General features: G+C 55.2%; 2 protein-coding genes across 7 annotated transcripts; both read left to right on the top strand.

Moving 5' to 3' along the window:
• The first annotated feature begins 70,963 nt into the window (after nucleotides 1-70,963).
• DNMT3A (DNA methyltransferase 3 alpha) lies at nucleotides 70,964-324,416 on the top strand. 5 transcript variants are annotated; one of them, XM_084624716.1, is made up of 24 exons: nucleotides 70,964-71,094; nucleotides 82,895-83,116; nucleotides 111,276-111,380; nucleotides 176,347-176,686; nucleotides 212,082-212,128; nucleotides 213,416-213,562; nucleotides 217,983-218,015; nucleotides 271,892-272,104; nucleotides 273,065-273,223; nucleotides 273,336-273,443; nucleotides 276,451-276,607; nucleotides 277,391-277,540; nucleotides 278,851-278,895; nucleotides 280,811-280,890; nucleotides 288,926-289,038; nucleotides 289,584-289,767; nucleotides 290,443-290,527; nucleotides 296,540-296,685; nucleotides 298,235-298,325; nucleotides 298,429-298,577; nucleotides 317,273-317,358; nucleotides 321,602-321,671; nucleotides 322,580-322,698; nucleotides 323,306-324,416. In XM_084624716.1, exons 2-24 carry the CDS (start codon nucleotides 83,045-83,047, stop codon nucleotides 323,445-323,447), a joined length of 2,841 nt encoding a protein of 946 aa, XP_084480842.1. In that variant the 5' UTR covers nucleotides 70,964-71,094; nucleotides 82,895-83,044; the 3' UTR covers nucleotides 323,448-324,416. The 5 variants fall into 5 exon arrangements, with proteins under 5 accessions (XP_084480842.1, XP_084480841.1, XP_084480844.1 ...); XM_084624715.1 differs by having other exon boundaries at nucleotides 317,273-317,373; XM_084624718.1 differs by having other exon boundaries at nucleotides 176,347-176,617; nucleotides 317,273-317,373; nucleotides 323,306-324,415.
• A 23,834-nt stretch (nucleotides 324,417-348,250) lies between these two features.
• DPYSL5 (dihydropyrimidinase like 5) lies at nucleotides 348,251-447,559 on the top strand. Of its 2 annotated transcripts, XM_084622428.1 has the most exons (13): nucleotides 348,251-348,351; nucleotides 379,773-380,037; nucleotides 404,533-404,691; nucleotides 406,821-407,000; nucleotides 407,446-407,514; nucleotides 408,623-408,667; nucleotides 409,749-409,824; nucleotides 410,907-411,063; nucleotides 411,301-411,442; nucleotides 412,162-412,304; nucleotides 412,836-413,043; nucleotides 432,616-432,784; nucleotides 446,447-447,559. In XM_084622428.1, exons 2-13 carry the CDS (start codon nucleotides 379,777-379,779, stop codon nucleotides 446,530-446,532), a joined length of 1,695 nt encoding a protein of 564 aa, XP_084478554.1. In that variant the 5' UTR covers nucleotides 348,251-348,351; nucleotides 379,773-379,776; the 3' UTR covers nucleotides 446,533-447,559. The 2 variants fall into 2 exon arrangements, with proteins under 2 accessions (XP_084478554.1, XP_084478555.1); XM_084622429.1 differs by lacking the exon at nucleotides 432,616-432,784.
• The last annotated feature ends 34,537 nt before the right edge of the window (nucleotides 447,560-482,096 follow it).

Raw genomic sequence — 482,096 nt, 5'->3', positions numbered from 1 at the left:
AGTTGCATGCAAGCTGGATTTGGTAATTAGGGGCTGAGCACGGCTCATGCACACAGGAAGCTCTGGGGCTAGAGTTGTCCCCACATCTCCCAGTGAAACCACCCACAAGCAGCTTCATTGCAGCCAAGGCAACGTGTTCAAAATGAGTAAGAGGGACGCAGTATCGGACTAAGCTGTGGAACTCACTGCCACATTATTTTACAAGAAGTGGAAGATTGGACAAATGACCAGGGAAGAGAATAAAAATATTGCTCAGGGATGCAGGAGTGAAATCAGGAAGGCCAAATCACACCTGGAGTTGCAGCTAGCAAGAGATGTTAAGAGTAACAAGAAAGGTTTCTTCAGGTATATTAGCAACAAGAAGAAAATCAAAGAAACTGTGGGCCCCTTTCTGAATGAGGGAGGCAACCTAGTGACAGAGGACGTGGAAAAAGCTAAAGTACTCAATACTTTTTTTGCCTCTGTCTTCATGAACAAAGGCAGCTCCCAGACTACTGCACTGGGCAGCACAGCATGGGGAGGAGGTGACCAGCCCTCTGTGGAGAAAGAAGTGGTTCGGGACTATTTAGAAAAGCTGGACGAGCACAAGTCCATGGGGCTGGATGCGCTGCATCCGAGAGTGCTAAAGGAGTTGGCGGATGTGATTGCAGAGCCATTGGTCATTATCTTTGAAAACTCATGGCGATCGGGGGAAGTCCCGGACGACTGGAAAAAGGCTAATGTAGTGCCCATCTTTAAAAAAGAGAAGAAGGAGGATCCTGGGAACTACAGGCCAGTCAGCCTCACCTCAGTCCCTGGAAAAATCATGGAGCAGGTCCTCAAGGAATCAATTCTGAAGCACTTAGAGGAAAGGAAAGTGATCAGGAACAGTCAGCATGGATTCATCAAGGGCAAGTCATGCCTGACTAATCTAATTGCCTTCTATGATGAGGTAACTGGCTCTGTGGATGAGGGGAAAGCAGTGGGCGTGTTGTTCCTTGACTCAAAGCTTTTGACACGGTTTCCCACAGTATTCTTGTCAGCAACTTAAAGAAGTATGGGCTGGATGAATGGACTATAAGGTGGATAGAAAGCTGGCTAGATTGTCAGGCTCAACGGATAGTGATCAATGGCTCCATGTCTAGTTGGCAGCCGGTATCAAGTGGAGTGCCCCAAGGGTTGGTCCTCGGGCTGGTTTTGTTCAATATCTTCATAAATGATCTGGAGGGTGGTGTGGATTGCACCCTCAGCAAGTTTGCAGATGACACTAAACTGGGAGGAGAGGTAGATACGCTGGAGGGTAGGGATAGGATACAGAGGGCCCTACACAAATTAGAGGATTGGGCCAAAAGAAATCTGATGAGGTTCAACAAGGACAAGTGCAGAGTCCTGCACTTTGGACGAAAGAACCCCATGCACTGCTACAGACTAGGGACCGAATGGCTCGGCAGCAGTTCTGCGGAAAAGGACCTAGGGGTGACAGTGGACGAGAAGCTGGATATGAGTCAGCAGTGTGCCCTTGTTGCCAAGAAGGCCAATGGCATTTTGGGATGTATACATAGGGGCATTGGCAGCAGATCGAGGGACGTGATCGTTCCCCTCTATTCAACATTGGTGAGGCCTCATCTGGAGTACTGTGTCCAGTTTTGGGCCCCACACTACAAGAAGGATGTGGAAAAATTGGAAAGAGTCCAGCAGAGGGCAACAAAAATGATTAGGGGACTGGAACACATGACTTATGAGGAGAGGCTGAGGGAACTGGGATTGTTTAGTCTGCGGAAGAGAAGAATGAGGGGGGATTTGATAGCTGCTTCCAACTACCTGAAAGGGGGTTCCAAAGAGGATGGCTCTAGACTGTTCTCAATGGTAGCAGATGACAGAACGAGGAGTAATGGTCTCAAGTTGCAGTGGGGGAGGTTTAAGTTGGATGTTAGGAAAATCTTTTTCACTAAGAGGGTGGTGAAACACTGGAATGGGTTCCCTAGGGAGGTGGTGGAATCTCCTTCCTTAGAGGTTTTTAAGGTCAGACTTGACAAAGTCCTGGCTGGGATGATTTAGCTGGGGTTGGTCCTGCTTTGAGCAGGGGGTGGGACTAATGACCTCCTGGGGTCCCTTCCAACCCTGATATTCTATGGGTCTATGATTTCTGAGGCAAATAGCCTGGTCAGGTTAAAACAGTGACTAGATGCTAACATGAATAAGGACAATATCTAGTTTCGCTAGCAAGGCAACAAATCATAGAATATCAGAACTATCACTGTTCATGCTTCAGGGTACAAGCGGGTCACCAGCTGGGGGCCAGAAATTTCTCCCAGGGTATTGTTTTGCCCTTTTGGGAAGCATCCTGCAAAGCAGGCGGATTAGTGGCTATTGTCTCGGGTTTTATTACCTGGCACTGCTCTGCTGTCCACAGAGGCTGGTGTAATGGAGTCAGTGATTCTTGCAATGATCTTATTGTTCACCCTTGCTCCTTGGGAGGAGAGCAGCCCCTGTGTGGTGATTAGCCCCCTCCTGGTTCTGACAGACACCGTGCGAAGCCCTGTTGGCTGCTGTAACAGCGTAATTTGCTTTTCTACTGCAAACTCCAGGGAGGGTTCCCTGAGCCTCATCACCTGCACAGCCCAGTAATGACTTACTCTTCCTGTGAGTCTCCAGGTGAGTGGTGAGGCATGTGAGAGCTGGAAAACTGGGCTGAATTGGGAGGGGCTGGGCTGAGAACTAGAGACAGCGGGGATCACCCAGCTCCTGTCTTCATTAAGTGCCATGTTCATTAAGTGCCATCATTATTCCAGCAGCATTTACAGGCCCTGAGTGACACCAAGACCGCCCCTCTCCCCATTGGGCCTTGGGTTGCCAGGTGTCCGGTTTTTGACCGGAAAGTCTGGCTGAAAGGGGACCTGTACGATGTGCAGTCACATGTACGGACTGGACACCAAAAGTCCAGTTATCACGGGTGGGGGGGGCCCAGGGAAGAGGCACTGGGTCATCACCCCACGCCAGCCCCTGCTCAGCTGGGGCCACCTCCTACCTGCATCCTGTGGGCAAGCAGGCTCCTGTCCTAGCCCCAAAGCAGAGGGAGACCAGCTGTGGCGGGAAGGAGGTGGACATGACTGAGTGAGGAGAAGTGGGGGAGAGCAGCGAGTGATGGAGTGGGGCCCCGGGAGAAGAGCGAGAACGGGTAGGGCTTAGGTGGGGAGGCGGGAGGTTCCAGCTCTCCTGCTCAGTGTCCAGTTTTCAGAAATTAGGAAGTTGGCAACCCTAGTTGGGCCGGGCACCACACAGGCGCCGACCGAGACCGGGGCCCCCCCTCGCCCCATTGGGCCAGGCACTGCGCAGGCCGAGACAGGGCCCCCCACGCAGGCCCTGACCAAGACTGGGCCCCCCTTTGCCCCGTTGGGCTGGGCGCCACGCAGACACACGGTCCCTGCCTAAGCATAAGGGGACTGTTGGCCTCTCACTAAAACGTAGTAGAGGGGTTTGCTCGGCCTCTCCCAGTACCAAAAGAGAGGGGACTGGGCCAATGGGAAACCAGGCCCCTGAGACTAACAGTCTGCAGGGCCAATGGGGAGAGGCCAATGCTCCAGGTCAGCCTGATTGACAGAGAGGGCAGGCCAATGAGGGAGTCAGGAGGCCAAGGGTCCCGTCCTCCACGTGAGCTGGAGCTACCTGAGCAGGGCAGAGCTAAGGGGAGTAGGGGCCTGAGCTGGGCTGGGAGCAGAGCAGCAGCCGCGCGGAGGCAGAATGGGGCTGGAGCCATTCAGAGCCGGGTGCAGGGAGCAGCTGGGGGGAGCGAGGGGGACCCAGGGCAGCAGGCCCAGTGCAGGGAGACGCCCCCAGCCCAGAGGCCCGACTTGGGCGGGGGATTGTAACCCCCCGGGGGGCTGATGCTGGGAAGAAGGGTCCTGCCACCTAAAGGCTGAGGGCGTGTGGCCACCACCAGAGCAAGTGTCGACCTGCAGCACAGCCAGGGCCTGGGCAGGGAGCTGGGCCGTGTGAGGAACAGACTGTGAACTGCCCTGACATGCCAGCGACGCTGTTTGGGGTTCCCCCGGGCCACAGAGCGGGGTGACTGGTTTTCCTTTCCCATTTTCTCCTTATGTTTTAAATTGGTTGCTGTTTAATGAACTGTATTTGCTTGAACTACATGCGGTGATCAGTGGGTCAGGGAAGCGTCTGGAGTGGAGAGAGCACCCCGGAGCGGGGCCACCCTGGCCCCTGGGCTAAGTGACCATGACAAGGTTGGGGGTCAAGCCCCAGGAATCAGGGGCCCAGCCCTCTCAGACAGGACACACAGCAGAGCAGAAGGGAGTCCTCAAGGTCAGGCAGGCCTCTGGGTAAAGGGAATGGGAGTGAGGACTCGGATGCTTTTGCTAGCCCATTGCACCGGCCTAGTCGATAAGCCAGGAAAGTTCCCCACAATAGGGGGACCATTTCCCCGCTTATATAAAGTTGGCAGTTTTGGTTGAACGTGTTCCTGGAGGCTTCTTCACACGACACAATCTAATTAAAGATTAATCTGTAATTCCTGGAGACTCCAGGACTATCCCGGAGGGCTGGCAGCACTCGCCTTGCCTCGGTGTTTGTAATCTCAAAAGGCCAGGCAGATAACTGGAGGACCATTAGCTCTATTTTACAGCAGTGCATCTGAAACCCCAAGACATGACTGGACACCACCCAGCATCCCCTGCTGCCCCACCACCCACAAAGGCTGTGAAAAAGATTTCAATGGAGCTAAGCACGTCTCAAAAATCTGGTCCTGAGTGACTTGCCACAGGTCCCACTGAGCCAGGGATGGAAGCCAGATTTCCAGAGTGCCAGTCCAGTGCCCTTGCCTTGAGCTGAGCGGCCCTCTGCAGCCGGCACTGCCTGGAGTCGGCACATGCAGTCGCTAAGCAGGGACCTGCAGGTGCCAGTTTGAGGGACAGGCAGCTACGCACAAAATCCAGCCCTGAATGAGCCGTGCTGGCTGAACTTCTGTCTCACCCCAAAAGGGGGTCCCTGCAGGGCGAGGGGGATGCACATTGGTGAGGTGGGGAAGGGGCAGGCCTGTGCTGCCTTGAGCAGTGAGACCACCAGTCCCCAGGTTCTCTGTCCAGCGCCGTGCTCCAGCCCTGAGTTTGCTGCACTGCCAAGAGCCTCGGATCCGGCCCCCCTCGCTCTGAGCTTCCTGAGCAGTCGCTTGGTTTGTCTCCCATCCGGCTGCAGCCAGTGCCGGGAGGCCCTGCTGCGGCTCGGGGTTTCAGGGGAGAAGTGTTGTCTCAAAGACCATCTCCTGGAGCCAGGGGCGATGCATCTTTCAGGATGACTAGCCCTGGTACTTCCCACAGGCTGATCTAGAGACTCCAGGACTCCGCACCAAGGAACCGTTTCTCTGCCTGCTCCCAGTCACCAAGGAAGAGCGAGAAGTATCTGCTTGTGCCCTGGCCCCCCGGGGCAGAGGGTGTTTTCTGGTATCCCTCCACCCACTGCCTTACAGCACAGGGTCACCCTTGGGCAGGGCATAGATGGGAGGCTTCTGCAGACAGCCAGGCTGCAGCAGGCAATGAGGCTGGTATAAATTCAAAGCCAGCTCTAGCATCAGCGTTACCCAGCCCCACTGGCTTGTGTATGGAAATACAGACTGGCTGACAAATGGCAGGATCGCTTTTCTTTGGTGTCTGGAAGACTGTTCACACACTTGTTTCCTCCGGGCGTTGGGCCCGCCCTGTTCTCCCAGGCCCTGCCAAAGGGGATTCTCAGTGGCCCAGTAAATCTGTCTGGCCGTCCCCTGCGATGCATATCATCCTGACTGGTGGATTTTACAAGGGCCAGGTCCCTTAGGGATAATCTATGGGCCCTATTCTGGTTCCAGTTCTAGTCTCATGTCCATTGACTACAGTGAAATGACTCCTGATTCGCTCCAGGCCCTTGCTAGCTTATCTTCCAAGGGCATTTTCTGCAGCATCCGTCCCCGTGGCCTCACAAACACTGGCGGCCGAGGAGCTTCGCCGGAGCGAGGGCCCCCGGGGTTTGACCGTGCGTGTTTCCGTTTTCCCGCTTTCTCTCACCTGCTCGGCTTCTGTGTCGGCGCAGTGGAACAGGGAGTGCAGCGAGCTTCTGGGATCTTCGCCGTCCCCCGCCCCTTTAATGACAAACTGAGACCACCTCTCCCAGGGCTGTGCCCGAGAAAGTGCATTTGTTCCCGTAATGCCTGTGGCCACATGAACTCACCCAGCCCTTTCCCCTGCAGGATTCGCTCTGGCCTGTCTGCTTCGTACCCGGCTGAAGCCCTCATGGTCACTCGTGTGCGCCCTGCTTCCCGTTCCGGGAGGCACCCGTCCCCCTCTGTCCTCCAGACCTACTGCCACCTGACTCTGTTCTGTGCACTCCTGGGGCTCCAGCAAGCACGGGGGGAGGAGATGGGGGCTACAGCGAGGGTCCCACTTCATGGGCGGTGGCAGCTCTGTCCTGTCTCGTCTGCCATGTGTCTATCTTTGGCACTGGAGGGGAGGGCTTTGCCCGGCGGTGATCCGAGGGGTCCTGCAGGGCCAAGGGAGATGTCAGTAAAGGCAGCAGACCCCGGGAGAGAATGGGGCCATTTCCCGTGTGGTTCATTTGGTGGCTGCAGCTGTATTTTTCAGACTCTGCGATTCACCCCACCCCCTCACTGGTGCATCACGTCCCTCCCCCCAGCCCCATGGCAGCTGATGGCAGGAAACATGCGTCAGTAGAAGCCTTCCCCGTGCTAATCAGCCTGCTCATGCCTGGTGCAGTCCCTGCTGCCTCAGTCACATGTACCCCCTTTCTGGATTGCTCCAGCTCCAGATCCTGGCGAAGGGACGTGAGGGCCGGAGGCAGCCAGACATCCACTGGGCCACTAGATGGCAATGAATATTGTGTCCTTTGTTGAAGTGCAGCAGCAGCAGCCGGGGACAAGCTCTCTGCCTTGCCCAGACCTCTGTGGAGCTGGCTCCTGAAAATTAACCACTTCCTCTCGGCTGATTGGAACTGCCCACGGAGGGAGAGCCCCAGAGCCACCGCTTCCAGGCCAGCGTGGGCAGGGAGCCCAGGGCTGGGGGCTCCCGACAGTCTGGAGAGGTGGCTATTGGGTCCTGAAACCTGTGACTTGGGGCAGCGGGACCAATGCAGCCAGCCAGCCTGGGCTTGTGTGCTCATCAGAGCACTGGGGCGTGAGAGGGGGCCTTGGCAGGCAGCAGAGGCTAGTGGTTAGAACACAGGACTGGGCGCTAGATGCTTGGGAGCCTTGGGAGCTAGACAGGCCTCGCTCCCCCTCACACCTCTCCAGGGGTCTAACCACCTCCCCCGAATGAGAGGAGACCCACCACCACTGTCCTGTCTGGGGGCTGTCTGCACTGCAGGCCATGGTGTGTGGGGAGTGGGTTGGGTGCAATCACATGCTGGCCTTGCCTGGGCGGGTGGGAGCTAGCTGCAGGAGACCCACCTGACAGCCTAGCCCCTTACGGACTGCAAAATGGTTTCCCCCCCCCCTTGTGCCAGGCCAGGCCCAGCTGTGTGAGAACACGATCCCCAGCACTGTGCTGGGAGGGCGCACAGGTTCTGGGGCGTTGGGCATGGAGGGAGGGACCCCCAGGGTGAAACGCAGTCTCCAAAGTGAATGGGTTCCCAAGGGACCATCCAGGAGCAGGCATGCAGGCTGAGCGGAGCACACAAGGAATTGTATGGCTCCTCGCCACCATGCTACCAGGTTTTACTCCAGGTGCCTTCATGGAGCTGCCAGGACAGGGCACTTTCAGGGTAGAATGGAGCTTTCCCCCTCAGCTGGACTCTCGAGGGCTGGAGCTTGGGGGGGGTGTCTCGGAGGCTGGGTGCTCCCTGCAGCCCAGATCCCTCTCTCAGCTCTGCCGCTCCTTGCAAAGCCTGCAGGACCAAGGAAAACCTCAGACCAGCAGGACCCGAAGAGATGGCTGAACTCAGCCGCCTGCCCCACTAATAACCGGCTGAGACGTGCCGTGGTGGGAAGGGAAGCCAGAGGTGGGACCTCTGGAGCGATGCATCCCCAGATGTGGTGGCTGGCAGCAGGAAGTGTGGAAGTGTTACATGTTTATACTGCATCGCTCCCCCTACCCGAGCACGAGGTGTTTACAAACCGGGGGCCGGGGGGGGATGGCACGTCTGAGGCCACCACACATCCGGCATTTATAAAGCGCGTCCGAAGGCTGTGCCGAGAGCTCACAGTCCCAGCAATGCGTTCAGGCTGCAGCCGGAATCCCCCCCCCATGCACACACCCCCCCCATACGCCAGGGCTTCGGGGACACACCACGGCTTGTTCATGTTCTACACTGTGGCTTGAGCAGGGGCCATGTCCGTACCGCAGGCTTTGAAGGCAGCTGTGTTTGCCCTGCCAGCAGCATGGCATTGTGGCTTGTACAGATGGGGCTTGTGCACAGTGTGAGCAGTGCAAGCACCTAGCTTGGCTTGCCAGCCTTCAGCCATGCTGCCCCTCACTGGCTGGGCGCTCGCCAGCTAAGCCGGGTCAGGAGCAGGGCAAAGAGCCTGGGGTGCTGCCTTCGTGGGCAAGGGAGATGCCCTCCCTCAGAGCCAGAGCCCGGGGCTAGGGGATGCTGTGGTGCAGGGGTGCCAATGTTCAGGTGACATATCGAGCTGATACCCTGACTGGTTATGAGCCCTCTGCACACCTTGTTAAGCCTGGGGTTTTGGTCACGTGCCACCTCTGCCTGCCTAAAATCCACCTCACGGGCTTCCTAAAAGCAGCGTTGCTGGGTGCTGTTAAAGAGCAGCCACATTCTGCCCCAGAGAGGGTTGCCTTAGTGTGCTGGGTGAGATGAGCTCTGTGGATATCACTGCTTGCTGGGGTGCTTTGGGACAAAAGGTGCTGTACAGGAAAGCTGGGTGCTGGAAACTTTTCTGTGTGACCAGAAAATGGCTGGAACCATGACAGAGTGGAGGGGAGTTGAGGGCTGATGCACAGGGGAAGCGTCTCCCAAAGGGGTTGAAAGCTCACTCCTACACAAGACCCCCCTCCCTGCAGTAAAGCCCGCAGGCCCCGGCGCTGGCATCATGCTCCAGGGCTGGTGGGGCCATCCCAGCCTGCTGCAGCCCAGAGCACACGAGCGGAGCCGGAGCTGGGTCGGGGGAGGTACTCACCCCACTCAGTCATGCTGCGGTGATGCTCGGCAAGGACAGGGCCTCTAAGGAGCTCAGCCATAGGGGCTGACTCTGTGGGTGCTCTGGGGCTCAAGCATCCGCGGGAAGAAATAGTGGGTGCTCTGTGCCCACCAGTCACAGCTGTTGGGCAGCGCCACAGCTCGGCTGTTCAGCGCGGCCACAGAGCATCTGTTTGGTGGCTGGGGGAGGCACTTGGGAGAGGGCGGAGGGCAGCAAGCGGCAGGTGGGCGGGGGCCCGGGAGGGGGGGGCAGAGCAAGGGCTGGCCCTTGGGGAAAGGGGTGGAGTGGGGGCAGGGCCTCAGGGGGGAGGGGGAGGGGAGCACCCCTGCGGAAAAATAAAAGTCAGTGCCTATGGCCTCAGCTTCAGCTCAGGGGAGCCCCTGCAATGGCTCTGGCGCTCGTGTGAGCAGGCTGGCCCCAGCTCGGCCCGGCAGTGTTGGAACCCCAGACAGTGGTGGGGTTCAGTCTTCGCTCACCCCTTGCCCCCAGGGTCCCAGCCGTCAGTAGCTTCCGCTCCCCTCCCCAGCAGTCCCTGGAGCACTGACTTCCCCTGCGAGTCACCCCCCGACTCCCTGCTACTGCTCAGGGAAGTGTGCAGGCATCTCGACTTCCCCGCCAGGTCCTGGAATATTTTGCACCTTCTTTTCTGATGGGCCAGGGTCCATGGTGCAGAGGGTTGTGGGGCATATCGGAGACCTGGAGGCACTTGCCCTGCAGGAGTGACTAGTGCCAAGGGACTCGGAGATATAGACGCTCCCCAGGAGGAGGCGAATGGCGTGTGAGCCTGGCAGGGCCAACACGCCCCAGCAATAGCCTCTTCACGGTGGCCACCTGGGCCCACTGCCGTCCCAGCTTTCCTGCTACTCCCAGCTCTGCAGCGGATCGCCTCGCTACTGTACTGCTCAGAGGTGGGGGAGGCATTCTTGGGGCAAGGACGTGTCTCCAGGAAGGTGTGGGGAACTGGGCTAAATACTGGCCCAAGGGCTGGGTGTCTGGGCTGCCTTGTCTATCCCTAACGCATGAGGGAACCTGTTCAGATTTCCCAGCATCCCCAGTGCAGGAGCTCTCCCTTGCTAAATTCTCCTTTTCCCATATGCTCATGGCTGGAGATATCCTTCTTCCTGGCCATGCCCCTGCTGCAGCCCTGTCCCACAGTGGGCCTGCCCCACCTGCCTGCCCATTGGTGCCATGGGGCTGCCCCTCTATTGCACTGTAATTACCCAATGCTGGGCTCTGACAACCATAGCTACTACAGAGCCTTCTCGCCACAGAGTTAGCACCAGGCCTGACTGACTTGTACTTCCCCAGGGTGCTGGTGGTGGACAGACTCCTTGGACCTGGCCCACGCTGTGCCGCTGGACCTGCTGCGGGGCGTTGGAGTGCAGGGTGACGCCACTGGGCAGGCAGTGCAGGTGAGGGGCTTGGGCTGGCCACATCCATAGGTCGGGTGTGAAACAAAAGGGGCGAGGAGAAGTAATGTCTTCATGCAGCTTTAATTTTCTGGCTGCATAAATCCGTGGGAATAAGTGCCCAGAAGCACTGCCCCTAGGGCAACTGCACAGTAACTATGGGGTGTTAGAAAGTGTCACCTGGTTTGTTATCGTAGGGGCACTCAGGAGCACTGCACCCCATGAGGGGATTTCTTGTTAGGTGCTGGGTTGTGTGGGTGATGGTTTGATACTGCAAGGCTGTTCCTGAGCACTGGCTGGTTTGTTATTGTAGGTCTCATTTAAAAAAAAAGGAAACCTTCAGAGCCAGCACAAAAACCCCTTGGAGCGCTTGGGTGCCCCCAGCTGGCTCTGCAGCAAGGAAGGGACACACGCCCTTCCCAGAGGTAGGCTGGGACGGGTGGGGCAAAGGACCATGCCAGGGCCACACTCTGCCAGGGGGACAGGCCGTGATCCGGGGGTGGGACGAGCGCTGGGGGCTGTAGAGCTCTCCCACAGACCATCAGCCCACAGAGAAGAGCCCCCCTTTGATTCTCCATTGCTGCTGGCTCAGGAGGCTGGCGTTCTTCCAGGCACAAATCTCCCCTTGCCCAGCCCAGGAAGGGCTGCCGTGGCCTCTCCTGCTGGCTGAGTGCATGGGGTGTGGGGTGAGTGCAGGGGCAGAGGTTTCTCACCACAGGCAGGCTCTGATTCGAGGGCTTGTTAAACATTGATGACACAACAGGGTCTGGCGAGAAGCTGCCTCTCAAGCCCCGGGAGGGGCCCAGATGGTCCCCTCCCCCATGCACCCAGAGCCTGGGAACTCCATCTCCGACAGATAGTACAGCTCCCAGCAGCCCTCTCAGCTGTGTCGCCCTCTGCCCTCTGGAGCAAATGGCCCAGCGCAGCCTCTGGGAGCCAAAGGGATTTAAGGGAAGGGGACGTAAGGAAGCTCATGCAGTTACACCTCCAGGGAGCGCCTAGGCTGGTACATGGAAGCTCCACCCCCAGCACCCCATTCCTGAGCTCCATGGCCCCGCCTCTCTTAGGAGTGGGCCCTCATTCTCGCTCCTCCTCCATCATTCCCCATGTAGGACACACTAGCCCTAGGGAAGCCCCAGTCCCAGGTGGGCGGATTGTATTCCACGGGCAGTCCAGCCAACCACAGTCTGGGCATGACCCAGGGGACACTGCTTCCAGCAGCTGGAGGTGATGTGAGCAGCTCATAGAGACCATGTCACCATCTTCTCCACTGCACAGCACAGGGTGCCAGGGCCCCAGAATCTGCCATCCAAGGGCCATGGTGGGAATGTGTTACAGCCCTGAGAGCCTGTTTATCTGGAGCAGATCGTGGCTGCCCTTCTCACTGCCATCCAGACCAGTGTAGCTGGAAACAGTGTGTGCTGGGAGCTGCTGGCTTCTCAGGTCGTCCTCTGTATTAGAGCCAGGAATGCGTTGGGCTGTTCTTCAGCTGTGCTACCTGTAGTTAGGGCTGTCAAGCGATTAAAAAAATTAATTGCAATTAATCACACGATTAATTGCACTGTTAATAATAGAATACCATTTATTTAAATAGTTTTTGATATTTTCTACATTTGCAAATACATTGATTTGAATTACAACACAGAATACAAAGAAACAGTATTTTTCAATTCACCTCATACAAGTACTGTAGTGCAATCTTTTATCATGAAAGTTGAACTTACAGATGTAGAATTATGTACAAAAAAAACCTGCATTCAAAAATAAAACAATGTAAAACTTTAGAGCCTACAAGTCCACTCAGTCCTACTTCTTGTTCAGCTAATCGCTTAGACAAACAAGTTTGTTTACATTTTCAGGAGATAATGCTGCCTGCTTCTTGTTTATAATGTTACCTGAAAGTGAGAACAGGTATTCGGATGGCACTGTTGTAGCCGGCATTGGGAGATATTTATGTGCCAGATGCACTAAAGATTCATATGTCCCTTCATGCTTCAACCACCATTTGAGAGGACATGCGTCCATGCTGATAACGAGTTCTGCTCGATAACCATCCAAAGCAGAGCAGACCCCGATGCGTGTTCATTTTCATCATCTGAGTCAGATGCCACCAGCAGAAGGTTGATTTTCTTTTTTGGTGGTTCAGTTCTGTCATTTCCACATTGGAATGTTGCTCTTTTAAGACTTCTGAAGGCATGCTCCACACCTCATCCCTCTCAGATTTTGGAAGGCACTTCAGCTTCTTAAACCTTGGGTCGAGTGCTGTAGCTATCGTTAGAAATCTCACATTGGTACCTTCTTTGTGTTTTGTGAAATCTGCAGTGAAAGGATTCTTAAAATGAACGTGTGCTGGGTCATCATCTGAGACTGCTATAACGTGAAATATATGGCAGAATGCGAGTAAAACAGAGCAGGAGACATACAATTCTCCCCCAAGGAGTTCAGTCACAAATTTAATTCATGCATTATTTTTTAATGAGCATCATCAGCATGGAAGGATGTCCTTGGGAATGATGGCCGGAGCATGAAGGGGGCATATGAATGGTTAGCATATCTGGCACATAAATATCTTGCAACACCAGCTACAAAAGTTCCATGTAAACTCCTGTTCTCACTTTCAGGTGACATAAATAAGAAGAGGGCAGCATTATCTCCCGTAAATTTAAACAAACTTGTTTGTCTTAGCAATCGGCTGAACAAGAAGTAGGACTGAGTGTACTTGTAGGTGCTAAAGTTCTTCATTGTTTCGTTTGAGTGCAGTTATGTAACAAAAAAATCTAAATTTGTAAGTTTCACTTTCGTGATAAAGAGATTGCACTACAGTACTTGCATGAGGTGAATTGAAAAATACTGTATCTTGACTGTAGCAAAGCTTTTGACATGGTCGCCCACAGTATTCTTGCCAGCAAGTTAAAGAAGTATGGGCTGGATGAATGGACTGTAAGGTGGATAGAAAGTTGGCTAGATTGTAGGGCTCAACAGGTAGTGATGAATGGCTCCATGTCTAGTTGGCAGCTGGTATCAAGTGGAGTGCCCAAAGGGTCGGTCCTCGGGCCGGTTTTGTTCAATATCTTCATTAATGATCTGGAGGATGGGGTGGATTGCACCCTCAGCAAGTTTGCAGATGACGCTAAGCTGGGGGGAGAGGTAGATACGCTGGAGGGTAGGATAGGATACAGAGGGACCTAGACAAATTGGAGGATTGGGCCAAAAGAAATCTGATGAGGTTCAACAAGGACAAGTGCAGAGTCCTGCACTGAGGACGGAAGAATCCCATGCACCGCTACAGACTAGGGACCGAATGGCTCGGCAGCAGTTCTGCAGAAAAGGACCTGGGGGTGACAGTGGACGAGAAGCTGGATATGAGTCAACAGTGTGCCATTGTTGCCAAGAAGGCTAATGACATATTCGGCTGTATTAGTAGGAGCACTGCCAGCAGATTGAGGGAAGTGATTATTCCCCTCTATTCGGCATGGGTGAGGCCACATCTGGAGTACTGTGTCCAGTTTTGGACCCCCCCACTACAAAAGGGATGTGGACCAATTGGAGAGAGTCCAGCGGAGGGCAGTGCAAATGATTAGTGGGCTGGGGCACACGACTTACGAGGAGAGGCTGAGGGAACTGGGATTGTTTAGTCTGCGGAAGAGAAGAATGAGGGGGGATTTGATAGCAGCCTTCAGCTACCTGAAAGGGGGTTCCAAAGAGGATGGAGCTCGGCTGTTCTCAGTGGTGGCAGATGACACAACAAGGAGTAATGGTCTAAAGTTGCAGTTGGCGGGGGGGGGGGTCTAAGTTGGATATTAGGAAACACTATTTCACTAGGAGGGTGGTGAAGCACTGGAATGGGTTCCCTAGGGAGGTGGTGGAATCTCCATCCTTAGAGGTTTTTAAGTCCCGGCTTGACAACGCCCTGGCTGGGATGATTTAGTTGGCGTTGGTCCTGCTTTGAGCAGGGGGTTGGACTAGATGATCTCCTGGGGGTCTCTTCCAACCCTGATATTCCATGATTCTATGATTTTGTTTGCCATTGTTACAGTGCAAATATTTGTAATGAAAAACAACAATATAAAGTGAGCACTGTCTACATTGTGTTGTGATTGAAATCCATACATCTGAAAATGTAGAAAAACATCCAAAAACACTGAATACATTTCAATTGGTATTCTATTGTTTAACAGTGCGATTAAAACGGTGATTAATCGCGTTTAATTTTTTTATTCGTGATTTTTTTTGAGTTAATTGTGTGAGTTAACTGATTAACTGAGAGCCCTCCTTGCAGTGCAGTCAGTGGAGCATCACAGGGCCTACCCTGCCCACGGCGTCCCGGGGTCTGGAACTGGAGCAGGTTCAGCCAGTGAGCAGAGACTCCTTTGGTATGTGGCAACAGCTGAGTCAAGCTGGGACCACTGTGTTTGGCAGGCACTAGCTCTACAGCTGCGTAGCCGCCTCCCCGGTAGGAGCCGTGGGAGCTGGGCTTTGCCATTCCCTGGGTCCTTGCTGGGTAACAGAGGACTGAGGGGTCCCGGGTATTGGCCCTGTAGGACGGGTGGCTGATTGGACACTGGGGTCAGTGTCTGGGGGTTAAAGCCAAAAGGGGAGAGCTGGAAGTATGGGATGAAATTTGGGACACACTACACATCAGACGAAGATCAGGGAAGGTTTCCTGATAGCAAAACTGCTTGGGCTGGGGGCAACTAAAATTCGACTGCGCTCCCCTAGGTCATCAGGAGTGATCATGCCACCTGGTCTCTTCCTGGGGCTGGACTAGGCCTCTGGCATTTCTAGTTTGTCTCCCTCTGGCCCTGCAGCTCCAGGCCTGAGCCTGTTGCTTGCGTCTGGGGCTTTTCTCCTTGTGCTCGGGGCGCAGGGACTGCCTGTCTAACACACCAGGGAGCCAAGGAGGAAATTACAGGTTTAGAGTAGCAGCCATGTTAGTCTGTATCTGCAAAAAGAACAGGAGGACTTGTGGCACCTTAGAGACTAACCAATTTATTTGAGCATAAGCTTGCCTGGGCTACAGCTCACTTCATCGGATGCATAGAATGGAACATAAGAGTAAGAAGATATAAAAATACATACAGAGAAGGTGGAAGTTGCCGTACCAACTGTAAGGGGCTGATTAATTAAGATGAGCTATTATCAGCAGGAGGAAAAAACTTTTGTGGTGATAATCAAGCTGGCCCATTTAGACTGTTGACCAGAAGGTGTGAGGATACTTAACATGGGGACATAGATTCAATTTGTATAATGACCCAGCCACTCCCAGTCCCAGGAAATTAGTTTCAGACCAATGAGCATCTCATGGGCTAGGGAGGCGGGTCTGGGGCCTGGGCCCGCAGGGCTGCTGTAGGAGAGACCTGCAGTTCTTGCCAGACGTTGCCAGCCTCCACGGAGCTGCTGGGCAGCCCAGCTGGCACCGAGAAAGGAGTGGGGTTTGTAGCTGTCAGTCCCTTGTACAGATGGGGTGGCATGGGAGGCAGCGAGGGGAGCTCGCCCCAGCCAGAGCAGGCCTCAGCAGAGAAAAGGTGCCGACCTCAGGGAAGGGGAGTCTGACTGCAGCCCCTTTCCCGGCTGGCTGGGCTGTGCCCCGGGGCCTGCAGGCAGCCTCCTCCGGCTGCCCCTGCCCCAGCCCGGCTCCCCTTCCCTCTGCACATGCCTCTGTTTGTTCTATCCGTGCTAACGTTTTCACGCCTCATTAGCTCAGCATTTAAACCCAATTACCCCCAACCCAGAGGAGCAAGGATTAGCTTATGTTGAACACAGCCCGGCAGATGGCCTAAACCCCAAAGAGAGCGTGCTGACCCCTGAACGCCCCATGGGGTTCTCTGACTGGAGCCTAGCAGGGGGCAGGAGGAAGGGAGCTGGGCTACTCACTGGCCCTTCGAGGGCTCCTGGATGGACAGAAAGTCCCAGGGGGACGATGCTCCGTCCCCAGAGGCTGCTCTGGGCACAGCTGTCCACTTATTAGGGCACATTCGAGGGGACGTCTGTCCTCCCACCCCCGCAGGCGCTGCTCGCTCTGGGGCCGGGGGAGCAGCTCCAAGGCAGAGCTGCGGGGTGCACTGCCATTGTGACCCCCCAGCCCCGGCTGGCCTGGGAGCTGCCAACCTGAGAGATGCCCCCTCTCTCCCAGGGACACTGCTGCTCCCTGCTACGGGGAGAGGGGGCTGCTGGCAGGGCCTTCTCTGGGTGGGCCCCTCAGCTCTGGAATTCACAACCCCTGCCCCCACCCCCTGTGAAAGAAACCCAGGCTGTTGTCCTTCTGGGCACGCTGCAGGGGCCCGTCGCTTTTCCCAGCAACTGGAGGTGGGGCGGGATTCTTCTTGTCGCATCCTCCTACTGCTTCCTGCCACCTCCGTGCCCACTCCGTGGCCCAAGTATTACACGCTGCCCGGCCACTGGAAGAGCCAGCGTGCTCAAGCAGCTGGCAGCGTAACTGCAAATTCCAAGGCCTCTGCCACAGTCACAGAGTTGGGGGCCAGCCACGTCACCCCCCTTGATCGTCGTCTCTCGGCCGGCCAGCTCCGGTGTGGAGTCACTTAGGGCAGTGCCCGGTTGTTCAGGGCTGCTGGGCATGGCGCGGTAGGTGGTCGACTGGCAGGAGCCAGAGCACACGGGCTACAGGGTTGGTCTCTGCTCTTGTCTGCCACAGCTGAACCCTTGTCTCTTTGGGTGGCAAGAAACCTTGGTCATGACGCCAGTCGACTCAGAGTCCGTGTTCTGTCATCGAGCAGATGTCTTGGGTCTGTGCATGGCCTTGCGCCTCTGATTACTAGCAGCTTCCTGGGTGTGACAGCGGAGAGCCCCAGCCCTGCCCTCTATGACCTGGCCTGACCACAACCGGACCTGGGTGCGACAGCAGAGAGCCCCAGGCTTGCCCTTTCCGTCCTGGCCCCGAATGTGACCAGATCCGGGTGTGACAGCGGAGAACCCCAGCCGTCCCCTCTCCGACCTGGCGCCGACTGCGACCAGACCTCCCGGGTGTGACAGCAGAGAGCCCCAGCCGCGCCCCTCTCCGACCTGGCCCCGACTGCGACCGGGCCCAAGCATGGATCACATGTGTTTGCGGCCCAGAGGGGGACCCTGGGGACTACCAGCTGCAGAAAGCTGCTGTCTTCAGATTCACCAGGGTTCAAATTGAGGAGCCCAACCATGGCACGGCCACAGGGCCTGGGGGTGCTGTGCAGCTCCTCACACGTAGGGGTGACGGGAGGACCCTAGTGATCTAGTGACTGCCTAAGACGCTGCGGCCTGTGCGCCAGCGTGTCCTTGCCATCGACGACATCCCAGCCCGGCAATGGAGCTCTCAAGTGCCCAGTCCTGCTGGCCTTGCCCCGCCCTAGACTGAGAGAGGCAAATGCTACTGGCCCCCTGAGCGCTGTGGTGCTCTCGGCCCCGCTGAGGCTGCGCCAGGGCAGGGCAGGGCTGGTCTGTGCAGCATCTCCAGCCCTGGTGCTCCAAACAATGAGGCTGCCCGTTTCTGTGATGGGATGCTGAGCTGACGAACACCCTGTGATGTGGGGGTCAGAGGGCACAGCCCAGAGCTTTCTGCAGCCCAGGGGGACGTGACCTCTGCCAGGCCCTGGCATGACCCCCGGTGCCATCTGGCCCAGCAGGAGCCACGCTGGCCAGGCCCAAGTGGGAGTAAGGAGCTTTCTGCAGGCCTTGCAAACTGGGCCAACATGACAGATAGTGACCCTGCAAAATAGCTGCTGTGGGGGGTTGGTGTTGGGGACAGCAATCTCAGCCGCTCCATCTCCAGGACTGCACTGCTGGGGCATTCTGTTCCTTCCAAGCCATTTCACCAGGAAGCCTGTCCCTCTAGGGGTGGGGGAGCCCCCCTTCCCACACCGTTCCTAAAATAGCTCCCCCGTCTCTACTCACTTCCCACATCAGGGCAGCATCTGCAGGGCAGGCTGGGAATGAGGTGCTGTGTTGTGGAAGCAAAGGCTAAAGAAACTGGACCAAAGTCTGCCCAGTGTGAGCGGCAGGTGCTCCCCTGGGAGCCCCTTGCAGCTGGGCCAGCTCTCCCGGGCAGAGACTGGTCAAAGCAGCAGATGCCAGGGAGCAAAACAGGGCTGGAAAGATGTTTGAAAGTGAGATTGAGAACCCCTGTCCCCCAGCCCTATAGGATCCCCCCAGTTATGCTGTGAGCCTCCCCATGCACACCAAGCCTTATGGGACCCCCAGAATCTCCCACATACCCCAGCCCCCCTCTGGAAGCTGATGACAGCTGTTCCATCTCTCGTACTGCGATTTAAGGTGGTGCTGCTCGCAGGGTGGGGCAGCACACAGAGCCAGGTGCACAGGGATGGTGGGGGGGTGCGTCTCTGGAGCAGGGCTCTGGCGCTGACATGGCCAGTCAATGGCCATGATTCCTGCTAACTGGCCTGCATCCTCTCCCCCTCCTTCCCTCCAACCCTGCCTCAGATCAAGTGACCTCCTGTTAGCAGGGTGACCTGGGGTAGAGTGATGGGCTTTCTTCTCCTTTACACCCTTTAATGGTGACCCTGAGCTGCATTAGCTCCTCCGACTCCCATCCATCACTGTAAAATTAATTCCTCTGTCACCAGCTGTTAATTTGATCCATGCCCCCTCCCCTCCCCAGCCTCTCCCCAGCCTCCAAACCATGAATGATTTATGATGGAGGAATGCAGCGCTCTAAGCCCTCAGGGTTAGTGGTGGTAAATTCCGGTGTAAACATGGCCTGTGGTGAGCCCTACTTACTGGGGTGGGGTGGGCGGCTGCGGGGTCTGCACGGGGTGGGTCTTATGCCAGCACAGAGCAGCTCAGCTCCTGTAGGCTCAGCTGGGACGGCAGCACCCACTCAGCACCCTGCACAGCATCACTTGGTAGTGAACACTGGGTTTTTGCTCCTTTCTCCTGCCAAATCCCCAGCCCGGGGTGCCTGTTTCGCTCCCCTGTTGTGGTCTGACTGAGCCGTGTCTGGATTGTGAGCTGGCTGCAACGTGCTACCAACTGAGCTCACAAAACTGGGCGACGGGGCAACAAAATGGCAGATGAAATTCAGTGTTGATCAATGCAAAGTAACGCTCATCGGCAGGCCTCCGATGCAGTGAGCTGCAGCTCACGAAAGCTTACGTTCCAATAAATTGGTTAGTCTCTAAGGTGCCACAAGTACTCCTTTTCTTTTTGCAGATACAGACGAACACGGCTGCTGCTCTGAAACCTGTCATAATCCCAACTCTATATATTAAATGATGGGGTCTAAATTAGCTGTTTCCACTCAAGAAAGATGTTGGAGTCACTGGGGATAGTTCTCTGAAAACATCCACGCAGTGTGCAGCAGCAGTCAAAAAAGCGAACACAATGTTGGGAACCATCAGGAAAGGGATAGATAATAGGACAGAAAATATCATATTGCCTTGATATAAACCTCTGACTGCCAGAAGCTGGGGCTGAACAACGGGCTGGATCACTCAATAATTGCCCTGTTCTGGTCATCCCCTCTGAAGCACCAGCCACTGTGAGAAGACAGGACACTGGACTAGATGGCCCAGTCGGGCTGGGCCAGTACAGCTGTTCTTATGTTCTTGCTGGGGCAGGGACTGTCTCCTGGGTAATGTGTCTGCACAGCACAGCACGCCTCCTGCTGTGTGACTGGGTGCGGCTGTGAGAGAAATAAGAGCTGTGCAGCGAAAGGCAATGCCCGGCCTAGCACGGCTCCCACTGCCCAGTCACCTCCTATGGGCCAAGCCAAGGGCATAGCACACCCAGTGCAACGCTTACTGGCCTGAGTAAGAGCAAGTGACACCCAGCCCAGCTCCCACTAGCCCAGCAAGGGGCAGGGGACATCCAACCCAGTCCAGCTCTGCATGTCTCCTTCTTCCTCAGCTGGGGAGAGGCTCCCATTTGGTTGCCTACAGCCCATGGTAGGATCCCAGAGATTGGTCGAGGGTGCCATCTCTCCACTGCCATGGCGGGGGCAGGAGGCAGCCATGCAGGATTCCCTGTCCTGTGCTGGCGACGGGCCTCCCCTCAGCTCTCTCAAGAGGTGACCTTGGCATGCTGGAATCTCACCCCAAACAAGCCGTCCCTCTCTGACGTTGGCACACGTCTCACACTCTGAGCTGAACAAGCCATGGGCTGGGTGGGGCAGGATGAGCAAGGGACCAGCTTCAAATCGATTGGTGCAGACAGATTGGTGCAGCCAGAGGCCTGGCTAAGGCCAGTTTTCCAGGTAGAGCCCAGCTCCCATAGCCCAGACTCTGGCTCTCCCAAGGTCGGCCTGATCCCTGAGATGGGGCGGAACGGCAGTTCCACTCCCACAGAGCTGCTGCTAAATTCTGCCACTCCCAGGGGTCAGGGAGCTCTTCTGCCAGCTGCTCCAGCCAGCCCTGGTTATCCAACCCCCTGAGTGTCCAAACACGTGGGGTTCTCCACGGAGGTCTCGGTAATCAGGGCTGGGTGGAACTGCACCTGCTGCTCACCCATAGCGATGGTAACGATTAGGGTGACCAGATAAACAAGTGTAAAAAATCGGGACGGGGGTGGGGGGGTAATAGGTGCCTATGTAAGAAAAGGACCCCAGAATCGGGACTGTCCCTATAAAATCGGGACATCTGGTCACCCTAGTATCGATGCACCTTACGTCACTTCTCCTAACCCCGTATGAGAACGTGGGTCAGCAGCTCAGCCGGTGTGAAATCGTGTTGATTGCAGCTCCCTTGTTTGTGACCGGCCCTGTACTCCTCCTGCTGGTTGTAAAATCCCCCCGTGATCCCGTCACCCCTTTGGCAGCGCTGACTCGGTCTGCGGCCCGTATCTCTTTCCTGCAACCTCCACTGGCTGTGTCCGTGCCACTCGGATTCCTTGCTCCATTCCCAGCAGCAGGGTTGGAGGGTTTTTAGCCTGAGATATTTGAAATCGTACTGGCCACTTCTTAGTTCCACCCTTCCACCGCCCCTTACCAAATGGTGGCTCTCTGGCATCTCCAGTCCTCCAGCAGGCTCCCATAACAGAATGCACCGCTCCAGACTGGTAAGCCACGGCTCGCTCTCAAAGCACTGTGCGCACATGTTAGCTCCATGGACAGACGAGGGAATTAAGGCCCAGCGAGGTGAACTTGTACATTTGTGAGTCAGTGGCAGGGGTCAGGCACAGAGCCTATCTAACAGACCCCTTCCATGCTCACTGGGGGTACAATTCAGGGGACTTAAGCAGTGCCTAAGCCTTGTGCTGGCATCTGTCTAGGGGTGAATCCCACCCTCTGAGACCCAGGGAGGGTGGCCAGGGAAATTCGGAGCCCTCTGCTGAGAGTTTGCTACGTCCCCATAACTCTGGTGCCTGGTGGGCACTTTAAAGAGATACTCAATGTGGGAGGAAGAGAACTTGGGGCAGGGGGCTGAAGGCTGATGACACCCCATCCATGGGAGACCTGGGCAAAACCAGCTGGTCACTGGGCCCATTCAGACTCAGCACTGGCTTGGGTCATCTAGAAGCAGCCAGTGAGGAAGGGAAGTGTGAATTTTGGTTTTCTGCTGGCAATGTGAAAGGTGGCAAAGAAAACATCTTAGCCAGGGCTCCTACCCTCGGGCAAGTGTGCAGACCCAGGGCAGGCTTGGCTGTCGGAGAGTGGGGGGTGGCAGCCCTCCCACAGTTGTTTGCAATCATTCCCCAACCTCCTCTGACAGGCAGTGGAAGTGGGCTGCTCTCCCCCACACTCCGCTTCTGAGGCAGCTCGTCTTGCTCACGCTGACGATCACGATTCCACAAGACGTCATGGAAAACACCTAAGTGAATTATGGAAAGAGGAAAGGAGAAGGAACGTGAGTCTGCTTTGATGTTTCATTTGATAGAATCCAGAAGCCCTTGTGAGTCAGTCCCGCAGCCAAGTGCACAAATGTTCTCACACAGAGCTGCACAGAGCCATGTACTTGTGTGTGTCTCTCTGTCTCTCACACACACGCACACCGTGAGAGACAGCCATCGGCACATGCATGTATAAACACACCCAGAGACCACTCTTTACATTCACACATAGTCTTTCACACCCAGTTGCACTAATACACACACACACAGTTACACATGGCACTCACTCACACGCACACTTCCTGACAGGATCCCATTTCCTTCTCTCTTGTAGATTGAAGCACTTTCCTGTAGCTGGCACAGAGGGAGCCCAGCAGCGAGCAGATCTGGCTGGGGGTGGAGGGAAGAGAGAAAACTCTCTCCCTGAATAAGAAGACGGGGTCTCTAATGATGCCTTGATGGGTCTCCCAATCTCACATTAGCATGCCAACCTTTGGGGGAGGGATAGCTCAGTGGTTTGAGCATTGGCCTGCTAAACCCAGGGTTGTGAGTTCAATCCTTGAGGGGGCCATTTAGGGATCTGGGGCAAAAATTGGGGACTGGCCCTGCTTTGAGCAGGGGGTTGGACTAGATGACCTCCTGAGGTCTCTTCCAATCCTGATATTCTATGATTCTATGAAAACGAACCCTTCCCATGCATGAGGGCAGCCTGGTCTGTGGAGGTTACTAAGGGCAGCGCTGATGGAGGGAGGCCACAATGGTGGCCAGACAAGTGTGGGACATGCGCCGGCTCTCTAAGGGTGATGCACCATCCGTAGGTGAAACCAGTTTAAAGCAGCCATGCCACGAGGCTATCTAACCTTGGGTTTCTGTGCTCCCGATTAGTATTTGTTAAGCTAAGGAATAAAAATCCAACTGAATTCTTTAAGGTTCAAGGCGCCAGGGCAGTTACAGATAATGTAATTTAGCGGGGGGCTGTGTATGACACAATGAGTGATAGTTTTAAAGGCTTTATTTAAAAGCAAACAGGCACCACAATAGAACCACACACTGCAGTCATACTCATAGAGATGAAATGGTGCATGCGGGGGGAACAGTCCCTGAATAAGAAGACGGGGTCTCTAATGATGCCTTGATGGGTCTCCCAATCTCACATTAGCATGCCAACCTTTTTATAATCACGTACAATAACACTCTGTAATTAATTAGATTAATCCTGCCTTTTACCATAGCTATATTTCCGCTACCAGACTTTGAATATCTTCTGTTCCCCCATTGACTATTGAAAATTAAACATTGCCTTTGATTAATCTCTGTGCAAATGCCGTACCAATAACTATCAATGTGGACAGCATGTTCCAAAACATTAACATTTGATCTCAAACCCTTGTAAAAGCCAGTTAGGACCAATGCATGTGTACAGCCTGACCTGGGGTTATGGCCTAACATAGCTCTGACTTGCTCTGAACTGCCTCATTTGTGTCACTCATATTTTATCAGCCCTCGTGTGACTAGTGCCAAGGCTATTTTTAGGAAACACATTTTCAGGCCAACTTACATCCCAAGGCATTTCTACAGAACGTAAGCGAGCGTCGTCTCACGCGGTAGCCATGTTCGAAGGGGCCTGCCACACAATCTCAAAGAGGGGTCCTCTTTCTACTACTTTAAAGTTCCCTCTCCTGTCCCAATGGCTCCCTCCCACACAGTCCATCCTGTCCATGCCTCCCTCTGTGTCCCATCAGCAGCCATGCACTGATGCTCACGTGATGCTGAAATGGTATTCTCAGCCAGTTGGGTGCCCAGGGAGGCTGAACACTCGCTGGCCCACACGGTTCTTTTTATTATTATTAGTTTAGTTTATGATCACCATAGCACCCAGGAGCCCTAGCCATGGCCCGGGCCTTCAGTGTGCTAGGTGCTGTGCAAACACAGACCAAAGCCTGCCCCTGCCCCTGCCCCAAGGAGCTGCAATCTGAGACCTCAGATGGGTACAGAAAGAGGCATCCAAGCAACTTGCGGCACAGTACTGGTCAGCAGGAGGGGTGAGCTCTGAACACTATTGTCAAGTTTCCTACACTGTAATTGGCTGATGGGCATTAGCCAATCAGAAGGCACAGATTTGTATAATAGCTGTCTGTTCCCTTACTCATCAAACACAGCACTTGTGCAGAGCTCTCTACTCAGGCAACCGTAACCTCCTCCCCGCTGACTGGCTGCTGCGCCCTCAGCTCCCCATCCCTAAGCTCACCGCACACTTAGAAGTCCCAACTATTTATCCTGTCTCACGCAAGCTAGTAAATATCATTTAACTGGCTGCCCAACGGTGGAGCGCAAGGGGCTGGCTCTGATGGATTTCTAGGCAGACGGGGAGTGGTTTATCTAAGCGATGTCATGCCATAATGCCGTGCTTACAATCAGCAGAGGCCCCCTACGAAAGGGAGGCTACTGTTGCAGGGCCTTCTTGGTCAGGGGCGCTCTCCTCTGGAATGCTCTCCCCCTTGCAAGGGCCCGAATAATTTGGCTTTGCTGAGCTTGTGGGCATCCTGCAAAGCCCAGCTGTTAGAGCAGGCCATGGCAGAGCACTGAGGCAGGGAGGGTGGGGCTTCTGTCTAGTGGGAAAGGTAGTGTATTGCAAACTGCATTCAAAATAAAGCTATCACTTTAAGTGTGAGGGATTTCCTGGTCCTGCTTGCCAGCTAGGGGGCTCTGTGGGAAGCCATGTGGCCTCGAACACCTGAGTCTGTTTCCAGGCAGCCAGTCTAGAGTAAAGTTGTCTCTGTTTTTACAGAGCAGCCTGCTTTGTCCCTCACTGGTTTTGGGTTCTTGTGTGTGTTATCATTGTGAACGCTAAGAAATAAAGGAGAGTTGAGCTGCAGCCTTCCAGCAAGAGCGTTTATGTTGTTATCCAACCTCTCTCTGTATACACTGGGAATGCATCAGGAAAGTGCCATGCAGAGGTGTAAACCATATTGGGCACATGACTGGTGATCCAAAGGTGGATGGCTGGGGATGGAGGTTAAGCAGAAGACATTTTGCTGCTTTGGTCCATTTTTCACTTCATATCGCCTTCGTTCTTGTGTTTGTCCAGGGCATCCAGAGCTCTGTCTGGTGTTTGTTCTCTTGTGTGGACATTGCCCAAAATCAAACTATATACATAAGGAGTTACTCTTATTAGGAGACAGAGGAGGGGTATTCCAATCTCCTGGGGATAGGCAAGAAGATTGGGGTGACAGGGTGTGGGGGGGATTCAGGGGTTGAAATGGCCACATTTGGGCACATTGACTTCGAAAGGCAGTAGCCAGTCAAACCAGAGGGATTTTGAGGTGCTCCTCAGAACACAAGATGAGAGAACAGAGATGACATTTCAGAATGTTCGTAGACTTCTGTAGGGCATGTGACTTGCTACCATGTGACATTTTAATTAAAAAATTAGAAAGATATAAAATGAACCTGGCACACATTAACTGGGTGAAAAGCCGACTAGCTTCTGGGTCTCCAAAAGTAATTATAGATGGGGAGGCAGGTGTGCTGCCAGTGGGGTCCTGCAGGGATCAGTTCTTGGCCCTACACTGTGTAACATTTTTATCAATGAGCTGGAAGAAGACTTAAACTCATCACTGACAAAGTTTGCTGAAGACACAAAAATTGGGGAGTGTAAATAATGAAGAGGATAGGTCGATGTGGATCGCTTGATAAGGTGGGGTGCAAACAGTGAATGTTTTAATACAGCTAAATGTACATCAGTAACAAGGAATGCAGGCCATACTTACAGGCTGGGGGATTCTATCCTGGGCAGCAGGGACTCTGACAAAGATTTGGGGATTGTGATGGATAATCAGCTGAACATGAGCTCCTAGTGTGACGCTGTGACCAACAGCGCTAATGCCATCTTGAGCTTCATAAACAGGAATCTTGAGCAGTAGCAGAGAGGTTATTTGACCTCTGTCTTGGGCACTGATGCGACTGCTGCTGGAATACTGAGTCCTTTTCTGGTGTTCATAGTTCAAAAATGATGTTAATAAATTGGAGAGGGGTCAGAGAAGAGCCATGAATATGATTAAAGGATTAGCAAACATGCCTTAGTGATAGACTCAAAGTGCTCAGGCTATTTAGTTTAACAAAAAGAAGGTCAAGGAGTGACTTGTTCACAGTCTGTAAGCACCTACCAGGGGAACAAATATTTGATAATGGGCTCTTCAGCCTAGCAGAGAATGTTCTAACAGGGTCCAAAGGCTGGAGGTTGAAGCTAGACAAAGTCAGACTGGAAAAAAGGCCCTGAGTGTTTAACAGGAGAGTAATTAGCCATTGGAACAATTGCCAAAGGCCCTGGTGGATTCTCCATCACTGACAGGGTTTCAGTCAGGACTGGCTGGTTTTCTAACAGATCTGCTGCTCTGTGAGTTATTGCGGGACAGGTCTCTGGCCTGTGCTAGGCAGGCGGTCAGACCAGATGATCACAATGGCCCCTGCTGGCCTGGCGATCTATGAATCTCTGACGAAGAATAACAGCAACACACTGAGGCTGCTGCCTGTTAACTGGATGAGAACTGTAGCCCCAACTGCTAGTCCCTTAGCTCATGTTGTCTACTATGGGGCCATGTGTCATAGCAGAAAACCTGAGCTTTCAATCACTGCTTTACACTCAACAGAGCTTCTCATATGGACAGGGACACATCAGGTGTCAATCATGCTCACTGGGGGACGTTGTCACAGGGCGGGCCTGTCCCTTTTTGGGCTGGTCAGGCCTGTACAGTTAGCCCCAAGCCTACTGCACCTGTACAGGGCTGGATTTAAAAGAAAGAAAGCCCAGCAGCAGAGGGTTGGCTGGAGAGAAGAGAGGGGAGGTTGGGAGGAGCCAGAGGAGAGCACAGGCAGGAAGGCCTGCAGAGAACTGCTTAGAAGGAGCAGGGGCAGCCCAAAGGAGCCCAGGAAAGGCTGAGGGGAGAGATGGAAAGGAGCCCAATAAGGGCGAAAGCTGAGCCCAGAGGGGTGGCAGAAAAGTGCTTGAACCAGAGGCGGGAAGATGGGTGCCTCGAGAAGGAAGGGCTGGGCTCAGTGTGAGGCTGGGAAACAAGACTCTGGGTTTTATTTTTGGACTTGTATAAGCAGAAGGGGGAATGGTTTAACCAGAGAGCCAAGTCACCGTGGGGAAACTGAGGCAGGGATGTCTACAGCCAAGCTCTGCGATACAACCGCATTTGCTCCAACCCCTCAGACAGAGACAAACACCTACAAGATCTCTATCAAGCATTCTTACAACTACAATACCCACCTGCGGAAGTGAAGAAACAGATTGATAGAGCCAGAAGAGTTCCCAGAAGTCACCTACTATAGGACAGGCCTAACAAAGAAAATAACAGAACGCCACTAGCCGTCACCTTCAGCCCCAACTAAAACCCCTCCAATGCATTATTAAGGATCTACAACCTATCCTGAAGGATGACCCAACACTCTCACAAATCTTGGGAGACAGGCCAGTCCTTGCCTACAGACAGCTCCCCAACCTGAAGCAAATACTCACCAGCAACCACATACCACACAACAGAACCACTAACCCAGGAACCTATCCTTGCAACAAAGCCCGTTGCCAACTGTGCCCACAGATCTATTCAGGGGACACCATCCCAGGGCCTAGTAACATCAGCCACACTATCAGAGGCTCGTTCACCTGCACATCCACCAATGTGATATATGCCATCATGGGCCAGCAATGCCCCTCTACCATGTACATTGGTCAGACTGGACAGTCTCTACGTAAAAGAATAAATCGACACAAATCAGATGTCAAGAATTATAACATTCATAAACCAGTCGGAGAACATTTCAATCTCTCTGGCCACGCGATTACAGACATGAAAGTTGCGATATTACAACCGAAAAACTTCAAATCCAGACTCCAGCGAGAGACTGTTGAATTGGAATTCATTTGCAAATTGGATACAATTAACTTAGGCTTGAATAGAGACTGGGAGTGGCTGGGATTTGTGCTGGAAATGGCCCACCTTGATTATCATACACATTGTAAGGAGAGTGATCACTTTAGATAAGCTATTACCAGCAGGAGAGTGGGGTGGGGAGAGAGAAAACCTTTTGTAGTGGTAAACACCCATTTTTTCATGGTTTGTGTGTATAAAAAGATCTTCTGTACTTTCCACAGTATGCATCCGATGAAGTGAGCTGTAGCTCATGAAAGCTTATGCTCAAATAAATTGGTTAGTCTCTAAGGTGCCACAAGTACTCCTTTTCTTTTTGCGAATACAGACTAACACGGCTGTTACTCTGAAACCTGCCATTTACTATATAGTGAATTTTGAAGGTATATTACATAGTAAATAGGTAGGTAGTAAATAGGACTGTGTGGGCAGCAAGGTGCTACTCAGTATGAGTGAGATGTGGTACCAGACTTGGTTGAAGAGCCCTGCTCTGTTAGCCAGTGTAGATCTTACTGATAAAGGATTAACTGGGCTGGGCTGGGCTGATTATCCTGCCATGGGCTAGGGGAGGTGAGAGGGAATCTAGGATGTGGACTGAGCAATCTTGAGGGAGGATCCCTGGAAGCTGCTAAACATGGGGTGAAGGTCTGAGCTGAACTTTATTATGGTTGTTGATGTTTTATGTGTTAATAAAGACAAGGATTTTAAAGGTTTCAGAGTAACAGCCGTGTTAGTCTGTATTCGCAAAAAGAAAAGGAGGACTTGTGGCACCTTAGAGACTAGCCAATTTATTTGAGCATGAGCTTTCGTGAGCTACAGCTCACTTCATCAGATGTATGCCGTGGAAACTGCAGCAGACTTTATATATACACAGAGAATATGAAAAAATACCTCCTCCCACCCCATTGTCCAGCTGGTAATGGCTTATCTAAAGTGATCATCAGGTGGGCCATTTCCAGCACAAATCCAGGTTTTCTCACCCTCCACCCCCCCACACAAATTCACTCTCCTGCTGGAAGAATCCTTATTGAGGTTACAGGAACAAACCATCACAATGTGTAGAAAGAATAGTAAATATGGCAGGCAACCAGCTTGGCTTAAAAGTGAAATTCTTGCTGATCGTAAACACAAAAAAGAAGCTTATAAAAAGTGGAAGATTGGACAAATGACCAGGCAGGAGTATTAAAATATTGCTCAGGTGTGCAGGAGTGAAATCAGGAAGGCCAAATCACACCTGGAGGTGCAGCTAGCAAGGGATGTTAAGAGTAACAAGAAGGGTTTCTTCAGGTATGTTAGCAACAAGAAGAAAATCAAAGAAAGCGTGGGCCCCTTTCTGAATGAGGGAGGCAACCTAGTGACAGAGGATGTGGAAAAAGCTAATGTACTCAGTGCTTTTTTTGCCTCTGCCTTCACAAACAAGGTCAGGTCCCAGACTACTCTACTGGGTGACACAGCATGGGGAGGAGGTGACCAGCCCTCTGTGGAGAAAGAAGTGGTTCGGGACTATTTAGAAAAGCTGGACAAGCACAAGTCCATGGGGCCAGATGTGCTGCATCTGAGGGTGCTAAAGGAGTTGGCGGCTGTGATTGCAGAGCCATTGGCCATTATCTTTGAAAACTCATGGCGATCGGGGGAGGTCCTGGACGACTGGAAGAAGGCTAATGTAGTGCCCATCTTTAAAAAAGGGAAGAAGGAGGATCCTGGGAACTACAGGCCAGTCAGCCTCACGTCAGTCCCTGGAAAAATCATGGAGCAGGTCCTCAAGGAATCAATTCTGAAGCACTTAGAGGAGAGGAAAGTGATCAGGAGTAATCAGCACGGATTCACCAAGGGCAAGTCATGCCTGACTAATCTAATTGCCTTCTATGATGAGATAACTGGCTCTGTGGATAAGGGGAAAGCAGTGGATGTGTTATTCCTTAACTTTAGCAAAGCTTTTGACACAGTCTCCCACAGTATTCTTGCCAGCAAGTTAAAGAAGTATGAGCTGGATGAATGGACTATAAGGTGGATAGAAAGCTGGCTAGATTGTTGGGCTCAACAGGTAGTGATCAATGGCTCCATGTCTAGTTGGCAGCCGGTATCAAGTGGAGTGCCCCAAGGGTCGGTCCTGGGGCCAGTTTTGTTCAATATCTTCATTAATTAACTGGAGGATGGGGTGAATTGCACCCTCAGCAAGTTTGCAGATGACACTAAACTGGGAGGAGTGGTAGATATGCTGGAGGGTAGGGATAGGACACAGAGGGCCCTAGACAAATTAGAGGATTGGGCCAAAAGAAATCTGATGAGGTTCAACAAGGACAAGTGCAGAGTTCTGCACTTAGGACGCAAGAATCCCATGCACCGCTACAGACTAGGGATCGAATGGCTCGGCAGCAGTTCTGTGGAAAAGGACCTAGGGGTTACAGTGGACCAGAAGCTGGATATGAGTCAACAGTGTGCCCTCGTTGCCAAGAAGGCTAACGGCATTTTGGGCTGTATAAGTAGGGGCATTGCCAGCAGATCGAGGGAGGTGATCGTTCCCCTCTATTCGACATTGGTGAGGCCTCATCTGGAGCACTGTGTCCAGTTTTGGGCCCCATACTTACAAGAAGGATGTGAAAAAATTGGAAAGTGTCCAGCAGAGGGCAACAAAAATGATTAAGGGACTGGAACACATGACTTATGAGGAGAGGCTGAGGGAACTGGGATTGTTTGGTCTGCGGAAGAGAAGGATGAGGGGGGATTTGATAGCTGCTTTCAACTACCTGAAAGGGGGTTCCAAAGATGATGGAGCTAGGCTGTTCTCAGTGGTGGCAGATAACAGAACAAGGAGTAATGGTCTCACGTTGTAGTGGGGGAGGTTTAGGTTGGATATTAGGAAAAACTTTTTCACTAGGAGGGTGGTAAAGCACTGAAATGCGTTACCTAGGGAGGTGGTGGAATCTCCTTCCTTTGAGGTTTTTAAGGTCAGGCTTGACAAAGCCCTGGCTGGGATGATTTAGTTGGGGATTGGTCCTGCTTTGAGCAGGGGGTTGGACTAGATGACCTCCTGAGGTCCCTTCCAATCCTGATATTCTATGATTAAGGTCTTGTGGTTGTTTGGCCCTGTGGAAGGAGTGATGCTGAAAAAGACCTAGAGATGAGAGTGGATGGCAATTTAAACATGAATTTTCTGAAAACAAGTGCTGTATACATTTGGGGTTGGATTTGAAGGGGCTTCCCATACCAGGGCATGGAGTGGATAGTCCCTGAGGCCTGATTTTCATTTATGAGGCCCCTTGGGGGTAAACAAGCCTCCTGGTAGTGCTCTGAGGTGCAGCTGGTTCTGGAAGATTGTGGGCAGTTCTAGGCATCCCCTTCCCATGAGCTCGAAGGAGTTCACAAAAGAGTTATCGAAATAATCAGGAGGCTGCTGGTAGATGTCAGGGCTGGGAGGGAGCGGGGGGCTGATTAGAAATGTAACTATGTGTAGTTTGGCTGAGCAATGATCCGGGAGGGGCGCATGTGTCAGCAAATATTCTTTTGATTGTTTATTTAGAAAGTTAGCAGAGATTTGATAACATGGAATCATTGATCACCAAAACAAGGGCAAAACCAAGAGCCTGTTGATATGAGTATTAAAGAGTGTCACAGAATTACCTTGTACCAGAGCCCTCTACAAGCTGCAGGTGTGTGTGACTCTAAAACCGAACAGGAATAGTTAACACTTCTCTCCCAAGGCAGAACTGAGTCTACAAATACTTGAAGTGTTTAAACAACAAAGAGGGTGTATAATTTCATGTGTTTCTAATGCAGACACTGAAGATAGAGGAAATCCTTCGTGGAGGTTCTCTGAAATCACTTCCTCTTTCATGCATTGTTTCAGTCAACAGACTCCCATGTGGGGCCATGCACTGGAGCAGCGTAAGGCCTGGGTGCCACCTAGGTCTTGCTTCACCCTTCAAAATGAAGCTTAAGTCAGACCAATGTGGTGCATAGGCCTGGTAGTGGTCAGACGCAAGGGGTGAATTTTACCCATGTGGGTAGATAAAAGCTATTGAGAGTCATATAAGCTGAGGAGCAGATGCCGAGGCCAGAGAAGGAGAGATTGCGGTAGCAAGATGTGAGATGGGCGGGAAGTCTGGTGGTGTGGCTGGAGAGAAGAGAGGAAAATATGTCTATTGTCCAAAGGCTTTGTGTCAACTAAAGGAGTTCCGGTGAAAAATGTAAATAAATGATTGTGTAAATCTGCATGTCAACCTGTACTATGTCCCTGTGAAAGTCGCTATGAATGTGGTATGCTTGACATTTCTAAGTTTTAACAATATGAAATTAGAGAGTCCTAAAGAAACGTGTATCTATCCAGTGCAAATAGGTGAAAAGAGTTCACTCTAAATGCTTCTAACTTTTAACCTATTGAACAGAATCACTGAAAACATTCACACAAATGAAACCCGCTACCACATCTTTGGCAGATGATGTGAGTTTGAGCAGGAAATACTTTGTTTTTCTTATAAAACTCAGTGAAATAAATCATCACTGTAACTGCATTTTTCAACACAACCTGAACTCTATAGCATGTAACTAGGACTAGTGGAATGAAATTGAGAAAGGCCATTTTTAGATTGAATCTCAGTAAAAAAATTCCTGATGCTGAGATGAATCTAACTGGGTAATCATCTCCTGGGGAAAGGCTGGGAGCCCCATTGCCTGGAACCCTTAAATCTAGACAAAGTAAATGGTAAGGAGTGGTCCTTCAAGGGTAGAGAAGTGAGTGTAGGACCCAGCAGGTCTCTTCCATCTCTAACTTCTGTGAACTCCACGAGCCCTCTGGGTGAAAGTCACCCCAGTGCTGAGGGGCACCAGGAGGCCTATGCATTATGTGAGGTTTAAGTTGGACTTCAGAGGTACATAGCCCTTGTGGTGGGCCAGTGCATATTTCAAAGCTACAGGGCGCAATCAGTAGAATGATGATTATTCCTATCCAATTGCAGTATGCAAAGCCTGGCTGCCAGAGGCACTGATTAGTGGCATTGGACCCTGGTTCTCAAGTGAGGCAATGGAGCAGTTCACAAAGACCTGTCACTTGGAGCATATCACCTCCTTTCCACAGAGTAACTGGATGGGCAAGAAAACTATTGAGGCAGTGAAAATCTCTGCAGGAAAGCTAAACGGGATGATAAACATCCATGTCTTGTCCTCGTGTGACTTAGAACTACACCCACAGAAGGACTGGCACAGATTCTAAATGAATTAATTCACCAGGTTCTCAATCAGCTGTAACCACTAAGTAAAAAAGACAGCAACAAAAATGAGTCAAACTTAATTGGTGCCTAGGGCTTATGCTGACATCTGCCCTGCAATGAATGTCACCCTCTGTGACTTGGTTGCATTAGTCAATGAATAGTAAATAAATGAGGAAGCTGGGAATAAAGTTATTGGTTGGGATCTGTCCTGCACCAGGAGTGGCTCTATCGATTCTGCATGGTTTTTTCTCCTAACTGCCGATGTTCTTGCTGTCCACCAAAACTTCTGAGCCTCTTTTGAGTGACAGCTTTCTAACAAGCTCTCCTTCCTCACTTGGCAGTGTCTTTTAACCTTAATTTAATTTCCCCCCTTTGGCCCTGATTCAGCAAAGCATTTAAGCGTTCACTTAATTTTAAGGACCTGCTTAAGTTGCCTTGACTTACAGTGGGACTTAACCACATGCTTAAAGGTAAGCACTGAGGCCTTTTAAAAGTCCTAATCATGTTTTTTTAAATGAATAGATCTCATTTACAGCGTTCATTGAGCTTCAGAGTTTTGTGTCTGGGAATAGAACTAGGCCTGTTAGTTACAGGCACCCTGAGAGTGCCAGGAATGGGGTTATATAAATATCTAAGAGGTGGGTATACGCCTCTGGTGATAGGGTGCAATGCGTCAATGGTGCTGCCTAGGCCTTTGCATGACTGAAGCTAGATACATTCAGTCTGAAAATAAGGTGTCCTTTTTTAACGGTGAGAGTTACCATTAGACCAGTTGCCAAGGGCTATGGTGGATTCTCCATCACTGGCAATTTTAAGATCAAGATTGGATATTTTTCTAAAAGATCCATTCTAGGAATTATTTGGTGGTCGGTTCCTGGCCGGTGCTATGCAGGTGGTCAGACTAGATGATCACAGTAGATCCCTTGGGATCTACAAATCTGTGACTTAAAGTGTTCAGGGCTAGGTTTGTACTTTTTCAAAGGTATAATTTGTGTCACAAGGAAGGTAGGAGAAACACTGGGGAGCGATTCCAGAGAGACATGATGACATGGCCAAGAGAGGGGGCAGGGACTGGAGCCAGGAACTCCTGAGTTTTAATTCCAGCTCGGACAATGACGCCCTCTTTGGCCATGGACTAGTCCAGGCATGGGCTGAGAGGCCATATGTAGACCTGCAGCCGCATGAGGTGTAGCCCAGAGAACTAAATAATAGCCCTTGACGTAGTGTGGGAGCCCCTAGTGGCACTCAGTGGGTTCTGGGTTTAAGCTAGAAGCCCTCAGAACCTAACAAGAGCAGCAGCGTGGCTAACCCTAGCGTGTTGTGTATGTGCAGGCCACGCAGTTGTGTGGGCCTCATTGTGCTCCTGAATGAGCAGCAGACACATTGTGAGGCTTGGGCCGGTGGCTGGGTCAGGCAACCAAGCATCACAGGACAACAGATCGGAGGTGGTGCTTCCTATAAGAGGGAGCCAGCTCAGCCAGAGGAGGGCAGACCTGCAGGAGACATAGGGTGAAGAGAGGACCAGGAAGGGGCTGGCCACACCAGCCAGATGGAAAGGCCTGGCGGCAGCTACGTCCTAAGAGACGCCTGGGTGGGGGCCTTAACAGGAAGTGGCTTTAGGAACTTCCAGATAGCAGGACTTGGGTTTTGGGGAGGAGATACTGAGCCCTGGAAAGTGCTGGTTGAACTGTAGAGTCTAGGAAAGATGAGGCTTGATTTGAGGTGCCGCTGAACTGTTATTTGAATAAACCAGAACGCCAAGCCAGGTTATGGACTTGAATGCCACCAGTCTGTGGGCTGTTACTGGGGCGCCCAAAGGGGAAGACGAGGTACTGGATCCATGGGATGGAGAAGCTGACCCTTCTACACTGAGTTTGTGGACAGGGCCTAATGCTGGACTGTCCCTGTTCTTAGCGTCAGTAACTCGCTACTCCTGCTTCTGCTGCCTGAAAGGCCTGGAGGCAAAGTCAGAAAGTTTCCAGAGCAGAGGAGCTTTTCCAAGACATCAGCAGGGCCTGGAACTGAGGGAAGCAGGTGTGAAATTGTTCTACTGAGGCATTGCCTCTCTGACATGTCCTCCTGCGAGCCTGTGGGACAGAGTGGGGACAGTGGAAGGCCCTTCCCCTCCAAAGAGGTCAGACCTCAGCACCTCGCCCCCAAACTTACCTGGGACTTTCCTACATGCAGTTGCCAAGTGAGGAGCCAAGTGACTGGTCCTGCTGGCCAGTGCGGAATGACTGGGAGATCATTCTGCGTGGGGGGAGGGGTGCCTTAGAGCCACGCCAGGAGCAGATGCACTGTGGTTTTGCATGTGCAATGAGCGATCTCTCTGTAGTGCTAAGGCAAAATCACTTTCTAACTCAGTTCTGACTAAATGACTGACCATGTGTCACAGTCTTAATTTGGAACCCACCTTCTTGGTGAAATTTCCAATTCAAATCACTGCTCTGGAGCCCCCAGAAAGTGCAGCTTTTGAAATTGGCACCTGTCACAGGAATGTCGTGCTACCCTTCATCTTGGTGATGAGTCTTATCTGGGAGGCTACTGGGGGTGGATTGATTGGGCAGAGGCGGAGGGTATCAGCTGTGCTGCTGCATGAAGCATTGGCCAGATCCTGCAGCAGTCCTCAAAGCCAATGGGAACCTTGCCTGTGACTTGGGGTTGCCTTGGCCTCACGCTGCACCCTGCGCAGGGATGAACTGGATTCAAACCGTTGTCACCTTGAGCTCTAAGCACTCTTGGGGCGTAAGATGGTGGAGGGGCAGGTCACCTTCGCCTGAAGCATTAGGGGTCCACAGCTGCTGAAGGAAGAATTGTGTGATCTGATTGGCAGATGTGCCAGGCTGAGTGGCCTGGTGGCCTGAACCTCTTGGGCATCAGATGGGGTGCTGGTTGGCATGGGCCAGAGGTGGGATATCAGGCTAGATGGCCCAGTGGCTTGCCCTGGTATAGCACTTCCTGTGTGACCGTATTGTTGCTGTTCTCCTCCCATAACGAAGCTCCGAGCTAATGGGAAGAAGGAAGAGCCCCCGAGGCCTTTGCAGCTCTTCAGCCATAGTTCTGGGCCTTGTTGGTGAAATCAGCGCTAATTAGCCACACTCTGCCTCTCTTGATGTAAGTGTCGAATACAACCTAACACCCTCCTGTGCCTTTTACTGGCCTGCCGGAGCGCCGCACCTTCTGACACCAGCCGCATGATCGCGAGTGCTAAGTACCTTTGGAAACAGTAAATTGCTCAGTAAGAGCCTGACTGACTGAAACAAGGACAGATTGTAGGACTCAGAGACAGACCTGGCACATTTCCTTATCCTTCCTGCTAACTAAGTGTCTGCAACTCAGACTGGTACAAGTGTCACTCCACTTCCCTTTTGGAGCAAAGGGTTACTGCACTTATTCAATTTCTAGCCATGAAACCACAGCCCTCCCCCAGCCCCTCTGACCTCACCTCATGTGCAGAGATTCAACCAGGGGATAACTGCATCTATTCACCTAGATGAAGGATCTAATGAGACTCTAGCCTTTCATGGAGGATAGGTCCATCAGTGGCTATTAGCCAAGATGGTCAGCACATAACTCCATACTCTGGGTGTCCCTAAACCTGACTGCCCGAAACTGAGACTGGATGACAGGGCTGGATCACTTGATAATTGCCCCATTCTGTTCATTCCCTGTGAAGCATCTGGCACTGGTCCCTGTCAGAACACAGGTTTCCTGGGTAGATGGACCATTGGTCTGACCCAATATGGCCGTTCTTATGTTCTTAACTAGTGGCTAAGTAATTATGGCTGCAGAAGGCCAGTTGGACGTTATGATGAATAATGCACTGCATACAAGCGCATAATGCCATGACATCTGAGGTGCATCAGTGTGACCAGGCGGCGGCCCTGAATTCTGGAAGAGAGCAGAGGAAGGGCCGAGAGCAGCCAGAGTGCTAACTAACAGGATTTTGAAAAGGGGAGACCTAAGAGAGGAGACCCAAAAAGGCAATGTGGACCCATCTCATGGTCTCACCATCCGCGAGGCGAAAAGTGAGGGTTGGGTGCGATACCAGAATGGCATCAGGAGGGACAGACCACGATGAACTGGCCCTCCACAATGGTAACTGGGTCTAGGGACATGGAATGTTACTTCACGGGTGGGAAAGGAGCCAGAGTTGGTGGAAAAGGTAGAAAGGTACTGTCACGGAGTCCCCGGGCGATGCTCTGGAACTGCTCCCCATGAAGCCAGGCAGGACTCTGGGGAAGTCTCCTCTCTGGGAGCAGACTGTCTTCAGGACACTAAGCTCACACAGCTTCCACCTTCCTGGGTCTGACCTCGAAGCATTCAGCATCCTCTGCCCCTCCGTGCGCTTCCCACAGCGAGTCCGCTCAGGCGGGGTTCTGGGGAAGCCAGAGGGTCCTGCCCCCCAACTTCGCAGTCAGATGTGACTCTCAGCCAGCCAGTAAAACAGAGGTTTATTAGACGACAGGAACATAGTCTAACACAGAGCTTGTAGGTGCAGAGAACAGGACCCCTCAGCTGGGTCCATTTTGGGGGGCAGGGAGCCAGACAACCCCGTCTGCCCTTCACTCCATGTGCCAGCCAACCCCAAACTGAAACTCCCTCCAGCCCCTCCTCCTCTGGGCTTTGTCCCTTTCCCGGGCCAGGAGGTCACCTGATCCCTTTGTTCTCCAACCCCTTAGCTCTCACCTTCCAGGGGGGAAGGGACAGGCCATCAGTGGCCAGGAAACAGGGTGTCGGCCATTCTCTGTCTCCAGACCCCTGCACACACCTGCCCTCTAGGGCTCTGCAATGATCATACACCCTTACCCCACCCCCTAGAGACTTAAGAACTGCCTAGGGGAAACTCAGGCACCCCCACAATGTTCAGAGGAAACATTAAGAACAGTCCCACTTCATCACATCTCTCCCCCCTTCGAGATCGAACTGAGCGGGGTCACTTTAGCCGGTGACCTGGGGAAGTTCGAAGCCACCAGCGTTCCCATGGATGCCCCAGCATCTCTCCCATTCCTTGGTAGGAGTTACACCAGGCCCTTCCAGTTTCACGCCCTCCCTTAGGTCGGGGGTGGTCAATAGCACTCGCAGGCCGCATGTGGGAAGGTTTATGCAGCCTGTGCCCTTTGGCCACCCCAAAACCCCAGAGGGTCAAACTGGGATTGGGTCTTCTCCCCAACAAGCTGTCCAAACACAGACACTTGGTTATAGGACTGTTTAACTTTCTTAACAGCTTTCACTTCATCTGAGATCTTCTCAAAGCTATCCACACTGGATCTTTCAACAGGAAAGTCAGTGGATCCATTCACAGCAGAGAATTTCTGGCTGCTAGGAACTGAAACTTTCTTGATTAAATCACTTTCACACCCTTCAGTTGCAGTAAACTGCTTGCAAAGACTCCATGAGGATTCCTTTCCCTAGGGGCTTTTCTATGCAACAATTCACCCCTCACAGAAATTCTGCTCTTACCCTCTTTACCTAGGGCTTGTTCTAGAGGAACACTTTCCGGAGCAACAACAGACTCTTTCTGGGTCTCCCGTACATCCAGAATCACCTCTGGCCCATCAGGCGGATTCCTACACAATCCCCTTTCAGGCAAACTTACAGACTTCCTAGATAAAAGGTCAGAAGCATTCTCCTTCCCTTTGCCACACACAAGTTCAGGAATCTTTTCCTTCTTGCTACAGGTTTCCACACACAGCGTCGAATCGTGGAAGTCAACGAATGGCTACGCAGGTGGTGTCGGAGAGAAGGCTTTGGTTTCTTTGACCATGGGATGGTGTTCCATGAAGGAGGAGTGCTGGGCAGAGACGGGCTCCATCTTACGAAGAGAGGAAAGAGCATCTTTGCCAGCAAGCTGGCTAACCTAGTGAGGAGGGCTTTAAACTAGGTTCACCGGGGGAAGGAGACCAAAGCCCTGAGGTAAGTGGGACAACGGGATACCAGGAGGAAGCACAGGCAGGAATGTCTGTGAGGGGAGGGCTCCTGCCTCATACTGGGAATGAGGGGCGATCAACAGGTTATCTCAAGTGCTTATCTACAAATGCACAAAGCCTTGGAAACAAGCAGGGAGAACTGGAGGTCCTGGTGATGTCCAAGAACTATGACGTGATCGGAATAACAGAGACTTGGTGGGATAACTCACATGACTGGAGTACTGTCATGGATGGTTATAAACTGTTCAGGAAGGACAGGCAGGGCAGAAAAGGTGGGGGAGTAGCCCTGTATGTAAGGGAGCAGTATGACTGCTCAGAGCTCCGGTACGAAACTGCAGAAAAACCTGAGTGTCTCTGGATTAAGTTTAGAAGTGTGTGCAACAAGAGTGATGTAGTGGTGGGAGTCTGCTATAGACCACCGGACCAGGGGGATGAGGTAGATGAGGCTTTCTTCCGGCAGCTCACGGAAGCTACTAGATCGCATGCCCTGATTCTCATGGGTGACTTTAATTTTCCTGTTATCTGCTGGGAGAGCAATACAGCGGCGCATAGACAATCCAGGAAGTTTTTGGAAAGCGTAGGGGACAATTTCCTGGCGCAAGTGCTAGAGGAGCCAACTAGGGGGGGTGCTTTTCTTGACCTGCTGCTCACAAACCAGGTAGAATTAGTGGGGGAAGCAAAAGTGGATGGGAATCTGGGAGGCAGTGACCATGAGTTGGTTGAGTTCAGGATCCTGACGCAGGGAAGAAAGGTAAGCAGCAGGATACGGACCCTGGACTTCAGGAAAGCAGACTTCGACTCCCTCAGGGAACGGATGGCCAGGATCCCCTGGGGGACTAACTTGAAGGGGAAAGGAGTCCAGGAGAGCTGGCTGTATTTCAAGGAATCCCTGTTGAGGTTACAGGGACAAACCATCCCGATGAGTCGAAAGAATAGTAAATATGGCAGGCGACCAGCTTGGCTTAATGGTGAAATCCTAGTGGATCTTAAACATAAAAAAGAAGCTTACAAGAAGTGGAAGGTTGGACATATGACCAGGGAAGAGTATAAAAATATTGCTCGGGCATGTAGGAATGATATCAGGAGGGCCAAATCGCACCTGGAGCTGCAGCTAGCCAGAGATGTCAAGAGTAACAAGAAGGGTTTCTTCAGGTATGTTGGCAACAAGAAGAAAGCCAAGGAATGTGTGGGCCCCTTACTGAATGAGGGAGGCAACCTAGTGACAGAGGATGTGGAAAAAGCTAATGTACTCAATGCTTTTTTTGCCTCTGTCTTCACTAACAAGGTCAGCTCCCAGACTGCTGTGCTGGGCATCACAAAATGGGGAAGAGATGGCCAGCCCTCTGTGGAGATAGAGGTGGTTAGGGACTATTTAGAAAAGCTGGGCATGCACAAGTCCATGGGGCCGGACGAGTTGCATCCGAGAGTGCTGAAGGAATTGGCGGCTGTGATTGCAGAGCCATTGGCCATTATCTTTGAAAACTCGTGGCGAACTGGGGAAGTCCCGGATGACTGGAAAAAGGCTAATGTAGTGCCAATCTTTAAAAAAGGGAAGAAGGAGGATCCTGGGAACTACAGGCCAGTCAGCCTCACTTCAGTCCCTGGAAAAATCATGGAGCAGGTCCTCAAAGAATCAATCCTGAAGCACTTGCATGAGAGGAAAGTGATCAGGAACAGCCAGCATGGATTCACCAAGGGAAGGTCATGCCTGACTAATCTAATTGCCTTTTATGATGAGATTACTGGTTCTGTGGATGAAGGGAAAGCAGTGGATGTATTGTTTCTTGACTTTAGCAAAGCTTTTGACACAGTCTCCCACAGTATTCTTGTCAGCAAGTTAAGGAAGTATGGGCTGGATGAATGCACTATAAGGTGGGTAGAAAGCTGGCTAGATTGTCAGGCTCAACGGGTAGTGATCAATGGCTCCATATCTAGTTGGCAGCCAGTATCAAGTGGAGTACCCCAAGGGTCGGTCCTGCGGCCGGTTTTGTTCAATATCTTCATAAATGATCTGGAGGATGGTGTGGATTGCACTCTCAGCAAATTTGCGGATGATACGAAACTGGGAGGAGTGGTAGATACGCTGGAGGGGAGGGATAGGATACAGAAAGACCTGGACAAATTGGAGGATTGGGCCAAAAGAAATCTGATGAGGTTCAGTAAGGATAAGTGCAGGGTCCTGCACTTAGGACGGAAGAACCCAATGCACCGCTACAGACTAGACACCGAATGGCTAGGCAGCAGTTCTGTGGAAAAGGACCTAGGGGTGACAGTGGACGAGAAGCTGGATATGAGTCAGCAGTGTGCCCTTGTTGCCAAGAAGGCCAATGGCATTTTGGGATGTATAAGTAGGGGCATAGCGAGCAGATCGAGGGACGTGATCGTTCCCCTCTATTCGACATTGGTGAGGCCTCATCTGGAGTACTGTGTCCAGTTTTGGGCCCCACACTTCAGGAAGGATGTGGATAGATTGGAGAGAGTCCAGCGAAGGGCAACAAAAATGATTAGGGGACTGGAACACATGACTTATGAGGAGAGGCTGAGGGAGCTGGGATTGTTTAGCCTGCAGAAGAGAAGAATGAGGGGGGATTTGATAGCTGCTTTCAACTACCTGAAAGGGGGTTCCAAAGAGGATGGCTCTAGACTGTTCTCAATGGTAGCAGATGACAGAACGAGGAGTAATGGTCTCAAGTTGCAGTGGGGAAGGTTTAGATCGGATATCAGGAAAAACTTTTTCACTAAGAGGGTGGTGAAACACTGGAATGCGTTACCTAGGGAGGTGGTAGAATCTCCTTCCTTAGAGGTTTTTAAGGTCAGGCTTGACAAAGCCCTGGCTGGGATGATTTAACTGGGAATTGGTCCTGCTTTGAGCAGGGGGTTGGACTAGATGACCTTCTGGGGTCCCTTCCAACCCTGATATTCTATGATTCTATGATTCACACCCTCAGTAGGTAACACAATCACATCACCTTCATGCTCTTCTTGTGCCCTGGGTAGGATCTCACCCTGATTAGACAAAGTTGCTACACCCTTTCCCTACAACACACTAGCAACAGGCAAAATACAAGCACCAGAATTGTCTGGGCTCTGGGATTTTACATAGACACTAACTGGATGCGACCTAGTTACCGGGCCATTCTCCCGAGCAGACACAAACTTAGGGCCCTTCCCTTCCTGGGCTTTAGCTGAATTGAGAACAAACTCTGAGACAACTGCATGACCCTCGGCCATCACAGGCTGAAATGCCCCTTCTGTCTGCTCCACAGACAAAGAAGAGACGGACACACTTTCTCCTTTCCCAGACACACAACTTGGGATCTCATTCCCCTTCTCCCAGCACACAGGGCTGGTCACAGATAACTACTTGGAGATCAGGGTAGCTCCCTCCACAGGCAAGTCAATACCCCTGACAGACACAGGTACATTTCCTTCACTCTCACAATTTCTCCACCCAGCTAACAGGTAAGGTCCAGGGACACTCCTCTTCCACTCTCCTTGCCTTCCCACCTGCTGACTAGACACAGCCATCAGCTCATAAGGCTGCCTAGGCTCATCCAGACTTTCCTTACCCAGCACCTTGCCACTCCCCACAGATCCCCTGCCCTGCCTGTGTCTCCCCCCACTCAGCTGGGGTCTCAGCTCCCACTGTGCTCAGCGCTGCCCTTGCTGTCCCAGTGGGGGTAGTCAGCGAGCTCCCTGCTTTCCTCACTGCATCAGAGCCAGCGTGAGCCCCCTCTCCGGTGTGCAAGAGGGCGGGGAGCATCTCTCTGTCCCACCTAGCCCAAGGGGTCTAGTTATAGGCAGGCAGGTAGCCTGAGCCTAGCCGCTCCTCCCCCCTGCCAGCCAGGTCATCTGCATTTTCACTGACCATTTCCCTCTCCACCGATTGGTTCCCTGGATTCAAATTCAAACCCTTGGCAGTTACAGGAACAGGGCCTGGATCCTGTCCCAAAGAGACACAGTCCCCCCACAACAGGGTCTCGCAGCTGGTGTCCTGGAGAACCCCAACGACCAGCCAGCCCCACCCCTCCTGGGTCTGCACAGGGATCTGGGCCATAGGCAGGGCGAGGGGCTTCGTCCCTGGGACCCTCACCCAGCTCACACAGCCCCTCAGCCTCTGAGGCTGCACCACCCAGGGCCTGACAACAGTTCTCTCTGTCCCAGGATCTCACCACCACAGGAATGTCTCCCCATTGACCATCACCTTCCGCTCCCACTGGGGGTCCGAAGGGCCTGGCCCCAGGACACTCCACACAGACATATAGGTTGGGGTCAGGAGTGGGAGCCTGTCCACCTCCCCACCCATCTGGCTGACGGAGTCTGTGGCCTTGGGACCCAGCAAGGGAGCTAGACACGGGGCTTTTCCGCAGGGTCCCCCTGGTTCAAATCGCCAGCCTGCTCAAAGGCAGTGAGGTGGCATCCACATCCTCCTGCTCCTTAACCAGGGGCAGCAATTTAATCTCGAGGTTCCCTGCGGAACTGGCCCCCCGGGGTCTATCCCCACTCACCCCGGGGAGGTCCCCTAGGCCTCTCCACTCCCCCACCGCCAGTTCATGCTGCTGCTGCTTCTGCAGCTCTTTCTCGGGCTCTCGCTGTCTCTCACAGTCCTCTTGCTCCCTCGGACTCAGCTCCAATCCTGTCCATCTCCGATCCCCTGATGGGGCACCCGATCGTGAAGACCCCCGTCTGGTCGGGGACAGGAGTCTTGGGGATGCATGGCTGCCACTCCAGCTGCTCCCAGATCCTGCTATAGCCCCATTTGGGGTCAGGAGTCTATTCCTTAGAGCGGTCATCCTCCTCCAGCTGCACGGTTAACTGTGCTTTGGTGAACTTTCCAATGCTCAACCCTCTCTTTCTGCACAGGGTTACAATGTCCTTCTTAAGGAGACGGTGACAGGCCATCACTCCGCTCTTCCCAAGTTGTTGTGGACCCACAGGCCTGTGTGCTCTCAGCTCCCCACGGTTTCCAGGGAGAACCCCTAGTGTGCCAGCCCTTCTCGAGGTCACCACCTCTTTGCCAGGGTCGAGCCACAGACTCCTCCACCTCTGGGACTGCTCGCTGCAATCCTCAGGGGGACCCTGTTACTGCAAAAGTCCTTCTCTCTGGTCACACACTCCCAGGGTTTAACTGCCCCCTGAAACCGTCTCTCTCTGAATCTTCAGCACGCCTGGTCTCTGTCAATCCCTCTTCGTTTTACTGCTCGCCAGTCACTTACTGCAGGAAGTGCCATCCATGGGGTGCAGTAGATCCCACCGCTACCACCAGTTGTCACGGAGTCCCCGGGCTCCCCCATGAAGTCCCCATGAACTGCTCCCCATGAAGCCAGTCAGGACTCTGGGGAAGTTTCCTCTCTGGGAGCAGCCTGTCTGCAGGACACACAGCTCACACAGCTTCCACCTTCCTGGGTCTGACCTCGGAGCATTCAGCATCCTCTGCCCCACCGTGCGCTTCCCACAGCGAGTCTGCTCAGGCGGGGTCCTGGGGAAGCCAGAGGGTCCTGCCCCCCAACTTCGCAGTCAGACGGGACTCTCAGCCAGCCAGTAAAACAGAGGTTTATTAGACGACAGGAACATGGTCTAACACAGAGCTTGTAGGTGCAGAGAACAGGACCCCTCAGCTGGGTCCATTTTGGGGGGCAGGGAGCCAGACAACCCCGTCTGCCCTTCACTCCATGTGCCAGCCAGCCCCAAACTGAAACTCTCTCCAGCCCCCCCTCCCCTGGGCTTTGTCCCTTTCCCGGGCCAGGAGGTCACCTGATTCCTTTGTTCTCCAACCCTTCAGCTCTCACCTTGCAGGGGGGAAGGGCCCAGGCCATCAGTGGCCAGGGAACAGGGTGTCGGCCATTCTCTGTGTCCAGACCCCTGCACACCCCTGCCCTCTAGGGCTCTGCAATGATCATACCCCCTTACCCCACCCCCTAGAGACTTAAGAAGTGCCTAGGGGAAACTGAGGCACCCCCAGAGTGTTCAGAGGAAACATTAAGAACAGTCCCGCTCCGTCACAGGTGCTGACTATATATAGTCGGCCTCATCTCCACACATAGCATTGACTCTGGAAACAAAATTCTCGACCCAGCGCGCTCTCTTCCCTACTCAGGAGCGGCCCCATGTGAGAGGCCCCGGGCACGTGTGGAGATACTCACAAGTCCCCAGCTGGGTGCTACACAGCTGGAGTTTGTCCCAGTTGACGAGATGAGACTTCGGGTATCAGAGAGGAAAACCCTGACTGTTGGTTGTGTCTGTAGCCTAACAGCAGTTCAGAGCACTCGGCCTTTCTGGAGACGGTGGAATCAGTTCTCAATAGAGTGTCACCGACCGACACTGTAGTTCTACTGGGAGACTTCAGCGCTCATGTGGGGGACGATGGAGATACCTGGAGGGGAGCGATTGGAAGGAATGGCCTCCCTGGTCTGGACCCAAGAGGTGAGTTGTTACTGGAGTTCTGTGCTAGTCATGGATTGTCCATAATGAATACCATGTTTGAACACAAGGTTGTTCATAAATGTACTTGGTACCAGAACGCTTTGGGCCGAAGATCAATGATCGACTTCATAGTCGTCTCGTTGGACCTAAGGCTGGACCTAAGGCTGGACACTCAGATGAAGAGAGGGACAGAGCTGGCAACCAATCACCACTTGGTGGTGAGTCGGATACGACGCACTGGACACTGCCCGGATAGGCACGGGAGGCCCAAACAATCCGTGTGAGTCACCTGGGAAGGTCTGGTGGAGGACCCTGTGTGGAAAGACTTCAGTTCCTACCTCCGGAAGAACTTCTGCATTCTGGGTGAGGTCTTGGACATTGAGTCCAAGTGGACCTTGTTCAGGGCCTCAATCTTTGCCGCACCCAGGAAAAGTGGCCTGAAGGCGGTTGGCTCCTGTCATGGTGGCAACCCTAGGACCCGCTGCTGGACTCCAGGGGTGAGGGAAGCTGTCAAGGCAAAGAAGGAGGCCTTCCAAGCAATGCTTGTGAACCGGACTCCTGATACGGCTGAGAGGTACCGGGTGGCTAAAAGGTCATGACTAGAGTGGTCATTGAAGCGAAAGACCAGCCTGGGGAGGAGTTTGGATAGACCATGGAGAATATCTACCAGATGGCCTCAAAAGTGTTCTGGCAAGATTAAGTTTAGAAGTGTGTGCAACAAGAGTGATGTAGTGGTGGGAGTCTGCTATAGACCACCGGACCAGGGGGATGAGGTGGATGAGGCTTTCTTCCGGCAGCTCACGGAAGCTACTAGATCGCATGCCCTGATTCTCATGGGTGACTTTAATTTTCCTGATATCTGCTGGGAGAGCAATACAGCGGTGCATAGACAATCCAGGAAGTTTTTGGAAAGCGTAGGGGACAATTTCCTGGCGCAAGTGCTAGAGGAGCCAACTAGGGGGGGTGCTTTTCTTGACCTGCTGCTTACAAACCGAGTAGAATTAGTGGGGGAAGCAAAAGTGGATGGGAATCTGGGAGGCAGTGACCATGAGTTGGTTGAGTTCAGGATCCTGACGCAGGGAAGAAAGGTAAGCAGCAGGATACGGACCCTGGACTTCAGGAAAGCAGACTTCGACTCCCTCAGGGAACGGATGGCCAGGATCCCCTGGGGGACTAACTTGAAGGGGAAAGGAGTCCAGGAGAGCTGGCTGTATTTCAAGGAATCCCTGTTGAGGTTACAGGGACAAACCATCCCGATGAGTCGAAAGAATAGTAAATATGGCAGGCGACCAACTTGGCTTAATGGTGAAATCCTAGCGGATCTTAAACATAAAAAAGAAGCTTACAAGAAGTGGAAGGTTGGACATATGACCAGGGAAGAGTATAAAAATATTGCTCGGGCATGTAGGAATGTTATCAGGAGGGCCAAATCGCACCTGGAGCTGCAGCTAGCCAGAGATGTCAAGAGTAACAAGAAGGGTTTCTTCAGGTATGTTGGCAACAAGAAGAAAGCCAAGGAATGTGTGGGCCCCTTACTGAATGAGGGAGGCAACCTAGTGACAGAGGATGTGGAAAAAGCTAATGTACTCAATGCTTTTTTTGCCTCTGTTTTCACTAACAAGGTCAGCTCCCAGACTGCTGCGCTGGGCATCACAAAATGCGGAAGAGATGGCCAGCCCTCTGTGGAGATAGAGGCGGTTAGGGACTATTTAGAAAAGCTGGACGTGCACAAGTCCATGGGGCCGGACGAGTTGCATCCGAGAGTGCTGAAGGAATTGGCGGCTGTGATTGCAGAGCCACTGGCCATTATCTTTGAAAACTCGTGGCGAACCGGGGAAGTCCCGGATGACTGGAAAAAGGCTAATGTAGTGCCAATCTTTAAAAAAGGGAAGAAGGAAGATCCTGGGAACTACAGGCCAGTCAGCCTCACCTCAGTCCCTGGAAAAATCATGGAGCAGGTCCTCAAAGAATCAATCCTGAAGCACTTGCATGAGAGGAAAGTGATCAGGAACAGCCAGCATGGATTCACCAAGGGAAGGTCATGCCTGACTAATCTAATCGCCTTTTATGATGAGATTACTGGTTCTGTGGATGAAGGGAAAGCAGTGGATGTATTGTTTCTTGACTTTAGCAAAGCTTTTGACACGGTCTCCCATAGTATTCTTGTCAGCAAGTTAAGGAAGTATGGGCTGGATGAATGCACTATAAGGTGGGTAGAAAGCTGGCTAAATTGTCGGGCTCAACGGGTAGTGATCAATGGCTCCATGTCTAGTTGGCAGCCGGTATCAAGTGGAGTGCCCCAAGGGTCGGTCCTGGGGCCGGTTTTATTCAATATCTTCATAAATGATCTGGAGGATGGTGTGGATTGCACTCTCAGCAAATTTGCGGATGATACTAAACTGGGAGGAGTGGTAGATACGCTGGAGGGGAGGGATAGGATACAGAAGGACCTAGACCAATTGGAAGATTGGGCCAAAAGGAATCTGATGAGGTTCAATAAGGATAAGTGCAGGGTCCTGCACTTAGGACGGAAGAACCCAATGCACAGCTACAGACTAGGGACCGAATGGCTAGGCAGCAGTTCTGCAGAAAAGGACCTAGGGGTGACAGTGGACGAGAAGCTGGATATGAGTCAGCAGTGTGCCCTTGTTGCCAAGAAGGCCAATGGCATTTTGGGATGTATAAGTAGGGGCATAGCGAGCAGATCGAGGGACGTGATCGTTCCCCTCTATTCGACATTGGTGAGGCCTCATCTGGAGTACTGTGTCCAGTTTTGGGCCCCACACTTCAAGAAGGATGTGGATAAATTGGAGAGAGTCCAGCGAAGGGCAACAAAAATGATTAGGGGACTGGAACACATGAGTTATGAGGAGAGGCTGAGGGAGCTGGGATTGTTTAGCCTGCAGAAGAGAAGAATGAGGGGGGATTTGATAGCTGCTTTCAACTACCTGAAAGGGGGTTCCAAAGAGGATGGCTCTAGACTGTTCTCAATGGTAGCAGATGACAGAACGAGGAGTAATGGTCTAAAGTTGCAGTGGGGGAGGTTTAGATTGGATATTAGGAAAAACTTTTTCACTAAGAGGGTGGTGAAACACTGGAATGCGTTACCTAGGGAGGTGGTAGAATCTCCTTCCTTAGAGGTTTTTAAGGTCAGGCTTGACAAAGCCCTGGCTGGGATGATTTAACTGGGAATTGGTCCTGCTTTGAGCAGGGGGTTGGACTAGATGACCTTCTGGGGTCCCTTCCAACCCTGATATTCTATGATTCTATGATTCTATAAGCCATTCATCGCCTTAGGAGGGGTCGGCGAGATGTTGCCCAGGCTGTACTCAGTAAGGGTAGTGAAATGCTGACCTTGAGTGAGAAGATTGTCAAAAGGTGGATGCTCTCCCCTTCCAGGAGGCAGTGCCAGAAACCTCCAATGAGATCAGGTCTGTTTCTGATGCTGAGGTTGATACAGTGGTAAAGCACCTTTGTAGTGATAAGGCAGCAGGGGTGGATGAGATTTGTCCAGAGATGTTGAAAGCACTGGACAATGTTGAGGCATTGTAGTTAACGCGCATCTCCAATGCTGCGTGGAAGGCAGGTGCAGTACCTCTGGACTGGCAAACTGGGGTGGTGGTCCCAATCTTTAAGAAAGGAGATCAGAGGGTGTGTTCCAACTATAGGGGGATCACTGCTCAGACAGATAGGTTAGCGGAACTGGACTTGGGAAAGGACTCCAGGGAGGAAGCCCTGAGGGTGGTTGGCTTGGGTAGGAGCCAGACTGCCAGGGAGAAAGTCTGAAGGCTCAGCACTCTGTGAGACATTGGGGTGCAAGGGGAGGCCAGGAGGGGCGGAAGTCCCTTTTGTTTTATGTTTTCTTTGGACTAGAGACTTGTGGCTTGACAAAGCCTCTGTAAAAGAAGGTCAGCCTGTCACAGCTGTATTGTTGGGACTATGATCCTTGGAAAAACTGAGGCAGGCCAAGTGGTGCCATGATGGGACACAAGGGCGTGCTGGGAGCTGGACCAGCCACAACTATTCTCAGACTTTTGTTAAGGTTTTTGAATTGGTGCCGCACAATAGTCTGATTAAAAAACTAGAACTGCACAATATCAATAGTGCACACAGTACATGGATTAAGAACTCTCTCGCTGACAGCTCTCCAGAAGCCCTCAGTGGTGAAAGAATAGGCTAAGGGCTATTTAGAAAAGCTGGACATGCACAAGTCCATGAGGCAGTGCATCCAAGGGTGCTGGGAGAGTTGGCTGATGTGATTACAGAGCCATTGGCCATTATCTTTGAAAACTCGTGGCAATTGGAGTAGGTCCCGGATGATTGGAAAAAGGCAAATATAGTACCCATCCTTACAAAAGGGAAGAAGGAGAATCTGGGGAACTACAGACCAGTCAGCCTCACCTCAGTCCCTGGAAAAATTATGGAGCAGGTCCTCAAGGAATCAATTCTGAAGCACTTAGAGGAGAGGAAAGTGATCGGGAACAGTCAGCATGGATTCACCCAGGGCAAGTCATGCCTGACCAACCTGATTGCCTTCTATGATGAGATAACTGGCTCTGTGGATATGGGGAAAGCAGCGGATGTGATATATCTTGACTATGGCAAAGCTTTTGATACGGTCTCCCATGGTATTCTCACCAGCAAGTTAAAGAAGTATGGATTGGATGAATGGACTATAAGGTGGATAGAAAACTGGCTAGATTGTCGGGCTCAACGGGTAGCGATCAATGGCTCCATGTCTAGTTGGCAGCTGGTATCAAGCAGAGTGCCACAGGGGTCGGTCCTGAGGCTGGTTTTGTTCGACATCTTTATTACTGATCTGGATGATGGGATGGATTGCACCTTCAGCAAGTTTGCGGATGACACTAAGGGAGAGGTAGATACGCTGGAGGGTAGGGATAGGGTCCAGAGGGACCTAGACAAATTGGAGGATTGGGCCAAAAGAAATCTGATGAGTTTAACAAGGACAAGTGCAGAGTCCTGCACTTAGGATGGAAGAATCCCATGCACCGCTACAGGCTGGGGACCGACTGGCTAGGCAGCAGTTCTGCAGAAAAGGACCTAGGGATTACAGTGAATGAGAACATAGATATGAGTCAACAGTGTGCCCTTGTTGCCAAGAAAGCTAATGGCACATTGGGCTGCATTAGTTGGAGCATTGCCAGCCGATTGAGGGAAGCGATTTTTCCCCTATATTCAGCACTGGTGAGGCCACATCTGGAGTATTGCGTCCGCTTTTGGGCCCCCCACTACAGAAAGGATGTGGACAAATTGAGGAGAGTCCAGTGGAGGGCAATGAAAATGATTAGTGGGCTGGGGCACATGACTTATGAGGAGAGGCTGAGGAAATGATTTAACTGGGAATTGGTCCTGCTTCGAGCAGGGGGTTGGACTAGATGACCTTCTGGGGTCCCTTCCAACCCTGATATTCTATGATTCTATGAAATTGGGTTTATTTAGTGAGTCTGCAGAAGAAAAGAGTGAGGGGGGATTTGATAGCAGCCTTCAACTACCTGAAAGGGGGTTCCAAAGAGGATGGAGCTCGGCTGTTCTCAGTGGTGGCAGATGACAGTACAAGGAGTAATGGTCTCAAGTTGCAGTGGGGGAGGTCTAGGTTGAATATTAGGAAACACTATTTCACTAGGAGGGTGGTGAAACACTGGAATGGGTTCCAGGAGAGGGCTCTGGGCTGGGGCAGTGGGTTGGGGTCTGGGACGGGGTACAGGCTCTGGGCTGGGAGGGCGGGCTCCAGAGCGGGGCCAGAAATGAGGGGTTCAGGTGCAGGAGGGGGATCCGGGCTCGGGCAGAGGGTTGGTGTGTGGTGGGGTGAGGGCTCCGGCTGGGGATGCAGGCTGTGGGGTGGGGCCAGGGTTTGGGGTGCAGGAGAGGGCTCAGGGCTGGGGCAGTGGGTTGGGGCACTGGAGGGAGTTCAGGGTGCGGGCTCCGGATGGCGCTTACCTCAGGTGGCTCCTGGGAAGCAGCCACATCTCCCTCTGGCTCCTAAGCGGAGGCACGACCATGTGACTCTGCACACTGCCCGCGCCTACAGGCACCGCTCCCTCAGCTCCCATTGGCCACGGCTCCTGGCCAATGGGAGCTGCTGAGCTGGCACCGGGGATGGAGGCAGCGTGTAGCGCCCCTGTGGCCACCCTTACACCTAGGAGCCAGACGGAGATGCCAGCAGCTTCCCAGGAGTCGCATGGTGCCGGGTAGGAAGCCTGCCTGCACTGCCAACTGGACTTTTAACGGTCTGGTCAGTGCTGCTGACCGGAGCCGCCAGGGTCCCTTTTTGACCAGGTGTTCTGGACACCGGACACCTGGCAACCCTGGGGGCGATACTGTGGCAAAAGTGGCAGATGTGACCCTTGGATGTATACATAAGGAAGTAGTGAGTAGGAACAGGGAGGTAATTTTCTTTGGGCTATTATTACCCATCTCAAACTGGCAGTAAAACAAACAAAGTTAAGTTCACTCAAGTGCCCCGGGCTAGCTGTAGGGCTGTAGAGTGACGCTTTGTCCTCCTCTTGGGAGAAGAGCAATAGGGAATGTGTGACAAGGCCGTAAGCGGACTCTAGCATCCCTGGGAAGCTTATTTTGTGCAATTAGGGTGAAATTTACCCCTAGGCAGAGGGCCAGCATGCGGCCTGGTCCAAAGCTCAGGCAGCACCCTGAGATCTGAAGCAGGATTTAAGCGGTGCTCAGGCTTTGGAGCCTGCTTTGCTATGGCCCTCAGCCCAGGGGGAAATTGAACCATGAGTGTTTTTCTTTGGCTAATTATTACTCATGTAAATGTGGGGGCAGATGTGGTATGGCAAATGCAAATTTGGCTTGCTTTGCGGGGAGGTTGCTTTTGCCTCTCTTTTTATGAATATTAAAAGTACATCTCCAGCAAAAAATTTCCTGGAACTTAGGGGAAAGGTCTTTGCCGAACAATTTAACCCTATCAGGCGTTTCTAACTCAGGAACAGAAATTCACTCATTTCACAGGTTTATGTTGGCCTGAATCTATGGAATTTTACTGAGCTTGTGTTTTCTTTGAGTGGGAGGGGTTTCCCCCCCGTCATGTTTCTGGCTAAAATCAGAGGGAACGCACAGTGTGCCCATCGGTGAGCTGAAGCGGGTGTCTTCGTATCCCCTCTGAAACCTGTGACTGGAGCGGTAGGGGAGGGATGGCTGCAGATCAACGGCCAGGGAGCTATCCACAGCATTGGCAGTGGCAATGCAAGTATCTCTTGCACTGCTCCACAAATGGATTTCATCCCTGTCCTGGTGAGACTCTCCTCCAAGAGTGAGAGGCCCATTCAGCCCTTGGGCTCCCAAGAAGAGGACCAACTACTGCTGACTGCAATGGTATTTTTTATAAAGTGAACACTTCTGTATTGGAAAGTCCAGGTCTAAATCCAGCAAACTAGCTTTATAGAAGACACTGAACATCGACCCCGTGGAAACAGCTTTTAGTTCGTAGAACTTAAGTTTAGAAGGGACAATTAGATCATCTAGTCTGACCTCCGGCATATCACAGTCCCTCGATTTCACCCTCTTACCCTTGTAATAAGCCCAATAACTTGTGGTTGGATAAAGTACATCTTCATAGAATCATAGAATATCAGGGTTGGAAGGGACCCCAGAAGGTCATCTAGTCCAACCCCCTGCTCAAAGCAGGACCAATTCCCAGTTAAATCATCCCAGCCAGGGCTTTGTCAAGCCTGACCTTAAAAACCTCTAAGGAAGGAGATTCTACCACCTCCCTAGGTAACTCATTCCAGTGTTTCACCACCCTCTTAGTGAAAAAGTTTTTCCTAATATCCAATCTAAACCTCCCCCACTGCAACTTGAGACCATTACTCCTCGTTCTGTCATCTGCTACCATTGAGAACAGTCTAGAGCCATCCTCTTTGGAACCCCCTTTCAGGTAGTTGAAAGCAGCTATCAAATCCCCCCTCATTCTTCTCTTCTGCAGGCTAAACAATCCCAGCTCCCTCAGCCTCTCCTCATAACTCATGTGTTCCAGTCCCCTAATCATTTTTGTTGCCCTTCGCTGGACTCTCTCCAATTTATCCACATCCTTCTTGAAGTGAGGGGCCCAAAACTGGACACAGTACTCCAGATGAGGCCTCACCAATGTCGAATAGAGGGGAACGATCACGTCCCTCGATCTGCTCGCTATGCCCCTACTTATACATCCCAAAATGCCATTGGCCTTCTTGGCAACAAGGGCACACTGCTGACTCATATCCAGCTTCTCGTCCACTGTCACCCCTAGGTCCTTTTCCGCAGAACTGCTGCCTAGCCATTCGGTCCCTAGTCTGTAGCTGTGCATTGGGTTCTTCCGTCCTAAGTGCAGGACCCTGCACTTATCCTTATTGAACCTCATCAGATTCCTTTTGACCCAATCTTCCAATTGGTCTAGGTCCTTCTGTATCCTATCCCTCCCCTCCAGCGTATCTACCACTCCTCCCAGTTTAGTATCATCCGCAAATTTGCTGAGAGTGCAATCCACACCATCCTCCAGATCATTTATGAAGATATTGAATAAAACTGGCCCCAGGACCGACCGTTGGGGCACTCCACTTGATACCGGCTGCCAACTAGACATGGAGCCATTGATCACTACCCGTTGAGTCCGACAATCTAGCCAGCTTTCTACCCACCTTATAGTGCATTCATCCAGCCCATACTTCCTTAACTTGGTGACAAGAATACTATGGGAGACCGTGTCAAAAGCTTTGCTAAAGTCAAGAAACAATACATCCACTGCTTTCCCTTCATCCACAGAACCAGTAATCTCATCATAAAAGGCGATTAGATTAGTCAGGCATGACCTTCCCTTGGTGAATCCATGCTGGCTGTTCCTGATCACTTTCCTCTCATGCAAGTGCTTCAGGATTGATTCTTTGAGGACCTGCTCCATGATTTTTCCAGGGACTGAGGTGAGGCTGACTGGCCTGTAGTTCCCAGGATCTTCCTTCTTCCCTTTTTTAAAGATTGGCACTACATTAGCCTTTTTCCAGTCATCCGGGACTTCCCCGGTTCGCCACGAGTTTTCAAAGATAATGGCCAGTGGCTCTGCAATCACAGCCGCCAATTCCTTCAGCACTCTCGGATGCAACTCGTCCGGCCCCATGGACTTGTGCACGTCCAGCTTTTCTAAATAGTCCCTAACCACCTCTATCTCCACAGAGGGCTGGCCATCTCTTCTGCATTTTGTGATGCCCAGCGCAGCAGTCTGGGAGCTGACCTTGTTAGTGAAAACAGAGGCAAAAAAAGCATTGAGTACATTAGCTTTTTCCACATCCTCTGTCACTAGGTTGCCTCCCTCATTCAGTAAGGGGCCCACACATTCCTTGGCTTTCTTCTTGTTGCCAACATACCTAAAGAAACCCTTCTTGTTACTCTTGACATCTCTGGCTAGCTGCAGCTCCAGGTGCGATTTGGCCCTCCTGATAACATTCCTACATGCCCGAGCAATATTTTTATACTCTTCCCTGGTCATATGTCCAACCTTCCACTTCTTGTAAGCTTCTTTTTTATGTTTAAGATCCGCTAGGATTTCACCATTAAGCCAAGCTGGTCGCCTGCCATATTTACTATTCTTTCGACTCATCGGGATGGTTTGTCCCTGTAACCTCAACAGGGATTCCTTGAAATACAGCCAGCTCTCCTGGACTCCTTTCCCCTTCAAGTTAGTCCCCCAGGGGATCCTGGCCATCCGTTCCCTGAGGGAGTCGAAGTCTGCTTTCCTGAAGTCCAGGGTCCGTATCCTGCTGCTTACCTTTCTTCCCTGCGTCAGGATCCTGAACTCAACCAACTCATGGTCACTGCCTCCCAGATTCCCATCCACTTTTGCTTCCCCCACTAATTCTACCCGATTTGTGAGCAGCAGGTCAAGAAAAGCGCCCCCCCTAGTTGGCTCCTCTAGCACTTGCGCCAGGAAATTGTCCCCTACGCTTTCCAAAAACTTCCTGGATTGTCTATGCACCGCTGTATTGCTCTCCCAGCAGATATCAGGAAAATTAAAGTCACCCATGAGAATCAGGGCATGCGATCTAGTAGCTTCCGTGAGCTGCCGGAAGAAAGCCTCATCCACCTCATCCCCCTGGTCCGGTGGTCTATAGCAGACTCCCACCACTACATCACTCTTGTTGCACACACTTCTAAACTTAATCCAGAGACACTCAGGTTTTTCTGCAGTTTCGTACCGGAGCTCTGAGCAGTCATACTGCTCCCTTACATACAGGGCTACTCCCCCACCTTTTCTGCCCTGCCTGTCCTTCCTGAACAGTTTATAACCATCCATGACAGTACTCCAGTCATGTGAGTACTTCCATCTTCCAGGAAGGCATCCAGTCTTGATATGAAGACTTCAAAAGATGGAGAATCTACCACATCCCTTGGTAATTTGCTCCAGTGGTTAATCACCCTCACTGGTAAAAACTTGTGTCTTATTTCCAAATTGAATTTGTCTGGCTTTATCTCCCAGACCTTGGCTCTTGTTTGTGCCTTTCCCCACTCTATTTAAGAGCCTTTTAGTGCCCAGTATTTTCTTCCCATGGGTAGGCTTACAACCGTGTAATCAAGTTGCCTCTCAATCTTCTTTCTGAGAGGCTAAACCTTGAATATTTCTGTGGCTCTCTTCTGCACCCTCGCCAATTTTTCAACATCCCTTTTTAAAATGGGGACATCAGATCTGGACCCAGTATTCCAGCATCTGTCTCACTAAATCTGTATTGTGATAGACCCAGGCCAGTTGGGTACAGCAGAGTAGTCCTTATTGGGATCCAGGAAGTGGGTGGGCGAAGCCCGCCCACTACTAAAGGTTCCCCCCCAGCCTAAGGGGGGGATCCACAGGACCTGGGAAACCAAATAATTATGGGGGATAACTAATGAACAACAGGAACAGGACTGCGGTCAAAGGGTCAAACGAAGGGAATTGGAGGGGGACACCGAGCAGAGAACCCTGGACAGCACCCACCGCTCCTCAAAGGCGTCAAGGGAGTCGGTGGACGCCGCCCAGAGGAACTCCGCTCGGAGGCGTGAACGGACAGAGGAGCGGAAATAGGCCCCGCAGTCGCAGGAGGCTCCATCGGCCAACCTCCTCACCCTGGTTTTATAGATGGCCGCTTTAGCCAGGGCCAGGAGGAGGTTGACCAGGAGGTCCCGCGACTTAGTGGGGCCACGGACAGGGAGTGCGTAGATGAGAAGGTGAGGAGAAAAGTGCAACCAAAACCGTAACAAAAGATTGGTGAGGAGCCGGAATAGGGGCTGCAACCTGGCGCACTCCAGATAAACGTGCGCCAGGGTTTCCCTCACGCCGCAAAAGGGGCAAGTGTCCGGAATGGAGGTGAACCGCGCCAAATACACGCCCGTGCTCACGGCCCCGTGAAGGAGCCGCCAACTGATATCCCCGGCGGGCCTCGGCACTAAGGTGGAATAGAGGCTGGCCCACTGGGGTACAGCAGAGTAGTCCTATTGGGAATCCAGGACGTGGGCGGGCAGAGCTCGTCCACTACAAAAGGATCCCCCCCCAGCCTAAGGGGGAGATCCACAGGGCCTGGAGAACCAACTAATTACGGGGGACAACTAATGAAAAACAGGGACGGGAGTGCGGTCAAAGGGTCAAACGAAGGGAACCGGACGGGGACACCGAGCAGAGAACCCCGGACAGCGCCCACCGCTCCGCAAAGGCGTCAAGGGAGTCGGTGGACGCCGCCCAGAGGAACTCCGCTCGGAGGCGTGAACGGACAGAGGAGCGGAAATAGGCCCCGCAGTCGCAGGAGGCTCCATCGGCCAACCTCCTCACCCTGGTTTTATAGATGGCCGCTTTAGCCAGGGCCAGGAGGAGGTTGACCAGGAGGTCCCGCGACTTAGTGGGGCCACGGACAGGGAGTGCATAGATGAGAAGGTGAGGAGAAAAGTGCAACCAAAACCGTAACAAAAGATTGGTGAGGAGCCGGAATAGGGGCTGCAACCTGGCGCACTCCAGATAAACGTGCGCCAGGGTTTCCCTCACGCCGCAAAAGGGGCAAGTGTCCGGAATGGAGGTGAACCGCGCCAAATACACGCCCGTGCTCACGGCCCCGTGAAGGAGCCGCCAACTGATATCCCCGGCGGGCCTCGGCACTAAGGTGGAATAGAGGCTGGCCCACTGGGGTACAGCAGAGTAGTCCTATTGGGAATCCAGGACGTGGGCGGGCAGAGCTCGTCCACTACAAAAGGATCCCCCCCCAGCCTAAGGGGGAGATCCACAGGGCCTGGAGAACCAACTAATTACGGGGGACAACTAATGAAAAACAGGGACGGGAGTGCGGTCAAAGGGTCAAACGAAGGGAACCGGACGGGGACACCGAGCAGAGAACCCCGGACAGCGCCCACCGCTCCTCAAAGGCGTCAAGGGAGTCGGTGGACGCCGCCCAGAGGAACTCCGCTCGGAGACGTGAATGGACAGAGGATCGGAAATAGGCCCCGCAGTCGCAGGAGACTCCATCGGCCAACCTCCTCACCCTGGTTTTATAGATGGCCGCTTTAGCCAGGGCCAGGAGGAGGTTGACCAGGAGGTCCCGCGACTTAGTGGGGCCACGGACAGGGAGTGCATAGATGAGAAGGTGAGGAGAAAAGTGCAACCAAAACCGTAACAAAAGATTGGTGAGGAGCCGGAATAGGGGCTGCAACCTGGCGCACTCCAGATAAACGTGCGCCAGGGTTTCCCTCACGCCGCAAAAGGGGCAAGTGTCCGGAATGGAGGTGAACCGCGCCAAATACACGCCCGTGCTCACGGCCCCGTGAAGGAGCCGCCAACTGATATCCCCGGCGGGCCTCGGCACTAAGGTGGAATAGAGGCTGGCCCACTGGGGTACAGCAGAGTAGTCCTATTGGGAATCCAGGACGTGGGCGGGCAGAGCTCGTCCACTACAAAAGGATCCCCCCCCAGCCTAAGGGGGAGATCCACAGGGCCTGGAGAACCAACTAATTACGGGGGACAACTAATGAAAAACAGGGACGGGAGTGCGGTCAAAGGGTCAAACGAAGGGAACCGGACGGGGACACCGAGCAGAGAACCCCGGACAGCGCCCACCGCTCCGCAAAGGCGTCAAGGGAGTCGGTGGACGCCGCCCAGAGGAACTCCGCTCGGAGGCGTGAACGGACAGAGGAGCGGAAATAGGCCCCGCAGTCGCAGGAGGCTCCATCGGCCAACCTCCTCACCCTGGTTTTATAGATGGCCGCTTTAGCCAGGGCCAGGAGGAGGTTGACCAGGAGGTCCCGCGACTTAGTGGGGCCACGGACAGGGAGTGCATAGATGAGAAGGTGAGGAGAAAAGTGCAACCAAAACCGTAACAAAAGATTGGTGAGGAGCCGGAATAGGGGCTGCAACCTGGCGCACTCCAGATAAACGTGCGCCAGGGTTTCCCTCACGCCGCAAAAGGGGCAAGTGTCCGGAATGGAGGTGAACCGCGCCAAATACACGCCCGTGCTCACGGCCCCGTGAAGGAGCCGCCAACTGATATCCCCGGCGGGCCTCGGCACTAAGGTGGAATAGAGGCTGGCCCACTGGGGTACAGCAGAGTAGTCCTATTGGGAATCCAGGACGTGGGCGGGCAGAGCTCGTCCACTACAAAAGGATCCCCCCCCAGCCTAAGGGGGAGATCCACAGGGCCTGGAGAACCAACTAATTACGGGGGACAACTAATGAAAAACAGGGACGGGAGTGCGGTCAAAGGGTCAAACGAAGGGAACCGGACGGGGACACCGAGCAGAGAACCCCGGACAGCGCCCACCGCTCCTCAAAGGCGTCAAGGGAGTCGGTGGACGCCGCCCAGAGGAACTCCGCTCGGAGACGTGAATGGACAGAGGATCGGAAATAGGCCCCGCAGTCGCAGGAGACTCCATCGGCCAACCTCCTCACCCTGGTTTTATAGATGGCCGCTTTAGCCAGGGCCAGGAGGAGGTTGACCAGGAGGTCCCGCGACTTAGTGGGGCCACGGACAGGGAGTGCGTAGATGAGAAGGTGAGGAGAAAAGTGCAACCAAAACCGTAACAAAAGATTGGTGAGGAGCCGGAATAGGGGCTGCAACCTGGCGCACTCCAGATAAACGTGCGCCAGGGTTTCCCTCACGCCGCAAAAGGGGCAAGTGTCCGGAATGGAGGTGAACCGCGCCAAATACACGCCCGTGCTCACGGCCCCGTGAAGGAGCCGCCAACTGATATCCCCGGCGGGCCTCGGCACTAAGGTGGAATAGAGGCTGGCCCACTGGGGTACAGCAGAGTAGTCCTATTGGGAATCCAGGACGTGGGCGGGCAGAGCTCGTCCACTACAAAAGGATCCCCCCACAGCCTAAGGGGGAGATCCACAGGGCCTGGAGAACCAACTAATTACGGGGGACAACTAATGAAAAAACAGGGACGGGAGTGCGGTCAAAGGGTCAAACGAAGGGAACCGGACGGGGACACCGAGCAGAGAACCCCGGACAGCGCCCACCGCTCCGCAAAGGCGTCAAGGGAGTCGGTGGACGCCGCCCAGAGGAACTCCGCTCGGAGGCGTGAACGGACAGAGGAGCGGAAATAGGCCCCGCAGTCGCAGGAGGCTCCATCGGCCAACCTCCTCACCCTGGTTTTATAGATGGCCGCTTTAGCCAGGGCCAGGAGGAGGTTGACCAGGAGGTCCCGCGACTTAGTGGGGCCACGGACAGGGAGTGCATAGATGAGAAGGTGAGGAGAAAAGTGCAACCAAAACCGTAACAAAAGATTGGTGAGGAGCCGGAATAGGGGCTGCAACCTGGCGCACTCCAGATAAACGTGCGCCAGGGTTTCCCTCACGCCGCAAAAGGGGCAAGTGTCCGGAATGGAGGTGAACCGCGCCAAATACACGCCCGTGCTCACGGCCCCGTGAAGGAGCCGCCAACTGATATCCCCGGCGGGCCTCGGCACTAAGGTGGAATAGAGGCTGGCCCACTGGGGTACAGCAGAGTAGTAGAAGGCAGATATACTGGCCACTGGAAAAGCAGTTTTCTGTTCCCTGACTGACCAGAGCAGGGGCTGCTCCAAGCTGGGGTGGACACCTGATTCCAATTAACCTGCAAAGAGTCAGGTGAAGCCGTTAGGCTAATAAGAACACCTGACTCTAATTAAGGCCCCTCTGATAGTATAAAAGGGCTCGCTCCAGTCAGGTCGAGAGAACCAGGGAGCCAGAGGAGAGGAAGTGTGGCTGAAGGGCTGGGTAATGAAAACACTCTCAAGCCACTGGAAAGGGAGCTTTAAGGTAAGGGTGAAGAAGGCGTTAAGAGAGAGAAGCAGGGGGGGAAGTGGCCCAGGGACACGTAGCAACTCTGGCAGTGAAAGGTTGGCTGCCAACAACTGCTGCCATTAGGGTCCCTGGGATGGAATCCGGAGTAGGGGGCAGGCCCGGGTTCCCCCCAACCCACCACTACAGAAACATCTCCTGGGAGGGGAAGACAGGATAAATTGGAGAGAGTCCAGCGAAGGGCAACAAAAATGATTAGGGGACTGGAACACATGAGTTATGAGGAGAGGCTGAGGGAGCTGGGATTGTTTAGCCTGCAGAAGAGAAGAATGAGGGGGGATTTGATAGCTGCTTTCAACTACCTGAAAGGGGGTTCCAAAGAGGATGGCTCTAGACTGTTCTCAATGGTAGCAGATGACAGAACGAGGAGTAATGGTCTCAAGTTGCCGTGGGGGAGGTTTAGATTGGATATTAGGAAAAACTTTTTCACTAAGAGGGTGGTGAAACACTGGAATGCGTTACCTAGGGAGGTGGTAGAATCTCCTTCCTTAGAGGTTTTTAAGGTCAGGCTTGACAAAGCCCTGGCTGGGATGATTTAACTGGGAATTGGTCCTGCTTTGAGCAGGGGGTTGGACTAGATGACCTTCTGGGGTCCCTTCCAACCCTGATATTCTATGATTCTATGATTGTTCACAGCGTGGCAGAACAAAGGTTTGGTTTTTTTTTAAAAGTGCACTGGGGTTTTTGGTTTGGGGTTTTTGTTTGTACCACAATGGAGGAGGTGGTGAGAGCGCTGGTGCAAGTCACAGCGGCCCAGCAGGAGGCAACCCGGGCTTAGGTGATGGCGCAACAGGAGTCCATGAGGCTACAGCAGGAAACAAACCAATTATTAATGAGCCAGGTGACCCAAGGTCGAGCCCTCCTGTGCAAGGTCGTGGACGAGCTGAATATGCTCACCACCCAGGCCCGGAGGTCTAATGGGACCCAAACCCTGAGGGCCACCGGTTGTCTGCCAAAGATGACAGCAGCGGATGACGTAGAGGTGTATCTCCTCTCATTCGAAAGGACTGCTCAGCATGAGGCGTGGCCCCAGGAGCAGTGGGCCAGCATTCTCGCCCCTTTTTTGCGTGGAGAGGTACGCAGTACTGCAGCTAAGGCCTCCCCATTGCCGAGGAGAGCAGGACAATTATTTCTCGTGTCTTAGATCTGACACTTCTGTTCATACACCCCAGAATTATATTTGTCTTTTTTGCAACTGCATCATGTTGTGGCTCATATTTAGCTTGTGATCCACAATAACCCCCAGTCCTTTTTAGTAGTACTATTCCCTACCCAGTTATTCCCCAATTTATAGTTGTGCATTTGATTTTGCGCTTGTCTTTATTGAATTTCATCTTGTTCATTTCAGATCAGGTCACTCCATAACCTTCTCTCTGTTGAGGTAAACAGACAGGGCTCCTTGAGTCTGTCACTATAAGGAACGTCTTGTATCATTGTCGTGGCTCTTCTCTGACCCCTCTCCAATTTATCAACCTCTTTCTTGAATTGTGGGCACCAGAATCGCACACAATATTCCACTGGTCGCACCAGTGCCAAATACAGAGTACTATAACCTTCCTGTTCCTACTCAAGATTTCCTGGACAGCTGCATGGATGGCGACGCCTCTGAGGGCTCACAATAGCAATGTTGAAATAACACCAGCTATGAGAAATCCGCCATGAGCTCCCTGGTGTCTCTGACAGCGGACTCATAAGCTGTATTGCCTCAGGAGGCAGGAAATGACCAGAAGTTTGAATAAACTCACCTCTAAGGTTGGCCGCATCATGTGCTGCAAGCAGAATGGAATATCACAACGGTTCCCTCACTCCCCCCTGGTTCTGTGTGAGCTGGGTGGGTCACCGAGCATGCAGGTGCCACCAGCAGCGCAGGAACCAGGCCTGCAGCAGCCTCTAATCTGGGTGGTCAGGGAGACTCTAGATCTGGGTGTCAATCCAGCCAGAATGGAGAAGCGTGTCAGGCTTATTCACAACAGAGAGAGCTAGCATTTCTAATGACGAGAGGGAAATCAAAGGAACGTGACTTGAAAGAGCCTGGTAATGCTGCGAACACTGTGGTAGTTGTTAAACAAACGGAGCTGGGAAAGCTCGATCCCAGGCTTGAAGATTCATGCCAGGGTTGAAAAGACCCAGTAAGCTAAATGGTGCTCATCCTGAAATAGAGATCAGTTGGCACTTGAACTTGGGGAGCCTCATTCCACAGGCAAAGGAAGTGCTGCAGCGGGAGATCAAAGCCTGCCCTGGCTCCATCGCTGCATGCTGACCTAATACGATGATCAGTTGAGACTCATAACAGACCAGGAAAATTAGCATTAATCACAGTTACACAGCATTAAATAGGAAGCAAGGCCTTATGTAGTTAACTCCAGCACCCCAGTATCAGCAGTCAAGCTGGACCCAGGGGAAGGCAGTGAGAGAAAGCCAGGTAGCAGCCTGCTGAGATGTGGAAGCAACTAATCCCGAGCCCTCGTTCATGTCAACTGTAGCAGGAGGTGAAGTGGCCACAGGGCTTTGGACGCACTTACTGGATGTTGAGCTTCAGAGTTCCCTTCTGGAGATGGTGCAGGACAAGAGGTGGCTTTCAGGGCACCGCAGCATGTCACACTCAGGTCAGGTCTCAAAAAGGGAGATGGAGACCAAAGAGGAACTGCAGCAAGCAGAGGAGATAGCACTATGCACAAGGCCTAGAGGGGCCAGGGCTGGACTGCATCCACTGTGAGCAAAGGAGGCAGGCTGTGGGGGGGATGTACTGCAAGGCTCACTCATTTCCTTCTTGGCCGAAAACACTGTGTTTAAAGGCACCTAGAAAGAGGAGTCGTCTCCGTGTGAGAGAGGGAGCAGCTTTGCCCCTTTCTTACGCAGCCTAATGTAGTGATTGGTTTTTTTGGCCAGCCCTGCATGTTGAGCAGTGTCGGCACTAAGCTGCCCACAGGAACATCCATGTCCCTACCCTGAGTGGAAATCAATCAGGTGTCTGAGTTGTTCACATTATTCCCTCTCCTGTGCATTATGTTGCATTTATCAGCCCTGAATTCCCTTTCCCATCATGTTGCCCATTCCCCTGGCTTGGGTCAGTCCCTCTGAAGTTCCTCAGCTTCCAATAGCCTTAACAAATCTACAGAATTTGGTGTCATCTGCAAATATCGGCTTCCCCACCCCATTCCAGCACATTAATTATTACATTCACCATCCTCCCCCTGGTACCGTGTTGCCAACCTTACACATTCAGGAAAGATGAGTCCATTCAAAAAATATGGATCAAAATCATAATTGTTTAGAAGATAACAAAGGTTCAGTCCTTTGCTTTCTGATTTCTGAGCTCGTAGGGTGCACTCGGGTCCAGTTTGCAGCCTTTTCTCAACCACCAAGAAACTAGACTCACTCTTTTTTTTTTTTTTTTTTAAAGAATCCATCTGGTTCTTACCTGGTCATATGCCTCCTGGAGCCTTGGATTACCTGCTGGGAGCCTTTGGCCAAGAACAAAATGGACCCTTTATTCCTGCTGTTCACTGTCTCAGCCAGCACGGCCGAACTGGCTCGGACAGGGTGCCCTGTGTGCAGGGAGAGGGGTGGAGGGCACTTGCGGGGAGGAGCAGCCAGTCGCTGGTGGGGTGGAGAGGCTTGGCAGAGGATGCACCCTGAGAACAGGTGTGGCAGGCTCTGGAGGCTGGGGCAGAGTTGGGCTGCATCTGGAAGCGGACCCCAAAAATTCAGAGGGGCGGAGAGGGGGGATCTGGCTAGTCCGAGGAGGAGCGGGATGCTCCGGGTGCTGCCCCCAAGGCAGGGGGAGGGGCGGAATGCTGGGGCTGGAAGGTTCCTTGTCAGTTGGGCCTGAACCTTCTTCCCCCCCATCCCCCGCCTCCCTGGGAGGCCATTGAGACGAGACCCCCGCCCGGGGGAGGGGGGCAGGACCCCACGGAGGAGGCGATGGGGGCTGGTGCCCCCGGGGGAGGGGGGGCAGGACCCCACGGAGGAGGCGATGGGGGCTGGTGCCCCCGGGGGAGGGGGGCAGGACCCCACGGAGCAGGCGATGGGGGCTGGTGCCCCCGGGGGAGGGGGGGCAGGTCCCCACGGAGCAGGCGATGGGGGCTGGTGCCCCCGGGGGAGGGGAGGCAGGTCCCCACGGAGGAGGCGATGGGGGCTGGTGCCCCCGGGGGAGGCGGGGCAGGTCCCCACGGAGCAGGCGATGGGGGCTGGTGCCCCCGGGGGAGGCGGGGCAGGTCCCCACGGAGCAGGCGATGGGGGCTGGTGCCCCCGGGGGAGGGGGGGCAGGTCCCCACGGAGGAGGCGATGGGGGCTGGTGCCCCCGGGGGAGGGGGGGCAGGTCCCCACGGAGGAGGCGATGGGGGCTGGTGCCCCCGGGTGAGGGGGGGCAGGTCCCCACGGAGGAGGCGATGGGGGCTAGTGCCCCCGGGGGAGGCGGGGCAGGTCCCCACGGAGGAGGCGATGGGGGCTAGTGCCCCCGGGGGAGGCGGGGCAGGTCCCCACGGAGGAGGCGATGGGGGCTGGTGCCCCCGAGGGAGGGGGGCAGGTCCCCACGGAGGAGGCGATGGGGGCTGGTGCCCCCGGGGGAGGCGGGGCAGGTCCCCACGGAGGAGGCGATGGGGGCTGGTGCCCCCGGGGGAGGGGGGGCAGGTCCCCACAGAGGAGGCGATGGGGGCTGGTGCCCCCGGGGGAGGCGGGGCAGGTCCCCACGGAGGAGGCGATGGGGGCTGGTGCCCCCGGGGGAAGGGGGGCAGGTCCCCACGGAGGAGGCGATGGGGGCTAGTGCCCCCGGGGGAGGTGGGGCAGGTCCCCACGGAGGAGGCGATGGGGGCTGGTGCCCCCGAGGGAGGGGGACAGGTCCCCACAGAGGAGGCGATGGGGGCTAATGCCCCCGGGGGAGGCAGTGGTACAAGGCTTTCCCCGTCAATGGCAGATGACCAGAGGGGGTCCCTGTGAGGGGGCCGCGCCAGGCTCAGTGAGCACGTCCCCCGGGGGGTCCCTGTCTAGGGGTCCCTGTCTGGGGGTCAGGCTGGGATTGGTGAGCACGTCCCTGGGGTTCCCTGTGTGGGGGTCGGGCAGGGCTCAGTGAGTGCATCCCCGGGGGTCTCTGTGGGGGCTGGGCCGGGCTGGGTGAGCGCGTCCCTGGGGGTCCCTGTGTGGGGGTCCCTGTGTGGGGCCAGGCCGGGCTCAGTGAGTGCGTCCCTGGGGCTCCCTGTGTGGGGCTCCCTGTGTGGGGCTCCCTGTGTGGGGGCTGCAGCGGGCTCAGTGAGCGTATCCCCTGGGGTCCCTGTGTGCGGGTCCCTGTGTGGGGACTGGGGCAGGCCCCGTGACCGTGGCGGGGGCCCTCTGGGGGAGGGAAATGGGGAACAGGCAAAGAGGGAGGTTGGCAGAGGGGTCCGGGAATGAGTGAGAACAATAGCAAGGGGCTGCAGCCGGAGATGAAACCAGAGGAACCTGGGAGGCCGTGAGAGGAGAGGACAGAGCAATGCCTGTGAGTGGGGGCCCCTGACACAGGGGTGGGGAGTTTCCAGGATGGGGGGGGGGGAAGGGAGGGCTCGAATGGACGCCTGGCCTTGCCTTGCCTTGCCCTCTGCCTCGGGCTGAATTGCACCCTGTGAGCTGGCTTTTCTAGCTGCAGATCCACGTGGCAGGGAGGACTAGCGGGGTGCTGCAGCGGGGCAGGGTGAGTTGCAGATTGGGAGCCCAGGGCCAGCTGCACAGTAATGGGGGGTGTTGGTGCAGGACTGAGGGTCAGCCAGATGGGTGGGAGAGGCTGAGCGCTCTGGGCCAGGCGTATCCCAAGTGGAGTGTTGTGTGGGATGCGGGATGCTGAGGGATTGCTATGTGCATACCAGGGGGTGGAACGGGGGTCCCTATCAGGTGCTGCACCACGTTCGGTGAGCGCGTCCCCGGGATCCCTGTGTGGGGGCCGTGCCGGGCTCAGTGAGTGCGTCTCTTGGGGGTCCCTGTGTGGGGGCCGCGAAGGGCTCGGTGAGCGTGTCCCGGAGTTCCTTGTGTGGGGGCCACGCAGGGCGCGCTGAGTGTGTCCCCAGAGGTCCCTGTGTGGGGGCTGGGCCGGGCTGGGTGAGCGCTTCCCCGGGGGTCCCTGTGTGGGGGGCCGGGCCTGGCTCAGTGAGTGCGTCCCCGGAGGTCCCTGTGTGGGGGTCCCTGTGTGGGGCCAGGCCGGGCTCAGTGAGCGCATCCCCGGGGGTCCCTGTTTGGGGGTCCCTGTGTGGGGGCCAGGCTGGGTGAACGCGCCCCCGGGGGTCCCTGTGTGGGGGCCGAGCCGGGCTCTTGACCATGCCCCCAGGGGTCCCTGTGTGTGGGTCCCTGTGTGGGGGCTGGGCTGGGTGAGCGCATCCCTGGGGGTCCCTGTGTGGGGGCCGGGCTGGGCTGAGTGAGCGTGTCCCCGGGGGTCCCTGTGTGGGGGCTGGTCGCAGTGAATGCGTCCCCGGGGGTCCCTGTGTGGGGGGTGGGCCGGGCTGGGTGAGCACGTCCCCGGGGGTCCCTGTGTGGGGGATGGGACGGGCTCGTGAGCGTGTCCCAGGGAGTCCCTGTGTGGGGGCCAGGCTGGGTGAGTGCGCCCCCGGGGGTCCCTGTCTGGGGGTCTCTGTGTGGGGGCCACAGCGGGCTCGGTGTTCACGTCCCCTGGGGGTCCCTGTGTGGGGGCCGGGCCGGGTGAGTGCGCCCCCAGGGGTCCCTGTGTGGGGGTCCCTGTGTGGGGGATGGGACGGGCTCATGAGCGTGTCCCCGGGGATCACTGTGGGAGGGTCCCTCTGTGGGGGATGGGACGGGCTTGTGAGCGTGTCCCTGGGGGTCCCTGTGTGGGGGTCCCTGTGTGGGGGCCGGGCTGGGCTGGGTGAGCGCGCCCCCGGGGGCCCCTGTGTGGGGGCCGGGCTGGGCTGGGTCAGCGCGCCCCCGGGGGTCCCTGTGTGGGGGATGGGAGGGGCTCGTGAGCGTGTCCCCGGGGGTCCCTGTGTGGGGGTCCCTGTGTGGGGGCCGGGCTGGGTGAGCTTGTCCCCGGGGGTCCCTGTGTGGGGACTGGGCCGGGCTGGGTGAGCACGTTCCCGGGGGTCCCTGTCTGGGGGTCTCTGTGTGGGGGCCACAGCGGGCTCAGTGTGCGTGTCCCCTGGGGGTCCCTGTCTGGGGGTCCCTGTGTGGGGGCTGGGTGAGTGCGCCCCCAGGGGTCCCTGTGTGGGGGTCCCTGTGTGGGGGATGGGACAGGCTCATGAGCATGTCCCCAGGGATTGCTGTGGGAGGGTCCCTGTGTGGGGGCCGGGCTGGGCTCAGTGACCTCATCCCCAGGGTCCCTGTGTGGGGGTCCCTGTGTGGGGGCCGGGCTGGGCTGGGTGAGCATGTCCCCAGGGGTCCCTGTATGGGGCCCCCTGTGTGGGGGCCGGGCCGAGCTGGGTGAGCGCGTCCCCGGGGGTCCTTGTGGGGGGGCCAGGCCGAGCTGGGTGAGCGGGTCCCCGGGGGTCCCTGTCTGGGGGCCGGGCTCGGTGAGCGGGTCCCCGGGGGTCCCTGTGTGGGGGATGGGACGAGCTGGGTTAGCGCGCCCCCGGGGGTCCCTGTCTGGGGGCCCCTGTCTGGGGGCCGGGCTCAGTGAGCGGGTCCCTGGGGGCCCCTGTCTGGGGGCCGGGCTGGCTGAGCGTGTCCCCGGGGGTCCCTGTCTGGGGGCCGGGCTCGGTGAGCCTGTATGGGGGTCCCTGTATGGGGGTCCCTGTGTGGGGGCTGGGCCGAGCTGGGTGAGCGTGTCCCCGGGGGTCCCTGTGGGGGGGCCCCTGTCTGGGGGCCGGGCTCGGTGAGCGGGTCCCCGGGGGTCCCTGTGGGGGGTCCCTGTGTGGGGGCCGGGCTCGGTGAGCGGGTCCCCGGGGGTCCCTGTGGGGGGGCCCCTGTCTGGGGGCCGGGCTCGGTGAGCGGGTCCCTGGGGGTCCCTGTGGGGGGCCCCTGTGTGGGGGCCGGGCTCGGTGAGCGGGTCCCCGGGGGTCCCTGTGGGGGGGCCCCTGTCTGGGGGCCGGGCTCGGTGAGCGGGTCCCCGGGGGTCCCTGTGGGGGGTCCCTGTGTGGGGGCCGGGCTCGGTGAGCGGGTCCCCGGGGGTCCCTGTGGGGGGGCCCCTGTGTGGGGGCCGGGCTCGGTGAGCGGGTCCCCGGGGGGCCCTGTGGGGGGGCCGGGCCGGGCTCGGTGAGCGGGTCCCCGGGGGTCCCTGTGGGGGGGCCCCTGTGTGGGGGCCGGGCTCGGTGAGCGGGTCCCCGGGGGTCCCTGTGGGGGGGCCCCTGTCTGGGGGCCGGGCTCGGTGAGCGGGTCCCCGGGGGGCCCTGTGGGGGGGCCCCTGTCTGGGGGCCGGGCTCGGTGAGCGGGTCCCCGGGGGGCCCTGTGGGGGGGCCGGGCCGGGCTCGGTGAGCGGGTCCCCGGGGGTCCCTGTGGGGGGGCCCCTGTGTGGGGGCCGGGCTCGGTGAGCGGGTCCCCGGGGGTCCCTGTGGGGGGGCCCCTGTCTGGGGGCCGGGCTCGGTGAGCGGGTCCCCGGGGGGCCCTGTGGGGGGGCCCCTGTCTGGGGGCCGGGCTCGGAGAGCGGGTCCCCGGGGGGCCCTGTGGGGGGGCCGGGCCGGGCTCGGAGAGCGGGTCCCCGGGGGGCCCTGTGGGGGGGCCCCTGTCTGGGGGCCGGGCTCGGAGAGCGGGTCCCCGGGGGGCCCTGTGGGGGGGCCCTGTCTGGGGGCCGGGCTCGGTGAGCGGGTCCCCGGGGGGCCCTGTGGGGGGGCCCCTGTCTGGGGGCCGGGCTCGGAGAGCGGGTCCCCGGGGGGCCCTGTGGGGGGGCCCCTGTCTGGGGGCCGGGCTCGGAGAGCGGGTCCCCGGGGGGCCCTGTGGGGGGGCCCCTGTCTGGGGGCCGGGCTCGGTGAGCGGGTCCCCGGGGGGCCCTGTGGGGGGTCCCTGTCTGGGGGCCGGGCTCGGTGAGCGGGTCCCCGGGGGTCCCTGTGGGGGGGCCCCTGTGTGGGGGCCGGGCTCGGTGAGCGGGTCCCCAGGGGGCCCTGTGGGGGGGCCCCTGTGTGGGGGCCGGGCTCGGTGAGCGGGTCCCCGGGGGGCCCTGTGGGGGGGCCCCTGTGTGGGGGCCGGGCTCGGTGAGCGGGTCCCCGGGGGGCCCTGTGGGGGGGCCCCTGTGTGGGGGCCGGGCTCGGTGAGCGGGTCCCCGGGGGGCCCTGTGGGGGGGCCCCTGTGTGGGGGCCGGGCTCGGTGAGCGGGTCCCCGGGGGGCCCTGTGGGGGGGCCCTGTCTGGGGGCCGGGCTCGGTGAGCGGGTCCCCGGGGGTCCCTGTGGGGGGGCCCTGTCTGGGGGCCGGGCTCGGTGAGCGGGTCCCCGGGGGTCCCTGTGGGGGGGCCCCTGTGTGGGGGCCGGGCTCGGTGAGCGGGTCCCCGGGGGGCCCTGTGGGGGGGCCCCTGTGTGGGGGCCGGGCTCGGTGAGCGGGTCCCCGGGGGGCCCTGTGGGGGGGCCCCTGTGTGGGGGCCGGGCTCGGTGAGCGGGTCCCCGGGGGGCCCTGTGGGGGGGCCCCTGTGTGGGGGCCGGGCTCGGTGAGCGGGTCCCCGGGGGGCCCTGTGGGGGGGCCCCTGTCTGGGGGCCGGGCTCGGTGAGCGGGTCCCCGGGGGGCCCTGTGGGGGGGCCCCTGTCTGGGGGCCGGGCTCGGTGAGCGGGTCCCCGGGGGGCCCTGTGGGGGGGCCCTGTGGGGGGGCCGGGCTCGGTGAGCGGGTCCCCGGGGGGGCCGGGCGTGGGCCGCAGCTGGGGCGGGGTCCCCGGCGCGGCGGGCGCGGGAGGGCCGCCGGGCGCTAGGGCCGCGCGGGAGGCGCGCGGTGGCTCGGGCTCCGCGGGCGGGGGCTGTGCGGCTCAGTGCTGCAGTGGAGGCGGCGGAGCTGCGGGCGGAGGCCGCGCCGGGCAGGGCAGGAGGCGGCGGCGGAGAGGGGGAGCGCGGCGGCGGGAGCGGCGGCGGCGGCGGCGGCTCCCGGGGGAGGTCCAGGCCCGGGACTGGCCGAGGTAGGAGCGGGCCCCAGGCGGTGGCGGCGGGGGGGGGCCGCTTCCCCAGGGCCGATCCTCCCCTTCTCCGCCCCCGGGTGGGGGCGGTGCCATGGGGGCAAGCGGGCACGGAGCTGGGGGCTTGGCACCCGGGCACGGGGAGCGGGCAGAGCCCGCACCAGCGGCAGCCGCCCCCTCCCTGGGCTGCATGGGCCATGCGCCGCAGCCCCCCCTTCCCCCCCCGCCGCTTGTTGCATTTTATGTGCCTGCAAAGAAATCTGCCCTAGATGTTGCATTGGCCCCCCCTTGCTTTCTCGGCAGTCGGTGCCCCTTCCTCCTCCCAAGTTCGGGTGCCCCCGACCCCACTGCCCACAAATCGATGGGGGGAAAAGCGGTTGGTACTCAGGGGCTACCCCCTTGCCTTGCACCCAGACTCCCCGATTTGCGTACACGGGGGGCACACGAACTTGTGATCCCCGGGGGGCTGTGGGGGGAGATAGCTCCCTGATCAATTAATGAGCCGTCAACTCTATCCCCTGAGGTGGAGATACAGCTTTTGCATTGAATATTGGGGGGGCACCCAGATCCCCTCTTCTGTGTGGGGGTTTCCTTTATTTCACGTACGTTTGCAGACGTGTCTCGGCTGCAGTGCATTGCTCCCGGGTATTATTTTTTTTCAGCCCTGCATTGGGTTTTGTACAAAAATAAGATGGGGGAGGAGAAGGGTGGGCACGGTTCCAGGGCAAGGAAATAATCCCCCTCCCCCTCCTTCAAACCCTTCTGTGAAGTGGAATGTAGAGCCGGGTTTGCAGGAGGGTGGTATGGAGGGCAAAGCAGAGAAGCAGGAAAAATGGCAGCCTGGCATGACCCTTCTTCTCTCGCTGTTCCCCCCTCCCCCTTGCTGTCCTGTGCCCTCCAGAGAAGGGGGCTTTAGGACACAGGCTGCAGCCTGGGGGGGTCCTGTCAGGGAGTCAGGATGGGAGGAGATAAGGCGGTTCTGCAGACAAGCTGCAGGGGTGTAAGGCACTGGTTGAGGGTAGGGATGGGGGGAATTGCTCTGATCTGCTGGGAGAGGAATCCATCCCTGGGGAGCGGGTCCCTGTGCACCCCTACCTGTGGCTTGATCTATGTGTGTGGAAGGTAGGAAACCCCTTGAGTTTGGGCGGGAGTTTGCTGCTCTGCTGTTGGATTGTGCCTGCCGAGGGCCAGGACCGGGGTGCAGGGAGGGGTCATTCCCCAGGCTCTGCTAGCAGCATCCTCTTGCTCTGGAGCTTTGCTGAGGGGATGGGAGGAAACCTGCCCCCTCTCCCCCACCAGATACTGAGGGCAGGCCAGGGAGGGTATGGTGCACTGTAAGGGTGGTGGTTGTTTTTTTGGGGGGGGAGGAGGGGGGGAAGAGAAGGGAGGATTCTTTCCCTCCATCCCATCATCAAGCCCAACCCCAGGGAAGTGTTAGTGGGACAGAGACCCTGCAAGGGGCAGAGGAAGGTGCTGCGTCCCTGGCTGGATTTGGAGGAGCCAGGGTGGTTCACAGCCCCCAATGAAGCTGGGCTCTCCTCCCTGTGAAGAGCTGGGTGCAGACGTGTCCTTGAACGCTTTGCATCTGCACTGATGAAGGGCAAGGCATCACAGCTGGGATTTGGGGGAAGGAGGGAGGCTGCATCGTGGTTCTGGCCCCCTCCCCAGCACATACACACTCACTGCAGGGGAATTGCCTCCGTGGGGCCATTTAATCAGCCCCACAAATTAGCCCTTCTAAAACTCGCTCCCTTCCCTCCTGCCTGTGCCTCTTTCTTCCCTGCATTGCCTGCTTGGCTGGTTTATCATCCTGGGCCTGGCAGAGGGCCAGGCCCCATCCCCTCCCCCCGGGGCTCTCTTTTCTCCAGCCTTTGGGCCGGGATCTGGCTGGCGGTGTGTGGGGGGAGAAGACACTGTGAAAATCTCTATTTCCCCCCCCCCCCACCCCAAGTTCTCTTGTCTTTTTATTTGGAAATGGCCTCCCTCCCTCTTTTCCATCCTCATCGGCAAGGCTGGGCTGCCTGTATTGTGACAAGGGTTTTGCAGCTCCCTCCAAACACAAGAAGGCTAGAGAGGTTTTGCAAGGCAGGCTGGCAGCTGAGATGTGCATGTTACTCATTCCCTGCACACAAGTGTCATTGACTTAGCCTGCCCATCTGTGTGTGTGTGCGCCCGTGCGTGTGTCTGTTTCTCTTGCGCTCTCATCTGTCACTTGGGAGGGACAAACTCCTATGGGATCTGCATGGAGATTCTTTTTCTTATACACAGTCATTTCAGAATGATCATTATCAAACGCTTGCCCTGCTGGGGGAGGGAGCACTGCTACCTTTAGCCTCTGAAAGCTCTCAGTCCAGGATTGGGGCAAAGGGGGGGAAGTTGGCATGCTGTTTAATCTCCAGGAAACTTGTTTAAGGGGGGTGCCGTTATGCAGAAATATTGGGAAATGCACTAAAGATCCACTTTGAAGCCCCATCTATAAATTCACGGTTTTGAGTGTTTGTAGGACTGTCTGGTTTATTTTCTGCCTGATGATTTTGCTGGCGAAGAATAGTCAGATTTCCAGCTAGAATGGGAAAATCAAACTGTAAGTCATTAGAGGCTGGGTAGTTTGGTCTCATACATACAGGAGCGAAGTTCATCTTTTGTATTGATTGTGCTAGTTTTCATCCATTGACCTGTTTCCTTCTGTAAGTACAATGCAAAAATCTATATGGAGAAAGAAAGGGTTCTTCATGGCTTGGAATTGAGGCCTAAAAGATCTGTATCTGCTTATGATGTGTACAGTTACCACAGACTTCCCTAGCTGTCTCTTTTTATGTTTATTAATGAGATAAGTTCAAGTTAGTGATGCCTTTTTTTCAGTGTCTGAGTGTGTGTGTGTGTCTTTGAGCAAGTGAAATTTTCCTCTTAGCCTAGTTCCTCTTTTTTTCTTCCCTTTGTGCTGTGTAGATGGCATCACAATGGTTGGTTTTACTATATTTGCATTGCTTTGCTAAGTGGATGATTGCAGAAATAAACCAAGAGGTCAGTGGCTATGTTTTGGTGAACGGCTTGCAGCCCAGTAACCTTTGGAGAGCCTAGGCTTTGAAAACACACAGTGCTGTACATATGTGTATATTTTTAACTTCGCTGCTTATACGGGCCTGGAGTACCATTTAGAGAGGCGAGGTTTCTGTCTAAAATCCTATGGAAGGAGAAGGCCTGGAAATTTGTAAGCAAATTCTTCAAATCCAGTGGCTGTGAAGTTCTTGACAATAATGGAAGAGGAATTGACCTTTTTGTGTTTAGTAACTGCTCTCAATAACTCTTCACACATGCAATAGCCTTTCATGCTGAGTCAGCTCGAAACTTCCTAGCAGGAGTCTTTTTTCTTAAAATGAAATGTCCACAAACATATCTAGGAAATAATGGATACCCATATATAACAGTTGACTAAGGGCTTGCAAGCAGGTCTATAGTAGAGTGGCAGTGGGATTAGAGTCCAAACAATGTTTCCTTAGCTGCTTAAATAATCTCTAAATTTATAAGTGTCTTAAAAACATCTCTCTGGGTTGGTTGGAATGAAAGCAGAGCCAAAATGATTTAGTTCCTAACTTCATTCTCAGGAAAACGGGCTGGGTAAAACCCTGGAGGGATGTTTGCTTTTAAAAAGTTGGCAGAATCCACTAATTTGATCCTGCTTTGCAAATTATTTTTGAGGGTGGGCACCACCCCTTTCACCATAGCACCTCCCATTGCTTACTGTATTTTGTTTGTTTTTGATATTTTACACAACGGATACGTGAAGCTCTGCTTCTGGGCAGCAACTCCGGGAGCCTCAGGTGATTTAACATTCATTCTGCATAGTCCTAAAAATATCACTTCACAATTATGCATCACTGCTTGATTGCTTCCGTGCTAGCATCTCCCCACACTTATACCAAACCATGGGCTGGCTTTTTCCTTGTCCTTTGTTACAATTGGGGTTCTTCTAACCTACAGCATCCCTGCTTTGCTCAGTCTACGGTTCTCCTAATCTTCTTAGTGCATGCTTGAGAACAGTTTGAGAGGTTTCACTTATAAATCCCTTGAGTGTCTCCGAACAGCTAAGGTCAATGGTAGAAAGTAGATCTGGCTGCAATTCTCGTGTATTGGTGATGATGTAACAGAAAGGGGTGCCCTGCTTTCTGCTCTGGGCTTCTTTGAGCCTGTGGCAGAACTGAAAAGGAAAGTGAACTGGCACAGTGATGCTCTTTATTACCCTGATGAGTGTGTTTAATTTTTCATGTGGAGTCGGCTGTTTTGATGTATGGCATGTGTTTCATGTGGGGGTTGAACAGAATTAGCTACATGTAAACAGTGAAATGTTTCATACTTCTGAGTGCAGTTTTCTAGAGAACAAATAGTAGAGTTTGGGACCAAGTTGTTCCTGAATTTTCTTGTAGATTTTAGGCTGTTTAGTTTTTTAAATGAAGGTCTTCTTGACCTACTAACCAGAAACTTCTCTAGCAGCCATTCCGTTAGTGTTGGGGTGGGTGGGGGAGGGCTGGGAGACTTCCAGGGACATGTGAAGCAAATGTTTCGTAGATTCATAGAGTTTAAGGTCTGATCAACTAGTCTGGCCATTGAATTTCACTCAGATACCTCCCTGTGTGCTGAGCCCAGTGACTTGTGTTTGGGTAAAAAGCAGATACCTTCCATAAAGACGTCAGATTGGAAGCCATCAAGAGAGACAGAATCCACCACTTCCCTAATCCCCCTCACTCTTAAAAATAGTGCCTTATTTCTCATTTGAATTTACTTGGCTTCAGTTTCCCGCCTCCAGTTCTTGTTTTGCTTTTCTCAGGTAGTGTGAAGAGCCCTTTAGTACCCAATATTGTCTCCCTGTGAAAGCACTTATACCCTGTAATCAACTGACCTCTTTTGCTAACCAGATTGAGCTCTCTAAGTCTCTCACTGCAGGGTGTTCTCGTTCACCCTCTAATAATTTTTGTGGCTCTTTCCTACATTCTTTCAAATTGTTCAGCATCCTTTTTAAAACGTAGATACCAGAACTGTGTGCAGTATTCCAGCATTGGTCTCAATGGTGTTGTACACATGTGAAATCACCTCCCTGCCCTACCCTCCAGATGACATTAGCTCTGTTTGCCTCAGCATCACACTGGGAGTTCACACTGTTCACCATCACAGTGCTCAGTTGCTTGTGCACTGTGGTCCCTAAATGCTTTTCAGTCCCTGTTTTCCAGAATATATTCTCCCATTCTGTAGCGATGGCCTGCATTCCTTCTTCCTAGATGCATAACTTTACATTATTATGTTTACAGTGTAGGAGAGGATCTTGACTACTTAGGTTACAGTACAGGAGAAAAGAAAGTCTTGTTGTGTAGAATAACTTTCTGTCGGGCTAGTTTTGGGACCTTTGCCGTATCCTTCTCCTTTCCGTCTAGTCTGTTGCTGAGAACTATCCATTCCCTCCAACATACCTGTTTTTCTGTGTATTTTCACCTGAAGTGTGTGCTGTCACTGACCCCAGCACTTGGCAGAGTTAATGATCTGTTTTTGTTGGGTATAGTATCAAGTTTCATATAGCACTCTGTGAAGGTAATAGCCAAATACAAATAGAGATTTTGACTCCTTTGCCTAACACAGACTTGTAATTTTGAATAATAAGCAAAATATCTGACCATAGAAGTTTCTAATGAGCTAAGTGTGTTTAACTGGATCAAGCCAATACTTTTCTTATCCATGACAATGAATTTATTACTGCCATCTGTTGGGAGTAATAGCATAGGTGACGCTATCACTTCTAAACCATTAGCCCTGAACATTTTTGACAAATATGGCTATGATTTTTTCTGTAGAGCTTTCTCTTATCAGCCTTGTTGTAGTGGAAAGAGAGACTCTCTCTCCCAATTGCCTTCTTTTCTGAATGTCAAGAGTTGTGGTTTGCAGCATCATTTAGTTGTTGAGGCCATTTTGTTTGCTGACTTCTGGTTTTAAGGAGGGATGGATTTGTTTGCTGCTTGCCTGGGAGACCTCCAAGGAAAGCTCAGGTGCAGTAGGTGCCGACTCCGGGTAGAGTCACAGAAGATCAGGGCTGGAAGGGACCTCGGGAGGTCACCTAGTCCCACCCCCTGCTCAAAGCAGGACCAAGCCCCGACTAATCATCCCAGCCAGGACTTTGTCAAGCCAGACCTTAAAAATGAGGGCACCACTAGGTACCACTCTTGCCTCTGAGTCAAGACTCAGTGAACGCTGCAGTGGAGGGGGTGGTAGTGACTCAAAGTAGTTAGCATTCGTCTCGCTGAGTCAGTGCTCAGCTAATGCCCAGGTGTGATTTAGGGACTGCGGGATGGTTGTTGGTGGCTCAGTAGGTGTCTCTTGTTCCTGAGTCAATTCTGAACTAATGCTCCAGGTTGGGGGTGGGGAAGGAGGGACTGTGCTGTCACAGGGGGTGTTGGTGACTCAAAGTAACAATAATCACACTTTGCAACACTTGTCATGTTTCAAGTGCTTTGGACAGTTTCCCTAATGATTCCTCACAGCCCCCTGGAAAGCCCCCTATTTTTACAGGTGCAAAATGCACCCGTCTAAGCGCTAGGTGGCCCTTATCCCCCATGTCTGTGCTGCACCACGGTGCCAGGTAGGTGTGACGTGCACTGTGTTAGCAGAGGTGCTGTCTTTCACGTGAGGAGTGAAGCTCCGGTCTTTGTGGTCATTAAAAGTCGCTGGGCTGGGTGTCACCTCTGTGTCATGGCCAAGTGCTGGCTTGGGTAAGGTAACTGCACGCTGGCATACCTCAAATTCTGCATGTAGTGTCAGAGCGAAGAAGCAGCTACCAAGGGAGGACTGTGTGTGTATTTGTATCAGGGGGTAGCCGTGTTAGTCTGTATCCACAAAAACAACAAGGAGGCACCTTAAAGACCCATGAAAGCTTAGGCTCAAATAAATCTATTAGTCTTTAAGGTGCCATCAGACTCCTTGTTGTTTTTGTGTATTTGTAAACATAGTCTGGAGGTGGCTGCATTTCAGCGATCTGTGCACGCTGCATGTGTGTCTCTGAAAGGGCCTTGGGGCCCTGGTCTTCGGGATGAGGCTTGCCCTCATTATTAATAGCTGGAGCAGGAGGCTCCTGAGCGCTCCTCTTTGAAATGACTTGAAATAAAATGCCTGTTAGGTCTCTGCGAGTTCCCAGCATGCGATCAGGCTGAAGCACCCTGACAGCAGGACTTGAGGAGTCCTTAATAAACCCTGGTTTGTCAGCACCGTGTGCATCATAGAAGGTAACCCACTTTAAACGACTCTGCCGTCAGTGGGAGTGACTGGCAGGTCCCATACAAGCTCTGCCTTGTGGGAGAAGTGCGGTAAATTTTCTTCCCCACTTGCCTTCAGTTGTAAGGTCAGACTGAGCTGTTAAATACAGGAGCAGAGGAACGTGCAGACAGAGTCCTTCCCTACACTTCAAAGGCAGGCGCTGGTGCGTGAGTGGGAGAGCCAAGCAGGTGGCAAGGAGAGGATTAATTTGAGATCAAGCTTTGAGACCTGCTGTATTAACTGGGTGAAACTCTTCCAGTTTGCAAGCTTCTGCTCAGCCTTTGCTAGTGATGCTCCAGTAATAATCTGGGTGCTAGCGCACAGGAGGAGAAGTGCGTGCTGCCATCAGGAGAGCGAGCTCTCGTTGTGGGAGCAGTGGAGGAGCTCACTGACTTGGGTAAGGTTATTCAGAGAGCTTGGGACCGAGGCAAGGCTGCTGTGAATGGGCCACAGGTTCCACACTGAATGTGTGTAGCCTGCTTCAGTCGTGTTTCTTTGCACGTTTAGAGGTAAGGAACATTGTGTGGACCTTGTCAAACCTCCTTTAGACAGAGATGCAGGATCCCTCGCTGTTTGGACAGGGAGTCCACTCCCTCACGGGGCTCACAGCTGCAGCTTGTGGTTACTAGGGGAAAGAGGGGTGTTTGCACTCCGCTGTAATGGAGGGACAGTGGCTCACTTTGAAAAAGAGTGTTTGTCTTTATTTAAAGCTCAGCAGAGAGCAAAGGGAGAGGTTAGTTGGTGAGGCTGTTGAGGGATGGGGGCGGGGAGGAGGCTTTCATTGCTGGTTGTTCCCGGTGCTCCCCCTTGCATATTCCCCATCTGCCTGGTGTTTCTTACGCAGCCCGACTATTTTTAGTGCATTTGGAGACCATGTTTGCTGGAAGCGAATCAAAGCCTGAGAACTGGCTATTTTTCAGAGTGGAGCTGCGTGCTGCTCTGAGCGAGCCATTTCTCTGGGACATTGGGGATGACCTGGGGTGGGGGCTGGCTGGCAGTGCTGAGCTATTTGCTGGCCTGATGTGTGTGTTGGAACGCCTTTCTAATGGCAGAGCTCCCTGCATCTGGGGGGAGAAGTGGCTGACAGAGCCGTTTCATATGGGTTTGGGGAGGCTTACTTGGAAATCCATGCGAACGTTGCCAGCAGCTCAGCTGGGGCCCACAGAGTGGGAGACCCACCAGAGGAGAATGTGTTCTGTGGTGAGGGGCCCCAAGGGGCACAAGACCCCTACAGTGGAGCTGGACTGTGTGGAAATGGAGGTCCAGAGAGGGTTGAGACCCTGGCAAGGGAGTCAGATAGCATGGGGGGCAGGGCCCTGGGGATCATGAGACTCTGGCCAAGGACCTGGATTGCCTGGGGGTGCTAGGCCAGAGGGATGAGACACCCTGACTGAGAAGCTGGATTGCCTGCGGGGTGTCTGCATCCAACTGGCGCTGCTCAAACCAAGCAGCAGGGGTGCTCTCCACCTCAAGGAGCCCACAGTGTAGAGATGCAGCAAGTAGGGGGCAGGGCACAACACACACGCAGCATTGGGAGGTTTGAACAGTCCCCCGGGCACTCCTCTAGCACAGCGTGTCGCCCAGAGGCAGCACAGCAGAGATGGAGCTTCAGGCTGAGCTCGGGGAGCACACTCTAGGTGTAAGGGGCAGAGGTGTGGGGGATGCTGAGAATGGGCATTGGAGGCTGATGCTATTCGAGGGGGCAGGGAAGCACCTGGAATTTGGCAAGGGTGAGTCAATAAGGAGTCATGCAGGGTTTGGAAGGGGATGACAAATAGCTGGTGAGAAGGGCTCTTTTTGGTCTTGTCTGCTTGGGAAGCTTACACCGGTTTTCCTGCCTCCCGGTTGCTTGAAAAACACCGGGTTGCACACATGAGTGCGTCACCTGCTTGTCAGGAAGGCAAGAGGCATTGCAATGTCACCCCAAAATGTACAGGGGGTCACATCTCAGTTTACTGAGGGCAGTTGTTGCACTGACCTCTTTGACAGCTCCCTTGCCTGGCCAACCTTTCTAGCTCACCAGCTGAGAGTCTCCTCTGAGCTCCCAAAAGATCTCTGCTTCTCCTCTGGGCCATGACCCCATATCCACATCTTGGTTCCACTGAGTCCCAGCCAGCAATCCAGGTGTGGGTCATGGGCTCATTCTGTACTCATAGCCTAGCTCCCTTCTGGTTTCCTCCCCTGCTGCCATACTTCTTTCCAGCAACCCCCAGGTACGCTGTCTGCTGAGGCAGGAGGCAGTAGGAGGAGCGAAGCTGGGAGCTAGTCCCTTGGCTACCAGATTCCTGTTCCCTCTGCTCCCTCCAAACCCCACAGGACTTGCTGTGACAGAGTGAGGGGTGGGTGTGAGCAGAGCTGGGGAAGAAGGATATTGTGGGGGAGGGGCATGGCAGGGAACAGAGTGCAGACCCAGCTGCTGAGCCACATGGATCACCAGTGGGGGCCCTGCAGCCCCAGTAGGGGAGGCTATGGAAAGGGATCCATTTCTGGAGAGAAGGGGATCCTCTTGGGGGCATAGCGCAGGGGCAGAGAGGGGAGTCTCAGCCAATGGATGGCTAGGGAAGCTGTCTTTATTGTCTCAGTCACCCTACGTGAATCAGCGTCAGCATGGGCACAAAGGCAGCCGTGGAGTTGGTTAGGGTGGGCGCCCTTGGCCTTTTGGCGACAGTGTCCATGCTGACAGACGGTGGGAGGAAGGAACAGGAGCTCAGTTTGGCCATGGTACATTTGAGCTGACATCAGGCTGGGACAAAGGGACACAGGTCTGGAGTAGAGAGGTGGCTCTTTGGGGTGAAGATGGTAGTTGAAACTATGTGAGTGGATGAGCTCGCCCAGAAGGAGGGGTGAAAGGAGAAGAGGCAGCACCTAAGAGACTTGAGGGAGAGTGGAGACAGAGAGAGCCCTGAAGCAATGGTCAGAGATGAACCAGGGGAGAGGGAGTCTGGGAAGCCCCAGGTGTCAAGAAGGAGTGTGCTCAGCAGTGTGAAAAGCAGCAGCGAGGGCAAGGTGGGTGAGGAAGGGGTGGAGCTCTGGGAATGGACCAGAAGAGGAGGTTGAAGGAGACCCTGGTGAGATCTTTCGGTGGAGTGGAGAAGCTGGAAGCCCAGGGGAAATAGAGGAACTTGAGGTGGTGATTGATTGTAGCTTGCATGTCCCATGAGTCTGGAAGTGAGGGGGAGATGGGGCTGGGACAGTTGTTGGAGACACAGGGGAGACGTATGGCTGAAGGTGGGGCAGCCCAGGAGAGGTGGGTCTGTTCCAGACGGTGCCCTGCTTGTTCAGGCTGCAGAGAATGTTCCGTGGTGCTCAAACCTCCCAGTAGTGGGGAAACAGCTCCCAAGTGTTGGTCCCAGATTCCTACTAAGGATGAAGAGGCAGGGAGGGGGAGGCTGATTGCAAGGGGCGCCCAGCCCCATGGCCTCTGCACAGAGCAGAGGTGTGTATGTGCAAGGGTGTGGGTGTGGACAATGGACAGACAGGGAGGGGGAAGCTGATTGCAGGGGATGCCTGGCCCCCTGGCCTCTGCACAGAGCAGAGGTGTGTGTGTGTGTGTGTGTATGTGTGGGGGTGGGGGGCGGACAGGAAGGGAGAGGCTGGTTCCTGCCTCTAACCCAGCTCCCTGGCCTCTGCACAGAGCAGAGGTGCTGGTGCGGGAACGGAGACAGACAGGGAGGGAGAGGCTGAGTGCAGCGGACACCCAGGCTCTGGCCTCTGCACAGAGGTGGGGAGCACAGAGAGGGAGAGGCTGGTTCCTGCCTACACCCAGCCCCCTGGCCTCTGCACAGAGCAGAGGTGTGGGGTGGGGGGCAGAGAGGAAGAGGCTGATTGTGGGGGACACCCAGCCCCCTGGCCTCTGCACAGAGCAGAGGTGTGGGGAGGGGAGAGGTGGAGGGAGAGGCCGCTCCCTGCAGCCCCCCAGGCCACAGCCTGCCTGTAGTGGGGGAGAGGCACAAGAATTGTCTGGGTTTTAAGTTTCTGTTCTAGAAGCAGCAGCCCTGCCTGCCCAGCAGCCCCCCACCCTCCTGGCTGGAAACGAGCTGCGGCTGGAAAGCTCTAGAAACAATTTGCAGCTCTGGTGCCAAAGGCAACAGCAGCCCCGGCCATGGCTAATGCAGGCAGCATTTTCCATAGCAACAGGTGCTTGGCTGCAGTGGGCAGCCCCTGCTGGGGGAGGGGGACCAGCATCTGTCTGGGACGGGGAGGGGGGACGGACGACGATGACTCTGTGCCCCTGGACAGGAGTTTGGGATTGACGGGGGGCCAGGGAGGGGCGAGGGGGCTCTCCTTTGGAGTCTGGAGGAGCCGGCTAGTATGGTGTCAGGGTGGCGGGGACCCTGGTGGGGCGGCGGAGCTGGGGGAAAGGGGCCCCTGCCCAGCTGAGTCAAGGCTGCGGCGTGTTAATAATTGTCCCTGGCTGGGGGCGAGGCCGCTTGAAGCTGGTGCCTGCGGGTGCCGTGTGCGATGGTGTTCCAGGCCTCACCCTGCGCCCTTCTCTGTGTTTCCCCCACAGGTGGCAGGAGGGGACGGACGGACGGAAGGAAGGCTCGGGGCATTGCTGCTGGGGCAGTTTTTAAACTTTTTTTCTTGTTTTTAAAGTTTGAACTTTTAAAGTTTATTTTATTTTAAAAAAAGCAAAACTTCTCAGCCTCCCCCTCTCCCCATGATGCCGTCCAACGGGTCTATCGACACCAGCAGCACTGCTCCAGACAGGGAGACGCCCGACACTCACAAGGTAAGGAACACTCTGAAACCAGGCACACCAACTGCGGAAGGGGGGCATGGTCCTGCCCACTCTCTGATGGCCTACATGTGTGATGAATTGGGTGGGTCTCAGTCCAGTTTCCTGTGCACGTCCAGTGCTGGCTCTAACTGGCAGAAGGGCCACTGGAGGGAGGGCAGGGCTGGTGTGAGGGGGAACGGCTTGCCCGGCTGCTGCCTTGCTCCTGCTGTGGGGACGCATGGAGGGTTCAGGCTCTGGGACTGTCCATCTGGCCCCAATGTTTTCAAAGGCCCATGTCACGTCTAACTGGCTGTCTGATTGCCAGGGGGAGGAGTGTGGCAGGAGCTGGGGGGAACGTTCTGGTGGCTAGCAGGCAGGGAGAAGAGTGGGGCCTGGCCAGAGGCCTGTGCTGTTGATCTGAACTGGGGGTGGGGGCAGGCACTGAGGAGGCCTGAGCTGCAGAGTGGGATTAGAGCGGATTGAGCTATTTCTGGGCACTGCTGAATGGGGGCGAGTGTGACTGTGCTGATGAGACCTGCTGTTACCCTCGCTGCTGTTGCCTGCTGAGAGAGGGAAGCCTCTGGTAAGGCGGGGGAATGAGGGCAGCTGTACCCTTGGTTGGGGTGGCCTTGGGAGGCCTGGGGGATGGTTGCTTTGCAGGCAGTGGCTGGTTTACCTGCCCCTCTGCTTCCTGTGACAGCAGGAACTGGGTCAGTTCCCTCCATGAGGCCCTAGTCTGACTCCACATACCTGGGCGGGGGGGGGGGTGCACACCCATGAACCAGGGACACATGGGTGGGGGAGGGGGGAGTGCACACCCCTGAACCAGGGACACGTGACACGGGGAGAGAGAGACACTGGGTGGGGAGGTGGGGAGAAGGCTGGCATGGGAGAGAGACCCACCCTGGGGAGTGGGTGGGGGAAGGAAAGCCTCAGCATGTACACTGGGCAGGGGTGCGGAGAAAAGACACAGCTTGGGGTGGGGGAGCATACGTTGTTGGGAGAGGCATGGAGAAAGGACAAAGAGAGACCGATAGAACCACCTGGCTTGGCTGTGAAGAAAGGACAGAGGCACTGGGGGAGTGGAGAGGGAGACACACATGGGGGGGGTGGGGGGGGACAAAGATGCACACACTGCGGGGCAGGACGCAGAGGCGTGCATGCACCGAGGGGTGCGACAAGAGGCGTGGACACGGGTGGAGGGGGTGGGATGAAGGGAGAGAGACATGCTGGGAGGCGGGAAGAGGGAAGACACAGGCCGCCTGGGGTGGGAAGAGGGCGTGGAGGAAGAGAGGAGGAAGCACAAGTGCCCATGTCAGAGCTCTGCTCGTTTGCCAGCCCAAGCCGGGAGGCTCCAGCACCATCCCTAATGCCTGGCTGGAGCAGGAGAGCTCAGGTAAGCCCCAGCTGGGGGCGGGGCCTCGTGTAGGTACACACCTGCATGGCTGGGAGAGAGGAGCCAGGCCCCTGTGTGTGCCGGGGAGAATACAGCGCAGCGGGCCCCTCTGAATGGAGTGAGCGTACATGTGAGTGGGTTGGAGGGGGAAGGTTCCCACACAGAGCAGAGGATCCAGGCACTGTGCTGGAGCTGGGCAGCCGTGGGGCCAATGGGAAAGCAACCATTTGCTGTTGCGGGGGTGGCTTCCTCCCAGGCGCCCACCCCCCTTGTGCTCAAGGCCTCTTCTTGGGTCCTCATAACTCACAAAAAGGGGTGTGTGCAAGTCCAATAACAGCAGCCTCTTTATGGAAGTTTATTAACTTCAGGTTCAGAAAGGAACAAAAGTCTGCTCTCCGGCCATAAGCCAGGCCCAGCCCCAGACTCCCTTGGCATCTCAGCTCCTCCCAGCCCTTCTCAGCTGGTGGAACTCCCCGACCTCCGAACCTTCTCTGCAGGAACCTCTCTCGCTCCCTGCTGCCCTTTATCAGGGTGACAGCTCCCATTCCCAGCCGGTTCTAATGAAACCCCACATCTCCTCCCAGGTATGGCAGGCAGGGCTCATTGAACACAGCCAGCCAGCTCCAGACCTCCAGTCCTTAAAGGGACAGGCCACTCCCTTACAGAACCTCACCCTTCCCCAACCACAGGGCAAGTTTCTACCTTCTTTGTTTTTTCTGTCCCTCCTTGCTGGCCTGTTTTGCCGACAGCAATACCGCCAACTGGCCAAAGCCATGGAGCAACTGGATTTTTGCTCCTTGATGTCCTCCATCTCCCCTATTTGGAGATGAAGCCCACCCACTTGTCCACCAGCATTTTGATTTGCCATGCTAAGCCGTGCTTATCTGTGGCTAGCTCATCACTTTCTTGTAGGGCCAGCTGCACGTCCTCCTTCAAAGCAGCACGTTCCCTCTGGTGTGTCTCCTTCAAAGAGAGCAAACCACTAATCTCCTCTCCTGCCAGTTCTGTGTTTACACCCCTTTACTGACCAGCTGTCCTGTCCTGCCACTCCTGAGGCGCTTCCCTGCTCTGGTCCTGCCTCTCTCTGGCTTAGCGTCCTTCTCCCACAGCCCCAAATCCGTCTGCTCTCGAGCAGGAGGCGGAGCTACTGCGTCCATCACCACCCCACTCTCTCCTCTCGCCTCGGGCACAGAGGGCTGGCCCAATTCCGAGAACATACTAGCGGCCTGCCAAATCTTTCCTGCTTACGACCCCCTCATTTTCTTTGCCAAGGTCCTGGATCTCATTAGGCCACATCTTTAGCGCAGGTCCGTCCTTCCTTCCCACGCCTGAAACACCTCTTGGGGGGGTGTTGGTCTGGCCTCATCCTCATCGGCCACATCCAGCGTGCCACTTAGGGGACATACTCAACGTGGCCTGTTGCTCTTCTTCTTTCCCGCTTCTTTTTTTAACTTCTTAAAGGAGCAGACCCTCCTGGTATCCCCCACCACTTGACACTTGAAACATATGGCCAGGCCCTTCCACCTCCACACCACCCTTGGCGTGTCTCTTCCCCTAGCCCCTGACAAGTGATCCCACTGCCAGCTGGGGCCCTCCACTCTTGTGTCCAGGTTTCCCATATTAAAGCATAGCAGGATCTTCCCCACCTGCTGGTAGGGATTTCCCTGCCCTCCCTTCTGTGCCTGCGGCTGCACTACCTGGATTGCCAGATGATCCTGCGGAAGCTGCAGAAGGAACACTTGGATCGTGCCGCCTGTGCCACTGGCAACGCCCCGGACACCCCTCATGGCCGCAGGCTGGCCCCTCATCTCAGTTTCCCTTCTTGATTTCTCAGTAATTCACAAAAAGAGGCTTTTACAAGTCCAGTAACCACAGCTCTCTTTAGGGACTGGTTATTAGTTTAAAGTTCAGAAATGAATCCAAAAGTCTGCCCTGCAGCCATAAACTGGGCCCAGCCCCAAACTCCCCTGGTGTCTCAGGGTCTTCCCTGCTTCAGCCGGCTCCTCCCAGCCCTCCCTATCTGGGCAACTCCCCTGGTCTCTGAGTCTTTTCGGCAGGAGCCTCTCTCGTCTCTTCTGAGTTTCCTGAACTCTTCTCCCCAGCGTCCTGCTGCCCTTTATATGGGAGGCAGCGCCTTTATCCCCATCCCTGCCCCCTCCTTGCTGTATCTCTAGACTGCAGGCTCCTTGGGGGGGGGGGGGTGCTGCTGCTCGGTTTGGAAGGAGCCCAGTGTATTATGGGCAGTGATGAATAAATAATAATAATGAAAGACTTTCTGTGCCAGCAGTAACTAGGAAGGGTGTTAAACTGCAGCAATTAGAGTTAAACATTTTTAAATCTGCAGGAGCAGATAACTTGTACCCAAGAGTAGTAAAAGAACTGGCTGAGAAATTCTGTGAACCGTTAATGTTGATTTTAACAAGTTTTGGATCACTGGGGAAGTGCCAAAGGACTGTAAAAAAGCTGCTAATGTTGTACTAATATTTAAAAAGGGTAAATGGGATGACCATGGAAACTATAGGTTGATTAGCCTGGCAGAATCCTGGAAAAGCGGATATGGGATGTGGTCAGTAAAGAATCAAAGGAAAGGTAGAGTAATAAATGCCACTAAACGTGGTTTTATGGGCGTTAAGACTTGCTAAACAAGCTTGGTATTGTTTTTTTGATGAGATCACAAGTTTAGTTGATGAAGGTAACTGCTGACACAATATACTTAGGTTTCTGACTCTGTCCTTTTGATATTCTGTTAAAAAATTACCATTATCTGAGTGGATGTCGTCATTGTCGTGATGGCAAATCCCTGCTTTTGGTGACTATGTGATTGCTGACTGTGAATGTCATTCCTTGGTAAATCAGCTTCCTAATCTGTTGGTCTTCCATTCTAATGATGTGTCTGCACCACGAAAGCTGCTGAAATCAAACGAGAGAGCTGATTTCCGGTCGCTGAGTCCAGTGACACATGTCCTCATTGTTCTGCCACTTGATATAGAGCAGTCAACAAAGACAACAAAAACTTCAGTCTGCTGCTGTTCAATCATCTTCAGCTCATGCTTTTCATCACCGTACAATAGAATTGATAGAATCCTGGTGCTACAGATCCACAGCTTCATTGCAAGCGTAATGTCACAACATCCCCATGGAGGCTTCTTAAGGGCTCAAAACACACAGCAGCTACTGCTGTGCAAGAGTTCACAGCTCTTAGGCATCCTCTGGCTCTGTCCCAAGTCTCTGACAGCGGCCACCTGCCTGCCATTCCATCTGGACAGGGTAATACTGAACTCATTGTACTCTGGAGCTGGAGGCTGCTCAATGGGAATGGCCAGGGTTTATCTGGATCAATGTGCACAAGCTTCTTGCCCGACCAGATTGGCATCAGGTTTCTGATAGTCGACTCTGTAAGCTGGCAGAAAAAGACAAGTTCCGACGTCTGGGAGCTGAAGTTAGACAAATTCAGACCAGAACTAAGGTGCAAGTTTTTAATAGGGTAATTAGTTACTGGAGGAACTAACCAAGGGCTGTGGTGGATTCTCCATCACTGGATAATTTGAAATCAAGACTAGATGTTAGTCTCAAAGACACACCATAGTTCATTCAGAAGTTATGGGCTTTGGCACGAATCGTTGGGTGGAATTCTCAGACTAGAAGATTTCAATGGTCCCAGCTGGGTGAGATCAGGCTGTGCAGGATCATCGGATAATGGGGCAGAGGCCAGGTGAGAGCAGGCTGGCGGAGGGGAAACGGGACAGAGGGTGGGGGAGCGTGGGCTGGGCAAAGCAGGTTGGCTGGGAGATGGTGTGGTGGGGCAGATTGGTAATGGTGTTTAGGCTCACATCAGCACAGATCCAGCCACAGCTTGACTTAGAGGTTTAGCATCAACTAATGTACAGAGAAAGGATTTACTCTCCCGCTTTCTTAAACAGTGAAGCAATCAGTGGTGAGTGCGCTCTGCCAGCCAGGGGTGCTGGAAGCGTGGAGGGCTGCAACAAGGGACAACTTGCTGGCCCTCCTACAGTGGGAGGCCTCCAGCCTATCTCTCGAGCTCTGGGCCAGTTCATTTCTGGGACTCTCCTTACCAGACAGATACTGACAAAGTGGAGGAAGTGTTGAGAAGAGCCACAGAAACACTCCGGGGCCTGAAGGATCTGACAGATGAGGAGTCATTACAGAGCTACATGTGGCCACGCTAAACCACAGGAGGAAGAGGGATTGGTGAGAGTGGCCCAAGAGACCATGGGATGGAGACTAGGAGACATGGGATGGAATTAAGAAAGGGAAAATGAGAGATTCCCTGGCAGGAAATGGATCAGGCTGGGGAATTGCCTTTCAGGGAAGGGCTGGAGTCCCTGTTGATCATGTTAACACACACATGACAAAATGCTAGAAAACATACAGTTGGGAGCAACCTTTCCTGGCAACTGGACCCTGATGGGGCTTTTGTGGTTCGGGGTGAGGCCAGCTCACAAACAGGTTAGCATGTGAAGAATAGAATATCAGGGTTGGAAGGGACCTCAGGAGGTCATCTAGTCCAACCCCCTGCTCAAAGCAGGACCAATCCCCAATTTTTGCCCCAGATCCCTAAATGGCCCCCTCAAGGATTGAACTCACAACCCTGGGTTTAGCAGGCCAGTGCTCAAACCACTGAGCTATCCCTTCCCCTTAAATCTCTGCAGAACTTTAAGGGGGAGTGGGTGACTCTTCCTCCAAGGCAGTGCTGTGTGGCAGTTGCAGCAGTAGGGGATGCTGTGCTCTGGGATGTGCGTCTGGCAGATGAGATGTAAACCTGAGGTCCTGCCCATCTGTGAGCCTTTTCCCAAGAGTTAACCTGTTAGTCCCAGTGTCCTACCTACATCCCTGCTCAAGTGATTCTGTTGTGCCTTCCTGTGTTCCCAGTGCAGTTTCCGCCAGGTACAGTGTTCTCCCTATCTTCATGGGGCAAAATTCAGCCCTGGTGTAAGTACGCAAGACTCCCAGTGTTTTCCCCTGGGTAGCTGTTAAATAGTTGCCATGCCCCACCACAGAGGCTGCTGCAGTCTGTGAAAGGAGCAGCAGAGATGTGCGCTGAGGCCAGTGACCTGAGCAAGCTTTCCATCTGCAGAGCCAGTGCCTGCTTCATGCAGCAGTTCTCCTTGGAGGTAGTTTCCCTGTGGGTTGTTGCTTGGCAGCGGAAGGAGAGAGCTGAGCTCCGGGGACACTCCAGGCAGTCAGGCAGTTCATTAAACCTGAGGGGGAGGAGAAGCTGCGTGATTTATGGGGGGATGAGTCAGCTCAGAGCCAGCTGGAGGAAGCAGGGAGGCTATGGCACAGATGCTTTGGAGATGCATCCTCTTTGCAGAGAGGCAAGGCAGTTTGTCTCCTTCTGCCAGATTTTGCCACCTCTGCTGCCCTTCATCCATTCCCTGCATCCCCTTTGCCTGACTGCATCTCTGACCTCGTGGCTGCAGCCTGTGAGGATTCTCCCATGATGGTGGGATGCTGTGATGCAGGTACTGTTCTGGAGAATGCCCTGAAGCCAGAGCGCCATGGCTCTGGGTTCCGTGTTTTGCCAGCTAAACATGTTTGGGGCTGGTCAGACTGGAATGGGCTCTTTCCAGGGAATCTGTAGGTGCTGCAGGCCTGGTGCTGGTGATTCTGTAGGTGGTGTTCTTCCTCAGCCAGGCACTAAGGGGCGCCATCAAACTCAGGTTGCTGTGTTTCCGCAGGGAGGAAAGGCCTCCCCTGGGCATAGTCAGGGGACTGTTCTAGGGATCTGTTTGGCACTCTTAGTGCTTACTTTGCTGAGCCTATCTTGAGTCTTGGGCCTGCCACTACTGCTGCCTTCTGCTCACAGCAGCCGCCAGGAAATTGTTTAGCCCTGTGGTTTGCTAGCCTTACACCTGGCTTTTGCAGATGTTATGCTGTGCTTCCTCACCAGCAGAAATAGTAACCTTGAGGTGACCCAGGCTTAACAGGTTGTGTGGAGGCTGTGGCCTCGGCATTGCATTGTCCCATTGGCTCCCAGATAGGCTTGGGGTATGCTGAATTCCATCCCTGAGTCACAGATCATACCCCCTGCCCATGAGAGGAGGTATCCCATGTCCAAGCTGCCCTTTCCCACCACCTGGTGCAGAACCAGAAACACCAGGCCCTGCTTTCCAAGAATCTGGCCCATTCATGGAAGCACTGACTGCAAAGGGAGCCGCTGCCTGTTACTGCCCCATCCCTCCTGAGAGTAAGGGGGAGCAGAGAACACCTGGGACCACTCCTAGCAGAGGCTGTCAGCACCTCCTAGGCTGTGGGGAATCTACCAGCTGTCTGAAAATATGATCAGTGCTAAAGAAACCATCATCCTTCACCAAAGACCTCACAAACCACCAGATGACCTCCTCTGGGCCGTAGGTAAGGGAATTCCATGGCTCAGGCCCTGCCTCCGGCCAAACCCAGACGACCATGATGGTTAGCCAGTCCTCCATTGCCATAGCCTGCCAAGATTCAGTCCTCTCTCCTGGACTATTCAAGTGCCGTATGCAGCTGTCGGAAGAGATGGTGACACAATAAAGGCTGAAATGCCAGCGGCAGACAGTTGACATCCAGTTCTACATCTGCTTTACATGCAGTGTAAACAGCACCACCATTCAGCTTTCTGAGCCTGCCAAAACCAGCACCTGGCTTCTGGGCAGCTGACTTGAGCTGAACCCAGGCAAGGCTGAGATGATGTTGGTAGGGAAATGGAAACTGCTTTGTGGTGGTTGATTTCTCTGCAACATCACCTCCATCTTAGAGCATCAGCCCTTGGACTGGTAAATTGATCCACAGCATATGGCCCCTTCAGACACCTTGGAGTACTGGGTGCTCAAATAGATATGGTGGCAAAAAACACTCACTTCCATTTGAGACAGGCGAAATGATAGACCTGGCCGTGGAGATCCACGCATTCATGGCCTCCAGGATAGAGTAGTGCAGCTCGTTTTATCTTCCTCAAAAAGCTCCAATGGGTTCAAAATACAGCAGCTGTTCTGCTTAGCCACACAGGTTGGATGGACACATCATTCCATGCCCTGCTCTCTCCATCAGCTCCCCAAGGTCTCTGTCCTGATACTCAAAGCCTCAGAGATCATCCCTTGCTTACTGAGAGACACCTCTTCCTCTGTGGCCAGGGCCTTCCACAACAGCTGCATTACGCTGGAGCAGCGAAATTATCCCCCACCAAGGGAAGAGAGAACTTTCCCATGTTCACTGGCCATGTTGCTTCATCAACATCTCTAGGGCAGAAAAGAGTTACTGTACTTCCAACTTCTGCAGCCAGAGATCGCTGGATGGGAAGCCACCTCATTGTCCTCCTCCCAACTCTTTACATCTCATGACACAAAATGTCTTTTGGGAACCTCAGAATGTGCAAAAGAGCCTAGTGAAACAGTGTTAACAACACTGATAGGATGACAGGACCTGAAACTGCTTCGGCTAAAGCCTGCACTGCGGAACTCACTCCCAAAAGAGAGTGGAGGACATGGGATCCACCAAGCCTAAGGCTGAATCAGAACTCAGCTCTTTGACTTAGCTTCCTCTCTGTTGTTTCACAGACCCAGCACACTGTTTATTTCTAGCTCTGCCCTCCCCGAATCTACAAACCAGTGGTTTTCAACCTTTCCAAATTATTGTACCCATCAGAAGGCTGATTTGTTTTGCATACCCCAAGTGTCACTTCACTTAAAAACTACTTGCTTATAAAATGAGACATAAAAATACACACGTGCCACAGCAAACTAGTACTGAAGAATTGCTTACGTTCTCATTTTTATCCTATACTTATAAAATAAGTCACGACCACCAGGCTGAGAAACACTGATATAGTATCTAGAGCAGTGTAAACGAGTCATTGTCTGTATGAAATTCTTGTTTGTATTGACTTCGCTAGTGCTTTTCATGTGGCCTGTTGTAAAACTAGATGAGTTAATGTACCTCTGGAAGACCTGCATGTACCCCTGGCATAGGTGTACCCGTGGTTGAGAACTACTCAAGCACTGTCTCCTGTAGGCTGGCAAAGGGGCGGGGAGAGACTGTTGGTGTTTCCATGTTAGCCAGGAGGTGCTCAGACACCGTGGTGACTGGGAGTTGTCCAAAGAGAACTTCTGTGCTGCCGGGAGATAGAAGCAGCATAGAGAGAGATGGGTGGGAACATAAGAGATGACTCCGGGGATGCTCCAGCCCTGGAGCACTCAGAAAAAAATTAGTGGGTGTTCAGCGCCCACTGGCAGCCAGCTCCCCCACTCCTCCATCAGTGCCTCCTGTCTGCCCGCCAATCACCTCTTCCCCCTCCCTCGCAGCGCCTCCCGCCCGCTGAGATCAGCTGTTCTGCAGCATGCAGGAGGTGGTGGGAGAGAGGGGGAGGAGTGGGGATGGGGCATGCTCGGGAGAAGGGGTGCGGGCAGGGCTGGGCAGAGCAGAGGCGGGGTTTGGGGAAGGGGTCAGGTTTGGGGAAGGGCTGGGGCGGAGCAGGGGGTTGACCACCCCTGGGGCCCGGAGGATACTGGTGCATGTGGGTGGGAAGAAGGCAGCTCTCTCCCTGCTTGAAATGGCCTTGCATTTGATTAGAGACCCAGGCAGCCTGAGTGACACCTGGCTTTGTAAATGAGGCCCAGACAACCCAAACAACTTGCTAACAGGGAGCAGGGATGTAAACCTAGGTTTCCCAGTCCCAGGCTAGCCCCTTCAACGCTGGGCCATAATTCTTGTCTGTGGCACAGCGGCCATCCTCTCCACTCTGATAGCCCCCAGAGCCGTCACCCATGACCTGGGGTCACACAAGAGCTCATAGGATTATATTTTAGTTGCTCTAGGTTCTGTGATGGCAGCAGCCCCGGAGCCTGTTGTGCTGGTGTTGTGTGCACGCACGCACACACACACAGTCCCTGTCCCTGTCCCTCAGTGGGCAGAGACACATAGATGTTGGCTGGAAGGGGCCCAGGGCTCTCGACGGAAGGGTTTATACCCCGCTGCCAGCCCTGAGCCCACTCTCTGTGCTGAGGCTGGAACACAACCACCTGGGCTGTGAGTACCCTTGTAATCAGCGACTGGTTCTGTGACCTCCTGGCATGGGAGTGACTAGGTTCCTGAGATGGCTTCCAGGGGGAGACAACAATGGGGTTCTACCACCCTGGGCCTGGCCTGGCCTTGCCAGACTGCCCCCCAGAACAGGACCGCAGCAGAAGCAGAGGGATTGGGGAGGGGGAGCTGTGTGGGGAGCCGTGCGGGCAGGGGGAGCCACAGGGATTGGGGAGGGGGAGCTGTGCGGGGAGCCGTGCGGGCAGGGGGAGCCACAGGGATTAGGCAGGGGGAGCTGTGCGGGGAGCCGTGAGGGCAGGGGGAGCCACAGGGATTAGGCAGGGGGAGCTGTGCGGGGAGCCGTGCGGGCAGGGGGAGCCACAGGGATTGGGGAGGGGGAGCTGTGCGGGGAGCCGTGCGGGCAGGGGGAGCCACAGGGATTGGGGAGGGGGAGCTGTGCGGGGAGCCGTGCGGGCAGGGGGAGCCACAGGGATTAGGCAGGGGGAGCTGTGCGGGGAGCCGTGAGGGCAGGGGGAGCCACAGGGATTAGGCAGGGGGAGCTGTGCGGGGAGCCGTGCGGGCAGGGGGAGCCACAGGGATTGGGGAGGGGGAGCTGTGCGGGGAGCCGTGCGGGCAGGGGGAGCCACAGGGATTGGGGAGGGGGAGCTGTGTGGGGAGCCACAGGGATTGGGGAGGGGGAGCTATGCGGGGAGCCGTGAGGGCAGGGGGAGCCACAGGGATTGGGGAGGGGGAGCTGTGCGGGGAGCCGTGCGGGCAGGGGGAGCCACAGGGATTAGGCAGGGGGAGCTGTGCGGGGAGCCGTGCGGGCAGGGGGAGCCACAGGGATTAGGCAGGGGGAGCTGTGCGGGGAGCCGTGAGGGCAGGGGGAGCCACAGGGATTGGGGAGGGGGAGCTGTGCGGGGAGCCGTGCGGGCAGGGGGAGCCACAGGGATTAGGCAGGGGGAGCTGTGCGGGGAGCCGTGCGGGCAGGGGGAGCCACAGGGATTAGGCAGGGGGAGCTGTGCGGGGAGCCGTGAGGGCAGGGGGAGCCACAGGGATTGGGAAGGGGGAGCTGTGCGGGGAGCCGTGAGGGCAGGGGGAGCCACAGGGATTAGGCAGGGGGAGCTGTGTGGGGAGCCGTGCGGGCAGGGGGAGCCACAGGGATTAGGCAGGGGGAGCTGTGCGGGGAGCCGTGCGGGCAGGGGGAGCCACAGGGATTAGGCAGGGGGAGCTGTGCGGGGAGCCGTGCGGGCAGGGGGAGCCACAGGGATTAGGCAGGGGGAGCTGTGCGGGGAGGCGTGCGGGCAGGGGGAGCCACAGGGATTAGGCAGGGGGAGCTGTGTGGGGAGCCGTGCGGGCAGGGGGAGCCACAGGGATTAGGCAGGGGGAGCTGTGCGGGGAGGCGTGCGGGCAGGGGGAGCCACAGGGATTAGGCAGGGGGAGCTGTGCGGGGAGCCGTGCGGGCAGGGGGAGCCACAGGGATTAGGCAGGGGGAGCTGTGCGGGGAGCCGTGCGGGCAGGGGGAGCCACAGGGATTAGGCAGGGGGAGCTGTGCGGGGAGCCGTGCGGGCAGGGGGAGCCACAGGGATTAGGCAGGGGGAGCTGTGTGGGGAGCCGTGCGGGCAGGGGGAGCCACAGGGATTAGGCAGGGGGAGCTGTGCGGGGAGGCGTGCGGGCAGGGGGAGCCACAGGGATTAGGCAGGGGGAGCTGTGCGGGGAGCCGTGCGGGGAGGGGGAGCTGTACAGGCGGGGGGAGCTGTGTGGGGAGCTGCAGGTAGGGGGAGCTGTGTGGGGAGCCGTGCGGGCAGGGGGAGCCGCAGGGATTGGGGAGGGGGAGTTGCTGGGACAATTCTGCCTGCAGCCTTCTCACAGAGTCCAGGGAGGGTCATTCCCAGCAGGGTCAGTTGTTGTGGTTTCTTTTTCTTTTATTGCAAATCTTCTCAACAAAACAATGATCAAAACTTCCCCAAGTCTGTGCCTCACCCGCCATCAGTTCCTCGGCCCAAAAGTGCCTGGCTCTTACCTCAGAGCCTTTTGGATAACAGTACTTCCCAGTCTCCCCTCTGTCCTTTTGGTTCTGGGGAGCAGTTCCTCCTACCAGTACCCCCAGCCTCCGGCTGGTATTACCACTGCCTCTATCCATTTCCTGCTCCTCCTCTTGAGGATCAGCCAGTTAAGCTGCAGGTCTTTTCCCAGGTGCGGTGGCTGGGGTAATCAGCCAGCTGCTGGCTTCAGACCTCAGTGGAGCGGTAACCCTTATACCTTCACAATCAGGCTGGCCGGCCAACCTGTCAACACAAGTGCTTTTGCAGCTGGAGCTGCATTGTGGGGAGAAGATCCGGTTACTTCCTGGAATGGTGGTTCTTCGAGATGTGATGCAAAGGTGTATTCCATGCGGGCTTGTGTGCACCTTGGAGCTGGAGCCTTTTGCCTAGCAATACCCATAGAGGGGCAGTGCTTGGGCCTCATGCCCATAGCCCCTCACCTGGCTATATAAGGCGGGGCCACCTGTCACGGAGTCCCCGGGCGATGCTCTGGAACTGCTCCCCATGAAGCCAGGCAGGACTCTGGGGAAGTCTCCTTTCTGTGAGCAGCCTGTTTGCAGGACACACAGCTCACACAGCTTCCACCTTCCTGGGTCTGACCTCGGAGCATTCAGCCTCCTCTGCCCCTCCGTGCGCTTCCCACAGCGAGTCCGCCCAGGCAGGGCTCCTGGGGAAGCCAGAGGGTCCTGCCCCCCAACTCTGCAGTCAGATGTGACTCTCAGCCAGCCAATAAAACAGGGGTTTGTTAGACGACAGGAACATGGTCTAAAACAGAGCTTGCAGGTGCAGAGAACAGGACCCCTCAGCTGGGTTCATTTTGGGAGGGCCAGTGAGCCAGACAACCACGTCTGCACTTCACTCCATGTCCCAGCCAGCCCCAAACTGAAACTCTCTCCAGCCCCTCTTCCCCTGGGCTTTGTCCCTTTCCAGGGCCAGGAGGTCACCGGATTCCTTTGTTCTCCAACCCTTTAGTTCTCACCTTGCAGGGGGGAAGGGCCCAGGCCATCAGTTGCCGGGAAACAGGGTGTCAGCCATTCTCTGTGTCCAGACCCCTGCACACAGGTGCCTTCTAGGGCTCTGCAATGATCACACACCCTTACCCCACCCCCTGGAGACTTAAGAACTGCCTAGGGGAAACTGAGGCACCCCCACACTATTCAGAGGAAACATTAAGAACAGTCCCACTTCGTTACACCGCCCACCCCCTCCCCCCACCAGTTCCTTCACTCCAAATGTGCAGGGGGAGACTCTGATGCAGAGGCTGGGTTGTGGAATAGAATCATAGAATCATAGAATATCAGGGTTGGAAGGGACCCCAGAAGGTCATCTAGTCCAACCCCCTGCTCAAAGCAGGACCAATTCCCAGTTAAATCATCCCAGCCAGGGCTTTGTCAAGCCTGACCTTAAAAACCTCTAAGGAAGGAGATTCTACCACCTCCCTAGGTAACGCATTCCAGTGTTTCACCACCCTCTTAGTGAAAAAGTTTTTCCTAATATCCAATCTAAACCTCCCCCACTGCAACTTGAGACCATTACTCCTCGTTCTGTCATCTGCTACCATTGAGAACAGTCTAGAGCCATCCTCTTTGGAACCCCCTTTCAGGTAGTTGAAAGCAGCTATCAAATCCCCCCTCATTCTTCTCTTCTGCAGGCTAAACAATCCCAGCTCCCTCAGCCTCTCCTCATAAGTCATGTGTTCCAGTCCCCTAATCATTTTTGTTGCCCTTCGCTGGACTCTCTCCAATTTATCCACATCCTTCTTGAAGTGTGGGGCCCAAAACTGGACACAGTACTCCAGATGAGGCCTCACCAATGTCGAATAGAGGGGAACGATCACGTCCCTCGATCTGCTCGCTATGCCCCTACTTATACATCCCAAAATGCCATTGGCCTTCTTGGCAACAAGGGCACACTGCTGACTCATATCCAGCTTCTCGTCCACTGTCACCCCTGGGTCCTTTTCCGCAGAACTGCTGCCTAGCCATTCGGTCCCTAGTCTGTAGCTGTGCATTGGGTTCTTCCGTCCTAAGTGCAGGACCCTGCACTTATCCTTATTGAACCTCATCAGATTCCTTTTGGCCCAATCTTCCAATTGGTCTAGGTCCTTCTGTATCCTATCCCTCCCCTCCAGCGTATCTACCACTCCTCCCAGTTTAGTATCATCCGCAAATTTGCTGAGAGTGCAATCCACACCATCCTCCAGATCATTTATGAAGATATTGAATAAAACCGGCCCCAGGACCGACCCTTGGGGCACTCCACTTGATACCGGCTGCCAACTAGACATGGAGCCATTGATCACTACCCGTTGAGCCCGACAATCTAGCCAGCTTTCTACCCACCTTATAGTGCATTCATCCAGCCCATACTTCCTTAACTTGGTGACAAGAATACTATGGGAGACCGTGTCAAAAGCTTTGCTAAAGTCAAGAAACAATACATCCACTGCTTTCCCTTCATCCACAGAACCAGTCGTGTCTGCATCACATCTTGAGGAACCAGTTACAGAAAGTAACCATTCCTTTTTTGAGTAGATGCGGACATATATTCCAAGTAGGTGACTTGTGATCCTCATCTGTAGTGACAATGAGGTGTATATCTTCCTGCCCAGAAGGCCCAGGTGCTTAGAGTCTCTGTCTTTGCGGGCGGACTTGAACCTGCCCTGCCAGGCCTTGTCATTCACTGCCATGACCACCAGTGAGTTTGGTGCTGGATGGGTATAAAACCCTCTTATCTCTGTACCAGCACAAAATAGCACTTCTCCAAGTGCTTGGCCACTGGGGTACGCTGGCCTTGGTACCATCAAAGAACACTCGCTGGCTCAAGGAGCACCTCATTAATCAGGAAGGCCACTCTTCCAGGGACAGAAGGTTTGAGAATGCCCATGACTTCATGGATGTTCTTCTGGAAGGTGATGTGTGACGAAGTGGGACTGTTCTTAATGTTTCCTCTGAATATTGTAGGGGTGCCTCAGTTTCCCCTATGCATTTCTTAAGTCTCTAGGTGTTGGGATAAGGGGGTGTAATTGTTGCAGAGCAAAGGGCCGGTATACATAAATGGCCGACACTCTGTCTCCTGGCAATGGATGGCCTGGGCCCTTCCCCACTGCAAGGTGATAGCTAAAGGGTTGGAGAACAAAGGAATCAGGTGACCTCCTGGCCCGGGAAAAGGACAAAGCCCAGAGGAGGAGGGTGAGTCAGTTTGGGGCTGGCTGGGGCTGAGGAGTGAAGTGCAGCCGTGGTTGTCTGGCTTACTGCCCCCCAAAATGGATCCAGCTGAGGGGTCCTGTTCTCTGTACCTACAAGCTCTGTTTTAAACCGTGTTCCTGCCATCTAATAAACCTCTGTTTTACTGGCTGGCTGAGAATCACTTCTGACTGTGAAGTTGGGGGGCAGGACCCTCTGGCTTCCCCAGGACCCCGCTTGGGCGGACTCGCTGTGGGAAGCGCACGGAGGGGCAGAGGATGCTGAATCCTCCGAGGTCAGACCTAGGAAGGTGGAAGCCATGTGAGCTTCTTGCCCTGGAGACAGTCCGCTCCCCGAGAGGAGACTTCCCCAGAGTCCTGCCTGGCTTCGTAGGGAGCAGTTCCAGAGCATCACCCGGGGACCCTGTGACATGATGGCACCAGTGCCATCCTGGGTACTGGAGCCTGCACCGTGGAAGAGTTGCCCTGGGACCTCGAGTGCTCCTGATTTGTCTTACGTGGCCTCCTCTTTAGCGCCGACGACAGAGAACAACTCCTGCGCCTCTTCAGAGAGCCCTGCCCCAGAATGGGACGCAGCAGCACTCTGCGAGCCGGAGGGTGATTTGTGTCCCGAGGCAGGCCTAGGTACTGCGTTAGGCCTCATGACTTGTTCAAGCAGGGGCTGCTTAAGGCAAAGGTCCCATGCCATCTGGGTCCTCTGCTTGAAGGATCTGCAGATCGCACAGCACTCCTTAAGGTGGGCTTCGCCGAGGCAGAGCAAATGCCATGCGTGGGGGTCGCTGGTAGGAACTGCCACTCCATGTAAAGGGCAGTGCTTGGCCCCCAGTGAGGGTGTCGCCGGGGAGCATCACCACTGCCTATACACGGTAACTGCTAAGTAGCTGGTAACTGTGTACAATAAAAACTAGGCTAAGAAGTAAAGCAACAACCGCGTAGAGCTCTGACTCCAGCTGCCGGGAGATGAGAAGGAACGAGGGGGGTTGGGGTGGGGCTACAGGCATGAGCGCCGCCCTCTGTGGGTACTGCTAGGCAACAGGCTCCAGCGATCCACGCACCTAGTCGGAATACACGTCTGCATCTGCTTGAAGACGAACACCCTCAAAGTCTCAGTATAGATGAGGCAAAACAGCCAGCTCCTCTCTGGGGACCAGCCGGTTCTGCAGCCAGTTTTGTGGTGGGATGCTGAGTGGGAAGAGAGGGCCAGATGGGCAGCTGAGAAGGAAGGGAAACCTCAGTGAAACTTGCAGCACCTGTACCAGAGCCCCCAGGTTCAGGGAGCTGGGTCGTGAACACTGATGCAAGAGCAGGCATGGTGTGGTGCATCCCATATATACCAGAGAACAGTGATGCTGAAGAGTACTTTGGGAGTCATGGGCGATAACCAACTGAACATGAACTCCCAGTGCATTGCTGATGCTAAGACGATGAATGCAAACCTTGGATGCATACACAGTGGACTAGCCAATAGGAATAGTATCCCCTCTGGACATTGCATTAGTGCGACCATTTGGGGAATACTGTGTCAATGCAAAAAGGGTGTTGAAAAATTGGAAAGGGTTCAGAAAAGAGCGAAGAGAATGATTCAAAATCTGAAAAACCTGCCTTACAGCAAGAGATTTAAGAAGCTTGATGTATTTAGGTTATCAAAGGGAAGTTAAGAGATGATTTGATCCCAGTCTACAGGTACCTACACGAGGAAGATTTCTGACAGCAGATGGCTTTTTAATCTAATAGCAAAAGGCATAATAAAGTCCAGTGGCGGGAAGCTGAAGCTAGACACATTCTGACAAGCAGGAAGGCACACATTTTAACATAATTAACCATTGGAACAACTTCCTACAGGTGTGGTGGATCCTCATCTCTTGAAGTCTGTAAATAAGATGGTGGTGCTTTGGCCCAGGATAGTGTGATGTGTCTAGTGCCGTGTGCAGTGTAGGGTGATTGTCTTCTGCTTCTTGCTCCATACCCAGCCTCCAGCTAGCTTTAGCACAAGGAATGCAGAGGACAGTTCTTAAGTCCTTCTAACTGGTATGCAGCCTCTCCATGGTCAAGACTCTTGCAGTGCCTCCTCATGGCACCAGCTGGAAACTGACTGCACCGTGTGGTTTCAGGCTAAATGTGAGGGATCTTGGAGCAGCATGGGTCCCAGAGGTGCAGAGTGCAAACCCACTGGCATGTGGCTATGCCTTGGTGCTCACCTACCATGGCTAGCTATTGGCAAATAGTCCCAACCATGGATTAAATGGGGAAGGTGATAGGAAGAGAGTCTGAGCATAAGCCCTTGTATTAGAGGCCTGATATGAGGCAGGACCTGCTCACAGAATCTGGCAAGAACTGGGCTGATATTGCAGAAATACACATTAACATTCCCCAAGGATAACAGGAACACATTGACCCATTCTAAAGGATAAGGTCACGATGACAGTACGTAATAGATATGTTTTGATTGAACCAACATATACAAGGTGATGGGCGATATCTAGCTACGTCGGGGGCAGTAACTAACTATGTTAGAGGCAGTACGTAACTCGTTTGTATTAGGGTATAAAGATGTATCTCAGAAGGAGTGTCTTTGTCCAGCCGAGGGGGGAAAGGAAAGTCCCGCCATTCACTGAGCTCTGTCCATTGTCACGGGCATACATGTCTTAGTCTCCTTGTAGAGCCTGCCAGGTGCTATTACCGTGCTTCAGCGACAATAAACCTGGCCTGGCGCCTTCATAACTTAACGGATCTTGTGGTCATTGAACAGTTTGCTTGAGGTCTGCTGTGCCAGCTATCTGCGCAGAGCTGGGACAGCACACAGGAAAAACACCCCCACACAGCCAAACATCTGACACTGGTGACCCGTAACAGCTAATCTGGTAAGTAAGCAAGCTGTCCTCTGTAGGAATTGCGATCTAACGTGACAGAAAACCATGAGCTAGGGAACCCCGTTATCTCCTCCCTGCAAATCCCCACAAAATTCCATCATCAAACAGTCCAGTTCTTCATGCTGAGCAGAACCAGCGTCGCGATATACCCCTCAGTTCTGCCAGTGATGCGCTAGGCGTTAGCACCAGGAAACATCCAGATTGGCTTACTGGCTCAGAGGCCATGCACGTACTTGACTGGCTACATGCAGTACATAAAACATGGTTATCTGACGTGACTTTGACCACTAAGAGAGGTGCCTATCACAGCTTTCAGCAATCTAGCCTGTCTGAGCTGCGTACAGTGGAAGATGACTGGTGGAAGCACACATCAGAAAATGGCCAGCAGGCTGCAGACTAGAAAGACCTTAAATGCCTTTATGATTGCAAATGGGTTTTGGTTCCATGTCTTGTGGTAGCATTCCCATCCATAGCCCAGAGGTCAGGATGCTCCACACAGACAGGAAAGCTATCAGCGATTGCTGGGCTGAACACTTTAATGGTCTACTCAATCCTCCATCTGCAATTTCAGAAGCTGCTATTCATGGTATAGCACAGTTCCCCGTACATGAAGGACTCGCCAGACTGCCAAGTATTATCGAGACAGCAGCTGCTATCAAACAGTTATCACAAGGAAACGCACCTGGCTTAGATGCAATACCCCCCCAGAAGTCTGTACACATGGTGGTTGTTGTCAAACTGTCCCGAAGTGGCTCAAGAGTATCAACCTCAGGACAGATTGTTAAGAACCAGGGCTCAAAGCCCACATTGGTTGTGAGTTCTGTACTTAGATTTCACCAACCAATTTATCAAGTGTGAACTCCTCAGGTGCTACAACAACCTTACCATGGAGTCCCAGATAGTCCCTTTGGGTACTCCAGTCTGTCCTGCCACCTCGGTGAGCCTGTCTTTGTGATAGCTTGTCCCTTACACTAAGGATCGCAGCAAATAACCAGGTTACTCCCAGTCCCAAAGGACCAGTCACTCACCCCAGGTTAGTTGCACTATAGATCTCACAGCACAGGCAACTGGTAGCCAATCCTATAATAAACTATGCAGAGATTTATTATGTAGGAAAAGGAAGCGAGAGTTATTTACATGGTGAAAGTGGGTAAACATGCATACACATAAATGAGTTCCAAGCTTAAGTTTCAAACAGTAACAGAAGCTTCTATAATAAGCAAGCCCTATATATGTCCTTTAGGGTAACCCAGGCTAAGCACAGGGGATCTTTTGCTCATGCCTAGTAATTCTTGCCCCCCACAGTCCAAGCAACAAGAAGGAACTGTATCTCATTGCTAAGGGGTTTTGTTCCCTTCCCCACTTGTACTTGGAGCTGAAAACTCAGCTGATGGGAGGACTTCACGGACATGGCTCATCTTTGTGGCGGGTGGGGGGAGCAAACAACAAAGTGTTTTGTCCTCTTTAATGTTCCACAGTAGTTTGTTTGGATGGGCCTCCCTTGTTGGCCAGGACGTGCAACAACTTCTGTTGGAGATCAGCACTTTACGCTAGTTAAGGTCTCCTTCCTGTCTGGTGATGTACGCAGTTGCAAAGGCTCACCATGCAAACCCTTAAATGGTGCCTTATAATATGGGATACAGATGACAGAAGTGAGACTAACGCAGGTAGCAATTTACAAGCATTCCATGAAATGTAAACAAAAAACAAACAATGCTAACACACAGCTGAGCCAGACTGGTCCCAGCTAGGGATCTGTCAGTGTTCAGTGGAGGCATGGGAACCTGGGCGTGACCTGCCACCTGGTATGCCAGCGTCACAGTTATATGTCTTGAATGCTCACTTGGCTCTTCAGTGTCATCTGGGAGCAGGAGACCGTCCCTCAAGATTTCGAGGATGCCGCTATATGTATAGTTCTAGTTTAGTTACATAGTTATATATCATAGAAGGTCAGGGTTGGGAGGGACCCCAGGAGGTCATTAGTCCCACCCCCTGCTCACAGCAGGAGCAACCCCAACGAAATCATCGCAAACAGGGCGTTGTCAAGGTGGGCCTTAAAAACCTCTAAGGAGGGAGATTCCACCACCTCCCTAGGTGACCCATTCCAGCGCTTCACCACCCTCCTAGTGAAATAGTGTTTCCTAATATCCCACCTAGACCTCCCCCACTGCAACTTGAGACCATTACTCCTCGTTCTGTCATCTGCCACCATTGAGAACAGCCGAGCTCCATCCTCTTTGGAACCCCCCTTCAGGTAGTTGAAGGCTGCTATCAAATCCCCCCTCACTCTTCTCCAGACTCACTAAATAACCCCAGTTTCCTCAGCCTCTCCTCATAAGTCATGTACCCCAGTCCCCTAATCATTTTTATTGCCCTCCACTGGACTCTCTCCAATTGTCCACATCCTTTCTTTATTGGGGGGCCCAAAACTGGACGCAGTACTCCAGATGTGGCCTCACTAGTGCTGAATAGAGGGGAATAATCACTTCCCTTGATCTGCTGGCAGTGCTCCTACTAATGCAGCCCAGTATGCTGTTAGCTTTTTTGGCAAGAAGGGCACACTGTTGACTCATATCCAGCTTCTCGTCCACTGTAATCCCCAGGTCCTTTTCTGCAGAACTGCTGCTTAGCCAGTTGGTCCCCAGCCTGTAGCAGTGCATTGGATTCTTCCTTCCTAAGGGCAGGACTCTGGACTTGTCCTTGTTGAACCTCATCAGATTTATTTTGGCTCAATCCTCCAATTTGTCTAGGTCCCTCTGGACCCTATTCCTTCCCTCCAGCGTATCTACCTCTCTCTGTAGCTTAGTGTCATCCGCAAACTTGCTGAGGGTGCAATTCATCACATCATCCAGATCATTAATGAAAATGTTCAACAAAATCAGCCCCAGGACCGACTCCTGGGGCACTCCGCTTGATACCAGCTGCTAACTGGACATGGAGCCATTGATCACTACCCTTTGAGCCTGATGATCTAGCCAGCTTTCTATCCATCTTATAGTGCATCCAGTCCATACTTCTTTAACTTGCTGGCAAAAATACTGTGGGAGACTGTATGAAAAGCTTTGGTAAAGTCAAAGTATATCACATCCACCGCTTTCCCCATATCCACAGAGCCAGTTATCTCATCATAGAAGGCAATCAGGTTGATCGTATGCAAAGATGACTGAGCAGTCTGCCACAGCCATTGGTATCTTGCTTCTTTCCATTGCTGGGAAGATTTTGGCATGTCTTGCTCAATAGACTCTCCATCATCACTGATAACATCAGTTGTGGCTTTTGTGTGGGATGTGGAACAGTGGATATGATTTTTGCTGCTCACCAAGTACAGGAAAAGTGCTGGGCATAAAACAGTGATCTCTGTATGGTGTTTCTAGACCTGATGAAGGCCTTCAGCACTGTTAATTCATGGGTCTTCACTGGATCTTGTATAAAGTTGTCTGCCTGCACAGATTCATCACCATGGTGCACTCGTGCTGTGCTGGCATGCTGGCTAGAGTGCTGGAAAATTGTACCTTATCAGAGCCTTTCTTTGTCATGAGTGGCATTAAGCAGCTCTGTGTGCGTGACCGGGGTATTTACATGCAATTGTGCACAGTTGGCAGCATCTCCAATCTCCTGTGTCTCCGGGCTCACACTAAAGTGATGGACCTGCCCATCAGGCAATTCCTCTTCACTGATGACTGTACGTACATAGTACGTACTGTCGAAGACATGCAGCATCCTATCTAGTGCTTTTCTAGATCAGCAAAGCGATTCGGACTCTCCGTGAGCCTCAAGAGAACCGAATCGCTTTACTAGCCTGCACCAGGAAAAATGGAGTCTGCCCCGAAATCACAGCTGAGGGCACACTGCTTAATGCGGTAGAGAAATGTTGCTATCTTGGCAGCGCTTTACCTAGTAATGTGATCAACGGTGAAATCCCGCAGTACATTTCGAAAGCCAGGGCTGCTTAGGGTTGGAGTGTGAGAGGCCTTCGCCTTCACTCCGTGTAGCTTAGCCAAGGACTCCTCCCTATGGCTGTGAGACATGGACGCTCGATAGCAGAAACTTGAAGCAACTAGAGCATTTTCACATGTGCGGTCTGCGTCTCGTCTCTGACATCAGGTGGTCGCACAGGACACCCGCCATCTGAGTCCTGGACTGGTGCTGCATGGCTAGCTTTGAGTCTCTAATCTTACAGGAGCAACTTTGGGTGACAAGCAATTCCCCAAAGCCGCATTTTCTGGACAGATGGAAGTGGGAGCACGTACTCTGGGAGACCCATGGAAATGATATAAGGACACTCTCAAAGCTCAGCTAACAGCTGGCACAGCTTGGGAAGTGGCTGCTGTGAACACGTCAGGGTGGCGACAGGCCCCAAGCTGCAGTTAAAGCCACTGAGAACAGCCGAACAGAAAAAGCCAAAGAGGCATGTGAGCGAAGCAAGCAGCTGTGGCAAAACCAGGTGCCTGTATCTGCCCAGCATGTGGACGCATCTGCAGATCCCTTGTTGGCTTCCGTTGCACTGAAGCAAACCAACTCCTACGTCGACCCCGATGGGAGACTCCAGCAACGGGAGGTTCTCTGGCCTGCAGGCATCAGATTAGATGATCCGAATGGTCCCTTCTGGCCATACCATGTGAATCGGTGTGTGCCTGGCCACTCTTGCCCAGGGTACAGCTGGTGTGGGCATGGGAATGGCAGTTGGGCTATGTGCTCCTTGTTTCAGAACTTCATCAGGACAGCTAGTGGGGCCAGGAGAACCACCTTGGCACAGGGGTGAGGCCTCTGCTCTGAGAGCAGGCCGCAGAGGTGGGAGACACACAGAGGGTGCCCCCAGAGGAAGCAAGGGCAAGGAGCAGCCGCAGGAGGAGCAGTTCCACGAGCATGTGCTTCCCGGACTGTGGCAATAGTGATCAAGCCCTTCACCCTGCAGCCACCCCTAGGGCTCGGGGTTATCGCCTGTCATGGAGACCCTGGGCGATGCTCTGGAACTGCTCCCCATAAAGCCAGGCAGGACTTTGGGGAAGTCTCCTTTCTCTGAGCATCCTGTCTGCAGGACACACAGCTCACACAGCTTCCACCTTCCTGGGTCTGACCTCGGAGCATTCAGCATCCTCTGCCCCTCCGTGCGCTTCCCACAGCGAGTCTGCTCAGGCAGGGCTCCTGGGAAAGCCAGAGGGTCCTGCACCCCAACTTCGCAGTCAGATGTGACTCTTAGCCAGCCAGTAAAACAGAAGGTTTATTAGTCGACAGGAACATGGTCTAACACAGAGCTTGTAGGTGCAGAGAACAGGACCCCTCAGCTGGATCCATTCTGGGGGGCAGTGAGCCAGACAACCATGTCTGCCCTTCACTCCATGTCTCCAGCCAGCCCCAAACTGAAACTCCCTCCAGCCCCTCCTCCCCTGGGCTTTGTTCCTTTCCCCGCCAATCCTTTGGCTCTCACCTTGCAGGGGGGAAGGGCCCAGGCCATCAGTTGCCAGGAAATAGGGTGTCGGCCATTCTCTGTGTCCAGACCCCTGCACACACCTGCCCTCTAGGGCTCTGCAACGATCATACACCCTCACCCCACTACCTAGATACTCAAGAACTGCCTAGGGGAAACTGAGCCACCCCCACACCATTCAGAGGAAACATTAAGAAGAGTCCCACTTCGTCACACCGCCTCCAGAAGGAAAGGCCCCCAGCCAATCCCCCAAATTACATCCACTCCAGAGCCTGGGGGAGTGCAGCAGGGCACATGTGCAGTGTCCCTGTTCCCCCCAGGGGGAACCCTCCCAGCTGGAACACACAGGGCCTGTAGGCTGGGGTATGGAGGAACCGCTCTTGGCTTGCTTGTAGAGCGTGTGTGGGGCATCGGTTGCACTGTGAGGGGCAAAGCCCGTTGCCAACTGTGCCCACAGATCTATTCAGGGGACACCATCACAGGGCCTAATAACATCAGCCACACTATCAGAGGCTCGTTCACCTGCACATCCACCAATGTGATATATGCCATCATGGGCCAGCAATGCCCCTCTGCCATGTACATTGGTCAAACTGGACAGTCTCTACGTAAAAGAATAAATGGACACAAATCAGATGTCAAGAATTATAACATTCATAAACCAGTCGGAGAACACTTCAATCTCTCTGGTCACGCAATCACAGACATGAAGGTCGCTATCTTAAAACAAAAAAACTTCAAATCCAGACTCCAGCGAGAAACTGCTGAATTGGAATTCATTTGCAAATTGGATACTATTAATTTAGACTTAAATAGAGACTGGGAGTGGCTAAGTCATTATGCAAGGTAGCCTATTTCCCCTTGTTTTTTCCTACCCCCCCCCCCCCCAGACGTTCTGGTTAAACTTGGAGAGTGGTCAGTTTGGATGAGCTATTGCCAGCAGGAGAGTGAGTTTGTGTGTGTGTGTGTGTCCGGGAAAAAGGGGGGCGGGTGAGAAAGCCTGGATTTGTGCTGGACATGGCCCACCTTGATTATCATGCACATTGTGAAGAGAGTTGTCACTTTGGATGAGCTATTACCAGCAGGAGAGTGAGTTTGTGTGTGGGGGGGTGGAGGGTGAGAAAACCTGGATTTGTGCTGGAAATGGCCCAACTTGATGATCACTTTAGATAAGCTATTACCAGCAGGACAGTGGGGTGGGAGGAGGTATTGTTTCATGATCTCTGTGTGTATATAAAGTCTGCTGCAGTTTCCACGGTATGCATCCGATGAAGTGAGCTGTAGCTCGCGAAAGCTCATGCTCAAATAAATTGGTTAGTCTCTAAGGTGCCACAAGTACTCCTTTTCTTTTTGCGAATACAGACTAACACGGCTGTTACTCTGAAAACTGTGAGGGGGAGGACTCCAGGGCCGGAGAGTGGGGGGCTCCAGGTCGGGGTTACAGATGAGCACAGCCCTGGCTGGTTGGTACCCCTGCTCTTGGAGCTCCGCAGTGGTTCTCTCCTTATCGGGCTCAGTGGTTCTCTCCTTATCGGGCTCTGAGCTACCCAGACAGCTGGTGGCAGCCCTGTAGTATTCAGGTGGGACAGGAATGTGGCTCGGACTTGTGCCTGAGCCTTCAGGAGACTGGGAGCTGTTGAGGCACAGCTGGATCTCAGGAGCTGTCTGTCTGCCAGCTCGCATCCCCTCCCCAACCCTGGCCTCTCCCTATTCAAGTGCCCCCCCCACCTTTTCCTTCCACTTCTCCCCCTCTGCTGGCCTCTTCCTGCCTTGGCTGGGGCTGCGATCTTAGAGGCTCAAGTGAAATGCATCCCTGCCACCGGGAGCTGGTTTGTTTTCCTCTCCTCGGGTGACCCTCAGGCACATGGCTGGCTGCAGTCTGAGTGGCCTGTCACTGCCCATGGCACACAGCCACTAAGGAGGTGGTAGAGAACGACTTGTGGGCTGCCCCCTCATCCCACCCTGTGCTGTCCCTTGCTCGGGGCTACCTGATGGGGCTGATCCTGGCCTTGGCTGGGCTGTGGGAAATGGAGCCAGCCATGCCTGCTGGGAGGGACCAGAAGGTCTGTATAGCAGCACACCCCAGCCCAGCACCTTGCCCCTGGCTGGCAGGCTCTGCAGAGAGGCTGACGGCTGAAGAGCCAGCCCAGTTCCGGGAAGCTGGCCCTGCCGCAGCCTGTACTGAATCCATTCCCGACAGCCCGTAGGCAGGGCGGCTTGTGCCCTGTGTGACTGGATTGGCAGCGGGGCCGGGGCCTCCCCCAGGGAACATGAGCCGCTGCTCTGGGAGCGTGTCGCAGGTTCCTCTCCTCGGGACATGTTCACATTCCTCCACCCATGCCGAGTGCGAGCGTCTCATCAGCTCGCTGGGACTGGGACACGAGGCTGCCTGTGCCAGCGTCCAGGTCCTGGAGGGGAGGAGACGAAGCTGCACCCTTCAGCCATTGCAGGGGGCTGCGGAGGAGTCGGAGCTTTGAGAGTGGGAGGATCCCCAGGGAAGGGGTCATTCCTGGCCCTCTCTCAGACCTGTTTCTCTGAGCAGCCCCCTGGGCTCTGTGCTGGGCTCCCACTGCTCAGCACCAGGAATCCCTACAGCTCTGCAGAGCTGGGCTGAAGGGCCCATTCGAGAGCATGAATCGGGCCAGTGCTTGGTGCAGAGAGGTGGGGTCAGGACTCCTTGGGCTGTCTGTCCTCTCCTCTCCCTCACTGCAGTGTCGTTAGCTGTGCTGGCCGGAGGAGGGTCTCCAAGTGTGCGGCGTTAGCCCCTCTCTCCCTGTGTGTAGACCCCCGGGCCTCCTCGCCGTGCTGGATGGGGGGTGTTAAACAGGCTGTGTAAGTGCGTTGTGCGCCCATATGCATGAGCACAGACACGCCTCCCCATGGCTGGCCTCGATCCGTTCGTATTGTTTTCTAAATGGCGCCCAGGCCCCGGAGCAGGCTGTCCCCTGCTGGCACCAGGACAGCCTCCCGCTGTCTCCTCCCTAGCAGGGCCTGGGGCTCAGCAAGCCAAACCCCAGAGAGAGCTGACCCCTCCCTTTGAACCCATCCACCTCAAACCCTTGGGCTGGGAACCAGTCAGATTCCACAAGCAAGTCAGGGCTGGTTCCAGTCCCACTGGCCCGTCAGCTCGGGTACTGCAGGCAGGGCCGTCTCTAGCCTTTTGGGTGCCCTACAAAGCCCCCCAGGCCTCCCCGCCCCTGGGGTCTGGGAGGCAGGAGCTGTGGGGGGCACTTTTGGGGGCCCCACAGGCCCAGAGTGGCCGGGGGATTAGCGGGGGACTGGGAGCAGCCCGCTCCGCTTCCCTCACCCTGGCCCCAGCTGTATCGCTTGGGAGAGGGGGCTTGGGAGGAGGGATCCCCCACTCACCGGCAGCAGCGGGAAGTGGAGCAGCCCAACTCCAACCCACTCTACTCCGCCAGCTCCCAGCCATGACGCCACGCTTCCCGCCACCGGAGAGTGTGGGGGGCATCTTTTCCCCAACCTCCTCTCACTCACCGGCAGTGGGAAGTGGAGCGTCGCGGCTGGGAGCTGGCGGAGTGGAGTGGGATGGGGCCAGGTTGCTCCACTTTCCACCGCTGCCGGTGAGTGCAGGGTTGCTGGGGGAAGAGGTGGAATGGGGGCAGGGGAGGAGCAGGGGGGAAAGGTAAGAGGTGGGGCGGAGGGAGTTGTCCAGGACCCCACACCCTCTAGGGACGGCCCTGCCACTTGCAGTGGGTGCAGCCCACGGAGGGGCTGGTCGAGGGATAGGGCTGGTCGCCGGAGCTGGTGCTGCTGCTTATGCAGCACGCAGCTGCCTAGGGTGCCATGAAATTTGGACAGTTTGGTGCCCCAGATTTCATGGTGCCCTACGCAGCTGCATATGCCTGAGGACGGCCCTGACTGCAGGAAGTGGGGCTGGGGGCTCAGAAGGAGGCACGGTGCCCGCAATGCAGGGCAAGGAGACATGGGGCTGGGCTGTCAACCTGGGCACTCTGAGCCGATATCTAAAGGGTGGAAATCTCGTCCTCCTGTGCCAGGACCCTTCCTGACCTAACATGCCAGGTCTGCTGTATGCTGCTTTCCACCCCAGGGGTGCCCTGTCCGTAGCGCAGGCCGCGCTTTGGGATGACAGGCCGTGTTGAAGTGTAAAATATGCTGGAGTTGAGGGAGCAGCTGTCTGGCCCCTGCTGTGACCTACTGCACTGACTGTACTCTCTCTTTGCCTGGCAGAGGGAAGAGGAGCTGGAGGAGAATCGGAGCAAGGACGAGAAGCAGGAACCAGGGACAGCCACGAGGAAAGCAGGGCGGCCTGGCAGGAAGCGCAAACACGTCCTGGTGAGTCTGAGAATGCGAGGCGGCTCGGAGTCCTGCCAGCGGGGCGCTGTCTGGGCTGACGGTGCTGGAGAGAGGGGCGGTGGACTGAGGGCTCTGAACCGGAGGAGAGAGCCTGGCTCGTTGGCACGGCTTGTGGGAGTATGGCTCGTGTATGTCTTGGGCTTGTGGCATGTCACGTGGAGCTTTGCACTCCAGCAGCTCAAGGGCAGGGCTTCCTTGGATGCTGTGAAGAGTGAGAAAGGGAACCTTGGAGCCCATGCCCTACAGGAAGGAACGTGCCACTTGTATAGGATTCCGTCACCATCTGGTTTGGAGGAAGGGAGTCAGGAGAGCCGTGCAGGAGCAGAGATGCTGCGGGAAGGAGCTGGCGGGGAGGCTAAGGTAGGAGTGCCCGACCTGGTTCGGCATTGCAGCTCACAGTTTCCGTGGAGAGGTGGCATCTCTGCAGACTACATTTCCCAGCATTCAGTGGGGCTAGGCTGCTTGCGTGGGACTTAAGCCGCACCTCCACTGAGGGGATGAAAGTACCCGTGCCCTGCTCTGTTCTGTGATGGTCAGGTGTGTCCTTTGGGCTCCTAGTGATCTGCCAAGGGGGTTCTCGCTCAGGGAAAGTCGGGGGGGCCGAGTAGATGGGTTGCTGTGTAAATGCACCAGAGCAGTGCCCCAGACAGCCTTCCCACGGGGCCCTGCCGTACCTGGGGCTGGGCTAGCGCCAGGAGGCTTGCAGAGCCCCCTGGGAAGGCTCAGTGACGGGGGACGAGCCAGACGGAGACGCCAATAGCCAGCAGGCAAGAAGCTGCTGAAGTGCAGGTTTGGGTTTCACCCCATCTCTCTGGCCTGCTGTGCAGAGATGCTGGAGACCTCTCCCAGCTGCTGCTGACACACCCAGCAATACCTGGCCATAGCTCCTTACCCCTCTGTAGCATGGGGGCGAGTGAGTCCCTCTACCGCTCTGTTACACAGGTGGAAACTGAGGCACGGAGCTGTTGTGACTTGCCCAAGGCCAAGAGGAGAGCCAGTGGCAGGCCAGAGACTAGCACCCGGACACCTCGGTTCCTGGTCGTCTAGCCTGGCCAGTGCAGGGTGCTCTCTTGCTCCCTCTGTAGGTGCTTCGCCTTTCCCTGCCTCCCCTAACGAAGAGAGGTGACCCCTCTGCCTCTGCTTTGGAGCGCACAGGCTGCCAGCCCACTGTGGGGTCCAAGCGGTACCTAGGACACTCCGGTGGTGTCCAGGGTTGGCTATAGCAGCTGCAGTAACAAGGCATATTGGACTTCTCAGTTTACATAGCGGCTGTGGGTTCCCTCCCCGAGAAACCTTCCTGTTATGCTGCTGGTGCCTGTGTCCCACGCTCTTCATTCCTGGTGCCTGCCCCAGAGCTCCCCGTTCCTGCCCCTCCCCCACTTCCATTTAAAAAGCCTCCCCAAGCCAGAGCCTCCATTTAGAAGGTTGCTGGAAGCAGAAACTTCTTCCCAGCAGCCACTTATTGGGGCCAGTGTGCGGCAGGGGTCCCAGCAGTGCCCTCTGTTGGGGAGCTCATGCATGCTCATGCAGCGTGATGTACAGCTCGGCTTTTCGGGAGCCCGCCGGGCCAGTCGCCAACCCCACCCACCCAAATACCACGATCACCCTGGCTGGGGGCATGTTTTTAAGACGCTGTTCGAACCTTGTGCAAAGATTACAGAGGCAAACACAAGGCACAAGACACTGTCCCCTCAGGGGCAAGTGCCCCCCTCTCCTCCCACTGTCCTGGAATGGGCCTGGGAGCCCATCTCCCTTGCAAAGCTGGGCCTGCTGCAGCCTGTGCCACTCTCCAGCAGCTTTGTGCTGTGCCCTGCAGGTCCCAGATTTGGGCTGTGTCACACCAGGGCAGGCAGGCGAGAACTCGCAGGTCGCTGCCTGCCACCGCTCCCCCCTTCCCAGAAACCAGGAAGCTGCTAGCTTGAGCAGCCCTGGTATCGCCTGGGCAGAGGAGCAGCTGGAGTAGGTCTAAGAGCTGCAATCCTCCACAGGGCCTGGGAGGCCAGGTGGCTCCAAAGTGCTGACCTGGGGAGGAGCTGGGCTGCAGCAGGGACACTTGCCTTGGCTGGCTTCTGTAGCTTTCACACCAGCCCATCTGCCCAGCATCTCATGCTAGCCAGCTCCTGGCCCTTTGGGAGCAGCTGTGACAGCTCTCGATCTGCTGACACTTGGGTGATAATTACCCTGTGGGAGGCCATGCTACTGAGAGGAGATGCCCCCTAAAAACCATCTGGTATGTGCCTGGAACCAAATGCTGCTGCATGCTTCACCTCTCCAGCTGGGGAGGGGTTGGCATGTGCAGGTTGTGGGGGTGTTGTGAACTTCCTGCTCCTCCTGCCCATAGCCCAGCTTGTGCAGCTGTCCCTCTGCCCCTTTCTGAGATCAAGTGCTCTGCCCTGGCCTTGGGGAACCCTGTGCAGGAGCTCAGACCTTCCCTTAGTCTGACAGGGGCTGGCCCCATCTCTGCTGGGGCAGGGCTTCAGACTCGGCCCTGGTAACCCAGTGTCTCTCTGCTTGGCACGTTGAGTATGTGAGCCGCTGCCCAAGGAGCAGGGAGCAGAAAGACGCCAGCATCCTGCTCAGAGAGAGCATTCTCGGGGGGAATCTCAGGTGCAGCTTGGAATGGTGCTAGTTACTGTGTCCTGGGGATCTCTGGCCAGGTGCGAGAGCCGGTTGTGTATCTGGGGTGCCTGGGGGAGTCAGGTGTGGGGGTTTTCAGTGCCCTCAGGCCCCATAGAGGTCTCTGCCCCAAGGAACTCTGGGCACAGAGGCTGGGGCAGAGCAGAGTGAGGGTGAGATCGATTTTATACATGTGCACTTGCAATCTCTGTAGCTGCTGCCCTGATTAAAGCACAGCTTTCCCAAAGTGATCGGTAGCTGAGTTCCTTAGATCCCAAAGCTGGCAGCAGGGGAGAGGGGGTGGGCGGCATTGGAATGGTCTAGTCTGCCCTGCAGCATAGCACAGGTCAGAGACCTGCCCCCCAGTAATTCCTAGAGCCGATCTTTTCTTGATTGGGTCACTGTCAGTGATGGAGAATCCACCACCACCCTGGGGAAATGGCTCCAGTGGTTAATTACTCTCCCGGTTAAACATTCCTGCCTTATTTGTTTAGATTCAACTCCTTGCTGTTGGATCACGTTAGATCTTTCTCTGCTAGATTGAAGAGCCTAGTATTAAACTTCCTCAGGCGGGTCCTTAGACTGATCAGGTCACCGCTTAACCTGCTCTTGGCGAAACTAAACACATTGAGCTCTTGGAGTCTGTCTCTACAAGGCAGGTTTTCTAACTCTTTAATCATTCCCGTGGCTCTTCGCTGACCCCTCTCCAGTTTATCGACATCCTTCTTGACTTGTGGCACCAGACGTGGACAAAAGATACCAGCAGTGGTCATCCCAGTGCCAAATCCAGAGGTCAAATAACCTCTCGACTCCTACTCAAGATCCCTATTTATACCTCCCACAATTGCATTAGCTCTTTTGGCCAACAGGCTGTTGGCATGAGAGGATGTAGCACAAGGTGGCATGAGCTGGGTGACACATCAGCGGCTGGGTCCAGATAGCATGAGCAGACATAAGGGCTATGGGCTAGGTGGCCTGAGGCTCTGGAGTTGAACTGGAAGAAGAAGGGTGGTGGTTCTCTTCCAAGCTCCATCCACATGGGGCGCCGCTCGCAACAGATTGTGCAGATGTTCCGCATCTGGTCATGCATGCTCTCTCGGTGGTGCAGGGGCCAGGAGCTTGATTCCTTTTTGACTGAAGAAAAAAATAAGTGAGGGTATCTTCCAAGCCCACCCACTCATGGTGCTAAAATGAACCATCATTAAAGCGGATGGGCAAATCTGTTTTGGTACGCTCCTTTCTCTCCTTATGTTTATCATCTGACGAGCAGTGGCCTAGTTAGCATTTAACTCAGCTGATGCTACTGTAACACCAAGGGACGTGAATGGGATGTTCACTCCTCTGCCGCCTACAGACTTGGCAGGTGTCACTGCCTCAATTATGCTCACATCACGTTTTCAAGATTTCATTGCAGCCGTAACAGCTAGAGACTTCCCTTTTGTTAATGAAAGCCAAGACTTTGGAGGACAAATAGCAACTTGGGAATGGTGCTCGCACACCATCCCACCACATACCATGCCCATCCAAGCTGGGAAGGGACAGGCATGAATGGCACAGGCTGTGTAGTGCTGAGGGCTTGCTACTTCTGCACTGGGGACTGGAGGGTGCAAAGCAGTCCCTTGAGCACAGAGAGGTCAGGTGCCTGGCGGAGGGGAGAGGGCAAGCGGAACAGTAGCACTCTCCTGCTGGTGATAGCCCATCCAAAGTGACATACTCTTTACACAATGTGCATGGCAATCAAGTTGGGCTATATCCTGCACAAATCCAGGTTTTCTCACATCCCCCCCACCCCCATACACACACAAACTCACTTCACCAGCAGGAGAGTGAATTTGTGTGGGGGGGTGGAGGGTGAGAAAACCTGGATTTGTGCTGGAAATGGCCCACCTGATGATCACTTTAGATAAGCTATTACCAGCAGGACAGTGGGGTGGGAGGAGGTATTGTTTCATATTCTCTGTGTATATATAAAGTCTGCTGCAGTTTCCACGATATGCATCTGATGAAGTGAGCTGTAGCTCACGAAAGCTTATGCTCTAATAAATTGGTTAGTCTCTAAGGTGCCACAAGTACTCCTTTTCTTATTGAGTAGGCTGTGTCAGTAGCAGGGCACAATGGAGATTGGCAGCAGTTGGTGGGAGGTGAGCGTGTTTGTGGGTTTAATGAAGGGTGAGTGGAAGCAGAGTGCTGATGGCATCATGCACCTGGGGGTGAACTGGCTCAAGGGGGCTGCAGTGGGGCTGGTCTTTCTGTGGAGTAGGCTAGGCCGGTTGAGCATCGAGAGCTCCTGGTCAATGCACTGCAAAGTCAGAGTGCTATGTGAGTATGTTTGACAGTTGTAGTTAACTCTGGGTTAACAACAGTGTTTGCCATTTAATTTCCTGGGTTTTTTTTAACAGACTGGTAGGAATCTGGTCATTTAGGCAGTTGTAGTCATGTAGGTGTGCAGTTCAGACACTGCTCCTGCCAGATAATGATGATAATGTCTAGCTCTTATGTAGACTATCTTTCCATCTGTAGATCTCAAGGAGGGAAACATTATCTCCATTGTACAGATGGGGAAACTGAGGCACAGAGTGATAAAAAGAAAAGGAGTACTTGTGGCACCTTAGAGACTAACCAATTTATTTGAGCATAAGCTTTCGTGAGCTACAGCTCACTTCATCGGATGAAGTGAGCTGTAGCTCACGAAAGCTTATGCTCAAATAAATTGGTTAGTCTCTAAGGTGCCACAAGTACTCCTTTTCTTTTTGCGAATACAGACTAACATGGCTGTTACTCTGAAAAGAGTGATAAAAGTGACTTGGCCAAAGTCATTCCACTGGCAGAGCTGGGAATAGAGCCCAGTTTCCTGAGTCCCAGTCCACTGGGACTATGTGGTTGTTATGTGATTCCGAAGTACCACCCAAAATATACTTTGTTACAGTGGATTGGGAATAATGGTTGTGCTTTGAAATGTTTGGCATGTGTAATGGCTAATAGGGCTGGTGAAAGAAAGACGTTGTATTGTGTCCCAAACACTTGACAATTTTATTACAAGGTGGTTACAGGAACATAAAGCCTGCGAGAGAAGATTGGGGTGTCTCTCTTCCCCTTAGAATCTGTGAATTTTATTAAATGCTGTTTTTTCCCAGGGGGCTGAATCTCGGGAACCCCTTGGTCAGAAGACCCCATGTTAGGGTCACTAACCATACGCTGTGCCCCCATGAGAAACACCAGATTTCAAGGTAACCCAAATAACGGTACGGATTTTAGAGTGCTTTGAAGAGTTGAGCTTTAACAGAAAATTGGTTTCTGCCTTAACTATTGTAGGCTGGCAGTCCACTCTCCTGCTGAAAGGGGGACTATTTAGGGAGGATGGAGGGAAGGGGCTCTACACATCCCTCTGCAGCATAGAGGAGTCAGAGAGGTGTGACATGTCCCATTCATGTCAATGAGATGTTCTCATTTAGCTGGGAATACCCCAGGGAGATGAATACAGCCTGAAACAATAGCTCTGGGACGTGTGAGCCACTCCATTCGGTCTGGGGGTCTTTCCACCTCCACTCGCTGGTGCTGGAAAACCTGTAGTATGCATCAGGCACGCCTGTTCCCAGTGTCAGCAGTGTTGCCTTGGTGCATGCTCCCAAGAGGCCTGTTCCCAGCTCCTCACTTAGGGGGGCAGGGCTTCCACAGATCCTAGCACGCATAGGATCATAGCATTGTGGGGCTGGAAGGGACCTCGAGAGGTCGTCTAGTCCTGCCCCCTCCACTGAGCGGTACCAAGTGAACTTAGACCAGCTGTGAGCGGGGTTTGTCCAACCTGTTCTTATAAACCTCCAGTGATGCGATTCCACAACCTCCCTTGGAAGTGGCTCCCCAAAGCTTAACTGCCCTTAGAGTTAGACAGTTTTTCCTAATCGCTAACCTCAGTCTCCCTGCTGCAGATTTAGCCCATTGCTTTTTGTCCTGTCTGCAGGGGACATGGCGAACAATGGATCACCATCCTCCTTAGAGCATCCCTGTACAGATTTAAAGGCTATCAGGTCCCCACTCAGGCTGCCACATGGGGGACAGGGAGAGAGGCTCAGATTTTCCCCAGAGAGACAAGGCCTTTCAGATATCAGCTCACATGAGGGGAGGTTGGAGGAGGGGCTCAGGCACCGCCAGAAAGGCATGCCCTCCCTCAAACCTGGCTGATTTGAGGGGGGGGTCAGGCTTACACAGATGGGCAGAGTCCTCCCTGCTCCTGGCACACCCAGGGGAGGGGCAGGCAGAGGGGCTCAGGCACCTCCAGAGGAGCTAGGTCCCTTGGATCCCAGCACATGTGTGAAGGTAGGGAGAAGGATGTAGTCCACACAAGAGAGCCCGTCCGATCCTGGCTCACACCTGGGAGGGAAGAATGTGACACTGACAGGTGCCCCTGCCCCTATCTGCTACTCACCTCCATATCCCCCTTCCCAGTATCAGTCCCCACCCATTCCCCCAATCCCCATTGCCTCACCTGGGTCCCCGAACCCCCTCCCCTGCCAGCAAAGATTCTTATGTCTATTTTTTCCCCAAGAAATCCTTTCATTAAGTTCTCCCAATACAGACGCTCTCCGGAGAGAGGCGGATTTTACCCTTCAGATTTCTGCCTGCAGTAGGACTCCAATTGACACTGGCTAGGAGGACCAGGTTCAGGGGCTTGCTGCTTATCTCTGTGAGCTATCCAGCCACGGTTAATGCTTCTGGCCTACAAACCCTGTAGACTCCTCTGTCTTCCTCCTGTTTTCACTTTTCCTCCTCCAAAGGGCTAGTGGGTTCTGTGCGCTCTGTGAGGGTGACGGTTCAGCGAGCGAGATCCCTGTGCCAGGATCAGAGGCAGGGTTTCATTCCCAAGGCTGGGTTAAAAAAAAAAAGGTGCAAAAATGTCACCCATTAGTGAAGCTGTTTTTTTGGTGGGCAGCATCTGGAGAACGCTGTGGTCAAATGACCCCAAATTTGGCTCACTCCGTGTACCCACGTTCCCAGGGGGCACCCCACAGTTCAGATTTTAGAGCACTGAGAAGAGTTGAGCTATATGTAAAAAGCTGTAGCGGAGTCCCTGGTGGCTAGAGGTGGGATTTTATAGCAACACAGGCTGGGCCTGGACTACACAGTTCTGCTGGTGAAACTTGCCTTGTATCAACACATCTCATGCCTACGCTGCTGTTGGGCAGGGTGATTGCGGCACATGTGGCAACCTACACTGGCGTCCCTACAAATCGCGGTGCAACCCCAGTGTCTTGGGTGGTGGCACAGGCTAATCGCCCGAGGACAGGCCTGCCCAAGCCCCTGGGTACATACTTGGGTGGCTAGCCGGCGCTGCCGCGGCTTCACTGGTCCATTTAGTGGGCCATCCCAGGCAAAGCTAGCTCAGGTATCCTCCTCCACTGCAGTGCAGACATACCCTTTGTTTGCATCCACACTCGGCTTGGAGTCCTGCTGGTAAAACCCCAGCTCTCCGTCAGTGGCTGAAAATCACCGCCCTGACTGGCATCAATCCTTCCCTGGCAAGGTGCCACCAGTTCCTGCGGTAGTATCTGTGCTGGTCAAAGCAGTCCTCCATCGACCGGTCCACAGTGACAGCAACTGCGCTGGGCGATGGTTGAACTCTGCTGCCCGGGCATTGCAGTGATTGGAAGCCTCCCCCCTAAGAACTCCGAGTGTGATTTTGGAGTGCCTCCCTCCCTGCTCGCTCACCTCTGTGACCAGCCCCACGGGGGCAGCTCCAGGTAAAGCTACAAGCTGCATGCTGCTGCTGCCTGGTCCAGGAATGAAGTCCCAACTTCCTTGGGCTGGGGGGAGCAGGAGCTGTGCAAGCTCGGCGGCAGAGGAGCTGCAGAACTGACGGTGTCTCTTCGGACGGTGACGGTGTGCGGAACTGACGGTGTGCAGCAGCTGGGCTCTGACAGGGACGAGCAGCAATGTGCAGCCCAGGGGAAGGAACTACGGCAGTTGCACCATAAGACAAGGGAGGCCAACAGAAACGTATGCCAGGAAGAGTCCTAGCATGGCCCTGCTTGAACCGGTACCGGGCACTCAGGACTGGTATGGCATATGAACCAGAATAAGCCGTGCTGGTGTATACTGATATCATAGAATCATAGAATATCAGGGTTGGAAGGGACCCCAGAAGGTCATCTAGTCCAACCCCCTGCTCAAAGCAGGACCAATTCCCAGTTAAATCATCCCAGCCAGGGCTTTGTCAAGCCTGACCTTAAAAACCTCTAAGGAAGGAGATTCTACCACCTCCCTAGGTAACGCATTCCAGTGTTTCACCACCCTCCTAGTGAAAAAGTTTTTCCTAATATCCAATCTAAACCTCCCCCACTGCAACTTGATATAACTGCATCTACACTAGGGGGCTTTGCCACTTTCACTATACTGGTAGTTAAAGCAGCAAACCCATTAGGTTAAGGTCTTACTGGCTAGCTTTCCAGGTTCCCATGTGTTCCCCGTGTACATGGTGCTCTCGGATCCCCTTCCTCACTGTGCTGAAGCCATGTAGCTGATGGCCACTAGGTCCAAGCTTCCATATTCTTCTCAATCATTCCCTCCCTTCAGTAAGACACAGCGCTGGGGTGGGGCGCCATCCTTTCTGGATTTTGATGCCTACAGGCGGTAACCTAGTTTGAGCATCTCTGTTTGCCATCAGCTAGGCGGATGATTAAATCCTCCAGAAGTGCAGGATCCTGCTCTTGGGCGCAGGTCTTGCTCTCCTCTTGTCTGACAGCCTGTAGGAGATGCCCTTTGTTTTCAATTCCATGGACCTTCTCGTTGTCAGATTGCGGCCCCTAGCACTGCAGGTGTTTCTGGTGTACGTCATCCCACCTGTCCACCTTTGCTCTCTGTCCATCTCAGAGAGCTTGTCCCCCTTCAGTGCTGAAGAACCAGCCCACTGATTAATTGTGTTACCATGCTGGACTGGGTGCAGGGCCGTGGTCCTAGCAGCTGTGCAGTGTACGCACAGTGATGGACAGTCTCTGCCTCAGGGAGCTTACAGTCTGACACAAACCAGGTGAGTGAGGCAGACAGGTGGGTGGGGAGCAGAGAGGACAGGGTGTTTTAGCACAGGCCAGCTGCGTGCACAAGTTGTAGATGTGCCAAACCAGGTGGTAGCAGCGATCAGTGAGTCACAGCAGCATTCTCTTGGCCTCATGGCAAGGTGGGCATAGGGAGGGACTGGAAGGAGTGTCAGGTGTTGGTCTTGGGAGTTTTGACCAGGGTGTTTTCCCACGTAGAGGGATGGCAAGGTGAACGTGGGAGAAGCAGGTGACTACCGTCCCTGGCAGAGTGGGGGTGGAGCGTGAAGGGCTCTGAAGGCGAGGATGTGTAGTGTGTATTTGAGGTGGTGGAGACTGGGAGGCCAGTGGACGGACACAAAGGATGCCTGGTGTGGTCCCAGGGCCAGAAAGATCGCCTTGCTGACAGCATTTGGAAGGAGGCTGAGTGAGGCAGGGTGGCAGTAGACAAGGAGCGAAGTCAAGACACAAGGTGATCAGGGCTTGGACGAGAGCTGTTAAGTCGTCAGTGGTTCCTGCTCCTGGCTTTGGAACTGCAGGTGCGCGAGTCTGTTAAGTGCCATCCTAGCCATCTCTGCTTTCTGTGAGCCTCCGCCCTCTTGTGCCCGCTCTAAAGAAAGGCTGGTGTCTGCTTCTGTTTGCCCCTGCTGTAAATGCCACCTCACAAGCTCTGCCAAGTCAGAACTGCCCACCTGGGGACCTGTATGACCGGCGACGGCAGCAGAGTCTTGGAGGGCTTGGCCTGTGCACAGACCTGGCACTGGGCCACAGCTCCTGTACCTGGTGCTCCTGCAGCCTGCTCCTGCTAAGCGGAAGCTGACAGTGGAGCTGAGAGGCTGCCCGGCTGACAGTGCAGTGCATTGTCTTCCTGTGTACACAGTATCCAGGCTGCCAGACGTGACCGAGCTGGCAAGCCTTGCAGCCCCGTCAGCCGCTCGGGCACTGCCAGGAGAATGTCTCCATGCTTGTTTTGAAGGGGAAAGCCCCAGCCTAGTGTGGGTTACTATAAATAGCCCACACAGCTGGAGAGCCCTGCCGCGCTGGCTCCTCCAGGGGAGGCCAGAGGCTGTGGCCAAACCCGGCTTTCTGGGGAATGGAGCTGGCTGCTGGAACCCCAAGTGGAGAGAAGCCAGAGGGCCTGTGGTGGAGACACTCCATGTGCATCTTGGTGGCTGCTGTTAACTGTTCAAGGGCTGTTGGGGATGGCCAGCCTCTCCCTGAGTCCTGGCTGCTGGGGCCGATTTGCTGTCAGTCCATCTGCTCTGGGAGCTCACCTGAGGCAGGTTCACAGTGCACTTGGCCGTGGGAGTGGGAGTCCTTCCTGGCCTCCTCATAGTCGGAGAGTCAAAGGCCAGAAGGGACCACCTGACCATCCAGTCTGACCTGCTGTCTAGCACAGGCCACCAACCCATCCGGTTACCCCTGTGTGAAGACCAATGACTGTGACTAGACTAAAGAGTTCCAGCCCTCAGGAGACTGAGCTGGTGTATCACTGGCCAAGAACAGGGGGATTGACGTTCAGCACTGCCTGAGACTCCTGCAGCAGCCAGGAATTGATGGGGTGGGGGGCTGCCCAGACGATCCCTGCAGGTAACCCACATCCTATGCTGCAAAGGAAGGCGAACCTTCTCCCCCCCACCTCCAGGTCCCTGCCAATCTGACCTGAGGGAAATTCCTTCCCCATGCTCAATATGGTGATCAGTATAAGAACGGCCAGACTGGGTCAGACCAAAGGTCCATCTAGCCCAGTGTCCTGTCTTCTGACAGTGGCCAATGCCAGGTGCCCCAGAGGGAATGAACAGAACAGGGAATCACCAAGTGATCCGTCCCCTGTCGCCCATTCCCAGCTCCTGGCAAACAGAGGCTAGGGACACCATCCCTGCCCATCCTGGCTAATAGCCATTGATGGACCTATCCTCCATGAACTTATCCAGTTCTTTTTTGAACCCTGTTATAGTCTCGGCCTTCACAACGTCCTCTGGAAAGAAGTTCCACAGGTTGACTGTGCATTGTGTGAAAGACTAGTTCCTTGTGTTTGTTTTAACCCTGTTGCCTATTCATTTCATTGGGTGGCCCCTAGTTCTTGTGTTATGAGAAGGAGTAAATAACACTTCCTTATTTACTTTCTCCACACCAGTCCTATTAATCTCACCTCATATGGAAGCTGTTGACCCTGAGCATGTGAGCAAGACCCACCAGCCAAGCACTGGAGAAGGAGAATTCTCTGTACCCACCCACTCCAGTGTCCCGTCTTCAGCCATGGCCATCTCTGATACTTCAGAGGAAGGAGGGGAAAAAACCCCGCAGAATACACTGGCAGGGAAAGATTCCTTTCTCACCCCTGCGAGTGACTAGCTGAAGCCCTGAACCATGCTGGCCAGGCAGTGGGGTTAAACCACACTGTGGGCAGAACTCTGTAGGCTTGTTGGTATTGGGGCACAGGGGAGTGCTGGGATTTCTCGGGCACTGTGCCCCATTCTAGTGGTGTCAGACTCTCTCCAGACAGGAAGCTGTGCAGGGAGGGGTGGTAAGGTCTCGGTTCTTCCATTGAGGAGGTAGGTGTGTTAGGGAGTGTGAGTGAGGGAAGTGGCACGTGAAGGGAGAAACCAAAGGAGGAAGTGGGAGAAGGGAAGGAGTCTGGCTCAGCTTGTGTGCGCTGTGAGAGGACTGCGCTGTCCTACAGGTGCTGCCTGCTAACACCAGGGGGATGTGTGACCCTCTCATCCCCCTCTCTCCTCGTGGAAATGCAAGCTAAGGGGAAGAGTGTGGAGATGTGGGTGGCACACCTCTCCTAGGGGTCGGGAGGAATTGCTGCTCACTCTCCTTTTGTGGCTGTAATAGGACCTCTTATTTTATCAGGCTTTTCTGGGGCAGGTGAGTGATCTCTGGGACGGTGCAATCCTGCCCCAGCATGCAGCATGTCACTCAGACCAGCTCTGAGGGAGTCTGCAGCTCCCATGCCCTGGGCTGCCACTTCTCTTCCCCCTTCGAAGGGGGAGTCACGGGCTTCGAATTGCTAGAGCCGGAAGAGCCCTGGTAAGGGCCCCCACTCCATGTGTCCCCTGGGACCCAGGTAGGAGCATGGTGGATCTGCTTGTGACAGGGGTCTGGGGCACATGCTTGAGGGTGGGTGTGTAGAGGTGGGCTGCGGGGGTTGCAGTGCTGTGCATTTTCCCATGGCTTTTTCAGTTTCTCAGGGAGCTGTTTATGATAGTGACATAAAGCGAGCGCCTCTCCTGAGTTCTCAGGTGGTGCAGTACCGCACTGAGAGCCACTCTTGCAGTATTTCATCCCCTGGAGACCAGAGCGATCTGAACATGGCTCTGAGCCCTGTCTGCCTCTCTCTAGCTGCAATCAGTGCAGCAGCTGAGTGCCCCAACTCTCCAACCCTCCCTGGGCTCTAGGGTTGGGCTGTTATTCCCTTTCTCAGATATGGGAACCGAGGCCCAGAGAGTCTAAGGGACTGGCCCAAGATCAACAGGGAGCACATGAATTGAACCCAGGTTTCCCATGTCAGTGCCGTACCCAGCGGGCCACCTGCCATGTGGCCAGGAGAGGAACTGCCTGGCCTTGGCCTTTCCTAATACTACTCGACCCCTGTGACAAAGTGGGACTGTTCTTAATGTTTCCTCTGAATAGTGTGGGGGTGCCTCAGTTTCCCCTATGCAGTTCTTAAGTATCTAGGTGGTGGGATAAGGGTGTATGATCACTGCAGAGCCCTAGAGGACAGGTGTGTGCAGGAGTCTGGACACAGAGAATGGCCGGTTTCAGAGTAACAGCCGTGTTAGTCTGTATTCGCAAAAAGAAAAGGAGGACTTGTGGCACCTTAGAGACTAACCAATTTATTTGAGCATGAGCTTTCGTGAGCTACAGCTGACACCCTGTTTCCTGGCAACTGATGGCCTGGGCCCTTATAGAATATCAGGGTTGGAAGGGACCCCAGAAGGTCATCCAGTCCAACCCCCTGCTCAAAGCAGGACCAATTCCCAGTTAAATCATCCCAGCCAGGGCTTTGTCAAGCCTGACCTTAAAAACCTCTAAGGAAGGAGATTCTACCACCTCCCTAGGTAACGTATTCCAGTGTTTCACCACCCTCTTAGTGAAAAAGTTTTTCCTAATATCCAATCTAAACCTCCCCCACTGCAACTTGAGACCATTACTCCTCGTTCTGTCATCTGCTACCATTGAGAACAGTCTAGAGCCATCCTCTTTGGAACCCCCTTTCAGGTAGTTGAAAGCAGCTATCAAATCCCCCCTCATTCTTCTCTTCTGCAGGCTAAACAATCCCAGCTCCCTCAGCCTCTCCTCATAACTCATGTGTTCCAGACCCCTAATCATTTTTGTTGCCCTTCGCTGGACTCTCTCCAATTTATCCACATCCTTCTTGTAGTGTGGGGCCCAAAACTGGACACAGTACTCCAGATGAGGCCTCACCAATGTCGAATAGAGGGGAACGATCACGTCCCTCGATCTGCTCGCTATGCCCCTACTTATACATCCCAAAATGCCATTGGCCTTCTTGGCAACAAGGGCACACTGCTGACTCATATCCAGCTTCTCGTCAACTGTCACCCCTAGGTCCTTTTCCGTAGAACTGCTGCCTAGCCATTTGGTCCCTAGTCTGTAGTGGTGCATTGGGTTCTTCCGTCCTAAGTGCAGGACCCTGCACTTATCCTTATTGAACCTCATCAGATTTCTTTTGGCCCAATCCTCCAATTTGTCTAGGTCCTTCTGTATCCTATCCCTCCCCTCCAGCGTATCTACCACTCCTCCCAGTTTAGTATCATCCGCAAATTTGCTGAGAGTGCAATCCACACCATCCTCCAGATCATTTATGAAGATATTGAACAAAACCGGCCCTAGGACCGACCCTTGGGGCACTCCACTTGATACCGGCTGCCAACTAGACATGGAGCCATTGATCACTACCCGTTGAGCCCGACAATCTAGCCAGCTTTCTACCCACCTTATAGTGCATTCATCCAGCCCATACTTCCTTAACTTGCTGACAAGAATACTTTGGGAGACCGTGTCAAAAGCTTTGCTAAAGTCAAGAAACAATACATCCTCTGCTTTCCCTTCATCCACAGAACCAGTAATCTCATCATAAAAGGCAATTAGATTAGTCAGGCATGACCTTCCCTTGGTGAATCCATGCTGGCTGTTCCTGATCACTTTCCTCTCATGCAAGTGCTTCAGGATTGATTCTTTGAGGACCTGCTCCATGATTTTTCCAGGGACTGAGGTGAGGCCTCCCCTGCAAGGTGAGAGCCAAAGGGTTGGAGAACAAAGGAATCAGGTGCCCTCCTGGCCCGGGAAAGGGACAAAGCCCAGAGGAGGAGGGGCTGGAGGGAGTTTCAGTTTGGGGCTGGCTGGAGACGTGGAGTGAAGTGCAGACCTGGTTGTCTGGCTCACTACCCCCAAAATGGACCCAGCTGAGGGATCCTGTTCTCTGCACTTACAAGCTCTGGTTTAGACCATGTTCCTGTCATCTAATAAACCTCCTGTTTTACTGGCTGGCTGAGAGTCCCGTCTGACTGTGGAGTTCGGGGGCAGGACCCTCTGGCTTCCCCAGGAGCCCGTCTGGGCGGACTCGCTCTGGGAAGCACACGGAGGGGCAGAGGATGCTGAATGCTCCGAGGTCAGACCCAGGAAGGTGGAAGCCGGGTGAGCTGTGTGTCCTGCAGACAGGCTGCTCCCAGAAAGGAGACTTCCCCAGAGTCCTGCCTGGCTTCGTAGGGAGCAGTTCCAGAGCATCGCCCAGGGACTCCGTGACAACTGGTGGCAGAGGTGGGATGTTCTGCACGCCGTGGATGGCACTTCCTGCAGTAAGTGACTGGAGAGCAGTAAAACGAAGGGGGACTGATGAGGACCAGACGTGCTGAAGGCTAAGAGAGGAGCAGTTTTGGGGGGCGGTTAACCCCTGGGAGTGTGTGACCAGCAAGAAGGACTGTGCAGTAATGGGGTCCCCCTGGGGACTGCGATGAGCAGTCTCAGGGGCGGAGGAGCCTGCTGCTTGGCCCTGGGAGAGAGAAGGACTTTTGCAGTAACAGGGTTCCCCTAGGGATTGCAGCGAGCATTCCCAGGAGCGGAGGAGTCTGCCGCTCAACCCTGGCAAAGAGGTGGTGACCTCGAGAAGGGCTGGCACATGAGGGGTTCTCCTTGGAAACCGTGGGGAGCTGAGAGCACAAAGGCCTGTGAGTCCACAGCAACTTGGGAAGAGCGGAGTGATGTCCTGTCACCATCTCCTTAAGAAGGACATTGTAACCCTGTGCAAAAAGAGAGTGTTGAGCATTGGAAAGTTCACCAAAGCACAGTTAACCGTGCAGCTGGAGGAGGATGACCGCTCTAAGGAATAGACTCCTGACCCCAAATGGGGCTATAGCAGGATCTGGGAGCAGCTGGAGCGGGAGCCAGGCATCACCAAGACTCCTGTCCCCGACCAGACGAGGGTCTTCACGATCGGGTTCCCCATCCGGGGATCGGAGACAGATGGGAGTGGAGCCGAGTCCGAGAGAGCAAGAGGACTGTGAGAGACAGCGAGAGCCCGAGAAAGAGCTGCAGAAGCAGCAGCAGCATGAACTGGCGGTGGGGGAGCGGAGAGGCCTCCCCGGGGTGAGTGGGGATAGACCCCGGGGGGCCAGTTCCGCAGGGAACCTCGAGACTAAATTGCTGCCCCTGGTTAAGGAGTGGGGGGATGTGGATGCCCACCTCACTGCGTTTGAGGAGGCTGGCGATTTGAAGCAGGAGGACCCTGCGGAAAAGCCCCGGTGTCTAGCTCCCTTGCTGGGTCCCAAGGTGTCACGGAGTGTGGGGGAGTCCGGGCCCTGCACCCCTCTTCCTGGCATTCACTGAGACTCTCAGCCAGCCAGTAAAACGGAAGGTTTATTGGACAACAGGAACACAGTCTAAAACAGAGCTTGTGGGTACAACCAGGACCCCTCAGTCAAGTCCTTCTGGGGGAGCAGGGAGCTTAGACCCCAGCCCTGGGGTTCCCTGCATTCCTCCACCCAGCCCCAAACTGAAACTAAACCCCCCCCACCCCCAGCAGGCTCCCTCCTGCAGCCTCTGTCCACATTCCTGGGCAGAGGTGTTACCTCCCCCCCCCTCCTGGCTCAGGTGACAGGCTCTCAGGTCTCCCATCCCCAGGGCACATTCCCAGGTCAACACTCCCCCCTCCCTGCTGAGTCCCATCCTCACATCTCTCCCCCCTTCGAGACTGAACTGAGCGGGGTCACTGTGACCAGTGACCTGGGGAAGTTCGGGGCCCCCTCTCCGGGACAGCGCATCCGCTATCAGGTTGGCACTTCCCTTCACGTGGACCACGTCCATGTCATAATCCTGCAGGAGCAGGCTCCATCTCAGGAGCTTGGCGTTGGCTCCTTTCATCTGGTGCAGCCAGGTCAGGGGAGAGTGGTTGGTGTAGACGGTGAAGTGTTGCCCGAAGAGATAGGGCTCTAGTTTCTTGAGGGCCCACACCATGGCCAGGCACTCCTTCTCAGTGGCTGCGTAGTGTTCCTCCCGGGGTAGCAACTTCTTGCTCAGGTACACGATGGGGTGTCTCTCCCCCTTTTCATCCTCCTGCATTAACACCGCCCCCAGTCCCGTGTCGGAGGCGTCGGTGAACACCACAAAGGGCTTGTCAAAGTCTGGGTTTGCCAGAACTGGGCCACTGACCAGAGCCTCCTTCAGCGCCCGGAAAGCCTCCTGGCACTGCTCGGTCCAGACCACCTTGTCTGGCTTCCCCTTCTTGCATAGCTCAGTGATGGGGGTGGCTATGGCGCTAAAGTGGGGCACAAATCTTCGGTAGTATTCTGCCATCCCAATAAAGGCTTGGACCTGCTTTTTGATGTGGGGAGCGGGCCAGTCTCTGATCACCTCCACCTTGGCTGGTTCTGGCTTTAGGCGGCCGCTCCCCACCCGATGGACCAGGTAAGATACTTCAGCCATCCCCACTTTGCACTTCTCCACTTTTACAGTCAGCCCAGCCCCCTGGAGTCGGTCCAGCACTTGTCTAACCTGGGACATGTGGTCCTCCCAGGTCTGGCTAAAGACACAGCTGTCATCAATATACGCCATGGCAAAACTCTCCATCCCCCTCAGGAGCTGGTCCACCAGGCGCTGGAAGGTGGCCGGCGCTCCCTTGAGGCCGAAAGCAGGGTCAGGAACTCATAGAGCCCCAGAGGCGTGATAAAGGCCGATTTCAACCGGGCATCTGCATCCAGCGGCACTTGCTAGTAGCCCTTTGTAAGGTCCATAGTGGTAAGGTACCGAGCTCCTCCCAGCTTGTCTAGGAGCTCGTCCTGCCTGGGCATGGGGTAGGCATCAGACACAGTGATGGCATTGAGCTTCCGATAGTCCACACAGAACCGGACCGACCCATCCTTTTTGGGGACCAGCACCACCGGCGAGGCCCAAGGGCTGGCAGATGGCTGGATCACCCCCAAAGCCAGCATGTCCCAGACCTCTCTTTCCAGGTCCTGAGCAGTTTTCCCTGTGACTCGGAAGGGGGAGCATCTTATCAACGGGTGCGACCCTGTCTGCACCCGGTGGACAGTCAGATTAGTGCATCCAGGCTGGTTGGAAAACAGCTGTCGGTACGGATGCAGCACCCCCCTGACCTCAGCTTGCTGGTCAAGGGTTAGCTGATCCGAGAGGGGAATTGTTTCCAGGGGGGAACCAGCCCTGGTCCCAGGGAATAGATCTACTAAAGGGTCATCTCCCTGCTCCTCCCACTGTCCACACACGGCCAACACCATATTCCCCCTGGCATAATATGGCTTCATCATATTCACATGGTACACCCGGCGGTGATGTGCCCGGTTCAACAGCTCCACCACGTAGTTTACCTCATTGAGCTGCTTGACAACCTTGAAAGGGCCCTCCCAGGTGGCCTGTAGTTTGTTCTTTCTCACGGGGATGAGAACCATCACCTGATCCCCAGTGGCATAGGCCCGGGCCCGCGCCGTGCGGTCATACCAGACCGCCGTGCGGTCATACCAGATTCTCCCTGGCCAGGCCCATGAGTTCAGCCAGTCTCTCTCGGAAGATCAGGACATACTCCACCACTGACTCTCCATCGGGAGTGGCCTTCCCCTCCCACTCGTCTCTCATCAGGTCCAGGGGGCCCCTCACCCTCCTGCCATATAACAGTTCGAAAGACGAAAATCCGGTAGACTCCTGGGGCACCTCCCTATACGCGAACAGCAGGTGAGGTAAGTACTTGTCCCAATCCTGCAGGTGCTGGTTCATAAAGGTTTTCAGCATCATCTTTAGCATCCCGTTAAACCTCTCCACCAGCCCATTAGACTGGGGGTGATCAGCTGAGGCCCAGTTGTGCCAGACCCCACATTTCTCCCACAAGCACCGGAGCAGGGCCGACATGAAGTTGGAGCCTTGGTCTGTCAAGACTTGGTTGGGGAACCCCACTCGGCTGAAAATGGTCAGGAGCGTGTCGGCCACGGTGTTTGCTTCAATGGAAGCTAATGGCACCTGCCTCGGGGTAGCGGATGGCAAAATCTACCACCCCCAGAATGTATTTCTTCCCCGACCGGGTCGTCTTGCTGAGAGGCCCCATGATGTCAATGGCCACCTTCTGGAAAGGCTCCTCTATGACGGGCAAAGGTCTCAAAGCCGCTTTCCCCTTGTCCCGGGCCTTCCCCACCCTCTGACAGGGGTCACAGGATCGGCAATACTGCCGGACCGTGGTAAAGACCCCAGGCCGGTAAAAGTTCTGTAGCAACCTCTGCCGGGTGCGCCGGATTCCCTGGTGCCCTGCGAGGGGGATGTCATGGGCCAGGTACAGGAGCCTGCGGCGATACTTCTGGGGGACCACCAGCTGCCTCCTGACCGCACAGGACTCTACTTCCCTTGTGGGAGCCCATTCTCGGTACAGGAACCCCTTCTCCCACAGGAACCTCTCCTGGCAGCCTCTCCTCATGGTCCGTCCCACACTGAGGTCGGCCAGGTCCCTGAGCTCCCGCAAGGAGGGATCTTTCCTCAACTCGGCCTGGAACTCAGCGGCTGGGGAAGGGATGGGGACCGGTTCCCTCTCACTGGCCGGGTCTGAGGCGACAGCCTCTCCTAGCCGTGCCCCTCGGCGCTCCCTCCCCACCAGGGTAGGGTCCTGCGCCTCTGGTGTGGTACCCTCCCCAAGGTCAGGGCGCAGTGCCCCTCGCTGGCTCTGGCTACGGGTCACAACCAGGGCGGTCTGGGGGTTGCTTGGCCAGTCCTCTAGGTACCCCCCCCATCAAAACCTCAGTGGGCAAATGGTGGTGTACCCCCACATCCTTGGGGCCCTCCTTGGCCCGCTATTTCAGGTGTACCCTTGCCACGGGCACCTTAAATGGGGTCCCGCCCACCCCCGTCAGGGTCAGGTAGGTGTTGGGCACCACCCAATCTGGGGCCACCACCTCGGACCGGGCCAGCGTCACCTCCGCGCCCATATCCCAGTATCCATTGACCTTCCTCCCATCCACCTCCAGGGGTACAAGGAACTCTCTCCGGAAGGACAACCCCGCGCCCACCCTGTAAACTGAGCCCAGAGCCTCCAGTCCTCTAGCGGGGCTGGCCGGGGGTACTCTTCCCTCCTGAGCAGGTGGTAAACTGGCAGCCCCCCTTGCCTGGGTCGTCTGCCCCTCGTCCAGCTGAGTCCCTACCCAGTTAACCGTGGGTAGGTTGGGTCTGCTCAGTCTGTCCCTGAGCCCGTGGCACTGGGTCCGTACGTGGCGTCTCTGGCCACAGTGATAGCAGCTCAGGTCACGTTGGTCCCCTCGAGCGGGTCGGAGGGGCCCGACGCCAGGCGTTCCCCTTTGGAGGGGGTTCTCCCTATTTCCCCGCTGGGAGGCCCCCTGGTGACTCTCTCTCTGCATCGGGGGGGGCCTGTTCTTTTGGGACTCCTCCCGGCTACCCCCTGACCGACTGTTCACAAACTCGTCGGCCAGCTGCCCTGCGTGCTGGGGGTTCTCGAGCTTTTTGTCCACCAGCCACAGCCTCAGGTCGGAAGGGCACTGTTCATACAGTTGCTCCAGTACGATTAGGTCCAGCAGGTCCTCTTTAGCTTGGGCCCCAGCTGTCCACTTGCAGGCATACCCCTGCATCCGGTTGACCCGTTGTAGGTAGGTGACCTCAGGCGTTTTACGCTGACTCCGGAACCTTCTCCGGTACATCTCGGGGGTCAGCCCAAACTCACGGAGCAGGGCCTGTTTGAACAGTTCATAGTCCCCTGCCTCCGCCCCGTCATTCGGCTGTACACCTCCACGGCTTTGGGGTCCAGTAAGGGGGCGAGGAACTGGAGCCTGTCTGCAGGGTCAACCCTGTGCATCTCGCAGACATTCTCAAAGGCCGTCAGGAAGCTATCTATGTCCTCCCCCTCCTTCGCTGGGCCAGGAAGCACTTATCAAAGCTCTTTGCAGTCTTGGGTCCCCCCTCACTCACCGCAGCCAGGTCCCACTGCTCCTCAGCCTGGCCAGCTCCAGTTCATGCTGTCTTTGTTTCTCCTTCTCCTGACGTTCCCTCTCCTTCTCCGCCTGCTCATGCCTACGTTGCCTCTTCTCCTGACGGTCTCGCTCCTTCTCCTCCTGCTCATGTTGACGTTGTTTCTCCTCATGTTGACGTTGTTTTTCATGATCCTCCAGCTCCCTCATTTTCATCTCCCTCTCCCATTCCAGCCGCATCCACTCCAGGGATGGGGAGCTCTGCCGGGAGGATCCCCTGCTGGCTGCCGGGGTCAGGGTGCCCTCGGTATTCGCTAGGCTTCCCCCAACCCCTCCCCCAGGCATAGGTAGGAAGGGTCTTGGTAGGTCCTCGGCAGCAGTCTGACCCCTCCCAGCCCGGTCAGGCTTCAGTGCCCACGTTGCGTCCACCAGGTCGCTCTTAAGGCGTTTAGCGTACATCTCCCTGCTGGCCACTCGCAGGCCGGGCAGCTTTCCACAGTTTCCAGGAAAAACCCCTAGTGTGCCAGTCCTTCTTGAGGTCACCACCTCTTTGCCAGGGTCGAGCTGCAGACTCCCCCGCCCCTGGGACCGCTCACTGCAATCCCCCGGGGGACCTTGTTACTGGAAAAGTCCTTCTCTCTGGTCACACATTCCCAGGGGTTAACCGCCCCCTGAAACTCTCTCTCTCTATCTTCAGCACGCCTGGTCCCCGTCAATCCCCCTTCGTTTGACTGCTCCCCAGTCACTCACTGCAGGAAGCGCCGTTCACGGGGTGCAGTACATCCCACCGCTACCAGCAGTTGTCACGGAGTGTGGGGGAGTCCGGGCCCTGCACCCCTCTTCCTGGCATTCACTGAGACTCTCAGCCAGCCAGTAAAACAGAAGGTTTATTAGCCAACAGGAACACAGCCCAAAACAGAGCTTGTGGGTACCCCCAGGACCCCTCAATCACGTCCTTCTGGGGGAGCAGGGAGCTTAGACCCCAGCCCTGGGGTTCCCTGCGTTCCTCCACCCAGCCCTAAACTGAAACTAACCCCCCCCCCCCCCAGTAGGTTCCTTGCTGCAGCCTCTGTCCACATTCCCGGGTAGAGGTGTCACCTCCCCCTCCCCCTCCTGGCTCAGGTGACAGGCTCTCAGGTCTCCCATCCCCAGGGCACATTCCCAGGTCAACACTCCCCCCTCCCTGCTGCATCACATCCTCACAGTCCGGGACCTCCCCTGATCTCCAGGAGTTTTCAAAGATAATGTCCAATGGCTCTGCAATCACATCAGCCAACTCCCTCAGCACCCTCGAATGCATTAGATCTGGGCCCATGGACTTGTGCATGTCCAGCTTTTCTAAATAGTCCTTAACCTGTTCTTTCACCACTGAGGGCTGATCACCTCCTCCCCATGCTGTGTTGCCCAGTGCAGCAGTCTGGGAGCTGCCCTTGTCTGTGAAAACCAAGGCAAAAAAAGCATTGAGTACTTCAGCTTTTTCCACGTCCGCTGTCACTAGGTTGCCTCTCCCATTCAGTAAGGCCCCCCACACTTCACTTGACCTTCTTTTTGTTGCTAACATACCTGTAGAAACTCTTCTTGTTACCCTTCACATCCCTTGCTAGCTGGAACTCCAATTGTGCCTTAGCCTTCCTGATTACACCCCTGCATGCTCGAGAAATATTTTTATACTCCTCCCTAGTCATCTGTCCAAGTTTCCACTTCTTGTAAGCTTCCTTTTTGAGTTTAAGATCACCGAAGATTTTACTGGTTTCAGAGTAACAGCTGTGTTAGTCTGTATTCGCAAAAAGAAAAGGAGGACTTGTGGCACCTTAGAGACTAACCAATTTATTTGAGCATGAGCTTTCGTGAGCTACAGCTCACTTCATCGGATGCATACCGTGGAAACTGCAGCAGACTTTAATATACACACAGAGAATATGAAACAATACCTCCTCCCACCCCACTGTCCTGCTGGTAATAGCTTATCTAAAGTGATCATCAGGTTGGGCCATTTCCAGCACAAATCCAGGTTTTCTCACCCTCCACCCCCCCACACAAATTCACTCTCCTGCTGGTGATAGCCCATCCAAAGTGACAACTCTTTACACAATGTGCATGATAATCAAGTTGGGCCATTTCCTGCACAAATCCAGGTTCTCTCACCCTCTCACCCCCCTCCCAAAAACCACACACACAAACTCACTCTCCTGCTGGTAATAGCTCATCCAAAGTGACCACTCTCCCTACAATGTGCATGATAATCAAGGTGGGCCATTTCCAGCACAAATCCAGGTTTTCTCACCCCCCCCCCACCCCCATACACACACAAACTCACTCTCCTATTGGTAATAGCTCATCCAAACTGACCACTCTCCAAGTTTAAATCCAAGTTAAACCAGAACATCTGGGGAGGGGTAGGAAAAAACAAGGGGAAATAGGCTACCTTGCATAATGACTTAGCCACTCCCAGTCTCTATTTAAGCCTAAATTAATAGTATCCAATTTGGAAATGAACTCCAATTCAGCAGTTTCTCGCTGGAGTCTGGATTTGAAGTTTTTTTGTTTTAAGATAGCGACCTTCATGTCTGTGATTGCGTGACCAGAGAGATTGAAGTGTTCTCCGACTGGTTTATGAATGTTATAATTCTTGACATCTGATTTGTGTCCATTTATTCTTTTACGTAGAGACTGTCCAGTTTGACCAATGTAAATGGCAGAGGGGCATTGCTGGCACATGATGGCATATATCACATTGGTGGATGTGCAGGTGAACGAACCTCTGATAGTGTGGCTGATGTTATTGGGCCCTGTGATGGTGTCCCCTGAATAGATATGTGGGCACAGTTGGCAATGGGCTTTGTTGCAAGGATAAGTTCCTGGGTTAGTGGTTCTGTTGTGTGGTATGTGGTTGTTGGTGAGTATTTGCTTCAGGTTGCGGGGCTGTCTGTAGGCAAGGACTGGCCTGTCTCCCAAGATTTGTGAGAGTGTTGGGTTATCCTTTAGGATAGGTTGTAGATCCTTAATAATGCGTTGGAGGGGTTTTAGTTGGGGGCTGAAGGTGACGGCTAGTGGCGTTCTGTTATTTTCTTTGTTAGGCCTGTCCTGTAGTAGGTAACTTCTGGGAAGATTTTACTGTTAAGCCAAGTGGTCGCCTGCCATATTTGCTATTATTTCTGCACATTGGGATTGTTTGTTCCTGCACCCTCAATAAGGTTTCTTGAAAATACAGCCAGCTCTCCTGGACTCCTTTCCCCCTCTGTCACGGAGTTCCCGGGCGATGCTCTGGAACTGCTCCCTGTGAAGCCAGTCAGGACGCTGGTGAGGTCTCCTTTCTGTGAGCAGCCTGTCTCCAGGGCAAAAAGCTCACATGGCTTCCACCTTCCTGGGTCTGACCTCGGAGCATTCAGCATCCTCTGCCCCTCTGTGCTCTTCCCCCAGCGAGTCCGCCCAGGCGGGGTCCTGCGGAAGCCAGAGGGTCCTGCATCCCAAGTTTGTAGTCAGATGGGACTCTCAGCCAGCCAGTAAAACAGAAGGTTTATTTGACGACAGGAACATGGTCTAAAACAGAGCTTGTAGGTACAAAGAACAGGACCCCTCAGCCGGGTCCATTTTGGGGGCCAGTGAGCCAGACAACCATGTCTGCGCTTCAGTCCATGTCCCCAGCCAGCCCCAAACTGAAACTCTCTCCAGCCCCTCCTCCTCTGGGCTTTGTCCCTTTCCCCGGGCCAGGAGGTCAACTGATTCCTTTGTTCTCTAACACCTTTAGCTATCACCTTGCAGTGGGGAAGGGCCCAGGCCATCCATTGCCAGGAGACAGAGTGTCGGCCATTTATGTACACTGGCCCTTTGCTCTGCAACAATTACACCCCCTTATCCCACCACCTAGAGACTTAAGGAATGCATAGGGAAAACTGAGGCACCCCTACAGTATTCAGAGGAAACATTAAGAACAGTCCCACTTTGTCAGACCCTCATATTAGTCTCCCCGGGGATCCTGCCCATCACTTCCCTAAGGGAGTCAGAGTCTGCTTTTCTGAAGTCCAGGGTCTGTATTTTGCTACTCTCCTTTCTTCCTTTTGTGAGGATCCTGAACTCAACCATCTCATGGTCACTGCTGCCTAGGTTGACAGGTCACTCCCAGGCATCGGCTGTGACTGCAGGAACTTCATGGCAAGAGGCCATCCTCTATTGAATCGAGGGCTTGAAAGGGTCTGGACTCTTGGTGGGCTCAGGAGCACCTCTGGGGGCTGAGACCTGATGAACTATTGCTTTTCTGTGACCCATTCCCACCCACCTGAGCAGGCTCTGCTGGGACTTGTTTCCCTCTGTTTCCAGGGAGAAATACTGATTTAGATCTCTTCCCATTGACCCCAGTCATTGCACGGCTTGTGTCCTTTCGCCCTCGCTCAGGAGAATGGCTCAGGGAGGGTGTCCCTTGTGTAGGGGCCAGCACAGAGATGGGCGGCTGAGGCTGGGGGCCAGTGTCGTAAGAGATGAGCGTAGGCAGGGAGTGCAGAGCTGGGGAGGGCCAGGTGTGTGGCTACTGGCAGCCTGGAGGTGGTGGTGCTGATGAAACACTGGCTGGTTGTGGCTCACCTGGCACTCGGGAGTGGGGGATGTTTGCTGAACTACCGTTGCTAGGCAAGTGTGTTGAGATCTGGGTTCCCAGCTGGGGAAGCCTCGTTCCAAGGCTGGCAAAGCTGTTCTGCAAGGTGTGATTGTGCTCCAGGGACCCTCCTCTCTAATCCCAGGGCCATTCACGTGCACACAGGAGTCAATGAGCAGGGGAGAGCCTGTGCATGACAAGTCAGGTCTCTCTGGACAGGTGCTTGATCTGCAGCTCACATCATGCTGCTCTCGGCGCATCTTCACCCCTTACGCTCCATCCTGTATCCATGCACATGCGCCCCCTGTGCCGCTGCCCATCTGCCCCTGCCTCTAGTGCCTGGTGGGGCAAAGCACCGGTGCAGGGGCAGGGCGGGAAAGTTCCTCCTCGCCCAAAGAGAAGGCACAAGCTGTGCTCTAAGCCCGCGGCTCTGCAGCATGAAACCCAAGCCTGGAACAAAGGCAGGCCTTGCAGGCCTGTGCACAGGGCTCTGGGTTTCTGTTTATTTTTGACTCCCAGGGAGCGTTCCGAGGTCACTGATTTCTAAGAATAACTGAGGGCAGCTGAGTCCAAATGGAGAAGCCGCCAAATGCCTTTCACTGGAGGAGAAGCAAATAAACAGGCAGGGATCTGCTGGGCCAGGAAGTGACACACACACACACACGTGCACACATGCTTCACTAATGATTCAATGGAATCTTGTTGGCAAACCGAGTTGAAGTGTCAAAGCGACCAAGCCCTCAGGTCCCTCTCAGCTGGCTGGGGTTATGGTCTGCCCTGGACGGGCATCACACCATGGCTGTGGTTTGACCATGTTACTCTGTGGTTCTTGGCCCGTTGGGGTGTGGAGAGCCCCTGAATGTGTAGCAGAGCACAAGGTGATGAGCGCTTTAAGTGTCTCAGTCCATAGGTGAGCTCAGCCCGGCTCTGGCTTGCCTCTGGGGTTCCTGCGGCAGGGTGTAGGGCACTTTTCCCAGCCAGCATTATGTGACATCATCATGTCATGTGAGAGAATCTGACTCTGAATCAAGTTAGAGATGTGGGGCTTGTTTCAAAATATCGGCGGGATAAGCCTTAGATGAGTAAGAGAGCCCAGCATCCCCCGTGGCTGGAGGGCTGGAGTGAGCATTCAGGAGTTTGCTGCTTATTAAATGTAACTTCTGTTTTATGTCTGTCATATCATTCTCTGTCTGCCTGCCTAGGCTGGGGGCGTGTCGTTTTGCTAGCATGGCCCTGTCTGTCTGCCCTGAATGCTACTCCGCTCAGATACCCCTCCTGGCTCTGCCCGTGACGTGCTGAACACAAGGGGATGCAGTCTGCCCCGAATAGGGCTTCACACGGTAGCGTCCATTCATGAGTCAGTGGCAGGCTACTCTGATGGTGTCTGTAGCATCTCTCTCCTTGCCCTGTGGCCCAGGCCAGGTTTTCTCTTCCTTTATGATCCCTGATAACGGGAGGTTTCAAAGTAGCAGCCGTGTTAGTCTGTATCCGCAAAAAGAAAAGGAGTACTTGTGGCACCTTAGAGACTAACCAATTTATTTGAGCATAAGCAACGATGCTGGTTCTGGTGGGACCCAACTGAGAGTGCCAATTCAGGACAAATTGCTTCAAGCAGGGCAGTTACAGCCCAAGGCTGGGGTTTCTGTGCACCCCAAGGCAAACCAAACCAGCCAGACAGAGAGGACTTCGGTCTCACCCCACTGGCTAACCACAAGTCACACAAGCAATTCCCTCAGACACTCCAGTTTCCCAGTATCCCCACCAGTGCCCCTCGTTGTGGGGACAGATGGTTATGAAAACCAATACCCCAGTAAAAGAACAAAGGTTCCCTCGATCCCAAAGGACCAAGCCCCAGACCCAGGTCAATATACAAGTCAGATCTTACCCACAAATCACACTGTTGCCAATCCATTAGAATCTAAAATCTAAAGGTTTATTCATAAAAGGAAAAAGATAGAGACGAGAGCTAGAGTTGGTGAAATGGAATCACTGACACACAGCAATGGCAAAGTTCTTGGCTCAGGCTTGCAGCAGTGATGGAATAAACGGCAGGTTCAAATCAAGTCTCTGGAGAACATCCCCAGCTGGGATGGGTCTGTCAGTCCTTTGTGTGGAGCTTCCGTTTGTAGCAAAGTCCCTCCAGAGATATGAAGCAGGACTGAAGACAAGATGGAGGAGCTGCAGCAGCTTTTTATAGTCTCTTGCCGTGTGGTCTCTGCTTTCTTTGTCCCAGAGACCAGCTGCCCATCCCATGGCCTGGAAACACCTCAGAGTTCTGTCCATAGGCAGGTCCCTGCAGACCTTGCTGAGTCCCCAGGTGCGTCTGCCTTCTCTCAATGGGTCAGTTGTGTTGCTGATGGTCCTTAATGGGCCGTCCAGCAGGCTAGGCAGAGCCGACACCAACTTGTCTGGGGTGTCCCCCAGAAGCAGAGCATAAATTTTGAATACAGAGAGTATAGAGCCAATACGTATATCTTTAAATACAAAAATGATACATGCAAACAGATAGCATAATCCTAACCAGCCAACCATAACCTCATCTTAGACACCTTATTTGACCCCCTTTATACAAGATTTGGTGCCACTACATCCGATGATGTGAGCTGTAGCTCACGAAAGCTCATGCGCCAATAAATTGGTTAGTCTCTAAGGTGCCACCAGTCCTCCTTTTCTTTTTGCTCATAACTGGAGGTAATTTCTCCGCTGGAGGAGACAAGGCCTCTATCTCTGTCTCCCCTTTAACATGTGGCTGCAGGCTGTCCTCCCTCAGGGCTGGACAGGGCTTTCCGTCAGTGGTCCCCCTTGGTTATGGCAGGTTTTGGTGGGAGTTGGTCTGAGCTTTGCACATGGCCTGGGGGAACGTATGTGTGAGCGTGACAGCCCGTGCAGGGATCTAGCTGGTTCTCGTGTGTGAGGTGGATATTGTATTGGGACAGGTGGAACAGCGCGGCCAGTTTGGGGTTAACCGGGCAGTATGCTTGGGAGGTGAGAGCTGTTGAGACGGTCCCCTGGGGCAGCTGTTGGGTAGAGGAGGAAGCCCTTGCCCTGCTAATGAGCTGAGCTCAGTTCAGGCTCCTGCCCTGCAGTCTCAGAAGTGAGCAGCGGAGGGCAGCTCTGTCTCAGCCGCACTTCCTGCCAGGCTGTAAAAGGAGTTACTCTGGGTCTGGGTGTCTTCTGGGCTAGGGACGCCCCCAGGACAGGGAGGTCCTGCCGGGTGCCCCTTGCTCGCCTTGAGGCCTCTCTGGCTTCTACCCTGTGGGCCAGGCAGGCTCCAGACTAGCTTGGTCCTAACAAACTCCCCTTGGAGTGACTGTTCTTGTCAGACCCGCAGCAGCTGTGCCAGGGGAAGGGAAACACCAATGGACTGGGTGGCCCTTGGAGGAGAGAGGGGTGGGCTGGATTCCTGGTCTGGCCCAGGACTGAGATGTGTGCGTGACCGGGCTGGGAAATGCCTGTTTCCACAGTGACCCCCGACACAGTGGGGACGGATGCTCCTGGGCTAAGAGGACCTCATTCTGTCTATAGGGGCTGGGCCAGCCAGACAAAGGGTATGGGGAGGTTCTGGCTGCACATGGGTATCCAGCAACCAGGCATCTCCAGCACTCTGGCTCCTCCAGCAATGGCTTCAACTTTTTTTTCATTTGTGGACCCATAAAACATTTCAAATGGAGGTGTGGACCTCTTTGGAAATCGTAGACTGCAGACCCCCAGGTTGAGAATCATTGCCCTACAGGAGGGAGGGAGGGTTGGTGCCCAGCCACAAGGAAGACATGTGCCTGGCATAATTCCACCCGATTCCTTACAGGACTGACCACTCTGCTTGCGTCTGAAAAGTACAGGCTGGGGAGAGGGAGGTTAGATTGGGAATGAGGGACATCGCCTAGCTCTGTGCGTGCCCAGCTCAGGCCTGGAAAAGCTGGGGTACTGCATGTTGGGATTGAGGGGCTTTGGCAGAGTTTGGGGAGCAGATCCCTTGGCTGGGGTAGCGGGAGGGCTGTGGTTTGGATTGAAGGACACAGAGTTTGAGGAGGAGGGCTGTGGGGCAGGATTGAAGGATTGGATTATAGGGGTGGAAAGGCTGGGGGTTGGGATTGAGGGACAATTGCAGTGGTTTTGGGGAGTCCAGGGCTGGAATAGCTGGGGTTTGGGATCGAGGGACACTGGCAGAGGGTTTGGGGAGCTGGGGGTTGGGATTGAGGGACACTGGCAGAGAGTTTGGGGAGCCCAGGGCTGGAATAGCCATCTCTGGTGGTCAGAATTGAGGGGCATTAATAGAGCTGTTTGGAGGGGTGTGGGTGGCATTGCAGGGCGTGCTCCAGGGCAGGAGCGAGGCTCATGGGCACTGCTGGGGGGCAGGGAGATGTTGGCCTAGCCGTTCCGTGCTGGCACTATGCCCACATCTTTCAGCACCATTGATTTCCCATTAGTGAAGGCCAGAGTGTTGCATGGGTTTGGCAATGGGAACAAGCATGTGCCTGCACCCCAGCAGGTTCAAACCCTGCCCCTCAGGAACATCTGGGAGGCGGCAGGGATCGGGGATCAGCGTGGGGCTTGCGGAGCAGGTAGCTGGGACCATGGGTGACGGGTATCAAAGGCAGGGGAAGGCTAAGCCTCCCCAAACTGCCTGCGTGGCCCTGCCCACACTCCACCCCCGGCCCCTCCTGCTTCCCACCATGCTCTGCTGCGGCTCTTCCTTCCCAGGTGGGCTCCTGGGACACGGGCAGGGGGCTGCTTTTGCTTCCACCTCAGGTGGGGCCCCCGGCACCCCTCACTATTGGGAGGGTTCCAGTGCCCCTGCTGGGGCCAGGCTGCAGCCAGGGACTCTGGGTGGTTGGAGCCAGTGCTCACGCTGCCTGCCCACCTGGTGCTCTGGGGCTGGGGGATTCTGCCTGCCTGCCCACTGCGCTGGGGGCCACGCTCAGCTTCCTGCCCGTCCGCCGGCTGCTTCAGGGCTGGGGGGGCATTCTGCCTGCCCGCCCACTGCGCTGGGGGCCACACTCAGCTTCCTGCCCCTCCGCCGGCTGCTCCAGGGCTGGGGGGGCATTCTGCCTGCCCGCCCACTGCGCTGGGGGCCACGCTCAGCTTCCTGCCCGTCCGTCGGCTGCTCCGGGGCTGGGGGGCATTCTGCCTGCTCGCCCACTGCGCTGGGGGCCACGCTCAGCTTCCTGCCCGTCCGCCGGCTGCTCCGGGGCTAGGGGGCATTCTGCCTGCCCGCCCACTGCACTGGGGGCCACGCTCAGCTTCCTGCCCCTCCGCCGGCTGCTCCGGGGCTGGGGGGGCATTCTGCCTGCCCGCCCACTGCGCTGGGGGCCACGCTCAGCTTCCTGCCCGCCCGCCGGCTGCTCCAGGGCTGGGGGGGCATTCTGCCTGCCCGCCCACTGCGCTGGGGGCCACGCTCAGCTTCCTGCCCGCCCGCCCACCGGCTGCTCCGGGGTTGTGGGGGCATTCTGCCTGCCCGCCCACTGCGCTGGGGGCCACGCTCAGCTTCCTGCCCGCCCGCCCACCGGCTGCTCCGGGGTTGTGGGGCATTCTGCCTGCCCGCCCACTGCGCTGGGGGCCACGCTCAGCTTCCTGCCCGCCCGCCCACCGGCTGCTCCGGGGCTGTGGGGCATTCTGCCTGCTCGCCCACTGCGCTGGGGGCCACGCTCAGCTTCCTGCCCGTCCGCCGGCTGCTCCGGGGCTGGGGGGCATTCTGCCTGCCCGCCCACTGCGCTGGGGGCCACGCTCGGCTTCCTGCCCGTCCGCCGGCTGCTCCAGGGCTGGGGGGGCATTCTGCCTGCCCGCCCACTGCGCTGGGGGCCACGCTCAGCTTCCTGCCCGCCCGCCCACCGGCTGCTCCGGGGTTGTGGGGCATTCTGCCTGCCCGCCCACTGCGCTGGGGGCCACGCTCAGCTTCCTGCCCGCCCGCCCACCGGCTGCTCCGGGGTTGTGGGGCATTCTGCCTGCTCGCCCACTGCGCTGGGGGCCACGCTCAGCTTCCTGCCCGTCCGCCGACTGCTCCGGGGCTGGGGGGCATTCTGCCTGCCCGCCCACTGCGCTGGGGGCCACGCTCAGCTTCCTGCCCGTCCGTCGGCTGCTCCGGGGCTGGGGGGCATTCTGCCTGCTCGCCCACTGCGCTGGGGGCCACGCTCAGCTTCCTGCCCGTCCGCCGGCTGCTCCGGGGCTGGGGGGCATTCTGCCTGCCCGCCCACTGCGCTGGGGGCCACGCTCAGCTTCCTGCCCGTCGGTCGGCTGCTCCGGGGCTGGGGGGCATTCTGCCTGCTCGCCCACTGCACTGGGGGCCACGCTCAGCTTCCTGCCCGTCCGCCGGCTGCTCCGGGGCTGGGGGGCATTCTGCCTGCTCGCCCACTGCGCTGGGGGCCACGCTCAGCTTCCTGCCCGCCCGCCGGCTGCTCCGGGGCTGGGGGGGCATTCTGCCTGCCCGCCCACTGCGCTGGGGGCCACGCTCAGCTTCCTGCCCGTCCGCCGGCTGCTCCGGGGCTGGGGGGCATTCTGCCTGCCCGCCCACTGCGCTGGGGGCCACGCTCAGCTTCCTGCCCGCCCGCCGGCTACTCCGGGGCTGCAGGGGAGACTGGGCGCTCAGGCAGGCCCGGGGCTGGTGGGGGGAGCCCGGGCAGAACGGGCGGGCTGGCCGAGGGCTAACCTCCCCAAGCCTGCAGTTCACCTGCCGCCCATGGCTGGGTCTCCCACATCTCTGCTGGCAGCAGAACTGGCATCACCCTGGCTGGAGAGGGCTGTGCTGGCGGCTGAGCCGAGTGCCTCCCAGCCGCACGCGGCACCTGGAGCTTGTCCGTGTGGCCCACGGGGACTACAGCTCCCATCATGCAGTGCAGCCCAGCCTGTGTAAGCCAGGTGATGGCAGGGTGCATGCTGGGGAGCTGTGCTGGGCCCTGCTGCAGGCTCTGGGCCTGGTGTGGCAGCTCGTAGGGTGGGAGGGGCTCCTGTCTAGGAGGACTTCTCCGGTGGGCCCCCCCCCCCCCGTGTTTGTACCTTGGGAAGGGGGTGTCAGCTCCCCCTCCGAGACTTTGATTCCTTTACTGAGTCCTGGCTGCTTTTCCTCCACCTGGGGCGGGCTACCCATGGCTCCTCCAGGACCACTGATCCGGGCAGTGCATCTTCCCAAGGGGTCAGAGCAGAGAGCCCCACAGGGTGCTCCTCAGCTCCATGGGCTCCGTGTGCGCTGCCTGACCCACCCCTCCATGCTCTGGGCACTGCTTGTCTGTGGTGGGAGCAGGGGGCTGGGAGCCAGGATTCCTGGGCTCTAGTCCTGGCTCATGGCGAGGGGAGGGGTCTAGCACTGGGGGTGGGGGCCAGGTGTTCTGAGTTGCATTCTCAGCTCTCTCCCTGATTGGGTCGTAAGTGGGGTGATGCTGTCTACCCCCCATCCCAGGAGTGGGTAGGAGGCTAAATTAATGTCTGTGTTGGGTTCCTTAGGTGAGAACAATGCAAAGGCCTGCCAGGCTGGATCAGACCATTGTCATTGTGGTGTTCCCCCCACCCCCGGTTCAGTGGCCAGCACCAGGTACTTCAGAGGGAGCTGCAAGACACCCCATGGTGGAGGCCCCGTATGCTCTGTGCCACGCTGGATCTGAATCATGTTGCAAGGTCTCTGATCCTGCGATGCTGCAGCGGCATGGGATACATGGCAGCTATTGAGTTCAGTCTCATGACTGACTTGTGCAGTCCACGTGGCAGCCCCTGGGGACTAGTTCTGAGATTAAATTCATTTATCTGATGTGGCCCCCATGCTTTCTGTGCTCAGCGTGCCACAGATGCTGTGCTTGGAGAGCTGGGACTTCTGGCACCTGGAGGGCAGTTTGGGATTGTAGGATCTTCACAGTAGCTGGATGGTTGTGCTGAAGCAACCAACAGCAAAGTCATTACAGCGCTGACATTTATGCAGCCATCTTTAGGTTCCAGAGTTAACGGCCCATTATGATGAATGATGTCGTTCATGCCTCCCAGAGCTATTGTTTCAAGCTGTCAGCAGTGTAGGAATGCCTGCCATACTGACTCTAGTGCCGTTCTGTCCCTACAGTGCAGGCCCTGGGCAGCAGCATCCCTGCAGGATAGCCCTGCTGTGGGCGTAATACCAGGGAATTAGCGTTCCAGCTGGAAGCTCGTCTGTCTTGCTGGAGGGTTAATGTTCTAGCAGGTTGCTTTGTGTCCTGCCTTCACAGTGGTCTGACAGCAAGGCCTCTCTGCTCCCTGCGATGCCGACGCGCAGCTCCTCCGCACCAGCGCTCGTTTGTGACGGGGTCGGGAATGGTGTGTGCCACATCCTGGCACTGTCTGCGGGCTCCATGCGGCCTGCTGGAGACCCCAGAGGTACCGTCCCTCCATGCTCTGTCCAGCTGTAACCTGATCCCTGCCTCTGGTGCCAGGGGACAGAGGCAGAATTGACGCCCAGCCAGTGCATGCTGGAGGCTGGTGTTACAGGCTGGAGCAGCACTGCTTACGTGGAATGACGGCTGTTTCCTGAAACTGGATGGGGCCTGGGAAGAGCTGGCTGTGCCCATCAGAAGGTCTGCAGCACAGCTGGGAAGGGGCTGCCAAAGGGAAGAGCTGGAGTGAGGCCAGGGTTCTGTCTCTGTACTGTAAAGGCACAAAGCAGAACAACTACATCTGCTTGGCTGGATCTCCATGTCGTGGTGGTGGTGGGGCACTTAAAGGCACAGCCTGCTGAATTCTGAACACAAGAGCGGGAGCGTGGGATTGGCATGCCAGTAGGGTGGGTACTGCACCCGGGCTTTCTGGGGCACAGCTCCCTACGAAGCCAGTCAGGACTCTGGGGAAGTCTCCTTTCTGTGAGCAGCCTGTCTGCAGGACAAGAAGCTCACACAACTTCCACCTTCCTGGGTCTGACCTCGGAGCATTCAGCATCCTCTGCCCCTCCGTGCGCTTCCCACAGCGAGTCCGTCCAAGCAGGCTCCTGGGGAAGCCAGAGGGTCCTGCCCCCCAACTCCGCGGTCAGATGTGACTCTCAGCCAGCCAGTAAAACAGAGGTTTATTAGACGACAGGAACATGGTCTAACACAGAGCTTGTAGGTGCAGAGAACAGGACCCCTGAGCTGGGTCCATTTTGGGGGCCAATGAGCCAGATAACCAGGTCTGCACTTCACTCCATGTCCCCAGCGAGCCCCAACCTCAACTCTCCCCCTCCCCTCTCCTCTGGGCTTTGTCCTTTTCCCCAGGCCAGGAGGTCACCTCATTCCTTTGTTCTCCAACACTTTAGCTTGCAGGGGGGAGGGGCCCAGGCCATCAGCTGCCAGGAAACAGGGTGTCGGCCATTCTCTGTCTCCAGACCCCTGCACGAAACCTGCCCTCTAGGGCTCTGCAACGATCATACACCCTTATCCCACCCCCTAGAGACTTAAGAACTGCCTAGGGGAAACTGAGGCACCCCCACACTATTCAGAGGAAACATTAAGAACACTCCTGCTTTGTCACATCTCTCCCCCCTTCGAGACCGAACTGAGCGGGGTCACTTTAGCCGGTGACCTGGGGAAGTTTGAAGCCACCAACGTCCCATGAATGCCCCAGCATCTCTCCTTTTCCGCGGTGGGAGTTACACCAGGCCCTTCCAGTTTTACGCCCTTTCAGTTTCACGCTCTCCCTTAGGTCGGGGGTGGTCGATAGCACTCGCATGCTGCATGTGGGAAGGTTTATGCGGCCCATGCCCTTTTGCCACCCCAAAACCCCCGGGGGTCAAACTGGGATCGGGTCTTCTCCCAGCGCTCCAGTCTGGAGGGCTGCAATTCGGGCTGTCTTGGTTAAGAGCCCCCATCTTGACCTGGGCCACATACTGTTCACTTACAGAACCAGCATGGAGACATCCCTTTCTGAACAACCTTGTCTCCCCAACAGGCTGGCCAAACACAGCCACTTGGTTATAGGACTGTTTAACTTTCTTAACAGCTTTCACTCCATCTGAGACCTTCTCAAAGCTCTCCACACTGGATCTTTCAATAGGAAAGTCAGTGGATCCATTCACACCAGAAAATTTGTGGCTGTTAGGAACTGAAACTTTCTTGATTAAAAAGAAAAGGAGTACTAGTGGCACCTTAGAGACTAACCAATTTAGCTGTAGCTCACGAAAGCTTATGCTCAAATAAATTGATTAGTCTCTAAGGTGCCACTAGTCCTCCTTTTCTTTTTGCGAATACAGACTAGCACTGCTGCTACTCTGAAACCTTTCTTGATTAAATCACTTTCACACCCTTCAGTTGCAGTAAGCTGCCTGCAAAGACTCCATGACGATTCCTTTCCCTACTAAACTGGGAGGAGTGGTAGATACGCTGGAGGGCAGGGATAGGATACAGAAGGACCTAGACCAATTGGAGGATTGGGCCAAAAGAAATCTGATGAGGTTCAATAAGGATAAGTGCAGGGTCCTGCACTTAGGACGGAAGAACCCAATGCACAGCTACAGACTAGGGACCGAATGGCTAGGCAGCAGTTCTGCGGAAAAGGACCTAGTGGTGACAGTGGATGAGAAGCTGGATATGAGTCAGCAGTGTGCCCTTGTTGCCAAGAAGGCCAATGGCATTTTGGGATGTATACGTAGGGGCATAGCGAGCAGATCGAGGGACGTGATCGTTCCCCTCTATTCGACATTGGTGAGGCCTCATCTGGAGTACTGTGTCCAGTTTTGGGCCCTACACTTCAAGAAAGATGTGGATAAATTGGAGAGAGTCCAGCGAAGGGCAACAAAAATGATTAGGGGACTGGAACACATGAGTTATGAGGAGAGGCTGAGGGAGCTGGGATTGTTTAGCCTGCAGAAGAGAAGAATGAGGGGGGATTTGATAGCTGCTTTCAACTACCTGAAAGGGGGTTCCAAAGAGGATGGCTCTAGACTGTTCTCAATGGTAGCAGATGACAGAACGAGGAGTAATGGTCTCAAGTTGCAGTGGGGGAGGTTTAGATTGGATATTAGGAAAAACTTTTTCACTAGGAGGGTGGTGAAACACTGGAATGCGTTACCTAGGGAGGTGGTAGAATCTCCTTCCTTAGAGGTTTTTAAGGTCAGGCTTGACAAAGCCCTGGCTGGGATGATTTAACTGGGAATTGGTCCTGCTTTGAGCAGGGGGTTGGACTAGATGACCTTCTGTGGTCCCTTCCAACCCTGATATTCTATGATTCTATGATTCCCTAGGGGCTTTTCTATGTAACAATTCACCCTTCACAGAAATTCTGCCCTTACCCACTTCACCCAGGGCTTGCTCTAGGGGACATTTTCCTGAGCAACAACAGACTCTTTCTGGGTCTTCCTTACATCCAGAATCACCTCTGGCCCATCAGGCGGATTCCTACACAATCCCCTTTCAGGCAAACTCACAGACTCCCTAGATAAAAGGCTAGAAGCATTCTCCTTCCCTTCGCCACACACAAGCTCAGGAATCTTTTCCTTCTTGCTACAGGTTTCCACACCCTCAGTAGGTAACACAATCAAATCATCTTTCTGCTCTTCTTGTGCCCTGGCTAGGATCTCACCCTGATTAGACAGAGTTGCTGCACCCTTTCCCAACCACACACTAGCAACAGGCAAAATACAAGCACCAGAATTGTCTGGGCTCTGGGATTTTACATAGACACGAACGGGATGCGACCTAGTTGCAGGGCTATTCTCCCGAGCAGACACATTAGGACCCTTCCCTTCCTGGGGTTTAGCTGAATCCAGAACCAGCTCTGAGACAACTGCACGACCCTCAACCATCACAGGCTGAAAGGCCTCTTCTGTCTGCTCCACAGACAAAGAAGAGCAGGACACACTTTCTCGTTTCCCAGACACACAGCTTGGGAGCTCATTCCCCTTCTCCCAGCACACAGGGCTGGTCACAGATAACTACTTGGAGATCAGGGTAGCTCCCTCCATAGGCAAGTCAATACCCCTGACAGACACAGGCACGTTTCCTTCACTGTCCCAATTCTCCACCCAGCTAACAGGTAAGGTCCAGGGACACTCCTCTTCCACTCTCCTCGCCTTCCCACCCTGCTGACTAGACACAGCCATCAGCTCACAAGGCTGCCTAGGCTCATCCAGACTTTTCTTACCGAGCACCTTGCCACTCCCCACAGATCCCCTGCCCTGCCTGTGTCTCCCCCCACTCAGCTGGGGTCTCAGCTCCCACTGTGCTCTGCGCTGCCCTTGCTGTCCCAGTGGGGTAGGCAGCAAGCTCGCTGCTTTCCTCACTGCATCAGAGACAGGGTGAGCCCCCTTTCTGGTGTGCAAGGGGGCGGGGAGCATCTCTCAGTCCCACCCAGCCCCAGAGGTCTGGTTACAGGGAGGCAGGTAGCCTAAGCCTAGCCGCTCCTCCCCCCTGCCAGCCAGGTCATCTGCATTTTCACTGACCATTTCGTTCTCTGCCGATTGGTTCCCTGGATTCAAATTCAAACCCTTGGCAGTTACAGGAGCAGGGCCTGGATCCTGTCCCAAAGAGAGACAGTCACTCCCCAACAGGGTCTCGCAGCTGATATCCTGGAGAACCCCAACGACCAGCCAGTCCCACTCCTCCTGAGTCTGCACAGGGATCTGGGCCATAGGCAGGGTGAGGGGCTTCATCCCTGGGACCCTCACCCAGCTCACACAGCCCCTCAGCATCTGGGGAGGCTGCACCACCCAGGGCCTGACAACCGTTCTCTCTGTCCCAGGATCTCGCCACCCCAGGAATGTCTCCCCATTGACCATCACCTTCCACTCCCACTGGGGGTCCAAGGGGCCTGGCCCCAGGGAGCTCCACACAGACATATAGGTTGGGGTCCGGAGTGGGAGCCTGCCCAACTCCCCACCCATCTGGTTGACGGAGTCTATGGCCTTGGGGCCCAGCAAGGGAGCTAGACACCGGGGCTTTTTCGCCGGGTCCCCCTCGTTCAAATCTCCAGCCTGCTCAAAGCAGTGAGGTAGGCATCCACATTCCCCCCCCCACCGCCCTTAACCAGGGGCAGCAATTTAGTCTCAAGGTTCCCTGCGGAACTGGCCCCCCGGGGTCTATCCCTACTCAACCCTGGGGGTCCCCTAGGCCTCTCCGCTCCCCCACTGCCAGTTCATGCTGCTGGTGCTTCTGCCGCTCTTTCTTGGACTCTCGCTGTCTCTCACAGTCCTCTTGCTCTGTCGGACTCAGCTCCAATCCCGTCTGTCTCCGATCCCCTGATGGGGAACCCGATCGTGAAGACCCCCGTCTGGTCGGGGACAGGAGTCTTGGCGATGCCTGGCTACCACTCCAGCTGCTCCCAGATCCTGCTATAGCCCCATTTGGGTCAGGAATCTGTTCCTTAGAGCGGTCATCCTCCTCCAGCTGCACGATTAACTGTGCTTTGGTGAACTTTCCAATGCGCAACCTCCTCTTTCTGCACAGGATTACAATGTTCTTCTTAAGGAGATGGTGACAGGACATCACTCCACTGTTCCCAAGTTGTTGTGGACTCACAGGCCTGTGTGCTGTCAGCTCCCCACGGTTTCCAGGGAGAACCCCTCATGTGCCAGCCCTTCTCGAGGTCACCTCCTCTTTGCCAGGGTCGAGCCACAGACTCCTCCGCCCCTGGGACCGCCCACTGCAATCCCCAGGGGAACCCTGTTACTGCCAAAGTCCTTCTCTCTCCCAGGGCCAAGCCGCAGGCTCCTCCACCCGTGAGACTGCTCACCACAGTCCCCAGGGGGACCCCATTACTGCACAGTCCTTCTCGCTGGTCACACACTCCCAGGGGTTAACCGCCCCCCGAAACCACTCCTCTCTGAGCGTTCAGCACGCCTGGTCCTTGTCAATCCCCCTTCGTTTTACTGCTCCCCCGTCACTTACTGCAGGAAGCGCCATCCACGGGGTGCAGTACATCCCAGGGCTGCCACCAGTTGTCACGGAGTCCCTGGGCGATGCTCTGGAACTGCTCCCTACGAAGCCAGGCAGGACTCTGGGGCAGTCTCCTTTCTGTGAGCAGCCTGTGTGCAGGACACAGAGCTCACACAGCTTCCACCTTCCTGGGTCTGACCTCTGAGCATTCAGCCTCCTCTGCCCCTCCGTGCGCTTCCCACAGCGAGTCCGCCCAAGCGGGCTCCTGGGGAAGCCAGAGGGTCCTGCCCCCCAACTCCGCAGTCAGACGTGACTCTCAGCCAGCCAGTAAAACAGAGGTTTATTAGACGACAGGAACATGGTCTAACACAGAGCTTGTAGGTACAGCAAACAGGACCCCTCAGCCGGGTCCATTTTGGGGGCCAGTGAGCCAGATAACCAGGTCTGTACTTCATTCCATGTCCCCAGCCAGCCCCAAACTGAAACTCTCTCCAGCCCCTCCTCCTCTGGGCTTTGTCCCTTTCCCGGGCTAGGAGGGCACCTGATTCATTTGTTCTCCAATACCTTTAGCTCTCACCTTGCAGTGGGGTAGGCCCAGGCTATCAGTTGTCAGGAAACAGGGTGTTGGCCATTCTCTGTGTCCTGATCCCTGCACACACCTGCCCTCTAGGGCTCAGCTTCGATCATACAGCCTTATCGCACCCCATAGAGACTTAAGAACTGCATAGGGGAAACTGAGGCACCCCCACACTATTCAGAGGAAACATTAAGAACAGTCCCGCTTAGTCACAACCCGGGCTTTCTGGGGCACAGCATAAATCACTCTGGGGGTGGCTGCCCGCTGGGACAGGGTGAACAGAGAGGTCAGTGAAGGACGGAGGGTGGGGAATGTCAGGTCCTAGGAGCGATCAGCCGAGGAGAAGGGGAATTGAATGCATCCGTGGGATCCCCTGCAGCATGTTGCTTGGGAGCTCGTGGCTCCCTGTGTGATCCTGAGAGAGTGGCCACATTCCTGCATCCACCAAGTCCCAGAGGCTGAACGGTGCCTTGTCTGGCGAGGAGGTGGCCAGCCCCGCTTGGCTCTGCAGCATTGTTCCTCCAGCAGTGCTGTCCGTCAGCCAGAATGGGCTGAGCCCTGGGCAGCCACATTTCCCAGGAGCCCTTGCAGCAGCCTGCGGACTAATTCAAACCACATGGGTTGGTTTCCCGTTTCCTCCGTGGGAAGTGCAGGGAATCTTTGTTATTGTTTATAATGGAGACTTCAGGATGCAGCTTGGAACGTGGTGTGAGCAGAGCTGCACGAGGAAGCTGGGGGAGGAGACTGCACTGGGACCAGTTGCTGAGATCCCATTTCTGGGAGTGCTGCCTTTAGGCTCGAGAAGGCTGTCAGCGAGCTGGGGCTGTGCGGAGAAGCTCTGTCCTGTGCAGAGTGCTTGCAAGAGGATTAGCTGCCCCTGTGCATAACGCTGAAGGGACAGGTGGCGAGCTGCAGCGTGACAAGTGGAAAGGTGACTGGGTGGGATCTAATTGCCCAGTCCATGAGCCAAAGGAGAGCAGGAACTGGATCTTGTCCAGCTGTCACGGGAGAGAGACATAGGCCAGTGTGTTAGCACGCAGGACACTGAGCGGATGGGAGCAGCCCAGCCCAAAGGCAGCTTGGCCTTATTCTCTCGCACCCGAAGCAGCTGTCCTGGCAAGGGTCTGGGCTGGACCTCCTAGGCAACAGAACTGCTCCGTCTCCTTCAGCTCATAAACTTTGTATGTTGCCTATTGTAGTGATGGAAACATTAGGCCCGTTTCCCTTGGACCAGTGCAGGATTGTCCCCTACAGTCTGTTCCCTCTGGCTTTATATGGTGTTAAATGTTCCCAGCAATGGGGTCTCACTCCTGCCTGGGACATGCCCCCCAGCTGGACCATCTCCCCTGCCGTAAAGTTCTTAATCGTAATCAGTGTCCATGGTGCCAGGCACCGGCCAAACACAGAACAAAAAGATGGTCCTGGCCCCACGGAGCTCACAGTCTATCTAAGCCAAAAGCCAGCAGATGGATACAGTCAGACAGAGCGTGATCTTTAGAGTCTCTTCCAGATCCTAAAGGCAGCTGTTAAATAAGAGCAGACCTCACCACTCCCTGCTTAGCTTCCAAGCCCCCTCATTGCTGTTTAGATTAGCCTATTATTCCATTTCATCTGTGGTCCCTTGGCCAGCGTCTGCTCTGTTTGACAAGGTTCTTATCGAGACCAGTCCGAATTAGTATGGACAGGGAGGTTGCAGGATATTTCTTAACATCTCAATATGTTCTGCTTCTCCTCCTGTGCTTCCGAATTCTGTCAGATAAAGCCACGATATCTTGTCCAGGTTTGTTCTTTAAAATACTCTGCAGCTAGTTATCGCTCGTAATTCTGTTAGCGCTGGGATGCTGTGTATCTTTACATACAGTTCTTTGTGTACCTGAGGCTGTTAGTACCATGCGGTGGTCATTTCCCGCATATCCCTCCTTTCTCTTTGGGAGGCCTGGTACCAGATTTGCTTTTATTCAGTCCGTCCGGATCTCCACAGCTCTTCAGAAACAGTTCTTTGTGCTTGTGGCGATTAGTGGTACCAGTGGCTCTTCCTTGACTGATTCGTAGGTATTCCTATTTTCCAGGCATTGCCTTAGCTGCTCCCCACAGCTAGTTGTCTTAAGGTCTGTGTTACTTCCTGATCGGCCAAAGGTTTCCTTTGGGTTTGTTGGAGATGGGTTTGGAAAAGCCGTTTGCTGTCTCCCCTCCTGGCTTACAAAGGACTTTCTCTAGTGGTTCTTCATGCCTTGATGAATTCCTCACAGCCCCTCTTAGCTGTGTCTGCACTACTGGGACCCAGCTACAGCATTGCAGCTGTCATGCAGCCACTTCCTGCGGGGATGGAAGGAGTCATTCTGCTGAGGCAGTTAATCCACCTTCCCAAGAGGCAGTAACTAGGGCGAAGGAAGAATTCTTCCATAGACCTGGCTGCATCTACACCAGCTCAGCCTTGCTCAAGGTATGACATTTTTCACAGCCTTGAGCAGCGTAGCTAGGTTGAGCTACATTTTAAGTGTAGACCTGACCTAATTCCACGGATCCCTTTGGGCTAGCATGAGCTAGCTCTTTTGCTGTGCTTTCCTTGACCCGGAAGCCCTCTCTGTGGTGTCTTGTCTGGTAACCTCCTCACCAGTTCCAGTCCAGGTTAACTTTTGAAACCTCAGATCTTGTTCTTTGGATTCTTCTGGTTTGGAGGAACTCTAGTCTGTTGCACCTTAATATAGAGTGTCCATAGTCCCCGCCCTCCTGCTGCCCATTCAGTTCTGCTCAATGCATTTCTTAATTCCTCTCACTTTGCTGTCCTGAAGTCAGATCCCCTCATGCTGCTGAGTTCTGGGAACCTGCTTCTGCCTGTGGGGAATTCAAGGAGCTTGTGGCATGTACCAGGCTTTTCCTAGTATTCTCATTCTCCATCATGCTCTCTATTGCCATGGGCTTCACTTAGGTGCCTCTTCACATCATGGCCTGGGTCTGTTTCCCTACAGAGGTGCGGGTGGCACAGGCCCCTGGTGATAGTTTGACGTCCTTGAACATGACGGTGCTTCAAGAGAAGAATTCTCTAGATCGGGGTCGGCTGCCTTTCAGAAGCGGGGTGCCGAGTCGTCAGTTATTCACTCTAATGGAAGGGTTCGCGTGCCGGTCATACATTTTAACGTTTTTTAGAGGGTCTCTCTCTATAAGTCTGTATATTATATAACTAAACTATTCTATAAGTATTATGTAAAGTAAACAAGGTTTTCAAAATGTGTAAGAAGCTTCATTTAAAATTAAATTAAAATGCTGATCTTATGCCACTGGCCCGCTCAGCCCGCTGCCAGCGTGGGGTTCCGTTCACCTAGGCCGGCAGCAGGCTGAGTGGGGCCTGCGGCCGGGACCCCGGCTGGCAACGGGCTGAGTGGGGCCGGCAGCTGGGACCCCAGACCGGCAGCGGGCTGAGCGGCTCAGCCCGCTGCCGGTCTGGGGTTCCATCCGCCGGCCCCTGCCAGCCAGGGTCATGGCTGCCGGCCCCACTCAGCCCGCTGCCAGTCTGAGATCCCGTCCTTGCCTACATAGAGGGGGTACCTACCTTCTCCCTGGTTCTGGCCATTCTCTTCCTCTCTCTCTGCACTGAGCTGAGGGTGGGAATGCACTGAGCACAGGGCTGGGGGTGAAGGAGCAGGCTGGGGGATGGGGTGTAGGGTCTGGCCAGGAGCTAGAATGAGGGAGGGGGCTCAGGGTTGGGGCAGGAGGTGTGGGTGTGGAGTGCTTACCTGGGCAGCTCCCATTTGGTGTGAGGGGTGCAGGTGGGAATGTGGGGGGTGGGGTGCAGGAGCTCCCATTTGGTGCTCAGGGTGGGGGTGGGAATGTGGGGGTGCAAGAGTCAGGGCATGGGGTGTGGGGGGGCTGGGTATGTGTGGAGGGTTCAGGAGTCAGGGCAGAGGGCTGGGGGTATGTGAGGAGGGTGCAGGAGTCAGGGCAGGGGGTGTGGGAGGGCTGCGTATGTGGGGGTGTGCCGGAATCAGGCTGGGGTCGTGGAGGGGTGCAGGAGTCAGGGAAGGAGGCTGGGGTTTGTGGGGGGTGGAGGGGTCAGGACAGAGGGCTGGGGGTGTGGGCTAGGGTCGTGGGGGTGCTCCCAGCCCCCTGCCCAGAGCGGCTCACAGCAGGGGGCTGGAGGGGATATACCCTGATTCCACCCGCCTTCCCCAAGGCCCTGTCCCCACTTCTTCTCCCCCTCCTCCCCTCCGCTTCTCCCCCTCCTCAGAGGGGCCATCAGCTGATGGGCAGCAGGGAGGGAGAGGAGGAGGGGCAGAAACGCAGCACGCTGGGGGAAGAGGTGGGGGAGCTTGCCTGCCCTGCAGCAGTAGCCGGCAGGATCAAGCTTTTTCACCCTGCCCCCATGGGGGAGGGCGGTGGGGAAGAGCAGGCTGGGGCGGGAAGGATTTTTAATGGCATGCTGCTGCCTGCTGGGGGGGCCGGCGGCTGGGACCCGGCAGGCAGCAGCGTGCCATTAAAAATCAGCTCACATGCCGTCTTTGGCGCGCGTGCCATAGGTTGCCGACCCCTATTCTAGATAGTCCTGATTTTGGAGATTCCTAGATCTTTCGGACAGAGGCGACCATTGTGATCACCTGGTCTGATCTCCTGCATAGCACAGGCCAGGGACCGGCCCCAGAACAATTCCCAGAGCACATCAGCAAGCGCCCATTTAAACAATGTTATTGCTGTGTATGTCACAGCTCTCCAGAGTGCTAGGTGCTGTCAGGGCCAGTAGGAAGCATGGTCCCTGCCCCACAATCCTAGGAGCAGGAGTAGCAAACAGTGTGGGTGTGAGGGCAGGAGAGGGTTGCAGCAGTGTCTTGGTTTCGGCCTGGTGGGGAGAAGGCTGATAATGAATGACTCTCTGTGTTGTAGGAGTGGGGTTTGGCTGTGGGGAGGATGGTGGTTTGATGGGCTGAAAGTCAGCAGGACATCCGTGGGAAGGAGAAGCCGATGAACAGGGTATCAAGGCTGGTGTCACTGGGAGAGGGGCCCCAGGGCCATGCTTTGAGAGACCAGGCTGGGGTAGGGGCAGGTGGCTATGGAGCATCTTGCAGGGGGGCCAGGAAGGTTAAGCATGACCTGCAGGGGAGCTGAAGGTGGCTGCCCTATTGGGAAAGGCCTGCTCCGGCCTGCCCAGCACCCTTCCTGGGCTCCTCCCAGGGAAGATCTGCTAACCTCTCCACACAGATAACGGGGGGCTTTCCCCTAGTTCCGCACAGCAGCAATTCCTGCAGCCCAACCTCTGTGGCCTGCCCGTGGGTGGGAGGTGGTTGCGCCTCATCACACCTGTTTCCTGAGTTTTGGAAACGTACAGTCTAATTTATCCGCTTGAGGGGGGGATCTCTCCTAGGGACCGACGGCACCGTTCCTGTGAGCAGGGACCATGCCCAGTGGCCCCATCTTGGGTGGAGCCCCAAGCTTCCCATCTCTGGGGGTGGTTTTATTAACAATCAAATCAGCAGTAAGAGCACTCAGGGCCCAGCATAACCCTGCTCCCCAGGCAGGGCTGATCACAGGGCATGTCCTCAGGACTGCTCACCTGCCCCCTGCCTCTCCTTTCCTCCCCCGAGCCAACAGGTATGCCAGATTAACTACTGGGCCTGGCCTACGCTTACAGACGAGGTCACCCTAGAGACGGCGCTCAGTGCTCAGCACCCTGAAGGCCGTGCTTCGGTCGACCTAGCCCCCAGGAGAGATGCAGCTGACTCGGCGGAAGAGCTGCCCCCTCTCCCGGAGCTGGCTTAGCGATGGTGATGGACAGACCCCTTCCTGCAGAGCCCCGCCTGTGCCTCAGAAGAGTAGACATGGCCAGGGACAGAGAGGGCACATGCTTGTCCTGGCTGGCCCACTCACCGGTGACAGGAAGGAGTCGCCCTTGTCTCCTTCAGGGACTCTCCCAGGCTCCAAACGCCCGGCACCGGCAGCATAGCAGTGGGCGGAGCTCCATGTGGGAGGATCAGCTGCAGGATCCCCAGTGGGTTGTGCAGCACCTGCGTAAGCCCTGGCACTTGGGCGTCGCAGCCCTGAGTGCACCTGCTGAGCCGTGTATCATCGGCTTGTCCAGGGAAAGTGCAGAGATGACCTGAAGTCAGCGGCTGCCTGCACCTGGTGCTAAGGGATGGCAGACGCCCTGTGCCCCAGGCGAGTGCTGGGTAACTGTGCCGTGTTAGAGAGAGGTCACGACTTGGCATCCAGTTACTTGAGGGCATTGGGATTCCCAGAGCAAAGCTGAGTCCAGGGGCCTGCACAGTGTCAGCAAACTGGGCAGTACAGGCCTGGCAGGTTCCAGGCTTGGTCCCTTCTGTCAGGTCTGGGGGTGCAGTTCAGACCACGAAGGGATGGTGTCACTGCTCCCCTGGGCACCTCACAACACTTGGCTGCTGTAGCTCCCTGCGTGGGGATGCCAGCCTACCAGCCTGCAGGTCATGCACTGAGTGTGTGCGTGCTACACAGCCCTGAGCCAACCACTCGGAGCCTGGCTGCCACCCCATGCTGACTTCCACCAGCCTTGGGTACCACCGGCCAGCTGGCCCCTACAGACTCCCAGTCCTGAATGTCCCTAAAGCCCTGTGCCCTGCAGCGCCCAGCCCTCCCCTGCACACTCAGAGCATAATACAGCTCCTTGCTCCTTTAAAGAGACCAAAGCAGAATACATCTTGTAACCCTAACCGGGGCGAATCCACCCTGCTCTTCACAAACCACCCGGAGCTGGTTTATTGTACAAATAAACAAATGATTCACAACGTAGCCAGCAGGGTAAGGGATTTTGGGCGTAAGGAATGGAGGCAGACAGTGACCAGTAAAACACAACCATCTACACTTTCCAGTGACCTGGGCTTTGTTCAAGGTGGATTTCTTACCGACCTTTCTCCTTCCCAACCATGGCTGGCTCTCCACAGACGTGCAAGGGGCTGGTTTCTTTTGGTGAAAGCTCTTGACCTACGCAGGTGTCTCACCTGCATTCAGTTTGCAGAAACTTCATAGAATCATAGAATATCAGGGTTGGAAGGGACCTCAGGAGGTCATGTAGTCCATTCAAAGCAGGACCAATCCCCAACTAAATCATCTCAGCCAGGGCTTTGTCAAGCCTGACTTTAAAAACTTCAAAGGAAGGAGATTCCACCACCTCCCTAGATAACCCATTCCAGTGCTTCACCACCCTCCTAGTGAAATAGTGTTTCCTAATATCCAACCTAGACCTCCCCCACTGCAACTTGTGACCGTTGCTCCTTGTTCTTTCATCTGCCACAACTGAGACCAGCCGAGCTCCATCCTCTTTGGAACCCCCCTTCTGGTAGTTGAGGGCTGCTATCAAATCTCCCCTCATTCTTCTCTTCTACAGAATAAATAACTCCAGTTCCCTCAGCCTCTCCTCATAAGTCATGTGTTCCAGCCCCCTAATCATTTTTGTTGCCCTCTGCTAGACGTTTTCCAATTTTTCCACATCCTTCTTGTAGTGTGGGGCCCAAAACTGGACACAGTACTCCAGATGAGGCCTCACCAATGTCAAATAGAGAGGAATGATCATATCCATCGATCTGCTGGCAATGCCCCTACTTATACAGCCCAAAATGCCATTTGCCTTCTTGGCAACAATGGCACACTGTTGACTCATATCCAGCTTCTCGTCCACTGTAACCCCTAGGTCCTTTTCTGCAGAACTGCTGCCTAGCCATTCGGTCCATAGTCTGTAGCAGTGCATGGGATTCTTCCGTCCTAAGTGTAGGACTCTGCACTTATCCTTGTTGAACCTCATCAGATTTCTTTTGGCCCAATCCTCTAATTTGTGTAGGGCCCTCTGTATCCTATCCCTACCCTCCAGCGTATCTACCACTCCTCCCAGTTTAGTGTCATCTGCAAACTTGCTGAGGGTGCAATCCACGCCATCCTCCAGATCATTAATGAAGATACTGAACAAAACCGGCCACAGGACTGACCCTTGGGACACTCTGCTTGATACTGGCTGCCAACTGGACGTGGAGCCATTTATCACTACCCATTGAGCCCGATGATCTAGCCAGCTTTCTATCCACTTTACAGTCCATTCATCCAGCCCATACTTCTTTAACTTGCTGGCAAAACTACTGTGGGAGACCATATCAAATGCTTTGCTAAAGTCAAGGAATAACACGTCCACTACTTTCCCCTCATCCACAGAGCCAGTTATCTCATCATAGAAAGCAATTAGGTTGGTCAGGCATGACTTGCCCTTGGTGAATCCATGCTGACTGTTCGTGATCACTTTCCTCTCCTCTAAGTGCTTCAAAATTTATTCCTTGAGGACCTGCTCCATGATTTTTCCAGGGCCTGAGGTGAGGCTGACTGGCCTGTAGTTCCCCGGATCCTCCTGCTTCCCTTTTTTAAAGATGGGCACTTCTTCACCCCTGCTCCTCTGGCTTGAAGGACCCACCTTTCTCAGCTTGCCAGAGCCCTATTCCCTTGTGCCTGCCTAGTGCCAGGTGTCACAGATGGCAGCTGGTTTTGCCGATGTCTCCCAAAGGCCAATGACCTTGTTTCAAGAGGCCGGTTGTCTGAATGTTTTTCCCATCCCCTGCCTGAAAATGGGGCTTCCAGATTGTGACTCCACCACACTTAATGGACATAGGAGACAGGTGGACAGTGGTGACGTTCCCTGCTGGCGGGGAAAGACCCGTTTCTCCTTTGCTAGGACACTCTGTGAAGCCCAGTGTCCATGAGTGCCCACAGTTCCTGATGGAGTGTCACGGCCGTGCAGACATTTGGTGATGCTGTTAATCACTAGTGTGCCAGGCCTTCACTAAACAACCTCACTCCATACACGGTTATAACCCAGAAATATTGGACACAATCAGGTGATCCAATTGCTTAGCACTTGATGTTCAGACCCCCTGTCTTTATAGCCCAGATAAAGTTTCTCTTCCCTTCTGGAAGCTTTCTCCTGCCCCACTTGGTAGCTTGGGGCTTCGTTTGCCTGACACGTCAGTAGACCTGTATTGTCTCTGCTTGACCCTGGGCTGGGCGTAGAAGCAAAGACGCCTTCCTTTGTCTAGGGCAGACCTGTTTACCAACCCCCCTGACGTGCCTGGTTTAAACCCCCGTTAGTGTAATTCCCGTGTGTATCCATAACTCTTACTACACACCGCACGTACATCACGCAAGAACATGAACCACCAGCGAGGCGTTTGTTTCCCAGTGACATACGACATGACACCTGGTAGATACAGGTTAGAGCCACAGTGAGCTGGGGTACACGGAGCTAGTCTCCTCAGCTGATCCGGGGGAGCCTCTTGCCCTCTGGCACTGGGATCTCTTAGGGGCACCCCTTCCCACAAGGTGTCATCTGAGTGGAATACTACCTCTGGTCTCTGACCCTGGCCTGACTCTGACCCCGACTCCTGCCTCTCGGTTCTAACCTGGTACTACCTCTGATCTCCCGTCTCTGACCCCGGCCTGACTCTGACCCCGATACTTGCTTCTTGGTTCTAACCCGGTACCGCCTCTGATCTCCACTCTGACCCCGGCCTGACTCTGATCCTGATTCCTGCCTCTCGATTCTAACCCGGTACTACCTCTGATCTCCGGTCTCTGACCCTGGCCTGCCATTGACCCTGACTCTTGTTTATGGGACCTCGCCTTGTGGTTCCTCCCACTCTTGCCCAGTGGCTCCTGTCCCTGCTGGACAGACTTCAGCCAAGCTGTGACTGCTAGGCCAGACCACCTATACCATGGTCTCTTACAGCATGTACATTTGTGCCAACTCAGAGCATTTGTGTAAGGGTAGGTTTGTGCAGTGTGACGAGGAGTTTGTATGACTTCCAAACAGTCTACACAATTTGTAGCAGCTCAAAACTTTCCCCTTTCTGAGAGTTTGGATTTATTCAATTAAGGAATTTGCAGTGAAGCTAGCCAAGCCCTAGCTCTGGCTTCTCTCCAGGCTGGGCTGCTCCCAGGGTTCCTCTCTGAGCTCAACTCTGCCCACACCCTATGTTCTCTCCTAAAAATCCAACCCCACCTCCCCTGTATTCGAATGGGTTCAATGAGTTACAAGAATCAGCATCTGCCACGAGGCTTGGGGGTTTCAGGCAAACATTGGCATCCTGATAGAGTGCAGAGATGGAGAGCGAGAGAGTGCATGCCCGGGTGCACGTTCCCGGGTCCACGTGCCGATGAACACCCTGCAAAGTGGCTGGTTACTCCATTCCCTACACTTCATATCTGTGCAATAAAGGAAGGCCCTGGAACCAAGGGTCGGGTCAGGTCAGGCACTAAAGCAAACACAGCCGTGGCCAGTCCAGCAGTGCAGTGGCTGGGACAGTAACAAAGCATTGGTGCAGGCGGATGCTCTCCCTAGGGGATTTCAGGGCAGCCAGGGGTTTCTCTGGGGTCTGTGTGTATGCAGGTGTCCCGGGGAGTGGCAAGGCTGAGAGAGAGACAGACCGGGAACAGGCAGCGTCACCCGTGTCCTGCAGTTCCTAAGGCAGTCTTGCTGTGTGGTGGCGTGGGCTGGGGGCTGGGCACCCAGGGTCCCCTCCCGGTCGCAGAGGGTGGGACTTGTTCCGTCTCTCAAGGGCTGCCCCAATCGGCTTTGTGCTGCTTTGTGACAGACCCCCAGCCTCCTCAGGCAGTCAGGGCTCTGGGCTAGACTGCCCGCCATCATCCTCCAGTTCCAAATATCGCTTGCTGCTCCCCCTCTCCGTCCCTATGGGTATCCCGGGGTCCGTGCCTGGCGCCCCCTCCCACTCTCATGGCTTCGCTTGCCCTCCTGACCCCAGTAAGCCCCAAATGCGCCTCAGCCACCAGCTTCAGCTGCACACAGGCTGGGCTCCTTAGCTTCCCCTCCCCAGCTCCAGGCTGTTGCTGTCTCTTCACCATCCCCTCTGCAAAACCCTGGTTCTTCCCCTCCGCTGCTTAACCCCCTGCTAGTGTGTGTGTCTCTCGGCTGTGCCCAGCTCTGCCCTTCCCTGCACCTCCTCCCCCAGTGCACGGCCAGCTGCTTGGGCTTCCTCCCCACCAGGTCTTCAGTTCCTGCCTTTTTCTCCCCTGCATCCTGGCACATCCTGCCCAGCTCCCTGCAGCTTCACATTCCTCCTGTGGGGCCAGGCCTTGGGTCCCCGGGGCACTCGGAGCAGGCGAGTCGCTGGGGGTGAGGGGGGGCTGGCCTGTGACGGGAGGAAGTGACTCTGAGCGAGGCAGCGTCAGGACCAGCGCTCAGCAGGAAGCGTCTGCTGCAGGCTCTGAGATAGAGAAACAAGTGTGGGGAGGAGGCTCCTGGGACGCAGGCAGGCGGCAGCTGTCCTTGGGGGCTCCGTTCGGGCTCCGGAGGGGATGCGTTGGGGCCTGCACCATGGTAAGAGGCAGCTGCCCCTTGTGGCCTTGGATGTGCTGTTGGCGGGCGGGGTGTCCGTCAGCACATGGCCGAGTGGGTGGGGGGTTCCACAGTGACACCTTCCTGCCCGCTGCTGGGGACCCAGTGCAGTGGGGTCCCTCCCTGGCATACAGCGAGGGACCCCAGGGATCTCTCCAGCCTTGGTGCCAGGCGATTTGTGAGTTAGTTGTGGCGGAATTTCAGTGTCTGTGAAAGGGAAGGATACGGAGAGCTCTTGAGAGCGACCCTTGAGCCTCACCTGTAGCCCTCCGCCCCATTTTAATCCTGGGTTCAGCCCCCCTAAGCCCAAGCCCCTCGATCCTCACTGCAGCCCCCCGGTCCCTCTTAGCTATTCCAGCCGATGGAGCAGAGGCAAAGCCAAGCCGTGTGCTGGCAGGCTCACTGTGCCCTCTGGCCCCTTGCCAGTGTGCATTGCATCCTGGGACGTGTAGTTTCCACAGGGCATGATGCTGGTGTCGGCACCGTTCTGCATCAGCCGGGCACAGCGCCTGGCCCCACTGATCGCTGCCAGAGCCCCGGCCCTACTTCCCTTCTCACGTGATTACCTGTGACCAAGGGAGTAGTGAGACCAAGGGAGCAGCGAGTGGCCAGCTGGTGCCAGGAGCTGCGGTGTTGGGGGTCTGCGTGGCACTGGCATGGCACCGGGACAAGGCTGCCTGGTAAGAGAGAGATGAGGGGCTGAGTGAGCTTTGGCAAGGGGGAGGCTCCCCTGGGCCCGTTTCAGCTGGACTGAAGGGGTTCCTGATGCCCACCTGTGCCCTGCAGCACAGAAGGGGCTGGACTGAGAGCAAGTCACGTTGGGGGCATGGGGACTGGTACTCCAGGCTTGTCTCCCTGCCTTAGGGACAAGCCTCTTGCTTCAAACCCAGGCTTGCCTGCAGGGCCTGGGCCGAGGACAGGTTGGCACAGCAGGCACTGAGTGGGACGGCCACCGTCTCGCTTGGGCAGGGTGGTGCAGTGCCCGAGAAGGCTGGCACCACGTGAGGTTCCCGCCGCTGAGTGAATTCTCCCCAAGCCACCTCCTCTCTGCTGCTCCCTCCATGTTTGGCTGGGCTCCAAGCAGGCCTGCCTCAGCCCATGGGGAGAGTCCCAGGCCCTCGGCTTCTGCAGTGCTCCTGGTTTCTTGTTCCTCCTCAGAGGCAGGCTGAGCTGGGCCCCAGGGCTCAGGCCTGTTCCTGCTGCCTCGCTTGCGGGAGGGCGGTGCAGAGGCAGAGGGAGCTGAACGCTGGGTTTGGAGCACAGGAAACTGAGCTAAGTGTTCAATACCTCATGCTTTCTAATGGAGCATGTAATGTGCCTGGTGAGCTCATGGCCATAGCCCTGGCACCCTGCCGGCATGGGGCCTCCGGGGTGGGAGGCTGAGCTAGTGCAGCAGTTGAGCAAATGGCTGCTTCAGAAATGGGGCCATGTTTGCCCGTCGTGCTGCCAGGTGCAGGGTGGCCATGTGAGACAGGACTCTGCTGAGGCACTAATCAGGGGCTTGGTGTAGGGGCAGTTGGGGGACCTCCAGGGGGGCCCAGGTGCAGCAGGGAGCAGTGTGACTCGGGGGAGCGCTCTCCCACCTTGAGTGCAGATCTCCGTGCTCCGGCGTTGGGCTAGGGGGCTCTGCTGCAGGGAGCAGTGTGGGTGACTGAGCAGGGGTGGGCTGGCTAGTCGGCTGGCTGGGTGGCTCCCATCAGCAGAGGAGCTGAGCGCGTCCCAGTTTAGTAATAACCCAGACTCTGCCCTCCCCACCTGCAGCAGCAGCATGGAAAGTAGCAGCAGCTAGAAGACCTGAGTTCTGATTCAGCCTGGAGCTCGGAGTCTCTCCCCTCTTGTGGGAGTGAGTTCCATAGGCCAGGCCCAGCTCCCGGGAAAGTTCTGTCTCCCCCAGTGGGGGACAGTTTCTTTTCTCTGGAGGAAGGTAGGCCCTGGACACAGGGAGCCAGGGCCATTCTCTGGGGCTTTGAGTATCAGGACAGAGACCTTGACCTGGCTCAAGTGGGGAGCTGAAGGAGAGAGCAGGGCATGGGGTGATGTGTCCATGTGTTGCTAAGCGAAATGGCGCTGCATTTTGCCCCAGCTGGAGGTTTTTGGGGGTCTGACTTTGTTGCTAGAGCGAATGAATTGCAGTAATCAGTCCTGGAGGCGGATCTCTGTGGCCAGGTTTGTCAAAGGACCCCAGGGTGGCCCTGGGGGAAGAGAGCGGGGTCCCAAGGCAGCCCCAGTGGTGGGGAGTGGGGACCCAAAGGCAGCCTGGAAAGAAGAGCCCCCAGCGCTGCCCCATCGGATTTGTTGCTGGTTTGTGTGTGTGCCCGGTATCTCGGAGGGCTGTGGCCTGGCCCCAATCCTGCATCTGGGTGAGACTCTGCTGTTATGGAAAGAACCAAAGCACCCCCCAGCACAGCCCCCTGCAGCCAGCGCTGCCTCAGCACACGTCCCTGCTGGGGTTTGCAGAGCACGCTTACACTTTCACTCTCCCTTGCCACGGAAACCACTGAGCCAGGTTGGGCCCTTTCACTCTTACTCCTCACCCTTCCCCCTCCGTCCACCACTCCCCTTGCAGCCTCTCCGCTGTGCGGGGTCTTCCTGGACCCTCTGGCAAACGGCACCCGAGCGCTGTTGCTGAGCAGGGTGGGAGTCCTGGCCCCCAGGCCTGGGAGGATGGCAGGATGGGACACGAGCCTGCTGCACTGCTCCTCCCTGCCTGTGGAGGGCTGCTCACCCTTGAGCCCCAGGAGCAGGAGGCAGAGGGGGGATCAAGGTTGGGGTGGGAGCTCACCTGGTTGGCTTTCACACCATCAGCCTGGCTGCCAGCCCTGCCCTTCTCTGTCCTGGGCTGCGTGGCTGTGGGGAAGGGTTGGCCTTGATTGTGTACCCAACGCAATCTCCCTTGCCGTTCACCCAGCCCAGGGCTGGACCACAGCTCGTGCTCTCTGCAGGGCTCCCGCCTGGAACCGCTTGCCCACCTGGGTTCCCCAGCGCAGAGGGGTTTAAGCAATCATTGCGAACTGTTGTCAGATAGTTCCCTGGGTGGCACAGCACTGCTGAGTGAGAGCCACCTGACCATGCTGCCAGGGCAGGCCAGTCCCAGGGCGCCTCAGAGGAAATAGGCTGGCTGCTAGCGCATGCAGGGCCAAACTGCAGAGCGGGCCAGGCCCCGCAGCTTGGTAGCCAATAGTGAGGATGCTCCAGAAGGCAGACACCAGTCAGTGCAGCTGGGAGGGGCTGGGGAGAGTGATTGAGCAGCTGGCCAGGGTCTGTCTCTCACCTCCCTGTTCCTGTCGCCCATGTGCCCTATGCCAGCTCTGGCTCTGCCTGACTCACACACACACTTTTTACACTTTCCCCAGTGGAGGCAGCTGGGTAGGGTTGCCAGCGCAGGCCGGCTCCTCTCCAGTATGAATGGGCTATGAATAATGCAGGTACCCAGCTGCTGATAGGAATCCGTGTCCTTCCTTCGCTTTGGGTTTACATGACTAATGAAAAGTGCTACAAGAAGCCACAGGCCCTCCCTCCTCCGCCCTGCTGCATGCTGTTCAGCAGAGACCCGCCCCAGCCACGCAGCACCATGTGGGGAAGCCTGATGCTCCCAGGACTTGCCATGTTCTGGCTACTCACCGGCTGGCTTTGGCAGGAGGGTCTATCCTGTTGCTACAGAGCTCTCCTGGGGCCCTGGGAGGTGGCCATGGGGTCACCGGGGGCCATGTGTCTCTGCCCCACACTCAGCACCGAGAGGTTTACCCTGCCCTCCTCGTGGCTCTGTGCCTCAGGCCAGGAGCTCTGGGTGCAGAATGGGCCAGCCTGGCCCTGGGTGGGGGTGAGATGGAAAATGGGATCCCGAAGACAAAAGGGGTGCACTAGGTGCAGCTAGACAGTTCTAGTATCAGGCCTCAGCCAGCCTGGGCCCACCTTTGGGGCTTTGCCCCCCCCCCCCCGCCCCATAGGCACCATGGCGAGCAGTGCAGTAGAGATACCCAGCGGGCGGCAGCTCTCAGGGAGGGCCAAGCGTCAGTGTCCGGAAGGAACAGCTCTGGGATCCCATTGAATGGCCTGGCCTGTCACTCTCAGGAGGAGAAGGGGGCCTCCCTTGGTGCCACCCACTTGGGGCAGTGCCTGGTGTCACGGAGTGTGGGGGAGTCCAGGCCCTGCACCCCTCTTCCTGGGATTCACTGAGACTCTCAGCCAGCCAGTAAAACAGAAGGTTTATTGGACAACAGGTTTCAGAGTAACAACCGTGTTAGTCTGTATTCGCAAAAAGAAAAGGAGGACTTGTGGCACCTTAGAGACTAACCAATTTATTTGGACAACAGGAACACAGTCCAAAACAGAGCTTGTGGGTACAACCAGGACCCCTCAATCACGTCCTTCTGGGGGAGCAGGGAGCTTAGACCCCAGCCCTGGGGTTCCCTGTGTTCCTCCACCCAGCCCCAAACTGAAACTAAACCTACCCAGCAGGTTCCCTGCTGCAGCCTCCATCCACATTCCTGGGCAGAGGTGTTACCTCCCCCTCCTGGCTCAGGTTACAGCCTCTCAAGTCTCCCATCCCCAGGGCACATTCCCAGGTCAACACTCCCCACTCCCTGCTGAGTCACATTGTCACATCTCTCCCCCCTTCGAGACTGAACTGAGCGGGGTCACGCTGACCAGTGACCTGGGGAAGTTCGGGGCCCCCTCTCCGGGACAGCGCATCCGCTATCAGGTTGGCACTTCCCTTCACGTGGACCACGTCCATGTCGTAATCCTGCAGGAGCAGGCTCCATCTCAGGAGCTTGGCGTTGGCTCCTTTCATCTGGTGCAGCCAGGTCAGGGGAGAGTGGTCGGTGTAGATGGTGAAGTGTCGCCCGAAGAGATAGGGCTCTAGTTTCTTGAGGGCCCACACCATGGCCAGGCACTCCTTCTCGATGGCCGCGTAGTGTTGCTCCCGGGGCAGCAACTTCTTGCTCAGGTACACGATGGGGTGTCTCTCCCCCTTTTCATCCTCCTGCATTAACACTGCCCCCAGTCCTGTGTCTGAGGCGTCGGTGAACACCACAAAGGGCTTGTTAAAGTCTGGGTTTGCCAGGGCCCCCTTACCCTCCTTCCATATAACAGTTCAAAAGGCGAAAATCCGGTCGACTCCTGGGGCACCTCCCTGTACACGAACAGCAGGTGAGGTAAGTACTTGTCCCAATCCTGCGGGTGCTGGTTCATAAAGGTTTTCAGCATCATCTTTAGTGTCCCATTGAACCTCTCCACCAGCCCATTAGACTGGGGGTGATAAGCTGAGGCCCAGTCGTGCCGGACCCCACATTTCTCCCACAAGCACCGGAGCAGGGCCGACATGAAGTTGGAGCCTTGGTCTGTCAGGACTTCCTTGGGGAACCCCACTCGGCTGAAAATGGTCAGGAGCGCATCTGCCACGGTGTCGGCTTCAATGGAAGCTAATGGCACCTGCCTCGGGGTAGCGGGTGGCAAAATCTACCACCATCAGAATGTATTTCTTCCCCGACCGTGTCGTCTTGCTGAGAGGCCCCACGATGTCAATGGCCACCTTCTGGAAAGGCTCCTCTATGATGGGCAAAGGTCTCAAAGCCGCTTTCCCCTTGTCCTGGGCCTTCCCCACCCTTTGACAGGGGTCACAGGATCAGCAATACTGACGGACCGTGGTAAAGACCCCAGGCCGGTAAAAGTTCTGTAGCAACCTCTGCCGGGTGCGCCGGATTCCCTGGTGCCCTGCGAGGGGGAAGTCATGGGCCAGGTACAGTAGCTTGCGGCGATACTTCTGGGGGACCACCAGCTGCCTCCTGATCCCACAGGACTCTACTTCCCTTGTGGGAGCCCATTCTCGGTACAGGAACCCCTTCTCCCACAGGAACCTCTCCTGGCAGCCTCTCCTCATGGTCCGTCCCACCCTGAGGTCGGCCAGGTCCCTGAGCTTCCGCAAGGAGGGATCTTTCCTCAACTCGGCCTGGAACTCAGCGGCTGAGGCAGGGATGGGGCCCGGTTCCCCCTCAGTGGCCGGGTCTGAGGCCTCAGCCTCTCTGAGCCGTGCCCCTCGGCCCTCCCTCCCCACCAGGGTAGGGTCCTGCGCCTCCGGTGTGGTACCCTCCCCAAGGTAAGGGTGCAGTGCCCCTCGCCGGCTCTGGCTACGGGTCACAACCAGGGCGGTCTGGGGCTTGCTTGGCTAGTCCTCTAGGTCTCCCCCCATCAAAACCTCAGTGGGCAAATGGTGGTGTACCCCCACATCCTTGGGGCCCTCCTTGGCCCCCCATTTCTGGTGTACCCTTGCCACGGGCACCTTAAATGGGGTCCCGCCCACCCCTGTCAGGGTCAGGTAGGTGTTGGGCACCACCCGATCTGGGGCCACCACCTCGGACCGGGCCAGCGTCACCTCCGCGCCCATATCCCAGTATCCATTGACCTTCCTCCCATCCACCTCCAGGGGTACAAGGCACTCTCTCCGGAGGGACAGCCCCGCACCCACCCTGTAAACCGAGCACCCTGAGTCCAGAGCCTCCAGCCCAATGGCGCAGCTGGCATGGGGTACTCTTCTCTCCTTCGCAGGTGGTAAACTGGTAGCCCCCCTTTCCTGGGTCGTCTGCCCCTCGTCCAGCTGAGTCCCTACCCAGTTAACCCTGGATAGGTTGGGTTGGCTCAGTTTGTCCCTGAGCCCGTGGCACTGGGTCCGTACGTGGCCTCTCTGGCCACAGTGATAGCAGCTCAGGTCACGTTGGTCCCCTCGAGCGGGTCGGAGGGGCCCAACGCCAGGCGTTCCCCTTTGGAGGGGGTTCTCCCTATTTCCCCGCTGGGAGGCCCCCTGGTGACTCTCTCTCTGCATCGGGGGGGGAAGGGGGGGCTGTTCTTTTGGGACTCCTCCCGGCTACCCCCTGACCGACTGTTCACAAACTCGTCGGCCAGCTGCCCTGCGTGCTGGGGGTTCTCTAGCTTTTTGTCCACCAGCCACAGCCTCAGGTCAGACGGGCACTGTTCATACAGTTGCTCCAGTACGATTAGGTCAAGCAGGTCCTCTTTAGCTTGGGCCCCAGCTGTCCACTTGCGGGCATACTCCTGCATCCGGTTGACCAGTTGTAGGTAGGTGACCTCAGGCGTTTTACGCTGACTCTGGAACCTTCTCCGGTACATCTCGGGGGTCAGCCCAAACTCACGGAGCAGGGCCTGTTTGAACAGTTCATAGTCCCCTGCCTCCGGCCCTGTCATCCAGCTGTACATCTCCACGGCTTTGGGGTCCAGTAAGGGGGTGAGGAACTGGAGCCTGTCTGCAGGGTCAACCCTGTGCATCTCGCAGGCATTCTCAAAGGCCGTCAGGAAGCTATCTATGTCCTCCCCCTCCTTCGCTGGGCCAGGAAGCACTTATCAAAGCTCCTTGCAGTCTTGGGTCGCCCTGCACTCACCACAGCCGGGGCCCCACTGCTCCTCAGCCTGGCCAGCTCCAGTTCATGCTGTCTTTGTTTCTCCTTCTCCTGACGTTCCCTCTCCTTCTCCTCCTGCTCATGCCTACATTGCCTCTCCTTCTCCTGATGTTCCTGCTCCTTCTCCTCCTGTTCATGCTGACGTTGTTTCTCCTTCTCCTCCTGCTCATGTTGTTTTTCATGATCCTCCAGCTCCCTCATTTTCATCTCCCTCTCCCATTCCAGCTGCATCCGCTCTAGGGATGGGGAGCTCCGCCGGGAGGATCCCCTGCTGGCTGCCGGGGTCAGGGTGCCCTCGGTATTCACTGGGCTTCCCCCAACCCCTCCCCCAGGCCTAGGTAGGAAGGGTCTTGGTAGGTCCTCGGCAGCAGTCTGACCCCTCCCAGCCCGGTCAGGCCCCAGGGCCCACGCTGCGTCTGCCAGGCGGCTTCCCTCAGGGACAGGGATCGGGTCATCCAAGCGATCCCTCTCCTCCGACTGGGCAATCAGCTGTTCCTTGGTGGACCTCCCAATGCGCAGCCCCCTCTGCCTGCACAGCTCCACCAGGTCGCTCTTAAGGCGCTTAGCGTACATCTCCCTGCTGGCCACTCGCAGGCCGGGCAGCTTCCCACGGTTTCCAGGAAAAGCCCCTAGTGTGCCAGTCCTTCTTGAGGTCACCACCTCTTTGCCAGGGTCGAGCTGCAGACTCCTCCACCCCTGGGACCGCTCGCTGTGATCCCCCGGGGGACCCTGTTACTGCAAAAGTCCTTCTCTCTGGTCACACACTCCCAGGGGTTAACCACCCCCCGAAACCGTCTCTCTCTGAATCTTCAGCACGCCTGGTCCCCGTCACTCCCCCTTCGTTTTACTGCTCCCCAGTCACTTACTGCAGGAAGCGCCGTTCACGGGGTGCAGTACATCCCAGCGCTGCCACCAGTTGTCACGGAGTGTGGGGGAGTCCGGGCCCTGCACCCCTCTTCCTGGGATCCACTGAGACTCTCAGCCAGCCAGTAAAACAGAAGGTTTATTGGCCAACAGGAACACAGCCCAAAACAGAGCTTGTGTGTACAACCAGGACCCCTCAGTCAAGTCCTTCTGGGGGAGCAGGGAGCTTAGACCCCAACCCTGGGGTTCCCTGTGTTCCACCCCCCAGCACCAAACTGAAACTAACCCCCCCCCCCCCCAGCAGGCTCTCTCCTGCAGCCTGTCTTCACATTCCCGGGCAGAGGTGTCACCTCCCCCTCCCCCTCCTGGCTCAGGTGACAGGCTCTCAGGTCTCCCATCCCCAGGGCACATTCCCAGGGCAACACTCCCCGCTTCCTGCTGCGTCACATCCTCACACCTGATCCCAGCCCTGGTTCCTGGGGGAGGTTCCTGTCACCCAGGCTGCTGGATCGGGGGATGGGAGGAACCGGCCTGGGTGTCGCCCTGGGGCCCAGCTGGCTCAGCATTAGGTGTCACATTGACGCAGTGCTGTGGATTAATGGCTCACTCGGCAGGCCAGGCCAGGAGCAGAGGGCGCTTTGTGAGGAGCTGGGTGGCTGGATCTGCTCCTGGGCCCGGTGTCAGGAGTGGGGCAGGGGTGGCTGGGCTCAGTGCAAAGCTGTGACTGACTGGGGCTGCGGCAGGGTGTAACTATCCATGCGTGTTGGGACAACAGCGCCCAATCCTACCCTCTAGGCTCCGGAGGGGCAGCAGGGCTGGCTGCACGCTTGGCAGGCTCCCAGCAGGAGAGGGGGAATTGGGAATAGTTTGGTTTCCCTGTTGCTGAGGGGAGAGGGGTGCAGCTCATCCCTGCAGGCCTGGGGTCCCCTGTGCAGGGGCTGTTTGCCCGCAGCCCACCCTGCTCTGATGGGACAGGTAAGGCAGCTGGCTGTGGGAGCAGAGTGGCAGATTTGCCAGGGCTGCACGGAGATCCCCTCTGGCCTGCGCTGCTGGAGGGAGCTCAGAGTTCATGGGTGCTGGGAGCCTTTCATCAGCCCAGCTGGGCGTACCCTGTGAGCTCAGGTCACTGGCCTGCCTGTCCCATGCTGCACGCGCATACCTGGCTCTGGAGCTCTGTGGTTCAGGGCCAGGCTGAGACCACGGAGTGCCTGACTGACCAAACTGCCCTTGTCATGATGCTCGTTCTGAGGAAGGGCGGGGAGATGCAAACACAGCCGAGGTGTGTGGGTCAGAGAGGAAGCCAAGATTCAGGCTTGAGCGGCAGCAAGGCTGGTTGTTGCATTCGCCATGCCAGAGAAGGCAGGGGAGGGTGTCGGGTGAGATCAAGAGCTTTGTTGTGGCTATGTTAAGTTTCAGTGGCAGCTGGACACCCGCGGGAGGACGTTCAAGAGACAGGCTGAGATCTTAGGACAGAGAGAGGGAGACAGGGCTGGAGCAGGCCGTGAATTTGTGAGTCATCAGCTTAAAGATAGGTGTTAAAGCCAAAGCCATGTTTGTGGCTGAGATCACCCAGGGTTTGTCTGCGCAGCCCACGGAAGTGAGCTTGTCAGCCTGGGTCAGGCTTGGGTTAGCCGGACATGGGCTAGTGCTCTCAAAAGAGCTGTGTAGACAGAGCTCTGATGCTACGGCTCAGGCTGGAGCTCAGGCTCCGAAGCCCTGTTTTTAGAGCACCCGCGTGAGCCCCACAGGGCCAAGTCTCCTGAGCCGGGCTGGGAGGCTTCCTTCTGCATGCTGCGTAGACACACCCCCAGAGACAGTGTAGAGGGAGACGAGGAGGGGGCAAGAATGGAGCCCTGAGGGGACCCACCCCATAAGAGGAGAGTGAAGCAAGACCACCCGCAGCTGAGACACCAAGGGAGGAGGCCGGGCTCCCGGAAGCCCAGGCATTGCAGGGTACAGAGAAGTGAGCGTGGTCAATCGTGTTAAAGGCAGCCAGCCATGGCCTGGAGGGGCTGAGGTTGGAGCACTGGCTGTGAAGTTGGTCTCAGAAGAGGTCATTAGAGGTCTTTGGGGGGGGGTGTCAGTGGAGGCCGTGGGGCAGAAGCTAGATTGGAGTGGGGCTGGGATGGAGTTTGAGCAGAGGACTTGAAGCCAGCAGCAGTAGCTGTCTCACACTCAGTGAGCCTGGAGGTGAGGGGCTGGGCCAAGGATGGTTTTTACGATGCGAGAAAACAAGTCATGAGCCTTTTGTGAAGGGAGGAAAAGAACGAGGCAGACTCCAGGGAGTTGGAGGCGTGTGCATGAGGCAGCTGGGGGTGAGGAAGGGCTGGGCGTGTGTCTCCAGACAGTGCCTGGAGCCCAAGGGTTTGCTGGTGTCTGATAAAATCTCATCTCCCAAGTGAGATCAATAGCCTGGAATGTGGGGCTTTTCAAGAGGGGTGCAGGGGGCATAACGGGGTGGGAGTGGGGATTTGATCTTAGCCTGGGCTCAGGAGAGATGCCGGGCAGGGAAATGGGCCCAGCTGGGGGCTGTTTCCTGGGGAAGGGCTGGGAGCTCTGGTGACAGGATGGAGTCCTAGAGAACAGACTGGGCGATCCTGGCCCAGTCGCATGAGGCCTGAAGGGCCTTTTCCAGCTCTGGCTTCTCTGATCCCATTAGCCATTTGAGCAGCTCTCCTTCCAGGTGGGGCTGGGGCCACGGGTAAGGACCAGCAGGGCAGGAAGGAGTGCAGGTTATCAGAAGGGTTCCAGTGAGCTCTGGGTGTGTGGGTGGGTGTGCGCACCCTCCCACCCCTGCTGGGGTGTCACACAGCCATGTTGCAGTGTGGAGGGTGCTGGTTTATTTATGGACCTGACAGCCTTCACCTGCCCTTCCCCCTGCATCCCAGCAGGTGAATAATTGCTGGGTGCAGTGTCCCAGGCATGGACTGGGCTGGGCTATACAGTATTTATGAGTCTGGTCTCCCCAAGCCTGACCTTTTCCTGCACATGGGAGTGGACATGGGGAGGGGAACAGGGCCTGCAACTCACTCTGCAGGTGTCCGGTGGTCCCAGGACCCAGATGCTTCAGAATGGGGCAGAGGGCATGTATCTCCACGCTGTCCGCTTCCCTTGCCAGGGCCCCCCGCTGTTTATCACTGGAGGCCTCTTGCCTGCGCTCCCATGTGACCAGCTTCAGGCTGGGTTGAGACCTGGATCCCATGGCCAGAAGGGACCATGGTGATCATCTATGTAACAGGCCAGAGACCTGCCCCAGAACCATTCCCAGAGCAGATCTTTTAGAAAAACATCCAGTCTTGGTTGAAACGTGGTCAGTGATGGAGAATCCACCATGGCCCTTGGTAAATTGTTCCAGTGGATAATTGTTACTCTCACCATCAAAAATTTACTCCTTATTTCCAGTCTGAATTTGTCTAGCTTCAGCTACCAGCCTTTGGCTCCTGATAGACATTTCTCTGCTAGATTGAAGAGCCTGTTATCGAATGTTTGTTCCCTGTGTAGGTACTTATAGACTGGGATGAAGACATCCCTTAACCTTCTTTTTGTTAGGCTAAATAGACTGAGATCCTTGAGTCAATCAGTCTAAAGCTCTTTTCTAACCCTTTAATCATTCTCGTGGCTCTTCTCTGACCCCTCACCAATTTATCAACATCCTTCTTGAATTGTGGGCACCAGAACTGGACACAGGATTCCAGCAGTGGTCTCATGGCTCCAAAGGCAGAGGTAAAATAATCCTTCATCCCTATTTGAGATTCCCCTCTTTATGCATCCAAGGATCACATTAGCCCTTTTGGTCACAGCCCACGATTGATGTCCGGATAACAGGTCTATAATTTCCTGGGTCGTCCCATTTATCTTTGTAGTAAGAAAAGAGCCTGAAACATATGGTGACGATAACACTCTTTCCATTCCATTTGTATCTCTGGGGGATGTTAGACAGAAGCTACTAAAGTAAGGCATTTTTAAACCAGCAGGACCAGATTACTTTCATTCAAGAGTTTTAAAAGAGCTGCCTGGGGAGCTCACTGAACTGTTAATGTTGATTTTCAATAAGTCTTGGAGCACTGGGGAAGTTACAGCCAATGGGGAAGGATTTCATGCAGGCCCCAGGAGATGTCTCTGGGGTACAGTGTGTGTATATTTGGGGGGTCAATAGTCTATTGACCTGCTGCCTGTAGCTGGGAGCAGTCTGGTCCCCCAAGCTCGGTACAGTGCAGGGGGTTCACTGCTGGGAGAGGGCTGGGCATCTGCCCCATGCAGTGCCTTTAACCCCTGCAGCACTGGGTTCTCTGGCACTCTCAGAGCTGTACAGCACTAGAGGGGACCGATGGGCCCTTTCTGGACCCTCATCCCCCCCAGGGCCAGTGCAAGGAGGTTTCACGCCCTAGGCGAAACTTCCACCTTGCGCTGCCCCCCCCCACGGTAGCTCCCCCCCACACACCCTGAGGCGCCCCCCCGCGGCAGCTCCCCGCTGCCCCCTCCCTCCCCTCAGCCTGGGGAGCCGCGGGCAGCAGCTGCCCGCCCCAGCTCACCTCTGCTCCGCCTCCTCCCCGAGCACGCCGCCGCTTCTCCCGCCTCCCAGGCTTGCGGCACCAATCAGCTGTTTGGCGCGCAAGCCTGGGAGGGAGAGAAGCAGAGCGGGGCGGGGCTCAGGGGAGGAGGCGGAGCAGAGGTGAGCTGGGGCGGGGACCAGTTCTCCTGTGCGCCCCCACCCCCGTTACTTGCTGCAGGCGGCCCTACCCGCGCCCCCCTGCCCCAGCTTACCTCCGCTCCACCGCCGCCCCCAACCACTTGGCGCCCTAGGCTACCGCCTAGTTCGCCTAGTGGTTGCACTGGCCCTGATCCCCCCAGGTGTGGGTCCGGTGCAGTACGTGGGGTTGCGGGGCAGGACTGTGATACATGGCGCCGTGGCCGCCAGGGCTCAGCCCTCCCAGAGGGTAGGTGACTCATGCAGAGTGCCAGTGAATGGGGAACCCCCCTGGAAGGAGGAGCCAGGGGACAGGTGGACATGCGGTGGAGAGGACTGAGATGTCCCAGTGGGGGCACATGCCAGCTCTAGCACAAGGGTGTAGCTGGGAGCTGGCCCGAGGGGGCTCTTTGGGGATCATTCGGGGGCTGTATCAGGTGAGGGCACATGGGACATGGATCAAGGGGCACGTTGGGGGCCAGATTGGGGAGCACCGAGGGCAGATGAGGCTGGGTGACGGTGCTGGCGAAGGTGGCCCGAGGGCCTATGCAGCCCAGAGCTGGGCAGGAGCTGGCCTCTCAGCCTCTCCCGTTCTCTGTCTCTGCAGGTGGAAAGTAGTGAAACATCCAAAGACACTGCCTCAGTCCCAAAGTGCCACGCCCCCTGTCAGGATGCTGGCTCCACGGAGCAGGTGCCCAATGGAGACCTGGAGACAGATGGTGCCCAGTGGAAAGGCCTGGAGGACAGCGATGGGACCCCGAAGGGCGGGCAGCATGGCGAGGACGAGACGGACAGCCTCCCAGACAGTGAGACGGGCCAGGCCCTGGAGAACGGGCGCTGCACCCCGAAGGACAGCCCGGACCCACCGGCCGATGAGGGTGAGCTGGCCCCTTCCGCCCCCCAGAAGAAGAGAGGCAAGAGGAAACTCTTGGAGACAGCTGGGAAAAGTAAGACCTTAGCGTTTAGGGCTCCCGTCTACAGGGCTGGCAGGATCCAGGAGCGTGGGTAACTAACGTGACCTCTGACCTGCCAGGGGTCCTGCTGTCTCCTGCCTGTGCCCCTGTGGTGCCACCATCCAACTGAGGTGCCCTGTGGGAGGGTCTGCTACAGAGACCAGGGCCGGGAGCAGGCTTGAGAGGTACCGCTGGAGTCCTGGGCACCAGAGGGCTGGCTGGGAGCCCAGGGACACAGTGCGGGGGTAGGCGGGTGTCGTGGAGAGAGGGCGATAGAGTAAATACCGAACTTCCTTGGGAATGAGCCAAGCCGCCTCATTCCTGCCAAACGACAGCCCCGGGAAGCTGAGTGGGCTAATGGTTGAGACTAGGAGGGGAGCCCCAGCAACTGGGGAGCAGCAGCCAGTGCCCCCTGACCTGCCCCCCCAAAGAGCTGTGTGTGTTCCCAGCTTCCCACTGACTGCCCCCACCCCATAGGTTCTGTGCTCCCAGCTGCCTCGCTGCTCCTAGAGACACTGACCCAGGAATGGGGGAGACCGAACCATTGGCGGGGTCCCCTCTCCAGCACGGGGAGAGAGTAGGGATGCCCCGGCACACCCACCCTGGAGAGCGGCTGGGGAGGCACCAGTGCCAGACTGCCAGCTGTGGGTTCCGCCCTCATTGCCCCCTGCCTGGGGAATGGGCTCTGTATTGCTGGGCTGCGGGAGGGGAAGAACCTGCAGCGGGTCCCTGCGGGGCTGCCGGGGGTAAACACTGGGGGCAGCTAAGGGACATAGCTCTTGTGCGCCCCCTAGGTTTTGTGCTGTACTCAGTCATGTCAGTCACTGCTAATCCGGTTACTGCCCTTGGCCACAGCTCTGAGATCCCAATCACTGTCTGGTGGCCCGCAGGGAATGGGGGAGAGGCAGGCAGCCGTCTTCTCTTGTCCCCTGTTCCCGAAGGCAGGCAAGCACACTCCTGGGTTTTGAGAAGGGCTCCCAGGGCGCTGCACAGAGAGAGAGACCGGCTCCGATGCTTTGCTGGGCCCAGTATCTGGGGGCACAGAAAAGCCAGCTGCAGCATCCTGAGTGTGGGGTCAGTTCTACACCAGCCCCGACCCAGCGTCCTTTGTGTCGCCTAAGAGATTCTAGGAAGTACGCTCTGTGGCCCCACGGGGCCATATGCCAGCAGAAAATCGCCACAGTCCAGTAGCATCTCCCTTCCTGCTCCTGGCCTGCCTTCTACAATGGAGGAGCTGTCTCTGCCAGCTGGGAACTCCACTACGCAGAGGAAATGCCCACTTGGAAAGATCTCACTGCTTTCTTCCCCCTATGCCCAGCCACAATAGTGCCAAGCGCTGGATAGAGAGCCTGGCCCTCACCAGGAGACAGACAGTCCCACGCACACGTCAGACACACGCACACGCAGTGCCGTTCAGTGAGGCTCATTGGCATGAGCAACTCTACGGGTGCTGCCAGAGTGTAACGGGGACAGAACCCTGGAGCAGAGGCTGCCCTGGGGCTGGACGTTAACCCCTGCAGCCATTCCCTTATTGCTGTCTGGTCCTGACCCCTCCATGCCATCTCCGCCCCCTCTCCCCTCCGGGAACCGGTTTTCCTGCTTGCTTTTCATAGCAGAGCCTTTGCTCATTTCTGGCCACGGGAGGGAGTCTCTTTCTCCCCCTGCCCTGGGTTTGGAGCTCGCCCTGGGCCTGAGCCGTCTGTCACTTATGTTGGTGTAAGTCAGATGTAAGTCCTGGAGGAGGAATTTGGTGCAGACAAGAGAAGACTCAGGCCTTCTGCTGTGCTGGCTGCAGTTCCCTCCTCTTGGGTTGGACACTGCTTTGCGTCAGTTTCCACCTCCAGATCATGGTCCGTGACTGTGTTTAATGAGCACTGGCCTTAGCTTTGCAGGTTCCACGCGGTGAGGTCTGGGGGCACTTGCAGGGCTGGGGCACTGCAGCTGAGTGCGGGTGTTGGTACGTTCTCTCAGAGCCCGGGCTGGCGTGCTGGGCACCTTTTGGTGGATGGAGTGGATGGTGCAAGCTTTCCTCAGGCGGAACGGGCCCAGTTCTGCTTTGCTGCCCCTGAGGCTTGCTGTGATTGGCTGGTGAAGTGAGGCCCATATGTGGGTGCCAGGCAGTCGAATGGGTGGGGCTGGACTGTTGGGGGTTGTGTCTAGCCCGTGGTTTCTCTGTGGGAGAGAGGCCCGTAGAGCTTTTTCTTGCAGTGCTCTCAGAGCCCGTCTGCAGTTCCCTGCCGCTCAGGTGTCGGAGTCGGGCTGTGTTCAATCACCGGTCTGCAATAAGGCCCATGTAGCACTGCAGGGTTCTAGGAGGGGCCAGTTCCTATAGAGACCAGCTTGTCACACACACAGGCTTCCTGCCCCATGAGCCAAGAAAGCTCCTGCACTCATTAGGCAAGTTTGTCTGCAGAGGCATCAGTAGTGAGAGGAAGGTCAAGATGTGCCCCCAGTAGCCCGCTGCCTACACTCTCCCCGAGCACTAGCCACCGCTCTGCCTCCTGTGGCTTGTGTTCCCCAGGCAGCTCCTAAACCCCTTAGGAGACAGCCAGCTCCCAGTGGTAAGGCCCTTTCCCTCTCTGCCCATGGGGATGTCTTAGCTGCGGGATGGGTCATACTGGGCTTCCCGCTGGGAGAGCGCCCGGCTCCTCTCCTCGTGGGCCCTGCTGGTTGGGCTGGGATGTCTGAGATTGCCCTGGCCTAGCCTGGTGCAGTATGACATGGCTTTATGGCCAAAGGGGTAGGGAGCCAGCAGTGTCGGCAGAGCTGCACTGAGCTGGGCTCCCCGCAGCTGCCCTGTGAGATTGCTGCATTCGTGCTAGTTCTCACTAATCGTTATCCCGGTTATTTATGCTCCCTGGCAGAGCTGGAGCAGGAACTGCCATGGTAACTCACAGTGCGTTAATTACCAGCCCCGGCCCAGCTAGCCTGGATCCTGCCTCTGGCTGTTCCCAGATCCCCAAGCTAGAAGGGACCACAGCGATCAACTGGCCTGACCTCCGGCGTAGCACCAGCCAGACACCTGCCCCACAGTAGTTACCCAGAGAAGATCCATTAGAAAAACAGCCAGTCGGGATGTAGAATGTCCAGGGATGGAGCATCCCCCATGGCCCTGGGGAAATTGTTTCAGTGGTTAAGGGATGTCAGAGGAGGGTGTTCCCCTTGCTGGGCAGTACTTGCTTTGCAGGGCATGGTGTGGTAGAGGTGCCAGGCCTGTAGTTAGGGCTCCCTTCGCCCAGCTCTGGGTGGGAGTTGTGGCTTTTATGACGTGCCTGCGCAGAGCTCCGTGTGGGGCTGATGGGAGACTAGAAACCTCTTGTCAGACTGCTGCCTGAGCCCTAGCGAATCGTTGCCTTCCCTGGCCTAGTAGGGGGTGCTGTTAACCCAGCCAGGGGCTCCCTGCTCCTGGCACTCATGGCCAGGGATCCTAGAAATCTGTTTGCTGCGGAAAAATGCAGAATTTGCATTTTTACAGCGAATCTTTGGTTTTTACATTTTGTGAAAAAATAAAACCCTAAACAGTGGAACCCTGATTATCCAATCTCATGGGGACCGGGGCCAGATTACATCACCAGAAATTCAGGTAATCAGGAGAGCTTTCTATCCCTTATTTTCAGATGTGGTGGGGCTCAGGCAGACAGCCCTACATGGCTGGGACTGACCACCCCAGCCCCTGCTGCTGTCAGGCTCGGGCAGCTGGGGGTTCAGTTAATATGGAGAACCAGATAGCGGAATACAGACATTGAAGTATTTGGTGTGTGTAAGAAATACAAATAGCAATGCTATCAATTGTATTTTATTATAATGAGTGATGGCAGTGCTGGTAGGCTTTGAACATTGTGCTCAGCTGGCACCTGTGTATATTGCGGCTAGGGAAGCTGACATTCAGCATTTCATTTTCATTGTGGAAAAACGCCAATTTTTGTTGTTTTTATCAGAGAATTTTGGGTTTTATCATGGAAAACGGGGATCCCTGCTCATGGTTCTCCCTGACCTGGAATGCAGTCGCAGGTGTGGCTCATGGAGAGTCTCACGCAGACCTCAGCCAGAGGGGGCTTCATGGCTTGGGGGGCAGAGTGGAGGACCCCCAGCGGGGGTGTAGAAACCAGGATCCCTCAGGAGTCGGCCCTAGTGCTCTGCAGGGGCAGGAATAGCCAGAATTGCCGTTTCCTCGCCAGCAGCCAGGCCTTGGAATTGGACCAAGGGACGTTTGGGATCTGTAAATAAGCTCAGTCCTGGGAGGACAGAGAGACAGGCTGCTGCACCCATGGCACAATGCCCCCACACGGCGGGGGATGGGGGGGCAACTGCACCTGAATAATCCTGGTGGGGGCAGCGTGAGGCAGGCTGGGGGCCCGTTGTGTTGGGCACTGCACGGACACATGGGGGCACAGAAGCTTGGGGCTGGGGCAGGGAGCTGGCTACGACATGCAGGCGAAGGAGGTCAGACAGCAGTCGGTGCTCCAGTGACCATGGGGATGGAGGCGGGGAGAGCAGGCCCTGGGCCTAGAGCACAGCTCCTGTCCCCCTGAGGTGCTAGAGATTTCCATAGCCTCTCCCTCACCAGTGCTTCCCCTGCAGAGGTGGGGAGGGGGCAGCCAAGGCTTTCATGGAGCCACATGTCAGGTTGTAGCCTCGGGAGCCCTCAAACCCTGGTGGTGTGAGCTACTGTGCTGGGGGGGGGGTGAAAGTGGGGCAATAGGCAAGGCCCAGCCCCCAGCCTGCCCTCCTTGTGCTGCTGGCTGGTCAGGGGATGCCTTGTGCCTGTTCCTAGCCCATGTCACTGGGCAGACTCCTCCCTGCTCCCCTTCCCTTCCATGGCTTGTTAACCACTCTAGCAGGATCTGCGCCTTAATTAGGCTGGGAGCTGCCTGTGCCGGCCCTGTGGGGCCCTGTTCCGGTTTGGGCCTCGGGCACAGCTGCAGTAAGGGTTACAGTCACAGCAGCGCTGCCCAGCTGCTTAGGGAAGGAAGGAAAATCCTGTCTCCTGTGGCAGCTGCAGGGAAAGTCTTTAATGAGGCAGATGGCATTAGCCCGGTTGGACTTGGGCCTTTTCTCTTGGGGAAGAAGTTTACCAGCCCCAAGCGGGCCAGCCCTCAGTTCTGGTCTCAGTTGAAGGCCAGGACCTCTAGCCACGCAGTGCCCCTTACTGCCACCCTGGGGTCAATATTGACTTGCAGGGAAGAGTGGCTTTTCCTGACCTCCCATCCATGTCTGACTGAGCTCCCCTGCCATCCCCCTGTTCGCAGGGCCTCAGCTATGACGGAAAACAGACGTTCCCCCATTGACTCGTTAGCCAGAGAGAGCAGCCCTAGGAAAGCTGTTTCTTCCCCAGGATTTCTGAGCAGAGTGTTCTAGTTACTGCAGAGAGAGGCAGCTGGGTGGGGCGAGTTCTCTTGGCAAGCTGGCCTCAGCCAGGCGCTCCCAGACCAGGCAGCGCAACACCCGGAAACATCTCTAACGTGGGACTCTCTCCAGCAGTGCCTGTTCCCCAGCCACCTCCTGTGCACCTCAGGGCTTAGGTGTAACTCCAGGCTCCAGCTGATGCTCACAGGGACATTTCCCTCCCACCGCTGGTCCTCAGCCTGCCAGTGAAGCTTCTCCGAGCTTTGATCCGCAGGTTCTGCGGGGTGACACACAGCCTCCAGGCTGTAGCTGGCCTGGGCAGAAGGGGGTAGCACAGACCCTCACCCACACCGGGACATTAGCAGCTATGATTGAGCCTGCAGCTTGAACTGCCTTGAGCTGTGACCACTCAGTGGGTTTGGTGTCACCCACACTCTAGCCTAGACCCAGCAGCATCTTCTCGGTCACTCTCCAAGGTTGGCGCCAGTAGATCACTCTCTTCTCCTGAGATGCTCACCATGGCCTGTGGGCACCAGGGAGGGTTTGCAGGGGCTGACCCATGCTGCTTGGCTCTGCTCGTTTTGCATGTCTGTGTAAACGTCCTTTGCTTAACTTTGCAAGGACAGTTTCTAGGAAAAGGCAGGGGACCCTGTGATCCTGGCCAGACCAGAAACCAACAATGACGGGGATATTCAAACCAGACACCCCAAAGGTCTGCCCAGCCAAGGGCCACACTGGCAGCTTCCAGGAGTCTGAGGGCTGCACCTGACTGGTATGAACCAGAGTGGACCGCAGATGTCTTCACTTCATTATGGAAGTGCAGCCTCCCTGAGACCGCAGGTCCCAGCATGCAGTTCTGCATCTTGAGTGGACAGGCTTGGCTGAGATACAGCATTCCCTGCTGGGAGCTGTAGTCTGTGTGGGCCTTTGCCCTGCACTGGACATGGGAGTGGTTGTGGGCCACGTCGGGCTGCCTCTTGTTCCCTCGGGACCCCCTTTTGGGTGCTGGGGAAGTCCTGCTCGTTGTGGGTTTGTGGCCCAGGTATACTGCCTCCCTGCTGTGGCCGGGGTGTTCCTTGGTTCATTGGCATCCTGGGGCCCCCCCTCCCTGCAGTGCAGGGATTTTGCCCGGACAGGGAGGACTTCTGGAGCACGGCCTCGTCACACAGTCCCGTGCTTGGTCTCTCGGCCGGCGTGTGGCAGTAGAGCGGAGACGCTTGTCCCTAGTTTCTTCCCACTCCCTTTCAGTGGCTTTGGGGCGCTGTTAGGCCCAGGCCTTGTCCTGCTGCTGTGGGAATGCCCAGCGGTAGCTCTCCCTAAGAGCCTGAAGTGGCTTGCTGTGACGGGTCTCTCCTGGGGCAGCCAGCAGGTGGAAGGGGGCCTGGGAGCTGGGGAAGGGAGACTGAGACGGGTGCTGGAGGACCCTAGGCTAAGGGAAGCGGGCACTCTGGGATGGCTCCCTAGCCATGGGGGGCTCTGGGAAAGGCTGGGAAGGGAGGTACACCCATCCTCCTGGGGAACTCATTATTTGCTCTCCTGCGTGGGGCAGTGTTTGCCATCATGAGATGTGGGAGCCCCGGGCATAGCTTGTTTGCCTTCCCAATGGCATGTTCCTGGGAGTCTCATCAAACCTAGAGGGGGTCCTGGGGATCTGTGATAGGCTCTGGGGTTGTTAGTCTGCAGCTGGCAGCGAACAGCCTTGTTAAGCTGCTGAACACAAAGGGGTATCAGTATAGCAGGGAGAAGGGACCCTGTTCAGGTGGGTCGGAGTCAGGCCTGGTTGTTGGTTCATCCCCTGAGCATCTGAACGGCCTCTGGGCCCATTTCCCTTCTCCATGTGATTTCTGGGCCACTTGGGTTATAGGTAGGTGCCAGCCCCTGGGTTCTAGCCCAGCCTCTGCCCCAGCTGCCTGCCTGCCTGCCTGGAGCTTCCTCAGCTCAGCCTCCCCATCAGAAAAGGCAGGATAATGCTATGGATGGGAGTGAATTGTGGGAGGTTTCCCAGAGGGTTCCCAGTCCCTTTTTGAATCTTGCTAAGTTCTTAGCCTCAGTGTCTTCCTGAGGCAGTGAGCTCCACAAGCTAAGTATATGCTGTGTAACAAAGTACTTCTTCTGGTGGATTTTGAGTTCACCCTCTTTTTATTTCATGTATTGTACCATCACTCTTGTGTTATAAGGCAGGGAAAAAGGAGGCTCCCGATCTCCCTTCTCTGCATGCATACATTCTCTCATAGTGCAGAACCCCGCAGCATCACATCACAATGAGCAGTAAACACAACACACAAGAGTTGCAATGCTCCTCCATGGTTTGCCTTGAGAAGTGCACCATACTTGCTGGTCATTTCTTGCTTCACAGTTTGGTCTTTATGTTGGCTATTACTAAGTTCTGATTGGATCCTGTGTTGGCCTTCTTGAAGGATCTGCTCCCCCATCACACCAGAATGCCTCCTCTTCGAGATCATGATGAAGTCAATATGGTTCTGAGTCCACAAATCTGACGATGTCCAAGTGCACTGCCTTGGTGGTTTTTGCTTGAACAAGGTATTTGTTAATACTAAATAATTTCCAGTCGCAAATTGCATGAGTCACAGTCCTCTGCTGTTTTTCTTGCCATACCCAAACTTCCCATTCCAGCTGAACCATTCTGGGTAACTGTCGGGGCCAATGCATACCATCCAGTCCCCTTGTGTGAACTCCTAACTCCTTCTTGATGTCACCCTAGAATTTCTCAGCTTGTTCATCATCACAGTCAGTCGTTGGGGCGCAGCACTGGAAACAGTTACATTATAAGGCTGCCAATCAGAGTCCTCAGCCTGCTGCTGACCCGTTTGTAGGCCATGTAGGGGCTGATCTACTTCCTGAACAGCGCAACCCCACGCTGCCTGAGCCTGTCATCACCACTCCAGACCAGCATGTCTCCTTCCACATGAATCATCCCAGCCCATCTGGACTCACACAGACGGCTCATGTCCCACTTATACAAAGAGACCTCATTGTGTGTTATCTGGAAGTAACTTGCTTTCGTGGTATGAGTGTTCCATATGCCAATGGAAAACACTTGCTTGGCTAATTTAATTCTGTACCAATCATTATTCTGTAGACTTTGGTCATGTCCCCTCTTAATTCGTTTCCTGTCTAAGGTCATCATCCCAGGCTTTTCAGTCTCTCTTTGGGTTTTCCCATGTCCCTGATCATTCTTGTTGGCCTTCTTTGAACCCCCTCTTGTTCTGTGTGATCTGGAGTGAGATGGGCTGACCAGTCCTGCACATGCTATCCAGATGAGACGACACCAAAGCGTTAATAGATTCTTTGTATTGTTCTCTAGCCCATTCCTGATGCATCCTAACATCTGATTTGCTTCCTTGACCACAGCTGCACCTTGAGACACGGTCTCACAGAGCTGTCCGCACTGGTGTGCCGTCCCTTTCCTGAGTTCATGCAGAGCCCTGGAAGTTGGGCAAGGAGTTTGTGTCCCCTCTAACGAGCATTACTCTGTATTTATCAACACCGAAGTTCATCTGCTGGTGTGTTGCCCATTCACTCCCCTTGTTTCTGTCTCTCTGAAGCTCCTCACAGCCCTCTCTGGTCCGGACTAACCTAAATAATTGGTGTCAAGTATCAGGGGGTAGCCGTGTTAGTCTGTATCCACAAAAAGAACAAGGAGTCCAGTGGCACCTTAAAAACTAACAGATTTATTTGGGCATAAGCTTTCGTGAGCTAGAACCTACTTCATCAGATGCATGGAGTGAAAAAATTATTTAGAGTGAAAATTTTCACTCTAAATAATTGGTGTCATCTGCAGATTTTGTTACCTTTCTGTATCATCCCCTTTCCAGATCACTGATAAATACAGTCAGCAACATGGGCCCTTGAGGCCCCCACTCTTACCTTTTTGCCATGATGCAAATTGACCATTTCATCCTGCCCTTTACTTTCTGCCCCCTACCCAGGTTTTGACAAATGACAATACTGTTAGGAGCTGGGAGAAGCGTTGTTATGGGTTGAGTTAAAACCCCATTGAGGTTGATAGATGCGAACACACCCTTCAGTGAACATCACTGAAGCATAAGCCCCACCTGGGACAACAGGAGAATGTATGTGAACCTGCCCAGGGGCTTTTCCTGAGTATTGTTTTGGATAGGTGTGTGGGTGGGAAGGTAGAATAGAACCGAGGGAAAAAACCAAACAGTAACAACTGGGAAAGACTGAGCTGAGGGGCAGCCTGGTGAAAACACCGGGGCTGATCCTTCAAGACACCTCGGGGTCAACAAGAATGTGGACAAAGGTGATCCAATGGATATAGCATATTTAGATTTTCAGAAAGCCCTTAACAAGGTCCCTCACCAAAGGATCGACTCTGGAGCTTTTAAAAAAAATTGGTGTTAAATTAGCTCTCCTCCAGTCAATTGGTACTAAGTCTGATTTAAGTGATAGCTTACGTACCACAGTTAGTAGTCCTGCAATTTCACATTTGAGTTCCTTCAGAACTCTTGGGGGTGCCACTTGGTCCTGGTGACTTATTGCTGTTTAATTTATCCGTTTGTTCCAAAACCTCCCCTAATGACACCTCAATCTGGGACAGTTCCTCAGATTTGTCACCTAAAAAGAATGTGTAGAGTGTGGGGACCTCCCCCAGGTCCTCTGCAGTGAAGACCGATGGTGTTGTGAGGGGACACCACATTCCAGGATGGCAGCGTTTATGATTTTCCAGTCATATGCTCTCCTGATACTGGTATCCTCTCTCTGGGACGTCATTGCAGTTTCCACGGCATGCATCCGATGAAGTGAGCTGTAGCTCACGAAAGCTCATGCTCAAATAAATTGGTTAGTCTCTAAGGTGCCACAAGTACTCCTTTTCTTTTTATTAATTGCTCTGGGTCCATTCCTGCAAACCCGCCCCTCTCCCCCCCACAGTTTCCAGTGGATGAACCAGGGACATGGGCACTTCTGCAAATTAGAGGAAGGGAGGCACACCCATTCTCCTGGGGAACTCATTTGCTTAGTCTGTAAGGTGCCACAGGACTCTTTGCCACTATTGTAGGGAGGCAGGCTCTGTCCTGGCAATAAACGTCAATACTTTGCCTCTCACCCCATAACAACTTAGCTTCATGTGCTGGCCCTTGTCAAAGGCCTTTTGACCATCCAGTCACAGAGTTTAAGGCCAGAAGGGACCACCCGGCCATGCAGTCTGACCCCCTGTATAGCACAGGCCATGAACACCATCCAGCCTCCGCACACTAACCCAGCAACCCAAGTTCGACCAGGACTGCAGCCCACAGGAGACGAGGCTGTTACATGCCACTGGGAGAGACTAGGAGGGAGTGAGGGGCACCAGTGCCTGCAGCCCCCACCATGGCAAGGGAATAGGGTGAGAGACACCCAGACAATCCTGGCAAGTGACCTGCACCCACACACTGGAGAGGAAGGCAAAAAAAACCCAGGGTCTCTGCCAATCTGACCTGGGGAAGAATTCCTTCCTGACCCTGCAGAGGGATAGCTCAGGGGTTTGAGCATTGGCCTGCTAAACCCAGGGTTGTGAGTTCAATCCTTGAGGGGGCCGTTTAGGGATCTGGGGCAAAAATTGGGGCTTGGTCTTGCTTTGAGCAGGGGGTTGGACTCGATGACCTCCTGAGGTCCCTTCCAACCCTGATATTCTATGATTCTATGAACACTGCTCTGAAGAGAAACCAGAGTATAATTAAGGATTGTAGCTGTGATGTGTCATTCCTGTATACGGCGATCAGCTAGACCCTGAGCATGTGAACAAGAACCAGCCAGCCCAGCACCTGAGAGAGAGAACTCTGAGTCCTGACTCACCCTGCCCAGTGCCCCATCTCCAGCCACAGCCATCCCTGATGCTTCAGAGGATGGAGATAAAAAAACAAAACAAACCCCGAATACAGCGGGGAGCAAAAAATCCATTCCTGACCCCTGCAGGGTTGAAGCCGGTTAAAACCTTGAAGCATGAGCTTTAGGAATATAACACAAACTGGCCTGCTCAGCCCTGCCCCCTACCATCACAAACAACGCCATCAGTAATCACACTCCGAAACGTGTCCAGCTCGCTCTTCAAACTAGTTATGCTGTTTGCCCTGAGGACTCCTGCTCACCCCTCTGATGGTTAGAAACCTTCTAATTTCCGGCTGGAATTTGTTCCTGGCCAGTTTAGCCCCATTTGTTCTTGTGCCAGCATTGTCCTTTAGCGTCAATAGCTCTTCCCCTCCCTGGGGTGTGCCCCCGGCTGATTTATGGTGTGCAGTGAGATCCCCCCCAGCCTTCTTTCTGCTGGCCTGAACAAGCCAGGTTCTGCCTTCTCCTCTCATAAGATAGGCCCTCCTGGGTGGCGGGTATAATAGGCCTGGGGAGCTAAGCCTCCCAAAACCCAGGCCTAACCTCTGCCCCAAGGCCCCTCCCTCGGTCTGGCTCTCCCCTGAAGCTGGCAGGGGCTCGACTTGGGTGCAGGGCTCAGGATAGGTGGTGGTCCACGGCAGCTCGAGCCAGCAGGCGACTTGACCCATCTGGCAGCCAGTGGCAGCTCAGGCCAGCCAGCGTCCAGGGGCGGCTCGGGCTGCCCAGTGGCTTGGGCTGGCTGGCGGCTCAGGGTCCAGTGGGGCTTGGGCCACAGTGGGGATCTCAGGCTACTCTGGCTTCAGCAGGTGGAGTGTGTGTGTGTGGGGGGGGAGCTTGGGCGGGTAGGGGAATTGTAGTCCCTGCATTCCCCTGATCATCCTAGCAGCTCTTCTGTGCACCTGTTTCAGTGTAAGTTCATCTTTCTTGAACATGGGTGTCCAGAACTGTACCCAGGATTCCAAACGAGGACTTCCCAGTGCCTTGTACAATGGGGTTAATACTTCCCTAGCTCTTCTGGAAATGCCTCTGCTGATACAGCCTAGGATCGCATTTGCCTCTTTCACAGACAGATCACACTGGTGACTCGTAGTCATCCTATGATGGACCCACACACCCAGGTCTCTCTCCTTCCTGTCGCTTCTTCTTTAGCCGCTACTTTATTGTCATGTGTAAATAATTTGAAGAGATCAGAGAGACACCTTTCCTTCGCAGAATCCATGGCGGTTAGACCCTTTCAGACCTGGACCTTACAGGCACTTTGTGATTCTGTTTTCAATTATTGTTTCAACCCAATATACCTGTTAGAAATTCCCTGGGTTACACCTAAAGCCTCTTTTAGCATCATAGTGATGGTCTCTCAGCCACTGGTTAGCTGGCTATCGCCTAGTCAGTGGCCATTGGTGCCTTTCCTGTGCCAGTCAAAGGGGCAGCAGGAGACATGTCTCTCCCTCGGCATTAGGCCCAGAGCTCTGTGCACTGCCTCCAGCCATGCTCTGTGCTGGGGATGTGACAAAGCGGGACTGTTCTTAATGTTTCCTCTGAATATTGTGGGGGTACCTCAGTTTCCCCTATGCATTTCTTAAGTCTCTAAGGTGGTGGGATAAGGAGGTGTGATTGTTGCAGAGTAAAGGGCCAGTGTACAGGCCGACACCCTGTTTCCTGGCAACTGATGGCCTGGGCCCTTCCCCACTGCAAGGTGATAGCTAAAGGTGTTGGAGAACAAAGAAATCAGGTACCCTCCTAGCCCAGGAAAGGGACAAAGCCCAGAGGAGGAGGGGCTGGAGAGAGTTTCAGTTTGGGGCTGGCTGGGGACATGGACTGAAGTGCAGACGTGGTTGTCTGGCTCACTGCCTCCCAAAATGGACCCGGATGAGGGGTCCTGTTCTTTGTACCTACAAGCTCTGTTTTAGACCATGTTCCTGTCGTCAAATAAACCTTCTGTTTTACTGGCTGGCTGAGAGTCACGTCTGACTGCGGAGTTGGGATGCAGGACCTTCTGGCTTCCCCAGGAGCCCCGCCTGGGTGGAGTCACTGTGGGAAGCACACGGAGGGGCAGAGGAGGCTGAATGCTCTGAGGTCAGAGCCAGGAAGGTGGAAGCTGTGTGAGCTGTGTGTCCTGAAGACAGTCTGCTCACAGAGAGAAGACTTCCCCAGAGTCCTGCCTGGCTTCGTAGGGAGCAGTTCCAGAGCATCGCCCGGGGACTCCGTGATAACTGGTGGGAGAAGTGGGATGTACTGCACCCCGCGGATGGCGCTTCCTGCAGTAAGTGACTGGGGATCTGTCAAATGAAGGGGGATTGACGAGGACCAGGCATGCTGAAGGCTCAGAGAGGAGCAGTTTGGGGGGGCAGTTAACCCCTGGGAGTGTGTGACCAGCGAGAAGGACTGCGATGACCAGTCTCAGGGGTGGAGGAGTCTGCGGCTTGGCCCTGGGAGAGAGAAGGACTTTGGCAGTAACAGGGTTCCCCTGGGGATTGCAGTGGGCGGTCCCAGGGGCGGAGGAGTCTGTGGCTCGACCCTGGCAAAGAGGAGGTGACCTCGAGAAGGGCTGGCACATGAGGGGTTCTCCCTGGAAACCGTGGGGAGCTGAGAGCACACAGGCCTGTGAGTCCACAACAACTTGGGAACAGTGGAGTGATGGCCTGTCACCATCTTCTGAAGAAGGACATTGTAACCCTGTGCAAAAAGAGAGGGTTGAGCATTGGAAAGTTCACCAAAGCACAGTTAATCGTGCAGCTGGAGGAGGATGACCGCTCTAAGGAACAGATTCCTGACCCAAATGGGGCTATAGCAGGATCTGGGAGCAGCTGGAATGGTAGCCAGGCATCCCCAGGACTCCTGTCACCAACCAGACAAGGGTCTTCACGATTGGGTGCCCCATCAGGGGATCGGAGATGGAGGGGATTGGAGCTGAGTCCGAGAGAGCAAGAGGTCTGTGAGAGACAGCATAGAATCATAGAATATCAGGGTTGGAAGGGACCTCAGGAGGTCATCTAGTGCAACACCCTGCTCAAAGCAGGACCGATCCCCAATTAAATCATCCCAGCCAGGGCTTTGTCAAGCCTGACCTTAAAAACTTCTAAGGAAGGAGATTCCACCACCTCCCTAGGTAACGCATTCCAGTGTTTCACCACCCTCCTAGTGAAAAAGTTTTTCTTAATATCCAACCTAAACCTCCCCCACTGCAACTTGAGACCATTACTCCTTGTTCTGTCATCTGCTACCACTGAGAACAGTCTAGATCCATCCTCTTTGGAACCCCCTTTCAGGTAGTTGAAAGCAGCTATCAAATCCCCCCTCATTCTTCTCTTCCGTAGACTAAACATCCCCAGTTCCCTCAGCCTCTCCTCATAAATCATATGTTCCAGTCCCCTAATCATTTTTGTTGCCCTCTGCTGGACTCTTTCCAATTTTTCCACATCCTTCTTGTAGTGTGGGGCCCAAAACTGGACACAGTACTCCAGATGAGGCCTCACCAGTGTCGAATAGAGGGGAACGATCATGTCCCTAGATCTGCTGGCAATGCCCTACTTATACAACCCAAAATGCCTTTGGCCTTCTTGGCAACAAGGGCACCCTGCTGACTCATATCCAGCTTCTCGTCCACTGTAACCCCTAGGTCCTTTTCTGCAGAACTGCTGCTGAGCCATTCGGTCCCTAGTCTGTAGCGGTGCATGGGATTCTTCCGTCCTAAGTGCAGGACTCTGCACTTGTCCTTGTTGAACCTCATCGGATTTCTTTTGGCCCAATCCTCCAATTTGTCTAGGTCCTTCTGTATCCTATCCCTGCCCTCCAGCGTATCTACCTCTCCTCCCAGTTTAGTGTCATCTGCAAACTTGCTGAGGGTGCAATCCACACCATCCTCCAGATCATTTATGAAGATATTGAACAAAACCAGCCCGAGGACCGACCCTTGGGGCACTTCACTTGATACTGCTGCCAGCTAGACATGGAGCCATTGATCACTACCCGTTGAGCCTGACAATCTAGCCAACTTTCTATCCACCTTATAGTGCATTCATCCAGCCCATACTTCTTTAACTTGCTGGCAAGAATACTATGGGAGACAGTGTCAAAAGCTTTGCTAAAATCAAGGAACAACATGTCCACTGCTTTCCCTTCATCCACAGAGCCAGTTATCTCATCATAGAAGGCAATTAGATTAGTCAGGCATGACTTGCCCTTGGTGAATCCATGCTGACTGTTCGTGATCACTTTCCTTTCCTCTAAGTGCTTCAGAATTGATTCCTTGAGGACCTGCTGCATGATTTTTCCGGGGCCTGAGGTGAGGCTGACTGGCCTGTAGTTCCCAGGATCCTCCTTCTTCCCTTTTTTAAAGAAGGGCACTACATTAGCCTTTTTCCAGTCATCTGGGACTTCCCCCGATTGCCATGAGTTTTCAAAGATAATGGCCAATGGCTCTGCAATCACATTGCAAGAGTCCAAGAAAGAGCTGCAGAAGCAGCGGCAGCATGAACTGGCGGTGGGGGAGCGGAGAGGCCTAGGGGACCTCCCCGGGGTGAGTGGGGATAGACCCCGGGGGGCCAGTTCCGCAGGGAACCTCGAGACTAAATTGCTGCCCCTGGTTAAGGAGCAGGGGGATGTGGATGCCACCTCACTGCCTTGGAAGAGGCTGGTGATTTGAACCAGGGGGACTCTGCGGAAAAGCCCCGTGTCTAGCTCCCTTACTGGGTCCCAAGGCCATAGACTCCATCAGCCAGATGGGTGAGGAGGTGGACAGGCTCCCATTCCTGACCCCAACCTATATGTCTGTGTGGAGTTTCCTGGGCTCAGGCGCCTCGGACCTCCAGTGGGAGCGGAAGGTGATGGTCAATGGGGAGACATTCCTGTGGTGGCGAGATCCTGGGACAGAGAGAATGGTTGTCAGGCCCTGGGTGGTGCAGCCTCCCCAGATGCTGAGGGGCTGTGTGAGCTGGGTGAGGGTCCCAGGGATGAAGCTCCTCACCCTGCCTATGGCCCATATCCCTGTCCATACCCAGGAGGGTGGGGCTGGCTGGTTGTTGGGATTCTCCAGGATATCAGCTGCGAGATCCTGTTGTGGGGTGAATGTGTCTCTTTGGGACAGGTTTGAATTTGAATCCAGGGAACCAATCGGCAGAGAGCGAAATGGTCAGTGAAAATGCAGATGACCTGGCTGGCAGCAGGCAGGAGCTGCTAGGCTTAGGCTACCTGCCTCCCTGTAACCAGACCTCTGGGGCTGGGTGGGACTGAGAGATGCTCCCCGCCCCCTTACACACTGGAAAGGGGGGCTTAGGGGGCTCACGCTGTCTCTGATGCAGTGAGGAAAGCAGCGAGCTCGCTGCCTACCTCACTGGGACAGCAAGGGCAGCGCTGAGCACAGTGGGAGCTGAGACCCCAGCTGAGTGGGGGGAGACACAGGCAGGGCAGGGGATCTGTGGGGAGTGGCAAGGTGCTCAGTAAGAAAAGTCTGGATGAGCCTAGGCAGCCTTGTGAGCTGATGGCTGTGTCTAGTCAGCAGGGTGGGAAGGCGAGGAGAATGGAAGAGGAGTGTCCCTGGACCTTACCTGTTAGCTGGGTGGAGAAATTGTGAGAGTGAAGGAAATGTACCTGTGTCTGTCAGGGGTATTGACTTGCCTATGGAGGGAGCTACCCTGATCTCCAAGCAGTTGTCTGTGACCAGCCCTGTGTGCTGGGAGAAGGGGAATGAGATCCCAAGCTGTGTGTCTGGGAAAGGAGAAAGTGTGTCCGGCTCTTCTTTGTCTGTGGAGCAGACAGAAGGGGCCTTTCAGCCTGTGATGGTTGAGGGTCGTGCAGTTGTCTCAGAGCTGGTTCTGGATTCAGCTAAACCCCAGGAAGGGAAGGTCCTAAGTTTGTGTCTGCTCGGGAGAATGGCCCTGTAACTAGGTCGCATCCCGTTCGTGTCTATGTAAAATCCCAGAGCCCAGACAATTCTGGTGCTTGTATTTTGCCTGTTGCTAGTGTGTGGTTGGGAAAGGGTGCAGCAACTCTGCCTAATCAGGGTGAGATCCTAGCCAGGGCACAAGGAGAGCAGAAAGGTGATTTGATTGTGTTACCTACTGAGGATGTGGAAACCTGTAGCAAGAAGGAAAAGATTCCTGAGCTTGTGTGTGGCGAAGGGAAGGAGAATGCTTCCAACCTTTTATCTAGGGAGTCTGTAAGTTTGCCTGAAAGGGGATTGTGTAGGAATCCGCCTGATGGGCCAGAGGTGATTCTGGATGTACGTGAGACCCAGAAAGAGTCTGTTGTTGCTCCGGAAAGTGTTCCCCTAGAGCAAGCCCTAGGTGAAGCAGGTAAGGGCAGAATTTCTGTGAAGGGTGAATTATTGCATAGAAAAGCCCTCGGGAAAGGAATCCTCATGGAGTCTTTGAAAGCAGTTTACTGCAACTGAAGGGTGTGAAAGTGATTTAATCAAGACAGTTTCAGTTCCTAACAGCCAGAAATTTTCTGTTGTGAGTGGATCCACTGACTTTCCTGTTGAAAGATCCAGTGTGGAGCGCTTTGAGAAGGTCTCAGATGGAGTGAAAGCTGTTAAGAAAGTTAAACAGTCCTATAACCAAGTGGCTGTGTTTGGCCAGCCTGTTGTGGAAACGAAGTTGTTGAGAAAGAGATATCTCCATGCTAGTTCTATAAGTGAACAGCATGTGGCCCAGGTCAAGATGGGGGCTCTTGGCCAAGAGAGCCCGAATTGCAGCCCTCCAGACTGGAGCGCTGGGAGAAGACCCGATCCCATTTTGACCCCCGGGGGTTTTGGGGTGGCAAAAGGGCACGGGCTCCATAAACCTTTCCACATGCGGCATATCGACCACCCACGACCTAAGAGAGGGCGTGAAACTGGAAGGGCGTAAAACTGGAAGGGTTTGGTGTAACTCCCACCACGGAACGGGAGAGATGCTGGGGCATCCATGAGAACATTGGTGGGTTCGAACTTCCCCAGGTCACCGGCTAAAGTGACCCCACTCAGTTTGGTCTCGAAGGGGGGAGAGATGTGATGAAGCGGGACTGTTCTTAACGTTTCCTCTGAATAGTGTGGGGGTGCCTCAGTTTCTCCCATGCAGTTCTTAAGTGTCTAGGTGGTGGGAGAAGGGTGTATGATCATTGCAGAGCCCTAGAGGGCAGGTGTGTTCAGGTGTCTGGACACAGAGAATGGCCAACACCCCATTTCCTGGCAACTGATGGCCTGGCCCTTCCCCCCTGCAAGGTGGGAGCTAAAGGGTTGGAGAACAAAGGAATCAGGTGAGAAGTTTTCAGTTTGGGGCTGGCTGGGACATGGAGAGAAGGGCAGACGTGGTTGTCTGGCTCACTGCTCCCCAAAATGGACCCAGCTGAAGGGTCCTGTTCTCTATACTACAAGCTCTGTGTTAGACCATGTTCCTGTTGTCTAATAAACCTCTGTTTTACTGGCTGGCTGAGAGTCCCGTCTGACTGCGAAGTTGGGGGGCAGGACCCTCTGGCTTCCCCAGGACCCCGCCTGGGCGGACTCGCTGTGGGAAGCACACAGAGGGGCAGAGGATGCTGAATGCTCCAAGGTCAGAGCCAGGAAGGTGGAAGCTGTGTGAGCTGTGTGTCCTGCAGACAGGCTGCTCCCACAGAGGAGACTTCCCCAGTGTCCTGCCTGGCTTCGTAGGGAGCAATTCCAGAGCATCTCCCAGGGACTCCGTGACAGGGCTCTTCACCCATGTTCCTGGTGTGTCTCCCACTGGACGGGGAAAAGGCGGTGATTCTTCCATCACAGCGCCGTGGGCTGGGGTGGAGCCTGGAGGGCTCAGTGCCAGCTGCTCAGAGCTAACCACAGGGCTGGCCAGGGCTTGTTTTATTAACCAAACCCCATCAGAGCATTCTCTGTGTTCTGGCTGTGATAGCATCTTCCAGCAAGCTCTTCCCGCCGACTGCAGCAACCGCTCAGGAGCTAGCAGTGAGCTGCCCTGGGGGGTGTACACTGGACGGCTGGGATTAATTCTGCTGCGGTTTGGATTGCCTGCCAACTTCTCTCCCTTCTGGGACGTTGCCAGTGTGTGTAACTGCTGCCCTGCGTCCCACACCCTCTATATCACACCTAGGGGGGCTTGCTCTTCCTGTGGCTCCCCAGGAGTGGCTCCTCTCTTCCTGGCAGGCACCCTGCACTGTTGGGAGCCAGTCCCCCTGGGCCCTAGATGCCTGTGTCTCTCCTGCAGCGAGTGCAGGGGCAGAGATGCCCAGCAAGGCTGCAAGCGACCCAAGGGATCAGGACTATGGAGAGGGGGTTAACTCATTCCCAGTGCTTTTGATTTCCTATTGGCCAGGAGCCAGGAGGGGGAGTGTGCATGATGGGGGAGCTACTCTGATCCCAGCCTCTGCGCCCCAGCACCCAGTGGGGCTTAGCAGTTTTCATCTCCAGTCAGAAGGCTGGAGAAAAATGTGTTCAGGAATGTGAAGGGGTGGGGGTGAGGGGGGGCGCCAGCCATAGAGCCCAAATCCACACAGGGGGCAGCAGGGCAAGTCCCTTCCACCACACACTGCACCTGCATAGCGTGCCCACCTGTGCCCTGGAGGGACCCTTCCGAGAGGGGAGTGAGGCACTCAGTCTCCACGGCCCACTCCGTCCAACGCTGCTGAGACTGCTGCCAGGGTCCCCTCTCCCAACTGGGCTGTGGCCACCCACTCATTTTACCCAGACTGTGCAGCCTCAGGATTGGCAGCTTAGACTGGGCTGAGCACAGGGCTGGGAGCCAGGACCTTCCATTGTTATCCTGCCCTCACCACCGACCTGTCTGAGCTCCTTCCCCCTTCCCGTGAGCCCCGGGACTCACATCTGTCATGTGTCCTCTCCTCTTCCCACTCCTCTGTTGCTTTGGCCAAGAGCCTTCCCCTTAATGTGCCTCACTTTCCCCCACCTGTAAAATGGGACTAACCTGCCCCAGCTCCCAGTGGTATAAGGGCTGTGGAGCTCGAAGGCCAGAACACTGGAATGCGTTACCTAGGGAGGTGGTAGAATCTCCTTCCTTAGAGGTTTTTAAGGTCAGGCTTGACAAAGCCCTGGCTGGGATGATTTAACTGGGAATTGGTCCTGCTTTGAGCAGGGGGTTGGACTAGATGACCTTCTGGGGTCCCTTCCAACCCTGATATTCTATGATTCTATGATTCCACAGCATGCCATTACCAAACAGCCAGCCGGTGGGAACTGCACCAGAGCAATGGATTCAGGAACCATTACAGGGCAGCTTGGCTGGGCAGCATCCTGGGTGTGCACCCTCTAACCTCAACCCCCAGCCTGGCCCCTAGACCCCACTGCTCCAGCCCGTCTCCCGCCACCCGTACCCTCAATCCCCAATGTGTGCCCAGCGTGTACCTCCTAGTGTGTCTGCAGCCATCCTTGGCTCTCCAGCCTGCCTTGCCGGGAGCAGGGCCATGACAGGTGGCTGCGCTGGGGATTGCAGTGTTCCCAGTCCCTTAGCAAAGGCTTTTCTCCAGCTGCTGGATTCCAGCCCCTGGGATCGGCCCTTCCCTTACCCAGGACTCATTGCCGTGCCAGGCCCAGCCCAAGAGCTGGCTGCTGAGTGGATCAGGGACCAGGGTTCAGGCTCAGGTCGGGACCCCTGCCTAGAGCAGATGCACAGGACAGTACCGCTCTCCTGGCATTACCACCTGTCATGGAGTCCCCAGACGATGCTCTGGAACTACTCCCTATGAAGCCAGGCAGGACTCTGAGGAAGTCTCCTTTCTGTGAGCAGCCTGTCTTCAGGACCCACAGCTCACACAGCTTCCACCTTCCTGGCTCTGACCTCGGAGCATTCAGCCTCCTCTGCCCCTCCGTGCGCTTCCCGTGGCGAGTCCGCTCCGGCGGGGTCCTGGGGAAGCCAGAGGGTCCTACCCCCAACTCCGCAGTCAGACGTGACTCTTAGCCAGCCAGGAAAACAGAGGTTTATTAGACGACAGGAACATGGTCTAACACAGAGCTTGTAGGTGCAGAGAACAGGACCCCTCAGCCAGGTCCATTTTGGGGCCAGTGAGCCAGACAACCATGTCTGCACTTCAGTCCATGTCCCCAGCCAGCCCCAAACTTAAACCCTCTCCAGCCCCTCCTCCACTAGGCTTTGTGCCTTTCCCGGGCCAGGAGGTCACCTGATTCCTTTGTTCTCCAACTCCTTTAGCTCTCACCTTGTAGAGGGGAAGGGCCCAGGCCATCAGCTGCCAGGAAACAGGGTGTTGGCCATTCTCTGTGTCCAGACTCCTGCACACACATGCCCTCTAGGGCTCTGCAATGATCATACACCCTTCTCCCACCACCTAGATACTTAAGAACTGCATGGGGGAAACTGAGGCACCCCCACACTATTCAGAGGAAACGTTAAGAACAGTCCCGCTTCGTCACATCTCTCCCCCCTTCGAGACCGAACTGAGTGGGGTCACTTTAGCCGGTGACCTGGAGAAGTTCGAACCCACCAACGTTCCCATGGATGCCCCAGCATCTCTCCCATTCCTCGGTGGGAGTTATACCAGGCCCTTCCAGTTTCACACCCTCTCTTAGGTTGTGGGTGGTTGATAGCACTCGTATGCCGCATGTGAAAAGGTTTATGTGGCCCGTACCCTATTGCCACCCCAAAACCCCCGGGGGTCAAACTGGGGTCGGGTCTTCTCCCAGTGCTCCAGTCTGGAGGGCTGCAATTCGGGCTGTCTTGGTTAAGAGCCCCCATCTTGACCTGGGCCACATACTGTTCACTTACAGAACCAGCATGGAGACATCCCTTTCTCAGCAACCTTGTCTCCCCAACAGGCTGGCCAAACACAGCCACTTGGTTATAGGACTGTTTAACTTTCTTAACAGCTTTCACTCCATCTGAGACCTTCTCAAAGCTCTCCACACTGGGTCTTTCAACAGGAAAGTCAGTGGATCCATTCACAACAAAAAATTTCCAGCTGTTAGGAACTGAAACTTTCTTGATTAAATCACTTTCACACCCTTCAGTTGCAGTAAACAGCTTGTAAAAGACTCCATGAGGATTTCTTTCCCGAGGGGCTTTTCTATGCAACAATTCACCCCTCACAGAAATTCTGCTCTTACCCTCTTCACCTAGGGCTTGCTCTAGGGGAACACTTTCCTGAGCAACAACAGACTCTTTCTGGTTCTCACGTACATCCAGAATCACCTCTGGCCCATCCGGCGGATTCCTACACAATCCCCTTTCAGACAAACTTACAGACTCCCTAGATAAAAGGTTGGAAGCATTCTCCTTCCCTTAGAAGACTGCAAGCAGACACATAGGTTGGGGTCAGGAGTGGGAGCCTGTCCACCTCCCCACCCATCTGGCTGACAGAGTCTATGGCCTTGGGACCCAGCAAGGGAGCTAGACACCGGGGCTTTTCCGCAGAGTCCCCCTGGTTCAAATCGCCAGCCTCCTCAAAGGCAGTGAGGTGGGCATCCACACCCCCCCTCTCCTTAACCAGGGCAGCAATTTAGTCTCAAGGTTCCCTGCGGACCTGGCCCCCGGGGTCTATCCCCACTCACCCCTGGGAGGTCCCCTAGGCCTCTCGGCTCCCCCATCGCCAGTTCATGCTGCTGCTGTTTCTGCAGCTCTTTCTCGGGCTCTCGCTGTCTCCCACAGTCCTCTGGCTCTCTCAGACTCAGCTCCAATCCCGTCCATCTCCGAGATGGTGAAGACCCCCATCTGGTCGGGGAGAGGAGTCTTGGGGATGCCTTGCTACCACTCCAGCTTGTCACGGAGTGTGGGGGAGTCCAGGCCCTGCACCCCTCTTCCTGGGATTCACTGAGACTCTCAGCCAGCCAGTAAAACGGAAGGTTTATTGGACAATAGGAACACAGCCCACAACAGAGCTTGTGGGTGCACCCAGGACCCCTCAGTCAAGTCCTTCTGGGGGGCAGGGAGCTTAGACCCCAGCCCTGGGGTTCCCTGCGTTCCTCCACCCAGCCCCAAACTGAAAACTAAACCTCCGCAGCAGGCTCCCTGCTGCAGCCTCCGTCCACATTCCCTGGTAGAGGTGTCACCTCCCCCTCCCCCTCCTGGCTCAGGTGACAGGCTCTCAGGTCTCCCATCCCCAGGGCACATTCCCAGGTCAACACTCCCCGTCCATGTCCATGTCTCTTGACTTTAGCAAAGCTTTTGACACGGTCTCCCATAGTATTCTTGTCAGCAAGTTAAGGAAGTATGGGCTGGATGAATGCACTATAAGGTGGGTAGAAAGCTGGCTAAATTGTCGGGCTCAACGGGTAGTGATCAATGGCTCCATGTCTAGTTGGCAGCCGGTATCAAGTGGAGTGCCCCAGGGGTCGGTCCTGGGGCCGGTTTTATTCAATATCTTCATAAATGATCTGGAGGATGGTGTGGATTGCACTCTCAGCAAATTTGCGGATGATACTAAACTGGGAGGAGTGGTAGATACGCTGGAGGGGAGGGATAGGATACAGAAGGACCTAGACAAATTGGAGGATTGGGCCAAAAGGAATCTGATGAGGTTCAATAAGGATAAGTGCAGGGTCCTGCACTTAGGACGGAAGAACCCAATGCACAGCTACAGACTAGGGACCGAATGGCTAGGCAGCAGTTCTGCAGAAAAGGACCTAGGGGTGACAGTGGACGAGAAGCTGGATATGAGTCAGCAGTGTGCCCTTGTTGCCAAGAAGGCCAATGGCATTTTGGGATGTATAAGTAGGGGCATAGCGAGCAGATCGAGGGACGTGATCGTTCCCCTCTATTCGACATTGGTGAGGCCTCATCTGGAGTACTGTGTCCAGTTTTGGGCCCCACACTTCAAGAAGGATGTGGATAAATTGGAGAGAGTCCAGCGAAGGGCAACAAAAATGATTAGGGGACTGGAACACATGAGTTATGAGGAGAGGCTGAGGGAGCTGGGATTGTTTAGCCTGCAGAAGAGAAGAATGAGGGGGGATTTGATAGCTGCTTTCAACTACCTGAAAGGGGGTTCCAAAGAGGATGGCTCTAGACTGTTCTCAATGGTAGCAGATGACAGAACGAGGAGTAATGGTCTCAAGTTGCAGTGGGGGAGGTTTAGATTGGATATTAGGAAAAACTTTTTCACTAGGAGGGTGGTGAAACACTGGAATGCGTTACCTAGGGAGGTGGTAGAATCTCCTTCCTTAGAGGTTTTTAAGGTCAGGCTTGACAAAGCCCTGGCTGGGATGATTTAACTGGGAATTGGTCCTGCTTTGAGCAGGGGGTTGGACTAGATGACCTTCTGGGGTCCCTTCCAACCCTGATATTCTATGATTCTATGATTCTATGTCGTAATCCTGCAGGAGCAGGCTCCATCTCAGGAGCTTGACCTTGGCTCCTTTCATCTGGTGCAGCCAGGTCAGGGGAGAGTGGTCGGTGTAGACGGTGAAGTGTCGCCCGAAGAGATAGGGCTCTAGTTTCTTGAGGGCCCACACCATGGCCAGGCACTCCTTCTCGATGGCCGCGTAGTGTTGCTCCCGGGGTAGCAACTTCTTGCTCAGGTACACGATGGGGTGTCTCTCCCCCTTTTCATCCTCCTGCATTAACACCGCCCCCAGTCCCGTGTCGGAGGCGTCGGTGAACACCACAAAGGGCTTGTCAAAGTCTGGGTTTGCCAGAACTGGGCCACTGACCAGAGCCTCCTTCAGCACCCAGAAAGCCTCCTGGCACTGCTCGGTCCAGACCATCTTGTCTGGCTTCCCCTTCTTGCATAGCTGAGTGATGGGGGTGGCTATGGCGCTAAAGTGGGGCACAAATCTTTGGTAGTATCCTACCATCCCAATACAGGCTTGGACCTGCTTTTTGATGTGGGGAGCGGGCCAGTCTCTGATCACCTCCACCTTGGCTGGTTCCAGCTTTAGGCGGCCACTCCCCACCTGATGGCCCAGGTAAGATACTTCAGCCATCCCCACCTTGCACTTCTCTGCTTTTACAGTCAGCCCAGCACTTGTCTAACCTGGGACACGTGGTCCTCCCAGGTCTGGCTAAAGACACAGATGTCATCAATATACACCACGGCAAAACTCTCCATTCCCCACAGTAGCTGATCCACCAGGCGCTGGAAGGTGGCCAGCGCTCCCTTGAGGCCGAAAGGCAGGGTCAGGAACTCATAGAGTCCCAGAGGGGTGATAAAGGCCGATTTCAGCCGGGCATCTGCATCCAGCGGCACTTGCCAGTAGCCCTTTGTAAGGTCCATGGTGGTAAGGTACCGAGCTCCTCCCAGCTTGTCTAGGAGCTCGTCTGGTCTGGGCATGGGGTAGGCATCAGATACAGTGATGGCATTGAGCTTCCGATAGTCCACACAGAACCGGACCGACCCATCCTTTTTGGGGACCAACACCACCGGCGAGGCCCAAGGCCTGGCAGATAGCTGGATCACCCCCAAAGCCAGCATGTCCCGGACCTCTCTTTCCAGGTCCTGAGCAGTTTTCCCTGTGACTCAGAAGGGGGAGCATCTTATCGGTGGGTGCAACCCGGTCTGCACCCAGTGGACAGTCAGATTAGTGCGTCCAGGCTGGTTGGAAAACAGCTGTCGGTACGGATGCAGCACCCCCCTGATCTTAGCTTGCTGGGCAGGGGTTAGCTGATCCGAGAAGGGAATTGTTTCCAGGGAAAAGATCTACTATCTGTTTCCAGCTCTGGTCCCAGGGAATAGATCTACTAAAGGGTCATCTCCCTGCTCCTCCAAATGTCCACACACGGCCAACACCACATTCCCCCTGGCATAATATGGCTTCATCATATTCACATGGTACACCCGGCGGTGGTGCGCCCGGTTAAACAGCTCTACCACGTAGTTTACCTCCTTGAGCTGCTTGACAACCTTGAAAGGGCCCTCCCAGGCGGCCTGTAGTTTGTTCTTTCTCACGGGTATGAGAACTATCACCGGATCCCCGGTGGCGTAGGCCCAGGCCCGCACCGTGTGGTCATACCAGACCTTCTGATTCTTCTGGGCTCTGGCCAGATTCTCCCTGGCCAGGCCCATGAGTTCAGCTAGTCTTTCTCGGAAGATCAGGACATACTCCACCACTGACTCTCCATCGGGAGTGGCCTTCCCCTCCCACTCGTCTCTCATCAGGTCCAGGGGGCCCCTTACCCTCCTTCCATATAACAGCTCAAAAGGCGAAAATCCGGTAGACTCCTGGGGTACCTCCCTGTATGCGAACAGCAGGTGAGGTAAGTACTTGTCCCAATCCTGCGGGTGCTGGTCCATAAAGGTTTTCAGCATCATCTTTAGCGTCCCGTTAAACCTCTCCACCAGCCCATTGGACTGGGGGTGATAAGCTGAGGCCCAGTTGTGCCGGACCCCACATTTCTCGCACAAGCACCAGAGCAGGGCCAACATGAAGTTGGAGCCTTGGTCTGTCAAGACTTCCTTGGGGAACCCCACTCGGCTGAAAATGGTCAGGAGCGCATCTGCCACGGTGTCTGCTTCAACGGAAGCTAAGGGCACTGCCTCGAGATAGCGGGTGGCAAAATCTACCACCACCAGAATGTATTTCTTCCCCGACCGGGTCGTCTTAGAATCATAGAATATCAAGGTTGGAAGGGACCCCAGGAGGTCATCTCTTCCAACCACCTGATAAAAGCAGGACCAATCCCCAACTAAATCATCCCAGCCAGGGCTTTGTCAAGCCTGACCTTAAAAACGTCTAAGGAAGGAGATTCCACCACCTCCCTAGGTAACGCATTCCAGTGTTTCACCACCCTCCTAGTGAAAAAGTTTTTCCAATATCCAACCTAAACCTCCCCCACTGCAACTTGAGACCATTACTCCTTGTCCTGTCCTCTTCCACCACTGAGAATAGTCTAGAACCATCCTCTCTGGAACCACCTCTCAGGTAGTTGAAAGCAGCTATCAAATCCCCCCTCATTCTTCTCTTCTGCATACTAAACAATCCCAGTTCCCTCAGCCTCTCCTCATAAGTCATGTGTTCCAGACCCCTAATCATTTTTGTTGCCCTTCGCTGGACTCTCTCCAATTTATCCACATCCTTCTTGTAGTGTGGGGCCCAAAACTGGACACAGTACTCCAGATGAGGCCTCAACAATGTCAAATAGAGGGGGACGATCACGTCCCTCGATCTGCTCGCTATGCCCCTACTTATACATCCCAAAATGCCATTGGCCTTCTTGGCAACAAGGGCACACTGCTGACTCATATCCAGCTTCTCGTCCACTGTCACCCCTAGGTCCTTTTCCGCAGAACTGCTGCCTAGCCATTCGGTCCCTAGTCTGTAGCGGTGCATTGGGTTCTTCCGTCCTAAGTGCAGGACCCTGCACTTATCCTTATTGAACCTCATCAGATTTCTTTTGGCCCAATCCCCCAATTTGTCTAGGTCCCTCTGTATCCTATCCCTGCCCTCCAGCGTATCTACCACTCCTCCCAGTTTAGTATCATCCTCAAATTTGCTGAGAGTGCAATCCACACCATCCTCCAGATCATTTATGAAGATATTGAACAAAACTGGCCCCAGGACCGACCCCTGGGGTACTCCACTTGACACCGGCTGCCAACTAGACATGGAGCCATTGATCACTACCCGTTGAGCCCGACAATCTAGCCAACTTTCTACCCACCTTATAGTGCATTCATCCAGCCCATACTTCTTTAACTTGCTGACAAGAATACTTGTGGGAGACCTTGTCAAAAGCTTTGCTAAAGTCAAGAAACAATACATCCACTGCTTTCCCATCATCCACAGAACCAGTAATCTCATCATAGAAGGCGATTAGATTAGTCAGGCATGACCTTCCCTTGGTGAATCCATGCTGACTGTTCCTGATCACTTTCCTCTCATGTAAGTGCTTCAGGATTGATTCTTTGAGGACCTGCTCCATGATTTTTCCAGGGACTGAAGTGAGGCTGACTGGCCTGTAGTTCCCAGGATCCTCCTTCTTCCCTTTTTTAAGGATTGGCACTACATTAGCCTTTTTCCAGGCATCCGGGACTTCCCCCGTTCGCCACGAGTTTTCAAAGATAATGGCCAATGGCTCTGCAATCACAGCCGCCAATTCCTTTAGCACTCTCGGATGCAACTCGTCCGGCCCCATGGACTTGTGCACGTCCAGCTTTTCTAAATAGTGCCTAACCACCTCTTTCTCTACAGAGGGCTGGCCATCTATTCCCCATGTTGTGATGCCCAGAGCAGCAGTCTGGGAGCTGACCTTGTTTGTGAAGACAGAGGCAAAAAAAGCATCGAGTATATTAGCTTTTTCCACATCCTCTGTCACTAGGTTGCCTCCCTCATTCATTAAGGGGCCCACACTTTCCTTGACTTTCTTCTTGTTGCCAACATACCTGAAGAAACCCTTCTTGTTCCTCTTGACATCTCTCGCTAGCTGCAGCTCCAGGTGCAATTTGGCCCTCCTGATTTCATTCCTACATGCCTGAGCAATATTTTTATACTCTTCCCTGGTCATATGTCCAACCTTCCACTTCTTGTAAGCTTCTTTTTTATGTTTAAGATCCACTAGGATTTCACCGTTAAGCCAAGCTGGTCGCCTGCCATATTTACTATTCTTTCGACACATCGGGATGGTTTGTCCCTGTAACCTCAACAGGGATTCCTTGAAATACAGCCAGCTCTCCTGGACTCCTTTCCCCTTCATAGAATCATAGAATCATAGAATATCAGGGTTGGAAGGGACCCCAGAAGGTCATCTAGTCCAACCCCCTGCTCAAAGCAGGACCAATTCCCAGTTAAATCATCCCAGCCAGGGCTTTGTCAAGCCTGACCTTAAAAACCTCTAAGGAAGGAGATTCTACCACCTCCCTAGGTAACGCATTCCTGTGTTTCACCACCCTCTTAGTGAAAAAGTTTTTCCTAATATCCAATCTAAACCTCCCCCACTGCAACTTGAGACCATTACTCCTCGTTCTGTCATCTGCTACCATTGAGAACAGTCTAGAGCCTTCATGTTAGTCCCCCAGGGGATTCTACCCATCCGTTCCCTGAGGGAGTCGAAGTCTGCTTTCCTGAAGTCCAGGGTCCGTATCCTGCTGCTCTCCTTTCTTCCCTGTGTCAGGATCCTGAACTCAACCAACTCATGGTCACTGCCTCCCAGATTCCCATCCACTTTTGTTTCCCCTACTAATTATTCCTGGTTTGTGAGCAGCAGGTCAAGAAAAGCTCTCCCCCTAGTTGGCTCCCCTAGCACTTGCACCAGGAAATTGTCCCCTACGCTTTCCAAAAACTTCCTGGATTGTGTATGCACCGCTGTATTGCTCTCCCAGCAGATATCAGGAAAATTGAAGTCACCCATGAGAACCAGGGTGTGTGATCTAGTAGCTTCTGTGAGTTGCCAGAAGAAAGCCTCATCCACCTCATCCCCCTGGTCCGGTGGTCTATAGCAGACTCCCACCACTACATCACTCTTGCTGCACACACTTCTAAACTTAATCTAGAGACACTCAGGTTTTTCTGCAGTTTCGTACCGGAGCTCTGAGCAGTCATACTGCTCCCTTACATACAGTGCTACTCCCCCACCTTTTCTGCCCTGCCTGTCCTTCCTGAACAGTTTATATCCATCCATGACAGTACTCTAGTCATGGGAGTTATCCCACCAAGTCTCTGTTATTCCAATCACGTCATAATTCCTTGACATCACCAGGACCTCCAGTTCTCCTTGCTTGTTTCCAAGGCTTTGTGCATTCGTATATAAGCACTTGAGATAACCTGCTGATCACCCCTCATTCTCAGTATGAGGCAGGAGGTCTTGCTGAGAGGTCCCACTATGTCAATGGCCACCTTCTGGAAAGGTTCCTCTATGATGGGCAAAGGTCTCAAAGCCGTTTTCCCCTTGTCCCGGGCCTTCCCCACCCTCTGACAGGGGTCACAGGATCGGCAATACTGCCGGACCGTGGTAAAGACCCCGGGCCAGTAAAAGTTCTGTAGCAACCTCTGCCGGGTGCGCCGGATTCCCTGGTGCCCTGCGAGGGGGATGTCATGGGCCAGGTACAGTAGCTTGCGGCGATACTTCTGGGGGACCACCAGCTGCCTCCTGATCCCACAGGACTCTACTTCCCTTGTGGGAGCCCATTCTCGGTACAGGAACCCCTTCTCCCACAGGAACCTCTCCTGGCAGCCTCTCCTCATGGTCCGTCCCACCCTGAGGTCGGCCAGGTCCCTGAGCTTCCGCAAGGAGGGATCTTTCCTCAACTCGGCCTGGAATTCAGCGGCTGGGGAAGGGATGGGGCCCGGTTCCCCGTCAGTGGCCAGGTCTGAGGCGACAGCCTCTCCGAGCCGTGCCCCTCGGCGCTCCCTCCCCACCAGGATAGGGTCCTGCGCCTCTGGTGTGGTACCCTCCCCAAGGTCAGGGCGCAGTGCCCCTCGCCGGCTCTGGCTACGGGTCACAACCAGGGCGGTCTGGGGGTTGCTTGGCCAGTCCTCTAGGTCCCCCCCCCATCAAAACCTCAGTGGGCAAATGGTGGTGTACCCCCACATCCTTGGGGCCCTCCTTGGCCCCCCATTTCAGGTGTACCCTTGCCACGGGCACCTTAAATGGGGTCCCGCCCACCCCAGTCAAGGTCAGGTAGGTGTTGGGCACCACCCGATCTGGGGCCACCACCTCGGGCCGGGCCAGTGTCACCTCCGCGCCCATATCCCAGTATCCATTGACCTTCCTCCCATCCACCTCCAGGGGAACAAGGCACTCTCTCCGGAGGGACAGCCCTGCGCCCACCCTGTAAACTGAGCTCCCTGAGCCCAAAGCCTCCAGCCCTCTGGCGGGGCTGGCCGGGGGTACTCTTCCCTCCTGAGCAGGTGGTAAACTGGCAGCCCCCCTTGCCTGGGTCGTCTGCCCCTCGTCCACCTGGGTCCCTACCCAGTTAACCCTGGGTAGGTTGGGTCTGCTCAGTCTGTCCCTGAGCCCGTGGCACTGTGTCCGTACGTGGCCTCTCTGGCCACAATGATAGCAGCTCAGGTCACGTTGGTCCCCTCGAGCGGGTCGGAGGGGCCCGACGCCAGGCGTTCCCCTTTGGAGGGGGTTCTCCCTATTTCCCCGCTGGGAGGCCCCCTGGTGACTCTCTCTCTGCATCAGGGGGCGGGGGGGGGGCTGTTCTTTTGGGACTCCTCCCGGCTACCCCTGGACCGACTGTTCACAAACTCGTCGGCCAGCTGCCCTGCGTGCTGGGGGTTCTCGAGCTTTTTGTCCACCAGCCACAGCCTCAGGTCGGACGGGCACTGTTCATACAGTTGCTCCAGTACGATTAGGTCAAGCAGGTCCTCTTTGGCTCGGGCCCCAGCTGTCCACTTGCGGGCATACCCCTGCATCCGGTTGACCAGTTGTAGGTAGGTGACCTCAGGCGTTTTACGCTGACTCCGGAACCTTCTCCGGTACATCTCGGGGATCAGCCCAAACTCACGGAGCAGGGCCTGCTTGAACAGTTCATAGTCCCCTGCCTCCGCCCCGTCATTCGGCTGTACACCTCCACGGCTTTGGGGTCCAGTAAGGGGGTGAGGAACTGGAGCCTGTCTGCAGGGTCAACCCTGTGCAGCTCGCAGGCATTCTCAAAGGCCGTCAGGAAGCTATCTATGTCCTCCCCCTCCTTCGCTGGGCCAGGAAGCACTTATCAAAGCTCCTTGCAGTCTTGGGTCGCCCTGCACTCACCACAGCCGGGGCCCCACTGCTCCTCAGCCTGGCCAGCTCCAGTTCATGCTGTCTTTGTTTCTCCTTCTCCTGACGTTCCCTCTCCTTCTCCTCCTGCTCATGCCTACATTGCCTCTCCTTCTCCTGATGTTCCCGCTCCTTCTCCTCCCGCTCATGTTGACGTTGTTTCTCCTTCTCCTCCTGCTCATGTTTACGTTGTTTTTCATGATCCTCCAGCTCCCTCATTTTCATCTCCCTCTCCCATTCCAGCCGCATCCGCTCCAGGGATGGGGAGCTCTGCCGGGAGGATCCCCTGCTGGCTGCTGGGGTCAGGATGTCCTCGGTATTCGCTGGGCTTCCCCCAATCCCTCCCCCAGGCCTAGGTAGGAAGGGTCTTGGGATATCCTCGGCAGCAGTCTGACCCCTCTCAGCCCAGTCAGGGTTGAGGGTGAGAAAACCTGGAATTGTGCTGGACATGGCCCAACTTGATGATCACTTTAGATAAGCTATTACCAGCAGGACAGTGGGGTGGGAGGAGGTATTGTTTCATGATCTCTGTGTGTATATAAAGTCTGCTGCAGTTTCCACGGTATGCATCCGATGAAGTGAGCTGTGGCTCACAAAAGCTCATGCTCAAATAAATTGGTTAGTCTCTTAGGTGCCACAAGTACTCCTTTTCTTATTCCCGGGTAGAGGTGTCACCTCCCCCTTCCCCTCCTGGCTCAGGTGACAGGCTCTCAGGTCTCCCATCCCCAGGACACATTCCCAGGTCAACACTCCCCCCTCCCTGCTGCATCACATCGTCACACAGCTGCTCCCAGATCCTGCTATAGCCCCATTTGGGTCAGGAATCTGTTCCTTAGAGCGGTCATCCTCCTTCAGCTGCACGATTAACTGTGCTTTGGTGAACTTTCCAATGCTCAACCCTTCCTTTCTGCACCGGGTTACAATGTCCTTCTTCAGAAGATGGTGACAGGCCATCACTCCACTGTTCCCAAGTTATTGTGGACTCACAGGCCTGTGTGCTCTCAGCTCCCCACGGTTTCCAGGGAGAACCCCTCATGTGCCAGCCCTTCTCAAGGTCACCCCCTCTTTGCCAGGGTCGAGCTGCAGACTCCTCCACCTCTGGGACTGCTTGCTGCAATCCCCAGGGGAACCCTGTTACTGCCAAAGTCCTTCTCTCTCCCAGGGCCAAGCCACAGACTCCTCCGCCCCTGAGACTGCTCATCGCAGTCTCCAGGGGGACCCCATTACTGCACAGTCCTTCTCGCTGGTCACACACTCCCAGGGGTTAACCGCCCCCCAAAACTGCTCCTCTCTGAGCCTTCAGCAGCTCTGGTCCTTGTCAATCCCGCTTCGTTTTACTGCTCCCCAGTCACTTACTGCAGGAAGCGCCATCCACAGGGTGCAGTAGATCCCACCACTGCCACCAGTTATCGCAGAGTCCCCGGGCGATGCTCTGGAACTGCTCCCCATGAAGGCAGTCAGGACTCTGGGGAAGTCTCTTCTCTGTGAGCAGCCTGTCTGCAGGACACACAGCTCACACAGCTTCCACCTTCCTGGGTCTGACCTCGGAGCATTCAGCCTCCTCTGTACCTCCCTGCGCTTCCCACAGCGAGTCCGCTCAGGCGGGGTCCTGGGGAAGCCAGAGGGTCCTGCCCCCCAACTCCGCAGTCAGACGTGCCTCTCAGCCAGCCAGGAAAACAGAGGTTTATTAGATGACAGGAACGTGGTCTAACACAGAGCTTGTAGGTGCAGAAGAACAGGACCCCTCAGTCGGGTCCATTTTGGGGGGCAGTGAGCCAGACAACCACGTCTGCACTTCACTTCATGTCCCCAGCCAGCCCCAAACTGAAACTCCCTCCAGCCCCCCCTCCTCTCGGCTTTGTCCCTTTCCCCGGGCCAGGAGGTCACCTGATTCCTTTGTTCTCCAACCCTTTAGCTCTCACCTTGCAGGGGGGAAGGGCCCAGGCCATCAGTTGCCAGGAAACAGGGTGTCGGCCATTCTCTGTGTCCAGACCCCTGCACACCCCTGCCCTCTAGGGCTCTGCAACAATCATACACCCCCATCCCACCCCCTAGATACTTAAGAACTGCATAGGGGAAACTGAGGCACACCAACATTATTCAGAGGAAACATTAAGAACAGTCCCACTTCGTCACACCACCTCAGGGCAGGTGCCTCTGCCCTGCTCGGTACAGAGCTCTTCCTTTCCCTCTCCCTAGGAACCGGGCCGTGTGGCTCCAGGCCTGCCTAGAGCAGTGCCCAGCTTGTGGGGAGTAGCCGTGGAACACCCTCCCTCACCTGGGCCCTGAGCCTGAGGAATCTGCCAGGGTGCTCCAAGCCCTGGGAATATGTTAGCGAGGCCCAGCCCCCGTCAGCGTTTGTGGCAGTGTGTAGGGAGCCAGCAAATGTGTGTGCACTGTGCGAGAGGACTGCAAATCTGTCAGCGTGCTGCACTCGGACTGGTAGCTCTTCGGCACCCCAGGATCCCGGGGCAAACGGAGGAGGCCATGAGTGACCTGGAGCTTGGCACTGTCTCTCCCAGCCCTATGGGAGTTTGTCTGCCAAGCCCAGCTCCCAGTCTGGGGCAGCTCAGCGTGCACGGCTTGCCTTTCTCAAGAGACGCCCCAGGCTGCAGTGATGTCGCTCAGGCCTAGGGAGTAGCAGCAAAGCCGGGTTAGGCCAGGGCTGGACTATAGGGATACTCTGTGTGGCTTGAGGTGAATCAGCAGAGCTGGATGGGGATCACTGGACTGGAATGACAGGGTGGGCTGCCAGACTAGGCTGAGGGGCAGCGTCAGAGCTGTGTTCGGGGACACCAGGGCTGGAATTTCAGGGGGGCTGTAGCCTTGCATTCATGACCAGTGAAAATCCACTAACTACACCTTTACCAAAAGGCAGAGTCGTCCCCCGTCCCCCCCAAAGATGTATATGTGCCTCGCCCCTCATGGTAACTCACACTCAGCCCCCCCTTGTGTTTGGCCTCATAACACAGTCGCTTTGAATGTGTCAAGGGTTTGCAGCCCCAGAAACGGTTGGTTTTATTTTTAGCTGCTTTCCTGGCAGCAGCTCTGCTCATACCTGCAAGGCAGCGAGATGTACCGATAACACAGGAAACCAGAAACCTTTGCATAGTGCTGCGAACACTTCCCTTCCCGCCCTGCCCCCTAGCCAGTGCGTGCCCATTTCCAGGGGTCACCACCAGTCTGTTGGCATCCTGAGGCCTCCAGGCGGCACTAGTCCTAGGTGCCGCGTGACATGGCCGCTGGAGTTGGAGACTATGACGTGAGAGCAGTTGTCCCCCATGAGCCCAGCCCAGGGAAGGCACGCTGGAGACCTCATTCCCTGGCGCACAGGAGGACCTGGAGGCCTTGCTCTGCTCCGGTGGGGAAGGGCGATGTCCTGGCAGAGAGACAGCCAGAATTCTCAGGCAGGCGTGGGAGGCCCAAGGCATTGGAGACAGTGGGGTAGCCGAGGGCTGGCACAGTGAACTGTGACTCCAGGGTAGACGCTCCCAGAGGCAGAGGGTTCCAGGAGGCCAGTGCAGTGGTATTGCCCAGCTGGCTTTTCTGCTCTGAACTGGCCTGTGTCCCTTGGGATCTGGCTCAGCTCCTTGTGTGCTGACCTGCGCTCTCTGTGTTCTGTACAGGCAAAGAAGAGAAGGAAGAAGCTAACTACGACTCGCTGAAAATGGAGGCAAGTATGTGCCACGGTCGCTGCCCTGGGGACTCCACTGCCTTGCCAGCTGTTGGTGATGCGTTAGTCCCTGGAACCCAGCTAAACCGCAGAGCTAAGTGCAGGCTGGGAGCCTTGACTCCTGCCCTCTCGAAGCCAGAGCACAGGCAGAATCAAGTGGCCACTGGGCCACATGGCTGAGTTCCTGTCAGGCTGTAGCCTGGCGTCTGGGGCGGGCATGTCCAACCCCCTGGGCAATCGGAGAGGGGTTCAAGGAGCTGCTGCACTGAGCGTGAGAGGCTGGCTAGGTACAATGCAGCAGATGGACGGTCTCACCAGGGCCTGGTTCAGCACATGGGGACCTGGGCTAAGTTGTAGCCTGGACACTAGAGCCCTTTATCTACACAGAAGCCACCAGGCACTAGAGCACGCTAGAGACCCCGGGGTCTCGTTCCAGAGCCCATCAGCTCCAGAGTGAGACCCCGATCCCAGAGCCTCTGCTGCATATCGGGACACGATTGCGGGAGCTGTCCCAGGCCCGTACTGCAGATGTGTGTGCACAGATCAGACACACACAGTGGTGTCTGTGGTGGGATCTGGCTAACGTAGGGTTAGCTCTGGCTCTGGGTGTCCAGTAGGTCTCACTGCTAACCATCTCTGTCTCCGTAATGCACTCCTGTAGGAGTCTGGCAGAGAAATTCTGATTGAACAGGCCTGACTGCCATTTCTGCTCTGGGCTCTGGGGTGAGCGCTGCAGTCCAACGTCGGTGGCTGGTGCTTCCCAGGTTAATTCCTGCAGCTCGGCCCTGCTCGGCCTCCCAGGCACTGCGTTGCTAGAACCCATCCTGGGAGAGGCCAACACTCTAGGCTAATTTTTCTCTGGAGGGAAAAGTGGGAGCTGCAGAAACCTCCCCCATCCCAGTGGGGGGACTGAGGGGATGCAGGGGTCCTGGCACCCTGCTTTGACCCCAGAGCTAGCATGCCTTTGACATGGTGTAGCCACAGGTAAAACCTGGCCTGGATTTGTGAGCCTCACGCTCTGGCAGTGACATGGCCCTGCCCTGAGCAGTGGCACTGGGAGTCAGGAGCCAGGGATCTGTTCCCTGCTCTGCTGCTGACATGGCCTGCGGTGGGTGAGTCCCTTCCCTGCTGTGTCCCTTGGTCGTCCACCCCCTGGTCCATGGGTCTCTCTCCGCCCTCACTGCCTTGTTTCCCCAGCGAGCCCCAGGCCCCCTGTGTTCAGAACTGTGAGCTGAGAAGCCAGCCCCTTTCAGCCTGTCTCTCTCCTCTCTCACTGCCTGCGAGCAGGGATCCCGAGGCCGCCTGCGTGGTGGGCTGGGCTGGGAGTCAAGCCTGCGTCAGAGGCCCATGCAGCGGCTCACCTTCCAGGCCGGGGACCCGTATTACATCAGCAAGAGGAAGCGAGATGAGTGGCTGGCCAGATGGAAAAGGGAGGTAAGGACACAGATTCTGCCTTGCCTGGACGCAGGCCGGTTCACCCTGCGAGGGGTACGTTCTGCCAGCCGTAGATAGCTGACACAGTACGCTTCGTCTCCGTGGGGATTCAGCCCAGCCTCAGATTTCTCCCCCCACTCACCTGCCCCCACGCTGTTTGATCCCCCACTCTTACGGCGGCTTTCTCATGTTGGTGGCAACTCTGCTGAAGCTGACACCTCTCCCCTCCCCTTGGCTCCCCATCACAGACGCAGGTTTCAGAGGAGCATGCGGCCCTCCAGAGCAGGGAGAGCCTTCCAGTCGAGCTGTGCTGCTGGCCTGTTCGACGGGGTAGGCGAGGAAATGGTTGGATGAGGCCTTTGTGTTTGAACCAGTCTCTTTAGATGGAGGGGCAACAAATGGTTCTAGTAACAAATCGGTGACCATCCGTTGATCACTGTACCTCCTGGGGACAGCAGAACGCAGACTCTGTGCTTCAAAAGCACAGGGCCCTCCCGCTTGAACCAAAGGAGACTCTGTTAGCGGCGAGCAGTGCAGGGCCTTTAGCACACAGTTGGGCTGTTTGTAGCCAGGCTAGCCCGCTCCTGACAGCATCGTTAATTGTGAACACGCACGTGCTTTGCAGCCCTATCTGGGGGAGTCTGTAGCTGAGAGCAGAGCCCGCGTGACCAGTGGGGAGCTCAGGGAGGTGTGGTGAGCACTCAGGAGGTCAGGCCAGGATGTGGGTTACAGCAGGAAGGATCTGCCTCCTTTCTAGTCTCATTCTCTCTCTCTCCAAAGCCCCCCACCCCCTCTCTCGCCTCACCATTGTGACCAGCAGGGGCTTCTGGGAACTCTGGGGGGTAGCAGAGCCGAACACCCGGCAGCATTCTTTGAAATGGTCCCCGTTCTGGGAACCGTATCTCCATGGAAATGTTTCTGTTAGGCCTTCAAGTAAGTCTGCCCGGGGCAAGGGTAGGAGCAAAGGTAGAGAACATGGCTGGGTTCTCCAGGGTGAGCCAGCATGGGCAGTCGTGCAGGAAGGTAACTGACTGGTTACCATTCGTTTTTCATTTTTTTGTTCTGTTTTATTCAACATTGGGCCAGGTTCCCTGCTGTCCTTGTCGAGGCGCAGGGCTGGCTCGAGGGAGCTCGCTCCCGATTTACAGCAGTTAAATGAGAGCAGAGCCTGGGCCGTTGTCTCTATGCCAGTGACCACACCAATTATGGAAACCAAGATTTCAGCTAAATGACTGTAACCTTGCCCCACTGAGGCCGTTTTCACTCACTGTGGTCAGTGAGACTAGAGCGGTCAGTGTAATTTCCTGTTTCTAGTCAGTTTCAGGTACATGTTGTCCTGCCCCCCAGCCCAGCCCTGTTGTATTTGGGTTGGGGAGGCTGCCTGGGAATGCTCAAAACCGACCAAAAGCTGTTTTCTGGGAACGAATGGTGTTCCTCAGCCATGGCTGGGCTGGGGAGAAGCGGAGGAAGCAGTGGCTCAGGGCCCCAGGCAGCTCACGGGGCCCGATTAGTGTGCCTGTACTTACTGAACAAGTGTGTGTTGGGTTGTTATTGGTTTGGTTTGTGGAGTAATGTAAGCAGGGTGGGGAGGGGTAAGAGGGAGCCCCAAAATATCCTTGCTTAGGGTCCCATGGGCCAGCACCACCTGTGTTCATGAGACTGGTTCTTATTTTCCAAAACCGGAACGTGGGGCCTCAAATGCTGCTGTCCCGTTAAGTAGCATTTGTCTCCTCCCCTCTCGTGGCGCTCCCCGGGCTGTGCTGGACTGTTGGAAATGCCCGGCTGCTGGGCTCTGCTAACCATCTCTGCTTTCAAGCGCAGGTCACAGTGCTGCAAGGGGATGGCTTCCTTGCGACCCTCCTTTGTGTGCTGCTCTTCTTCCCTTGCCCTCTGGCAAGGATCGGTGCTGGCAGCTGCCATTGCCAACAGCCGACGGCCGAGGAGATCTGAGTTTGGACAGGGGGTACCAGGGGGCAGGTGGAGTCGTCTTTTCTTTCCGTGTGCTGGTGGCCTGGGGCCTCTTGTGGTTTTGGGTGGCTTTCCTTTCTGCATCAGGTTCTTTTCCTGTGTGTCTGTGTCTCTCCCTCGGGCTGTTTTCTTGTCCCTAGCCAGACTCCAGAGGGCAGGTCCTCCAGGTTCACCATATGATGATGTCACACAATGAATCCGTGCATCTCTGGCTCCTGGCGTTTGCCACTGAACCCTGCCCCGTTGGGTCCCTCCCTTCCTCCCGTACCCCACTCCCCACGCACTGGGAATCGGGCTGCTGATGAACAGTGGGGAGGAGCTAGTGAGAAGCCTGAGGAGGAAAGCCTTCCATTGAGTCACTGTCCCGCTCTCTCAGACCTGGGCAAGCAGGAGCGCACCTGAGCCGGCCAGAATGCAGCCAGACCTCCGCTTTTTGCCTTTTGTTCGCAGGCAGAGGCCCTGTCGTCGGGCTAGGCGCTGTGTGGACATAGAGTGAGACAGTCCATGCCCCAGGAGCTGATAGTCAGTGTAGGCGAGGGTGAGAGGGGAAAGACGTACAAGGAGGGGAACAGACTAACTTAGGGTCCCACAGCAGCTATGGGGCAGAGCTGCCAATATAAGCCAGGTTTCCTGCCTGCCAAGACCAAACTGTCTCTCAGGGCTAGTCAAAGTCTGGAGGGTTCCCGGAAGGTCCTTTGGCCTCTCTCTCTGGCTGTGTCCTGGGGACTCCTACACACAGAGGGGAGTGTGCAGGAAGCTGCATGGAGGGTGTCTGGACTGCAGGGCTAGTCCTAGATTCCCCAAGCCAGAAGGGACCACTGTGATCATCCTGTCACTCCAGTTTGAACTAAAGCAGATCTCTTAGAACCATCCAGTCTTGCTTTAACATTGCCAGGGCTGGAGAAGCCGCCACAACCTGGGTAAGTTGTTCCCCTCACTCTTAAACACTGGCACCTTCTTTCCAGCCTGAATGTGTCTAACTTCCACCTCCTCACCCTGCATCTTGTTAGGCAGGGCTCTGCTAGATTGAAGCGCTCGTTACGACACATTTGGTCCCCAAGCCCTTGCCCTGTCTCTGCTTCCCAATGGGATCTTTCCTTTTCTCTTGGTTGCCAGGAGAACCAAGACAAACACAATGTGATTAAACTAAAAACAAACCAGAGTAAATAAATTCAGGCCGCAGGGGACTTTGGCACAAGCCCAGGGCCTGCCTCTGTCCTGCATGGAGGAAGCAGCTGCATCTTTGCTGTCTAGGAGCAAAGACTGCTCGTCCCAGCATACACCGCTCTCTTCTGAGCCAACCGGCTTGGTCCCCTTTCGTGCTGGGATGGGAATTCATTCTTAAGGCTGTTTGGAGCACTGGATGCTGTGGCCTGTAGTCCATGGTCTGAGAGCTGGTGTGTAGTGAGCTGTGGATTTTCTTGGACTGCCCTTTGGTCCCCCTGTGACCTACAGCATTCAGTTCTATCCCAAGGCCTCTAAGGAAGACCGTAGGTAGTGGGTCCCCCCGGAGGGAAGGACCCTGCATGCGTCAGCTGGTTGTAATATGGAGTGTCCACCTCTGTGTGTTCTTGGTCTCGGCCTCATCCTGTAGCTGCCAGTGCTAAGGGACTGGCGCACTGCAAGGCAGGAGAGCTGCACAGTAGTTGCGTAGATGGCGTATAACTGGGGTGAGCCATAGAACAAGGAGAAGGTCAGGAGGGACTGCAGAGAATTCTCCAGGAGAGCCAGGCCCCTGCCCTGAACAGACACACCCGGTGAATGCAAAGCAGCTTCTTGTCCGAGTTCTTTGCAAGATGGTTGTCAGGGCTGGTATGAACTGGGGCAGGGATGGCACAGTCTGAGCACTGCACGTGTGGGGAGGCATCCGCAGGAAATGCTTCTGTGGCAGGGTTGCAGGCACCTGTCTCCATACTGGGTTGGTGGGTACAGATGCCATGGAGACAGCTCTCAGCCAAAGTGAGGGAGCCTGCCCAAAGCCCACCTCTGCCACGTCCTTGTCCCCTTTCCAGCTACGGTGAAGGAGTGACAAACCTCAGGGCCACAATCTGTGAGGTTACGGCTATTGGGCAAGCAGTGGAGAACAGCCTAGAAGCCAGGGAGTGAGGGACACCGGCTCCCCACAAAAAACAAGTCGATAATTCCCCCCCCCAAATAACCCCCCTCCTCTTCCGTGTCTGCTCTGGTTCTGGTGGTGCAGCTTCCCTTGACTGATGGGCACAAGCGTCCATCATCTTCCGTCTCACTGAGCAGAGGGGGGCTTCAAGGTGCGGGGCCCTTTCCTGAGGCCTCAGTGTGTTGCAAAGGGGAAGGGGATTTCCCTGTGCTGTTGCCCCCCCTGCTGCTGCTGCAACGTCTGCTTCCCACACGGGGCGGCTGGCAGCTTCTGATGTACTGAATGATGTGGTTGTGTTTGCTAACACCCTCCTCTCCTTTACCTTTCTCCCCACAGACTGATAATCCATCGGCATCCCAGCTTGACAAGGTTCGTGGCATGGGTGTAACTTCCTTCTGGGGGGCGGAGCGAGGGGCACGGACATGCTTTGCTTCTGGGCAGTGTTTACTGTGACATTGAAATGCTGTGGGGGGGGCGTGGAGCCCCTGGGCTTTGTGCTGCTGGACATGTTACAGGGTGTGCCCAGACCTCAGACTCCCAGTCACCTGTGTTCACTCCCATGTTCACAGGCCTGCTCGTTCACACCCACACTTCCATTCACCCCGTCTCACATCCACGCACTGGTGTACACACACTGGCATATAGACATGTAGGCCTATGGATGCACACTTCAACACTTCTGTATGTGTACGTGCACTAACAACTCCGCAGAGAGTCACACGGCTAAAGCACCATATCCACGCACCATCACATTCACTCAGACAGCCCATGCCACGTACAGTCTGTCCCTTTCCTTGCAGTGTTTGTCACGCAAATGACACCCGGACGAGCCTTATAGGGTTAATGAAATGCTACGCCCTGGCTGAGAGAGCGAGGCGCTGAGAGGTCGAATGCGTTGTGTAGGTGCTGTGGACATGGCAGTGCAGACAGCACAGAGGAAAGAGAAGAAGAGATGGTCTCAGAGGAGAGCTGAAAATAGACAGGCCATTAGACTCTGTCAGAGAGATGCAGAAATCTCCTCCTGTCAGAGAGATGCAGAAATCTCAGAAGCTGCAGAGGAGGAAGCCATTGCGCCAGCACTGGGAGGGCATGTTGAATAGGCCGAGGGGAGGCTGGTGCAGGATGCGTGGGGAGTAAGAGAGAGAGGTCTGTGAAACAGGCTGGGGAAAGCCCGTGGCGGGGCGTGCCTGGGCAGCCAGCCGAGGTGTCCGAGTTTGGGGGCATGTGTGTGTGGCCCGGGGAGAGCTAGGACTTACGAGCTGGCTAGCGCCCTGGGTGTGCATTGCACTTTGCAGGTAAAGGAAGTGGCTCAGTTCCTGCCCTGAGGAGCTTACAGTGGAGATGAAATCCAAGTGATGGCAGTACCACGTGGTGGAAAGAGGCTAGCCCAGGGGGCTGCCGTAGGCCAGGGGAGAGGGAATGGAGATGGCGCCACAGGAGGAGGTGAAGCCAGGGCTGATTCTGGCAGAGAACAGGAGGCGGCAATAGGCAGGTTTCCAGGCATAGGAAATGTGGGAGGAAAAAGAGGATTCGGGGGGCAGAGGAGGGCCCCGATGTAAAGGCAAACAGAAGTTTGATAGGGGATCAGTCCCTGAGCAGTGTGTGTAGCCCGCTCCTGGCGGACTGTACCCTGCTGACAGACACAGATCAAATGTAGAGCTGGTTCCTGCCTCAAAGAGCTCGCAGGCCAAGGCCAGACAGGACGAGGACAAAGGATGCAGCACCATTTTAAAACCCTCTTTGCCTAGGTGTATTCTCCTTCTTCGGAGCGGCAGGCTCTTGCCCCGTGCCTGTTTGGGTTCGTTGGCTGTAGTATAGCAGTGACAGCTCTGCAATACCTACGTATTATAGTAATATTTACGGTCCAGACCAGCTTTCGTGTTTGAAATCCAACTGCGCTGAGTGCTCTAAAATCTACACGACTACTCGGATTGCCCCGTTGTGTCTCCTTCAGTGCGGGGTTCGGTAACTGATCCAGATTTGGGGCCATTTGACCAATGATCCCCTCGGTAGAACCCCCTGGGGAAAAAACAGTTTGTCTTAAAGTTGACAGATTCTGGTGACCTATTTTTGCTCGCAGGTAGAACTCAGATCCTCACTCCAGCATGTCCAGCGCTCAAGGGTTACCCCAAGACAGGGCTTGGCACCCACCAGCCCTGGGGAGGATCAAATGAAAACATGATTTGAAAAAGCATTGCTTCTCCAGTTAGACACGTCACAAGTATCATGTGCTTATCGACCCCTTTAATTAATTCCACTGCATATGTCCGGAGAGAGGCTAGCTATCTGGAAAAGTCACTGTGTGCCACAGGGTCTGAGTGGTTCTGAGGACGTGTTCTGCTCAGGGACTCTGAGCACCAAGCCAGATACTGTGAGTTCAGATCCAACCCGGGGTAGGAACAGGCAGTTAAAAAAGCAGGCATGTTGCTCCAGTCTGCTTCTGTCCCTGGCAGTCTTTAGATTGAGGAAACATAATCTGAGGACAACTGAGTATTCAGAAGGCGCTGAAACTGGGAAGAAAGTAAACTACACACGCTGATGCTCCCTGGGAGGGGTGAGTTCTTAGAGGTGGAAGAATAGGTGGGAATAGGGGAGCAGGGTTGGAGGATCAGGGGATGGGGAGTGGGAGAGGAGAGGAGAGGAGAGGAGAGGAGGAAGGGGTGGGACACTGGGAAGCGGGATATGGGGGGTGACTAATGGGGAGAGTAGGGACAGAGGCACCTGGCAGCCCCACATTCCTCTCTTATGTGTGCGCCACATGACCCCCCCATGTGAGTTGGGATCTGGGGGTCCCTGCTTCCTCCAGTGGTGTCTGAGCTCCACTCCCTCCACCCCGTGTGTGTCAGGATCTTGGGGGGGTCTGCTCATCTATGTGGGTGTGACCCCCTATTTCCTTGCCCCCCTCATGTGACCCAGGTTTTGGAGGGGTCTTGCCTTTCTGGGAGTGTCTGCACCCCCCTTCTAAATCCAATCATGTGATCTGGGGGTCACTACTCCTGTGTAGGTATCTGAACCCTGCTTCTGGCCCCCCTCATGTGAGCTAGGAGGATCTGGGGAAGCCCTGCCATTCTGGCATGGGGAGCTTGGAACAGGCATGAGGCTCAGAGCATGCACCAAGAAAGCACCCACTGACACACTGTTGAGGCTGGCTGGAGTGAGGAGCTGAGAACCGGTGTGCTAGGCTCTGCTCAAAGTCTCTAGTACTAGGGTGCAGAGACGGGAACACCCACTGCCAGGAGTGGAGCAGTTCATGGGGGAGGGATAGCTCAGTGGTTTGAGCATTGGCCTGCTAAACCCAGGGTTGTGAGTTCAATCCTTGAGGGGGCCATTTGGGATCTGGGGCAAAAATTGGGGATTGGTCCTGCTTTGAGCGGGGGGTTGGACTAGACGACCTCCTGAGGTCCCTTCCAACACTGGTATTCTATGATTCTATGTGTCTCAGGGCTGCTCTTTCAGGTTGTATTCATTTCCATGGGGTGTTCCCTTTCATCTGAGAACATCACATTGAGATAAATGGGCCACTTACCACCACTCTGAGCCTCTAATTGTGACGTCTGGAACCCACCCTGGGCAGAAATCTGAAAGAATCATAAACGTTTGGGGGAAATCTGCCTGTCACGGTGGTGGGGGTCTGGTTTGGGGTTTTTTAATAAATGGAATCGGAGTACAGCAGAATACTCAGATGTGCTGAATGTATTTTTGAGAAGAAAATGAATTACACATGCGAATGCTCGCTAGGAGGGAGAATGGTGATTAGAGGTGCAAGAGTAGGCGGTAATAAGGGTCTGCAGTGAGGGACCATTGACAGTTGTCCATTTTGAAATCTGTTTTGCTGGGCTTGAAGAAGCCCCCATGGCAAAGGGAAGCACTTCTCTTTTGGCCTGAAGGAAGCAAAGCGGTTTATTTGATCAAGTCAGGCACGGAGGGTTCATTAAAGGTGTTAAAAGTTCCGTACAGTCATGTATCATTTGAACAAAAGTAGCAGCTAGTGATTAGAGGGAGAAGATGGTAAAGAGCCCAGGGCCAAGAATGGACTTCCTGGGGCAGAGCAGGAGCCCCCTCCATGGATGGAGAACTAGCTGTTAGCTCAGGAGTAGACCCATTTCAGGAGGGGCACGGAGATGCCAGCATAGCTGTGAAGTGGACCAGAGAACAGTGGCTGCTCTGGGGTCAGCAAGAAGGAGCCTTTGTCAGCTCAGGAGAGGAGGCGGTTAACTCCATGGAGGAGAGAGATTCCATGCTGTGAGGGGGAAACCCTGGCTGACCTGGATCCAGGACACAGTGTGAGAGGGGCTGGGGAGATGAGAGGAAGTGACTCGCTCAGGCACTTTGCTGAGGAAGGGAAGGTCAGAGATGGGAGGAACTGAGAGAGGGCCCTGGGATGGAAAGTGGCAGGTAAAGAGATGGCGAAAGAACCAGAGGTCAGGTTGTCAGTGGTAGTACCATAGGGAGCCAGGTGGCCAATCAGAGATGTAGGGAGTGAAGGAAGGAAAGAGCTTTAAGAGCCTGTATGCCATTAGAAAGACCCAGGAGGGACAGTGGAGGGGTGGGGGGGAATAGAGTATGGTGAACAGGCAGGGCTATTTCATAGGGACGGTGATCCGGACCCAGGTGACGCCAAAGCCATGTCAGCCGGAGAGGGAAACGGCCACCAGGCTTTGGCCAGATTGGGGGAGATGCGGAGAGTCGATGGGGCAGAGAGATACAGGGAGATCAGGACCTGCAGGGAGAAGGCCCTTGCCCAATGGTGAGGTGGGAATGGACAGAGGGGAGTGAGGGTGGAGGGGAGCAGACAGGTTTTGTGAGCGAGGAGTGTAATTTGGAAGTGGACGGGGAGCCAGCGGAGGTGCTTTGAGATGCCGGGGCGGTCACCTGCTTTGTGAGCGTGAAGAGGTGGGGAAGCAGCAAAGGCTCACTCTGAGCAGATGGGGATCATCATGCTTGGCTGGCAGGGGGTGGGCTTGGGGCCTGGAGAAGAGGCGAATGATGCAGAGATGGAAATGAAGACGACAAGTGCCCAGGGGACTGAGGGAAGGGGAAATGAGACTTGTCCTGAGGGCAGCCCAGAGAGTGTTGGAGAGAGATCTCAGCTCCGGCTGCATGTCTGTGGCCCCCTTTGTTTGCCTGAGGAGATGGGGGGGGCACCTGGGCCCCCGTCGCCTGCCTGAGGGGATGGGGGGCACCTGGGCCCCCGTCGCCTGCCTGAGGGGATGGGGGGCACCTGGGCCCCCGTCGCCTGCCTGAGGGGATGGGGTATGTCTCAGCCATTGTAGTGTGTGTGTGAGCAGTCGGTGGGGAGAAGGGGGTGACTAGGCCTTGGAGCATGTGTGAGGAGATGGGAAGGCACTGGCCTACTGTCGCCTATCTGAGGAGATGGGGGGGGCATCTGTCGCCCCCTCCCACACCTGTTTGAGGAGGTGGGGGTGCAGCTCAACCATTGGAGTGCGTGTCTGAGGGGCAGGCAGAGAGCAGTGGGGGTCTGAAGGGTGAGCAGGGGGCATCTGAGGGGCGGGTGGGGAGCAGTGGGGATCTGAGGGGTGAGCAGAGAGCAGTGGGTCTGAGGGGCGAGCAAGGGGCGTCTTAGGGGTGGGTGGGAAGCAGGGGTGTCTGAGGGTGAGCAGGGAGCAGTGGGTCTGAGGGGCGAGCGGGGGGCATCTGAGGCGCGAGCAGGGGACGCCTTAGGGGTGGGTGGGAAGCAGGGGTGTCTGAGGGTGAGCAGGGAGCAGTGGGTCTGAGGGGCGAGCGGGGGGCATCTGAGGCGCGAGCAGGGGACGCCTTAGGGGTGGGTGGGAAGCAGGGGTGTCTGAGGGTGAGCAGGGAGCAGTGGGTCTGAGGGGCGAGCGGGGGGCATCTGAGGCGCGAGCAGGGGACGCCTTAGGGGTGGGTGGGAAGCAGGGGTGTCTGAGGGTGAGCAGGGAGCAGTGGGGGTCTGAGCGCGGGGAGGAGGAGGGGGTAGTTCTGGTTTGAAAGGTTGGGTCTCAGTCCTTGCTGTGTGTCTGGGAGAGGGCAAGGGGCGTGCTGGCCCCCACAACCTGGCAGAGATGGCGGAGGAAGGGGCCGTCTCTTCCCCATGACTTGTCTTTGGGAACCGAGGCCTCAGGCTCCGTCGTGCGATTCAGGGTGTCTTGGCCTGTTCCACGTTTGGAGAATCCCCCAGCTCCCTGCACAGCCGTGGAGCAGGCCCCCGACTCGGGCCCTTGGGGTGCCGACTCATGCCCGGGCGAGTCCGTGGGCCCAGCCAGAGCTTGTGAAGGGTGAGAACGTGGCGGTGAAGGCCGAGGCAAGGGGTGCTGCAGGGGGCCAGACCAGGCCAGGCTGGAGGTTAGTCCAGAGGGAAGGAGGTGCCTGGTAGTGCCAAGGCAGGCCGAAGGGGCGTCATGCTGACCTAGGAGGATGGGGACAGGTGAGAGCAGGCTCAGAGCTCAGAGGGGGTTGTGTGTGTGGGGTGACAGGCCGGCGGGATCAGGCCGTAGTGGGATGTACACACCAACCAGAACAGACCACCCGTTCTGTGATGCGTGCAGACCCTTCCCTGCCACCCCACCCGGCCTTCTCCTGCACTCAGCCAGCAGGCCTCTGCTCGGAAACCAGCTGTCCCCATCTTGCCCCTCCCCTGTATTTGGCCCAGATGCTGTGACCCCACCTCCCCACTGGCCTGGGGCAGGAGCTGCTGAGGGAAGGGGATGGGGTCTGTTTGCTCTTTAGAAGGGTTAGCCAGCTGTGCACCATAGCCAGATGCTGCTTCTGGGCTAGGGAAACAAGCCGCAGAGTGTATCCAGCCCACCCCAAACACCCTTCCTACCTCTGCCCATCTCTGCGCTGGGCTGATTGCAAGAGCTCTTCCTCTAGCACGCTCTTCCTGCCGCTCTTCCTGCCTCACTCGATAATCCCTTCCTTCTTCCGCTCGTCTCCCTCGTTCTGTCACTTGCTGAGTGTCAGCTGTGTCTCCCTAGCAACAGGTCTTCTCCCAGCTGCAGACTGTGTGGCTATTTATAGACCCTGGCCTGCCAAGCGGCTGCTTTGGGCAGTTGCTTTCCATCAGTATAGGGCTGGGGAATGGGGACTGGATTGCCAGGGTGGCTCTTCTCTCCCTCCTGCTGCTGACCCCCCAGAATGGTGCAGAGGAGACCTGCAAGCCACAGCAGGGGGCTGAATGCAAGAGAAGGAACTGCATCGGGTAGTGACAGGGGGGAAAGGTTAGGGGGGAAATTTGAGTGCAGCTACAGCCTAAGAGGGGAGGCCCTGAGTTTCAGACCCTCATTGCACCTGTCCTGTGCACCTCGCATGCAGGCGGGGTGCTGCGAGCTCTGGCAAAGGCTTTGAAGTCAGGCAGACTACCTACAGAGAGACACCTGGATTCTGCAGTTTGAAGCCTGCAGGACTTTTGCTTGTACATAGTTTGGTCCTTTCACTTGGTCATTGGTCTGAGGTCTGACCCTGTGCAAAACAGATGGATTAAAAGGACAAGTCTGACCAGGAATAGCCCTGCTGTCTGCAAGTTAGGCCTGTGACTCTTCCATCCTGCCACTGCTCTTCCCTCCCACTTATACCTGGGTTAGCCAACTTCCTGCGCTCTCAGAGAGCTCAGCCCTGTGCCTGGAGCAAGCCTGCCAGAGACCGGTGGAGCTGCAAGAGCCCATGGGGACAGGGAGCCCCTGGCGACAAAGGCTCTGATTGATGTCACCTGTTCTGTCTGTGTCTGTGTGATTTCCTGAACTGGATCTCTCCATCCCAGATCCATGCCCCTTACCCATGGCACATGTTGGTGTTCTGCCATCCAGGCCAGACAGAGAGAGGCACACACATGAGAAGCGACAGAGGAAGGACTACTAGATAGATGAGGAGAAAGGGCGCCAAATTAAGCCCTAGGAGTAGGGGCAGCTCCCATTGTGTCCACCTACACCAGTGGGGAATGAGTCCATCAGGGTAGATGGAGCACTAGTGAGAAAGAGATGGAGAAATGCCACGTTGGGGGAGCCGGGGAAAGACTGAGGATGAGAGCTGTGGCCTTCACCTCAGGTCACCGGTTCCAGTGCAGCTCCAGTGGGAATCATTCCCACCTACGGGCGTTCAGTGGGGCTGGAGTGTAGCAAGCTGGGAGACTCAGGGCAGTTCTGTGTGGACAAGTATCCACATCACAAAGCCACCAGCGCAGTTTCCTGCATTGTTGGCAGCAAGGTCCTGGAGTCTGATCTGCCGCCTCACCTCAGAGGGGCTCACACTAGTTCAGGCTCAGGTATGCTGCTTTGGCATTGTATGGGGAGCGCTTGCCCTCCCGTTGCCCAGGCTGTGCCTTTCCTGTGGATGCACAGAGGCTTCAGTCTCCAGGGCTGTCAGGCTGGTGCCTGCTGATTTAGAGCCATGTGTGCCCTGGCACCACTTCCACAAAGCCCAGTGGGTGCGGTGTGCAGGCGGAAGGGTGGGAGTTGCCTTATGTAGGAGATTCTGGCAGAACAGTGATCCAGAAGGGACTGTAGCTTTCTTGCAGATTGGAAGCTGCAGCAGATGGATCTTGGGTTTGATGGTAAGGATTGTGCCCGAGTCTCCTACATTAGTAAGAGTGGAAATGGCCCCAAGCCAAAACTCCAGCTTGGGAATCAGATCCAAGCTCTCAGCTGAAACCTCTCTCTGGAATGGGCCGAACTTTGGGAAAGTCTGGATCCCAACCTGGGCTTTGGGTTGGTCCCATTGTAGAAAGATGAGGTTTGCATCTGCAGAGTGACTCCAGGATTTTGTTCTGGGATAAGTCTTGCTTAGGACAAGGTTCATTGGGTTCTACCCTGCAGCCCCTTGGCACCTGGGGCTCAGCCAGGTTGAAAACCTGGCCTGGCCTTGATTACCCTTTAAAGAGTGGAGCAGGCTACACCGGGAAACCCATGCTGAAGGGACCTTCCTGTGTCACGACAAAGTGTCCCTACATTTACCAGCAGCTCAGGGAATAATGAAAATGAGAGGCAAAGTGTTATTGTGCAGCTGCCCCTTCAAAATAATAACAAAATGCCAGATGCTGCCTGGATTCTGACTCCACAGAGCCCCTCGTGGCAATCGTGGTCAAAGTGATACTCAAAGGCCAAGCGTTGGGGACAGTGAGGCCACACAGGTGTGACCAAGGGCAACTAGCGATCTCCTCTCTTAGTGACGTGCTTATGTTGCCCCATCACTTTAGCAGCTGCACACCTCTCTTGGAGGATGTGTCTGTGGATCCACACATGTGCCTCAGACACACAACTTTGGAGTCTTTGTGTCAGTGTCCCTCGGGCTGCACATGCACTCCATGCCTCCTTGTGCTCCCATGTGAGGGTATAAAAGGTGGAACGGTCACAGCCCTCCCTCAGTTCCCATGTGCCCTTGTGGCTGCAGGACGGAACCTGGGCAGTGTCCAAACCATTTCTGTGGTTTCGAACTCATGAAGTTCCAAAGAGGATGGAGCTGGGCTGTTCTCAGTGGTAGCAGGTGACAGAACAAGGAGTAATGGTCTCAAGTTGCAGTGGGGGAGGTTTAGGTTGGATATTAGGAAAACCTTTTTCACTAGGAGGGTGGTGAAGCACTGGAATGAGTTCCCTTGGGAGGTGGTGGAATCTCCTTCCTTAGAGGTTTTGAAGGTCAGGCTTGACAAAGCCCTGGCTGGGATGATTTAGTTGGGGATTGGTCCTGTTTTGAGCAGGGGGTTGGACTAGATGACCTCCTGAGGTCCCTTCCAACCCTGATATTCTATGATTCCATGATTCTAAGTCTGAGGTTGTGGGGCTTGTCTGTTTCGGATTCATGTGAAGTAGTTATTCACACTAGATGGGATGTAGCTCTAGTGATCTCTGCGGGTTCCAGCTTGCAGTCCCACTCAGATCAGGATAGAGCATGGCATGCCAATACCCAGAGGCTCTTTGGGTTCCACCTCCATATTAAATATAAGGGTGGCGTCAGCATGCTCCATTTCTGCAGATTAAACACATCCCTTCGGCTCCCAGCAAGTTGATTTGTGTAGGGGTTGGAAGGATTTGCCCTTCTGCGCTGGTCTCTGGGATCCCCATCCCCATTGATATTTTGTTCAGATCCTTGCGGGCCTATGTCGGCTGTGCAGTGGCGCTGGGCCCTGCCTCACTGGAGCATGCTCAGTGGTGTTGGGTGTGAGCTGCCTCATGCTGACTTCTGGCGTTAATAACTTGTGCTACAGGGAGACAAAGCTGCCTGCTCCATGATCATGGCCCTAACAGGGTGAGATACAGTTCCCCCTGGTCCTGTTCAGTAGGAAACCTCCTCCCACTAACACCCCAAATGGACACATGCCCTGTTTCCCTCCTCTGTAGGGCTGCAGCCTCAGAGCAGCCTGGGCTAGAAGGTCTGATGCTGTGCACGTGTTGGACCCAAACAGGGAGGCCCTGCAGGGGCAGAAGTGGGAGGTGGTTGAACTGGCCCCCCTGGCTGTGGGGAGAGGCAGCCAGGACTGAGAACATCAGCGCTCCCAGGCTGGAAGCAGCTGTGTCCATGGCAGTGTTTGTGGTATTAGGGAGAGTGAGCTGGAAAGGTGTGTGCCCAGCACAGAGGCCCGGGAGCACCTTGAACCTGGCACAGAGAGAGACAGAGGCCCCAGATTCCAGGGGGGTTGCTCTGCCCTCACAGCAGGGGAGGAGCTTTTATTGCCAGTGCAGTTCTTGCCCCACCGCCACCTCCCCCCCAGGATGTGTGCAGGGATCAGGCCCTCATGCTGGGGGAGAAGGAGAGAGAGGCAGGATTTTAAGGTGGAATTCTCTGGGTTTGTGTTAAGGCGGCTAGGTGGTAGAGTCGCACGGATTCTTCTTGCTCCCCGAGGGAGCTTGCCGTTCTCTGAGCCTGGTCTGCAATAGCCTTGGGAGGCCGTCACGCACTGGTGCCGCTCCTCTGATGTGAGCGGTCATGGCAGTGCTGGGGTAGGGCTCAGGCATTCTCATCACCTTGTCATCTGCTATTACTGATAGGGAGGCAGCTTGTGGTTACTGCCTATGCCCATGGGGGCACATGTACACTCACTGGCCGGGCCACCTCCAGGGGCTAGGTTCATGGAAGGACAGTGAGGAGAGTGAATCCTGTCTCTAACTGTTATTTCTGCCATTCTCATCCGAACGGAACGCCATTGAGCTCCTTTGAACGAGCAGACAGTCGCCCATGGCAAAGTCGGGCTGCAGAGCCCTGATGTGAGCACTCAGCAGCCTTCAAGAGAACCTAGAAGTGCTAGGTCATGACACACAGTCTTTCTGCTTTGAGTCCTGTTCATCCCTTGCCCAGCCAGCCGGCCTGACTCTCTCTTGCCTTTGGGTGATGGACAGGCTGGATTTTTGGATGCTGGTGGAATGAGCACAGCCCTCTGAAGAGAGGAATCAGATAGCACCATGCCCGTCCCTGCTCACTGCGTGCCAAGGGCGAAGGTGTTTGATTCAGAGGCGCTGTGAAAGGCAAGACCCACGTGACTGACACAGAGCTGAGCTGAAATGTCTGCATGGGCTGATGAGCATGTGCACTCAGAGAAAGGGACCCGATTTGCACCCCCAGACATGTACCTTCCCCACCTCGCAGGCCTTGCATTGAGGGGCTTCTGGTTTGAACCAGGGTGAGAGCCTATAAACAGGCCACTGGTTTCCATCTTGATTGAAATGATTAGTGTTAGAGGCTGGGGACAATCTACCCAGGTGGAGCTGGCCTTTGGGTGAAGAGCCTTGAAAATGGAACCACAGTCAACTGGTCACTCGGGTTCAACGGAACAAGTAGCTGGTCACCTGTTCCGATGCAAGTGCCTGGGGGATCTGAAGCTGCTCCCCCCCCCCCCGCCACACACAGACATTCATGGGGCAAGTGAGTCAGTGATGTTTGGAGTGTGTCCCAAAGAACTAGCGTACTGCCCTGCCCCAGCTTCTGGGGCTGGCCTTGTCCGTAGGGATGTAGATTGGCTGTGTTTGAGATGGGTGGTAAAACACTGTTCTGTTGGCCCGGCATAAAACACTGCGACTGGCTGTGCCGGGGGCCGGGTTTCACTGCACATTGGGGTTCTGTCCTATGTCCGTCTGTCATTACCATCTCTTCCTCATTCACTGGCAGGTTGCTGTGTAGCATGACACCATCTCTGCCAAACCTCTCCTGTCCTCCTGGGGGCACTTCTCTCAGGGCATGGGTCTGGCCTTTCCTGTTGGGCTGCACTGCAAAAACTCTGTCAGGCCTTTTGCATCTCCTATCTCAGCTGCTACTACAGCCTGACACCCCATTTGTGTCCTTTGGGCCATTCAAAATGCTGTTGAGAAGGTCAGCTGCCTGACCCATTGCTAAGACCATGTTACCCCCTCTGAGCCCCTTCCCTCCTGGGTCTACCACATCAAATACAGGCTCCTTGTTCTCACCTTTGGCACCTTCACTCTGTCCTCTGGCATCTCCCATCCGCTCGGCTCTGTCATTGACACCAGCCTTCAAAACCTGTGTGTCAACTTCTCCCACTAGCAGCTTCACTCTTCCCTCCACCTGAAATGCCACCACCAACCCTACCCATCAATCTGCTCCTTCAGATCCTTCCTCCAGCCCCTCTTCTACTGCGCCAGCCACTGGAAACTGCCAGCTGGTAACTGCTAATATAAACATTGACTCGAAACTAGGTAGGAATGCCCAGAGCTGGGCTGTGTAAGCACAAGCTCCTCTCACTGTCACCCCATGGTTGTTAAACATGCTCAGCATGTCTTGTCTAAAGTGAGATTATAACCTCTTCAGGGCAGAGGAGACACATTTGTGTAGACCCCAGTACCCTGGGGCTCCGATCCTGATATTGCTGTGTCTGCAATCACTGTAGTAACAATAAAGAAGGATAGGCACAAATTTTCCTCATCCCTTTTTGATGATACTTCCTTTGTACTGCCCGATAAGTGGAGGAAAACTTTCTTGCATTCCCTCATGTTCAGACGTTGCCACAGAAAGTGTCTTTGCCTCAGTCTCTTTGGTGCACAATCATTTCTCGCTGGGGTGGGACTGTGCTTTGTGTCTCCTAGTTTCCACCTCCACTTTGTGGTCACGGACTGTGTATCGGTTGTAGCTTTACGCGTTGTCCTGTACTGAGGTAACTGCGAGTGACGGGACTGTGCGGGGATCTGTTGAGTGGATCCCGTTCTCATTTAGACTCCTTTTCGGATCCTCTCGCTCTGCAGCAGAGGGAGTGTTTGCTGCTTTGGTTGAGGTGGCACCAGGGTCTGAGTGCTCCTTCCTGATTGGCAGGGGGAACGGGCCTGGTTCTTCTCCACAGCCAGACTTGCCGGGGTTCCCGTGCACCCGGCGTATTTGTTTGAGACTGAACAGTTGGGTTTTGTCCCATTGGTGTAATTGGCTGTTAAAGTGGATCCCGAGGCTTAGATCCCAGACAGCTGCATGGGTTGGGTTGTGCTGTCGGAGGCTGTGTCTAGCTAGTGGTTTCACTGTGGCACAGTTCACTTTAACCCTCTGCTCAGTGTGCTGGTACACGGATCATAGAATCAAAGAATATCAGGGTTGGAAGGGACCTCGGGAGATCATCTAGTCCAACCCCCTGCTCAAAGCAGGACCAATCCCCAATTAAATCATCCCAGCCAGGGCTTTGTCAAGCCTGACCTTAAAAACTTCTAAGGAAGGAGATTCCACCACCTCCCTAAGTAACGCATTCCAGTGTTTCACCACCCTCCTAGTGAAAAAGTTTTTCCTAATATCCAACCTAAACCTCCCCCACTGCAACTTGAGACCATTACTCCTTGTTCGGTCATCAGCTACCACTGAGAACAGTCTAGATCCATCCTCTTTGGAACCCCCTTCAGGTAGTTGAAGGCTGCTATCAAATCCCCCCTCATTCTTCTCTTCCGCAGACTAAACAATCCCAGTTCCCTCAGCCTCTCCTCATAAGTCATGTGTTCCAGTCCCCTAATCATTTTTGTTGCCCTCCGCTGGACATTTTCCAATTTTTCCACATCCTTCTTGTAGTGTGGGGCCCAAAACTGGACACAGTACTCCAGATGAGGCCTCACCAATGTCGAATAGAGGGGAACGATCACGTCCCTCGATCTGCTGGCAATGCCCCTACTTATACTTACACTAATGCCATTGGCCTTCTTGGCAACAACGGCACACTGTTGACTCATATCCAGCTTCTCACACAAATGAAGGTCATTGAAGTCACACAAATGAGGGTCATTCTTGTCATTTGCCAGCTTGTGCAGATCAAGGAGTGACTGGTTCACATTCTTTTCCAGGTGCAAGGCACACTCCATTGCTGTCAACCCATTCTCCTATGTAACCCCTAGGTCCTTCTCTGCAGAACTGCTGCCTAGCCATTCGGTCCCTAGTCTGTAGTGGTGCATGGGATTCTTCCGTCCTAAGTGCAGGACTCTGCACTTGTCCTTGTTGAACCTCATCGGATTTCTTTTGGCCCAATCCTCCAATTTGTCTAGGGCCCTCTGTATCCTATCCCTACCCTCCAGCGTATCTACCTCTTCTCCCAGTTTAGTGTCATCTGCAAACTTGCTGAGGGTGCAATCCACACTATCCTCCAGATCATTTATGAAGATATTGAACAAAACCGGCCCCAGGACTGACCCTTGGGGCACTCCACTTGATACCGGCTGCCAACTAGACATGGAGCCATTGATCACTAGCCGTTGAGTCCGACAATCTAGCCAACTTTCTATCCACCTTATAGTCCATTGATCCAGTCCATACTTTTTTAGTTTGCTGGAAAGAATACTGTGGGAGACCATGTCAAAAGCTTTGCTAAAGTCAAGGAACAACACGTCCACTGCTTTCCCCTCATCCACAGAGCCAGTTATCTCGTCATAGAAGGCAATTAGATTAGTCAGGCATGACTTACCCTTGGTGAATCCATGCTGACTGTTCCTGATCACTTTAACAATCTAACGATTGCTCCCCTGGGTCCATTTTGTGGTTCTTTAAAGTTCAATCCCGGGTGCTAGACTGAGTCTCTGGCATTATTCAAGTCTTTAAAGCCAATAAAGATCTTCTCTAGTTCTTCACGTTAGCTAATGAGCCTCCTCGGGGTAATGATGTGGCTCGTTCCTCAAGGAGGTCTCCAGTCTGACCTGCCTGGATAAACCTGATGGGGGTGGTCAGTTCTGCCGACTATGGGGAGGCAGAAATGTATCCTTGGAAGGGGAGTTGGAGACAGAGAGACTCCGAGTAGTTCCTGCTCCAGTTTGATTCACAGTCTCTGCCCAAGTCCTGTTCACCTGGAACAGTGATGGCAACAGCTCCCACCAGGCTGCCCAAGGCAACGCCGTGTTCACACCAGTAGCTGGCTTCCTTCTCTGAGCTGTGTGCTCTGTCCTGCTCCTAGCACACTGCGCTGGTGCCCTGCCTGCACCCTGGGCAGCCCCTCAGACCTGAGGGAGACCATTGTTCTCAACAGGAAACACAGGCTCATTCCAATGGGCCCAAGGCGTTTACTCCCTTTTGGCCAGCTGCTCTGCAACACAAAGGAGCATCTCAGACAGGTTCAGTGCCCCACAGGAGCCAGCCTCTCTGCCAGTCCATGTCGAGACAGAGTGCTTACTGTCCCACTTAACCACTCTCCAGGTGCCCCAGCCTTGGGGGGCCTTTGTGCAGGGCCCTTCCCACGTAACACTTTCTATGGAGCGTTCCACCACTCCAGAGCTTGCTTTGCCATGCACATGCCATGCACTGCTGCTGGCAATGGTGTCTCTCTAGTTGTTTGGGCATCTTGGCTTTTGGGTCTGGAGCAAAGAGTCAAACTGACCACATCTCAGGGCAGTGTCTGAGCGGGAGCCTTAGGGGCAGTAAAGCTTTGTATGTCTTAACAAGGTGCATTGGTTTTTAAATTCAAGTACAGACCCCTGTGTGAACACTCCTCTATCAGGTTACAGTTGGTTTATATCATAGAATCATAGACTATCAGGGTTGGAAAGGACCTCAGGAGGTCATCTAGTCCAACCCCCTACTCAAAGCAGAACCAATCCCCAATTTTTGCCCCAGATCCCAAATGGCCCCCTGAAAAATTGAACTTGCAACCCTGGGTTTAGCAGGCCAGTGCTCAAACCACTGAGCTATCCCTCGCCCCCATCAATTTACCTTTATTTGGTAAGGATTGAACTAAGGCTCACTTGATATAGAAGACGTTGAAATTGGTTTAATTGTGTTCACCAAGGGGTTCGAACCAGTTTAATTAAATCAGTTTTAAAACACACTGTTAGTTAAACCAGCATAATTTGTAATACAGACACAGCCTGAGAACGGAAGGGACAAGTAACTCCAGGCACAAGCTGACATGTGGGTACAGATAACCACCTGATACTGTCACATGGGTACCAGAAACAGGCATGGGTAGCCACATGGGCACACGCTGACACAAAGGTTACAGGGAACTGTGCACTGTCTCAGGCTGACACACAAGCACTAATAACATGCACACAAGCTAATGTTTAAACTCTCCCTCCATCAATAGAGTCTCACTTCCGGGGCACCAGTTTTGGGCAGTCAGGAGACCGTGCACACACGTGACTTGATACAATAATTCTTTAGTGACATAACAAACTATACAGGTGCTGTGAAAGTGTACAGCCACAGGTACTGTACCTGTCAGAGCCAGCCAGGGAGTCCCATGAACCCGTGTCCTCAGGCTCCCAACTTAAAGGAATTAGAACGCCTCAGTTAGCATTAGAGAAGGCTTTTCACTTGGGAAGAGCCTTTCAAATGAAACCACCAGCAGTCCTTAGGCATGGAAGAAACAAGCAGCTAGTCTCCCAGTGTCTCATGTGACTGAATAGGCCAATCCGAGATTTGCATGATCTTTGGCAGTTATTGCAAATGTCTGTATCTTGCCTGGGAGCTGCTTGCTTCCTACGAAGCAGAAGGAGGGGCAGGTGTTATTACCATTATAGACAGTATTGGCAAGGTCATTACTGGAATAGTGCCCAGTTCTGGTGTCCACATTTTAAAAAGGTTGTTGAAAACATGGAAAGGGTTCAGAAAAGAGCTGCAGAAGTTATTTGAGGTCTATTTGGCTTATCACAGGGAAGCTGAAGAGGTGACTTGACTACAGTCCATAAATATCTACACATGAAGATTTCTGATAGTGAGAACTCTCTAATTTAGCTGACAAAGGCAGAGTGAAATCCAATGGCTGAAAGAAAAGGAGTAATTGTGGCACCTTAGAGACGAACAAATTTATTTGAGCATAAGCTTTCGTCTGTATGGTAACACCCATTGTTTCATGTTCTCTGTGTATATAAAATCTCCCCACTGTATTTTCCACTGAATGCATCCGATGAAGTGAGCTGTAGCTCACAAAAGCTTATGCTCAAATAAATTTGTTAGTCTCTAAGGTGCCACAAGTCCTCCTTTTCTTTTTACGGATACAGACTAACACGGCTGCTGCTCTGAATCCAATGGCTGGAAACTTAAACTAGACAAAATTCAGACTGAATAAGGTGCAAATGTTTACCATTGAGGGTAATTAACCATTGGCACAATTTACTAGGGGTGTGAATGATTCTCCGTGCAGTCTTTAAATCAAGATTGTGTGTCTTTCTAAAAGATGCCCTAGGCTTGAGACAGGAATCACGTGGTGAAATTCTCTGGCCTGCATTATACAGGAGGGCAGACTAGACAATCATAACAGTCCTTTCTGGTATTAAAATGTGTGACTCTGTGACCATTCCCCAAATCCTCAGGTTGGCTTTGTGCATGGTGGGATGATTACTGGGGCTGGCTGTGCTTGAGTTTGCTTCCATGACACTTTGTACTTGCTGTTCTTGATCTGCTGGCATGTTGCTCTGTAGCCTGCCACCATCTCTGTCAAATCTCTCCCTGTTCCCCTGGGGCAGGGCAGGGGAGGGACAGAACAGCCATATAAATTCAGGACTTTATACTCCCCTGAATCCTCAGTGGATCCCCCATTGGCATGAGAGTCACAGAGATCAAGGGGAGGATACAGCTTTGTGCTAGAACTCACCTTTGTTTTTTTCTTCAGTGTCTGCACCATGCTCAAAACGAAAAGGAGGACTTGTGGCACCTTAGAGACTAACAAATTTATTGGAGCATAAGCTTTCGTGAGCTACAGCTCACTTCATCGGATGCCTTCAGTGGAAAATACAGTGGGGAGATTTTATGTACACAGAGAACATGAAACAATGGGTGTTACCATACAGACTGTAATGAGAGTGATCAGGAAAGGTGAGCTATTACCAGCAGGAGAGTGGGGGTGGGGTGGGAGGGGGAACCTTTTGTAGTGATAATCAAGGTGGGCCATTTCCAGCAGTTGACAAGAAAATGTGAGGAACAGTAGGGAGGGAAATAGTTTTACTTTGTGTAATGACACATCCAGTCCCAGTCTTTATTCAAGCCTAAGCTAATGGTGTCCAGTTTGCAAATTAATTCCAATTCAGCAGTCTCTCGTTGGAGTCTGTTTTTGAAGTTTTTTTGTTGAAGTATTGCCACGTTTAGGTCTGTAATCGGGTGACCAGAGAGACTGAATCTTCTCCAAGTGGTTTTTGAATGTGTTAATTCTGGACGTCTGATTTGTGTCCATTTATTCTTGTATGTAGAGACTGTCCAGTTTGGCCAGTGTACATGGCAGAGGGGCATTGCTGGCCCGTGATGGCATAGATCACATTGATAGATGTGCAGGTGAACGAGCCTCTGATAGTGTGGCTGATGTGATTATAGTGATGTGGACACTATGATGGTGTCCACTGAATAGGTATGTGGATACAGTTGGCAACAGGCTTTGTTGCAAGGATAGGTTCCTGGGTTAGTGTGTTTGTTGTGTGGTGTGTGGTTGCTGGTAAGTATTTGCTTCAGGTTGGGGGGCTGTCTGTAAGCGAGGATTGGCCTGTCCCCCAAGATCTGTGAGAGTGATGGGTCATCCTTCAGGATAGGTTGTAGATCCTTGATGATGCGTTGGAGAGGTTTTAGTTGGGGGCTGAAGGTGACGGCTAGTGGTGTTCTGTTATTTTCTTTGTTGGGCCTGTCCTGTAGTAGGTAACTTCTGGGTACTCTCCTGTACCATGCTCAGCATCTGCTCCCATTTGGGCCACTGCTACCTCTGCCCTTTGTCTCTGTTCCTTCCCATTCCCTTCTCTTTTCCGCTGCTATCTAGCGAGTACTGATATGGCCCCGTCACTGGGGTATCTGAGAACCTCACAGCCTGTAAGGACTTTGACCTTGCAGCCCCACCAGGAGTCAGGGCAACTGGAGAACTGAGACACAGAGTTACTGAGTGACTTGCCAAGGTCACATAGAAAGTCTTTGGAGGAGCAAGGGATTGTACATGGTTCTCCTAAGTGCCAGGACAGTGCTCTAACCACTAGACCACCCTTCCTCTCGTCTCTCTGTCTCTGCAGGTCTCCTCTGTTCTTCCCTCTACATTTCCTTCTCTGCAGCACCTCACAGTTCCCATTCCCCGAGGGCTGCACTCCTATCCACTTCCCTGTTACATCCGCTAAAATGATCAACGGTGGAGCAGTTAATGTTGACACTCAAGTGTCTTCCTTTGGAGCCGATGTCCTCATGAGAGCAAGAGCAGATAGGGGAGTTCCACCTGTTTCAGGCTGCCTGCAGACTCAGGCAGATACCGTGCTAGTTCACATTTGGAAGGTTATCTCTGCAGCCACAAGGGATAGAAACTGGTTTTTAAATGAAAGCTGAGATTCTCTTCAAGCTGGGAGTGTGATGCAGGCCACATAAATACACCATGCAGGCTGGATTCGACCCACAGGCCATATGTTTGAAACCCCTGCCTAGGTGAACATCTCTGAGATCTGGCTTTTTCTGTCCATCTACACCACTAAAACTCTCATCCAGGCCCTTTTTATCTCCTACCTCACAACTGTAGCCAACTTCCCTGTAGTTTTCCTGATACCCACTTCACCCCACTCCTCATAATCATTCAGAATGCTGCCACAGAGATTATGAGAACGGCCACACTGGGTCAGACCAATGGTCCATCTAGCCCGGAGTCCTGTCTTCCGAGAATGGCCAGTGCCAGGTACCCCAGAGGGAATGAACAGAACAGGGAATCATCAAGTGATCCATCCCCTGTCGACTACTCCCAGCTTTCAGCAAACAGAGGCTAGGGATACTTCAGAGCATGGTTTTGCATCTCTGCCCATCCTGGCTAATAGCCATTGATGGACCTATCCACAATGAAGTTATCTAGCTCTTTTTTGAATGCTGTTATAGTCTTGGCCTTCATATCATCCTCTGGCAAAGAGTTCCACAGGTTACTTGTATGCTGTGTGAAGAAATACTTCATTGTGTTTGTTTTAAACCTGCTGCCTAGTAATTTCATTTGGTGACCCCTAGTTCTTGTGTTATGAGAACTTCCTTATTTACTTTCTCCACACTAGTTATGATTTTATAGACCTCTATCATATCCCCCCTTAGTCATCTCTTTTCCAAGCTGAAAAGTCCCAGTCTTATTAATCTCTCCTCATATGGAAGCTGTTCCATACGCCTAATCATTTTTGTTGCCTTTTTCTGTACATTTTCCAATTCCAGTATATCTTTTTTGAGATGGGGCGACCACATCTGCACACAGTATTCAAGCTGTGGGCGTACCATGGATTTATACTGAGGCAATATGATATTTCCTGTCGTCTTATCTATCCCTTTCCTAATGTTTCCCAACATTCTGTTCACTTTTTTGACTGCCGCTGCACATTGAGTGGATGTTTTCAGAGAACTATCCACAATCACTTGCCCCATAACCTCAGCTGTGCAGAACACAATGCCATCCACAGCCTCAGAAACAACTCTGACATCATAATCAAAAAGGCTGACAAAGGAGGTGCTGTTGTCATCATGAATAGGTCGGAATATGAACAAGAGGCTGCTAGGCAGCTCTCCAACACCACTTTCTACAAGCCATTACCCTCTGATCCCACTGAGAGTTACCAAAAGAAACTAGGTTTCAGAGTAGCAGCTGTGTTAGTCTGTATTTGCAAAAAGAAAAGGAGTACTTGTGGCACCTTAGAGACTAACCAATTTATTGGAGCATAAGCTTTCGTGAGCTACAGCTCACTTCATTGGATGCATCCGATGAAGCGAGCTGTAGCTCACGAAAGCTTATGCTCCAATAAATTTGTTAGTCTCTAAGGTGCCACAAGTACTCCTTTTCTTTTTGCAAAAGAAACTATACCATCTGCTCAAGAAACTCCCTGAAAAAGCACAAGACACATATCCGCACAGACACACCCCTAGAACCCCGACAAGGGGTATTCTGTCTGCTACCCAAGATCCATAAACCTGGAAATCCTGGATGCCCCATCATCTCAGACATTGGCACCCTGACAGCAGGATTGTCTGGCTATGTGGACTCCCTCATCAGGCCCTATGCTACCATCACTCCCAGCTATCTTCGAGACACCACTGACTTCCTGAGGAAACTACAATCCATAGGTGATCTTCCTGAAAACACCATCCTAGCCACTATGAATGTAGAAGCCCTTCACACCAACATTCCACACAAAGATGGACTACAAGCCATCAGGAACAGTATCCCTGATAATGTCACGGCAAATCTGGTGGCTGAACTTTGTGACTTTGTCCTCACCCATAACTATTTCACATTTGGGGACAATGTATACCTTCAGATCAGCGGCACTGCTATGGGTACCCGCATGGCCCCACAGTATGCCAACATTTTTATGGCTGACTTAGAACAATGCTTCCTCAGCTCTCATCCCCTAATGCCCCTACTCTACTTGCGCTACATTGATGACATCTTCATCATCTGGACCCATGGAAAAGAAGCACTTGAGGAATTCCACCATGATTTCAACAACTTCCATCCCACCATCAACCTCAGCCTGGACCAGTCCACACAAGAGATCCACTTCCTGGACACTACGGTGCTAATAAGCGATTGTCACATAAACACCACCCTATACTGGAAACCTACTGACCACTATTCCTACCTACATGCCTCCAGCTTTCATCCAGACCACACCACACGATCCATTGTCTACAGCCAAGCTCTACGATACAACCGCATTTGCTCCAAACCTTCAGACAGAGACAAACACCTACAAGAGCTCTATCAAGCATTCTTACAACTACAATACCCACCTGCTGAAGTGAAGAAACAGATTGACAGAGCCAGAAGAGTACCCAGAAGTTACCTACTACAGGACAGGCCCAACAAAGAAAATAACAGAACGCCACTAGCCCTCACTTTCAGCCCCCAACTAAAACCTCTCCAGCACATCATCAAGGATCTACAACCTATCCTGAAGGACGACCCATCACTCTCACAAATCTTGGGAGACAGGCCAGTCCTTGCTTACAGGCAACCCCCCAACCTGAAGCAAATACTCACCAGCAATCACACACCACACAACAAAAACACTAACCCAGGAACCTATCCTTGCAACAAAGCCCGTTGCCAACTGTGTCTACAGATCTATTCAGGGGACACCATCATAGGGCCTAATCACATCAGCCACACCATCAGAGGCTCGTTCACCTGCACATCTACCAATGTGATCTATGCCATCATGGGCCAGCAATGCCCCTCTGCCATGTACATTGGCCAAACCAGACAGTCTCTACATAAAAGAATAAATGGACACAAATCATACATCAAGAATTATAACATTCAAAAACCACTTGGAGAACACTTCAATCTCTTTGGTCACTCTATTACAGACCTAAAAGTGGCAATTCTTCAACAAAAAAACTTCAAAAACAGACTCCAACGAGAGACTGCTGAATTGGAATTAATTTGCAAACTGGACACCATTAACTTAGGCTTGAATAAAGACTGGGAGTGGATGGGTCATTACACAAAGTAAAACTATTTCCCCATGTTTATTCCCCCCCGCACTGTTCCTCACATTTTCTTGTCAACTGCTGGAAATGGCCCACCTTGATTATCACTACAAAAGGTTCCCCCTCCCACCCCACCTCCACTCTCCTGCTGGTAATAGCTCACCTTTCCTGATCACTCTTGTTACAGTCTGTATGGTAACACCCATTGTTTCATGTTCTCTGTGTATATAAAATCTCCCCACTGTATTTTCCACTGAAGGCATCCGATGAAGTGAGCTGTAGCTCACGAAAGCTTATGCTCCAATAAATTTGCTAGTCTCTAAGGTGCTACAAGCACTCCTGTTCGTTTTACGGATACAAACTAACACAGCTGCTACTCTGAAACCTTTCTTGAGTGGTAACAGTTAATTTAGACCCCATCATTTCATATGTAGAGTTGGGATGATGTTTTCCAATGTGCATTACTCTGCATTTATCAACACTGAATTTCATCTGCCATTTTGTTGCCCAGTCACCCAGTTTTGTGAGATTCTTTTGTTGCTCTTCGCCGTCTGCCTGGGACTTAACTACAGTAACGCCTCACTTCATGTCCTCCTGGTTAACGTTTCACTATTAGGTTGCTGACCAGTTAGAGAACATACTCCTTTAAAGTCCTGCAGTGTTCCCTTATAACGTTGTTTGGCTCCCTCCACTCTGCCTGCGCGGTGCTCCTGCCGGGGACCGGGTCAGGATACGGGGGCTTGCCCTACTTCGCCCACCAGGCGTTCCAGCCGGGAAGTGGGCAACCCCCGCACCCTGACCCTGCTCCTCGGTTGGAATGCTGGGCAGAGTAGGGCAAGCCCCTGCGCCCGCGTCCCCAGCAGGAGCACCCGATGGGCTGAATGGGGCAAGCCGCCACACCCCCACACCCTGCTCCCCAGCAGGAGCCCCGGGTGGGTGGAATGGGGCAAGCCCCCGCGGCCTCACCAGGCTCCCCAGCAGGAGCCCTGGGCGGCCGGAATGAGGCAAGCCCCTGGGCCCCTGCCCGCTCCCCAGCAGGAGCCCTGGGTGGGCAGAACAGGGCAAGCCCCCATGCCCTGACCCCGCGACACCCCTGCCTCAGCCAAGAATCACAATCATCATTGGTGAGTACAGTATTAAACTGTTCGTTTAAAATTCTTTAAAATGTATGCTGTATATGTATATAATGTCTTCGGCGAAAAAAAATTCCCTGGAACCTAACCCCCGCCCTCCTCCCCATTTACATTAATTCTTATGGGGAAATTGGATTTGATTAACATCCTTTCGCCTAAACTTGAATTTTTCAAGAACATAACTAGGACGTTAAGTGAGGAGTTACTGTATCTTGGGTAGTTTTGTATCATCTGCAAATTTTGCCATCTCACTGGTTACCCCTTTTTCCAGATCATTTCTGAATATGTTGAATAGGACCAGTTCCAGTATGGACCCCTGGGGGACACCACTATTTACCGCTCTCCATTCTGAAAATGGACCATTTATTTCTAACTTTTGTTTCCCATTTTTTAACCAATTACTGATCCATGAGAAGACCTTCCCTCTTATCCCATGACTCCTTACTTTGCTTAAGAGCCTTTGGTGAAGGACCTTGTCAAAGGCTTTCTGAAAATCTAAGTACACTATATCCACTGGTCTGTCCACATACTTGTTGACCCCCCTCAAAGAATTCTAGTAGATTGCTGAGACATGATTTCCCTTTACAAAAACCATGTTGACTCTTCCCCAACATAACATGTTCATCTCTGTGTCTGATAATTCTGTTCTTTACTGTAGTTTCAACCAATGTGCCCAGCACTGAAGTGAGGCTTACTGGCCTGTAATTGCTGGGGTCACCTCTGGAGCCTCTTTTAAAAATTGGTGTCACATTAGCTATCCTCTGGTCATTGGGTACAGAAGCTGATTTAAATGAGAGGTTACAGACTAGTTAGTAGTCCTGCAATTTCACATTTGAGTTCCTTCAGAACTCTTGGGTGATGCCACCTGGTCCTGGTGACTTATTACTATTTAGTTTATCAGTTTGTTCCAAAACCTCCTCTAATGACACCTCATCTTCCTAAGCTCTTACTTTCACCACGTCACTTTCCATTTTGGGTCCCCGCACTGGCTTCCCCTCCTCCATGGCATCAAATGCAACCCTCCACAATTATGCTTCAACCTGCATAGTTCTTGTCACCCATTCCCTCTCCCCCAACCTGCTCCACCAACGATGCCCACCTCCATTATCTGTTTGTCAGCCTCACCCATGGGTGCTTCTGACTGGGGCCTCTGGGTGCTAATGAGATGTAACAAGGAAAATAACATGGGTTGCCCAGAGTTTCCCTCCTCCCTTTTTCAGGTGGGGAAATCACTTCCTGGCACTCCCTCGTGTTTCAGACATTGCAGCGCAGTATCTGGCTCTGATATATTTACTCTGGGGCTGGAGGTGTCATTTCTAGCTCTTGGAGGCATACCTGCGCTAGCTCTGATTGAGGTAGAGCGCGAACAGTGGAGGGTAGCCACGATGCCTTGAGAGGCCAGACGGGCTGGGGTCTGGGACAGGATTGTACGTGGACTGGCTAGCCGGTGCGGCCACTCGCACCGTCACAGCATCTGTTGTTAGCGTTAGCATGCTAACTCCATCCGGGTATGTCTGCCCAAGCTGGAAATTACCCCTCCAGCTCCACGGCAACCATCCCCTCTAGTTGCACAATCGCTCCGGTCTGGGGTGGGACTGTGCTTTGTGTCTCCTAGTTTCCGCCTCCACTTTGTGGTCACGGTCCAGCTGCTCTGCAACACATGCATCTGTCGTAGCTTTACGCGTGGTCCTGTACTGAGGTAACTGTGAGTGACGGGGATCAGTCGAGTGGATCCCGTTCTCATTTAGACTCCTTTTTGGATCCTCTCGCTCTGCAGCAGAGGGAGTGCTTGCTGCTTTGGTTGAGGTGGCACCAGGGTCTGAGTGCTCCTTCCTGATTGGCAGGGGGAACGGGCCTGGTTCTTCTCCACAGCCAGACTTGCCGGGGTTCCCGTGCACCCGGCGTATTTGTTTGAGACTGAACAGTTGGGTTTGTCCCATTGGTGTAATTGGCTGTTAAAGTGGATCCCGAGGCTTAGATCCCAGACAGCTGCATGGGTTGGGTTGTGCTGTCAGAGGCTGTGTCTAGCTAGTGGTTTCACTGTGGCACAGTTCACTTTAACCCTCTGGCTTTGCGGGGGGCAGAAATGTATCCTTGGAAGGAGTTGGAGACAGAGACTCCGGGTAGTTCCTGCTCCAGTTTGATTCACAGTCTCTGCCCAAGTCCTGTTCACCTGGAACAGTGATGGCAACAGCTCCCACCAGGCTGCCCAAGGCAACGCCGTGTTCACACCAGTAGCTGGCTTCCTTCTCTGAGCTGTGTGCTCTGTCCTGCTCCTAGCACACTGCGCTGGTGCCCTGCCTGCACCCTGGGCAGCCGCTCAGCCCAAAATGATCCATCAGCTTCCTTCATAGAATCATAGAATACCAGGGTTGGAAGGGACCCCAGGAGGTCATCTCTTCCAACCACCTGATAAAAGCAGGACCAATCCCCAACTAAATCATCCCAGCCAGGGCTTTGTCAAGCCTGACCTTAAAAACTTCTAAGGAAGGAGATTCCACCACCTCCCTAGGCAACGCATTCCAGTGTTTCACCACCCTCCTAGTGAAAAAGTTTTTCCTAATATCCAACCTAAACCTCCCCCACTGCAACTTGAGACCATTACTCCTTGTCCTGTCATCAGCTACCTCTGAGAACAGTCTAGATCCATCCTCTTTGGAACCCCCTTTCAGGTGGCTGAAAGCAGCTATCAAATCCCCCCTCATTCTTCTCTTCTGCAGACTAAACAATCCCAGTTCCCTCAGCCTCTCCTCATAACTCATGTGTTCCAGTCCCCTAATCATTTTTGTTGCCCTCCACTGGACGTTTTCCAATTTTTCCACGTCCTTCTTGTAGTGTGGGGCCCAAAACTGGACACAGTACTCCAGTTGAGGCCTCACCAATGTCGAATAGAGGGGAACGATCACGTCCCTCGATCTGCTGGCAATGCCCCTACTTCTACATCCCAAAATGCCATTGGCCTTCTTGGCAACAGTGGCACACTGTTGACTCATATCCAGCTTCTCACACAAATGAGGGTCATTCTTGTCATTTCCCAGCTTGTGCAGATCAAGGAGTGACTGGTTCACATTCTTTTCCCGGTGCAAGGCACACTCCATTGCTGTCAACCCATTCTCCTATGCAACCCCTAGGTCCTTCTCTGCAGAACTGCTGCCTAGCCATTCAGTCCCTAGTCTGTAGCAGTGCATGGGATTCTTCCATCCTAAGTGCAGGACTCTGCACTTGTCCTTGTTGAACCTCATCAGATTTCTTTTGGCCCAATCCTCTAATTTGTCTAGGGCCCTCTGTATCCTATCCCTACCCTCCAACGTATCTAACTCTTCTCCCAGTTTAGTGTCATCTGCAAACTTGCTGAGGGTGCAATCCACACCATCCTCCAGTTAATTAATGAAGATATTGAACGAAACCGGCCCCAGGACTGACCCTTGGGGCACTCCACTTGATACCGGCTGCCAACTAGACATGGAGCCATTCATCACTACCTGTTGAGCCCGACAATCTAGCCAACTTTCTATCCACCTTATAGTCCATTCATCCAGCCCATACTTCTTTAACTTGCTGGCAAGTATACTGTGGGAGACCGTGTCAAAAGCTTTGCTAAAGTCAAGGAACAACACGTCCACTGCTTTTCCCCCATCCACAGAGCCAGTTATCTCGTCATAGAAGGCAATTAGATTAGTCAGGCATGACTTGCCCTTGGTGAATCCATGTTGACTGTTCCTGATCACTTTCCTCTCCTCTAAGTGCTTCAGAATTGATTCCTTGAGGACCTGCTCCATGATTTTTCCAGGGACTGAGGTGAGGCTGACTGGCCTGTAGTTCCCAGGATCCTCCTTCTTCCCTTTTTTAAAGATGGGCACTACATTAGCCTTTTTCCAGTCATCCGAGACTTCCCCCGATCACCATGAGTTTTCAAAGATAATGGCCAAGGGCTCTGCAATCACAGCCGCCAACTCCTTTAGCACTCTCAGATGCAGTGCATCCAGCCCCATGGACTTGTGCTCATCCAGCTTTTCTAAATAGTCCCGAACCACTTCTTTCTCCACAGAGGGCTGGCCACCTCCTTCCCATGCTGTGCTGCCCAGTGGAGCAGTCTGGGAGCTGACATTGTTCGTGAAGACAGAGGCAAAAAAAGCATTGAGTACATTAGCTTTTTCCACATCCTCTGTCACTAGCTTGCCTTCCTCATTCAGTAAGGGGCCCACACTTTCCTTAACTTTCTTCTTGTTGCCAACATACCTGAAGAAACCCTTCTTGTTACTCTTAACATCTCTTGCTAGGTGCACCTCCAGGTGTGATTTGGTCTTCCTGATTTCACTCCTGCATGCCCGAGCAATATTTTTATACTCTTCCCTGGTCATTTGTCCAATCTTCCACTTCTTGTAAGCTTCTTTTTTGTGTTTAAGATCAGCAAGGATTTCACTGTTAAGCCAAGCTGGTCGCCTGCCATATTTACTATTCTTTCTACACATCGGGATGGTTTGTCCCTGTAACCTCAATAAGGATTCTTTAAAATACAGCCAGCTCTGCTGGACTCCTTTCCCCCTCATGTTATTCTCCCAAGGGATCCTGCCGATCAGTTCCCTGAGGGAGTCAGTCTGCTTTTCTGAAGTCCAGGGTCCGTATTCTGCTGCTCTCCTTTCTTCCGTGTGTCAGGATCCTGAACTCGACCATCTCATGGTCACTGCTTCCCAGGTTCCCATCCACTTTTGCTTCCCCTACTAATTCTTCGCGATGTATGAGCAGCAGGTCAAGAAGAGCTCTGCCCCTAGTTGGTTCCTTCAGCACTTGCACCAGGAAATTGTCCCCTACACTTTCCAAAAACTTCCTGGATTGTCTGTGCACCGCTGTATTGCTCTCCCAGCAGATATCAGGGTGATTGAAGTCTCCCATAAGAAACAGAGCCTGCGATCTAGTAGCTTCCGTTAGTTGCCAAAAGAAAGCCTCGTCCACCTCATCCCCCTGGTCTGGGGGTCTATAGCAGACTCCCACCACTACATCACCCTTGTTGCTCACGCTTCTAAACTTAATCCAGAGACACTCAGGTTTTTCTGCAGTTTCATACCGGAGCTCTGAGCAGTCATACTGCTCCCTTACATACAGTGCAACTCCCCCACCTTTTCTGCCCTGCCTGTCCTTCCTGAACAGTTTATATCCATCCATGACAGTACTCCAGTCATGGGAGTTATCCCACCAAGTCTCTGTTATTCCAGTCACATCATAATTCCTTGACTGTGCCAGGACTTCCAGTTCTTCCTGCTTGTTTCCCAGGCTTCTTGCATTTCACTGACCTTTGAGCTCTGACTCCTGCTCCCTGTACTCTTTGACTGTGTATGCAAGAGAGAAATGGACAGTTGTACAAAGAGATCTGTCCCCTTGTGGAAAGCTCAGCTCTGCACACTAACGTCCTGGAACGAGTGTACAAAGGACTTTAACTGGTCAAAGCAGACTAGGCTTAGCAGCACTAAGAATTGGCTCAGAACAGTCACAGTCTGAACCAGAGCAGTGCCGGTGTGTAAGTACACAAGCTGCACTGGTTCAACTAGTCTTCCTCTTCCTATCCCAGAGTATAGCGGTGCCCTTTGAAAATCTCCCAGAATCCTTCTGGGGGCTGTGCTGGGACTGTACCCATTGGTCATTGCAACTGAAACGGTTGAGAACTCTGTCTCTGGAGTGGATGCTGGGCACAAGCGTGTGGGTTCTTACAGTGGTTTTCTGTGACTAGTGGCTCAGTCTTCTACTATAGGCACTGTTGGGTGCATTGTGGTGTCCCGACTCTCACCTGTTGACCTCTCAGCTCACAGGCACACAGCTGCACCACTGCGCCAGGATTGTTCTCAACACTAACACAGGTGCATTGCCAGCGGCTCTGTGCATTTGCCCCCTTTTGTCCAGCTGCTCTGCAACACAAAGATTCAGTGTCCTGCAGGAGCCAGCTTCTCTGCCAGTCCGCATCCAAACAAAAGAGAGGGCTTACCCCACACTGTCCCCTTAACCACTGCCCCCGTGCAGCAGGTGTAACCAGCCTTGGGGGCCTTTGGGCAAGGCCCTCTCCATTTAACCTTTTCCATGGAGTTTCACCAATCCATAGTCTGCATTTCATGGCTAGCTTTGCAGTGGCCGGAGTGCTCTCCTGTTGAGGATGCTGCAGACAAGCTTGCAGCTGCTGACACAGGTGCCTCTCGGATATGTGGCTGCAGAGCGTCTTGGTTTGAGTTTGGAGCAGAGTGTCCATTTGCCCACATCTCAGGGAAGCGTCTGAGCTGGAGCTTTAGGGTAAAATAACAGTTGAAAGGCTTCCTGGAGGTGGTAAAGTTCCGGGCTGTTTCAGCATCACATTTACTGTAGTATCAGAGCCACATGATTACCTGACTGAACTGCATACACATGCAACCGCACAGCAACCGCTAACGCACCATGCAACGCACAGCAACCGCTAACGCACCATGCAACGCACAGCAACCGCTAACGCACCATGCAACGCACAGCAACCGCTAACGCACCATGCAACCGCACAGCAACCGCTAACGCACCATGCAACCGCACAGCAACCGGTAACGCAGCATGCAACCGCACAGCAACCGCTAACGCAGCATGCAACGCACAGCAACCGCTAACGCACCATGCACCGCACAGCAACCGCTAACGCACCATGCACCGCACAGCAACCGCTAACGCACCATGCACCGCACAGCAACCGCTAACGCACCATGCACCGCACAGCAACCGCTAACGCACCATGCACCGCACAGCAACCGCTAACGCACCATGCAACCGCACAGCAACCGCTAACGCACCATGCAACCGCACAGCAACCGCTAACGCACCATGCAACGCACAGCAACCGCTAACGCACCATGCAACCGCACAGCAACCGCTAACGCACCATGCAACCGCACAGCAACCGCTAACGCACCATGCAACGCACAGCAACCGCTAACGCACCATGCAACCGCACAGCAACCGCTAACGCACCATGCAACGCACAGCAACCGCTAACGCACCATGCAACCGCACAGCAACCGCTAACGCAGCATGCAACGCACAGCAACCGCTAACGCACCATGCAACCGCACAGCAACCGCTAACGCACCATGCAACGCACAGCAACCGCTAACGCAGCATGCAACCGCACAGCAACCGCTAACGCAGCATGCAACCGCACAGCAACCGCTAACGCACCATGCAACGCACAGCAACCGCTAACGCACCATGCAACGCACAGCAACCGCTAACGCAGCATGCAACGCACAGCAACCGCTAACGCACCATGCAACCGCACAGCAACCGCTAACGCAGCATGCAACACACACAGCAACCGCTAACGCACCATGCAACCGCACAGCAACCGCTAACGCACCATGCAACCGCACAGCAACCGCTAACGCACCATGCAACCGCACAGCAACCGCTAACGCACCATGCAACGCACAGCAACCGCTAACGCACCATGCAACGCACAGCAACCGCTAACGCACCATGCAACCGCACAGCAACCGCTAACGCACCATGCAACGCACAGCAACCGCTAACGCACCATGCAACCGCACAGCAACCGCTAACGCACCATGCAACCGCACTGCAACCGGTAACGCAGCATGCAACCGCACTGCAACCGGTAACGCACCATGCAACCGCACAGCAACCGCTAACGCACCATGCAACCGCACAGCAACCGCTAACGCAGCATGCAACCGCACTGCAACCGCTAACGCACCATGCAACCGCACTGCAACCGGTAACGCACCATGCAACCGCACTGCAACCGGTAACGCACCATGCAACCGCACTGCAACCGGTAACGCACCATGCAACCGCACTGCAACCGGTAACGCACCATGCAACCGCACAGCAACCGCTAACGCACCATGCAACCGCACAGCAACCGCTAACGCACCATGCAACCGCACAGCAACCGCTAACGCACCATGCAACGCACAGCAACCGCTAACGCACCATGCAACCGCACAGCAACCGCTAACGCACCATGCAACCGCACAGCAACCGCTAACGCAGCATGCAACACACACAGCAACCGCTAACGCAGCATGCAACACACACAGCAACCGCTAACGCACCATGCAACCACACAGCAACCGCTAACGCAGCATGCAACACACACAGCAACCGCTAACGCACCATGCAACCGCACAGCAACCGCTAACGCACCATGCAACGCACAGCAACCGCTAACGCACCATGCAACCGCACAGCAACCGGTAACGCACCATGCAACCGCACAGCAACCGGTAACGCACCATGCAACACGCACAGCAACCGGTAACGCAGCATGCAACCGCACAGCAACCGGTAACGCACCATGCAACCGCACAGCAACCGCTAACGCACCATGCAACGCACAGCAACCGCTAACGCACCATGCAACCGCACAGCAACCGCTAACGCACCATGCAACCGCACAGCAACCTGTAACGCACCATGCAACCGCACAGCAACCGGTAACGCAGCATGCAACACGCACAGCAACCGGTAACGCAGCATGCAACACGCACAGCAACCGGTAACGCACCATGCAACCGCACAGCAACCGCTAACGCAGCATGCAACACGCACAGCAACCGCTAACGCAGCATGCAACCGCACAGCAACCGCTAACGCAGCATGCAACGCACAGCAACCGCTAACGCACCATGCAACACACACAGCAACCGCTAACGCACCATGCAACCACACAGCAACCGCTAACGCAGCATGCAACACACACAGCAACCGCTAACGCAGCATGCAACCGCACAGCAACCGGTAACATATACATAGGTATCGTAGGAACAGTACGGCTGTGGAACAGACACCTAGGGAGGTTGTAGAAGTTCCTTCCCTGGAGGTTTTCAAAAGGAGGCTGGAGCCGTCTGCCTGGGATGGTTTAGACACATCAAATCCTGTGTCTTGGCTTGGGGCTTAGGCTTGATGACCCTTGCGGTCCCTTCTAACCCTCTGGTTCTCTGACACCAGCACGGGTAGCACATGTTGACACAGAAGTGACGGGGTGCAAGCATAGGCGTATGTTCTCATGCCAGCACGTTCACCCCCTTTCCCTCTCCCACTGGTCTCTTTTGGGCTGGGAGGGGTGAGAGCAAACGTGCACATGGGTACACACACACACACACACACAGAGGAGGTAGCCTGCTTTACATTTGATTGCATCTGAGACACTGGTGAAGAAACAGGCTACCTGGTGCTGCTGGCCAGACAGGAGAGACCAGGGCGAGCCATGCTCAGCTGTGTCCTCTGTTCTGACTGTACCGTGGCAATTGAACACAGTCCCGTTACGTAGCGTAGACCAGCTTTCACGCCCCAGTAAAGCTGTAACATTTCTCTAGCATCTTCCCTAGGAGGATCTGGACCCCTTAACAGCCCCTCCTGTGAGGTGTGCTTGGTGAGTACCGTCCGCATTTGAGATGGGAAACCCGAGCCATAGTGTGGTTCAGAGACTTGCCCCCGTGGTCACGCCGGGAGTCAGGGGAAGAGCTGAGAACAGAACCCAGCAGGTCTGACCTCCAGTCCCATCCTGTAGCACTTGCAGGCCCTTGTCTCCCACCAGCCAGTGCTTTTGGTAGTCTCCAGCGATGCAGCAAGCTGCAGCTCACGAAAGCTTATGCTCAAATGAATTTGTTAGTTGCTAAGGTGCCAGAAGTCCTCCTTTTCTTTTTGCGGATACAGACTAAGGCGGCTGCTACTCTGAATCCTGCAGCCCTGCTGTGTCGCTACTCGCGTGTGTGTCCTTTGTGAGCGGTTGTCTTATCGTTGTTTGCAGGAGGGGTAGTTACTGGCTGAGAAGCGGTTCCCCTTAGCTGCCCGTGTCCCCTGTAATATTTCATGGGAGAGGTCCGTCTATCTGACGGCAGAAGAACTGGCCCAACTCCATGGGCTGGCCTGCCCTGGGGGAACTTCCTCCCTACTTCTCCGGGGCTGTAACGTCCAGACTAGCTGGAGCCGCAGCGTGGAGCAAGCGCCAGGCAGCCCGGCTGGAAGCGACCCTGCGCCTCTCTGCCTCGCCCTGGTCTCACTTTCTCCTCCTCGCTGCTCCCGAGGTGGATTCTCGGCCGCTCTCTGGCTCTGCTCCGGCCTTAGCTCTCCCTCGCCGGCCAACACGTCCCGAGCCCAGCCTCCCCGCAGTGCAGACGGGCCCGGCCACGCCGGCTCGCCGCCCCTCGCCCCGCGGCTGCGGCCGGGCTCGGCGGCCGGGGCGCGGGGCCGGGGCGCGGGGGCCGGCTCTCCGGGGCGGCCGGAGGGGCCTGGCTCCCCGCCAGCGTGTGCAAGACCCCCCCTCCCCCCGCCCCTCGCAGCCAACCAGTCAATCCAGCGGGGATCATGTGACCCGGAGTTCCCAGACAAAGACCCGGTGCAGCGTGGCCCCCCGGTAGCCCCCAGCCCCAGGCAGCCGCACGGGCCCGGCGGCCCCGCACGCACCTGCCCGGCCGCGCACCTGGCCGCACGGGTAGGTCCCCCCGCAGCGCGGCGTGCAGCGGGCGGGGGCCGGGCGCTCTGCCCGCCGCGCTGGCTGGGGCAGCGGCTGCGTCCCGCGGGGCTCCGGGCAGGGCAGGGCGGCTGCGCTGGCCCCCGGCCAGGCCCGCCGGAAAGTTGGCCCTGCGCAGGGCGGAGCGGGCAGAGCGAGCGCGGCCGGCGATGGGCAGGCGGCGGGGGGCGCACGGGGGCCGCGTCCCGGGGCGGGGAGGCCCGAGCGCCGGGCGGGGACCCCGGGGCGGGTCAGCCGGAGGGGGAGCTGTGGGAGGCAAATCCCCGGGGGGCCGTGCTGCAGGGGGGGGGGGGAACGGGCGGCAGATCCCCGGCGGGGAGGGTAAATTCCGGGGGGCTGCGCCTCGGGGAAGGGAGAGAACCCCGTGGGGGCGCGGTGCCTCCGGGGAGCGTGGAGAGAGAATCCCCGGGCAGTGGGGGAGTGGGCTGTCGTGAGGGGCATCCCCTTGGTGGGGTGAGGAGCTGCGTGTTCCCGGGGGCGGGGGAATATCCCCTGAGGAGGAGGGAGTGTGTGTGTGTGTGTGTGCTTTCTGGGGGGTGCAGATCCCCTTGGGGGGGTGCACGTGTTCCTCGGGGGAAGGGGGAGGAGTGCATGTCCTCAGAGAAATGAAGAGTCAGATTCCAAGGCCAGAAGGGACCATTGTGATCCTCTGATCTGCATAGCGCAGGCCAGAGACCGGCCCCACAATAATTCCTCCAGCCGCTTCTAGAAAAACATTGTCATGATTTAAAAATGTGTCCGTGATGGAGAATCCACCACCTAGCCCTTGGGAAACGGTTAATGACTCGTCCTGTTAATAATTTACACCTTATTTCCAGTCTGAATTTGTTTAGCTTCAACTTCTAGCAGTTGGATGGTGTTAGACTTTTCTCTGCTAGATTGCAGAGCTCATGGTCAAATATTCGTTCCCGTATAGGTACTTATAGATTGTGGTAAAGTCACCTCTTAACCTTTTCTTTGTTAAACTCAATAGATTGAGCTCCTTGAGTTGATCACTAGGAGGCAGGTTTTCTAACCCTTTAAGCCAGTGGTTCTCAAACTTTAGCACCCTGAGGATGCTCACTTTTATTTAAATGTTTTGTGGACTCCCAGACCAGAATCTAATTTTCCCCAGGAGTGCTCAACCCACACTCAGCCCCAGGCCCTGCTGCCACTGCACCCCTTCCTCCCCCTCCCTCCCAGCGCCTCCTGCAAGCCACTGAACAGCTCTTCCACAGTGCACAGGAGGCGCTGGGAGGGAGATCAGCAGCCCCAGACATGACTTGCAGACCCTCTGGAGCCAGACATGACTTATGGACTCTCTAGAGTACCCTCCAGGACTCCAGTTTGAGAACCGCTGCTTTAAGCAATCTCATGGCTCGCCAATTTATCAGCATCTTTCTTGAATTGTGGGCACCAGAACTGGACACAGGCTTCCAGCAGTGGTCGCACCAGTGCCAAATGCAGAGGTCAAATAACCTCTCTACTTCTACTTGAGATTCCTCTTTTTATGACTCCAAAGATCACATTTGCTCTTTGGCAACAGCATCATGGCAAGAGCTCCCCTCGGAATCTTTTTTTACTCTCACTGATTCCTAAGATAAGAGTCCCCATCCTGCAAGCTCGGCCATCCATTTTTATATGGGGATGTAGACGTTTCCATGTAGCCATATTAAAAGACATTGTTTGCTTGCAACCAGCTTACCATGTGGTCCAGAATGTTCTGCATCAGTGACCTAGCTTCTTCATAATTTCCTACTCCCCCAGTTTTTGTGTCCTCTGTAAGCTTTATTATGTTTACTTCCAGGCCATCGATAAAAATGTTAAATAATATAAGGCCAGAAATCCCTTCCTCTGGGACCCCCATAGAAACACACCCAACTGATGATGGTTCCCCATTTACAGTTACATTTTGAGGCGTATCAGTTAGCCAGCTTTGCTCCATTGAATGTGTGCCATGTTAATTTTATATCATTTTAGTTTTTTAATCAAAATGTCCTACAGTACCAAGTTAAGAAATCTGTCTATTACATCAACATTAACTTTATCCACCAAACTTGTAATCTCATCAAAAAGATATCAAGTTAGTTTAATGTAAATCCATGTTGATTGGCATTAATCATGTTATCCTCCTTTAATTCTTTATTAGTCAAGTCCCCGCATCAGATACTCCATTTTCTTACCCAGAACCAATGTTAGGCTGACAAGCCTATAGTTATCCAGATGCCCCATTTACCCTTTTAAAATATTGGCACATCACTAGACTGGAACATCCCTAGTTCTCTAAGACTTATTAAAAATCAACAATGGTTCAGCAATTTCCTTAGTCAGTTCCTTCAAAACTCTTGGATGCAAGTTATCTTGACTTGCTGGCTTAAAAATGTCTAAGTTTTTAGTAGCTGCTGTTTAACATCCTCCGGGGTAGCAGTGGAACACGTGTTGTCATCATGGTATGATGAGACTGCTTCATCTGGTTTTCCAGATGCAGAACAGGAATATTTCTGGAACGCTTGTGCCTTTTTTGTATTATTATTGATAATTAAGGCTGCGAGTTTGTCATGGATTCTGTGACTTCTGCAGCAGTTGGTGCGCCTGGCTCGGGGCAGCTCAGGCAGCCCCTGCGCCAGGTGTACCGGACGCTACTGAGGCAGTCTCGGGCCACCGCGCCCCCAGCAGCAGAGTTTGGGTGTGGGGTTGGGGCTTGGGATGGGGTGAGGCGGGCTTTGGGTGACACATACCTGGGGGGCACCCTGGAAGCGGTGACATCCCCCTCGTTCAGCTGCTACGCAGAGGTGTGGCTTTACAGCTCCCATTGGCTGGGAACCACGACCAATGGGATCTGCGGGGGCGGAGCCTTCAGGCGAGCAAGGAGTTGTGGGGAGCCCCCAGTAAGCGCCACCCAGAGCACAACTCATCCTGTCCTGTGGCCCACCCCCCTCCCACACCCAAACTCTTCTGCTGCTGCGAGGGGGAGGTGCCAAGGCAGGTAGGGAGCCTGCCGGCCCCACCAACCCTCTCTTCCCCCGTGCCAGTGGGGGTCCTGGGCCACCCATCGCCGCCCGCGCCCCCCTACAGCACCAGCGGGGGTTCCAGGCCAAGCACCGCTGCCTGCCCCCCCAACAGCATCAGCGGCAGTCCCAGCCCGTGTGCCACCGCCCTCCCCCGGCACCCATGGGGCCCCAGGAAATCCCTCCCCTCCCCCCAAGTTTTAGTCACAGGTATCTTTAGTAAAAGTCAGGGACCGGTCACGGGCCGTGAATTTTTGTGTACTGCCCATGACCTGTCCCTGACTTTAAATGAAAATACCCATGAGTAAACCGTGGCCTTATTGAGACTTCTACCACTTCAGCCTGGTGATGGACCAATGCCGTTGTCAGCATCCCGTTTTTATAGCGGCCTTCACTTCCCCTGTAAACACGTACTTCCCCCCATAGCCCCCAGGGACCCCCCCACACCTACCTCATGCTGGCCCCCCGGGATCGTATTTCCTTTAGTTCAGTGACACTCAGACTGAGGCTTCGAGTCGCCAGCGGCTCTGTAATGTGTCTCCGGCGGCTCTTCGCAGTACACGAACCATGTGTGTCTGAATTATTAACCAGTCAGGAGGCTTTTACTATGTTACTAATCAATTGTAGCTGATACAATAATACTTGGTCAGTCATTTTGCTGGGAGATTAATATGCACACGCGTGTGCACACGCAGATATTTCCCGTCTTACTATTTAAATATGAATATATAGATATATAGTAAACGAAGCAATGAATTCACACTCCTGTGGCTCTTTTGGGTACTGTTCATCGCTAATTTGGCTCCTGAACCACTGAGTGTCACTGCTTTCATTCTTGGCCACCCCTGTCTGCAGTCCTGCCTTGTGCTTGCTGAGGGATTCATTTAAACAATTAGTTCAGATTCCTAGGAAGTGCATTGGCTGCCTACACTGGGGAGGGAGCTGATGGAGAGCAGCCAGATCTGTGGGGAGGGAGACTGATGGGTACGTAAGGAGGTGGGGAGGAAGGATGGAGAATGGTTGGGTCTGACTGACAGGTGGAGGGGCTGATGGATAAAAGTCAGGTCTTACTGACAGGCATGTGCAGAGGGGCAGGGCTTGTTGGAGAATGACTGGGTCTGACTGACAAGTATATCAGGGAGCCTGATAGAGAACAGCTGGGTCTGACCGATGGATGGCTGGGCCTAATAGAGGATGGCTGGGTCTGACTGACTGACGGGTACGAGCGGGGGAGCCTGATGGAGAATTGCCGGGTGTGGGCAGGAGGGGCAGCAGGAGAGTCTGAAGGAGAACGGCTGGGTGTGGGCAGGAAGGGCAGCTGGAGAACCTAAAGGAGAATAGTGGTGTGTTGGCGGAAGGGGCAGCGGGAGCATCTGAAGGAGAATGGGAGGGAAGGAGAGCGGGAGAGCCTGAAGGAGAATGGGCAGGAAGAGCAGCTGGAGAGCCTGAAGGAAAATGGCAGTGTGTTGGCAGGAAGGGTAGCTGGAGAGCCTGAAGGAGAACGGCCAGGTGTGGGCGGGAAGGAGAGTGGGAGAGCCTGAAGGAGAATGGGCAGGAAGAGCATCTGGATAGCCTGAAGGAGAACGGCCGGGTGTGGGCGGGAAGGAGAGCGGGAGAGCCTGAAGGAGAATGGCGGCGTATTGACGGGAAGGACAGCTGAAGAGCCTGAAGGAGAATGGCCGGGTGTGGGTTGGAAGGGCAGCTGAAGAGTCTGAAGGAGAATGGCGGCTTGTTGGCGGGAGGGGTAGCTGGAGTGCTAACTACCCAACCCCCTTGGTAGCAAACCCAGAGGGACCAGGGGGAGTGGGGCTTGGAGGAACTCCAGGAGGGACGGCTGGTAGTGCCAAGGTGTTGGGCACTCAGTGTTCATAAGTCATTGGTGCTGCCCTGCTCCTCGGGGGCACTGGCCATGGGTCTGCAGCTCTGTCCCCTTCTGGCCAATGTTGTTTTCCTGTCCGGTGCCGGAGGCTGCTGGGGGCGGGCGAGGAAAGGAATGCCCTGCTCCCTCTGTGTGGAGGGAGGCGCTCTGTGACCTGGGAGGCAGGGAGGGGTTGGAGGGTTGTCGGGGGGAGGGTTGTCACCAGCCGTGTAGCCAGGTGGAGGGAACGGGTAGCGAGCCAAAAAAAGGCGCCACCCACTCGCTCTGGGTCTTCGGCGTCACTGAAGGTCCGACCGCCGCCGCGGTGCCGCCGAAGACCCGGCGCGAGTGACGGTCCGGCCGCCGCTGCGGTGCTGCCTTTCTTTGGGATCGCTCCCCCGTTCCCGCAGACATTCACGAGGCGCCGCTTGTGCTCAGTGGGGGAGTGGCCGCTGCCCCGCTCCCCCCAGCTCCACCACTGGTTGTCACGTGACTGTGTACCTGCGTGCCTGATCCCTGCGAGGCATCTCTAGGCACTAGCGCTGTCCCTGCCGCGGGGCATGGCAGGCAGTGTGTCCTGGAAGAGGGGAGCTGTGTGGAGTGAGGGGAGGGCAGGGGCTGGCGGGGCAGAGCAGCAAGGGCCTGTCCTGCATGGCAGTGGGGAGAGGATGAAGAGGACACTGCATTGCTGGCAGGCACAGGGTGGGATGCAGAAGAGACGAGACCCTGTTGAATAAGCAGCGGGACCTGACGTGGGGCAGAAGCCAGCAGAGCGGGTGAAGGGGCAAGAGCAGCAGACGAGCACTGTGGCTGATCCAGGTGGGAGTGCCATGAAGGTGCCCCAGTGGAGAGGGAGAGGAGGGGCTGGAGCCTAGGTCGGGGCTGGAGAAAGAAACAGCAGGTCTGGTGCCAGCCTGGCTGAGGGAAGGAATTGGGGCTGAGCCCCCCACCCTGGGTGTTGGGGAGGGGCCAGGACCCAGCCACAGGCCTGGTGTGGGGAAGGCTGAGGGGTCAGCAGCAGTGAGGGAGACAGCAGGGGACGGGAGGAGGAGCTCAGCGTGAGCCATGGGGGCTGGAGCTGTTTCCCATTGCCCCCCCAGCTGCGAGGGAATTTTGCCAGGGAAGGCGGGGGCTGGACACAGCCCTGCAGGCCTGCGGAGAGAGGGGAGGAGCCGCCGCCCAAGCAGGGACCAGAGAGGCAGGAGCTGACTCCAGAGAGGACCAAGCACAAGGGGCAGGGAGGGGAGAGAGCTGGGAGGAGGGTCAGCGGGCCGGGGCAAGGAGGCTGTGAGGCCGGTGACGGAGGGCAGCTGGGGGGCAGCAGACTGATGTGAGGGCAGTGGTGAGATCGGAAGGGGGCGGAGGGGGATCCCTGTGCGGGCTTGCATTGGGGAAGGACCCGGAGAAACGCGAGCCATGTGTGCAGGGGTGGTTGAGGCAAGGTGCAGAGCCACAGAGGGACCCCATGTCTCTGAAAACCGCGCCTGGCACCACAAGGAGCTGGTGGGCAGCTGAGCCCTGGACAGCCAGTTGAGTGCACGCACCTCCATGACCCTCCCCAGAAGTGGCCTCCAAACTTGGTCCCTTTTCTCCTCCCCTCCCATTTCCCTCCACGCCATCCTGTGCCTGGCCCTGCCGACCCCACTTCCCCCCCAAACCCCTAGTGCCTGCCCCCCCAATCCCCCACCAAACCCACCCGTGCCTGCCTCCCCAATTTCCCACCAAACCCCTTGTGCCTCTCCCCCTGATTTTCCCCTGGAGTAGCAGGGGACTGTGGGTTGGGATTGGGGGCACCAGCAGAGCTGTGTGTGGGGAGCTGGGGTAGCCGGGGGCTGTGGGAAGGGATTGGGGGCACTGGCAGAGCTGTGTGTGGGGAGCCCAGGGCTGGGGCAGCAGGGGGCTGCAGACCAGGAAATACATTAGCAGAGCTAGAGTGGGACTGTGGTGACTAGCCGATGCGGCTGGTTCTCGGTTGCGCTGCTCTTTGTCAGGAGGTGCTGGGAGAGGTTAGGACACACTGGCCCTGCAGGCTTCTCACCTCCCGGTTTGTCTCTGTTAGGGACGCACCAAGTCAGTTTGCTGCCAGCAGAAGGGGCTCAGCCAGTGCACCTGTGGGTTTTGACAGTTGTTCGGAGCCCATCTCCCATGCCTGGCAAGGAGCTTGGGGCTGTGGGGAGCCGCGCCTCTTGTCCCAAAGCCCCACGAGTGACTGTCTGCACCCCAGATACAGCCATGCAGGGGCACTGGGTCCAGCGAAATTCCACCCAGTTGCTTTCCGGTCTGGGTGTTGCTCGGAATGCAGGTATGTGGCGTGACCAGGCCGCTGGCTTGGACAGGGCTTCACGCTGCGGGCAGTTCTGGGAATTGGGTTGAGAGGGCTCAGGCTGCCCTCGTTTGCAGGTCAGCGGGCGCACGAAAATCAGAGAGCCCCAGTCAGCTCAGCCCAGGTAGGGCTCAGATCCCAGCCTGCTCCAAATCTGTTTGTGCTGGCTGGAATTGAAGGTTAGCGCGAGGCTCTGTCAGCCCTTTCTGCAACAAAGGGCTGGGCATGCATCATGGGCACAGACTGACTAGATCCCCTGTTGCAGTCAGGAACCCAGGGGCAGGCCTGGCGCTCCGTAGAGAGAGCCAATAGCCATATTTAAAAAAGGGAACCCGGGGAACTACAGACCAGTCAGCCTCACTTTGGACCCCAGCAAAATCATGGAGCAGGTCTTCAAGGAATCCATTGTGAAGCACTTGGAGTAGAGGAAGTTGATCAGGAACAGTCAACATGGATTCACCAAGGCCAAGTCATGCCTGACCAACCTGATTTCCTTCTATGATGAGATAACTGGCTCTGTGGATATGGGAAAAGCGGTGGACGTGATACGCTTTGACTTTAGCAAAGCTTTTGACACGGTCTCCCACAGTATTCTTGCCAGCAAGTTAGAGAAGTATGGATTGGATGAATGGACTATAAGGTTGATAGAAAGTTGGCTAGATTGTCGGGCTCAACGGGTAGTGATCAATGGCTCCATGTCTAGTTGGCAGCCGGTATCAAGCGAAGTGCCCCAGGGGTCGGTCCTGGGGCCGGTTTTGTTCATCATCTTTATTAATGATCTGGATGATGGGATGGATTGCACCCTCAGCAAGTTAGCAAGTGACAGTAAGCTGCGGGAGCAGTAGATACGCTGGAGGGTAGGGATAGGGTCCAGAGGGCCCTAGACAAATTAGAGGATTGGGCCAAAAGAAATCTGATGCGGTTAAACAAGGACAAGTGCAGAGTCCTGCACTTAGGACGGAAGAATCCCATGCACCTCTACAGACTAGGGACCGAATGGCTAGGCAGCAGTTCTGCAGAGAAGGACCTAGGGGTGACAGTGGACGAGAAGCTGGATATGAGTCAGCAGTGTGCCCTTGTTGCCAAGAAGGCCAATGGCATTGTGGGCTGTATAAGTAGGGGCATTGCCAGCAGATCAAGGGACGTGATCATTCCCCTCTGTTCAACATTGGTGAGGCCTCATCGGGAGTACTGTGTCCAGTTTTGGGCCCCACACTACAAGAAGGATGTGGAGAAATTGGAGAGAGTCCAGCGAAGGGCAACAAAAATGATTAGGGGACTGGAACACATGAGTTATGAGGAGTGGCTGAGGGAACTGGGATTGTTTAGCCTGCGGAAGAGAAGAATGAGGGGGGATTTGATAGCTGCTTTTAACTACCTGAAAGGTGGATCCAAAGAGGATGGAGCTAGGCTGTTCTCAGTGGTGGCAGATGACACAACAAGGAGCAATGGTCTCAAGTTGCAGTGGGGGAGGTTTAGGTTGGATATTAGGAAAAACTTTTTCACTAGGAGGGTGGTGAAGAACTGGATGGGTTAATCATCATAGATTATCATAGAATATCAGGGTTGGAAGAGACCTCAGGAGGTCCTCTAGTCCAACCCTCTGCTCAAAGCAGGGCCAATCCCCAATTTTTTGCCCCAAATGGCCCCCTCAAGGATTGAACTCACAACCCTGGGTTTAGCAGGCCAATGCTCAAACCACTGAGCTATGCCTCCCCTCAACTTTTTTGGGGGCTCTTCTGGGTTAGCTAGGGAGGTGGTGGAATCTCCATCCTTAGAAGTTTTTAAGGCCCAGCTTGACAAAGCCCTGGCTGGATGATTTTGTTGGGGTTGGTCCTGCTTTCAGCAGGGGGTTGGACTAGATGACCTCCTGAGGTCTCTTCCAACCCTCTCTTGTATTATTCTAAGGGTTCTTGGGACAGGACCCGCATAGGAAGAGAAGGCAAAGGCTAAGGATCAGCATGTAGGAGAAGGGGGGGAATGCGGTTGCAAGGGGACAGCCCTGCTGCAGGTTTCTGGTTGTCTGAAGCAGCAGGGTGCTGTCTGAAGGACATGGCCTGGTGATGAACGGAGATAGAGGCCCTGTCTGCCCTCAGAGAGCCACTGAAGACCTGGGAGTAACCATGTGCTGAGTTGGAGAAGGGGGCCAGTAGCTGAGGCCCTCAATCCAGCCCTCTGATTGAACTTCCTCTGTAATGGTCTAGGAGAGGAAACAGCGTATGAATAAAACAGGCCGACGTGATTAAACTGAGAGGAACAGCAAAGCCCGCTGAGGCCAGAGCAAGAGAATCCAGCGAGATGTGGGGAGGTTCGAATCATAGCTACGCAGGGCTGGAAGGGCCTCCTGAGGTTGGCTAGTCCAGCCCCCTGGGCTGAGGCAGGACCAAGTAAACGTAGACCAGCCCTGGCAGGTTTGCCCAACTTGTTCTTAAAAACCACCAGTGGCGAGGTTTCTACAGCCTTCCACGGCTTAACTACCCTGGCAGACAGCGTTTCCTAATATCTAACCTAAATCTCCCTTGCTGCAGATTAAGCCCATTTTTTCGTGTAACTACCGTCAGGGGACATGGAGAATAACAGATCACCATTCTCTGTAGAACAGCCCTGAACAGATTTGAACTGTTACCAGGTCCCCCCATAGTCGTCTTCTCTTAAGACTAAACATGCCCAGGCTTTGTAACCTTTCCTCATAGGCCAGGTTTAATCATTTGTGTTACTGTCCCCTGGACTCTTTCCAATTTGTCCACTTCTTTCCCAGTGTGCAACATCCAGAATTGGACCCAGTACTCAGTGCCGAGTAGAGCGGGACAATTACCTCCCGTGTCTCACGTACGACACTCCTGTTAATGCACTCCAGGATGATGTTAGGCCTTTTCGCAGCTGCATCATGTTGTTGAGTCATATTCAATTTGTGATCCATTATAACCCCCAGATTATTCTCAGCAGTTCTACCGCTAGCCAGTAATTTCCCATTTTGTAATTGTGCATTTGATTTTGCCTTCCTAAGTATAGTACTTTACCCTTGTCTGTATTGAATATAATCTTGTTGATTTCAGACCAATTCATCAAGGTCATTTTCAATTTTGATCAGAGTACTTGCAGCCCCTCCCAGGTTGGTGTTATCTGCAAATTTTATAAGCATCCTCTCCACTATATTATCCAAATTATGAATGAAAATATTAAATAGTATCAGACCCAGGACTGAGCTCTGCAGGACTTCACTAGATATGCCCTCCCAGTTTGGGCGTAAACCTTTGATAACTACTGTTTTGAGTAAGATTTTTTCAACCGGTTGTGCAACCACTTTTTAGTAATTTCATCGAGACCACATTTCCCTATTTGCTTATGAGACAGTCATGTGGGAATGTGTCAAAAGCGTTACTAAAATCAAGATAGCATGTCTACCGCATCCCCCTATCCTTGCTCGGTATCACTCATTTTGTGCCTTAGCCTTTCTGATTTTGTCCCTTCATGCTGGTGCTGTTCTTTTATACTCCTCCTTAGTAATTCATCCACGTTTCTATTTTTATAGGATTCCTTTTTGATTTTCAGGTTGTTAAAGAGCTCCTGTTGGAGCGATATTGTCCCCTTACTCTTTTTTCTATAATTCCTTCGCATCGGGAAATAGTTTGCAGTTGTGCTTTTAATATTGTCTCCTTGAGAAACTGCCAGCTCTCTTGAACTCCTTTCAGCCTTAGTTAAGATCCCATGGGAAGAAAAATCTATCAGTTCTCGGGGTGTGTTAAAACCTGCTTTTTTAGAAGCCCATTCTTCTTATTCCGTTGCTTTCACTTTTCTTTCCTTAGAATCATGAAATCTGTCTTTTCATGATCCCTTTCATCCAAAAGACCTTCCACCTTCAGATTCGCAACCAATTCCTCCCTGTTGGTCAGAATCAAGTCTAAAATGGCTGCCCCCCATCTCCACTTTCTGAAACAAAATGTTGTCTCTAATCCATTCCAAGAACTTACTGGAAACGTTGTGTTTTGCCGTATCACTTTTCCAGCAGATGTCTGGGTAGTGACAGTCCCCCGTTGCTACCAGGTCTTGGCTTTGGATATTTCTCTTATTTGTTCTAGAAATGCCTTCTCCACCTCGTGTTCCTGACTTGGTGTCTGTAGTAGACCCTTCTCTGATGTTGTCCCTGTTCGATTCCCCCTTTTGTCTGTAGCCAGAGACTTTTAGCTGGTCTGCCTCTGACAGCCATCTGGACCTCAGAACGAGGAGATATATTCTTGATGTATAATGCAACATCACCTCCCTTTTCCCTGCCTGTCCCTCCCCAACAGGCTGTACTGCTCTGTACTAATATTCCAGACATCAGAGTTATCCTACCAAGTCTCAGCGATGCCAGCGAAGTCATTATTTAGTTCCTACACTAAGACTTCCAGTCCTTCCTGTCTAGGCATTGTACTCCTTGAATTTGTGTACAGACATCTAAGCTGTTGAGCAGATTCCCTCGCTGTTTTCCCTCTTGTTGCGCCTACGACCCTAGTGTAATTTTCCATCCCATTCCCACAACATCTGTTCAAGTTACCTTTTGTACACCTACCCGTGGGCTTTTGTCACCTTCCCCGTTTGAACCCAGTTTAAAGCCTGGCTCACTAGGGTGGCGAGTCAGGACATGGAGATGCTCTTTCCAGAAGCATGGCAGGGCAGGGGGACACGCGGGGCTTCCCAAAACCCAGCTGCTCGCTGGAGCTGAGAAAGGCCAAGGGGGGAGGGGGCAGCAAAGGGAGCTTGAGCTTGCCATGGGCTAGAGACCCAGAGAAGCCTGGAAGAGACTGAGCAGTGGAGGGACTGCCAGGGAGCCGCTGGGAGTGAGCCCCCAACCGGTGCAGGACATGGCCAGCTGCAGCCTGGAGGCAAGGACGGTGGTTGGTTGTTTAGATCGCGGAAGTGCTGGGCTCTCTCTCGGAGCCTAGGAAACCTAGGACGGCAGGTGAAGCGTGGGGGAGAAAGAAGGGGCATTCGCTACTGTGCAGAAGGGCTAGGCAGAACTAATCTCTAAGGCACGGGTTGGCAAACTTTTTGGCTCGAGGGCCACATCGGGGTTGCAAAACTGTATGGAGGGCAGGGTAGGAAAGGCTGTGCCTCCCCAAACAGCCTGGCCCCTGCCCCCTCCCATGTCCCGCCCCCTGACTGCCCCCCTCAGAACTCCCGACCCATCCAACGCCCCTGCTCCTTGTCCCCTGAACGCCCCCTCCCGAGACCCCCTAACCGCCCCCCCAGAATCCCACCTGCTATCCAACTCCCCCTGCTCCCTGACTGCCCCAACCCCTATCCACACCCTGCCCCCTGACGGGGCCCCCCCGGGACTCCCAAGCCTATCCAACCCCCCCGCCCCCCCATGCCGGAGCCAGCCATGCCACCTTGCTGCGCTGCAGGCCAGAGGGCTGGGGGCACAGTGCGCTCAGGCTGTGGGGGAGGGGGGACAGCAGGGGAGGGGCCGGGGACCAGCCTCCCCGGCCGGGAGCTCAGGGGCCAGGCAGGATGGTCCCGTGGGCCGTAGTTTGCCCACCTCTGCCCTAAGGGATGGGGGGACGTTCCCCACAGCAATGGGGGTGGCTGGCCAGCTTTCGTACTGTAATTCTAGCTCGCCCTGTCCCCTCACCTCGGCAGGACCCAGCTCAGTCCTGACCCCTCCCTCCCTGAACCACACCTCCACCTCCCTCTGCAGGGAGAGGAACGAACTGCCCCAGGAGGTGCTCAGGCAGCCAGCCTGTAGGGGTCCTGGCAGAGGGTGGGTTTTCGGGCAGGATTCAAGAGGAGAGGGTGGAGTTGGCCCTGTTGACCGGCCAAGGCAGGGTTGAGCCTGGCCCGCTGGCGCCGAAGGGATGGGGCAATGCAGTAAGAGAGTCAGTCAGATAAGGAATGAGGGGCAGAGTTATTCCCACTGTAGCAGCTTCTCTGCATGGGGTGGAGCGATTGAGGTGGGCGTTAAGGAGGCTGGAGGCCGATCGGTGAGTGGGGATTTGAGATCCCGCTGTGAGACAGAGAAGCCTTGGGGTTGGGGGGAAGCACCATCCTGGCTGGCAGGAGCGAGGGAGGAGCACCGCTCCTGGGGGAAGGGAGAGGAGAGCTCAGGGGATCCTGTGCGTCATACAGAGTTTGCGTGGATGGGGGCAGGTGCCAGAGACACTGGCTGAGCTGGAGGGAGATGGGCTGACGGCGCAGAGGTGGATTTGGCCCTTGTCAGTGGAGCTGGGGGCTGAAGCTGCGTCAGCAGATGACATCCCTAGAGAGCATGCGAAGGGGGGGTGACTATTGGGAGTGTTCTGGGATCCAGAGAGGGGAAGCCACAGAGCAAAGGATGATTTTGGCTGGATCAGGAGAGCTGTGGGACGGTGGTCTCTCTCCAGAGGGGAAGGGCTGGGAGCCTGAAATCCCTGGAGAATAGACTCCAGTAGCCAGTGTTCACGGGCCGGGAAGATTCAGACAGGCACCACCAGGCCTGGCGAGTTGGCTTTCTCAGGGGCGGTTGGCAGGAGCAGGGCGGGATGCCATGCCGAAGGGAAGGAGAACCGTGCAGGTCAGGGAGGGGGCAGTATCCCAGGGGGCGAGGGGGGACTGGTGGCTGAGGAGACCCCCTCTGGTTGACTAGGTCCAAGGCTGAAAGGCGTTCGTGCATTTGTGGCACACAGTGGGCAGCAGCAGAGCTGGCTGCCTGTTACAGGGGCTGTGGCGAGGGGGAGGAAAGGCTGGGAGTGCTGGGAACAGCTGTTGCTTTCCCCTCCCAAGTCAGGAGGAGCCGTAGACGTCCGTTCGTCTGTCCGTGCCGCACAGTGGTTTGAGCCAGGCAGTTGGCACACGGAGCCTGCAGGGAGGGGCCTGAGGCAGAACTGAGACCTAGGCGGGGAGCCGTGGAATTCTCGGGCTGGAGAGACCCATCTCCTCCCCGTGCCATCTGTTCTGCAGGGCAGGTGCAGTCTGCTTTTCAGCCTCCCTTGTAATGGGGGTCCCAGCAGACAACTCCCCACCCTGTGGCTGGACCCATCCTCTCAGCCCTTCTGCCGGAGACACCCCCGGCGAGAGTGCATGGCCGCGTCTGTTCCACCACCGGTGTGCGCTCACCTCATGCCCAGTTGTCGGAGAACTTTTCCCCTCTGCGGTACCCGTCAGGGTGTCTCGAGCCTCCTCTGCTGCCTGACGCTGCTGCGTGCGGGTGTAAGGGGGAAGAGCCAGCCCCTCTCGGTGCCTTTATAGACAGTTGTTGGCGCAATCTTAGAATACTCGTTTGAGGGAGCCTCCCTCGACTCCTACTGTTCGGAGTTAGCAAGTTTGATACGTTAGTTTAGCTCGTGCTGCTGGTAGTTCAGTCTTAGGGGTTTGGACTTCCCTTTTTGGTAGCGGGCTTGGTACCAGAACGCTGCCACGCTCGCTGGGGTGCGAGTGCTGAACGGCCGCTAGCCCGGGCCAGGCAGCGCTACGGCCCCAGCCTGCGTGACGCGCTGGGGAGAGTCCCACGTCAGCGTCACACGAAAAAGGCGAGTGGCGAGGCTCGAGTGTTTACTCCTAGAGGCAGCCCATCAGACTGCATCAGACCCAACGCCTGGAGACAGCGTCCCGAAAACACTGCCTCGGCACAGAGACCTCCAGAGACGTCCCCAGGACTGAGAATCAGCCTCGCCTTCCGCAGGCTTGGTCCTGGGCTTGTTCATGTCTGTGCCTGAGGCTCATAATGGCAGAGACCCCAAGGAACGGACTGGAGGGTGTGTCTCTGGGGAGCCATCTTCAGCTGGATAAGAACATAAGAACGGCCACACTGGGTCAGCCCAATTGGTCCATCTAGCCCAGTGTCCTGTCTGCCAACAATGGCCAAGGCCAGGTGCTTCAGAGGGAATGAACAGAACAGGGCAACTTATCGAGTGATCCATCGCCTGTCATCTAGTCCCAGCTTCTGGCAGTCAGAGGTTCAGGGACACCCAGAGGATGGGGCTGTGTCCCTGACCATGTTTCCCCATCCTCCTGGGTCCTTAACAAGGGCAATCAATTAGTGTGGCCCTGTCCTGCCTGCCAGAGCAGGGCCAGCACCCCCTCCAGCCTCATCCCCTCGCAGCTCCCACGCCCCTCTCTGGGGGGCAGCTCTGCCTGTGTCCACACAGCCTCGGTCAGGGATTCTCTCTCATCCAAGGCTCGGATTTCAGCCGCTGCCCTGGCTTTCCTTAGCCCAGGCTGCAGCAGTTCTGTCCTGCCAGCGCCTGGCCAGGGGACTGCGCAGCCCGAGGGGGGTCTTTTCATTCTCACACTTCAAAGCCTCTCTTTGCTTTGGGCCATTTTCCCAGGGTTCTTGAAATGCTTTCCTGGCACATCCTCTCCCACCCACCCCACCCCTCAGCTGGGGAGCTGCCTCTCCCTCTGGGGCTCCTTCCCCTGAGCAGCGGGGCCCCAGCCATCCAGACGAGGGGTGGCTGCTGGTGAACACTCTGCCTGCGGCTAGCCTCGGGGTGGGGGGTGGGGGCAATCCCCGGGAGTGCTGGTCATGGGGGGGGAAATGCTGGCAGAGGGCTGTGGGGCCAGCAGCCTCGGTCACCTCCCAGCAGTTGGTGGCTGGTGCCTTTTCACTGCTCTGCTCTTCCCCTGCTGGCCCGGGGTAGCCGGCCACCTCCTTCCGGTGGGTTTTGGCAGCTGCTTACTTGCTGCAGGGCGCACTGTAAACGTCTAATTAGGTGAACCTGGCAACGCTTTAAGGGCTGGGGGGGAGGGATGGGCCTTGCCAGATCTGATCCTGGGCCACAAAGTTGAATTGTGGGGTGGGATTGGTGCTTTTCTGCGCTTTCCCCCCCACTCCACTGGCTCCCCGGCAGCGGGACTGGGCTCTTCACTTTGGCTCAGTGCCTGGGCTGTGCCAGCCTGGTCTGGCCCCACACCTCCTCTGGCGTTACTAGGGGGCTGCCGCAGAGTTTGGCTGGCTGGCTGCGCAGTAAGAAGGGCCTGGCGGTGTGGTAAGGCCGTTCCCCCAGCCACCCCCATCCCTCCTCTCCAGCACCCTGGAGAAACGTTCCCTCTACGTTTTTCCACCCGTGTGCAGAATAAATGTTATGTGCCCTGAGGTATGTGCCGACATGCCCCACCAGTAGAAACAAAAAACATAGATATAATACAGATTTTTTTAAGTTACCATAGAGATAATTACTCCAGCCAGGACAGGTTCGGCATTTTACAACTCACTACTCAGAGTTAAATTTAAGTGTAAGAGAAATAAAAATTATGAAACGCATAGTCCAGTCAAAACACTAAAATGGCACACTTTGAAAGAATAAAATTAGAATATACGTGCATTGCAGGAGGTACTGAGACGTTAACAACAACGTACGTGTGTGTGTGTGTGTGTGTGAGTGAGTAAGACAGACAGACAGTATGTGTTGGCTGCTGGGGAAGTCTCTGAGAGACCGTGCGCTGTCTCTTTAAGGCAGTGACTCACCCGAAGGCTTGTTCAGAGCTGCTGCCAGTCCTGAGCCCTGTCTCCTCTACCCTGCTCTGCGGAGATGGGGTACAGGGGCTGGGGGAGCAGGAGGGGGACATCCTGACATCAGCACCCTCCTTTCTCCCCTCTGCACAGCCAGCAGGAGGGTCCCAGGAGCAACGTGGCTTCAAAGTAGAGGGGGAGGCTACCGGTTAGATGTGCGCAGCACTGGAATCTCTCCTGAGTGGCCCCCAACTGTGCAGCTTACAGGGAACACAGCCACGGAGCCAGCTCCTTCACAGCGCCCTCGCTGCCGGCCAGGGGCAAAATTCACCCGAGGGGGGCATCCCTTCTCAGCTCTGTTGGGGCACCCCTGCTGATAGGAGTGGGGCAGTACCAGCAGGGATCCCAGCCACGTGCCTGCCATTGCTGGGCAGGTCACCCTCCTGCCGTATCCACACCAGACAACCCAGTGGAACAGGGTCCACACGGGCCATAGGCCTGTGAGCCTGCAGAACCCAGGGACTGCCCAGCTCTGACGTAGGCTGAGCCAGCTTTGCCTGGCAGAATAGGCCAGCCGCTCCCTCAGGAACACGTGGGTCCCGGCAGCATCTACTACCTGAAGCTTTAGGTTTGGGGGAAGGCCCATAATGCAGCTGATCAGGATTCCTTCCTGACCCCTCTTCTCCCAGGCCATAAGCTTGAGGTTTGCTTAGCCAGTTCCCCGGCCCCGATAAGAACACAAGGGTGGCCATCCTGGGTCAGACCAAAGGTCCATCTAGCCCAGTATCCTGTCTACCGACAGTGGCCAATGCCAGGTGCTGCAGAGGGAATGAACAGAACAGGGAATCATCGAGTGATCCATCTCCTGTCGCCCATTCGCAGCTCCTGGCAAACAGATTGCATGATGGAGTATTACTGGCCATGAGCCATCCCAGCAGTAAAGGATCCCACGTCTGAGCTGCTGCACCAGCGAGTCCGCACGTGAGCCATGCTGCCCGGAGCCTTTGCCTCCAGCCCCGGTCCCGGGGCTGGGCAAGGTACGAAGCAGCTACTCATTGTGCTTCAGCTCTTTGAAGCCTCTAATTCCTCTTGTCCCAAGTTTGATGACTACAGCTGGCATCCTCTGGGCGACAGCTGGGCAGCGATTTGCAGTGTGCCTTGCCCCACCCTGCTCTCGAGGGCTCCAGGGCCTGTGATCTAGTTACAAATCCCCCGATCAGTTTGGACATTTGAGCCCCACATGTTCATAGTTCTGCCTTTTCTAACGTGCCAGCCATGGAGAGCCCGCCTTGCAGTCAGATTGGTGCCACCTGGGCCTGGAGCTTGCCTCCCATCCCTGGGTGAAGGGACTCGCTGGCTTGGGGCAAGCTAGCTCTCAGAGCGCAGGAGTCACTGTTCCTAGGAGCTTCAGGCTGCTCGCGGCCTGCAGGTGCCTCCTTCGTTCCATCCGAGCAGCGTCCGGTTAGCGAGGCAGGGAGTGCCGTCATGAAGGCGGTGTCGAGGGTTGGACATAGCTGGAACATGAGTAGCCAGGGCTCGGTGGGCTGCAGGGGTTGTGGAGAATGCCGCCCCGCTGTGCTCAGGTGTGCGGCTGGGGTGAGAGGGGTGGGGGGTAGAAAGCAGAGGTGGCTGGGAGAGTTTGGGGCAGGCTTGTCCCAGGGGTGCGGGGTAGGCCCTTGGTAAATGCTGGTGCTGTCACCGCTCCGGCTGATAGTGGTCTTGCCCTCTCCAATCCCTGCATCCAGCGGCTGAGAGCTCTCCCGGATGTTTCCGGCACACCTGATGGCAGGGTTGGTTGATGCGGGGTGCGGCCCCCAGAGCTCCTTTCCATCCTCCCAGTCAGGCTCTGGGGGAGTCCCAGCTGTGCCCTCTCCCAGGCTGCACCATGCTGCTTCCCACACCACATGGGAGGGGAAGGGGGGACTGGGGGCAGTCACTGCTCAGGGCACCATCAGTTGCGGGGGGCTGGGCACAGGCTTGTGCCCTAGTTGTTTTGCATAGTGGCTGATGAGAGCAGACCTAGCTCCTGGCAGGCCCAGGGTGCCCCTCAGTACCATTGACACAGCATCCCTGGGCCCAGTCTTCCCAGGGGGCATCAGTCAGCACAGCCAGTGCAGTGACACCCTTCGCATGGTGTTTGGGGAAGGAGGCCGGTGATTTGATTCCCAGGGAGCCGCTGGGACACCTACTCTGTGACTCCAGGGACCTGGCACTTCCTTTGGGGTGGGGAAAGCCATCCCCGGGCTCCTCGGCCTGGCATTGTCCCCCACTGTCACAAACAGCTCCGGCTTGGGCCACCCGCACCAGGGACCAGCATGGAGCAGTCTGGGGCAGAGTGTTCCTGACCCTGGCAGGCGATGGTGACTGCTCCCCCTGACTGAAGCCATGGCTTGTGCTCACACAGTGCTGCTCTGAGGGGGGCCCTGGCCCTTTGGCTGGGCATCACCCGAGGAGCTCTGGCATCCCTCATCTCCCACTGCCCCTGGGGACTGTCTCCCCTCCCAGGAGAAGGACTTTCTGTGCCCTCCCCTCACTCACACTCCTGAGCCCTCTGTTTCCCTCCACTCCTGAGCCCTCTGTTTCCCTCCACTCCTGAGCCCACTGTTTCCCTAGCAGGCTGGGGAGATTCCCTGCTGGGCAGCGTGTGGCGCTGGGCAGCACAGGGCATGGTGCTCTCTCCCACCCACCTGGGCAGCACTGCGGCGCTGGGACTGGAGGGCTGGGTCTAGACCCTGCATCTCTTGGCCAGGGGCCCGGCCCCTCTGACAGGGCAGAAAGGGGACAGGGCAGACCATGTATGAGGTCCTGCAGTCATACATTCCCCTCCTGGGGCCACCACAAGCTGCCTGAATGACCTGGCTGTCTCCTCCGAGAGGGGAGCCTCCCCATTCCCTAGAGGGCCCCCCACACAGCGTTGCAGCCTGCCATGCCAGGCTGGGTCCCCGACACCACATGGTCCCATGGGTGCGAAGCTGGTGTCTGGTGAGTCAAGGCCCAGGGTCATGCTGGGCCCCTGAGGGGCCTTTCCCAAACTGAGCCCCATGGTGGGAGAGTCCAGGATGGTGCCTCATTGCTGCTGGCCTGGGGGCCCTGCGCCCTGCCAGCCCCAACAGGGCCCACTTGAGAGCTGGCTCGGCTGAGCCGAGCAGTCCCTGCAGGGGATCTGGCACTTGGTGGCCCCTTCCCTGCCCACTTCCGGCTTTTGGGGGGTCCCTCCTCCCCCAGGCGCAGCAGGCAGCCCTGACTCCCCATTTGCTCTCTCTGCAGGCTGAGAAGAAGGCCAAAGTCATTGCTGTCATGAACGTGGTAGAGGAGAGCCAACGGGCAGAGCCCCAGAAGGAGGAGGAGGCCAGCCCGCCTGCCTCACAGCAGCCCACAGACCCCGCTTCGCCCAACGTGGCCACCACGCCTGAGCCAGTGGTGGCCGACGCCGTGGACAAGAGCACGTCCAAGTCAGCTGACGACGAGCCGGAGTACGAGGTGAGTTCAGCCACAAGCAGTGGGGGCCAGGGGGCCTTCAGGCCAGCACTGCTGGGGGCAGATGTGGGGGGCACCATCTGGTGGGAACCCAGCCACAGCAGAGCACCCATGCCACGTTCCGGGACCTTAGCCACCCCTGATCCTTGCCGCCACCCATGCTTCTCCTTCTGCACGCCTTCCCTCCCCCACCTTGCACCACCCCTCCCCGTCCTTCTCTGTACCCCTCCCTCACCCAGCATCACACCTCCCCCGTCCTTCCTGCACGCCTCCCCTCCCCCACCTTGCACCTTCCCTCCCTCATCCTGAACATTTCCCTTCCCCCATCCTTCCCTCCACACCTCCCCTCCTCCACACTGCACACCTCCCCACCTGCATCCTTCTCTGCACCCCTCCGCTCCTCCACTCCCCCGTCCTTCCCTGCACACCTGTCCTCCACCCTGTGGCTCTTCCCTTTCCATCCCTCCATACCTCTTCCCCTCCCCCACCCCATGCCTCCCCCATCCTTTCCTGCACCCCTCCCCTCCCCCACCCTGCACCTCCACTCCCCCATCCTTCCCTGCACACCTTCCCTCCCCCGTCCTTCCCAGCACATCCTCTCCACCCCCTACATGCCTCCCCTCCCCCAACTTTCTCTGCACACCTCCCCCATCTTTCCCTCCATACCTCTTGTGCCCCACCTCCCCTCCCCCACCCCGTGCCTCTGCCCCGTCCTCCCTTATACACCTTCCTTCTACCCGCTCTGCATCCCCGCCCCCCTCTCCTGACCTCGCCTGCCCCCCGCCAACTCCACTGGCCCGCATGCATGTATCTCATCCCTGCCCATTCCTGTTCCCCCACACCCCGGCTGTTCCCCTTTCCCCGTGTCCAGCCCCCTGCCTTGCCCCTCCCCGGGCAGGCCCAGCTCTGGTTCTGACCGGGGGGCCCGCTCTCTGACGCTCCGTCTGCTCCCTGGGCCGGCAGGATGGCCGAGGCTTCGGGATCGGTGAGCTGGTGTGGGGGAAGCTGCGTGGATTCTCCTGGTGGCCGGGCCGGATTGTGTCCTGGTGGATGACTGGGCGGAGCCGAGCAGCCGAGGGCACCCGCTGGGTCATGTGGTTCGGAGATGGCAAGTTTTCCGTGGTAAGTGGCAGCGCCAGGCGCCATCTGGGCTGCGGGCTGGCAGTTCTTGGGCATGCCCTGGTGGACGGGTACTCTCCTTTCCTCTCACAGCCCCCATCTCTGCTCCTCACAGGTCTGCGTGGAGAAGCTCCTGCCACTGAGCTCCTTCTCCAACGCCTTCCACCAGGCCACGTATAACAAGCAGCCGATGTACCGCAAAGCCATCTACGAGGTCCTGCAGGTAAGAGCGGCCGGAGAGGGTGCCAGGCACAAGGGCGCCCCTTGCAGTCCCCAGGCCCATCCACCCATGAGCCTTGGATTTGGCCCAGACTGCGGGAGTGTGACCATGGGCAGGTCCCTCAGGGTCTCTGGGCGCCCAGCAGGGATCTGCCTTGCCGCCCGAGGGCGGTGAACGCATTACGCAGGGCGAGGCGCTCAGCCACTCAGCGATGCGGGCCAGAGAGAGACTCCCTAGCAGGGAAGGGGTGGAAGGGAAGGGCCCACTTGCCTCGGTCCCATCCATTCAGCTAGGCAGTGCTATGGGTCCTGGAGTTAGACCAACATAGAATCATAGAATATCAGGGTTGGAAGGGACCTCAGGAGGTCATCTAGTCCAACCCCCTGCTCAAAAGCAGGACCAATCCCCAATTAAATCATCCCAGCCAGGGCTTTGTCAAGCCTGACCTTAAAAACTTCTAAGGAAGGAGATTCCACCACCTCCCTAGGCAACGCATTCCAGTGTTTCACCTAGTGAAAAAGTTTTTCCTAATATCCAACCTAAACCTCCCCCACTGCAACTTGAGACCATTACTCCTTGTCCTGTCCTCTTCCACCACTGAGAATAGTCTAGAACCATCCTCTCTGGAACCACCTCTCAGGTAGTTGAAAGCAGCTATCAAATCCCCCCTCATTCTTCTCTTCCGCAGACTAAACAATCCCAGTTCCCTCAGCCTCTCCTCATAAGTCATGTGTTCCAGTCCCCTAATCATTTTTGTTGCCCTTCACTGGACTCTCTCCAATTTATCCACATCCTTCTTGTAGTGTGGGGCCCAAAACTGGACACAGTACTCCAGATGAGGCCTCACCAATGTCGAATAGAGGGGAACGATCACGTCCCTCGATCTGCTCGCTATGCCCCTACTTATACATCCCAAAATGCCATTGGCCTTCTTGGCAACAAGGGCACACTGCTGACTCATATCCAGCTTCTCGTCCACTGTCACCCCTAGGTCCTTTTCTGCAGAACTGCTGCCTAGCCATTCGGTCCCTAGTCTGTAGCTGTGTATTGGGTTCTTCCGTCCTAAGTGCAGGACCCTGCACTTATTGAACCTCATCAGATTTCTTTTGGCCCAATCCTCCAATTTGTCTAGGTCCCTCTGTATCCTATCCCTGCCCTCCAGCGTATCTACCACTCCTCCCAGTTTAGTATCATCTGCAAATTTGCTGAGAGTGCAATCCACACCATCCTCCAGATCATTTATGAAGATATTGAACAAAATCGGCCCCAGGACCAACCCCTGGGGCACTCCACTTGATACCAGCTGCCAACTAGACATGGAGCCATTGATCACTACCCGCTGAGCCTGACAATCTAGCCAACTTTCTACCCACCTTATAGTGCATTCATCCAGCCCATACTTCTGTAACTTGCTGACAAGAAGAATACTGTGGGAGACCGTGTCAAAAGCTTTGCTAAAGTCAAGATACAATACATCCACTGCTTTCCCTTCATCCACAGAACCAGTAATCTCATCATAGAAGGCGATTAGATTAGTCAGGCATGACCTTCCCTTGGTGAATCCATGCTGACTGTTCCTGATCACTTTCCTCTCGTGCAAGTGCTTCAGGATTGATTCTTTGAGGACCTGCTCCATGATTTTTCCAGGGACTGAGGTGAGGCTGACTGGCCTGTAGTTCCCAGGATCCTCCTTCTTCCCTTTTTTAAAGATTGGCACTACATTAGCCTTTTTCCAGGCATCCGGGACTTTCCCCGGTTCGCCACGAGTTTTCAAAGATAATGGCCAATGGCTCTGCAATCACAGCCGCCAATTCCTTCAGCACTCTCGGATGCAACTCGTCCGGCCCCATGGACTTGTGCACGTCCAGCTTTTCTAAATAGTCCCTAACCACCTCTTTCTCCACAGAGGGCTGGCCATCTATTCCCCATGTTGTGATGCCCAGCGCAGCAGTCTGGGAGCTGGCCTTCTTAGTGAAGACAGAGGCAAAAAAAGCATTGAGTACATTAGCTTTTTCCACATCCTCTTGTCACTAGCTTGCCTTTCTCATTCATTAAGGGGCCCACACTTTCCTTGGCTTTCTTCTTGTTGCCAACATACCTGAAGAAACCCTTCTTGTTACTCTTGACATCTCTCGCTAGCTGCAGCTCCAGGTGCGATTTGGTCCTCCTAATTTCATTCCTACATGCCCGAGCAATATTTTTATACTCTTCCCTGGTCATATGTCCAACCTTCCACTTCTTGTAAGCTTCTTTTTTATGTTTAAGATCCGCTAGGATTTCACCGTTAAGCCAAGCTGGTCGCCTGCCATATTTACTATTCTTTCGACACATCGGGATGGTTTGTCCCTGTAACCTCAACAGGGATTCCTTGAAATACAGCCAGCTCTCCTGGACTCCTTTCCCCTTCATGTTAGTCCCCCAGGGGATCCTACCCATCCGTTCCCTGAGGGAGTCGAAGTCTGCTTTCCTGAAGTCCAGGGTCCGTATCCTGCTGCTCTCCTTTCTTCCCTGTGTCAGGATCCTGAACTCAACCAACTCATGGTCACTGCCTCCCAGATTCCCATCCACTTTTGCTTCCCCTACTAATTATTCCCGGTTTGTGAGCAGCAGGTCAAGAAAAGCTCCCCCCCAGTTGGCTCCCCTAGCACTTGCGCCAGGAAATTGTCCCCTACGCTTTCCAAAAACTTCCTGGATGATCTGTGCACCGCTATATTGCTCTCCCAGCAGATATCAGGGTGATTGAAGTCTCCCATCTAACCTGCTTCTGCAGTTACCTGCTTGGGCAGCTGCTTCCTCTGTGCCGTGCTGCCTGCTGCTCACCAGGCACCTGCAGCCCGCTCAGGGCAGTGACAGTGGCTGGGCTAAGGGGCACTGCCGCGCTCAGCCCCGGCCTGAATGGCAGCAGCACTGTCCTGGCTGCACACAGAGCAGGGAAGAGCCCTGTCGTGGGGAAGGGGAGGCCCCTCTTAGGCTGTGGGCAACTGGCCTGACCCCGGGGCTCGCTGCGCAGGTGGCCAGCAGCAGAGCGGGGAAGATCTTCCCAGCATGCCCTGAGAATGACGAGACAGACACTTCCAAAGCGGTGGAGATCCAGAACAAGCAGATGATCGAGTGGGCCTTGGGGGGCTTCCAGCCGTCTGGTCCCAAAGGCTTGGAGCCACCAGAAGGTAACGGGTTTGTGGGATGGGGCGGATGTAGCTCCAGGCAGGGGGAGCCAAGCTGCGAAATGGGCACTGGGCCATGGGGACTCGCCTGCGTGTCCATGGCACCGGACACATCTACTCCCGAGCGTGCCAACGAGACGCTGTATTTTCCCGCACCGGGGGCACAGTGCCCTTCCCCAAACTTAGGCTGACTTACCTCGGCCATCCTGTCCCTAGCTCAGTTATCGCCAGAAGCTCTGTCCTACCGGGACTGGCCACTGCTGTCCACCTCTTCAGCCTCAAAGGCCAGATTTGGGGCAGCAGAGAGGCTGTCCAGCCCTGCCAGCCTGCCCATCTCCTGGAGCTCAACTCATCAGCACTGCCTTGCTCCGCTAGGAGCGGTCCTGGCCGCTGGGAGCGATTGTCCAGTCCCAGCTGCAATCAGAGTCAGGGGAGGCCCCCCCCTTGGCACCTCCCTGTGATCTGCTAGCCTCCCCTCCCGCCCGCAGCTTGTGGGGTCGCTCCTGGCGTGATAGCCGAGAAGCCCCAGGTAGGGATTAGGGCCCCGCTGTGCAGTGAAATCAGCCAGCTCCCGCCCCAAGGAGCACCCGGCCTTCGCAGGTGGCCACAGAGAGGGGTCAGGGAGCAGTGAAAGGGTGGGGGCCAGCGGCCTACGCTGCCACGGGTGTCCCTGGGAAATGCCTGGCAGCCAACTGCTTTGCCCAGCTCCCCCGTGCCCGCTGCAAGGAGCTGGCCCGTACTGCTCTCCTGCGCCCGCTCTAACCGCGTCCTGTTCCCTTTGCGCAGAGGAGCGGAATCCCTACAAAGAAGTTTACACGGAGATGTGGGTGGAGCCAGAAGCAGCCGCTTACCCCCCGCCTCCGCCAGCCAAAAAACCAAGGAAAAGCACAACGGAGAAGCCCAAGGTCAAGGAGATCATAGACGAGCGTACCCGAGGTAGCCACCCGCCCGCTGAGGGAGGGCCTCTGGAGAGGGGTGGCTGGCTGGCCGAGGGCCCAGCTTCCCACTAGCCACCACTGCAGCTACAGAGCAGCATTTCCCATGGTGCAGCTGGCATCGCGCCCCTCCCCTGTCATGAGAGCAGACCCCACCCCTTTGCGGAGGCACCCCACTGGCCCAGGGGGGCTGCAGGGCTCTGTCTGCTGGCCCTGGGGAGCACTAGTGCCTCCCAAGGCCAGCCTGAGAACTAGAGCTGCCCAAGCCTACCTCCCAAATCCCCTTCTTGATCTGCGGCTAGCCCCCCGAGCCAGGCCGCGGTGGGCCCAGTTTCTCCAGTGATTGAACCACCCCTGCCCCTTCGGGGAGTTGGAATCTGGTTTTGAACCCCGAGCCCAGGGTGGCTCCAGATTTTCCTGGACGGGGGTTGCCTCTGGACTTGGGTTAAGCCCCACCAGAGCTGCTCTGCGAGGCCTCATTCTCACTAGCCGGGCAAGGGAGGGGGTGAGGAGAGAAGTGGGGGCTGCCACCCCAGTGCAGAGTAATGGACCCCCAAAGTAGCTCCTCTCTCCCCTCAGTCACCCAGGGGAGAGAAGACAGAGGGAGCCTGGCTGCCGTCTCCCTAAGAGAACTGGCCCCTGTGTCTCCATGCTCACACATTGCCCTGCCACTGGAGGGCAGCACTGGCTCTGTGTGTAGCCCTGGTGACTAGTGCCCAGCGGCCCTGGACACTAAACCTCCTACCCAGACAGCAGGTGCAGCCTGGGCCTGGCCAGTGCCTGGCCAGCGTCTCAGCCCCTCCCCTTGGCCGAGTGCAGTCTTCACACCCATTCTGCCCCTTGTGTCTCTGCAGAGACCACCAGCAAGGAGCCTGGCTCCTCTCCCACTGGGGACTGCTCTGAGACCCCCACTCGTCTCCCATGGCCCTGGAGCAGCCTGGGCCGGGCTGGACCCGAACGAGGGCCTGGATCCCACTTCTGCTCCTCCTGGCTCCTCCCTGGGCAGCAGGATCTGTGTCCCCCTCGCACTGCCCCATCTCTGGGGACACTGTCATTTGCATTGCATCTGGGACCCCACACCCCCAGGGGGCAGGAGGAGAAGGGGCTGGAATTCCCACCCTGCCCCATGTCAGGGCTGAGTGGCCGAGGCCTGGCTAGGGAAAGACCCTTCTCTTGGGCCCTGGAGAAACTCCCGCTCTTTCCTTACGAGCTGCCCACGGGCCGGCGCAGAGCATCCTGTCCCGTTGTGCGTAACCCAGCCGCCCTCCAGGCCCCCTGTGATCTGCCTGACTTCTTCTTTCGCTCCCCCAGAGCGGCTTGTTTATGAGGTTCGCCAGAAATGCAGGAACATCGAAGGTGAGTGTGTGTGAGCAGGGAGGTGCCTAGCACCCACTGCTGTCCCCAGACATCCCTAGAGACGAGACGTCAGTAAGCCTCAGCCTCCCCCTTGGCCGCACGCTGTCCTGCGCTTAGAGAGAGACTGTGGTGGCGGTGAGGCAGGAAGGGAGCCAGTTGGCAGAGACACCTCCTGGTTTGCATCCGACTGGCATGCAGCGGTGCGGACCGTGGCCATCCTGTCGGATGGAAGGGCTGTCCTGGGGACACAGCACGTGGCACTAGCGGGAGTTGCTGCGTGTGTTGCATTCCCACACCGATGGGATCATCAGAGGAGCACCCTTGGGGCAGATGGCAGAGATGTGGTTAGAGACAGGAGACTGGACTAGAAGGCAGTTGGCTCCATGCTACTCAGTGTCTTCAGCACTGGTCTGAAAGAAAATCTCAGGTCCTTGCTGGTGAAGTTAGGAGATGATGCAGCCATTGGCAGGGGGGTAACAAGTGCCGGGGCAGTCAGTGCAGAGCGAGCAGGATTGCTGGGTAAGCTGGGCCCATTCAAACACTGTGTGCAATCCAGGCACTGCCAAGGTCTCCGCGTAAGAGCCGGGGACACAGGCCATGTGCACAGAACGGGGGCTGTCTGCTGGAAAGCAGTGCCTGGAAATGATGTAAGAGTCACAGCATGCAAGCAACCGTATAAGAGTGCCCAGGGTGATGCCTTAGCAAGCCTTGGGTGTGTAACCAGGGGGGTAGCAAGGACAAGCCCAGAGATCTTCTCTCTGTACACGGCATTGGGGAAGACGCTGCTGGAATTCGGTGTCCCGTTCTGGGGGTCACATTTTTAAAAGGATGTTGAAAAATTGCAGTGGGCGCAGAAAAGAGCGGCCCAAAGCAGGAGGACAGGGCTGGAGAAAACACCCTCCAGCGAGAGACTTGGAGTGTTGTCTGTTTAGCTGACCAGGAAGAAGATTGAGAGGTGACTTGGTTACAGTGTGTAAGTGCTTTCCCAGGGAGAACTCACCAGGTCCTAGAGGGCTCTTTCCTCTAGCGGAGACAGGTAGTGGAGAGCCAGTGGCTGGGAGCTGGAGCCAGACCAAACGAGAAATAAGGTGCAAATCTGTAACAGTGCGTGGAATTAATCAGGGAAGGGGGGGACTCCCAAGGGCAGTGGGGAATTCTCCGCGGCTTGGCGTCTCTAAATGCAGACTGGCTGCCTTGCTGGCAGGTGCATTAGCCAAACACCCGTTACTGGGGTAACTGGCTGGAGTATAGTAGCCTTGGATATGCACATGTCAGGTGGGGTGATCTAATGGTCCTTTCCGGCCTTGCACTCTGCAACTCTTGTTTAGTTGACCTGAAAGAAGGATACGAGACTGGCTCCTGGCTCTGCGTGGGGCCGATGGCTTGTGCACCTCGCAAAGGCAGAACAAGACCCAGTGGCTAGAAACTGAAGTGAGACAAATCCAGGCTAGGAATAAGGAGCAGAGTTTTAACAGGGAGAGAAGGGTAACGAACCACTGGAGCAAGCCACCAGTGGCTGTGGGGGATTTGCTGTCACTTGAACACTTTAGCTTAGGCCTGGGGGTCTGTCAAAGGGATGCACTCTACCTCCACTGCAGCTTGTGGGCTGGAGGCAGGAATCGCTGGCTGGAGTCTCTGCCCGGTGTGATGCAGGACATCGGATGACCCTTCCTACCGTAAAGTGTGTGGCCTTCCGGGCTCCTCTTGTGGCTAGTGGGCGTGGAGTCTGCCGGGGCTCACACTGACTCGTTCGGGAAGCCATGCTGGCAATGCAGCGTGGCGTCGGTTCCTAGGAGCTTGGGGTGCTCTGGACCAGGTAGCTGGGACACAGAGTGCGGGATAGGGGATGGAGGTGAGGCTGAGAAGCCCCCATTGTATGTAACACTCTTGCCTTTTCTACTCTCCCCCTCCCCAGATATCTGCATTTCTTGTGGAAGCCTCAACGTTACCCTGGAACACCCTCTATTTATCGGAGGAATGTGCCAAAACTGCAAGGTATGGAGTGGGGGGAGCCTTCTTGCCTCTGTAGGCTGGCCTGGCCCCCAGCCTCCCTGGACGTTCCAGGCCAGACACGAGCAAAGCCGCATGTGCACTTTGATCATCCAGTTCTGCTCTGCAGAGGGGCAAGACCCGAGCTTCAGGCCTCAGCTGCAGTGAGGCCTCTCTGCCCTGTGTGGGCACCACCTTCTTCGAGTGATGGTCCCTGTTGCATTCCGCTGAGGGGTCGCGCATGTGCCATGTGCAAGTAGGAGTGTCCGGTGGTCAGCGCACGCGCCCTGCCTTCACCTCAGGGTTTCATCCAAGGCAATAAAGTGCGGGGCGCATGAACCGGGTCTCCAGTTCCTTCTCATCGCTGCGTGGTCCAGGCCAGAGCTGCTAGTGTCCTCTCATCTCTGACATACCGGCAAATAACAATTCAGAATTGTAGATAGTTTTCTTCCCCTTTTTGCTGGTTTTAACATAGTGTCGTTTTTAGGAATAATTTTAGTAGAACCAAGGCCTTTGTGGAATGTGTTTACCAGTCCCCCCTGCCCAGCACCCACGTGCAGAAAGTGGATTGTACCAAAGAGGCCAGGATTCAGTTTTGCACCTCCTACCTGTGTTCCTTCTCGGTCAGCGACTGGCATGCAGTGTGCCCACTGCTGCTTGGGAGAGGCCCGCACTGCATCCAGGTGCTGTGTCTGCCCATCCGTCCCACGCTGTACCCAAGGAGGCCGGGCTCTCCGCCTCAAGAAGTGCCTCATGGAGGTCGCCATGAGCCCTTAGTTGGAACCAGGCTGGGGAACTGCCCCATACGTTGGCCTGAGAAACCCGGGAGTGCACCTCCAGCTGTGGAGATAGAGTCCTGCTTCACTGGTACCGCTGCCTCGGACCATGTGCCAGGGCCTGGCTGGGAGGCAGGGAAGCATGGTCCTGCTTTGAGCAGGGGGTTGGACTCAATGACCTCCTGAGATCTGTTCCAGCCCTAATCTTCTATGATACACCTGACAGTAAGTCTTCCTCCAGGCCTAAGAAGGACGATGCGCCTTCCGCAAGTACCGGCCACGGAGAAGCGGGGCGTTCCAAGGTGCACAAGCATGCCAAAACGTCACGCAGACCAGCGGATCCGCTGGCACCGAGCACCCAGTCGTGCGTGCCCTCAATGTCGGCCTCCCTTAAGACAAGGGCTCCGTCAACTCCGGGACAGTCCTCCGCTCCAGGGCCAGTTCTGGTCGCGGAACGAGTACCGTAACACCGGGGGGATTGGAGGAAACAGCGGAACCACATGAACTGTTTGCTTTAGGAGAACTGAGATCTCACACCTTCCTCCACCCTCCGCACCTAGGGAGGTCCGATCTCCTATCCAGGACTTACTCAGTCGAGTCACGCTGGGACTCATCCTTCTGCGTTTTTCACACTTCCACCGGCTCCATGGGTACCACCTTTGGAACCGGGATCTGAGTCCTCACCATGGGAGGATTCCGACTGAGGACAAGGGCTGCCCAGTCCCTACCACTGGTACGGGTACCCGAAAGGACAACCAGTGTCGTGGCTGTATCTTTCTCTCCCAACAGCTGGGAGGTCATTGGTTTCCCTCACCACGGAGCCCTCTGCAGCATCCGCTGGATCAGTCCTGCTGGCCCTACTGGGGATCCTGGCCTCTGTACCCACCCTCAGAAGCCACCCGTTTGGCAAGGGAGGCTTCACCCCCATCCCCGCTCAGGGTGCCCTCGGGCAGGTGCTCCGAAGCAGTTGTGGGGGACGAATTGCTCAGTCCGGTTCTGCCAGTACTTCTGAAGCAAGAGCATTTCCCATCGTCCTCTCCAGATGCTACAGGAACCTCACTCCCTCTCGCCTCCAGATGACTTTTGGCAGTTCCCAGAACTCCTGGGAAGAGTGGCAGACGGCCTTCATATTCTGCTGGAGGGAATACGAGACAAGCAGCACCAGGTCCTGGACACCCTTCATTCCTCGGTGCCGAGCAGGGTTGCTCTGCCAATCAACAATGCCATTCTGCAACCAGCTCGAACTGTTTAGCCTACCCTGGCCACTTGCATGCCTACCTCCAGGGGGCAGGGAAGAGAGGCTACGTACCGGCCAAGGGATTGGAGTTTCTTTTTTCACACCCCCACCCAGTTCTCTCATGGTGCAAGCAGCAACAGAACAGTCCAGACAGCAACACCCATGCTCCACCCCGTCGGATAAGGAGGGCAAATGCTTAGACCTTCTGGGACGCCAGGTCTTCTCTTGAGCTAGCCTCCAATTTCAAACTACCAGGCCTTGCTGGCCAAGTCTAACTTCCTCAACTACAGAAAGTTGGAGGACTTTACTGAAAGGCTCCTCAGCAAGGTTGAGCATGTTTCCAGTCTATCCTGGAGGAGGGCAAACGGCACTACAGTCGGCTCTAGACGCTGCAGATCCTCTTCACGCTCCATGGCCATGGGCATTGTCATGCGGAGGGAATCGTGGCTGCTCACATCCAGTTTACCCAGGGAGGTGCAAATACCATTGAGGAGCTCCAGTTCCACGAGTCACACTGGTTGAAGCTGAAGACTGACAATTCCCTCCACTCCCTCGAGGATTCCAGAGTCACACTTCAATCGCTGGGTATCTGTGCACCTGCACCCAAGCAGAACTTCTACCACCCACCACCTCCTCAAGACTCCCCAGGTCTTCCACCAGAGACCATACGAACCTCCTCGGAAGTGCCAGAAGACCTGACGATCCCACCCTCCAGGCCCCCTTCCCGGACTTCAGCATCTCACATTCAAACCTCTCAGAAACAATATTTCTGAGTGTCAACCACCATGCCAACTGCCATGCAACCAACCCACCCCCTTCGGGTGAATCTAGCACTCTTCTTACCAGCTTGGAGTGCAATAACAACAGACAAGTGGGTACTGTATGCCATCCGCTATGGCTATACAATCGAGTTCAGCATGCTACCACATCCACATCCCCCACCCCGATCCCTCCTCAGGGACCACTCTCACGACAGCATCCTTGCCTTAGAAGTGACCCCTAACTGCAAAGGGGAGTGAGGGAGTGCATTTCTCCAAGCTATCAGGGCACGGGATTCTATTCCACTTACTTCCTGGTACCCAAGAAGAATGGCAGATGGAGACCAATCCTGGATCTCCGTCGCTTCAACTGCTTCATCCGGCAGCCCAAGTTCCGTGTGGTCGCTTTAGCGGCCGACATGCTATCGCTAGAGAAAGGCACATGCTTTTCGGCTCTCGATATGCAGGACCCCTAGTGTCACATAGGCATGTAACCCACTGAAAATTCCCAAGGTTCATGGTAGGCCCTCAGCATTTTCAGTACAGGGTCCTGCCATTTGGACTCACCACCGCTCCCCGGAGCGGCCCACCGGTCCTTATATTCCCCATCTCGACTAGCAGCGCAATCCAGAGATGAGACTCGGATCTCGACCTCCATGGTGCTCAGTCTCTTTTCCTCCCTGGGAGTCAACGTCAACGTCGAAAAATCAATTTTGATTCCCACACAGCCCCAAGACTTCATAGGGGCCTCCATCAACTCGGTCACAGCCAGAGCTTACCTAGCCTCTGCGGGAACATGTTGACTGGGTAGTCAACAGTCCACCTGTCCCGGTCAGGACCTGCTTATCCCTCCTTGGCCTCATGGCATCCTGCACATATGTCACCGCCTTCGCTCACCTCCACCTTCACTGTCTGCAGATGTCGCTCCAGGGGGGTTTACTCACTGTGATGGGGTGTACCTACCACATCCTGGCCCAGAAAGGGTTAACTGTGCATTGCAGGATGAGACGGCCATGTCCCCTCCATCCCTGCTGGGCATGCTTAGCCTGGAGGCAAGATATAAAAGCAGCAGCTCTGCTCAGTCTAGGCAGACTGCTGAAGGGGAAGGGTGCAGATTGCAGGCTCTCTCCCAGGAGCTGCTACAGGCCCAAACCACAGAGCCAAGGCGCGCCGAGCCCCAGATGGATTCCAGGCTGCTTGTGGAATCCAGAGAAGGGAGCCATCAGCAGCTGCACTGGCCGAGGACCCCAGAGACCCAGGGGAACCATGGGCCACCGCTGTAGAAGACAGGGTAGGAAGCAGCCCGGGGGATTTAGTCATGGCTCCGGTTGGAGAACGGAAGAACAGGTTAGCGTGTTTCGGGTGGATCCCCGCTGACTCAGAGGGCCCAGGTCCTCCTACACCAGGTGCCACACACCCTTAGGTGGTGCTCCACGTCCCCAGTGGGCCAAAAGGCCACACAGCCCCTCAGAGGTAGGCAGCTTTATTGACTCCAGCCACTAGGCCACGCAGCCCTATAAGGAAGGGTCACTCTATTGATGCCGGCCACTGAGTCATGTAGACCCATGAGGAAGAGCGACTCCGGCCACTAGGCCGTACTACCACATGTTATGGTCAGGGTCACCAGCGTAAGAGCTAACTGGCTGTGGCACAGCTTCTCCTTGTCTTCTGACAAGCTGTGACCTGACACCCCGTGACGGGTGTTACCTACCCCACGACACGCATGCACACTACGTGCCACAGGCCTTATGCTGTCAGTCCCCCCCGAGGTGCTCTCTTTCCTCCGGTGGTGAATGGACCCGTGGCAGGTGTCTACAGGGATCCCCATCCTCCCTGACAGGACAATCAGCACGGATGCGTCCCTCACAGGATGGGGAGCGCACATGGCCTAGCCCATGACGCAAGGGACACGGACCCCTCGGGAATCCAGAATGCACATCAATCTTCTGGAACTCTGGGCAGTACGGCGAGCGCGGCGAACATTTCTCCCATCGCTCGCATGATGTTCTCATCATCTCAGACACCACCACCACCATCTGTTACATCACAGACCGGGGCAGGAGGTCTGTGTGCGGACGCGGTGAGTCTGTGGGATTGGTGCGTTGCCCACAAGAGCCTGTTGTCAGCAACCTGTCTTCCAGGGACTCAGAACATGACTCTTCGGCTGGGAGTCTGCAATCATCTCCATCACAAGTGAGAACTGCACGACTCCATAGTAAACGACATCTTCAGCCAGTGCGGGACTCCTACCAGAGGCCTCTTTGCCTCCCACAGCAACAACAGCACGTACTGCTCAAGGCAATGCCTCATCCTCCACTGGTTAGACCAGATCAGCTCCTCCTCCCCCTCTTCCACTCCTTCCACCAGTCCTCCACAAGATCAGACAGGAAAGGGCTCCGTTCTGGCCACCCCAGTTTTGGTTTCCCAACCTTCTCCTTATGTCGGCCTGTCCCTCATTACCCCTACCCGCAAGGATCAGACACCCCGATCCACAGACACGTTACCTCAGAGCTTGGTATTTGGATAGGCATCTTCTCTAGAGCGGACGTGCATGTTGGCGGGGCATGATGGCCTTTCGAGCAGCAGGAAGGAGTCCACAAGGCATTCCTGTTGGGCCAAGGGAAATCACTTGGCCTTTTGGTCCCAGCAAAAGGGCTTTCTTCTGAGGAAGTGGGCATTTCTCTTCTTTTGGACAGCCTCCTGTCCTTGGAGATGTCGGGGCTCGCCCTCAGTTCTCTCAAGGTTCACGTAGTGGCGATCAGCGCCTTCCACCGCCTCATGGAAGGACACTCCGTATTTACACATCCGTTGACTACCAGGTTTTGGAAAGCTCTCCCCAGGACTGTCCCACCCATACAGCTCGTCACCCCCCAGTGCGACCTCAACCTCGTTCTAGCAGCATTAATGAAACCGCCCTTTGAGCCTCTGGTTTCATGCTGTATGTTCTTCCTCTCCATGAAAGTCACCTTCCTAGTGGCTGTCACTTTGGCGAGAAGGGTAGGCAAACTGGGGGCCACAATGGAGGACCCCCCTTTCACCACGTTCCATAAGGACAAAGTCTTCCTGCGCCTGCACCCCAAGTTTCTACCAAAGGTCATAGCTCAATTTCATCTCAATTATCCCATACGCTCACCTGCTTTCTTCCCAAAGCCTCACGCCTCGGCAGAGGAGTGGCACCTTCACTCCCTCGATGTCCGCAGGGCTCTGACCTTCTACTTGCCGAGGACCAGACCTATCAGGAGGTCCCCTAGACCAGCGTTTCTCAAACTTGGGTCCACCGTGTCCCCAGGCCACACTGATCAACTCTTCCCCCTCCCTCCCAGCGCATCAGGGGCCCAGGGCTAAGGCAGGCTCCCTACCTGCCATGGTTCCACGCAGCTCCCGGAAGCAGCCGCCAGCTCCTTGCGGCCCCTAGGCTCATGGGCGGCCAAGGAGGCTCCGCACACTGCCCCTGCCCGAGTGTCGGCTCCGCAGCTCCCGTTGGCTGGGAACCGTGACCACTGGGAGCTGTGGGGGCGGCGGGTGTGCCACAAGGGCAGCGCGCAGAGCCTCCCTGACTGCCAATGAGCCCAGGGCCTGCGGGGACCCGTCAACCGCTTCCTGGGAGCCACAGTGAGCGCTGCCAGGACTCCGCACCCCAAACCCTCTCCTGTACCCCAACCCACTGCCCCAGCCCGGAGTCGCTTCCCACACCCAAAGTACTTTCCAGAGCCTACACTCTGAAACCCCCCCCCCAGCCCGGAGTCCCCACCCGCATGCAAATTTCTTCCCAGAGCCCACACGCCACACCCCCCGTGCCCCAACCCTCTGCCCCAGCCCTGAGCCCCCTCCTGCACCTCAGCCCCCAGCCTAGAGTCCCCTCCCACACCCAAACTCCTTCCCAGAGCCCACACACTGAACCCCCCCTACATGCCCCAATCCCCTTCTGCAGCCCTGAGCCCCCTCCTGCATCCTTGCCCCAGCCCAGAGTCCCCTCCCACACCCAAACTCCTTCCCAGAGCCCACACTCCGCACCCCTCCACAGCCCAACCCCAAACCCCTACCCCAGCCTGGTGAAAGTGAGTGAGGGTGGGAGAGAGCGAGCGACAGAGGGAGGGCAGATGGAGCGAGCAGGGGTGGGGCCTCAGTGAAGGGGCAGGGCAGGGGCGCCATTGAAATTTTTTTTATCAAAATGGGGGTCCTGAGGTTGCTAATGTTTGAGAACCGCTGCCCTAGACCGTTTATCGCAATAGCTGAGAGGCTTAAGGGGCAGGTAATATCCACACAGAGGATTTCCAAGGGGATTTCGAGGTGTACGACATTCTGCCGTCCACTGACGGGACTTGGAGTGAGAGCCCAGACTCCGCGATGTGTCACTTCCAGACACACATGGAGTTTGCTGCCCGCAGCGCCTTGGTATGGGACTCTGCGATGGATGCCTCGTGCTGCATGGCTGCCCTCCCTTCCACCCTGCAAATAATCACCCTCGATGGAATGCAGTAGGGGCCAGCACTCGAAGAGGAGGAGGTTGCTTACCTGTAACTGGAAGTTCTTTGCGTTGTGTGGTCCCTCGCTGGATTCCACTTCCTGCCTCTGCTGCGGATCTGTTGGATCTGCGGTGGAGAAGGAACTGGGCTTGGTCCCCGCCCGTCCTCGCCTCGGTCAAAACCATGAGGTGAAGCCAGGGTGCATACGCAGACCAACCGACACTCTGGCTTTCAAGTGCTCCAGCTTCGGCGCTCAATGTATGTATAACCCCTCAGTGGAATGCAGGTAGGGACCACACATCTCAAAGAGCCTCCAGTTGCAGGTGAGTAACCTCCTCTTCTCATAGACTCATAGAAGATCAGGGTTGGAAGGGACCTCAGGAGGTCATCCAGTCCAACCCCCTGCTCAAAGCAGGACCGATCCCCAATTTTTGCCCCAGATCCCTAAATGGCCCCCTCAAGGATTGAACTCGCAACCCTGGGTTTAGCAGGCCAATGCTCCAACCACTGAGCTATCCCTCCCTCTTTCTGGGTTTCCATCCCTTTGTTGCCTTCAAGCATTTCTTGGTCCTTTTAGCCCTCTGCTCAAAGAATTTCCCCTCGAGGCAGGCTCCCCGCAGCAGGCCAGCCTGGCAGCAAGGGTTCAGCTGCAGGGGTTCTGCTCCCTAGCCCAGCAGGGCAGCCCGAGGGTGGATTACTCCCCGTGGCCAGATGCAGAGCTCTGTGTCTGTGATGTGGGCCGTCCCCCTGGGTGGAGGGGTGCGGAGGGGACACAGCGTTCACTCCCCTCTCACTGTCCCCCAGAACTGCTTCCTGGAGTGCGCGTACCAGTACGACGATGACGGCTACCAGTCGTACTGTACAATCTGCTGTGGTGGCCGTGAGGTGCTCATGTGCGGAAACAACAACTGCTGCAGGTGGGTGGCGCGCTTAGCCGGGCTGGGACCCCGGGGCGTTCAGCCAGCTGCACCGGCCCTGCGCTGCGGGACGGGAGGGGCTCAGCCCCACGCTTCTGTCTGGCCTTGGGCAGGAACATGCGGCCAGCCACTGCCCCAGGAAGGAAGGGTTGAGACCTACAGCCGGTTTTCCCTTCCTCTCCAGGGCCCCCGCAGCCAGGCCAGTCAGTGGTGAAGGGACCAGAGAGACCTTGGGGACATGTGAGATGGTGATGCCGGACCCTGGGGCAAAGACCAGCACTCTGGCTGTGTGCCAGCTGGCCTGGGCCCTGAGCCCCAGCGGGCTCAGACTGGCACCTGTGGGTTGCCTTCCCAGCTCAGCACGGTCCTGCCCCCTGCAGTTAGGGGACGGCAAGGGAGGGAGCGGGGAGGGGTCGCACGCGGCCCCCGCTGCGGAGCTGTGCTCCTGCAGGCCGTGGAGGCGAGGAGTACCCCCCACGCACCCCCCTGGAACAGAGGCGGGGCAGTAAATGGGCTGAAGCGTCTCCCCTCCCCCCGGATCTCAGGTGCTTCTGTGTGGAGTGTGTGGACCTGCTGGTGGGACCAGGTGCAGCCCAGGCAGCCATCAAGGAGGACCCCTGGAACTGCTACATGTGTGGCCACAAGGGCACCTACGGGCTGCTGAGGCGAAGAGACGACTGGCCCTCGCGCCTCCAGATGTTCTTCGCCAATAACCATGACCAAGAATTTGTGAGTATGTGGCATCGCTGCCCGGTCCCCCCGGGGGCTCGGCCCGGCGGCTCCCCAGAGTCACGGCAGAGCAGAGTCTCCCCGCAGCCCTGCACCTGCTGCCGCTTGCTTCTGAGGGGCCTGGGCTGAGCACGCCCAGCGGGGCTGCCGGGGCAGCCGCTGTGCTGGGTCCCAGATCATCCCGGACATGCGGGACTGCTGGGGATCTCCGGGGTCCTCGAGTCCAGGCCCTGGTGTCGCAGGCAGCACCATCATGGCGTCCGCTTCGTGAGCTCTCAGGAGTCCCTCGGCGAGCGTCTTCGCCCCCCACGCCTCCTGCTGGGAGGCTGCTCGGGAGCCTCCCTCCTTCCCTGGTTCCAAACCTCCTCTCCAGCCAGAGCGGCCCAGCTTGGGCTGGCATTGTCCTTTAGCTACCGAGCGCTGCCCCGCCGACGTGTGTGTCTAGACAGTGGTCAGTACCCCACTCAGCAAGCCTGGCGTCTCCACTCCTAGGAGAGCGCAGCAGAGAGGTCCCCGCATTGCATGGAGCTCCAGCCATGATTAGCTCCCCCCGTAAGAGCTGGGATGGGACCCATCCGGGAGTTGGGAGCCCCGTTCATGTCCGAGGAGACTGTCTAGGGGAACGTTTCTTGTGCCCCCCATCTCTCATGCTGCGCTGTGTGTGTGTGTTTTAAGGACCCACCAAAGGTTTATCCGCCGGTCCCGGCTGAGAAGAGGAAGCCCATCCGAGTGCTCTCTCTCTTCGACGGAATTGCCACAGGTGGGTTAACAAGAGGGAGCTGAGTGGCACTAGGGTTCTGCTGTCCGCCTCCATGCTTACAGCACCCCACTACAGCCCCACAGCCTGGCAACCATGGGGCGGCCGTGACCCACCAGCACAGCCCAGCCCACTTCACAGCATGCAGAGGGCAAGGGGGAGCAGAAACGCTCCGGCTTAGCACCAGGGCAGTGCATGACCCAGCTGGTAGGTTCTCAGTAGCAGAACGCGATCCTGGGTTCTAAACCTAGCATGCAGGATGGGTGTTTGGCCCAGCCAGCGAGTACCAAGTGTGGGCTATTGCTCCACCTGTCTGTCGCAGCTCTGCTAAAGGGCCCCACAACCCCCAAGATCATAGAACATTTTGCATCGACTGTGGCCACCAGTTTCAAACTAAGTCCCTGATTTTGTGTGCTCCCAACTCAAGTCACTTTTGGCCTGGTTACTCAGAGGGGCTGAGGATCCAAAGCCACGGGGCCAGGCCGTCTGAAATCAGCTCCAAGGTGGCCTCATTGTCCTGCCGGCCGTATTTCAAAGAGGGGTGAGCCCAGGTTTCCACCAGGGGGCTGTGTAATTAAATTTGGCCTCTCCACACCCTTGGGAGTGTCAAAGTCAGATTCAGGACTCATAATTTGTCAGACCACTCTGTTTATTAGCAAAGCGCTTTGCCAATGTACCCAGATATATGTGAGCCAACTGCAAAAAGCTCAAGCCAACCCATTTATACAGACAAGCCAAAGCCAATCCAACATAGGAGACAAAAGGAAGCAGAAACTGACAAATATACATACATATCTTATTTGCATACTAACGTTTACCAATCTCCGAGCTCCTACTGAGCTAGAAGTTAATTGGTTTGAGGACCCATTGTCTCACCCTCCTTAATGTTTCTCTTCCTGACAACTATATTTCAACAAACCCTTCAAACAGCATTTCTTTAATGAATTATAATTTCAATATAATTCATTCTACTTTTTTTCACAATCCCTCCTTTTGGTCAAGCTACGCAGTGACCAACAATGACTGGGTTCCACATATCAATCGTTCTTTATCTCTTTGTTCATCAGTGATATTTAAAATCGTCAAATTAGCCCTCTGGTTTGGGGCAGCTATCTGTGTAGCATGCCTGACACAATTTTGGATACAACAGGAAAGTAACCGAAAACATACAAAAATTATTAGGATTCCAAACAGGAGAGTTAGGGCTCCCTGAAACAACCAGTTTCCTATGCCAGAGAAATTGAAAAGGTTACTTAGCCACTTCAATGAAGAACTTGGCTCTTCGTGGGGAAGATATGCGATTTGTTCTAAGCGGCCAGCACGGTCTATTACCTCATTGGTGTTGTCTGGTATATACACACAGCAGTCTTTTCCAATGAGAGCACAAGTCCCTCCTTTTGCCACGAGCACTATGTCCAATGCCTGACGGTTTTGGAGGGCCATCTGTCGGATTGCCCCTGTTTCTTTGGCCAGGGCTCTTAAACTTTCTCCGGTTTCATTTGCCATTATTTCAACTACTGCTTGTAACCTTAGGAGCCTTTTTGCATGGTGTATTACTCCCCCTAATGGTATGAAGGAACTGCCAATGGCCTCTTCCCAGGGTAAGGGGCTTATGTTATTTACATACCATTGGGCATCTGTTAAGTCCCTTCTTTTCTCCTGAAATTGCGGAGGCGTTCTCGAGGGAAGGTTCCTAGCACTCGGAATTGTGGGAAGAGTCGGGCGGGATAACAGATTCCTGACCAATTAGCTGGTAGTGCAGTATAAGCTCTGGTCCCACACACCCAGTGATGGCCTACTAAGGCCGGGAAGGGTCGGTTGCACCCATTTGTCATATAGGTGTTTGCAAAGGAGTAGTATCCCCCAAAGGGTACAGGGTAATTCTCCTTACGAGGAGTGGTGTTATTTGCATGACTGTAGGGGGAACATGAGATTGATTTTCTGTTTGAATTCATATCTCCATACCCGGCCCGCCACTTTTTAGTTTTGTTTGAATAATCGCATACACCTTTGGCCACAATATGCTGAAGGCAACGGCTTTTCCCCAAATCCAGCCCTGTCCCATTACACACCCAACACCAGTGACCTTTTCCCTCCACCACACTTATCCATTGAGATGCATTTATTCCCACCGCTTCCCAAGTGTCATTGCTGTTCCATATTTTGTTTAACGGACGAGGCCCTCCAGTGAGGTCTGGGGACTTGAGTGGGATAGCCAGGACAGGAACACCAGTTTGAGAGTGGGCTGGGATGTGGCTGCAGACCCAGCAATTAGAAATATTAAGGGTCTGAGCTGTCCACACCTTCTGCTGGATAAAAGAATTGTCACCGTGGTCTCCCCAGACCGTAAGATACCAGCAGCCAAGGAACAGCGTCTGCTTCTGGCAACCCTTACGAGAGCGTAGATTGTAAGGTATTGCAGACTGTTCCTCTACGTCTTCTTCAGGAGTCAAAATTGACTCTGTCGTCCTGAGATGATGCTTGGTTCTCTGGGGATGGTGCCTTCTTACACTGTGAAGCATGTATCCACGCTGTGATGCCAGATAGTTTAAGAGCCGTCTGTGTAGTAAGCAGTACCTGATGAGGACCCTTCCACCGGGGCTCCAAGGCGTGCTTTCGATGATGGTGCTGTACGTAGACCCAATCACCTGGCTCGAGGTTGTGGTAAGCGTCAGAGGTGGGTTCCGTGGGCCAGGCGGCTCGAACCTGTGAATGGAAGTGACTTACAGCTTGCATTAGTCCCTTGCAATACTGAAGGAGCGCACTGTGAGTCAAGTTCAAATCTGGAACGGGAGTAATGGTAGTCATAGCTCGCACAGGGTGTCCCGTAACAATTTCAAAGGGACTTAATTTATGCCTTTGGGATGGAGTGGATCTCATGTCCATAAGGGCTAATGGTAAGGCTACTGGCCAGCTTAATCCTGTAGAGTCACAAATTTTAGCAAGCTTATTCTTAAGTACATCATTTCGTCTTTCAACTGCCCCTGCACTCTGTGGGTGGGAGGGACAGTGCAGCAGGTGTTTGATGTGCGATATACGGTCCAGGTATTGAACAAGTTGTCCAGTAAAATGTGCACCCCGATCACTGGACAGAGTAGCAGGAATTCCCTTGGCAGGCATAATATGATTTAACAAACATTTGGCAACAGACAGTGAGTCAGCCTTGCGACAAGGAAAGGCTTCAATCCAACCAGAGAATAAACATACCATAACAATATAAATTCATATTGTTGACACTTAGGCATTTGTACAAAGTCAAGTTGCCAATGCAAGAACGGTGCTTGAGGCAGACCCCAGAACCCCTGGGCCACTTTTACAGGTTTGCCAATACTATGGCTTTGGCAAATGGTACAGGCTGCACAGTGGCGGGCTGCAAAAGAGCTAAAATGGGGGGCCCACCATCCTGTCTTAGTTACAGCAGAGACCATCCCCTCCTTTCCGACATGCGAAACACCGTGTAGCAGGGCGGCCAGAGACGGGTAGAGTGAAAAGGGGGCTACAAAGGCGCCAGTAGGCGAGCGCCAAAAAGAATAGGGATGTAGAGAGCAACCTTGGGCAACCCAGGATTCTTTCTTGGTTTCTGGGGCAGAGTCTTGGAGCAGGGCGAGGTCAGTGAGGGACCAGGAGGGTAAGAGGAGAGCGGAGAACAAGGGAATCAGACATTCCGACTAGGGGCGCTGCAGCAGCCACAGCACGCAGGCAGGGGGGTAAGCCTTGGGCAACAGGGTCTCAAGTGGCAGAGAAATAAGCTACTGGGTGGTTCTTTTTTCTGTGCATCTGAGTGAGAACTCCAAGTGCACAGCTAGATTGTTCGTGGCAGAAAAGGTTAAAAGGCTTAGAACAGTCAGGCAGCCCTAAGGCAGGGGCAGAAGCCAAACCCTGTTTGAGGGAAACAAAGGCAGAATTGGCCTCAGGGGGCCATGGCATGGGGTCAGGCACAGAGAATCGAGTGAGTTCCTGGAGAGGTTTTGCAAGGGAGGCATATTGGGGAATCCACTGTCTGCAAAATCCAGCCATGCCTAAAAACTTCCGGACCTGGCATGGGGAGCGGGGTCAGGGAAAGCTAAGGATAGCTTGGACACAGGTGGGAGAAAGTGCACGGGAACCCTAGGAGAGGAGAAAGCCAAGGTATGTGACAGAAGCTTGACAGAGTTGTAGTTTAGAGCGAGAAGCTTTGTGACCCTTATTTGCTAGGACAGTAAGGAGCACTAAAGAGTCAGTTTCAGAGGCAGACAATGAAGGGGAACAGAGGAGTAGATCATCTACATATTGGACTAGTGTGGACCTGGACGGGAAAACAAGGTCAGCAAGGTCTCGGGCTAATGCTTGGGAAAAATATGACAGGCTTTTAGTATACCCCTGGGGCAGTGTGGTCCATGTGTACTGTTGCCCCTTGTAAGTAAAGGCAAACAGGAACTGGGAGTCAGGGTGAACCGGGACAGAAAAGAAAGCAGAGCACAAATCAACAACAGTAAAATGAGTTGCATCTGGTGGGATAGAAGCCAGAATCTTTGAGAGGGGCAAGTTTTGATTCTGTCCACCTATAATTTGCCTCTACCCACCACTGCATGAAACAATCAACCTCTCCTTTTGCCAATTTAGTTTTAGGTTGGCCAAGTTTGTCTTTTAAGATGTCTACTCAGTCTTTGTCCCAAGATCCTAACAGTGGCCACTGAATTTTGGGATTCTCCTGAGTTAGCCTAGACCATTTTTCCAGAAATTTACTGGAGTCCGGACCGTTCCTAAAATACATAAACTGAGCCAGCGTTCCTTTAGGACTGTCCCGACTTGGACGTCTGGTTACCCATACAGGAGGACTTTACGCACCAATCACACAAGAAGGAAAGTTGGGTTCGTCAGAGCAATGCCCGGTGCAACACATAAAAGGAGCCTACAGGCTACTGCCTCAATTGCCCTTGCTTTCACACCAAGGGTTTTAGCCAAGGCATGGTGCGGCTGCGATTGTGCAGATTTCCCTCACTCAGACCATGGGGACAGGAACCCTTTGGTCAGCCAATCCCCAGACGGAGATGGCGCCCAGACTCAAACACACCACAGGGAGGACGGATAGACACAGAGACAAGACAGTCCTCAGTCCGGACAAAACACAGAAATAATTACCTGACCAGATTCCTGATGTCAGATCCCGGGATCCCTACCAGAACAGAGTGGGAACCAACAGGTTCGATGGCGTAGACTTCACTGTGGTCATGCACCCTTCCGTTCTGGCGGAGGTCCGCTCGGGCCAAATGCCCAGGTGCCGGCTTGCCACGGCCATCCTAAGAACAGTCAGGAGTCACACAGCCCCAGTGAAGACAGTTGCCATCTCGGTGGAACCTCCAAATTGTCAAAGTCAGATTCAGGACTCGCATAATTTGTCAGACCACTCTGTTTATTAGCAAAGCGCTTTGCTAATGCACCCAGATACATATGAGCCAACTGCAAAAAGCTCAAGCCAACCCATTTATACAGACAAGCCAAAGCCAATCCAACATAGGAGACAAAAGGAAGCAGAAACTGACAAATATACATACATATCTTATTTGCATACTAACGTTTACCAATCTCTGAGCTCAGAAGGAGCTCTAAGTTAATTGGTTTGAGGACCCATTGTCTCACCCTCCTTAATGTTTCTCTTCCTGACCACTATATTTCAACAAATCTTTCAAGCAGCATTTCTTTAATGAATTATAATTTCAATATAATTCATTCTACTTTCACTGGAGTAAGGAGCAAACTCGGGGGGGAGGGGTCCTCTGAATCAGTGGCCTCTGTAGTTCCCCATAGGGATACTACGAGTGTCCTGACTGCACCAGGTAGCTACAAGAAGCAGCTGCTTGAGTTCCATCGTTTTGTGTCGGAGGAGCCAGTGGTCCTGAGTCACTGCTCAGTGCTGAGAGGTCTCCTGGTGCATCTGGTTTGGGATGATGATCCCGATGGCAAGTGCTCCTTGGGGTGCTGTCCCCAGTGCCATCCCGCTGTTCCTTGCCTGACCCCTGCTCTGTCTCCTGGCAGGTCTGCTGGTGCTGAAGGACCTGGGCATCCAGGTGGACCGCTACATTGCTTCCGAGGTTTGCGAAGACTCTATCACTGTGGGGATGGTGAGACACCAGGGCAAGATCATGTACGTCGGCGACGTCCGGAATGTCACCCAGAAACATGTACGTGCGGCTGCCATCTGCCTGCCCCGCTCACCTCCCTAGCCCCCCGGCAGGCATCCCCACTCAGCGGCTGTGTCTCACAGGGGAGCAGCGGTCCTCCGGGGGGGCGGTCTGAACCCTTTTCTAGAGTCACAGAGTTTAAGGTCAGAAGGGATGTGTGGCCGAGTATGCATGCTCCACCCCCTTTGGGCATGGTGACACCGCAGGTACAGTCTGTCAGACTGTACTGGGACTCAAGACAGTGCGGCTCAATGGCCAGAGTCAAAGTATCTGCCCTCGAGCACAGGGCTGCATGGCTCAATGGCCAGAGTCAATACAGCGGCCCTCGAGCATAGGGCTGCGTGGCCTAGTGGCCGGAGTCAATATAGCGGCTCTCGAGTTCTGGGTATCACGGCCTAATCACCAAATCCGGGGGCTGCCACCAAAGTGGGGGTGGTAGCTGGGGGAGGGGGAGCCGGGCCTACTCGACCCAACTAGGTCCCAGCCCAGGGCCCTGTCAGCGGGGAATCCAGCCGCCACACTCTGACCGTACACGGGTGGGAGATAACACTCACTCCACCTCCCTGGGCCGCTTCCTGAAGCTGCAGTCCGGGTTCCTCGGTGCAGGGGGCTCCCTGGGACTCCAGTACAAAGGGCGGCCAGCACGTCTCTCAGCCTGTGCCGCTTCCCGCAGCCCCCATTGGCCTGGAGCAACGAACCGCGGCCACTGGGAGCGCTGAACCTGGGGACACAGCAGGTAAACAACCGGCCCCAGGCCGCCAGGGGCTTTCCCTGCACAAGTGGCGGACCGGCTTTGAGAACCACTGGCCTAGACTGCGAGCTGGGCTGCTCTCCTTTATACTAGCACAGAAATTGGAGCATGCCTAACTGGTTCTAAGGGGCAGGACTTCCTCCAGCCGAAGTGTGGGATTAACCCTTTCTCGCCTGGTGTGGGGTTTGCACACTGCATCACAGCACCATTCAGTGATGTAATCTGGCCTCCTGTGTGTCACCAGCTGGTCAGTTTCACCCAGTTACCCCTGTACTGAGCCGGGTAACTTGGCTCTGCTAACGCATCTCCCAGAAAAGCAGCCAGGCTGTGTGTGAATTCATCCAATGGGGAAGAATCCATCTCTTCCCTTGGGAGTTTCCTCCAGGACTTAGTCACCTGCATGGTTAACAAAAGGTGGGTGGTTTCTCATTGGATTTGTCTGGCAACAGTGTCCAGCCATGGGTTCTTGTTCTGCCTGTCTCCGCTAGAGGAAAGAGCCCTCTGGTACCTGGTATTTTCTCCCTGGGACAGTCCTTAGACTCTGGAATCAGGTTACCCCTCAGGCTCTCTTGGGATCAGCTAAACAGCAGGGGCTCAAAGTCGCACACCATGGCGCATTTTCTCCAGCCCTGGAATAATTTTTGTGGCTCTTTCCTGCAGTTTCTCAACATCTTTGTAAAATGTGGCCCCTGGAACTGGCGTCCATATTCCAGCTTCGGTTTCCCCACCGCCACATACCAAGGGGGACTCGCCTCCTTTGCCTCCCTAGCCCCTCACTGGTGTGTCTCTGTGTTGCAGATACAGGAATGGGGCCCTTTTGACCTGGTGATTGGAGGGAGCCCATGTAATGACCTCTCCATTGTCAACCCTGCCAGGAAGGGTCTTTACGGTAGGTGTCCAAGCCGGCCATGCCTCCTCCCCCCCACTCCCGTCTAGGCTGAGGCAGGCTGTCAGCAGCTCACCCATGTCTCTTTTCTCTTCCTGCTGCCCAGAGGGCACCGGACGGCTCTTCTTCGAGTTCTACCGCCTTCTCCACGAAGCCCGGCCCAAGGAGGGCGATGACCGGCCCTTCTTCTGGCTCTTCGAGAACGTGGTGGCCATGGGGGTGAGCGACAAGCGGGACATTTCGCGCTTCCTAGAGGTGAGCACTACCATGGAAACCTGCTCGCCCTCCCCTAATGCACATGAGGCTCGCCAGAGAGTCCTGAGCTCCCAGCAGCGTCTGGCTTTGGGTCTGGGGGGCTTCCGTAGACTGGTACCTGTCCAACGATTCCTCAGTGCCCGTGTGTATGACTGAACCCCGGCATGAGGGGCAATGAGCATGGCCCAGCCGTGTGCACACATGCCCGGGGGTGGTTAGCTGGGCGGGGCCCGCTGTGACATGACACCCACCACTGAGAGGGGTGGCAAAGAGCCACAATGGGCAGGGGAAGGTAGATGAGGAGTCAGGAGGGTATTTCCCCTCTGTTTGTTTGGCTCTCGTGAGACCTCTGCTCCAATCCCTTGTCCAGTTCTGGTGCCCACAGATCCAGGAGGAGGTGGCTACATTGGCGAGGGGTCCAAGAAGAGCCACGAGAATGATGAAAGCGTTAGAAATGCTACCTCGTGGAGATAGACTGAATTCCTCCTTGCCTCAGCTTCACTCCATCCATACCTGTGCCCCCTGCTGCCTTTCCCTCCACCCTGTCCCCTTCCCTTTGCATCCCAGCTAACGGCTCCCCGTGGCACCTCCAGGCCATCCCTCCGCTCTCCCCGCTGGGCTCTGTCTGCTCTCATGAGCACGTGGCTCTTCAGGGCAGGGACTGGCTGCGACTGGCTTTGTGCAGTGCCCAGCACAGTGGGGCCTGGTCTGGAGTGACAAGGTGGGACCCCGCCTGGATGGCTCGGGGGGTGGGTACATGGAGCCCGGCGTGTCTGGCAGCACAGAGCCAGCTGGCAGAGCACCCCCACATGTCTCTGACACTGGCTGGGTCAGCTCTCCCCCAGGATTTTGTTTGTGGGGGAGGGGTCAGCTGCAGGAGGGGAATCTGAACCAGCTTTCCGGCTGCTCCCCTGCTGCAAGCGTTGGGTGGCTGACCCGAGCAGTGGGGCTGGGATTCCCAGCACTGCGTGCACCGGAGGGCTGGGCATGCTGGCGTCTGAGCCCTTGCCCTGCAGGTCGTGGCTGTCAGTGCAGAACTTCTCTCCAGTAGCCGCCCAGCCCTCTCGCCGCCTTCCGGGCCTCCTGCTGTACGCAGTGGGTGCAGTGACCCAGTCTAACCACCCCAGTGCCCACTGCCCAGCCAGCTGCTCTGAACAGGTATCCACCCTGGGAGGGAGGAGCAGGCAGGAGTTCGCCCCACCCCGCTCGGGGGAGACGCTTCCCTGTAGGGAGCAATCCCCCACACACACATATAGACTCCCATGACCCCTAGTTCCACACTTCCCCCTTGGCTTAACGCCTTGCCCTGCTTTTCGTCCGCATGTCCCTTCTGACCCTGAGCCATGGCCCTCACCCCTGCGCCAGCCCTTGGCTCATTTCTCTGGCTCTTCTCTGAGCTCTCTCCACTTAGTCACTGGCTGGCTGGTAGAACTGAATTCAGTGTCTGGCGCCTCATGGAGGAGTGCTCTCGATGCCTCTGTGGGTGCAGCGCTGGATCCCATTGGCCAGATCCACTGTCTGACTGCATAGCCACCTCCTGCCAAACTCGCTGTCTGCTGTCAGCCCTGAGAATGTGGTGCTCCTGATTCACAGACTCCCCCTCCCAGCAAAAGCTCTCTTGGGGTATTTGCTCCTCTGACAGGCAGGTTTTTAGATCCATGCATGTTTAAAGAGCAGTTTGTGTCCCTGCCGCACAGTTGTGTTGCAGAGCTGTCGCACCCTGGCATTGCAGCATCTCTAGGTTCTTACAGGGCTGTGCAGCGGCTCTGCGGGGCTAGGATGCAGTGTTACCGCACTGTCATGGAGCTGTGTTCGAAGCTGTGTTACCTGTGTTTGGGGGCTGTGATGCAGTGTTACCGCACTGTCATGGAGCTGTGTTCGGAGCTGTGTTCCCTGTGTTTGGGGGCTGTGATGCAGTGTTACCGCACTGTCATGGAGCTGTGTTCGGAGCTGTGTTCATAGAATCATAGAATATCAGGGTTGGAAGGGACCCCAGAAGGTCATCTAGTCCAACCCCCTGCTCGAAGCAGGACCAATTCCCAGTTAAATCATCCCAGCCAGGGCTTTGTCAAGCCTGACCTTAAAAACCTCTAAGGAAGGAGATTCTACCACCTCCCTAGGTAACGCATTCCAGTGTTTCACCACCCTCTTAGTGAAAAAGTTTTTCCTAATATCCAATCTAAACCTCCCCCACTGCAACTTGAGACCATTACTCCTCGTTCTGTCATCTGCTACCATTGAGAACAGTCTAGAGTCATCCTCTTTGGAACCCCCTTTCAGGTAGTTGAAAGCAGCTATCAAATCCCCCCCCATTCTTCTCTTCTGCAGACTAAACAATCCCAGCTCCCTCAGCCTCTCCTCATAAGTCATGTGTTCCAGTCCCCTAATCATTTTTGTTGCCCTTCGCTGGACTCTCTCCAATTTATCCACATCCTTTTTGTAGTGTGGGGCCCAAAACTGGACACAGTACTCCAGAGGAGGCCTCACCAGTGTCGAATAGAGGGGAACGATCACGTCCCTCGATCTGCTCGCTATGCCCCTACTTATACATCCCAAAATGCCATTGGCCTTCTTGGCAACAAGGGCACACTGCTGACTCATATCCAGCTTCTCATCCACTGTCACGACTAGGTCCTTTTCCGCAGAACTGCTGCCTAGCCATTCGGTCCCTAGTCTGTAGCTGTGCATTGGGTTCTTCCGTCCTAAGTGCAGGACCCTGCACTTATCCTTATTGAACCTCATCAGATTTCTTTTGGCCCAATCCTCCAATTTGTCTAGGTCCTTCTGTATCCTATCCCTCCCCTCCAGCGTATCTACCACTCCTCCCAGTTTAGTATCATCCGCAAATTTGCTGAGAGTGCAATCCACACCATCCTCCAGATCATTTATGAAGATATTGAACAAAACCGGCCCCAGGACCGACCCTTGGGGCACTCCACTTGATACCGGCTGCCAACGAGATATGGAGCCATTGATCACTACCCGTTGAGCCCGACAATCTAGCCAGCTTTCTACCCACCTTATAGTCCATTCATCCAGCCCATACTTCCTTAACTTGCTGACAAGAATACTGTGGGAGACCGTGTCAAAAGCTTTGCTAAAGTCAAGAAACAATACATCCTCTGCTTTCCCTTCATCCACAGAACCAGTAATCTCATCATAGAAGGCGATTAGATTAGTCAGGCATGACCTTCCCTTGGTGAATCCATGCTGGCTGTTCCTGATCACTTTCCCCTCATGTAAGTGCTTCAGGATTGATTCTTTGAGGACCTGCTCCATGATTTTTCCAGGGACTGAAGTGAGGCTGACTGGCCTGTAGTTCCCAGGATCCTCCTTCTTCCCTTTTTTAAAGATGGGCACTACATTAGCCTTTTTCCAGTCATCCGGGACTTCCCCCGTTCACCACGAGTTTTCAAAGATAATGGCCAATGGCTCTGCAATCACAGCCGCCAATTCCTTCAGCACTCTCGGATGCAACTCGTCCGGCCCCATGGACTTGTGCACGTCCAGCTTTTCTAAATAGTCCCTAACCACCTCTATCTCCACAGAGGGCTGGCCATCTCTTCCCCATTTTGTGATGCCCAGAGCAGCAGTCTGGGAGCTGACCTTGTTCGTGAAGACAGAGGCAAAAAAAGTATTGAGTACATTAGCTTTTTCCACATCCTCTGTCACTAGGTTGCCTCCCTCATTCAGTAAGGGGCCCACACATTCCTTGGCTTTCTTCTTGTTGCCAACATACCTGAAGAAACCCTTCTTGTTACTCTTGACATCTCTTGCTAGCTGCAGAGCTAGCTGTTACCTGTATTTGGGGGCTGTGATGCAGTGTTACCGCACTGTCATGGAGCTGTGTTCGGAGCTGTGTTCCCTGTGTTTGGGGGCTGTGATGCAGTGTTACCGCACTGTCATGGAGCTGTGTTACCTGTGTTTGGGGGCTGTGATGCAGTGTTACTGCACTGTCATGGAGCTGTGTTCGGAGCTGTGTTACCTGGGTTGGGGGCTGTGATGCAGTGTTACCGCACTGTCATGGAGCTGTGTTACCTGTGTTTGGGGGCTGTGATGCAGTGTTACCGCACTGTCATGGAGCTGTGTTACCTGGGTTGGGGGCTGTGATGCAGTGTTACCGCACTGTCATGGAGCTGTGTTCGGAGCTGTGTTACCTGGGTTGGGGGCTGTGATGCAGTGTTACCGCACTGTCATGGAGCTGTGTTCGGAGCTGTGTTACCTGTGTTTGGGGGCTGTGATGCAGTGTTACCGCACTGTCATGGAGCTGTGTTCGGAGCTGTGTTACCTGTGTTTGGGGGCTGTGATGCAGTGTTACCGCACTGTCATGGAGCTGTGTTCGGAGCTGTGTTACCTGGGTTGGGGGCTGTGATGCAGTGTTACCGCACTGTCATGGAGCTGTGTTCGGAGCTGTGTTACCTGTGTTTGGGGGCTGTGATGCAGTGTTACCGCACTGTCATGGAGCTGTGTTCAGCAGGGATGCAGAGTTACTTCAGTGTTCTGGAACTGCTGGGAGGATGCAGTGTTACATCACGCTCACGACGCAGTTTTCGGGGCTGTGGTGCAGTGTTGCAGCAATCGTGTATCTTTGTTGGGGTCTGTGGTGCAGTGTTGCAGCACTGTCCCGGAGCTGGGTTGGGAGCTAGGATGCAGTGTTCTTCTTCTTTGAGTGTTTGCTCATGTCCATTCCAGTATAGTTGTGTGCGTGTCACGTGCACCATCACCAGAAATTTTTCCCCTAATGATATCCGTCAGGTCGACTCTGGTGACCCCTGGAGAGGCGCCTTCCTTGCACGGTATATAAGGACCTGCCGACCCACTGCCTCCTCAGTTCCCTCTTCCCATCCATGGAATGGTCTTGTTCTCTTGCTCTGCAAGCAGTCTCCGTAGTGGTTTCCTGGAAATAGATTGTAGGCAGAGTGTAAAGAGTTCAGTTAGTTGTGGTTAGCAAATAGTGAGATTTGGGTACTTGTAATCTCCTGCCCTGTGGGGCTTGCTGCTGGGGCCTGAGGGTATGCCTCGGACCCAGGGCTTCAAACAGCCCGGCAGCTGCCGAGAGGCCACGTTCCTGCTAAGTGCCAGACCCGTAAGAACCTTAAGCCCAGAACTAAGCATGAGAGAAAAACTGGACTCAAATTTCTCGTAATGGAGGTGGCACTTCGCCCTTCATCAGAGCCCGACCCAGCATCAAGCCCCTCCTCCATCAGGAGTGCCCCAGCCTCATTAGAGAGGCTCAGTGGGGTCCAGGATCCCTGGCACCAGCTGTATGGCACCGACAAACTGCTCCAGCCACCAAGAAGTCAACCATGGCTGGTTGGCACCGCTCCCCGTCACTGATGCCGAAGAAAAAGTCAGACTGGTGACGATCCCCTCTGAGGAGCACCACAGAGAGAATGAGACCCGTGCTGGGCCATTCTCAGACAGACAGCAACCAGCCTGCGCTGTTGATTCCAGCCCCAGAAAGGGGCCCGTCGAGGTCTGGTGCATATGGACGCCCCGCCTGGGATGAGCCATAGAGGGGACTCAGCCCTGGTCATGCCACCTACACCAGAGGCATATGAAACAGCAAGAAGCCTTCTGTCCCTTCTAACGCCTTCCCTGAGCCAAGGCCCATCACAGACAGCCCCCGTCCCGTGGAGGCAAGTGCCAGTCTTGGGCAAGCTGACAATGACAGAGAGACAGCGCACTCCGTGAGATCGCAAGCCTCTTCAGCAGTATTCGTGGCTCCAGTCCTGATCCTGGATATCTGCTGGGCAGTGACCTGGTCTTCTGTCCACATGTTCACCACGCACTATACCATCACTGAGCAGGCCAGAAGTGAGGCGGTTTTTGGTACAGCAGAGTCCAATCTGTCTCAGCAAAACGCCAGTCCCACCACCTGACTGATTGCTTGGGAATCACTTCGACTGGAATGGACATGAGCAAGCACTTGAAGAAGAAAGAACGGTTACCTATCTCTCGTAACAGCTGTTCTTCGAGATGTGCTGCTTATGCCCATCCCAAGGCCCACCCGCCTGCCCCTCTGTCGGAGTTCCGGCAAGAAGCAACCGAGGAGGAGGTGGGTCAGCCGGTCCGTGTGCGCCATGAAGGCGCCAGTCCAGGGGCACCGGAGTCAACCCAACGGACACCACTAGGGGGAAACTTCCAGTGATGGTGCACGCAGTGTGCACACACCTATATCGGAATGGACCTGAGCAACACACCTCAAAGAGCAGCCCTCACGGCTGTTTCTCCGACATTATCACAGAGCTGGGATGCAGTGTTGCAGCACTGTCCTCGTGCTCTGTTCAGGCCTGTAATGCAATATTGCAGCAATCTCGGGTGGCCTTGCTGGGGTCTGCGATCAGGGTTGCAGCAGAGCGCTGTGAAGCGGGGCTGAGCTGTAGTGTTGGGGCACTCCTTGTGTTGTGGGCTGTGATGCAGTGTTCTAGCACGGTCATGGAGCTGTGCTGTGGACTGTGATCAGAGGTGAAAGTAAGCCACTACGCCCCGGTACGGTATACCGGCAAGAGCCTGTGCGCCGTACAGGGGTGGATCAGCTTCCCCAGACGGCAATGTAAAGGGCCTGGGGCTCCCAGCAGCTACCGACCCGGGCCCTTTAAATCGCCGCTGGAGCCCTGCCACCACCTCCCCAGGGCTCCGGCAGCAGGGCTCCAGGGCTGATTTAAAAGGCCCAGGGCTCCGGCCACCAGTACAGCCCCGAGGCCCTTTAAATAGCCGTCAGAGCCCCGCCACCGCTACCCCAGGGCTCCGGGGACGATTTAAAGGACCTGGGACAGTAGCGGCAGTGGGAGGCCCGGGCCCTTTAAATCGCCGTCCGAGCCCCCTGCCAGAGCCCCAGGATAGCAGTGGCAGCTGGGTGCTCCGGCAGCAATTTAAAGGGCCCGGGGCTCCTCTGCAGTAGCGGTGGCTGGGAGCCCCTGACCCTTTAAATCACCCCCGAGCCCTGGGGCTCCCAGCCGCCTCTGCAGCTGGTAGCTCCAGGGTGATTTAAAAGGCCCGGGGCTCCCAGCTGCTGCTACCAGAGTCCCAGCCCGGGGCCCTTTACATTCCCTGACCCTTTAAATCAAGATTTAAAGGTCCTGCCTCTTCCGGTAGAGGCCCCTCCCCTCCTAAGGACTCCGGAGTACCAGTAAGTCCTTTAAGTTACTTTCACCGCTGACTGTGATGCAGTGTTCCAGCACGGTCATGGACCTCTATAAGGGGCTGGGATGCAGTGTTGCAGTGCTATCGTGGAGCTGTGTTGGGGGCTGGCGTCCAGGACTTGTCTGGGTGGATGAAGTCCCCCATCACCACCATCTGCTGGGAAAACAGCACAGCAGGACACAGATTATCCAACAAGTTCTTGGTATTTATTGGAAACAATTTTTTTATTTCAGAAGGTGGAGACAGCTACTAGGGGAGAAGCTGTTCTAGATTTGATTTTGACAAATAGGAAGGAACTGGTTGAGAATTTGAAAGTGGAAGGCAGCTTGGGTGAAAGTGATTAATGATCTGGAGGACGGTGTGGATTGCACCCTTAGCAAGTTTGCAGATGACACTAAACTGGGAGGGGAGGTAGATACGCTGGAGGGTAGGGATAGGATACAGAGGGCCCTAGACAAATTAGAGGATTGGGCCAAAAGAAATCTGATGAGGTTCAACAAGGACAAGTGCAGAGTCCTGCACTTAGGACGGAAAAACCCCAGGCACCGCTACAGACTAGGGACCGAATGGCTCGGCAGCAGTTCTGCAGAAAAGGACCTAGGGGTGACAGTGGACGAGAAGCTGGATATGAGTCAACAGTGTGCTGTTGTTCCCAAGAAGGCCAATGGCATTTTGGGCTGTATAAGTAGGGGCATTGCTCACAGATCGAGGGACTTGATCGTTCCCCTCTATTCGACTTTGGTGAGGCCTCATCTGGAGTACTGTGTCCAGTTTTGGGCCCCACACTACAAGAAGGATGTGAAAAATTGGAGAGAGTCCAGCGGAGGGCAACAAAAATGATTAAGGGGCTGTAGCACATGACTTATGAGGAGAGGCTGAGGGAACTGGGATTGTTTAGTCTACGGAAGAGAAGAATGAGGGGGGATTTGATAGCTGCTTTCAACTACCTGAAAGGGGGTTCCAAAGAGGATGGATCTAGACTGTTCTCAGTGGTAGCAGATGACAGAACGAGGAGTAATGGTCTCAAGTTGCAGTGGGGGAGGTCTAGGTTGGATATTAAGGAAAAACTTTTTCACTAGGAGGGTGGTGAAGCACGGGAATGCGTTACCTAGGGAGGTGGTGCAATGTCCTTCCTTAGAGGTTTTTAAGACCCGGCTTGACAAAGCCCTGGCTGGAATGATTTAGTTGGGGATTGGTCCTGCTTTGAGCAGGGGTTGGACTAGATGACCTCCTGAGGTCCCTTCTGTGACCAAGTGGGGCTGTTCTTAATGTTTCCTCTGAATACTGTAGGGGTGCCTCAGTTTCCCATATGCATTTCTTAAGTCTCTAGGTGGTGGGATAAGGGGGTGTAATTGTTGCAGAGCAAAGCGCCAGGGTACATAAATGACTGACGCTCTGTCTCCTGGCAACGGATGGCCTGGGCCCTTCCCCCCTGCCAGGTGAGAGCTAAAGGGTTGGAGAACAAAGGAATCAGGTGACCACCTGGCCCGGGAATGGGACAAAGCCCAGAGGAGGAGGGCTGGAGAGAGTTTCAGTTTGGGGCTGGCTGGGGACGTGGAGTGAAGGGTAGACGTGGTTGTCTGGCTCACTGCCCCCCAAAATGGACCCGCCTCAGGGGTCCTGTTCTCTGTACCTACAAGCTCTGTTTTAGACCGTGTTCCTGTCATCTAATAAACCTCTGTTTTACTGGCTGGCTGAGAGTCCCGTCTGACTGTGAAGTTGGGGGGCAGGACGCTCTGGCTTCCCCAGGACCTCGCCTGGGCAGACTCGCTGTGGGAAGCACACGGAGGGGCAGAGGATGCTGAATGCTCCGAGGTCAGACCCAGGAAGGTGGAAGCCATGTGAGCTTTTTGCCCTGCAGACAGTCTGCTCACAGAAAGGAGACTTCCCCAGAGTCTTGACTGGCTTCCTAGGGAGCAGTTCCAGAGCATCGCCCGGGGATGCCGTGACACCTTCCAACACTGATATTCTGTGATTCCATGATCAGGAAATGATAGAGTTCATGATTCTAAGGAATAGTAGGAGGGAGAACAGCACACTGAAGACAGTGGATTTCAAGAAGACAGACTTCAGCAAACTCAAGGAGTTGGTAGGTAAGATCCCATGGGAAGCAAGTCTAAGGGGAAAAACAATGGAAGATAGTTGGCAGTTTTTCAAAGAGACGTTGTTAAGGGCACAAGAGCAAACTATCCTACTGCGTAGGAAAGATAGGAAACCTGGCAAGAGACCACCCTGGCTTATCCAGGAGACTGTCAACGATCTAAAAATCAAAAAAGCATCCTACAAAAAGTGGAAACTAGATTAAATTACAAAGGATGAATATAAACAAACAGCACAAGTATGTAGGGGCAAAATTAGAAAGGCCAAGGCACAAAACGAGATCAAACTAGCCAGAGACATAAAGGGTAACAGGAAAACATTCTACAACTACATTCTAAGCAAGAGGAACACCAAGGACCGGGTAGGCCCGTTACTCATTGAGGGGGGGAAATAATAACAGAAAATATAGAAATGGCAAAGGGGCTTAATGACTTCTTTGTTTCGGTTTTCACCAAGGTTGGTGGTGACTGGACATCTAATGTAGTGAATGCCAGTGAAAATGAGGTAGGATCAGAAGAGGCTAAAATAGGGAAAGAACAAGTTAAAAATTACTTGGATAAATTAGATGTCTTCACGTCACCAGGGCCTGATGAAATGCGTCCTATAATACTCAAGGAGCTCACTGAGGAGATATCTGAGCCATTAGCGATTCTCTTTGAAAAGTCATGGAAGACAGGAGAGATTCCAGAAGACTGGAAAAGGGCAAATCGAGTGCCAATCTATAAAAAGGGAAATAAGGACAACCCGGGGAATTACAGACCAGTCAGCTTAACTTCTGTACCCAGAAAGATAATGGAGCAAATAATTGAGCCATCAATTCACAAACATCTAGAAGATAATAAGGTGATAAGTAACAGTCAGCATAGATTTGTCAAAAACAAATCGTGTCAAACCAACCTGATAGCTTTCTTTGACAGGGTAACAAGCCTTGTGGATGGGGGAAAGTGGTAGACGTGGTCGATCTTGATTTTAGTAAAATTTTTGATACTATCTCACATGACCTTCTCATAAACAAACTAGGGAAATGGAACCTAGATAGAGCTACTATAAGGTGGGTGCAAAACTGGTTGGAAAATCATTCCCAGAGAGTAATCATCAGTGGTTCACAGTCATGCTGGAAGGGCGTAACGAGCGGAGTCCCACAGGGATCAGTTCTGGGTCCAGTTCTGTTCAGTATCTTCATCAGTGATTTAGATAATGGCATATAAAGTTTGTGAATGATACCAAGCGGGGAGGGGTTGCGAGTGCTTTGGAGGATAGGATTAAAATTCAAAATGATCTGGACAGACTGGAGAAATGGTCTGAAGTAAATAGGATGATATTCAATAATGACAAATGCAAAGTACTCCACTTAGGAAGGAACACTCAGTTGCACAAATATCAAATGGGAAATGACTGCCTAGGAAGGAGTACTGCGGAAAGGGATCTGGGGGTCATAGTGGATCACAAGCTAAATATGGGTCAACAGTTGCAGAAAAACTGTTGCAGAAAAAGTGAACATCATTCTGGGATGTATTAGCAGGAGTGTTATAAGCAAGACGAGAAGTAATTCTTCTGCTCTACTTTGCGCTGATTAGGCCTCAACTGGAGTATTGTGTCCAGTTCTGGGCACCACATTTCAGGAAGGATGTGGACAAATTAGAGAGACTCCAGAGAAGAGTGACAAAAATGATTAAAGGTCTAGAAAACATGACCTATGAGGGAAGATTGAAAAAACTGGGTTTGTTTAGTCTGGAGAAGAGGAGACTGAGGGGGGACATGATAATTTTCAAGTATGTAAAAGGTTATTACAAGGAGGAGGGAGAAAAATTGTTTTTCTTAGCCTCTGAGGACAAGACAAGAAGCAATGGGCTTAAATTGCAGCGAGGGCTGTTTAGGTTGGACATTAGGAAAATCTTTCTCACTGTCAGGGTGGTTAAGCACTGGAATAAATTGCCCAGGGAGGTTGTGGAATCTCCATCACTGGCGATGTTTAAGAGCAGGTTAGACAAACACCTGTCAGGGATGGTCTAGATAATACTTAGTCCTGTCAGGAACGCGGAGGACGGGACTAAATGACTTCTCAAGGTCCCTTCCAGTTCTGTGATTCCGTGCAGTGTTACAGCAATGTCATGGAGCTGTGTTGGAAGCTGGGATGCAGTGTGGCAGCACTGTCATGGAGCTGAATTGCCGGCTTGGATGCAGTGTGACAGGACTGTCATGGGGCTCTGTTGGAGGTTGGGATGCCGTCTTGCAGCACTGACATGGACCTGTGTTTCTGTCTGGGCTGCAGTGTCCTGCAGCTGTGTTGGGGGCTGTGATGCAGTGCTGCAGCACTGTCATGGAGCTGTACTGGGGGATCGGCTGCAGTTTTCAGCACTACCTTGGAAGTGTGTTAGGAAGTGGGATGCTGTGTTGGAGCGGTATAATGGAGCTGTATTTTGGGGCTGCAATGCAAAGTGATAGAACTGTCATACAGCTGTGTTGGGGGCTGTTATTTAGTGTTACAGTGGGACGCAGCAGGGACTGAGTGGGGCGGATTGACCTAGGAATGTGGCAGGGGAGTTTACTGGGACTGTCTGATCAGTGATGAGATAGCAGGGAGTGACTTCACTGGCTGGGAAGATACCTGAGCCTGTCACCGGAGCCGGGAGGGGGGTTGGGTCCAGGTGACACCTTCTGCCCGGGAAACTGGACAAAGGCTAGGGGAGGAGCTGGGGGGAGGCTGGGGGAGTCGGCTGGAGGGGTTTTGTTTTTGGAGTGGGCTGGGGAAGAGGAGGGAGCCCCCAGAGCTGGGGACTAATCTCCCTGCCCCCCAGAAGGACCTGACTAAGGGATCCTGTTTATGCCTACAAGCTCTGGTCTGGACGGTATTCCCATCATCTCTAATAAACCTTCTGTTCTACTGGCTGGCTGAGAGTCGTGGTGAATCGCAGGAAGTGGGAGTGCAGGGCCCTGACTCCCCCAATCTCTGTGACAACTGGTGACGGGTGGGATGTACTGCACCCCGTGGGCAGTGCTTCCTGCAGTAAGTGACTGGGGAGCAGTAAAACGAAGGGGGATTGACGGGGACCAGGCGTGCTGAAGAGTCAGAGAGGAGCAGTTTCAGGGGGCAGAGGAGCTACGCTTAACCCCTGGGAGTGTGTGACCAGCGAGAAGGACTGTTGCAGTAACGGGGTCCCGCTGGGGACTGCGGTGAGCAGACTCGGGGGCGGAGGAGTCTGTGCTCGACCCTGGGAGAGAGGTGGTGACCTGGAGAAGGGCTGATGCACTAGGGGTTCCTCCTGAAAACCATGGGGAGCTGCAAGCACACAGGCCCGTGAGTGGCCAGCAGGAAGATGTATGCGAAGTGCCTTAAGAGCGACCTGGTGGAGCTGTGCAGGCAGAGGGGGCTGTGCAGTGGGAAGTGCACCAAAGAACAGCTGATTGCCCAGCTGGAGGAGGAGGATCGCTTGAATGAACCGATCCCTGTCTCTGAGGGAAGCAGCCCGGCAGATGCAGGGTGGGCACCAGTATCTGCTCCAGCTGGGAGTGGTCAGACAGCAGCCGAGGGCATCCTGAGACCCCTCCTACCTATGCCTCAGGGAGGGGCTGGGAGGAGCCCAGCAAATTCTGAGGGCACCATGAACCCCACAGCCAGCAGGGGATCCTCCCGGCGGAGCTCCCCATCCCTGGAGCTGAGGCGGCTGGAATGGGAGAGGGAGATAAAATTGAGAGAGTTGGAAGATGACGAAAAAGAGCGAGAGGATCGCGAAAGGCAGCGTCAGCATGAACTGGAGTTGGCCAGGCTGAGGAGCAGCGAGCCCCGAGCTGCGGTGAGTGAGGGGGGACCCAGGACTGCATGGAGCTTTGATAAGTGCCTCCTGGCCCAGCGAAGGAGGGGGAGGACATAGATAGCTTCCTGACGGCCTTTGAGAATGTCTGCGAGATGCACAGGGTTGACCCTGCAGACAGGCTCCAGTTCCTCACCCCCTTACTGGACCCCAAAGCCGTGGAGGTGTACAGCCGAATGAAAGGGCCGGAGGCAGGGGACTATGAACTGTTCAAACAGGCCCTGCTCCGTGAGTTTGGGCTGACCCCCGAGATGTACCGGAGAAGGTTCCAGAGTCAGCGTAAAGCCCCTGAGGGCACATATCTAGAACTGGCCACCCGCATGGAGGGATATGCCCGCAAGTGGGCAGCTGGGGCCCAGATGAAGGAGGACCTGGTTAAACTGATGGTACTGGAGCAACTGTATGAACAGAGCCCATCCGACCTGAGGCTGTGGTTGGTGGACAAATATCCAGAGAACCCCCAGCACGCAGGGCAGCTGGCCGACGAGTTTGTGAACAGTCGGTCAGGGGGTAGCAGGGAGGAGTCCCAAAGGATCAGGCCCCCCCCGATGCAGAGAGAGAGTCACCCTAGGACCTCCCAAAGGGGGCTATGGAGAACCCCTTCCAAGGGGAGCATCCAGCGTCAGGCCCAACCGACTGGCTCGAGGGGACCAACGTGACCTGAGCTGCTGTCACTGTGGCCAGAGAGGCCACGTACGGACCCAGTGCCCCAGGCTCAGGGACAGACTGAGCAGACCGAACCCACCCAGGGTTAACTGAGTAGGGACCCAGCCGGACAAGGGGCAGACGGCCCAGGCAAGGGGGGCCTGGCAGCGTACCAACTGCTCAGGAGGGAGGAGGGCCCCAAACCAGCTCCTCTGGCGGGCTGGATGCTCCAGACTCAAGATTCGCATTTTAGAAGGTGGGTGCGGGGCTGTCCCTGCGGAGCGAGTGCCTTGTTCCCCTGGCGGTGGATGGGAGGAAGGTCAGTGGATACTGGGATACGGGCACTGAGGTGATGCTGGCCTGGCCCAAGGTGGTGGCCTCAGATCGGATGGTGCCCAACACCTACCTGACCCTGACAGGGGTGGGCGGGACCCCATTCACGGTGCCCGTGGAGAGGGTACATCTGAAAAGGGGCCCTCCTTGTCCCCCCAAGGATGTGGGGGTGCACCACCATTTACCCACTAAGGTGTTGATGGAGGGTAACCTAGAGGACTGGCCAAACAGCCCCCGGAACACCCTGGTCATGACCCGTAGCCAGAGCTGGCGAGGGTATCGAGGGTACCGAGGGCTGGTGGGGAGGGAGTGCCCTGGAACAAGGCTCAGAGAGGCTGAGGCCTCAGACCCGGCCAGTGAGAGGGAACCGGGCCCCATCCCTTCCCCAGCCGCTGAGTTCCAGGCCGAGTTGAGGAAAGATCCCTCCTTGCGGAAGCTCAGGGACCTGGCCGACCTCAGTGTGGGACGGACCATGAGGAGCGGCTGCCAGGATAGGTTCCTGTGGGAGAAGGGGTTCCTGTACCGAGAATGGGCTCCCACAAGGGAAGTAGAGTCCTGTGGGATCAGGAGGCAGCTGGGGGTCCCCCAGAAGTATCGCCGCAGGCTCCTGTACCTGGCCCATGACATCCCCCTCGCAGGGCACCAGGGAATCCGGCGCACCCGGCAGAGGTTGCTACAGAACTTTTACTGGCCCGGGGTCTTTACCACGGTCCGGCAGTATTGCCGATCCTGTGACCCCTGTCAGAGGGTGGGGAAGGTCCGGGACAAGGGGAAAGCGGCTTTGAGACCTTTGCCCATCATAGAGGAGCCTTTCCAGAAGGTGGCCATTGACATCGTGGGGCCTCTCAGCAAGACGACCCGGTCGGGGAAGAAATACATTCTGGTGGTGGTAGATTTTGCCACCCGCTACCCCGAGGCAGGTGCCCTTAGCTTCCATTGAAGCCGACACCGTGGCCGACGCGCTCCTGACCATTTTCAGCCGAGTGGGGTTCCCCAAGGAAGTCTTGACAGACCAAGGCTCCAACTTCATGTCAGCCCTGCTCCGGTGCTTGTGGGAGAAATGTGGGGTCCGGCACGACTGGGCCTCAGCTTATCACCCCCAGTCCAATGGGCTGGTGGAGAGGTTTAACGGGACGCTAAAGATGATGCTGAAAACCTTTATAAACCAGCACCCGCAGGATTGGGACAAGTACTTACCTCACCTGCTGTTCGCGTACAGGGAGGTGCCCCAGGAGTCTACCGGATTTTCGCCTTTCGAACTGTTATTTAGAAGGAGGGTAAGGGGGGCCCCTAGACCTGATGAGAGACAAATGGGAGGGGAAGGCCACTCCTGATGGGAAATCAGTGGTGGAGTATGTCCTGTCCGTCTGAGAAAGACTTGCTGAACTCATGGGCTTGGCCAAGGAGAATCTGGCTAGATCCCAGAGGAAGCAGAAGGTCTGGTATGACCACACGGTGCGGGCCCGCGCCTACGCCACCGGGGATCAGGTGATGGTTCTCATCCCCATGAGGAAAAACGAACTACAGGCCACCTGGGAAGGTTGTCGTTTTAAGGTTGTCAAGCCATTGGTAAACTATGTGGTGGAGCTGTCGAACTGGGCGCACCACTGCCTGGTGTACCATGTGAATATGATGAAGCCATATTATGACAGGGGGAGTGTGGTGTTCGGCATGTGTGGACATTGGGAGGAGCAGGGAGACGACCCTTTAGTAGATCTATTCCCTGAGACAGGAGCTGGCTCCCCCCTGGAAACAGTTCCTCTCTCCGATCAGCTAACGCCTGGCCAGCAAGCTGAGATCAAAGAGGTGCTGCATCTGTACCGACAGCTCTTTTCCAACCAGCCTGGACGCACTAATCTGACTAACTAATTTATTTGAGCATGAGCTTTTGTGAGCTACAGCTCACTTCATCGGATGTATACTGTGGAAACTGCAGCAGACATTATATACACACAGAGATCATGAAACAATACCTCCTCCCACCCCACTGTCCTGCTGGTAATAGCTTATCTAAAGTGATCATCAAGTTGGGCCATTTCCAGCACAAATCCAGGTTTTCTCACCACCCTGACCCCCATACACACACAAACTCACTCTCCTGCTGGTAATAGCTCTTCCAAAGTGACCACTCTCCCTACAATGTGCATGATAATCAAGGTGGGCCATTTCCTGCACAAATCCAGGTTCTCTCACCCCCTCACCCCCCTCCAAAAACCACACACACAAACTCACTCTCCTGCTGGTAATAGCCCATCCAAGGTGACCACTCTCCCTACAATGTGCATGGTAATCAAGGTGGGCCATTTCCAGCACAAATCCAGGCTTTCTTAACCCCCCCCCCTTTCCCGGGGACACACACACACACACAAACTCACTCTCCTGCAGGAGAGTGAGTTTGTGTGTGTATGGGGGTGGGGGGAGTGAGAAAACCTGGATTTGTGCTGGAAATGGCCCACCTTGATTATCATGCACATTGTAGGGAGAGTGGTCACTTTGGATAAGCTATTACCAGCAGGAGAGTGAGTTTGTGTGTGTGGTTTTTGGAGGGGGGTGAGGGGGTGAGAGAACCTGGATTTGTGCAGGAAATGGCCCACCTTGATTATCATACACATTGTGAAGAGAGTTGTCACTTTGGATGGGCTATCACCAGCAGGAGAGTGAGTTTGGGGGGGGGGGGAGCGGAGGGTTAGAAAACCTGGATTTGTGCTGTGTCCAGTTTTGGGCCCCACACTTCAAGAAGGATGTGGATAAATTGGAAAGAGTCCAGCGAAGGGCCACAAAAATGATTAGGGGACTGGAACACATGACTTATGAGGAGAGGCTGAGGGAGCTGGGATTGTTTAGTCTGCAGAAGAGAAGAATGAGGGGGGATTTGATAGCTGCTTTCAACTACCTGAAAGGGGGTTCCAAAGAGGATGGCTCTAGACTGTTCTCAATGGTAGCAGATGACAGAACGAGGAGTAATGGTCTCAAGTTGCAGTGGGGGAGGTTTAGATTGGATATTAGGAAAAACTTTTTCACTAAGAGGGTGGTGAAACACTGGAATGCGTTACCTAGGGAGGTGGTAGAATCTCCTTCCTTAGAGGTTTTTAAGGTCAGGCTTGACAAAGCCCTGGCTGGGATGATTTAACTGGGAATTGGTCCTGCTTTGAGCAGGGGGTTGGACTAGATGACCTTCTGGGGTCCCTTCCAACCCTGATATTCTATGATTCTATGAACCCCGCTCAGTTCCGTCTCAAAGGGGGGAGAGATGGGACGCAGCAGGGACTGAGTGGGGCAGATTGACCTGGGAACGTGGCAGGGGAGTTTACTGCCACTGTCTGACCGGTGATGAGATAGCAGGGGGTGACTTCACTGGCTGTCACCTGAGCCGGGAGGGAGGTTGGATCCAGGTGACACCTTCTGCCTGGGAAACTGGACAAAGGCTGGAGGAGGGGCTGGGGGAGTCGGCTGGAGGCGTTTTGTTTTCGGAGTGGGCTGGGGAAGAAGAGGGAGCCCCCAGAGCTGGGGACTAATCTCCCTGCTCCCAAGAAGGACCTGACTAAGGGGTCCTGTTTATGTCTATAAGATCTGGTCAGGACTGTGTTCTTGTCGTCTCTAATAAACCTTCTGTTCTACCGGCTGGCTGAGAGTCATGGTGAATCGCAGGAAGTGGGGGTGCAGGGCCCTGACTCCCCCAATCTCCGTGACATACAGCACAGTCATAGAGCTGCGTTGGGAGCTGGAATGCAGTGTTGCAGTGCTGTCATGGAGCTGCGTTGGGGGCTGGGATGCAGTGTTACAGGACAGTCATGGAGCTGTGTTGGGGGCTGGGATGCAGTGTTGCAGTGCTGTCGTGGAGCTGCGTTGGGGGCTGGGGTGCAGTGTTGCAGTGCTCTCGTGGAGCTGCGTTGGGGGCTGGGATGCAGTGTTACAGGACAGTCGTGGAGCTGTGTTGGGTGGCTGGGATGCAGTGTTGCAGTGCTGTCGTGGAGCTGCGTTGGGGGCTGGGGTGCAGTGTTGCAGTGCTCTCGTGGAGCTGCGTTGGGGGCTGGGATGCAGTGTTACAGGACAGTCGTGGAGCTGCGTTGGGGGCTGGGATGCAGTGTTGCAGTGCTGTTGTGGAGCTGTGTTGGGGGCTGGGGTGCAGTGTTGCAGTGCTCTCGTGGAGCTGCGTTGGGGGCTGGGGTGCAGTGTTGCAGGACAGTCATGGAGCTGTGTTGGGTGGCTGGGATGCAGTGTTGCAGTGCTGTTGTGGAGCTGTGTTGGGGGCTGGGGTGCAGTGTTGCAGTGCTCTCGTGGAGCTGCGTTGGGGGCTGGGGTGCAGTGTTGCAGTGCTGTTGTGGAGCTGCGTTGGGGGCTGGGATGCAGTGTTACAGGACAGTCGTGGAGCTGTGTTGGGGGCTGGGGTGCAGTGTTGCAGTGCTCTCGTGGAGCTGCGTTGGGGGCTGGGATGCAGTGTTACAGGACAGTCGTGGAGCTGTGTTGGGGGCTGGGGTGCAGTGTTGCAGGCCAGTCGTGGAGCTGTGTTAGGGATTGGGTTGCAGTGTTACAGCACTGTCACGGAGCTGTGTTAGGGATTGTGATGCAGTGTTACAGCGCTGTCATGGAGCTGTGTTGCAGCACATCTGTGCTGTGGGCATGTTGTGTTACTTTACTGCTTTTTTTCCTTGTTTGCAGTCCAACCCAGTGATGATTGATGCCAAAGAGGTGTCTGCAGCGCACAGGGCCCGGTACTTCTGGGGTAACCTTCCCGGTATGAACAGGTTGGTGAGAGCATGGTGAGAGAACCCCGAGTTTTGGGCCGTTTGCTTCTTGCATGATAGCAGAGCAGGGGCCGGGGGATTGCCAGCCAGCATAATTCATTTTAATCGTGCCTCTTCGAACCAGCCTTTGGAGCCCTTCAGCCCCTTAGCACTCAGCCTATTCTCTGTTGTTCGGTGCTACTGTAGGCATGAAGGGGCCAGGTCACCCGTGTGTGCTCCGAGCAGGGCACCCCAAGGCCGTGAGGAGTGCGGGTAATCGGGTTGTAGATTTCACTCCCAGCTCTTTGCCCTCCACTCTGCAGAGCAGCCTTTGGGGGCACATGGGAGCTCAGAACTCCTGATTTCTACCCTGAGCACATCCCCACAAAGAGACAAAGTCCCAGGCTCCTCTCTTCACCAGGAATCCCGGCGTGGCTCCCACCAGCATAGCTCAGCCCTTTCCGTTCGAGGGACGTTCCTTGTGTGTTCCCATGGCCCTCGGCACCTGACGCTCACTCTTTGCACGGGCAGAGCACTGAGAGCCCAGGCCAGGGAGCCAGGACTCCTGGGTTCTCTTTCAGGCTTTGACACCAGCTCCCTCTTTGACCCTAGTCGAGTCCTTTCCCCTTGTGTGCCTCAGTGTCCTCCTCTGTAAGATGAGGATGAGACTTCAGCCAGCGCAGGGGGCAGGGCAGACGCGTTGTGAGTGTTTGTGAAGTGCTGGGTGGTGGTGTTTGTGGTCCCATTCTGAGCAGGGCCAGAGTCAGCGGGGGAGAGGCAGAGAGTGATGTCCCTGCAGCAGCAGTGTGATCAGAGGGGCATGAGTGACTCCACCGAGCAGGAGGTTGTAACTGGCTCTCCTGCCTCTGGCGGAGGAAGTGGCGAGGCTGAATCACCTGGAAATTCTCCAGATTGGTCCAGGAGCTGCTTTCTCCAGCACACCACCACCACCCCGTTGCTAATGGATCGGTCCAGAAGCTGCTGTCTCCTCCCCCACCACCCTGTTGCTAATGGATCGGTCCAGAAGCTGCTGTCTACTCCCCCACCACCCCGTTGCTAATGGATCGGTCCAGGAGCTGCTCTGCTTCCTCAGGTCATTGCCAATGCGGAGCTGCTCTGCCTCCTCCCCTCTGTCCAGGAGCTGCTCCGCCTCCTCCCTGCATTGCTAATGGGTTGGTCCATAAGCTGCTCCATTTCCTCCCCCCTATGCTAATGGATTGGTCCACGAGCTGCTGTCTCCTGCCCCACCACCCCATGGCTAATGCATCAGTGCACTGTATGCTCCACTCCCCCCCCCCCCATGGATTGACCCAGGAGCTGCTCCATTGTTAATAGATCAATTCATGAGCTACTTCAGCTGCTTTCTCCCTCCCATTGTAATGGACCAGTCCATGCTTCCTCACCCCCATTGCTAATGGACCAGTCATAGAATCATAGCAGATCAGGGTTGGAAGGGACCTCAGGGGGTCACCTAGTCCCACCCCCTGCTCAAAGCAGGACCAATCCCCGACTAAATCATCCCAGCCAGGGCTTTGTCAAGCTGGGCTTTAAAAACCTCTAAGGATGGAGATTCCACCACGTCCCTAGGGAACCCATTCCAGTGCTTCACCACCCTCCTAGTGAAATGGTGTTTCCTAATATCCCACTTAGACCTCCCCCACTGCAACTTGAGACCATTGCTCCTTTCTCAGTCATCTGCCACCACTGAGAACAGCCGAGCTCCATCCTCTTTGGAACCCCCTTCTGGTAGTTGAAGGCTGCTATCAAATCCCCCCTCACTCTTCTCTTCTGCAGACTAAACAAGCCCAGTTCCCTCAGCCTCTCCTCATAAGTCATGTACCCCAGCCCCATAATCATTTTTGTTGTCCTGTGAATGACTCTCTAATTTGTCCACATTCTTTCTGTAGTGGGGGGCCCAAAACTGGACACAGTACTCCAGATGAGGCCTCACCAATGCTGAATAGAGGGGAACGATCACGTCCCTTGAGCTGCTAGCAATGCCCCTACTTATACATCCCAAAATGCCATTGGCCTTCTTGGCAACAAGGGCACACTGCTGACTCATATCCAGCTTCTCGTCCACTGTAATCCCCAGGTCCTTTTCTGCAGAACGGCCGCTTAGCCAGTCGGTCCCCAGTCTGTAGCGGTGCATGGGATTCTTCCTTCCTAAGTGCAGGACTCTGCACTTGTCCTTGTTGAACCTCATCAGATTTCCTTTGGCCCAATCCTCCAATTTGGCTTGGTCACTCTGGACCCTATTCCTACCCTCCAGCTTATTTACCTCTCCCCCCCAGCTTAGTGTCATTCTGTCTGGTTCAGAATTACCTCACACTGGGATGCTTTTCAGGCCAGGGCTAGCAGGGACAATGCCATGGAGACCAACCTTCCTCCCAATACCACCCCTGATTCCCCCAGCCTTCCCCCTCCACAGACATGGACTCTGATCCATATGGATCACCCATGAAAGAACTTCCTTGGGATGGGGGAAGCTCTCCTCTTTCACAGCCCATGGAGGATACACAGATTTGAGTCCTTTCTAATAGCAACATCCATTTTCGTTAGGAGACTCCATTCCATCCTGGCAGATAAGGACTTGGCCGTGGTTAGTCACACCTTCATCATCCCATGTCTGGACAACAGCAATGCAATATACCTGGGCACAAAGCCATCAAAGTCAATGCTTCCTCACCCCCATTGCTAATGGACCAGCCCATGAGCTGCTTTCTCCTCTCCATTGCTAATGAATCAGTCCATGCTTCCTCACCCTCATTGCTAATGGACCAGCCCATGAGCTGCTTTCTCCTCCCCATTGCTAATGAATCAGTCCATGCTTCCTCACCCTCATTGCTAATGGACCAGCCCATGAGCTGCTTTCTCCTCTCCATTGCTAATGAATCAGTCCATGCTTCCTCACCCTCATTGCTAATGGACCAGCCCATGAGCTGCTTTCTCCTCTCCATTGCTAATGAATCAGTCCATGAGCGTCTCTGCTTCTTCCCCCTATTGCTAATGCTTTGGTCCACGAGCTGCTGTACCTCCTCCCCCCATGGTTAATGAATAGATCCATGAGTTACTCTACCTCCTTACCCCATTGCTAATGGATCGGTCCACGAGCTGCACCACTTCTTTTCCCCCCATTGATAATGGATTGGTCCATGAGCTGTTCCCCCTCCCCCCATGGGTAGGATGGGCCCACAAGGTTGCCCGGGGGCCTTTATGGGGCAAGCAGGTGGTCGGTGGCACTGTGTGCTGGGAGTCCTGCACAGCCCTGGGCTGTTGGCACTACCAGCGGGCCCTCACCTGCCCCACTGCACGGCCAGCCCCCTTCGGGTGTACGGCCAGCCCCCATAGGGGATACGGCCACCGTGGGCGCGACCAGCCCCCGTAGGGCGTACAGGCGCCATGGGCGCGGCCAGCCCCCATAGGGGATACGGCCACCGTGGGCACGACCAGCCCCCATAGGGCGTACAGGCGCCATGCGTGCGGCCAGCCCCCGTAGGGGATATGGCCACCGTGGGCGCGGCCAGCCCCCGTAGGGCATACAGGCGCCATGCGTGCGGCCAGCCCCCGTAGGGCATACAGGCGCCATGCGTGCGGCCAGCCCCAATAGGGGATATGGCCACCGTGGGCGCGACCAGCCCCCGTAGGGCATACAGGCGCCATGCGTGCGGCCAGCCCCCGTAGGGCATACAGGCGCCATGCGTGCGGCCAGCCCCCGTAGGGCATACAGGCGCCATGCGTGCGGCCAGCCCCCATAGGGCATACAGGCGCCATACGTGCAGCCAGCCCCCATAGGGCATACAGGCGCCATGCGTGCGGCCAGCCCCAATAGGGGATACGGCCACCGTGGGCACGGCCAGCCACCGTAGGGCATACAGGCGCCATGCGTGCGGCCAGCCCCCATAGGGGATACGGCCACCATGGGCACGGCCAGCCCCCGTAGGGCATACAGGCGCCATGCGTGCGGCCAGCCCCCATAGGGGATACGGCCACCGTGGGCACGACCAGGCCCCGTAGGGCATACAGGCGCCATGCGTGCGGCCAGCCCCCGTAGGGGATACGGCCACCGCGGGCGCGGCCAGCCCCCGTAGGGGATACAGGCGCCCTGGGCACACGGCCAGCCCCCCTAGGGCGTACAGATGCTGTGTGCGAGGGGCATGGGTGGGAGCCCAGCCCCCTGGCGGGCGCACCTGGAACATAGCAGCAGCAGCACTGAGTGCAGGGTTAATGCCCGTTCTCAACCTCCCGCCCTTTTGTCTCCTAGGCCATTGGCATCTACAGTGAACGATAAGCTGGAACTTCAGGAGTGCCTGGAGCACGGCAGGATAGCAAAGGTCAGTGCCTGAGCCTCCGTGGGGCAGCCAGGAGGTGCTGGAGCATAGCCCTGGGAGTTGGGCCGTGCCTCCTCTGGGCCTTTTCCGGGTGCTGTCCCGACCCAGGGCGGCATCAGCCCCTGTGCCGAAGTGGGAGGGGGCACGCACTGCACTGTGTCGCTTTGGGATTTAGGCCAAGGTGGGGCCATGGCCAACAGGGTGGGCCACAGCCAACCAGTATGGGGAGCAGATCCCAGCCAGCAGGGTGGGGCGGTGGGGGGCAGAGCAGGCCCAGTGAGGCAGGCAGAGGGGGCCAGACGTGGGGCACACTTTGGGAGCGGTTGGGAATACCCGCACCAGGAGATGGGACCTATGACATTTGTGCTGCTCTTGGAAGCGGGGGAAAGGCACCTGCTTTGGCCCTGATGGACGTCAGAGGAAGATGCTCAGCTCGCTCCCCAAGGAGTGGCTCTGCCCCAGCACGTGGGCTCACTTGAGACAGGATTCCTGTTCTGCCCTTCCATGGCCACGCAGTCACCACAGCGGAGCACGGGAGGGTAGCAAGGGGCTTGGGGGGGATGCTGGTGATTCCAGCCCCCCAGCCTGGCTTCAGGCAGGACCTAGTGACCAGGAGAGGGGAGGGACAGACTAGCCCAGCTGCTGCCAAGGGGCCAGGCCGGATATGGGAGCTCCACCCTCGCCCCAGAGCAAGTCCAGAGCCAGCAGAGGATGGGGATAAATCAGAATCATTCAGTGGCCCCACGAAGGTCTGGGCCAGCAAGAGACCTGAGGCTGCTCTGAGCAGACAGGCGCCCTCGGAGCAGCTCTTGGGGGCTGCCCAGCTGGGCCCCCATCTAGGCCATGTTAGCCGGGGCAGGGGAAGTGGCTGCGGCTCTGGTTTGCTCAGAACGTTGCTTTGTCCCTTCTAGTTCAGCAAAGTGCGAACTATCACCACTCGCTCCAACTCCATCAAGCAGGGCAAGGACCAGCATTTCCCCGTCTTCATGAACGAGAAGGAGGACATCCTGTGGTGCACGGAGATGGAGAGGTACTGCTGGCCTGCGGGGGTGGGGCGGCTCCCTGGGTTTGCACCGTCTCTGGGCTGGTCTCCCAGGGCGGCTGGGCCCTGTCTGCGCCGGTGCCTGGGAAAGGAGGCCTGGGGACTCGTACTGCTGGTTGTGCTGGAGGACTTGGATGGCTCTGAATGCACCAGGGGAGCTCTGTCGTTAGGGGCCAAGGGGGAGCTGAATCTCAGAGCGGGAGCTCGTTTGTTGGCATGAAGCAAACCAAGGTCTCTTAGCCTGACCGACTCCATGAGTCGAGCTTCATGTCCTTCACCTGCCACTTCTCCAGCAGGCAGCACAGCCCTGGACACACACACAAGCCCCCTCTGCAGCTCTGCTTTGCAGGTCACAGAGAAGCCAAGCAGGGCCCCAGCCTAGTCTTGGCCTTCGCAAGCCCATCTGTCTGTCTAGGTTTTCTCACCGAGCCCGTCACCGTGGTGTCTGAGCACCTTTACAGTGTACCGATGTGGACCCGAGAACGTTACCGTCAAGCCCGGATCCTGCCAGGTGCTAAGTGGCTCCAAGGAGGAGGATTCCTGGGGCAGGAAATCAGCTAACCTGTGCTCTTCCTGTTCCCTCCTTTCCATGCAGGGTCTTTGGCTTCCCGGTTCATTACACAGATGTCTCCAACATGAGCCGCCTGGCCCGGCAGAGACTGCTCGGCAGATCTTGGAGCGTGCCGGTGATCCGCCATCTCTTTGCTCCCCTGAAGGAATACTTTGCCTGCGTGTAAGACACACAGGAACTAGTGAAGTGGAACGAATCAGATGAGAAGAGAAGTGAAAATGTGGAACAAGAGAAAAATCAGCACCCAGAAGAGAGAAAGGATTAAACCCGATGGGAATCCACCGCGTCTCCCCAAGCGAAAGGGTTCGGTGTCCTCTCCTGAATTTTCAATGTTCAGCTTTTAGCCTATTTAAAAAAAAACAAAAACCGGTTTTTTTTGGTAACCTTTTAATTTTCCGCTCTTTTCTGGATGGGTTTTTCTGTTAGTTTGGTTTCTGCTTCTCAAAGCTGCGAGCGAGGCGAAAGGCTTTCCCGAGCTTGTGAGCAAGCGCTGTCGTAGCAGGAGGGCAAAGCCAGCAGGAAACACTAGCAGAAACCCAAGCCTAGAGAGGGGGACGCGAAGGAAAGGTTCTGCCGACCTGTCGCTCTGAGCTCGAGTTTTGTCTCTGGTCTGGTGAGCGTAGGAGCACCCAGCAGGGAGTGCTCAGCCTGCGCCGTAACTTCCAGCACTGAGCCTTACTTACTTCTACCAGCACCATCACTGGTGATGCAAAGCAAAACCAACTAGCAGGGAAGCCAAGAACACGCACCACACCACACACTTTTCTACAGTATTTCGGGTGCCTACCACACAGGAAACCTTGAAGAAAGCAGATCCTAGATGCCGCTGTTACCTCTTGTTTACAGTTTATATATATACGGCAGGTGTGAGCGCGAGCTAGCTAGATAGATATATAAAAGGTACTGTTACTACTGTACATCCTGACTTCATAATGGTGCTTTTCAACAGCGGGGTGAGTCAAAACATCAGCTTCCACGTTGCCTTACGTGCCAGGGCTTTCCGCAGGGGGGACCATGCAGACTCAGTGCCGGGGGCAGGGGAGGCACTGGTCCCCCGCCCCCGGGCAGTGCGGGGGAGGGACAGGAGGCAGTCTCCGTCCCACGTCATGCAATAACCTTTTTATTTTCGAAAAGGAAGGCCCCCCTCCCACGCACTGGGGAGAAGCGGGTCCGGGGCTGCCCCCGCCCGCCCACCCGCAGGGGCCGGGGGGAGAGAAAGCCCTCGCCAGAGAATAACAACACACAAACGTACTGGTGCTTTTCTGTGTACGTCGCCTTTGGGTGTTCTTTTCCGAGGGGCTCCCCTCCCCTGGCCTGAGGCTGGGGTGCAGCACCGGGCAGAGCGATGCTTTGGGTCACCTCCGAACTCACAGGCTGCAGTTTTATACTGAGAAGCTGATGCCATCTTTGATTCTTCTTGTCTCTTTGTTGTAGAATGAAGAACTCGTCTGTAGGTTCATGCCGAGGTGGGAGGAGGGCCGGGCAGACGCCCCCCATTGCTCATCCAGGCCTGGGGGTGCAGGGCAGAGCTCTGGCTGCCCTGTGGGGTGCTCCCGGCCCAGCGGGGAGGCTGGTTCTCTCTTTTTGTGGACGCTGTGAATTCTGTTTCTTTTAGTACTTGATTGAACTGCAGCTGTGCGGTCCCTTCCCATCGGCCACCAGCGCGCTGCCCCTCACTCCTCGCGGCCTGGGCGGAGGGCGCATTCTCTGTGGGGCAGGAAGTGGGCAAGGGCTAGACTAGGAATCGCACTGGCAGGCCCCCCTGAGGGAGAATCCCCCCAGCAGAGCCAGGAGAGCAGCATCTCCAGAGGGGCTCCACCTCTGTTCCTGGATTCCAGGGGCTGGGGGCCCAGCACCAGCCCGACAGCCTGGGTAGGCAGAGCAGAGGCAGCTTTCCCCCTGGCGTGTGCCTATGCAGCCCGCCGGGGGAAGCCGGCAGCTGCCGCAGGCACTCAGGTGGGCAAGCATCCGCTGCAGAGCAGTGCCAGCTGGGCCAGGCTGAGATCCCAGAGGGAGCTCTAGGCCGGCCGGGGGCGTGGTACATTCAGGGGGGCACATGGCCAAAGCTAACCGATCCAGGCCTTGTGCCCTGCTGTATGTGGGCATGGCCCTAGCACAGCCAGTTGGCACCAGTGGATCATCTGGCCCTCCAGGGGCATTTGCTGGCATGGCCTGGAAGAGCGGGCATGGAAGGAGCTTGGTGTCTGTCTTGGCCTCTCTGCTGAGCCTGCCAGGGGAGAGCAGCTGTGAGGGGCTTTCCCAGCACGCGGAAGTGTTGTCCCGCGGGCAGACGCCCCGGCCTGAGTCTTGTCACAAGGGCACTGACCAGCCACCATCTCAATAACTTCCCTGCGCTGCCATTGGCCCGCCCCCTCAGTAACGCCCACCCCGCCCTGCGTATTGGCCCGCCCCCTCAGTAACGCCCACCCCGCCCTGAGCATTGGCCCGCCCCCTCAGTAACGCCCACCCTGCCCTGCGCTGCCATTGGCCCGCCCCCTCAGTAACGCCCACCCCGCCCTGCGCTGCCATTGGCCCGCCCCCTCAGTAACGCCCACCCCGCCCTGCGTATTGGCCCGCCCCCTCAGTAACACCCGCCCCGCCCTGAGCATTGGCCTGCCCCCTCAGTAACGCCTGCCCTGCCCTGCGCTGCCATTGGCCCGCCCCCTCAGTAACGCCCACCCCACCCTGCGTATTGGCCCGCCCCCTCAGTAATGCCCCTCCCCCGCCCATTGACCTGCCTCCTCAGTAACGCCCACCCCGCCCTGCGTATTGACCTGCCTCCTCAGTAACGCCCCTCCCCTGCCCATTGAGCTGCTCTTTTGGAGGCGCCTGGGGCTTGTCTACATGGCTAATTACTGCTCTGGGTGTGACTACAGCCACCCGCTTGCCAGGCAGCGGCAGCAGCTCCGTCCTGCGTGGGCCCTGCCGCAGCACGGGACGTCCCCGCTCTGCTGCTGGGCAGGGCCTTGCCCTGGAGACAAGCCGGAGGCTTCTTTTGAAAATATTTTTAATGGAATTTTAAAACCAGGCTAAGGAAATCCCCTCCCTCCTGCCCGTGCCAGAGCGTGAGTGCGCCCACGCGTCCATGCTGCGCCCATGCCGCCCGGCCCCAGCTCGCCCGCACGCCGTCGAGCTGTGTGACGGGACCGTGCGGTGGGGAGCACGCGGCCCCCTCGGGGCCCGACTCACCGGTGACACAAGCTGGCTCCAGCTGCCCGCCCGGAGGGTGATTCCACAGCGCTTGGCACTGGCCTCGCCACTCCTGGGGGAGGCAGCGGTGAGACTCCCGAAGCCAGGCCAGTGCCAAGCGCTGCAGAATCCTCCCGCCGTGTGCCGAGGGGGCCGGCTTTAACGCCGCAGGCTGGGCAGTGGTTGCACACGCACCCCCCGTGAGGACGGAGGGACACAGACGGAGGGACACTGCCCACCCCCGACAGACAGTCAAAACCGCACCCGTGTACCCACACGGACGACGGAACCTTGTCCTCCCACCGCGAAGCAGCCCACAGTGGAACATGTACACAACACAGACAGCGGGACACACACCCCCCCGTGCGCACACTGACAGCGGGACACACACACACCCCCCCCCGTGCGCACACTGACAGCGGGACACACACACCCCCGTGCGCACACTGACAGCGGGACACACACACACACACCCCTGTGCGCACACTGACAGCGGGACACACACCCCCCCGTGCGCACACTGACAGCGGGACACACACACACACCCCCCCGTGCGCACACTGACAGCGGGACACACACCCCCCGTGCGCACACTGACAGTGGGACACACACCCCCCGTGCGCACACTGACAGTGGGACACACACCCCCCGTGCGCACACTGACAGTGGGACACACACCCCCCCGTGCGCACACTGACATCGGGACACCCCCCCCCGTGCGCACACTGACATCGGGACACCCCCCCCCCGTGCGCACACTGACAGCGGGACACACCCCCCCCCGTGCGCACACTGACAGCGGGACACACACCCCCCGTGCGCACACTGACAGCGGGACACACCCCCCCCCCCCGTGCGCACACTGACAGCGGGACACACACACCCCTGCGCACACTGACAGCGGGACACCCCCCCCCGTGCGCACACTGACAGCGGGACACACACACCCCCCCCGTGCGCACACTGACAGCGGGACACACACACACACCCCGTGCGCACACTGACAGCGGGACACACACACACACCCCCCCGTGCGCACACTGACAGCGGGACACACACACACACACCCCCGTGCGCACACTGACAGCGGGACACACACCCCCCCGTGCGCACACTGACAGCGGGACACACACACACACACCCCTGTGCGCACACTGACAGCGGGACACACGCACACACACCCTGTGCGCACACTGACAGCGGGACACACACCCCCCGCACGCATACTGACAGCGGGACCCCCCCCCTGCACACACGCTGACAGCGGGACACACACCCCCCCCCGTGCGCACACTGACAGCGGGACACCCCCCCGCGCGCACAGTGGGAACGAACACACACGTCTGAGCACACACGGACCTCTCTGAGCGCACGTAGACACACACACACACACACACACCCCGATGAGCATGCGCACGTGCACGCCCAGAGCGTGGAACACGCTCACCCCAGAGGAGCCTGCGCGCACATGCGGACTGGGGAACCCTCCACCCCATATGCACACGAAGACAAAGGACCCGGCATGCCTGGCCAGTGGCGGCCCCGTGTCCCCGTACACACAGACAGTGGCATTCCCTGCCCCCCTGTGGACAGTGTCCCCCCCTCGTGCATGCGCACGTGGACAGTGGAGCACCCCACCCCCGTGGTGCACACTCGGCCGGCCCCCTGCGCCCACGGGAGCCGTGGCACACGCAGACGGCCGGCCCCCTGCGCCCACGGGAGCCGTGGCACACGCAGACGGCCGGCCCCCTGCGCCCACGGGAGCCGTGGCACACGCAGACGGCCGGCCCCCTGCGCCCACGGGAGCCGTGGCACACGCAGACGGCCGGCCCCCTGCGCCCACGGGAGCCGTGGCACACGCAGACGGGCTGTATGCGCAGGCCGTGGGCACAGGCAGGACACTGCAGCGCCCCTGGTGTGCTCACATGCACACACTGGCAGGCTGGGTTAGCGCAGGGACTTGGGAGGGCTCTGGCCCTGCCTAGCTGCAGGTCATCACTCGCCCCCGGCCGGGCCGGGGTCACAGATCCCAGCCCCAAATTCTCGCATTCCCTTTAAGGGCCGTTCTCCACCCACCCGCACGGGGCTGCTGACTCCCCCGCCTCCCCCGCGCCAGCCTGCGGCTATTGGCTTGGTGAGACGTGCCTGGGTCATCTCTGCATACGGGCGTGGGGCACCCCCTGAGAGTGGCTCCGTGACCAGCCTGGTGGGAGCGGGGCAGGAGCCCTGCCTTGCCCAGCACCTGAGCACACTGCCTGGGGCAGTGACGTCACAGACTGTCCCAGGCACTGTTTGCAGTCCAGCCCCCCACCCCATGTCACGGGGGCCAGGGGCCCACTCTCCATTTCAGACGTAGGGCCTCTGTCGGCTCTCGCTGCACTGGGCTTGGCTGTGGGAGCGGCCCCTGCCTTCACCCTGAGTCAAAATAGACCCTCGGGGGGCCAGTGAGTGCACACGCCCCACTGCGTGGGGGGCAGCCCCCTTCAAAGCCATAGACGCAGGGATCTGCTGAGGGGAACCGAGGGGGGTCCTGGGCACAGGGGGGTCCTGCCTGCGTCCCTCCCCCAGGGCACACGGGGCCAGGGCCGCGGCGGGCAGTGGGAAGGGCCGGTGCAGCTCGGCTCGCTCGCAGGACAGGGGGCAGCTCGAACGCCTCAGGCGGTTACCCCAGCCCCCGGGCGAGGTGCCCGGGGAGCCGCAGTGGCCCACGCAGCTGCCGGTGACCTGCCCTCACCCCCTGCCAGCCCACGGAAAAGCCAGGAGCTGCTGTGTCAGCCCCGGGCCGTTAGCTGTCCCCACCCCTGCTCCGGCAGGACTAGACCTGCCCTGGGAAGCTTCCCCAGCCCCCTCAGGCCTCCTACCCGTTGTGGCTGCACTGGCCCGCGGGAAAGGACCTGCCGCACCGTGCGCAGGACGGGAGGGCGGAGCTGGGGCTTGGACCCACCCCAAGGTGCTCAGGAGCAACAGCGTGAGGCCTGGTGTCTCAGAGCAGGTGTCGGTGCCATGGCAGCCCACCCACCCCAGGGCTTCCCCTCCTCGCTGCTCCAGCCCGCAGCATCAGCTGCGTGGCCGAGGCCTCTGAGCTGGGAGGAGCCCTGGGCCGAGCGCTCCCAGGGTCCCCTGGGGAGGGAGGGTCCGTGCAGCACAGCCCCCTTGGCGCTTGGGGCAAAGGGAGGTCATGTCCCGGGGCCAGTTCTTAAAGGAAAACTGCAGGGCTTGGTGCTAAAGCGCAGGGGGTCGGGCGGCTCGCCGCAATCCCTGTCGCTGTCTCGCTCCCCATAACTGTGAATGGTGCCGGGGTCTCTCAGGGCCTGACACTTCTCTCTGCTGGGCAGGGCAGGGTGCCGCAGGTGGAAGGGGTGGCTACCGGGGCCTGCCTGTGGGTGCTTGCTAATGTCACAGCAGGTCCACCTCGAAAGGAGGGTAGCGCGTCCCTTCCAGCAGCTGGCCCTGCCGGGCAGCCCCCCCACTCCCTGCCCTGCCTCTCGGGCACTCTCATGGCAGCTTCCCGGGGCACTGGGGTCTCTCTCGTGGTTTGCGCTTCTCTACAACTCGCTGGGGAGGGAGTTTGAGTCTCTTATTCACGTTGCAGTTTTCCTTTAACAGTGGGGGCAGGGGCTGCCCCCCGAGAGGCAGCACGGGCCTGGCACGGCCTAGCACGCACGGCTCGCGAGGGGAGACGGCCGTGGGAGGGGTCAGCCATGGGCGCTTCTGCCCTCCTAGTCTCTCTACCATGGGACTGGTGCTAAGTGGGGAATCTGTGAACCCCCATAACTGTGCATGAACACTGGGGGGAGGTTGCGGGGCCGAGCCAGCGTAAGGTCGCGGAGGGAGGGAGGGAGGGCGGGCGCTGCAGGCCGAGCAGAGCCGCGTTCGCAGCTCTGGCCCTTTAATCTTTACATTTTGGTAAAGGCGGCAGGACATGGGCCCCAGGCTCCCACCCTCCTGCCCGGGTCTCAGCAGAGACCTGCGGAGCCGTCGCTTTCCCGACCTCTTGTTCCACTGCGAGCCTGGCAGTGCGAAACTTGGGGAGGCCTGGGGCCCAGCACCACCCTCCCACCAGCTTTCCACCAGGAGCCACCACTGGCTGCAAGGGGCAGCTCCTGCGTGAGGCTGGTGTGAATGTGGGGGAACCAGGCTGCAGGGGGGTGCAGGGACCCCCCATGGCAGAGCCCGGTGGGTAAAGCAGGTTCCTGTTGCTCCACAAACTGGAAACTCTGGGAATGGCCCTTTGGCAGCGTTTTCAGGCAGTTTGTTTTCCAGATTCCCCAGTCCCCGTCTCCGGGAGCACCGGACACAAGCCACCCGGTTCCCAGCCTGTAGCCTCGGGACACAGACGGGGAGAATTAAGGTTTTTAAAATACCCAACACACTCTTTTTTTTTAAAAAAGCAAAAAGCAAATTTTGTTGCACAGCCCTGTATCGAAAACAAAAAAGCCTAAATTCCTTAGAAATCCGCCGAGGGAGTAGGTGACAAACAAGGTGCTAAAACATTTTATTAAAAATCTATATTGTTAAATTAAGTCTGCTGTCTGGACAATGACTGTTTGTTTTGTTTTCTTGTGGAGTTTCAAAGAGCACTATTATTGTTTTACTCTTCTATATTATTATTAAAAAACAAAAAGGCATTTTAACTTTGTACTTGAAAACGAAATGAGAGATTTCATGTGTTTTAGCCTAGGCATTGAAGTAGCTGATGCTTAACTATTTGTGGGAAATCATTTATTCATACTGAAGAATAAACGCTGTAGAGACGTTGGTAATAACGTTGACTGTTCCCTATGATTTGGCTTGAGCCCCCAGCGCTAGGACCTCTCTAGTGTACATTCCATGCAGCTAACACCCACCTCCCCCCCGCTTTTCTTTTTCTTTCTTTCCTTTTTTATGATTAGGGTTATTCTGGTTTCTGGTTCCAGCATCCTTCAGCCGCTATGTTTTGGTTTTTTTAGGGTTGCTTCTATATTTATTGACAATAAATAATGTACATTTCACAGTATGGTTCTGCGACCTGGCGGGAAGGGGCCCCGCGGCCTCTCCCGCCCCGGTGTTCTGTTGTATCTCTGTGTAAGTATTGCTCGTGACATAGCTGTTATGAACTAATTAAAAAGGTCAATGCGTGCAGCAGATGTAGGAAGTCTGTCCGTTTCGCCTTCATCCCATTTCTTTTTTCTTTGGTGCCCAGAAGAATATACGAAAGAAAAGCTCCTTTCTAATGTACTTGTGCTGGAGAACACTTGAATAAATGTACTGTTTTTGTGCAAAAAAAGGAAAAAAAAAAAAGAAAAAAGTCCCACGGTCATGTGCTTTGTGTCGCCTCCTCTTGTCTTGGTGCGCGGGGTCCTTGGCACTGCGGGTGCCCGTCGGTCCCATCTGTGCCGCTGTCTGATCTCACTAGTCAGGCCCTGCCCCTGGGCACAGGGGAGCCGTGAGCTCGAGGACGTTACAGCCAGCCAACCCCAGCAGCTGCAGCACCCCTTTGTAAGTAGGTTTGTGTGTGACCTGAGGGTGGGGGCGTTGATGCCGCTCCTCTGCCCGTATTGCGGTCCAGGCCCCGCTCCCGGCAGGTGCTTAGCTTTAAATCCCACCAAGTCCAGCAGAGCCGTTGTGGATCGGCATGTCATGCACTCCCAGCATGCTGGGGGCACACCTCGCACCAGTTGCCTCCTGGGCACACACCTGCTGAGGGAAACAAGCCTTGGCCTCACGGCATCAGGCAGGGCAGGTGGCCGGGGCCTCTGAGCGCTGGCTCCTGGGGTGAATTCTTGCTGCAGACCCTTCTGTGAGAACAGGCGCCCCAGGTAATTAGACCAGGAGGAGAACTTGACAACCCGAGCTGATCTGCTGCTGCAAAGCCTGGCCCAGGGAGACCCGCCCTGTGGAGCCGTCTGGCTGGCCTACCGCCAGTGCTTGCCACAAAGCCGCGCCTTTTCCATCCTGTGCCGCTGGGTCCAGTCCCTCCCCCGGCCCCTCCAATCTGCCATATGCTTGATTCGTGTTCCATGGCAGACCCCGATTCCAGCTCCTGCTCCATCTCTGCCGCCCCCGTGGGTGCTAACGCCGCCTGCCCTCCCGGGCCCTGGCCCTTCGGTACCGCCCTGGGCGGCGCGCCCGTCTCTGCCGGCACGCCTGACCTCCGCTTCCTGGCGCCCACCCGGGATTCAGTGAGGCTCACAAACCCGTAGGTGTGCTGGAAAGGGGCTGCCACGGCGCAGGATCCCGAATCCGCTGTCCACAGCGTGAGACCCAGGCCACTGTCTGGCGCAATAGGCCAGGAGCTGAGAGCAGGAGGAGGACGTGGCCGGTGAGAATTGGCAGCTCCCGCTGCGCCGGCCTGGTCTCCTGGCAGGCACTCTCTGGCGTGTGGGCTAGGCGCAGCGTGCTGCCCCCCAAGGCAGACAGAAGTGAGGCAGTCCCACACCAGCACCCGGGCAGGTGTCCCGGCACCAGCTGGAGAAGGTCCCAGGGGCGCTGCACGCACAGAAACAGCATCCAGTGACTTGGCTCCAGCCATTCTCGGCATTAGAGCTCGGCCGGCGTTGGGGTGAAGCGCTGACGGTTCTACCGTCACCCCACAGCCCAGGGCAGACGGGTCACAGTGCAGAGCATGGGGCATCCCAGCAGGGCCTGGCACTGATCCCTGCTCAGAGCCTTCCCGCCAGCTGGCCCGGGCCTGGCCATGGCTGCCGCATCCGCAGGTCCCAGTGCCATCGGCAGAGTGCTGACAGCTCCACTGACCTCGGCCTGTGGCCACTAGGGCAGCCCAGAGAAGCCAGGTTCTTCATCCAGGGATTATCCCTCTGGATCCAGCTGGGATGCTTTAGCAGGGTCCCTCGGGGCCGTGTCTGCACCCCAGCTGCCCTTGTGCCCCCAGCCCGAGCACAAAGGCCACAGCAGGCTCCTTGTAGCCGCCCATGGCAATGGGCCCGCACCCCAGCTGCGTCTCCGTGTCCTGGGAGACGTTGCTGCCTTCATAGGGCTCCAGTGAGTGGTGTGAGGGCAGGGCCCAGCATCACAGCACCCCTGCCGGACCCCCTGCAGAGCGCCGGCCCGAGACCTGCCCCTCACTGAGCCCCACCGGAGAGCGGGTAGAGATCGACCCGTGGTCCATGACGGAGCGTCCAGCCCCGACCGGGGCGAGCTGTTCTAGGGGCTAGTTACCCTCCCCGCCAACAACGTGCACCGTGGGCTGGTCCAAATTTGCCGCGCTTCCACTGCCAGCCACTGCAGGGCCCTTCCTCTGCGAGCCCGCAGAGCTCCTTGACAGATCTCTGTGCCCCACGCAGGGTCTTACAGCTGGGGATCACGTCCCCTCCGGCCTTAGTGCAGAGTGTCTGCGGGGGCTAGATCGAAACAGCCAAACTTTGCTAGAGCCTCCCTCGGCCAGAGTGCGGCCGGGCTGGCTGGCTGCAGGGCCAGCCTTGGCCCAGCGCTGCCTGGTGCTGGGCATGTGAGGGGTTTGGTTTGCCTTGGAGAATGGCACGTCCCTGCTGGCTGCGCTGCCCGGTGCTCCTTTGCTTGGAGGACACGGACGGGGAGGCCTGTGTGTGACCAGAGTCTCCTCAGAGCTAGGGGGAGGCTCAGCCGGCCTGAGCAGGCGTCCTTGATCACAGCTTCTGTGAGCCGCGTCTCCGTGCCGCGCGCTGCAGCCGGGCTGCAGATCTGTCTTGGCACTGGGACCAAACCCACGGCACAGCCGCAGGGAGTTTAATAACAGCCCAGCCTCTGTGGGAAATGGCCTGTAGTCACAGGAGCACCCCTTAAAGTGGGAGGACCATGTGGCTGGGTCAGCTCCAGCCCCTGGGGTGGGAGGACCAGGGTGGGGGGAGTGTGTGGATTTGGGGCCTGCCCAGGGGAAGTCCTGTGGGGGAGGAGAAAGCAAAGCATTGGCTCTTGTCCCACAGGACTGGCCCAGCTCCCTGCTCTCCCCACAGCACATGCAAGCACAACCGTGCCCCACCCCGCCATCTCGCTTGCCCCGAGCTGGCCTGCGCACACAGACCCATCGTTAATGATCTGGAGGACGGTGTGGATTGCACCCTCAGCAAGTTTGCAGATGACACTAAACTGGGAGGAGTGGTAGATACGCTGGAGGGTAGGGATAGGATACAGAGGGTCCTAGACAAATTAGAGGATTGGGCCAAAAGAAATCTGATGAGGTTCAATAAGGATAAGTGCAGAGTCCTGCACTTAGGACGGAAGAACCCAATGCACAGCTACAGACTAGGGACCGAATGGCTAGGCAGCAGTTCTGCGGAAAAGGACCTAGGGGTGATAGTGGACAAGAAGCTGGATATGAGTCAGCAGTGTGCCCTTGTTGCCAAGAAGGCCAATGGCATTTTGGGATGTATAAGTAGGGGCATTGCTAGCAGCTCAAGGGACGTGATCGTTCCCCTCTATTCAGCATTGGTGAGGCCTCATCTGGAGGACTGTGTCCAGTTTTGGGCCCCACACTACAAGAAGGGTGTGGAAAAATTGAAGAGAGTCCAGCGGAGGGCAACAAAAATGATTAGGGGACTGGAACAAATGACTTATGAGGCGAGGCTGAGGGAACTGGGATTGTTTAGTCTGTGGAAGAGAAGAGTGAGGGGAGATTTGATAGCTGTTTTCAACAACCTGAGAGGGGGTTCCAGAGAGGATGGATCTAGACTGTTCTCAGTTGTAGCTGATGACAGAACGAGCAGTAATGGTCTCAAGTTGCAGTGGGGGAGGTTTAGGTTGGATATTACAATAAAGGTTTTTCACCAGGAGGGTGGTGAAGCACGGGAATGGGTTCCCTAGGGAGGGGGTGGAATCTCCTTCCTTAGATATTTTTAAGGTCAGGCTTGACAAAGCCCTGGCTGGGATGATTTAATTGGGGATTGGTCCTGCTTTGAGCAGGGGGTTGGACTAGATGACCTTCTGGGGTCCCTTCCAACCCTGATATTCTATGATATTACTTGTAATCAAAGTTTCTTAATGTACTAGGCTTAGACTTGCATGTTTTTGCTTGATTTTGCTTGGTGACTTATTTTGTTCTGTCTGTTATTATTTGAAACCACTTAAATCCTACTTTTTATACTTCATAAAATCACTTTTGTTTATTAATGAACCCAGAGTAAGCGATTAATAGCTGGGGGAGCAAACAGCTGTGCATATCTCTCTATCAGTGTTATAGAGGGTGGACAATTTACGAGTTTACTCTGTATAAGCTTTATACAGAGTAAAACGGATTTATTTGGGGTTTGGATCCCATGGGAACTGGGTGTCTGGGTGCTGGAGAGGTAACCTGCTGAGCTGTTTTTGGTTAAATTCTGCAGCTTTGTGGCCCAGACCCTGAGTCTGTGTTGCAGCAGGCTAATGTGTCTGGCTAAACAAGACGGGGTTCTGGAATCCCAAGCTGGCAAGGAAAACGGGCTCAGAGGTAATTTCAGCACATCAGGTGACAGTCCCATGGGGGCTTTGGCAGAGCACTGTGCCTTCCCATGGCCACTGCAGAGGCCCACGCCCTCCTGGGCTTGTGTGGCTGCAGCCATGGGGGCCAGCTGCCAGAGAGGCAAGGAGCTCAGCGGGCCATGGCCGCCAGCTGGGACATGGTATTTCTGGGCTTGGAAGCAGCCTCACTCAAGCTCAGTGGGTCACTGCTCTGCTGGCCCTGACATCCAGCCTGTGCTCACCCAGAGCTTCGCAGCTCTGAAGCTGCAGGGGGAATGCACCCCCAGCTATGCCCAGCTCACCTGCTCAGCTCTGCTCCGAGACTAGCTCCCCGGAGTCACCCCAGCGCCCCTCTGAGACTTCCCCACCCGCAATGGGGCCTTCAGCCTGCATCAGGGTGTGGGCACCAGGGCTAGGGGGTTACAAACCCTGCAGCTTTGGGCTCAGGCATGCCAGGCATGGAGGAGTGGGGGCCTTCAAAGGCAGAAGCCCAGTTCAGAAAGGCCTGGCCCTGTGAGGTGGCCAGAACTCTCCCCACAGAGCCAACACAGCAGAGGACAAACGTGACAGAGGGGTCCTGTGAGCACTGCCCTGAGGATGAGCTGGGCCATGGCCTGTCAGGGATCTCTGGAGAGGAGGGAGGCCAGGGTGATGTTTGGGCTAATTGTGTGTTGGGACGGCTATTCCTTTCTTACCGTTCTGCCGAGGGCTGGGGAAGAAGCCCAGGGGCAGGTAGGGTTGCCAGGCATCCCAGTTTCCACCAGAACACCTGGTCAAAAAGGGACCCTGGAGGCCATTAAAAGTCCGGTTGGCTGCCCGCAGTGGGGCAGGCAAGGTGCATGCATCTTCCTCTGGCTCCTAGGCACAGGGGTAGCCAGCACGTTACCCCCCCGCCCGAGCACTAGCTCTGCAGCTCCCATTGGCTGGGAACTGTAGCCAATGAGAGTGCAGGGGTGGCGCCTGCAGGCGGGGTCAGCACGCAGGGCCCCTCAGCCACCCCTGCGCCTAGGAGCCAACATGCCGGCCGCCTCCAGGAGCAGCCTGAGGTAAGTGCTGCCCAGAGCCCGCACCCCTCACATCCTCCCGCACCCCAACCTCCTGCCCCAGCTTGGAACTTTCCCACACCCAAACTCCCTCCTGGAGCCTGCACCTCAAAATCCCTTCTGCACCCTAACCCCCTGTTCCCAGCTTGGAACCCTCTGTGATGCTCTGTACCTCAGGGGAACACCCTGCACCCCCATGTTCATTCTTATAATATGATTGTGTGGTATCCAGTGCAAAGTTTGTCATGTCAGGTGTCTTCGAAAGGCTCACGATGCACTGAGCATTGTTGTTATAGTGATGTTATAGGTTGTAATTTCATGTCTATAATTATGAAAATGTGTCGTCGTGGCTTAAAACAAGCCCAGGCAGAAACTCTCCAGGAGCAGAAGGACAGTTCACACCTCATCAGGGCATGTATGGGACAAACCCAGCCCAACATCACTGGAACAAAGGACATTGGCCTAGGCAGCAACAAAGGATCTGTTACACTCTCGAGTGAGTCACCCCACTTCCCTTGGTCAGTTTGGGACTACGATGAGGTAATGCTCACCTGACTCTGAAAGGAGAGGGGGGGACAAAGCCAAGAGGGAAGAAAGAACAGGATAAAAGGGAGAGATGTTTGCCTTGCTCTTCCTCTCTCTTCCACCTCCATCTACAGATACCACCCCCAAAGTGGCTGAAATGCTGATCAAAAGGCAGAGCCTGGCTGAAGGGCAACCAGCCAGCCTGTGGTGAGAAGCATCTAAGTTTGTAAGGGCACTGAAAGTGTTAAGAGCAGCTTAGAATGCATTTTGCTTTTATTTCATTTGACCAGATCTGACTTGTTGGGCTTTGACTTATAATCACTTAAAATCTATCTTTTGTAGTTAATAAATTTGTTTGTTTATTCTACTTGAAGCAGTGCATTTGGTGTGAAGCGTGTCAGAGACTCCCCTTGGGATAACAAGCCTGGTACATATCAATTTCTTTGTTAAATTGACAAACTCATATAAGCTTGCAGCGTCCAGCAGCCATAACTGGACATTGCAAGGCAGAGGTTCCTAGGGTTGTATCTGGGACTGGAGATATTGGCTAGTATCATTCGGTTGCATAAGCCAAGCAGCGGCTGGCCCAAAGTGCTCACACACGTAGCTGGGAGCAGCTTACATGCCAGAGACTGTGTGTCAACAGCCTGGGAGTGGGGGTTCTCACAGCAGAGCAGGGTAAGGCTGGCTCCCAGAGTTGAGGATTGGAGTGACCTAGGAGATCACCAGTCTAGATAACACCAGGGGAACGTCACTCACTCCTGCACCCAAACTCCCTCCCAGAGCCTGCACCCTGCACCCCCTCCTGCACTCCAACCTCCTGCCCAGCCCTAAGCCCCCTCCTGCACCTCAACCCCTCATCCTCAGTGTAACGAGGCTGCCTTTGGCGGGACACAACTGAGAGTATCAATTCAGGACTAATTGCTTAAAGCAGGGCAGTCACAGCCTGAGGCTGGGTGTCCTTTATTGTTAAGGCATGCCAAACCAGTGAAACAGAGAGGACTTTGGTTTTACCCCACTGGCTAACCACAAGTCACACAAGCAATTCCATTAGACCCTCCAGTTTCCCAGTATCTCCACCAGTGCCACTCGTTATGGGGATGAATGGTTATGAAAACCAACACCCCAGTAAAAGAAAAAAGGTTCTCTCGATCCCAAAGGACCAAGCCCCAGACCCAGGTCCAATGATAACTTAGATCTTAGCCAAAATGCACGGTTATAGCCAATTCTTATTAACTAAACTAAAATGTATTAAAAAAGAAAAGAGGGAGAGTTGGTTGAAAGATCAATATACAGACAGACTTGAGTTCAGTTTCTTGACGTTCAGGTACATAGTAGAGACGGGAGTTTGTAGTTGCCAAAAGTTCTTTTAGAAATAGTCCATGGGTTATAGTTCAATTCAGGGTGACTCCAGTCAGTGACTGGGGATCTCAATTCTTGGCTCAGGGTTTCCCCTTCTTGAAACCCAAAGCAGATTGGAGATGAAGAAGGATCGTATCCCAGGGTATTTATACATTTCCAGCAGCCTCTTGGCCTGAGAAAACAATCGGCTTCTCTTTCCTTCTCCTTAACATCCTGGCAATTAGCCCAGGGTAATTTATCCATTAACAGTTCAGATACCGGTTACCACAACCTTCAAAGAGACATATAGACAATAATAGGTTTCAGAGTAGAAGCCATGGTTAGTCTGTATTCGCAAAAAGAAAAGGCACCTTAGAGACTAACCAATTTATTTGAGCATAAGCTTTCGTGGGCTACCGTTCACTTCATCAGATGCATTCAGTGGAAAATACAGCGAGGAGATTTATATACACAGAGAACATGAAACAATGGGTGTTACCATACATACTATAAGGAGAGTGATCACTTAAGATGAGCTATTACCAGCAGGAGAGCGGGGCGGTGGTGGGGGGGGGGAGGAAACCTTTTGTAGTGATAATCAAGGTGGGCCATTTCCAGCAGTTAACAAGAACGTCTGAGGAACAGTGTGGGGGGGGAGGGGGGTCGAATAAACATGGGGAAATAGTTTTACTTTGTGTAATGACTCATCCACTCCTAGTCTCTATTCAAGCCTGAGTTAATTGTATCCAGTTTGCAAATTAATTCCAATTCAGCAGTCTCTCGTTGGAGTCTGTTTTTGAAGTCTTTTTGTTGTAATATTGCGACTTTTAGGTCAGAGATCGAGTGACCAAAGAGATTGAAGTGTTCTCAGACTAATTTTTGAATGTTATAATTCTTGACGTCTGATTTGTGTCCATTGATTCTTTTATGTAGAGACTGTCCAGTTTGACCAATGTACATGGCAGAGGGGCATTGCTGGCCCATGATGGCATATATCACATTGGTAGATGTGCAGGGGAACGAGCCTCTGATAGTGTGGTTGATGTGATTAGGCCCTATGATGGTGTCCCCTGAATAGATCTGTGGACACAGTTGGCAATGGGCTTTGTTGCAAGGATAGGTTCCTGGGTTAGTGGTTCTGTTGTGTGGTGTGTGGTTGCTGGTGAGTATTCGCTTCAGGGTGGGGGTGGCTGTCTGTAAGCAAGGACTGGCCTGTCTCCCAAGATTTGTGAGAGTGATGGGTCGTCCTTCAGGATAGGTTGTAGATCCTTGATGATGCGCTGGAGAGGTTTCAGTTGGGGAGCTGAAGGTGACGGCTAGTGGCGTTCTGTTATTTTCTTTGTTGGGCCTGTCCTGTAGTAGGTGACTTCTGGGTACTCTTCTGGCTCTGTCAATCTGTTTCTTCACTTCAGCAGGTGGGTATTGTAGTTGTAAGAATGCTTGATAGAGATCTTGTAGGTGTTTGTCTCTGTCTGAGGGGTTGGAGCAAATGCGGTTGTATTGCAGAGCTTGGCTGTAGACAATGGATCGTGTGGTGTGGTCAGGGTGAAAGCTGGAGGCATGTAGGTAGGAATAGCGGTCAGTAGGTTTCCGGTATAGGGTGGTGTTTATGTGACCATCACTTATTAGCACTGTAGTGTCCAGAAAGTGGATCTCTTGTGTGTACTGGTCCAGGCTAAGGTTGATGGTGGGATGGAAATTGTTGAAATCATGGTGGAATTCCTCAAGGGCTTCTTTTCCATGGGTCCAGATGATGAAGATGTCATCAATATAGCGCAAGTAGAGTAGGGGCATTAGGGGACGAGAGCTGAGGAAGCGTTGTTCTAAGTCAGCCATAAAAATGTTGGCATACTGTGGGGCCATGCGGGTACCCATAGCAGTGCCGCTGATTTGAAGGTATACATTGTCCCCAAATGTGAAATAGTTATGGGTGAGGACAAAGTCACAAAGTTCAGCCACCAGGTTAGCCATGACATTATCGGCGATACTGTTCCTGACGGCTTGTAGTCCATCTTTGTGTGGAATGTTGGGGTAGAGGGCTTCTACATCCATAGTGGCCAGGACGGTGTTATCAGGAAGATCACCGATGGATTGTAGTTTCCTCAGGAAGTCAGTGGTGTCTTGAAGGTAGCTGGGAGTGCTGGTAGCATAGGGCCTGAGGAGGGAGTCTACATAGCCAGACAATCCTGCTGTCAGGGTGCCAATGTCTGAGATGATGGGGCATCCAGGATTTCCAGGTTTATGGATCTTGGGTAGCAGATAGAATAGCCCAGGTTGGGGTTCTAGAGGTGTGTGTGTGCGGATTTGTTCTTGTGCTTTTTCAGGGATTTTCTTGAGCAAATGCTGTAGTTTCTTTTGGTAACCCTCAGTGGGATCAGAGGGTAATGGCTTGTAGAAAGTGGTGTTGGAGAGCTGCCTAGCAGCCTCTTGTTCATATTCCGACCTATTCATGATGACAACAGCACCTGCTTCGTCAGCCTTTTTGATTATGATGTCAGAGTTGTTCCTGAGGCTGCGGATGGCATTGTGTTCTGCACGGCTGAGGTTGTGGGGCAAGTGATGCTGCTTTTCCACAATTTCAGCCCGGGCACGTCGGTGGAAGTACTCTGTGTAGAAGTCCAGTCTGCTGTCTCAAACTTCAGGAGGAGTCCACCCAGAATCCTTCTTTTTGTAGCGTTGGTAGGAAGGTCTCTGTGGGTTAGTATGTTGTTCAGAGGTGTGTTGGAAATATTCCTTGAGTCAGAGACATCGAAAATAGGATTCTAGGTCACCACAGAACTGTATCATGTTCGTGGGGTGGAGGGGGAAGAAGGAGAGGCCCCGAGATAGGACAGATTCTTCTGCTGGGCTAAGAGTATAGTTGGATAGATTAACAATATTGCTGGGTGGGTTAAGGGAACCATTGCTGTGGCCTCTTGTGGCATGCAGTAGTTTAGATAGTTTAGTGTCCTTTTTCTTTTGTAGAAAAGCAAAGTGTGTGTTGTAAATGGCTTGTCTAGTTTTAGTAAAGTCCAGCCACGAGGAAGTTTGCGTGGAAGGTTGGTTTTTTATGAGAGTATCCAGTTCTGAGAGCTCATTCTTAATCTTTCCCTGTTTGCTGTAGAGGATGTTGATCAGGTGATTCCGCAGTTTCTTTGAGAGCGTGTGGCACAAGCTGTCAGCACAGTCTGTGTGGTGTGTAGATTGTAATGGATTTTTTACCTTCAGTCCTTTTGGTACGATGTCCATCTGTTTGCATTTGCAGAGGAAGATGATGTCTGTCTGTATCTGTACGAGTTTTTTCATGCAGTTGATAGATTTCCACTCCATATGGCTAAATGCAGTGCCTTGCATAATGACAGGTTTCAGAGTAGCAGCCGTGTTAGTCTGTATTCGTAAAAAGAACAGGAGGACTTGTGGCACCTGAGAGACTAACCAATTTATCTGGGCATGAGCTTTCGTGAGCTACAGCTCACCTCATCAGATGCATTCAGTGGAAAATACAGTGAGGAGATTTATATACACACAGAACATGAAACAATGGGTGTTACCTACACACTGTAAGGAGAGTGATCACTTCAGATGAGCTATTACCAGCAGGAGAGAAAGGGGTGGGGGGGGGAAAGAAAACCTTTTGTAGTGATAATCAAGGTGGGCCATTTCCAGCAGTTAACAAGAACGTCTGAGGAACAGTGTGTGTGTGTGTGTGTGGGGGAAATAAACATGGGGAAATAGTTTTACTTTGTGTAATGACTCATCCACTCCCAGTCTCTTTTCAAGCCTGAGTTAATTGTATCCAGTTTGCAAATTAATTCCAATTCAGCAGTTTCTCATTGGAGTCTGTTTTTGAAGTCTTTTTGTTGTAATATTGTGATTTTTAGGTCAGAGATCGGGTGACCAGAGAGATTGAAGTGTTCTCCGACTGGTTTGAGTACCGAGAAGTCACCTACTACGGGACAGGCCTAACAAAGAAAATAACAGAACGCCACTAGCCATCACCTTCAGCCCCCAACTAAAACCTCTCCAGCGCATCGTCAAGGATCTACAACCTATCCTGAAGGACGACCCATCACTCTCACAGATCTTGGCAGACAGGCCAGTCCTTGCTTACAGACAGCCCCCCCCCACCCTGAAGCGAATACTCACCAGCAACCACAAACCACACAACAGAACCACTAACCCAGGAACCTATCCTTGCAACAAAGCCCATTGCCAACTGTGTCTACAGATCTATTCAGGGGACACCATCACAGGGCCTAATCACATCAGCCACACTATCAGAGGCTCGTTCACCTGAACATCTACCAATGTGATAGATGCCATCATGTTCCAGCAATGCCCCTCTGCCATGTACATTGGCCAAACCGGACAGTCTCTACGTAAAAGAATCAATGGACACAAATCAGACGTCAAGAATTATAACATTCAAAAACCAGTCGGAGAACACTTCAATCTCTCTGGTCACGCGAATACAGACCTAAAAGTGGCAATTCTTCAACAAAAAAACTTCAACAACAGACTCCAACGAGAGACTGCTGAATTGGAATTAATTTGCAAACTGGACACCATTAACTCAGGCTTGAATAGAGACTGGGACTGGATGTGTCATTACACAAAGTAAAACTATTTCCCCATGTTTATTCCCCCGCCCTCACACACACACAGTTCCTCAGATGCTGTAAATGGCCCACCTTGATTATCACTACAAATACTACAAATGTTTTGGTTTTTTCCCCCTCTCCTGCTGGTAATAGCTCACCTTAACTGATCACTCTCGTTACAGTGTGTAGGTAACACCCATTGTTTCATGTTCTCTGTGCATATAAATCTCCTCACTGTATTTTCCACGGTATGCATCCGATGAAGTGAGCTGTAGCTCACGAAAGCTTATGCTCAAATAAATTGGTTAGTCTCTAAGGTGCCACAAGTCCTCCTTTTCTTTTTATGGACAATAGTACTATGTCACTCCAGTGTCTTCCTAAATGTTAATATTCCTCTTTTGATCTTTGAATCTAGGCTATAGCAACAGACAAGACTTGTTTGCTGACATCACAAGACCTGAGCACACAGCTCCCCTTCTCTCTCACACAATGCCGGCTGCATTTCACAGCTCTGTTCATTTACAGATCCAGTCCGGCCCTGGGTCAGGTCAGTCTGGGAGTTCATTAACTCTTTCTGGCCCTGTCACCTTTCAATGAGATATTATATTACACCCATAATGCCACACCCAGCCCCACTGTGGAGCCCTCATCCCCCCATACCCCAACCCCCTGCCCCAGCCCTGAGCCCCCTCCCACACGCTGAACCCCTCAGACCCAGACCAGAGTCCCCTCCTGAACCCCAACCCCTCATACCCAGCCCCACCCCGGAGCCCTCATCCCCCCGCACCCCAACCCCCTGCCCCAGCCCAGAGGCTCCTCCCACACTCCAAACCCTCATTTTTGGCCCCACCCTAAAGCCCACGGCCCCGGCCAGAGCCCTCACCCCCTCCCATACCCCAACCCCCTACCCCTACCCCAGCCTGGTGAAAATGAGCAAGTGAGCAAGGGTGGGGGAGAGTGAGTGACAGAGTGGGGGGTGGAGGGAGTGGGGGCAGGGCCTCGGGGAAGGGGTGGGGCAGGGGTGTTCTGTTTTCTGCAATCAGACAGTTCCTTGGCAAGCCTAGGGGCAGGCCACAGGAGGACGCAGCCCAGGGCTGAAGCAGGAGGGCGGAAGCAGCAGCCCGCAGGGAAGCCGTGCTCGAGGACAGGCCTGGAGATGCCCCAGAAAAGGGAGGTTGGCCTGGAGTCAGGCTGGAGCCCTGGCACAAGGCGGCTGGACGGGACGCTGACTTGCTCCGCCACGGGTGAGACTAGCCTGCGCCCGGGCTGCAGGGTGAGTTGCATGGCACAGGGGGTACGGCCAGCCCTGAGCAGCAGGCCAGCGGGGCCGTGGAGAAGAAAGCCAGCCCTGCAGCCAGCCACAAGGCAGCAGCCGGCTGGCTCTAGCCTCATGTTCCTCACTCCCGCCTGCTGGGCTGGCGCCAGAGCGGCTCGGCGAGCTTGGCCCGTGCCCCCTCGGAGCTGGCGTGCAGAGGTCACGGCACAGCAAGCTCTGGCTGGCACGGCCTCGGGAAGAGACACATTGGAGCAGCCCGGCCACCCAAGGGCCTTGCGAGGGCATCTCCCGCTGGGCCTGTGGGGCAGAGGGCTCCCAGCACCGGGGCCAGAGGTAAGGGAACCTGGGGGTTACAGGTGGAGCCCTGGCAGCGCAGGGGCCCCCAAGGGAGAAAGGCACCTGATGTGAGGGTGCAGAGCTGCCAGCTCAGGGCAGCGGGGGGAGAAGCGGCAGTGTCCCCTCAGGCAGTACCGCGGCTGCGTGCTGCCCAAGGGTGCTGGACACAGCCCAGCACACCCTGTCCCTGCCCCGCCACTGGCCTCAGAGAGGAGGGGCGGTGCTCTCCCTGCACCCCGCCCCCAGGGCTCCGAGGGGGCGGTGCTCTCCCTGCACCCCGCCCCCAGGGCTCCGAGGGGGCGGTGCTCTCCCTGCACCCCGCCCCCAGGGCTCCGAGGGGGGGAATCAAGGTGTTGCTTTAGCTCGACTCTGCCCCAGGGCTCAGAGTTGGGGATATGGGGGTGGTTCTCTACCTGGTCCCTCCCCCATGGCTCAGAATTGGGTGGTCTGAGGGGGAGTCTGTCTCGACTCTGCCCCTACCCCCCAGGCTCAGAGTGGAGGATGCTGGCAGTTGACAGAGGGGGACTGAATAAAGGGGGGAAGATTCAGGAAAACCTGAGCTCTCACTGCCCCTCACTAAAACAGTCTGGGCCTAGCATGCCCCGCTGAGCTGAGGCCCCTGCTCCCAGGCCTGTCCCCCTGGGCACCAGGAGCAGTTCCTGGGAGCCGCAGAGAGGTGGCGGCAGCAGCTGCTGGATGGTGAAAGCCAGGGGTGAAAGTAAGTCAGAGGACTTACCGGTTTGCCGGAGTCCTGAGCAGGGGGCCTGGCCTCAACTGGAAGAGGCAGGGCCTTAAATCCCTGGGCCCTTTAAATCTTGATTTAAAGGGCCAGGGCTCCAGCTGCGGTAGCGGCGGCTGGGAGCCCAGGGCCCTTTAAATCACCCCCGAGCTACCAGCTGCAGAGGCGGCTGGGAGCCCCGGAGCTTGGGGGTGATTTAAAGGGCCCCGGGCTCCAGCTACCGCCCTTTAAATCCCCGCCAGAGCCCCGCCACTTCCGCTACCCCAGGGCTTTGGCAGCAGGGCTCTGGCGGGGATTTAAAGGGCCCCGGGGCAGTAGCAGCGGCTGGAGCGCCGGGGCCCTTTAAATCCCTGCCGCAGCCCCCCCAGGGCTTTAAATTGCCCGCTCGGAAAGCCGGTCCTGGTACGGCGCACTGGCTCTTACCGGTACACCGTACCGGGGCGTACCGGCTTACTTTTGCCTCTGGTGAAAGCCAAGCTGCATGGCAACGCCTCCCCGCCCTGTGCATGAGGTGCCATTTCCAAAGGGCAGGGGGGCATGGGCCCATTGTGAGCAGGGGAGGGGCGTGTATAGAGGAGAGGGGGATGTGGGCCCGTCTCTGGGCTAAGCCCTGCTGTGGTCCACCGCTGCCCTGGCTCTGCTGCTGGCTGGACCCTGACCGGTGCTGTCCATAGCTGCGGCGGTGTTGGGTACTGCCCCATGAACCTCTGCAACCCTGAGCCTGGTCTGGGGTGTCAGTGTCTTTGCAGGTCACCTCCAGCCCCAAGGGGCAGGCCCAGGGGAGGGACGGAGGAAACAAAACCGAGGGTGCCCTGAATGCTGTCAGGGGCCACACGCCCACCCGTCACCCATGCGAACCTGCAGGAGCAGCAAGCTCAGGGACAGCTCCACTTGGCTGCTACCAGAGCTCTGCAGGAGGGGCTGCCCGGAGCATGCTGCAGGAGACCCCCCAGGTGCCAGTCCCGGCATGCGAGCGAGACCCTGGGGCCTGGGGCAGGGCTCTACAAATCAGGGCTGTTCGATGTGCACTGTGCGAGTGGGCACGTAACCTTTTAACACCAACCTTGTGGTAATTCAGCCCCAGGTAACTGTCATCATCATACCACCTGGCTTTTCTCTAGCCCAGTTCATTGGTAGCTCGCTAAGCCCTTTATAAAGGAGAGCAGCATCGTTATCCCCATTTTACAGATGGGGACACTGAGGCAAGAGTGATTTGCCTAGGGCCACCCAGCATGCCTGTAGCAGAGGCACACAGACCCACAGCTCAGTGCTCCACCCACTGGGCCACGCTGGCTCCCCTGTGCAAACAAGCAGTCCCTCAGCAACACCCCTGCACGACACCTTCATTTCGGGCAGGCCTTGGCTGGGGTGGGGGTGCTGGACAGGTTGCTGCGTGCCGGGGGTGGAGGGGCTTGAGAAAATGTGCCCTTTGGAATAAATGCCGGCTAGGGTTGCTTTCCGAGGTGGGAACAGTGCAGCAACGGGTGAGGCAAAGGGTGATTTGCGGGGATGGAGATGTTTCTGGAGGCACAGGATGGAGTGGGAGATTTGGGGCAAAGGGGGAGATGCCTGAAGGCACAATGGGATGAAGGGGGAGGTTTGGGGTGAAGGGGAGGTGCTTTGAGGCACAGTGGGGTGAAGGGGGAGGTTTGGGGTGAAGGGGAGGTGCTTTGGGGCACAGTGGGGTGAAGGGGGAGGTTTGGGGTGAAGGGGAGGTGCTTTGGGGCACGGTGGGGTGAAGGGGGAGGTTTGGGGTGAAGGGGAGGTGCTTTGGGGCACGGTGGGGTGAAGGGGGAGGTTGGGGGTGAAGGGGAGGTGCTTTGGGGCACGGTGGGGTGAAGGGGGAGGTTGGGGGTGAAGGGGAGGTGCTTTGGGGCACGGTGGGGTGAAGGGGGAGGTTGGGGGTGAAGGGGAGGTGCTTTGGGGCACGGTGGGGTGAAGGGGGAGGTTGGGGGTGAAGGGGAGGTGCTTTGGGGCACGGTGGGGTGAAGGGGGAGGTTGGGGGTGAAGGGGAGGTGCTTTGGGGCACGGTGGGGTGAAGGGGGAGGTTGGGGGTGAAGGGGAGGTGCTTTGGGGCACGGTGGGGTGAAGGGGGAGGTTTCTGTAGGGGTGGCAGCAGCAGGCCCTTTGGGGCACCCTGCCCTGCATGCTGGCACTAACCCAGGGGGGAGGGGACTCTGGGGGTCCATGAATGGGGTGCAGCTGGCCCCTCCCCCTCCCTTTCTGAGCCTTGGGAGAGGCCTTTGTGAAGGCTCCCTGGTCACCATGGCAACCCCAGAAGGAGCAGGTGGAAGGGGTGGGCGTGTCCGGAGCACTCGGCCCCGCCCCCGTTCGAGCCACGCCCCTTGGTGTCTATGGCGCCGGGCCTATCGGGAGAGGTATTTCCCGAGCCGCCAGGAGTGGGGGGAGAGGCCCCGCCCACCCGGGGCAGGGGTCGGGCTGTGATTGGCTCGGGGGCGGCGGCTCGGCCCCGCCCCCTCGCCTCGCCCGCAGAGCCGCGCAGGTTGGTGGGAGACGCGAGCGGTGCGAGGCGCGGAGCGGAGCCGCCACGGAGCGCGGGGCGAGGGGCGGCCGGGGCCGGGGCCGGGGCAGGTGCCGGGGCCTCCCGACGCGACTGGCCGCTGCTGCAGGTGCGGGCGCGTCCCGGGGCGGGGGCCGCTCCCCCCTTGTCTCGGCGCTCGGAGGGGGCCGGGGGTCGGGGCCGGGGCCGGGGCCGGGCGGCGCTCGGAGGGGGCCGGGGGTCGGGGCCGGGGCCGGGGCCGGGCGGCGCTCGGAGGGGGCCGGGGCCGAGTCTTTGTTGTCTTGGGGCCGCGCCGCCCCCGTCCCACGGGCCCCGCCCCGCCGCCGTGGCCCCCTCGGGGCGCCTCTTTGTGCGGGGCTTTGTCCGCGCTGGGCCGGGGCCCCCCCCCGGGTAGCCGGGCCCCGCCCGGAGCTGGGGCTGGCGCCCGTCCCGTGCCCGGCCTCGGCGGGGAGCGGGGAGCCGGGAGCCCGGTCCCGGGGGCCGGCGCGGGACGCGTTCCCCCGGGGGCCGTGGGGCGGCGGGCGGGAGAACCCCGCGGCGCCCCGCAGCCTCCCCGCCCGGGCCGCGCTGTCGCCTCTCCCCGCTCTCGGAGCCCGGGGCTGGCTCCGGCCGGCTTCCCTTGGGCTTCCCGGCGGGGGCGGCCGGCTGGCCGTGGGGGAGAAGGGTCCGTCCGTCCCGGGCACTTCGAGGGGCTGGGCGGGCCCCAGTCCCGCTGCGGGGCCGGGGCCGTCTCCATGGTGCGGCGGGGGGGTGCGGGGGCGGCAAGGGGGTTGCGGGGGAAGGGGCGGCAAGGGGGTTGCGGGGGTGTGGCTGGCTCCTGTCGCCCAGCAGGCCGTCGGTGGAAGCGGCGTTGCACGCCCTGGGAGTTCGTGGTGCTGGTTCCTCTGAGCCTGCCCGGGGCGTTCACGGGGCTGGGCTGGGAAGCGTCGCTCTCTGGGGCACCGCCAGGCTGCCTGCGGAAAAGGAGGCGAGGAGAGAGCTGCCTAGTGTGTGTGTCTCCCTTTCTCTTTCCACCTTCTCCTGCTCTACTTAAGCAGTAGCTGTGAGATGGCGGGGTGGTCCCCGGGGGGGCGGCGGAACCTCGCAATCCCGGCCGATGTTTGAGATTAGACCGAGACCTTGTAGTTGAGCCCTGGGGAGGGACTCTTACAGGTAGATGTAAAGATGCACCTCCCATCCGATGAAGAGAGCTGCTGCTCAGGAAAGCTTATGCTCAAATAAATTGGTTAGTCTCTAAGGTGGCACTAGTCCTCCTTCTCTCCGTTCCTGAGGCGCTCACAGTCTCCCGTGAATGGGTGGTAAATCTGGGACATCTCCTCTGACTTCAGTGGAGTGATTTCAGGTGTATACTAGAGGAACTGAGGTGTGAATAGTGCCTCACACCCTGTGATCCTAAACCCTGATTGGAGCCCCAGTCACTAATACAGACCACAAGGAAGAAATACAAGTAAAGGGGGTGGCTAAAGAGTGAGAGAAGCAAAGCAGTTTCAAGACCCTCTCCTCTCCCATACACCAGCACCTTGGAGGAGCTGTGGCTGCTTTTCTGCTCATGCAGGTGAATGCTCAGATGGCAAGGTGAGGGGTACACTGCTGTGGGCAGCTAGGGACCGCAAACAACCGATGGGAAAGGGGCACGTGTGGAAGAAAGGTTACAGTGGAGAGATCACGAGGGATCACTGTTTCCTACACACCTAGTTAGCTCCTTTCTGGAGCTAAAAAGTAGGCTAGTATTTGGGGATGTTTTCCTGGAGGACATGAGGATCAGAATTCAAAATGACCTTGACAAACTGGAGAATCGGTCTGAAATCAGCCAGATGACATTCAGTGAAGACAAGTGCAAAGTACTGTTCACAGGAAAGAAAAATCAAATACACAACTACAAAATGGGGAATGACCGGCTAGGCTGGGAACTGCTGAAAACGATCTGGGGGTCATAGTGAATCACAAAGTGAATATGAGTTGTCCATGTGATGGAGTTGCAAAAAAGGCTAATATTCTGGGGTTTATTAATAGGTGTCTCTCTTGTAAGAAAGACCTGGGAGGTAATTGTCCCACTCTTGTTGGCACTGGTGAGGCCTCAGCTGGAGGACTGTGTCCAGGTCTGGGAGCCACGCTTTAAGAAAGATGTGGACAAATTGGAGAGAGTCCAGAGGAGAGCAACAAAAATTATTAGAAAGTTTGGAAAAATCTGACCTACGAGGAAAGTTTAAAAGCCTGGGCATGTTTAGCCTTGAGAAAAGAAGAGCGAGGGGGACACGATAAATCTTGAAATACATATTAAGGGCTGTTATAAGGAGGATGGTAATCAGTTGTTCTGAGTTCACTGAAGTTAGGATAAGAAGTAATGGATTTAACCTGGAGCAAGGGAGATTTAGGCTAAATATTAGGAAAAACTTTCTAACTAAAAGGGCAGTTATGCTCTAGAATAGTCTTCCAAGGGAGGTTGTGGGGTTGCATCATGAGAGGTTTTTAAGAGCAGGTTGGACAAACACCTGTCCGGGATGGTCTAGCTTTATTTGGTCCTGCCTCAGCCCAAGGGGCTGGACTCGGTGATGAGAGGACTAGCGGTCCCTTACAGCTCTACATTGCTATACATCTGAGTGATGTCTGGCGTGAGACTTAATACTAGGTCGCCTTCTCTCCAGGGTTGCTGTGTGTAGCTGTGCATGGTATCTAATTATTTCCACTCTTTGAAAGAAGCAAAGGAAATGGCATGGTATTGAGGTGTGAAAATCAGCCATTATGCTTGCTAATTAAATTCTCCCCGTAAAACTTTCCTGTGGGCTTTTTAGCCGGTCTGATTTAGTGTATCTGGGGTGGAGGCCAGACTGACACGATGAAATGTGACGGCTCCTCCCTCAGGTCAATAGTCCTGGTGTGCAATAGTTTGACTGATCTGTAATGGGTCTGCTGGATCAATAATGGCTCCTCTCTGCTAGGGGCAGGAGTGGGTTTTTTTACCTGTTGTGTGTAGTGCCTCTGTGTGCATTTCTGTCATGTGGCCTGCGCTGTGTCACGGGTAGCATTGGTGAGAGAGGATATGTACAGTCATGATAAAATTTTTAAAATGTGCTTGGCACCTAGTCCCAAGTCTGGAGAGTCAAAGGAATAAATACCAGACCCAGGGATGACTTCTGGTCTGTTCTCAGGAGAAATGAGAACACCAAACTCCCATTGTAGTGGCTGTAAACTAGCAGTATTTAACACCTCCCTGGGTAAGGCCCTTGATGGAAGGTTTCAGAGAAGGGGAGTTTTTTAAACGTTTCCTCTGTAGAAATTAACTATTTCTAATAAGCAAGGATGGAAAATGAATGTGCTCTGTAGGTCTGTTGTGACAAACCTGGAGACTAAAGAGTGTGAAACAGTGGGATTTCAATCCTGCTTTCAGTGCAGCCTGAACTGCAGTGATATTGTCAATGACTCCCTAACAAAGGAGGACCTCTGATCCTGGCTGAAAACAATGAATGGAGTTCTGTGGCTGTTTGCAGTGGCAGAGTTCTTCCCTCCCAGCCGGGGAGAACTGAAAAGGCTAATCCATAAAGGGTTAGCTCTGAAGAGGATGGAGGGTGTGTGTATGTCTGTGCTTGGATGCCCTGAAGACTAAGTACTCGGGCTGGAGACGTCTGCAGCGGGCAGTCTCCAGGGTGTAACATCCAGTTGCTCAATCATCTGTGTGCTGAGCTATTTGTGTGTTGATAGTCGCTTTAGGAAGTCTGCCTGGGAAATGCTGCATCTCATCTTAAGGGCTAGGTGAGCACAAAGTGCCAACCCATCCCTTCTCCCTGCCGTACACAGCAAATGGCATAGACTTGCTGAAAAAGGAATATAAAATTGAGGGCAGGCTCTCTGGTTGGCGCAGTGGATGAGAGCCGCTGAGATCCCACCCTGTATGATGGCTGGTGTGTATATTCAATTGTCAGGACTGGAGCAGACACTACCTTATGTGCTCTTGTTCCCTCCCCCTGCTCTCTGTCGGACTGTCCTGTCTCTTTAAGAGTGCCTTGCATAAGGACAGGCTTCAGAGCAGCAGCCGTGTTCGTCTGTATTCGCAAAAAGAACAGGAGGACTTGGGGCACCTTAGAGACGAACCAAGTTATTTGAGCATCAGCTTTCGTGAGCTACGGCTCACTTCATCGGATGCTGTAGCTCACGAAAGCTCATGCTCAAATAACTTGGTTCGTCTCTAAGGTGCCCCAAGTCCTCCTGTTCTCTTTAAGAGTGTTAGCTCTCTGGGGTACAGGCTCTTCTGCCTTCTGTTTGTATCATGCCAAACACAGTGCGGCTCTTCCACCCCTCCCCTTCCCCCCCAGTGAAACAACAGCCCCCAGACTGCTGGCAGCCCAGGATTTCTTAGGGGTGGCATTCACGAAGTGGTTTGTCCTGGTCTAAGGACGTGGGGCCCCTTGCCATTCAGCATGGCTGGTCTGAGGAGAGGCAGCACAGGGCTCTCTGGCCAAATAGGTCCGATTGTGTCAGTGGTTTTCGGTGGGTGGTTGAAGCAGCAGAAGTGTGGGTGCTCCACGAGGAGTCTTGGTACTTGGCTCCATCATGCATGTGCTGCCACCCAGGGAGAGGACGATAGCCGCTCATTTGCGTGACAGGGAGCATGTGATGCGAGTGGAGGCCCTCAGGAATGGCAGAAAACGCTGTTGGCCAACAGAGTGGTGCAGGTGATTTTTCACTTTAATTACAACACAATGCAACTGTGTCTGAAAGGGACTCTGCAAAACAACCTGTCCCCAAATGCATGGAGAGCTCCAGAATACAGTGATGAAGCCAGGCAGCAACACGTGGGTGGGCAGGGGAGGGGAGAGAGGCACCAGGAGGGACAGGCAGGAAAAGATACACGTTCTTAGCCGAGACCTGGAGTGAGATGGAGAGTCTAGCACAGCCATGCGAAGAGAACAGAGGAGGCCAGTGCTACAGTAGATGAGCAGAGGGAGGGGAAAGGAGAGAGAGGAGGTCTGTGATAGGTTAGAGAGTTTTACAAATGACGGTACCTGACCCGTCCTTTACCTTCCCCTCACACTGTGTGAGATGTTGTGGTCCTCTCCTGCAGGGCCCTCTGCAGCTGTGCCTTGCTGACTCCTCCATGCACAGACCTTCCTGGGCTGCTTTCTCCCATGGCTATTTCCATGCCTTTAGCCATGTCGCCCCTTACATCTGGAACAGTCTCTGATCTCGATCACCCCATCTTTGTACAAATCTGGTCTCCACTCACTGCTTTCACAAGGCCTGTCGAGTCTAACCCTCTGCTGAAACACACCCCTCCCATAACAAACACACAGACTTACAAAACACTAAAGCATCCAGCTTAGATCCCTCCTCCCTTCATCCCACAGGGGAATTGTCCTCCCAAGGACCTGTACCCTTCCCTCCCCAGTTCACCTTGGTCCTGCACACCATCCATATCCGTGTTACATCTCTGATGTTGCTTTAGGCTACACCCAGACACTGAAGAATGATGGGCACTTTAGCAATACCTGAAAGGGACAGGCTCTATCACTGGTGGGCAAGGAGCTTGGGAGTGTATTTGCCTGGAAAGTGCCCATACCTACTAGGCTATGGAAGCGGTAACTTGGAGCTGGATTGTGAAATGAGCGGGGAGCTCATGGAGTCGTTGAGAGTGTGAGACACAGCTGCGCTGTTTTGTATGCATAACAAGATGGCCGGAGGATTCTGCTCATGTTGGAGCTGGAGAGCTGGGATCTGGGGAGCCTGAGAGTTACCTGGCTCATTGTTACTACCAGGAGTGGAGCTTGGCCCTTGCCTAGACTGACATCTGGTTTACAAAATGGGTCCAGGGTAGGACGTTGTCCCCTCCAATAGTGGACTCTCTGAGCGAAGACATGGTAGCTCTCTGCCTAGCTAGCATAAGCCAGTAACTCTTCTAGCCGGTTTCTTAAGAGAAGAGGAAAAGTCCTCTCCGGACCAGTGTGCTTGCTGGGCTGGGAAATCTTCCTGCAAGGCCCCTGGCTGCCACTCCCAGTGCTCGGCCAGCCCACACACTGCCTAGCTGCGCCCAGGGTGGCGATTCTGGCTCTATTTGTCTCTGGCATCTAGGCAAGAAGCTGCAATGCCAGTATCCCTGTCTGCTAATGGGGCTTTTGTTGCTGCTCATCCTCTGGTGAGGAAGGTCCATCAGTGCTAACCACTGCTGACACACTGACTGAGATTGGCTCTGTGTGAGTTAGTTTGTTCCCTAGTCGAACCTGGTATTTCCCAGTATTTTTCTTTCCAAACCAGTGAACGGTGGCTTGAGCCATTTGACGTCTGCTGGATGTACCTGAGGTCTCTCATGGGTCCATTGACTTCAGCTGAATAGTAACCGCTGAGGGCAGCACAGCAGGTACGGTGGAAGAACCAGCAGGGAAAGCGTTAAAGCAGCGCTGGCAAGTTTTGCTTTTTAGGGGTGGATTCACTAAAATTGTGGCTTCCAGGCAGTGGCCGAGTTATCTCCTAATTCTCCATCACCACCCGGTGAAGCATCTGGTTTTGGCCACTGTTGGAGATGGGAGGCTGGAGTTGATGAGCCACGGCTCGGAGCTGGGACCCAGTTCCCAGGCTGCTGCATGAGTCTCAGAATGTGGGTCCTGTGGGGGTTGAGACAAGCCCATGCACTGCAGAGATCAGACAGCTGCTGACTCCCTGAGCATCTGCTTTCCCAGGGTGTGGCTGGGTGCTGTGGGGCAGGATTCTGCTGGGTTAGCCCCCAGAATGGCACTCGGAGCCTGCTTGTCCAGTGGGGCTTCCCAGTGCTGAGACCAGATGCCGGGTGATGCAATGGGTGAATAACTCACCACTGCTCTGTCCCTCCCAGGGGAGCAGAGGGTCAGAAGGGAACGTAGCAGCAATGCTGATCAGTGCGAAGTCCCCTACATTGGATTGCAGTGCCTTTAAAAGGGTTTTCATCTGTAAATCTGCGGGTCCATCTGGTTTGCTAGTCCAGGACCCAGACTTCTGCTAGGCAGGAGAGACCCCTGACCTACAAAGGTGGAAGTGACAAAGTGCCCCATTGTTTACATGACCTTGCCCAGAGCTGCCTCATGCCTACAATTGCCCCAGCATGTCTTGACGCAGCTCTGATCTGACTGCATCTGCAGCGCTGTGGCCCTGTCGTTACCAGCGGGATCCTGACAAACTGAAGGGAGTTCCAAGAGGAGCAGCATAAATGCGAGGGGGGCAGGAGGGTGAAGGCAGACAGAGAAGATCTAGAGAGTGTGAGAAGTGGAGGTGGGGGCTAAGCCTGCTGTGTGTGTTGAAGGGGTACTGTTGACCTGGGAGTAACAGGCAAAAATAAGGAAAGGTCAGGTGGGCTCAAGAGCCTGAGCTGTCCATGCTGCTATTGTTAGGGTGCCAGCTGGAGCCCCACTAGGGGTCTGTCTGCTCAGTCCCCGCTGCAGTGTTGATCTAGGAGGCCCTGTCTCTCAGGAAAGGCTGGACAGAGTGCGAGAAACTGTCCCTCCCGAGGCAACCCTGCACTGGCTGTGAGCAAAGGGTCAGGAGCTAACAAAGCAGGACCCAATTCCCCTTGCTGATGATGAGCAGAATAATATTTTGGACAGGTGACGGAAGGAGCTGTAATGTTCTTATCGTCATGGTGATTTGGGGGGTGGGCAGGCAGGCTTTGTGCCTGGGCTGGCAGCTCTCACCAGATTGGCCTGGCTGATTGAAAAAAGCCTGATACAATCTCTAATTTTTGGCTCTTTGAAGCTGTCTGAGGAAAGGAGAATATCTGCTGATTTCTTTGGGGAGGAAACCCAGGGACCAAGGATGAGCTCAGGGTCCAACTCTGGGCAGCCAAAATGGGTCAGACCACCCTTAAAAATCACTCAAGCTTCAATCACGACATCCCTCACATCTTCTCACATGCTTTCATTGTGGCTGGGTCTGCTGGTGGGGCATGTGGGGACCAAGGGGACAATAGCCTGGTGCAGAAATTGTCTGGATTCTCTCGTTTCCCTTCATGTCTTTGCTGTTCTGTCTGGATGGTGTTCTTAAGGTGAGAGCAGGACCCTGTGCACAGGAAGTGCAGTCATTCAGCTAGCTATGGGAGAAGCAGCTCGGTGGGGTGGAAGCATGCCACTGGGATGGGAGGTGTGCCAGCTGCCATTGCATTAGGAGGAGAAATCCCTTGTATTTCAGAAACTGCCCATCACCTGCTTGCACATACTGTAAAGAGAATTATTGCAGGGGCAGTCTTGGGAAGGGGTTGGCAGGCCACCCTCCTGCTGTAAATTGTTCTGGACTTCCTGTTAATAAGCCAGGCTGCATAACCCGGGGTTTTCTTATTGTCCTTCTGTGATATCACGGCTCCCAGAGACACAGAGCTCATCAGCTCCCTTTGGTGACAAAGATGCATCTAATTTAGATTATCCCTTCCTCCCACTCCCGTTTAATCTTTGGAGTGATGGTTCCTGGGCTTGCTCTGTGCCTGCCTGGAACTGCAGCGCTTCCTGGTCTGAAGCGCTCCTGAATGAACATCTCTGGGGATGGGACTGATGGGGCATGACTTAGAATGGGGGGTGGTGATGTCACAGGAGCTAAGGTGGGACCACTAGGCTCACGGGTACCTGAAGTCCCCCTGCTGTCCCACCCAGGAAAGTCTGGGCTACACAGGGGTGTGCAGACAAGGGGGGCTAGCGGGGCATGGCCCCCCAATCAGCGGAGGCACAGAACTCCTCTGGGCCTGGGGCGGGGAATGCGAGCTCCTCCAGCCCCAGGGCTGCGGAGGGAGAACGAGTGCACCTCCAAAAGTGGCCAAATATTTATTCCTGCGCATGCCCCTGGGGCTGTGGGAGCTGTGGAGGAGCCATGCCCAGATGATTTTGCCACACTCATTGGAACAGCCCATGAGGAACATTCCCTAGCTAGGAAGGAAAAGCATCCCAGTCTTCTCCACTGAAATCTGTGAATGAATTTGCGTTGCTGGTCACATGGGAGGAAGGCATGGAGGTGGGGAAAGGAGCATGAGCATCCTTGGGGCACTGTCTGGAGAGCTGAGGATAATCCGCAGAAGAGACTGTGAAGGCCTTGCCAGTCCAGGCGGATATCCTGTGTTGTGTACATTGAGGTGGCACCTAGAGGCTAACCTGCTCCAGCCCCCTTGTATTAGGCACTGGGTGTGTATAGCAAGAGACAGCCCCTGCTGCAAAGGGCATTATTATTTGTGCGCGGTAGCCCTTAGGATCCTTAGTCGCAGATCGGGACCCCATTGTGCCAGGTGCTGTACAAACAGAGGGAAAAGACCGACCCTGCACCAAGGAGCTGACCGTCGAAATGTGAGGCACGATACTGGTCAGTAGGTGAGGCTGCCTTCCCTTGGGGCACCAATCTGTGGGCTAACAGATCCATTAGGAAACTTTGCGGCTATGTAGCCGAAATTAGACCTTCACGAGCCACTCCTAACAGTCCCTTTGCTGCAAGAAGAGCCAGGGGCTGCAGGAAAAGAGGTTGGATTTGAATAGAGAGGAAACCAAAAGAAGGATTAGAGTCTGATGTTGTGACTAAGAGGATGTGGTGGAGGTTGCCTTCAGCGTTCAGTAAGCGTGTCGCTCTGAGACTGGGACAAAGGCTACCAAACCAGCAAAGTGGCTTGAATTGATTTGCAAAAGCATGGCAGGTTGCTTGTGTTAGAAACAAGGGAGCTGTATTGTACCTAGTTCCTCGAGAGTCTCGGGGCTGGGATAAAAAGACTCAGTGATGTGTGCTAATAGATCAGAGAAAGGCAGGGGATGCGCCAGCTGGTGGGTGGGGGATTCAGAGCAGCACTTGCCAAGGGGCTTTTGGATGTCGCTCTGAGTGTCCCAAACCCAGTCCCATTTCCTGAAAAACCACATGCCGGGTTTTAAGCCTATAAAAAGGAGGGTTTGGGGGAGTTAACCCAAACTAGAGCAGACACATGCCAAACGTGGCATGACTGCAGCGTGAAGACAACCCTTTCTGGGAATGCTGTGCACACGCGTGCTCTGAGCCGAGAGGTGTCCTGAGCAAAGTGGGAGGCCTGGACCATGAGGCTCCTGTCTGGGTCATGTGGAGAATCTGTTCCTGAAATGCTCATTCTGTGAGCATGTTTTGCATGCGGGATCCTAGAGTCTCTGTCCCTGATCTCTCTCTGCCGGCCACATGTTTAACTGCACAATGAAACCTCTGAAAAGTCTGAGCTATGCATTACCTTCTGTCTGCCTGCCTGCCATCTTGGGTCACATCTGTCTGCCATTTTGGACCAAGTCCCCCATTTTGTCCTCTGGCCTCTCAGAGCAAAACTGGTCTTTCTCTTCTGATTGCAGCCACTAATCTCTACCTTTTCCTAATTCATGGAATTCAGTGTTGACTAGGCGTAGGAGGTATCTTAGTGGATTTAGGATTTGGGTTTCAAATATCCAGATTCCTAGGACAAGTTCAAATGCCACAGGGTCCATTCAATTCTCCAGTCTTCTGCCATGACAGACTAAGGTCCAAGCACTTTACTCTGGAGGGGTCTCTACATCTGTACTGCATAGGCATAGAGATTCACAATCCTCACCTAGTGCTGTGTAATGTGCTGTGCACAAGTCCAGCTGGGTACCATCTCCCACTCCAGACATGGCTGCGTTTCACACACTATGGCAGGAAGGGGCCATCATGATCAGCTAGTCTGGCCTCCTACACATCACAAGCCATAGGACAATAACCCAGTCAGTCCTTCATCAAGCTCATGACTCCTGGGAGAGCTAAAGCAAAGCTTTTAGAGAGAGATTCATCTTGATTTAAAGGCTTCAAGTGAGGGAGAATTGGCTGCATCCCTTGTTGAGGTGGTCCAATGGTTAATTACCCTCTGTTAAAAATTTGCATCTTTTTTCTAGTCTGCAGTTGTCTAGCTTCAGCTTCCGGACATTGGATCTTGTTCTACCTTTCACTGCTAAATTAAAGGCTACTGTCAGAAATCTTCTTCCATTGTAGGTACTTATGGACTGTGATCAAGTCACCTCTTAACCTTCTCTTAGGTAAACCTAAATAGCTTCTTTCGTCTCTGACTGGAAAGAATCTCTTCCAGGTCTCAAAAATATTCTTGTAGCTATTTTTTAATCTCTTTACATTTAGTCCACGTCCATTGTGAAGTGTGGAGACCAGAACTGGAAACATTATTCCAGTACTGGTTTCCCTAATACTATACAAAGGTGTCCTACTTGATATTCCCCTGTTCATATATCCTGGGATCCACACTAATTCTTAGCCATGTCATCGCATGGAGAGCTCATGTTCACTTGCCTGCCCACCATGACCCCAAGTCCCTTTCAGGGGCACTGCTTTGCAAAGCAGTGTCCCATTCTCACTCTTGGTTTCTAGGTGTGTGATCTTGCATTTGGCATGTCATGTAATGCATGTCCAGATTTCAGTGGTGGGGAAAGGTAATTCCTGTATATGTAAAGTTCTCTGAGATGCTTCAGGTTGAAAGGTACTGTAGTCTTATTTATCTATAAACCTAGCCATGGCACTTAAAATCTGGCCCTGTCTTTGGGAAGCTCATGACATGCCTGGAAGTATCTTTTGCTCTTATTAGTTCATTCTGCAGATGCCTGTAATCTCTGCAATGACTCCCATATCCAGCAGATTGTCAGCACTTGATACAAAACACAGCGCGTGATAATAGAGTTTTTCTCCACTGATGTGTCATCTCTTGGAATCTGTACAGGATCCTTCACTTGTTTCAGAATCCAGTGCTGTCATTAAAAATAACCCTCTTTCATCTCTGTGCTGCAATGCACCAATTTTTATCAAAAATAATAAATGTTTTCTGGGGAGGTGCAGCCCTTCCCCAATTTCAGTCTTTTGTTTGTCCCCTTTGCTGTCGAACAATCTAGCATGTTTTTTAAACCAAAAAATTACAAATTACCTTCCCTTTCCTGCTTGACCAATGTTGGACTGCAAAGCCGCACTCGATTTCAGTTCATTATCAGTGAATGGTCTGACTGGGACTGCCAGGCGTGTTGCTGGAGAGGACTTCTGTAGATTCAGCCTTTGCAGCAGACTCCTCAAGATCAAGCAAGTCTGCTAGGAGTCTCCCGTCGCACTCTGCCTTGCTGGGAGGGTAACTCACCTGGATTTTCAGGAGGACTCGGGTTTAGGCCTGACTTCCGTGGCTCTGTAGGGTGGGTGTTTGACTGGGTTTGGACTTAGCAGGTCATCTCCTGGGATATCACCCCCTCTCCTGCCCCATTGTCTGTCTTGAAACAGAGTGTGGAAAATCCATAACTATATAAACAAATAAACTTCAGCTGATGGGGCAGGTCCTCAGCACCCCCCTAGTGAGCCCAATGGCTGCTCATGTCTGTGCAGAGAGCTGGAGAGATCAGCTAGTGCCGGCTGGAACAGGATTGGTGAAGCAGTTCGGGAAGGATGGAGCGGAGCTGAGCGGGAAGGCAGCATCCATGGAGTAGTGTGTCCTGTGAGTGCAGTACGTGACTGCATAAAGATGTTCGCAAACCCCACCCCTCCTGCTGGCTGCTCTTTCTGCCTGAAGGAAACGGTAGGCCACTCCAGCCATTTCAGCTGCCTTGGGCTAATGTGCCAGGTCACGGGGAAGAACCCCTTGGCAGGGTTTATTTGTGTCAGGTGATGGCTGGAATGTAGCTGCATGATGATTTTCTGCTCTTCGAGAATAACACTGGCTTTGACCCCCCGTTCTGTCCCGTGGCTTGCAGGTCCCAGGGTGGTGGCTGTGCTCAGCATGTCTCCAGTTGGTCTGCTTGTACTGTGCTACTGGGAGCAGGAGCTGTTGGAATCCTGCTGGCCTCAGGCATCACCCCTGTGCCAGTCTGGGGTGCGGCAGGGGAGCCCCCCGCTCCTGAAGAAGGCTTGGACATAGCTTTATAACACAGGACTGCATTGGACTATGGCCTAGTGCTCCCCTCGGTCCTGTCTGCTGCTCTGCGCCACCTTTTCCCTGGCCCCTACGCCTGGAACAGCCACCTCCTTAATGCCCCCTTGAAACGCTGCGTTTCGGGCCGGTGCTCTGCACCGCCTCTTCCCCACCGACCGGGCTAGGCTTGTCAATCAAACAGCCCCTCCCACTGCCCTCATCCTGGTGAGTGCCACCACTCTAGTCATTGGTTCTAACCCACATGCACAAATACCCTCCTGTTCGCCTAAGAGCCCCCCACTTAGCTGGTCTGGCAGCCCCCCCCATTCATGTTACCTTCACAGGTTGGATTGGGAGCTCCTTGGAATGGAGACCTTGTCTGATCTGTGTGTACAGCACCATGCACGCTGAAGGACTTGCTAGCCCCAATCCTGGTCCAGCAGATGGAAAAGGCAGCGGACTCATGTCAGTCTGGATGACGCAGGTCTCTGCAATGTGACGTATCGGCATGAAGCTGGAATAGTCACGAGGGTCCCGTTCTGTGACGTGAACGGGGCAAAGCCCCGTAGAACTTACTCTAGGGACCAGTCCTGCCTGGGGGGGGGTGGACAGGCTGCAACTTAATAGCTCTCATCTAACTATCCTCTTCCTAGGATGTCCTGCACAAACAGGTGCTCACTGAACTGGGAGAACCCCATGCTCCCCATGTGTTATCAGATGTCGTGCTCCCCTCACGCTGTCTTTGCACGACCATTCATGCAGAGGTGCCCATGGCAGGGAGATTCCCCTCTGTACCCCTTGTGACACAGCGGGCATTTTCTGTAGTATGTTTTGAGTCCTGTGTGCATCAGTTTCCCCTATACTTTGCATGGCTGCCCAGTTGGGGGGCGGGCGGGGAAGGACTGAGTTGGCTCTCAGGGAAGACTAAGAGCATTTCAAGTGTAGAAAAGCCACAGGGGCGCCATTGCAGCCCTTCAGCATAGACACTTCCGATGGGGTCCATCCGTTTAGGTAACCCATCTCCCTCAGAGGCAGTAGGTAAGTCAATGGAAGAATTCTTCTGTTGACCTAGTGCCATCCATGCCTGGCTGTGGATTCTTCACACCCCTCAGAGGGATTGCTGGGTCAACCTCAGTGTAGACCAAGCCGAAGAGACCTAGGTGCGCGTGTGCCACTTAGTGGTCTGGGCACAGTGAATGGGTTTTGAAAAAGAACTGGCCGAGGCTGACCCATGCCAATGGAAGATTGTGGAAAGCACACACAGGATGCTGACCAGTGACCCTGAGGGAGGAGGGTTTCCCCACCTCTGAGCAGGGAGGTGGAGCAGAGGCCCCAGCTCGGAACAAAGGACTGGAAGGTGTGAGGGTGGGGAATAAAGGGGGACTTCTGGAAGAAACTTGGAGCTCTCCCACCTGGGAACTGATGGAGGAGGGAAGTCAGAGCCAGAAAATAGCATTCACTACGGCTTGGTTGGGCTCTGGGCTGACCAGAATGGTTGATGGCTTAACTTTCCTCTCTGTGCTAACCTGAGGACTTGCTGTGCCGTGTTCCAGTTGACTGATGAAACCTGGCTGTTTTGAAAACTCGGCCTAAGCATCCCTGTAAATACTGGCTGGGGTGCACTGGTCCCTGTGGAGTGGACAAGTCTCTCTCCCAGGCATCGGGCTCAGTTGCTCTCGCTGGGCAGAGCTCACGCTATGAAGTAGGAGGGCTGAAGCCCCAGAGAGGTGGTGAGGCCACGTGGCTGACCCTGAAGGAAGAACGAGACCCTTGGAGCTCTGGCACATCAAAGGGGTTTCTCCAGGGGACTGTTTCAAAGTGGGGGCCTAGCACCAGTCCTGTGGAGCTGTGACGCTCCTGTTATGGGACAAGTCAGGGGACTCTCTGCCTTTTCTACTCTTCTGTCCAAGTCTTCCCCAGAGCCACCTTTGACAGATCAGGAAATGCCGTGAGTTCAGAGTGCAAACGGGGCTTGGGTAGAGCTCTCTGTCTCCCCCATGGCAGTCCGTTTTGTTCCTTTCTCGGCCCAGTGGGCATTGGAAATGCGTACTGCTGTCCATCAGCCAGCCAGCCGGTCTGCTGCCCGTGCTGTCAGGCACGTAGAATAGGGAGTGCATGGAGCAAGTCCACAGAGCTGAACTTGCTGCTCCAGCTCTCCTGGGTGTTGGGATGGTGAAATGAGCGGCTGTGGAAAGCAAAGAGAATAATGTGCTGATAGACAATAGCTACGGCCTAGCAGTCTCTCTGCTCTCCCAGATGGGCCTTGGAAAGGTGTTCTCCCCCCACAAAACCATCCTCGGGGTGGCCTGGGAGAGCTCCGGGAAAGCAGTCCCATTTCCCTCCTCTCTCCCCCATGCTTTGAGTGTGTGCAGCCATTTGCTACAGCAGTGGCAGCCCTGGTGGGCCTGAGGAATGCAATACGCCAGCCACGCCCTGCCTTGCTCGTCCCTCTCCCAGGGGAGACTCTTCTGGAGAGGGCCGGGGGAGTAGACTTGGATCCTTGCTGGGACTGGCGCATGCCCCTGTTTTGCCAGGCTCAGTGGGGACATCCGCTCTCCTCCATAAAGAAGTGTGCGACAACAGGGAAGTGCTGACAACACGTTTTCTTGCCCGGTGTCAGTGCGGGGTTTGGCTCTACAAGCCAAGACTGCGCGGGGGCAGCGTACAGGGTCCCTTCATGCTCATAAGTCAGATGCACGAGGGTTAGTTCTCTTGCCTCGGTAGCTCCGCTGCTAATCTAATACAGCCCGAAAGACATTGCCTTTTCTTCTGTCAGCCATGTTTTTGCAATGCCTAGGAATAGTGACTCAGTAACCAGGGTTGTAAGCAGGCATCTACCCATGTCTGTAACTCCAGTATATGGGGACGCTTTCCTAACCCTGTCCTCTGGGGGTATGTCTCCAAAAGAGCTAGCGGTGGATTTGGCAAAGCGTAGGGCATTATCCGATTCCTTTGTGAGATCAAACTTGAAGTGGGATCCCTAGACCTGGCCAGGAGCAGCACGGTATGTATGCAGAGCACATGAGCTCGCAAAGCTGCAGCGAAGAATGGAGAAGAAGGATCGCTCATCAAGTGGGGAGGAGGGGCTAGCAGGGACTGGAATTGTTCAGTCTCACAAATCCCCTGGATGGTGAGGCAAGCAGCATGCTGATCCAGTTTGCAGCTGGTGTCCAGCTCCTGATGTACTTACTGCAGGCACAGGCTGTGTCTGCACTAGTGAGTCAAGGGATTTCCCTGTGGGTCTGGCTCGTGGCTAGTGGAGGCGGGAGCGCTGCGGGAGACCGGCTGCAAGCATTTTACCACCTTGTTGGCTAGACCTGTCCTGAGGAGGGTTAGACGGCATGGTGGTTAGACCCGCCTGTGGCCAGCATAGACTAGTGCTAGCCCTAGTGAACTGCCCCAGTGCCAGACCAACGGGGGGAGAGAATTCCCTGAAGGTCTCTGTACGTACAGCCAGAGAGGGCAACTGAACAATAGATATGGTTACAAATAAGCAGCTGCCTGGTACTTGTCTTCGGGCTCTCCAGAGAGCGCTGTACGCACAAAGGTCTGTCTATGCTGCTGCTCTGGAAGGAAGATCACTGCTTCCACTGTGCTGGTCACATGATGTGAACACCCATCATCCCTTCCTCTCCAGAGAGGACCATGACACCGGCTGGGAACTGTCCCAGATGAAACAGTCGAACCCCAGCTCTGCACAGGCCTGAGATGTGCTGGAAAGCAACCTGGCGTTCGAATGTGCATTAACCATGACTTAGCACTCGGATGTGCTGGTCCATGGCTCCATGGACTTCATGCCAGCGAGGGCCCATTGTAGGGTTAACCCTGGCCAGCTGGGCTGATCCACTGTCCAGCGTGACTGCGCTCCTCTCTAGGAGTGTAGCACCATGCAGGTTGACATGCGCTCTAACCCTGAGCGTTCCCAGCGTCGCCAAGCCCTGAGCAGGGACCGAAGCACATCCTGGCCTCTGCAGCCTGTCAGAGCTGTCATGGTGTGCTAGCCATGACATGGAATGAACCAGGGAGGCGGCTAGCATGGAGGGAGGATGGCTCCCGAAGGCCCGAGCAGGCATCTTGGGGCTTGACAATGGGAGGTGAACCCCTCTTCTTGGTGGATCTCGTGGGAGGGTGCTGCTGAGCCCCAGCATCGGTCAGCCTCCACCTCCCGAGAGGGAACAGTTGCTCAGCAACTTCTTCTCAACCAGCTGTCACATGCTCTCCTTTGTCGTATCCTGACACATGCTCAGCTGCTCAGAACGGTGCAGGGCTCTACAGCCGGGCAAGCTGCTTGCACCAGGCAGCTGTACTTGGGGCTGGGGTTACAGCTCCCAGCCCTGCCAGCTGGGGTGGGTTTAACTGTCCCAGTCCAGGGCTGTGGGGCCTGGATGGCTATGCAGCGAGTGCCTGCAGACCTGCATGCCGGCTGGCTGCCGGATATGGCATGAGTAGTACATTCACAGTACCCGTGCTTTCGGCTTAGCTGCTGCCCTGGCAGAGTTTGCAGCTCCCTCCCAGCAGGGCTCGGTGGGCAAAACATTGGGAAGCCCTCTGCTGTTGCTGCTGACCCAGGCTGAGCCCTCTGGGGCTGGGGGCTTGTTCTGTCCTATGGCTGCGAATAGTTGGCATGACCTTGACTCTTCCCCTATTCAGAATGAGCAATGGGCTTGCTGAGCTGAAATAATGGGGGTCGTGCTGCAATTCTCAGCCACCCGTGGAAAGAATTTGCCCGAGTCAGCACCAGCCCATGCTCACTTGGTATTAGGAGGCCATGTGGCCCAGTGCCTAGAGCAACAGATTTGTGTGCAGCCTTCAATGGCAGCCTAACCCCCTGTGCGGCCCTGGACCTGCCATTCAACCTCCTTGTCCTTCAGCTAACTCTGCTGTAAAACCACAGGAAGCAGCGAGACTGCGGTGGGCAGCGTGAGCTTTCCCAGCAAGTGTCGTTACATCGCCTGGAAAGCAACTGCTGCACAGGTCTGGGCGTTGGGGTAGATCAGAGAACTTGTACAGGCGAAATACATCAGCCATCAGAGTATCAATAATTCATTGCACTTAAAATCACGCTTGCCGCCTGCAGCAGGCGTAGTCCCGCTCCCAGACGGCACAGTGTGGCTGCCTTTAATTCCCGACTTACCTGCATGTCCAACTTCACCGGGCAGGGCCGGGAGGGTGGGGCCACTCCCTGGGACCCTCAGTGTGGGCCCTTCAGCCCTCCTTTCCACATAGGCTCTGCTATGGAAGCTGCTGCCCAAGCATGGGTGTGTTTGGGGTCTTGAAGGGGTTAACTCCTGGTCTGGACTCCCTCTTCCCTCGAGTGTGTGGGGTGGCTGGTTCTTGGGCTTGTGCGTTGGAGCCCTTTGAAGGCAGGTGCAGCTTGGGGTTCCCCAGGGGACCATGCTCCCTGAAGAGACGTTATCCATTTTTCTCCCCTGCTCAGGCCCCTTCCGGGCAGATGCTGCTTGCTGCTCTAGAGCTGTGCTTTGGGGGGAGGCTTCCATCTCCCAAACCTCAGCTGAGCCCATTGTGGTTCCTGGCCTGAAGCGGTGCAGCTCTAGCGCCTGGGAGACATGGTACTAAATTCCCTCTGGGCTTGTTGCCTGTAAGCAGCAGCTCCCTTGCATTGGAGGAGCCTTTGCAGCGAGGCTGGATCGGAGAGCTCCCATCTGTACGCAGGCACGTCCCAGCCTTTGGGTGTGTAAGGGAGGCAGGCAGACTGGGAGGCCGGCACGAGGCTGCTCAAATGGCAGCTCCTGCGTGAAGGCAAAGCACCCTGCAGTAGAACTTCTGCAGCTGGAAGCAGCCAGGACTCCGCTGCTTGGACTGCTTAGAAGTGGACTGGCTAAAGCGCGAGCGAATAATGGTGTGGGGCAATGCTGTGCTGGCCCCAGGAGATGGACTGGGCTTCTCCAGCTCTGGTTCTGCATGTCTGAACATCCAGCTTTGGAATTGGCTTCTGGCCTTGCCCCTCAGAATGGGGTTTGGCAGGATCCTGTGTCCTCCCCGCTTCCCGTGGGGCTGGCCCTGCATCTAGATCGCCTGCTTGGGAAAGGCACCTTGCTGAGCGTTGCCCTTGACCCTGTGGCTTCTGTGCCTCTTGGACCAGAACACGTACAGATCAATGTATGTAACCATCAGCTGTTGAATAAATATAGATCTATCATGTTGACGCTGTGAGACCCTGTGAGTTCTCCGTCTGTAGCTGGCGGCATGTGGAGGGCAGGCAGAGCCGAGCAGCGGGGTGCCATGGGGCAAAGGCAGCTCGGGAACCAAACTCTCCTAAGGGCATGGTGGGGGGCTGGCTTCTGGAGTGTGCCCCTTCCTTTATCTGGTGCATTGCCTGGCCGTGTGTGTGTGTTCCTGGCTGGCACAAATGTCTTTTATCATTGTGCTCCCCTTCCTCCCCTGAACATGTCGGGCCATTCCCTGCTTGGCGGCTGGTTTGTTCGCTGAGCTAGAACATAAGCCTAGGGACGCCCTCGTCCTTGCAGAGCGAACGGACGCACACGTCCATCACCCGGGCTCTGCTTCCAATACCTGCACTGCTGCCATCAGCTCACCCCTCGGCCTCCCAGCTGTCCACACTGCCTTCTGCTTCTGGCTCACTTGGTGGTTTCCCTGTGTCCCCACCTGCCACAGGGGCTGAGCCAGGGGGTCAGCTGTTGCTGCTCCCTGCTGATTAAGAAGCAGGCTATGCAGAGAGGAGCAGGAGTGTCTGCTGTTCTGTATGGGCGGTTCCCAAATCCTCTCCCAGGTTTTCACTGCAGTGTCTGGTGCCAGAATCATGCACCCTCTCCCTGCTCAGCTTTTCAGGGACTGCTCCCTATGCATCTGAATTAATCAGTCCTTCAAAATTAGAAGTCTGAGTCCCTCCTTGGCAGACAATAGCGGTTGGCTAGCTGATGGCTGCAGACATGTCAAAGATGGCTGCGAATGGGTTAGAGAGACTTGTGGGCAGATGTGGTCTGTTTGGTAATTGACTATGTCAAAGTCGTGGCAAATGGCGTCTGCTCCCGAACAATGGATTGAATTCGTTAGCTTCCCAGCCAGGGAGACAGCACAAGGGAACCTGCTTTATGCAATCAGTAACTACGACTGTAAAGCTCTTTTTGGGAGGAGAACTGAGCTCAGCTCATCTCCTTGGTGATGTGATTCTTCAGCTGGCAGGGGAAAGGGAGGCCGCCTGCTCCGCCTGCCTGGTGATTGGGAAGAAATCTTGTCATCTTTGTGATTGTGAGTCGCTCTGGTAATCAGCCGACAGTGCCTGCTTCCTGCATCTGGCGCTCGGCACAAACAGATCTTTAATTCTGGAAGCCAGTGTGATGCTGCGATCTGCATGGAAGATGCTGTGTAAGATTGTGTTCAGATGTGCTTGGAGACGCAGGACTGAGCTGTTGGCTTGTGGAGCCTCGGGTCTGGTTAGACTCGTACGTTTTCCTGGTGCTTTATATACCCCTGTGTGTCTCATGGGGTGTAAGTCATTCCCCCAGGTGGATTCACTAAGAAGCAAGTGGCTGGAAGTAAGGTTGTGGCCCAATGTTTACTGCCTGCCTGATTCGCTGTCTGTCTGTCAGGCGCTGAGGCTGCAAGATCAGATGGAGCCGTAATCAGATCTGGGGAGTGCTAGTGAAGATGCTGTCAAGAGTCCCAGAGTGAAATTCGGCTGTAAATAAGCAGGGAGAAGTGTGGTGCGGGAGTTATGTCCTACCAGTCCCCCCATCTCTGGGCACTGGACCTTGATCCCTGTGTTGTCCTGCCAGCAAACCAGAGGCCAGCATGCTCTAGGGCTGGACAGCTGCAGGTACCGTGCAAGTCACTCTTGATTTTCCACAAAGATGAAGAAAAATGTAGCATATAGGGTGAGAATGCTGTTGCTAGTCACTCGTGATTTGAGCCAGTGCTCTCCCCCGCTTCCTTTGTGCTGGAGACCATCCCCCTACTGATGGGGGGTGGGGAAGAGAGGTGCCCATTGAGGATATTTTTTTCCCTAGTCTCTCCCAGAGCTGCTGCCTTGTCTAATCGTCTCTGCTCAGGCCTCAGTCAAAGCAACAGCCGCGTTGCTCTTGCGGCTGCAGGCAGCCCCGGTGCAGTGCTAACCATTCCGCATTGTGGTGTACGCTGAGTGAGGCAAACATGGGGATGGGGGCATCTGCACAGAGGGACCTCTCCTGAGGTTTGTGACTTGTCCTTGGAGCAGATGGTGCAGGAGGGAAGGCTGGTGGGATAAGGGGCCTTTTCCTCCCACATCGTTGGCTTGCCACCAATCCAGGTGCATAGTTCCTGCAGTTCTTTACCAGCCCGTAGGCAGAGCTGGGCTAGGAAGGGTTAACTGCAGGGGTGGTGCTGATCTCCTGGTCTCTGGCCTGCTTGGGTCCAAGGAGTCTCCTCCCTCTGCACTGCCGGGAGGGCGTTCACTGGCAGTCCCAATCCTTGACCCTTCAGTGTGGGGCCAGTGACTCTTGACTAGCCCTCCCGCTTTGGCCGTGCTGGGCTGCACCTCTGTATCTACGCTTGGCAGAGTTTGATGGAGTGTTTTTTAAGCATTTCTTTTATTTTTATCCATTCAGATTTTCAGTGCTGGGAAATTATGGCAGGGTGTCAAACAGCAGGGGAGACAATTATTTAATGACCGTACACTTTAAGACTACAAAAGTTAAAGCTTTGTAACCATTAAAACAAATGGTCAAAATCCTATGTCTGAATATCCAAGGTAAATGGCCTTAAATGAACCTCTGCATTCTTAGGTAGCATTTTTCTTTCTTGGCCTAGCTGTCGATTTCAGTTATCGGTGGAAGTATTTGTGTCCATTTGCGTCTGGTGAAGTAGCTGTTTGTCGACCTTCGCCGATAATCTGACCCTACTAAACCTGTTTGTTACAGTAGTGTAGAGCGGGGTGGGGGGCTGTGCGCACCCAGGGAGAGGCAGTCTTGGCCCTAAACAGCCCCCCCAATCCATCCAAAGGGAGCAGGGCAGGGAGGCCTGAGCTGTGGGGTGATGGGCAGTGTGGGGCACAGCCTGTGGAGGGGCAGGAAGGGATGAACTGGAGTTCAGATTGGAGAGCAGCCTGCTGCCATCTCTGGAGGTGTTTAGGTCCGGGGAGCGGAGACGGGCCAGCGGAGACGGGCCCTGGCTGACACCTCTGTCCTGCTTGCTGCTCCCAGGGCCTGGCTCCACCTGGGTTGTCCTTCTAAGCCTCTCCGAGGGCTGGGGCTGTGGCCTGGTCCACGGGTCCATTCAGGCCCTTGCCTGATTGGGGAGGCTCATGCTTGAGGTCTCTTGTCTGGTCCCAAAGTGGTTCATCTTGCGCAAATGGAGCGAGCCAGCTCTGGGGCCTGGGGAAGGTGACTCTGTCCACCTTCCCCGTGGACCCCATTGGTGCTCCTGTGGGCAGTCTGTAGCCAGGTGCATGCCTCCCGGAGATGGCGGCACTGGGCCAGGCCTGAGGCGCGCTGGCGGGGGTTGTGCGCTCTGCTGCTGCTCGTCCTGCCCCTGCCCTGTGGTTCAGTGGCTGTTCGCCCGGGAGTGCCCGATGCGGAGAAGAGCTATGTGCTGATGCTTAGCAATAGGGAGGCCAGTTATCCTGGGAATGGCTGGTGGAATGCCAGATAGTAACCAAGGGCATAGGCTGTACTGGGCCCCGTCTGACCGGAGCCGTGCTGCACGCATGCCCCGTGCCACAGCTTGGCATTGGAGGCTCTGTCCCCGTTCTGTGTCTCCTGGGAGTGAGTGGAAGCCGTCTGTCTGAAAACACCCTGGCCTGGGTGGGTGGGTAAAGCTAGCCGACGGTGGGGCGCTGCCTTGATGGGGCATGCTTTACAGAAGGGTGGATTTCTCCAGACCTGGCAGTGAAGGAGACGTGGGGAGAATGAGCCCTGTGCTGAGTGAGGTTGGTACCACAGGGTTCATGTGCCGGAGAAACAGCCAGGCTGGTGCCCTGTTGCCTGCCTGTGCTCGGCCTTCTGGTCTTGCTCAGCGGCCTCCCTCTTGGAGTAGGTGGCTTCCACCCTCGCGGTGTGGGACTTTCTGGTGGTGTCGGGTGGGCTGCTCCTGGGACCTAGACCCTACCTTGGCGGCTCCGGATCGAGGGCACAGCCCTTGCTGAATGTGAACATTCTCCCTCAGAGCTGAGCTGTCCCCAGGGGGGCTCTTGTGCAAACGCTAGAGGAGGGAGCGGGAGGAAGGATGCTGTGGGTCGCAGAGGAGCTCCCCGGGGGCTGCCCCAGGATGTGCTCTCCTGAGGATTAGTGTGTGCGTGACTTGCTGTTAGGAGCAGTGGCCAACATCCTCCACAGTCCAGGACTCCTTGGCAGAGAATTTCTCAGGTAGGGGCTGGGGGAGAGCCCTCAGAGGCGCTCAGGCCGTGTGATCTGGGCGTGGGTTTAACACCCAAACAAGGGAAGCTTCTCCCCAGGCAGGGTGCAACCTGAGATGGGTTCAGTGTCCTCCGTATTTGCCTGTGCTTCCACGGGGTGAGGCATGTGGCCTGGCTCTGCAGGGGCCCCTCTGTCAGTCACTGGCCCTTCCTTTAGCCCTGCCCTGGTGGAGACAGAGCTGGCCAAAGGTCACTCTCTGATGGCCCTGTCTGAATGGGTCTGGTCACTAAGAATGCGGGGTGGAAGATTGCACCCAGGGGCCCAGTGCTAGAACTCCAGAACAGAGGTGTCTGGCCCACTGTCACCGCTTCCGCCCCAGCGGGGAAAACACACAGGCCTTCGACCACTGTCCAGACTCGTTCACTGGAGCAGCTCAGGCCTGGTGCCTGGAGCGCCGAATGCTGCCCGTGGCTGGGCCCTTCTGGTCACATCGGAGGGCCCGGGATGCTGCTGCGCAGGAGCCTGGGGTGCCTGGCTCCCAGAAGGCATCTTGAGAGAGGCCAGAGACTTGGCGACAGTGCCCCTGTTCTACTGCAGCAGCCTGCTTCCCCAGGTCCGCTCAAGGGCACGCTCGCTGTACCTACAAATCCAGAGCAAGGCTCAGATCTGAGTGTCTGGCTCATGGCAGAGCTGAGTGGCTGGGTAAAGGTCTCTGCCACTTCCTGCAGAGAGGGTACAGGCGCCCAGGCTAGGAATGGTGCAGGGTAACTCAGGCTAATGGCTGGGAGGTACTTGCCCGACCTCCTCTCCTGTTACCTGTATGGGGGAGGTTGGCAGCCGCTCTTGTGAGATGACTGGAGAGGGACGGTAGCTTGCCCACCTGCCCTGCTTGGCTGAGCTGGCACCCGGGGGCTCACCACACGGCATGCTGTAACAGCAGCGGTTAAATGTAGGGTGTAACAGAAACCCAAGCCAGGGTCCAACCAGGTCTCCTTGGAGATCTCTCTGCTCTGAGACTATTTCCTGGGTTTGCACTTTTGCAAACAGTGTATGGCAGGGCCAGCCCCAATAGTGTCCCTATTACCCTGGGGGTGAGCAGCCAGCCCCCAGACGCTCCTTGCATGGCTTGGTAGCGAGGAGACCTCTGGGCGTGGACGTACAGCCAGCAGGTTTGGTAGGTTTGCTGTCAGAGGGGCTCTTTCGCGTTGCCGCTGACCTGTGGATAACGGGAAGCCCTGTAAGCGATGGTGGCCCCGCATGAATGCAGAGTAGTTCTCTGGCAATGCTGTGCCCAGGTCAGAGGAGGTGATCCCTCTGGCCTTAGTCTGTCAGCCCCTGCTGGCGTGCTGCTCCCTGCATTGGAGCAGGTGGGAAAGACTCTGTTCTGGGCAGCGTTCTCTTCCTGAAATAGGGCTGGCGTCTCTCCAGAAGGCCGGGTTGGAGGGTAGCGAAGGGGCTGGGAGCCAGACCTGCTGCAGCCTGGCCGAGGGACCCTTTGGATGTCAAGTGCTGTGACCTATAAAGCTGGGCCAGGACTTTCCAGAGTTGGAGCCTCCCGATGGCTCCTTAGTCGTATTCGGGCTGTGTCCACACAGCGAGCGGCTGCGAGTCTGAGCACCCGGGTTGACAGCGCTAAAACCAGCTAGATAGATGTGGCAGGGTGGGCTCTGATGTCTGGGCTGGGGGTGGGTTCAGCCACACTGCTGTTTTTAGCGTGGTGACTTGCTCCTGGGGCTCGCTCCTGGGGCTCGCTCCTGTGGGCTGCATAGACACCGTCCGTCCCTCCCCACACAAATCAGGTCAGCAAGCACTCAGGCCCTGGGTCCTAAGGCCCTGCTCTGGGAGTGGGTCAGAGCCCGTCACGCTCTGACTGGGCCAAGCCCCATCACTTTGCAGTGTGGATGCAGGGCAAGCCGCAGGCCTGTGTCAGAAGGCCAGTGTGGCGCCGAATGGGCGTGTTAGCACGGCTGAGAGAGCCAGGTCCACAATCCAGTGTGGACACTCGAGTGCAGGCTTGGAAACCCAGATCCACAGGTGTGGGTCCCAGCGAGCCAGGCTTAGTGTACAGTGTAGACCTACCTCTAGTGCCCAACTCCCTGATCACTCCCCTTGTGTGGGGCGGCCCGACCCTCACGTGGAAATGTCTGGAAGGTTGAGGTTTTAAATTGTAAGCTCCCTCTTCCTACGGGGTCTGTCTCCCAGCACCTCTGTAACAATGTCCCTTTGCCTGATCCTTTAAAGCAGTGTGATGAGGGACAAAGTCAACCCTTCAACACAAAGCAATTGGCTATCCCGAGCCCTGTCGCTAACGTGGCACCCTGGGATGCGGGCGGCTGGCTGTGAACAAGTGGCACTGTCCCTGCAGCAGGCTGGGCCCAGATGAAGGGAGGGGCTGGGGTACGGCAGGTAGCCTGGATTGGCCTGGCTTCAGCGCACTGATGCTGGTCCAAGGGATGCTCCACTTCCCGGGAGCAGGGGGGAGGAGAATGAGGAGGCGAGCTCGCAGGCCTGGGAAGAGGTGTGGAGAACCAGGGGGAGAAGGATGCGAAGGGAGTGGGGAGGCAGGAGCAGCTGGCGGTGGGTGGGGGAAACAAGGGAGCAGCGCTGATGACGAAGGGATTCGAGGGGGGGTGAGGGTTGTGCTGGCAGCAGACGGCGAGGAGGGGGAGCTGCAGCCCGCTGAGAGCGAGGCGGCTGCATTAGTGCCAGCAGCCGCCGTGAGCATGCAGGCGAAACGATGCTGGTGTTCGGAGAAGCTGGGGCTGCTGAAGGAGCCGAGGGTGGAAGCAGAGCCCTGCTGGGAGCACGTGACTTGCAAGGGGGCATCTCGGGGTGAATGAGCACCCAGTGTTTGGCCTGTTGAACTGCTGGCAAAGCCATGTGTCCATGGGCGGGCAGGTGGGCAGCGATGTAGGTGCTGTGGATGGGGGTGAAGCATGCACATAAAGGTGGGAGCAGGGGGTTAAGAATGGATTCGAGGTCCCTGCAGAGGCACCTCTGCTCCTTCTTAGCCTCTGTTTGCCAGGAGCTGGGAATGGGCGACAGGGGATGGATCGCTGGATGATTCTCTCTTCTGTTCGTTCTCTCTGGGGCGCCTGGCATGGGCCACTGTGGGGAGACAGGATACTGGACTAGAGGGACCTTTGGTCTGACCCAGTCTGGCCCCTTCGTAAGTTCAGGGCACAGAGCAGCCGCTTGGGAGTGGTGGCGGGCAGTGAAATTGGTGGCGAACAGGGCACAGCTGAGAGGGTAACTCGGAGGAGTATCTTGGCTCAGCAGGGCACCTGCCCCAGTCCCAGCATGGAGGTGCCGAGGGCCGGAGATGTGGGGGAGCTGTGGGGAAGGGGTGGTGGCTGTGGAGCCTGCAGTAGGCCAGGAGAGGATCGAAAGCAGCCGGGGTGTGGGAGGCTGGCCAGCATCTCAAGGGCCGGGGGGGCATTGTAGGAGAGGTGACTGTGAGAGGGTCGCAGAGCAATGCCCTGGCCAGCCTGGCACTGCCCATTCTCTGTGGTCACCAGGTGCACACATTCCATCATGAAACATCCCATGGGGCAAAGAGCAGTCGCTGGCAGGGAAGGGGGTGCAGGGCACCACTCAGGGTAGAGCTGCAGCCCAACCGGACCCCCTTGCGCCTGAGCCAGGGCCCTGTGCTGCTGGGGTCTTTTCTGGCCTCTCTTAGAAGCCTTTTGCTAATAGCTCCAATGCTCCCTGCTGGAGTCCCCGGCAGCTGCTTGACGTGGGCTGGCTTAGTGCTGAGCAGTGGAGGGGGGGCGGCTGTTTGGGGCTCAGCCAGGGTAAGCTGGGATGCCCCGTATACAGCCCCAGACTGGGGAGTGGGAGCGTAACTCCTCCACCCCAGCAGAAGGCACTCCCCTTTGGGAAAATGTCTCCCTCCATCTTCCCAGCCTGCTGTGCCACCTGCACCCCGACATGGCTCTGTTTGCAGGGTCTAGGGGGTGTTCCATCGGGTCACGCTCTGGCTAGGGTGCAGCAGCTGTTCTGCCTTGTGCCCCAGGGAGGGAGCAGCCATGTGGCCCTGGGAGCTTTCAGGGGGTCATGGCCCGGGGCCCTTCTTCTGCTTGAAACAAAGCCCTTTGGACATAAGTGTCCCCGTTGCAGGTCATCTCCCCACCCCCAGCTCGGTTCTGCTGCTGAATGGGAAAGGCAGCGTCAGAGTCCAGAATCCCAGCTCTCTGCACCACCTTGAGGCTGCCAGGAGCCCCGCTGGCCTTGGCCCATGGGTGACCCCCAGCTGCTGAACATCCCTCCCCTTCTGTCTACATTTGGTTTTAAAATAGGGGGATTTCCCCAGGTGCAGGGTGGATGGACTGTGGCTGCCGCTTCTGCTCCACAGCCCCGGGGCAGGAAGCAGCATGGGGACAGTGACCTGGATACAAGTGGCTGCTCTGTCTTCAAGGGCCCCCATGGCCTTTCCTGCTGCCCTCATGAACAGGGCTGGTTCCTGCCACTCGGGTCCCACCCTGCGGCTCATCTCCGCTCAGTGGCTGAGCCGTGAGTGCATTGGGCTGTGGACTCCTAGCGGGCAGCAGGGGCTCAGTGCGAGGTGGGGCTAGCGAGGCTCCTGCCCTTGCTGAGCCCAGGATGCTGGGGGGTGGGGTTCTCCATGGGTGTTAGCACTTCTTGCCTGCCTTGGGCCAGTGCCTAGAGGCCAAGGAGCTGCTGGCACAGATAGTCCAGGGCCCACAGGACTGTCCTGAGTAAAATGAAGAGTTGGATTAAAAACTGGCTAACTGATAGGGCTCAAAATGCAGTTGTAAATGGGGAATTGTCATCAAGTGGGTGTTTCCACCCGCAAAGATCAGTTCTAGGCCCTAGGCTATTTAACATCTTTATCAATGATCAGGAAGAAAATATAAACTCATCACTGATACAGATTGCTGATGACAGAAAAATGGGGGTGTGGTAAATAATGAAGAGGACAGATCCCTGATACAGAGCGATGTGGATCGCTTGGTAAATTGGGCACAAATAAACAAAATGCCTTTTCACATGGCTAAATGTAAACGTGTACATCTAGCAACAAAGAATGGAGGCTGTACTTACAGGCTGGGGGACTCGACCCTGGGCAGCAGGGACTCTGCAAAAAGTTTTGGGGGTTGCGATGGATAATCAACTGACCATAAGCTCCCACTGTGATGCTGTGGCTAAAAGACATCCCATCTTGGGATGCGTAAACGGGAATCTTGAGTAGGAGTCAAGAGCTTTTTACCTCTATGTGGTGTCATGGAGTCCCCGGGCGATGCTCTGGAACTGCTCCCCATGAAGCCAGTCAGGACTCTGGGGAAGTCTCTTCTCTGTGAGCAGCCTGTCTGCAGGACACACAGCTTCCACCTCCCTGGGTCTGACCTCGGAGCATTCAGCCTCCTCTGCCCCTCCCTGTGCTTCCCACAGTGAGTCCCCCCAGGCGGGGTCCTGGGGAAGCCAGAGGGTCCTGCCCCCCAACTCCGCAGTCAGACGTGGCTCTCCGCCAGCCAGTAAAACAGAGGTTTATTAGACGACAGGAACATGGTCTAACACAGAGCTTGTAGGTGCAGAGAACAGGACCCCTCAGCTGGGTCCATTTTGGGGGGCAGTGAGCCAGACAACCCCGTCTGCCCTTCACTCCATGTCACCAGCCAGCCTCAAACTGAAACTCCCTCCAGCCCCCCCTCCTCTGGGCTTTGTCCCTTTCCCGGGCCAGGAGGGCACCTGATTCCTTTGTTCTCCAACTCTTTAGCTCTCACCTTGCAGAGGGAAGGGCCCAGGCCATCAGTTGCCAGGAAACAGGGCGTTGGCCATTCTCTGTGTCCAGACTCCTGCACACACCTGCCCTCTAGGGCTCTGCAACGATCATACACCCTTATCCCACCCCCTAGATACTTAAGAACTGCATAGGGGAAACTGAGGCACCCCCACACTATTCAGAGGAACCATTAAGAACAGTCCCACTTCGTCACATGTGGTATGGGCGTGACCACGGCTGGAATCCCATTCTGGTGCCCACAATTCAAGGAGGACATTGATAAATTGGCGAGGGGTCAGAGAAGAGACATGAGATTAGAAAACCTGCCTCATGACAGACTCAACGTGTTCAGTCTATTTAGCCTAGCAAAGAGAAGGTTAAGGGATGACTTGATCGCAGTCTAAAAGCATAAACACAGGGAACAAATATTTAATAATGGGCTCTTCAGGCTAGCAGAGGAAGTTCTAACCCCATCTAGGGGCTGGAGTTTGAAGCTAGACAAATTCAGACTGGAAATAAGGCCTAAGTGTTTAACAGTGAGAATAACTCACCATTTCCCAAGGGTGGTGGTGGATTATCCAGCACTGGCACTGTTTACGGGAATACTGGATGTTTTTCTAAGAGGTCTGCTGTAGGAATTATTTAACATAAAAATGGCCACACTGGGGCAGACCAATGATCCATCTAGCCCAGTGTCCTGTCTGCCAACAGCGGCCAATGTCGGGTGCTTCGGAGGGAATGAACAGAGCAAGGCAATTGAGTGATCCAGCCCCTATGGTCCGCTTCTAGCTTCTAGCAAACAGAGGCTAGGGACACTCCGACTATGGGGTGACATCCAGCAGGCTTTCCAGCCATACCCCTCTTGGACTTCCTGCACCTGTTTCCGGGGCTGTGTGGCTGCACCCTGCCCCTCCAGTTCGGCCCGAGCGCCAGGTGTCTGAACTCCAAGAGAATGAGGCTGCTCATGAAAGATACATCCACGTAGCTCCTGCGCTTGGAGCCCAGGATCTGCCACTGGGCAGCTTGGAAACCCGGGCGTGCTGGCAGCTGGGGAGCAAACCACTGCCTGAAAGAGGGGTCCCTCCGATGCCCTCGGTGATGGGTCCAGGGGCAGCTGCTGCCCTGCTTCCACCCTCTTCTTGCCCCTCTCTGAGGGCTTGGTTCTGATGCGGCCCCTGTGATGGCCCCAGCATGCTGATCTTCTAGGTTTGCACTGGGATAATCTGCTGTTTACATACACCAGGGGCTGGCGGGTGTTTGACACCTCCTGGGTAATCCCTGACAGCCCTGGCCCCGCGCTCCCCTCCCCCCAGCAGACCCAAAGGCTGGCTTAGCCTGCACATAGCCTTTCCCACTGAGAGCCCCAGCAGCTGCTCGCTCTGGCTGAGTGCGCCCATGGGAGGCTGGCAGGGGCTCCCGCAGCATCTGCTAGTAAAGGGATGGGCACCCCACCCATCCTGCCCTCTGCACGCCCACCATCCTTTACAGAAAGTCCCCGTGAGCCAAGGGCAGGTCAGTGGGAGTCGCTGGCTGGCACAGGCCTGTTTCCACCCAGCTTTGATGCCAGTGTCCCCCATACTTGCCAGGGGGCTCCCCCTGTTACTGTGAGCAGCGTGCATCTGGCCTGGTGTGAGAGTCCAGCCAGGCCTTCTGCACCCACATCCTGCTACGCCCTGGGGAGATGCAGCCATGCCTGCCTAGCCCAGTCCCCGCTGTGGTCCCTCCCTGGCTCCCAGCAGCCAGCCGCATCCCCAGTGCACGCCGGGCAGTGAGCCCCTGCTCCTCTGAAGTGCTACTTGGATCACAAGCCCCTTGTGCTGTGTCCATCGCAGCAAAGGAGAGGCTGCCCCCATAGTCAAAGCCAGCAGGCCTAGGTGGGGCAGGGCGGCCCTGCTGAGGGGCAGGGTGTGGGCACTTGTATGGGGCCAGGTGTCAGACTCCCACTCCTCTTGGACAGCCCAGGCTGGCCCTGTGTGCACTGCTGTAGGGAGGGAGGTGGCAGCTAACCACTCCTTCAGGGCTGCAACTGCCCTATTCTGCTTGGAACCCACCATGTCCTTTCCCCTCCAGCCCCAAGACAGAGCGGCTCTTTGCAGTGACCCTGCGGCCTCTTGCATTGCCCCTGTGCCTGGCGTCATGCTGGGACAGCACTAACAAGGGGCTCCCTCCAAAAGCTCTGCCCCCTCAGTCAATGTATGAGACTCCCCAAAAATCCACCAGCCCCATAAGCTCGCCTTTCCCGAATCTGTCCGGCCACTCCCCTTCTGACACATGGCCTCTTGACGCCACATCTCCCTCCCAGGCTCCTTCCAGCACCCCTAGGTGTCTCTAGCTGTTCCTCCAGCTGTTGCGGCTGTGGGTGGGAGGTAGACCCCTTCTAGGCTAGGCGGTTAGTTGTCCTTCCTTGCAGTGACCAGGTCTCACCTGAGTGCCGGCCATCTCGCTGGCTGCTGGGGATGGAAGTTCTGGGTCTGGCAAGGCTGGGGTGGGGGCTTCTGTTGGTGCTGCAGGGCAGGGAAATGGGGCTCCCGGCCCCCTCCCAGCTCTACTTGTGCCAGGCAGGCAGTGGCATGGCAGAGGGCCTGCAGGGGCCATTGGATGGCTGACCCTAACCCGTTGCTTCTCTCCCCTTTCAGAGCCATGCTTGCCAACTCGGCCACGATGCGGATCCTCATCAAGGGGGGGAAGGTGGTGAATGACGACTGCACGCTGGAGGCCGACGTCTACATTGAGAACGGCATCATCCAGCAAGTGGGCCGGGAGCTCATGATCCCGGGAGGGGCCAAGGTGATCGACGCCACCGGGAAGCTGGTGATCCCGGGCGGCATCGACACCAGCACTCACTTCCACCAGACCTTCATGAATGCCACCTGCGTGGACGACTTCTACCATGGCACCAAGGTACCTGTGGCCCGGTGGGTTAGTGATGGTGCTGGAGAGCGATCCTGGCACATGCCCTCCTCCCTGGGCAGGTGGCACGAGGAACCTGACCTGGTCCCCATGTGCTGCTGCTGGGGGGTGAGGGGTGGTGGTGGTGGTGTCAGGGTGAAAGTCCTTTCATTCAAGGCACCAGCTTAGCTCTGGCTCAGGTGATTTGTAGATCATGGTGCTCACCCTGTCCGACCCCCTGGATAACACAGCCCAGAGGGCTTCCTGACGGATCCAGAGGAGATCTGGAAAAATATCTGGGCTTGACTGAAACACTGTCAATGATGGGGAATCCACCATGGCCCTTGGGAAATTGTTCCACTGGTTAGTTCCTCTCCCTGTTAATAACTTACTCCTTATTGCCAGTCTGGATCTGTCTGGTTTCAGCTGCCAGGCCTTGGCTCGTGTTAGCCCTTCTTCTGTCAGCTGGACGAGCCGATTACTAAATGTTTGTTCCCCCTGTAGGTTCTTATAGACTGTGACCAAGTCCCCCCGAACCCTTGTTAGACTCCGAGCTCAATCAGTTTAGCTTATCACTACAAGGCAGGTTTTCTAATCCTTTAATCATTCTCATGGCTCTTCTTGGACCCCTCGCCAATTTATCAACATCCTTCTTGAATGGTGGGTACCAGAGCTGGACCCAGGATCCAAGCAGTAGTCGCACCAGTGCCAAATAGAGGTAAAATAACCTCACTGCCCCTACTTCCCCAGGTCGCATTAGGATTTTTGGCCACAGCGTCTTGCTGAGAGCTCGGGTTCAGCTGATTCTCTGCCCCGACCCCCAGCCTCTCGGAGTCGCTGCCGGTCAGATGGAGGCTCCTTAGACTAGCTGGGAGGAGGGAGGGCTCAGTGAAGCAGTTAGTAAGGTGGGAGCGTTGCTATGAGTAACTTCTTCTGGGGTGGGCAGAGCCCTATGGGATAGCAATTCTTACTTTGCTGGGCAGCATCCACACTTCGATGGGGTCTAAATTAGCTGTTATCACTCAAGAAAGAGATCTTGGAGTCACTGTGGAGAGTTCTCTGAAAACATCCACTCCATAGGCAGCGGCCGTCAAAAAAGCGAACAGAATGCTGGGAATCGTTAAGAAAGGGATAGATAATAGGACAGAAAATATCATGTTGCCTTTATATAAAGCCAGGGATGCCCACATCTTGAATTACTGTGCGCAGATGTGGTCGCTGCGTCTCAAAAAAGATATATTGGAATTGGAAAAGGTTCAGAAAAGAGCAACAAAAATGATTGGGGTCTGGAATGGCTTCCGTATGAGGAGAGATTAATAAGACTGGGACTTTTCAGCTTGGAAAAGAGATGACTAAGGGGGGATATGATTGAGGTCTGTAAAATCATGACTGGTGTGGAGAAAGTAGATAAGGAAGTGTTGTTTACTACTTCTCATAACCCAAGAACAAGGGGTCACCCAATGAAATTAATAGGCAGCAGGTTGAAAACAAACAGAAAGCAGTATTTCTTCACACAAATCACAGTCAATCCGTGGAATTCCTTGCCAGGGGATGTTGTGAAGGCCAGGACCATAACTCGGTTCAAAAAAGAACTGGATAAGTTCATGGAGGATAGGTCCATCAATGGCTGTTAGCCAGGATGGGCAGGGATGGTATCCCTAGCCTCTGTTTGCGAGAAGCTGGGAACGAGTGGCGGGATGGATCACTTATTGATTCCCTGTTCTGTTCATTCCCTCTGGGGCACCTGGCATTGGCCACTGTCGGAAGACAGGACACTGGGTTAGATGGACCTTTGGTCTGACCCAGTAGGGCTGTTCTTATGTTCTTACCTTGAGGTGTGCCTATGTGCTCGGCATAGGGCTCTGTGCAGCTGCTCGCTCTGTCCCCATCCTGGATAATCACTAGCCCGACCCAGTTCTGTGTGTGTGATTACCCACACTCTGCAAAGAGCAGCCATAGTGCCACTGTACCTGGCTCTAAATGAAACCCTGCATCCCTGCCGGGGGAGTGTCTGGGGGCAGTGATGGGCTCCTCCGAGCCTGCGCCCTCCAGACCCATCTGTACCAGTGGGTGGAGCTTGCGCTTGCTGCGTGGAAGCCTGCAGTCTGGTTTGCTGTGGGGTCCCTTTTGGCCACACCGGGGAAGGTCCAGGCTGCTGGGCCTGAGCACTAGGCTCCCCTGCCCTGCTTTCCCGGGCCTGCCTCCTCATGTGTGCTTGGGGGTGGCAGCTGCTCCTCAGCCCTGCAGGCATTTGCTCCAGTGGCCTGTTCCTACCCCCAGCCGGGAGGTGAGAGCAAGTGGCTTGGTGGCCAGGCTCAAGTGGCTTGGTGGCCAGGCTTCCTTCCCGAGTTCCGCCCCGGCAGGGGGGAGCAGAGCCGGTCTGACAGGGCTGACTGCAAAGAGCTGTCCGGGCATTGGCGCTGACTCCGTGGGTGCTCTGGGGCTGGAGCACCCACAGGGAAAAAATGGTGGGTGCTGAGCACCCACCATCAGCCCCCCGTCAGCTCTCCCCTTCCCCCGAGTGCCTCTTGCCTGCCTGCTTGCGAGCCCCCCAATCAGCACCTCCCCCTCCCTCCCCGCAGCGCCCACCCGCCGTGACAGGGTGTGCAGGAGGTGCTGAGGTGGGAGGAGTGAGAGCACGGTGGGGCCAGGAAGAGGCGGGGTGGGGGCGAGGCCTGGAGCACCCCTTGGCACATTGGAAAGTCGGCGCCTGTGTGTTCTGGGCCCAGGACCCCTGCAGTCACACTGTGACCTCGTCAAGCACCTTGTACCAAAGCGCGACGCTGTGGGAGAATCGCGTCTCTTGCGCTGGCCCCGAGTGGACGCGCCATGCTATGGGGACATGCCATGGCCACTCCAGCCCCCCGCTTTTCCTCGCTCTTGTGCGGGGAGGGGGAGGGAGCGTGCCCGAGTGGGTGCCTGCCCGTGGCGCTGTATTATGGCATCTGGCTTAAAGCTGCATTTGACTAGAACATGGGAATTGGGGCCTGCGCTGCTCGGCACCATGGATCCCCCCGTCCTCAGCTCAGCGCACGGCTCAGCCCAAGGGACGTGTCACGCTCTGGACTAGGGAAGGGGACACACATTATTCTCGCCAAGTCACAGGGGCAAGGAAGGAGCAGGCTCTGAAGATGGGACTTAGCAGTTCCTGGACAGCTGTATAAGAACATACGAACGGCCAGGCTGGGTCAGACCAAAGGTCCATCTAGCCCAGTGTCCTGTCTTCCCACAGTGGCTATAAGAAGGGGCCATAGAGCTACCAACAGCCCCTGGCAATGCTGCCAATTCCTGTGCCCGTTGTGGGCACAAGTGGCCCCTTCTCGAGCTAACGACTATAGAAACGCAGCGGTGGGTGGGGTGTCCTGGAACCAACTGTGAGGAATCCTTGGAGTCCACAGGGAGCTTCTCCGGGCTGGCCCCAGCTGCGTCCTCTGCAGGAATGTGGGCCCAGGCCCTTGGGAACCCGCAGGGCAAGGGCTGCGTAAGAAGCCCAAAGCTGCCACTCCGCGCTTCTATCTGGCCATCCCAGAGCTCCTCCTGCCCCGTGACAGTGATGGGGGCTCCTCCATCCTCTGGGACAGGCTGGCTGGTGGCCAGGAGGGGCATGTGTGGTTGGCCCCTGAAATGGCCGCCGTGTCATCTGTGCTTCAGCTGAGCCGCGGGTATCCTCAATTGCCCCTGGGCGGGGTGCGTGTTGGTGGACTGCAGACTGCCCTGGCTGGTATTCCTGGCGCCAAGCCACTGCATTGCAGGCCTCGCAGCTGGAACGCACAGCGACAGTTCATTAGTCACCAGAGCAGCTCCGCTGACCTTTGCAGCACGTCTGAGCACCCCAGGAGCTGCTGTCTCCTGCTGTCGCTCCTTGGGAACCCACGCCGGCTGCTGTCTGAAGGGGGTGGGGTGTCTGTGTCCATGCTCAATGTGCCTGCAGCCAGCGTGTGTGTCCTTGGGAGAGGTGTCACCTAAGTTCCCTCTAAGCTGTGTGGCCGTGCAGCAGCCTATTAAGCGCCAGCCTATTAAGCGCCGCGCAGGCTGCGGTGGGGAGAAATGCCCCGCTCCTGGCCCCAACCCAGCCCTGACCTGCTGCAGCCGGGGGGAGAGGCACCTCTCCCCCGCCCCAGCCCAGGTGCTGCTGCAGGGGGAGAGAGTTGGGGGTAGGCTTCTCCCACAGTAGCCCCGGGGCAGCCTGCACCCCCCTGCATCCCAACCCTCTGCCCCAGCCCTGAGCCCCTCCCACACTCCAAACCCCTTGGCCCCACCTCTGCCACATGAAGTTTGTTCTGTGCACCAATTTGGATGTGATGTGTCATGCATCACCTCTATATTGGTGCACAGAACAAAATTCATTGCGCACATGGGTGGGAAAAATGAGGGACGCTGGGTGTCATAATGGGGAGTGCAGCTCGGGACAGTTGGCATGTCTCGCGAGTCGTGGCTCATGCCATGTGCGATGCAGCGCAGACTTGGGAATTTCCGAACTCCGGGCCTCTGTGTATGCTGGATCTTGCTGTGTCACCTCCCAGGCCCCTTGACCTGTCACAGCCCCAGTGAGCTTCCTCCATTCCAGTATGTAATGGCCTGGGTGAGCCCGGCAGTGCCCCTGGGAGAGTGCCCCTGAGCTGGAAATCTGCCACAGGCAGCCTGGTGCGTAGCAGCCAGACCTCAGGGAGTGGAGTTTCCCCCCGAGTGGAACTGCAGAACAGTGCTGGGCTTCTCTGCTGCATGACCCCGCCTGGGAGGCTCTTTGCCGTGTCTGATTCTCTGGTGCTGTGGTGGTGAGGGCCCCCTGGTAGGGGAGATGGCTGTGCCCAGTGCTGTCTGTGTTGGTCCAGGCGCGGTATTCCCATTGGGATCTGCCGTCCCTGGGGCTCATGGTTCCCGTCTGGTGGCTAACCGGCTGAATTCCTTTAATGGAATCTTGCCGCCTGCCTCCGCCGTGTGTGCAGTCTGTAACTCGCCCTCTCCACCACCAGTGCTCCGAGGGCGCCTCCTGTGGGCGGGAGCTGAAGGTGGAATGGGGGGGTGTCTTTGCGCCGTGGACCATCTGGGCAGGGCCTGGCTGCCTGACTCGTCAGGGCAGCAGCGCTGGCTCCTTGGCCTGGTGTAACTGAAATGCCCAGTTAGTTCTGCAGACACAGGAAGCTGTTCTCAGCGGATTAGCCTCTCCCGTAGCGGGACCTAGAAATCCTCCTTTTGCTGGGTGTGCATGGACTCGGCTCGGAGGGCAGGAGGACAGCCACGGTGCTGGGGCCACTCCCTGCGTGGGCTTCCTGGGCCTGCCTCTGTACATCTCCCCCAGCACCGCCCAGCCCCGTTCCCCGGTGGGAAGGCAGTGCCCCGAGCAGCCCATGGTGGGAAGGGCAGGTCTGGATGTGCCCTGGGAACGGCGGCTGTGCTGTTTCCAGGCTCCCTGCCTGCTGGTCTCTAGGGGGTTGGCTCCAAGCCGGTGACTAGGACTCATTGGAAGGGTCCTGCCACTGTTGGACACTGGCCTGCCACCTCGCAGGGACACTGTGGGCAAACCGTGCAGTATCAGAACCCAGCGCGCTCCGGGGAAGCCATCACGCTGGCCCTGCCCCTCCCTCTGCTGTGCCGCCTGCCTGTTCTCCTGGCTGGCATGGCGAACTGGGAGTTCTGCCCTTGGCTGGCAGCCACTGGGCCCGTGGGAGCTCAGCAGCAGCAGTAGGAGAGATGTGCCTGACGTCTCTGCAGCGGGGCTGGAGGGGCAGTGTGTCTGCAGAGTCAGGCTGTCTCTGGGCTGGGGTCCCAGCTGCTCCCCAGCAGGTCCAGCCGGGAGGGCTCCAGTTCTGCGGCTCACCCTACAGGTTCATAACAGCTCAGCACTGCGAACGGAAGAGGTCTGCGTGGCTCCCTGGAGCCCTCCAGCTGTGTGGCTAGTCTCTCTCCCCGCAGCTGAAGGGTGCCGGCCGCTCTCCTGTTGCAGGGCGGCTGATTTGTTTGACATGCACAGCTGTCTTGCTGCCTCCGCGCTGCGATAACCTTGGCTTGGCTCTGGCTGCGGCTGGAATTGGAAAATTGGTGGGCACTGGGAAGGAGCTCGGTTGCCGGGCTCTGCCTCCCCAGCCCTGCGCACGCTGGTGGGGAGCACGAAGGTAGAACTGCCCAGTCTGCTGTACTGCTCCGGCCCAAGGCCTCCCTCGCAGCCAGGACCACAGCCCCGGAGTGGGCGGGAGCTGGAGTTCACCCCTCGATTTTGGGCATTTCCAGGATACTAGGCAGGGGAAACTGCTCTCTGGTTTGTAGGATGTCTCCATCCAGGCACCTTGAGGACCTCTGCAGGTAGTAACAGTGCCACAGTCTCACCAGCCTTGCCTCCTCCCTCAGAGGTAGCTAAAGAATATTACCCCCCCCACGATGCAGCCACCTCTGGGGATGTGTAACATCCACACCCCACAAGCACCGAGAAGGGGAAATGAAGACTCTCCTATCCCAGTGGGGTCAAATGCCCAGCCACGGGCCCAGTCTGGCCTAGCTAAGGTACCCTGCCTCTCCCTGTCTGTTAGATTACGTGTTACCTGCACCCACCCCACAGCAGAATTCAGGCTTTAATTCCGGAGCCGTGGGCTGCGAAGGAGCTCGGGCCCGTTGTAGTAAGAGGAGGCCCTGAAACATAAACTCTTGTATCAGAGGCCCAGTCTGAAGCCTGAACCAAAGTACTTCCAGGCAGTGTTCAGCAAAGCTGGGCTGTAAGCCAGAGGCGGGTCCCACTCACAGAAGTTGGCAAGAAAAGGTTATTAGAAGCACGTGCGCACGCAGATAAGGGCTAATGAGAGGAACTTGCGCCACGACGGCATCCGAACACAGACATAACGAGGAACTGGCAAAAGGACAACGTGATGGAGAGATTCGTTTGAACTATGATGAGTAATCTGTCCTGCAATGGTATAAAAGTAGGTCCGGGGGCGCACATCTTTGTCCAGCCTAGGGGGCAGTGGAGAGTCCCGCCCCTGACCGAGCTGTGTCCATTGCCAGGGAGAACAAATTCGTAGTATGTCCGGTAGAGTCTAAAGGGAACTATCACTGTGCTTCGTTTGACAATAAACCTGGCTCGGGTTCCTTTGTACCTTACTAAAGTCTGTGGTTTTTGGCGGTTCTCTCGGGGTCTGCTGTGTCAGCGATCTGCGCAGAGCCGGGGCAGCACACACAGAAAACACGCATGCAGCCGACTGTTATCATCATCGAACAAAAGCAAAGCACCACACCGGTAGCTACCCACGCCACCAGCTGGGATGGTTAATGACGTGTAACATCTGCCTGGAGCCTGCGGCAGCCCCATGTGAACTGCCCCCTTCATCTCAAGGAGGCACTGACTCCAAAGCCTCAGCATGGTACTTCTGGGTGGCACTTGTCAGGTCCGTAAGCACTCGGTTGTGCTGGCTCGCCTGGTGACTGCGTGTGCGAAGGGCAGGAGCGGGCCTGGCCCCAGCTCTTCTCCCCACGCAGGGCTGCTGAATGAATCGCCAGTGCTCTCCACCCGCGGCCACGGAGCCATCTCTGCCTGGCTGGGGCTGCGTTGGCTCCTGGTGAGGAGGGTTGGGCTCAGCAGGGCTCCATGCAGGCTCCTCCAGCTGGGGCTGCCTGGTGGGTCTCCCTCAGGGAGCAGCAGTGGGTGCAGGAAGGGGTGGGGAGCTGTTGAGGTGGGAGGCGGTGGGGCTGGTGCGGTATCTGCCCTCTTTGCAGAGCTGGTGCTGGGGGGGAGGAGGTGGGGCTCTGCCGGGCCTGGGGCCGGAGCTGCTAGCCCCTTGCTCGCTCGGCTAGTGCCAGCGTGCACTTGGTGTCCCCGGAAGGGTGGGGCCGGAGCTGCTAGCCCCTTGCTCGCTCGGCTAGTGCCAGCGTGCACTTGGTGTCCCCGGAAGGGTGGGGCCGGAGCTGCTAGCCCCTTGCTCGCTCGGCTAGTGCCAGCGTGCACTTGGTGTCCCCGGAAGGGTGGGGCCGGAGCTGCTAGCCCCTTGCTCGCTCGGCTAGTGCCAGCGTGCACTTGGTGTCCCCGGAAGGGTGGGGCCGGAGCTGGTGCAGCCTGGTTAGCTGGGCAGCATCTGCCACCTCCTGCCCCGCTCGGCTCTGAGGCCCTTCCCGAGAGCATCCTGTTGTCCCAGACCCGGCTCCAGGCAGCCGGTGCTGGGGGCCGCAGAGCCCAGTGCCCAAGTGCCAGCACCCCCTGTGATGGACCTGCTGCTGCCCGCTCAACCTGTACCCAGGAACTAAGCGCCTCTGGCAGCAAAGCAGGGGCTGCAGCCGCGGGGGGCTGGGCACAGGGAGCCCCTGGTGGTTCTGCTGCCCAGGGAGCTGCAGACGCAGCCTGGAACTCAACACACACCCCCGCCCCCCGGGTGGTGGTGGGGGGCCAGTGTGCCCTCGGCTCCCCTTCTTCTGCTCTCGCTTGCACCGGCTGCTTCCGTCTGCCTGCGGTGGGCGGCTGGCTCCCGCCTCCCAGCTTCATTCAGCTGGCAGCTCGGAGCTCAGCAGAACCGACCGGGGGGGCTGCCCTGTTTGTGACCCGGGCTCTGGTTCCATGGAGGGGGCTGGGGCTGGCCTTACTGTGCAGCCTGCCTGGGCCGCAGGGACCTGGTGGCTGGTGCGTAATGGAAAGGAGGGGCTGCAGCCCGAGTCACTCTCACACCCTGCCCTCTGCTGATGCCCCCTGGCTAGTCTAGCCTCGGCTGGCCCTGCACCCCTGCTCACAGCCTGGTGTCCCTCGCACCCAGCTCTGCTACTGCCCCTTGAGCCGAGGGCAGTGCCACTGGAAGCGTGGGCTGCTGACGAGTGGGGTAACCGCTCGCTCGCCCAGGCCCTGCTGCTGCTGCTATTGCTGAACCCGGTTCCAGGGGGAAAGGCTCAGTAGGGGGTTGCCTAGCCTGGCGCCCACCTAGTGCGCCCTGCAGGTGGGCAGAGGTGGGGGCCAGAGGCCCTGCCCCTCCCTGCACTGGGGCTGCTGCGCCCGCCATTTGTGCAGAGCAAAGCTCCCTTTTGGCCGGCTGCTGGGCGGTGTGTCATGCCTGCAGCATTACTGGGGCCGACCCACTGCTGGCTTGGCTCTGTTCCTCCTCGGCCGTCCTGCCGCCCATCTCCCCCGGCTTGCTGGGCAGCTGAAGGCAGGCAGCTGCCTCGAGCCCTTGGAGGCTGGAGCAACAAAGAGCTCCCAGGCTCTCCTGGGGCAGCTGCCTCCCGGCTACACCCACCTCCCGGCCCGGCTCCGGCGGGGAGCTCGGGCCTGGAGCGCCGGGGTGTGTCCTCTCCTGCTGTGTGAGCAGAGCGGGGACAGGGGCTGGCTCAGTACCGCTGCTGGGTGGGGCAGGATGGAGGATTCGGGCACCTTGGACCCCTTCTCAGGGTTTGCGCCCATCCCCTGCACCCGCCGCGCCTGCTACCCTTTGTGCTGGCCAGGCTGCTGCTGGGGGAGGGACCCAGAGAAGGGGTCCCCACGGATCAGCCGGCGCCCCCACGGATCAGCCAGGGCCTCCGCCTGCTGCCGTCTGTCCGCACCCGCCCCTTGGAGGAGCCCAGCCTGTTGCCATAGTAACCGTGCATCTGGGGCCGGCTGCTTTGTGCTCAACACAATGAGTGTAAGTCGCAGGCTCCGCTCTGCAGACCCTCAGCAGGGGGGCGGGAGCCTGCCCAGCAGCTGGCCTGGGCTGTGTCTGCCCCAGAGCAGGGAGCCTGCCCTCTGCCGGGTGCGCGTGGGCAGCACTAGTGCTGTGACACGTAGCCATTAGCCCCTGTGCAGCTGCTCGCTGGGATCTCCCAGCTCAGCCCACGGCCCCTTTCCCCAGGCCCCAGCCCTGCGGCTTGTGCTCTGCTCAGGCCCGGGGGCGGGTCCAGGCTCATGGGAACTGGCTTTCAGGTGCAGGCAATTCATGCAGGGTTGGTGGGAGTCCTGCCAAGACGCCCGCAGCCCCAGCTGCAATGACCTGCGCCCGGCTTAGTGGCCTGTAGTGTTCATGTCCTGTCCTAAAGGAGCCGGTGCGCAGGGCCTGCCTTTGCCTGCAGCCCTAATGCAGGTCCAGGCCTGCCCCCCCATGCTGTGCTGCTGTCTCTCAAGCCTGATCCATAACCCCCTGTTCTTCCAGCCCTGCCAGTGCCCCTCTGCCCTGAGCAGCACCCCCTGCGCTTGCAGAGCTCAGGCAGCCAGGGGCTAGCTGGGCAGGGGCGGGGGCAGCAGGCCCCACCCCCTAGAGCAAGGGTGGGCAAACTATGGGCCGCATCTAGCCTGCCAGCCATTTTAATCTGGCCCCCAAGCTCCTGCTGGGGAGTAGGGTCTGGGGATTGCTTTGCTCCAGCCAGGGAGAAGGATTGGGGGCTGCTCCATGTGGCTCCCAGAAGCAGCAGCATGTCCCCCCCCTGCTCCTACACATAGGGGCAGCCTGGGGCCTCCGCTCCACAGGCTGCCCCCTGCCCCAAGTGCTGCCCCCACAGATCCCATTGGCCAGGAACTGCAGCCAATGGGAGCTGCAGGGGTGGCAGATGGGGCAGCACGTAGCAGAGCCCCCTGCCTGCCCCTATGCATAGGAGCCGGAGAAGGGACAAGCTGCTGCTTACGGGAGCTGCTTGAGGTAAGCGCTGCCCAGAGCCTGCACCCCTGAGCCACCTGCCCATGCCCCTGCCCCAGCCCCAGCCCTGCTCCCCCTCTACCCTCCAAACCCTTCACTCCCAGCCTGGAGCACCCTCCTGCACCCCAAACCTCTCATCCCCAGCCGGCGCCCTCACCGCCCTTCCTGCCCTAGCCCGGAGCCCCCTCCTGGACCCTAAGCTCCTTGTTTGTGGCCCCACCCCAGAGTTTGCACCCCAACCCCAATTTCATGAGCGTTCATGTCCCGCCATGCAATTTCCATACCCAGATGTGGCCCTCGGGTCAAAAAGTTTGCCCAGCCCTGCCCTAGTGCCTGTGAGGGGTGGGGGACGTCGGGTTCATCCTCAGTAGCACTTCTGATGTGGCTCAGGTGCAGGGAACCTGTCCCCCACCCCCAATGGGTGGGCAGAGCCGAGCTCCCCTTAGCCTGGGACCAGCCCCCGCCGGGGCCGTGCTGAGCTAAAATAAGCACACTGAGCTGTTCTTACGCAGGCAGGGCTCGTCCCTCCTTGTGCTGGGCCGGCTCCATGGGATGAGAAGGAGCAGACCCAAATTAGTCCAGATTAAAGACTTAGCAGGCATGGCTGCAGCAGGAGAGCTGTGGCTGCCAGCACCTTGGCTTTCAGGAGCTGGAGGAGACGCTGAGTGGGGTTTAAATCCAGCACTCCCCCCATGCCCCGGAGAATGGCTTTCCTGCCAGCTGCTGCCAAATCAGGGGGGCTGGTCCCTGCCAATGAGGACCCCGCCGCTCCCTGGCTGTGTGGCTGAGGTCCCGTCCCTTACACATACACACACGGGTGTGTGTGTGTGTGTGTGTAAGTGTGTTTAAATCCAGATCAGTAACAGACTAGCCAGGGAAACCTGTGAATGGCTTTGCCTGCTCCTGCCATCTGCCCCTTCCGCTGTGTGGGGCTGTGTGCCCAGCTCCGGCACTCTCACTCCCTGGGGGCTGGAGCCCCTCTCCTGGCCTGCCACAGGGCCACTGGCAGGGGTCATTTCCCACACAGGCCGGTGGAGGTGTTAGCTCTGATTGCAGCGTGGCTGGGGCAATCCAGCCTGGCCCCCGGGTTCCTACTGAGGCGGCCAGACCAAGCTGCTGCCCGGGACCGCGTGCCACCCTGCAGCACGCTGGGCCAGTCTCTCCCGACCTGTGCGGGCAGCGCCTGGCCCAGCGTGGTCGGGGCGCTGGGTGCTGGGCTTTACCTGCGGGGAGCCTGGCTCTGGGAGAACGGCCAGGGGAGCTCTCCGCCCCTTGTGGTGCTGAAATGGAGCAGGGCTCCCAGCTGCAGCGCAGGCCGAGTTCCCAGCGAGGGCCAAGGCTCGGCCAGGGGCGGTGGCTGTCAGGGCCCCCCGCTTTCTGTTCCCCTGCGCCCCACACTTCCAGCCCAGCTTCTCCTGTCTGGAATCCTAGCGATGTCACAGGCTGCTGCTAAGGGACGGGTGACGTCATCTGTATGATGTCCCAGCATGGGCTAATGGGAGGAGGCGACTAGGCTGGGGGGAGGCAGCTCGCTCGGGACTAGCCGCTCTGGCGGGAGCACTGAAGGCAGCCAGGTGCCAAAGCCTCAGCTGCTGGAATCGGGGTAGCTCCAGTGAGGTCAGCAGAGTGATGCTGATTTCCACCAGCTGCGGTCTGGCCCTGGGGCTTGTCCTCCCAGGAAGCAGGCTGGTCCCTGTGACTTGAGCTGTCAGCGCATCATCTAGGGCCAGCTGCAGGAGCGCGGGACTCGGTTAATAGAGGGCGGGCAGGCCCCAGGGAAGGAGAGTTGGAACTGGGGTAGGAGGGCATGTGCTGGTGCAGGACTGCCAGGCCCAGTTCAACGGCCCAAGCAGGGAGCAGTCCTGGGGGGCAGGACAGGGTGGCGCTGGCCTGGGCTCTTCGAGGTTCCTGTGCTACAATGAAATGCAGCCGCTGGAGAGCTGGAGCCCAGCAGCGGTGCCCAGCGCACAGCACCATAGCTCGCTGGCTTACGGGAAGTGCTCTTTGAAAACTCGTGGCGAACGGGGGAAGTCCCGGATGACTGGAAAAAGGCTAATGTAGTGCCAATCTTTAAAAAAGGGAAGAAGGAGGATCCTGGGAACTACAGGCCAGTCAGCCTCACCTCAGTCCCTGGAAAAATCATGGAGAAGGTCCTCAAAGAATCAATCCTGAAGCACTTGCATGAGAGGAAAGTGATCAGGAACAGCCAGCATGGATTCACCAAGGGAAGGTCATGCCTGACTAATCTAATTGCCTTTTATGATGAGATTACTGGTTCTGTGGATGAAGGGAAAGCAGAGGATGTATTGTTTCTTGACTTTAGCAAAGCTTTTGACACGGTCTCCCACAGTATTCTTGTCAGCAAGTTAAGGAAGTATGGGCTGGATGAATGCACTATAAGGTGGGTAGAAAGCTGGCTAGATTGTCGGGCTCAACGGGTAGTGATCATGTCTAGTTGGCAGCTGGTATCAAGTGGAGTGCCCCAAGGGTCGGTCCTGGGGCCGGTTTTGTTCAATATCTTCATAAATGATCTGGAGGATGGTGTGGATTGCACTCTCAGCAAATTTGCGGATGATACTAAACTGGGAGGAGTGGTAGATACGCTGGAGGGGAGGGATAGGATACAGAAGGACCTAGACAAATTGGAGGATTGGGCCAAAAGAAATCTGATGAGGTTCAATAAGGATAAGTGCAGGGTCCTGCACTTAGGACGGAAGAACCCAATGCACAGCTACAGACTAGGGACCGAATGGCTAGGCAGCAGTTCTGCGGAAAAGGACCTAGTGGTGACAGTGGACGAGAAGCTGGATATGAGTCAGCAGTGTGCCCTTGTTGCCAAGAAGGCCAATGGCATTTTGGGATGTATAAGTAGGGGCATAGCGAGCAGATTGAGGGACGTGATCGTTCCCCTCTTTTCGACATTGGTGAGGCCTCATCTGGAGTACTGTGTCCAGTTTTGGGCCCCACACTTCAAGAAGGATGTGGATAAATTGGAGAGAGTCCAGCAAAGGGCAACAAAAATGATTAGGGGACTGGAACACATGAGTTATGAGGAGAGGCTGAGGGAGCTGGGATTGTTTAGCCTGCAGAAGAGAAGAATGAGGGGGGATTTGATAGCTGCTTTCAACTACCTGAAAGTGGGTTCCAAAGAGGATGGCTCTAGACTGTTCTCAATGGTAGCAGATGACAGAACGAGGAGTAATGGTCTCAAGTTGCAGTGGGGGAGGTTTAGATTGGATATTAGGAAAAACTTTTTCACTAAGAGGGTGGTGAAACACTGGAATGCGTTACCTAGGGAGGTGGTGGAATCTCCTTCCTTAGAGGTTTTTAAGGTCAGGCTTGACAAAGCCCTGGCTGGGATGATTTAACTGGGAATTGGTCCTGCTTTGAGCAGGGGGTTGGACTAGATGACCTTCAGGGGTCCCTTCCAACCCTGATATTCTATGATTCTAAGTGAGAGGACGGCAGATTCTGTTGGCCCTGTTGAGGGGCGCAGGAAGGCGGGGGAGCTGCGTGGGTGGAACGTGCCTGGGGCACAGGGCGGCGCAGCCTGCCTGGGGTGAGCGACAACCCAGGAGCGGGCAGGCCTTAGCTCTTGTCTCATGGGAGAGATGGCCCTTTCCACACGCACAGCAGTCACAGCCCCCTGGGCAGACCTTGGGGACAAGGGATTGCAGCTCAGACCCGCTGACTGTTCTGCCTGCCCCCGCCCCTGCTGTCCCTCGGCTGGGTGGGGCCCTGGGTTGATCTCGTCCTGCTGCCTCCCTGAGACCCGCCAGTGCCAGCCAAGCAGCTCAGGATCAGCTGAGGAGCTTTGGGGATTAGTGCAGGGCTGGGCAAGGACACGGCCAGGCCTTTGGGACCTGAGCTGTGGGTGAGGAGTGGCTGGAGCCACCCCCATGGGCTGGGCAGGATTCTCCCCCTGGCCCTATCACACGTGCATGCAAAGCCTCCTGCTGTGCCCACAGGACAGGCCCCAGACCCCAGGAAGGGTGATAGCCTGACGCCCATTAGCCCAACAGGCACCAGGGCTAATGGCTATCAGTTGCCAGGGCATTGGACTAACGGGCCTCGGGCTATTGGACACTTGAGCACGCAGGCACCAGGGCACTGGGTGCCAGGGATGGGGGCTAACAGGTGCCAAGGTGCTAGGCTAATAGAGAACAGGGAAATGGGCTAATGGGCATTGGGCTAATGGGTGCCAGGCTAACCAGCGCCAGCGCTAACAGGCACCAGGGCATCAGGCTAATGGGCGCCAGAGCTAATGGGCATCGGGCTAACGGGCACCTGCTATTCCAGTCCTGGGTCCCCTCCCAGCTCTGCCAGGGCCCCTCAGTTCAGATTCGGGTCCTTATTTTGGTTCTAGCCCTGCCTCCCTGGGCATTTCCCATGGGGTGGGGGCTCAGGAGGGGCCTGGGCCTGGGTGGTAGAGCAGGCTTCTGCACTGCCCCTCATTTCCCCAGTCCCTCTGCTAAGCCCCGGGGCAGGGTGGGGCAGGGTGGGCCTTCCAGGCACGCCCATCAGGAGCTCGCTGCCTGCCCTGCCAGGTCAGTTTGGTGCTCAGCTCACCTGCCTGCTACAGCTGAGGAGAGGCACAGCCCTGCTGGGCTTGGGGGAAGGCTGGGGGGCCCGTAGTCCCTGTTCCTGGCCCCTGGGGCTGTCTGTGCATGCTCAGCTGGTGTCTGTTCAGCCTGGCGTCTGTCCACCTGGCTCGGCGGGGTGGTGCTGCTAGTCCGCGGGGGGAGGACCTCCATGTCCAGCCGTGTGGGGCTGGGGCTGGGAGGAGCAGACTCGAGGGGTCTCTGATGTCACTGGGGGAGACTGGGGGGCTGTCGGAACAGCTCAGCTGTGGCTGCAGGGGGCTCCTGGGCACGTGTCGGCTCAGACAGAAGCCGAGGGAGAGGGAATGGTGCTGGGGGGCAGGGGGTGATGCACAAGGAGGGACGGGGGGAGGTGAGGTGACCACATGGGGGCCTGCCCTGGCATGAGTTTGCAGGGCAGCGAGCAGAATAAATTGCCGGGGGCCGTCTCGGGGGGAGATGGGCAGGGAGCAGCCAGGCCCCTGGTGCTCCCCCCACCCCCCAGCGTGAGGGGCCGTAGTTCAGGCCCAGGCTGGCAGCAGGGTGTGGCTGAGGGGAGCGCACATGGCATGGGCGGCTCTGCCCAGCCCCTGTCGGGGTGGCAGGGTGCAGCCCCTTGGCTCTCTGAGCAGATGGTGTGTCTGTGTGTCCTTCGGTCCTTGGGGTGGGAACTGGGCAGCGCTTTGGGCCCATTCCAGTGTTATTCCCGGTCCGTGCCCTGCCTGGCGCCTGGTTGCTGCTCTGGCAACCATGCAGGGCCCGAGGTTCCCTGGTGCTGCCCAGTTCCCTCCCCGTGTGGCAGGTGGGACCCAGGAAGGTGGCTGAGCTGTTCCCAGGGTCCCTCCGGTGGGCATAACTCTGAATATGAATATGAGCCCCAGGAGGATACAGGATGGGTTGAAGAGGATTACAAGGACGAATAGGAATGGAAAGAACTTGCAGCCAGAGGGAATGGGGATAGACCGGAGAATCGCACCATCACCAGGAAAAGGCAGGTCTACGTGATCGGGGACTCCTTACTGAGAAGAACAGACAGGCCTGTAACCAGAGCTGATCCAGAGAATAGAAGGGTGTGCTGTCTTCCAGGTGCTAAGATACGGGAAGTGGACCTGAGGTTGAAAAGGATCCTAAAGGGAGCGGGAAAGAATCCACTGATTGTCCTTCATGTGGGAACAAATAATACCAGTAGATTCTCACTGGAACGTATCAAGGGAGACTATGCCAGGCTGGGGAAGACGCTTAAGGAAATTGAGGCTCAGGTGATCTTCAGTGGGATTCTGCCTGTTCCTAGAGAAGGGCAACAAAGGTGTGACAAGATTGACTATCAACAGATGGCTTAGGCAGTGGTGCTATAAGGAGGGCTTTGGCATGTATGGCCAGTGGGAGGCATTCATGGACAGAGGACAGTTCTCTCGGGATGGACTTCATCTGAGTAGGGAAGGAAATAGACTTCTAGGATGGAGGCTGGCACAACTGATTAAAAGAGCTTTAAACTAGGAATTTGGGGGAGATGCTTGGGAGATGTCCAGGTAATCTCCATGCCGGGTTTTAGCATTGAGAGGAAAGAAAAGGAAGTAAGAGAGGATACAGCTGTGGGTAGGAGGAAGGGCAGTGTGGATACCAGTCTAATAGGTTATACTGGCTGTAGAATGACCGTGCCTAATCGGGTACAGAACGTGAGTGAGGCCAAACAGCAAAAATGAAGATGTTTGTACACCAGTGCGAGGAGCCTGGGTAACAAAATGGAGGAACTAGAGGTACTGGTGCAGGAAGTGAAAGCAGATATTCTAGGGAGAACAGAAACAGGGTGGAATAGTCGTCATGACTGGACTACGGGTATTGAAGGGTCTGTGCTGCTTAGGAAAGACCGAAATAAAGGTCAAGGTGGTGGAGTAGCACTGTATATCAAGGATGAGGTCGACTGTAAAGAAATAAGAAGCAATGGAATGGATAAGACTGAGTCCGTCTGGGCAAAAATCACATTGGGGAAGAAAACTGCTAGAGCCGCCCCCCCCCCCCTCCCCGGGATAGTGCTTGGGTGTGCTAGAGACCTCTGGGATCTAATTTGGATATGGATAGAGCCCTCTTTAATGTTTTTAATGAAGTAAATACTAATGGAAACTGCGTGATCATGGGAGACTTTAACTTCCCAGATGTAGACTGGAGGACGAGTGTTAGTAATAATAATAGGGCTCAGATTTTCCTAGATGCGATAGCTCATGGATTCCTTCACCAAGTAGTTGCTGAACTGCCACAGAGTCCCTGGGCGATGCTCTGGAGCTGCTCCCCATGAAGCCAGGCAGGACTCTGGGGAAGTCTCCTCTCTGGGAGCAGCCTGTCTGCAGGACACACAGCTCACACAGCTTCCACCTTCCTGGGTCTGACCTTGGAGCATTCAGCCTCCTCTGCCCCTCCCTGCGCTTCCCACAGTGAGTCCGCTCAGGCGGGGCTCCTGGGGAAGCCAGAGGGTCCTGCCCCCCAACTCCGCCGACAGATGTGACTCTCAGCCAGCCAGTAAAACAGAGGTTTATTAGACGACAGGAACATGGTCTAACACAGAGCTTGCAGGTGCAGAGAACAGGACCCCTTAGCTGGGTCCATTTTGGGGGGCAGGGAGCCAGACAACCACGTCTCCCCTTCACTCCATGTCCCAGCCAGCCTCAAACTGAAACTCTCTCCAGCCCCTCCTCCTCTGGGCTTTGTCCCTTTCCCGGGCCAGGAGGTCACCTGATTCCTTTGTTCTCCAACCCTTTAGCTCTCACCTTGCAGGGGGGAAGGGCCCAGGCCATCAGTTGCCAGGGAACAGGGTGTCGGCCATTCTCTGTGACTCGACCCCGGCACACACCTGCCCTCTAGGGCTCTGCAACCATCATACACCCTTATCCCACCCCCTAGATACTTAAGAACTGCATAGGGGAATCTGAGGCACCCCCACACTATTCAGAGGAAACATTAAGAACAGTCCCACTTCGTTACATGAACCGACTAGAGCAGATGCCATTTTAGATTTGGTTTTGATGAGTAGTGAGGGCCTCATAGAAGAAATGGTTGTAGGGGTTCAAGTGATCATGAGCTAATTCAGTTCAAACTGAACGGAAGGATAAACAAAAATAAATCTGCGACTAGGGTTTTTGATTTCAAAAGGGCTGACTTTCAAAAATTAAGGAAATTAGTTAGGGAAGTGGATTGGACTGAAGAACTTATGGATCTAAAGGCAGAGGAGGCCTGGGATTACTTCAAGTCAAAGCTTCAGAAGCTATCGGAAGCCTGCATCCCAAGAAAGGGGAAAAAATTCATAGGCAGGAGTTGTAGACCAAGCTGGATGAGCAAGCATCTCAGAGAGGTGATTAAGAAAAAGCAAAAAGCCTACAAGGAGTGGAAGAAGGGAGGGATCAGCAAGGAAAGCTACCTTACTGAGGCCGGAACATGTAGGGATAAAGTGAGACAGGCTAAAAGTCAAGTAGAGTTGGACCTTGCAAAGGGAATTAAAACCGATAGTAAAAGGTTCTATAGCCATATAAATAAGAAGAAAATAAAGAAAGAAGAAGTGGGACCACTAAACACTGAGGATGGAGTGGAGGTCAAGGATAATCTAAGCATGCCCCAATATCTAAACAAATACTTTGCCTCAGTCTTTAATAAGGCTAAAGAGGATCTTAGGGATAATGGTAGCATGACAAATGGGAATGAGGATATGGAGGTAGACATTACCATATCTGAGGTAGAAGCGAAACTCAAACAGCTTAATGGGACTAAATCGGGGGGCCCAGATAATTTTCATCCAAGAATATTAAAGGAATTGGCACACGAAATTGCAAGCCCATTACCAAGAAGTTTTAATGAATCTGTAAACTCAGAGGTTGTACGTATGACTAGAGAATTGCTAACATAGTTCCTATTTTTAAGAAAGGGGAAAAAAAGGTGATCCGGGTAGCTACAGGCCTGTTAGTTTGACATCTGTAGTATGCAAGGACTTGGAAAAAATTTTGAAGGAGAAAGTAGTTAAAGACATTGAAGTCAATGGTAAATGGGACAAAATAAAACATGGTTTTACAAAAGGTAGATCGTGCCAAACCAACCTGATCTCCTTCTTCGAGAAAGTAACAGATGTTTTAGACAAAGGAAACGCAGTGGATCTAATTGACCTAGATTTCAGTAAGGCGTTTGATACGATGCCACACAGGGAATTATTAGTTAAATTGGAAAAGATGGGGATCAATATGAAAATTGAAAGATAAGGATTGATAAGGAATTGGTTAAAAGGGAGACTACAGCGGATCATACTGAAAGGTGAACTGTCAGACTGGAGGGAGGTTACCAGTGGAATTCCTCAGGGATCGGTTTTGGGACCAATCTTATTTAATCTTTTTATTACTGACCTTGGCACAAAAAGCAGGAATGTGCTAATAAAGTTTGTGGATGATACAAAGCTGGGAGGTATTGCCAATTTAGAGAAGGACCGGGATATCATACAGGAGGATCTGGATGACCTTGTAAACTGGAGTAATAGTGATAGGATGAAATTTAATAGTGAGAAGTGTAAGGTCATGCATTTAGGGATTAATAACAAGAATTTTAGTTATAAACTGGGGACGCATCAATTAGAAGTAACGGAGGAGAAGAAGGACCTTGGAGTATTGGTTGACCACAGGATGACTATGAGCTGCCAATGTGATATGGCCGTGAAAAAAGCTAATGAGGTCTTAGGATGCATCAGGCGAGGTATTTCCAGTAGAGATGAGGTTTTAGTACCATTATACAAGGCACAGGTGAGACCTCTCCTGGAATAGTGTGTGCAGTTCTGGTCTCCCATGTTTAATAAGGATGAATTCAAACTTGAACAGGTACAGAGAAGGGCTACTAGGATGATCCGAGGAATGGAAAACTTGTCTTATGAAAGGAGACTCAAGGAGCTTGGCTTGTTTAGCCTAACTAAAAGAAGATTGAGGGGAGATATGATTGCTCCCTATGAATATATCAGAGGGATAAATACCGGAGAGGGAGAGGAATTATTTAAGCTCAGTACCAATGTGGACACAAGAACAAACGGATATAAACTGGCCATCGGGAAGTTTAGACGAGAAATTAGACGAAGGTTTCTAACCATCAAAGGAGTGAAGTTTTGGAATAGCCTTCCAAAGGAAGCAGTGGGGGCAAAAGATCCTATCTGGCTTTAAGATTAAACTCGATAAGTTTATGGAGGAGATGGTATGATGGGATAACAAGATTTTGGCAATTAATTGATCTTTAACTATTCATGGTAAATAGGCCCAGTGGCTTGTGATGGGATGTTAGATGGGGTGGGATCTGAGTTACTACAGAGAATTCTTTCCTGGGTATCTGGCTGGTGAATCTTGCCCACATGCTCAGGGTTCAGCTGATCACCATATTTGGGGTCAGGAAGGAATTTTCCTCCAGGGCAGATTGGAAGAGGCCCTGGGGATTTTTCCTCTTCCTCTGCAGCATGGGGCGCAGGTCACTTGCTGGAGGATTCTCTGCGCTTTGAAGTCTTTAAACTATGATTTGAGGACTTCAATAGCTCAGACATAGGTGAGAGGCTTTTTGCAAGAGTGGATGGGTGAGATTCTGTGGCCTGCATTGTGCAGGAGGTCAGACTAGATGATCATAATGGTCCCTTCTGACCTTAATATTTATGACTCTATGAGCACTGGCTTTCCTCTGCCAGTGCATTGCCCGTTTCCCCTGGTTTGGTTGGCCCCAAAGTCCCTCAGCAACCTCCAGCCTTGACTGGCCTGTAGCGCCACCATTCGCAGTCGGGCTGCTCGGCACGTTGGCCAGGCCGCGGTGGGGTTTCGAGAAGAGCCAGGTGATGATGCTGTGTGGGGTGGGGGTAGGTGGAGGCCAGGGCTGAGGTTCTGCCAGCTCCCGCTGAGCAGGGGTCCCTTCGTTGCTCCCTCTCAGCGGGGGCATGATGAGATCCCCCACCCCGGCTGCAGGGCAGGGTGACTCTTTCCATGTTCACCTGCCCAGTGGGGTGTGTCCTTTACCCTGAGCCGTGGCCCCGAGCCAGCCCACGTCCCCTCCGGACAGAGCTTGGGCAGGCTGCTCTGGAGGGTGCTCCCTGCGAGTCGGCTGTGGAGCATCATGAGCAGCACCTGGCACTCGTGCCCCGGAATTGCCCAGCTGCCATCCCTGGGGAGGTGGCAGACTTGGTCATGACCTGAAAGCCCTACATGGACTGGTCCAACCCCCGCATGCCCCATGACCAGCAGCAGAGCACCCCGGGCAGGAGAGGGAGCTGCTGGCAGGGCCTCTTCTGGGCTCCCTCCCCAGCCTGTCAGCCCCCAGTGCCCGAGTGCCAGGCCTGGCTGCACCAGTGGCTCTGGGCCGGGCTGAGCTGGCCGGGCAGGGCTCCGGCCCATGAACTGGAGGGCAGCTGGGGGGCTTCCTTCAGGTGCTGACATGTGGTGCAATGCCTGGAGGCTTGGGGTGGGGCACTGCTGGCGTGGGGTCTGCAGAGTACCCGGGGTGGGGGCTGGTGTTGGATACCCAGGGAGGTGGGGGGCTCAGTTCTTGTGCATTGGGGGTGCTGAGATGAGAGAGTGTGCGTGTGTGCACGCGCACTGAGAGTGTTTTGCTCAGGACGTAGACGTGGTGCTGCCTGTGAGCAGTGATGGGGAGCTGTCCGGGGGCTCCCCTCTCCTCTCCCTGTGGCTCCCCCGGTGCTGCTGGAGCACAAATCTCCTGGGCCGTGCACGGGAGCTCCTGCCGGCTGGGGGCACATGGCCGACAGGTCTGGGGGGGCTCCCGGTTCCTGTAGAAGGCTTGTTCCGTGGCCTACCAGGCCTCTTAGCACCTGGGAGTGGGTGTGTCATAGAAGGTCAGGGTTGGAAGAGACCCCAAGAGTTCATCTAGTCCAACCCCCTGCTCAAAGCAGGACCAACCCCAGCTAAATCATCCCAGCCAGGGCTTTGTCAAGCCGGGCCTTTAAAACCTCTAAGGAAGGAGATTCCACCACCTCCCTAGGTGACCCATTGCAGTGCTTCACCACCCTCCTAGTGAAATAGTGTTTCCTAATATCCCACCTAGACCTCCCCCACTGCAACTTGAGACCATTACTCCTCGTTCTGTCATCTGCTACCACTGAGAACAGCCGAGCTCCATCCTCTTTGGAACCCCCTTCTGGTAGTTGAAGGCTGCTATCAAATCCCCCCTCATTCTTCTCTTCTGCAGATGAAATAACTCCAGTTTCCTCAGCCTCTCCTCATAAGTCATGTGCCCCAGTCCCCTAATCATTTTTGTTGCCCTTCGCTGGACTCTTTCCAATTTATCCACATCCTTTCGTTAGTGGGGGGCCCAAAACTGGACGCAATACTCCAGGTGTGACCTCACCAGTGCCCAGTAGAGGGGAATAATCACTTCCCTCCATCTGCTGGCAGTGCTCCTACTAATACAGCCCTATATGCCGTTGGCCTTCTTGGCAACAAGGGCACAGTGTTGACTCATATCCAGCTTCTGGCCCATTGCAATCCCTAGGTCCTTTTCTGCAGAACTGCCGCTTAGCCAGTTGGTCCCCAGCCTGTAGCGGTGCATGGGATTCTTCCTTCCTAAGTGCAGGACTCTGGACTTGTCCTTGTTGAACCTCATCAGATTTCTTTTGTTCCAATCCTCCAATTTGTCTAGGTCACTCTGGACCTGTAACGGGGCGGCGACTCACCCCTGCGGCGCCTTTTGCTGGTCGTCCAGGGAATTAGCGTTCCAGCCTCTGGAGTGCCCTCTGCAGGCGGTGTCCCGCTTGCCACTGGCCCCCCTGTCCCTCCTGGACCCTGGTGACCCTTTTACCCAGGGTGCTGCCCCCTGGCAGTACCCCCACAGTCTCTGGGTCTCCCCACCTTGGGGAACCCCCACCCACTATCCCCACCTCGCCTCAGTCTTTGGCCACTGCCAGTCACCATTGAGCCCCCGCACACTGGGGCAGACTGCAGTGTATAAGCCAATCATCACAGGCAAGGGGAGTTTGGACCTGCTGTCTCTGCCTACCCATGGGCTGCCCCCTGTAACCCCAGTACCTATCGGGCCTTACCCTAGGCCTGCAGCCTGGGGGGTTTCCAGGCTGGAGCTCCTCAGCTCCCTTGGCCTTCCCCCAGGCCTGCTCCACCTCCGGTACCCAGGTACACTCCCCAGCCGCCAGGCCCATCTCCCTCCACAGCTAAAGGAGACTCTGTCTGCTCCTGGCCCGCTGCCCTCTGATATGGGCCAGCTGAGCCTGCTTCCCCAATCAGCCTGGGAACTGCTTGCTCCCAGCCACATTCCTCTCCTGGGCTGCTGTAAGCCCTTTAAGGCCGGAGCGGGTGACCCCGCCGCTACAGGACCCTATCCCTACCCTCCGCGTATCTACCTCTCCCCCCAGCTTAGCGTCATCTGCGGACTGGCTGAGGGTGCAATCCAGCCCATCCTCCAGATCAGTTCTGAAGATGTTGAACAAAACCGGCCCCAGGACCGACCCCTGGGACACTCCACTTGATACCAGCTGCCAGCTCGACATTGAGCTTAGCACTGCCGGGGTCTGTGCTGGGCAGCTGTGGTCGGGGGCAGGGGCGGGGACCGCTGAGCTATGGCTGCTCCCCACCCCCTCTGCCAGCTGGGCCTCACACTGCAGGCTGGACTCTGGGGTGCATAGGAACCTCCCAGGGAGAGTCCAGCTGCTCTGGGGCCATCTTTGCAGCCCCTGCCTCTGGCTGTGCAGGGAGCCAGCCAGATGACTCCTTCCAGCCTGGCCATGCTCGTGGGGGGAGCCAGCGTTCCCCATCCTGACTGGACTTCAGCCAGTGCCCACGGCCTGCTCCGGCTTGCTTGGCCCTAGCCTGGCTGAATGGTTCAGGGGTAGCAGGCTGGCCCCTTGCTGGGCTGACTCGCCAGAACTCCCGGCTGCCTTGCAGAGACAGACCTACCCCTGGGTAGGGCACTAGCCTGGGGCTCGGGAGAGCAGGTCTCAATCCCCACCTGTCCAGGCCCTGCCCTGCACACAGGGGGTGTGAGGAGAGAGACACCGCTGGCTGGGTGATGCTCGGAGACTGCAGTGCTGGGGGCCATAGATGTACCTGGATTCGTAGGACAAGACAGAGCAACCGATAGCCATTTACTGTAGGACCTAGAGAAAACTTGTTTTTTCTTCCCTCCCATTAGCTGGGTGTCTGAGCGTGTTCCCACAGCCTCTCCTCAGAGCGGTGTCTGGATCAGGGCGAGCAGGTGATCAAACAAGCCCCACAGAGCTGTGGGTTGCAACCTGGGGGCCAGCTGGGTTCACCGAGGGCAGGACGATGCCCTTTGCTCAGCCCAGTGTAAACTCCCTGCTGCCCTGACCAGCATGACTCGAGCCCCTCTCCTGTCCTCCGCAGGCTGCTCTGGTTGGAGGGACGACCATGGTCATCGGCCACGTGCTGCCCGACAGGGAGACCTCCCTCCTGGACGCCTACGAGAAGTGCCGGAGCCTGGCCGACCCCAAGGTCTGCTGTGACTACGCCCTGCACATGGGCATCACCTGGTGGGCCCCCAAGGTGAGCGAGGACCCCAGTGCTCGGTCTGGCGAGGGGCCAGTGGCCAGGCTGCAGGGGCTCATGCCGCATGCCTGCACCCCCGCCCCCCATCTCTCGGCGGCTGGTTCTCTCCCATCCCTGTTACTGTCTGTATTGCACTGGCAGCTCCTGGGCCAGCCGTTCACAGGGACAGGAACCCTGAAAACATGCCCAGGGGCTGAGCCCTCCTGAGTCCTTTCCTCCTGCCTTGGCATGGGACCCCAGCTGCCTCGTGAGTGCCCCACTGAGATCCCCGCTGCGGGACGGGCACTGTGGCAGTGGGTGCTGGCTCTGCAGAGCTGGGCTGGGGGTGGCTTCTGGGTGGGGCAATGCATTTGGACTGAGGCTGGTTCATGGGGTGGCCATGAGCTGGGACAGCCCAGGCCTGAGCCGTGGCACATGCCCCAGGGCCAGAGCGACCCCCCCAGCAGCCCCAAGGAGAGCTGCTCCCCCACCAGGACCCTGCCTAACAGCAAGGGGGCTGCGGTGCCCCGGTGCTGCTGGGGGCCGGCTGGGAGTCTCAGGCCCTCGCCAGGTGCCCCCATGGGAGGGCGTGCCACGGTGTATGAGCAAATGGGGCCCTGGGCCAGGAGAACAGCTGCTGGGGCCCGGGCTACCTGCCGCCCTGGCCAGGCTGCCCCAGCTGCTTAGCTGCTGTTTGGGTTGTTTTGTATGAGCCCCCTGCCCCTCCCCCAGCCCCAGGCTCTGCTCTGAGCTGTCTGTACCCGCCGCTAACCCCACACAGCAGCAGCCGCTCACCCGCTAGCCATGGGCTGCTCAGCCGGCCCCGGTGCCGCAGACGGACACGGGCTGTGCCCTCCACACCCCGCTGGCCCCAGCACAGGTGGCAGGATGCTGGCCCAAGCCCCGTGCGCTCCTGGCATCAGTGGAGTCGGGGAATGCCCAGCATGGGGTGACCGAGTGAGCCTTGGACGAGAGGTAGAACCATGCGCCCACATGTTGGTGCTGACAGCTGCAGCCTGGCCTTCGCCAGCTCTCTCCAGCCCCAGATTCCCAGCCCTTCGTCCGTCCCTTTGTGCTGTGTGGCTGCGGGAGCTCCCATGGTGCTTTGCATGAGTTGGGCTTGGGGTGCAGTTGGTTTACCCCTACCCCAGAGCAGGCTGCATGCCAGGGCTACCCCCGGGCACCAGGCTCTTCCTGTATAGGACCTTCTCCAGCCACAGCTCTTAGCTGGTCTGTGTCTGTCCCTGGGCAGCTAACACAGCGCTCTCCCTGCTCTCAGGCATCGCCAGTACGCCAGCCCCAGCGGGGGGGTCGCCCTGGCCAATGTTTGCTGCAGCTCCCCCAGCATGGGATCGTGGGATTCTTGGGGGGCAGGCCTGGCCCCTGGGCTGCTGCTCGGGGCCCCAGCGGTTCTGCACTTGCGATCACAAGCCCAAGAGCTCCTGCTGCCCTGTGCTGACATGCCCCCCGCCGACATGCCCTCGGTCAGAGGTTCTCAACCTTTTTCTTTCTGAGCCCCCCCAACATGCTATAAAAACTCCATGGCCCACCTGGGCCACAACAACTGGTTTTCTGCATATAAAAGCCGGGGCCGGCTTTAGGGAGTAGCAAGCAGGGCAGTTGCCTGGGGCCCCATGCCACAGGGGGCCCCAGGAAGTTGCATTGCTCAGGCTTCAGCCCCATGCGTTGGGGCTTTAGCTTTCTGCCCTGGACCACAGCAAGTCTAATGCTGGCCTTGCTTGGAGGCCCCCCTGAAACCTGCTCAAGGCCCCCTAGGGGCCCCGGACCCCTGGTTGAGAACCACTGCCCTAGGTCTTCCGGTGACAGCCGTTTGAATGGCTGCACTGTCCGCCATTGGGCCTGAGTTGGCTGATTTGTCCGTGTGCCAGTCTGCATGGGACTGGCTCTCCCGCACACCCTAGGTCCTGTGACAGCCGTTTGAGCGGCTTGCTGCTGGTGCGGGGCCGAGCACGGCTGGTGTCTGGCCCCCCTAACCTGGTGGCACACTTGATCTTGCTAGAGGGCAGGTGGAGGGATGGGTTCTGCTCTGCCCATGGGGCCCAGTCCTGTGGGAGCATGCCCAGCCCCACGGCAGATGGCCGGCCTGGCCGTGCCTGTCCTTCACCCTGCCTCCCGTGGCCCGGCAGGTGAAGTCGGAGATGGAGAGCCTGGTGCGGGAGAAGGGGGTGAACTCCTTCCAGATGTTCATGACCTACAAGGACCTGTACATGCTGCGGGACAGCGAGCTCTACCAAGTCTTCCTCGCCTGCAAGGACATTGGTGCCATCGCCCGGGTGCACGCTGAGAACGGGGAGCTGGTGACAGAGGTGAGCACACGTGGGCTGCGCCGGGGCAGACGCTGTCGAGGATTGTGGCTGGAGAGCTGGGGGCTCTTGGTGAGCTCGTGCTGAGAAATGTGTACCTCGGACGGGCACAGCTGAGCCCCATGCTGCTCCCCGCCCCCCAGAGGGTTGGTTTGTAATTCGTCAGCAAGTGCCAGTCTTGGAGCCCATGGTCGGCTTTAGTGGGGTGCTCAGGACGAGGGGCAAGGCGGCTGTGGGGAGAGGAGCTGTCTCTGCCCACACACGGGCCGTTCAGGTACAGGGGGCTGGGCCCCAAATGTGTCTAGGCCGCTGGGGCCCAGCTAGGCCGAGGGGACAGAGAAGGGATTCAGGGCAGCCTGTACCCACTCAGACTGACCCAGGCTCTGCTGGGCCTGGGCTCCCTGCTCCTGCTCTCGGCTCTTCCCACCAACTCCCTGTTCTCTCCCAGGGCGCGAAGGAGGCGCTGGATTTGGGCATCACGGGACCAGAGGGAATCGAGATCAGCCGACCGGAGGAGGTGAGGCCTGCGCTGGGCTCCCCTGCCCTCTCCGTGGGCGGCAGCAGGCAGGGCTCCAGACCTTGGAAGATGAGCGACAGGGCCCGCAGCTAGGGGTTCCCATCACTCCCCCCGGGGCCCCATCCTGGCTAGACCAGCCCTTCTGGGTTTGCTGGCAGCTCTCTGCTCTCCCAGCCGCCCCTCAGTGCTCGTCCCCAGCCCTTAGCTCCTGCTGGGTGCTGCGATGGAGTGTGCCGGGCACCCCAGCCCGAAGGCCGCTCAAGTGCAGGCTCCCCACAGCCTGGGACACTCCAGCAAGCGTGGCCCCATCCGGCTCCCTGCCACGCTGGCTCGTTCCAGCCACGCTGCTTCTGTTGGCGGGCCCTGGCGCCCCACCCGCCTGTGCCTGGATGAGCTGTGTCCATGTGCTGCAGCACGGCTCTGTGAGCACTCGGCCTCGCCCTGCAGACTGCCTGCTGGCCAGGGGGGGTCTCCGCCCCAGCCCCCTCCCAGCCACGTGGTGGGGAGCATTGGCTGCCCCAGCCCCTCCCAGCTGCCGGGGGGAGTGGCCGTCCTGCTCCTTCCCCTTTCCCACCCTCTTGTGCTGTCCCTGCCCTACTAACTGCCTTACCCCGCCCCGTCCTGGGGGTGAGCGCCCCCCACCCTGCTGTGCCCCACCCCCAGCCGGGCACTGAGCCTCTGGACCCCTCCAGCTGTGTCCAGCTGCTCTGTGATCCAGCCATTGCCTGGCTGGGCAGGAATCTAGCCAGCCTGTTCTCAGTGTCTGCTGAGCACTCACCCTGGGGTGACCAGGGCCCTGCGGGCTGCTGTCTCCTTGACTGGGGGCTGGTCAGGCGGGCTGTGGGGCAGGAAGGCCGGGTCCCCCGGTCGTGGAGCAGGCTCTTTGGGAGCTGCACCGACAGGGGGCCATGTAGTTTCCTCACTAGAGAACGGTGATTTCCCATCACACCAAGCATGGGGGCCAGCTTTGGGGGAACGGTCTCCAAGCCCTGCTGTGGGAGCCGCAGTGCAGGGTTCTCTGGATGGGGGCCGGGTAGATCCCCCAGAGGTGGGGCTGTCGCGGGTGGTCTGCACTCAGCAGAGCGTCACCGTCTTTTCTGTCCCCCAGCTGGAGGCTGAAGCCACGCACCGTGTGATCACCATCGCCAACCGGGTGAGTGCCCCCAGGACACCCCCCCCACACACACACAGCACCCCTGATCTGGGCACGGTCAGAGCTCTCTGCCCCCGCCCTGAGCCCTCCTCCCTCCCGGGCTGCCCAGCAGGGAGTGCCCCTGCTGGCCATGCTGCCCTCCATTCCCCCCCGCCTCCACTCAGCCCCTCTTGGAGCTGTGGGGCCGGGCCCTCAGCAGGAAGCTTGCAATGGCCCCTCCTCCCCCATTCCCCGCACTGGTCCCACTTGCGAGTGCCCTGCCATTCCAGCCCCACGCTGTGCTGCTTGGTCAGTCTGTGCCAGAATACCTGGGTCCCAGCTCTCGGCTGTAACAGACAGGACCCACCTCACCACCCTAACCGGCAGTGGAGCTGGTGCTGGCCCAAAGCCCAGCTGTGCTCACGATGGCATGGCTGGGGTACAGGGCCCTGGCTGCGGCGGGAGGTGGGGTGGAGCTGGATTCTTGCCCCACCTCCCTGCAACTGTAACCCACCCCCTCCCCCCAGCCCTGGTTCTTGGCCGGATCCTGAGCCAGGCCCGGGCAGGGGATGGGCACTGCCCAAGGGTGGGAGCAGGGAGCTGGGGATCAGTCCAGGGGCAGCAGTGGTAGGCGTCAGCGGGGATTTTTTGGAGAAGGCAGGATCCTGTCTGTTGGGGGGAGGGGTTTCTTGTGTGTTTGGTGCCCCATCTGTCCCTGGGACCCTGCCTGCACTGGGCTGCCTGCCCCATGGACACAGCCTGTCTGACCCTGGAGCCCAGGGCCCCCTGCCCTTGCTGGGCTGCCTGCCCCCTGGAGATGGCCTGTCCATCCTTGGAGCCCTTGGTGACGTTGTCTGTGGGCACAGGGCCATGGCGGCTCCCTGAGTGGCTCCCCGGGCGGCGCCCCCGCCCAAAGGGATTGCTGTGCTCTAGTGGGGGGTGCAGGGGCAGAGGTGAGCTGGGCTCTCACCTTCCCATGGACCGGAGCCCTCGGTGTGAGCCGGGCGGGCAGGCGGGGGGCCGTGTGCCCTGGCTGGGGGCGCCTGGCAGGGCAGGCTGAGCCAGCTGGCACCGGTGCTGAGACCTGTGCTGTCGTTCTCAGACTCACTGCCCCGTCTACCTGGTCAACGTGTCCAGCGTGTCTGCCGGCGACGTCGTGGCTGCCGCTAAGATGCAAGGTAAGGCTGGGCGCTGTCCCTCCGCGGCAGGGCTCTGCGCTTGGGAACTGCGACCAATGGGAGCTGCGGGGGCGGTGCCTGCAGGCAGGAGGGCAGCGTGCGGATTCTCCCTGGCCGCCCATGCGCCGAGGGGCTGCAGGGACTTGGCGGTTGCTTTCTGGGAGCCGCGGTAAGTGCCACCGGGACCCTGAACGCCCTGCCCCAGCCCTGAGCCCCCTCCTGCACCCCAAACCCCTGCCTCAGCCCGGTGAAAGTGAGTGAGAGTGGGGGAGAGTGATGGAGGGAGGGGGGATGGAGTGAGCAGGAATGGGGCCTTGGAGAAGGGGCAGGGCAGGGGCAACGCCTTGGGGGAGGGAGAGGGGGAGGGGCAAGGCAGGCGTGTTCAGTTTTGTGTGATTAGAAAGTTGGCAACCCTACCCCCAACATGCACCCCCACCTGCTGTCCAACCCAGCCCCACCTCTCTACACTGCTCCCAACACACACCCGGCCTCACCCCTCCAAGGCCCCTAACCCAGCCCCACCTCTCCACACAGCCTCCAGCACATGCCCCCCAGTGACACCGCCGTCCCCAAGCAGCGAGGGGGGTGGCCCAAGCCCCAGCCACGTTGCTGCCCTGCAGTGATGGTACGTGGGGCAGACAGAGGCTCTGTGGCCCTGAGAGCCCTGGGGTCTAGTAGCCGCAGCATAGGCCTGGGGGTGAGGGCGCCAAGTCCTAGCCCCTACCTGGCTCTGCTGATACGTGACCCAAGCAAGTCCCTCCCTGTCCCCCTGCCTCAGTTTCCCCCATACCATCAGTGTAATGCTGTGCCCAGGCGGCAGGTGCCAGCCCATCAGATGACTCTGCGGAACCCAGCCCAGGGTCCCTGTGCCGGGGCGGCTGGTGCCCGCCCGTCAGATGACTCTGCAGACCGTCTCCTCCTTGGGGCGGGGATCCATCTGCTGCCTCGCCATGTGGCTGGCAGGGTGGCGAGAGAAACACTCCTGCCCCTAGGCAATCCGCACGCTGCCCTGGGCTGCAGTGGGCACCACCCCAGCGCCAGAGCCCGTCTCCCCGACAGCTGTGTCCGCTCTCTCTTTGCAGGGAAGGTGGTGTATGCAGAGACCACCACGGCGCACGCCACGCTGACGGGCCTGCACTATTACCACCAGGACTGGTCCCACGCCGCTGCCTACGTCACCGTGCCGCCCCTGCGGCTGGACACCAACACCTCCACTTACCTCATGAGCCTGCTAGCCAAGTAAGGGCTGCTGGGCGCCCGGGGCTGCTGGGCAAGGGGCTAATCCTGCGGGTCTGGCGCTGCCTGAGTCCCGTTAGAGCCCCAGGCAGGGCACTCTCTGCCCCGCTGCTGGGCGCTAGGGAGGCCCCAGCCACGGGCACGTGGTCTGTAACGAATGTGCCAGGTGGCCCTGCCAGGTGTGGAGAGCAGCACCGCAGCCGCCGGGCCGGTAACCCCTGTTCCCCTCTCTCCTGGCAGCGACACCCTCAATGTTGTGGCTTCCGACCACCGGCCCTTCACCAGCAAGCAGAAAGCCATGGGCAAGGAGGACTTCACCAAGATCCCCCACGGCGTGAGCGGCGTGCAAGATCGCATGAGCGTCATCTGGGAGCGGGGTGTGGTACGTGGCACCCGCAGCGGGCGTGGCACGGCTGTGAATGGGGCATGAGGAGTCTGGCACGCGCTGGTCGGCATCCAGGAGTTGGCCACCTCCGGTGCTGCGGGGGGCCGTGCTAGGGGTGGTGCTCTCGGGACCGCCACGCCCTGCCAGGGGAGATGGACCACTGAGACCCCAATCGCTCATGGGTACGACAGCCTGGGGCCAGATCCCAGTGTCCTGTTCCCTCCCACAGCAAGAGCCCGTTCTCCCTGCGCACTAGGGGTGGAGCTACACAGCTACACCGTTGCCCCCCCCCCCCGAGGGGGCTGCAGTCCAGTGGGGTGTGACCAGGCTCTCTGGGGCTGTGGTAACATAGGGGGTGGGTGTTACGTCTGCAGCTGGGTTGTGCCCGCCCCATGAGGCAGTCCCTGGCTGGTGCTGGATCCCCCTGCTCAGCCCTGCAGCATGAGGCTAGGGTGAGCGAGGAGTGACCTGGCTGGAGTCCTGTGATAGGGCACCCCCCAGGGGGCAATTGCAGCTTCCTCTCCCAGCTGCTGGCGTGATGGGGCAGGATGTGCACACAGGGCAGAGGGAAAGAGGGGATGCTCAGGAGCTGGGAACTCTCCCTCTGACAGCAGTGCCCACACCCCGGGCTGCATCCCTGTCTGCCCACCCCTCCCAGAGGGACCATAGCAGAGCACGCCCCATTGCACCATCTCAGCCCCCTACTGTGTTTGCAGGTCGGGGGGAAGATGGACGAGAACCGCTTTGTAGCTGTGACCAGCTCGAACGCGGCCAAGATCCTCAACCTGTACCCACGGAAGGGCCGCATCATCCCCGGGGCCGACGCAGACATCGTGGTGTGGGACCCTGAAGCCACCAGGTAGGAATGGGGCAAAGGGGGAGGGGCAGAGAGTCTTTGCCCAGGGCCGGGAGGTGCCTGACGGGCCCAGAACAGACCCTGGTCGGGGTGGCAGGGGGAGAGGGACAGCAATCCGTGTCTCAGTCCCAGTTGGTGCCCAACGGGCCCAGAACAGACCCTGGTCAGGGGCAGCGATCCGTCTCCTGGTGCCAGGAGGTGCCCGATGAGCCCGGAACAGACTCTGGTCGGGATGGCAGGGGGAGAGGGACAGTGATCCGTGTCCCGCTCCCGGTCGGTGCCGAACAGACCCTGGCCGGGGGGGGGGGCAGCGATCCGTGTCCTGCTCCCGGTCGGTGCCGAACAGACCCTGGCTGGGGGGGGCAGCGATCCGTGTCCCGCTCCCGGTCGGTGCTGCTCATTGCTCTGGGGACTCCGGGCTGCGCTGTGCTTGGGCAGAGGAGCTGCTGGCTCGTAGCACAGGGCTGCCCCAGTGCCGTGAGCCTCCTCTCTGGGCCCAGCTGTAACCAGCTGCTCCGGCTGTGCCACCCGCAGGACCATCTCTGCCAGCACCCAGGTGCAGGGGGGAGACATCAACCTGTACGAGACCATGCGCTGCCACGGGGTGCCGCTGGTCACCATCAGCCGCGGGCGTGTGGTCTATGAGAACGGCGTCTTCATGTGCGCTGAAGGCACTGGCAAGTTCTGCCCACTCCGCTCCTTCCCCGACTCCGTCTACAAGAAGCTCGTCCAGCGGGAGAAGGTAGGAGGGTGGGGTGGGGCATCCTGTGCTCTGCGGTGCTGTGCATGGCTTCAGGGTCACCTGTGCGCCTGGCTGCCCCTGCACGTCCCCACATGGCCGGAGCAGGGCCAGGATCACGGTGCAGGGCAAGGTGGCATGGTGCCCAAGCCCGGGATCCCGCCGCTGGGCCACCTCCCTGGCAGCAAGATGGGCCGGTTGGTTTGTGTAGGAAGCTGTTGGCCACTCCCACTCTTCTTGACTGCTGGGGGCTGCGTGTTGCAGCATGGGCGGGCGTTGTGCAGGGGCCCCGCTGGCAGGAAACAACCCACGCTGAGCAGCGCAGCCTGGGGTGGGTTTCCTCTGCCCGTAGGATCAGCGACAGCTGTGGGGCCCAGCCTCAAGGAGGAGACAATCCAGGAGTGGACAGGTTCCCCTGAGCCAACAGATGGTTGAGCAGCTGTCAGGCCTCAGGGCACTGCAGAGACGGACAGTGCCCAGGGCCCAGGACGGAGAGACCCTTGGGGGCCTGACCCGCCAGCACTTCTCACAAGCCACTCGTGGGACGGGGCAGATGGGCAGAGGTTCCAGCTGGGGCACTGTGAGGGGAGAGCATCACGCCCTCATCCTCTGTGCCTCCTCCCTGCTGGGCAAGCAGATTGGAGCCAGCGTGGGCGAGTGGAGAATCATGGGATAGACCAGCGAGAACTGTGGGCATTGGACCCCAACTCCCGCCCTTGCCCCCCAGTCGCGGGGTATCCCACAAGGCAAAGAGCCTGCAGGTGGGTGGAGGGCAGAGGGTCCTACCCACGGTGCGCTGAGCAGTCACCGTGATGGCATGCGGCAGTGAAGTCACAAGCGTGTGACACGCACTGGGGCAGCCGGCTGGTGTGATTCCCCCACCGGCAACGCTGCATCTCTCGCACTGGACTGGCACAGGTGGGGTGCAGAGCCAAACTCCTGTGGTTGACAGCACCCTTTGCCTGGCGAGCCCGAGCGCCAGGCCAGGCCATCTCCCGCTGTGTAGCACCTTGGCAGAGAGCTGAGCCAGAGGCTCTGCCCCAGCAGGGTGGGGAATAGGAAGGAGCCTGGCTGCTGGGCCCCTCCCACACTCTACTCACTGGCGGTGGCAAAAGGGGCTGCATTCCCAGTACAGGAGAGCACTCCCGTCCTCTGCAGCCCGCTGGGGTCAGCAGCGAAATGCCAGCTACGTTGGCATCAGTGTCATTAGGGTTCAGAGTCAACACCCAGCCGCACCGCTGAGGAGTGGTTGTCTGACTCCACGGCCCGCGTTGCTGGGCTTTGCAGCTACTCTGCAGCCACCAGAGTAGTGGGAGCAGTTGGGACTGGAGAATGTGATGCAGCCGGCACCGAGGTGCTCCCGCCCTGCTGCCGTGAGCTGGCTCCATGTGGTGCCCGCAAAGGAGGCCAGTGCGGGGCAAGACAGGCAGATAGGCAGGCTTTGTCTGGCTGGCGGGATGCTGGGCCATGGCCCTGGGGTGGTTGGGGAAGTCACACAGCCACCTGGGCAAGTGTCTCTGCCCACACAGGCAGGTGGGCAGCTGAATGCCACTCTGTATGGGGGGGAGCTGGGACCGGTGAGGGGGAAGAGGAGGTGGGAGCAGAAGGGGGCAGGCTGGGGATTTGGGGGGAGGGTTGTTGCCCAAAGGGGTCGAGGGTTTGAGGGGAGAAGCATTGGCTGAGGGAATGGGGTGGAGGGGAGGGGCATTGGCTGAGGAAAGGGGGGTCAAGGAGTTGAGGGGAGGGCAGGGGAGGGTGTTGAATGGAGGCTGGGCCGGAGGAGCATGTGGCTCACAGCATGGTAATCAGGGGCAGCAATGAGGGAGGACTGGGGCCAAGCAAGGAACCAGCCCCGAGCTCCGGGAAGGAGGCAGGGGAGGTGCTGGGGGCGTGCTGCCTGGGAGTCTCGGTTCCCTCCTGGGTAGTGGGGCACTGTCCTCAAGCCTCTCTGGACAAGGGAAACTCGGACCCGTCATGCACCCGGGGTGGGGCTGTCTCCCCATCCTGAGTCGGGGGATCGCACTGTCAGCCTGTCACATGTCTGGAATCCCCCAGGTCTCTTTGAGGCGGGGGGCTGGGCGTGGTTCTCGGGGCTGAGTGCTGGCCCATGGGTGGGTGTGTGGTGAGGGACAGGGCTGCTCCGCAGGGGTCCACACGAAGTCTGGCTGGGACCTGGGCTCTGTGTTTGAGGTCCAGGAGCTCACAACTCTGGGGAGCCCTCAGCCCCTTACCCCTGCTTGACAGACTCTGATATTCTTCTAGTGATGCTGGCATGCTGGATCCTGCCGGGTCAGCCTGCTCTGACTCTGACTGGGGAGGGATAGGTGTCATGGAGTGTGGGGGAGTCCGGGCCCTGCCCCCCTCTTCCTGGGATTCATCATGACTCTCAGCCAGCCAGTAAAACGGAAGGTTTATTGGCCAACAGGAACACCATCCAAAACAGAGCTTGTGGGTACAACCAGGGCTCCTCAGTCAAGTCCTTCTGGGGGGCAGGGAGCTTAGACCCCAGCCTTGGGGATCCCTGCGTTCTACCACCCAGCCCAAAACTGAAACCAAACCCCCCCAGCAGGCTCCCTCCTGCAGCCTTGTCCAGTTTCCCGGGCAGAGGTGTTACCTTCCCCCTCCCCCTCCTGGCTCAGGTTACAGGCTCTCAGGTCTCCCATCCCCAGTGAAACTCCCCAGCCACAATCCCAGGTCAACACTCCCCCCTCCCTGCTGAGTCACATCCTCACATCTCTCCCCCCTTCGAGACTGAACTGAGCGGGGTCACGCTGACCAGTGACCTGGGGAAGTTCGGGGCCCCCTCTCCGGGACAGCGCATCCGCTATCAGGTTGGCACTTCCCTTCACCTGGACCACGTCCATGTCGTAATCCTGCAGGAGCAGGCTCCATCTCAGGAGCTTGGCGTTGGCTCCATTCATCTGGTGCAGCCAGGTCAGGGGAGAGTGGTCGGTGTAGACGGTGAAGTGTCGCCCGAAGAGATAGGGCTCTAGTTTCTTAAGGGCCCACACCATGGCCGGGCACTCCTTCTCGATGGCCTCGTAGTTCTGCTCCTGGGGTAGCAACTTCTTGCTCAGGTACACGATGGGGTGTCTCTCCCCCTTTTCATCCTCCTGCATTAACACCGCCCCCAGTCCCATGTCTGAGGCGTCGGTGAACACCACAAAGGACTTGTCAAAGTCTGGGTTTGCCAGAACTGGGCCACGGACTAGAGCCTCCTTCAGCGCCTGGAAAGCCTCCTGGCACTGCTCGGTCCAGACCACCTTGTCTGGCTTCCCCTTCTTGCATAGCTCAGTGATGGGGGTGGCGATGGCGCTAAAGCGGGGCACAAACCTTGGATAGTATCCTGCCAACCCAATACAGGCTTCGACCTGCTTTTTGGTTTGAGGCGCGGGCCAGTCTCTGATCACCTCCACCTTAGCTGGTTCCGGCTTTAGGCGGCTGCTCCCCACCTGATGGCCCAGGTAAGATACTTCAGCCATCCCCACCTTGCACTTCTCCGCTTTTACAGTCAGCCCAGCCCCCTGGAGTCGGTCCAGCACTTGTCTAACCTGGGACACGTGGTCCTCCCAGGTCTGGCTAAAGACACAGATGTCATCAATATACGCCACGGCAAAACTCTCCATCCCCCTCAGTAGCTGATCCACCAGGCGCTGGAAGGTGGCCGGCGCTCCCTTGAGGCCGAAAGGCAGGGTCAGGAACTCATAGAGCCCCAGAGGGGTGATAAAGGCCGATTTCAGCCGGGCATCTGCATCCAGTGGCACTTGCCAGTACCCCTTTGTAAGGTCCATGGTGGTAAGGTATCAAGCGTTTCCCAGCTTGTCTAGGAGCTCATCGGGCCTGGGCATGGGGTAGGCATCAGATACAGTGATGGCATTGAGCTTCCGATAGTCCACACAGAACCGGATTGACCCGTCCTTTTTGAGGACCAGCACCACCGGCGAGGCCCAAGGGCTGGCAGATGGCTGGATCACCCCCATGGCCAGCATGTCTCTGACCTCTTTTTCCAGGTCCTGAACAATTTTCCCTGTGACTCAGAACGGGGAGCATCTTATCGGCGGGTGTGATCCTGTCTGCACCCGGTGGACAGTCAGATTAGTGTGTCTAGGCGGGTTGGAAAACAGCTGTCGGTACGGATGCAGCACCCCTCTGATCTCAGCTTGCTGGACAGGGGTTAGCTGATCCGAGAGGGGAATTGCTTCCACGGGGGAGCCAGCTCTGGTCTCAGGGAATATATTTACCAAAGGGTCGTCTCCCTGCTCCTCCCAATGTCCACACACGGCCAACACCACATTCCCCCTGGCATAATATGGCTTCATCATATTCACATGGTACACCCGGTGGTGGTGCGCCCGGTTCGACAGCTCCACCACATAGTTTACCTCATTGAGCTGCTTGACGACCTTGAAAGGGCCCTCCCAGGCGGCCTGTAGTTTGTTCTTTCTCACGGGGATGAGAACTATCACCGGATCCCCAGTGGTGTAGGCGCGGGCCCGCGCCGTGCGGTCATACCAGACCTTCTGCTTCCTCTGGGCTCTGGCCAGATTCTCCCTGGCCAGGCCCATGAGTTCAGCCAGTCTCTCTCGGAAGATCAGGACATACTCCACCACTGACTCTCCATCGGGAGTGGCCTTCCCCTCCCATTCGTCTCTTATCTGGTCCAGGGGCCCCCTTACCCTCCTTCTATATAGCAGTTCGAAAGGCAAAAATCCGGTAGACTCCTGGGGCACCTCCCTGTACGCGAACAGCAGGTGAGGTAAGTACTTGTCCCAATCCTGCGGGTGCTGGTTCATAAAGGTTTTCAGCATCATCTTTAGCGTCCCGTTGAACCTCTCCACCAGCCCGTTGGACTGGGGGTGATAAGCTGAGGCCCAGTTGTGCCAGACCCCACATTTCTCCCACAAGCACCAGAGCAGGGCCGACATGAAGTTGGAGCCTTGGTCTGTCAAGACTTCCTTGGGGAACCCCACTCGGCTGAAAATGGTCAGGAGCGCATCTGCCACGGTGTCGGCTTCAATGGAAGCTAATGGCACCTGCCTCGGGGTAGCGGGTGGCAAAATCTACCACCATCAGAATGTATTTCTTCCCCGACTGGGTCGTCTTGCTGAGAGGCCCCACGATGTCTGTGGCCACCTTCTGGAAAGGCTCCTCTATGACGGGCAAAGGTCTCAAAGCCGCTTTCCCCTTGTCCCGGGCCTTCCCCACCCTCTGACAGGGGTCACAGGATCGGCAATACTGCCGGACCGTGGTAAAGACCCCGGGCCAGTAAAAGTTCTGTAGCAACCTCTGCCGGGTGCGCCGGATTCCCTGGTGCCCTGCGAGGGGGATGTCATGGGCCAGGGACAGGAGCCTGCGGCGATACTTCTGGGGGACCACCAGCTGCCTCCTGACCGCACAGGACTCTACTTCCCTTGTGGGAGCCCATTCTCGGTACAGGAACCCCTTCTCCCACAGGAACCTCTCCTGGCAGCCTCTCCCCATGGTCCATCCCACCCTGAGGTCGGCCAGGTCCCTGAGCTTCCGCAAGGAGGGATCTTTCCTCAACTCGGCCTGGAATTCAGCGGCTGGGGAAGGGGTGGGGGCTTGCTCTCTCTTGCTGGCTGGGTCTGAAGCCACAGCCTCTCTGAGCCTTGTTCCTGGGCACTCCCTCCCCACCAGGTTAGGGTCCTGCGCCTCCGGTGTGATACCCTCCCCAAGGTCAGGGCGCAGTGCCCCTCGCCAGCTCTGGCTACGGGTCACAACCAGGGCGTTCTGGGGGTTGCTTGGCCAGTCCTCTAGGTCCCCCCCCATCAACACCTTTGTGGGCAAATGGTGCACCCCCACATCCTTGGGGCCCTCCTTGGCCCCCCATTTTAGGTACATCCTTGCCACGGGCACCTTGAATGGGGTCCCGCCCACCCCCATCAGGGTCAGGTAGGTGTTGGGCACCACCCGATCTGGGACCACCACCTCAGGCCGGGCCAGTGTCACCGCCGCACCCGTATCCCAGTATCCATTGACCTTCTTCCCATCCACCTCCAGGGGTACAAGGCACTTTCTCCGGAGGGACAGCCCCGCGCCCACCCTGTAAACCGAGAACCCAGAGCATCCAGCCCTCCAGAGGAGCTGGCCTGGGGTATTCTTCCCTCCTGAGCAGGTGGTAAGCTGGCAGCCCCCCTTGCCTGGGCCATCTGCCCCTCGTCCAGCTGGGTCCCTACCCAGTTAACCCTGGATAGGTTGGGTCTGCTCAGTCTGTCCCTGAGCCTGGGGCACTGGGTCCGTATGTGGCCTCTCTGGCCACAGTGATAGTAGCCCTTGTCACGTTGGTGCCCTCGAGCGGGTCAGATGGTCCTGACACCAGGCGTTCCCCTTGGGAGGGGGTTCTCCATATTTCCCTGCTGGGACGTCCCATGGTGACTCTCTCTCTGCATTGTGAGGGGCCTGTTCTTTTGGGACTCCTCCCTGCTATCTCCTGACCAACTGTTCACAAACTCGTCGGCCAGCTGCCCTGCGTGCTGTGGGTTCTCTAGCTTTTTGTCCACCAACCATAGCCTCAGGTCGGAAGGGCACTGTTCATACAGTTGCTCCAGTACGATTAGGTCAAGCAGGTCCTCTTTAGCTTGGGCCCCTGCTGTCCACTTGCGGGCATATCCCTGGATTCAGTTGACCAGTTGTAGGTAGGTGACCTCAGACATTTTACGCTGACCCCGGAACCTTTTCCGGTACATCTCGGGGGTCAGCCCAAACTCATGGAGCAGGCCCTTTTTGAACAGTTCGTAGTCCCCTGCCTCCGCCCCTGTCATTCAGCTGTACACCTCCATGGCTTTGGGGTCCAGTAAGGGGGTGAGAAACTGGAGCCTGTCTGCAGGGTCAACCCTGTGCATCTCGCAGGCATTCTCAAAGGCCGTCAGGAAGCTATCTATGTCCCCCCTCCTTCCGCTGGGCCAGGAGGCACTTATCAAAGCTCCTTGCAGTCTCGGGTCCCCCCCTCACTCACCGCAGCCAGGGCCCCACTGCTCCTCAGCCTGGCCAGCTCCAGCTCATGTTGTCTCTGTTTCTCCTTCAGCTCATGCTGACGTTGCTTCTCATGCTGATGCTGCTTTTCATGATCCTCCAGCTCCCTCATTTTCATCTCCCTCTCCCATTCCAGCTGCCTCCGCTCCAGGGATGGGGAGCTCTGCTGGGAGGATCCCCTGCTGGCTGCCGGGGTCAGGGTGCCCTCGGTATTCGCTGGGCTTCCCCCAACCCCTCCCCTAGGCATAGGTAGGAAGGGTCTCGGGATGTCCTCGGCCACAGTCTGACCCCTCCCAGCCCGGTCAGGCCCCGGGGCCCACGCTGCGTCCACCGGGCAGCTTCCCTCAGGGACAGGGATCAGGTCATCCAAGCGATCCTTCTCCAACTGGGCAATCAGCTGTTCCTTGGTGGACCTCCCAATGCGCAGCCCCCTCTGCCTGCACAGCTCCACCAGGTCGCTCTTAAGGCGTTTAGCGTACATCTCCCTGCTGGCCACTCGCAGGCCGGGCAGCTTTCTACCGTTCCCAGGAAAAACCCCTCATGTGCCAGTCCTTCTTGAGGTCACCACCTCTTTGCCAGGGTCGAGCTGCAGACTCCTCCACCCCGGGACCGCTTGCTGCAATCCCCCGGGGGACCCTGTTACTGCAAAAGTCCTTCTCTCTGGTCACACACTCCTAGGGGTTAACCGCACCCTGAAACTGTCTCTCTCTGAATCTTCAGCATGCCTGGTCCCGTCAATCCCCCTTCGTTTTACTGCCCCCCAGTCACTCACTGCAGGAAGTGCCGTCCACGGGGTGTAGTACATCCCACTTTTCCCACCAGTTGTCACGGAGTGTGGGGGAGTCCAGGCCCTGCACTCCTCTTCCTGGGATTCACCGTGACTCTCAGCCAGCCAGTAAAACAGAAGGTTTATTGGACAGTAGGAACAGAGTCTAAAACAGAGGTTGTGGGTATAACCAGGGCCCCTCAGTCAAGTCCTTCTCGGGGGCAGGGAGCTTAGACCCCAGCCTTGGGGTTCCCTGCGTTCCACCACCCAGCCCAAAACTGAAACCAAAACCCCTCCAGCGAATGCATCCGATGAAGTGAGCTGTAGCTCATGAAAGCTCATGCTCAGATATATTGGTTAGTCTCTAAGGTGCCACAAGTACTTCTTTTCTTTTTGCGGATACAGACTAACATGGCTGCTACTCTGAAACCAGGCAGAGGTGTTACCTTCCCCCTCCCGGCTCAGGTGACAGGCTCTCAGGTCTCCCATCCCCAGTGAAACTCCCCAGCCACATTCCCAGGTCAACACTCCCCCCTCCCTGCTGCGTCACAACGGGAAAGGGGAAGGCTCCTTCTTCCCATCAAAGCATCTGAGCCCAGGGCCCCTCGCTTGGCTAGGAAAGCCCCAGGCTCCTGGAGCTGCTTTCCCACCAGTGGCCAGGGGTTCATTTCACCCAAAACAATCCCAGTCACCAGCCCCGGCCTGAGTTCAGACATTCAGATATTCCCAGGCCAGCAGGGATCAGATCAGCTAGTCTGAGACCTGCCCTAAATAATTCCCAGAACAGACCTGTTAGAAAAACAGCCAGTCTCGACTTACACGTGAGTGATGGAGAATCCACCACATCTCTTGGGAAATTAATTGTTCCAGTGGTTAATTACTCTTAGCATTAAAAATTAACTCCTGGTTACTCCTGAGGGAATTCTGCGCATGTGCAGAATTCATCTGCCCCGCAAATTTCTTTTGCTTCCCCGCAGAAAAATGACTTTCTGACAGGGAAGCAAAGGGAAGCCACCAGAGTGGTCATGTGACCCTCCCCAACAGTATGTTTTGGGGGCCCAGCCGGCAGAGAGGTAAATCACTGTGGGGCAGGAGGCAAGACTGGGGAACACCCAGCTGGCGGCTCCTACTCTGCTGGGCTCAGCTGCTAGTCCTGGCTGGGCTGGGGAGGACGGGACTTTCTCTTCCCCTGTACGGCATCCCCCAGATTTCTCCCGAGGCTGCAGGAAGCTCTGCAAACTCCCCCACCACCCTTCCTGCACACATTGCTCCTCAGCTGTAGGGGGAGGGATCACTGTACGGGGAGCTGCTTCCCCCATCCGCCCAACCCCCATGCATCCAGACCACCTCATATTCAGACCCTCCTGCTGAGTCTCCCCCCCCCCCACCACACCCAGAGCCCGCCCCTGCCGAGACCCACTCCCCCTGCACCTGGAACAGTCACCTGCACCTGGATCCCCACCCCACTGAGCCCCACTCCCGCAGCATCTGGACCCTCCCCACAGAACCCCCCCACATCCAGACCCCCCGCTGAGCTTTATCCCTGCCACACCATGACCCACGCTGAGCTCCAACTACCTTCACCTGGACCCCCCTGCAGAGTCCCATTACCTTTGCACTCAGAACCCCCCACAATAAGCCCCTGTGCATCCGGATCCTCCACTGAGTTGCCTGCACACAGAACCCTCTCAAGCCACACCTGGATCCCCCCACACGAAGCCCCTCCTCACTTGGATCATAGAATCATAGAATATCAGGGTTGGAAGGGACCTCAGGAGGTCATCTAGTCCAACCCCCTGCTCAAAGCAGGACCGATCCTCAATTAAATCATCCCAGCCAGGGCTTTGTCAAGCCTGACCTTAAAAACTTCTAAGGAAGGAGATTCCACCACCTCCCTAGGTACCGCATTCCAGTGTTTCACCACCCTCCTAGTGAAAAAGTTTTTCCTAATATCCAACCTAAATCTTCCCCACTGCAGCTTGAGACCATTACTCCTTGTTCTGTCATCTGCTACCACTGAGAACAGTCTAGATCCATCCTCTTTGGAACCCCCTTTCAGGTAGTTGAAAGCAGCTGACAAATCCCCCCTCATTCTTGTCTTCCGTAGACTAAACATCCCCAGTTCCTTCAGGCTCTCCTCATACGTCATGTGTTCCAGTCCCCTAATCATTTTTGTTGCCCTTCGCTGGACTCTCTCCAATTTTTCCACATCCTTCTTGTAGTGTGGGGCCCAAAACTGGACACAGTACTCCAGATGAGGCCTCACCAGTGTTGAATAGAGGGGGACGATCACGTCCCTCGATCTGCTGGCAATGCCCCTACATATACAGCCCAAAATGCCATTGGCCTTCTTGGATCCTGCCTCACTGAGCCTGCCTGCCCACACCTGGTGCATCTGGCACAGAGGGGCAGAGCCCTGGGGTGTTTCTGGGGCAGGCCTGGTCCTTGCACTTTGCCAGGGTTGGGTGAAGCCTCACCACTGAGTCCATGTCCCACGAGGGAGCTGCACAGTGATCTCCCACCTCTGTGCGGCCAGTGACCTGTGCTCCCCAATGCCATGCTGGAGCCAACACATTTATTTGACAAATAAAATTTGCAGAATTTTGCAGAATTTAAACATTGTGCACAGAATTTTTAATGTTTTGGCGCAGAATGCCTTCAGGAGCAACACCTTATTTCCCTTTTGAATGTGTCTAGCTTCAAGTTCCAGCCCTTGGCTCGTGTTAGCCAGACTGAAGTACCTGTTACCAAATATTTGTTCCCCACATAGGTACTTACAGCTTGGTATCTAGTCACTCTTTAACCTCCTCTTTGTTCAGCTAAAAAATTGAGCTCCTTTGAGTCTATCGCTATCAGGCAGGTTTTCTAACCCTTGAATCATTCTCCTGTCTCTTCTATGACCCCCTCCAATTTATCCACATCCTCCTGGAATTGTGGGCACTAGGACCCAGGCTTCCAGCAGTGGTCACACTTCCAAACATAAAGTAAAATAACCTCTCCACTTCTCCTCAAGAGCTCTGTTTATGTATTAGCCCTTTTGCCCACAGCGTCACACAGCGGGCTCAAGTTCAGCTGATTGTCTATGCCACCCCTCAAAATCTTCTTCAGAGTCAGTGCTTTCCAGGGTAAAGCCCCCCAGCCTGTAAGTCTTGCCTGCATTCTTTGTTCCTACATGTAACCGTATTAAAACACATTGTTTGCTTGCCCCCAGTTTACCAAGCGATCTGCAGCGGTGTGAATCAGTAACCTGTCATCTTCTTTATTTACCACTCCCCCAATTTTTGTGTTGTCTGCAAGCTTTATCAGTGATGGTTTTCTTCCGGGTCATCAATAAAAATGTTAAATAATATAGGGCCGAGAGCCAATCCCTGCAGGACCCCACTGGAAACACCCCGTTCGATGATGACTCCCCATTTACAATTATGTGTTGAGATCTATCAGTTAGCCAGCTTTGAATCCAGCAGACTTTGACAACCTCAGGGAACTGATGGGCAGGATCCCCTGGGAGAATAACATGAGGGGGAAAGGAGTCCAGCAGAGCTGGCTGTATTTTAAAGAATCCTTATTTAGGTTACAGGGACAAACCATCCCGATGTGTAGAAAGAATAGTAAATATGGCAGGCGACCAGCTTGGCTTAACAGTGAAATCCTTGTTGATCTTAAACACAAGAAAGAAGCTTACAAGAAGTGGAAGACTGGACAAATGACCAGGGAAGAGTATAAAAATATTGCTCAGGCATGCAAGAGTGAAATCAGGAATGCCAAATCACACCTGGAGTTGCAGCTACCAAGAGATGTTAAGAGTAACAAGAAGGGTTTCTTCAAGTATGTTAACAACAAGAAGAAAGTCAAGGAAAGTGTGGGTCCCTTACTGAATGAGGGAGGCAAGCTAGTGACAGAGGATATGGAAAAAGCTAATGTACTCAATGCTTTTTTTGCCTCTGTCTTCACGAACAAGGTCAGCTCCCAGACTGCTGCACTGGGCAGCACAGCATGGGGACGAGGTGACCAGCCCTCTGTGGAGAAAGAAGTGGTTCGGGACTATTTAGAAAAGCTGGAGGAGCACAAGTCCATGGGGCTGGATGCGCTGCATCTGAGAGTGCTAAAGGAGTTGGCAGATGTGATTGCAGAGCCATTGGCCATTATCTTTGAAAACTCATGGTGATTGGAGGAAGTCCCAGATGACTGGAAAAAGGCTAATGTAGTGCCCATCTTTAAAAAAGGGAAGAAGGAGGATCCTGGGAACTACAGGCCAGTCAGCCTCACCTCAGTCCCTGGAAAAATCATGGAGCAGGTCCTCAAGGAATCAATTCTGAAGCACTTAGAGGAGAGGAAAGTGATCAGGAACAGTCAGCATGGATTCATCAAGGGCAAGTCATGCCTGACTAATCTAACTGCCTTCTATGATGAGATAACTGGTTCTGTGGATGAAGGGAAAGCAGTGGATGTGTTGCTGCTTGACTTTAGCAAAGCTTTTGACACGGTCTCCCACAGTATTCTTGTCAGCAAGTTAAGGAAGTATGGGCTGGATGAATGGACTATAAGGTGGGTAGAAAGCTGGCTAGATTGTCGGGCTCAGCGGGTAGTGATGAATGGCTCCATGTCTAGTTGGCAGCCGGTATCAAGTGGAGTGCCCCAAGGGTCGGTCCTGGGGCCGTTTTGTTCAATATCTTCATAAATGATCTGGAGGATGGTGTGGATTGCACCCTCAGCAAGTTTGCAGATGACACTAAACTGGGAGGAGAGGTAGATACGCTGGAGGGTAGGGATAGGATACAGAGGGCCCTAAACAAATTGGAGGATTGGGCCAAAAGAAATCTGATGAGGTTCAACAAGGACAAGTGCAGAGTCCTGCACTTAGGACGGAAGAATCCCATGCACCGCTACAGACTAGGGACCAAATGGCTCGGCAGCAGTTCTGCAGAAAAGGACCTAGGGGTTACAGTGGCCGAGAAGCTGGATATGAGTCAGCAGTGTGCCCTTGTTGCCAAGAAGTCCAATGGCATTTTGGGCTGTATAAGTAGGGGCATTGCCAGCAGGTCGAGGGACGTGATCGTTCCCCTTTGTTCGACACTGGTGAGGCCTCTCTGGAGTACTGTGTCCAGTTTTGGGCCCCACACTACAAGAAGGATGTGGAAAAATTGGAAAGAGTCCAGCGGAGGGCAACAAAAATGATTAGGGGTCTGGAACACATGACTTATGAGGAGAGGCTGAGGGAACTGGGATTGTTTAGTCTGCAGAAGAGAAGAATGAGGGGGGATTTGATAGCTGCTTTCAACTACCTGAAAGGGGGTTCCAAAGATGATGGATCTAGACTGTTCTCAGTGGTAGCTGATGACCGAACAAGGAGTAATGGTCTCAAGTTGCAGTGGGGGAGGTTTAGGTTGGATATTAGGAAAAACTTTTTCACTAGGAGGGTGGTGAAACACTGGAATGCGTTACCTAGGGAGGTGGTGTAATCTCCTTCCTTAGATGTTTTTAAGGTCAGGCTTGACAAAGCCCTGGCTGGGCTGATTAAGTTGGGGATTGGTCTTGTTTTGAGCAGGGGGTTGGACTAGATGACCTCCTAAGGTCCCTTCCAACCCTGATATTCTCTGAATCTATGATTGATTCTATGCTGGACCTGCACGTCCCCCTGGCCCTCTCCCTTCAGCTCAGGGGCTGCAGATCACTAGCTCCCCTACTGTCCCCAATCTTGGTGAGGGGGTCCAGGTGCTGGCTTCCGCTCCAAGCCATTGTGGATCCAGGAGCTGCCAGCCGCAGCCCTGGGGAGCTGCCTGCTGGTACCTCTTTCTTCACAGCTTGGCGCAGAATCATAGCAACGTGGGGCTGGCAGGGACCTCGCAAGGACACCATGTCCAGTGCCCCGTGCAGAGGCAGGGCCGGGGGAACCTGGACCAGCCCTGAGAGGGGTTTGTCCAACATGTTCTTAAATCTCCAGTGCCGGGATCCCACGGCCTCCCTTGGGAGCGGGTCCCAGAGCTTCACTCCCCAGCCGTTGGACAGTTCTTCCTAGGTGCTAACCTCAATCTCCCTGCTGCAGATTTAGCCCATTGCTTCTCATCCTACCTGCCAGGGACGTGGAGAACAAGTGATCACCACCCTCTGTAGAACAGCCCTGACCAGATCTGAAGACTGTTATCAGGTCCCCCCTCAGTCCCTTCTCTCAAGACTAAACAGGCCCAGGCTTTGTAACCGTTCCTCACAGATCAGGTTTTCTAAACCTTTCAGCAGTTCTGTTGCTCTCCTCTGAACTCCCCCGGGTTTGTCCACATCTTTCTTAAAGTGTGATGGTAAGAATTAGACCCAGGGCTCCAGCTGAGACCCCCTCAGTGCTGAACACCACTAGGGTGACTGGATGTCCCGATTTTATAGGGACAGTCCCGATATTTGGGGCTTTTCCTTATTTTGGCTCCTATTAACTTCCCCCCACCCCCACCGTCCCGATTTTTCACACTTGCTATCTGGTCAGCCTAAACACAGCGGAACAGTGACCTCCCATTTCTTACCTTCGACATTTCTGTGCAGACATCTGGGACAAAGTGCAAATATTTTGCACTGTTTTAATGGATCCTGTGTGGGGCTCAGTTTCCCCTCTATGCAGCATTGTTACCCAGTGGGTGGAAAGGGAGCAGTTGCTCTCAGGGCAGGCTAAGAGACACAGCTGGGGGTGTCATCAAGCTGTCTGGGTGCAGATTCGAGAAGACGATGGCAAATCCAATTGCCAAGACATTGAAACCTCCCCACACTGTCCCCAGAGGCAGATGGATTTTCCCACCGCTCAGCAGTGAGGCTGGGCAATGTCCCCAGCTGAGAACAATGGACTGGGGAGGTGTGGGGGGGAGGTAAGAGCTTGGGGCTGGACGGAGTCGGGGGCGGGGCTCGCACCTGGAGTCTGACCAAGGTCAGACAGGAAACAAACAGACAGAGCTTGAACCAAGGAGGCCACTACAGCTGGTCTGGGCGCTGGCTGCCCAGGCTGGGCTGTAACGGTCAGTTCTCTGGGCCACCCGAGGGGCTGCCTGGGCCGTGTGCCAGGTGACCAATAAACCCACCTGGTTTCACAGCACTGGGTGAGTGTCCCTGCAGATGCTGGGTGAGGGGCACTGATCCCTGAGAAGAGGACACATCTCCCCCAGGGTCTGTCCCAGCTGGACTTGCTTCCTGGAGCTCCCGGGGTGAAGTGGGAGTAGGCTGCATCCCACAGGTCCAGTCTAAAGAGGCGGTGAAGCTGTGTGGTTTACCTTGGAGGAAAAGTGGGACCTGTAGGGGGTCTGGTCCACTGAAGGGCTCCTCCCAGAGACTATTCCAAAGCTGGGCCATAGCCCGACCCTATGGGTCTGTGACCCCGAATATTAGCCTTTTTTGCAACTGCATCACATTGTTGACTCATATTCAATTTGTGATCCACTGTACTGTCACCTTGCAGGTTATTCTCCACTGTACTTGTGCATTGGATTTTTACCTCCTAACTCAAGTATGTTGCACTTATCTGTATTGAATTACAATTTGTTGAATTCAGACCAATTCTCCAATTTGTCAAGGGCATCTTGAATTCTGATCCTGCCTCCAAAGTGCTCGCAGCCCCTCCCAGCTTGGTGTCATCCGCAGATTTTATAAGCCTCAGCTCCACTCCATTTTCCAAATCAGTGAAAATATAGAACAGTACCAGACCCAGGACAGACTGTGACAGATTTATGTTACCGATCTGCCTGGGGCTTCAGGTGATCAGGCTGAGGCCGCAGGATCTTTAGGGGAGGAGAAGAAGGAGCACACCACTTAACTAAGTTTAAAGCTTTATTAACCAAATAACAGTGGTGAGTACTGGGCATGCCGCTCGTCACTCAGAGGGAGGAAGAAAGCATTAGTGCCAAAGCCTGAACCCACTTTCATACTTACACACGCACAACCCAAGGCTGGCCAAGCCTGGGTGTAACGTAAGAAGAAGGTCAGGGGGAAGGGTAGATGAGAGTTCTGCCATGTGCAAAGGTTGTCTGGAGTCCGTTGTAAATCTCCGACTTGCTTCAGCTTTCGGGAGTGTTTTAAGCCCTGGGTTCTTCCGGGAGCGTTTTCATCCAGGGACCCTCATCCCCCGTGCTCTCAGTACCAGTCCAAACCAGCCTTCCGCGGCTCCCTTAGTTTCCCCAAAACACACCCGTTTCAGGGTCGCGAGACTGTTGTTTTCAACTCACTGACCTTCACAATCTTACTAGTTTTACAACCCCTTCAGTTCTGTCTGGCTCAGTTCTCCTTTCTCACGGCTGGCCAGGGTTGAGATACAGGCTTCTGGCTGTTTGGCAGCAGAGAGCTTGTTTGTGTGTGCTGGCCTTGGGCTGCAGTTTCGTTCCTTATCTTCAGGGCTAGCTGGATCGTCGAGTTAACCCGTTCCTTTCTCCCTTCCTCCCCCTTCAGCCTCTTGTAACCTGCAAAGGACTCTTCCACTCCACATTGACACTTTCAATCCTTCCCAAGATACTTTCCAATGCATATAAAGGCGTTAGCAATATACAACGCTGGTGCTGACCCAGGGGACCCCAAGGGGTGGGGGTGGTGGGCATTTTATTGTGACAAGACCCTGGCAGGATCCCAGTAGATACGACCTCCCAATTGGACAGCCAACCACTGATAACTACTCCTTGAGTGTGGTCTTTCAACCAGTTGTGCGCCTACCTTATGGTAATTCCATCCAGACCGCATCCGTGGGAATGTGTCAAAAGCCTTTCGAAAATCAAGACATATCTACAGCTTCCCCCATCCACTAGGCTAATAACTGTGTCAGAGAAGGAAATTAGTTTGGTTTGGTAGGATTTGTTCTTGATAAATCCATGCTGGCTGTCCTAACCCTCTTATCCTCTAGGTGCTTACAGATTGATGGAATAATTTGTTCCAGTGTCTTTCCAGGTATTGAAGTTAGGCTGACTGGTCTGTAATTCCCTGGGTCCTCCTTGTTCCCCTTTTGAAAGACAGTCCTATGTTTGCCCGTCTCCAGTCCTCTGGGACCTCACCCGTCCTCCGGGAATTCTCAAAGAAAATTGCTATTGGTCCCGAGATTGTTTCCACCAGTTCCTTGGTACCCTGGGTTGAGGTTTCATCAGGCCTTGCCGACTTGAATACGTCTAACTTTTCTAACCAGTCTTAGCCTGTTCTTTCCCCATTTCAGCTTGCGTTCCTTCCCCCTTGGGGTTCATATTAGTTGTGTTGAGGATCTGGTCACCATTAACCTTTTAGTGACAACTGCAACAGAATAGGCATTAAACATCTCAGCCTTTTGATGTGGTCAGTTATTAACTCTCCTTCCTCTTGCTCTTAATGTATCTATAGACCCACTTCTTACTGCCTTGTGTGTCCCTTGCTAGGCGTAACCTGGGGCCTTCGCCCCTACACACCAGTGCCGCACTCTCGTACTCCTCCTTAGCAATTCGTCCCTCTTTCCACTTTTGTAGGATTCCCCACTCACCTACGGCAGCCTGTGCTTTCACCATACTTGTGCCAGGGTGGCGGCATCCCCTGGGCAGCAGGGGGCGCCCCACCGTGGGCAGTGGTGTTACCATCCCCATTAGAGAGATGGGAGTCTGAGGCACGGAGTGGGGAGGGACCTGCCCGAGGCCACACAGAACCAGGGTTTGATCCTGGAGTTCTGGTTCCCAGCCCGCTGCTGTGGCCGCTGGGGCTTGCTGCTGTCTGTGCATGATCCTTGCATGGCACTAGGGGGCAGCGCTTGCCTGCATAGGACTGATCTTTAATGCCTGCGGTTACTTGCTTACAGGAGTGGGGGTGGGGGGTTGCACTGGAGAGACCGGGAGGGGGTGGAATCTGCTTTGCATTGGTGCAGTGGGGTGGCGTGCCAGCAGGGGGCAGTGAGCTACAGGCCTTATGGGGACACACCCCGCTCTCTCTTGGACTGGGGTTTATCAAGCGCCCCAGCTCTGTGCTCCCTTCAGGTGGGGGTTGTCCTCCCCCCAGGTGCCCAGCGTGACACTTGCTCACAACTCGGGGCGTCACTTGGCCTCTGCCTGCAGGGGGGCCTGCTCCTGGGGGAGCCAGCCTTGGCCCGACAGTGCCCCTCGACCAGCCCATGACACCAGCTGCCAGACCCAGGGTGCAGCTCTGCCAGACGGAGCCAGGCCTGAGTGGGGAGGAAAGGGGGATGCAATAGCAGAGACCCTGCCCCGCACTGCACCCCTTCCCCATGCTGTACCCCCTATCCCCACACTGCACCCCTTCCCCATGCAGTACCCCTGCACTGTACCCCTTCCCCATGCTGTACCCCCTATCCCCACTCTGCACCCCTTCCTCATGCTGTACCCCCCACTCTGCACCCCTTCCCCATGCGGTAACCCCACTCTGCACCCCTTCCTCATGTTGTACCCCCTACCCTCACACTGCCCTCTTCCATATGCTGCACCACTGTATTGTACCCCTATCCCATGCTGCACTCCCTACCTCCACAATGAACCCCTTATCAATGCTGTATCCCCACACACACTGGACCCCTAGCCCCACGCTGCACCCCTTCCCCATGCTGTACCCCCTACCCCTGCCCTGCCCCCTTCCCCATGCTGTACCCCCACACACACTGCACCCCCTACTCCCCATACTACAGCCCCTACCCCCATGCTGCATCCCTTCCTCATGCCATATCCCTGCACTGCACCACTTCCCCACACCGAACCCTTCTCCCATGCTGTACCCTGTACTTGCGCACTGCACCCCTTCCCCATGCTGCACCCTCACATTGCACCCCATCCCATGCTGTACTCCCTACCCCCACACTGAATCCCTTCTCAATGCTGTATCCCCACTCCACACTGCACCCCTTCCCCATGCAGTACCTCCACACTGCACCCCTTCTCCACACTGCACCCCTTCTCCACACTGCACCCCTTCCTCATGTAGTCCCCCCTTCCCCTGCACTCCACCCCTCCCCCATTCTGTACCCCCTTCCCCACTCCACACTGCACCCATTCCCCACATTGTATCCCCTACCCCATGCTGCACCCCCATCCCTATGCTGTGCCCCCTCCCAACACTGCACCCACACCCCAGGTTGTACCCTCCTCCCCACTCCTCTAGCCCTTGGTGTCTCATAAAAACAGCTAGACTGGGTCAGACCAAACGTCCATCTAGCCCCGTGTCCTGTCGGCCAGGAGCCCCAGAGGGAATGAACAGAACAGGGAAACATCAAGTGATCCATCCCCTGTCGCCCATTCCCAGCTCCTGGCAAACAGCGGCTAGGGACACCATCCCTGCCCAGCCTGGCTAGCAGGGCACGTACCAGACTTTCAGGGCATCAGTGGATAATGCCTCTGGAAGTTCAGTGTCCCAGCTGGGGAAGCTGCAGTGATGAGGCTGGATGTCCTGAGAAACCCAGCATCCGTCCCCCGCTTTCAGCTGAGTTCTCCCCCCCGAAGTGACCCCCAGGGCAGGGTCTGGGCAGGGTCGGGGAGCAAGCTCAGTCACAGGCCAGCCGAGCCCCATATAATGGGGGATCCCATCTCAGCCCCGCTCCACGTCCAGGCCCCAGATCGTCCAGGCTCCCCAGCCTGGTACCCCGCATCTCAAGGGCAGAATCTGTCCCGGTGGGGCAAGGCCCTCATGCAGCCACTGGGCTGCTGGCTGCTGTCCCTCAGTGCCAGCCACAGCGGGTAGCCTAAGGTCCAGTCAGGCGGTGCCAGGCCAGCCATGGGGCTCAAGCAGCATAGAGGTGGGGCTGGCCACAGGGTTCAGGCAACGTAGGGGCAGGGCCGTGTAGGGATGGGGTGGGGCTCTAACTGTGCGGCCAGCGCTCATGGGTGTTTCTTTTCTCCCTCCATTAGAGTTTAAAGTTTAGGGGCGTGGAGCGCACCCCCTACCTGGGGGACGTGGCTGTGGTTGTGCATGCTGGGAAAAAGGAGACGGGGACTCCACTTGCAGATACCCCCACCCGACCTGCCACTCGACATGGGGGCATGAGGGACCTTCACGAGTCCGGCTTCAGCCTATCCGGTAAGAGCGGGGCCGGAGCGTGTGTTAGCGCCCCCTGAAGGGGGGGACCCCAGCGAGAGCGCCGTCCCTCCTGTCTGAGCGAGGGGGGGCTGGTTGGCTGAGAGCAGGACAGGTCAGGGTGCTTGGGCCTCTCGCTCCAGGTCTGGCTGCCGGCGGTTCGGTGCCTGAGTCGACCAGGTAGAGGGAGGCCACATGTCAATGTCACAGACAGGTGCCCAGCAGCGTTCATTGGCCATGCTCTCAGCCGTGGCGGGGGATCTCTCAGGCAGGGACACAGCGTGGGGGACACGCACCAGGCCCTGCCTGGGCTGCCCCAGTCCAGGGTGCTCCGGCAAGCTCTCCCCACCAGCCCCAGCTCCCTGTTCTACCAGCCCGCAAGTGGCATGTGGACGAGCTGCTCCCTGCTGCCCCCTATGCCGAGCCCGCTGCCTAGCCGGACGCAGCACTGCCGGCTCCATCCACATACTGCGAGCGCTACCAGAGGCCATGCCGACGTCAGCCCTGCTGCACAGATGGGGAAACTGAGGCAATGTGTTCATCTGTACTGTGGGAGCGCCCATGGGTCCCAACCAGGACCTGTGGCCACTCACCCTGGGCACTGCAGACACGCCCCTGCCCTGCAGAGCTTCTGGGCAGTGCCTGAGGTCAGCCCTCCTGTTCTTGGCAGAGCAGGGAGAAGCCAGGAGTCCTGGCTCCCAGCTCTCGTTCTGAGCCAGCCTGGTAATGCTGCTATTCCTGTGTCCGTCCGTTGCATGCCCGTGCTCCTGTCGCAGGGGCTGGCCGGTGAGGATTGGTGGGAGTTTCCATGGTTTGTGTGGCTGAGTCTCAGCAAAGCAAGCGCTGGGCAATTAATTGGGGCCTTGGCCATTGTTCGCCAGACACTTGGTGAGTCTGGCAGAGATTTCCTAAACCCTCCCCGAATTTCCCCAACACCCCCCCCTCCGCAGTGGTCAACTAGCTATGTGCAGTGTTGCCAATTTTGTCATTGGTTGGAAATTTGAATTGAAACTGAAACGTTAATACACATTTTAAAAGCAGATACAGTGTATGATAAAATACGTGTTCCTGGAAAAGTGTAATGGGTCTGAAAAGTCTGAACAAAGCCTGGCTTCCTCACACAGCTGTCGTTTTTGCTGACAATGGCGGCACATTGGTGTCGGCGATGCTGGACAACCTTATAATTTAAAATGATGATTTGTAAGCCAGGGCTGACTGAGCTCTGCCCTGACAGCTCGTGATGAGCCGGGGTTGGGGGAGGCTTCAGGACCAGGCCGTATTTACATGAACTCACATACTCTGCCGAGGTATCCAGCAGCCAGAGCCATGCTGCCCAAGGGATCGATTTTGGCTGGTGCTGGGTTAAGAATGACTGTAGTATTGTACGTGGGGGTCATGAAATCCTTGTTCTCCTCATTGCCGGAGTAGAGGGCAGCAGCCCTGCACTTCGCCCGCCTGCCCACCGGGCTGAGGGGGTCGCCCTCGGTGCATAATTTTCGCCAGGGCTCGGCCCCAGCACCTCCAGGCTTGGCAGTTCAGAGCCCCGGGTTTGCCACATCCGTTATGAAAGTAACAAACTTGCTTGAGCCCCGGCACCTCCTTCCTTACAAATTAAGCCCTGGTCACCTGCAACTGGACTGCGCTTGCTAAGCAAGGGGGTTGGATGGCAGATCCCAGTGGAGGGCGGGGGCAGGGGTGGGACAGGGGTTTTGCATGGTGGTGTGGGTTCTGCGTAAGAGTCACCAGCACTACTGGACTTGCCCCCTCTCCTGTTTAAAAATAGAGCTTATTAGGCTCCACTGAGAGTCTTTTTTGGTTTGTTAAGTGGTCACTAGAGCTGAAATCACTGATAATCAGGTCTAAGTGCTTAGACCTGCTGCAGGACAGTGTTTCTGTGGAAGGAACGGCCCAGCCTGCACCGCTGTGAGGTTCCCCCTGAGAGCTGAAATCACTGAGAGCTGGGTGGAAGAGACCGACTCACGGAGGTCACAGTGGCAGGTGGCAGCAGAAGGTGATGGCGCAGGGCCATCGGCACTGGAATGAACGGTGGCACGACAAACAGCGGCCGGAGCGAGTGGCAAGCAGCTGGAGGAACGAGCAAGGTGCCTTCTCCCCTGTACCCTCCAGGGTGGGAGGTGAACTCATGCAAAAGCACGTCTGAACTCTGGGTCTGCAGTGACCAAGGACAACAACTCTGAATGGGGTGCAGTGGAGGGAGAAGGGAAGGGCACGTTAAAGGGCTACGTTTTAGTGACTTTGCTCCAGAATGCTAGATTTGTGACTAAGAAACTTATATAACTATACATTTCCTAATAGGCCAGGATTTTTTTTAAAAACGCATTATTTGCCAAAGTCATTATCTCACTTTGTTGCTATCTCGAGAGGCGTTATCTTGGGGAGTTTCTGTACTAAACATTTTTATTATATTATAATTAATTTTACGTAACATAAGAATGGCCATATTGGGTCAGACCAATGGTCCATCTAACCCTGTCTTCTGACAGTGGCCAGTGCCAGGTGCTTCAAAGGGAATTAACAGAACAAGCAATTATCAAGTGATCCATTCTCTGGTGTACACTCCCAGCTTCTGGCAGGCAGAGGCTCTCAGAGCATGGTGTTGCATCCCTGCCCATCCTGGCTAAGCGCCATCAATGGACCTATCTTCCATGAACTTATCTAGTTCTTTTTTGAACCGTGTTATAGTCTTGGCCTTCACAACATCCTCTGGCAAGGAGTTCCACAGGTTGACTGTGTGTTGTGTGAAGAAATACTTCCTTCTGTTTGTTTTCAACCTGCTGCCCATTAATTTCATTTGGTGACCCCTGGTTCTTGTGTTACGTGAAGGAGCTTATTCACGTTCTCCACACCAGTCAAGATTTTATAGACCTCTAGCATATCCCCTCTTAGTCCTCTCTTTTCCAAGCTGAAAAGTCCTAGTCTTTTTAATCTCTCCTCATATGGAAGATGTTCATTTTTGTTGCCCTTCTGTGTACCTTTTCCAACTCCAGTCTATCGTTTTCGAGAGGGGGCAACCAGAACTGCACACAGTATTCAAGATGGGGGAATACCTGGATTTATACAATAAAAATGGAGGAACTTGGTTTGCCAGACAGATCAGTAAAGCCAATTCTGACAAACTATGTGAAAAGGCTGCAAAACACCAATCCTCTGGACTGCATTGACATGCAGAAAGCCTTATAAGCCAGTCATTGTCAAAGCCAATTTTAGAAGTACTTAATGAGGCTGTTAAAAATGCTGGAGACACGGTTTATTCAAACATGGCTGTCACATCATACTTTCATACTAAGCAAGAGATACCACCCACTACAAACTGGAGGCCAATGTTAAGGGCATTGTCATTTGTTAATCCTGAAGTTGGACACTGGTTCTGAGCAAGACCAACAAATGCTCACTGTCTTTCTGCAAGAAACTCAACTGACTGGTTAGAAGCATGTGGGTGCAACAGTGAAAGACTCAGCAGTGACAAGGTGAAGACCTCTCTCACCGCATTCTGAAAATGTGCCTACATGACTGATGAATGCACCGATGCAAATGGGCATCAAGTATTAAGTCACTGCACGTTATCTTGATGTCAGTGGTAGGCCAGTGGATGAATTTCCAGCTGTTCAGGTTATAGAAGATATATCGGCTGCATCTCTGACAACCCACGCCTTAGAAGAGTTAAATGCTTATAAATTGAACCCCAAAGAGATGGCTGCTTGTGCATTTGATGGAGCTGCAAACTTCTCTAGAAGACATAGTGGAGTACAAGCTTTGCTCAGAGAAAAGTGTAACCCTTGTCTCTCCTATACACACTGCAGAGGCCATCTACTCCAACTAGCGCTAGGACAAGCTGCAGAATCTTCAAAAGACGTTTAAAAAGCTATAAATGTAATGTCTTCATTCGACTCTTTTTTTCAGCAAGAATCCAAAAGGACTGAGCGTCTTGGAAAACATAGAAGATCCACTGGGACGGAAGTGCAAATTAGTCCAACCTGGGAAAACCCGCTGGCTTTCTGAGGAGCGATCCCTGGCTGTTGTCTTAAAATTACTCCTGCCTCACTACAAAAGCTACTTTCCCCCTCTTGGTATTGATGCCTCCTCATCATTTATTGGGAGTGGACCAAGTCTACCCTGATTGAATTGGCCTTGTCAACACTGGTTCTCCACTTGTGAGGTAGCTCCCTTCTCTTCATGTATAGTAATGTGTGCATCTGTAATTTTCACTGCATGCATCTGAAGAAGTGAGTTTTTTACCCACAAAAGCTTATGCCCAAATAAATCTGTTAGTCTTTAAGATGCCACTGGACTCCTCATTGTTTTTGTGGATACAGACTAACACGGCTACCCCCTGATACTTAAAACTACTGCAACCATTATTATTGGCTTTGGAAAGTATCTGCCGAGATGGAGCAGATCTAAGTAGGTTTCAGAGTAGCAGCTGTGTTAGTCTGTATTCGCAAAAAGAAAAGGAGGACTCGTGGCACCTTAGAGACTAACCAATTTATTTGAGCATAAGCTTTCGTGAGCTACAGCTCACTTCATCGGATGCATTCAGTGGAAAATACAGTGGGGAGATTTTATATACACAGAGAACATGAAACAATGGGTGTTACCATACAGACTGTAAGGAAAGTGATCAGGTAAGGTGAGCTATTACTAGCAGGGGAGCGGGGGTGGGGTGCGGGGGGAACCTTTTGTAGTGATAATCAAGGTGGGCCATTTCCAGCAGTTGACAAGAACATGTGAGGAACAGTAGGGAGGGAAATAAACATGGGGAAATAGTTTTACTTTGTGTAATGACACATCCACTCCCCGTCTCTATTCAAGCCTAAGCTAATTGTATCCAGTTTGCAAATTAATTCCAATTCAGCAGTCTCTCGTTGGAGTCTGTTTTTGAAGTTTTTTTTGTTGAAGAATTGCCACTTTTAGGTCTGTAATCGAGTGACCAAAGAGATTGAAGTGTTCTCCAAGTGGTTTATGAATGTTATAATTCTTGGTGTCTGATTTGTGTCCATTTATTCTTTTACGTAGAGACTGTCCGGTTTGGCCAGTGTACATGGCAGAGGGGCATTGCTGACCCATGATGACGTATATCCACCAATGTGATATATGCCATCATGGGCCAGCCATGTAAGTCTACTGTTGAAACCACTTGGGTCATTAAACAGTGCCATCCAGGCATCTACTACTACAGTAGCAGATCTCTGTCCAGCAATGGAAGCTACACTTGGATCAATCAGAGAGGTCCATTGAAAACGTACTGAAAGAAGCAAAGACTTCAGTTCAGAAGTGACTAATTAGGGCACTTTTATTGACTCCTTAAATGAAGAGGACAAAAAGCATAGGTATACATCTTTCTATTCCCTGTCATAGCAGCTACTGTCGAGCATTCTTTTTCCTCGTTGAATAGCACTGTGTGTTCTGGAAGAAGTCGCCTTCTGCCTGATCATGAGCATGTCATGAAGGACTGGAAGTACCGGACCCATGAGAAACCACCAAAAATGAACGCACCGCATTCGAGAAGTTCATTAACAGAGTTGTGCAAAATTACAAGAAGAAATCAAGAAGGATGTAGATGTCGTGCTTCATAGTAGGCTTGCGCAGCTAACATTAATTTGTGTGATGATTTAAAGATGTGAGTTAAATCTAATAAAATGGTCGTGAAACATTTTTCAGTTGTTACTGTGGTGCCATACAGCCCACCTTCAGCCTCACGGTCTCACCCCTCATTGGTCCTTACCCCCCTGTACTTTTGAACCCCATCCCCCCCCGCAATTTCAATTCCTGTGGAAAACACTGCCTGGTTAGGGTACCCTGGGCTTTGGGGGGAGGATTAGCTCAGGGGTTTGAGCATTGGCCTGCTAAACCCAGGGTTGTGAGTTCAATCCTTGAGGGGGTCAATTAGGGATCTGGGGCAAAAATTGGGGATTGGTCCTGCTTTGAGCAGGGGGTTGGACTAGATGACCTCCTGAGGTCCCTTCCAACCCTGATATTCTATGATTCTATGATTTGGACCAGGGCCCCACGAATCTCCGAGTTTAAAATGTGCTGTTGAGAGTTTTATGGGTTAGAGAACACTGAGAGTGGGTGAAGCAGAGTCATATGCTGAAAGAAACATAAACAGTTATGTGAAGAAAGAAGAATGGCCCTTGGAGGGGACGGCTCAGCTCAGAAGTGAGAGGTTTGCACATGCGCTGTGATCAAACAGCAGAGGCCAGTGAAGTGGACAGGATCTGATTACAAATAAGGGTTGACAATGAAGTGAAGCCGGCTGGCGTTCGGGTAACAAGAAAACAGCGTTAGCTGAGGAAGGGGCAAAGCTGCTCACCTACAGCAAAAGCAAGAGCTGGAAGCTGAAGGAAAAAGCCCACCAGAGACTGAAGAAAACTGCCACATTTCAACTCCAAGTCCTGGGAGAACCAAGGAATCTGCAGTCTGGAATTCCATCTGCGCCCAACCACAGAGACTGGGCTAGAGTCTGCTCAGTTTATAAAGAGCCTGAGCTACGGGGAGTTTCTGTCCACCTTGGAGTATGTGTGATAGTCCCAGGATTCCTGCAGGAATCACTGGTGCATATGTGAGAATGGAAATTGTGAAAAGCGTAAGCCCCCCAGGAGAAGGAATCACTTGGCACCACAGTTTAAAAGAGGGGAAGGTGTGAGAGTAAAACTAGCCCAGTGTATAAAACTCTGACCCTTGGGGAAACCATTATGTGACGCCAGCGTGGGGGGGCCCAAATTGTCCAAATCTTAGAAATACCCCAAACCCCACAATAAATTCTAATGTGCTTACTCTGAATACAGAGGCTAACCAGATATGCCCCAGCACAGCCATCTGGTGTCCCGAGGCAGTCCCTGCAAATATTGATGCTACCTCCTTGATCTCAGAAAAGTTTGGGGAAGGAATTAGCCTCAAGGAAAGGTCCTGGCTCAGGCCCGTGGCAACCAGCTGGGAGCTGGCCCGAGTGTGGCGGGGGGAGCTGGAGCTGGCAGAGGGCTGCAGCAGGAAGAGGAAGCAGGTTCTCCCGAGCCTCGGCCCTGACAGGGTCCATGGTGTGCTAGCAGTGCCAGGGCAAGGCCAGCCGGTGTGGGATGAGCAGGCTGCACCCAGTGAGGGCAGGAAGGAAACACCGGTGCCTGGCACAGCGATCTCAGGTCTGAGGGGCTGGCAAAGGAGCCGGCAGAAGCTTTTTACACCACTAACAATCCCACGGTATGGGGAGTGCCCCGGCTGGCGTCAATCAGCCGTCGCTCTGCTGAGTCAATGGGCCAGATCCCAGCTGGCGTCAATCAGCCGTCGCTCTATTGCCTTGGCCCCACAATGGGCCTGGCCTGCATCTGCAGCTCCCTATCTCAGTGCCCTTACAAGATCATAAACAGGGATGCATAAATAGAGAAATCTTGAGTAGGGGTCGAGAGGGTTCTTTTACCTTTGGCACTGGTGCGACCACTGCTGGAATCCCATGTCCAGGTCTTGTGCCCACTGGTCGAGGAGGATGTTGATAAATTGGAGAGGGCTCAGAGAAGAGCCACGAAAATGATTGGAGGATTGGGAAGCTGCCTGATTGTGAGAGACTCCAGGAGCATTGTCTTTTTTTAGCTTAACAAAGAAGAGCTTAAGGGGTGACTTGATCAGTAGACTTGGGGAACAAATACTTGGTATGGGGTTCTTCAGTCTAGCAGAGACAGGGCTAACACCAGACAGTGGCTGGAGGAGGAAGCTAGACAAACTCAGACTGGAAATAAGGTGTAAATGATTGAGGGTGAGTAATTAACCACGGAAACCTTTTCCCAAGGGTCGTGGTGGATTCTCCATCACTGGTAATTTTAAACGATCTGCTCTGTGAGTTATCGTGGGGCTGGTCTCTGGCCTATGCTAGGCAGGAGGTCAGATCAGATGATCACAATGGTCCCTTCTGGCCTGGGGATCTCAGATCTGTTAATCGCTTTCCTACTTCTACGTGATAGCCCCATTTTTATATATCCCGGAGTCCTTGAGCCTTTTGCCAGAGCAGTGCACAGGCAGCTCATGCTGAGGTGATTATCTCTGGTGATCCCTAAATCTGTCTCTGGATACGGGTACGCTTGGAGCTGGGGGTGTAGTGTACCAAACTGAGATGCCAAGTCTGGGCTTGGGATGGCTAGACCATCCCGCTGCTCACGCCACCGCGGCTACACTATTCTTAACGCATTCATTTGATCAGTGCTAGCTCAGGTACATCTAGATCATAGAACCGGAGGGTTGGTAGAGATGTCAAGGGGCATCTATTCTGATTCCCTGCCAAGACGTAGGATTTGTTGTGTCTAACCCATCCCAGACAGGTGGCTCCAGCCTCCTTTTGAAAACCCCCAGTGAAGGAGATTCCGTGACCTCCCAAGGTGTCTGTTTCACTGTCCTACTGTTCTTACAGTTAGGGAGTTTTTCGTGGGCTTTAATCTAAATCTGCTGTGCTGTAGTTTGATCCCATGGCCTCTTGTCCTGCCCCCTGTAGCAAGAGAGAACAACTTTTCTCCATCTTTTTTATGGCAGCCTTTCCCGTGTCTGAAGACCACTATCATGTCTCCCCTTAATCACCTTTTCCAAACTAAACATACCCAGTTCCTTCAGCCTTTGCTCATATGGCTTGCATTCCATCCCTTTGATCGTCTTTGTCGCTCACCTCTGGATCCTTTCCAGTTTCTCTACATCCTTTCTGTACCTTTCTATACCTTCGAAAGAATAGTAAATATGGCAGGCGACCAGCTTGGCTTAACGGTGAAATCCTAGTGGATCTTAAACATAAAAAAGAAGCTTACAAGAAGTGGAAGGTTGGACATATGACCAGGGAAGAGTATAAAAATATTGCTCGGGCATGTGGGAATGAAATCAGGAGGGCCAAATCGCACCTGGAGCTGCAGCTAGCGAGAGATGTCAAGAGTAACAAGAAGGGTTTCTTCAGGTATGTTGGCAACAAGAAGAAAGCCAAGGAAAGTGTGGGCCCCTTAATGAATGAGGAGGCAACCTAGTGACACAGGATGTGGAAAAAGCTAATGTAGTGGAGTGCTGCAGGGGTCGGTCCTGGGGCCAGTTTTGTTCAATATCTTCATAAATGATCTGGAGGATGGTGTGGATTGCACTCTCAGCAAATTTGCGGATGATACTAAACTGGGAGGAGTGGTAGATACGCTGGAGGGCAGGGATAGGATACAGAGGGCCCTAGACAAATTGGAGGATTGGGCCAAAAGAAATCTGATGAGGTTCAATAAGGATAAGTGCAGGGTCCTGCACTTAGGACAGAAGAACCCAATGCACAGCTACAGACTAGGGACCGAATGGCTAGGCAGCAGTTCTGCGGAAAAGGACCTAGGGGTGACAGTGGACGAGAAGCTGGATATGAGTCAGCAGTGTGCCCTTGTTGCCAAGAAGGCCAATGGCATTTTGGGATGTATAAGTAGGGGCATTGCCAGCAGATCGAGGGACGTGATCGTCCCCCTCTATTCGACATTGGTGAGGCCTATCTGGAGTACTGTGTCCGGTTTTGGGCCCCACACTACAAGAAGGATGTGGAAAAATTGGAGAGAGTCCAGCGAAGGGCAACAAAAATGATTAGGGGTCTGGAACACATGAGTTACGAGGAGAGGCTGAGGGAACTGGGATTGTTTAGTTTGCAGAAGAGAAGAATGAGGGGGGATTTGATAGCTGCTTTCAACTACCTGAGAGGTGGTTCCAGAGAGGATGGTTCTAGACTATTCTCAGTGGTAGAAGAGAACAGGACAAGGAGTAACGGTCTCAAGTTGCAGTGGGGGAGGTTTAGGTTGGATATTAGGAAAAACGTTTTCACTAGGAGGGTGGTGAAACACTGGAATGCGTTACCTAGGGAGGTGGTAGAATCTCCTTCCTTAGAGGTTTTTAAGGTCAGGCTTGATAAAGCCCTGGCTGGGATGATTTAACTGGGAATTGGTCCTGCTTCGAGCAGGGGGTTGGACTAGATGACCTTCTGGGGTCCCTTCCAATCCTGATATTCTATGATTCTCGGTGACCAAAACTGGACACAGCACTAGAGCTGAGGCCTAACCAGGGCCGAGCAGAGTGGTACTAGCACTTCCAGTGACTTACATGCTTTGCCTCTCTTAAAGCAACCTAAAATTGAAGTTGCTCTTTTTGCATCACAACAGCATCACATTGTTGACTCGTGCTGAGGATGCGATCCACCAGAACTCCCAGATCCTTCTCAGCAGTGCTGCTGCCAAGCCAGTTATCCCCCATCCTGTATTTGTGTATTTGGTTTTTCTTCCCTAAGTGCAGCACCTTCCATTTGTCTTCGCTGAATTTCATTTTGTCGTCTATAGCCCAGTCCTCCAAGTTATCAAGATCCCTGTGGATTTTAGCTCTGTTCTCCATTGCAACTCCCCCCAGCTTTGTGTCATCTGCACACGTGATCAGTGCGCTCTCTCCTCCGACATCCAGGGCATTAATAAAGATGTTCAACAACACCTGGCCCAGAACAGATCCCTGTGGAACCCCACTGGAAACCACCCTCCAATCCAACATCATTCCATTAATCGTTACTCTTTGTTCACAGTTGTTTAACCAATTATGCATCCACCTAATGGGAGTTCTGTTGAGCCCACATTTCTCCAGCTTACTTATGAGACTGTCCTGTGGGACTGTGTCAGAAGCCTGGCTGAAGTCCAGGTATATTATGTCCACTGCATTCCCCCATCCACCAAACCAGTTACCCTGTCAAAGAGGGAAATCAAGCTGGTTTGGCAGGGTTTGTTCTTGGTAAATCCAGGCTGGCTGCTAACGATCACCCCTTCCTCCTCCAGGTGTTTGCACATGGAATGTTTTATACATGGCTCTAGTCGCTTCCCAGGCATTGAGGTCCAGTGACTGGCCTACAGTTCCCTGGCTCCCCCTTTCCAACCCTTGTTAAAGACGGGCCCTACGTTGGCCCAACCATAGCCCTTCTCCAATCTTCCAGGACCTCTCCTGTTATCCATGAGTTGGTAAATATTATTGCCGATGGGTCTGAGATTTCTTCAGCTAATTCCTTCAGCACCCTGGGTGACTAACATCCAGCCCTGCTGACCTGAATTCATTCAGATTGGTCAGAAGATCTGTGACATGTTCTTTACTTAGCCCGATCTGCAGCCCTCCCCATTTATTGTCTGTTGTAACTTCGCTAGTTGTCCGGTCACATGTCATTTTTTGTGAAAAGACTGAAGCAAAGTCGGCATTGAGCAGCTCTGCCTTCCTGTCATCTTCTGTTACCAGCTCACCACCTCCACTGAGCCACGGGCCCACGCTGTCCTTGGCCTTTCTGTTTTGTCTGACATCTTTGTAGAACTCCTTCCTGGTGTCTCTAACATTGCTTGCCAGCTGTGGCTCATTCTTTGCCTTGGCTCTCCTGACTTTGTCCCTACACTTGTGCTATTCCCATGTATCCTTCCTTGGGGCCGTGCCCTCCTTCCATTTCCTGTATGGGTCCCTTCTGGTTTTTACACAGCTACAAAGCTCCTTATGCAGCCACATCGGCCTCCTGTGGCTCTTCTTCTCTATCCTCTGCCTAAATCTCTGTGAGCTGGAATTTACACATCCAGCTCCAGGCGGCAGAAGTGTCGCTGCTGTCCAAGACCGTCTCCCCTGCCCTGTAGATAGAATCTGCGTTCTTGGTCTTACATGGCATTGGCTGTATTAAAACCCATCTTCTTGGATTGTGACCATTTAACCAGGTGCTTCGGCTCCCTCTGTAGCAGGATCCTGTCCTTATTTACTGCTCCACCCATCTGTGTGTCACCTGCCAACTTTACCAGCGAAGATTTATATCCTGTGTTGGCCAGTGATAAAAATACTAACTCATGTTGGACCAAGAATTGATCGTGGGGGAACCTCGCTAGAAATAGCCCCACTCACCAATGGGTCTCCATTAATAACTCCATTCTGAGATTGGTCAGTCAGCCAGTCTGTAATCCACCTGCTCATTCCATATAGTGCAAGGTTTTTTAACCAAAGTGTCATGAGGTACTAAGTCCCATGTCATGGCGAAATCCAGTGAAATTAACCATGCTGTTGTACTCAGGATCGACATCAGGGTAACCGGGCTGCACTTCTCGGGCCGTCCCTTTTGCCCTTTTCTAATACTGCAACTACACTGGAAGCCCTCCAACTCTGGGATTTCCCAGCTTTCTCAAGATTTGTTTTAGCACCGCATCCACATTTCTGGGTGTTTTTTTCCCCAGCATAATTTCTTTGTGGAATCATGGCATTTGGGGGTATCCAGGAGGATGTCCTTGACCAACTCCCTCTTTTTGTTAACACTGCCTGCGCCAGGGAAGTTGCCAGAGCCAGTCCTGAGCCCCCACTTTCCTTGCTGGGTGTGGGGGGAGAGGCCTGGCCGCCCCAGACATAGCTCCAGGGAGCTCCATTGCCGATTCTGCCCCGGCCTTCCAGACCAAGCCCAGTGGGACTCTGCTCTTAGGAGTAGGCATAGCTCCTGGCATAGCACGGGCACATGCCCAGCTCTGGGCAGCATGGGAGCTGCTCCGGATTCCCATTCTCTCCACTTAATGCCTCAAAGGCATTGGTGCCAGCTCTGAGCTGGGACACCAGGGAAGCAAGAGCTCGGTAACAGCTTCATGTGCCCACCCTCTGCATGGGCCACCTCAGCGCAAAGCTCATGAACACGTGCGGGAGGCTTTGGCAGGGGCATCAGGACGGGAGCGGCGCTGGCTGCGGGGCCCTGGATTGGGTGGGCGGGGGCGTCTGTGTGGGAGAGCTGCCAGCCCAGGGCCCTGAATTGGGTGGGCGGGGGCATTGGGTTGGGAGCGGTGCTGGCCGCAGGGCCCTGGATTGGGTGGGCGGGGGTGTCAGTGTGGAAGAGGTGCCAGCCCGGGGCCCTGGACTGGGTGAGTGGGGGCATCCATGTGGGAACAGTGCTGGGCGGGGGTCCTGGACTGGGTGAGCAGGGGCATTGGTATGGGAGCGGGGCCTGGCGGGGGCCCTGGACTGGGTGGGGGAGTCGGTACGGGAACAGTGGTGGGCAGCGGCCCTGGACTGGGTGAGTGGGGGCATCAGTATGGGAGTGGTGCCTTGTGCGGGCCCTGGACTGGATGTGCGGGGGTGTCGTTGTGGGAGGGGTGCTGAGCGGAGGGCCTGCACTGGGTGGGTGGGGGAATCTGTGTGGGAGAGATGCCGGCCTGGTGCCCTGGACTAGGTGGGGCGGAAGTGCCGGTGTGGGAGAGGTGCCAGCCTGGGGCCCTGGACAGGGTGAGCGGGGGCATTGGTATGGGAGCAGTGCTGGGCGGTTGCCCTGGGGTGCGGGGGGATGTTGGTACAGGAATGGTTCCAGTTTGGGGCCCTGCACTGGTTGGGTGGGGGTGTTGGTACAGGAACGGTGTTGGGCAGGGGCCCTGGAGTGGGTGTGCGGGGATGTTGGCATGGGAATGGTGCTGAGCGGAGGGCCTGCACTGGGTGGGTGGGGGCGTCCATGTGGGAATGGTGCCGAGCGGAGGCCTTGGACTGGGTGGGCGGGGATGTCGGTGTGGGAGGGGTGCTGGGTGGGCGCGGGTGTCAGTGTGGGAGCGGTGTCGGACGGGGGCCCCAGCGGGGCAGGGCGGGGATCTCCCCCTCTCTCTCTCTCTCTCTCCCCACGGTGCTGACCTGCTGCCCCTCTCCTTGCAGGTTCTCAGATCGATGACCACGTTCCAAAGCGAGCTTCGGCCCGGATTCTCGCTCCCCCCGGAGGCAGGTCTAGCGGCATTTGGTAAAACCAGCGACCTGTCCCCAAACTAAGGACGCAGCAGCAGCACCCCACTCCTCCTGCTGGCCCCGCCCCCACTGGAAGACCTGGCCATGCCGCCTCCACCCACCCCGGGGCACCGGGACACCACAGTGCTGTCCAGCAGGGCTGTTTGCCATCCAGTCCTGCCAGGCGGTGGCGCCCGCTGGGAGGAGGCTGCAAGCCGTGCCCTCCTGCGGGTGGGCCATGGTAGGGATGCCCTCACTGTATGGCCATGCACCCGCGCATGACTGCAGCTCCTTTCTGTGAGATAACGTTTGCTTTGCAGGCTGCACAGCTGGGCTCCTGGGCCCACTGCATGCAGCGCGAGCCAGCAGCAAGCTGCCTGCGGCATGGGGCAGGTGGGGCGCTGGTGCGGGCCAGGCCGGGCAGGGGGAGGGAGGGAGGGCGGCCTCTACGTTCCCTTTTCTGTTTGCACGTTGGGTTTGGATCAGTGAGTTTTGACTTGTTTGTGCATCACGTGAAAATAATCCCAGGTGGTTTGTGTCATTAGCGTTAGGGGAGAAGCGGGAGAAGGTCCGGACCCCATGGCGGGAAGGGGGCGCAGGACCCCCCACACCAGGCTGCTGACTCCATGCTATGGACAGCAGGCTCTGAAAGGAGGGTGAGGCCCCCCTCCCTGGTACACACGGAGCAAGGGCCCCTGACTACGTCCAGATGTGCTACCCCCCCACACCCACACCCAGATCCCCGTGTGGGGATATGCTAAACCAACCCTCCGTCCCGTGGCTGGGCTCCATTCAATGGGTGATGGCATTGCGCCCCCTTGGAAAGCATTGAGTACCTCAGGTGAACAGGTATGTCTCTTCCCTCCCCCTGTAGGTGGTTGCCATGGGAATGAGCCCAATGAAGCCACCTCCCAGTTGAACCAGGTTCAGGAGTTTGAAAAATCCAAGGTTTCCGAGCAGCAGCCGTGTTAGTCTGTATCCGCAAAAAGAACAGGAGGACTTGTGTCACCTTAGGGGCTAACAAATTTATTAGAGCATAAGCTTTCGTGAGCTACAGCCCACTTCATCGGATGCATAGAATGGAACATAGAGTAAGAAGATATAAAAATACCTACGGAGAAGGTGGAAGTTGCCGTACAAACTGTAAGGGGCTCATTAATGAAGATGAGCTATTATCAGTAGGAGAAAAAACTTTTGTGGTGATAATCAAGCTGGCCCATTTGGACCGTTGACCAGAACGGGTGAGGATACTTAACATGGGGACATAGATTCAATTTGTGTAATGACCCAGCCACTCCCAGTCCCACAGACCTTGGGAGACAGGCCAGTCCTTGCTTACAGACAGCCTCCCAACCTGAAGCGAATACTCACCAGCAACCACACAACAGAACCACTAACCCAGGAACCTATCCTTGGAACAAAGCCCGATGCCAACTCTGTCCACAGATCTATTCAGGGGACACCATCACAGGGCCTAATCACATCAGCCACACTATCAGAGGCTCGTTCACCTGCACATCTGCCAATGTGATCGATGCCATCATGTGCCAGCAATGCCCCTCGGCCATGTACATTGGCCAAACCGGACAGTCTCTAGGTAAAAGAATAAACGGACACAAATCTGACATCAGGAATCAGAACATTCAAAAACGGGCAGGAGAACACTTCAACCTCTCTGGCCACTCAGTAACAGATTTAAGGGTGGCAATTTTTAACAGAAAAGCTTCAAAAACAGATTCCAATGAGAAACTGCTGAGCTTGAATTCATATGCAAACTAGATTTCATTAACTTGGGTTTGAATAGAGCCTGGGAGTGGCTGGGTCATTACACATATTGAATCTATGTCCCCATGTTACGTATCCTCACACCTTCTGGTCAACGGTCTAAATGGGCCAGCTTGATTATCACCACAAAAGTGTTTTCTTCTGCTGATAATAGCTCATCTTAATTAGTGAGCCCCTTACAGTTGGTACGGCAACTTCCACCTTCTCTGTATGTATTTTTATCTTCTTACTCTATGTTCCATTCTGTGCATCCGATGAAGTGGTCTGTAGCCCAGGAAAGCTTATGCTCCAATAAATTGGTTAGTCTCCAAGGTGCCCCAAGTCCTCCTGTTCTTTCTGAAAACTCCAAGCTTCCCTGAGACTGATGTGCGCCCACCCCGAGCGGTGCCAGTGGGCTGGCCCTGTTCCCCCTCCTCCACAGCAGTGACAGTGGTCCAGCCTAACCCCCCACCTCCCGGCAGTGCCAGTGGGCTGGCCCTGTTCCCACCCTCCCTGTAGCAGTGTCATTGGGCTAGTCCATCAGCTGGGGTGCCATGGCGGGGAGGGGACACCCCCTGCACCCCAGAAACCAGCCAGTGGGGCCATCGCAGTGACATCAAACTGGCCCTGAGACCCAGCTGGGGGCGATGGGGAGCTCCTGAGCCAACCCTGCCCTCTCCCAGCCCCACGGGAGCCCCTTGCTAGCCCTGGGATCCCCCTCGGGGTGCATGAGAGCCGGCACCCCAGAGCACAGCCAGTCCCTGCCCCAAAAAGCTCACAGCCCAAGAGCCAGGGAAATTCCTGGTGCCAGCGACTGGCTGCTGGGGGGTGGGGGGGTCTCCTGGTGCCAGAGGCCAGCTGTTGGGGGTGGGGGGGCCCCTGGTGCCAGAGGCTGGCTGTTGGGGGTGGGGGGGCCCCTGGTGCCAGAGGCTGGCTGTTGGGTGCTAGGGGTATCCCTGGAGCCAGGGGATGTCTTTTGGGGGTTGGGGGTCTGCTGGTGCCAGAGACCGGCTGTTGAGGCAGGGGGTGTCCCTGGAGCCAGAGGCTTTCTGTTGGGATGTGGGGGTCCCCTGGTGACAGAGGATTGCTGTAGAGGGTAGGGGCCCCCCAAGCCAGAGGCTGGCTTTTGGGAGGTGGGAGATCCCCTTGAACCAGAGGCCGGCTGTTAGGGAATGGGGGGGTCCCCTTGAGCCTATTGTTCTTTCCCCAAACGTGTGACATTCCTGCTGTCTGAACCTGCCACAGCTTCCAGGAGGCCCTGGGCCCCCAGCCACTGTGCTGCTGAGACACAGGCCCCACAAGTGCCCCCTCATCTTCTGCCTGGCTGCCATCTCTCCCTGGGGATGGGGCCAGCCACTGGGGACGTCTTCCTGGCTGTGGTGGCCACCTTCCTTCTGCGGAGACCCAGGAGCAGCCGAGGCCTAGTGGCTGTCTGCTGGGCCTGGCTGAGATGAGCAGGGTCTCTGCCTGGACGGCTGCCACTCCAGGGGCTCAGGGTTTGGCAGGAGCGACTCCTTCCCGGCCTGGCTGCTTGCGGGTCGGAGCTCAGCCCTGCATGCTGGGCAGAGGCTGTGCCAGGCGGTCCTGGACTGGGGCGGTCCGGACACCACAATGAACCCCAACTCGTCTATCAGTGGAAGCAGCAAGGAATCCAGCTCCCGTGTGTGTGCTGGCCACAGGAGTCCCAGCCACGAGCCACGCCTCTCTCACATAATGGTGCTAAACCGTGTTGGCCGCGAGGCTGCACACTCCAGTGCTTTAACCATCTGCGTCTGGCAGAACAAGAACAAGCAGCAGCCATGGGCCGGGGCCTGGGGCCAGTTCTCAGTGGACTCGAGCAACTTCTCCTGTGTTTCTCCTCCATGTTCCTTTGGGGTAGCGTGAAATGTGAAATGTAACTTGTGCACTTTTTTCCACTAGCTGGTACCTGTAGGTGTGGGAGCGGCCGGGCGGTGGCGCAGGCTCCCAGGCCCGGAGGTGTGGGAGTGGCCGGGCAGGGGTGTTGGCTCCTGGGCCAGAAGGTGTGGGAGTGGCCGGGCGGGGGCGCTGGCTCCTGGGCCAATGGCAAAGACTTGGCTCCGGGCCTGCCACCTTCCCTGCTGGATAGTCTGTATTGGCCAGTTTTAGAGACATGCCATATGTTTCTGTTTGCTCATTAAAGATCGTTCTCACAGTCTGAGCTCAACGCTTTGTCCACTGCCCGTGCGCCACCCCTGGACCCCGCCCCCAAGGAGGAGCCCTACCCACTAGAGCCCATACAGCACTCTGGGCACAGGTTCCTGACGGCACTGCTTGCGGGGGGGTGGTCTGCCAGGTGCATAACAACACCAGTGATCCCCATCACACCTCCTCTCATGCAGGGCAGACCCAGCGGGGTCACACGTGCTGGCTGCCTTAGCCAGGGGCCCTGTGACCCTACTTTACTGGGGGAGTCTTGTCACCCCCAAGTATTTGAAATCAGTCAGACACCCCCCTGAAATCCTTAGATTGGCTTAAAACTTGATTTTGACCCAGAGAATGTGTTGTGGCCTATGGCTCCCCCTTCTGGAGCCTGAGCCCACTGCGGGGAGCCACGTGCACTTGGGGAAGGGGCTCAGCTCACTTGGGGGGAGCTGATTGGGGGGGAGCCACATGGGCTTTGGGAGGGGTTCAGCTTGCTGTGTCACCCAGGGTTTTTCTGAACCCAAAGCTCTAGGTAACTTTACTCTCAATGGGGACATGGCGTGTCCGTCTGATAGATGGCTGGCACGAGCAGTACAACACATGAGGATTTTCATGGTCTCCAGCCCATACACACAAATGCAATAGGTTATAGACCATCCCAAGCCAATTGTTACCCCAAAAGTCTGGAGAGGTCTTCAAGTGGGTCAGCAACAGATGGCCGGTGGCCAGCCTCATGAGAGGTGATCATGGAGAGTCCGCCGAGCTCAGACCGTCCCCCTGGTTGTACCTGGTAATATGACATAGCTTGACTCTCAAACCACTATGCACGCGGTTCTTCTTTGAGTGCTGGTCCCTGTGTGGATTCCAAGTGTGGACGCGCCAGAGCCGGAACTGTTCAGAGTCGTGTCTGTTGACCTGCGTCGTGCGTTGACCATGTGGTGCGGCTGAGGCTTTCAGAGGCTGTGTGGGTTGACGCTGCTCCAACTCCCTCTTACCACTGCATGGCCAGAGTTGGAACCCTGTCCCTCTGTGCTCGGAGTCACCTGAGAGTAGTGCGTTCAACCTCTTTCACTCAATCTCGTTTCCTTGTTTTAGTTAGTTGTCCGTTCATTCGTCCGTAGTTAGTTAGGTTCTTCATTGAACTTTCCCCTTCGGGGGCTTATCTCCTCTCCCCAGCCAGGGGATTCTGCCCCATCAAGTCGACTTTAAGAATTGCACCTCATGCCCTCGCTCCTTTTCAGTGAGTGACGAGCGCACCCACTGTCTGTACTGTCTGGGCGAAGCCCCCGGTCTCTCACTGCTCCATTTGCCCGGGCAGCTTGCCAGCTTCAGCTCCACAATTTTCTCATGGTGGAGGCCATGTGCGCAGCAAGACTCAGCTCCAAGAGAATCGCCGGCGAGATGGTGAGCACCCCACTGGGCCCTCCTGTGCAGCACCTCCAGCACTGCTGAAGCCCCACTGCATGCAGAAGAAGCACAGGCACAGGGACCTCCTCAAAATGCAGCATTTCCTCCCCAAGCTGTTCAACACCATCGGGCCAGATCGGTCAGGCCGGAAGTTGCACACAGCAGCTGATGATCTGGCTCTGACTTCAGCACTGGCCTTGAAGAACACACGCACAAAGTATCGCTCTAAACGCTGCCGCTCTCAGCTAGCCCCACCGATTCCGGCACTGGGACCCACCTCATCACTCCTGGCAGCATTGACCCCACTGGGTCTGTCGAACTCGGTGCTCCCAGTCCCATGTGCTCCAGGCCATTTATTGCCTAAAACACCAACAGCAGCTCTTACGTTACCCTTCGCTGGTGCTCCGCCACGTTCTGGCCCACCAGCAGGTGATAGGCTCCATCCTCCGGCCGCTGAACCCATCATCCTCTGTCCCTCTCCACCAGCACTGACAATGACCAAGTCCCTTCTCCTGGTTGACTGTCCTCCGACATCACTGGTAGCGCTTGCAACATTGGCTCCCCCTTTCCCGGAGCAGCGGGAGTCCGACTGATCTTCTGAACCAGACACAGCTCTCTCCCCTTATTGCTCCTATAGTTCTGACCCTCAGTACCATGAGTACGGTCATGCCGCTGACCCTTGGTTCCGGTACCCACGGGCACCACCCATGCATGGTGACCCCCTATTCGTGGCCATATTGGCCCTCCTGGGACCCTTACCATCCTCACGGTGGACATCACGCAGACCGCGCATCTCCAGCGCATATGACCACCCTCCAGGATGAACCTCTGGATGCTCCAGGTCCATCAGCACCAACAGTCCCACCCAAATTGCCAGAACCACCCATGCCTATGGGTGCTTCAACATCACCAGATGATATCCTTATCCCAGTTTCCCTCTCCCCACCGGATGATCATGCACAATATCAGTCCCTGCTCCATTGCATGGCTACGGCCTTCAATCTCCCGGCAGAGGATGTTCAGGACCCCCAAGACCAATTCCTGGACATTCTTCAACCTCCGGGATCCCCCCCGCCCAGCCATGCCCATTCATTCGGCTATTTTACAACTGGCCCAGACGGTGTGGCACATGCCAGCCTCTTATGCCCCAAGCGAAAGCGAGCGGAACACCGCTATTTTGTACCCTCCAAGGGCACAGATTTTCTGTTCACCCATCCTCCGCTGAAGTCTCTGATCATCAATGCTGCCACTGCACGTGCCCTCCAGCAGCACTTCAGATCAACTTCGCCAGCACGCAATGCCAAGAAACTAGACTTGCTGGGTAGAAAAGTTAAACAAATTCATCTGCAACTTTCATTTCCGGGTGGTCACTCTCCCTCTTATTACCCCCTGCTTCCCCCATGGAGCCTGGTTCACGATTCTTGATATGAAAGATGCATACTTTCATATAGACATCCACCCTGCTCATCGCAAATTCCTCCGCTTTGTGGTAGGCGATGCCCATTATGAGTTTCACATCCTCCCCCGCACAGTCTACAATCCACAGGTAGACTCGCTCACCAAACTGCTGGTCCTCTCCTTCTACATACTGACCTCCCTCTCCTGGTGGCGCAACCCCTCCATGGTCCTAGTGTTCAGGCCATTCACACCTCCTGCCACCCTCACCACAGACGCATCCTTAATGGGCTGGGATGCCCCCCTCAATGACTGCAGACCTCAGGGCCTCTGGTCCATGCGAGAAGCATGGGGGCACATCAACATCCTCACACTGTGAGCAGTCCGTTTGGCCTGCCAAGCCTTTACTGGACTTCCTCCACTCCCACCATGTCCAAGTCCTATCAGACAACATGACCCCGCTCATCTATGTAAACAAGCAGGGCGGCGCCTGGTCCCCCTCTCTTTGTGCGGAAGCTGTCTGCCTGTGGAACTGGTGCCTCCAGTACCAAAGCATCCCACGTGCCGTGCATCTCCCAGGCACCAGCAACTTCCTGGCAGACCAACTCAGCCATTCTTTCCATGCCAACCACACGTGGGAACTCCACAACCCCACTCTCAATTCCGTCTTCTGCCACTGGGGCCCGCCTCCCTCTTTGCAATACCACAGAACAGCAAACTACCCATTCTGCTTCCAAGGAGACCTGGGTCCGCACTCTCAGGGTGATGCCCTTCTTGTTCCCTGGACTGCATGTCTACTCTACTCCTACTTCTCTCAGGGATCAGTAACTGGTTAAAAGACAGGAAACAAAGGGTAGGAATAAATGGTCAGTTCTCAGAATGGAGAGAGGTAAATAGTGGGGTCCCCCAAGGGTCTGTGCTGGGCCCAGTCCTATTCAACATATTCATAAATGATCTGGAAAAAGGGGTAAACAGTGAGGTGGCAAAATTTGCAGATGATACAAAACTACTCAAGATAGTTAAGTCCAAAGCAGACTGCGAAGAGCTACAAAAGGATCTCACAAAACTGGGTAACTGGGCAACAAAATGGCAGATGAAATTCAATGTTGATCAATGCAAAGTAATGCACATTGGAAAACGTAATCCCAACTCTACATCTAAAATGATGGGGTCTAAATTTGCTGTTACCATTCAAGAAAGAGGTCTTGGAGTCATTGTGGATAGTTCTCTGAAAACCCACTCAATATGCAGCGGCAGTCAAAAAAGCGAACAGAATGCTGGGAATCATTAAGAAAGGGTAGATAATAGGACATAAAATATCATGTTGCCTCTATATAAATCCATGGGGTGCCCACATCTTGAATACTGTGTGCAGATGTGGTCGCCCCATCTTAAAGAAGATATATTGGAATTGGAAAAAGGTTCAGAAAAGGGCAACAAAAATTATTAGGGGTCTGGAACAGCTGCCGTATGAGGAGAGATTAATAAGTCTGGGACTTTTCAGCTTGGAAAAGAGATGGCTAAGGGGGTATATGATTGAGGTCTATAAAATCATGACTGGTGTGGAGAGAGTGAATAAAGAAGTGTTATTTACTCCTTCTCATAACACAAGAACCAGGGGCCACCAAATGAAACTAAGAGGCAGCAGGTTGAAAACAAACACAAGGAAGTGTTTCTTCACACAACGCACAGTCAGCCTGTGGAACTCTTTGCCAGGGGACGTTGTGAAGGCCAAGACTATAACAGGGTTCAAAAAAGAACTAGATACGTTCATGGATGTGATGCCACCACTGGCCTGAGCAGGGCCGGCGCCAACCAGGCTCACGGGAGCTTCAGGAGCCAGGGGCTGCTGCACTGGGTGGAGCAAGAGGGAGGAAGGGGCCACAGAGGACGGGGGGGGGCGAGGGCGGGAAATGGGGCGGGGGCGGGCTAAGGTGAGAGCCGAAGGGACGCCACTGAAAGCGGGGCTGAGGGACGCTCACAGCTCAGGGATTTATGTGGCACCAGCGTGGGCTGAGCTGGGGACTGTCAGCGCAGACCCATCCAAGACGGGCCCTGGCTCAGAGAGTGGCCAGGGGCAGGACTCAGGGCACCTGGGTTCTGGGCCCGGCACGGCAGCAGCCTGTGGCTGCGGGACGGGGCGGCTGGCGTGTGGTGGGCCTGGGGCGGGAGGCGACGGGGGCTGGTGACGCGATGGGTCCCTAGAGCTGACCAGAGGGGCCGCTGGAGCCAGCTGCAGCCCCAACAGCCCTGATGGGCCCCTCATGTCAGCCAGCCGGGCTAAGGCCAGCAGTGAGCCCACTGGCCAGGGCCTTCAGCCAGCCGCTGACCGGCTGGGTGCAGTACTGCCCACGGCCATTCGGGGTCCTCCTGGAGCCCCTGCAGCCAGGAGCAGGCCCAGAGCTGCCCAGGCAGATTCCCCCCCCAGGGTATGGGCTGGGGGCTGAGGAGTGTGCTCAGCCTGGGGGGGCTTGGTGGGGGGCTCCAAGCGGGATGGAAGATGGGGGGCAGGGACTGAGCTGGGGAGAGGATGCGGGGGCTCTGAACCAGGCAGAGGATGGGGGGGCTGAGCCAGGGGGCGGATGGGGGGCTCGAAGCTGGAAGGGGGGCAGGCTGGTGGGGCAGGATAGTTGTCTTGGCCTGGGACTAGTCAGGCAGGAGGCAAGAATGGCCTGGAAGGGAGGGGCAGGGGTCTGCACTAGGAGTTTCATGGGGGAGGGGTGCTACAGCACCTATAGCCCCCCCCCCCCCGGTGCCACAGCCCCCTAGGCCTTTTGGATTCGGCCACCTGGGCTGCCCCTGGGCTCAGTCCCTGCCCTCTCTGGTGCTCGGGTTTTGAAAAGCCTCCCCCCTCCCTTTGCCTGACAAGCCACAGGCCCTTCCTGGGAGCCCCCCACAGCCAGCCACACACCCCTCCCGGGCAGCCACAGGCCCCAGCCCTTCCTGGGACACTCCCCCAACCCCCTTCCCGACACATCCCCCCTCCTGGGCAGCCACAGGCCCCAGCCCTTCCTGGCACCCCCCCAAAACCGGCCCACCCCCCTGCCAGGCAGCCACAGGCCCCAGCCCTTCCTGGGAGCGCCCCCCAATTCCCCTGTGTGGCTGGTCACCTCACATTTTGTCTCCTGGCTCTGCCTGTGACCCCCCCCCAGCTTGCCAGCCCCGACCCTTGGCCGCCAGCGGCCGTGGCCTGTCCATGTCTCCAGCTCTGCAGCGATTCCACCTCGAACTCAGCGCCGGGCACCGGTACTGCTCCTCTCCGAGCACCCCCAGCTCGGCAGGAGGGTCCAGGTAACAGGGTACGGCTAGCGGGCCTGGCCCGTCAAGGGGAGTTGGGTTCAGCCCCCTACGGCCTGCGGCTGCTTCTCCGCCTCCCCGCTGAGGGGTTGGGCTGGCCACTTAGGGGGCCAGGTTTTGCAGGCTGGGAGCCACTGTGCAGGGTTTCCTTAGGGTGGCCAGAGAACGGAGGGTTACAGCCCAGCCCAGCTGCAGTGACCCCCTCGCTTCACGCTCTGTCTGTCTCGCTGCCTGACCTTCTTGGTCGGCCCCGCCCCTGACTCCTTCCAGCCCCCAGCTTTCCCCCCCCACCTCCCCAGTCCATTGTTCTGGAGTTGGGAACATTGCCCAGCCTCCCTGCTGAGCGGTGGGGAAAGCCATCTGCCTCTGGGGCCAGACTGGGGAGGTTTCAATGTCTTGGCAATTGGATTTGCCATCGTCTTCTCGAACCTGCAGTGATTCGGGGACCAACCCTAGACAGCTCTGTGACACCCCCAGCTGTGTCTCTTAGCCTGCCCTGAGAGCAACCACGCCCTTTCCACCCACTGGGGAAACTGAGCCACACACAGGACCCATCAAAATAGTGCAGAATAGTCCCACTGTGTCCCACCAGCATCCTGCCTGGTGCTCCCCGGCCCAGATGCGGCTCCCACCCTTTGTTTCACTCGAACCCTGGGTGCTTGGTTTGCACCAAACGGCTTTTACACCAAAATGCCCCGGGGTGCTGGGCTGGGCTGCAGTGACTCACCAGAGCAGCTGCAGCATCCCTGGACTCACTTCTCAGCACCCCCAGCTGTTTCCCCGGTGTGCCCCCCTCCTCCAGCTGTCAGGTGTGTCTCTGCCTGCCCCAGGCCTACTCCTGCAGGGCAGCTCCCGAGTGCCCACCGGGGAGGAGGCTGCTGGGGGGCCGAGGGGGCACAGTGGGGCTCCAGTGGAGGCTGGGGCTCAGGGCTCGGTGGGGGCAGGTGTTTCTGATGGTTTCCCTGCCTGGGCCCAGCTCCCGTGAGCCTTGTGATGCTGAACCTGCCTGCTAGGCCCCCAGCGCCACAAGGTGCCACCCACCCAGCCCACAGGGGTGAACATAAGAACGGCCAGACGGGGTCAGACCAAAGGTCCATCCAGCCCTGTGTCCTGTCTACCGACACTGGCCCATGCCAGGTGCCCCAGAGGGAGTGAACAGAACAGATAATGATCAGTGATCTCTCTCCTGCCATCCATCTCCACCCTCTGACCAACTGAGGCTAGGGAAACCATTCCTTACCCATCCTGGGTATGAATTTATCCAGTTCCCTTTTAAGCCCTGTTATAGTCTTGGCCTTCACAACCTCCTCAGGCAACGAGTTCCACAGGTTGACTGCGCTGTGTGAAGAAGAACTTCCTTTGATTTGTTTTAAACCTGCTGCCCATTTATTTCATTTGGTGGCCCCCTCATTCTTATATTATGGGAACAAGTAAATAACTTTTCCTTATTCACTTTCTCCACACCACTCATGACTTTACAGACCTCGATCCTATCCCCCCTTAGTCTCCTCTTTTCCAAGCTGAAAAGTCCTGGCCTCTTTAATCTCTCCTCATATGGGACCCCTTCCAAACCCGTAATCATTTTAGTTGCCCTTTTCTGAACCTTTTCTGACGCCAGTCTATCTTTTTTGAGATGAGGGGATGTGATGAAGTGGGACTGTTCTTAATGTTTCATCTGAATAGTGTGGGGGTGCCTCAGTTTCCCCTATGCAGTTCTTAAGTATCTAGGGGGTGGGATGGGGGTGTGTGATTGTTGCAGAGCCCTAGAGGGCAGGTGTGTGCAGGGGTCTGGACACAGAGAATGGCCGACACCGTGTTTCCTGGCAACTGATGGCCTGGCCCTTCCCCCCTGCAAGGTGAGAGCTAAAGAGTTGGAGAACAAAGGAATCCGGTGACCTCCTGGCCTGGGAAAGGGACCAAGCCCAGAGGAGGAGGGGCTGGAGTGGGAGTCAGTTTGGGGCTCGCTGGAGACATGGAGTGAAGGGCAGACGTGGTTGTCTGTCTCACTGCCCCCCGAAATGGACGCAGCTGAGGGGTCCTGTTCTCTGCACCTACAAGCTCTGTGTTAGACCATGTTCCTGTCATCTAACAAACCTTCTATGTTACTGGCTGGCTGAGAGTCACGTCTGACTGCGGAGTTGGGGGGCAGGACCCTCTGGCTTCTCCAGGACCTCGCCTGGGCGGACTCACTGTGGGAAGTGCATGGAGGGGCAGAGGATGCTGAATGCTCCAAGGTCAGACCCACGAAGGTGGAAGCCGGGTGACCTGTGTGTCCTGCAGACAGGCTGCTCACAGCAAGGAGACTTCTCCAGAGTCCTGCCTGGCTTCGTAGGGAGCAGTTCCAGAGCATCGCCCAGGGACTCCGTGACAACTCCCCTGGACACACCTGCCCTCTAGGGCTCTGCAACAATCATACACCCTTATCCCTCCACCTAGATACTTAAGAACTGCATAGGGGAAACTGAGGGACCCCCACACTATTCAGAGGAAACATTAAGAACAGTCCCGCTTCATCACAGGGGACCACATCTGCACACAGTATTCAAGATGTGGGCGTACAATGGATTTATATAAGGGCAATAAAATATTCTCCGTCTTATTCTCTATCCCTTTTTTAATCATAGAATCATAGAATCGTAGAATATCAGGGTTGGAAGGGACCCCAGAAGGTCATCTAGTCCAACCCCCTGCTCAAAGCAGGACCAATTCCCAGTTAAATCATCCCAGCCAGGGCTTTGTCAAGCCTGACCTTAAAAACCTCTAAGGAAGGAGATTCTACCACCTCCCTAGGTAACGCATTCCAGTGTTTCACCACCCTCTTAGTGAAAAAGTTTTTCCTAATATCCAATCTAAACCTCCCCCACTGCAACTTGCAACATCCCGTTCGCTTTTTTGACTGCCACTGCACACTGCATGGACGTCTTCACAGAACTATCCACGATGACTCCAAGATTTGTGAGATCTTTTTGAAGTGCTTCACAGTCTGCTTTGGTCTTAACTGTCCTGAGCAGTTTAGTATCATCTGCAAACTTTGCCACCTCACTGTTTACCCCTTTCTCCAGATCATTTGTGAATAGGTGGAATAGGACTGACCCTTGGGGGACCCCACTATTTACCTCTCTCCATTCTGAAAATTTACCATTTATTCCTACCCTTTGTTCCCTGTCTTTTAACCGGTTCTCAATCCATTAAAGGATCTTCCCTCTTATCCCATGACAACTTAATTTACGTAAGAGCCTTTGGTGAGGGACCTTGTCAAAGGCTTTCTGGAAATCTAAATGCACTATGTCCACTGGATCCTCCTTGTCCACATGTTTATTGACTCCTTTCTCAGGGTTCCCTCCCCACTCTGAACTCTGGGGTACAGATGTGGGGACCCACATGAAAACACCCCTAACCTTATAAGTACCAGCTTAGGTTAAAAACTTCCCCAAGGCACAAATCCTTTCCTTGTCCTTGGATGATATTGCTGCCACCACCAAGTGATTTAGACAAAGATTCAGGAAAAAGCCCGCTTGGAGTTCCTGTTTCCCCAAAAAATCCCTCCAAGTCCCTTCACCCCCTTTCCAGGGGAGGCTTGAGAATAAATCTACCAACCAATAGGTTAACAAAGTGAGCACAGACCAACCCTTTTGGTTTTTAGGACACTAAAAGTCAATCAGGTTCTTAAAAGAAGAACTTTATAATAAAGAAAAAAGTAAAAGAATCACACCTGAAAAATCAGGATGGAAGGTAACTTTACAGGGTGATAAAAGATTTAAAACACAGAGGACTCCCCTCTGGACACAACTTCACAGCTACAAAAAACAGGAATAAAACTACCTCTTAGCATAGGGAAAATTCACAAGCTAAAAGAAAAGATAATGTAACACATTTCCTTGCTATCACTTACAATTTTTGTAAAATTTAGATGTATCATTTCAGGATTTTCTCAGAAGCTGGTTTACCTGCTTGGTCTCTCTCTCTGTCCCGAGAAGGAACAAAACAAAGAGAGCACAAACAAAACCTTCCCCCCCACCCCCATTTGAAAGTATCTTCTTTCCCCATTGTTCCTTCTGGTCAGGTGCCAACTAGGTTAATTAAACTGATTAACCCCTTACAGATAAGTGATTCTGTACCTCTGGCCAGGGGGGATTTTATCTTACTGCATACAGAAAGGTTGTTACCCTTCCCTTTATATTTATGACACCCCTCAAAGAGCTCGAATAGATCAGTAAGACACGATCTCCCTTTACAGAAACCATGTTGAGTTTTGCACAGCAATTTATGGTCTTCTGTGTGTCTGACAATTTTATTCTTTACTATTGTCTCAGCTGATTTGCCCGGTACTGACATTAGGCTTACTGGTCTGTAATTGCCATGATCACCTGTTGAGCCCTTCTTAAATATTGGCCTCACATTCGCTATCTCCCAGTCACTGGGTGCAGAAGCTGATGTAAAGGACAGGTTACAAACCATTGTTAATAGTTCCGCAATTTCACGTTCGAGTTCTTTCAGAGCTCTTGGGTGATGCCATCTGGGCCCGGTGACTTGTTACTGTTCAGTTTCTCAATTCATTCCAAAACCTCCTCCAGTGACACGTCAGTCTGTGACAATTCCTCAGATTTGGGGGGCGGGGGGTGAGGCGGTCGGGGAGGCAGGCCGGGGGGTACGGGGGTGGGGTGGTTGGAGAGGCAGGCCAGGAAGGGAATTGGGGGGGTGGCGGTTGGAGAGCCAGGCCGGGAGGGGAATGGGCGGGGGGAGGCAATTGGAGAAGCAGGCAGGGAGGGGAATGGGTGGAGGGAGGCGGTTGGAGAGGCAGGCCAGGGGGGTACAGGGGGTGAGGTGGTCGGAGAGGCAGGCCGGGGGGGGTACGGGGGGGGGAGGTGGTTGGAGAGGCAGGCCAGGGGCATACGGGGGTGAGGCAGTTGGAGAAGCAGGCAGGGAGGGGAATGGGTGGAGGGAGGCGGTTGGAGAGGCAGGCCAGGGGGGTACAGGGGGTGAGGTGGTCGGAGAGGCAGGCCGGGGGCGTACGGGGGGGGGAGGCGGTTGGAGAGGCAGGCCGGGGGGGGTACGGAGGGGAGGCAGTTGGAGAGGCAGGCAGGGAGGGGAATGGGTGGAGGGAGGCGGTTGGAGAGGCAGGCTGGAGGGGGAATGGGCTGGGGGAGGCAGTTGGAGAGGCAGGCCGGGGGAGGTAAGGGGGTGAGGCAGTTGGAGAGGCAGGCTGGGGAGGTGAATGGATGGGGTGAGGTGGTTGGAGAGGCAGGCCGGGGGGGGGTATGGGGGGGAGGCGGTTGGAGAGGCAGGCCGGGGGGGTACGGGGGGTGAGGCGGTTGGAGAGGCAGGCCGGGGGGTGTACGGGAGTGAGGCGGTTGGAGAGGCAGGCGGGGGGGGTACGGGGGTGAGGCGGTTGGAGAGGCAGGCCGGGGGGCGTACGGGGGGGAGGCCGTTGGAGAGGCAGGCTGGGGGGGGTATGGGGGTGAGGTGGTTGGAGAGGCAGGCCGGGGGAGGTAAGGGGGTGAGGCGGTTGGAGAGGCAGGCTGGGGGGGGTATGGGGGTGAGGGGGTTGGAGAGGCAGGCTGGGGGAGGTAAGGGGGTGAGGCGGTTGGAGAGGCAGGCCGGGAGGGGAATCGGGGGGGAGGCAGTTGGAGAGGCAGGCTGGGGGGGGGTAAGGTGGGGAGGCAGTTGGAGAGGCAGGCCGGGGGAGGTAAGGGGGTGAGGCGGTTGGAGAGGCAGGCTGGGGGGGGTATGGGGGTGAGGGGGTTGGAGAGGCAGGCTGGGGGAGGTAAGGGGGTGAGGCGGTTGGAGAGGCAGGCCGGGAGGGGAATCGGGGGGGAGGCAGTTGGAGAGGCAGGCTGGGGGGGGGTAAGGTGGGGAGGCAGTTGGAGAGGCAGGCTGGGGGGGTAAGGTGGGGAGGCGGTTGGAGAGGCAGGCTGGGGGGGTAAGGTGGGGAGGCGGTTGGAGAGGCAAGTGTTATTTAAACAAAACTTGTGACATTTTACAATCCTTATGGGTTTCATTCACATGATCTTTGCTGGTGGTCGATCCAGATAACGATGTATTTGATCAATTAGCTGTCCATTGCATCGAGCTCCCGGAAGATGACCTCTATAAGGAACAAATGCGAGTACCGTGCCCAAACATGGACAGTCCCCTGGATTGCTCGTTGCTCTCAAAAGGGGCATCAGTGAAGCTGGAGGTGGAAAGTGTTTGGGGTAATGAATTGTGGACAGCTGGGAAGGTACCAACCACAATGTAACACTGGTGCCATGCCCAGGGTAACGAACCAGTGGAGATCTCTCGCGGAACGTGTGGCCTAGGACGAAAAGGAGCGGTATTGTGTGGGAACTAATCACGAGGAATTCTATTAGTCGTATGGTCACAAACCCAAACATTTGTTTTAAGCAACAGCTACACACAGTTATTGGGCACACGACAATACTTCCAATGTTTTTGCAAATGAAACTGTTATTCTTAGCAACCCAGATTACCAGGAGCTTATTAAACAAAAGACTCCCAGTGCTTCATATTTTCCACCATTAACTTTACAGCTAACACAATCATTAAAAATAAAAAATCCACAATTAATTAAAATTAGGAATGACATATTGTCACCGTGCCTCAGTGGGTCACAACTGAGAATACCAAATTCAGGACAGACTGCTGAGAAATAGGGCAGACACCCCGCAAAACCAGTGGCTATTCTCCCATAAGATATACCAAACCAGCAACAAAAGTAAACTGTCTCACCACACTGGCTAACAAGCAGTCAGAAATGCAGCCTCTTTAGGCATTCCAGTCCTGGATTCAACACCCAGACACTAGACTTAATGATGAGTGGTTATTTAAAACCAATTTTATCAAACAAGAAGGTTTCTTCTGATCTCAAAGGACCAGGCACACACCCAGGTCAATATAAAACTCAGATCTTAACCAATAATCATGCTTTTGCCAATCCTTTAGTATCTAATATCTAAAGGTTTATTTATAAAAAGAAAGAAAGAGGTGAGAGTTAAAATCCGTTAAAGGAATCAAATACACACAGCGATGGCAAAGTTCTTGGTTTAGGCTTGTATCAGTGATGGAATAAACTGCTGGCTTGTTAAGTCTCTAGCTGCTTCCAAATCATGGGAAGGTCCTCAGTCCCTTGGCTAGATGCTCCCATTAGTACAAGTATCAGGGGGTAGCTGTGTTAGTCTGTATCCACAAAAACAACGAGGAGTCCGGTGGCACCTTAAAGACTAACAGATTTATTTGAGCATAAGATTTTGTGGTTAAAAACCTCACCTCTTCAAGAAAGCTTATGCTCAAATAAATCTGTTAGTCTTTAAGGTGCCACCAGACTCCTTGCTGTTTCCATTAGTACAAGTTCCTAGTCCAGAGATCAGAGCAGGAAAGAGGCAAAATGAAGGTGTTTCCAGGGCCTTTTATAGCGTCTGCCAAGCGAAGAGGAACCCATTGTTCTAGTTCATGGAAAATTACAGATAACAAGATGGGGTTTGGAGTCACATGGGCAAGTCACATGTCCATGCCTGTTTCGCTTAGTCACAGTAGAGGCCATTCCCCATACTCTAGTTAATGGCAGTTCATCAGGTGTGAATGGGCGTCTCCCATGGTCACTGTGTGTTAAGCGTTCCCTGATGAGCCATTTAACTTGAATAGTCCCTTCAAGATGTGCAGGCTAAATACCTTGTGAGTGTTATCACAGGAGCAAACATTTGAAATCCAGGTACACAGTTAATATGCATAACTTCAGATGCCAAAATGATACATGGATACCAATAGCATAATTATATTCATCAAATCATAACCTTTCAATAGACATATTACTTGACATACTTTGTACAAGGAAAAGAACATTTTTTCAAGGTCTGTGTGTATAAAAACATCCTCACTGCATTTTCCACTTTTATGCATCTGATGAAGTGAGCTGTAGCTCACGAAAGCTCATGCTCAAATAAATTGGTTAGTCTCTAAGGTGCCCCAAGTCCTCCTTTTCTTTTTGCGAATACAGACTAACACGGCTGCTGCTCTGAAACTTTGTACAAGGTTTGTTGCAATTATATAACAGAGGTAGCAACAATGATCTACATGGTCATATATTAATCAGATAACGTCACACATATAGAAGACAAACTAAGCACTGCCTGAAATTTTGGATGGTAGCAGCTCATATAAGGTATTCACTGTATCAAGAGGGATGAAAATTGAATGAAAAGAAATAATTATTGTCCATAGTATTCTCACTACGTGTACTCTGGTATTAATCATTGCTGGATACTGTCATGTAATATGTATGTGACAGGGCTCTTATTATCTAATTATCACCTGATAATGAGATAACAATCACCCTGTCAACGGGGGGGAATGTAGCCAATGATTTTAGTTTATTATCCATTTATTGTGTGATGTTATGATTAATCAATATTTTATAGTACATATATTCATTGTATGTTAATTAGAGTTAATTTGTAGGATTATAAAAGTATAAGATTGATCAGTATTTAGAACCAAGTATTAGACATGAGTAAGACAAGCTGAAATGCAAGAACCTGTAGGCTGAGGCCTGGAAGACTTTAGCTTAGCTGGTTTTGGCCTTGGAGACAAGAAATGATGACATAAGTAACCAGAAAATAACCCGATGCCCTAAGATTATGGGGAAAGAGGTACCAAGTGGTAATATTGTGCAAAATTACCCAAAATATTAATATCAGATCATAAAAGTAATGTAAAGGCGCATCTGTCTCTGACATGTGTCTTAACCATGGGATACAGGATGTGTCAGTGCTAATGAGAACAGAGGGAACTCACCCAGCCTATAGAAAATTTGTGTCCCTTAAGTTTCCAGGGGACACGGACCAATAAGAGACAAGAGGGTTGACGCTTTCATGGACATGCACCAAATGTAGGTATAGACAGAATCACATTATAAAAAGAGGGTGCCCAGAATGGGAAGCCTGAGCTCACTCTGGGAGACTCCAGCAGGAACTGTCCCTATACTGATGATCAAGCCATGAGAGACCCATCAGACCCTAACCCTGTTGTTAAGGATGGGAGTATAACTACGTTTGTAACTTGTGCATAGGTCTGTATAGAATCTCTATATGCTTGGGTAATCGTCACTTTAATTGCAACTTTAATACAAAATTGTAGAACAGTCTAGGCCTCATACTGGTCAATGGCCACGTGGTCACTGCCCTTGGTCTCTGTGTGCTCCTAGAGACTCTAACTCTGAAGCACGTCGCAGAGGGGACTTTCACTCTAGTAAGCTTGAAACTGTAGCCAGGAGAGCCGAACCCCCAGCGGAGTAATACCACATGTTAGGGGGCTTATTCCTTCACCCACTTACTTCCCTGGTCCTTCTCGCATGAACAGAGAGCAACAATACCCGAAGTCCAAAGGTGCAAACAATTCGATGTTTATTGGGGTGAACTTCCAGCAAGCATGATTCCAGTTTCCTTCCTTAGTATCCTCCTTCCCAGCTCTGACACCACAGAGCCTTACACCTGTGTCCCTGTTCCCATTCCTGCCCTTAGCCAAACATGATTCCAACTTCCTTACTCCCATTCCCTGTTCCCATTTCCCCCTTTAGCAAAACATGATTCCAATTTTCTTACCCCCATTCCCTGTTCCCATCTCACACACCCACATGCCCACCCCCACCCACACCCAGTCACTTCCTCATTGACTACAGATTATATAGTAAAACTTGAGTTCTGCTTAGCTATACCTTAACCAATCATTTTCCTGAAATTTAACTAACCAATCCTAACATATTGTAACATGATTATGTAACCAATTATATCCCACCACCTCAATTAGTTTACACCCAGCAAAATTAATTATACCGCAGACAGGAACAATCACAGAACCAGACAGAGATTATACAGACAAACAACAGCAAAGTGGGAACTATAATGACAAAACAACACAGAAGTGAGGATTTCATATCCCAGCTATTGATAAGTGAGTTCTTGCCAGACAGGATGCTATCAAACTAAGTTTCCTTTTACATCTTCTAGGGACTTCCCTTTCTCTGGAGGTGATAGGACACAATCCTGTCCTGATCGTGCCTAACAGCCCAATAGCACCTTCTGTCAATGTGACTAGTTTGGAATGTGAGGATGTGACCGGTCGCTTCCCAGCTTATGGCTGCCTCTGCTGCTTAGCCAAAGGCCTGAGCCTAAGAACAGGGCCTCAGACTGTCACAGTAAGAGAAGGCCCTTACACCGGCAGACAGTGGTTTTGATTCTTTCTTTTATACCTCTATCACTAGCCAAGTGATAAGAATACACCTAAATTCTTAGAGTATAGGCCTTTACAGACAGGGCTGAATGGCTACAGTGGCCCGCTGAATTAGGTGGACGGGAGAGCCATTCTGCCAACGCACAGGTTTCTGTGGTTGAGGCAACGTATTCTCAATGCCCAAGAGTGTCCAACTGGAAGAGGAACCTTTTCCCCTGGGTCTTAAGGCAGCCACTACATATGTTGTTGACTGGCTTTTTAACCTGGCCAGAGGACCAGTCTCAGGTACGTCTTCCCTCAACAGGGCCCTTGTTCCCCAAAGGAAGCTAACGAAAGGATAAGATGCAAACTAAGAACAGATTTATTGACAGACAACAGTTAACAAGGTAAAGGTGAACTATGGGAAGTATAACAAGGTAAATATTAAACAACACATTAGGGAAGCCCAAACTACAACCAAACCGAACCAACCAAGCGGGCACTGGCTATAACAGAGGAGGCCTTGAAGCCCCACCCAAGGCTACTCCCAGATTAGGCTAGGTAGAAAGAAAGATGTTGGGTCTCTACCATAGTCTGCAACTTTTACCAATGGCACCATCACGATGGGCCTGGCTCCGCTTCCAGGTCCAGATGACTCGGCAGGAAGGAAGGCAGGACCTTCTGGCACAGGTTGATGGATGCTCTGTTCTTGCTCTTCTTCCCTGCGTCAGCATGGGTGGATGTATGAGAAGGATCAGAATGGCAGATGATAGCTCGTTCTTGAGTGCAGGTGTGTACCCTCCCGACACCCCTTCGTGTGGTCCTAGGCCTACCCTTCAAGGTGATGGGGGGCCCCTCCTGACTGGAGACCAAACTCATATATACTGCCCAGTCTCTGAGCAAACTACCAGTTTCCCGCCCTTAGATGAAAACGGCGCCAAAACACAACGGGGGGGTGAGGAAGAAGGATATCAAATATGGATTCCAAGTGGTTGTAACAGAAATCCAAGATGGCATTATGGGGAAGATGGTACTATAGGGATATTGCACAACACAGGAAAATTTCCCCCTACAGTGTGACTCCTTTCGCCAGTCTGAGAAAGAGGCCTAAGCAGCACAGAATGTCTAAGGTTTATAGTTCAAGTTGGGATAGTTTGCACTTTCACTAGAGTGGTGGTTAAGCAGAATGAATGTCTTCAGAGTTGTCCAGTGCAATCCTCTGTCACCATCTGTGACATCAACTGCAGATGTATCCAACAGTGGTTGGGTGCATCTGAATCATCTGTCTGTGCGAGGGCATTGGTCTCATCAGAAGAAGATTCTGCATATCAGTGTATTGGAGTTCAGAGCCATTCGGCTGGTCCTCAGATCATTCCTTCCTCACGTGCAGGGAAAGGTGGTGCATGTAGTAACAGACAATACTTCTGCAGTGGGTTATGTCAGCAGACAGACTTTGTGCAGAAGCAATAAGGTTACGGGATTGGTGCATCCTCCACAATGTGTTCCCCAGTGGCCCTGAACTTGGCAGGAGAGAGCAGTGTGGTTGCAGACTGTCTCAGCAGAGACACATCTCAGATGCATGAATGGTCCCGAAGGATCAGTTGGCTCGCAACATATTCGCTAGATGGGGTCAACCAGCTGTGGACCTGTTTGCAACAAGATTCAACAAGAAGTGTCCCCCCTTCTGCTCCAGAGCCAGAAGGGACAGTAGATGCTCTTCTAACTGCACTGGGGAAAAGCCTGCTGGATGCTTCCCCCCATTTCCATTGATCCAGAAAGAGGTAAGGAAGATATGTCAGGACAGAGCACGGATGATGCTCATCACCCCAGTGTGGCCACCCCAGCAATGGTATTACTGATCTCCTCCAGCTGTCCGGCAGAGCATTCAAGCTGCTTCCTCTGTCACCAGATTTGTTGGCTCACCAGGAAGGGAGACTTCTTCATCCAGACCCGCTGTCCCTCTGCCTGACGGCTTGGCGTATCGGACTTTGACTCTATTTAATCTCGAGCAGTTCATTGGTTGTTTGCGAGATGCTGCATAATGCTAGGAAGCGGTCAATCAGACAGTGTTATAAAATGGACCAGATCTGTGACTTGGGTGACTGAGAAGGGTGATTCTGGTTCTCTTGCTTCAGCGTCCGTACCCTGTGCTCTAGAATATTTGATGTTTTTAAAGTCTGAAGGGTTATCTAACTCCTCATTAAGGATTCATATGGCAGCCGTTTCTGCCTCGCATACTTTAGTTGGTGGATCAGTGTATATAATACCATTAAGAAGTTTATGAAGGGCTTATCTAAAGAGTATCCTCCTTTGTGAGAGATACTGTCCCTCCTTGGGATCTTAGTTGGTGTGACAGACCCAGACCAGTGGGGTACAGGAGTCTCGTCGAAGGCAGGGGTGAAAGTAAGTCAGAGGACTTACCGGTTCCCCGGAGTCCTGAGCAGGGGGCCTGGCCTCAACCGGAAGAGGCAGGGCCTTAAATCCCCGGGCCCTTTAAATCTTGATTTAAAGGGCCCGGGCCTCGGCTGCGGTAGTGGCGGCTGGGAGTTCGGGGCCCTTTAAATCACCCCCGAGCTACCAGCTGCAGAGCCCTGGGCCCTTTAAATCACTGAGGAGCCCTGGGGGCTCCCGGCTGCCACCGCTACCCCAGGGCTCTGGGCTCTGGCAGAGCTTTAAAGGGCCTGGGGCTCCTCTGTGGTAGCAGCTACCGGAGCCCCGAGCCCTTTAAATCCCCGCCTGAGCCCTGCTGCCCGAGCCCTGGGGTAGCGGTGGCCAGGCTCCATTGGGGATGTAAAGGGCCCCAGGCACCAGCCGCCGCTATCGCCCCGGCCCTTTAAATGCCCACTGGAGCCCCACCGCCGCTACCCCAGGGCTTCGGCAGCAGGGCTCAGGCGGGGATTTAATGGGCCCCGGGAGGGTATCGGGGGCTGGAGCTCCGGGGCCCTTTAAATCCCTGCCTGAGCCCTGCTGCCCAAGCCCTGGGGTAGCAGCGGTGGGGCTCAGGCTGGGATTTAAAGGGCCCCGGAACTCCAGCCGCTGCTATTGCCCTGGGGCCCTTTAAATCCCCGCCAGAGCCCTGCCACCACTACCCCAGGGCTTTAAATTGCCCTCTCGGAAAACCGGTCCTGGTACGGTGCACCGGCTCTTACCGGTACGCCATACCGGGGCGTACCGGCTTACTTTCACCTCTGGTCGAAGGCAAATATACTGGCCACTGGATGAATAGTTTTCTGTTCCCTGAGTGACCAGAGCAGGGGCTGCCCTAGAGCAATCAGGAACCTGCTAGAACCAATTAAGACAGGCAAGCTAATCAAGACACCTGGAGCCAATTAAGAACTTTCTAGAATCAATTATGGCAGGCAGGCTAATCAGGATACCTGGTTTAAAAAGGACCTCCCATCAGTTAGTAGAGGGGCATGCCAGGAGCAGGGAGTGAGAAGGCATGCTACGGAAGGACTGAGGAGTTCAAGCGTGATCAGGCTTCAGGAGGAAGATCCTGCAGTGAGGATAAAGAAGGTGCTGGGGGAAGGCCATGGGGAAGTAGCCCAGGGAGTTGTAGCCGTCATGCAGCTGATACAGGGAACATTGTAGACAGCTGCTATCTACAGGGCCCTGGGCTGGAACCCGGTGTGGAGGGTGGGCCCAGGATCCCCCCATTCCCCCAACTCCTGATCGGACACTGGAGGAGTTGACCTGGTCTGTGAGAAACACCAGAAGGGAAGGTCTAAATTGGAAAGGGATCTGGCCTGTTCCCGACCCTCTAGGCGGGACACAGAAACTGTGGGGATTGTTCTGCATTTCCCCCATGCTGGCCAGTGATGGGGTTAGCTGAGTGGACGGCAGGTTTGAGCCACTAACAAAAGTGGCCAAACTGAGGGCTGCCGGGACTCTCTGAGGTGAGCAAATCCACCAATAAGCGCAGGACCCACCAAGGCAGAGGAGGAACTCTGTCCCATTGGGTTCTAGCTATTATGATGGAACCACCCTTTGAACCTTTTGTTGAGTGTTCTTTACATGAGTTATCTATTAAAATGGCTTTTATTGTTGCTAAAACATCTGCCAGAAAGGTGGGTGAGCCAACTGCTCTTATGGCTGGTCCACTGCTCACTATTGTCCATAAAGATAAGGTGGTTCTTCCGCTTGATCCCAGGTTTTTGCCAAAGGTGGTTTCTGATTTTCATGTCAATCAGTCCATTCATTTGCCATTTTCCCCCCGCCCCAGACCACATCCTAACAATGTTGAATGGGCTTTACATGCTTTAGATACAAGGAGGGTCCTTGCTTATAATTTAGACAGAACTGAAGGTTTTTGTAAATCATCCAGATTGTTTGTTTCTTATGCTAAAAAATCACATGGGATATATGCTTTCTTTCCAGACCATTTCTGGATGGATCAAGCAATGTATTGTTGAATGTAATTCCTTAGCAGGGATTCCTGTACCTGGAAAATACGTCCACATTTTACTCGAGTCATGGCAGATTCTTTTGCTTGCCTTAAACAAGTCCCTGCTGTGGAGATTTGTAGAGCTGCTACCTGGAGGTCTGGTCACAATTTGACTCAGCATAATGTACTGGACTTGTCATCTGGAGCAGATGCTGGGTTCAGGAGAGCAGTGCTGTGGTCTCTGTTCAGTTAGGACTTTGTCCCCACGTCCAGGTAATTTTCAGCCTTGCTGATCAGTCTGTCCCAGAAGTGGGAACACACAGAACCACTCAAAGAAGAAATGAAGGTTTATTTACTTGTCACAGGAGTTCTTCAAGATGACTCTGCAAATTCATAGTCCTAGTTGCTCACCATTCTCTGCTGTTGCCATGGAAGGGACTGAGGTGATGGAGGATGCTCCATCCCCTAGATAGACTTGCTCTTGGGACATGAAGAAATGCTAAGGGTGCGAGAGCACTCTAAGGCAGCGGCTCTCAACCTTTCCAGATGACTGTAACCCTCTAGTCTGATTTGTCTCATGTACCCCAAGTTTCACCTCACTTACAAACTACATGCTTACAAAATGTGACATAAAAATACAAAAGTGTCACAGCCACACTAGTTCTAACAAATTGATTACTTCCTCATTGTTACCACAGAATTATAAACCAATTGGAATATAAATATCGTACTTACACTAAACGCTGACATGTATCTAGAGCAGTAGAAACAAGTCAGTGTCTGTAGGAAATTTTAGTTTGTACTGACTTCACTAGTGCTTTTTATGTAGCCTGTTGTAAAACTAGGCAAATATCTAGATGAGTTGATGTATCCCCTGGAAGACCTCTGTGTATGCCCCAGGGGTATGTACCCAGGGGTTGAGACCCATTGCTCTAAGGAAACATCAAGGAGTCCGGTGGCACCTTAAAGACTAACAGTTTTATTAGGGCATAAGCTTTCATGGGTAAAAAAACCCACTACTTCAGATGCATGGAGTGAAAATTACAGAAACTGGCATAAATGATTTTCCATGCATCTGAAGAAGTGGGTTTTTTTACAAACGAAAGCTTATGCCCAAATAAATCTGTTAGTCTTTAAGGTGCCACCGGACTCCTTGTTGTTTTTGTGGACACAGACGAGCATGGCTACCCTCTGGTACATTACTCTAAGGGACAGTATTCTTGTCAGCAAGTTAAAGAAGTATGGGCTGGATGAATGCACTATAAGGTGGGTAGAAAGTTGGCTAGATTGTCGGGCTCAACGGGTAGTGATCAATGGCTCCATGTCTAGTTGGCAGCCGGAGTCAAGTGGAGTACCCCAAGGGTCGGTCCTGGGGCCAGTTTTGTTCAATATCTTCATAAATGATCTGGAGGATGGTGTGGATTGCACTCTCAGCAAATTTGCGGATGATACTAAACTGGGAGGAGTGGTAGATACGCTGGAGGGCAGGGATAGGATACAGAGGGCCCTAGACAAATTGGAGGATTGGACCAAAAGAAATCTGATGAGGTTCAATAAGGATAAGTGCAGGGTCCTGCACTTAGGACGGAAGAAACCAATGCACCGCTACAGACTAGGGACCAAATGGCTAGGCAGCAGTTCTGCGGAAAAGGACCTAGGGGTGACAGTGCACGAGAAGCTGGATATGAGTCAGCAGTGTGCCCTTGTTGCCAAGAAGGCCAATGGCATTTTGGGATGTATAAGTAGGGGCATAGCGAGCAGATCGAGGGACGTGATCGTCCCCCTCTATTCGACATTGGTGAGGCCTCATCTAGAGTACAGTGTCCAGTTTTGGGCTCCACACTACAAGAAGGATGTGGATAAATTGGAAAGAGTCCAGCGAAGGGCAACAGAAATGATTAGGGGTCTGGAACACATGACTTATGAGGAGAGGCTGAGGGAACTGGGATTGTTTAGTCTGCGGAAGAGAAAAATGAGGGGGGATTTGATAGCTGCTTTCAACTACCTGAGAGGTGGTTCCAGAGAGGATGGTTCTAGACTATTCTCAGTTGTGGAAGAGGACAGGACAAGGAGTAATGGTCTCAAGTTGCAGTGGGGGAGGTTTAGGTTGGATATTAGGAAAAACTTTTTCACTAGGAGGGTGGTGAAACACTGGAATGCGTTGCCTAGGGAGGTGGTGGAATCTCCTTCCTTAGAAGTTTTTAAGGTCAGGCTTGACAAAGCCCTGGCTGGGATGATTTAATTGGGGATGGGTCCTGCTTTTGAGCAGGGGGTTGGACTAGATGACCTCCTGAGGTCCCTTCCAACCCTGATATTCTATGATTCTATCTCATGACTGGGAGAGGATCTACCATAAGGCACCACAAGGCGGTGCAGTATCCATGAGTGTGACCTTGCAGAGCCATCTCGAAGAACTCCAGTTACAAGAACAGGAGTACTTGTGGCACCTTAGAGACTAACAAATTTATTTGAGCATAAGCTTTCATGAGTTACAGCTCACTTCATCAGATACATGCAGTGGAAAATACAGGAGGGGGATTTTATATACAAAGAGAATATGAAACAATGGGTGTTACCATACACACTATAATGAGAGTGATCAGGTAGGGTGAGCTATTACCAGCAGGAGAGGGGGAAAAAAACAAAACATTTGTAGTATTTGTAGTGATAATCAGGATGGGCCATTTCCAGCAGTTGACAAGAACGTCTGAGGAACAGTACGGAGGGAAATAAACAAGGGGAAATAGTTTTACTTTGTGTAATGACACATCCACTCCCGGTCTTTATTCAAACCTAAGTTAATTGTATCCAGTTTGCAAATTAATTCCAATTCAGCAGCCTCTCGTTGGAGTCTGTTTTTGAAGGTTTTTTGTTGAAGAATTGCCACTTTTAGGTCTGTAATCGAGTGACCAAAGAGACTGAAGTGTTCTCCGACTGGTTTTTGAATGTTATAATTCTTGACGTCAGATTTGTGTCCATTGATTCTTTTACGTAGAGAAGTCCAGTTTGGCCAATGTACATGGCAGAGGGGCATTGCTGGCCCATGATGGCATAGATCACATTGGTAGATGTGCAGGTGAACAAGCCTCTGATAGTGTGGCTGCTGTGATTGGGCCCTATGATGGTGTTCCCTGAATAGGTCTGTGGACACAGTTGGCAACGGGCTTTGTTGCAAGGATAGGTTCCTGGGTTAGTGTTTTTGTTGTGTGGTGTGCGGTTGCTGGTGCGTATTTGCTTCAGGCTGGGGGTCTGTCTGTAAGCAAGGACTGGCCTGACTCCCAAGTTACAGGAAAGTAAGCTTCACTTCCCTGGCAGCTGGTTTGTGGTCCTGGATTGAGGCAAGGCCTACTGGGAGATAAAGCCACTATAAACTGAGCCCTTTCCTTAGCTGAGGAGTCAGGCTGGGCCTGGAGGGCTCTTCAGTAAGTTATGGGCAAAGATCCCACTTTTTCCAGTTGCATTTTGACTTGGGAAATGTTTAGAGGTGGAGCCCGCAGGGGAGGGGTGGAGCCAGGGCCAGATTAAGACCTTTAGAGGCCCTAAGGACTGAAAAGATTATGGTGCTCCCCCATATATAAATCAAAATAAAAACAATACTATACCATAAAATAAAATTTTATTTTTTGAAATGACACAAAACTTAGTGTATGCTGAAACTAAAATTGCTTCTGTCAAGGTTCCTTCCTTACTCTGAACTCTAGGGTACAGATGTGGGGACCCGCACGAAAGACCCCCTAAATTTATTCTTACCATCTTAGGTTTAAAACTTCCCCAAGGTACAAACTTTGCCTTGTCCTTGAACCATATGCTGCCACCACCAAGCGTTTTAAACAAAGAACAGGGAAAGAGCCCACTCGGAGACGTCTTCCCCCAAAATATCCCCCCAAGCCCTACACCCCCTTTCCTGGGGAGGCTTGAGAAAAATAGCCTAACCAATTGGTTACAAAATCATCAAAGACCCAAACCCCTGGATCTTGGAATAATGGAAAAATCAGTCAGGTTCTTAAAAGAAGGATTTTATTAAAAAAAAAAGAAAAGTAAAAATCATCTTTGTAAAATCAGGATGGAAAATACTTTACAGGGTATCCAGATTCAAAACACAGAGGATCCCCCTCTGGGCAAAACCTTAAAGTTACAGAAAACAGGAATAAACTTCCCTCTTAACCCAGGGAAAATTCACATAAAACAAAAGATAAACTAATCCGCCTTGCCTGGCTTACCTCTACTGGTTGCAATATTGGAGACTTGGATTAGGATGGGTTGGAGAAGATGGATTCCTGTCTGGCCTCTCTCAGTCCCAAGAGAGAACAAGCACGTAAACAAAGAGCACAAACAAAAGCCTTCCCCCCCCCACCCCGACGCTGGCCAAGATTTGAAAGTATCTTGTTCCCTTATTGGTCCTTTGGTGCCAGGTGCCAGCCAGGTTAGCTGAGCTGCTTAACCCTTTACAGGTAACAGCATGTTGCCTCTGGCCGGGAGGGATTTTATAGCGCTGTATACAGAAAGGTGGTTACCCTTCCCTTTATGTTTATAACAGCTTCTTTCTAGATTTTCTGATTGCAAACTCTGATTACAAAATTCTGGATAAGTTCATCGAAGCTGACTCGACAAAGCATGTCCGCTTCCACACACACTAGGGAAAGTGAATCAAGTCTGTCCTGACACATTGTTGTTCTCTGAGGGTTTTTTATTCTTTTCAGCTGAGAAAAAGAGCGTTCTGCGGAGCAGTTAGTAATCATCAATGTTAGACAAATCCGTCGTGCGATCTCTACATTTGGAAATGCATGTTGTATTCTGCCTTTCAGTGTTGTGCCATGAAGATCAATGTGACTGAATTTCATTTTTCCTGTTTCATTCAACTTTAGGTGCATATAACAGTGGAACTGCCGCCCTTCTCCACAGAGACTCATGTTCAAGTCAACAGGGTCTGAGTCAACGAGCTCTTGGGAACCTTGTGAATATTGTTCGTCAGATAAGTCCATATCGTTTAGAAAAGAAAATCTACTTGATACTACTTTGTACACTTCACCTCTCCTCTTCATATGAGCTTCCAGTGTATCAGTTATAGCGTAGTAAATAGATACGCGAAATTTGTCTCTAGGATTCAGTGCTGTTTCTGTTGCACTGCTATCATTTGCTTGTTTTTTCCTGATTCGCTTGCGGGACTGGGCTTCTTTGTAGGTAGTATGAGGCAAGACATCTTTTGATATGTCTTCAAATCTTTTGAAATCATTCCTCAAAGTGTGTAAGTGGTCTGCTAATGATGGGCAGAGGTCTGCACATGTTTTCAAATCCAATTCTTTTTCTTGGAGAGCTTGACTTGTGTGGTAAACGTGTTGTAGAATTTCCTTCCACATAAATACAAACTCTAGTTCTTGCATCTTGTTTGCAGTGTTTTCTGCCTCTCGTATAGTTTCTCCCTTTTGTGATTGGTCTTCAGCTGTACTTTCTATTGCATCCACAATCTTTGAGTAGGGCTCCAGAATTGCACTTGTTGCCACTGCATGTGCCTCTCAGCGAGTATTAGAAAGAGATTTCAACACACGACACGATCATTGCCCAAATATGTTTTAAGAACTGCCCGTCAGTGTGTTGAGGCAGAGAAAAATGTATAAAGTAACTGGACTGTTCAGAAAAAACTTACTGCCACCAGACAACAATCAACAGCTCTGCGGCCAACAAGACTGAGAGAGTGTGCAGCAAATGGTATGAATATGGCATATTTGTTCTGTTCTAGAAGCTTCTTCTGCATTCCTTGATAATGCCCTGCCATGTTGGCAGCGTTGTCATAGGATTGACCTCTGCACTTTGAGAAATCTATTTTGCAAACTTGGCACAGATAAGGCAGTACTTGATTTGCCATTTCTTCACCAGTGTGGCTTTTCAAATTGAGGAATGTTCTAAATTGTTCAACCAGTTTTCCATCTGTGGGAGACACATATCTTAATACAATACTCAGTTGATCAATATGTGAAAGATCAGATGTAGAGTCGACAGATAAACTGAAAAGGAGTACTTGTGGCACCTTAGAGACTAACAAATTTATTTGAGCATAAGCTTTCGTGGGCTACAGACCACTTCATCGGATGCATAGAATGGAACATAGAGTAAGAAGATATATATATATATATATATATACATACAGAGAAGATGGAAGTTGCCATACAAAGTGTAAGAGGCTAATTAAGATGAGCTATTATCAGCAGGAGAAAAAAACTTGTGTAGTGATAATCAAGCTGGCCCATTTAGACAGTTGACAAGAAGGTGTGAGGATACTTGACATGGGGACATAGATTCAATATGTGTAATGACCCAGCCACTCCCAGGCTCTATTCAAACCCAAGTTAATGGGATCTAGTTTGCATATGAATTCAAGCTCGGCAGTTTCTCATTGGAGTCTTTTTTGAAGCTTTTCTGTTGCAAAATTGCCACCCTTAAATCTGATACTGAGTGGCCAGAGAGGCTGAAGCGTTCTCCTGCCGGTTTCTGAATGTTCTGATTCCTGATGTCAGATTTGTGTCCATTTATTCTTTTACCTAGAGACTGTCCGGTGTGGCCAATGTACATGGCAGAGGGGCATTACTGGCACATGATGGCATCTATCACATTGGTAGATGTGCAGGTGAACGAGCCTCTGATAGTGTGGCTGATGTAATTAGGCCCTATGATGGTGTCCCCTGAATAGATCTGTGGACAGAGTTGGCATCGGGCTTTGTTGCAGGGATAGGTTCCTGGGTTAGTGTTTTTGTTGTGTGGTTGCTGGAGAGTATTTGCTTCAGGTTGGGGGGCTGTCTGCATGTGAGGACTGGCCTGTCTCCCAAGATCTGTGAGAGTGAGGGATCATTTTTCAGGATAGGTTGTAGATCCTTGATGATGCGTTGGAGAGGTTTTAGTTGGGGGCTGAAGGTGATGGCTAGTGGCGTTCTGTTATTTTCTTTGTTGGGCCTGTTCTGTAGTAGGTGACTTCTGGGTACTCTTCTGGCTCTGTCAATCTGTTTCTTCACTTCAGCAGGTGAGTATTGTAGTTGTAAGAATGCTTGATAGAGTTCTTGTAGGTGTTTGTCTCTGTCTGAGGGATTGGAGCAAATGCGGTTGTATCTTAGAGCTTGGCTGTAGACAATGGATCGTGTGGTGTGTCCTGGATGGAAGCTGGAGGCATGTAGTTCATCACATGAGTTCATCACATATTGTCTTGGATAAGTATGATGGATTACCTTTGCCAGCATTCCCATATTTTGAGATATGGCCTGCTAAAAATGGGTCAAATTGAGCCACAAGCTTGAACAATCCCAAGACATTTCCATTCTGCAATGATCCAAATGTGTCATTTGATCCCTGAAAAGGCAGACCATGTTCAGCTAATGTTTGAATAACAGCTATAACACACTGCAAGACATGTTGCCAGTATCCATGCTACCCTTTAATTTGTTCTTCTAATTTTTGTGTCAATCCAAAGCCCTGTCTTCAATTTAAATATGCCAACATTGAATCTCTGTGAGTAGTGCTATTTTCATGTTGTTCAATTAAAACAGTATTCCACCAGTCACTAAATCCATCTGCAGCAAACTGGGATGTTGAAGGTTTATATGCAAAAAGTTTGCAAACAAAACAGTACACAGACCCTGTTGATGGTGAATACAGTAGCCATCCTCGAGTGCATTTCTCACCATTGGCTTTCATACTGAGAAATATTTTTTGTGAACAATATCTTGTTTGTTTGTCATTGGTAAAAGTCCGACATGATTTCTCAAACAGCCCAGTGTGGTGTTGACAGTCATTTGGTCCACGATCTATCCAGTAAGCTACATCATCAGTACTGAAATCAACCCACATACCAGGATCTTTTCTCCTATTACTTACAGCATGAGCAGGTTCAGTCTCTGACACATCCACACCTTCTAGAACAATGTCTGTTTTACCACCAGGAGTAGGACGAACAGTTACAGTCTCTGACACATCCACATGTTCTGGAATGGTGTTTGTTTCACCAATAGAAGAAGGGTCAGTCTCTGAAACACCTACAGGTTTTGAAACAATGTCTGTGCTACTGAGAGAAGATGTTGCTTCTGATGGATTCGCTTTGAAAAATGATGTCAGCTTTGGAAGATTTTGGAAAATGTCACTAGTTTTTTGTTTCTTTTCTTCTGCCAGTTTACGTTTCTGTGCTCCACTCAGTTGGTTACGTTTCATCCTGCCCCTTACCTCAGTTATCTGAATTAAAAAAAAAAATTACACAACGTACACTATTTTTATGTATATATAATATTTATATATAAGAAAAAACCAAATCAAGTACGTATAACTCAGACTATATCAATAATAAAGCATAAATTTATTGCAATACATGACAGGATCTGCTTTTCTTGCATTATTTCAATCTACGTTAGGAGGATGCCCCCCTGGTTTAGGTTGGGATAAGTAATAAAAAGAGAACAGAAAAACAGGGGAAGAGTGTGTAGTGGAGTGTACGAAAGTCTAACAAAGTTCTGATTTTTCCCACTACTTCGATGCTTTTTTTGAAATATCAAATATCAATTTTAAAAAAAAAAAGTCTCATTTTTTTTGGTGTCCCCTGCTTTGCTGGTGCCCTAAACACGTGCTTAGTCTGCCTATTGGGTAATCCAGCCCTGGGTGGAGCCGACTGTGAGATGCCCTCTTGGATTGAACTGGGACGTCCAAAGCTAGAAGCACAAACTACTGTAGCTTGAGCTAGGCCAAGGCTCTGCGGGAGGGACTATACCAACCCCTCTCCTCTGGACTGGCAGGGAGCGCACACTAGCCACTGGGAGGCTGCAGCTAAAGCCCCTGCAGAAAGGGTTTCATTTTCTTTTGCCTCCTGTTTGGCCAGCCACACTCCCCTCCCCATGTCCAGGGCACTCATCAGTCCTGCTGCTTCTTTCTCCTTCATACAAATCATAGAATCATAGAATATCAGGGTTGGAAGGGACCCCAGAAGGTCATCTAGTCCAACCCCCTGCTCGAAGCAGAACCAATTCCCAGTTAAATCATCCCAGCCAGGGCTTTGTCAAGCCTGACCTTAAAAACCTCTAAGGAAGGAGATTCTACCACCTCCCTAGGTAACGCATTCCAGTGTTTCACCACCCTCTTAGTGAAAAAGTTTTTCCTAATATCCAATCTAAACCTCCCCCACTGCAACTTGAGACCATTACTCCTCGTTCTGTCATCTGCTACCATTGAGAACAGTCTAGAGCCATCCTCTTTGGAACCCCCTTTCAGGTAGTTGAAAGCAGCTATCAAATCCCCCCTCATTCTTCTCTTCTGCAGGTTAAACAATCCCAGCTCCCTCAGCCTCTCCTCATAACTCATGTGTTCCAGTCCCCTAATCATTTTTGTTGCCCTTCGCTGGACTCTCTCCAATTTATCCACATCCTTCTTGTAGTGTGGGGCCCAAAACTGGACACAGTACTCCAGATGAGGCCTCACCAATGTCGAATAGAGGGGAACGATCACGTCCCTCGATCTGCTCGCTATGCCCCTACTTATACATCCCAAAATGCCATTGGCCTTCTTGGCAACAAGGGCACACTGCTGACTCATATCCAGCTTCTCGTCCACTGTCACCCCTAGGTCCTTTTCCGCAGAACTGCTGCCTAGCCATTCGGACCCTAGTCTGTAGCTGTGCATTGGGTTCTTCCGTCCTAAGTGCAGGACCCTGCACTTATCCTTATTGAACCTCATCAGATTCCTTTTGGCCCAATCCTCCAATTTGTCTAGGTCCTTCTGTATCCTATCCCTCCCCTCCAGCGTATCTACCACTCCTCCCAGTTTAGTATCATCCGCAAATTTGCTGAGAGTGCAATCCACACCATCCTCCAGATCATTTATGAAGATATTGAACAAAACTGGCCCCAGGACCGACCCTTGGGGTACTCCACCTGATACCGGCTGCCAACTAGATATGGAGCCATTGATCACTACCCGTTGAGCCCGACAATCTAGCCAGCTTTCTACCCACCTTATAGTGCATTCATCCAGCCCATACTTCCTTAACTTGCTGACAAGAATACTGTGGGAGACCGTGTCAAAAGCTTTGCTAAAGTCAAGAAACAATACATCCTCTGCTTTCCCTTCATCCACAGAACCAGTAATCTCATCATAAAAGGCGATTACATTAGTCAGGCATGACCTTCCCTTGGTGAATCCATGCTGACTGTTCCTGATCACTTTCCTCTCATGCAAGTGCTTCAGGATTGATTCTTTGAGGACCTGCTCCATGATTTTTCCAGGGACTGAGGTGAGACGTCCACCCTCTTCCCCCAGTTCCTTGGCCACATCCTGGTCAGCTCCTCCTCAGTGGGAACAATCTCCTGCTCCTTGTCCTCCCTGTGCCTCTCTCCTCCTCCCTCTGCAGCTTCTTCCTGCAATCTCTCCTTCCTCACCCTCTTCCCCCAGAGTCGCCACCTCTCTGCCTTTGGACGCCAGTTCCCATGTCCTGTAAGCTCCTGGCTGTGTATGACACAGGAGTCAGTGCCAGTGTGTCGGGACAGGACAAGGCTGAGCATGGGAAACATTCGTCTGGCATTTGTGAAACCTTTCCCAGCAGCAGGGAGACCTCTCGGGCTGTGGAACAGTCTCCCAGACTGGAGTGGAAACCCCATTGCTTGGACCATGGGAGGTGAGATCAGACAAAGCCCTGGAGAATACAGAGATGTGAAGGGGAAACCCTGCCCTGCCCTCTGCGGGCCTAGAGGTTCTTCTTCCTCTCCAGAATCTGTGGTACAGGAGCCAAGCTCATTGCTGGTCTCACGCTTCGTTCCCTTCTGTTAATAAACAGGAGTGCTGCATTGGCTGCCCTCCAAGCCCCAGGGACAGTTGCTGCTGAAGGCTAGATTTCATGGGCCGAACGCATCCCTGGTGTCATTGAGCTGAAGACAATGGGGATGCCCTAGGGATTAAACTCGGCTCCAGAGCTGGAGCGGGGACTCGGCTCCTTCAGAACGCGTGGGTGGG

This window comes from Lepidochelys olivacea, assembly GCF_965140295.1.
Source record: "Lepidochelys olivacea isolate rLepOli2 genome assembly, chromosome: 3".
NCBI lineage: Eukaryota > Metazoa > Chordata > Testudines > Cheloniidae > Lepidochelys > Lepidochelys olivacea.
Note: the sequence above shows the minus strand (reverse complement) of the source record. Positions and strands in the feature narration are given on the sequence as shown.

Bases quoted from the DNA above. Each gene is read 5' to 3' on its own strand.
- DPYSL5 (XM_084622428.1), top strand. From the start codon at position 379,777: ATGCTTGCCAACTCGGCCACGATGCGGATCCTCATCAAGGGGGGGAAG. The intron at 409,825-410,906 runs GTAAGGCTGGGC...CTCTCTTTGCAG, and splicing joins GGCTGCCGCTAAGATGCAAG to GGAAGGTGGTGTATGCAGAG. The intron at 411,443-412,161 runs GTACGTGGCACC...CTGTGTTTGCAG, and splicing joins TCATCTGGGAGCGGGGTGTG to GTCGGGGGGAAGATGGACGA.
- DNMT3A (XM_084624715.1), top strand. From the start codon at position 83,045: ATGATGCCGTCCAACGGGTCTATCGACACCAGCAGCACTGCTCCAGAC. The intron at 298,578-317,272 runs GTGAGCACTACC...CCTTGTTTGCAG, and splicing joins ACATTTCGCGCTTCCTAGAG to TCCAACCCAGTGATGATTGA. The intron at 317,374-321,601 runs GTGAGAGAACCC...TTTGTCTCCTAG, and splicing joins AACAGGTTGGTGAGAGCATG to GCCATTGGCATCTACAGTGA.